The sequence below is a fragment of the Geotrypetes seraphini genome, chromosome 3 (assembly GCF_902459505.1).
Source record: "Geotrypetes seraphini chromosome 3, aGeoSer1.1, whole genome shotgun sequence".
NCBI classification, from domain to species: domain Eukaryota; kingdom Metazoa; phylum Chordata; class Amphibia; order Gymnophiona; family Dermophiidae; genus Geotrypetes; species Geotrypetes seraphini.
The window spans coordinates 397,647,238-398,185,516 of record NC_047086.1 but is presented as its reverse complement, the minus strand read 5'-3'; the positions used below and the strand labels follow the sequence as shown (position 1 = coordinate 398,185,516).

Genomic DNA, 538,279 nt, shown 5'->3' with positions numbered 1-538,279 from the left:
ACCCTCCAGGGATTCAAGACAAAGTTAGACAAGTTCCTGCTGAACCAGAACGTACGCAGGTAGGGCTAGTCTCAGTTAGGGCGCTGGGGGCCTGGGGACCACCGCGGGAGCGGACTGCTGGGCACAATGGACCACTGGTCTGACCCAGCAGTGGCAATTCTTATGTTCTTAAATGGAAGACGCAGAGAGACGGCAGACAGTGGATGGAAGGAATTGAATGAGAAGATGAGGGAAGCAGAAACCAGACAACAAAGGTAGAAAAAAAATTTTCTATTTATTTATTTATTTTGCTTTAGGATAAAGTAGTATATTAATTGTGTTGATAAAAATTTATAAACAAAGCCCTGCCAGCTGAACATCTCTTTTTCTAATTCAGCAGCCGGAACTTTAATTTATAAGGAAGGAATAAGCTAAATATTGCAGTACTGAGGCTTGTATGGATGCTGCAGCTACGGGGTGGGGCGGTGAAGAGGATGGTCGTCCGGGAACGGGGCAGTGACGAGGACAGAATTTTTCCCCGTGTCATTCTCTATCTGTGATCCCTTCAAATAATGGGCAGTCTCTGGGATTTGAGTTTCCTGTGTACAAGGCATCTGCTGCCATCTTGCCTAAAACTTCACATTCCTTCCTGTTTGGGTTTCATTTCTGTGCACGTGTGCAGATTCTCTTTCTGGCTGTCAGACTATTTCCACCCAATACTTCTGCAATTAAGCTTCCGGTTGGCACTTATCTCTTTCTTTTCTTTCCGCAGCTTGTGACTCACTCTCCGATTCAGTTCTTAGATTCTGGCAATCAGACAGAGGAGTGTTAAAGCACTTCACACATGTTTTGCCGCTCTTGCTACAACTCCACTGGCTCCCAGTAATTTCCAGGGTCTACTTTAAATGTGCCTGCCTAACTTTCAAGATCCTGCATGGCATTCTTCCCCCTTTAATTCTTCTATCTTGGAATGCTGCAAGACCCGACATCACCAGATCTATCCAAAAGTTCAAATTATCTTTCCCTCACTAAAAGGCTTTACCTACATTGGAAAATTAGGGAAATTTCTTCACTTCAAAACTACAGAGCTTTGGAATAATTTCCCTACCCAGCTGCGCAACCGAAGACATCTGAAAACTTGGCTATTTTCAAAAATGTTAATTTCTGCTTCCCCCTACTACCAACTCCCACTGTTCTTCCCTTTTAATTTTTGTAAACCGTGTCAAGCTCTATAATTATAGAGAAGATGCGGTTTGGTTTAAGGACACCAACTCAGGATTCAAAGGAGTCCTTATGGTAGGCATTCACTGACTAGACCCATAGGCTGAGCCTTCACCACCTAGGTTTCTTTCACCACCAACCCTCACTCTCTATAGGTCTCTAACTTCTATATAGACAGGCAGAACCATGGCAGCCATCTCAGAAGGGGGCTACAACATTGACATGGCATACATCTCCCTAGAACATAAGAATAGCCTTACTGAGTCAGACCAATAGTCCATCTAGCTCAGTATCCAGCCTTCAGGGAGGCCAATACAAGTCACAAGTACCTGGCAAAACCCCAAATAGTAGCAACATTCCATGCTACCAATCCAGGGCAAGCACTGGAATCTCCCATGCCTGTCAACTTGTCCAAACCATTTTTAAAACTACCGTACCTATATTAACTGCTCTTACCACATCCTCCAGCACCGTGTTGCAGAGCTTAACTATTCCGCAAAAAAATTTCTTCCTATTGGTTTTAAAAGTAAAAAATAGATCCACTTGTACCCGTTCTACACCACTCAGAATTTTGTAGACTTCAATCATATTTCCGCTCAGCCGTCTCTCTTTCAAGCTGAAGAGCCCTAACCGTTTTAGTCTTTCCTTATACGAGAGGAGTTTCATCTCCTTTATCATCTTGTTCGCTCTTCTTTGAACCTTTTCTAGTCTAATCTAATCTTCATTTTATAGACCGAATCTACTTCCTAAGGAGCTCGACTCAGTTTACAGTTCATTAAAAAATGAAGCATAACAAGTAAAATCTGTGGGATAAAAACAGAAATTGGTTAAATTAGATGGATGGGAAAAGTTAGAAAAAAAAGTATGTTGAATTGCTTAAAATTACTATTCCACAGCTAAAATCAAATTAACTATTGTGAAAACAACCAGGTTTTAAAACTTTTTCGAAATTGATATAATTGATCTACCAGTCTTAGAGAATCTGGAAGTCCATTCCAAATTCTCACCAATTTAAATGTAAAAGATTTGCTAAGCTTCCCAGTGCGGCTATATCTTCTTTTTAGATAAGGAGACCAGAACTGAACACAGTACTCAAGGTAAGGTTCCACCACTGAGTGATACAGAGGCATTATAACATTCTTAGTCTTGTTTACCATCCCTTTTCTAAAAATTCCTAGAATCTTGTATGCGTTTTTGGCCACCGCCACACATTGGGCGGAAGGTTTTTCTTGAGTGCTGATCCCCAAGGTGGGCCCTAGCATCTAGTCACTACGATTTGGATTATTCTTCCCAATGTGTATCACTTTGCATTTGTCCACATTAAATTTCATCTGCCATTTGGATGCCCAGTCTTCCAATTTCCTGTTCTGCACATAGAATGATCCTAATGTGAAAAGTACATTGAACTATTGAGGTCCTAAAAGGAACCTGTGTTTCAGCTAGGGAAGCCACTATTCAAATTTCAACACCTGCCATGATATTTAAAATATATTAAACAGCACTATTCTTTTAAGGAGATTCACCAAATATATATACTGTACTGTATATGAATGGTGATCGTGTCTGTTTCATGTAGACTTAGAGGGGCATAATCAAAAAAAATGTCTAAGTCCCCTTTTGGCCTAAGGCCTTAAACATTAAAAGTAGAAGCAGGGAAAATGTCCATTATCACAAAAAATATCCAAAAGGAGGTTTTTTTAATAATGGCCTGCCTCTACGTTCAGCTGTTTAAACGCCCAGACCACCACTACGTCTAAACTTACACCATATAATCAACCTAAAAAAAGCCTAAGCCCTAAACGTCTAAAACAAGAACTTTTAGGCGAAGGAGGAGCCAGTCCTTTGCCTAAAAGCTGGATTCTGTAACCAGTGTCTGTCAAAAACAACACCGGTTTCAGAATCCCCCCCCCCTACAATGATCAGGGCAGGAGGGAGCACAAGCCCTCCTGCCCTGGTGAACCGTGACCCCCCGCTGACATCGGGGCAAGAGGGAGCCTAAGCTCTCCTGCCCTGGCGAACCGCGACCCCTCCCCACTGACATCGGGGCAAGAGGGAGGCCAGGCCCTCTTGTCCTGCGATCCCCAATCCCCCCCCCCCCCCCGTCGAGTCCGATGGGGCCAGAAGGGAGCCCAAGCCTCTTGGCCCGGAGATCTCCAATCCCCCTCCCCCCCCCCCACATGATCCGGCCAGGAGGAAGCCCAAGCCCTCCTGGCCTGGTGACACCCTCTAACCCCCACCCCCCACTAAAATATGGGTAGGAGGGATCCCAGGCCCTCCTGCCCTCAACGCAACCCCCCCCCACGACCTTCCCCCCCGAACCCCCGATTGGCTTGGGCTCCCTCCTGCCCCAATAGTGTGTGTGTGGGGGGGTGATGTATCGCGGCAGGAGAGATTGGCCATCTCTCCTGCCGCGATACGATCACTCCTGTACCTTAACTGCCACAACCCGCAGCAGGAGAGATTGGGCATCTCTCCTGCCGCGGGTCGCGTCCGTTCGGGTAGATGGGTGATCGCATCGCGGTATGGGAGATGAAACATATTTCTTGCCGCGATGGTTGCGGTGGGGGGTGGGTAGGTTGTCGGGCCGCTGAACTGATCACGCCAGCCGCCATCAGCTCAGCGGCCCCTTTTTCGGCACTTATACCTCTGTTGACTTGGCCTAAGTCAAAACGTATAAGTGCCGACTAGGCAACCTGTCAAAATCTTTGGTTATACGTGTTGTACGCCTAGGTGCAGGTCGGCCCACCTCCCTCCCACTGCCCGCCCTTTCCCCTCCTCTAAAAACGCCTCTTTTCTCTCTGTGCGTTTAGAGGCAGGGGAAAGGCCTAAACTAGTTTTAGATACGTCTAAAACTAGCTTTCATTATGGGTACTTGGACGATCAGGCTTTTTGATCGTCCAAGTACCCATTTAGGCCACTTTTTAGATGTTTTGGTTGTTTTTATTGTGAGCCCCTTATTATTTAACATTATAATTTAACTTGTTTAAAGGATGACTATTGTATACTTCACTTCTTCCCAACTGGTTCCTTATCATACATGTAAGCAAGTTACACATTGGCCACTTGCTAGCGATTGTATAACTTGCTTTCAAAATTGGCCCCTTGCTGATTTCAGTGGAAATCTTTTGATTCACTGCAAACACACTATACTTTGAAAAGCAATGAGGCTCAGGGAGTGCCCTGACAGCCAGAAATGCAGGACTGCCAGGCCTCATCATTCTAGCAGATGATTTTCTTGTGGAAGCAGGAAACTTCTTATTCACATTCATAAATTGTATGGCTTTTAAGCTACAATGATGGAAGATAATGGAAAAGAGTTATAAAATACGTTATAGAGACGGGAATCTTTCATCTGCTCTCACAAACCAAGAAAGCTGTTTTCTGTGCACAGTGATGACCTGACACTTAACTCTCAGATATTTTTAAAGTATTTATTCATGACTTCCTCAGGAAATTCATTACAGATTTCTGCTACAAAACTGCTGTCTGCAAATAGTTGGTTTTGGCAGTTTTATAATGTGAGGATCAGGAAGTTTAATTTTTCCAGCATCTGAAATGTGCGTGTGAAACCACTCTTCCTATATAGGTAATATGATAATCAAGATGTAAAAATGGAAAGAACACTGGAAAAGAAAGGAAGGAGGTCGGAAATGGAAGAAACAACGGAAACATTGTAATGGACGTATAAGGCTAGTTGCTAAGCTGTAGTAAAATCTTGCAGGGCAATACTCAGCCCATAGCCGCGAGAGCTGTTTAGGCCCCTGATCTCTGCAGACACAAAGGTTACTTGGGTGCCGGCTGATATTCAGTGCTGGCTTCTGCATAGCTAACCAGACAAAGAGAGGACTGTCTTTTGGGTGATCCAGTTAGCTACCCCGTATGTGGTCCCAGCATTGAATGCTGCTGGTGCCTTCATCACAGCTCACTCTGTAAGAACTCTACCTATGGATTGTCCAAGCACGAAGTCACACTACTATATGAGAAGTGTCACTGGATATCTGAGGATAACACTTTGATCAGGGTTAAGTGAACAAGAGCCCCGCCTCTTATATTAAGTCCCTTTAAATATTGACCTTCCATTTTATTGCCACTTAACTGACTGCAGGAGTCACTGACCCATGATAATTCAATACAACTGATTAGTACTAAATGAATAATCACCCTCACAAGCTCTGCTATTCTTCTCCTCATGTGCACTAGGCCGCTAATGTGGCCCAGTGTTGCTAGGGAGACTTTCTTAAAGGATGAGTATCTATCTAAATTCTTGTGAACCAAATCCCTTCTCTCCCAGTCAAAACTCCCCAAGTTCACCAGAAGACTCCCCCCACCAGGTCCAGAATCCAGATCCCCTCTTCCCCCAAGCCTACCCAAAGACCTATGAGGGCGAATCAGAAATTAAAGGCAATTGTTAAACTATACAATAACCAGAAGAGACCCAACAAAATGCAACATATGTACTCGTATATTGCCTGTTGGATAGTTCATCCACGCACAGTGCAGTACTCGGCCATTAATTGTGTGGCAGCCAATGAGGTCAGAAACATGGACACTCCATTGCAAGATTGCACCATTGAAGAACAACATGCAGTAGTGCTCTTTCTTTGGGCAGAGAAAATGAAACTTGTGGAAATTTACTGGCAGATATTGACTCAGTATGGACATAGCAACATGAATCAACAAAAAGTTTATGAGTGAGTAAAAAAGTTTAAAGGGGGAAGAACAGGTGTAAATGATGAAGATTGTTCTGGTTGTCCATCAACATCGTGCACACAAGAGCACATTGATAGGTCAGATACCTTGATTAGAGAAGACCAATGGATAAAGGTGTCTCAATTGGCTGCAAATTTGGATATCCAATATGGATCTGCATTTGCCGTAATGTATTATGACTTAGGATACAAGAAAGTCTGCGCATGATGGGTTCCCAAACAGCTTACTGATCTGCACAAGCAACAACGTTTGGAGGTTGCAACTGAGTTCCTAACATGGTATGAAGAAGATCCGAGTATTCTGGACAGAATTGTCACCAGCAATTAGACATGGGTGCATCACTGCAACCCAGAGAGCAAAAGAATGCATGATAAAGTAAAGGAAGCAGTGCTCACCTGGCTTTGGGAGGAGCCCAAAACAACTAGTTGAACGATACAACAAATGCTATGTGGCAAAGTGATATGTTAAATTGTTCATAGTTACTTCTATTAAAGCCATTAAATGTATTATCCCAGGACAAGCAGGCAGCATATTCTTGACTGATGGGTGACGGCACCGACGGAGCCCCGGTACGGACAATTTTAGAGTGATTGCACTCTAAGAACTTGGAAAGTTCTAGTAGGCCGCACCGCGCACGCGCGAGTGCCTTCCCGCCCGACAGAGGCGCGCGGTCCCCAGTTTCTTAGTTTCCGCGGAGCTAAGAAGTTGCTTTTTTCAACGGCTGTTGAAATTTTTTCCTTAACCTTCCCGCTCGCGAAACCTTTTTGGAAGTTTTTTTCCCTTCATTTCTTTTCTTTATTTAAAAAAAAACAAAAACGAATGTTTACTTTTTATTTTTCTCGTCATTTCGGTTTTGCCCCGGTGGGGCCTTCTGCCACCATCGAGGCCTCGGCCTTCGATTTGGCAGAAGCCGTTTTTACTTTCATGCCCCCCCCAGCCAGGGTTCAAGAAGTGCCAGCGGTGTGCACGGCCTATATCCCTCACGGACCCGCACAACTGGTGCTTACAGTGCCTAGGTCCTGAACATCAGGCTTCCACCTGCACCCGCTGTGCCACGTTAAAAAAACGTACCTTAAAAAATCGCCAGATACAACAGCGATTACTTTTCGGTGCCGAAATGTCCGATCCCGCGTCATCGACACCGGCTTCAGCTCCATTGCAGTCGGCACCCTCTTCGTCGACACCGCGCCGGCGTCGCAACACCCAGGTAAGCCGGCTAAGAAACCTTCCCCGCTGGAGCGTCCTCCGGTCTCGATTGCAGCGAGCCCAGTCCTACCGACCGTGAGGCGCCCGCGGAAGCGCTCCGCCCCTATCGAGGTGAGTCCCTCGACCTCGGGCTCCTCATCTTCGGGGCGTCGAGCGGCACCGCAGGTACCACAAAAGAAAAAGGTGGTACCGGTGCCTTCTTTGGATGAGCGCATTGCAGCTATCCTACAAGTGCAGCTCAAGGAGCAGTTACAACAACTCCTTCCTGCTCTCTTGGCACCGAACCTTCCGGTCCCGGTCCGGTCTGAGCCACCGGTACCGGCAGTGGAGCAGCCCCTACTGTCAGCATCCACTGTTTCGGTACCGGTTCACTCGGCATCATCGGTATCGATGCCAGTCCTTGCACCGGAGCCGAGAGCCCAGCATCAGTCGGTGCAGACTTCGGCACCGTTGCAGTCGGTAACATCTCCTGGTACCGTATCTATGAGGTTGGGTAAGTCGGCACGCAAATCCCGACACCTAGAACCCTCTACTCCGGAGTCTCAGGACCGCGGCTCCCATATTAGGGACCCTGATCTGTGGGGTGACTCCGAAGAGCCTTTTCTTTCTGAGGGTGAGTGTTCTTCGGATGAGGATGATCCTGCTATTCCTGATCCATCCTCCAAACATGATTCCACATCTTTCACTTCTTTCTTGAAGGACATGTGCGAATCTCTTTCCATTCCTTTGGAGGCTGAGTCTAAAAAATCCAAGGCCTTTCTTGATGCCCTTGACTTTGACCAGCCTCCAAAGGAATTTTTGAAACTCCCTCTTCATGACATCTTGAGGGAAACTTTCTATAAAAACCTAGAGACTCCTTTAACTATTCCAGGAGCTCCCCGCAAATTGGATTCATTATACAAAGTAATCCCTATTCCTGGGTTTGATAAGCCACAGCTTCCCCATGAATCTCTGCTTGTGGAATCTACGCTTAAAAAGTCTGGGGGTACTAGTGTATATGCTTCTGTCCCTCCTGGCAGAGAAGGTAAAGCCATGGACAAATTCGGTAAGCGATTATACCAGAATGCTATGCTCGCTAACAGATCTGGTAATTATGCTTTTCATTTTTCTTTTTATCTCAAGCATCTCCTTACCACCATGGCTTCCTTTGAAAAGTACCTTCCTGAGCGGAAACGACAGGCTTTTCACCACTGTTCGTCTTCTCTTTTCCAGCTCCGTAAATTTATGGTAAGATCCATTTACGATACCTTCGAACTTACCTCCAGAGCGATGGCCATGTCTGTGGCCATGCGCCACCTTGCCTGGCTGAGAGTATCCGAGCTTGATGTCAACCATCAAGATCGGTTGGCTAATGCTCCATGCCTGGGAGATGAGCTCTTTGGGGAATCCATGGACTCGACCACCCAGAAGCTCTCCGCCCATGAGACACGCTGGGATACTCTCCTCAAAACAAAAAAGAAGACTCCACCGGCACGGCCTTTCAGACAGCAGTCGGCCTACCAACGCCGTTATGTGGCTCGTCCATTGCCATCAGTTCCCCAGCAACCTAGGCGTCAACGTCAACAACAACGACAGACTCCTAGACCACCGCAGCAACAACCTGTGAAGCTGCCTCCACAGCAGAAATCTACGCAGCCCTTTTGACTTAATTCTCCAGGGCATAGCCAGCGTCACCACATCTACCCACCTACCTCAACCTATAGGTGGCCGTCTCACTTTTTTCCTCAGCCGGTGGGAAGTTATCACTTCGGACCAATGGGTCCTCAACATCATTCGCCACGGCTACTCTCTCAACTTTCAGTCACTTCCTACCTTAAGTCTGCCAAGAGAGTCTGCTTTGAACACTCCTCAGTCTTCTCTCCTTCTCCAGGAGGTTCAATCCCTCCTCCTTTTGAACGCCACAGAGGAAGTTCCTCTAGATCAAAAGGGACAGGGATTCTACTCACGTTACTTTCTAGTCTCCCAAAAAAACAGGAGATCTCAGGCCAATTCTAGATCTTCGAGATCTCAACAAATGCTTAGTCAAAGAAAAATTCAAGATGCTTTCTTTAGCCACTCTTTACCCTCTTCTCAATCAAAACGACTGGCTATACTCCCTCGATCTCAAAGACGCATACACTCACATACCGGTCAATCTGACCTCCAGACAGTACCTCCGTTTCATGATCAATCACTGTCATTACCAATACAAGGTGCTGCCCTTCGGCCTTGCCTCCTCTCCAAGAGTGTTCACCAAATGTCTGATTGTGGTGGCGGCCTTTTTACGCTCTCACCACCTTCAGGTCTTTCCTTACCTGGACGATTGGTTGATAAAGGCCAATTCATCTCAGACAGTACTCCTGGCCACCAACCAGACCATCCTGTTTCTCCAACTTCTGGAATTCGAGATCAATCTACCCAAATCTCATCCATCCCCACTCAGAGACTTCAATTCATTGGAGCGGTGTTAGACACAGTCCTCATGAGAGCGTTCCTGCCGTCCAACTGTCTTCAAACTCTTCAGTCTCTATGTCAGCAGGTGCTTCCACAACGTTCCATCTCTGCCAAGCAAATGATGATATTCTTGGGTCACATGGCCTCCACAGTTCATGTCACACCCTTCGCACATCTTCACCTGCGCACTCCTCAATGGACCCTAGCTACCCAGTGGTCCCAAGCGACGGATCCCTCTTCGTCAGTCTCTACAATGGTGGTTGATATCCTCAAATCTCTCCAGAGGTCTTCTGTTCCATCTACCTCCTCATCAACTTGTCATCACCACCGACGCTGGGGAGCTCATTTGAACGAATTCCAAACTCAAGGACTTTGGACAGCCCAGGAAATGAAGCATCACATCAATTTCCTGGAACTCAGAGCGATGTTTTATGCCCTCAAGGCCTTCCAACATCTTCTCTTTCCTCAAGTCCTCCTGCTGTGCACAGACAATCAAGTTGCGATGTACTACATCAACAAGCAGGGGGGGACAGGCTCTCGCCTCTTGTGCCAGGAAGCCCAGAAGATTTGGGCTTGGGCCACAGATCACCAACTTTTTCTGAAAGCTATCTACATTCAGGGAGAACAGAATTCTTTAGCAGACAAGCTCAGCAGAATTCTTCAGCCTCACGAGTGGACACTCGATCCTTTAACTCTACAGTCCATCTTCGCTCAGTGGGGCACTCCTCAGATAGACCTCTTTGCAGCTCCTCACAATCACCAGCTACCCCTATTCTGCTCCAGACTCTACTCTCCTCACCGTCTGGCAGCGGATGCATTTCTCCTCGATTGCTCCAATTTGTTCCTGTACGCTTTCCCTCCTCTGCCTCTCAGTTGCGAACCTTGTTCAAGCTCAAGAGGGAAAGAGCCACCATGATTCTGATTGCTCCACGGTGGCCCAGGCAACATTGGTTCTCCCTTCTACTTCAACTCAGTGCCAGGGAGCCTTTTCTTCTTCCGCTGTTTCCTTCTCTGCTTACGCAACATCAGGAGACACTTCTGCATCCCAACCTTCCGTCTCTGCACCTGACAGCTTGGTTTCTCTCGGGCTGACTTCTCATAATACTTCTTTGTCTCAGCCCGTTCGTTCCATTCTGGATGCCTCCAGGAAACCGGCCACTCTGCAATGTTACCATCAGAAGTGGACACGATTTTCTTCCTGGTGTCTTCTTCATCAACATGATCCCACTTCCCTTGCTGTGGAGACTTTGTTGGATTATCTACTTTCTTTGTCTGACTCTGGCCTTAAGTCTACTTCCATCAGAGTCCACCTTAGTGCTATTGCTGCTTTTCATGAGCCAGTTCATGGAAAACTTCTCTCGGCTCATCCCTTGGTGTCCAGATTCATGCGGGGTCTTTTCAATGTGAAACCATCTCTTAAAGCCCTTCCTGTAATCTGGGATCTCAATCTGGTTCTTTCCGCCTTAATGAAACCTCCATTTGAACCTTTGGCTACCACTCCTTTCAAGTTTCTCACTTGGAAAGTACTTTTCCTTATTGCTCTTACCTCTGCCAGGAGGGTCAGTGAGCTACATGCACTAGTTGCAGATCCACCTTTTACGGTCTTTCATCATGACAAGGTGGTTCTGCGTACACATCCAAAGTTTCTCCCGAAGGTTGTCTCTGAACTCCATCTCAACCAATCCATTGTTCTGCCTGTCTTCTTTCCGAAACCTCACTCTCATTCTGGAGAACAGGCTCTACATACTTTGGACTGTAAGAGGGCTCTAGCTTACTATTTAGAGCATACTAAGCCCCACAGATCAGCTCCCCAACTCTTTCTGTCCTTTGATCCGAATAAATTGGGACGTCCTGTTTCTAAATGTACGTTGTCTAATTGGCTGGCAGCGTGCATTTCATTCTGTTATGCTCAGACCGGACTGACACTGGAAGGTTCTGTCACGGCCCATAGAGTTCGAGCTATGGCAGCATCTGTAGCTTTCCTCCGTTCCACTCCTATTGAGAAAATCTGCAAGGCTGCTACTTGGTCCTCAGTTCATACTTTTACATCTCACTATTGTCTGGATGCTTTCTCCAGACGGGATGGACACTTCGGCCAATCTGTTTTGCAAAATTTGTTTTCCTAATGGCCCACCTTCCCTCCATCCCTCTTTTTGTTAGCTTGGAGGTCACCCATCAGTCAAGAATATGCTGCCTGCTTGTCCTGGGATAAAGCACAGTTACTTACCGTAACAGGTGTTATCCAGGGACAGCAGGCAGATATTCTTGCGTCCCACCCTCCTCCCCGGGTTGGCTTCTTAGCTGGCTTATACTAACTGGGGACTGCGCGCCTCTGTCGGGCGGGAAGGCACTCGCGCGTGCGCGGTGCGGCCTACTAGAACTTTCCAAGTTCTTAGAGTGCAATCACTCTAAAATTGTCCGTACCGGGGCTCCGTTGGTGCCGTCACCCATCAGTCAAGAATATCTGCCTGCTGTCCCTGGATAACACCTGTTACGGTAAGTAACTGTGCTTTTTGCCTTGACTTTTTCACTTACCCTCATATAGCCACTCATATAGACCCCCCTACCTTTCTCTCAAAAGCATTCTGTTGGTCTAGGGTTGCACGGCAGGATCAATCCCCAGTCACCCCTCCCAAGCTCTGGGTGGTCTCACAGTACTACAATAAGGGGTAAAACTGCTAAAAATGGCAACAGAGGGATATTTCTATCCCGACACCCTAGACCACCAGGACGTTCTTGAGAAAGGGACTGTGAGGAGCTTCTTATGAGGGAAGAAGTATTTGGGATGCCTTTGAGGGATGCAGGGGTATCTAGAGGAATTCTTATGGCAATGTTGGGAAGTCTTGACTGTTGGGGAGGGTTGGTCAACAAGAATTTAGAAAAGTACCAGACCCTCTAAGATGGCACCCTGGAGTATCAGACCACATGTTAGTGGCTCAGTTCTCCCAGGAAGGAACAATAATGCCAACTTTGAGCTGTTTTGAACATAAGAACATAAGAATTGCCACTGCTGGGTCAGACTATCATACCCAGCAATCCGCTTAGCAGATGTAGAAATTCTTCTGATTAGGAACAGTCCGTCAGCCACTGGAAAAGCTATAAATTAGATTGGCAGCCAAGGTTTCCTTTATGTGATTGAATCCAGATGTAGAAAGTCTGATATCTCTCTCTCTCAGGCAGAGAGTCACAAGAGGTAACTTTTCAAGTCTTAATTATTATAGAAGAGATGCAGAGAATACCCATAATAAGATGCAAGTTCCCTCACATCCTAGCACAGACTACTTAATAATTAGGCACCTTCTATTCGGTTCTCGTCAGATGACTTCTCCGGACCAATCCAGAAACAGGACTTAGATGAATAGCGTTTCTGTATAGAGTCTCATACAGGCTGTGAAACAGAGGCGCCTTCGTTAGATAAGAACAGTATATGAGCCATGCCTCCCCCAAGATTCACACAGGCTGAGCATGTAGGCATAGCTGGATGTCCTTGACTAGAATACAGTTCTGGTACATACACAGAATGCATCAGGCATAGACAGCAAAGATGTTTTCTTCTTTCTCTTCTTGCATTCATGGTTCATGCTGGAAAGATTTCTTGCAGACAATGGATCAGGCTTTATGATGTCAGAGAGGCCTAACCTTCAGGTGTGAATAAGAAAACACCCCTACACTAGCCCTACCTGCGTACGCTCTTGTTCACCAGGAACTTGTTTAACTTTGTTTTGAATCCTTGGAGGGTATTTTCCCCTATGACAGACTACGGAAGAACGTTCCAGTTTTTTACCACTCTCTGGTTGAAGAAGAACTTCCTTATGTTCGTACGGAATCTATCCCTTTCAACTTTAGAGAGTGCCCTCTCGTTCTCTCTACCTTGGAGAGGGTGGACAACCTGTCCTTATCTACTAAGTCTATCCCCTTCAGTGCCTTGAATGTTTCAATCATGTCCCCTCTCAATCTCCTCTGTTCGATGGAGAAGAGGTCCAGTTTCTCTAATCTTTTGCTGTATGGGAGCTCCTCCAACCCCTTAACCATCTTAGTTGCTCTTCTCTGGACCCTTTCGAGTAGTACCGTGTCCTTCTTCATGTACGGCGACCAGTGCTGTACGCAGTAACTCCAGGTGAGGGCACACCATCGCCCGGTACAGCGGCATGATAACCTTCTCCGATCTGTTCATGATCCCCTTCTTTATCATTCCTAGCATTTTGTTCGCCCTTTTCGCAGCCACCTCACATTATGTGGATGGCTTCATCGACGTGTCGATCAGAACTCCCAAGTCCCTTTCCTGGGGGGGGCGGGGGTCTCTCCAAGTACCACCCCAGATCTCCTGTATTCGTGCATGAGATTTTTGTTACCGACATGCATCACTTTACATTTATCCACGTTGAACCTCATCTGCCATATCGATGCCCATTCCTCGAGCTTGATTATGTCACATTGCAGATCTTCGCAATCCCCCTGCGTCTTCACTACTCTGAATAGCTTCGTATAGTCCGAAAATTTAATCACCTCACTAGTCGCACCTATGTCCAGATCATTTATAAAGATGTTGAAGAGCACGGGTCCAAGCACCGAGCCCTGAGGCACCCCATTAGTGATGCTCTTGCAGTCCAAGTATTGTCCATTTACCCCCCACTCTCTGTTTCCTATGCTCCAGCCAGTTTTAAATCCACATGAGTATTTCACCCTCAATTCCATGGCTCGCAATTTTCCGAAGTAGTCGTTCATGCGGAACCTTGTCAAACGCCTTCTGAAAGTCCAGATATACAATGTCGACCAGGTTGCCCTTGTCTATCTGCCTGTTTACTCCCTCAAAGAAGTGCAGCAAGTTCGTCAAACAAGATCTGCCTTTGCTGAAACCGTGCTGGCTGGTCCTCATCAGACCGTGTCCGTCAAGGTGATCAATGATGCGGTCCTTTATCAGCGCTTCTACCATCTTTCCCGGTACTGAGCTCAGACTCACCAGTCTGTAGTTTTCCGGGTCTCCCCTCGAACCTTTTTTGAAGATCGGTGTAACATTCGCCACCATCCAGTCCTGCATAATCTTTCCTGTTTTGGTCGACAGATTGGCTATTAGTTGAAGCAGTTCAGCTATGGTCCCTTTCATTATTATGTTGCCTGGTGGCTTAAACTAATGTGTATTGTAAAATAATACGGTACATAATTTCACCATTTAATACACATTAAGAGACAGATATCATGCAATAATGCATGAAAATTGTCCTCAATTAGTAGGGTTACCAGATTTTTTTTGTTTGTTTGTTTGAAATAATTTTTATTAAACAGAAAATAGGATGAACATACACAACAGGCCAACATGGCACGCATATCTGAGACAGATAAACAACAACAGAGAGGCCCCAGTAGTGGGGCGGAGGACAAAGCCCCATCGCCACGCCCCAGAACCAATCCCCAACAGTCAGCCCTTAAACAGAAGGCAACAGGCAAGAAAATTATCTCCCAGTTCACCATTTTCCGTAAGTTTTTTTTTAAACAGAGAAAAAGAAAAGAAAGAGAGCCCCTCCCCCACACATACAGACCAGACACTAAAACGCACCCAGACGCAACCTATCCCCACTCCACAAGCATACCCACACAAACTCACTCACACTCACATACCCACACCCAACCCCCCCATCCCCCCACCCCACCCAGGTGATTGGAAAGAAGAAAGAAAGAGAAAGAAAAAGGGAATGTAAGTAAGAAAAGGAATGTGGGCAAAAACCATCACACCGAAGAAGCTCCCTCCAAGGCTGCCTGCCAAAGAGAACGATACAGTCGCTGGGAGGTTGTCATCCCCCTCCCTGCGCCCCGGAGTTCCCAGCGGACCACCTCATCAAGAGACCTATGCCAACTCATCACATCAAGGGCACACTCGTCCATCCACTGTCGGAACACCCCCCGCTTAGCCACCAGCAGCGCACTATAGAGAAAGCGCCAGTGGTCCGTCCCCAGGCCCTGATCAAGCACCGCTCCCTCGCATCCCAGGACAAGGAGTAAATAGGACCACTGAATGGGCTGCCCCACTATCCCCGCCAGGAAATCCAACACCCCATTCCAATAAGTATGCAGCTGGGGACATTCCAGCAACATATGCAAAAGGGTCCCCCGCAATCGCTTGCATTTAACACACAAATCAGATACCCATAAGCCCGCCCTGGCTCCCTACCAGATTTTAATTAAATAAAATCCGGACCCATAGTCACACCCCCAGGCCTGTCCAGTCCCACCCAATCCTGTCCCTTCATGCCCACATCATGCCCCCTCAACCTTTTCTCGTCGGTCGGTCGGGCATCTGCACATATGCGGTTGCAATGATGTCACAGGGGCATGTGTGTGTGCATTTGACATCACTGCATTGCATGCGCTCCTGATGTGGTCCCAAAGAAGAAGGTTTTCAAAACCCGGACAAAGTGCTGGGTGTTGAAAAGCCATCTGGATGCCCGGATATGCCCTCTAAAAAGAGGCATGTCCAGATAAATCCGGACGTCTGTTAACCCTATTTATACGGAGGCTAAAGCGATCTGCAGGTTTAAACAATGAACATGCTTTTTCCCATATTAATAAAAGGCATTGATGAGGTTATGTTTCAATCATGGAGTGAAACAGTGCATGCAGAGGGATTTTGAAAATGACATGGACTGTTTTAACTTTCCAATCTCTGCCCACAGAAACAGCAGGTACAAATTCACACAGCTACTTTGTGCACTTGTTCCTAACAGGCAGTTTCCAAAAAGAACCTACCCTGGCAGTTTCCTATTGAAAAATAGCTACAAGCTCCCTGCAAACATACCTAATGGTAAGTTTCTAAAGAAAAAGATAGCAGATGGGAGCCAGGACTGGGCTTATGCCTTTCATTCCATCTGCGGTATTAAAAAAGAGAACCAAACTGCAGTTTGGCAACCTGACATGAGCACTGTACAAACTGCGGGCTATTAAAAATCGTCCCCCACTGTTTAATGGAAAATGAATTCTAAACAAAGTCATGATATGAGGCTGAAAGGGAATAAACCCAGGAGTCATGCAAATAAATGTGCCTTCAAAGACTTACAGCTGTATGAAATAGCTTTCCAATCAGGGTGGCAAAAATGAAGGATTGATCAAAGGATGCAAGAAAAACAGCATTTTCAGCAGTGGAAAGACAAGCTGGAGATCAAATGAGGTCTGTAGTAGTGTTGGTCAAAATGCAGAAGAAAAAGTAAAAATACACTATTTTGTAATACTTAGGGCTCCTTTTACGAAGGCACGGTAGCGGTTTACCGCGAGTAATACCACACGCTAAACTGCTGGCCGCGATAGCGGCTAGTGCGGGGGTTTGCGCGTGATGAAAAGTAGCGCGTGCTGAAGCTGCAAAGGAGCCCTAAAGTAAAAGCACATTGATGAACACATTAAAAAAAAATTACTGAAGTAAAAGTTAAAAAGATTGCCTAATATACCCCCCGCCCACCCTTTTACAAAACCATAGCGCGGTTTTTAGCACCAGCTACGGCGGTAACAGCTCCCCCACTCACAGAATTCCTATCAACGTTGAGCTGTTACCACCACAGCCGGCACTAAAAGCCACGCTACAGTTTTGTAAAAGAGGGAGGATAATACTCTGAGAAAAAAACCCCAGAATGCAGCTTAGAAACTTGATGCCCGCCCACAGCAACTTTTGTTAATATTTTATTCCAACAGTTTTATTGCTCTACAATTCAGTCCACTTTGCTTTCAGTAAAACTAAATTCTGAAAATGACTGTCACTCATGCAAGTGTGCTTGTGAGTCGTCATTAAATCAATACAGCTAAGAATATGTTCAACAACTGCACTGGTAGAATGTGGATTGCTCAATCTGAGTAAAAGGTTTCTTCAAACAGGCCAGGCTGCAATATTAGCCCATATTATCGTTTGTTGCACTGGTTAGCGTTGGAAGCGAGAGTTCTGTTTAAATTTTCTTGCATTTGCTTTAAGTTGATATCAGGAGAGTCTCCAATTTACCTGTCTCCTCATTTTGAGTTATATAGACCATCAAGGAATACAAGTTCTTACTTATTTGCCTATCCTAAGCCAAATGGTGTCAGATCTAAGACCTTTTTTGATAGGACCTTAGCGTTTCAGGCAGGTCAATTACAATCCTGGCTTGGTGAATGTATTCATCAAGCCATGTCTTACTGTTCTTTTCGAAAATTAATTAAGTCTTCTTTGTTTGACAAATTTATTACTTAGTTGGGTATTTTTAAGATTGCAATTACATTTTTAACTTTTTATAATGATTTTATTTTTATTCTATGAATGTATTTCGCTGATTGTTCAATTTCTTATGGTGTTAACCGCCTAGAACTTTTGGTAATGGCGGTATAAAAGAATAAATTTATTATTATTATTGCTGATGTCTTTTGACTGGGCCTGCAAATATTGATTAAGGTAATGTCTATGGCCATTAATGATAACGCTGATGTAAGTGAGCGCCTTGGATTTATTTTTCTCTGAAGATGCAGTAAGATACTCCTATCGGGAGGACTTTAACTCAGCAGGCATCATGATGACTGGGCATCAAAGATAAGTGGCCAAATTTGTGACTTTGGATGTTTGCAGGGTCTGCTGTTTGGTGTGTGCATTGGAGACTCATTTTTTACCCAATATAAGGGAAAACAGTCCCATTGTGGGAGTCTGGATTTACGTGGAGTATTTTTCTGACCAATGACTGAGTGTGGATCTACTACACTTGTTTTGTTGAGCTACAGCTGTGGACCCATGGCTAATGTTTGTTGGTAATGAGGTCTTTTTTCTCCTGGTTTTAGAGTGTACTCCAGTTTTATGGTACTATGATTTTCCCTGTATTGGAAGAGAGTACATAGTAAGACACCCAATTTTGGGTGGGCCTGGGCCTAAGATGAGTGGGCAGAAAAACCCTACCCTACCTCTGTTCCTGCCCACCCGTAGGACATCCAGTTTCTCAGACCCCCTCCCCCATGTACATTTTAAACATCAGCTCTTCACCAGCAACAAGCAGCAATTGATACACACGCCACACCCACAGCCTTCCCTCTGATGTACTCCTGCCTATGTGGAAATAGGAAGTTGTGTCAAGGGGAAAGCTATGGTAGGGTTACTCTATGGCTCCAGAAAAAGGAGGATGGATTGAGACATCTAGGTTTTACTGCCATTGTTTTTAATGAAAGTAAAATCTAGATTTCCCTATCTGTCCTCTTTATTTCCATTGTTTTCAGTGGAAGTAAAACCCAGATGTCTCAAGCCATCCTCCTTTTTCTGGAGCCATATGGTAACCCTAGGCTATGGGACTGCCATGAGCAGTATGCTTGCTGCTCGTGAAAATATGCTGTTTAAAAAGGTTTATGGGAGAGTTGTTGGGAATTCTCAGTTGGCAAGGCTTGGGGATCCCCGCCCGTCACATCATATATGTGGACCTGAGCCCAAGGTGGGTTGTCCTGGGTCCACCCCAGGCTATACCACTTCATCCAAATCACATGAAGTATCTCAGATTTGCAATAGGGAAACAGTACCTTCAGAATCACATTCTGCCTTTGACCTAGCATCAGCACCATCTGTATTCATAAAATTCTTAACTATGGTAGCAGCACACTTAGGCAAATTGAGAGGTGTATGTGTTTCCATATCTGGATGATTGGTCAAAAGTGCTTCCCTGGAAGAAGGCATAGCATCAGTGAGTGCAACCATCTGAGTGTTGGAGTCACTTGAATTGTAAAAGTAGAAATGTTAATAAATCCTACCCTGTCATCTCAATTTGAATGGTAAACATTATGAAAGGAATGAGTCAGCAGCGATGGTGGTGGAGACAGAGACTGTGTCTGAATTCAAGAGAAGAAAGAGATAATGGTTACTGCGGATGGGCAGACTAGATGGGCCATTTGGCCTTTACCTACCATCATGTTTCTATGGTCAGCATGGGACATGTTGAGGTTGTTTGTGGGCCTTATAACTTAAGCAAAACACGTAACACACTTGATATATTTCTTATTCATCTCTCGGAACCTCAATATCTAGCGACCAGACTACTACTAGTTATTATTTCTATAGCGCTGAAAGGCGTACGCAACACTGTACATTCTAACACACAATTGACAGTCACTGCTCAGAAGAGCTTACAATCTAATTTAGACAGGACATTTTAGGGTTGGGGAGATTATAGTGGGTTTAGGTATCTGACAGCAGTGAGGGGGTGTTAAGAGTTGAAAGCACTTTCAAAAAAGTGGGCCTTTAGCTTGAAGTTGAACACTGAAGGGACGGAGCACAACGTATTGATTCAGGAAGCCTGTTCCAGGCATACGGCGCTGCAAGAAAGAAGGGACGGAGTCTGGAGTTGGCAGTGGAAGAGAAGGGTACAGGCACACCCCTGTGCTCGAGCCAAGAATACTTGTTGGAAATACCCTCCTTCAAGGACATCAAATACAAAAGCATTAGGGTAAGAGTGTTCTCAGTGATGGCTCCAAGGTGGTAAAGGAAAACTAGAAAAGGACACCAGAAAGTTCAAGAAAGGGATAAAGATTATCCTCTTCAAAGACTACTTTAGCTAATAAAGCAACAGAGTAGATAGTTGGCTAGTTCCCATTAGGAACACAACATAGAACATGATACAGGTATTACGTGTGCAAATATGTAGTAACATAATAAATGACGGCAGATAAAGATCTGAACGGTCCATCCAGTCTGCCCATTAGTTATATCCATTAAAAATACATGATTAAATTAACTTGTCTCTTCTTTGCTATTTCTGGGTCATAGACTGTAAAGTCCACCTGGTATTGTCCTACATAGAAACATAGAAGATGACGGCAGAAAAGGGCTACAGCCCATCAAGTCTGCCCACTCTGCTTACCCACCCCTTTTCTATGCCCTAATGACCCAATTTCCTTATCTTGACCCTCGTAGGGATCCCACATGGGTATCCCGTTTATTCTTAAAGTCTGGCACGCTGTCTGCCTCGATCACCTGCACTGGAAGCTTGTTCCAATGATCAACCACTCTCTCTGTGAAGAAATACTTTCTGGTGTCGCCGTGAAATTTTCCGCCCCTGAGTTTGAGCGGGTGCCCTCTTGTAGCCGAGGGTCCCTTGAGAAAGAAAATATCATCTTCCATTTCGATCATGTCTCCCCTCTCCCTACGTTCCTCAAGAGTGTAGAGCTGCAATTTGTTCAGTCTCTCTTCGTACGAGAGACCCTTGAGCCCCGAGATCATCCTGGTGGCCGTCCGTTGAACCGATTCAATTCTGCGCACATCTTTACTGTAATGTGGCCTCCAGATTTGCACACAGTACTCCAGATGAGGTCTCACCATGGCCCTGTACAACGGCATTATGACTTCAGGCTTTCGGCTGACGAAACTTCTATTGATACAACCCAATATCTGCCTTGCCTTAGATGAAGCCTTCTCCACTTGATTGGCAGTTTTCATGTCTGCACTGATGATTACTCCTAAATCTCGTTCTGCTGAAGTCCTAGTTAAAGTTTCTCCATTCAAGAAGTACGTCCTGCATGGATTTCCGCTTCCGAGGTGCATGACCTTACATTTCTTAGCATTGAAGCCTAGCTGCCAGGTTGAGGACCAACTTTCCAATGTAAGCAGGTCCTGCGCCATATAATTCTGAAAACTGCATTCACTTACTATATTACATAGTTTGGCGTCATCGGCGAATAGTGTTATTTTACCTTGAAGCCCTTGAGTCAGATCCCCTATGAATATGTTGAAAAGGAGTGGACCAGGACCGAGCCCTGCGGCACTCCACTGGTCACCTCCGATGTTTTAGAGAGGGTACCATTAACCACCACCCTCTGAAGTCTGCCACTCAGCCAATCATTGACCCATGCAGTTAGTGTCTCTCCTAACCCCATCGATTCCATCTTGCTTAGCAGCCTGCGGTGTGGGACACTGTCAAAAGCTTTACTGAAGTCCAGGTACACGACGTCCAAAGACTCTCCCAAGTCCAACTTTCTTGTTACCCAGTCAAAGAAGCTGATGAGATTGGATTGGCAGGACCTACCCTTGGTGAATCCATGCTGACTGGGATCCCGAAGATTCCCTTCATTCAAGATTGTGTCCAATTTGCTTTTAATTAGTGTTTCCATGAGTTTGCACACTATTGATGTGAGACTCACCGGTCTATAATTCGCAGCCTCTGCCCTGCAACCCTTTTTATGCAGAGGAACGACATTAGCTAATTTCAATTCCAGGGGAACTTTCCCCTTACTTAGGGAGAGATTGAATAGCTCAGCCAACGGTTTCGCCAGGACATCGCTCAATTCTCTGAGCACTCTTGGGTGCAAATCGTCTGGTCCCATGGCTTTGTTCACCTTAAGTCTTGCCAGTTCACTGTAAACTTCACCTGGTGTGAACTCAAAATTCTGAAACGAGTCTTCTGTGCTTTGTGTTGCCTTCAACTGCGGACCGTGTCCCGGTGCCTCACAGGTGAAGACAGCAGAAGTATTCATTCAGTAGTTCGGCTTTATCGGAATCTGCTTCCACGTAACTTCCGTCCAGTCTTCTAAGGCGTACCATCCCGCCTGTGTTCCTTTTTCTGTCACTAATATACCTGAAGAAGGATTTGTCCCCCTTTTTAATGTTTTTTGCCAGAATTTCTTCCACTCGAAGTTTTGCCTCCCTAACTGCCATTTTGACCGCTGTAGACCTGGTCCTATATTCTACTTTTGCCTCTCTTTTCTCCGTGCGCTTGTAGGAGAGAAATGCTTTTTTCTTCTCCTTAATGAGGTGCGAGATCTCCGCGGTGAACCATTGGGGTTTATTGTTTCTTTGTCGTTTATTTACTGATTTTATGAAGCGGCTAGTTGCTTCATGTATGGTTGATTTCAGTGTTAACCACTTAGCTTCTACATCATCGGTCTCCGCTTGGTCCTGCAGCGTCTGATGGATGAAATCTCCCATGCGTGCGAAGCCTGTGCCCCGGAAATTGAGTACCTTTGTTTTCGTGTTTGATCTAGGGAAGCCTTTCCTAAGGTTGAACCATACTATGTTATGGTCGCTGGAGGCTAGCGTATCTCCTACTGAGACCTCTGAGACGCTTTCCCTGTTGGTGAGTACCAGGTCGAGGATTGCCTGGGCCCTAGTGGGCTCCGTTACCATTTGTTTGAGACGTGCTCCCTTTATGGAGGTTAAGAGCCTCCTGCTACCGCTGGTTGTCGCTGAAAATGAGTTCCAGTCTGCATCAGGCATATTGAAGTCCCCTAGCAGTACAGCTTCTCCTCGTAGAGTGATATTCTCTATGTCTTCAATTAATTCTGCGTCCATGTCTTCCAGTTGTCTTGGGGGTCTGTATACCACACCTAGATACAGGCATTTTTCTCTGCCTCTTGCCAGGTTTACCCAGAGGGACTCCCCGGTGTACTTGACATATGTGATCCTGGTGGTTTTGATGTCCTCTTTAATGTATAGAGCTACCCCCCCCCCCTCCTAACCTGCCCTCTCTGTCCTGACGAAGTAGATTGTAGCCCGGTATAGCCATATCCCACCCATGTGAGTCTGTGAACCAAGTTTCAGATATTGCCACCACATCTAGGTCGGCATTCCTTATTTCAGCCTCCAATTCTAGAATTTTGTTACCTAAACTGTGTGCATTGACATACATGGCCCTCCATATCTTGTGTTTGCTAAGTCCCTGTGAGGCGTATCCTACCCGAGTTGGTGTGACTCCCAAAGAACTGTTTGCAATGTGGGTACTTACCTTGGACATGGAAGCGGAGTTTCGACTCACCTCATCAGGATAATTCCTTTCTGCACTAAAATGTGAATGGGTACCCTCCCCCGACTTACCTAGTTTAAAGCCCTGTGAAGCAGGCGAGCTAGTCGGTGTCCGAAGACGTTCTTACCCCTACTGGTCAGATGGAGTCCGTCTGGTCCCTGAAGTCCTTGTAGCGCTTCCCCATGTCGTAGGTGCCAAATGCTGAAGTTGCCATCCAAGCTCACTCCAGCCTATCCAACCATCCTGTTTTCAGGATATCTACCATGATGTTGGGCCAGTAACATCCTCATGTTCCAAGTTAGTGGAGTTCCCATTGATGCCCTCCCCAGCCTAATCCTATACCAAATCATTACATATGGGACATAGACCATGCATGTCTGTCCAGTACTGGCCTTAGCTCTTTATATTCTTGGTTTTTTAATTAGAGATCATCTATGTTTATCCCACGCTTTTTTGAATTCCATCACCATTTTCCTCTCCACCTCTTTCCTCAGGAGGGCTTTCCAAGCATTATACATATATACAGGGCACCCTGTATATATGTATGATGATTGATTATGGTATAACTATGTCTGTATTGAAAACCATGTCAGAAAACGCTAACTCTATATTGTAATACAATTACAGAAGCTCACATAAACTGTTCTGAATTGATTCCCGAGTCATTAGTAGTGGTAGAGAAGCTTTCAATAAACAAACATGAAACAAGCCCAATGGATTCTATACACTTCTCCCTCTGTATTCGCGGTTTTGTTTTTTTGTGATTTTTTGCATGCTGACTCCTCCCCCCAAAAATTACATCATGAGTAAAGTACCCGTACTGTACCGATAAAAAAGTTTGACGCTTACCAACTTTCACTCAGAAAATCGCAGCTTCCCAGCATGCACAGAGAAATTGCTTGCCTGCTATCAGCCTGAAAATAACTTCCTTCTTCACCAATATTGCCTCTCCTTCAGGAAGAGGTCAGATCTCCCACCATTGTTTGTTATTCACGGTTTCAATAGTAATGACGATGGCTGTTACAAAAAACCGCGAATAACATATAAAAAGGTTTTTCTGTATTTGTGTTTATGTCCTGCCCCTAACCACCTCAAATATGGAGGGAGGGGTGTAATGCAAGTGGATTCGAGCCACTCAGAACTTATAAGACATCATCCAAGTCACCCAGCAGCTGGTAGTTCATCTAATCCAGGGATGGGGAACAAAGGTTGCATTCTATTCGGGTTTTCAGGATTTCCCCAACGAATATACATGAGAGCTATTTGCATGCACTGCCTCCATTGTATGCAAACAGATCTCATGCATATTCATTGGGGAAATCCTGAAAACCCAATTGGATTGCAGCCTTCATTCCCCCATCCCTGATCCAATCAAATCTGGTTGGAGCATCTCCTTCCAAGTTCTTCCAACTCAAATTATACTAACCATGAATGTATAAGACACTGCCAAGGAGTTAATGTAGACCGAGCTCTGATCTGCTCTGAAAAAATCTTCATTAGATAAATTTTGAATGCTCTAAAGGCATTCGGATATTAACTGTACAACAAAACCATCCAAATTCACAGAGACAATCTGGTAGCTATGTTGTATCAGGTATGAATGTCTTGTCTGTTATTCCCTATATTTATTTTCTTTTTAAACTATTTAGATATTTTTTATAGCAGTATAAGAAATAAAGTTGAAGTTCTTTGTTTTTATCATTTATTCATATATATATATTTTTTTATTATGAATTTAATGCTTAACAATATCAAATTATATCAAAGAAAAAGGTATTCTCATACAAATTTTTAAATACAGATATAACACAAACAATCCTTTTCAAGCCCACAATATTGGGGAGACATGCTGCTTTTCTACTACGTATTTAAAGGAAAACAAAATAAATGGATTGAATTCATATGAATCCTAATCATTCCCTTCTATATGGAACTATTGACATCCTACCATTTTCTCAATAATGAATCTTAAAGACAAAGAAAAGAAAAGGAAAACTCACTTCTGTTATCGAGCTAACAAAATTGTTGCAATTGGATGGGATCCCAAAATACATATTGAAGCCCTGATTCTACAAAGTGCGTCCCGATTTTAGGCAGCTGTAGGCGTCCTACAGCTGTCTAATCAGCCAATCGGGATGCACGTTTTTTAAAAAAATGCTCCACAGGCAGGCCGCCTATATTGAAGGTGCCTCCGGGAGCCTAGGGAGGCCCGCAAGACGCCTAAGCTCGCCTAAGGGCCTTAGGCGAACCTAGGCGGCCCTACGCATCTCCCTAGTAGAGGAAAAGATGCTTACAATGTAGGCCAACAAAATGCTGGTCTACATTGTAAGTAGACGCGGCTGCTATACTTATTGCGGCAAGGGATCTCTCTGCCACTATAAGTATAGCGGACCGCGGCCACATGTCCGATTGCCGGTAGGAGGGTGCCCAAACCCTCCTCTCAGAAGATGCCCCCCCGACACCACCGACCGCCCCCCCCCCCCCCGACACTACCGATTGCTGGCAAGAGGGTGCCCAATCCCTCCTGCCAGAAGATGCCCCCCCACTACCAATCGCTGGCAGGAGGGTGCCCAAACCCTCCTGCCAGAAGATGCCCCCCTCCCGACACTACCGATCGCTGGCAGGAAGGTGCCCAAACCCTCCTGACAGAAGATGCCCCCCCCCCCCGACACTACTGATCACTGGCAGGAGGGTGCCCAAACCCTCCTGCCAGAAGATGCCCCCTCTGACACTACCGACCGCTGGCAGGAGGGTGCCCAATCCCTCCTGCCCGAAGACGCACCCTCTCTGCACCCTCCCCCCCGCGCTAGCAGCCCCCAAACCTCCACCCCACCAAACTAACATTTTCTTTTGGCTAGACGGGTCTTGCCCGTCCAGCCGGCACCCCGATGCTGGACTACATTGGAAATAGTCCAGCATCTAGGCGCCTGGGCCAATCAGGCCTTAGACTTAGTGGGGATGAGCGGACCCGCTATGCCTTAGGCTGATTGGTCCAGGCTTCTAGAGCCTGGGCCAATCAGCTCTTAGGCTTCGGCGGGATAGGCCGGGAAGGGGCGGGCTCGCCTCATTTCGACGAGGCGGGCCTTCCGGCTGGACGGGCAAGACCCGTCTGGCCAAAAGAAAAGGTTAGTTTGGTGGGGTGGAGATTTGGGGACTGTTAGCGCGGGGCGGAGGGGGTGCATCTTCGGGCAGGAGGGATTGGGCACCCTCCTGCCAGCGGTCGGTAGTGTCGGCGGGGGGCATCTTCTGGCAAGAGGGTTTGGGAACCCTCCTGCCAGCAATCGGTAGTGTCGGGGTGGGCGGTCGGTAGTGTCGGGGGGGGGTGGCATCTTCTGGCAGGAGGGTTTGGGCACCCTCCTGCCGGCAATCGGACAGGCGGCCGCGGCCCGCTATACTTATAGTGGCAGAGAGATCCCTTGCCGCAATAAGTATAGCGGCTGCGTCTACTTACAATGTAGACCAGCATTTTGTTGGCCTATATTGTAAGCGTCTCTTCCTCTACTAGGGAGATGCGTAGGGCCGCCTAGGTTCGCCTAAGGCCAGCCTAAGGCCCTTAGGCGAGCTTAGGCGTCTTGTGGGCCTCCCTAGGCTCCCAGAGGTGCCTTCAATATAGGCGGCCTGTCTGGGGAGCATTTTTTTAAAAAACGTGCATCCTGATTGGCTGATTAGACAGCTGTAGGATGCCTACAGCTGCCTAAAATCGGGACGCACTTTGTAGAATCAGGGCCTCAGTGTCTTGGGAAAATTAAAAAGTCTTAAATTCAATTGTTTAGTATAATTCTCGTAGTTTTCTACTTTTTTCAGCAAAACTAATTTGTCCTGTACAATAGATCCACAAGTAGATTTTACTCCCTGCACCGACTGATCTAAGGAATTAATTCTTTCTCCCTGAGTCTTCAAGTCCTTTTCAAATTTTTCTAACTTTAAAGTTTGAGCCTAAGCAAGAGGAAAGATTCCTGAACATACTTTGTATAGGTAATCTAATGCGATCCAAATGGTGTCCAAGGTAATCTCAGCGGGTCTAATAAGGGGCTGTAGAGCTGGTATTTCCCCTCTCTCCATTAACCGTCCTTGGTAAATTCTTGGGGACCAGTGAGCCTGATAGTTCCGAAGACAGCAACATATCCACCACTGACGTTACTGCCGATATTCCCCTCTCTCGGCTGCAAGGGATGCCCTTGTCCTGCAGAACTAAGCAAATTCTCGCTTCCTAAAGCTGATGCTTCCTTCACGTCCAGCTCATCAGGTGTGCCCCGAGGTGATTATGTGAAGAAGCCAGTGAGTACTCCCTGCCGCATTAAGGTAGGTTCAGGTTGTCGGGCTGTAACAGCCACCCTACCTCTTCTTTTCGGCATTACAAATTTATTGCTCAAACGAGCTACAAAGCAAGAAATATCTCCTCTGGCAGGATCGAAACTCAGCGTCCTTCCACTACTATGCCAACTTGTCTCTCCCTTGAACTTCTTTGTTAACAAATGTGGATGAACAAGCTTATTCTTCCTATGTTGGGAGACTGTCAGGATGTAGAACCAGGTTTCTCAAAACCATGTACCTGGCAAAATAGAACAATATTATGGTAGACAAACTGTATTGGGTTCTACAATAACATGAATGGTCCCTAGAAAGAATGTAAGCAAGCAAGCTATTCTATGGGTGGGTGTGAGGGATTGAGATGTACTCCCTTACTAATACTGCAATTACACTACTGTAAAGAAGGAGATGCTAGCTCAAAGAATAGAAGAGTAAGTCACCTTAGGAGAGGTGAGGCAACCCTGTTGAGTCATGGGGGTGGGACTCAGGCAAAGAGGAGTTCATATGCCCTTGAATGGAGCCAATCAGAGAGAGATCACAGAGGATGCAACCTCCTAAGAGAGGTCCCAAAAAGATAGTGCTCCAGAAAGAGAAACCTTCCCTAGCTGTGGGATGGAAGAAGCCATGGGAATGAGGGGGGTTGTGCCTTCCATAACTGTGGGCTTAGGCAGAGCCATAGGAAGTAAACTGATTGAAGTGAGTTTAAGAGACACTATAAAGGTGAGACGGTGACTATCTGCTTGGCTAAGGTAAGCCAACCATTCATACTGAATAAACTGTTACAGCCAGTGTTTGGAGCATGGCAAGCATTGATCTCAAGTGTATTTTGGACTTGGTAAACCAGATAATAATTAAAGACTTAGGCGCTGGAATGAGGGAGGTCACAGGGGCCATGGCCTCCCACAAAATTGCTGCTAGAAACAGGGCTGACAGGGATGTAGGCATACAAACACCAAATGAGGAAGCGGCCATGCACTCTCATGGGAGCAGCATCTTGCTGCCAGCTAGTGTACCTGCTGGTTGAATTTCTGCTGTGTCCCTTCCCCAACATTTACTCCACCCCCACCCCCAGCGTGTTTGCCTTGAATTTCTTGTAAAATTTGCCAGGCGGCGGAACAGATTCACAGCGTTGCTCTGCCGCCGGCCCCGGAATCTTCTCTCCACTGCATCCCACCCTCTATGACAACTTCCTGATTCCGCTGGGGTGGGCCATAGTGGAGAGAAGACACCGGGGCTGGTGACAGAGCAGCGCTGTGAATCAGTTCGCTGCCCAGCAACTTTTACAAGAAATTCAAGGTAGACGCACTGGGGGGGGGAGGGAGGAAGGATTAGATGGGGAAGGGATGCAACAGAGAGCCGACCAGCAGGTACACTAATCATCAGCAAGTTACGGCTTCCACCAGAGTGCTGCCTAGAAATAAGGCCCCTCCCAAGATATTTCAGATTCAGGGGAGGGGTAGAAGTTAGAAAGGGAGTGATATAGGCTTGTGAAGGGAGTGGAGAAAGGGAGAGATGATGGACTCAAATGAGGGAAGGAGGGAGAGATGTGAGACTCAGGAATGGGGTAAGGGAAGGAAGGATAGATGGAAAGAAAGATGTCAGATTTGTGAGAGACAGGGAGAGATGGACTTGGGGACATCAGAGGGGGGTAGAAGGGGAACAGTGAGAGATGGACATAAGGGAAGGTTGAGGGGGCCAGGGAGAGATGGTAGAAGGAGGTGAGAGGGAGAGGTGGATGTGGAGGGGCAAAATGGGGAGAGAAATATGGATTTGGTTTAGAGGGGAAAATGGGGAAAGGGAAAGAGATTTAGGGGAGGGGGCAGAAGGGGGAGGAATATATGGATGACTCAGGGAGATCAGAGGAGGGAGAGAACAGATGGACAGGGAAAGGCAGAGGGGATATGGACTTAGGGCCGGAAGGGGGTGGGAGGAGAAATGTGAGGCTTGGGAGGAGGGAGTGGAAGGGCAGAAAGGAGAGAGGTTGCACTTGTGGGAGGGAGAGGGAAAGAAAGAAAGAGAGGAAGGAAGAAAGGAAATGAAGGTGGAGTAAGTGATAAGGAGGGGTGATATTAGAAATGGTGGATCAATGTGGGAGAGATGTCAAGGAGATGAGTAAGCAGAATAACGAGTAGACGAGAGTAGAAATGTGATAATGGAAGCAGATAGGGAATAAGAGGGTGAGAAATGTGAAATCTAGGGGATGAGAGAAGGTAATAGAAAGTTGATTAGATAAAAAGTGAAAAGGAATAAAGTCATGTTCCCTCTAAGCTTCATGGCCGCATACCTTTTGGAAGTAGGCCATGCAGCCAGCATACCAGGACCTCTGGCCATATTCTGCTGCTGCCGCCTATGGCTTTGTGAAGAAAGAAGTGCAGTTGGAAGAAAGAAGGAGGAGGAGGAGGACTACTTAGATGTCTCAGAGCCAATCAAAACACAGGTATATACCCTTGGGAGGGGGAACAAACTTGGGACACAGAAGAGAGGGAGGGGGTATGAACTTGGGACTTGGGCTGGAAGGATGTGGAAAAGAGATGCTGAGGTGGAAGAGGGAATAGAAAGGGAGATTGTTGAGCATGGGTGTGAGTGAGAAAAAAGAGATGGTGTACATGGGGAAAGGAAGAAGGAGGAAAATTGTTCAGCATAGGGAAGGAGATAATTGTTGGACACGGTGATGGGAGAGAAGAGAGATGAGAGGGAGAAATGTTAGATGTGATGGAGAGGGAACAGTGGGACAGATGGAAAGGGATGCAAGAGGGAGGAATGTTGGACATGGTGGTGGATGGAATGGAGGAAGAGATGTGGCATGGAGTTGGAGAGGGGTGATAGAAGGAGAAATGTTGGACATGGGGCTGGTGGGCAGGGGTGAAAGATGCTGCACAGTCTGAGGGCTAAGAGAGGGGAAAATGTTGGACGTGGCAGTAGAGGGGGGTGGGAGAGATGCACCCGGGATCCCTCTTGCTCTTTCCCCACTCCCTTTGCAGCAAGGGAGGGAATGAGAGAAAGAGATGTGGACAGAGAGAGAGGGAGACATTGCACATGGGGTGGAGGAGATAGGAAGAAATGCTGTGCTGGGGTGGAGAGGGGAAAAAGAGCGTGCATTGTGTGGGTTAATTTTGTGATTCCCATTATGTATTGTTAATAAGATTGTATTGTGTGTGTATGAATGGAAAAAATAACATTTACTATTATTATGGGGTGGGGTCTAAGGTGGAGCTTGGGCATGGTCTGTGGCAGAGCTTTGGGCCCCCCCCAAAACAAAAAAGTGTTCTGCTGCCTATGACTAAAGACATAAATTGTGGGATTAGACTGATATTTTGAGACTAAGGGCTCTTTTTACAAAGGTGTGTTAGGGCTTTAACATGCGGAATAGCCGCGTGCGCTAGACCTTAACGCCAGTATTAAGCTGGCATTAGTTCTAGAAGCCTAGCGCAGGTTTAGCGTGCGGTAATTTTGTGCGTGCGATAATTTCTTTAGCGCACCTTATTAAAAGGAGCCCTAAGATTATTCTGCAACAGCTGACCTGTGAAGTAACAAGTCTCAGGTCTGTGAACCAATAGAGAGTTGTTTTTGTACCTTTAAGTGTGTCCGTGTGTGCACAGGCTTAAAAACCACTTGGTATCTTACTTATGGTGTTTGTTGTGGGCTATAAGCTTCTGCTTCAAAGAAGCTGACTCATACTCCAGAGACTGGGACCTCACTACAGGAATGTAAGAATTTATTTCTTCCAAAGAGCTTTGCCCTAAGACAAGGACCTGAAGCAGTTTAGTAAATGCTGGATAAACAGGTGTTCTTTTCAGAGCAGTGATAGTGTATTGTGGCTTAAAGCAGGCTCTGACAAACCTGAAGCCCGGTTAAGCTGCTACAGGCACCTGGGAGGCAAGGAGTGAGGAAACCAGGATAGCAAGCTGGAGCGCTTTCCCTAATTAAGCAGCTGGGAGGGGCTACCAAAAGAAAAGCTAATCATAAAATGCAGAGTTAGTCCACTAAGAAAGGTATTACCTTGAAAAGTAGACTAACGGCTACCACTTCACTGGTAGAAAGTGAAATTTTGGCTGCTGAAATCATATGAAGCAAGAAAAACTGGAATAGACTATAGAGTGGAGTAGGAGCTAGGGATCCTGATACCAGGCCACTCCTGAATGCGCAGCAGACAAGAGGGAGTAATTCAATTTATTTTAATTTTAATGCAGAGTTTATATACCGCTAACTCACCACGCAGGCTTCAAAGCGCTTTACAAAAACAATTGAAATTTGACTAATACAATGGCCAAGCTGTGTAAGAGAAAGAAGCTGCTGTTTAAAAGTCAGTACTCCAGGAGATACTGGTGGGAGACCAGTCTGCTTGTGAAGTGAGAGATGGAACTGATGGGAATCTGGGAGCAGGAATAGGAGGACATCTGCTCAAACAGGTAGCACGGCCCAGCAATTAGGCTAAGTACTATTGCGAAGAAGGGGATGTGGCTGATGAGAAGAAAATGAATGGAAAAAATAGTGTTACAATTAGTACTATTATGGGGGCGGGGTCTGGGGTGGAGATTGGGTAGAGATGGGTGGGGTCTGGCCCACGACTTAGCCCAGTGTTCTTCAACCACCGGTCCACAGAATAATTATTTTATTTCTGCCGGTCCATAGGTGTAAAAAGGTTGAAGAACACTGGTATACCGCAGTACCCTTCAGATCTATGTGGTTTAACAAAAGTAAAATACTGCTACAACACAGAATGTAATACATTTTCAATCTTTCAAAAATTTCCTACATAAATAAGACTTTAATAGTTTACTAAAATTTTGATATGATGTAGATGTAAAAAATAATTGACAAATATCAGTATCCCAAGTAGCTGCTTGAAATGACAGTAGCCGATTATGATATCTTTTATAGCGGCAAACTGTGGGTGATGGAAAATCAAAAAGGGAAACTATCTGTGCAGAACATCTATGATGGGAAAAAAATTAATTGATCAACTAAATATTACTTTGTAATAAGGCAACCGAACTTAAACTGCACTCTAGCTTCCTTGGGGAGCCAATGCAGCTCCCTGTAATAAGGCGTTACGTGGTCCGATTTTTTAAGTTTAAAAATCAGACAAATTGCTGTATTCTGTATTAATTGAAGGTGAACCAGTTTTTTTTTGGTTGAATTCCAGATGCACAGTATTGCTTGAGGGGTGGAAGGAAGTCAGCCACTGACTAGTCCTGAGGTGACTGAAGACCAGGACTAGTTGGCTGTCATGGTGTCCCAGTCAGGAGAAGAAACAGAATCCCTTGAAGATCACCCAGTAGAGGTTCAGGACATACCTCAGGATCTAATTAGAAAGTTGGAGAAGGCTCATAAATATATTAGACAGCTAATAGAGGTCCAGGGGCTAGCTAAGGTTGTAGCTTGGTTAAGGAAGGAAAAGAAGACCCTCCAGTGGCAACTGGTAGAAGTTAAGTACCAGTTGAAAAGTCAAAATGGAAAAGTGAGCGTGTGAAGGCATGTTGCAGCATGTAGAAGTAGAGAAAGCAGAGATCATGAGAGCCCTTGAACAGAAAATGGAGGAAATGGAGAAAAAGTGACTGAGGAGGTAGCCAAGAGAGTGAAGCAGTACAGCAGGAGTTGGCAGCAACAGTGCCAGGGTGGCAGTACTGTATACTAGGCTGCAGGAGCACCTAACTGAGGTATTACAACATTGTGAGGAACTGAGGGCAAGAACCTAGATACTGGAAGACCTGAACACCAGGCTTCAGAGTAGAGTGCAAGAGCCTCCAAGAGGAGGGGATCTGTGTGAGGGAAAGAAAATAACCCAGCTAGAGTGTACCAGGCTGGCAGATGTAATTGGGTTGTTGACCCAGAAGCTGTCAGCACTGGAGCCCCCATGCATACACTACAAGGCCATTTGGCCCAAAGCCAAGCACAGCTGACCCAGGTGAAAGTCTCCAGGGGGGAGATCTTGAAGGACTTGAAGTGGATGAGAGCTTGGTTGGAGAACGAGCTTAAGCCAATTAAAATTAAGTTAGGCACTTAGATCAGGTAGGTGCACTGAACTAAGTGTGTAACTTTAGGCATCATTTATAGAATCTGGGCCAACTTCTGCGCCTAAATGTATGCTCATAAATTAACCTCCTAAATTTGTGCCCTATTTTCAGCCAGACCTAGAAGCCTAACTTGTCAGCTGAAAATTCATCTTTAAAAAGTTGTGCCCATAATTTTAACTTCTTATACCTCAAGAGAATTTACTTATCCAAAGTGATATAATATGAATAAACACTTTCACTAGATCACTTTGCTTTTCAAAAACAATATCATGTCCATCAACTAGTAACTGAAGTTATTTAGTGAACACTCAGACCCACAGCTGAGGTCCCAGTGAAAAAATCATGGAGCAGCTGTTTTGAGAGACCATCATCGTTGTTCACAGTCTCACCCACCATACAACAGCTAAATAACATCAAATAAGATGGTCAAACAAAACCAACTTAGCTTTGAATGGCGTGGATAATCAATATAACTGCTCCGGGCTCCTCCTTTATACACAATGAGAACAACTTGTATGGGGACCCCCACTATTATATTGGCCGGGGGCCCGATGTTTAAGAATTTGGCCCAAATTTCGTTGAGATGGCAATGACGAGTTTGACATCATTGTGATGTCACGGGGAGTGTATTTAAAGTGTGGCCTGCCGATTGGAAACCCGTCGCCAGTAGCTAATTTGTCTGTGTGCAGTATGGAGTGCGTTGTGCCGGTAAGTCAGAGAGTGAATGGTTGGTGCAGGTAATTGTGATCATTGAGAAAATAGAGATAGTAATGGTAACTGAAGGATTTAGTGTTAATGTTGGTTGCTTTATATTTGTAATACCCCTCCTGTTGGTGAAGCCAGTTGGTGAAACCTAGGTTGGGGGGTCGACAGTATATGTGTAATGTATGCAGTCGTATGAATAAAGGAGGAGCCCGGAGCAGTTATATTGATTATCCACGCCATTCAAAGCTAAGTTGGTTTTGTTTGACCATCTTATTTGATGTTATTTAGCTGTTGTATGGTGGGTGAGACTGTGAACAACGATGATGGTCTCTCAAAACAGCTGCTCCATGATTTTTTCACTGGGACCTCAGCTGTGGGTCTGAGTGTTCACTAAATAACTTCAGTTACTAGTTGATTGACATGATATTGTTTTTGAAAAGCAAAGTGATCTAGTGAAAGTGTTTACCCATAATTTTAAGCCTGCCATTCGTATGCCAAGATTTGTGAGCATAATGGATGAGCCTAGTACTGAAAACCAGCGTTAAGCTTCTAACTACTTTCCCCACACTATGTTATTCCTTCTAATGGTGTGAATGGTACAGCATTTTGAGTTTGTTACACTGCATCCAAAATTGCAGCATGGCTCTAATTTTAATAAAAATAAACATTGAAAGAAGAAACACCTGTTGTCAACCACTTTTTATGCTCCTAAATTTAAGAGTTTAGTGAAATTTTGACTAAAAGATTTTGCACTCAGACCTACCTGCCTCATCCCTAATGTCTAGCGAGGAATGGGAAAGAGGGATGCCCTTCTCAAAATTACTGGAGGTAATGGGGAAAAAACAAAAGGAATTGACCCCAAAATATCCACAAAGAAGAAAATCCAGAGAACAAAAAAAAAAAACACCAAAAAAAAACTCTGTGGAGTGACAATGTTCCTAAATGGACTTTATTTGAAAGTATCAAAGTTCCAAAGGTACACTGAAATCATCCACATAAAATAATTCCATCCACATAAAAGTAAATCATCCACATAAGAGCCTTAAAGGACCTAGTCCGCTAGGGATACAGGACCCAACACAGTCCTCGTTTCGACAAAAAGTCTTCTTCAGGGGTCCCTGGGGGTCCTATAAAGGTGAGTACGTGGGAAACAATTGTGTGGTGAGCTGGAAGTGAGACACTGCTTGCATTTGGAGGTAATGGGAGCCATTTTAAAGGGACAGTTATAGCGGGCAGAAACAAGGGGGTATCACTCCTGCCCCTTTACCTGCTAGAGAACCTGGGTTTGGGCAGATAGGTCTGGGGGGATCTGAAATTGGGGATTCTTGATGTTCTGGGGGCAGGAGGGTGGGAGAGGGATCTGCCAACTTCAGGCTAGTACCTGGAAGTTATGGAATAGCTTCTTGGGCATAGTTAGGTCTCTTTGTGCAGTTCCAGTGGTGTACCTGGCTTGGTGACCACCCAGGGTGGAACACCCCCCTCCTCTAGGCAGTGGGGAGCTGGGTGGAGTGGTCGCGAGACCACGCATATATATGTGGCCCTACAATTGCTCCAAACACTTCCTCGCCAACTGCCCAGCCCTTTGTATGCCAAAGTAAAGTCCTATGTGTCCACTTAGCTATGCAGAATATGTATAAAATATGAATTAATGCACACCTGCACTCAAGCAAAAGAGCTGAGTTGGCATCTTTGTTTCAGTTGATCTTTGCACAAGAAATTAAAAGCTCAGGTTATATTTTCAGCATTTCATATGTATTTTTCTCTTTTCCCTTTCATAATATAAAATAGTTATATGTGACATGTTAATCTCTTTATTCCTTTTCAGGATTTCATATATATTTCTCTTATTTACATACCTTTAGGTTATGAAAGGGAAAAGAGAGAAATACATATGAGATGTTGAAAAGGAATAAAGAAAGAGATTAACAAGGAACATATAACAAAGAAGTAAGGGGACAACAATGGGTGCTTCTAGGGCCTCTGATATTGCTAACTTATATGTAGCAGAGTTCGAAAAGAAGTTCCTTATTACACATGAGTACCAAAACAAGGTTAGACTATACAAACGGTACATAGATGATATATTCATCTTAGGGAAGGGCAATACACGTAGATTACACCTGTTTCTTGTGTGGCTTAAATACATGTGATTGCAACCTTAAAATTAAAATGGAATTTCACGATCACCATATTCCATTCCTTGTAATCATGATCACTAAGGACCAATACAGTTTTCGTACTACTATTTATAAAATGCCCACTGACAAAAATAACTATTTGCACTATTCAAGTTTTCATCAGAGACCACTAAAGAGGAATCTTCCCTATAGCCAATCTCTTAGGCTTAAAAGATTATGCACTACACCAGAAGAGTTTGAAAAACAAGCTCCTTTTATGGCTCATAGATTTGCTAAAAGGGGGATATATATAATGGCTACCAACGTTCTAAATTGTCACATCGTGAAGATTTACTTCAAACTGGAAATAAGATACGCAAGCCACCAGACTTTACTTGCGTATTAAAACACTCACACCTATCAGGGCTCTACTTTGGAAGAAAGGCGGGAGAGGGGAGATTTGATAGAGATGTTTAAATACCTATGTAGCAAAAATGTGTATGAGGTGAGTCTTTTTTTTTAAATAATTCTTTATTCCTTTTATAATTCACAACAAGTGAATAGCAAAATATTAAACAATATATAAGACAATATCACTTTAAAATCTTCCATATTATACAACAGAAAAAAAAATAACTCCCATCCCCTTCCACCTCTTTATACCTTAAAAGAAATGTCACATGAAAATATTCTGTTATCATTCATATACAATATTAATAAAAACCCCAGCCCCTCCCTCCCCAATCCATATGCAAAAAATTTAAATTGGGAAAAGTGTAAATCATTCATTATAATAATTTAAAAATGGCCCCCACACATCCTTAAATTTCTTATAATAGCCCTTCTGAACTGCCAACGCTCTTTCCAATTTAAACACATGGCACACTGAATTCCACCAAAAGCAATGGTTTAGCCTTGTACAATCTTTCCAGTTAAACGTTATATGTTGAATGAGGTGAGTCTTTCAATTGAAGGGAAGCTGTGGAATGAGAGGGCATAGGATGAAGTTAAGAGGTGACAGGCTCCGGAGAAATCTAAGGAAATACTTTTTTACAGAAAGGGTGGTAGATGCATGGAACAGTCTCCCAGCAGAGGTGGTGGAGACAGAGACTGTATCTGAATTCAAAAGGGCCTGGGATAGGCAGGTGGGATCTCTCGGAGAAAGAGATAATGGTTACTGCGGATTGGTAGCTCTATGACCTCATAATGCAGGTGCACAGAGCCTTAGCCTATAGGAAAAGGAGATGCAAATGTTAAGAGCCTTAGCCAATAGGGAGAGGGGAAATATGATGAGACGTAATGTAAATGAGTCTCTTACATTTGAAAGGAAGCTCTGGGATGAGACGGCATAGGATGAAGTTACGAGGTGACAGGCTCCGGAGTAATCTGATGAAATACTTTTTTACAGAAAGGATAGTAAATGCTGGAACAGTCTCCCGGAAAAGTGTGGGACAAGTACATAGGATCTCTTAGGGAGAGGAGGAGATAGTGGATTCTGTGGAGGAGTAGACTGAATGGACCACTCAGCCTTTATCTGCTGCCATATTTCTGTGTTTCTTCTTTCAATGTTTATTTTTATTAAAATTAGAGCCCTGCTGTAATTTTGGATGCAGTGTAACAAACTCAAAATGCTGTACCATTCACACCATTAGAAGGAATAGCATAAACAGGATGCCATTAGCGGCAACGATCCACACACTTGATAAACTAAGAGAATAACATTGAAGAAACCTGCTCCAAATTAATAGGCCTACATCGTAAACCTTGGCCGTGAGTTTTTTATTTTGCTTATATGGAATCAAATCTGAAACCAATGGGGTATGCCTTCTCTGTTTTATTATGCACATTAAGCAACTTAATATTAACTGATAGCAAACTCATTTAAAGGACTCTTCCCCCAGGGATAAATCACTTTGCCTTCTCCATTTCATAGTTAAAGTTTACTTTTTCTTATATTCAATTCAATGAAAATAAAGAGGGGAATTCATATATAGGGGGGGGGAATATAAGGGGCCATAAATGGTACTTAAAAATGGGCCCACCCTAACTGGAGCACCAGACTTATGCCTCTGAAACCTGGTCTAAATGCTGGTGCCCAAGTTAAGTGCATTTGCCCAGTTTTCTATAAGTATGGGCATAACTTATTAGAACATCCCTGACATGTCCATGCCACTCCATTGGCCACACCCCTATAGAAGTTACCCTATAGAAGTTAGACACCCTGCCTTATAGAATAATGCAGAGCCAGATGCACATGCAGATATTGATGACTGCCAATTAAGACCAATAACTGGTTGTTGGCACCTCATCGTTGATGGTTAAGAGCTCGTTAATCAATGTATTTGCACACACATCTCATTAAAAAATAGACACATGATGGCAGATAAAGGCCAAATGGCCCATCCGCAGCATCCATCATCTCCTCCTCTCCCTAAGAGATCCCACGTGCCTATCCCAGGTTTTCTTTTTTTTTTTTTAATATCTTAATTCATTTTTAAGCCATACATAAGTGCAACGTATTATACAATCACATTACATTATAAAAGCACTTAAAGTCAATCAAATTGTAATCTATGACAAATAAATATATCACCCCCATACTCATATTCAAAAATTGCACTCAAATTAAAAAATTTAAAAAATATTTTCCAACCCTCTCTCCCACCCACCCACCTTGGACGTGCATGACCAAAGGGCAAAATTAACAATCACTCTTTGCAAAATTTTGTCAATGGCTCCCAAATCCTCAGAAACTTTTTGTAAAGTCCCTGTTGTATAGCCATAATACGTTCCATTTTAAAAACGTGACACAGAGACTCCCACCAAAAGGTATAGTTCAGTCTATGCCAGTTTTTCCAGTTCCTTAGAATAAGCTGTATGGCAACCCCTGTCATAATAAAGAGAAGCTTATTATTGTGAGATGATATTTGGCTTTTAGCTCTCATCATAGTGCCAAAGCACAGTGTCGTATGTTAGTGCCACTGGATTTTCCATTACTTTGTTCATCTGATCACAAATGGATCTCCAAAATTTAAGTATCAAGGGACAATAAAATAATAAACGATCTAATGTCCCAGGTTCAAGATGACAGGGCCAACACCTATTAGACTTGGAAAAGGTTTTCTTAAATTCAGACACAGTCTCTGTCTTCACCACTTTTTCTGGGAGACTGTTCCACACATCTACCACCCTTTCTGTAAAAAAGTATTTCTTCAGATTATTCTTGAGCCTATCACCGCTTAACTTCATCCTTTGCCCTCTCACTCTGGAGTTCCCTTTCAATTGAATGAGACTCGCCTCATGTGTATTTATGCCACTTAGGTATTTATGTACAAACTGTTTATTGAATTTTCAAAAACATACAGAAGTATCAGAAACATGTACAGATCAAAGAAAACAGGGAGAGCCGGAGCAAATGTCAAGAAATTGTCCATCATCGCTTAGCCAAAAACAGATATGCGTCTAACATCAGCAGAATCAGAGCGAGGAAACACAAAAAAAAGGCACTGGCGATGCATCCAATAGATATCAACTCTCCAAACTCTCCCCTTCCCGCCCCCCTCCCACCCCATTCCCCCCCTCCACCCAACCCAACCCCCCTCCAGAAGAAGAGAAGAAGAGAAAAGAAAAGAAGAAGAGAAAAAAAAAAAAAAGAGAAGAGGGGGGGACGGAGAAGCCACTTAGGTATTTAAACGTCTCTCAAAAATAATATTTAACAAAATTACACCCAAAAAACTGAAAACCACAATGTGACTAGTAAGTGGTGGGATTACCCCAGAGATACACACATGTCATACCTATTGTGGAGAAAAAGCCTCAAACTTTGATTATAATGCAGCTATTAGACTTGATTTCAAGTCTAAAAAATTCCACATGAAAAAATGTTTGTCTCACACAGGGCCAAAGCCCACCACTGTGCCCAGGGTACATGAAAATGAAAGCTTCCACGTAACTCTGAAGCATGGCGTCTGCCGTCCTTCCAGCGGATAGATGAACAGTCAGGCTGCCCCAAACCAATTGCAGACCATGCTCAGTTGTACTTCCAACAAAGGCCTTGTTTCGCCGCTAAACAGCTGCGTCAGGGATTTTGGCAGCTGTATTTGTTGCTGCATAACCGTGCACTAATGGCACAAGAGGCACAGCTTGTTCAAAAAGGTTGCATTCAATCGATTTCTGGCGCGGCTTCATCGGACACCTGATGTACTAAAAAAAAAAAAATGCATACCATTCCAATCTCTGGTTCAAGCCCTTCGGCTGGAAGCACGGCAGACGCCATGCTTCAGAGTTAAGTGAAAGCTGTGTACAGTGACGGGCTTTGGCACCGTGTGAGACAAACATTTTTTCATGTGGAGTTTTTTTTATTCCTTTGATAAGTACACAAAAATGAGAAAATTAGCAACTGGGGGTTCAAAACAACATCCTGCTCACCCCAAACAACAACTCTATATAGAACCAATGATTACCATACAATCAGTTTTTCGTGTAAAGAATTATTCTGCTTGATTGCAATTACTTGTTATACCATAACACCACACTTATCACGCCTTATGCATAGCTCACACATTCAACTTCCAAAGACAAATTAAATTAAATCTATCATAAGGCCATTGTAAATCAGATCATAGGACCTCCCCTAACTTATATGTTACTTCAAGTCTGCATCCAGAGACCTCCTTCTTTTCCCTTCATTATGATATACCTACCTCCTAGATTTAATTTAATTTGTCTTTGGAAGTTGAATGTGTGAGCTATGCATAAGGCGTGATAAGTGTGGTGTTATGGTATAGCAAGTAATTGCAATCAAGCAGAATAATTGTTTACACGAAAATCTGATTGTATGGTAATCATTGGTTCTATATAGAGTTTTTGTATGATAAGTAACAGGCAGCTTGAAATCAAGTCCGATCGCTGCATTATAATCAAGGTTTGAGGCTTTTTCTCCACAATATCTATGAAATGTATCTCTTTCTCTGTGGTAATCCAACCACTGGCTAGTAACATTGTGGTTTTCAGTTTGTTGATTTAAACGTCTCTTATCATATCTCCCCTCTCCCACCTTTCCTCCAAAGTATACAGATTGAGATCTTTAAGTCTGTCCCCATACGCCTTATGATGAAGACCACATACCATTTTAGTAGCCTTCCTCTGGATCGACTCCATCCTTTATATATTTTTTGAAGGTGCAGCCTCCAGAATTGTACACAATATTCTAAATGAGGTCTCACCAGTGTCTTATACAGAGGCATCAAAACCTCCTTTTTCTACTCTCCCTATGCAACCTAGCATCCTTCTAGCTTTTGCCCACAGAATGCTCTCATGAGTTCATATCTTTTGACAGTGGCATCCAATTATTTAAAAATATCACATCTGAAAGAGAAAAAGACAAAAGGAGATGATGACAATGTTGACTTGAACAGAACAGCAGGGAAATGGAACCAAACTTTCAGGAAGAGCACAAAGGATTGACAAGATTTTGGTATGCCCTCAGATACAAGCTGCAATTACAGAAAAGATGCATTAGCCTGCTAATGCAAGAAGGATAAGCTTAGAATGACCATACTTGGATGGTTGTAAGCGCTGAGATCTCCAGTTCAGAGAAGGACATTGGCAAGAGAGGGAGTAGAATAGACAGAGATAATTGGGCAGATTAGCCTGAACTTTCAATTTATTTTGCAATGATACGACTGAAACAAAGATGCCAACTCGGCTCTTTCGCTTTCAGTGAAGTTTAGCCATGTGTGATTTCAAACTGTTGTGGATGAAGCTGTAAGCGTCATAGTCTTTATGGCCCCTGAATACTGAGCCTCTTGATTTTAGGTTAAGGGACATATTGTATTTATAATGCAACCTCCATCCATGAGCATCAAAGGTCAGAATATACTCAAGAAATCTTTTTGGAGGAAAATCATACCTATTTTCCACCACATAGGCATCTCATTGAATTAAAAACAACAGCTGCTGGAGAAAGAGAGCCTATCATTTTGCCTTAGCTTGAGATTATGATATCTTTAAAGCCGAGATTTATTTCCTGTGCAGAGCTAGAGCGAATGGCAGTAGTATACTAACCGTGAAATGACCAAACCACTATACCTTGTAGGGAAAAACAAATCTCAGAGGAAGAACCCCCCCCACCCCCAACACTGGTGCGAAGATGAAGATTCACTGGCAATAAAGCCTAATGATACAGCTCTATGAAGTGAATCTATACTTTCCAAAAGAGCACTGCTTTGGGCATTTTCATATGATTTGAGCTTTACACAGACAAAACAATGAATACTAGAGGTTGCAGAGAACAGAAAAAGCATTAAGCGAATATCGACTTCTGTTGAAATCAGCATCAAGATTTATTGACTCAAGAGGTAGATATTGATTGAGGCAACTGAGGTCAGAATTCACCCCGAGGGATAGAAAATTGTGTTATTGGCCATTTTGATTTACAGAACAACTATCCCTAGGGTTTTACTGAAGGTGGCGTCCAGGTGTCTCTAAATTTTCACTAATACTGTTTTATTTCTGAAAAGCTATTGAGTAGATTTTTCTCCAAATATAAGCATAACTAAGTCATGCTGATGACCTGTTGCATGCCTGGTCAGAAGAGACTTCTGATGTCTGTCCTTCTCTTCACAGCAGCTGCCTTCCATTATTCATTCTAATTTGATTTCAATTCTAACTTTTCATGTCATCGTTCTACCATCGCAGTGTAGGTCAAGTCACAATTCAATTGTACACAAAATACAACGTGAACAAAAATAGAAAGATGAATTTACAACATTCTAAAACATCATATAGACTAGATTACAATCCATATCCCCCCCAATAAAATAATGTAATTCTCAAATACACATAAAATTCCAACATTCAGTGCACGCTACTTGGTAGCGCCATGCTGTAGAAGGAGCCCTAGGTCCTTCGTTTCCCTTGTCTCTCATCAACCCAATACCCACTTGATCAAATGATGTTTTTATATTTAAATGTCTTTATTGAATTTCATAAAATACAATAATTCAACACAATGATTAATCTAATGACATTTAAGCTCTTCCCCCCCTAACAAAATTGTAAAAGTAGACGAATTGGGAGTACAAACCAGAAAAACAAGTCAATTAGCATGCATTGTACAATAGTCGTCTAAAAGAGCTCAAACTCTCTTAAAATATCGAACCGAACATCGCCCAACATCAGCTACTTCTTCATATTTACGCGTAAGACAGACTCCCGCCCACCATGCAGGAAAAGAAAGAACTGATAAAACATGCTGAATTGCTAGACCCATAAGAACATCAAATAATTTGGCCTTACATTTTTTAACTAAATGCGATAAGAGAGCAGAACGCAAAATGACAATTTCATAAGTCGGCTCTATACAGAATCCAAAGATTTCTTGCACTCGTTGCCAGACTCATCCCAAAACATTTTAACAGCATGGCATCCAAACAACATACGAGGATGATAAAATGTGCCTACATTATCTAACAAAGCCTGACAGAACTGCACCAAATTAGGTACCAAAACATCAAAGCTAATAACCTACCACTTATCCATGGTTCAACTGTGATGTTTACACTTCTATAATCTACATTTCCATCTTCCCCCCCAAACAAAAAAAGGGTCTCTAATGTGTTGTGTCTATAATTTATTATCAAACAATTGCATTAAAAAAAAAAACACATGCCATCACAAAACTGGCAAGGAGGGAAAAGCCTCAAACCCCTCCCTTTGCCTCCCTTTGTCATTTAAAGATAGCTCTGTGCGGTGCAAACAAACACATGAAGACCAGAATGAAAGTGTAATTATCTCAAATGATCAGCACAATTCTTGCTGCCTCAGGATGTATATAGACTGCCAATTAATCCTGCATTAAAAAATGCTCTGATAAACTGCAGAAAAAAACACGGTATAGAAAATTGAATGAATGAATTAAAACCTCTGATGTGCTACATTAGCTAAATCAGCCCTGTTTAAAAACTGCTGAAAAGTAGCTGACTGACTCGTAGAATGAGGCTGAAATCACAAAATTATACATTACCAGCCAGCCTGCCACAGTCTAGATTCTAGGCTTTATAAAGGGCTCCGAGTCACTTTAGATATATTGTCTGAGAACATGTCAACACTTTGTCTTGTCTCTTTAAGATAAGTGAGAGAAAGAAAGGCTTGTGGTTGATTACATATTTGCATGGATATTACTTTTCTGTTAACACAGACAAAATGAAATTAATGCACACAAAAAAGAATGAAAACATTAGCATCCAGATAAAATGTACTACAGTTCTATAAATCTGACTCTTACACATCTCCATTACTGAAGCCAGTGTGAGTCAGAAGGTAGATTTCTGATGGATCTCTGTAAAAGCAACGACCTTCTGGTATGTTTTTCCAAGGAAAAGTTGCAATCTCATGGACAAGTCAAGTAGGCTTCCAAGGGTTCAAAAGATAGAAGCTCACTACAAAATCAGTGTCGGCAAAAGTGTGTTAACGAGACGGACGTCATTAAAGCCTAGAGCAGGGTGCGGTGTGATGAAAGAGAGGCTTCATTAAAATGAAAGTTCCAATTGGAATACCTGCCCAAATCATTTCACAGTGTTACGTGGGATCAATATTTAGCAGAGGGAAACCATCAAAAGTATCTCATGAAAGACTTCTGAGGAAATTAAAAAGTCATTGGATAGGAAGTAACATCCTAGTATGGATTAAGAACTGGTTGAAAAATAGGAAACAGAACGTAGGGTTAAATGGCCAATATTCTCAATGGAAAAGAATAAATACACTTCTCCTTCCGTATTCGCCGTGATAGGGGATTAACAGACCCGTGAATACAGAAAAACCGTGAATAACCTTTTCATATGTTATTCGCTTTTTCCATTAAAACCATCATGAATAAGGTGAAACCGCGAATAACATGGTGGGAGACCTGGCCTGTTCCTGAAGGAGAGGCAAAACATGGTGAAGAAAGTGCCAGGAATCGACGATTTTCTCTGTAAACGCTTGGAATCAGTGATTTCTCTATGCAAACTGATGTAATTGGGGGGGGGGAGGAGCCAGCCAGTTAAAAACCACAAATAATTGAAACCGCGAATGCTGAAACCGCAAACACAGAGGGAGAAGTGTAGTGGGGTTTCCCAGGAGTCTGTGCTGGGGCCGCTGCTGATTTTTTAACATATTTATCATCCGGATATAGAGCTTGATGGACCGTGTGAAAGAAAATTGGCAGGAGGTAGGCCCACTCCATCCTGCCACCAGATGCTCCCCCAAACACCCAGACACACCCCACTGTAAGTAAGCATTCAAAATGTGTATTTAATTTAAAAAGTTAAAATAAAGATTTGTCTGTTGCACAATACTTTTCTAAAACAAGTTGTCCAATATAAAATGATACCTTATGCGAAAAGATAATTATCAGCATATATATTCATTGATTAATAAAGTGCAATACTAATGTCAGATTATCACTTCAAATATTGACTTAAATAAAAACTCTTAGGTGCTCATAATAATAATAATAAAAAGTCTAGAAACCCGCCTAAATCGGTATTTGGACGATCAAGATGACAAGTCGTCCAAGTGACGATAATCGAAACGGGTTTTAGACGTACCTAAAAACAGCTTAGGCCTTTTGAATGCTGCTGTATGCCCAGAGCTAAAAGAGACATTTTAGGAGGAGTGGTGAGGGCGGGATTTGGGCGGGACATGGGCTGACCTAGACTTAGTCGTACTGTAAGTATAACCGAAAGTTTAACGACGTTGCCTGGACAGAACTTGTACGTTGTGACTTAGGCCATGTAAAACCAGCTCTAAGTGCCAAAAAGGTATCCAAAGTGACCAGATGAGCACTGCAGACACAAGATACAGACCCACACACTCTGCCCCAGTGATCACTGCCCCCCCTGCCCCCATAACACCATAAAAATCAGAATAAAAACATACATGCCTGCCTTCAGAACATCAGCACCTGGCATAGGAAAGCTGCACAGAGGTGGCTTAAGTGGTCGGGGGGGGGGGGGACTAGTGAACCATAGAGAGGAGGTCCCAGGCCATAAGCCACTCTAACCACTTTTGTACTGCCATATAGATGACACCTGCAGCCATAAGGGCTATTGGGGTGGTAGACAGGTGGGTATAGTAGGTTTTGGGGAGCTTACCATGACCTAGTCGTTCTTCATAAGGGACATCCTTGAGCCCTGAGACCATCTTGGTGGCCAATCGTTGAACCGATTCCATTCTTAGCACATCCTTCCGATAGTGTGGCCTCCAAAACTGTACACAGTACTCCAGATGTGTACAGGTCCATGGTGAGACCACATCTGGAGTACTGTGTTCAGTTTTGGAGGCCACACAATCGGAAGGATGTGCTAAGAATGGAATTGGTTCAACGATTGGCCACCAAGATGGTCTCAGGGCTCAAGGATGTCCCTTATGAAGAACGACTAGGTAAGTTGTACCTTTACTCTCTTGAGGAACGCAGAGAGAGGGGTGACATAATAGAAATGTTCAAATACGTTACTGGCCGCATTGAGGTGGAAGAAGATATGTTCTTCCTTACAGGCCCTACGGCGACAAGGGGGCATCCGCTGAAAATCAGGGGCGGGAGATTCCATGGTGACACTAGGAAGTACTTCTTCACTGAAAGAGTGATCGACCGTTGGAATAATCTGAGGCCAGTAACATGACTGATTTTAAGATCAAATGGGATCAACACGTGGGCTCACTTCAAAGAGGAACTTAGAGGGGAGGGTTATTTGAGTGGGCAGACTTGTTGGGCCGTAGGCCCTTTTCTGCCGTCATATTCTATGTTTCTATGTTTCTATGTTGTGGTGAAATGTTTATGTGGCACGCTTTTTGTGAAGTTTGCAGCAGTGCCCTGTAAGGTGCCCCACTACTCTGTTGCCATGCTGGCCCCTCTCACGTCCAAAAGGTCTTGTTCTAGGCATTTTTGAGTTGGATACATTTTTGGACGAGAAAGGGGTATAAAGAGACTTAACGGTCTGGACGATCAAATGGCTGGATATATAATTAGACGATTTAAAAAATAGATATACTTTGGACATATTTTTCGGGAATGGACCTTAGACTCTGTCGACTTTGGGCGACTAGCGATTTAGGTCCAAAACGGACTTAGACGTATCTTTTGATGATGCCCCTCCACTTTAATAGAAATTAACTTTTTCATATGTGCATAAAATTGAACTTAAAACAGTGTATCCCTTTAAATTAAATCTTAATTGATTGTGCTATTTCTTCAACTGTTAGTTTTATCGTGACTATTCTTGGCCTACATTTGTTTAATTATTCAAGAACTCTTTTAATTACCATATTTTGAACTACATCTTGCTTAAACTAAATGACAAAAATTGCAAAGTTCTTATAGCTTGCCAAGCGTATTGTAAAAAAACCTAACTGATGTTAAAAAACTTTCATCCCGCATAAAAACAATCATATTTTCCTAAAGTTTTCATTGAATACACCTTCTCCTGAACTCAAGATTCAGTCTTTAACAATGATTACTTTATTTGTGCGATGTTGTCAGAGCGCTTTATCGATTGTGATGTCTCTTGCTACTGTGTCGAGTCAAGTCACGATACTGTTTTATGTGTTTAGCTGTTCTTAAATTCCCTTTGGACTGTTCTGCTCTTTTTGGACTGATCTGAAAATTAGACCCATTATATTTATCAAATAAGTTTAAAAGAGGCCACCCTCAGCAAACGTCCCCACTTTGCTTTCACACATGGACAACTGTGATCTTGACGGAGAGGACACCATCTGACCGTTCACCCATCACATTATCCTTAGAAATCATGACTATTGATGTCTCATTGTAAAGCTTCCCTATCCTCTTTGTTGCTTGCTCACTCGTACATAAAGCATCTGCCTCCGCATGAGGTAATGACTCTTTTGTAGTCGTCAAGGTCTTTTTGAAGGAAGACATTTTTACTTTGGAGACAACTGGAATGGTTGCATAACGACAGCAGGGTCACACATTTATCTTTACACTGAAAGCATGACAATGAAACAAATGAAGGGATGTTTTTAATTTCAAATGCAAGACATTTGTCCTAAGAATCTTTCTGTTTTTAGTATTACTACTATTTATAATTTCTATAGCGCTGAAAGGCGTAAGCAACGTGTAGGTTTAACATGCAAAAGACGGTCCCTGTTCGGAAGAGCTTACAATCTAATTTGGACAGACAGGATATATAGGGGTTGGGGAGTTTCTTGCAGAGAGAATGATAGGATGGACATAGGTAATTTTATGGTGCGTGGGAGTTAAGAATTGAGAGCATCATCGAAAAAATGGGCTTTTAGCTTGGATTTGAATCCTGCAAGAAACGGAGCCTGACGTAATGACTCGGGCAGTCTGTTCCAAGTTTATTTAAAATTTGATAAACCACCTTATCAAAATTCTAGGTGGTGTGCAATATAAAATACAAATAAAATACTTAAAAATAACAAGTGTAGACTCGGGGGGGGGGGTTAATACAGACAAAACCATATGGAATAAGGGAAAGAACTACAATCATTGAAACTAAAGAACAAAAAAGGGAAAAAAAGAAATGGCAGGCATATGGCACAACAAGATAGAAGGGACAGAGTCTGGAGTTGGCAGTGGAAAAGAAGAGTATGGATAGGAGGGACATGACTGGTGAAAGGTGGGAGAATAGGGGGAGAGAAGCGTGGAGATATATTGAGGGACTACAGAGCGAGCGCGCTTGTAGGTCAGTAAGAGGCATTTGAGCTGTATTTGGAAATGGATGGGGAGCCAGTGAAGTGGCTTGAGGAGAGGGGGGTACTGTGAGCGTGACAGCTCTCATACAGATTGAAGGGGAGAGAGATGGTTGAGCAGAAGACCTGAGAGAAGCAAGTTGCAGTAGTCTAACTGAAAGCTGATGAGAGTGTGGTTAATCATTTGGACTTTACCTTTGTCAATTCATATGTCGTAAATATACAAGTACCTATAAGTACGGAGAGACACATAATACCATACGGAATTCTTATGCTGTTTTGGACTTGGTAATTTTTCCTTTTTTCATCCAGTTCAGGTCTGCAATCTTATATCCCACCAATCTTATGTCCCACCAAATTTCATTCTCTGTTATTCTTTATTTTTAGGGCTGCATTTTAATTCAAATTTGTAATCATAATTAATTGTGCAATTAAAAGGTATGTTGTCTGTTTATTTTTGCATGATTAAAATTTTAATTGAAATTCACCCCTAAAACAAATGAAATAGTGTTTTCATGTTTGTTTTAGTGCATGCTAAAACACTGCAGAAGAGCACTTGGTCACTCTTCAATGAAGGCTCTCAGCAAAAATTCAGAAGCAAGGAAATAACACTCCGAACGAAGATCAGACTTGTCCATGCATTCATTTTCTCAGTGGTCAATTACAGATTCAAAAGCTGGACACTATGGAAACAAGACAGAAAGAAGATGGACTCATTTGAGCTTTGGTGTTGGAGAAGGATTTTATACATGCCGTGGACCGCCAGAAGAACTAACAAATTGATTCTGGAAGAGATCAAACCGGCTATGTCACTTGAAGCCCAAATGATGAAGTTATGACTGTCTTATTTTGGTCACACCGTCACTTGAGAAGGACCTCATGTTTGGGAAGATTGAAGGAGCCAGGCGAAGAGGGCAACCAGATGGCTGGACACATTGAAAACAACCATGAGGATGACACTGGAGGACCTTACTGGACTAGTACAAAACCAATTTCTTTTTAGATCTGTAATTCATCAAGTTGCTAGGACTCGAGCATGAGTTGATGCCACCTAACTAACGAAAATGTCTTATTTATTTACGAGGGGCTGCTGAAAAGTTCTCAGTCCAACCAAGAAGAGAACGATGTGGAGCCACGAAACGTACAAATTATTCCACACTTTTCTTGACACTTCAATGGTATGAAATGAAACGAAAAATGTCAAGAAAAGTGCGGAATAATTTGTAGGTTTTGTGGCTCCACATCATTCTTTTCCTGGGCGGGCCGAGAACTTTTCCACATCCCCTCGTAAGGTTAGGACACCCACCAGTGCCCAAGCTCACTTAAGGCACCACTAAGGATGATTCTATAATGTGCGCTTAATTTTTATAGCATTGAACTTAGCAGCGCACTACTCAGGGGCCTTAAACAACCTGGGCTAATCAGAGTGGAGAAGAATGGGTCCAAGTGGATCGATTTTTCACTCTGTCAAAAATTACAGACTCGAAGTTACAGGGAAATACTTTTAAAACCAATTGGAGGAAATATTTTTTCACTGAGAGAATAGTTAAGCTCTGGAACGCATTGCCAGAGGATGTGGTAAGAGCGGCGGATAGCGTAGCTGGTTTTAAGAAAAGTTAGAACAAATTCCTGGAGGAAAAGTCCATAGTCTGTTATTGAGAAAGATGTGGGGGACGCCACTGCTTGCCCTAGATTGGTAGCATGAAATATTGCTACTCTTTGGGTTTTGGCCAGGTACTAGTGACTTGGATTTACCACCGTCAGAACGGGCTACTGGGCTTGATGGACCATTGATCTGACCCAATAAGACTTTGCTTATGTTCTTAGAGGCATCTCTCCCGCTTCATCACAACACAGGGCTTTCTTGCAGTCTGTGACACTGATCGGCACCCCTGGACCAGTCGCTTTTTTTTGTCGCCAAAAGCCAACGCCGCTTTTTGAAAATGACTCGGCATTTTTTTTAAGAATCCACCGGAGGGCTCATTTCAATATTGAAGAGTCCATTTGCATGTCAGTGTCGGAGACTGCTAGAAACCTCGCTAAAGATGGAGACAATCCCTTTTGATAATCTGCCGCTAAACTGCATACAGGCTAAACCACTGGAAAACAGTTTAGCGACTGCGTTAAACTTTTGAGAATCTTGCTCAGAGTCTGGAGTTGATTGTAGAAGAGAAGGGTGCAGATAAGAGAGGCTTATCCAAGAAGAGAGATACTGAGGAGTTGCAGAGTGAATACGTTTGAAGGTCAGTAAGAGGAGTTTGAACTGTATGTGGATGCGGATAGGGGGCCAATGAAGTGACTTGAGGAGAGGGGTGATGTGGGCATAGCGACATTGGTGGAATATGAGGCGTGCAGCAGTGTTCTGAACAGATTGAAGGGGGAGAGAGATGGTTTAGTGGAAGGCCAGTGAGAAGTAGGTTGCAGTAGTCTAGGCGAGAGGTGATAAGGGTACCGTTGAGGGTCTTGGCAGTGCGCTTAGAAAGGCAAGGTCTGAGTTTAGCAATATTGTAGAGAAAGAAATGACAGGTTAGGGCAGTCTGTTGGATATGTGAAGAGAAGGAGATGAGTCAAAGATTACTCCAGGGTTGCCAGCTTTTCCCAGCCGGCTAACTACCACAAAATATTGCTCAGATTGGTTCAGAGCCCCTAACTCTGTACTAAAGCTCATATATCGTAGCTCATGTATTGTAACTTCATTATAGAAGCTCATAAATCATACTTCATATAGTAACACCATTACAGAAGCTCAAGTAAGCCACTCTGAAATGACTCCCCAGCTTTCAATAAACAATAAACTCCACACTTGGCAAAGTCTGGTGGAGAGTGTGGCGCCTCAGCACTCTGAAGTTGTGGGTTCAAACCCTGCACTGCTCCTTGTGACCCTGGGCAAGTCACTTAATCCTCCATTAGAAAGATTGCGACCCCACCAGCACAGATAGGGAGAATGCTCGAAGTACCTGTATGTAAACGGCTTTGAGTCCCTTTCCCTGATGTCATAATGGCTCAATCCACCAATAAAAGCCAAGCTCATCAGTGATGTCACAATGACTTCATTGTTCTATACTTAGCTACAGCCTCTGCCCCCTGAAGTTGTGAGTTCAAATCCCATGCTCCTTGTGACCCTGGGCAAGTCACTTAATCCTCTACTGCCCCAGATTGCAAGCCCACTGTAGACAGAGGGAAAATGCTTGAAATACCTGTATATAAACCTCTTTAAGTATACAAGTCCCTTTGCCCTGCTTTACTGGCTGAATGTGCTGGGAAAAAACTGCCCATGGCCTCCTGGTTTCTACCAGCCCTGGCTTCTAATAAATTTTGTTGTTACAGAATCCCCCCCCCCCCTCCAACACACACCTTACATGTAATTTATTGTTCAATTTTTAAATGCGCTGTCAACTAGTCTTTCTGACTGAAAAGACTGCTGGTGTCACTTTCAGATTTCTTTTTCTCGTCATAGCTTTGCTATAAAGGCAATTAAGGTTTTCTACAGACTATGTTAGGCCTGGCTTATGATAACAGACCCAAGAGCATGCAGACAGAAAGAAATGAACTCAGTAAGAACAGCGGAGGAGGGCGGAAGCTCCATTTAAAAAGCGATACACTGCACTGAAGTTTGGAAACGCCATGTCTAGAAAGTCGCAAATGGACCCTTTCTCGTTGCCACAGTGGCAGGAGTTGACTTCTGTAAAATTGTCCTGGCAGCTCCAGGGTATCAAATGAATAAAGGATCACGACGGGCAGAGAGGGGAACAGATTGCTAATTATCAGTGCCACTGAAATCGCAGCCAAGCGTGGGAATTTCACAGATAACTGTGCAATTTCCCTGAGTTATGATTGACTCAGACGGGGGTCGATCAGCCCATCTGGAATGCGATCAATCAATCAAACCCGCTGAATTTACTCTCTCACTGGTGCTTTTATCGCCTCCAAATTAAATGGTTACAGTTTTGATTAGCTGCTCAAAGAAACCAGAAGTTTCCTTTTATACAGTACCTACTCTGGACTCTTAGGCCTAAATTCTCTATTACTGCGTTTAACTTAGGCGTGCTTTGGACGTCGGATATAAGTGAATAATCATGGAGTTAAGGGTCTTAATTAATGTTAATTGGGTAATAGACGACACATAGACGTCCCTAGGTAGTACATAAGGAACTAACGTCTATCGAAAGCATAGTCCCGTCTGCAGCTCTGGACGTGGGCGTTCCGTGGGCGGTCTATGGGCGTGCCAAGTGGGGACGCTGGATAGGCGCTACCTGGGCGAACGCGTGCGTCTAACTCTCGTGAATTATGTAGACGTAAGAAACCCTGGTCTAACTTGGATTTCAATGCCGTTTCAACTATCGTAATTGCGGCTCTTTGTTACACGCGAGGCAGACGTCTGCTGTATTTTTTATCAATAATTCCAATAGTAAATTTCAATAGGTATGTTTCATCTTTTCTCTGTCCTAATAAATATAATGACACCATAACAATGGAACACATTATATTGCATGGATAACAAACCACATTTCAGCCCAAACCATAATATAATATTCCCATGGCTTTTACAACCCCCTTTTTTGTCTCAACAAACAGCACTGCAATCGGCTCTCTTTTGAAAGCAAAGAAAAACCAGCACACATTATCAGCACTTAAAAAGAGAATAAACAGATACACACCTTAACATTCCAGCTTCCCTCATTGCAAAATGGAGGTGTTCAGTTGCACAAAACTGACCTCATTGTGACCTCATCAATCTGCATCTTCCAAAGTAATATGCCACAATTAAAAGATGTGGTGGGTGTTGAACCCACAACCTCTGGATGTTAGCAGCATAGGCTGGGCTCCTAACTGATAGAGCTACAGCTGTTTGACTGAGCTGTCTGTGCTTCATTAGGTATCATATCAGGATGAACTCAAATAAGTTTAAGCAAAGGAATGCCTAAAGATTTGGAACGTTTTCAAGTAGAAAACAAATATGAAATATGTATTAAAGAATTGCAGCACAAATAACGCCTAAACGGAACAGATTATTTACAGTCCTATATGCATTAGTACAGTGCTCAGAATGAAGATTAGCGTGTAAGAAAAACAGAGCTCCACCTCACATGCATTCAAGCACACTTGGGAATATGGGTTTGGGGCTCAGTGAAAGCAGCGCTTTTAGCCATTGAGCTAACACTCTTTTGTCTCAGCCTACTATGACATTATAGCTAAACTCCTTTTCCCTTAGCACTTCACTAAGATATGATATGACAAGGGAACGAGAGGAATTGGAGGTGTGGGTCAGTGAGGAAAGGCACTCTCTACCAATCGTGCGGCCTTTGAGGGTTCAAATCCCAGCCTGTATTTTACTTGTGGCGTATCAGCTTTCCAGGTGCACTTTGATGATAGTTTCCACTTCTTATAGGAGTTGAATATAACATTTCTCCATTTAAACATGGCATACGTTGTTAGTTTTGATCGTGGTAAAGTATACATTTCTGAAATGGTGAAGAAACAATAAGCGGTATAAGCAAATCCAAACTGCTATAAGCGCAAGAAAGCATTTGTAGCTCAACACGCTAATGCTCCTTTTCTGAGCTTTGCCATCTAAAACTCCCCGGTTTGACTCCCACCTTTGCTCATTTTAATAAGGTCCTCGTTTTTTCCTATTAGATCTTATAACATTTCCCTTTGCAGGCAAACCTATTTTCAACTTACCATGGCTCGGACATCCTAAGCAGTGATAAGCAGCAAGATGACATTTGTGGATCGCCTGGTTAATGTGCTCTCATCACTGCTTAGGATGTCCGAGCCATGGTAAGTTGAAAATAGGTTTGCCTGCAAAGGGAAATGTTATAAGATCTAATAGGAAAAAACGAGGACCTTATTAAAATGAGCAAAGGTGGGAGTCAAACCGGGGAGTTTTAGATGGCAAAGCTCAGAAAAGGAGCATTAGCGTGTTGAGCTACAAATGCTTTCTTGCGCTTATAGCAGTTTGGATTTGCTTATACCGCTTATTGTTTCTTCACCATTTCAGAAATGTATACTTTACCACGATCAAAACTAACAACGTATGCCATGTTTAAATGGAGAAATGTTATATTCAACTCCTATAAGAAGTGGAAACTATCATCAAAGTGCACCTGGAAAGCTGATACGCCACAAGTAAAATACAGGCTGGGATTTGAACCCTCAAAGGCCGCACGATTGGTAGAGAGTGCCTTTCCTCACTGACCCACACCTCCAATTCCTCTCGTTCCCTTGTCATATCATATCTTAGTGAAGTGCTAAGGGAAAAGGAGTTTAGCTATAATGTCATAGTAGGCTGAGACAAAAGAGTGTTAGCTCAATGGCTAAAAGCGCTGCTTTCACTGAGCCCCAAACCCATATTCCCAAGTGTGCTTGAATGCATGTGAGGTGGAGCTCTGTTTTTCTTACACGCTAATCTTCATTCTGAGCACTGTACTAATGCATATAGGACTGTAAATAATCTGTTCCGTTTAGGCGTTATTTGTGCTGCAATTCTTTAATACATATTTCATATTTGTTTTCTATGAGTTAAATCAAACTTCAGAGGGCTTGGACAGGTGTTGAAGAATGATCCAGTTAGGGGGGGATGTTTTTGGTGGGGGGGAGGGTGTTCAGCATGAGAGAGAACAGGTTGCATTAACTATTAGACAATGGGCTGCACATGAATATAACCTATTTGCTAACCTTACTCAAGACTTGAACCCCCTGATGTATGGACGATGAAAAAAGCAATGCCTTAAGGCATAGAGCTATAGAGGTAACTTTGTTTAGAACATAGAGCTTAGAGATGTGAAGGAAATGACTACAACGTCACTACAGCTGTATATTGCAAAACCACATCCAATGCACATCCAATTAGATTTGAATCCTAACGGTTTCTATGACATCCGCCGCTAATTAGGCGTGCTTAGTATATAGAAAGCTTTGGCACAGCCATTTTGCCTATGTAAGACCCCCTCATGTGAGTTGGTGTTTGTGGTGTTCTGTTTCCTCAATGATGAAACTTTGTGCTATGACTTGCCTGTTCTCCCTTATACTCCCTTCTGCCTTTGACACTCCTCCCCACCCCCATTATCTGTATTTCCTTAGTTTATGGATTTTTCTGGGTGTTGGTGTGAGGGATTGTTGGGGACTTAAATTTTGTGTTAAGTGTGGAGGGGAATAAATTGTTAGGGAAAAGAAGGGGCCAGGTCAGGTTACACACAGATGCCCACACCCACCACTCTCCCTGCTTTCATAATGTCATTGTCTGCCCCACCTCCATTTTCCATAGTAGCAGAGTACACCAAAAAGAAAGAGCAGAGGGGGCCTACAACATTCAATTAACTCCATGTGGAATGGATGGGAACCTTTGTTTAAATATGGGAAATATGTCATCAACCAAGGCAGCTACTGCACCAGATGGGATACATATTAATGAGATTCTTAAGTTGAATGCAGGAGAGGTGTCTAGATATGGCCAGACTTGGAGGAGGGGGGAGCAGAGATATGCTGGATAGTAGTCTTGAATGAGAAAAGATAAAAGCAAGAGGTGGAGGATGTCATGGAGGCAAGGAGAGATTAGGGATGCAAGGGTATTTGCTAACAGAAAGGGTGAAAGGTTGCCACTGGGGATGCAAGGAGATTAGGGAGTAACACTAGGTTTTGAGGTGGAATGGAGAGATGGCATGTAGGTTCCAGCCCTCTCCTCCCCTCCCCTGGTATGCATCAAGGAAAATAACAAAAGAGAGGGACAGATGTTGATGCATAGGGAGCTAGGTTGTGAAAGGTGGGATAAGAGGATTGTAAGGGATAGCGCTAATGAGCATGCATGAGAGACCTGCATCTAATGGAGGTGTCAGCCATCAAATCTACCACGATGCATATCCATTAGGGGTATCCTCAAACCCTTAACTGGCCTAGTGGTCGTTCATGACACTGTTGGGACATACCTCTGTAAACCACATGATACAGCAATGTAGCTCTGGGAAGCACCTAACGAATACAATATAAGCTGAAACACAAACACACTGTCAGCTATATATGTTTCATTTATTTGATGGATTTTATTGTAAAACATAAATCCATTGACTTGCTGTTGTACATAATAGATGGAAATATGCATAATATAGGATGCAACCACAAAAAACAAAAGGGAACAAGCCTGAAGAAGTATTTAATACCTTATTTAACTCAGATGGTGCTCAGAATCCACGGATGGAATACAAAAAACTCAGGATGGGGAACAAACCCCTAAAGAGATTGGTCATTGAAAGTGCTTCATTCTGTTTAGCATGTCCATAACATAGGTGAGTATTCAATGATTCCAAAAAATATAGTTTCAAAACGTGCAAGCAAACTTCACTTAAAAGTCCATACAGCGATGGTCCGGCAGGGTTCAGACGTGTTTTGCCAAGGAGGCTTCTTCAGAGAACCCGCTGTGCTGTGTGCAATTAATAATTAAATGCTTCCTGGTTCAAAGAAAAAAGTTTTTCATTTCCTGTGACAAGGATGAAGTCAGGCAAATGTCCAGGCTGCCAACAGATGGCAACGGGTTGCACCTTAAGATGAAGTCAGGCAAATGTCCAGGCTGCCAACAGATGGCAACGGGTTGCACCTTAAGATGAAGTCAGGCAAATGTCCAGGCTGCCAACAGATGGCAACGGGTTGCACCTTAAGATGAAGTCAGGCAAATGTCCAGGCTGCCAACAGATGGCAACGGGTTGCACCTTAAGATGAAGTCAGGCAAATGTCCAGGCTGCCAACAGATGGCAACGGGTTGCACCTTAAGATGAAGTCAGGCAAATGTCCAGGCTGCCAACAGATGGCAACGGGTTGCACCTTAAGATGAAGTCGGCAACATGGCTCCTGGAGAGCTACAGATCCTTGGAAGGGTGTAATAGTTATTATCCAACTATGATGCCCTCGATGGGAGTTGAAGCTGATGAAGATTGGCACTCAGGCCAGGATGCTATCTGGATGAAAGATCTGCAGTGACTGAACCGTGATATAGAGGCTGTGGCGTGTACATGCAGAGGAGGTCCAGCGGAGCCCCAGGGTCCATGCGGCATGACTGGCCTGGGAGTGTTCAGAGGACATAGTGGGTCCTAATGGCAGTCCTTTCCTTTTCCCTTTCCCCGGCCACGGCCTCGACTCCGGCCACGGGTGGCCGGGGGGGAACCTTGCCTGGTGGGAGCCTGGCTGGAGGAGGTCTGGGAGGTGGATTGAGGTCCAGGATCCCCATGGGAGGCAGTCTGGGTGATGAGCTGGGGGAGAAGTTGTGAAAGAATGCCACACATGTTCTCCAGCGCCCGGCGAGTCCCTGCCTGTTCTTCCAGGATTGCAGTCTGCACAGCACATGTTGCAGACTGCTCGGCCACCAGGGAGGCCAGGTGCTGGTTCATTACATGTGTGGCTTCTTTTATCTCAGCCACCTCCCTGATGAGCAAAGTTTGTCTTTGGTGGAGGTGGTCACCCACCTCCACCAATTGACGGTGGAGCTCATCAGGGGGGGCCTCCAGCTCATCACCCTGATGGAAATCTTCCTCCCCCAGGGCTCCAACCTCATCCACCTCTTCTTCCCCCTCCAACTCTTCCCCCTCCTCTACTGCCCTGTTGTCATCGTGGGGATGAAGGGGGGGCGCCGGTGCAGCTTGTGTAGCAGTGTTCTGAGGAGGAGGGGTGGCGTATGATGTTCCAGCCACTGCTTCCTCCTCCTCCTCCTCCTCATCCCCTTCATCCCTAGCAGCAGCAGAAGGAGGATGGGACGCCTCTGCAAAAAGACAAGAAAATACACATTGGTATTAGTTGAAAGCGGTAACATCTGAGAACATCATTTGAATTGCATCACAGGTCACAATACTGTACATCCGGTCATTTACAAGGTATTATGCAGGCTAACATATGGAACATTAGCAACGTATTCCACATGTTAGGCTTCCAAGAGTATCAAAACAGGCAATGGCTTTTATTATATTACTATGAATTGCATTGGTTGTATAGTACTGTTGTAGTTTAGAAAGATATAAAATATGAGTAAAAACACCAACAAGTCAATGGCTTCTATGTAAAGTGATGTTACCTTGGTGCCCCAGGGAAGTATCAATGGCTCCCACAACAGGACCTATTCCAGGACCCACTATGTCCATCACCTCACTCTCCAGGACAGTCAGCTGGAGGTTGCCGCAAGGACCCTGCGCATTAATTCGTTCCTGCTTCCGCCGGACCTCTCTCCGCAGGGCACGCCACCGTTTTTTCAGAGCCTCTATATCACGGCCCTGATGGTGTACAGCATCTATGTCACTGCAGATTCTTCTCCAGATAGCATGCTGGCCTTCTATCCCAATCCTATCAGCTTCCCTCCCAAAGAGGGAATCATAGTTGGCCCCAACTTGGGCCACAAGGATCTGCAACTCTCCATGCAAGAAATTCGATTTTCGCTTTGAAGCCATGTTGCAAGGTGTAGCCATCTTTTCAGGCTACTTATAGAACACGTTCAAAAACACCCCCTGTACAACACCCAATGAGGTGTGATGGGCGTGGTTAGGAAGCGGGCTAAGGAACCGCACCCGAACGGCGCCCAATGGGCATAGAGAAAGTTTTCCCACCATGATGACGTCTCACGCTACATAGGCGTGCATGAGTATAAGAAGGTCCAGGTGAGCAGCGTTTCCTTTCTATACTATCCTATCGCTTATGCAGATGTTTCAGACTTTACTCTGTCTTAGTCTTTTACATTTCTTTCCCTATCTCTGCCTCCCATTTCCCTCTATTCCACAGAGCCATTAATACTGGCCATTCTAATATGTGGTTTTATCTTTTCTAGAAGCAGCTCAGATAGTAAGTCCAGGTGAGAATGATATTTTGTAAGCTACTTTGAACTATCATAGAACTAAAGAAACTAACCAACCAAAAGTGACTTCTCTTTATGGCCTTTCATTGTGTGCTATTGTTTATACTAGTTATTTTATTTCTGATATCTCCTACTCTCCATTCCACAGGGCTGATAAAAATGACTGAGAAGACTGATAAAGACCATGCTGGTATATATTTTGCTGGTACACAAATGGATATGTAAGTAAAATGGATGTGTTCATACATCTGAGAGGGTTTACTCAGAGTTAAAGTTAATTCTTTGTAGAATCTAATTACAGGCAAATTAAAATCAGGTGAGGAATGGTTCTGTGTACTAACTCATTGATAATAATAGGTCGGGTATGTTGGGGGGGGGGGGAACACTGCCATTCAATGGATATCCAATCAACATGGTTCAGGTGGAAAACTCCTAATGAGTGCCTAATGGCTGCCATATTTAATAAGGATTCTAAAGGTATGTTAGCAGCTCTGTTACTTCTAGGTGTGTGTTCTGCCACAACTTCAGTGTTTAATTTAGGAGACATAGGTCTTTGTTAACAGTTTCTCTGTATTCTTCATTTCAGACCAGAGCAGCAGCTCAGCACACCAGTTTGCACCTAGCCAAACAGTTGTAGGTGAGAATGATATATGGTAACCTTTATTTGCTTACTCTTGAGTCACTCTTCACACAGGTATCCTTAATGACTTTCAGGAACAATAGTAAATTGATAATGTTGGCCTCATAGAACACCATGGCACGCATTCCTGCTGTTATATGCACACAAACTTTTTGTTTTCAGTTAGTCTATTCCCTCACATGAGTTCTAAACAGTAGCAGTGGAGGATTACAGGTGATACTAACCCACACCATCAGCAAGTTAAGGTTATTGCCTTAACACCTATACCACGGTGACATCTAAGCAGCTCAACATATATGAGGTTAACACATTGCTTCAGGGAAGGGAGGACCTTGGGGGTTGAACCCCCCTGTTTGTGAACGTTGTGTAAACCAGCTTCTCCTCTTTTCTGTTTTCAGGTGTCTTAGACAGGCAAGTGCAGTATTGTCAGATGGAGTTTTTATAGTACTGAGAGCAGTGCAGCTGTGAGCATCTTTGTGGTTTCCACACCTGCTTTACCAAAATAGTGCAGCTCAAGAACCAGGAGGATAGATTGAGGTATCTGGCCTTTACTTCCATCACCTTCCGTGAAATGAAGAAAAACCCACATGTCTCATTTGGATTCTCCTGGTGTGGAGCCAACTCTTACTAGAAATAACCCTATTCCTTAACAACAAATCTACCAGAGTGACTTATATTCTCTTCCTTATGTAGCCATTTACTTTGGAACAGGGACTGGCTTACTTTGCACATCATAGCTGAGATGTTGTCATCTACCTACAGTTGCATATACCCTTGCATTCACTTACTTTTTTCCTAGATTCTGCAATGATTTGACATCAAAGTGGCTAGCAGGTAATAGAATGAATGACAGACCCCAATAAAGATTGTCAAACTTTCTATATGTCACCTTGTTGTTATATTGAAAAGGGGCCATTCAGCAGTCCCTCCTGAACCCCTATCTACCTTGGACTCTGTCCACTAAACTTCTGATGCTACAAGGTTAAAACCACACAGGAAAGTTTAAACCATAACCAACTTTTTTATTAAAATATCAACTTTTTAAAACTTGGAAAACTTTTTTTTTAAATAACTATTTACATACACATAACACAGGGAAAGAGGGTGGGTGCCCCCCAAGAGCAGCTTGAGCTACCTCAGGCGAGGGGGGCAGAAGAGGTGCAGTCATTGAGAGGGTGTATGGCTGCTGGCACCATGCCCTCTTTCGGCTATCAGCCGCAAGAGGGCATGTTCCATCCTCTCCACACACCCTCTCAATACCTGCACCTCCTCCAAGATGGCAGAGTAGGCCGCCATCTCCCTGGCCACCCCCTCCTGAGGCTGGTCGGGCTGCTCCTGGGGGGGAACAGCAAGGAAAGGGGGTGGGATGGGAACAGGAAGGGCAGGAGAGTGAGGGGAAGGGCTATGGGTGGGGGAAGGGGAAGGTCCAACAGGGGATGGTGGTGGTGGTCCTGGAGGTAGTGGTGGGGCAGGCGGTGGGGGTCCAGGGGGCAGTGGTGGGGCAGGCAGTCCAGGGGGCAGTGGTGGGGGCAGTGGTGGAGGTCCAGGGGGCAGTGGTGGGGGCAGTGGTGGAGGTCCAGGGGGCAGTGGTGGTGTGGGCGGTCCTGAGGGCTGCCAGGCCTCCTCCTCCTCCTCTATCTCCTCCTCTATCTCCTCCTCTTCCTCCTCCATCTCCTCTTCCTCCTCTTCCTCCTCCATCTCCTCTTCCTCCTCTGCCGAGGACCAGGGTGGGGCTCCCTCCATCACCTGCGGGGCCTCCTGAGGGGGTGCCTGCGCTGCTGCTTGACAAGAGAGAAATAGGATACAGTCAGATATGTCCACAACACTTTTGAAAATGACATTATTTACTACGTTATTTTCTTCAAATGCTAATAACAGGATGCAAAGCACCTACTCCACTGTAAACATCAAAATGTAGCGTAAGTAAGTGAGGCAAGTAGAACACCATAAAGCCATTGTGACATGATATCACAATAGCAGCTTTACTGCAGATTTTATGATTAAGAATGGTTTACAGCTACTCAAGCATTTTCATCTATTTATTCTGGTAAGCTGATCACAAAGAAACACACACTGGACTCATTACTCACCGGCTTGTGCACGCAATTCCTCCCTCACCCCCTCAAGGAAGGCCCGCTCCTGGCGCCTCAGCAGTCGCCCCCTTTTCCTGAGATCCTCAACCTGGATAATAGAGAGAAAGAAAGAACAGAGAGGGAGGGATATGATGAGTGCCATCTAGCACTATGGCATAACATGTTACTTAAGTATTGACCTCTATAAGCACAAAAAATGGAGTACACTGCCCTCCAAGAGCCCCTATCCGCTTTGGTGTCTGCCTCCACCCCCTTCTGCCACATGTTTTACATGAATTTATTCACGTACACCAGCATTTCCCCTTTCTGTGCTGGAGGCATCGCTATCTCTCTACTGTACCTGGGACAGTGGGGGGGGGGGAGGGGGGGTGTGAGGTGACATGGACAGCATCACAAGGAGGAGGTGGGATTGAACTCACAACCCCAGGGTGCTGAGGCTGTAGCCTATCAGCACTGCCCCACATTACAGCATGTCCTGGTGAGCTTACAATCATGCAGCAGGGGCAATAAAATAGTTTGGTCAGAAGGAGCAGCGTGGCTTGAAACCCCTGACGTCAGGGTACTGACGCTGTCACTTTAAACGTCATGCCACTATCTCCCTAGACCAGCAGATTGATACAGGAGTGTTTAAGGTATTTGAAATGACATAGCAGCACTTTGGGAAAGTTGATGTCAAGATGTTTCGATTACAAATGTGAAGCTTGTGACCCAAAAATTAGTTGTGTGCATGTTGTGAATGGAATAGATGCCTTCTAGGAGCTGAATTTGTCATTTGAAATCCTACTACTGCTCCTTTGGGATGTGCTTTAATTTCAGTATTCAATGTAAAAGATTTATTATGCACAATTGTAGTTTTTAAAAGGAATCAAAATTTACCCACAAAAACATGAACAATTTGATTGAGACAGGTTTCCATCATTACATTTTACATGATTATTTGTGAGGGCCTGACTTGGAATACTTACTTCCCTGGGACAGGAGGCTCTACGATTGTAACGCCGGGTCAGGCGGCTCCAGGAGTCCCTGAACTGCAGGTATGACCTGCGATGGCCTGCCACTCTGAAATAATGGTGCTCATGCACTAAAAAGAGCCTGGCCAGTAGCCTGGAGTCTTCAGTGGTGAAGTTTGGCTGTCTCCTGGCAGCCATTTTAGGAGAAATAACTGCGTATGAAGAACGGGCGATTCTATGACGTCACAACGCATAAAAACGCGATGACGTATTTGTGCCGCTTGGGCGTGCTTGCAGCAGCCGCTCCGCGTTACATCAACACTATAGATTATATCCTAAACCACGCCGATATAGCTGTTATACAAAAAAGTACAGCAGAACGCTTAGAAGCTTACCATGTAAACCTAATGAAACTTCACCTCCCCCAAACACAATGACAATTTGTAAATTAAATAAATGAAGATTGGGAAGTGAGGTTCACATATTTTAGCTTAGCTATGCATGGGTGGGTGGAAAAACAAAATCATATTCTGTCTTTGGTAACCTTAGTCAGGACTTGAACCCCTGACCTTTGGGGAAGATACAAGCAGTGCTTTTAAGCACTGAGCTATGTTGGGGACTTGGGAATGGGAGTCTCCAGAAATGGCTATAGGTACAAGCTTTGAGAAAGGGTAATCATTGCAAGTATTTACAGGTGTATTTGATCTATGCACACCCAATGACTGTGCAAACAGATTTCAAAATTGTAACGGTTATGACGTCAGACGCTACATCGGCGTCGAGAGTATATAAGGATCTTTAAAAAATCATTATTTTGTCTCCTTTAGACTCCCGTGCGTTCGTGCTTCTGGTGGTTGATTTGTGATAGTGTGACTTTGTACTGTGATTGTATTGTTTCTCCTTTCCCCCATCTTCTCCCTTTTGTTGTGTACTTGTCAGTTGTGTCTTTGGTCTGGTATTGGTTTGAGAGATGATTGATGAGTTTGAGTTTGTCTTACATGTGGTGGCCCATGATAGATTGCTGCGCAGAGGAAGGGGTCTGGTGGCGGCCCCGGCCCCAGCCCTGGCCCTGGCCCCGGCCCCGGGGCGTGGGCAGGTTAGAGGTAGAGGAAGAGGTCCGGCTGTGGCCCTGGGGCGTGGCCAGGTTGGAGGCAGAGGCCCAGGCCGACGCCGACGCCAGGCCCCCAGGGTATATAGGCCCAGGGCAAACTTCCTTGATATGACAGATGAGCGGTGTATTGGTCTCTTTAGATTTAATCGGGAGACCATAGTTCATCTCTGTGAGCAACTGCAGGTGGATTTGGAGCGCACCACTCTTAGGGGACATTCCCTTCCAGTTTATGTACAAGTAACTACAGCCCTGGGGTTTTTGGCTACAGGAACCTTCCAAAGGCCCCTGGGAGCTGGGGCTGGCATCAGTCAACCGTCTGTATCCAGGATAATCAATAAGTTTTTGGAAGTCTTTTTAAGGCGTATTGCTATGTATATCCAGTTTCCAATGAGTGAGGCAGAGCGGCGACGCACAATGAGGGGTTTTGCTCAACTGGCACGTTTCCCCTCTGTCCTGGGAGCTATAGACTGCACACACGTAGCACTCAGACCACCTGCTGAAACTGAAAGGCAATTTAGGAACCGGAGGGCATATCATTCCATGAACATGCAGGTGGTCTGTAGTGCTACCATGGAGGTGACAGATGTGTGTGCCAGCTTTCCAGGGTCCTGCCACGACGCTTATATCCTGGCCCACTCCGGCCTAGGTGGCAGGTTCCAGAGGGGTGAAATCCAAGGTGGATGGCTGGTTGGTGAGTTAACGTACTACTGCAGATAAAGCTTTGCTACATTAACCGCCTTTCTCTCATTTTACCACAGGGTCATGGCTAACTTTGGAGGTGATGCAGAACAATGGACAACAGATATGTGCCCCTTTTCTAATATTGTTTCTCCTTGCAGGTGATCGTGCCTATCCCCTGAGGACATGGTTGATGACCCCAATTGTGCGTCCCCAACAGCCAGAGGAGGAGCGATATAACCGGGCCCTGAACACCACAAGGACCATCGTGGAACGTGCGTTTGGGTTGCTCAAGTCCCGCTTTAGATGTCTACACCGCTCAGGAGGGCAACTGCTGTACAGGCCCGACAAGGTGTCCAGGATGTTTGTTGCCTGCTGCATGCTACATAACCTAGCGCTGAGAAGACGGATGCCAGACCCTCCTGAGCCGGTCCAAGACAGTGACGATGATGAGGACATCCAAGCTAGACGCAGGCCTCTACCTGAGCAAGAAGAGCGTAGGAGAGGGCAGGTGGTCAGGGACAACCTAATAAGAGCCCATTTCTTGGGATAATGGTGAGTATATTTATGTGAACCCCAAACAGCTTCTCTCTCTCTGTCTGTCTCTGTCTCATGTGAGTGAATGTGATGATGCCTCTTTCTCTAGGCTGAAGTTAAAGTTCAGATGTCCCTGACCAGCAAAGCAAGAAGTTATTGGTAGCAGCTCAAGTATTAAAGGTAGAATAATAGGTAAGCTATCTTTGTTTTTGGCCTCATTCACTATGTTGCTCCTGTATATCATTCCATTAGCAGGCTTTATGATGAATTGCCCACATGTCAAATAGCTAACAGCTTTCATACTCTTGTTGCAGGTTGGATGTCCAAGACTTTCATCGTCACCATACAAGGGCATCGTAATGTGCTTCTCGATGGCCTGGTATGAGCTAGCAGTTTAGGACCTCTTGGTTTTTTGTTGTTTTACCAACAACAAATTGTATATCGACACATGCTGGTGTTAGGTTAGCATGTGTGTTGATTGAACACCCCCTTAGTTTTAGGTATAAATGACATCTATATTGGGAGCTCAGAGAAAGCAGATTGGATGAGTTATACTGCTAAAATGTTAAAACTATGGCTATCAGAAGCCTATATGCTGCTCAGCTTTCCACACCTTGTAGGAGTTAATGATGGTATGGGTCTACAAGTTTCTGTGTAGAATAAGACTAGCACCCCCCCCCTCCCTTCTCCATGCTGGTACTTCAAGTTCAACTGAAGCTATAGGATAACTGTAGGTATTGTAACAGTTTGAGGTGGGGGACTTTTCCAATGTATTAACATGCTTCCCCTCTTTGCAGGTGTTCGGGCCCAGCTGATCTCCTCCTCCTCCTCATGTGGCTAGCATCTCATCGTGAAGCTGTTCCTGTGATACGGGCGGATCCTGTGACGTATTCCTGATACTTGTGCATAGGTAGGTATGAGACATTTGTGCTCACTTCTACTAACCTTCAACATTCCAACCAGTGTGTGTAGGTTATTAGCTCACATATGGACTCTGTAACAAGGAGGATGGCTTTTATTTCCCTTGCTTCTCTGGCATAAACCTCTGGCCTTTATTCTCTGACCTCCTTACTTTCCTGTCTTTTTCCTACATCCTGCCTTACCCTACCATGAGGAAATCTTAATATTTCACAGGCACTGACATTGTACCCTTTCCTCCTGTAGGCTGGGAGTTGATTTGGACCTAGGAGGGGCTTACTCTGTATACCGGTGTAGCTGTGATCCATCTCAGCAAACTGCAGTTGCATGTGTTACAATTTCACACCGCTTTTCTGGACTTTTGAGTGTCAATGAAATGACATAATATTCTACAATAAAAATCTTAAACCACTTAAGGATGTTGTGATTACTTACCAAAGGAATGCCATTATTGTAGCATATAGGACGGCGAATGTTAAGCGCCTAAACGGAATAGATTCATTCAGTAGTACAGTTCGGTTTTAACACCCTCAACTCCTTCAGCTGACACAATACTCATTTGAATAAAATTACAAGATACACACCAATCACATCTCATTTTCATCTGAAACAGCACATTAGCAATACCAGATACAAAACATTTGAAAAGTTGAATTTGTGTGTGATCAAGACAGCACTTTTGAACTATGTATTCAACCATACTTGAGAATATGGATTTCGAGTCAGTGAAAGCAGTGCTTTAAACCATTGACCTACCACTTTTTTGTGTCAGCTAATTGTGATATGATAGCTAAGCTGATTATACCTTGGCACATCACTAAGGTATGCTATGACAGGGGAACCAGAGACACAGGTGTAGGTCAGTGAGTAAAAGCACTATATCGATCATCTGTAGGTTGTGAGTTCAAGTCCCGGCTTGTCTTTTACTTGTGGCATATCTACCTTCCAGGTGCACCTTGATGATGTCACAATGAGATCAGCATTGTGCTGCTTGCTACTTCCTCTTCCTGTGAACTGGAAGCCACATTCAGGTTGAATCAGTGTTTTGATTCTGTTTCTTGTTGTGACGAATGAGCTGATTGTTGCAATGTTTTAAGACCAGGAGAGTCTTCTTTTAAGCAACCTCTCTGAAATAATGTCTCTGGCAAATCGAAAGAAAGCTTATTGCATGACTTAGGTGCCTTTTCTACCAGTCTTTGTGGAACCTAAACGAAGTTTATATGAAGTCTATATGGTGTTCAAAGTCCTATCCTTTCCACTTCCCTGGGACATGAGGCTCTTCTGTTATACCACCAGGTCAGGCAAATCCAGGAGTTTCTCAATTGCAGATATGACCTGTGATGGCCAGGCACTACAAAGTAGTGATGCTCGTTTGGTAGGAAGAGCCTGGTTTGGCTGTGTCCTGGCTGCCATTTTATAGGAAATAACTGCATATGAAGAACAAGTATAGAAAAAAACATCGATGACGTATATATGCCTCATGAGCGTACTTGAAGCAGCTACTATACTCTACATCAATACAGTTCATTACATGCGCAACGACGCCGATATCGCTGTTATACAAAAATGTACAGCAGAACGCTTAGAAGCTTACCATGTAAACCTAATGAAACTTCACCTCCCCCCCAAACACAATGACGTTATAAATTAAATAAATGAAGAGGTTCACATGCTTAGCTATGCATGTTTGGGTGGGTGGGTGGGTGGGTGGAAAAAAAAATATTCTGTCTTTGGTAACCTTAGTCAGGACTTGAACCCCTGACCTTTGGAACATACATGCAGTGCTTTTAAGCACTGAGCTATGTTGGGGACTTGGGAATGGGAGTCTCCAGAAATGGCTTTAGGTACAAGCTTAGAAGCTTACCATGTAAACCTAATGAAACTTCACCTCCCCCCCAAACACAGTGACGTTATAAATTAAATAAATGAAGAGGTTCACATGCTTAGCTATGCATGTTTGGGTGGGTGGGTGGAAAAAAAAAAATATTCTGTCTTTGGTAACCTTAGTCAGGACTTGAACCCCTGACCTTTGGAACATACATGCAGTGCTTTTAAGCACTGAGCTATGTTGGGGACTTGGGAATGGGAGTCTCCAGAAATGGCTTTAGGTACAAGCTTAGAAGCTTACCATGTAAACCTAATGAAACTTCACCTCCCCCCCAAACACAGTGACGTTATAAATTAAATAAATGAAGAGGTTCACATGCTTAGCTATGCATGTTTGGGTGGGTGGGTGGAAAAAAAAAATATTCTGTCTTTGGTAACCTTAGTCAGGACTTGAACCCCTGACCTTTGGAACATACATGCAGTGCTTTTAAGCACTGAGCTATGTTGGGGACTTGGGAATGGGAGTCTCCAGAAATGGCTTTAGGTACAAGCTTTGACAAGGGGTAATCATTGCAAGTATCTACAGGTATATTTGATCTAAGAACACCCAAGGAACGTCCAAAACTATTTCAAAATTCTAACGGCTTCTATAATGTCAGATGCTACTTTATGGTTAGGGTTAGGGCTACAGTTAAGTAGCTCGGTAGCTCAGTTAGTAAACAAGCTGTACCAGTTATCCATAGGTTATGAGTTCAACTCGCAGCTTGTCTTTTACTTGATTATAACATGAGGGGTTTATGCTGCAGGAGTGTGTTGTTGGGGTGTTGCAGGGGTGTCTAGGATGACACAGAATAGTCACTTGCATTTTCTACAATGCATTTGAATTTCTTAAGATGAAACCTTAGTGAGCCGGGGAGCAAGGTCACCGCAGCCTCACACCTCAGATGAAAAGGTTAATTTATGAGCGATCTGGGACAGTCTTCAGCGACTCGGAGCCCTCCTCCCGGCTGGCCAGAAGGAGGAAGCTTTGGCGGTGGTGAGGGAGGGAGGGAGGGGGGGAGTCACCTGGCTGCTGCATCTGCACTCCTGCTGGCCACAGACCTACTGATCACAGAGCAGAGATCACAGAAGCACGCAGGTATGTGCGCATGCGTGGCTAGGGTTTATATATATACACGTATCACATCTAATTTTCATCACAAACACATTAGCGAGACTATACACAATACATTAAAAAGTTGAGCTTGGGTTTGATAAAATAAACAGCATAATTTTGACTCTGTATTACATTTATTGAACCATACTTAAGAATATGGGTGTTGCATCCGTGACAACAGTGCTTTACACCATTGAGCCTCAACTGACTGTGATATGATAGCTAAGTAGAGTATACTTTAGCACATTACTAAGGTATGCTATGACAGAGGAATTAGAGACACAGGTGTAGGTCAGTGAGTAAAAGCACTATCTCGATCATCTGTAGGTTGTGAGTTCAAGTCCCGGCTTGTCTTTTACTTGTGGCATATCTACCTTCCAGGTGCACCTTGATGATGTCACAATGAGATCAGCATTGTGCTGCTTGCTATTTCCTCTTCCTGTGAACTGGAAGCCACATTCAGGTTGAATCTGTGTTTTGATTGTGTTTCTTGTTGTGAAGAATGAGCTGATAGTAGGAATGTTTTAAGACCAGGAGAGTGTTCTTTGGAGCAAGATATCACTTCTAAACTATCCTCTCTGAAATAATGTCTCTGGCAAATCGAGAGAAAGCTTATTGGATGAGTTAGGGTGCCTTTCCTGCCAGTCTTTGTGGAAGTTAAACGAAGTTTATAAAAAGTCTATATGGTGTTCAAAGTCCTATCCTTTCCACTTCTAATAGGAGGTGAGTATGACATTCCTGTATAGCTTTCTGTGTAGCACACATCTACTGGTTCCCACCTTCCATTACTGATAATGTAAGTTCAACACCCACTTGGTACGTTTCATTTTCTAGTTTTCCTTTGAAACATAACATATTTCTTTTCCTTGTATTAATGGTAAATTGTACAATTCTGATACAGTGTTTTAGTTATGTTTTTCATCATCCTATACTTATCAATGCTGAATGTGTGATAATAAAGAGTATATATAAAGTATAATTTTAAAAAAAACAAATAACAAAAAACAAACCCGTACTCACGTTTATCACGGGTCCATTAGAGACGGTTCAGATACCTGCGTCTATTTTGCGCACGTCTATTTTGAAGGACGTCTATTCTGTGCGACGAGGGACGTCTATTTTGCGCACGTCTATTTTGCGGGACGTCTATCTCACGCCTAAATATAGTTAATTGTTATTTACGTTTGCCGGACGTCCAAAGCACGCCTAAGTTAAACGTACTAATAGAGAATTTACTCCTTAAAGTTTAACGCCCCGGCCTTGATCCTGGACTCTTAAAGCGAACATGTGCTATAATTTCCAGAGAGCATAACCTGAGCACATCAGCACGCACCAGAAGTCTCTGTTCTTTTCTGAAATTTACTTTATTGAATAAATGTAACTGATTTACTCACAATTCATAGATTCTCAGAAGCTTGTTGCCCCAAGGCAAGAGACTTTGTAGTTCTGAACGCTGCAGCAGTAGGTGAAGATGGAAATTTTGAAGAGAAAGTGGTTTTATGAGAGGGGTGGGTGAATCATCAGAGAAATTAAAGTCGTTTCAAAGATGAGATGCTGAGTTGAGCGATATTGATTGCGTGTGTGATAAAAAAAAACACAAGCTCAGTCCAGAGGAAGGGGAAGAGGGGAGGGAGGGAGGGAGGGAGAGAAGCACATGTGCTTCCAAGATAAGATGGAGCATGTCTGAATTCATGGGGGAAACCAAAGAAAGAGTGGGGAAGGGACAGAACACATCAACCTAAGGAACAAATGTAATTTTATTGTAAATGAAAATAAAACTTTAAAACATATCATATATATATATATATATATATATAAAGCCAAGCCTTATGTAAAGTCCGTGTTTCGGCTTCTGTTGAAAAGCCTTCCTCAGGGGTCGGCCCAGTGGGTGATGCTCAATAAGGGACTCTTCTAAAGACAAGGCTTAAAGGCTGGAAAAACAGAGTCAAAATGATCATTTAGTCAAAACGCACTGGAAATATTTAAAACTCTTTTTTTAGTTTTCCTTGAACTCATGGGGACAGAGGAGTCCAAAAGGAACACCCACAAGGCCAGAGGGTAAGGCAAAGGGTCCAAAAGGGGGCAGAGCCTGACACCAGGTTGCAGAGGAGGTCATAGAAGGTAATTCTTGATTGGAGAGAGAGGTCATATGTTTGCAGATACATCTGAGCAAAGATAGTAGAGGAAATCAGGGAACAACAGGTAGACAAAGGATTCAAGCTCGGTTGAGAGAAAGGGGGAGGTCTTTGCAGGAGAAAAATATATGAGTAGTAGGCTTATACAGGTACACAAGGGATGTATGAGACTACGTTACACACAATGCTTTGCTCACATACTATGGCAGGAAGTGACTGCGGAGTGGGAACAGCAATGAACACATTTTAGAGCTGTACCATAAAAATTAGTATCAGGCTGCCGGGGTAGAGCAATACCACGGGGACAGTATCCAGCTGAATAGATCATCCAAAGATGGGCATGTAGGGCAGATATGCATACAATTAAAGAGGTGTCAGTAACTGGTATCAATTTGGATTTGTGCACGCACCTGTCCCAAGTGGGCTCACAGTCTGTTTTTGAACCTGGGGCAATGGAAAGTGACATGGAAATTGAACCCAGTTCCCCAGGATCTCACTTCATTGCACTAACCATTAGGCGAATGTTCATGTCTGCAGTGCACCTGCACACAATTCCTTCGTGAAAAGTGAGCGCCTAGGGGGGGGAAGGGGGGGTCAATATTTGGCCAACATTATTCCCGGATATTCCAAGTCGGGACCAGGGTGGGCTTCAGCTTTGACTAACCGGTTATTTTTAAGCCAGTTATGCCATAACCGCTTAAGTCGATATTCAGAACTTAAGCCTTTACTGTGGTCCCCACTTCTACACTATTCCTGGCCGCTTAACCCTTTCAGGACCAAGGGACATATTTGTCCCATAACTTTAAAATCCTATAAATTTTGATTGGGATAGTCTACAGTTCTAAATTTGATATGTACGGATTCCATATGATACTGCCTTTATGTAAACAAACTGGTTCCGACATTCATTCATTAGCGTCGTTGCCAGATTGACGAGAAGATTCACTTGCCACACTGTCCATAAGCCAGAAGTGTGATTTTTTAAATAAAAATAATGATATTTCACAAAAAAAATCAATTTTTTGGCATCTGCAAGCCCTTTTTACCATAAAAATGTCGTCAAAACCACAAAAATTGGCCTACGATCCTTATGGTCCTGAAAGGGTTAAGGACTGAATATCGGCACTTAAGCAACCAAGTGCTGACTCCGTCCCCAGCTTTGAATTAGTGCTAACTTTGATATTCAGAGACTCTTAGGGCTCCTTTTACTAAGGTGCGCTAGCATGATTAGCGCTTGCAAAACCGCGCGATAGACAAAAATACTAATGCAAGCTCTATGGAGGCGTTAGTGTCTAGCACACGCGGCATTAGAGCTCACGCTAATGTCCTAACGCACCTTAGTAAAAGGAGCACTTAGCTGCTTAAGTGTTGCTGAATATTAGAAGCTGGCCCGACCAAGCGATATAACCAATCAACAGCTGCTAAATTCCTTTGGATATCGGACCCCTATTTTCTCTACAGCAAACACCATAAACAGCATCTATAGTAGAATTAGCCTTCATGTGCCCTGGGAGATTGGAGAGAACATATGAATTGCCAAAGGTCCATCAAGCCCAGTATCCTGTTACCAACCCAGGTCGCAAGTATTTGGCAAGTTTACAAAGAATAAAACATATCCTAGCAATAAGCAGTGGATTTCCCCCAAGTCCACCTTAATAATGGCTTATGGACTTTTCTTCTAGAAAACTATCCAAACTTTTTTTTAAAACCCTGCTAAGCTAACTGCATTTCACCACCATCTCTGCCAATGAATTCCAGAGTTTAATTACACATTGAGTGAAGAAATATTTTCTCCAGTTTGTTTTAAATCTGCTACTTAGTAGCTTCATCGCACGCCCCCTAGTCCTAGTATTTTTAGAAAGAGTAAACAAGCGATTCACATCTACCCTTTCCACTCCACTCATTTTAGAGACCTCTATCACATCACCTCCAAGCTGAAGATCCCTAGATGCTTTAGCCTTTTCTCATAGAGAAGTCAATCCATCCCTTTTATCATTTTTGTCACCCTTCTCCGTACCTTTTCTAATCTCATTACATCTTTTTTGAGATACGGTGACCAAAATTGCACGCAGTATTCAAGGTGCAGCCGTACGATAGTGATACAAAGGTATTATAATGTTTTCATCTTTGTTTTCCATTCCTTTCCTGATAATTCCTAACATTTTACAAGACTTTCTTAGAAACATCCAATCAACCTACTAAGTTAATTAGATTCAAGCTTTTAAATATTGGACCCTCTCCCCCCCTTTGGATTTTATAAATATGTTCCAGGGATAAGAGAGAATCCCTTTATAAGAGATTAATGATATCTCGTGAAGGAGAATGGACTTAAGATTGCTTATTGTTAGAATGGCACTCATGAACCAGGTTTTGTGGTATCATGTCTTCATCTTCCCCCCTTTCTTCAAGTGTGAATCCCTGCCTGCATTTCCTTAGATAACAGAGGACTGTGTAATGCTTCCACTTTCATCTTACTTTAATTCCATCCTCTACATGTTTATAAAACAGATCAAAACCATGAAAGTACAGTTATTGCACAGGTCTTTGAAAAAGCAATGGTATAAGTAGTGTAGAAACCCACAGACTGAATCAGATCTGAAATGCAGTTGGGACACCCAGAAAGATTTTTAACCAGTTCCCGCTTCATTCTTTAGCAGGAACTAGTTTCACGTGGATGCTGATGTGGTTTTTTTCCCACTCTCTGAGCTGTAACTAAACTAAACCAAACTAAACCTTAATTTTATATACCGCATCCTCTCCACGGAAGTTTCATAAGTTATAAGCTCTCCAGGTCCTTTTAGAAGACTTCTGGAGCATTCACACATGTAAAAAGCTGGTTTCCACATGAAAATGGGCTTTTGTATGTAAGCAACAATTTCAGAAATCCCACCACTTACACATGTATGATCAAAAGGGCATGTTTTGGTTGTGGTGTGGACAGACATAAAATATACAGGCCCATCTCTTTTTTAAATGTCCCCTGTCAGAATTTACATCACCTCCAAATCACACATATGAGTTCACTGCTTGTTTGGAGCCAGGGTTTTGAGAAGTGAGTGAAGGGGGCAAACTAATCTCATTATGTGCCGGGTTTCTTATATGTGTGTATCACCACCTGCATTTTTTTTTTTTCTATATTGAAAAATGGTCTCATATTTGGTAACAGGAGATTCATCTCCCCTCTTCAAAGAGTTTCACTGACTTCAGGTACGAGGGGGCCGCTGAAACGTTCATAGCCCAACCAAGAAGAGAATGATGTGGAGCCAGTGGCGTACCTAGGGTATGTGGCACCCAGGGCCCATCATTTTTTGACACTCCCCCATGTAAAAAAATATTTTTTGTAATGACCATGAAACGGAATAAATGGTCAGAATAGAAACAGGCAGTGAAAAAATTTTTTTATTGAACCTCATATATTACATTACATTACAAGCAGCGCTGTTACAAACATATTCTGAAGGTCAATGCTAAGGTTAACAAAGTTTCCTTCCTTCAACCACAAGGAGATACTGTCAAACTACTGGAAGAGATCCCAAAACATCTACCCAGGCACAACACCCAAAGACCCACTCAGTGTGTGAACCAGTTGAGTGGAATGGACTAACTGGGGGGTGGTAATGGGCCTGGAGTTTGCTCAGCAGAATTTCCCAGACCACCTCTTCCTCTCAACACATTGACACGCTGCCACCACCACTAGGAACACCTCACCGGGTAGGCCAGCAATTCTTATAAATTTTATAAAACACATTATTATATTTTCTTATAAAGCACATATTTTAACTGAACTCTGTCATCCTCAGCCTTTCCTTTCACAAAAATAGAAGGAAGAAAAGTTCCCATTTCCTGCTGTCTCATGTCCCCGGCCTATACAATATTTTTCTTCTGCAGACCCTTCAAAAGTCTGACCAAATCCTCGTTTCACTTGCATTATAAAGTACTGAGGATGCCATCTCTCCCCAATCCAAGGTCCTAAAGTCTACGACAGTATCACAAACTAGTGCTGCCAGATTCAGGAAAAAAATTTTCGATTCAGCCTATTGAATTGGTTTATCGATTCGATTTTAATGTCCAATTGGGTGTTTGTTTTTTTTCAAACATCCTGATGAGTTTATTTTATAGCTTTTTCACCCCCCTTTGGCTTCTCCTAACCACACTGGTGCTGTGGTGTAAATAAAATAAAGAAACAAAAAGGACTTTTCCTCTCTCTGTTAAATCCTAGCTCACGTTTGCGGTCTAACACCAGCTCTGGCAGGATACACATTTCAAATCTGACATATTGTATTCACAAAACAGAAAATAAAATTAGTTTTTCTACCTTTTGTTGTCTGGCTATTTTTCAAATCTTGTTGGTCCAAGGCTCTGGTTGTCTTCTGATAACCTGCTTGCCAGGGTCTCCTTCTTCCTTCTTTCTGCATGCTAACCATCCATCTGCCATCTCTGTCCTCCCCGTTTCCCTTCCCTCCCCTGGATGTCTGGCATCTTTCCTTTTTTTCGTCTCCCTCCACAGATCCACCTTTTCTTAACTACCCTTTCATCCAGCATCTCTCCCTCCTTCCCCACCACCCCAGGGTCCACCATCTCTCTCTTTCTTTTCCCAACTACCCTCCTAACCAGTATCTCTATTCCCCCCCTCCACAACATCCCTTGTGTCCAACTTCTCTCCCTTTCTGTTCCTACCCTCCCTAAAACCCATGGTCCATCATCTCTCTCCCTCTCCTCTATTTTCATACCCATCATTTCTTCCCACCCAAAGTCCGGCATATGCACGTCTCTTTGAACCCCTCCCCCTTCCCTCCGTGTACTTCTGCACCAGGGCCCCCTCCCCTGAAGGCCTGTCCCCCCCTTAAAGGTCTGCATCCCACCCCTGAAGGCCTCTCCCTCCCCTTTAAGGCCTGCACCCCACCGAATGCCTGTCCCCCCTTGAAGGCCTGCACCCCCTCGAAGGCCTGTCCCCCCCTTGAAGGCCTGCACCCCCTCTCGAAGGCCTGTCCCCCCGTTGAAGGCCTGCACCCCCTCTTGAAGGCCTGCACCCCCCTCGAAGGCCTGTCCCCCCCTTGAAGGCCTGCACCTCCCCTCGAAGGCCTGCACCCCCCTCGAAGGTCTGTCCCCCCCATTGAAGGCCTGCACCCCCTCTTGAAGGCCTGTCCCCCCCTTGAAGGCCTGCACCCCCTCTCGAAGGCCTGTCCCCCCCTTGAAGGCCTGCACCCCCCCTTGAAGGCCTCCACCCCCTCTCGAAGGCCTGCACCCCCCTCGAAGGCCTGTCCCCCCTTGAAGGCCTACACCCCCCTTGAAGGCCTGCACCCCCTCTTGAAGGCCTGTCCCCCCCTTGAAGGCCTGCACCCCCCTTGAAGGCCTGTCCCCCCCTTGAAGGCCTGCACCCCCCCTCGAGGGCCTGTCCCCCCCTTGAAGGCCTGCACCCTCCCCCAAAGGCCTGCCTGTTCCCCCCCCAAGGCCGGCCTGCCTGCCCGCCCGCCCGCCTCACCCTGAAGGCCTGTACCCCCCCTCCGCAGGACCACTCGCCCTCCCACCACCTTGAAGGACCGCTCATCCGCCCAGCTTGCCTGCACCATTTACCTGAAGCAGCCTGCAGCAAGATCGCGATCCCAGCGATCTTTGTGCTGCTTTGGCTCTGTTTCCTCTGCTGCGGTCCCGCCCCTCCTCTGACGTCAGAAGAGGGCGGGACCGTGGCGAAGGAAACAGCCGAAGCAGTGCAAAGATCGCTGGGATCACGATCTTGTTACAGGCTGCTTCAGGTAAATGGTGCGGGGAGGAATCCAGATGCGAGATGTCGGGGCTGAACCGGACACAGGGGGGGGTGAACCGGACCGGGAGCACCCCCTCAGGGCTTGGCACCCCGGGCGGACCGCCCCCCCCCCCCTTGGTATGCCACTGTGTGGAGCCACGAAACTTGCAAGTCATTCCACACTTTTCTTATCATTTCATACCACTGAAATGAAAAGGGTGGCATTAAAGTGTAAGTTTTGTGGCTCCGCATTATTCTCTTCTTGGTTGGGCTGAGAACTTTTCAGTGGGCACATTTTTAAATGTCTTGTATAGTTTTAAAGATTTTTCATGGGGTTATACCGAAGGAGCTTGTCTTATGTTTACATTTTTTTTCTTGTATCTCTTATCCAAGACAATATCATAAACTTAGTTTGATGCTTCCCTCGTTTAAGGCTGTTCATTTTAAGAGGATTCTTGAGCAATCTCTCTTTTAAAGCAGTCTCGGTTTCGATTCAAAGTCTTGGTTTTTAAAATTTGTTTTGTCATAGTCTTAAAGCTACTTCTTTTAGAGACAAGCAGCAATTTTTTTTTTTTTTGTAAATCTTTATTAGTTTTCAATTATTAACAGTGCAATACAGTGAATTTAAACATAAACGAATCAAACAAAAGCACTTTAAATATACAAATATTTCAACAACCACCCCCTCCTCCCCTTAACTAATGAAAATAGAACCACATGTATAATTTCAATAAAATAGATATAATGAATAATAATTATAATGTTTTCCCATCTCCCTCCCTCCCACCCTGGATGTGTAAGGAGGACAGATAAAAATAAAAGGTACATGATAATTATTGTGACTCAATAAATTATGCCAATGGGCTCCACATCCTTTCAAATGCACTACTATATCCTCAAATTTCAGCATTCATTCTTTCATATTTGTAGCTAGAACATACGTTTGCTCACCAGAAGGTATAATTAAGTCAATCATAACTCTTCCAGTTGCGTGTTATCATCTGGATGGCTCTTCCCGTCATTATTAAGAAAAGACGGCTTTTATAGCGATCCAAAGAAGGTTTAACATGTAATAGAGTACCACAAATTATGGCTTCATAAGTCAGTGGTATCGATGACCCAAGTACTACATTAATTTGTCCCCATATCGACTTCCGAAAATCAAGTATCAATGGACAATGGACTTGTATCAATGGATAATAGAATAACAGGTGATCCAAAGTTCCAGTGCCAGCATCTATTAGATTTAAAACGGTCTAACTTTTGCAAACGAACTGGGGTCCAAAAAATCCTACGCACCAAGGAAAACCAAGTTTGTCTCGTAGATGCTGACGCTGTCCAAATTCGTGGCCATTGAGATGCAGAAATACACTGCTTTATCTCCATGCTCCAAATATGTTTTAACATTTTGCTTGTGCTTATAATGTTGCTATGTTTATTTAATATTTTATGTACGTAAGGTTGCAATCCGCTTAGTTTTTAGGCAGACCATAAATCTTTTAAATAAATAAAATAAAAGCCTGATATTAAGCTGATATAAATATAGATAGCTTAATTACAGCCACCATATCATAAAGATGACTAGGTGTCTCTGTGTTGTCATAATGCCCCTCACACTTAGACGTGTTAGGAAATTACCATTGTTGCAGGATATTCATGGATTGTGCACTTGTTGGTTTGGCTTTTAATTCACAAACGATTTAACAGGATATACGGACTCCTGAGGAAGCCATATGCTGCTGAAACACGGACTGTGTTGGGTCCATCCCTCCCCTTTAGAATCACTGAGATCTGGAATAACCTCACCTCCCCTCTCCGAACCTCAAGCTCCCTCCAACTCTTCCGCAAACACCTAAAAACCTGGCTATTCTCAAAACTGTAACACTTCCCCCCTCTTAGGCCTCTCACCTTCCCCCTTTACACCTAACTCTTTAATCTCTCCACTGTAGTTCCTCTCTCATCTTTCTTCCTGTAAACCGTGCCGAGCTCCGCATTCGTGGAGATGGTGCGGTATATAAACCCAAGGTTTAGTTTAGTTTAGTTTAGTCCATAGTATATCCATTCAATCTGGATTTTGCCGCTTCATCCTTTTTAATAAAGCGGTTTTATTTTGGACTCCTGCTCTCATCCTGTTTACAAGAGGGAGTGACAAGTTCTCAGCCCAACCAAGAAGAGAATGAGGAGGATATGGGTCAATCAATGATCTCAAACAATGTCAAAATGTAGAATTTAGTTTCTGCAAATTGGCACTTAATGAAATAAAATAACACTCAGAATTTAGGAAGTTGGTTGGGCTGAGCAATTTTCAGCACCCCCTCGTGTGTAATAAAAATGAGCCAAGTTTAGGACGATCGAGCCATTGTGACATCACCGATGAGGCTGGCCTTTATTGGTGGAATGAGGCATTATGACATCACAATCTCAGCACTGGTTACCAGAGACTGAAAGTTTTCACACTACGAGGGGGTGTTGAAAAGTTCTCAGCCTGACCAACACGAGAATGTCGATATGGTTCAATCAATGATCTGAAACAAGGTCAAAACAAAGAATTCTAACAAAGAATTTCTGCAAATTGGCACTTAACAAAATAAAATAACACTCTTTTCAGTTACAGTGGCAAAATAAAGCTCAGAATTTAGGAAGTTGGTTGGTTGGGCTGAGAACTTTTCAGCACCCTTTCGTATTTGTGATCCTTCCATTTTTTCTGTATTTGTTTTTTGTGGTTTGACACATCTTTGTTTTTCAATGAGGAAATTACCACCATCCATGGATTTTCAGTGGCACCATGCAGACTAATGGGCTCCTTTTTTTCCTAAATATTGTGGCGGGGCCGGGGGTAAGCCTAGCGCAAGCAACCCAGCTCCCGCCCCAGGAGTAAGGACCAAGCGCTCCCAGGAGGACTTCCGCTGGGAAACAGTGGAATAAAATTAATGGAGGCTGTGTTAGTGGTAAAGTTCAGCTTTTCGTTTATTTCCCTCAGTTTACAGCACTAGGGTTCAAGCAGTCCCTCTGTGTTGAGGAGACTTAAACAAAACACTGGGATTGTTCTCTCTTGAGAAAAGGAGACTGCGGGGGGATATGATCGAGACTTTCAAAATACTGAAAGGAATCGACAAAATAGAGCAGAGAAGATTATTTACATTGTCCAAATTGACACGGACAAGAGGACATGAAATGAAGCTAAGGGGGGGCAAGTTCAGGACTAATGTCAGGAAGTTCTGCTTCACACAGAGAGTGGTGGACATCTGGAATACTCTCCCAGGGGAGATTATTGCGGAATCGACAGTCCCAGGCTTCAAAAGCAAACTAGATGCATATCTCCTTGAGAAAGGCATATAAAGATATGGTGGCTATAAAATAAACCAGGTGTACACCTGGTGGGGCCTCCGCGTGTGCGGATCGCCGGACTTGATGGACCGAAGGTCTGATCCGGAGATGGCGCTTCTTATGTTCTTATGTTCTTATGTTCTAAAACATATTTTCATACAGTCCAGCCTGATGTCCAGGCAGAAAAACCAAAAATAAAACCAAAAACGTTTTCTCCTGATTTTGCTTTTTCTGTTTGAAAAAATCGTTAGGAAGCTTTAGCACTGTCCCACCTGAAGCCCAATGCCCCCACTACCCCAAGCTCTCAGGGTAGGGCTAGGGAACTTTATAACCCCAACCGTTTCAGACTTCTGTTAGTCCCCTCCCAAAGTTCCTGCTTCAGGGTTAAACTATATCGGGACTCTAAGTTCCGTGCAAGCTTTCTGAGGAGGTTAATTACAGACTCTCCCCCCCCCCCCCTTCCTTATCTTCACAGGCTTTCCTCTAGGGCTCTAAGTAATTTATTCATGCTAGTTCACAGTTAGACTAAGGGAGAAAGAATGCTACTTCCAAACATTCACTTTCATTCCCCTCCCCCATTCATACCTCGTTATCTGTGACTCTCCTGGAGCTCCCATGCTGCGAGATTGCATTCCATGTCACTGCCCTCAGATAACGCCCTTTCTAATTCCATTAGGGAATCACCATTCTCTGAGCTAGGGTAAGAACTCCCTTCAGGGCCAGCTAACGAACAGCCCTGTCCTGGAAGTCTTGCTACTTCCCTGCACTGCTGTTGAGGAGTTAGAAGTCTGGTCACTCGGGAGGGTTGTAAGACCAGCTGTGCTTTAGCTAAGGCCTGGGACAGAGACCTCTTAGCAGGCTCTCTCCTGCTTAGTGCAGCCTGGCTCTTCCCTGCATTCCTCCTTCCAGTCTTCTCTCCAGTATTCTCCACAGTGTTCGTAATCTCCTCAGCCCTCCTCCTATTGTTTCCACCTGGGCTCATTTTATGCTGCAAGCCTAATCTCCCTCTCCCTCTGGGTTCGTCCTGCTTGCTAGCCACACCCCCCTCATTAACCATGCCTGTGCTGGTTTTCTTTCTCATAGGTTTTGTCAGATCTTTGCCCAAGGAATCATAAAAGGAATTATAGTGCCCCAAACTAGACGTTAGGGTTTCTGTCCTTGCCTCTCTGCCTTGCCCTGCCTGTTGGCTCTTAGTGATAGGCACCGGGATACTAGACAGTTTCCTGGGCTTAGGAATAGGAACAGCCCTTTGCAAGGCAGGGTTTAAAACCGGGTTTAAACCGCTGACAGGCACTTCCCTGTCACAATATATTTTTATTACTTTTGTGTCAATAATACAACGAGAATAAGTACAGCAGGCAATAGAAAGCCACTTTGCAATGATGTTCATTTTCCCTGGGATGTATACTGCTTGTATGTCTGTGAACAGAGAGCGAGCCAGGGTCCATAGACGGTAAGCTTTTATGCAAAGGGGGAAAAACGCTGAACCCCCTCGTTCAGATAAAACATGGCCACTTGGTTGTCGGTTTGAATCAAGAGTCATTTGTTGCGAATCTAAGGAACAAACACTCAAAGTGCCTAAGAAGTTGCACAAAGTTCTAGAAGATTGATATGAAAAATGAGTGTCTTTGTCTGAGCGCAGACGCTGAATCTGGAGGGAGATAAGATGTGCTTCCAAACCTCTGTTTGAGGCATCTGTTGTGATGGTGAGTAGCCGAGGCGGAGACTGGAATGGACAGCGTTGCCTGAAATACGGAGAGTGGATCCACCAGGAAAGAGAGGCCTTGACATTGGTGGCAGAGGAATTAGGGTTGCCAACGACTGACCACTGCAGGGGGCGCATGTGAAGTCCGGCATGTGGCCCAAGAGGCGCAAAAACAGCGCGTGCTGGAATCGCTGCAACATGTGCCAATTGTTTTGCAAGGGCAATGATTACCTACTGACCTGCTTCCGGTAGGGAGGCTCTGGCTGAGACTGTGTCCAAGCAAACTCCGATCTATTTGAGACTGTGGGTCAGCTGGAGGTTGGATATTTTGAATTTGGTTATGAACCCCAGCTGTTGTAGAGTGGAAGAAGCAACTGTTCCTGGTATGTACAACAAGGAGCTAATCATCCAAGTAAGAAAACACCATGTGTTGGTCATTACAGTGATGGACCGCCAACACCGCCAGACACTTTGTGAATATATGCGGCGCGGAGGACAGACCTTTATACTGATAATGTGAAGTTCAGAGCAGTGCCTTATAAGGTGTCCCTCTGCTCTGTTACCATGTCTGGGTGGCCAGTTCATCACAATGCTGGCCCCTCCCACATCCAAAAGGTCTTGTTCTAGGCGTTTGGAACTTGGACAAATTTTTGGTCGAGAATGTGAAATAAAGATAGATGTACTGAAGGTCTGGATGATTAAATGCCTGGGCGTACAGAGAGATGATTTTCAGTAAAAAAATATTTTAGACGTACTTTTTGAAAATGGACATTTTGCCGCTGCTGACTTTGGACAGCTAGCACCCTACGTTCAAATCAGAATTAGATGTTTCTTTTGATTATGGCCCTCATTGTCTTCCAGTCTATGGCTTTACCCCAAATCTTGCATAAACCTGACGTAACGTTGTCGATAATGGGGTTAGCAATACAACATATTTTAACTGAATGGAAAAACAGTTCTATATTGTCCAAGACTACATGGTGGAATGTTGTATCGTCAGTCTGCTGAATAAACTAGGAACCTGACTTTCATGATGTTATATTGGATAGAGGGTTATTATTGTATGTTGATGCTGTTGTCTAAAATTCAATAAAAAAAAATTTGAACAAAAAAATAATCCAATCATTTCTACTAATGTTCCCCTATTTAAAAGAGATTGAAGATATATAATTTTTATATAGTTTTTTTAGAGTCATTTAATTTAATAGTGGGATCCGTTTCTACAACTCATATGTTTGTGTTTATTAAAAAACTTTCCATACCGCATAACAGCCTAAAAAAGGCTCCGAGCGGTGTACAATATATAATCCACATTCATCAAGAAAGGAACTCCATTGAAAAATAGGATCGAACAGAGTAAAAGCAAAAAGTTAAAAAATTTTTAATCCTAAAATACTAAGCAATCAAGATCTCCATAATAATAATTTTAATTCTAAAAGCAATTCTAATAAAAACAGACAATCAAATCTCAGTAAAACATAATTAATACGTAGTTAAAAAATTGTTTTTCCATATCAAAAATGAATCACTATATAAATACAGATTACAGTCCCAAACTCAATTATTCAATTTGAGAAAGCCAATTGACAAAATTGTGCTTTTAGATGTCTTTTAAAGTTTATGTATGATTCTTCTTTTGTCAAATCTATGGGCAAATTATTCCATAACCGCAAAACTATAAGTGGTTTATTTTTTAATCCATGTTTAGAAGATCAGTGAAGACTTATTTATATGATAAATTTGTATAACAAATTCTAATTATTTGATGGATATATTTCTGTTTGTATTTCATCTGTGTTTTGGCAGATCTTCTTGATGTAAACCGCTTTGAACTGAATTATAATCCAATATTTATCTGATAAACGAATTGGTTAGAACAGTGTCACACAAATTTTTATACTCGACGGCACAGTAAACTTCGGGCCGTGGCTGGAGGGCACCCGGAAATGCACGGACATCAATGTGATGACATCACATGCATGCGTGATATCATCACATTGACATCTGCACATGCGCAAAGGCCCTCAAGTCAAGGCCCCTGCTCCAGGACCCGGGGGAGGGGTGTTGGAGCAGGAGAGGCATGAAGAAGAGGAGAGGCACGGCTGCCCGCTGACTGCCTACAGGATGCGCCATGAGAGATACGTCCTGTAGTCAGTCGGCCGGCACTGGCATCTCGCAGCAAACCCGGAAAGTCGCCGTGGCACACAGTTTGCGATACGCTGGGTTAGAAGGATTTTTATCCTGATTACGTCAATTGTGAGTGATCCGCCCAGTTTTGCCCAGTGGTTCAAACAGTTGTTTTGCACCAAGTTGGATTATTGTAATTCTTTATAAAGTGGAATGCTGAATTTAAGGAATAGATTGCAGTTGCTCCAGAATACGGTGGCTCACCTGATTTTCAATGCAAAGAAATACGACAAGGTTACTCCATTTCTAGAACAGTTGCATTGGCTGATGATCGAGAGAAGAATTAATCTTAAAGTGGTTGTGTTGATATTTAAATTACTGCATGGTCTCTAAAGTCCCTCCTTGAGGGCCGAATCCAGTTGGGTTTTCAGGATTTCCCCAATGAATATGCATGAGATCTATTAGCATATAATGAAAGCAGTGCATGCAAGTAGATCTTATGCATATTCATTGGGGAAATCCTGAAAACCCGACTGGATTCGGCCTTCAAGGAGGGACTTTGAGACCCCTGCTGTAGATCAAATGTAAACAAAGAAATTCTTCTTTTACCCCAGATTTGGGTATTTGAGGATTTATGTTCTTTCTATGTAGGGGTACAACGTAGGCGCGCTTTGCTAGCAGACTCTCTCTCTTCCTGGAACCAACCTACTACTCTGACTTACAAAAACCAATAAGGCAGGGGTCTCAAAGTCCCTCCTTGAGGGCCACAATCCAGTCGGGTTTTCAGGATTTCCTCAATGAATATGCATGAGATCTATGTGCATGCACTGCTTTCAATGCATATTCATTGGGGAAATCCTGAAAACCTGACTGGATTCGGCCCTCAAGGAGGGACTTTGGAGACCCCTGGTCTAGAGGGTTTGATAAGTTATTTATCTTTTCCAATGACTCAAATTAAATCTTGTTTCCAGCCATCTTTAAAACTGGGTTACCCATCAGTGAAATATACTACTTGTTTGAAGTCCCTAATTGATCAAACTTTTGGGCTCTAAATTATGGAATGATCTGTTTATAGAGATGGGGAAAAAAATTTTTATCGCATTTTTCGCAAAGTCTTGAAGACATTTTATTTCTAATTGTTATATGTTTTGTTGTCACGTTAGTGTGTTCATTATGGTCACTTGTGTTTTACACAGCTCACGTTTTTTTCAAAATGTATTTGTTGAACCAGACGGGCCTTCTGCAAGAACTCAGATATACTCCATTTTAGTCAACTTTTGATGCCCGATGAAGGTACACGTTTGCTGCGTTGTTTGTGCCTGTCTTTTATTGGATTACATTGTTTGTTTGTTTTGCTTTGATTAAAATATCCCACTCGGAATCATCACAATTTTCCCACTTTTTTTCAGTCAGTTTCATTGTCATATCTGCCATATGTATGCATTATAATTTGATTAATTTTATCTGTCTAGAATCTAGACAGTTTGCACTATAAATCCTATGGACTAGAATAGAATACAATCATCGTTTGCTTATGGTTGCTTTCATAGGGAGAGAAGTTTGTTTTGCTTTTATCTTTTAAGGTTTGTGGCGATTGAAAACAAAAAAAAACTCTGTGGAGCGACGATGTTCATAAATGGACTTTATTAGAAAGTGTCAAAGTTCCAAAGGTACACTGAAATCATCCACATAAAATAATTCCATCCACATAAAAATAAATCATCCACATAAGAGCCTTAAAGGACCTAGTCCACTAGGGATACAGGACCCAACATGGTCCGCGTTTCGACAAAAAGTCTTCTTCAGGGGTCCCTGGGGGTCCTATAAAGGTGAATACGTGGGAAACAAGAATCAGCAGGATATAAATGTCATTCAATAATAAGATAATAAGATAATAATGTGCTTTATTACAGTGCTATGGCTATTTTCTCTCCTGTGATGTTACTGTTTTGCAATGTTTATTTGTACTTTTATGATGATAACTAATATAAGGTCATGGAAAAAATATATCTCCCCTTGTACGAAGATGTGTTAGGATTTTTTTTTTATTATCGCCAGCTGTGGCAATATTAACTCCACTGCTCATAAGAATTCTATGAGCTTCGGCGCTAATACCACTGCGGTCGGTGATAAAAAGCCTAAAGCGGCATCATAAAGGGGAAGGATAGTAACTTAGGACAGAGGATACTGAGAGGGGACATGATCGAAACATTCAAGATAATGAAGGGAATAGACTTAGTAGATAGACAGGTTGTTCACCCTCTCCAAGGTAGAGAGAATGAGAGGGCACTCTCTAAAGTTAAAAGGGGATAGATTCCGTACAAACGTAAGGAAGTTCTTCTTCACCCAGAGGGTGGTAGAAAACTGGAACGCTCTTCCAGAGGCTGTCATAGGGGAAAACACCCTCCAGGGATTCAAGACAAAGTTAGACAAGTTCCTGCTGAACAAGAACATGCGCTGGTAGGGCTGGTCTCAGTTGGGGCACTGGTCTATGACCTAGGGGCCGCTGTGGGAGTGGACTGTTGGGCACGATGGACCACTGGTCTGATCCAGCAGCGGCAATTCTTATGTTCTAGGAATAGATATTCCAAGAGCAGATGAACAGTGAAGTTAACCAGATAATTTTAAGAGGTTAATGTTGCCCATAGACGATCAACTAGAATTGTGGCTGATAAAACTGGTTAAATCCAACAACTCAAATGTATTAGGTTAGATTCAGGATAGCCGTTTGTGGTGGTAATTGCAATGGTTTGTGATATTGCGGTATCTATCTCACTTAGAAAAGAATAACACTAACCAGGCAATGTAAGCCCTCTTCCCCCGACCTAGCCCCCCTGTATATCGGCTAAAATTTTGTGGAAACAGATTTTAACCAGGTTGGGGGACGGGTTCAGTTTATACAGTTCAAAACCTGATTTAAGAACAGAAGCCTTTTCAATGTCAACCAAGTGTTAACACACAACTTTAGGAAAGCAATAAAAACATCTCTCTTCACCTACCTGACTCTCCCGCCCACGACCGATGGATTACAAAGACATGTACAGTATATTGGTACGAGATCCTCAGTATGTGTTGCATTAGGATAAAAACTTGTATCGAAAAAATTGTACTGTCACTATGGCAAATTGTAACATAAGAGGAAATTCTGTTCAGATAACGACAATAGGAGCTCAAGTGTTCACATCCAATTGACAATGGAATGCATCCCAACAGATGGACTTAATGTGAGCTATCACTGGTTCTTTTGCAAAGCTGAGCGTTTATTGAATTAATCACTTTATACAGCTACGAGTTGCCCTGGTTCCTGGATAAAAGCTAAGTAGTCTAGGCTTTATAAGGTTTTGAGCAGCTTATCCGAGTTTACTTGTCCAGGTGCAATATCTGATAGGTTGCTATATTCCTTGGCATAGTAAAATTAGCCAATCAAATTAAAAATACCGGTAGTTAATTTAAAGATTACTAGAGTGACAAAAGAAAAAATGACATTTGGGACCAGTGATAGTTCACATGAAGTTGGGATGCATTCCATTGTCAGTTGGATTTGAACACTTGAGGTCCTTTCGTCTTTATCTGACAAGAATGTTCTCTTAATTTCAAGTTTCAAGTTTATTATAGATTTGATTAATCGCTTATTCAAAATTCTAAGCGATGTACAAAACAGTAAAATTACGAATTTCTGGGGGAAACAAACCAAATAAATACGACTAACCTGACAGAACAAATAATACGGAGGGGAAAAATGGGGAAAGAAATACAAATTATTGATGGTGTACTGATAGATAGGACCCTGAAGCCGTCAGCACAATGCGCGGCAGCGGCAAAGAAGGCAAATAGAATGTTGGGCATGATAAAGAAAGGAATCTCGAGTAGATCGGAGAAAGTTATAATGCCGCTTTATAGGGCAATGGTCAGACCACACTTGGAATACTGCGTCCAACATTGGTCTCCCTACCTAAAGAAGGATATAAAACTGCTGGAGAGGGTGCAGAGACGAGCAACTAAACTAGTGAAGGGTATAGAGAAACTGGAATATGAGGATCGACTTAAAACACTGGGATTGTTCTCCCTTGAGAAAAGGAGACTGCGTGGGGATATGATCGAGACCTTCAAAATACTGAAAGGAATCGACAAAATAGAGCAGAGAAGATTATTTACATTGTCCAATTTGACACGGACTAGAGGACATGTAATGAAGCTAAGGGGGGACAGGTTCAGGACTAATGTCAGGAAGTTCTGCTTCACTCAGAGAGTGGTTGACACCTGGAATGCCCTCCCAGAGGAGATTATGACGGAATCGACCGTCCTAGGCTTCAAGAGCAAACTAGATGCATATCTCCTTAAGAGAGGCATATAAAGATATGGTGGGCTATAAATTAAGCCAGGTGTACACCTGGCAGGGCCTCCGCGTGTGCGGATCGCCGGACTTGATGGACCGAAGGTCTGATCCGGAGAAGGCAGTTCTTATGTTCTTATGTTCTTATGGTAAATAAGACGAGTAAGGGAAAAAACCAATGGGAGGGGGGAGAGCAGTGGGCTTCAAAAAAGTTAGGAAATAAGATTCAATTGAGGCTCCTAATCTAGCTTTCTAGCTGTCAAATGCATCTTTAAAAAGAAAGCATTTTAACTTGCTCTTGAATCTGTCTAAATTGCGTTCTTCCCGTACGTAAATAGAGGGAATTCCATATTTGGGGGGCTGTGACCGAAAAGACGAATTGCCGCCGTGTGTTAACGTTTTTGAGTGAGGGAACTATTAATAGATGTTGGTCGTTAGACCCGAGCAATCTTGTGAAAGTATGGGGAATCAATAATCTATGAATAAAAGTGGGAGTTATATAAAGAAGAGATCTGAGAGTCAGCAGACTTAATTTATATGTTATGCGGTGAGCAACTGGGAGTCAATGCGCTTTCTTAAGGAGAGGTGTCACATGGTCGAATTTCTTAGCTTTCATTATGAGTTTAATTGAAGCATTTTGAATGATCTGTAAACATCTGATTTCTTTTGGGGCAATTCCTTTAAATAGAGCATTGCAGTAGTCGATTTTTGAAATCACCAGAGAATGAATTAATGTGTTAAGTGACTTTGGGCATGAGAATTTCGAAACTGAACGAATTTGACGTAGTCTAAAGAAGGTTAATTTAACAATACTACTGATATGTTCATGATAAGTTAGTTTGTAATTAAAAATAACCCCTAGGATCTTAATGTTTAATTCATCTCATCAGGAGTTTTTTTAGTCTTAGGACCTTACATTATGAGGATTTGTTGATAAATTGTAACATTAAACATAATAACATAAAAATTGTCATACTGGGACAGGCCAAAGGTCCTTCAAGCCCAGTATCCTGTTTCCAACAGTGGCCAACCTAGGTCCCAAGCACCTAGCTAGATCCCAAGGCGTAAAACAGATTTTATGCCGCTTATCCTAGGAATAAGCAGTAGATTTCCCCGAGCCATCTCAATACCCCATTCTTCAAATCGCTCTTTACGTTCCGAATCCCAAGAATTATTAATGGTTCCCTCTCTAAAAATAGTAGGGACAAAACGCCACGATATTTTCTCTGTAGTGGCTCCTCTTACTTGGAATTCTCTTCCTTTATATATCAGAAAAAATAAGAATTTAAACCAATTCAAAACTAATTTAAAAACATTTCTTTTTAAAATTTCTTTTGACCTCTAAACTCACTTTTTAAAATTTCTTTTGACCTCTAAACTCACCTCATTGCCAATTTCTATCTGAGAACCTTCAATCCCTCCCCATTGTTTTTTTCCCTCCCCTTTCAGACCTCTCTTTCTCCCTTTTTAGGGAAAATATTTTTGTAACTTTAAATCCTTATGTTCATTCCATATGTGTCATAGTCTGTCAATATTGTTTTGTGTGTCAAATTCCTTTTAGTTAAAGAAATATTATAATACTGTCATTTTACCCCTTTAGTGTTCAATATTATATAAATTAACGATGATTGTTATACTTTGTTAATCGCTTAGTTTGTAATAAGCGATACATCAAATAAAATTAAACTTGAAACTTGAAACTTGAATAATGGCCTACGGACTTCTCTTTTAGGAAATTAACCAAACCTTTTTTAAGCCCTGCTAAGCTAACTGATTTTACCACATTCTCCAGCAATGAATTCCATGTTGTGTGAAGAAATATTTTCTCCGGTTTGTTTAAAATCTGCTACTTAGTTTAGCTTCATCACATGCTCCCTAGTCCTAGTATTTTTGGAAAGAGTAAACGAGTGAGTCACATCTACCCTTTCCACTCCACTGAGTATTTTATGGACCTCTATCATATCACCCCTAAATCGTCTCTTCTTCAGCTGAAGAGCCCTAGCTGCTTTAGCTTCTCCTCACAGGGAAGTTGTCCCATCTCTTTTATCATTTTCATCACCGTTCTCTGTACCTTTTATAATTCCGCTATATCTTTTTAGAGATACCTGTTAACTGTATATTATGCATGTTAACCTGTAACCCGTTCTGAGCTCTTTGGGGAGAATGGGATAGATAACGAGTTAAATAAATAAATTATTGAAATGCACTTAAAATATCAGCACAGGGGGCTATCCACATAAGCCCTTTTGTTTAAAAACTCTGCACTGGGCAGCTTATATGGTCAATATTTACCCTTGTGAATGGTAACTTTATAACAGGGTGCCGACGTGGGAAAGCAGAGTGGGCATCTCTCTCCAGCCTTTTTAATAAAGCCACATGGATGCCTCTGTGTCTCTATTAAACCTTGAAAGCAGAGCAGCAGAACAAATGGCTAGACTGAAGCCATGAATGTAAACACCTACTGTGTTTCCCAAAAAATAAGACAGTGTCTTATATTAATTTTGGGTCCAAAAAATGCATTAGGGCTTATTTTCAGGGGAGGTCTTATTCTTTTTCATGTCCAACAATCATCTCTCCCTTCCTCTCCTCCACCCCAATTCTTCCCCTTTCCTTTCTCCCCCCCCCCCATGTGCAGCATCTTTCCTCCCCTCTCACCCATCCGATGGTGCAGCATCATTCTATCCCTCCCTCTCATTCCCCTGTGCAGCAGAATCCCACCAACCCTCCTACCGTGAGACTGACATACCTCCACTCCAAGGCATCCAAAAACAGCAGCAGCGCTCTGAACGGGCTGCTTTGTGGCCTTCCCCACCGGGGCCTTCCCTATGCATCAATCTTTACTAGGGCTTATTTTGGGGATAGGACTTATTTTCGGGGAAACAGGATACTTGGCAGCAGATGTAAGTCTTCACATGGAGAGTACATACATTTTATACACTACTAGTTTTTTAGCCCGTTACATTAACGGGTGCTAGCAGCCCTTCTTCCTTACTTTTTTGTCCCCCTTGTCCAGCAACACCCCCCCTTCTCTGCTCCCACTGTCTAGCAGTAAGCCTTTTCCCTTACTTTTACCTCCCCCATTCTCCATTGGTTTTACCTCCCCCCTGTCCAGCAGCACCCCTTCCATGCCCCCCCTGTCCATCAGTAGCCCTTCTCCCTTCCTTTTACCTCCCCTCTGTCCATCAGCACCCATTCCATGCCCCCCCCTGTCCAGCAGTAGCCCTTCTCCCTTCCTTTTACCTCCCCTCTGTTCAGCAGCACCCCTTCCCTGCTCCCCCTGTCCAATAGTAGCCATAAACCCTTCCTTTTACCTTCCCCTGTCCTGCAGTACCAATTCCAGCGGTCTCTCCCTATCACCAGGCCTCTCCTCCTCTTCCCGTTGCCGGGGTGCCTGCAGCAGCGCCTATCTCCAACGCTCACACTCTCTCCCTATCCTCCTGCTCCAGGGTGTTCGATTTCTTCCCCCCCCCCCAGAAACGGACATTAGTGTTGATTGGTTCATAGATAACCCCGCGAAAGACAAAGGCGCGCGCCGACAACTGAGCGCAAGACGGAGGTGCGCGCCGAAGAAAATTACAGTTTTTAGGGGCTCCGACGGGGGTTTTTGTTGGGGAGCCCCCCCAGTTTACTTAAAAGAGATTGCGCCGGCGTTGGGGGGGGTTTGGGGGGTTGTAACCCTCCACATTTTACTGTAAACTTAACTTTTTCCCTAAAAACAGGGAAAAAGTGAAGTTTTCAGTAAAATGTGGGGGGTTACAACCCCCCAAACCCCCCACAATGCCCCCACAACGCGGCGCAATCTCTATTAAGTAAAGTGGGGGGGTTCCCCCCCACGTCCCCCCGTCGGAGCCCTAAAAACAGTAATTTTCTGCGGCGCGCACCTCCGCGCTGTGCTCAATTGTCTGCGCGCACCTTTGTCCTGGTGCGCTTTTGACCTGACACCGTGTTGATTGCGTGACTGCGTGCGGCGGTCCTTCGCTTCCTGTTTCCTGTGAGCAGCGTTTTTTTTTTTTTTCGTGTAGGCCGGCTTCCAACCGCTGCGTGCGCCGTGCACTGCAAACAGCCGCATGCGCCGCAAATAGAATACGGCCACGGAGTCAGCCACCATGGCGGCAGGGATCACAGTATTGTAAGTGTGCATGCGCGCTTAGGGTTTTATTATAGAGAATGAACCCAATATCCAAAAAGAGTTCAAACAAGCTGAGCGGACTGGGAGGAGATATTTAATGACACAGAACCGGTGCCACCGAACATGTCCTCTGACCACCAAAAAGTGAAAAAAAATAAAAAAAGAGTAAGAAATTAGCTTAAGGATTCACGACGATTTAGCAGCTCTTCAAAAGATACTGTTGAAGACTATTGCATTTATTTTCGAAGATCCTTATAGCACTTTAAATTATATTCACGGAGGGTAGCAATATTGCAGATATTAAGCAATGGTTCTCGGACCACCTCAGCATTATCCAAGTTTCCAAGTTTATTTAAATCTTGATATCTTGCCTATCATAAAATGTCTATGCGGCTTACATTAAAAAAAAGAGGGGGTGGGGGGGGGGTGGAAAGGGTTGTGTTTGGAGAATACATGAGAGTGAGGCAAAAGGGGAAGGAACCACAATATCAGATAGAAAAGGGGGGGAAGGAGAAATACGAGAAGTCTAGTCTTCCTGCGCAACCGCTCACACCAGGCCTGCAAGACCACATGTAAGTATGGGCGTCCAGTTAGTGCTGAAATGGCCTAAAGGTAGAGACTGGGCAGAGCCAACCCTTAACTAGTTAGGAGTGATATTTGGTGGACTAACTGGTTGTGTAAGCATATAAAGATAGGACAGCAGACAGGTTAAGTGCCCAGGCTCCAGTATGAATGTTGGCCAGTGACCAGGTACCTTCTGGCTTTATCTTCTGACCCGACTATTCAATGCCAGTGTCCAGGCATGATGGCTTTGAATATCCAGGCTTAACTGAGCCTGTAGCTGGCAGTTATGCACTGAATATGGCCCAGAATGTGAATAAATCATGGCTTCAACCGTAGCCCACCCAGCATCCATCTGGTCACGTCAAAGTATGTTCTCTCTTCACACAACACATACTTCTATGCCTGTAATCCCTACAATAATGATGTAAAAAAAAAGCCATTTTTTTGTGCATAAAACACCCTTTACACAGATAAGTCCTTTATAAAATTAGCCCCATAAGAAAAAGAAGGGTAAGAGCCATTCTGGGATGGGCCTAAAGTTCCCCAAAGAGCCAAAATACTCATATTAGGCATTAGCCCAGATCGTTTTATTCCTTCTGCAGGACCACACAAATAGCAGATGAGTAATCCACCTAATCAAGAGATGAATGCTAGTACTGTGGAGCGTGTGGTGCAGTGGTTAGAGCCACCGCCTCGGCACTCTGAGGTTGTGGGTTCAAATCCCACTCTGCTCCTTGTATCACTGGGCAAGTTACTCAATCCTCCATTGCCCCAGGTACATTAGATAGAGTGGGAGCCCACCAGGACAGGGAAAAATGCTTGAGTACCTGAATGTACACCACTTAGATTATTCAGTGGTCCTATTTTATTTCAGCAATATCTGCTAATCAGGTTACAGAGTAATTCATGATGCGGTATAAACCAAAGTGGTTGACATATATTACATACAGAGACCAGGAGGAGCTTGGTGGTAGAGCCGCTGCCTCTGCACCCTTAGGTTGTGAGATCAAATCCCAGGGCAAGTAACTTAATCTTCCATTGCTCCAAATACAAAATAAACCACTGTATAACTACAAACAGGTGGTATACAAGTCCCAATCCCTCTCTCCTTTCTCTGTCCCTAGTAGACTCACAAATGAAGTTTTTTTTTTGTACCTGGGGCAATGAAGGGTTAAGCAAGGACCTCCGGTGGGCAAACTGTGTGCCGTAGTGAGATTATGGGTGTGCCATGAGACGCCGGCGGACTGCTCTCGTAGCAAGAGGCACATCCTGTAGGCGGTCAGCCAGCTCCTCTCCTCCTCTTGCACCCCTCCCCCCACTGGCATAGTAATAGCAAGCTCAGGGCCCCATCCGGAGGACCTCTAGGTGTGCGCGGATATCCGACATCAGCGCCCTCCAGACACGGCCCTGAGTTTAGTGCTTCCTGGCAGCCAGAAGTCATCGAGCAGAGCTAACCAAACATATTCAAACACATCTATATGAACGGAAATACAGTTCTATATCTGGATAGATTTGGACGAATAAAGCTATCCTGCACCAGATTTATCCATATTATGTGTGTGAACAAACATCTGCTCAAAACGGAAGCACACAGCGCCGACTGGCCAAACTTGACTTTTCCAACATGGCTCCCTTTTTGATCCGGGCAACTCCGTGTGGATAGAATTACCCAGATAAAGGTGGCAAATTGTTAGCGGGGGAGGATTTATGCAGATGAAAGACGATTACAGCAAATAAAAAATGCCAGTCTAGCTGTTCTATTCTGTTATTTCTATCTTTGGCGATAAACATCCTTGCAACCAGCTACAGAGCTTGACCCTTTGTACAGCAGCATTTCTTTTCAAAGATGGCCTTTTGTTCTTCCTCCTTAATTCCCAGCTCATATTCTTCAGCATGAGGGGTCTATAAAACCATGAGTGGAGTGCAAGAAATAGACGTCAGTCCCTTGTTTACTCTTTCTAAAAGTACAAGGACTGGGAAGAATGCAATGAAGCCACTAAGTGATACATTTGCAACAAATCAGAGAAAATATTTCTTCACACAAACCCCAAATTCTGTGTATAGCATCATAAGTTCTGCACGCAAATCGGAACACACGACTGGTTTGAGCAATTGGTGCTCATATTTGACACTAATTAACAAAGAACTCAGTAGGCGCATTCGATGAAGTGGTTTGTGTCAGTTCTAGAGCGTGAATCTCAAAAGGGGGTGTGGCCAGGGGAGGAGCATAGGCAGATTGTGCATGTTCCTATAAGTTACGCACACTGATATAGAATAGACCTGATTCTCACACAGTTAGGCAAAGGTATTTAGGCCCAGTTTTCCTTGGCCTAAATGGGGGTGCCTAATTGTTAGTGATGCGTACAACCACTAACTATGTTTCCATATATGGAGCATGTCTTTTATAGAATCACGCTAAGCACCATCTCTAGGAGCAAGGTTGTGGGAAGGGAGGGGAACGAGAGAAGTTAAAAGAACTAAATTCCCCAAATAAAACCCTTTCCCGGCCTGGAAGACTTCAGGTGAGGAAGGAGAAATAGCCCTTTGCAAGCCCTAAGAGACAAACGGGGTGGAGTGTGGGTGGGTTCCTGAAACACCTGACACCTAGTGGCCAAAAGGGGTGGAGCGGGCCAGGTCACCCCCTTAGCAGCAGGAAACTTAAAAGCAGCCCATAGATTTCATATAGAGGGGGGAGGGGGGAATCAGACAGCACTCCGGTCTCCAACAGCTCTCAGGAGGTGGAAATGAAAGAGCTACCAGAAGAAACTTTTCCAGTGGCTGACCCGAACTCACGTGGGGAGCCGATGCAACAAGAGCCAAGTGAGTGGAAATAGAACCCATGGAGTGGGTCTGAACAGGCAAAAAAGAAACTTGAACTGTTTTGTTTTGTGGTTGTTTTCTCCTCTACCTGATCAGCCATCAGAAGGCGCTAGGTTTCAGAAATCCAAGCTCTTTTGGAGAGAAGTTTTTTTTTCTTTTGGGATGTGAATATATAAGCTCTGCACATTAGAAGGGCTGGGTGAACTTCAGGTCAGGTGTGTGTAACATCTAGGGATGTCTCACACCTGCCCAGTGAGGTGCATAGTATAATCTCATTGTGTATGGGATCAACCACAACTTAACCTTAGTAGAAGTGTGCATAAGAGACTGAACTGTGGGATTTGCTAATAAACTACACACCTGCCTAAGCCGAGGGAGGCATATCAAAAGGCATTATGGGAATTGTAGTTTGGACTACTTCCTTGCATGTTTTTTTTTTTGTCTTTTGTGAGAAGTATATTTTCTTTCGAGTGAAGCTGAGTAAAACCAGAGTAGAACTAGGAGAAACTCTGGACTGCAATACTGATTGACCAATGGGAGCATTCTGACAATTATGATAAAATAAAACTTTGATAAACTCTTACCCGTGGGGGGGGGGCAGGTGATGCCGGGAAGCTAACCGGACATGCATCTCAGCAGCTCCGGGCCATGCCGACGTATCTTGCTTAATTAGACCTTACAAAACCTCTTGGAGCTGAGATTGCAGCCGCTGATTTTGTAGCCCTCGCTTCATTGAGCCTGCAGCAGCAAGCCGCGAAGGACAAACAGAAGGTGTAGAACAGCAAGATGGCGGAGACGCACGAGGCGCCCGCTTTCCCAGTAGAGGCTGCAGCACTTCAAGAACTAACCCGATCCCTCACGCTGGTTATGGAGGACAAGCTGGCCAAAATTCACACCTTTTTGGAAGACATAAAAGAAAGCTTGGATTCCCAGGTTGGTCGGCTACAGTTTGCTGAGGTTCGGATAGCACAGCAAGAAGATACCGTGGCAAATTTTGAAGAACGCATTTGCACCTTGGAGTCTGCAAATAGAACTATGGCAGAGCAGCTTGAAGACCATGAAAATAGGGGCAGGCGCAACAATCTGCATTTTGTGGGGATCCCCAATACCATCCGTGATGTTGATCTTTGACAGTGGTTGGAAGGCTGGCTTCCTAACGATGTGGCACTACCTGACCCTATGGCTCCTTTCTCCATTGAGCGAGCACACTGCTTTGGGCCCCAGCGTAATGATGACCAGCGGCCCTGGCCTGTTATCACCCAATTCCTTAACTTTGCACTCAAGGAGCGGATTTTGGCCCAATATCGCCGGGGGAAAGATCTCAAATCTTCAGATCGAAGGCAACAAAGTTCTGATTTTTCAGGATTTCTCATCCCAGGTCTCCTCACGTCGCAGAGCTATGGCGCCTTATTGCAATGAGCTGTATAAGCGAAATATTCGCTTCTCCCTGCTGTATCTAGCCAGGTCCTGGGTGACCTGTAAGAACATCACATCATTTTTAAATACGCCTGAAGATAGTAATGGGTTTATCAAGAACCTACTTTTTCCGGTGCCCAGGGATCGCCGTGCCTCTTGAACTTTGCACCATCCATGGACTTGGGTGAGATTGTTGTCTGCCCTATAGCTCGCAGGCAGTTGACTGATTCCCATTATTATGAACTTTTGTCTACTGATCCTACAGTTGAGCTATCTGACCTTATCCAACATGTTTTGCTGCAGGCTTTGGAGAGTGGGGCTATTACTGACAGGGAGTATCGTTTCCTCCATCAGAATCACCAAGTCATTCATGTGATTTACTTTGTTCCCAAAATTCACAAAATCCTCACTGCTCCCCCGGGGCGTCCCATAGTTTCAGGGATAGGCTCCGTGTTAAAGCCCCTGTCTGATTTTGTTGATTTTCACCTTAAAGAACAGGTACTGTTAGCCAAGTCATATATCAGGGACACAACTTCTATGCTTAATTGGCTTCAGGAATCTCAATCTGTTCCCCAGGGGGCTCTTCTAGTAACACTTGATATAACATCTCTTTACACAAACATTCCCCAGATCGATGCCATCGAGGTTGTAAGGAGACACCTTGGAACTTTAGATCTGTCAGCAGCTAGAGTTGATTTTCTGGTAACTATAGCCAGCATAGCTTTGCAGAAAAATTACTTTATGTTTGACACTGAATTTTTTTTGCAAATCAAGGGTACAGCGATGGGGGCCACTATGGCCCCCACTTTAGCTTGCTTGTATGTAACTGATTTCGAAGAAACACATATTTATTCTTCCAGTTACTACACTGACATTTTTGTTTGGAAACGATACATAGATGACATCTTTCTGGTTTGGACCAATACCCTTGAGGCTTTTCAATCTTTTTTACATTGGCTCAACACTTGCAATACTCACTTACAATTTACTGCTCTTACTTCTCACACTCAGATTGCTTTTCTTGATATTCAGATACAGGGCCGCCATCAGGGCAGTACCACCAGTCCTGCATTCAGGGGCCCGGAGCTGACAGGGGGCCCAGGCTCCCCCAGGGTCCTAGGCCACAGTCTAGGGGGAGGGGCGGTCCGCCCCACGTGGACAGGAGAGAGCTGGACGGGGGACCCGCGGAGTTCAATACATCTCGAGCCGCGAGGCTCGTCTTCTGTTCCTGCCTGCCCTGCCGCTCACATATAGCCGATTGCAAGTGTTCCCCGATGTCAGCGCTGACGTCGGAGGGAGGGCTTAACCAAAGCCTGCCCTCCGACGTTAGTGCTGACGTCGGAGAATACTTCCGGTCGGCTATTTGTGCGCGGCAGTGCAGGCAGGAAACAGAAGACAAGCCTCGCGGCTTGAGCTTCGTTTTGCTGAGAAAGTTGCAAAGATGGGCTGGGAGGCAAACGCGGAACACAAAAGGGGAGAGGGAGTGCATTTTGGACACAAGGCATGAACTTGGGAGAGAGGAAGGGAGGGAAAGAGATGCTGAGGTGGGGGAGGGAATGGGTTTTTGGACACAGAAGGCATGGACTTGGGAGAGAGGAAGGGAGGGAAAGAGATGCTGAGGTGGGGGGGGGAATGGGTTTTTGGACACAGAAGGCATGGACTTGGGAGAGAGGAAGGGAGGGAAAGAGATGCTGAGGTGGGGGAGGGAATGGGTTTTAGGACACAGAAGGCATGGACTTGGGAGAGAAGAAGGGAGGGAAAGAGATGCTGAGGTGGGGGAGGGAATGAGTTTTTGGACACAGAAGGCATGGACTTGGGAGAGAGGAAGGGAGGGAAAGAGATGGTTGTGTACATGGGGAATAGAAGAAAGGATAATTTGTGGTCATAGGGAGGGAGTGAGGTACAGATAGTGGCATACCAGAGTGGGGGGGGGGGCAGTCCGCCCCGCCCCGGGTTTACGTCCCATGGGGATGCACAGCTGGCCACCCTCCAGTGTTCTCCCTAGGCCAGCAAACTGCGGCTCTTTAGCCACTTGAGTGCCACCGCCGCCATCGGGAACAGGCCGGCGCCAAGTTCTCCCTGCTTTTCCCTGTGGGGCCAGCCAACTCTCACCACTTGCGTCAATTTTGACGTCAGAGAGGACGTTCTGGGCCAGCCAATCGCTGCCTGGCTGGCCTAGAACGTCCTCTCCGACGTTAGAATTGACGTCGGGTGGCGAGAGTTGGTCGGCCCCACGGGGAAGAGAAGCAGGGCGAACTCGGCGCCGGCCTGTTCCCGATGGCGGCAGTGGCAGCCTATTCCCCAATGGTGGTGGCATAGGGGAGGGCAGGGAGAAAGAAAGAAAGAAAGGGGGGACAGGAAGCTAGAAAGAAAGAAAGGGGGCAGGGTGAAACAAAGAAAAATGTAGCACGGAAAGAGAGAGAGAGAAAGACAGACATACAGAAAGAAAGAGGGTGTGGAGAGAGAAAGAAAGGGGCAGGGTGAGAGAGAGAAAAACAGACATACAGAAAGAAAGGGGGTATGGAGAGAGAGAAAATGAAAGAAGGGGCAGGGTGAAACAAAGAAAAAGTTTGGGGAGGGAATGAGGTCTGGAGGAGAGGAAGCATACAGGAGGCTGAAAGAAGGGAAGAAATATTGGATGCACAGTCAGAAGAATAAAGTGCAACCAGAGACTGATGAAATTACCAAAGGTAAGAAAAATGGTTTTATTTTCAATTTAGTGATCAAAATGTGTCTGCTTTGAGAATTTATATATGCTGTCTATATTTTGCACTATGGCCCCCTTTTACTAAACTGCAATAGCGTTTTTTAGCGCAGGGAGCCTATGAGCGTTGAGAGCAGCGTGGGGCATTCAGCGCAGCTCCCTGCGCTAAAAACCGCTATCGCGTTTTAGTAAAAAGGGAGGGGGAATATTAGTCTATTTTTGTATAGTTGTTACTGAGGTGACATTGCATAAAGTCATCTGCCTTGACCCTCTTTGAAAACCCGCGGAATATAAATGATAATTAATATTTTCTCTGCGTACAGCGTGCTTTGTGTTTTAAAAATTTTATTGTTGGTAGATCATTTTGACTTGGCCACAAAGGTAAGGGGAAGGGAGGGGAGCTGCTGAAAGACATCTAGTAATCCTTGAAGGCTTGACTGTGCAGGGAATTATTTTTGTAAAATCATGTTTTGTTATGTGACTGGCATTATTTAGACTTTAATTTCTATGAATGAATAGAATGAAAATGATATAAATTACTTGCTTGTTTTTATGTGCGTGTGCTGAAGGAAAGTGGAGAGAGAGTGGGCTGAGGACGCTGAAGGGAAATGGGGAAGAGAGAATGGGGAGAAGACGCTGATTTATAAATTGACAATTGTACAGAATATTGTTTCTTTTTTATATTCATCCATAGCTGCATGTTAATGATGTGCTCATATGCACTTATTTATCATCATAACATATACATCATCATTAACATGCAGCTGTGGATGTGTAAGGACAGGCTGAGGAGGATGGATGGGAAGGAAGGAAGGTGCACATATCAACATATCGTACATTTTTAACATGCATGATGCAGCTATAGGCAAGCAGAGGAGGATGGGATCATACAGATGTGTATGTTCAGATATGCGCTCAGATGTGTAGTTTTTTCTGATATATTTATTAAGCTTACAGTATTTATAAAAACACATTTAATACTTGTTACAAAAAATATTGTGCAATTGTGATCTACTTCTGGCCTACAAAGGTCAAAAGAAATCCTTAACTGAGATTTTACATTCAAAAGTGAATTATAGCTACTAGCACTATTATTTATTAGTTATTTATTATGCAGATGTTTGTTAGTTTGTTATTAGTTCAGTATTAGACATATGTTAGTTTAGAATAGATAGGTATAGATTAGTTTAGTTTAGGTTAGGTTAGGGCCCTGCTGAAAGAGTCTACCTTGACGTGTTTGGAGGCTTACAAATCTTTTGGTCAAAGAGTGCGGCGACAGAGAAAAGTATGTGTGTATTCGGCCCATGGAAGAAGGGGGGGGGCGGGGGGGAAGGGGTGCGTGGGGGGCCCAATAGGATTGCTCAGTAAGGGGCCCAGAAATTTCTGATAGCGGCCCTGTTCAGATATGTTTATGTCAGGATCATTTTGAGACTACTATTCATCGCAAGACAACTGATAGGAACAATTTGTTACATTATGCTAGTTACCACCCACGGCACCTCAGAGACAACTTACCTGTAGGCCAGTTTTTGAGGCTTAGGCGGTTATGTAGTGACAGAGACGAGTACAAAACACGTTCTCGTGACATGTGGCAACGGTTTGTTGATAGAGGGTATCCTCATGGTGTCATCAAAAAAGCCCGCAGAAGCCCGTATGGTTTGCAGGCTTCCTTATTCATATAAAGCATTTGGTATTAAAAAGATCATCAAGTCTCATTGGCATATCCTTCAGGTTCATCAGGGTCTTGCCCAACCCCCATTATTTGCTTTTTCTAGAGGCAGAAATCTATGAGACCATCTCACCACTTCCCAGTTTGTCAGTGATCACACCAGCACCCCTCAACACCTTAAAGGTCATTTCCAATGTGGACACTGCACTATCTGTTCCCATGCTCTTGTTACAGACTGCATCCATCATCCTACCTTGCTTAAGTCTTACACTCTACAACAACATACGGACTGCAATTCACAGGGAGTTGTATATATGATTATATGCCCGTGTAAATTGTTATACATTGGACATACGACTAGAAGCATCATCAAAGTCCGCATCACGGAGCACTTGAGTAAAATCAGGAGGTGTGACATGGGAGCTCCACTAGTGCAGCATTGGCATTCAGCTTCACATCAGCTTTCTGACCTCCAATTTACAGTTTTGGAAGTGGCCCAGCTGACGCGAGGAGGTAACATCCAAGCTTGGTTGTGGAAAAGAGAACAGAGATGGATTTACTATTGGAAGACAGTCACCCCTGCTGGCTTGAATCGTGAAGTTGAATGGTGGGCGTTTCTTCACAGATGATAGACAGCTGTTTACAGCATAAGTCCTGGGTGCTCAGCTGAGGTTTGACGTCACAGGATATGAGAGAAAGTTTTTTTCCTTTTGAACTAGGTACCCAGCTGACAGAGTCGTGAGTTTGTGTTTAAACTGCTTTTTAGTGTATGATTTTGAAACGCATCACCCTTGTCTTTTTTGTTTAGGAAGAATTATTATTTGAGGTCGCTTAAAGCACAACGGGTTCTCTGAAGAAGCCGGTTTGGCGAAACGCGTCAGAACCCCGCCGGACCATCGCTGTTTAGACATTGAAGTTAAGTTTTTGGATTTTGCATTTATTAAGCACTGGACATTTCATGCATTTTATGGAAATTTAAGAATCATTTACCACTTCATGAAGTTATTTTATAACCTTTCAAATTAGACGGTGCAATGATAGATTCATTGAAAGTCTCTGTAGGGGTTAGGTCCCCACGCTGAACTTTCAAATTCCATTCTTGGATTCTGAGCGCCACTCTAGAAAGATATTAATAACTTTCATTATTGTTCCCTTTTGTTGTTGCTTGCCCTATATCTCTGTCATGTTTGTTTTCCTGCCGGGAGAAGCTTTACATAAGAACCTAAGAATGGCCTTACTGGGTCCATCAAGCCCAGTAGCCCGTTCTCATGGTGGCCAATCCAGGTCACTAGTACCTGGCCAAAACCCAAGGTTGTCCAAAGGGGTAACTGTTGAGGGAATCTCGGGGTTTGTGTGGCCTGCTAGTGCGCCTTTTTTGATTGCACTTGTTTGTGAACTGTGGCAGGTTTCATAACTAGACGGTATTTACCGTATTTCTGCTTTAGATTTCTTTTGAGCTTTTGACTTTATTTTTATGCTTATTTTCTTATTGGGCTTTTCTACTGCTACCCTGTCCCATTGTTCTGGTCATCGACATTAGAACATGTTCCTGGGACTACTGTCTGCTGGAGCTTGGCAGGGGTCCCCGCCGAGCTTCTACTGGAGTGACTTTTGCCTCTGCCATGTGCGGACTACAGGGCCATGCTCCACACTGTTTTGCATGACTGTTTTCTTTTATACCTGGGCCTCCAACTGACTACAATGTTTTCCTATTCTCTTTCCTTTTTGCCATCTAGCTAGACATGGATTCTAAAGTGAGGCACAGGGCCTTTCTTGGAGAGGCACTTATGGCCTTGGGCTACCCAGGGGCTCGCTCATATCTGTTTTCTGTCTCCGTTTTTCTGTTTTAAGCGTTATGTTCATGCTCTGAGGCTATGTTTCGCTCACGCTTGGCTTCTTTCGAGCTGGGGTTTAGTGTCTTTGGGGTTCAGTTTGCGGGGCTGTGTTAATGTTGGTTCAGGTTGGGTTGGGTTTAGCAGGGATTTCCTTGCTGCAACAGAGAACAGGGATACATATTTGGGGGGTGGGAAGTGTGTGGGTTACGATTGCTTTGCTTTTCTCTGCCATGGGGACCCCACGCGTTGTAGCGCCTCCCTCTCTTTTCTTTCTCAGATTGACAGCGAGTGCTTTTGTGCGGGTGGGATGTGGGACGTCCCGCCTTCACATTGCTAACAGCTTAAATTTCATGGTACTGTATATATGATATGGCTCAACTGAATATAAAAATTCTTAATGTAGACTGGATCCATTCCCCGATTAAGCGCACAAAAATTTTTTTTATTTTTTTATTTATAACCTTTTAAATTTAATCAAGCAAACATAACTTGATCGAAACATAAAAAGATAAAAACATAAAACATAAAAAGATCGAAAACAATCAAACAAACAAAAAGAAATCACCTAATTATACAATCAGATGTAATGAAAACATTAATATTTAGTCCACAATTATAGAGATCAAGAAAGGAAATTTTCACAATTAGAAATATAACTCTTACTAGAGTAACGGCCTAGGTAACCCTAACTACAGCCGGATGGTAGGTCATTTATCGTTGGGCTAAGATTCCAACCTTTCTTTTGGTCCAATAAAATCTAAAAGCTGTTTGGGCTCAAAGAAAAGAAAATTCTTACTCTGATAGGTAATATAACATTTTGCTGGAAATTTAACCAAAAAAGTAGCCCCAAGAGCTAGGACTCTTGGCCTCAGGGCCAAGAATTCCTTCCTTCGCTTCTGGGTTTTCTGAGCCAAATCTGGAAAAATTCTCACATTAGAGCCCAAAAACTTATCATTAATATGTCGGAAATACAAACGAAGAATATATTCCCTATCACTTTCCAAAGCCAATGTCAGCAACAAAGTAGTTCTGTCGGTTACCACCTCAAGGGAACTTTCTAGAAATGAAGACAAATTCATGTCCAAATTTTCTTTCGAATCTTCAACAGCTGTAGATTACCCTTGAGGTTTCTTTAAGGTCAGATAATAAGCCCTCACAATTGGAGGTAAATTTTCCAATGGAATGGAAAGAACCTCTTGAAAATATTTTCTCGCCATCTCAACAGGTGAAATGACAGGACATTTAGGAAAATTCAAAAGTCTTAAATTGTTCTTCCTCAAATAATTTTCAAAGTTCTCCAACTTACAGGAAATAAATGATCTTTCTTTAACCATTTCAATTTGTACAGTTTTAATTTCCTTTAAATTTTCTTCTTGTTTCTCCAATTTTTTAGTTATATCAGACAGACACACTCCTTGCTGTTCTACTTTGGAGTAAATAGTCCCATAGTTAGATTTAATAACTGAAAGACTCAACTTAAGGTTGGTGTCCATGATAGATATGGCCTGCCAGAGCGCCTCCATATCTATTTTCTGCGGTCTTTTTAATTCCCCAAAACAGATGGCATTCCCTCCCGGAGCACCTCTCAACTCTCCTTCCATGGTGCTGGGAGATAGCTGACATATTCCACCTGCACCTTCCTCCTGAATCTCCCATGCTGGTGTCCCTCCTTCACTGGAGCACAGCCCTTCCTTTTCGGGCAGCTGAACTCCTGTGTCTCCCTGCATCTGAGTACTTCCGGGTTGGGGAGGGACCGACCTCTGCTCCGGGCTCAATATCGCCCGTGCAGCTCCTGCGCCGAGTTCCCCCGATGAATCCGAGCTCACCCCCAAGGTAGGAAGGGTTCCTTCAGATGGACGGGAAAAGGCAGTCGTTATCGTAGTTTGAACCAGAAGCTGTGGGGTCCCAAGCGCCGGAGGGTTAGGGCGAGAGATCCCTTTTTTTTTCTCCATTTCATTAGGGGAAAGAAGATATGCAGCACTGATCACTATCGATTCAGAGCACTACTCCCGTTCAGGCGTCCGTCTCCGCCGCCATCTTGATCTCCAGCGCACAAAAATTTTAGCCTACCTCAAAAAAGAGCACACTGACATAGCATTTTTACAAGAGACCCATCTGACTCCCACAGAGCATACCAAACTTCGCAGGGAATGGGATATGCCTCTTATACAGCGAGAAAATGCGGGGTGGCTATACTTATCCACAAGAATATACTGTTTCAAACTCACCAATAACTAGTAGACCCCAATGAATCTTTTGAAGGTGTTGATGGTGTTGCAATCCCCTTGTGCCCCAGCAGATTGGGCACTCATTACTAGCCTGGATGTCAAAAAAGCTTTCGACATGGTCTCATGGACTCATCTTTTCTGGTCTTTGGAGCATTTCGGCATCCAGGGCGACTTCATTGCTTGGCTGTCCACTTTATACCATAACCCCCCCTCCCAGCTTCTAGTGAATGGCGGCGTGTCTGAACCCTTCCCTCTGGGAAGAGGCATGAGGCAGGGCTGTCCCCTTTCTCCTCTTCCTTTTCTTTTGTCTTTAGAACCCTTAGCTTTTTGGATTCAAGACCCTGCATTGGAATGTTTGTGTGTGGGCACACAGGAATTTCACATCAGCTGACGACATGCTATTGCATGTCCGGCATGCTGACAAGACCGTTCTGGTCTTAATGTCCCTTATCACTTTATTTGGACAATTCTCTGGCCTCAAAATTAACTTTGACAAGACGGAGGCCCTCCTGCTTGGGGCTACTGCTTCAGAGCATTGGTGTGAGGGGCTGGGTATTGGTATAGCACCTGGGAAGTTGAAATATCTGGGTATCATGCTTTACAGGGATCTGAGAAAACTTTACACGGCAAACATTACTTCCACTACTGGAAAAATAAAAACTCTTTGCCATAAATGGCGCTCGCTTCCTCTATCCTTGATGGGCCGAGTAGCCTTGGTCAAAATGGTGCTGTTCCTGAAACTGTTGTATCCGCTCCAGACTATACCCATTTGGATTTCTCGCAGTGATGAGTGCCTTTATCAATCTATTATTCGATCTTTCGTTTTGGAGGGGGGCAAGGCGGCTCGTATTAGCGCTCTTAAAATGACTCAGAGTAAGACCTGGGGAGGTCTGGGCCTGCCTGCTCTCCGTGTTTATAATGTTGCGGCGCTGCTATGATGGATTCATGAACATCTGGTGTCTTCCCGCCGTTATACCCCTTTGGCATTGCTTGAAGACTGTTGTTCACCCTTGTCTTTTTCGTATATTATCCACAAATCTGGACGGGGGAGCGAGGGGCTCACTTCCCCCTGCTTTTTTGTTTCTATTATCTTTCCGTAAAGCCTGGCATTGGTGGTGTCTGCAGCAGGACAAACTACCATCTGTTTCCCCTTTCATGTCTCTCCTTCGCAGTCCAGATTTTTCCCCGGGTTTGCGAGAGCTTGCGGAACTACGGGGGCATATGGGGCAGGACATGACCATAGATGATACACTACAATTGGGAGGGGGACAGTTCCCCGCTTGGCACTTACCTTGTACCCACACTTACACCTATTTACAAATTCAACATTACTATCGCTCACTCGAACAGGCGCATGGGGAGCAATGGGTCTATGGTAGACTGGATCTGATTTTCCTTTCTACGCCTACCCCCCTCAAACAGGATTTCCACATTGTATGTGGAGGGTAGGGATTGTCAGGGGGAGGGTTGTTTAACCTCTGTAGTAAGGGAGTGGTCTGCTGAATTAGGGATGGAGATCTCCACACCTGATCTCCATTTACTTTTCCAAACCCTGCACGCCCATGTGAAAGCGGTGACCCTACAGGAGACACAATATAAAATTCTGCACAGGGCATACCTTACTCGCTCTCAAGGGCATACTATGGGCCTACAAAACTCAGAGGGGTACTTTCTTCGACGCCTTTTTTGATTGTCCGAAACTGACTCTTTGGGACTCTGTACAACGTTGTTTGCCTGGATTGTTGAGGGGTGCTTTGCCTTGGACTAGCCCTGCTTTATTGATGGGGGATGTACAAGAAATGGCACACCAGGGATTGGACATGTCTTCTCAGAAATTTGTTCTGCATGCTATTTTGAAATATTGGGCCTCTGAGGAGGCTCCATCTTATTCTAAGTGGATTACCTTGATGAAGCAACAAGCACGCTATGAACTGGATAGCTACTCGTCTCAACCTCAGGATGGCTGGAAATTCTATTGGGAGGAGTTTATACATACCATAGTTTGTATTTTGCAGTCTGTAGGTTTTCTGGTGCTGTTTGCTGTTGCTGCCACTTGCCATTGTCCCCACTGCTGCTTGGTTTTCCCCCCTGCCTTTCTGGTCTCTGATATATACTTGGGGGACTCCCTACCTTCACAGAAGTTGGGTCCTTGCTTGGTTTTCTCTCACTCATTGCCATTTTGGTGTTCCAGTGGTTGGGGGTTCCGCCTGCTAGGAGTGTGTGGTGTCCCACGGTGGAGTGAGTGTGGATTGAGTGATTAGAATGCCTGGAAGAACGTGTGTGTTGAATTGTTTGGGGATTCCAAGTGTTGTTTCTAGTCCAAAATGGACAGAGGTGGCCAGCTGGAAAGTTTTATTATTCCGTTATACTCTTAATACCTTCGCTATTGATCGACGATATGATTGTATTATCTGGACCTGAACCATTGCACTTGTGTTGCTTCTGCTGCCCGTTTTGTTGTCATATTTGCTACCATGGTTGCATTTCTACTTTGGTTCTATCTGTGTTTGGTTGCCTTCTAATCTAATCTAATCTAATTTAATCTATACCTTAAGTTTATATACCGCATCATCTCCATGAGAATGGAGCTCGACACGGTTTACAAGAACTTAAAATAGTGGGTAGAGAAGAAGAAAAAGGATTACATGAACTTATGTGTAGAAGGGGGGAGAGAAAGGGGGGAAGGATAGAGCTACAATTTCTGTCTTAATAAACATGATATCACAAAAAAAATAAAGTTACCCGTCTCTACCCAAGTTTGTTGCAAATACAGTGGCCTGCTGGTGGGGACTGTTACAAACACACTGGCAGTAGCCACAATATAGAATCGGGCCTGGATTCTGTAATTGGTGCATAAAAAGATAGGTGCCTGTTGATTGTCAATCACACGTAGGCGCCCATTACAGAATCGCGCTTAGCCAGAGTTTTAAGGGCCTACATTATAGATGCCCAAATCCTTTAGAGAATCTTGTCTAGCAGCGCCTAAGTCTTTCTCCACCCCTAAACACGTCTACTTTGGTGTCAGGCCCCTATCTTTTATAGAATTGCACCTAAGAGGATAGGCGCATATCTCCCAATTAATTTTCATTATGGATCTTGTTTATTAAGAGGCTTCTTATAGATGTAGTCCTGACGTCCACCTCACGCTCGAAACACGGGCTCCAGCCAGCTCCTCTGGCTCAAGACACCAGCAGCCAAGGCTCACAAAAAGAGTGACTGGATGACAGGGTCACACTCCCCAATGCACAATATCACAGTTCTCTTGAGCTTGGGCTTAGGCCAGAGCCGGGGAACTCCGAAAGGCCAGAGAATGTGCAATCCCAGGGCTTCACTCACCCCACTCAGACCTCTCACATTTCCTGAGATGAAGAACAGCTCAGTCCAAAGTGCACGTGAAAACAACTGGAACTCTTTTGTTCAACAGGTTTCAAACTATGTACATTGTCTTCAAATGGACTGGCAAGCAGTATTTCCAAAAACATTTCTTGATGGTTCATACCTCTATCTCTTGGTGGTACCCCAATTTGAGTAGTTGTCTCTTCTCTGTCCTTCCCTCAGGGACTAAAAAGGGTTCTCCCTCAGAGCTCAGGGTCTTGGCAGGAGAAATAGGATAACCAAGCCCTCCAGTCTCTTTCTTGTTTATTAGTAATCGGCATCAATAGTCTTTCTCCCACTCTCAGGGAAAAAGGAGTCTCCCTCAGTACATAGGCTTTGGCGGGGGTAAAGGGACACTAAAAGCTTCAAGTTCATTACTTCCTTTCCTTTTATAAAGGGACCTCCTACTCCTCCCACTAATCTCTTCTACTCACAGTCTGAACATGCGGAGGGGCATTTTTGATAGTGCGTCTAAGTCGGACTTTACGCATTTACCACTAGACCAGGGATCTCAAAGTCCCTCCTTGAGGGCCACAATCCAGTCGGGTTTTCAGGATTTCCCCAATGAATATGCATTGAAAGCAGTGCATGCACATAAATCTCATGCATATTCATTGGGGAAATCCTGAAAACCCGACTGGATTGCGGCCCTCAAGGAGGGACTTTGAGACCCCTGCACTAAACGTCCAAAGTCGGACATTGAACAGCCATTTTTGAACATCCTGGATGTTTCCGAAAATAGCCTACTTGGACCTGTTGGCCAACAAGACGTCTAACTTTATGCGTCATTTTTGACCACAGATGGGTTCAAGCATCTAAATCAGACTGAAAGGTCACTTGGACACACAAAGTCAGAGGCATGAAGAAAGTACAAGAGGTTTATTTACAGCATGCCAGACTCTAGTGCAATGAACAGCCTGCTTACTAGAATGTTAGAATCAGGAAATGTACGGACTTTTATGCCCTTTTCACTAAACATATGCAAACTAATACATGCAAAAACTACAACTTCTCATTTGTTACTTCTATAACTTTTCTACAATTATTATTGGTCCTAAGCCAGTACTTATGATAGGTTCAGGCCTACAACTTATAGTCCTATAGGAAACTAGCTCATTTCTCTGCTTATCTAAATCTTACAGTTCTAAATGTTACATGTACAGGAGGGTAGGGTACATCATGGCTCAAACTCTTATCTATTTAGCTTACAATGTGGTAAGGTAGGGACATACATTTTAGGCAGATGAGGTCAGTAGATTATACACTGTTTTCAGCTATGTAGGCCAGAGCAATATTTTAAACAACAGTTAACCATTTCATGACCGTACAAGACATGGGCAACTCCGGTCCTCAAGAGTCGGAATCCAATCAGGTTTTCAGGATTTCCCCAATGAATATGCATTGAAAGCAGTGCATGCAAATAGATCTCATGCATATTCATTGGGGAAATCCTGAAAATCCGATTGGATTCCGACCCTCGAGGACCAGAGTTGCCCATGTCTGGTCTAAATGCAGTCCATTTGAATGTAGGAGGGGCCAATATTATAATGGATTGGCCACACAGGCATATCAAAAGAGCAGTGACCCACCTTAGAGGGCACCGCTGTGAACATCACATAAATGCCGCCACATGTACATCTCACCAAAACCCCCTTATAATTTAGGGTGAGTCCTCCAAAACTCTCCCAAACCCTACTATACCCACCTGTCTACAACCCCAATAGCCCTTATGGCTGCAGGTGGCATCTAAATGAAAGTAGAGTAGGATTTTAGTGGGCCTCACACTTTCTACCATAAATGTAGTGGTTAGAGTGTCTCATGAGCCTGGGTCCTCCTCTCTATGGCTCATTAGCCCATCCACGAGGCTACTTAAGATTCCTGTGTGATGCTGTACTAGGCTTTCCCATACCAGAAGCTGCTTTTCTACAGACAGGTATGTACTCTTTAAATATGATGTTTTGGGGGTGGGAAGGGATCTGTGAGCATTAGGGGGGGGGGGGGGTCATAATATATGTAGTAGTCATCTAGTCCAGTGGTTCCCAACCCTGTCCTGGAGGACCACCAGCCAGTCAGGTTTTCAGGATAGCCCTAATGAATATGTATGGAGCAGATTTGCATGCCTGTCACCTCCATTATATGCAAATCTCTCTCATGCATATTCATTAGGATTATCCCAAAAACCTGACTGGCTGGTGGTCCTTCGGGACAGGGTTGAGAACCACTGGACTAGATCTAGTCAGTTTAGGCACCTTTGGGGCAATTAAACACATCTAAAACAGGCCTAAGTCTGGGCGTCTAAGTTCCGTCTGACACATCCTGGAAAAGCTTTGATCATCATTGCAGCATGTCTAGGTCTTCGCCTGCCCATAACACACCTCCCGACATGCCCCTTTGAGCTCTGGCTGCACAGTGGCCTAGAAGTCCTGCTGGAAATCCAGAAAGTTGGTTTCAAAAATCAGCACTCGGACAGGCCAGACAACAGGACATCCAAGTGCTCACATCTGGATGTTTTGATCATGATCACCTGGAAAATCCCATACTAGTGCTCTGCCCTCAGGTGCATTTTACAGGGGGGGGGGGGGTCCCATAGAGTTTCCCCCTCGGCATGCAATTGAGATCTGGAATTTGTTGCCAGAGAACGCAATAAAACTAGCAAGAACAGCAGGATTTAGAAAAAGTTTGGACAAATCCCTAAAAGAAAGGTGACCTTGGGAAAAATCCGCTCTTTATTTCTGGGATCAACAGCATGAGATCTGTTTTATTCCTTTGAAACCTTGCCAGGCATTTGTGATCTGAATTGGTCAATGCTGGAAACAGGATACTGGACTTAATGGACCTTTAGGCTGTCCCAGTATTGCTGGTGATTATGTATCCTTCTCTTTCTATGAAAAACCACATAGCTGTTGCCCAAACTCTGCCCCGGCTATGTAACCCCCAGGGCTTTGCCACGACCGCACTTAATCTTTTTAACTAAAATGCAACAATACCATTAATGAAAGGCGTTTCAGATGATGTTTGAAACGTTATTGCTGCATACCATGCACAGTTATTCTATATGATTTTAAGGTGATTATTCAATCGATATTGACTTTAAACTTGATAGTATCTTTAACTACCAGTTTTATACCACCTTTTCACTATAAAGCTTTTTTAGGAACCTCAGCGCCACCACTCAGAGCTCAAACTCATTCATTGCTCTAAGCTTTATGTGTTAGCTCCTCATCGGATCCTTTTTTCTTTTAAAAAAACTCTTTTTTTGCTTTTGTAAGATATATTATATTTTTACCATTTAATCGGTTTAACCCTTAAATTTGAAATATTAAGTTTTACTTAGCTTTATTTCTTGTGGTCTTTGGCTAGGGGAAACATCTCGCCGACATGTTTCGCTTTGCAGCTTTATCAAGGCTTTTACCCCTGAAATATAACAAAAGCCAAAATAATTAACTTTATAGTGACACAACTAGATACACAATTTACTGAAGTGCCCTAATCTCACTTACCTTACTAGTTTACCGCCAATACTTGTGACCACTTTATCCACAAATATGGCGGCGGCGTTCTTACTATGAATTTAAATAGAGCGGGGCCCCCATTAGCATAGGCTGCGTCATCACGCAACGTAAGCATCATTGGGAGCCACGTCAGTCAAACTTGATTATTTAGAATATGAATGACTTATTATTCATTAGAAACCCTTCCATTTCCAACTCACGCTAGATCAAAGAACCCCATTCTAGTTCCGCATTTAATCCGTGCGGAACCACTGTGTTCAGCATATATATCCAACGCTGTTCTTTATGATTCAACCATTCTTCACTGTTTCCTCCCACCCTCCCCTCTTCCATATTTTCAATTATACGCCATTGTATCTGTTCTATTGAATGCTTGTGTTCCAAAAAATGTTCCACCATCGGTGCTAAAATATTTTTTGTTTTTAGTTGTGATTTATGTTCATTTAGTCTTATGTGCATGGGCCGTGAAGTCCGACCCACGTAGACAAGACTGTTATTGCTGTCACGTTTAATAGTCTTATCTTTTGAAAATGTGTCATAATTATATATTATATATTATATACTATATTACATATTATATAATTACAATGAGAAGTTGTAATACATGTCTTGTGAAAAGTCACTCAATAGGGACTTTTTATGTAACTTTGTCATGATTCCATTTCAGTGGAAGTTGAGAAATTCAAAGGAAAGAGGATGGCATGAGTCAGGGGGGGGGGAGAAAGTTTAAAAATTCATGAAGTCTGAGTCTTCCATTTGAGCTGAAAGGCATGGCAGTGGTTTCGGTAACCATGCGAGCATTTAGGGAATTGGAAACAAGCCTACACATTAATGGGTTATTTTCAAGCAAGCTGCCATTCTGGAATAATGATTATTTTAAAGTTTAGAGTTTGTAAGTGAAAGAAATTGGGTCAGCTGGGTAAGAGGTAAAAGGGAGACAGCTTGAAATTGTGCCCTGAAGTGTAGAAAGAATCTTGGCTGGTGACACGTTTAATGCAAAAGCATAATAGGCTATGCCTAGAGCCTAAAGTCTAACAGGTGCCTGCAGACTTCTAAAGTTTCCCACTTCAGAATGCTAAACTCCTGCAAGATGTGAAATACAGAATGACACGGGGACATATTTTTCTCTGTCCCCGCGTGAGCTCATTTTCTTCTCTTGGCAAGTTCTGTCCCTGTCCCATTCCTGCAAGCTCCGTCCTCATCTGCACAAGCTCAGATGCTTTAAAATCCTAAGTAGGAACATTCTAGAGCTCAGATTGTGATGTCATAATGCCTCATTCCACCAATGCCTAAGCTCCGTCCTCATCTGCACAAGCCTCAGATGCTTTAAAATCCTAAGTAGGAACATTCTAGACCTCAGATTGTGATGTCATAATGCCTCATTCCACCAATGCCTAAGCTCCGTCCTCATCTGCACAAGCCTCAAACACTTTAAAATCCTAAGTAGCAACATTCTAGAGCTCAGATTGTGATGTCATAATGCCTCATTCCACCAATGCCTAAGCTCCGTCCTCATCTGCACAAGCCTCAAACACTTTAAAATCATAAGTAGCAACATTCTAGAGCTCAGATTGTGATGTCATAATGCCTCATTCCACCAATGCCTAAGCTCCGTCCTCATCTGCACAAGCCTCAAACCCTTTAAAATCCTAAGTAGGAACATTCTAGAGCTCAGATTGTGATGTCATAATGCCTCATTCCACCAATGCCTAAGCTCCGCCCTCATCTGCACAAGCCTCAAACACTTTCAAACCACAAGTAGCAACATATGAGTTTACTCCATCAACAATTTTAAAAATAAATAAAATTAATTTGAAAATGTAGAGACAGGAACTCATTCAGGAAAAACACAACTATTTATAGATGCATTTCTATGAATAACTGATCTTATGTAAGGATTGAATCTGTTTGTTTTTGTTCCTACTTTGTTCTGATTTGTTTAATATTTTATGTATGTAACTTTTTGTAAATCGTCTTAGAAAAAAACAGTATAGAATTTTTTAAAAAAAATTCTTTATTCATTTTCAGACTTACAATAAGTGTGACAATATGTCCAAACAAATTAAGAATAAATATATCACTTAATAATCATCAATGGTACAAATAATATGCTCTTATCTCATACCTTTCCCACTCTTTCCTATCATATAATCAAATACCTTGTACAATATGTAATAATAAAATTATCCCCCCTCATAATTGAACCTGTAAATTTAAGGGAAAAAATGTCATCTAATCAGTACAATATTTTGTTAATAGCTCCCACACATCTTGAAATTTCCTGAAACATCCCCGCTGTATTGCAATAAATCTTTCCATTTTATATATATGACATAGGGAATTCCACCAAAACTTATAATTTAGTCTACTCCAGTTTTTCCAATTATACGTAATTTGTTGAATGGCAACTCCATTCATTATAAGTAATAATTTGTTATTATTTGTAGAAATCTGACTTTTTGCCCTCATTGCCATACCAAACAGCACAGTATCATATGACAATGCCACTGGATTATCTAATAAACAATTAATTTGGTCCCAAATTGATTTCCAAAGATCATAATAAATGATCTAAAGTCCCTGCTTCGAGATGACAGTGCCAACATCTATTAGACTTAGAGCTGTCCAATTTTTGTAACCGAACAGGGGTCCATAATGCTCTATATAATAGAAAAAAACAGGTTTGTCTCATAGATGCTGACACTGTACATCTCATTCTCCAAGTCCAAATTTGTGGCCATTGAGACGCAGTAATTTGATGCTTAATCTCAACGCTCCAAATGTCTCTCAGACCAGTGTTTGGTTTCTTTTTAATAAATCCAGTCAGTAATTTATACCACTGCGCGGCCTGGTGACCCAAGAAGTCCACCTGAAAGCATATGAATTCCATACTATATTGATGAAGGTTTTTCCAGTCAGGGAACCCCGCCTGAATGGCTTGCTTCAGTTGCAACCATCTAAAACTTTCTGATTTATTAAGGCCATATTTATGTTACAACTGTGAAAATTCAAGCATTTTACCATTAGAGATAACATCTTCTAATAAACGTATTCCTGCTATCATTCGATGTTTCCAGGCGAGCCTTTCTCCGCCAATTTGAATCTTGGAGTTCAGCCATATAGATTGATTTGTAGATTTGTGAATTGGAATAGTTGTTAAATTACTTACATAATGCAATGTTTTCCATGTATGAGCTGATATTCTGTTATCTTTACTGTAACTAGGCATTTTGATACTGAGCATATGGCACAGGCGTAATGGAGACATGAGTTGCCATTCTAGCCACAACCAATCAGGGAGTTTTTCCATGAGCTCTGGGAGGACCCAATACATACCCTGGCGCAAAATATAGGCTTGATAATACCTATAAAAATTGGGAAAATTTACCCCTCCCTCTGAAATTGGCCTTTGTAAAGATACCAAAGCCACTCTAGGAGTTTTACCCAACCAAATAAATTTTATAAGCATGCTATTTAATTTTTTATAAAAGGACCCTTGAAAATAAACCGGCAACATACCCATCTGATAACAAACCACAGGCAAGATCATCATCTTAATAGTTTGTACTCTTCCCCCGCCACGAAAGATGTAAAGGATTCCATTGCTCACACATTTCTGTTACCTTCTGTAATAAAGATTTTTCATTTATTTTCATTGTTTCTTCCAGCATATTTTTAATCCAAATGCCTAAATACTTTATTCCATCTTCTTTCCAAAGAAAGGGAAATGACTCAAACAAACCTTTTGTACAGTGGACATTAAGTGGAAGAATTTCTGATTTACTCCAGTTTATCTTGTATCCTGAAAATTTTCCAAATTTCTCTATCATTTCAAGTAAGCAAGGAATGGTTGACTCAGGACTTTTCAAATAGAGCAATATATCATCCGCATAATCAGAGACCTTATATTCCCGATCTCTACGAGGAATACCCTGTATCTCCTTCGCTTGCTGAATAGCTAATAACAAGGGTTCCAATACAATATCAAAAAGCAGAGGAGATATTATTATTAATATACAGTTTAGCAACAGGGGAGCTATACAATGTTTGAACCATTTGTATAAATACTGAACCTATACCAAACCATTCTAACGCTTGATACAAGAAGGTCCATTCAACACGATCAAAGGCCTTCTCTGCTTCCAGGGATACAGAAAAGGCTGGATCATTTAAGGCTTTTGACAAATTCAACATATGTAAGGTCGGCCTAGTGTTGTTAGAAGAATGTCTATGAGCAACGAATCCTGTTCCAATAATAAAAAGGAGAGCTTTAGCCAAACGTATAGCCAATGCTTTAGCTAAAAGTTTTCCATCTACATTAATTAAGGAAATAGGCCTGTAGTTTGAAACCAGTGTAGGATCTTTATTTGGCTTTGGCAAAACTATAGTTAATGATTCCGCCATGGTACCTGTAATACAACCTTTAGTTAGTTGAGTCTGATATAAATTTAACCGATATGGTAATAGGGTAATTTGGAATGATTTATAAAACTACTGTAAAGCCATCTCCACCTGGAGCGGATCCAACTCTAAGGGACTTCAATGCTGTTTGCATTTCATTTATTGATATTGGCTTTTCTAGACTTTCTTTTATATGCTCAGGAACTTTCGGCCCCTTGATTAATTTTTAAAAATTCTATTCCATCCTTTTCTTTATCTAAATAAGGCTCAGAAGAATATAGATCTTTATAAAATTTTAAAAATTGTTTTAGAATAGGACCAATTTGAGAATAAGTATTCCCTTTTTCATCTTTAATCGCTATTATCTTAGTTTTTATTTTTCTTACTTTCAGATAATTTGCCAATAATCTTCCCGCCTTATTTGAATTTCCATAATACAATGCCTGTTGAGAAAATAAGTCTTTTCTAATCAGTTTAGAAGAAATCTCATTATATTTCCCTTTCGCTTTCAAGAGGTCTTGTAATGTAGAGTTATTCCCATTTATCAATTAATTTTGATTCTAATGTCTTTATATCTTGTTCCAAACTATAAAATTGTTTTTTAATTTGTTTTTTAATATATGCTGAAAAAGAAATAATTTGACCTCTCATGGTTACCTTAAAAGCATCCCATAGCGTTTCCATAGAGATATCATCAGTATTATTAATTTGAAAATAATCATTCATTTTCAATTGTATTTCCTCAATAAAACTTGGTTCCGCCAGCAATGTATTATCAAATCTCCATACAGATCTACTATCATCTTGGTCAATTATTTTAATTTTAATCCACACCCCAACATGATCAGACAAAATAATTGGATCTATGGAGGCTTGTGTTACTTGTTGAACTATTGTATTTGAAACAAATATATAATCTGTTCTTGAAAAAGATTTTTGAACATGGGAGCAAAACAAAAATTCCTGATCATTAAAATGAAATATTTGCCATATATCTTTCAAATCACAATATTGTACCAAATTATCTAATCCTAATGATTTCATAATTCTGCTAGGATTTTTGTCCATTATAGGATCTATAATAGCATTAAATCCCCTGCCACAACTAAATTAGAAGCAGCCCGTGGTAACAATTGTTGTAGAGTTTTTAAAAATTCAATTTGGTTCGAATTAGGTGCATATACATTGAAAAATACCATTTTAGTATTTCCCAGATTCATGTCCACATGTATCCACCTTCCTGAAGGATCAGCAGCAATTAACTTGAACGCCATTGAATTTTTGTCTGTTGTGCTTTTGCTCACTACATTGCTTAGTTTGGCATCGCCGATGATGCCAAACTAAGCAATGTAGTGAGCAAAAGCACAACAGACAAAAATTCAATGGCAGACGATATGATGCATGACCTACTTCTACTGGAGCGCTGGTCTAGGTCCTGGCAACTAAGTTTCAATGCTAAAAAATGCAAAGTCATGCACCTGGGAAGCCAAAATCCATGCAAGATTTACACCCTAAATGGCGAGATCTTGACAAGAACTGAAGCAGAAAGAGACTTAGGGGTGATTGTCAGGGAAGACATGAAGTCTGCAAATCAAGTGGAGCAAGGCAAATCATAGGTTGCATATGCAGGAGTTTCATCAGCCATTAACCTGAAGTCATTATGCGACTGTATAGATCCATGGTGAGATCGCACCTGGAGTACTGTGTACAATTCTGGAGGCCACATTACCGCAAGGATGTGCTGAGACTGGAATCGGTCCAGAGAATGGCCACCAGGATGGTCTCGGGACTCAAGGAGCTCCCATACGAGGAGCAGTTAGGGAAGTTGCAGCTCTACTCACTCGAGGAACGTAGAGAGAGAGGAGATATGATCGAGACATTCAAGTATCTTACGGGCCGCATCGAGGTGGAAGAAGATATATTCTGTTTCAAGGGTCCCGCGGCAACAAGGGGGCATCAGTGGAAAATCAGGGGCGGGAAACTGCACGGTGACACTAGGAAGTTCTTCTTCACTGAAAGGGTGATTGATCGCTGGAATAGTCTTCCACTTCAGGTTATTGAGGCCAGCAGCGTGCCAGATTTTAAGGCCAGATGGGACAGACATGTGGGATCTATCCGCAAAGATAGATAGGGAGGGTCATTGGAGTGGGCAGACTTGATGGGCCGTGGCCCTTATCTGCCGTCTATTTCTATGTTTCTATGTAGCATTACATCTTTTATTCACCAATATTGCAATACCTGCTTTTTTCTTTATAGCTGGGGCATAAAACAATGTTTTACCCAATTTCCTTTTAGTTTTTGAGACTAAGGCTGATAAATGAGTCTTGGATATAGCATATATCTATATTCTGTAGTTTTAAAAACAAAAGTGTTTTCTTCCTTTTTATTGGATGGTTTAGGCCATTAACATTTAGCAAAAGTATTTTAAGCTCCATTAATATATTTATTCCTAGCACATATGAACTTCAACAAATATTTCAGCTTATAATTTTCCTGTGCATAACTCATTTCCTTAATTTACTATAAGGTACATCCCTCCCCTCCCTTGATTTCTTAAATATTATATTTCTAATATCCCAAAAACCCTTCCCTTTTCCCTCCCATAACCCTTCCCCTTCTTATATTACGATAACTTGAAGACATAAGATCAGACCAGCAACCCTCCCCCTCCCCCAAGCATCTTACTTCACTGTTTCTTCTATATTATAAAAATTGATCCCCCATATGTTAAAAATCCCTTAATTTCCTCTTTGCATATATCCCAAGTATCTAATATAATAAAAACCTAAGCCGCACATGTGCACTCTTACCTGCATGCTCCCATTTTCCGTGCGCTGTAGATCCCCGCAAGTAGGAGTACGCATGCGCGGCTTAGGGTTTTGTCGGCTTCAGGTGGCGCCTGCAGGCCGCCGCGGCTGTCGGCGGAGGGCAGACGTGAGGTAAGGGGTGCTGCTGGACAGGGGAAGAGATGGGGGGAGAATAAGTAAGGGAGGCCTTCTTCTGGACGGGGGAGCAGGAAAGAGGTGCTAGGGGGGAAGAAAAAGGAAGGGAGGCCAACTGCTGGATGGGGGAGCAGGAAAGAGGTGCTGATGGACAGGGGAAGAGACGGGGGAGAAAAAGGAAGGGAGGCCTACTGCTGGACAGGGGGACAGGAAAGAGGTGCTGCTGGACGGGGGGAGATTAAAAAAAGGGAGAAGGGCTGCTGCTTGGTAAGGGGAGCAGTGAAGGGGTTGGGGTGGACACAGGGAAGGTAAAAGGGAGAATGGGTGGACAGCCGAGGAAAAAGAAAGACAGAAATACAGAAAGCGGCTAAGGAGAGAGAGAGAAAGAAATAAAGATAGACACACACACATATATTCTAGCACCCGTTAATGTAACGGACTATAAGACTAGTATTACATAAACCTCTATCTAAAATCATTTCAATAAAGAACTGTATAATTTCATATTTCATTATATTAATTGTTTCAATCTAAATGTCAAAAATACATTAGAGTTTTCTTTACCATTCCCCTTAACGTATTAAATTAGTTTTAAACTATAAGTGCATTATAATATTTCAATACATCGAATCCAATTGAAATAAGAATTTAATTAACTTATTTATAAAATACTCAATTTAAAAATTTTCTAAATTAGAATTTCCACGTCTAAACATCCGCTATTCCTTATTCATGAATTAGAATTAATCATTCCAAAATATTACTTATTTCACAATATTTAGCTTCAACAATTTATCCAAGAAAAATAAGTTTATGGTAAAGTATAGTATCCTCCTGAAATGTTAAATAAGTTATATAAACAAATTTATTCAGTTAATAAATCATTCTTTATAACTTAACTAATGTACTGTTAAACATCCCATTGCTACATAACAAGAATCAAGCGTCCTTCCTTCTTTTTTTTGTGTGTGTGTGTTTTGTATCTTATTCTACTTCTCTCTAGTTTATTATTGTATTCAGATAACTTCCGTTAGCTTTTCCATCCACCCATGACTATTAATCATTATTCTTCCCTTTACTTCCCTTTATGCGAGGCCTTTAATTAAACAAACCCAAAGACACATCTTTTAGTGCAAATAAACCATTCTCGACTGTGCCCATAATGTTGAACAACATCATGCTGCATTTTGTTGAAAGCATCAATTCAGAAGGTACTTCCTATATACTCAAAGCCTGCAGTTTCTGTACTAATTTTTCCTGTATCAGGCTTCAATTGTGTCCATTTCTATCACTCTTTTAAGTATAGCTGAAGCTAGCTGCATATAAGGGAATCCTATAATACAAGCTAGATAGCAAATGAGCAATGCTGTTACCTCTGGATACCCTCTAATACTCATTCTCCGTTCAAAAGTCCCAGGGCTCTTCCAGTATACCTAAAGATGAGAAGCTTCGGTTGGCCCCAGCTGAAAGGCCACTCGCGTTGCTAATTGCGCTCTGACATTCAGTGCAACCGAGCTCAGCAATCTTCACCCTCTCAGCAATCCTCATAATCTTCACCATTTCCATCTGTACCATCATGAAGATTGTGTATAAGAGCGCAGCCGCTTGGCCTTTGCTGGCTCACACAATCGTCGTCAATCCCTGCAAGAGGAAAACAGCTGAGCGCAGCCGCTTGGTCCCTGCCAGCTCCTATAGTCGCCGTTGATCACCGGAAGAGGAAGACATCTGAACCAGTATAGAAATTTTAAAAATAAACAAACAAAATTACAAAGACTAGGGGATACTTGAAGTTACAGGGGAATAATTAAGCTCCGGAACTTGTTGCCAGAGGTACAAGCGGTTAACGTAGCTGGTTTTAAAATGGTTTGGGCAAGTTCCTGGAGGAAAAGTCCATAGTCTACTATTTTGATAGACATGGAGGGGAGCCAGTGCTTGCCCTGGGATCAGTAGCATCAGTTTCATTGTATTGTCTACAATGACACCCACATCCCTTTCTTGGGCACTAACCCCAAAGGTGGACCTTAGCATGCGGTAACTATGATTTTGGTTATACTTCCAAATATGCATCACTTTGCATTTGTCCACATTAAATGTCATCTGCCACTTTGAACTTGGACATTTTGGGGGTCAAAAATGGCCAAAAAAGTTAGGCATCCTAAGATTGGAAATCCTGACGACCTGGGATCAGTAGCATGGAATGTTGCTACTCTGAGGATTCCACATGGAATGTTGCTATTATCTAGCGTTCTGGAATCTTGCTTAATCTGAGATTCTGAAATGTTGCTACTAATTGGGTTTCTACCAGGTACTTGTGACCAGTGGTGTAACGAGGGAGGTTGGCACCAGACGGGGACACTCGGCATTGCTGTGCCACGTGCTTCGCTCCCACTCTCTCCTGCCGCTTGAGCGTTCCCCACTCTTCCCCATATACCTCTTGAAATATACGCTCGTGCGAGGAGTATCTTCCACCTGCTGCTCGTGCCAGCCATGGCTCCGTTCTGACGTCACCTCCTGGTCCTGCGAGCAGGAAATGATGTCAGAATGGAGCGTAGGCCGGTGCGAGCAGTAGGTGGAAGGTGCTGCTCGCGCTGGTGAACACTTCAGGAGGTACACAGGGGTCGGAGAGGAGGAGAGGCACTGGCATTCCCTGCAAAGATGGCGCCCAGGGTGGTCAGCCTCTTCCCCCTTACTATGCCACTGCTTGTGATCTGGATTGACCATTGTGGAAACAGGAAACCAGGCTAGACGGACCATTGGTCTGACCCAGTATGGCTATTCTTATGCAAGGAAAACAGGTCCTATGAGCATGTGACCTTCTGCAGCCTTTTTCACCCAGAACCGGCCCCTGCAGTTTTCCTCAAGATCAGATGTCCTGGGGAAGAGGCATAACAAGTAAAAGGGGACCCACAGATATAAGTTTGACTTGGGTCCAATATAGAGTTAATCCAGTCATTTTTTGATCTCTCCAACAAACAGTATTGCCAGTGGCTTCGGTCACAACATTGCATAAAAATCAGCAAATTAGCTTTAAATTCAATTTCTGGTGAGTGAGAATTGGAGGACATTTCCAATAAGCTGTCCTTAGCACCAAAATCAGTAACTAATTTTTTATCACCTACTAAAGGAAGGCTTGAACAAAGGATTTATTGGTACTGAATGCATAATTAAGCTCTGAAATTTATTGTCAAAGATGATGATAAAAGCAGTTAGTATAAAGATCTCGGTGCAAAACGTCAGAAAATTTATTAAGGCAGACTTTGGGAAAACCACCGTTTATTTCTGGGGATAAGTAGCATGGAATTTGCTTTTCGGGATTCTGCCAGTGACTTGAGACTGGATTGGGCACTTTTGGAAACAGGGATTTAGACTTCATATACCTTAACTCTGAATTATTGGAATTCTTATGTCCTTATAAAATAGCATGGGAAGAAGATCTAGACACTTAATTGCCATGTTTTCTCAGGGTTTCCAGAGCCGGCATTGTGCTTGTTGCAGGTTTCCGGGTCTCGCTGCATCTTGTCAGGTAGAAATCGACGTTTCTGCTATCATGCGGTGGCTTTCTTCAGGGTATGCTGTGAGGTCTGCAGTTTGTCTTTGTAAATGGGTCCACTGACCTGATTAAGAACAGGGCAGCCAGTTGGCCACCAATTTGAATTTTGCTGGGAAAGTCCGCTGGACTCTTTTTCTACAAAATACCCTGAAGAAAGCCACAGCACGATGGCTGAATCTTCGGTTTCCACCTGACAAGACGCAGCGAAACCCGGAAACCGGCAGCAAGCACAGAAACCCTGAGAGAACATATAATCCAACTTTATGAGGAGAACATCTTTAAACCTTTCCATTTGGCAGGATGTGGCAGTGGGCTGCTTCCCTAGGGCAGAAGCCTCAGTGACCCTGTCACTGCTCTGGGCTTCTTTATTCTCCAGGAGCAATGACCGAGCTAGCCAGAGACCCTCTTTCTCCTATCGGGACATAGCAACATAGTACATGATGGCAAATAAAGACCTGAATGGTCCATCCAATCTGCCCAATATTTACATGCATTATAAATTCATAATTATATTAAATTGTCTTTTTTTCCTAGTTATTACAGGGCCTAGTTATTTCTGTAAAGTTCACCCAATACTGTTCTTAGGTTTTAGCTACTGGAATTGCTGATCAAGCTCACTCCAGCCTATCCAAACCATCTCTTTGTGGGATACGGACCATAGAGTCTTCCCCACACTCTCCTCATGTTCAGATATACTGTAGTTCCCGTCAAAGCCCTCCCCAGCCATATATTGGACAAAGACCGTGAAAGTCTGCCGAGTGCTGGCCTTAGTTCATCAATTTATGCCATTCGTTTTCTAATTCTAAATTCTCTGTGTTCATCCTATGCTTTTTAGAATTCTGTCACCGTTTTTCTCTCCACCAACTCCCTTGGGAAGGCATTCTAGGCATCCACCGCACTCTCTGTGAAAAATAATTTCTTAACATGACTCCTAAATCTACCACCCTGCAACTTCAATTTATGTCCTCTAGTAATGAAGCCCCCCCCCTCCCAATATCTCTCCTCACTTATTTCCCCCTATGCTCCCCCCCCCCTGTGATCTCCGTTCATTGGGCAAGCCCCTCCAACTCCAGACTCCATCCCTTCTTTCTTGCAGCGACGTAAGTCTGGAACAGGCTGCCTGAATCAATTTGTCCCTGGCAGTGTTCAAATCCAAGCTAAAAAGCACACTTTTTTGAAACTGCTTTCAACTCTTAACTCCCACTCGCTGCTGTCAGATACCTAGACCCACTATAATCTCCCCAACCCTGAAATGTCCTGTCTAAATTAGATTGTAAGCTCTTCTGAGCAGGGACTGTTTCTTGTATGTGAAAATGTAGAGTGCTGCGTACGCCTTTCAGCGCTATAGAAATAATAAATAGTTGTATTACCATTTTCCCTTCTCTGGAAAAGATTTGGTTCTACATTATATTAATACCTTTCAAGTATATAAATATCTGTATCATATTTATTCATTTTTATAGCCCAGACAGGTTACAAGGATACTGTCCCTTCTCTCCTACAGAGTATACATATTCAGGTCTTCCATTTTCTTCTTAATCTAATCTAATCCTTAGGTTTGTATACCGCATCATCTCCACGTTCGTAGAGCTCGACGCGGTTTACAGAAGGAGAAATAGGAAGGAACTACAACAGAGGGTTAGATGTAGAAGCGTGAAGAAAATTTACAGGACTTGGGATGCCAAGATATAAGAGTTTCCTTGATTCCTAAATTGGAGGGAGACTTACATTTTTTGAGAAAAGCCAGGTTTTCAGATGTTTGCGGAAAACTGGGAGAGAGCTCAAGTTCCGAAGAGGGGAGGTAAGGTTGTTCCTTTTGAAGTGATTTCTTATACATCTTTTGGCGCAAACCCCCCTACCATTTTTCTTGCCGTCCTCTGGACCGCTTCAAGTCTTCTTATATCCTTCGCCAGATTGGGCCTCCAAAACTGAACATGGTACTCCACAGTTAGGGAAGCAGGATCCAAAGACATGAAATTCAAACAGGGCTTGGGTTGTTAGACCCATCACAGCATTCACCTACATGGGGGTCTCCTTCCGCCCTTAATTCACAAGTCCGGAGAACCTTCCTTTTTTCCCCAGAAACCGTGAGGGTATTTTTGAGTCTTTACCAGAGCCACTTAAGCCGGGATATTAGGGGTCTCTCCGTATGGATATGCATTACTGCAATGGCTTTAGCATTGCTCCATATTTGGGCATGTTCTCCTGCAATGACATCAGCATAGCTCCATATATGGGCATGCGTTCTTGCAGTGACATCAATGTAGCTCCATTTATGGATAAGTGTTCCTACAGAGATATCAGAGATATTTCCATTTATTCCCGTAGCAAGTTGAACAAAATGTATATGAGCAGATTTGTTAAACAGATGTAACTTTCAAAATGCAGCCCTCCTGTGGTAAGTAATTACAGTATTCAGCAGCAGTAATATATTGGCTTTTACAATACCTGGTGCCCCCTTTCCCTCTTCAGCAGGCTGTCAGTACATCTCAGTGACTACAGAACAAAGCAGTGACTCTCTGCTGCCTCTATTAGTCGGCTTTTATGGTGAATCAAGTCACATGCCCTTCCTATGCGAAACTCTGAACTCTCCTGAAAACAGCAAGCTGTGGTTCCTTAAATGCATCCTTCTGAAATCAAAATGATTAAATATTCTTATACCAAGTAAAGAGAAAACGAATCACACCAACCAGTCAGACTAAGGGAAAGGGGGAACATGATAGAAACATTCAAATACATCACGAGCCGTATTGATGTGGAGGAAGAAATATTTTGTCTTACGGGTCCCACGGCGACAAGAGGGCATCCGCTAAAACTCAGGGGGGGAAGATTTCATGGGGACACCAGGAAGTATTTCTTCACCGAAAGGGTAATTGATCGATGGGATGGTCTTCCACGTCGAGGCCAGAACCACGCTCGACTTCAAAGGATGATGGGACAGACAGGTGGGGGGGTCGCTCCAGAGGAATGCTTAAAAGATGGAGGGAGGATTCTTGAGTGGGCAGACTTGTTGGGTCGTCGGCCCTTTTCTGCCATCATACTCTATATTTCTATGTTAAGGACTCCTTTTACAAAGCCGCGCTAGCGGGGTTAACGCGTGCGACTTTTCATCACGCACTAACCCTCGCGCTGGACGAAAAACTACCGCCTGCTCATGAGGAAGCGGTAGCGACTAGCGTGTCCGGCGGTTTAGCACGCGCTATTAAGCGCATTAAACCGCTAACGCGCCTTCGTGAAAGGAGCCCTATGTTTAGATGTCTATGACCCACTGAAATTGATTAAACTAAACTAAAACTTAGGACTCCTTTTACTAAGCCACCTTAGGGCTTAGGGCTTTAATACGCAGAATAGCACACGCTACATTGCCACGCGCACTAGACCTTAACGCCAGCGTTGAGCGAGTTCTAGAAGCGTAGCGTGCGGTAATTTCCTGCGTGCGCTAAAAACACTGGCGCACCTTAGTAAAAGAAGCCCTGAGCCTTATATATCGGGTCATCAACCCGAGGAAGCTTGACACGATTAACAATAATTAATAAAGATATGCTAAAATTGCAAGGAGATTACTTTTCAAAATGTTTAGCAAATAGAAAAGTTTTTAAAGATTTACGGAAGGGATGGAAAGGACTGGGACATCTCAAAATTAAAGGCAGTTCATTCCATAATTGGGAAAATTTAAAAGCCAAAGAGAGGCTGAAATTCTTGACTCCTTTAATTCCTTTCCTAGAAGGGAGGGAAAATTTATATTGTTGAGTGTCTCTTGAATAAGAAAATCTGTAAACGTTCCATAGAAGAGGAACAAGAGGAATAAAAACGCCCTATAAAATTTTGAAAATAATGCATATACCTGTACATTTAAACTAAATTCTGAGATGAACCGGGAGTCAACGGAGGCTCAAAAGCAATGGTCGAATTTGCTCTTTCCATAAATCAATTTCGCATTGGTATTCTGAATCAATTGTAGCCTTTGGAGGCAGATCTTTGAGATGCTAAGATAAATAGCATTACAGTAATCTAGCCGAGATAGTATAATTGACTGGACCAAGACAGAAAAATGACGTTGATGGAAAAGAGTTCTAACCTTCCTCAGCATTCTGTAAACTGAAAAAACATTTCTTAACCAGAGAGTTTATTTGATCCTTAAAGGTAAGGGAAGAGTCGAAAAGTATTCCCAAAATCTTGGAGGAGAACTCAATTTATAGGGAGGCTCCAGAATCCAGAAGTACAGTGGAAGGAAGATAGTCCAGTTTTGGGCCTAACCATAAAAGTTTAGTTTTGGCTGCATTTAACTTCATCCAGACAGACAAAGCCCAAGTTTGAAGTTTGGAAATACAGTGGTTTATTTTAAAAACTAAATTGGTAATATTTGAATCAATCTCGATCAATATAAGGATATCATCGGCATAGGTAAAAAGTGTTTCCCAAGCTGACAACTTATAAGTGTTCAAAGTAGTCATATAAAGATTGAACATGATTGGGGAAAGCGGAGAGCCCAGGGGAACCCCACAAGGAGGCTGCCAGAACGTTTTCAAAGTCCTGCTATGGCTCATTGGCAGGATCTAGACTGGACGCGAGTGCGCACTTAATCCAGTAGCGGCGGCATTGATTTTTCCTGAGTGCCAGCTGCCGGGAGAAAAGAGGAGGACCCCTCGGCGCATGCACGGTAGTTGGTGCTGGTAACGCGCGCCAATAACGGGAAGTGCTGGCATGCTGAAGATTAGGCCACAGGCCTGAAGACGGGGCCAGGAAGAGCAGAATCGGACCAAGGCCGGCACCGGAGAGCCATTGGCGACTTGGTCCAGTAGCGGCCAGGCCCTGAAAATTAAGGTGGGCTAGTTCGAGCCTTAGCCAGCCAGGAGGGGCTTTCTGCAGGCGTGAGCACGTCGGTGCCCAAGTCGGCTGGGGTGTCCCCGTTAAGGTCACAGTGGCGGCGGGAATTGTTCGACTGTGGGAGGCCAGGGGTCCCAGAAAATGTTTTATGGCTTAAATAAAACCTAAAAGATGTGCACGACTAGCATGCAATGCATGGGGTAAACATGGAGGAGGAAATTCCCCGGATGTCAGGAGCGCAAATTTAGTGTCTCCTGATTGGTGACCTGATGACATAGCAAAGGTGGGGGGAAGGAGCAGAGAGTGAGCTCGAGAGAGGAGCAGAACAGCTGTTTGCACAGCCAACATTTGGGTATTGCAGCTAAAACTTATGCTTTAAATGTAAAAGAAATTCTAGGCTTAGAACAAGATTACCCATCAGAGCAGATAAACTCATATGGAAGTGCTTAAGTGTTGTATGAGTGTCGGTGAGCGTTTGAGAGTGCCATACGGTTTCCAGTGTGGTTAGAGATAAGATTTCAGGGAGACAGGAACTGTTTTGTTTGAGTAGGGTCAAAAGGAGATTCTTGAGGCTCGATTTGGTTTTAAAAGTAACTATATCTAGTGAATTTGACAGTCGGAAAGTAGAAGATATTTCAAGTTATTTGAAGAGACTGTAAAGCAATTCTGAGGTTTTAAGAAAACGTTTGGAGAAGAGTAATTTTAAAAAAATTGAAAAGGTAAATAAAGAAGTTAAGGAAGAATTCTTTTTATGGGGAAAACTTCTCAGAGTTAAGCTCAGTAGGAGTTTGAGCAGATTGAACAGGATTCTTTAAAAAAAAATTCCTGTAAAAAGAGAGAAAAGTATTTGCAGTAAGAAGGTTAAACTCGAACTGGAAGTTTGGTTAATTAGAAGTCAGATTAATTACTGATAAGAAGAGAAATTTAAAGTAAATTGAATTTCTTTGGCTCTTGACTGGAGAGTCAACTGTTACATTTAAAAGAATGCAGGACATTGGTTTTGGCTGTTATTGAATCTTGACTTGTGCTGCGCTGATGTTAGAAACAGAGACTTTTAGCTGGACATTGTTAAATAGGCAGGGCTACCAGAATTAGAAGCTATGGCACAAAAAGATAACGTGGACATCATCGGCATCACGAAAACATGGTGGACTGAGGGAAACGTCTGGGACACTGTGCTACCGGGATACAAACTATACCGCAGAGACAGAGAGGCTCAAAAAGGTGGGGGCATTGCCATATACTTCAAAGAGGGAATTGAATCTACTGAAGAGAACACGCCACAACAGACGGATAAGTTAGAGTCTCTATGGATCAAAATTCTAGGAACAAATGGACTGGAAACGAAGATCGGCATCTACTACCGACCCCCAGGGCAGTCCGAAGAAATTGATGGAGAAATGACGGACGAGGTTAAAAGCAACTGCAAGGGAGGCAACGCAGTTATCATGGGTGACTTCAACGATCTGGGGATAGACTGGAACCTAGGCACCTCCGGATGCGTTAGGGAGACCAAGTTCCTGGATGCTGTAGGCGATTGCTTCCTGGAACAACTTGTCAAGAAAAATATAAGAGGAAATGCAATCCTGGACTTAATTCTAAATGGACTGCGAGGACCAACACAAGGTGTAGAAGTAGAAGAGACGCTGGGAAACAGCGATCATAACATGATCCGCTTTGACCTGGACGCAGGGGCGAAACATTGGTCCAAAACACCGGCCACGGCACTGAACTTCTGAAAAATGAATTACGAAGGGATGAGACTCATGGTGGGGAAGAAGATTAAGAAGAGGATAAACACTGTAAAAACACTAGAACAAACTTGGTACCTTTTTAAGGACACAGTCACCGATGCACAAAATCTATATATACCTCGTATCAACAAGGGATCCAAGAGGAAAAAGAAAAGGGAACCGGCGTGGCTCACTTTAGAGGTGAAGGAAGCGATCAGAGACAAGAAAACTTTGTTTAAGGAATAGAAAAGGTCAAGAATGGACGAAAACTGGAATAAGCACAAACAACATCAACGCAGGTGCCAGAAGACAGTAAAAGGGGCCAAAAGAGACTACGAGGAAAAAATAGCCAAGGAGGCGAAGAACTTCAAGCCGTTTTTTCGATATATTAAGGGGAAACGACCCGCGAAGGAGGCGGTGGGACCGTTGGTTGACCATGGAATAAAAGGAGCGCTAAAGGAGGACAAAGCAATCGCCGACAAACTGAACACATTTTTTGCATCTGTATTTACCGAAGATGTACACAGCATACCAGAACCCATCAGGCTATATGCTGGAAACAAAGACAGGAAACTGACAGGGTTGACGGTCAGTCTAGAAGAGGTATGCAGGCAGATCGATAGGCTTAAGAGTGATAAATCCCCGGGACCGGATGGCATCCATCCAAGGATCATCAAGGAACTGAAAGGGACTATAGCTGAACTGCTTCAACTAATAGCCAATCTGTCGATCAAAGCGGGAAAGATTCTGGAAGACTGGAAGGTGGCGAATGTTACGCCGATCTTCAAAAAAGGTTCGAGGGGAGATTCGGGAAACTACAGACCGGTGAGTCTGACCTCAGTACCGGGAAAGATGGTAGAGGCACTGATAAAGGAACACATCATTGATCACCTTGACGGATATGGTCTGATCAGGACCAGCCAGTATGATCTGATGAGCACCAGCCAGCACGGTTTCAGCAAAGACAGATCTTGTTTGATGAACTTGCTGCACTTCTTCGAGGGAGTAAACAGGCAGATAGACAAGGGCGACCCGGTCGACATTGTATATCTGGATTTTCAGAAGGCGTTCGACAAGGTTCCCCATGAACGACTACTTTGGAAAATTGCGAGCCATGGAATTGAGGGTGAAATACTCATGTGGATTAAAAACGGTTCATAGTCAGTGGCGCGCAAGACACCAGCGCTCCGACAATCCAGCGCTGACAATTCAGCGCATGAAAAATGTGCGCCACTGAAAAACTTATTTTTAAAGAGCGCCGGCGGGGGGAGTAGGGGGAATCCCCCCACTTTAATGCATAGTGTTCGCGCTGCCATTTGGGGGGGGGGTGCAATCTCCCACATTGTAGAGAAAACATAACTTTTTCTGATTTTTTTCAGGAAAAGTTCTGTTTTCTCTTCAATGTGGGGAGTTGCATCCCCCACACACCCCCAACGGCAGCGCGAACACTATGCATTAATGTGGGGGGGTCCCCCCACACCCCCCCGTCGGAGCTCTATAAAAATAAGTTTTTCAACGGCACGCTTCTTTCTTGCGCTGAATTGTCAACGCTGGATTGTCGGTGCGCTGGTGTCTGGCGCGCGATTATCCCTTCACCTTAATAACTGGCCGGAGCATAGGAAACAGAGAGTGGGGGTAAATGGACAATACTCGGACTGGAGGAGCGTCACCAGTGGAGTGCCGCAGGGCTCGGTGCTTGGACCCGTGCTCTTCAACATCTTTATAAACGATCTGGACATTGGTACGATGAGTGAGGTGATTAAATTTGTGGACGATATGAGGTTATTCAGGGTAGTGAAGACACAGGGGGATTGCGAAGATCTGCAACGTGACATAATCAAGCTCGAGAAATGGGCATCGACATGGCAAATGAGGTTCAACGTGGATAAGTGTAAAGTGATGCGTGTCAGTAACAAAAAACTCATGCACGAATACAGGATGTCCGGGGCGGTACTTGGAGAGACCTCCCAGGAAAGAGACTTGGGAGTTCTGATCGACAAGTTGATAAAGCCGTCTGCGCAATGCGTGGCGGCAGCGAAAAGGGTGAACAGAATGCTAGGAATGATAAAGAAGGGGATCATGAACAGATCGGAGAAGGTTATCATACCGCTGTACCAGGCCATGGTGCGTCCTCACCTGGAGTACTGCGTCTAGCACTTGTTGCCGTACATGAAGAAGGACACAATACTACTCGAAAGGGTCCAGAGAAAGAACAACTAAAATGGTTACGGGGCTGGAGGAGTTGCTGTACAGCGTAAGATTAGAGAAATTGGGCCTCTTCTCCCTCGAGCAGAGGAGATTGAGAGGGGACATGATCGAAACATTCAAGATGCTGAAGGGAATAGACTTAGTAGATAAAGACAGACTTTTCACACTCTCCAAGGTAGAGAGAACGAGAGGGCACTCTCTAAAGTTAAAAGGGATAGATTCTGTACAAACGTAAGGAAGTTCTTCTTCACCCAGAGAGTGGTAGAAAACTGGAACGCTCTTCCGGAGGCTGTTATAGGGGAAAACACCCTCCAAGGATTCAATACTAAGCTGGACAAGTTCCTGCGGAACTGGGACATACGTAGGTGAGGCTGACTCTTTTAGAGCACTGGTCTTTGACCTGGGGGCCGCCATGTGAGCAGACTGCTGGGCACGATGGACCACTGGTCTGACCCAGCAGCTGCAATTCTTATGTTCTTATGAAAATCCGGACCTCTAGTCCCACCCCCAGGCCTGCTGAGTCCCACACATCTCCATCCAGTCACACCCTTGTTCCGCCCATGCCCCCGTCCAATTCCACCCCCCAATGCCTGCTCTCGTTGGGCAGGATGTCCACAGATGTGACACAGTGAAGTCATTGGCCCTCCTATCCTTAAAAGGAGGACATGTCTGGGGAGATCCGGACATCCGGAAACCCTTTAAATAGGGGCAAGTCTTGAAAAGTAATAAAAGAATAGATTTCAGAAATTTATTGTATTTTATACAAGTCTAATAACATAATAGGAACCAGAAGAAGGACACACTTAGGGCTAGATTCACTAAGCCTACTGATCAACTTCTGACCACTTAGCGACCCCTTTATGACCTGATTTCCCTCCCACCCGATTCACTAACCTCTGCCCCGATCACCTTCCAATCCACGTATGCAAATGAAGGGGAACGGCATGCCAATGTAGGCTGAAAGCGATTCACTAAAATAAAAAATCAACACCGACTGGGCTGGCCGATCCAAAAATTACGACTACTGAGGACCAGTCACTGAGGTCCTTTCCAACTGCCCTGCCTTCTGCCGCCCTGTTCTCTGCCCTGCTTCTCTGCTCTCAGCCCCGATCTCCTGCCGCCCCGCCTCTCCTGCCCTTCCCTGCAGTGCAAGCCCATGGTTTAAACCCACGGGCTTAAAGCAGGTTAAAACCACAGGCTCAAAAAAAAGTTAAAACCAGTTTAAAAAAATACAATTTAGCTCTGCTGGGATCGAGCCTGCACATGTGTTGGGATCGCTATAGAGCGATCCAGGTAGGCGGTTGGAGGCGTGATTCCGATAGCCCTCATTTGCATGAGGGCGATTTGTGAATCAGCCCCCCCCCCCCGGACACGGATCGGATCCCTCACGGATCGGATGCTATTCGTGCCCTCAGTGAATCTTTCTAGCCCAAAGTTACATTACAGAGGGAGGCAAAAATATTTTTATTTGCTTATACACAGCACTAAGAATATTTACAGAATTGTCCGAAAGATTTCCTGTGCTGATCCTGGTTCCAGTGTATCCTGACATCTTGGTGGCTTCCAGAGTTAAAGACTTCAGTCCAGCTTCAGTCGCTTCAAGAGTCCAGTTTCCTGATGGTGTTCGTCATCATCTTATTCTCGCCACCTCAAGAAAGCCTGAAAGCAAAGGACAGATTTTCTTTTCTTTTCCTTTGTGCACACAGTGGTATTAACTAGAGAATGATATGCATAAAAAATCTGTCTCCGTCACAGCTCCGTCACCGTCCCCTTTACTGCCCCGTTCCCACCGTCCCTTTCATCGCCCCGTCCCCGCAACATCCACCCTTCCCTCTCGCCACCTTACCGTCCTTCAGCGGCCCGAGAATCTCCCTCCCTCCCCCTTACCTTCGCGGCGTAAAGAAACTTAAGGGAGGCAAGGCGCGCAGTCACCGATCGTGCGCGCGGCCCCTTCCCTCCCTCCGGCCAAATCTATCTCCCTCCCTCCCTCCTCCTTACCTTCGCGCGCTTTAGAAAAGAAACGGATGCTGGCGAAGCCTGCCTGTGCCGCCCTGCAGTCGCGTGTGTGGGCAGAAGCTTCTCCTCTGACAATTGTCATTTTATAAACACAAATAAAACAGAGAGCAAGGTTCAACAAAACCCATCTCCCCTCCCTTTCACAAATATCCCCTTCACTATTGTGAAAACTGAACAAACCAAATTACTACAGAATGCTACATAGAAAAATTACATTACATTAGTGATTTCTATTCCGCCATTACCTTGCGGTTCAAGGCGGATTACATCCAAACTAAAAATAAGAATTACATTTCAACTTTGAAGTAATAGAATAAACGATGAGATAAAATTTTAAGGGATAATTATGGGTTTTAGATAATGTTTGGTAATTAGAAAAACATGAGAGAGTACTAAGGGTTTATAGAGTGTTGGATGTTGGGTTGAGATTGTTGTGTTTTTTGAAGAGTATGGTTTTAATTTCTTTCTTGAAGGTTTTGTAATCTGTGGATGAAGATAACAGAGTGGTGAGTTGTTCGTCCAACTTAGCTGCTTTGGAGGCTATTAAGTTGTCATAGAGTTTTTTCGTTTGACATTTTTGGATGGTGGGTAATAGAATAGTGAATGGGTTCTTCTGTGTCTGATTGAGGAGGAATGATTTAGTCGATTATTCCAGTAGGTTGGTCTTTCTCTGTTGATAGCCTTGTAAAGTAAGCAGTAGGATTTGAAGTTCACTCTTGCTTCTATTGGAAGCCAATGCGAGTCATGGTCTGCCTCTGTGATATGGTCATTTTTTTTAGTGAATACACAAGTCTCAGGGCTGTATTCTGCACCGTCTGCAATTGCTTCATCATGGTCGTGGGACATGGTAGGTATAGTATGTTGCAGTAGTCCAGCATCCCAAGGATTAGAGAATACTTCAGTCACACATGGCAGGAATAGTGTTAGGGGAGTGCAACTAGGGCAACTGCCCCCTGGTCAGAGAGAGAGCCCTAAGCCAGCTGGAAGCTAAAGAAGCACAGCCTGGACTTTGCGGTCCCCAGTTATGTCTAATACAAGCTCTAGCAGGATACATATTTCAAATCTGAAATATTCTAATCACAAAATATAAAATAAATTTATTTTTTTCTTTTTGTTGTCTGGTAATTTTATTCTTCAAATCACATTGGTCTCAGGCTTTGGTTTTAGGCTCCTTTTGTCTTCATCGTGGCCTGGCTTGCTCCTGAAGGTAAAACAAGATGCAAGAGGAGCTGAGGAGAAGATGCCGAGTTTGACACGGGCACAATTTTTTTTTTAACACAGGAGTAAGACTTTTCACCGCTCCCATGGGGTGGTAAAAGATCTTGTCCCCATTCCCGTGGGGCGTTTAAAGAACTTGTCCCCATTCCTGCGGTAAACCAGTTGCAAATGTCTCCATTCTTGCGGATTTACTGTGGTGACCCGCGGTTTACCACGGTAAACGGTCCCCATGCCATTCTCTAGTATTAACTCTGTTTTGTAGTTCACTTATATGAAAAGTTGTCAGTAGGTTCCTGCAAAGTAAAGCAGCAATAATTAAAATGCGGCTGAGCCTCAAGGAGAGATACACTAGAGAAAAGAGTAAAGATAACTCAGAGGTACTTACCTGTGATACTCCTTAATGATAATGTTGAGATTGGACTACTGTAATGCGCTTGATCTTGGGGTGGCTAAAACAAAGAGCAAGACCTTGCAGCTACTGGTGAATTCTACTGCTAGGCTGATTATACTAGGTGTAACTTTGGATCAGTGCCTAATCATGAGAGACCAGGTGGACTCCTTGATCAGAAAGGGATTTTTCACTCTCTGGAAACTCAGAAACTCAGATCCATTAAAGCTTATTTCAATACAGCGGCATTCAGAACCCTAGTCCAATCCCTCGTACTGAGTCTACTTGACTACTGTAACATCGCCTATTTAGCAGCGTTTACAATTGATGCAAAATGTACCGGTCAAACTGATCTTTGGGCTGAGGAAGTTTGACCACGTGACACCCTACTACCGGCAGCTGCATTGGCTGCCAATGGAGGCGCGCGTAAAGTTTAAATTTGCCTGCTTCTGCTTCAAAGCACTACACGGACTTGCCCCTAAATATATAACTGATCTTTTCGTCTTCTCAGCCAACAGACACAAGAGAAGCTCACATTCCAACTTCGTTTCCCCCCCAGTGAGAGGTTGTAAACTGAAAAAACACCATGAACATCTTCTCTCGCACCAAGCAGCATCATGGGGTAAAGACCTAGAACAATTGCTTTCGCCCACTACTTATGAGGAATTTAGGAAACGTCTGAAAACACACCTGTTCCTAAAGTATCTAGACAACTGATCCTCTCTTCTCTCTCCCCTCTATAGCGATTAACTTGTTCTATTGATCACTCTCTCCTCAAAAATGGATTTTCTGTCCTATTAACCCTCTTTCTTCCTCCCCTCTTAGTCAATCAATTTGTACCTTTGCTTAATCTTTGTAAACCGCATAGAACTTCACGGTATTGCGGTATATAAGCTGTTATTATTATTATTATGATTGGTATTTCTTTGATGGCACACATAACGCCTATTTTGAAAAAAACTATGCTTCCTATACATCAAAGAGTGCAGTGCAAAGTGCTGTCAATAGTTCACTCTGCCCCGGCATGCTTTCAAAAATTTATTGCAGATATATTGACCAGGGAGAGCATGAAGGTCAGAAAATGGGATGAGGTTGTCAGCGGACAGAGTTAAAAGTGCATTATACAGATACCAGAGCTTCTATGTTTTCGGTACCAGGGCTGAAACTTTGGAATGCCTTGCCAGGCCAATTACGTGTAAGTGCTGACCGTGCTAGTTTTAAAAGGCTATTGAAAAAAACACAATTATTTGTCAGCGCATTTAAGCAAACATGTTGCCAGTCAGACAGAAGTGCAGGTGTTCAGACAGCTGTTACTGTATGTAAGAGGTATTGCCTTTTAATTTTTTGTATGTCTTTTGAAAACCGCCTGGGTTTAGGCAGTGTATACATTTTTAAATAAATAAAATTTGAAGAGAATTATTTATTAGGCAGCTCAATATTGGAACATGATTCCATTATAAGTTAAACAACTGCTTACATAGGCTCACGTTTCATAAATGTCTGAAATCATTTCTTGTAGAGGAATATTTAAAATAAGCTATTACGGAGAACCAGCTGTTTGCAATATATATATACAGTATATCCACAGAAGAATCGTATGGGGAGAGGGAAGGTAACCTGCATGAAAAACCTTGCTAGGTGGATTGGATGGGTCATTTCAGTCTTCATCCGCCATCTTTTTTCCCTCCTCACATGCTTTCCCTGTGAGAATGCGTTCTAAGAGCGTGGGAGAAAATAGCTCTGGGCTTTTCAGCCCTTGACGTAGCTTTGAATGTCGAACAGATGCTCTGCACAAAGCAGGAGTTTGATCTCTGCATTTCAGTCCTGAAGCTGAGTCTCTCCTGTCTTTGGGGGAAATCATTGAAGGTCTTTTGCACGCTACGTGTACAGTGATGCGTACGCCTTTCAGCGCTATAGAAATGATAAACAGTAGTAGGAATTACCAGGAAAGGAATGGAAAACAAAAGATGAAAATTGGTTTAGTAAATTCCTATCGCTGCGGTCCTGTGAGACATCACAGGGCTCTCCTTTGTCGCCAATTCTGTTCAATGTATATATGACTGCTCTGAAAAACTTCTGTCTCACATCAGCAGAGACTATATTCACTTACCCAGACGATATTTTCATTTTATTGGAAGGCGATCCCAATCTCATCAAATTGGGTTTCTAGTATGGATTGCTGCATTTCTAAACTTCAAATGTGGGCATTGTCCATCCAAATGAAATTAAACGTTGCTAAAACCAAACTGCTTTGGGTTGGGCCAAGATTAGAAAAACTCCCTTCCTCTGTTATACTGAAAACAGGTATTTCACTACATCTAGATTTTTCTTCCAGAATCCTGGAACTCATCACTTACATTTCACGAACAGATAAATTCTTTGACAAAAAAAGTGTTTTTCAGCCTGCGTATGTTGAAGAAAGTTAGATCATTTTTCCATCCAGAACATTTTTTACTGTTGGTACAATCCACTGTGCTTGACCACTGTAATTCCGTTTATCTGGGCATTAAGTAGGGCAGTCTAAAACGACTTCAGTTAATGCAAAGTACGGCAGCTAAGGTTATTTTCAGGAAACGAAAGTACGATCATGTTTATCCTCTGTTGAGAAAGCTTCACTGGCTCCCAGTCCACTTTAGGATCCAATTTAAATGTGCATGCAAAATCTTCAAGCTTCTCTATGGAATAGTTGATCCTTTAGTCCTCTTATATTGGAATACCTTTAGATCTTGTAATTCGAGGAGTATACAGAGATATACGCTACCTTTCCCCTCCTTTAAGGGAATTAAATCTGCTGGGAAGCTTAGTCAATCTCTTGTCTTCATGTTGGTAGAGATTTGGAATGGACTTCCTGACTCTATTAGACTGATAGGCCAGCTACAACAATTTTGTAAAGCCCTGAAAACTCTGCTGTTCACACCATATTTAAACTGCTTAACTACAGTATCAATGAAATGATAATAACACAGCTCTTATTTCTCATATGCACTTCTTATGTACTCTAGTCTTAATTACCTGTGAACCGAGTTGAGCTCCATTGGGAGATGACCCGGTATATAAATCGTAGAGGTTGGATAGGCTGGGGCTCTTCTCTCTGGAAAAGAGGAGGCTCAGGGGAGATATGATAGAGACCTTCAAGATCATGAGGGGCATAGAGAGGGTGGATAGGGACAGATTCTTCAGACTGAGGGGGACAACAGGTACGAGGGGGCATTCGGAGAAACTGAAGGGAGATAGGTTCAAAACAAATGCAAGGAAGTTTTTCTTCACCCAGAGGGTCGTGGACACTTGGAATGCGCTACCGGAGGAAGTGATCAGGCAGAGTACGGTACAGGGATTCAAACAGGGATTGGACGGATTCCTGAGGGATAAAGGGATCGTGGGATACTGAGGGAGGAGCTGGGATGTAACACAAGTATAGAAAGCCAACCAGGTCGTGCATGGGCAAGACCAGAGGGTGAGGACTTTGATGGGAAGATAGGACTTTAATGAGAAGCCAAGGTGGCAAGGGGGCCCCTTCTGGTGATTCAGACAGGTCGTGACCTGTTTGGGCCGCCGCGGGAGCGGACTGCTGGGCAGGATGGACCTATGGTCTGACCCGGCGGAGGCACTGCTTATGTTCTTATGACTAGATTGGATTAGATAATGCCCTCGGCCACAGCTTGAATACTGTGTGCAGTTTTGGTCGCCGTATTTCAAAAAAGATATAGCGGAATTAGAAAAGGTACAGAGAAAGGTGACGAAAATGATAAAAGGTTTGGGACGACTTCCCTACAAGGAGAGGCTAAAGTGGCTAGGGCTCTTCAGCTTGGAGAAGAGACGGCTCAAGAGGGATATGATAGAGGTTTCTAAAAGGGAAGTGTGTGGTGCAGTGGTTAAAGCTAAAGCCTCAGCACCCAGGGGGTTGTGGGTTCAAACCCACACTGCTCCTTATGACCCTGGGTAAATCACTTAATCCCCCCCCCCCAGGTATATTAGATAGATTGTGAGCCCCCTGCGACAGTCAGGGAAAAATGCTTGAGTACTTGGGAGAACAGTGTAGAAAACTGAATAAATCAATAAAATACTGAGTGGAGTGAAAAGGGTAGATGTGACTCACCTGTTTACTCTTTACAAAAATACTAGGACTAGGGAGTATGCAAAGAAGCTACTAAGTAGTAGATTTAAAACAAACCAGTCAAAATATTTCTTCACACGACATGAAATTCATTGCCAGAGAATGTGGTGAAATTAGTTTGCTTAGCAGTGTTTAAAAAAAGATTTGGATAATTTCCTAAAAGAGAAGTCCATAAGCTACTATTGAGATGGCTTTGGGGAAATCCACTTCTTGTTCCTAGGATAAGCAGCATAAAATCCGTTTTACTACTTGGGAACTGGGTTAGCCACTGTTTGAAACAGATACTGGGTTTGATGGACCTTCAGTCTGTCCCAGTATGGCTATTCTGATGTTCTTATGTGAGCCAAGTCTAGGATAATGAAGCTATTGTGACATCACTGATGAGTTTGGCTCTTAGGCATTGGTGGAATGAGGCATTATGACATCACAGTCTCATCTCTGGAATGTTGCTCCTTTTGGGTTTCTGGCAGGTACTTGGGACCTGGATTGGCCACTTTTGGAAACAGGATACTGGGCTAGATGGACCTTCGGTTTGACCCAGTACGGCTATTCTGATGTTCTTATGTGAGCCAAGTCTAGGACAATCAAGCCATTGCAACATCACTGACGAGGTTGGCTCTTAGGCATTGGTGGAATGAGGCATTATGACATCACAATCTCAGCTCTGGAATGTTGCTACTCTTTGGGTTTCTACCTTGTGACCTGGGTTGGCTACTATTGGAAACAGGATGCTGTGCTTGATGGACTCTTGGTCTGTCCCAGTACCACGGGAAACCATCCCATATCATTCATTAGTGTCTCTCTCAACCTCAGTCCTTCAATAGAAGACTTGAGGGTCAGTGGTTGTGTCCATTCATCCTCTGATTCTTATATGAACCAAGTATAGGATAATGAAGCTATTGTGACATCACTGATGAGGTTGGCTCTTAGGCATTGGTGGAATGAGGCATTATGACATCACAATATCAACTCTGGAATGTTGCTACTCTTTGGGTTTCTGCCAGGTACTTGGGACCTGGGTTGGCCACTGTTGGAAACAGGATTCTGGGCTTGATGGGCCTTTGGTCTGTCCCAATATATCCTTGTGTGTACTCCCCTCCCCCACCTACAGTACTTTATTCCTCCTTCCCTAACTGCACCAGAATGTAATTCACCTTGAACTACCACTCAGAAATTGTTAGCTAATGAGAGTAACTGGTGTTTTATTCCTGCCTCTGTGTGCATTGCTTTCTCTGTGAGTCGTATGCTTTCTCCTTTTAGTCCCTGTCACATTGTTTTTGGGGCCTGTCTCTATTCATCGCTCTCCAGTTCCCTCTCCCTCTCTGTCACTTCTTCCATACAAGGTCTCTACCCTGATTCCATCCAGTCTTCTCTTTCTGCCACTCTTTCACCCTCTGATTTCAGTCTGTTTCTTTCTCCCCCTTCCCCTCATGGGCACACGCACTGCTCCTTGTGACTCTCTCTTCTCACTTTCTGACACTCTCTCCCTCCTCTCCCCACGCTCCCTTTCTCATTCGCACGCACACATGGCTCCTTGTCACTCTCTCCCTCCCCTCTGACTCTCTCTCCTTCCAACTCTCCTTCTTTGGCACTCTCTCTTATTCATCCACACTTTCTACCCCTTGACACTCTCTTTTCTCCCTCCTTGGCAGATGTTTTCACTCTGCTCCTTGCCTCTCTCTTCTCCTTTTCTCAGACTTTCCCCCTCCTTCCTTCACTCTACACACTCTCGTCCTCATTCTCACGCATTGCTCCTTGCCCCTCTCTCTCCATCCCTCTCTGATACTCTCTCTCATTCATACATCGCTCCTTCCCAATTTCTTTCTCCCTCTCTCAGACTCTCTCCCCTCTCTCCACATACTCTCTCATTCACAAACACACACACACACTGGTCCTATCTCTCCTCCCACACTTTCCATCCCTCTTTCATTCTCTGGCACACTCTTTTCCATTCATATAAACAGTCTGCCCCTTGCCACACACACACTCTCTACTCCTTGCCACTCTCCTTGACTCTCTCCCAACTCCCCCCCCCCCCCTCTCCCATTCACAAACACACACGCTGCGTCTTGCCTCTTCCCCCCCCCCCTCCCCGACTCTCTCCATCCCTCTTTCCATCTCGGGCACACTATCTTTCTCATTCATACACCTTCTGCCTCTTGCTTCTCTCTCTCTCTCTCATTGGCACAGACATTCTGCTCTGGGGCTCTCTCACAGATGGGCTCTCTACTACTGGTGACTTTTTTCATGCTCTTGGAGCTGGTGAAATCGGGACCACGACGGCAGGTAAATTCTTTTCAGCTGTAATGAATAACCCGTGTCGGTTGTCTCTTCCCTGTTTCGGCTGCCGTCGGTCTCTCTATGCCTGTGCTTGTATTGTAATGTTTTATCTCCCTGCTCCTGTCTCATGGCATCACCAGCTTTTGTTAGCACCCGGCTGTGTGAGCCTCTGCCCCCCTCCACCCACCCCCTCCCCCCGCTCTCTGCTGTCAGCCTGTCCCGAGCTGTCTCTCTCGAACCCCCCGAGTTCTGTCTCTGCAGAGCCGCAATCTGAACGCGCGGCAAGTTCCCTTGCAGGAATTTCACCGGAGGAGGCGCTGTTCGGTCTCAGACCGGGATGCATCATTTAGACCTGGGTCTGGATTTGCACTCGAGTCACTGCCTTTTGCAGACGGGGATCTCTCATCAGATGCTTTCCAAACTTCTCCCTCCTTCTCGAGTCTTCTCTGGTGGTTGAACGCGGTTGTTTTCTGTGTTCATGTTGGGGAAGGGGGGGGGGGGGTGGAGGGGGAGCATGCCACGCGCATATAAGTTTGTTGGGCTGCGTCCACATAGAGTGAGCGGCAACCTACAGCAAGAAACCCTTGACTCTCTTCAACCCCTCCTTCTGTCCTGCTCCCAATCTTTTTCACTCCCCCTTATTGTTTTTCTCCTGTACCCTCTCTTCAGTTGACTTATTTCCTGTGAACCCCCCCCCCCCCATCACCCCCATAGAAGGTACTGAGGAAGGAGCGAGGGACAGATAAGCGTCTTCTTCATTCTCTGTGATAAGGAAACCCCCAGGTGGGGAGAGAAACGGAAAAGGACCCATTTTTGAGACAATCTAGCTCCGTTCCTGTTTAAATGAAAAATCCTGCTAATATCGATCATTGTCCGTTCCTCTTCCCTTCCCCAGAGACCTTTGAGTGCACTCATGCTCTGCAGGGCTTACAGGATATTTATTTTCCCGTTGAAACGGATTTTAAGTGGACTTTTGGGACCTGTATTTCCCCGTTTTAGTCCTTAGATCTGACTTAAGGTCCCCTTTTCGTCTAGATCTGATTTCAAACGAAAAAGGGGTTTGGCTCTTTCGCGGTTTTAGTTGGATTTGAAGCCTGAAAGTTTTCCAGGAGCCCGAGAGCCCGGTCCGGCTCACCTGATGGCAACAGGCAGGCCGGGAGGGGGCGCTGAAGCTAGGCCAGGCTAACGGGGAAGCCCTGCACATTTAATCTCAGCCTAGTCATCAGTGCGGCGCCTGGAGAGATGAGTTTTCGGTCTTATAACCCAGGGGTAGGGAACTAGGGTCCTCGAGAGCCGTATTCCAGTCGGGTTTTCAGGATTTCCCCAATGAATATGCATTGAAAGCAGTCCATGCAAATAGATCTCATGCATATTCATTGTGGAAATCCTGAAAACCCGACTGGAATACGGCTCTCGAGGACCGGAGTTCCCTACCCCTGTGTTAGATCCTTCCTATCTCATTCCTCCAATCTGTATTTCACTAGAGGAAAAAGTTTGCTTAATTCAAATGACCTGGGTTGGCTGTTAAATTCATCCCCCAGATATCTACTTCACCCTTGTGCCCGATTGCATTTAAGGCTAGTTTCAACGTAATCTGTTCAATTAATATTCAGAATCTCTGATTTTTATCACATTCATTTGAAAGCCAGGCACTTTCCAATGGGGCCCCTCCATGAAGGGACGGACACTCCACTTACAGTTCTGCCAGCGGGATAAGAGAGGGGGGTGGGTGAAAAGTGCTGTTTCCCACCATCACGTTTTCAGTAGTGAGAGACAAGCCCTGCAGGACTCCAGGGATCCTGCCTGTCTCGTGATTGAAAATGCAGTCTATTTTACTACTTAGGACCTGGGTTGGCCACTGGTGGAAACAGGAGACTGGGCTTGATGGACCTTCGGTCTGTCCCAGTATGGCAGCTCTTCTGTTCTTATGTGAGCCAAGTATAGGACAATCAAGCCATTGTGACATCACTGATGAGGTTGGCTCTCAGACATTGGTGGAATGAGGCATTATGACATCACAATCTCAGCTCTGGAATGTTGCTACTCTTTAGGTTTCTGCCAGGTACTTGGGTCCTGGGTTGGCCACTGTTTGAAACAGGACACTGGGCTTGATGGACCTTCAGTCTGCCCCAGTATGGCAGCTCTTCTGTTCTTATGTGAGCCAAGTATAGGACAATCAAGCCATTGTGACATCACTGATGAGGTTGGCTCTCAGACATTGGTGGAATGAGGCATTATGACATCACAATCTCAGGTCTGGAATGTTGCTACTCTTTAGGTTTCTGCCAGATATTTGGGACCTGGGTTGGCCACTGTTGGAAACTGGGCTTGATGGACCTTCAGTCTGCCCCAGTATGGCAGCTCTTCTGTTCTTATGTGAGCCAAGTATAGGACAATCAAGCCATTGTGACATCACTGATGAGGTTGGCTCTCAGACATTGGTGGAATGAGGCATTATGACATCACAATCTCAGCTCTGGAATGTTGCTACTCTTTAGGTTTCTGCCAGGTACTTGGGTCCTGGGTTGGCCACTGTTTGAAACAGGACACTGGGCTTGATGGACCTTCAGTCTGCCCCAGTATGGCAGCTCTTCTGTTCTTATGTGAGCCAAGTATAGGACAATCAAGCCATTGTGACATCACTGATGAGGTTGGCTCTCAGACATTGGTGGAATGAGGCATTATGACATCACAATCTCAGGTCTGGAATGTTGCTACTCTTTAGGTTTCTGCCAGATATTTGGGACCTGGGTTGGCCACTGTTGGAAACTGGGCTTGATGGACCTTCAGTCTGCCCCAGTATGGCAGCTCTTCTGTTCTTATGTGAGCCAAGTATAGGACAATCAAGCCATTGTGACATCACTGATGAGGTTGGCTCTCAGACATTGGTGGAATGAGGCATTATGACATCACAATCTCAGGTCTGGAATGTTGCTACTCTTTAGGTTTCTGCCAGATATTTGGGACCTGGGTTGGCCACTGTTGGAAACTGGGCTTGATGGACCTTCAGTCTGCCCCAGTATGGCAGCTCTTCTGTTCTTATGTGAGCCAAGTATAGGACAATCAAGCCATTGTGACATCACTGATGAGGTTGGCTCTCAGACATTGGTGGAATGAGGCATTATGACATCACAATCTCAGCTCTGGAATGTTGCTACTCTTTAGGTTTCTGCCAGATATTTGGGACCTGGGTTGGCCACTGTTGGAAACTGGGCTTGATGGACCTTCAGTCTGCCCCAGTATGGCAGCTCTTCTGTTCTTATGTGAGCCAAGTATAGGACAATCAAGCCATTGTGACATCACTGATGAGGTTGGCTCTCAGACATTGGTGGAATGAGGCATTATGACATCACAATCTCAGGTCTGGAATGTTGCTACTCTTTAGGTTTCTGCCAGATATTTGGGACCTGGGTTGGCCACTGTTGGAAACTGGGCTTGATGGACCTTCAGTCTGCCCCAGTATGGCAGCTCTTCTGTTCTTATGTGAGCCAAGTATAGGACAATCAAGCCATTGTGACATCACTGATGAGGTTGGCTCTCAGACATTGGTGGAATGAGGCATTATGACATCACAATCTCAGGTCTGGAATGTTGCTACTCTTTAGGTTTCTGCCAGATATTTGGGACCTGGGTTGGCCACTGTTGGAAACTGGGCTTGATGGACCTTCAGTCTGCCCCAGTATGGCAATTCTTATGTTCTTAATTACTACTGGCAGCATTGCTGTTGGAGGACTTAGTGGTTATGCCTGTCTACGACTGGTGCCTACATGTGGCATTTTAGCATGTAACTTACAGTATTATGTCTGACCCTTAGAATTCATTCTGTGGTGTCCTGCAGGGGTCACCGTTGTCACCTACTTTTATTTCGCATACAAGGGTTCTTCACAAAGAGCTCCTTTTACTAAGCTGCGTTAAGGGCATTAATGCGCGGAATAGCATGCGCTAAATTGCCCCGCGCGCTAGACCTTAACGCCAGCATTGAGTTTTAGCCGCGTAGCGCGCGGGGTAATATCCTGCGTGCACTAAAAAACGCTAGCGTACCTTAGTAAAAGGAGCCCGAAGTTTCTGCACTTTCATAGATTTTTGCAGGAAATGAGACGAGAGAAGCGGTTAGAGGGTGCGATAGAGGGACGCTGGGAAAAATGTATCGCAAAACAGGGTAATTATGTAAAAAAGTGATGTCATTTGCTTTTGAGATATTCCCTCCCCCCCCTTTACAAAGCCGTGCTAGCGTTGATAGTGCCGGTCGCGGTGGTAAGAACTGCAGCGCTCTACGAGCATCAGATTTCTTACCGTCACGGCTGGCACTAAAAACGCTAGCAGGGCTTTGGAAAGGAGGGCCTTAACAAATACCCCCTCTCCTACGAAACTGCGCTAGCAGTTTCTAGCGCAGAGAGCCGCGCTGAATGGCCCGCGCTGCTCTCGACGCCCCTTAGGAACTCTGTGAGCGTCGGGAGCAGCGCGGGCCATCCAGCGCGGTGCCCCATGCTAGAAACTGCTAGCGCAGTTTCGTAGAAGAGGCGGGATAGAGTTTAAAAAAAATAAATAAAAGTGCAAAAACTTTTTGAAGATCCCTCGTGTATATGAGAGCTTTAGGCTTTGTGTTCTCAGGTTCAGGCGCTTCTGGTTTTTTTCGCGCACAGATGACGCATTTCTGCTGCTTCTAGTTTCAGATATGTTTCAGGGCACTTTGACACACATAGAACAAAGGGCTTGGGCCTTAACGCGTGGAATAGCTCGCGGTAAATTGCCCCGCGCGCTAGCCGCTACCACCTCCTTTTGAGCAGGCGGTAGATTTTCAGCTAGCATGTGCTATAGCACGCGCCAATCCGGTGCGTACTGTCACAACCCTAAGCCCGTAGCTCAGCGTTTGCCAGCTGTGGCTCGGTTGAAACCTAGCCCTGCCATCAGAGGGGCTAATCAATGCGATAGGGTTGTGACCAGTCATAGGGAGAAGCCTACCTTTCCCTTTAGCTCAGATTTGGCTGATCTCCAGGGAGGAGAGGAGTTGGAGCAGAACAGCTCACAACAGCTTGAGAGGGACCTCCCCCCCCCCTGCAAACTCCCAGCTGAAACAAGTAATGAGGAAGCCAAGACAAACCAGGCAAACTCTGCAGGCAACTCCGCCCCCTCAGAGAGCAGGGCAGGTTCGTCTGAGTACTTTAGAGGCTGCTCTAAAGAGGAGGAAGGCAGTCTATCCTGAACCAGCCCAGGGAAGGGTCCCTCCCGAATGTGCTCCTGAGTCCCAGGACTGGGAAATGCAAGAGCCTGACACTGACCCTTTGGCCAACCAGTTAGCTACTGAGGAACCTATGGATCTAGGGAAGCACGTCAGAGCAGCGCGAACGTGAGCGTGGGCCGTACCTACTACAACCACGGGTACCGGCACCGCCACAGTACGCTAAAAACGCTAGCACACCTTCGTAAAAGGAGCCCAAAGTATTGCAAAGATAGGTATTTTGGATTTTAATCATTTTCTTAAACTTAACAAATTAGAGACACAGATCGTCTGGATAGGCAATTATGAAAGAATTTAAGCTGAGAACTTAAGATGAGGGTTTGAAGACTGAAGGCAGTTTGAGGCTACTTGCGATTACTGATGATTCTAAACTTGTTCCAAGCAAACAGACAGCAATCCTGGCTGGGAAACCACATAAATAAAGCCAGACAGACCTACAACACATTCCAAAAATCAATTAAAACCACTTTATTTGACAAATTCCTTGCCTGATCAGATGACCTCTCTCAGATATTCTTTCCCCTTATAACCCCAATGCATTATGTAATTTCTTTCTCTCATGTATTCCTTCCCTAATTATTATGCAACTTCCTTCTTCTTACATTGTGCAATTCGCTGATTGTCCAGCCTTCTTTCTATGTGAACCGCCTAGAAGTCAGTTTGACTATGGCGGTATAGAAAAATAAAGTTATTATTATTATAAACTTGGGTTTGGATACCAGATAAAGACTATGGGCTCCATTTACTAAGGTGCGTTTGTGTTTTTAGCGCACGGAGCATTTCAACACGCGCTAAACCCACGCTACGCGGCTAGAACTAACGCCAAATCAATGCTAGCATTAGCGTCCAGCGCGCGGCAATTTAGCACGCGCCATTCCGCGCGTTAATGCCCCAACGCGGCGTAGTAAAAGGAGCCCTATGTCAAGGAAATTTTTTTCAGGTTGAGGCGGTTGAGAGTTGTCAAGTCCCAGTAATTTGGGGAGTCTTGCACAGTCAACAATTCTTCCTTATCTAGACTACTGCAATTCTGTTTCTGATGGAGCTACTGATAAATTGTGAACCAGTCGTTTCGGACTACGTTCGCTAGGTTAATCTGTTGTCAAAAGAACTGTGGCAGGGCATCTCCGTTGTTGAAAACAATTGCATTGGCTGCCTATTAGACCTAGGTGAAAGTTAAAATAGTTTATGTCGTTTTTAAATCAATCTATGAAAATTCTCCTGATCAGTGACAGTACATTGCTTTCATCTGCTTCACAAGTATTCAAGTGTTTGCAATGTAATTTCCCTCCTGCGAAGAACGTCTCCAGGAAGAAACAATTTGAGTTTATCTTTGCATATCAGGATAATGTGTGGAATCCCTTACCACTAAGTATTAGACAGATTAACACCTCCCCCTTTTTACAAAACTGTAGTGCAGTTATTAGCGCCGGTCATGGCGGTAAGAACTGGGACGCTCATAGAATTCCTATGAGTGTTGGAGCTGTTACCACTGTGGTTGCTGTTAAAAAACGCACTACAATTTTGTAAAAAGAGGGACAATTTTTTATTTTTTTCCAAAAGCTCTTAATATGTATCTTTTTTTATATATAGTAGGATGCCAATTATCCAGACTAATTTCAGCAGAGAGCATTCCGGATAATAGAAAATTTAGATGAATGAGCATTTCTTTTTTGCAAAAAGCACACACTTTGAACATCACATGTTAAGTGTTATTTTTTTTTTTGCTTTTAGCAATAAATGTTAAAAAAAGACCTTTTATTAAAATGCAATAGCGGTTATTAGCACAGGGAGCTGCTCTGAATGCTCCGCGCTGCTCCCAACGCTCATAAGAACTCTTTGAGCGCCAGGAGCAGGGCGGAGCATTCAGCGTGGCTCCCTGCGCTAATAACCGCTATCAAGGTTTAGTAAAAGGGGGAGGTATTTGTTGATTGTGAATAAAAAAATTTTTAAAAATAAAGAACAGAAGCAGCACAGATAATTGAACATCTAGATCAGTGTTTTTCAACCTTTTCACATCTATGGACCAGCAGAAATAAAAGAATTATTTTGTGGACCGGTGGTTGAAGAACACGGGGCTAAGTCGTGGGCCAGACCCCGCCCATCTCTACCCAATCTCCACCCCAGACCCCGCCCCCATAATAGTACTAATTGCACCTTGCATGTTCTGCGCCTCATCTGGAAGCCTTCCCTCTGATGTTGCAACGTCAGAGAGAAGGCTTCCGGTTCAGGCGCAGGATGCCCGTAGGAGCCGCTGCCCGTGGCTTTGTGCACTGAATCAGTGAGGAAGAGGGAGCTGGCTCAAAGAGAATGCCGCATCGATCGCACCGTGGACCGGAGGTTGAAGAACACTGTTTTGGGCCTGATGCACGTGCTGGCCCTGTGGACCAGCAGGAAATTTCTGTGGACCGGCAATGGTCCGTGGACCGGTGGTTGAAGAACACTGATCTAGATAATCAGAGTTTGGATAATTGGCGTCCTACTGTATTTGTGACTGTGGTTAACTAAGGTGTGTTTTCGGTTGTAATTCCTCTTGTTGAGGGTCTTTCTTCTACAATACTAGGGTAAGTCAGCACTGGTGCAACTACATTTTTTTAAATATTATTAATCTTTATTAATTTTCAAATCAGTAAAAAGTGCAGAGCACTATACATCCAGTAGCCATAACAGGAAGCAGTTCTTTTAAATCAATAAAATTACATGAAGAATAACCCCCCCTACTATTACTTATGCATGTATATATAAACAAAGAAATAACCCTCTCCCCACCCAACTTTCCACCCTACCCTGCATGTGTATAGAAATTCCCTAAAAGTAAAAATAAGAGACAATTATGATGAAGTGACTTCAAGGGGCCTCACACCAATTTAAATGCATTACCATGCCCTAATATATCAGCATTCATCTTCTCTTAGCTACATCCTAAGCATAAATTTGCCCACCAGAAAGGAAAATTAAGGCGATCATAATTTTTCCAATTGCGAGTGATCGTCTGCATGGCTATCCCAGTCATAAGAAGGACATTTAAGAACTTAAGAATTGCCATCAAGCCCGGCATCCGGTTTCCAACGACTGGGGAAGGCAGGTGGGGGAGTCTGGAGCTGAAGAGAGAGGTCGTGCCACAGGATCCTGCTGGGGCTAGGGAGGAGCCTCTGGGCCCCTCAAAACGAAATAGTGGTCCGCTGCCTATGTATTAAACCACTTGCTCGCGAGGATTATACGGAGAATAACAGCAAGGGTGTGGCTATTATTTTCACGCATAAGTGACGAGCGTGGGGGCAGTATTCTATACACTTAAGCATGCAAATGGCTTTTATCCCTATGTGATTCAAAAAGCAATAAGGGAAATACACTGATATATAATAAAAACCCCTAAAGTGGGATGAATACTCAAATCTAATGTCCTATATTGTAATGGTCAAATTCATAAAATGAGGGGAAAAGACCTCAAACACCCTGGACTCAACATTTTTAAAGATACTTTAAATGGAACTATGATCATTCATCAAAAAAATCCTCGTTCAACAGAAACTTTTTAAAATATTTTCAATTGTTATTAATTTACTCAGATTCCCAACTATGCAGCCAAATATTGATAGTAAGGTGCTTGACTTATTCCCAACGGTGGCCGAACTGTTTCACTCACACGGCTTCAAGTTTCAAGTTTAATAAGATTTGTTATCTACGCAGTATCATATATTTCAATGCGTATAACAATTTTCCAATGCATAAAAAATAAAAGAAAGGGTGGACAAAATATGACATTACATACAAATCATATAAGTTCTAATACAAACTGATACAAAAAGGGTAAATAGGATGGACTACAGTATTTAATTAAAAAAAAAATATAAAAAACATTTAGGGAGGAACATATAGAATGGGATCACATAAAATCCATTAGGATCTGAAGATTTTATATTTGTGAGGTTAAGCTGTCTATGTATTGAATGCATCCTTATACAGAAAGCTTTTTAAAGAGCACTTGAATATTTCTAAGGATGGTTTATTACGTAGGTACAGTGGTAAATTGTTCCATAGCTGAGGAGCTATGACTGAGAAAATGGTAGATCTCCTGGTCCCTATTATTTTTAGAGAAGGAATAGTTAGTAAATTTTGTTGTATTGATCTGAGAGCCCTAAATGGAGAGTACGGTATCAAAAGTCGATCCAAAAATATCGGCGCTTAAGAATTCTTCAAGCAAAAACCAAGAGGAATTGACCCCAAAATATCCACAAAGAAGAAAGTCCAGAGAAAACCAAAAAAACTCTGTGGAGTGACGATGTTCCTAAATGGACTTTATTTGAAAGTGTCAAAGTTCCAAAGGTACACTGAAATCATCCACATAAAATAATTCCATCCACATAAAAATCATCCACATAAGAGCCTTAAAGGACCTAGTCCGCTAGGGATACAGGACCCAACACGGTCAGCGTTTCGACAAAAAGTCTTCTTTTTTTCCATTGCAAATGCAAGCAGTGTCTCACTTCCGGCTCACCACACAATTGTCTCCCACGTACTCACCTTTATAGGACCCCCAGGGACCCCTGAAGAAGACTTTTTGTCGAAACGCGGACTTTGTTGGGTCCTGTATCCCTAGCGGACTAGGTCCTTTAAGGCTCTTATGTGGATGATTTACTTTTATGTGGATGGAATTATTTTATGTGGATGATTTCAGTGTACCTTTGGAACTGTGACACTTTCAAATAAAGTCCATTTAGGAACATCGTCACTCCACAGAGTTTTTTTGGTTTTCTCTGGATTTTCTTCTTTGTGGATATTTTGGGTCAATTCCTTTTGTTCTTTGCTACTTATGATTTTAAAGTGTTTGAGGCTTGCGCAGATGAGGACGGAGCTTAGGCATTGGTGGAATCAGGCATTATGACATCACAGACTGAGCTCTAGAATGTTGCATACACAAGCAGTGTCTCACTTCCGGCTCACCACACAATTGTCTCCCACGTACTCACCTTTATAGGACCCCCAGGGACCCCTGAAGAAGACTTTTTGTCGAAACGCGGACCGTGTTGGGTCCTGTATCCCTACCGGAGTAGGTCCTTTAAGGCTCTTATGTTGATGATTTCAGTGTACCTTTGGAACTTTGACACTTTCAAATAAAGTCCATTTAGGAACATCGTCATTCCACAGAGTTTTTTTGGTTTTCTAAGAATTCTTCAAAAAAATGCTGCACATTCGAGGGGGAGCCGCTGAAAAGCCCAGCCAACAAAGTTGGGGCCGTCTCCATCGAGGGCCAGGTTCCCGTCATACCGCCAAAAGGGAGACGGCCGTAGGCATCCTGCCGCTACTTAACTTAATTGGTGATAAACGATGTGATAATTGACTGTGTTGCTTTAAACCAATTAAAAGGTGATTAACCCCCACCCCCCAAATAGCCACTGCTAAGTGCCCTCCCCAACTGGTGCCTACCTCCCTGGCAACTAGTGGCGTATAGTGACACCAAAGCCCAGAAAGGGGCATGGCGCCAGTCTTCAGCGTCACTATGTGCTGCTGGCCGTGATTCTGATATAGCCCTAGGCGCCCAAAATGTTTGCCTATGAAACTCTGGCCTAAATTCCCAGCGCCTAGGAAGCGGCACCTGTCAGTGATTGACTCACGGCAGGAACCACTTCTACAATCAGCCCCTTAGTCCAGATCTTTTTTGTTCTGTCAGGAAAATATGGAACAAAATCGCTGGACAGTCACTAGAGAAGTGCTCAGCCCTTGATGGAGACCGCCCGAACTTTGGACAATGTGGACAATCGCTGGACACGCAGCTCCTGATTGGTGAGGTCCGACTTTAGTGCAGGAAGAGGCAGTCGGAGCATACCGTGAGTGATTCCCTTCACTCGCCGGCACTCCGGCTGCTCTCTCCTGCTGCCCTCTCCTGTCTCCCCCGCTGAAAACCGTATTCGCGGTTTTTCAGGATTCGCGGGGGTTCCTGGAACTATGGAGTCCATAGTGCTGAAGATATTGTTGGATGTTTTTTTTCTCTTGAGTATACAGAAACATAGAAACATGATGGCAGATAAAGGCTAAATGGCCCATCCAGTTTGCTCATCTGCAGCGTCCACTATCTCCTCGTCTCTCTAAACGATCCCACGTGCCACCAGCACTCACATGTTCACTTCTAAATAGAGGGAGAAAAAAAGAACAACTTGCCCAATGTGAGAAGAATATTAATGAGCTGGTTCACATGAGAATGCATGCAAAGCGGTCATTAATCTCGAAAAGGCTTAAGAAGAGATTGTGATGAACCTTGTAATCTGCAGTAGACTTTTGAATATGACTTTCTCTCTCACAAGTCAAACTTTCCCCCAAATACATAGGCAGGCTGTCATGTCTGCCTATGTTCTCCAGCTCCCCATCCCTAAAGGGTCAGCAGCCCCCAAGCGACTTCTCCCACCTCAATCTTTCCCTATCAGTGACAAAAAAAGCACTCCCATCACTACCACCAAATAGTCTCTCCAAGCAGATTCACCGCTCTGGTTTTTGGTTTAGTTGGTCTTGCTTTGTTATAGCTTAAATTGGGGGGGAGGGGGCATATTTTATATCTTATGTTTATATTCTATATTTACAGTTAGATTTTAGTTTGGTTTATATATGGTTTGAGAGGGGCTGTGTGGATAGGCATAGGGTGGATGTGATATGAGATTAGATCAGGAGGATGCATTATAACACCACGTCAACAGCCCATGTAATTAGCTCTGTTTTGTTACACCACTACAGAAGCCCACGCTTTGTGACACCATTGGAAAGCTAAGGTAAACCGCTGAGATCTGACTGTTCCAGTCATTAGCAGTGGGATATAAGCTTGAATAAGCAATAAACAAAGCCTTCAACTCAACACAATATACCAAAAACTATATCTCCCAGCACTGGCCACCTCCCCTTACCTGATGGAGTCCCTGGGCTATGAAAAAACCTGTCCTGCTGACCCTTTGAGACTATATAATCTTCTTTTTGTAGGCGATTCATTTTATGGTGTACTCACACTGGGCGACATATAATTCCCATTTTAATGAGGATATTAATAGTAGGTTGAAGTTTGATCATCTATTCAATACTAATTCTTACTTTGAAGATGGTGATTTTATGTAGGGGGTTGTTTTTTTAATTTCATTACTTAAAAGTTAGAAGGGATAAAGAAGTGAGGTGGAGATATAAGGACAGAGATATTTATGTTATTGCTAAGATATTTCAGAATATTGATTTGCTATTTTGAATCATGGTATTGCATGCTGGGTATGGTAGAGTGTGATAATTTTATGTGGTTTTTTTAAAATTTGATTTGTACTTTAAACCTTAGTGGAGATATAAACTGGATATATTAAACTAAATTAAATGGTGCTGCCTGATCTGATGTTCACTTTAAGAAACATAGAAACATAATGGCAGATAAAGGCCAATTGGCCCATCCAGTCTGCCCATCCGCAGTAACCATTATCTCTTCTGCTCTCTACGAGATCCCACGTGCCTATCCCACACTTTCTTGAATTCAGACACAGTCTCTGTCTCCACCACCTCTTCCGAGCAACTGTTCCACGCATCTAACACCCTGTCTGTAAAAAAGTCTTTCCTCAGATTACTCCGGAGCCTATCACCTCTTGACTTCATCCTATGCCCTCTCATTGCAGAGCTTCCTTTCAAATGTAAGAGACTCATTTACATTACGTCTCATCATATTTCCCCTCTCCCTATTGGCTAAGGCCTTAACATTTGCATCTCCTCTTCCTATAGGCTAAGGCTCTGTGCACCTGCATTGTGAGGTCATCGAGCTGCCCATCCACAGTAACCATTATCTCTTTCTCTCTCTGAGATCCCACCTGCCTATCCCAGGCCCTTTTGAATTCAGACACAGTCTCTGTCTCCACCACCTTTGCTGGGAGACTGTTCCACACATCTACCACCCTTTCTGTAAAAAAGTATTTCCTTAGATTACTCCAGAACCTGTCACCTCTTAACTTCATCCTATGCCCTCTCATTCCAGAGCTTCCTTTCAAATGAAAGAGACTCGACTCATGCAAATTTACATTACGTAGGTATCTAAACGTCTCTATCATATCTCCTCTCTTCCACCTTTCCTTCAAAGTATACAGATTGAGATCTTTAAGTCTGTCCCCATACTCCTTATGACGAAGACCACACATCATTTTAGTAGCCTTCCTCTGGACCAACTCCATCCTTTTTATATCTTTTTGAAGGTGCAGCCTCCAGAATTGTACTCAATAGTCTAAATGAGTTCTCAACAGAGTCTTATACAGAGGCATCAATACCTCCTTTTTCCTACTGGCCATACCTGTCCCTATGCCACCTAGCATCCTTCTAGCTTTCGCCATCAACTTTTCAACCTGTTTGGCACCTTAAGATCATCACATACAATCCCACCCAAGTCCCGCTCTTCTGTCGTGCACATAAGCTCTTCACTCCCTAATCTGTACCGTTCCCTCTAGTTTTTGCAGCCCAAATGCATGACCTTGCATTTCTTAGCATTAAATTTTAGCTGCCAAATTGCAGACCATTCTTCAAGCTTCGCCAGGTCTTTCTTCATATTATTCACACCATCCAGCGTGTTTACTCTATTGCAGATTTTGGTATCATCCGCAAAGCGGCAAATTTTACCCGACAACCTTTCAGCAATATCATTTATAAAAATGTTAAAAAGAACAGGCCCAAGAACAGAACCTTGAGGCACAACACCACATGTGTATCCTTGAGTCAACTGGCACCATTTAGGAAAGACTATGGATCGCTTCTTCTCCATTTTGACCAAAGGGCTCCTAGCAGTATTGGAGGGAGGGCATAAATGGGCCAACTCTGCAGTGAAGGAGCTTGAAATTTCTGGTTTATTGGGTTGGAGTGGGGGTGGGGTTCAGAGCAAATATACTTTGGATGCAGGGATGTGATTTTCATAGTGGGAGGGATGAAAATATATGTGAGGATTATTTGGTGGGTGTCCTTTTTGACATCTGTGGGGTAGAAGTCATTCTTTCAGGACCAGCACCCTTTGACAGATCACAGCCACAGGGCTCGACTGCATGCATCCATACTCAGGAATGCACTTTTCCACTGACTGCAACATATATTCCCAGTTTGACAAGAAGATTTACAAACTACAGGAAAAAGATTGGAAAGGGGAAGAGGGATGAAGAGAGGGAAGGTGAAGGAGAAGAAAGTTAGAATGGGGAGAGGAGACGGAGGAGTGGTGAAAATAAAGTACAAAGGGTACAGAATTTGGGGAGAAAGAGTTTGAGGGTGAAGAGAATGGAGGATGTGAATAGATAGAATGCAAAAGAAAGATGCAAGGGAGAGGGACGGGGGAAGAGATGAGGAGGAGGGATGAAATAAGAGCAAGAGGGAAGAGGAGAATTCATGGAGGAGATGGACAAAATATCCATACATATTCTCACATCCTACCCACACCCCAAACTCACAGTCCCTAATCTCACACATCTTCACAATACAAACCTATACTCTGAAGATAGACCTAATTTATTTTATTTTATTTATTTATTTCTTCCATTTGTGCGTCGCACATACCTAGGCTCTAGGCGACATTACAGAGGAAGGGGTTAGAAGAGGGTAGAGAGGATTATGGAGGGCAGGAAGGAGTGGAGAGGAGAGAAGTATGTAGAATATTTCATAGAATAATATTCTCACACACCCCTCACACTCAATCATTCAAACTCACAGCCATAGAGCCTCTGACTCCCTACTAAGGTTCACTTTGCCATATCTCATGCCACTGAGCCCCTTGCAGCCATGTATGTTAGTGAACAGAGTTATCATTTCACATTATGTATGCATTTTTCAACTTTCAAAGTTCTCCATTTTACTCTTCATTCCTTTCCAAATAATCCCTAACTTCCTTTTTGCTGTTGAGATGGCTACATGCACTGAGCTAAGCAGTTCAACATATTGTCCACAATAATTCCAGCATCCTTCTCCAGAATGTTAGGTGTCATCGACTCGTGCTCAAGTCCTAGCGACTTGATGAATTATAGAGATCTAGTCCGGAAAGATCCTCCAGTGTCATCCCCATGGTTGTTTTCAACATGTCTAGCCATCTGATTGCAGGTCGTCCTTGGCGCCTGGTTCCTTTGATCTTTCCAAACATGATGTCCTTCTCCAATAATTTTTCTCTTCTGACAGTGTGACCAAAATTAGTCAGTTGAAACGTCATCATTTGGGCTTCTAGTGATATAGCCGGTTTGATCTCTTCCACATAAAATCCTTCTCCAACACCAAAGCTCAAATGAGTCAGTCTTCTTTCTGTCTTGTTTACATAGTGTCCAGCTGTCGCATCTGTAATTGACCACTGAGAAAATGAGTGCATGGACAAGTCTGATCTTTGTTTGAAGTGTTATTTCCTTGTCTTTGAATAATATGTCGAGAGCTTTTATTGAAGAGTAACCAAGTGCTATTCTGCAAAGTATTTCTTTCCTGCTAGTTGAATCTTTGTTTACAACAGATCCCAGGAGATTGAAATCCTTTACAACTTCTACCCTATCTCTTTTAAACTCAGAATCTTCATCATTTTCCATGTTCATGATTTTTGTCTTGTTTATTAAGTTCTAATCCCATGTGATCACTTTCAGCATGTCTTCTTTGTTGCTGGTGATGAGTGTTGTATCATCTGCATAGCGCAGGTTAACTTTGAAAGCAACGCTCTCTTCTTCCAAATTTGCTTTTCTGAAGATGGCTTCACCGTACAAGTTGAACAGGTAAGGTGACAAGATGCATCCTTGTCTTATTGGAAACCAATCACTGCTGTCATATTCTGGTCTCACTGCAGCTTCTTGATTTTCGTAGAAGCTCTTTTTCAACTGAGTTGTGTGTTCGGGCATTCCCATTTGTGCTAGTGTTCTCCACACAGTCAAAAACTTTGCTGTAGTCGATGAAGCAAAAGTGTAGGGGCTTTTGGTATTCTTTGCTCTTCTCCAATATCCATCTAACGTTGGAAGTAATGTCTCTTGTTCCTTGACCTTTTTTGAAACCAGCCTGAACATCGGGTAGTTCTTACTCAATGTATGATTGTTAGACTGAATAGCAACAAATTGCCAGGACATGATGGTATTCACAACTTCTAAACTATTGTTGAAAATAATATTGCTGAAAATAATACCATCATGTCCTGGTAATTTGTTGTTTATCAGTCTAACAATTTGTTTTAACTATCCTTCCATTTTCACATTAGTTTTATTCAGTTCCTCTGAATCATCACCTACAAATAATGCTCCACCATAAAGATCAAAGAAAAGAATTAATTTATTTTTTTTTCTCCTATGGCTTTATCTCCCTTTTAACCCTTGTCATCTAATGGAACAACAATTATCTCATTTATAGATTTCCTGTTTCCTTTTGGCAAGTTTCACCTCATATTCCCTCTTGTCCTTCTTTATTTACATTTTATTTAGGACTTTCAAACTTAAGAAGTTGCCTAATTCCCTATTTTACAAAAGGCTCACTGAGCACAGAGCAGACAATATATTCAACGTTCTCAGTCCTAAAGAATAGGCGAAGAAGTGCTTCTTTGTCTTGTTAAAAAACAAAGGTCAGAAGAAGTGTAGAGATTTCAGATTGTGAGGATTCAAGGATATCTGTTATATCTAGTTCTGTCTATTGATTTTCCAAGTGATTTTAAATAGTGATCCCATTTAGATGCGCATTGCAGTAGTCCATATGGGAGAGGATAAAAATGCTCCTAATAATCTCCTATCCCAAGACTTTCTAAATTTCCTCAGGATTCTTTCATGAGTCAAATGTCTTTTGAAAATGCAGATACATAGAGTTCCTTTTACCGAGGTGCACTAGCGTTTTTAGCGTACGCAGATTAGCGCCCACTAACTCCAGCTGAATGCTGGCATTAGCGTCAGGCGCGCGCGGCATTGTAGCATGCACTATTTCGGGCGTTAAAGCCCTAACGCGGCTTAGTAAAAGGAGCCCATAAAATCAACCGGTTCACCTTTATCGACCCCAGCAAAGAAATGTAGTAGATTGGCGAGGCGAGATTTCCCTTGTTGGCTTTGCCTCTTGAACCCGTGTTTCTATACAGTGTATTCTTTCTAATTTTGTTCATTCTGTTCAATCAAGTGTTTTAAGACTTCCGCCCACTTTAATCATTTTGAATATCAGCCAGAGAATCTTTGGAAAATATACTGTATAAGGACAATGGGAAATATGCCCTAAGCAACACAGAGAGTCGGATGACAGCGACAGCCTCGGGAGACCCTTGATAAAGCACAGGCGTGCGAAACATGTCGGGTCGTCTCTCCCTAGTCATGTTAGCCTAACGATAAGTGGCTTAAGTTCTTATATATTGATTGCACTGGATTTTTATTAGAGTTGAGGAATTATATTAAAGAGAATTACTAAATAATTGAAAATTAGAACTACGGGTGTGAAAGACGCGGATGAGAGCAATATAGTAACATAGTACCAAAATTTAAGGTCAATCTCAAAACTTTCCTTTTTCAAGATGCGTACGATAAATCCTAATCTTAAAATAATAATTTTTTTTTTTTTTAGAGCAGTCCACCTTCTTTTTTTATTATACCCCCACCCCTTACGTGTCATCCCCTTTTTTCCCTCTATATCCTTTTTTCTTCTATAATTATGTAACTTTTTCCCACCTCCCCATTTTTCCTCACTTTCCAGTTTGTCTGTAAATGTCATACGTGTTCACTCTATCTACTCTTTTACACTCTTTTTATTTCTCTCTATTCTATATTAAATTCTTTTTTATTTAATTATTATATAATTGTAAACCGGTCAGATATTCATTTTATGATCGGGTTATTAAAAACTAATAAACTTGGAAACTTAGTAAAATAGTAGATGACGGCAGATAAAGACCCGAATGGTCCATCCAGTCTGCCCAACCTGATTCAATTTAAATTTTTCATTTTTTCTTCTTAGCTATTTCTGGGCAAGAATCCAAAGCTTTACCCTGTACTGTGCTTGGGTTCCAACTGCCGAAATCTCACCCATCTATACCCTTCCAGCCATTGAAGCCCTCCCCAGCCCATCCTCCACCAAACGGCCATATACAGACACAGACCATGCAAGTCTGCCCAGTACTGGCCTTAGTTCATTACAGCGGTGGAGCGGTGGGGCTGAGGCTTTCGTACAAACCTAAAGAAAAGTTGAATATTGGACTTTGAATTCGGGACCCAAATATCTAAGCACATGCAAGAAAAGCATCTGTTTCAGTAAAAAAAAAAAAAAAACAACCCAAAACCAAACACATTTAGGGGTCCTTTTATCAAGCTGCGCTAGCAGGGTTAGCGCGTCGGACATTTCATCATGCGCTAATCCCCGCGGCAGCCTAAAATCCTAACGCATCATCAATGGAGGCGTTAGGTAGCAGCGCGACAGGCGGTTTAACTCGCGGTATTCCGCGCGTTAAACCGCTACCGCGCCTTGATAAAACGACCCCTTAGTATTTAAGAAAAGGCCGTTATTCTGGGCCTGTGTAAATGTCACACAAGCCTTTCTTCCTCCTAACTCCTCCTCGCTCTTTGCCTTGTGAATATTGTAATTATTTTATATTTTCTGTTTAATACTGGGGGAGGGGGTTATTGTAAACCCCCCAGCAGCAGATTCCTGGGACCGGTGGTATGTCAAGGGCTCCTTTTATGAAGCTGCGATAGCGTTTTTAGCGCACGCAGGATTATGGAGCACGCTAAACCCGCGCTACGCGGCTAGAACTAATGCCAGCTCAATGCTGGCGTTGAGGTCTAGCGCGTGCTAAAACCTCTATCACTGATTAGTAAAAGGAGCCCCAGTCTCTGTGATAAATAAAAAGAAATACAGTCAAACCTTGGTTTGTGAGCAGAATTCGTTCCGGAAGCATGTTTGTAATCCACAACACAAAAACTTTAATACAAAATACTACACATACTTGTATTGCAAGACCTCGCTCATTTAGAACAGTCACTACGCTCCCGCAGTGTCAGAGAAAGAAGAACCATCGGCTCAGTTGTGATGACATCACGCGTGTATACTGCATGTACTTGTATTGCAAGACCTCACTCGTTTAGAACAGTCACTACACTCCCGCAGCGTCAGAGAGAGAAGAACCATCGGCTCAGTTGTGATGACGTCACGCGTGTATACTGCATGTACTTGTATTGCAAGACCTCGCTCATTTAAGAACAGTCACTACGCTCCCGCAGTGTCAGAGAGAGAAGAACCATCGGCTCAGTTGTGATGACGTCACGTGTGTATACTGCATGTACTTGTATTGCAAGACCTCACTCGTTTAGAACAGTCACTACACTCCCGCAGTGTCAGAGAGAGAAGAATCCTCAGCTCAGTTATGATGATGTGACGCGTGTATACTGTATGTACTCGTATTGCAAGACTTTGCTCGTTTAGAACAGTCACTACACTCCCGCAGCGTCAGAGAGAGAAGAACCATCGGCTCAGTTGTGACGATGTGACGCTTGTATACTGTATGTACTTGTATTGCAAGACCTCGCTCATTTAAGAACAGTCACTACACTCCCGCAGTGTCAGAGAGAGAAGAATCCTCAGCTCAGTTGTGATGATGTGACGCGTGTATACTGTATGTACTCGTATTGCAAGACCTCACTCGTTTAGAACAGTCACCACACTCCCGCAGCGTCAGAGAGAGAAGAACCATCGGCTCAGTTGTGATGACGTCACGTGTGTATACTGCATGTACTTGTATTGCAAGACCTCACTCGTTTAGAACAGTCACTACATTCTTGTGGTGTCAGAGAGAGAACCATAGAAACATAGAAACATAGAAAGATGACGGCAGATAAGGGCCATAGCCCATCAAGTCTGCCCACACTATTTACCAACCCTCTTAAGTCTACTGACCCCCTAAAGAATAATTGTAATTATACTGTCACTCTACTGACTCCTCATTCAGTCCTAGTGACCCTATCCCTTGGCATGACCTCGTAGGGATCCCACATAGGTATCCCATTTGTTCTTGAAGTCTGAGATGCTGCGTGCCTCGACCACCTGCACTGGAAGCTCGTTCCAATGCTCAATCACTCTCTCCGTGAAGAAGTATTTCCTGGTGTCTCCACGAAACTTCCCTCCCCTGAGCTTGAGCGGATGTCCTCTTGTGGTCGAGGGTCCCCTGAGAAGAAAGATATCATCTTCCACCTCTACCCGTCCCGTGATGTACTTAAATGTCTCAATCATGTCTCCCCTCTCCCTACGCTCCTCGAGAGTGTAGAGCTGCAATTTGCTCAGTCTTTCTTCGTACGGGAGACCCTTTAGCCCCGAGACCATCCTGGTGGCCATCCGCTGAACCGATTCAACTCTGAGCACATCCTTACGGTAATGTGGCCTCCAGAATTGAACACAGTATTCCAGATGCGGTCTCACCATCGGCTCGGTTGTGATGTGTGTATACTGTACGTACTCGTATTGCAAGACCTTGCATCTATATCAAGTTAAAATTTAATAAAATGTTTTGCTTGTCTTGCAAAACACTTGCAAACCAAGTTACTTGCAATCCAAGGTTTTACTGTAATAATTCAAATGACCTTCGTACTCAGATAAATAGCAATTTAGCCTGGCCAATTGTTTGTCTAAAAATCTTATCTCAGGTCAAGTAAAAAGTATACCCAAGGCTTCTCAGTGTGCATGTTGGACAGATTAATGTGAAGCATCCCTTGGAGATGAACTTAGGTGGGCTCAGAAGACTGAAGTCTCAAATCTGTGTGCATCGTTCGCTGGCAAAACCCTGCATAGGTTTCAAGCAGGTACTTTGCACTCACTGCATTTTCCCGCTGAAATTTGCTGCAAAGTCCTCTAGTAGACTTTGCAGAATTTACAGCACAGTGGGCATTCTAGTCTGATATGGAGGGGGATATGAAACAGAATCTCCTCTTCTGTTCTTTGGTAGTTTTTCTTTTTTTTAAATACATCTTTATTGATTTTTAAACTAAAAACAGTGGCAAGCAAATAAAGAACAGTACACTTCCCCCTCCCCATTCATGGTTTCCCTACTCGCGATTTCACATAATCACGATTTTTTTTGGGGGGGAGGAGGGAAAAAAACCCCATATTTTTGTCTCCCCCCCGGCATCCTGGCCTTACCTGGCGGTCTAGCTGGTTTTCGGGGCAGGAGCGATCTTCTTACGCTCCTGCCCTGTGCAGATAGCCATTAGGAAATGGCTGTGGGGAATTCCCATAGTCTCTCTCGAGACTATGGGAACTCCCCACAGCCATTTCTTAATGGCTATCTGGAAAGCTGCTTCTCCGGGGGATGAGAGGGAGGGATAGAAAATTACTGCACAGGGGAATGGGTGGGATGGGAGTAAATATGTTACTCAGGGGGAGGGAAGTAGAGAGGAAGAATTGTTGGGGTGGAGGAAAAGAAAGGAGAAATGAAACAAAAAGGTAGAAAGGTGTGAGAGGAAGAAATCCTGCATATGATAGAAGGGAGGGAAGCATGCATGGAGAAGAGAAAGGGAGAAATGTTGGGCATAGGATGGAGGGTAGGGAGAGAGGGTGCATGGGGAAAGAAAAAGAAATGTTGCACATGATAATGGAGGGGAGGAATAGATGCTACATGGAGGGAAATAGAGAGGCTTGACCCAGGGCACAAGGCAGAGAGAGAGAGAGAGAGAGATAAAGAAACAAATGTTGGATATGGCAGTGGAAGGTAGAAAAAAAATTTTTTATTTTCTATTTTGTGATTACAATATGTCAGCTGGTATTAGATAGCGAGTGTGATCTAGGACCTAACAGGAAAAAAAGTCTGTGCTGGCATGGGGTTGGAGAGGGCAAAGTGGGTGGGTGAAAAGACTCCAAAATAAATCTGCCAGTACATTTGAAAATAATAATGCCTGATTGGGCGAGAAAAAGAAATTGAATCGAATTTAAAAAGTTTTCCCTGAATCAAGCAGCACTAGTGTGCACACATATGCATACATGCACCATTATTTTAATCATTTATGCTTGTGTGCACACATATGCACATCTGTACCATTATTATAATCATTTATGCATGTATATACACATGCACCATTATTTTAATCATTTATGCACGTGTATACACATGCAACATTATTTTAATCATTTATGCACGTGTATACACACATGCACACCTGAACCATTATTTTAATCATTTATGCACGTGTATACACATGCACCATTATTTTAATCATTTATGCACGTGTATACACACATGCACACCTGAACCATTATTTTAATCATTTATGCACGTGTATACACATGCACCATTATTTTAATCATTTATGCACGTGTATACACACATGCACACCTGAACCATTATTTTAATCATTTATGCACGTGTATACACATGCACCATTATTTTAATCATTTATGCACATGTATACACACATGTACACCTGAACCATTATTTTAATCATTTATGCACGTGTATACACATGCACCATTATTTTAATCATTTATGCACGTGTATACACACATGCACACCTGAACCATTATTTTAATCATTTATGCACGTGTATACACATGCACCATTATTTTAATCATTTATGCACGTGTATACACACATGCACACCTGAACCATTATTTGAATCATTTATGCACGTGTATACACATGCACCATTATTTTAATCATTTATGCACATGTATACACATGCACACCTGAACCATTATTTTAATCATTTATGCACGTGTATACACATATGCACACCTGAACCATTATTTTAATAATTTATGCACGTGTATACACATGCACCATTATTTTAATCATTTATGCACGTGTATACACATATGCACACCTGAACCATTATTTTAATCATTTATGCACGTGTATACACATTCACCATTATTTTAATCATTTATGCACGTGTATACACATATGCACACCTGAACCATTATTTTAATCATTTATGCACGTGTATACACATATGCACACCTGAACCATTATTTTAATCATTTATGCACATGTATACACATATACACACCTGAACCATTATTTTAATCATTTATGCACGTGTATACACATATGCACACCTGAACCATTATTTTAATCATTTACAAGTGTGCACACATTCTCTTGTGTCAGTATTCTAAACATTTACTCAACATGTGCACAGATATGTGCCATTATTGTAACCATGTATGTACATATTTGGCACCCATTAGTAGAATAACCCCCCACATATGCAGGACTCTGCTAGAGTTCGGGCTTATTACAGACACTTATTTCGACAGACCAAGGGCACGTGCACATGCGTATCCCGGAAGGCAGGCTCCTGTAATTCTGGATAGAACGTCTTGTCCGAAAATGATTAATGTATCCCAGCATCCAGTTAAACTTGGCAGTTTCTTTCTCTGTAGGGAGATTGAGAGTCTGCATCGAGTGTGCTGGGATTTCAGTCTTGAGAGCCTAAGGCTTAAACTGATGTGGAAGCCAAATGCTTTAGACAGCATAACTCTGTCTTTAACTTAATGAAGCCCAAGTTCCCGTTTAGTCTTATGAAGTTGGTTTTACACCACTCTTACAGCTTCCTGTTGCTCACCTCCATGATCCTGAAGGGTTCTTGATTCAGTTACTCCGTGTGACTAATTTCTCTGTCCAATTACCGTAGATATCATCCATTGGCTTGGCTTATGAAGTGTCATGCGTTTGAGTTTGAGTTCTACAGCTGTTGCACATTTTAAATACTATAGTTCAAGTTCAGTTTATTTAATATACCACAAATATAAAACCAGGAGGGAAATCTAAGCAGTTTACAATTAAAAATTAAAAAACAACCCCCCCAAAAAAAACCAAACAAATAACAACAAGTTAAAAGGGTAAGAACATAAATAAGACCAAACATAAAGGAAACCAATGTAGAACATGGGAAAAGAGGGAATTGGGAATTACAATCAAAATACAAAGGTTGGGGAAAGGGATGAACAATGTGGTAAGGGAGAAAACAAAGTGCAGTCAAACCTAAAAACGCTAGCGCACCTTAGTAAAAGGGGTGGCAAGTCAAATGCGCGCAAGACAAAAGCGCATGGACAAATGCACGAAGACAAGTGAGCGCAAGACAATTGAGCGGAAGGACAAATCAGCGCAATGACAATCACGCGCACATTCACGTTACTATGGTTACGTTAGATGCTTTTTTACATGCTCGGAACAGCCCGCCCTCCCTTCGCTAGCATCTTTGTGATTGGTTACATTTGCTCCTTTTATACTTGCTCAGAACAGTCCACCTTCCTTTCGCTGCCTGACTGTGTCCGTTATAGGTCTGGTCTAGAACTTGCTCTATAACAGGTATTTCTCTTGCGCGGATTTCACTCGCCTTTGGTGAGAGCGACTCTACTTCCAAATTCGGATTTCACTCGCCTTTGGTGAGAGCGACTCTACTTCCAAATTCGGATTTCACTCGCCTTTGGTGAGAGCGACTCTACTTCCAAACTCGGATTTCACTCGTCTTTGGTGAGAGCGACTCTACTTCCAAATTCGGATTTCACTCGCCTTTGGTGAGAGCGACTCTACTTCCAAATTTGGATTTCCCTCTCTTTGGAGAGAGCGACTCTACTTCCAAATTCGGATTTCACTCGCCTTTGGTGAGAGCGACTCTACTTCCAAATTCAGATTTCACTCGCCTTTGGTGAGAGCGACTCTACTTCCAAATTCGGATTTCATTCGCCTTTGGTGAGAGCGACTCTACTTCCAAACTCGGATTTCACTCGCCTTTGGTGAGAGCGACTCTACTTCCAAATTCGGATTTCACTCGCCTTTGGTGAGAGCGACTCTACTTCCAAATTCGGATTTCACTCGCCTTTGGTGAGAGCGACTCTACTTCCAAATTCGGATTTCACTCGCCTTTGGTGAGAGCGACTCTACTTCCAAATTCGGATTTCACTCGCCTTTGGTGAGAGCGACTCTACTTCCAAATTCGGATTTCACTCGCCTTTGGTGAGAGCGACTCTACTTCCAAATTCAGATTTCACTCGCCTTTGGTGAGAGCGACTCTACTTCCAAATTCGGATTTCACTCGCCTTTGGTGAGAGCGACTCTACTTCCAAATTCGGATTTCACTCGCCTTTGGTGAGAGCGACTCTACTTCCAAATTCGGATTTCACTCGCCTTTGGTGAGAGCGACTCTACTTCCAAATTTCTTCATTTGCAAGGTATGTTTATATTTTCATTTGTGCTTATGTCTTGGCCCAGTTATCTTGCGCTTACTAATCTTGCGCTCACTTGTCTGCTCCCATTTGTCCGTGTGCTTATGTCTTGCACGCAACTGACTATGAACCATAAAAGCAGCCTTAATGTAATCAAGCTATTCTCAAAAATGTAATACTGTACTTCCTTCCCTCTATGGTATTTCATCTTTATACTAGTTCCTGTAAACCGTGCCGAGCTCTACCACTGTGGAGTTGATGCGGTATACAAACTTAAGGTTTAGTTTAGTTTAGTTAGTTTAGAGTCAACGCAGCACAGGGATTCTACTTCCACTTGCGTGTGATACGACTTTTTGATTTTCCATCTGTTTACAAACTATTTCTTAGTAAAACTTTGGCATATTTGGCAGCTAATGTGGGACAAACAAGTTAGCATTTATTTATCAATCTCAACCTCTTACCTAGAGCTCCTTTTACAAAGCCGCTTTAGCGGTTTAACGCTTGTAATAGCGCACGCTAATTTGCCGGCCTCTTGAGCAGGCGGTAGTTTTTTGGCTAGCGCACGCTAAAAAGTTGCGGGCGATAAAGCCGCCGACACGGCTTCGTAAAAGGAGCCCTTAGTCTTTAGAAAATCACTGAAACCCTTGTTTGGTAAATATTTGGATTAATTTATTATGATCATACTACATATGGTTAGTATCGCTTAGCTGTTAACCGCACTGAACTGCAAGGTAGCTGCGGAATATAATGAAAAATAAAACAAAACATTTTTGAAAACAATTTGTGTCCTACTGAGGTCGATAAATTATTGAATGCCTCTCGTATCTATTACCCTACAACTATTTTGCTGATCTTTCTTTCCGCATGTTGTCAGACAATTATGGAATCAGACCCTGCCCTGGGCCCCTCCATCCCGCTCCACCCGCTTTAGCCTCCTCAAACAGATGAGCCACCATAAGAACATAAGAAGTTGCCTCCACTGGATCAGACCAGAGGTCCATCCTGCCCAGCGGTCTGCTCCCGCGGCGGCCCATCAGGTCCGTGACCTGTGAAGTGGTTTCTGACCACTTCTATAACCTACCTCAAGTTCTATCCGTACCCCTCAATCCCCTTAGGGGTACGGATAGAACTTGAGGATAGAACCACCTAAGGCCTTTGGAACTTTCTGCAGACGACCCTATTGCAGCATTCCCAATGTTTCTACACCAACATCCAGCTCTAGAAGGTATTCATGGGGAAAACAGAGGGGTTCAGGAAACATAAGAACATAAAAATTGCCATACAGGCACAGACCGAAGGTCCATCAAGCTGTTTCCAACAGCAGCCAACCCAGTTTCCAACTATCTAGCAAGTTCCAAGCAGATTTTATGCTGCTTATCCTAGGAATAGCAGAAATGTCTATAAGCCATTATTTAGAAGGACTCAGGGAAAATCCACTGTTTATTCCTAGGATATGCAACATAAAAAATGTTTTACTCTTTGGGATCTTGCCACGTACTTGTGACCTGGGTTGGCCGCTGTTGGAAACAGGATACTGGGCTTGATGGACCTTCGGTCTGTCCTAATATGGCAACTCTGGATGGAGTCAGTCCACAGGAAGGCTACTAAAATGGTGTGTGGTCTTCATCATAAGGCGTATGGGGTCAGACTTAAAGATCTCAATCTTTATCCTTTGGAGGAAAGGCAGGAGAGGGAAGATATGATAGATATGTTTAAATAACTTCATAATGTAAATGCGCATGAGTCGAGTCTCTTTCATTTGAAAGGAAGCTCTAGAATGAGAGGCCATAGGATGAAGCTAAGAGGTGACAGGCTCCAGAGTTATCTAAGGAAATACTTTTTTACAGAAAGGGTGGTAGATGTGTGGAACAGTCTCCCGGAAGAGGTGGAGACAGAGACTCTATCTGAATTCAAGAGGGCCTGGGATAGGCACGTGGGATCTCTCGGAGAGAGAAAGAGATAATGGTTACTGCGGATGGGCAGACTAGATGGGCCATCTGGCCTTTATCTGCCATTATGTTTCTATGTTTCTAACTCTTATGTTCTTATGTGAACCAAGTCTAGGACAATCAAGCCATTGTGACATCACTGAAGAGGTTGGCTCTTAGGCATTGGTGGAATGAAACATTATGACATCACAATCTCAGCTCTGGAATGTTGCTCCTTTTGGGTTTCTGGCAGGTACTTGGGACCTGGATTGGCCACTTTTGGAAACAGGATACTGGGCTAGATGGACCTTCGGTTTGACCCAGTACGGCTATTCTGATGTTCTTATGTGAGCCAAGTCTAGGACAATCAAGCCATTGTGACATCACTGAAGAGGTTGGCTCTTAGGCATTGGTGGAATGAAACATTATGACATCACAATCTCAGCTCTGGAATGTTACTACTTTTTGTGTTTCTGCCAGGTACTTGTGACCTGGGTTGGCCACTATTGGTTATTGGGCTTGATGGACCTTTGGTCTGTCCCAGAATGGCAACTCCTGTTTTCAAGGAAAGTGTCAGTCTTGTTTTTATGCTTTAACAATTACCTTGTCATTGATCTGATTTTTAAACATTTTGGATCAGAACAATCCCCAGTTTAGACTGAGTTGTTGAAGGTGAAAGGATGGAGAAACATAGAAACATGACGGCAGATAAAGGCCAAATGGTCCATCTAGTCTGCCCATCCGCAGTAACCATTATCTCTGATTTACCAAACAGCAGAATAGCTGCTGTGGGAGTCCCCAGACTGGTAGAGGTTTGAAAGTAATAATTAGCTGCTGTTTAGATAAAAGCTAAAATGAATTGAAGAGAAGAAAATTCATTAAAGATTCCCATTCTACACTGTGAAGCAGTGATAAGCCCTCAGGAGCTGCTCACTGGCAGTGGCATACCTAGCATATGTGACACCCGAGGCCCATCATTTTTTGACACCCTCTCCCCCCCCCCCACACACACATCTGTATGAAAAACATGATTTTTAGTAACAATCCACACAACACACAAGAGTGTACCTAGCAAAAGGCAGCATCTTACATACTGCAGTGAGCAGTACATCAATACACCCATTGTAAAACTAAACAAGCCAGACTAGTACAGATCAATCCTAACAGAAAACCATGTCTTTCGAACACACAGAACACAGAAAACATCTTCGCCTAGTATGGAATATGTCATCACAAACTAACCCCTTCTCCTTTTACAAAACTGTAGTGTGGTTTTTAGCCATGGTGGCTGGCACTAAAAAACGCTCTACAGTTTTGTAAAAGGGGGGATAAAATAGAAATACGTAGCCAAAGGTTAAATTGAACCACCAAGAAGCTGGACTCTGCATACAATGCAACACCACAGAAACAGTGATGCATCTCCCCTAAAGCAAAAAAATACATAAATAAATATAATTTTTTTTCCTACCTTGTCTTCTCTGGTTTCTGCTTTCCTCATCTTCTTGTCACTCTCCTTTCTTTTTTTTTTTTTCATTATTTATTTATTGATTTAAAATTTTTTTTTACCAAGCATATTTAGCCAATAACTTTTACAATATCAAAGTGTGAAACATCAACACTTTGAAAAGAAACAACAAAGAATATAACATAATGGTCAAATTAGCTCAAGTCCTCCATATAGATCCAAGAGGTTCTTACAAGTGAATCAAAAGGAAAAGTATAATTCTATACAACATAGGATATGCTATATAGACTATGCAGCTGGAACTAGAGTTGCACTTTTGTTCTATTCAGCTCAAGATTTATCTCCATCCAAACGAGATAAAGCCAAGAATGCAGTTACTTGCTGAGGATCGAAGAAAACATACTTAATAGAGTGATAGCAAATTATACATTTACAAGGGTGGCTTAAGTAAAACGTAGCTCCTAATGAGATGACCCCTGGTCTTAAAAGAAGAAACTCACGTTGGCGGTTTTGTGTTTTTCTTGAAAGATCAGGGAACATTTGAATTTTACATCCATGAAATTCTTTATGTTTATTTTTAAAGAAAAGTCCCAATAACCACGCTTTGTCTATAGGAAGAGCTAGTGTTAGGATCAATGTTGCAGGAGTTGTTACTTCTGCATCTGATGTCTCCAGAATCTCCGAAATGTTCATCAATAGTTCAGTGGGTTTTACTTGTTGTTGAGCTAAGTAGTACACCTGAAAAAATGGAGAAAAGTTTCCTCTGACTTACAAAATATCCGTCAAATATCTCCAAAGCATCTCTCTAGGGGTCACCATTTGTATTCTTGGAAAATTTTTCTAGTGTCTCTACTTTCCTTCGAAGATTCAAATTGTCCTTAATTAAAGACTCCTGTAATTGTTTAGCGGACTTCATATGTTGTTCAACTTTTTAAACTGTGATTTTAGAGACGGTCAAATTGGATTTAATTATTTCCAGCTCTTCTGAATCCTGGGACAATTTTTTTTTCTATTCTTTAGAAATTGGAACTAATTGCCCTGCCAGAATTAGCTACCAAGTCCCATAGAGACTCTAATGTCACCTCAGGAGACCTTTCCCAAAAGGAAGGTTGCATTTAAGGACAAAAGTGCTCCCTGCATCCGGCGAACCAGCTCCTCAATATTGCCAAAAATTGGCACTCCAGAGCGCCGTGAGGCACCAGCAGCGCTTATGCCTCTCCTTTTCGGCATCACAGCAAAGAGAAAGATTCCCCGGGGCAGAATAAGCCGCCTAAAAAGGTAAATTGTTAATGGAGCAAAGCACGATCTAGATGCGTGTTACCAAACACGACTAGTCAGCAGCCATCTTGGATCACTCTCTTCCTTTCATCCACCGTCTACCCTCTCTCTGCCTCTTCTATATGGCATCTTCTCTCCTACAATTCCCCTTCCAGAATCTTTATGCCTCCCCCTTCCATCTTTCCCTTCACCCCCATTGGTCTGGCATCCATCTTCTTCCCTTCCCTCTTCCAATGGGCTGGCATCTCTCTCCTCTCCTCTCCTCTTCTTCCCTTCCCTCTCCCACACCCCCATGGTCTGACATTTCACTCTTACCTCTCCCTTCCCCCCACTTCCATCAGCATCTGCCTCCTTTCTTTCCCTCCAACCCAATTCCATCCAGTATCCTTCCCCCTTATGTCTCTCTCTCCTTTCCCTGTACAACAATACCATCAGCATCTGCCCCCTCTCTCTCCTTCCACCACCCTTCCATACCACTCTTACCCCCATTCTCTCCCTCCACCACCCTTCTATGCTCCTCTCTTCCTCCAAACCAGCAAAGTCCTGCAATGACTGCTTCTGCTGCCTCTGCTCTGGAAGACGTAAGTGATGTCGGAGGGGAGTTGCGGCAAGGTCCTGCGATGACTGCAGCTGCTGATCCACCCCCTCCGACATTACTTACGTCTTCCTCAGCTGAACCGGAAGACACAATCTTTGCGGGACCTTCCTGCACTTCATCGCGGCTGCTGACTCTGCTGAGGTGCCGTTTAGAGCAGCGGGGAGGTTCTGGACCCCTGTAGAGCTGGCACCTGGGGCGGTCCGCACCCCTCGCCCTTGGTACGCCACTGCTCACTGGTCTGGTTTTCAGCATAACCAAACTTAGCCAACTGAATATATGCAGGACAACGTGTTGGATGAGTATCCATTTCAGCTCTTGCAGTTTGTGAGGAGAGACCACGACCAACCCTGCCCTCATATCTGAGGGCTTCTGTCGTCCCACCAGAGACAGACCGCAAGCGAAAGGGGACAGGAAATAAAAAGCATTTAAAGGGGATGAAAGGTTTGGACACGTGCTGGTGCTTACATGAGACGCATATTGGGACAAACAGTGGCTTTGTCTCCAGAAGTGCTTTTTGGGGGGCTCCTGTGGAGTTCTGGGGCGGGGAGCTAGGTTGTGGGTCCAGAAATTGAGTATTTTAGGCTCGAAATCAATTTTGAAAGAGTGGACTTTGGAGGGACCTCCCTCTTATTGGGGTTGGAGATTGGCTGTCCATGAGTTATTGGGATTGGAAGCCAAGGACGCTAGGGGCACCTAAAACAGAAAAAAATCCACTTTATTTGGGAACCTTATCTTAATTCTTTATCACCTCAAATGCACAGCCAAGCTTTGAATGCCCTTGCTCTGTGTAGCACTTTGCTGTCTTCCTTAATACCTCAGTGTTCTCTTAAGGGGGGGGGGAAATGGGGTTGGGATTGGGTTTGTGTTTGGGGGAGGTGGGAGGGTGGTGGCTTTCTTATTTGGGGGGAGGGCAAAAACTTGATGACCTGTCATGTATATTCTGGTTCTGTTTCGATGACTCTTGTATTCAGTAGTGTCTCTCTGCTTTTGGTTGTCAATAAAAATTGATTTCACTTAAAGGAGATGAAAGGATTAGTGAGCCTAGCCTCCGTCATCTGCCATCATGTCCGTGTAAAAACTAATATGCAGGAGGAATTTTTTTTGGTGCATGGGATGCAGTGACCAAGGAAGAAACCTTCTCTCTACGTGGCAGCAGTCCCCCCTCCTCCCCGTACTCTGACTTGCAGCGCATAAAACGGAAGCCGCGTCGGCCGTTTATCAGCTGCCGAGCCTGGTTGTGGGTAAATGAGATTTTAATTTGGTGTGTAGAGGGAACAGGTTCTGAGTCAACTCAAGAAAAGAAAATCCCCTCAGCAATGTCTCATCACAGAAATCGATGACAATGTATTTGCTTAAAGTGGAGCTAAGGGACCTTGAGGGAGGTAGAACGCCTGCCTCGCAAGCTGTCGCAATCAATCTTCTCACCATGCTTACTACAGTGAAAGGGGAAATAATGGCTGGAATTATATTATATTAGATCTCGATCTGGCACAGATGCTAATGAAAAAGGGATAAATGTATTATTAAACATGGAAACAGAGGATGGGCCCAGCGTTCTCAGATGTGTATATATCACGATGAGAGTTGCTATTCCTCACATTAAGGCCATATTCTTAGAAATCTTTCTAAGAATATGGCTGGACAAATCTGGAAGAGCTAGAGAGGGCAGTAGTTTATTAATTTATATCCCGCCTTTCCCAAGGCGAGTAACAACAAGGTACAAACATAATCAACACCACATACATAACAACCATCGTAAGACATTAAAAAAAAAAAATCATGCTACATAAAGTCCCAAACAGGCTACCCACGCCTTTCCTAAGCACATATTCATTCAAGTCCCATAGTTCATCCTACAGAAAAAGATGTGTTGTTCAACATTTTCTTGAAGCCACTCAAATTTGTTTGCTGTCGTATGTAGTTGGGTGAATAAGACCGGTGCAATAAAGATTTCTACAGTCTGTGCCCCTAAAAATGGCAAAGACAGATAATGGTCAAGATCGAGCAAAATTACTCAGTAAAAACTTTCTTTTAGGTATATCAAAAACAAGAAGTCGGAAAAAGAATCCGGTGGACCGCTAGATAACTGAGGGTTAAAAGGGTTGCTCAGGAAAGACAGGGCCATAGCGGAGAGATTAAATTAATTCTTTGCTTCGGCCTTCACCAAGGAAGATGTAGGGAAGACACTGGTAAAATCCAAAAATCAAAGAGGAGCACAAGATACACCAAAATGGAGCATAAACCATTCAATCCGACACGTGTGGAAAATTCTTCAACAGATATCAAGGACCTCATACACCTGGACACTAGTTTTCTATTTTTGTGTCCTTAATGGGGTAGTGTATTTCATAAGAACATAAGAATTGCCGCTGCTGGATCAGACCAGTGGTCCATCGCGCCCAGCAGTTCGCTCCTGCGGCGGCCCTAAGGTCAAAGACCAGTGCCCTAACTGAGTCTAGCCTTACCTGCGTACGTTCCGGTTCAGCAGGAACTTGTCTAACTTTGCCTTGAATCCCTGGAGGGTGTTTTCCCCTATAACAGCCTCCGGAAGAGCATTCCAGTTTTCCACCACTCTCTGGGTACAGAAGAAATTCCTAACATTTGTATGGAATCTATGCCCTTTTAACTTTAGAAAGTGCCCTCTCGTTCTCTCTACCTTGGAGAGGGTGTAGGGAGATTTCGGCAGTAGGAACCCAAGCACAGTACTGGGTAGAGCTTTGGATTCTTGCCCAGAAATAGCTAAGAAGAAAAAATTTAAAAAATTTAAATTGAATCAGGTTGGGCAGACTGGATGGACCATTCGGGTCTGTATCTGCCGTCATCTACTATGTTACTAAGTTACTATGTGAACAACCTGTCTTTATCTACTAAGTCTATTCCCTTCATTATCTTGAATGTTTCGATCATGTCCCCTCTCAGTCTCCTCTTTTCAAGGGAGAAGAGGCCCAGTTTCTCTAATCTCTCACTGTACAGCAACTCTTCCAGCCCCTTAACCATTTTAGTCGCTCTTCTCTGGACTCTTTCGAGTACTACCGTGTCCTTCTTCATGCACGGCGACCAATGCTGGACGCAGTACTCCAGGTGGAGGCGTACCATGGCCAGGTACAGCGGCATGATAACCTTCTCTGATCTGTTCGTGATCCCCTTCTTAATAATTTCTAGCATTCTGCCCGCCCTTTTCGCCGTTGCCTTGCACTGCGCGGATGGCTTCATTGACTTGTCGACCAGTACTCCCAAGTCTCTTTCCAAGCTAAGTCTGATGCTTTTTTGATTTTTGTTGGGTCGTTGGCTGGGGAGGGTTCAGTGACTGGTCGCTTAGTTGGCTATACCTGCCGTTCACTTTTGACTTGTGATTATTTCACTGTTGATAATTGCACACTTTAGGGGGAAGGGGTAAAACACGGACCTGACGGACCTCGCGGATCTAAACCCGTTCGGCCTTAAAAATCTGAGGTCCGTGTCGGTCCGTGTCCGTGGCGCTTGTAATTTCTGTCGCTGACAGACCTTGATGAGATTTGAGCGCTGACGGATCCGTCTCAGCATAGGGAGGGAAAAAGTCAGCGCTAAAAATCTCTTCGAGGTCTGTCAGAGGCAGAGACTAGTGCTGGAGTTTGGAGACTTCTTTTCCATAACGCACGTCCAAAACCTATGTCACCGCTCTCTTGGCTTCTGCTCTGCCGCTCCAGCATGAGTCTCTGGCTCTGACAGACCTCGAAGAGATTTTTAGCGCTGACGGATCCTAACACTTTTCCCTCCCTATGCTGAGACGGATCCGTCAGCGCAAAAATCTCATCAAGGTCTGCCAGCGACAGAAACTACAAGCGGCAGGGACACGGACCGACACGGACCTCAGATTTTTAAGGCCGTACAGGTTTAGATCCGCGAGGTCCGTCAGGTCCGTGAGGTCCGCGTTTTACCCCTTCCCCACTTTAGGTGCTCAGTGATGGTGTGCAGGTGGGGGTATATTACCTCTACCTGAAGTTGTGAAGTGCTGGAGCATTGTCTCCCATCGCTGTTGCCTCACACTGAGGGCACCTTTAGAATTACCACATCATTTAAGTTTTCACGCACTAGTTTGCGTTTGTCTTCAGGTATTTTGCCTTGAGCGACCACTCTCTGAACCTTCTGACTATTTCTGCCTTTTTGAGGATCTCTTGCAAAGGTAATTCAAACAGGCATACCTCATTGGTTCAAAAACCTCCTAGCCTCCAAACTGAGCAAGTCCATGAATGAACTGTTATAATGGCTGTACAATAATCCCTGACAATAATTCACTTTTCTCTGTGTAATGCAAAACCAAGCAAGTTTTGAAAACTTGTCTTGCTCAAATTCTCTCTGCTGTTCGGCTGTGTTGTGCTGTCTTTGCTTGAGTCCAGTGCCGCCGACGGTCGCTAGCTCACGTTTCCCTATGACGCAGCCGTCAGGGCAGGAACTCTCATCTGGAGGTATAGAAGAAAAGACTGAGCACCGCACTTATTAACACGCCAAATTCATGGTGCCATCGTTGAGGACGCATTTAAAGCCTCAGCTCAGTGTGCGGTGGTAGCCAAGAAAGCAAATAGAATGTTAGGAATTATACCTTTAAACATTAACTCCAAAATTGTTAATTGTTGGAATTGTTGGGGCTTCATACTAGAGAGTTGCACGGGGACAGAAATCCCACCCATCCCCGCCCGTCCCCACCAGGATCCTCTCCGTCCCCACCCGTCCCCGCCAGGATCCTCTCTGTCCCCACCCGTCCCCGCCAAGATCCTCTCCATCCCCACCCGTCCCCGCCAAGATCCTCTCCGTCCCCGCCAGGATCCTCTCCGTCTCCACCCGTCCCCGCCAAGATCCTCCCCGTCCCCACCAGGATCCTCTCCGTCCCCACCCGTCCCCGCCAAGATCCTCTCCATCCCCGCCAGGATCCTCTCTGTCCCCACCCGTCCCCGCCAAGATCCTCTCCATCCCCACCCGTCCCCGCCAAGATCCTCTCCGTCCCTGCCAGGATCCTCTCCGTCTCCACCCGTCCCCGCCAAGATCCTCCCTGTCCCCACCAGGATCCTCTCCGTCCCCACCCGTCCCTGCCAAGATCCTCTCCATCCCCGCCAGGATCCTCTCTGTCCCCACCCATCCCCACCAAGATCCTCTCCATCCCCACCCGTCCCCGCCAAGATCCTCTCCGTCCCCGCCAGGATCCTCTCCGTCTCCACCCGTCCCCGCCAAGATCCTCTCCATCCCCGCCAGGATCCTCTCCATCCCCACCCGTCCCCATCAGGATCCTCTCCGTCTCCACCCGTCCCCGTCAGGATCCTCTCCGTCCCCACCCGTCCCCTTCAGGATCCTCTCCGTCCCCATCCGTCCCTGCCAAGATCCTCTCTGTCCCCGCCAGGATCCTCTCCGTCCCCACCCGTCCCCACCAGGATCCTCTCCGACCCACCCATCCCCGCCAGAATCCTCTCTGTCCCCACCTGTCCCCACCAAGATCCTCTCCGTCCCCGCCAGGATCCTCTCTGTCCCCACCCGTCCCCACCAGCCAGGCAGCGATTGGCTGGCCCGGAACTTCCTCCCCGACATTAGAATTGACGTCGGGTGGCAAGAATTGGTCGGCTCCGAGCTGGGGAAGATAAGCAGGGAGAGTTAAGTCCTCGGCGCTGGCCTGTTTCCCGATTGTGGCGGCGGCAGCCTGTTCCCCGATTGCGGTGGCTTGGGGGAGGGCAGTGGGAAGGGAAGCAGATTGGGGACTGCAAAATAGTCCCTGGTGGGCCGCATGCGGCCCGCAGGCCACGTGTTTGAGACCGCTGCTGTAACTCAAACCACTGCACCACACTCTCCTCCTCCATGCCGGGACCCATCCTCTATCTTATTCCCGACCTGGGGATTTGCAGCCCAAATGCATGACCTTGCATTTCTTAGCATTCTGTCTTAGCTGACCATTCCTCAGTCTTTGCTAGGTCCTTCCTCATGTTATCCACACCGTCAGAGGTATCTACTCTACTGCAGATTTTGGTATCATCTGTAAAGAGGCAAATCTTATCAGACAGCTTTTTTGAGATTCCCGGTTCAATTTTTGCCTTCATATTTCTCATCATTCTTCATAGACATGCAATATATAATGGTAACCACAAAATTAAACTCCACAAAGCACACTGAAACATTTGCATTCCTGAAAGCCATTTTCTAAAAAGAGATTTCCTTCCCTTTCTCTTAAAGTGGCTAATGCAACAAGGCTAATCAACCCCATTCTACCTCTATTGAAAATGTAATAAAAATCAAACACCCAGCTCATCACAAAAAAAGGCCTCTCCTTTCTCAACCTTCAATGACTGTTGCTTTAATAGGAATTCCATCTACTAGTTTAACAATATTGCATATTGCATACTTGAGATTCATATTTTCCTTACGTCTATTTCTTGTGTAATATGTTGTACCCTCACTTTTTGCATTCTGTAATTCGCTGATTGTCCAGCCCTCTTCGATGTGAACCGCCTAGAAGAATAAAGTTATTATTATATTATTATTATTAATTCAGCTGAACTATTCCATATCTAATTAACTCAAAAAGGTGCACGTGACACCTGAAAAATTAAAATGAAAATTGTCAAACTACTACAATATTTCTTTTATTACTGATAATGGGCTATAAACAACATTTGGGACAACCCCCCTCCCTGATGGTTTCCTCTATACCTCCCCATGTTCTCCAGCCCCCTCCCTGATGCTTTCCCAAGAAACCACAGTGCAGCACTGGAGAAAGAGAAAAAGTGATGCATGTTCCCCTGTACTGTGCAAAAGAAATAGGGTTACCATATGGCTCCAGAAAAAGGAGGATGGATTGAGACATCTGGGTTTGACTTCTATTGCTTTCAATGGAAATAAAACCCGGATGTCTCAATCCACCCTCTTTATTTCCATTACTTTCAAGTAAAAACCCAGATGTCTCAATCCATCCTCCTTATTCTGGAGCCATATCGTAACCCTATTTCTACTACCCGTTTCACTGGTATCTTATCAGTGTTATTTTATACATTGTTAAGTACCTCTGCTGTTCCAATATGCAGTAAAGGTACTTAACAGTGTATAAAATAACACTGATAACAAGACCTTTTGCCCTTGAGGGAACATACCAGTGAAACGGCTGGGTAGCCGTCGGGTCACAAGCTAAATTATTTATTATTATGCATAGCACCATATAGATACAATACAGTATCAAAGTCTGCATTAAAATATCAAACAAAACTGATGATGAACACGTCACCCCGGTAAGGACACAAAATCAGTTCAAGTAGTGTCCCGGGTGTTTGAGGTCTTGGTAAACTCATCTATTAGCTGCTTGACAGTTTGTTTATATCAAGTTACATGGAACTGGATCAACCACCATGGAGCCTTCATCCACTTTAAGATCACACCATGCCCAATGATCTTGAAACCGCTCTGAATCTAATAAAATATTTTCTCCCTCTAAGTCTTAAACATGAAGGGTCTCCGTAGGAACTTCCCACCCATTTCTCATTTGTCGCCTTGAGCTGTTATAGGTTTGTGCGACTCACAAATGGAAAATTAGATTAGATTAGATATAATTATTATTCTATCTTCATTACACATAGGTGCTTGTTGTGTCCTTGTTGCACCTATGGATTTGTTTGTATCATACATATGATTTACCAGTGGATCTTTGTTTGTAAAAAAATGTTTTCAATAAAAAGATTTTAAAAATGAAATGAAACCACTCCGAATTGACCCCCTGCAGCGACCAAAGAAGATAAAGTCAATCAAGAGACTCAGAAAAAGAATCTCAGTAGATTTTGCACCTTGTCCAAGGTTGAAAGCTACCGCAATTACGGTGGCAATTGGGCAGGATTGGAAAGCAAGTTCCAGAACGTTTTCATTCAAGAGAAGGGAAGGAGGGTTGCCAGGAGTCCGACAGGGGAGCTGAAAGAGAGCCAAATTGAAAAGATCAAGCTAACTGCATTTGTGACAAAGAGCCCTGAAGAATAGCGACAACCTGCTAAGATAATAAAACACATCGGGCTGGGAGTGAAGAGGCACGGACATCACCTTCTGGCAGCCCTGACTCTCTCTGTGAATGAGTTTAGGGGGGAGATGGTGATGTACTGATAATGACCTTTGATGGGGCACCAGAGGTGATGAGGCACGAGTTCTCCCTCATCATTCTGACAGGTCGGAATCAGCGAAGAAACAATTTACAGACGGACAGGTGTAAGTTCTTCAGCTGTCATCCTGGAAAGCTTTTCACTTACAGCCAGGTGATTCTACAACTAGAATGCGATTGTATGATCTCACAGCCCAAGACAAGAGTTTGAGCCTCAAAGTTTATGACTGGTGTCAGCCTAGAGGCCTCTGGGAGATTATATCAATCTGACCCTGGCATGGGAAGGCAGATAGACCCTTAGTGCAGGGAAACTGTTTTAAGTAGCCCTGATTGATATATTCTAAGTTTCAAGTAGCCCTGCTTGAATCATGGCTAGCTAAAAGGTGTTAATGTCTGATTAAGAGGGTGCTTAGGACAATGGTGCACAGATCAAGCCAGAGACTTAATCCCATCAGGTTTCTCACCCTCCTTTGTTAATTAAATTAACCATTGTCTCAAACAGTTTACAAATTCTAAACAGAAAGATACTGGGAGATACAATATTTTCTCTATTCAGAATAAGATTCCAAGGTATAAAAGCCTGCTCTCTGCTCTATCAAGTTACCTCTCTCTCTTTCTATCTAACTACCTCTTGGCTCTTTGCTTGGCACTCTGGTTCTGTCTTGGCTCTCCCTCTCTCTGTCTATCCTGCCCTTTATCTATGAAACACGAAGCTTCCTAGAACTGCAACCTTCTATGTCCCTCTCTGCCTCTGACCTCTGTAAGGCAGTGAGACTGCTTGTTCTCTGCTTAAGTGTAATGCTCTCTGCTTAATTGTAATGCTTATAAATATTACTTTTCTGTAAGACTATTTCTATAATATATTCTTTATGCAATCATCTCTGGTTGTGTCTATTATTCTACTTCCTGGTGAGTCATCTGTGAGGGAACTGAACCTGGGACCAGCGTTTGTCAGTACGCATTTCACTTAACCCCTACCACCTAATATTGTGGGGGCTACTTTCAAACTGACATTTTGGGGGCTTTGTCTCGGTCCTTCCTGATGATTTCATTTGGGTAAGTAGAATTTAAGTTTTTTTTAATGCACTGTGCAATAGGATTATGTATAGACAGAGTGATATAGAAATCAAAAGTCCTTGGAAAACCCTTAGATTGATTGTACGTTAGATTGGATGACACACTGTTGAAAAGTTCCAGTAATATTGTGGGGTTTTATACTTGGTGAGATTTTATTTCAATTTTTGATTGATAGACAGAGTGAGATAGAAATCAAAAGTCCTTTTGGAACCCTTAAATTGTTTTAGACTGAACTAGCAAAATAGATGATTTTACTAGCAAATGGACCCTTTTACTAAGCCGCAGTTAGTGTTCTGGACTCTTGGGGCCTGATTCTAAAAATGGCGTCCCGACTGTAGGTGGCGGTAGGCATTCAACCACCATCTAACTGACCAATCGGGACGCACGTTAAAACAAAAAATTGATGGAGTGGACGTCTGCAATGTAGTCGTCGTTTGTGCGTGTGCGGAGACGTCTTGGCATGGCTACAGATGCCTAAGACCAGCGTAGGTGTGGTTTACTCCGGGCGTGGCCTTAGGCATCCATAGGCGTGCCTAGGCGCTGCTCATAGGTCCGAGTCGGTTGCCTTAAAAGTAGACCTGTAAAATGCTGGCCTGCATTTAAGGCATTTGTGGAAATAACACCTACTGATGATTGACACAGAGGCACCGACCGTGGCAGGAACCATTTCCAAAATCAGGCCCTTAAAGCGTAATGTCCTGGCCTGGATCCTGGACTCTTAAAGCAAACGTGCTGTAATTTCCAGAAAGTATAACCTTAACCCATCAGTATACACAAGAAGTCTCTGTTGTTTTCTGAAATTTACTTTATTTAATAATCTAATCTAATCTAAATCTTAGATGTATATACCGGATCATTCCTAAAGATAGGGTTACCAGATTTTACGTCCCCAGGCCCACTCCTAGGCCCATCTTCACCCCGTTACGCCCCAGCCCCACCCCTGCTGCTTGTTCATCAGGCAGGAAAGCATCCCTCCCCTCCCAATGCGATTTCTTTTCAAAAACCCAGACAAAGTGCGGGGATTTGAAAAGCCGTTTGGCACCTGTACATGTCTTCAAAAGGAGAACATGTCTGGGGCAATCCGGACATCTGGTAACCCTTTCTAGAGATATAGGGATCAGCTCAGTTTACAATATAAATATGTTTACAATGATGTGTTGATTTTAAGAGAGATCATTAGGGATTACAGTCTACAAAACATTGAAACTTCGTAGTTTTTAAAATTTTACGGAAAATCTGAAAAGAAATGCATGATCATATCTGAACGGGAAGAATAAATGTAGTTGATTTACTCACAGTTTGTAGATTCTCGAAACTTGTTGCCCTAAGGGAAGAGACTTCCTAGTTCTGAATGCTGCAGCAGTAGGCGAAGGCGGCCATTTTGAAGAGAAAGAGGTTTTATGGCAGGGGAGGGAGAATCATCAGATAGATAAAAGTAGCTCCAGAGGTAAGTGATATTGAGTGCATATATGGTAAAAAGATAAGTACAGTCCAGAGGAGGGTAGAGTAGGGTTACCAGATTTTACTATTGTAAAATCCGGACCCCAGCCTGTAACGCAGTCACTAATGCCAATGCCACATGAGGTATCAGTGTTGACACCTGCCCATATAAATACCTCCTTGATGTTTGTGGAACAAATGTTGCTGGAGACTAGAGAACTTGCATCTTGGTGCTGTTCCAGGAATGGACATGGTTCCTCTTACTGAGGCAGGTGTGAACTCAGCCCTTCAATGATTCTGATTCAGACCATTCATGCTAGTCTGATGATGATCCAAGTTACTTCTTGCAGGAGGAGTCCTGTGGAATTCCATCAGAACCCTCACCTCCAGAGAGAGATGTAAATCTCCACCGGAGAGTCTGTTCTTTCCTGTTATTATTAATGTACTTGTCCCAACCTCATCTGAAGTATTGCGTCAATTCTGGTCTCCTTATCTCAAGAAAGATATAGTGGTGCTAGAAAAGGTTCAAAGAAGAGCGACTAGGATGCTAAACAGGATGGAACGCCTCTCGTATGAGGAAAGACTAAAACGGTCAGGGCTCTTCAGCTTGGAAAAGAGATAGCGCCATCTTATTAAAGATGTGGTCTCCACAATTGTACACAATATTCTAAATGAGGTCTCACCAGTGTCTTATACAGGGGCATCAGTACCTCCTTTTTCCTAATTCTTCTCCAGTTATAGATAAGGACTCACACACTAATGCCTATGCTTTAATTGGAAGATTTGTGTGTGGCCATTATTATACCAAGGAAAAATGTGGGCATTTCAAACCCACATGCTAATCATAACACAGGCCACATTTTAGTGTGGATATATATTAGAGGATGTCTTCTTTTAGCCCCTCTATGCACTATATAAGTGGTTCCCAACCAGGCCAGTCGGGTTTTCAGCATAGCCTTAATGAATATGCATGGAGCAGATTTGCATGCCTGGCACCTCTGATATATGCAGATCTCTCTCATGCATATTCATTAGGGCTATCCTGAAAACCCGACTGGCCTGGTGGTCCTCCTGGACAGGGTTGGGAACCACTGCACTATATAACTGAAAAACTCCCCATCTATCACCCGACCAGACCACTCAGATCGCAATTGGAACGTCAACTGTGCCTCCCACTGGCGCATCAGCTCCAACTTGACACCACCCGGAAATGATCCTTCTCTCACAGAGTGACTAAACTGTGGAACCAGCTCCCCCCCCCCCAGACTTTTGAACTATAGATCAGTGGTTCCCAAACCTGTCCTGGGGGACCCCCAGCCAGTCAGGTTTTCAAGATATCCCTAATGAATATGCATGAGAGAGATTTGCATACCTGTCACTTCCATTATATGCAAATCTCTCTCATGCATATTCATTAGGGATATCTTGAAAACCTGACAGGACAGGTTTGGGAACCACTGCTATAGATGAACTACTACCCTTCTGGAAAGCGGTAAAAACCATTTAGTTCTCAAACCTGTGCATACCCGCCCTGAAACCTTAGAGCCCAGGCCCTAACGGTATACAAAGAAAACCAATCATCTAAGACTCGTTGCTGATGGCGGGGTATTGTTCACCATGGGTACCTTTCCACAAGCATGCTATACTACCATAGATATCATATACCACTTATATATAGGAGGTGCACCCTACAAATATTACACAGATATCTCTCCTGTGTCTCTCCTTAATCTACAGGGAAAGGCCTCAGAATCGGAGCCTACGTGTAGTCCTATCATGGACTGGATAATCAGCGTAGTGTTATAGCTCCCTGCTGCAGTCATAGGCCAAAACCCAATCCTATAACTTTTTTTTTTTTTTTAATTCTTTATTGATTTTTAAACAAGAACAGTGTTATATAAATAAAAGAACAGTGTATTATTGCATTCAGTCATAACACTAATATCTATATAGATAACAGAACTATCATTCAATCATTACATTATTTTGCATATAGTAATAACATAAGAACCAAGTAAATAATATAAAATGAAACCAAGTTACCTAAAATATCATTATCAATATTTCCTCCCAACCCCCCAACCTCCCACCATCCCTGGATATGTAAAGATAAATAAACCAAGAAAAAAGTAAGACAAAATACAGTATTATAACTGAATTTTTTTTTTTTTTTTTTTTAAATTTTAGACTTTTTAAATATTTTTTTTTTTTTTTCCAGTATAGCTTAAATTTTAAAACTTATTGATAGCTATTTTAGAATGCATAACTCCTTAGGTTAGAAAAGTAGTTGCCAGCAAATTACTTATCTTGAGACATTTTCATTGTTGTAAATTTTATCGTTCCTTCAGCTTATGTATAGCTGTGCCTTCAGCTTGTATATAGCTGGTATAGGTCCTGTGCCGACGCGGCCAGCGTTTCGTTGGCTTGCTTGAATCCACTGCCTCAGGGCCGATAGCAAAAAAAACTTCAAGGCATAGTTGTATTCATGACTGCCCACCTTTCTCAACAGCCCCATGTCTCCAGTTTAGCTGTAAATATACCGCGGTCACCATTACTACCGACCTGAGTATATGTCAAAAGTACTCCAACCGAATGCCTCCAATATGAGGTGCACATCTATATAGGCCCTGACCTGAGTATATGCCAAACGTAATCTAATCAAATGCCTCCAAGTCGTCATAAATGCGGCCTCATATGCCTCCGGCACTTACAAAGATACAACTACAACTTGTGCCAATCTAAGCCTAAAGCCCCCAGCCCCCACTCCACCTCCCCAGTATGCTTTGAATATACCCTGATGCTTTGCTCCAATATATTGTAAATGCACCTCCTTTCCCTTACTCCACCCAGCAGTATAATGTGAACGTACCCTTAATCCTGTACCTCCAAAACACTGTGAATGTATCGCTGTAACCCGTTCCGGGCTACTGGGTAGGGCGGGCTAGAAAACGGAATAAATAAATGTCTATACGCAATATGAACAGGATATACCGCTAGTACGTGAGTACTACTATAAAAATATCTGATGAACAGTGGGATATTATAGTACTTGAATGTATCAAATGCTGTCAATCGGCCTCAATAAAACTATCATTAAGGGTTCCTTTTACGAAGGTGCGTTAGGGTCTTAACGCGTGGCATAGCGTGCGCTAAAATTCCGCACGCACTAGCCACTACCGCCTCCTCTGGAGTAGGCGGTAGTTTTTCGGTTAGCGAGCGTTATAGCACGCGCTAATCCGGTGCGTGCGCTAAAAACGCTAGCGCGCCTTCGTAACAGGAGCCCTATATTTCATGGCAAGACAGGTTAATTGGACCCCTGTTAAGCTCAGCAAAATGAATAGTGAAAATTCTCCTTTGCGCTGGTCATGCAAGAACGAAAAGGGAACGATGGATCCGACGCTTTTTTTATTGTCCAATGGTGCAGACATTTTGGAATCGGATTTGGAGTCATGTTCAATTATTGTTATCTATAAATATACCTTTAACATACGCAGGAGCTATATTTAATATTCTAGATGATTCTGTTGATATAGGTAAGAGCAATACAAGGTTATTAGCTATTTTGACAGCTGTGGCCATTCAAAACATGGAAGGACTCATCTTCATTGTCATTTCAATTCTGGTGGGTTTCAAGTTTGTCTAATTGGGAAGTATGAATCAACTATTATGGGAAAAAAGAGGTGAAAAAGCAAAATTTGATAAAATTTGGCTACCCGTTAAAAAAATATGTGGAAAATAACAAGGACTAAATGTTATGGATGAATGGTATGTATGTATATGAATTAATATGTATGATGTATGATGCTACACTCTCTGAGGGTGAGTGGGTGGGATGGGGTTTTTTGTTTAAGACATACATATATCCAGGGCAGGATTAACCAATAGGCCAAATAGGCACGTGCCTAGGGCCCAAAATGATCAGGGGGGCCCGATGAAGGAGAGCAACAACATTGTTTTTTCCAAACGGTGATGGGTCCCTCCAGCATCGATCAGCAATGCGCCCCCCTCCCCCTCCCCCCGGATCGGCAACATGGGCCCCCCCGATTGGCAACACGGCCCCCCCCCCCATTGATGGAAAGTAAGACAAGCAAGCAACGCAGGTAAGAAAGGCAACGGGAACTGTAATTGTGCAAGCGGTGCTGCTTGCCCAAAGCTTCCCTCTGACGCAGCTTCCTGTTTCCGCCTGGGCGCATGGTGGGGTGGGGCGGGGCAGGGGGCCCAGTGAACTTGTGTGCCTAGGGGCCCTTGATGAATTAATTCTGTCCTGCATATATCCCTTGCTTACATTAGGAATTATTACATAGAAATACTTTGAAATATTTATTCTACTGTCTGAATATTTCTTATAAAATTTTTCTCAAAAAAAATATTTGAACTAAAAAAAATACAATGAAAATAAAATACATTAGGGATAGGAGTTACAGGTTTACAAACCATTAGAGGGTAGAAGAAAGGCAAAAGGGGTCAATAGAGGGCATGAAAGCGCAGGAGATGTGAAAGAGGGTGGGGTAATGAAGATATGAGAATCAGATCTAGAGAATGACACGGTGACAAAATTCATCACGGTTCCCGTCCCCGCAGATAACCGCGGGAAACCGTCTTCATGTCATTCTTTAAGGAGAGAGGGAAGAATCATTACATTACATTACATTACATTACATTAGTGATTTTTATTCCGCTTGTGCCTTGCGGTTCTAAGCGGATTACAAGTTAGAGGACTGGACATTTCCAGTAGCATTGCAGTACATGTAATCAAGAGTGTGTCCAGTTACAATTGTTAGTCTGGACTTTTCCAGGAGAAATTGATAGCAGGTAGTAGATAGTGATAGGTTGTTTAGACGAATAGAGATAATACTGTTCGGATTCAGGGTGTTGCTGGTGGTGGTGATGGAGGTGGTCGTGAGAACATTTTCTAATACTTTTGTGAGGTTATGATGATGGGAAGTGTTTTTTGAAGAGATGAGTTTTGATTTCTTTTCGGAATACTTTAATGTCTGTAGATTTGGTCAGTAGATTGGTGATGGTAGTATCGATCTTTGCTGCCTGTGTCGCTAAAAGGCTGTCGTATAGTTTCTTTCAGAGTATGAATGGCCACAACCACTGACCCTCAAGCTTTGCTTTGAAGAATGCTGGTGTAGAAGGACTGAGGTTGAAACAGACACTACAGAATGACAGTCTCTGGTATCCAGAGCAGATATTGTGATGTCACAATGCCTCATTCCACCAGTGCCTTAGAGCCAATCACATCAGTGATGTCACAATGGCTTCATTATCCTTGGCTCACATAAGAATCAGAGTATGAATGGCCACAACCACTGACCCTCAAGCTTTGCTTTGAAGAATGCTGGTGTAGAAGGACTGAGGTTGAAACAGACACTACAGAATGACAGTCTCTGGTATCCAGAGCAGATATTGTGATGTCATAATGCCTCATTCCACCAGTGCCTAAGAGCCAATCACATCAGTGATGTCACAATGGCTTCATTATCCTTGGCTCCCATAAGAATCAGAGTATGAATGGCCACAACCACTGACCCTCAAGCTTTGCTTTGAAGAATGCTGGTGTAGAAGGACTGAGGTTGAAACAGACACTACAGAATGACAGTCTCTGGTATCCAGAGCAGATATTGTGATGTCACAATGCCTCATTCCACCAGTGCCTTAGAGCCAATCACATCAGTGATGTCACAATGGCTTCATTATCTAGGCTCACATAAGAATCAGAGTATGAATGGCCACAACCACTGACCCGCAAGCTTTGCTTTGAAGGATGCTGGTGTAGAAGGACTGAGGTTGAAATAGACACTAGAAAATTACATGGGATTATTTCCCATGGTTATCCGTGGGGACGGGAACGGTGATGAATTTTGTCACCGTGTCATTCTCTAAATCAGACACAAAGATCAGTAAGAATTAGTAATTGTTGTAAATGCTAATCGCTCATATGCAGACTATGGCGAGTAATTGCATAGGGTTCTGTAGTGTTGGCGGAACAGAGTCGATTTCAATTGTTTCCAGAAGGAACGGTAGGACTGACCACAATCTTCCAAGCTACATCTTTTAAATTCCTGATACCACTAACTAGAAAATCCTGAACAGCTAAACGTAATGTTAAGACATACCAGCGAGCAAAAATAGCTTGTACCAAATATGAAAACAAGATTCGAATAGAAAAGCACATCTCTTAATTGATCATCCTTTCAGCTATGCGGGGATTATAGAAAAAGAGATCGATGGTAGGCCCTTTAAATAAACTAATCTCCAGTCTTGGTACACGGGCTTGTCGTGCCACTGGGGCTTGCTGAGAAGCTGAAAGCTATGTCATGGGTAGTTTCACCACCACCGGGGCCTCCCAAAGTGGACAGGTTTCAGTGGAGATGTCAGCCTTACGATGGGCAGCAGCAGACGGGAAGTGTTGGAGACGAAGGATTGCGTTTGATGCGACAACATCTATTTTATACTGGGCAGAAGAGAGGCCTGGCAATCTACTTCTGTATTCGGCCACAAAAACTTGATAAGAACATAAGAAGAGCCTTACTGGGTCAGACCAATGGTCCATTAATCCCAGTAGCCAGTCCAGGCCACTAGTACCTGGCCAAAACCCAAGGAGTAGCAAGATTCCATTCAGAATCCTAAAGAATAGCAAGATTCCGGAATCCTAGAGAGTAATAAAATTCTAGAATCCCAAAGAGTGGCAACATTCTAGAACCCCATAGAGTGGCAACATTCTAGAATCCCAAAGAGTAGCAACATTCTAGAATCCCAAAGAGTAGCAACATTCTAGAACCCCATAGAGTGGCAACATTCTAGAATCCCAAAGAGTAGCAACATTCTAGAACCCCAAAGAGTGGCAACATTCTAGAACCCCATAGAGTGGCAACATTCTAGAATCCCAAAGAGTAGCAACATTCTAGAATCCCAAAGAGTAGCAACATTCTAGAACCCCATAGAGTGGCAACATTCTAGAATCCCAAAGAGTAGCAACATTCTAGAACCCCATAGAGTGGCAACATTCTAGAATCCCAAAGAGTGGCAACATTCTAGAACCCCAAAGAGTGGCAACATTCTAGAACCCCATAGAGTGGCAACATTCTAGAATCCCAAAGAGTAGAAACATTCTAGAATCCCAAAGAGTGGCAACATTCTAGAACCCCATAGAGTGGCAACATTCTAGAATCCCATAGAGTGGCAACATTCTAGAATCCCAAAGAGTGACAACATTCTAGAACCCCATAGAGTGGCAACATTCTAGAATCCCAAAGAGTAGCAACATTCTAGTACCCCATAGAGTGGCAACATTCTAGAATCCCAAAGAGTAGCAACATTCTAGAACCCCATAGAGTGGCAACATTCTAGAATCCCAAAGAGTAGCAACATTCTAGAATCCCAAAGAGTAGCAACATTCTAGAACCCCATAGAGTGGCAACATTCTAGAATCCCAAAGAGTAGCAACATTCTAGAACCCCATAGAGTGGCAACATTCTAGAATCCCAAAGAGTAGCAACATTCTAGAACCCCATAGAGTGGCAACATTCCATGCCACTGATCCAGGGCAAGCAGTGGCTTTCCCTATGTCTTTCTCAATAACAGACTATGGACTTTTCTTCTAGGAACTTGTCCAAACCTTTCTTAAAACCAGCTACGCTCTCCACTCTTACCACAACCTCTGGCAATGCGTTGCAGAGCTTTACTATTCTCTGTTTACACTATGGTCTGCAGTATCAGAAAGACATGCTTTCTTTCAGAATTAATCATCCTATCTGTTGCATCTATTTCAAGGTACAATAGTGATTCCAACCTTAGCGCAGATACTGTAGGAATTCGGTGGCAACGTTTTCCATTCCACCTCTCCCGTGACAAAAGAGATTGCCATCCTTCGTAATCATGACCCCTTTTAGACTAGTTAACTACATAATTGGTGTACTGCGGTGAATAAAGCATTTGATGTCATAGGGCAAAATAATCCCTTAAAGTGCATTTGTGATATAACAATTGCAATCCTTCACACTGGGAGTGAGTCAAACACATTTAAGTGAGATAAAAATATGTACGGCATGAATAAATAAACAATGCAAAGTTAGCTGCCCTTTTCTTCCACGCTTCCTTCGGAAATGTCAGGGTGTAATAGTGTTTATAGTTTATTGATTTATATCCCGCTTTATGCAAAGCGGGTTACAGCTCATACATATTCAATTACAGCAACTTTACATACAATATGAACAGATCAAACGATAAGAACCTTTCAGCGTCCGGTGCTCCAGTGAACTCAGATCCATCATAAATATTTATCGTAGCAATTACGAGTAGTACATTATGTTATCTTGGTACTATTTCATTAATCTCTGTATTCACTCATGACTTATCTAGGTATTAGTTATAGGTTTAATGTCACCTTATTTTATGGTTCTGTTTACCTCTGTATATTGACCCTATACATTTACATTACATTAGGGATTTCTATTCTGCCATTACCTTACGATTCAAGGCGGATTACAAAAGAGTTAGAGGGTGTTTTACAAAAAAGATTTCTGGTCCTTTGGGGGGGGAAAAAAAGAGTAGAACAGGTTGATTTGGGGGTTCGGGGGGTTAGAGGAATGAAAGAAGGAAGATTTCTGGTCTTTTTTTGGGGGGGGAAGAGTAGAGCAGGTTAATTGGGGGGTTCAGGGGTTAGAGGGGTGAAAGAAGGAAGATTTCTGGTCCTTTGGGGGAAAAAGAGTAGAACAGGCTGATTTGGGGGTTCAAGGGTTAGAGGGATGAAAGAAGGAAGATTTCTGGTTCTTTTTGGGGAGAAAAGAGTAGAGCAGGTTGATTTGGAGGTTCGGAGGTTAGAGGGATGAAAGAAGAAAGATTTCTGGTCCTTTGGGGGAAAAAAGAGTAGAACATGTTGATTTGGGGGTTCGGGGGTTAGAGGGATGAAAGAAGGAAGATTTCTGGTCCTTTGGGGGAAAAAAAGAGTAGAACAGGTTGATTTGGGGGGTTAGAGGGATAAAAGAAGGAAGATTTCTGGTCCTTTGGGGGGAAAAAAAGGGTAGAACAGGTTGATTTGGGGGTTTGGGGGGTTAGAGGAATGAAAGAAGGAATATTTCTGGTCCTTTTGGGGGAAAAAAGAGTAGAGCAGGTTGATTTGGGGGTTTCGGGCGGTTAGAGGGATGACAAAAGGAAGATTTCTGGTCCTTTTGGGGGGAAAAAGAGTAGAGCAAGTTGATTTGGGGGGCTGGGGGTTAGAAGGATGAAAGAAGGAAGATTTCTGGTCTTTTTTTGGGGGGGAAAGAGTAGAGCAGGTTGATTTGGGGGTTCAGGGGTTAGAGGGATGAAAGAAGGAAGATTTCTGGTCTTTTGAGGGAAAAAGAGTAGAACAGGTTGATTTGGGGGGTTAGAGGGATGAAAGAAGGAAGATTTCTGGTCCTTTGGGGGAAAAAAGAGTAGAACAGGTTGATTTGGGGGTTCAGGGGTTAGAGGGATGAAAGAAGGAAGATTTCTGGTCTTTGGGGGAAAAAAGAGTAGAACAGGTTGATTTGGGGGGTTGGGGGTTAGAGGGATGAAAGAAGGAAGATTTCTGGTCCTTTGGGGGAAAAAAGAGTAGAACAGGTTAATTTGGGGGTTTGGGGAGTTAGAGGAATGAAAGAAGGAAGATTTCTGGTCCTTTTGGGGGGAAAAAGAGTAGAGCAGGTTGATTTGGGGGGTTGGGGGGGTTAGAGGGATGAAAGAAGGAAGATTTCTGGTCCTTTGGGGGAAAAAAGAGTAGAACAGGTTGATTTGGGGGGTTGGGGGGTTAGAGGGATGAAAGAAGGAAGATTTCTGGTCCTTTGGGGGAAAAAAGAGTAGAACAGGTTAATTTGGGGGTTTGGGGGGTTAGAGTAATGAAAGAAGGAAGATTTCTGGTCCTTTTGGGGGGAAAAAGAGTAGAGCAGGTTGATTTGGGGGTTTCGGGCGGTCAGAGGGATGAAAAAAGGAAGATTTCTGGTCCTTTTGGGGGGAAAAAGAGTAGAGTAGGTTGATTTGGGGGTTCGGGGGGTTAGAGGGATGAAAGAAGGAAGATTTCTGGTCTTTTATTTGGGGGGGGAAAGTAGAGCAGGTTGATTTGGGGGTTCTGGGTGTTAGAGGGATGAAAGAAGGAAGATTTCTGGTCCTTTTGGGGGAAAAAGAGTAGAGCAGGTTGATTTGGGGGCTTTGGGTGTTAGAGGGATGAAAGAAGGAAGGTTGAGAGGTTAGGACATTTTCAGGGATTTTTTGAAAAATATAGTCTTTATTTCTTTTCTCAAAGTTTTGTAATCTGGGGTCGTTATCAGAAGGTTAGCAATTTGGTTGTCTTTTTTTGCTGCTTGAGTGGCTAGGAGGCCATCATATAGTTTTTTTCGTTTAACTTCTTTGATTGGCGGGTGTGTGAATGGGGTGTGAGTTTTTCTCTGTCTGGTTGAGGTGGTTTGGATGAGGCGGTTGTTCAAGTAGGTTGGGCTATCTCCGTTTAAAGTTTTAAATAGTAGACAGTAGAATTTGAATAGTATTCTTGCTGGAATTGGAAGCCAGAGTGAATTGAGGTATGCCTCTGTGATGTAAACATTTTGTCATGTTTACTTTTTCTCATTGGAAAAAACTTTTATCAAGTATATTGAACTTTTAAAAAAAAGTTATCATAAGAACTCAATTCCCGTGTTTCATCTAACAAAATATGAACTTCTTCAGTAATTTCTTAAAATGATACATATTTCCCTGCTCATGTATGCATTGAGGAATCTCATTTCATACTTATGGTCCTATACACGAAAACATGCTTACCATAAGACCATAATAGCCTTATTGGTACAGACCAATGATCCATCAAGTCCAGTAGCCCGTTCTCATGATGGCCAATCCTGGTCACTAGTATCTGGCCAAAACCCAGAGTAGCAACATTCCAGAATCCCAAAGAGTAACAAGATTCCATGCAGAATCTCAAAGAATAGCAAGATTCCGGAACCCCAAAGAGTAGCAACATTCCATGCTACCGATCCAGACTATGGACTTTTCCTCCAGGAACTTATCCAAACCTTTCTTAAAACCAGTTATGCTATCCGCTCTTAACACAACCTCTGGCAGTGCGTTCCAGAGCTTAACTATTCTCTGAGTGATAAATATTTTCCCCTATTGGTTTTAAAAGTTTTTCCTTCTAACTTCGAGTGTCCCCTAGTCTTTGTGATTTTTGACGGAGTGAAAAATCGATCCACTTGTACCCGTTCTACTCCACTCAGGATTTTGTAGACCTCAATCGTATCTCCCCTCAGCCATCTCTTTTCCAATCTGAAGAGCCCTAACCTTGTAGTCTTTCCTCATTCGAGAGGAATTCCATCCCCTTTATCATCTTGGTCGCTTTTCAACTGCAATTGCTTAACAAGCAGAACAAACAGGTTAGCATGCTCCCCAGAACGCAGTTTCAAAAGCACAGCATATGGCAGAATACTGTCCACTAGGTACTTTGGCAATAGCCCATGTGCACACAAGTATGCCATTACCAGCAGTCTGTAGCATATCCGGTACTCTAATTTCAACCAATACAGTTTAATATAGTATTATATTTAAATCATTTTTATTGAGCAAACATCAAACTACAAATATCATTCAACAAAGTGTACAGAGCAAATACTTGAGATACATATGCTCAAAAATTTGTTTTCAAGAGCAAAACAATGAAAACCCTAGGCCTACCCACTGCCCCACTCACCCCGACTCCCATTCATTCATTAATTGATATTTATTTATTTAAAGCATTTCTAATCCGCCTTTATCCAAGGCGGCTCACAGTATTACATACATATTTCAGAATTTGCACCACATAAAGGTCCCATACTTCAGCAAAATCATAAGTATTATTAAAGAATCAGAAAATAATAGTAAATATCGAAGAACTAAGGCCAGCACTGGGCAGACTTGCATGGTCTGTGTCTGTATATGGCAGTTTGGTGGAGGATGGGCTGGGGAGGGTTTCAATGGCTGGGATGGCGTAGATGGACTGGAGTGAGTTTTGACGGAGACTTCAGTAGTTGGAATCAGTCTGTGTGTGACTGTGGTTGTGAGAGAAGCTGGAGAAAGAGCTGCAACTGAGAACCAGAGGCTTGTGGAAGGTGGGAGCTGGGCCTAGCTGTGTGCCCCAGGCAGAGCTATGAAGCCTGGGGTCCCTTCCCAGGGGAAGTCCCAGGCAGGACAGCCTGCTATGGAGAACAAGCTGGAATGTGATGAGGAGAAGCTTGGGCCTTCGGGCTGGAGGAAGCCAGGAAAGCCAGACCCCGGGGCTCCCGGAAGAGGGGTTCCTTCCCCAGCATTGGAGCCAGGGAGAGAGAAGGTACACCAGCAAAGCCTAACTGAATTTCCTGCCAAACTTAATTGTTTTTAATGAACCACACCATTATAAAATGTTTTTAAAATTTTTTTAAAACAATTAAGATGCACATGGAATACCTTGTGGCACCTAGCGACGCCTACCTGAAAAGTAGCCATTGTTAGGGGCGGAGAATAGGCGTGGTTGACTTAAGCATCGTTAGACGTCTGTGTTAAGTGCCAGTAAATTAGGTCAGAGTAAACCGACGCCTACCACATGAATGCCAAGCGACACCTAAGCCCGCCTAGACAGCGCTAAGTGTAGTATAAGTTAGGTGTGGTTATGTGTCATTTATAGAATCAGGCCCAGAGGGCTTTAAGGGAAATATGGTCTGTATTCGTACTTAGATCTTTGAAAAACAAGCAGAGTTCCATATCCGTAATTTTTGCTGGAAAATAAATAGAAACAGAACAGCTTGAGCTAAGTGAAAATGGGCCAGACTGAAAATACCACCTAGACATTTTACATAGAATAGGAGGCAACATGTAAAACTATTTTTTTTAAATGCCTATGTTCCCAGTGTTAATGGAATAGAAACTATGGCCAATGTTTGTCAATCATTTTCTTTTTTATTTGTAAAAGTTTGCAATGACCTTCCTTCTATAATTAGAGTTCTCTCTCATCTACCCACTTTTCGTAAAGTACTTAAGACATATTTATTTCAGAATGTACTAATGATCCTTCATTTTCAAATAATCAATCGTATAAGATAAAATTCAGGGCCTAAAAGATATGGGGCCTCTTCTATTAAACTGCGATAACAGTTTTCTAGTGCGGAGAGCCCCGCTGAATGGCTCGCGCTGCTCCCGTCGCTCATAGAGTTCCTATGAGCATCGGGAGCAGCGCGGGTCATTCAGCGCGGCTCTCTGCGCTAAAAACTGCTAACGCAGTTTAATAGAAGAGGGAGTTAGTTTCTGTTCTAATTTCCTCTATAATTTTATTAATATTTTGTTAACCGAGTCGAGCCCTCCTGCTGGGATGAATCGGTATAAATAAAATCAAAGATTAGATAGTGTCTAGGTATACAATTACAAATTATATTTGTATACCGCTGATACCTCGAAAAATTCATAGTGGTTTACATAAAAGAAATCAAAACAATGCAATAAGGAATTACAATATCAGAGAGATTTACAACTTATGCAGCGCATATTCCTCAAACAAATATGTTTTCAAGGCTTTTTTAAAACTCCATAATTTTGTCTTGAACCAATCTGATCCAATGCCCATATCAAAGCAAATAATCTAGATTGTTTTATCCCTCTCACCTTTGGAAATCAAAATAATGATTGTTGTCTCAGGTCATGTGATTTGATTTCCGACTAACGTAACAACGGAGGCATATAAGCACGGACATCTCCTTGACGTATTTTGAACATCAAACAAGTTTAAACTTTCTACATTGGGTTATCTACAGGAAAGGATGCACTGTCGCTATAATGCCAATTCTACCCTTGTCACATACAAGGATGTGAGCTTCCGACCCCTCAATTACTTGCCAGATGTCATTGTGCACAACTGCCGTCGCAGAGGTGTAATAATTGTAATAAACAGATTAACAAATAGAATATAAATTCTAGTTGTTATATCAGTTATGAGGTGTATAATAGCCAGTAAACACTGCTAGAGTTTTATGTGCTCCGCTCTTCTGTTGCATTTGCTATAAATATTCCAAATAAACTTTAATTAATACCATGTAATTTGACAGCACCACATGCCGGGGGATGGCAGAGCTCCTAGTCTCGAGCAGCCTTGTTAGATTCTACACCTGGAAACCTCTCCGATTTGCAACAAAGCCACAAAGTCTAATAGTAAGCCACCGAGCATCGAGTTCCGCTTATCCGTCTTCCACCTGTCCTGGCTGGAAGCTGCCCTCCCACATATCTTCCTCCGTTATCTCCCTGCCCATTTTCCTGCGTGGGAGTCTTCTGGTCTCCTGTGGAGGCATGGGTTCAATTCCCACTTCTGAAAGGGATTTTGCCAGGTACCTGTGACCTGGATTGGCCTCCGTGAGGACAAGCTACTGGGCTAGATGGACCATTGGTTTTAAGAAAGGTTTGGATAATTTCCTGGAGGAAAAGTCCATAGCATGTTATTTAGAAAGACATGGGAGAGCCACTGTTTGACCTGGATCGGTAGCATGGAATGTTGCTACTCCTTGGGTTTGGGCCAGGTACTAGGGATCTGGGTTGGCCACTGTGAGGACAAGCTACTGGGCTAGATCGACCATTGGTTTTAAGAAAGGTTTGGACAATTTCCTGGAGGAAAAGTCCATAGCATGTTATTTAGAAAGACATGGGAGAGCCACTGTTTGACCTGGATCGGTAACATGGAATGTTGCTACTCCTTGGGTTTTGGCCAGGTACTAGGGATCTGGATTGGCCACCGTGAGAATAGGCTATTGGGATTGATGACCCAGTAAGGCTATTCTTAGGTTCTTAAAATTGAAGGTTTGCCAAGGATGCCTAGTATTCTTGCACCACTTCTGCCTGCAGAGGGGGACAAGGATGAGGTAGACAGTGGAAGGTTGTGTAAGATTCTCAGACCGCTATGTAGTCTTATTCTGTTGGGGACACTTGAAGACTTCAGGGACTGCCTGTAGTGAGGGGATGAGGAAAATTAGTTTCTAGGGGACAGATTATCTAAGCTCCGACACCACAGTAAAATACCATGATGGGCGCGATTTCTGTTTTACTAGAAATTCTGAGCACAATAGAATGTAAATTATGTGCAAGCTATTTGTACAGAGAATTGCAGGTAAATGAGGGGAGGAACTGTGCCTGACACATGCTCAGAAGAGCAATCACTAGGCACAGCAAATCCCTCCTGTCCAAAATGAAAAAATAAATAAATAAATAAAACATGCCCATTTTTGCTGCTCTCTTTGCCAGTTCAGCTGACTGGGGCTTCCCCTGACATGACTGGCTCAGCTGGCAGGGAGAGCCCCCAATTTTTCCCTTCCGTCTGCCCTCAAAGATAGATCCCTCCCCCCACTGGGCTGAGTACCCCCTAGCCCCCCTATCCCCTTATCCTCCTATCATTAAATTAAATCGACAGAAGGGATGCCCACTCCCTCCTGCTGAAAGGGTCTCCCACCTTGGGGGGGTCTAGTGGTCCCCATACCTTGTAAAGAAGACTAGCAGAATTTATACTCAGTCCCTCCAGCCAGCATGCCTGTCTCTTCAAAACAGCAGGCCTTCTCCTTCCTGGTGCATTCTGGGATGCACTGGGAGAGGTCTAAGGCTCTGATTGTCTGATTGTCCCAGGCACCTAAGGCCCCTCCCAGTGCCACTAGAGGGAAGGGCCAATCAGGACCTTAGGCTCCTCCCAGTGTATCCCAGGATGCACCGAGAAGGGGAAGGCTTGTCATTTTGAAGAAGTGGGCCTGCTGGCAGGAAAAAGCATCCCTCCTGTTGGCCTTCTTAACAAGGTATGGGGTGGGGGGCCTCATTAGACCACTAGGGTGAGAGAACCTTTTGGCAGGAGGGAATAGGAAATCTTCTGCATGGAGTTGGGGGGGGGGGTGCATCGGCAGAGGGGCCATTAGACCTCCCAGGCTTGTGTTTGGGCTCTACAGAAAGGGAGGGAATCAGGGCCATTCATTTTCAGTGGTGGATCTAAGCTGCTTTATTTTCCTGAGCTAATCAGCACCAACAGAAAAGCAAAGGTATGACCCTGCTGGTAAATATTGGCCCTGGTGCCTCATAAATGGAGGGGGGCGTTCCTCTTTGAGAATCGCAAGTAGAGCTTAGTTGGGAGGTCAAATACGTGCATTTAACAGTGGTGTAGCGCCATCATTAAATGCACGGCGACTGTGGAGAATCTGCTCCTAGGACTCCACAGTGGTTCCCAACCCTGTCCTGGAGGACCACCAGGCCAGTCGGGTTTTCAGGATAGCCCTAATGAATATGCATGGAGCAGATTTGCATGCCTGGCACCTCCATTATATGCAGATCTCTCACATGCATATTCATTAGTGCTCTCCTGAAAACCCGACTGGCCTGGTGGTCCTCCAGGACAGGGTTGGGAACCACTGCTCTAGAAGGCTTTTTTTTTTCTGTTCAGGGGTTGCCAATGAAGCTAGTGTATTGCCTCTGTGAGGCATGGTGGGTGTGCTAGCCTTTTTCTCCACCCCTACCTCAGCCTAGCATCATTAGCTCCCTAACAATTACATGGCCACAAGAAAGTTAATGCGCTTGAGCTTCTCAGACCCTCTCGTGCATTTATTATCCTCTTAGTTAAATACTGCAATTATGATGTGCTTAATTTGGTCGAGAGCCATGCGTCAACAACAAGCTTTCAGGCGCGTTGCCAACATCAGCCCATTCTACATTCTGATCTTTTTCTAGTTGCTGATTCTGTGCTCCAAGCAAGAAAATTTGCTTCTCGCTCTGAGAAACCTCTTTACTCTTCACTCCTCGCACCACTAATAGAGCACTACGATCGACCGATCAAAACCTCCTTTCAATACCTTCTTTAAAAATCATCGGCACAAGCCATAATGAAATATTTTCGATCACTGCCCCCCCAGTTATGGAACTCACATCCAGCCTAAATTAGAGAAGAAACTGTATTAGACAGATTCAAGAGTTCCTTAAAAACCTTTCTTTATAAGGATGCATTTGAAATCTAGAACCATGAGGTCCAGTTTATCTAACCACCTATAAAACTTAATCATTAATTGCTATATACAGTAAAACCTTGGTATGCAAGTGTTTTGCAAGACAAACAAAACATTTTAATAAATTTTAACTTGATATACAAGCAAAGTCTTGCAATACGAGTACATACAGTATACATGCGTCACATCGTCACAACTGAGCCGATGGTTCTTCTCTCTCTGACGCTGCGGGAGTGTAGTGACTGTTCTAAATGAGCAAAGTCTTGCAATACGAGTACATACAGTATACATGCGTCACATCGTCACAACTGAGCCGATGGTTCTTCTCTCTCTGATGCTGCAGAAGTGTAGTGACTGTTCTAAACGAACGAGGTCTTGCAATACGAGTACATACAGTATTTTGTATTAAAGTTTTTGGGTTGTGAAACGAATCGTCTGAGTTTCCATTATTTCTTATGGGGAAATTGGCTTTGATATACAAGGGTTTTTGATTACAAGCACGTTTTCAGAATGAATTATGTTCGCAAACCAAGGTTTGACTGTATATTACTTAGAATCTGTAGCTCTTATTTCACCCTTATCTTTGTTGTACCCAGTGGCGTACCTAGCATATGTGACACCCGGGGCCCATCATTTTTTGACACCCCCCCATCTATATGAAAAATATGATTTTTAGTAACAATCCACATATTGCACAAGAGTGTACCTAGGAAAAGGCAGCATCTTAAACACTGAAGTGAGCACTAGAACACCAACACATACATTGTAAAACTAAACAAGCCAGATCCTGCACAGTCAATTGATCCTGTACAGTCGATGCTATCAGAAAGCCATGTCCCTTTCATACACACAGACAGATACACCCTCGCCCAATATGGAATAATCACAAACTAAAAATAGAAATATTTAGACAAAAGTTAAACTGAACTGCCAAGAAACCAGACTCTGCATACAATGCAACACCACAACACCACAAAAACAGTAATATATGTCCTCTAATACTGTGCAAAATATAAAGACAGTAGATGTAAATTTGAAAAAACTGATTCATAACAATCACTACTTTACAAATTAACAAATAAAAATAAAACAAATAATGAGAAATAAGAAAATACCATTTTATTAGACTAATCCCCGTAAGCTCGGTCCTCATCCTCACAAACCACCTGATTCCATCCACACAAGCCTTGAATTGTTTTATATTGAACTTACTATATTAAAGTATAAAAGAAACAATATTCTGTACAATTGTCAATTTATAAATCAGCGTCTTCTCCCCACTCTCTCTTCCCCATTTCCCTTCAGCATCCTCAGCCCACTCTCTCTCCACTTTCCTTCAGTGCACGCACATAAAAACAAGCAAGTAATTTTATATCATTTTCATTCTATTCATTCATAGAAATGAAAGTCTAAATAATGCCAGTCACATAACAAAACATGATTTTACAAAAATAATTCCCTGCACAGTCAAGCCAGCAAGGATTACTAGATGTCTTTCAGCAGCTCCCCTCCCTCCCCCCCCTTACCTTTGTGGCCAAGTCAAAATGATCTACCAACAATAAAATTTTAAAAACACAAAGCACGCTGTTCGCAGAGAAAATGTTAATTATCATTTATATTCTGGGGGTTTTCAAAGAGGTCAAGGCAGATGACTTTATGCAATGTCACCTCAGTAACAACTATACAAAAATAGACAAATATACCCCCTCCCTTTTTACTAAACCGCGATAGCGTTTTTTAACACAGTGAGCTGCGCTGAATGCCCCACGCTGCTCTCGACGCTCATAGGCTCCCTGCGCTAAAAACTGCTATTGCGGTTTAGTAAAAGGGGGCCATAGTGCAAAATATAGACAGCATATATAAATTCTCAAAACGGATACATTTTGATCACTAAATTGAAAATAAAATCATTTTTCCTACCTTTGTTTGGTAATTTCATCAGTCTCTGGTTGCACTTTATTCTTCTGACTGTGCAACCAATATTTCTTCCCTTCTTTCAACCTCCTGTAGTCTTCATCTCCTCCAGACCTCATTCCCTCCCCCAACTTTTTCTTTGTTTCATCCTGTCCCCTTCTTTCTTCCCCTCTCCATGCCCCCTTTCTTTCTGTATGTCTGTCTTTCTCTCTTTCTCTCCGTGCCCCATTTCTTTCTTTCTTTCACCCTGCCCCCTTCTTTCTTTCTCTCTCCACATGCCCCCTTTCTTTCTCTATGTTTGTCTTTCTCTCTCTCTTTCCGTGCCCCCTTTCTTTCTCTGTCTGTCTTTCTCTCTCTCTCTGTGCCCCATTTCTTTCTTTCTTTCACCCTACCCCCTTCTTTCTTTCTCTCTCCCCATGCCCCCTTTCTTTCTGTTTGTCTTTCTCTCTCTCTCCGTGCCCCATTTCTTTCTTTTTTTAACCTGGCCCCTTCTTTCTTTCTCTCTCCATGCCCCCTTTCTTTCTCTATGTCTGTATTTCTCTCTCTCTCCCCATGCCCCATTTTTTTCTTTCTCTGCCCTCCCAAATGCCACCGCCATTGGGAAACATGCTGCTGCCACCGCCGCCGGGGAAAGGCTGCCACTGGGCATCGGAAACAGGCCGGCACCGAGTTCACCCTGCTTCTCTTCCCGCGGGCTGACCAACTCTTGCTGCCCGACGGCAATTCTAACGTCGGAGAGGATGTTCCGGGCCAGCCAGGCAGCGATTGGCTGGCCCAAAACCTCCTCTCCGACGTCAGAATTGATGTCGGACAGCTAGAGTTGATCAGCTCATGGGGAAGAGAAGCAGGGAGGGAGAACTCGGCGTCAGCTTGTTCCTTTCCCCGGCGACAGCCAATTCCCCAGTGAGTGGCCAGCTGTGCACCCCCTTGGGTTGTGCATCCAGGGTGGACCGCCCCCCCCCCTTGGTACGCCACTGGTTGTACCCCTTTTTCTTAAACCATTGTAGTTCTTCTCCCTTTTCCCTTTGTTTATGTATCTTGATTTTAAGTTTGTGTCTGAATTCAAGAGGGCCTGGGATAGGCACGTGAGATCTCTCAGAGAAAGAGATAATAGTTACTGTGGGCAGACTAGATGGGCCATTTGGCCTTTATCTGACATCATGTTTCTATGTCTTTGTTCGTACTTTTAACTGTTTTGTTTCCCCATAATTTTAACATGTACATCGCTTAGAAATTTTTATAAGCGTTTGATCATATTTTAAAATAAACTTGAAACTTGATGTGCTCCCAGGACCACTGCCTAGTACGGGGACTCCTAAAGCATTTCCCTTTGGTCCAATAAACGGCTTTAAGCTCTTAACATACGGTTAAAACATGGGGACAGGCTTCCGCGCAATCACGTTAAGGTATTTTGAGATGGTTTGCCTATTTTCATGAATGAAACCGCATGTTACTGAATTTTTCAACATTTTTATGCCATGGGCATGGCATGGGTGGACAGCAAAAAATATAGAAACATTTTCTATTGTGACTGCCTTACTGATTTTGCACTCTGACACGACGCTTACAGGTTTATCTCACCAGCGCAGAGATCTTTTCGTTTATTTTTATATCTAATCCACAAGCCTGCTTTTAGGACCTACAGGGACTCCTGAAGAAGACAATAATGTCGAAACATGTACCGTGCTGGGTTCAGACCCTAAACATTTTTATATGGATTATTTAATTGTTTTAATAAAGCCTTCATCTTGGACATCAACTATCCGCAAGTTTTTTATTTTTTTCTTTTGGTTGGCTTTCGTTTGCGGAGGAATCAGGGTCAAATGTCTTGTCTGGCTTGTAAGTGTATCACATAATAATAAGTTGATAAATTGATATATAGGAGCCCTCAGTTATTAGCATTAGTAACCACCTTTAAATGGTATAGCTTCTAACTTCAGTGTGCTTATAATTACGCCCAATATTTGTTCAGGGCCTCAGAGCTTCCAGCTGATAAGTTTCAGTTTTCAAGTTTTTATTCAAATTTGAAGCTATCACTTATACAAATTCTAAGTGATTTACAGATAAAAAACGGGGAATCAAATCAAAAGTTTAAAAATGCCTATGACAGTACAATTTAAAAAAGAATGATACAACTAACGTAAGTGGCGTTACAACAAAAGGACAAATCCAGGACTGACACGGTATAACAGGAGCAGAAATGGAGCAGGATGCTGGGCTGTGTAAAGAGAGGCGTAGCCAGTAGAAGGAAGAAGGTGTTGATGGCCCTATACAGGTCGTTGGTGAGGCCCCACTTGGAGTATTGTGTTCAGTTTTGGAGACCGTATCTGGCGAAGGACGTAAGAAGACTTGAAGCGGTCCAGAGGAGGGCGACGAAAATGATAGGAGGCTTGCGCCAGAAGACATATGACGTATATTTTTTTAAACTCTGTAAACCGTGTCGAGCTCCACTTCAGTGGAGAAGATGCAGTATATAAACCTAAGGCTTAGTTTAGTTTAGTTTAGTTTAGGAGAGACTGGAAGCCCTGAATATATATACCCTAGAGCAGGGGTCTCAAAGTCCCTCCTTGAGGGCCGCAATCCAGTCGGGTTTTCAGGATTTCCCCAATGAATATGCATGAGATCTATGTGCATGCACTGCTTTCAATGCATATTCATTGGGGAAATCCTGAAAACCCGACTGGATTGCGGCCCTCAAGGAGGGACTTTGAGATCCCTGCCCTAGAGGAAAGGAGAGACAGGGGAGATATGATTCAGACGTTCAAATACTTGAACGGTATTAACGTAGAACAAAATCTTTTCCAGAGAAAGGAAAATGGTAAAACCAGAGGACATAATTTGAGGTTGAGGGGTGGTAGTTTCAAGAGCAATGTTAGGAAATTCTACTTTACGGAGAGGGTGGTGGATGCCTGAAATGCGCTCCCGAGAGAGGTGGTGGAGAGGAAAACGGTGACGGAGTTCAAAGAAGTGTGGGATGAACACAGAGGAACTAGAATCAGAAAATAATAGTAAATATTGAACTAAGGCCAGTACTGGACAGACTTGCACGGTCTGTGTTTTTATATGGCCGTTTGGGGAAGGATGGGCTGGAGAGGGCTTCAATGGCCGGGAGGGTGCAGATGGGTTGGAGTAGGTTTTGACGGAGATTTCGGCAGTTGGAACCCAAGCACAGTACCGGGTAGAGCTTTGTATTCTTGCCCAGAAATAGCTAAGAAGAAAAAATTTAAAAAATTTAAATTAAATCAGGTTGGGCAGACTGGATGGACCATTCGGGTCCTTATCTGCCTTCATGTTACTATGTAGAAATACAATTTAAATAGGAAAGAAAATGAAAAAGGGGAATACAGAGATCTGATTCTTTTTGAAGAAGAGTGAAAGTCTAAATGAAGGAAAGCTGGAATATCTCAAGAGTGGAATTAAGTATTAACAGCATCGTTAAAAAAGTGTGTTTTAAGAAGAGCTTGAAAACGATCTAGGTTGTTTTCTTCTCTGACAGTGGTGGAAAGAATGTTCCAAAGCTGGGGGGGAGGGGGGCTACCACTGAGAAAATGTGTTGATGCTTGATGCCTATAATACGTAGAGATGATACAGTTAATAGCCTACGGTCTGCAGATCTTAGAAGACGTGATGGTTCGTAACATCTCTGGGCTTCCATTCCATTCTCTAGCTCTATATCACGTCCACAAATACGCAGATTTGGGCTTACTGGGTTCCCAAACTGGTCTGAGAGACATAAGGGTTATAGGGTTTTTTGGCCAGCACCCAACCAGAGACGCTTTGTGGTTCATGTTATTATATCAGCTGTCCCAATAAAACCTGATGGATATCCAGCTCATCAACTCCACTTTATCCTGCACTGTGAGTACAGGACGTTTGTTTTGTGGCTCTTCCATTATTTTAAACCTCACGAGAAAGGGTGGAATTATCAAAAGTGTTCAACAAAAAAGCTGAAAAACATGAAAAGTGCTAGAATAAAGTCACTTATCTGGATCCGGCATCTGTAGGGAACATACTGACAAAGTTCATTCTTAACTGTTGCTTCTACTACTACTGTTTTAACATTTATACAGCACAGTACAACAACATATTTAAGAGACGGTCCCTGTTCAGTAGAGCTTACAATCTGAGTTAACAGACAACAGGATAAGTAGGGGCTTAGGGAGATTCTGAGGGTGCTTAGGGTGAGGGGGTTAGGAGTTAAATTCATTCTCAATGAGGTGGGCTTTTACTCTGGACCAAGAAAGAAGGGAAGAAGATGCTGGACATACAAGTGAGGGTAGGGGGATGATAGTGAGATGGAAAGGGAGACATTTTTACATTAACTCTCAAATAACTAGAGCTGGAGGGAGGGAGGTGGCTGTTGCAATTTTTATTTATTTTCTGCATATCCTACAATTCTATGCGTTTTACAAATTATTCAGGTACTCAAGCATTTTCCCCTATCTGTCCTGGTGGGCTCACTCTATCTAATGTACCTGGGGCACTGGGGGATTAAGTGATTTGCCCAGGGTCACAAGGAGCAGTGTGGGATTTGAACCCACTACCCCAGGGTGCTGGGGCTGTAGCTCTAACCACTGCACCACACACTCCCCATGATGCTTTGGGAGCTGGAGGGAGGGAGATTTATGGCTGCTGCTGATCCCTCTGGGGCTGGAGGGAGGGAGGGCGGGGAGGTTATGGGGTCAGGAGCACCACTTTGGACGTTGTTTTAGGAGCACTGCAGACAATATTTTTTTCTCCAATAATTTTTTGGTCTGTTGGTTGAGAACGCCGGTTAATTGAATGCCGGTTAGCTGAGATTCTACATTAGATTAGATTAGAGAAAGGAGTGCTGGAGAAAGCAGTGATTGAATGGCTGATGCAGTGAAGAGAGCAGGCTCACTTTTTTTTTTTGCAATTTAGGAAAGCACTGAAAACCTTTTTATTTCCTTAATTTTAGATTTTGTTTGGCAGTGAAATATTTTAATTTTATTTGTACAGTATCTTAATTACCATTTGTATGTCAAGGAGAGGGCATATAACTTTTTATAAATAAACAAACGTGATTTTTGTTTTTCCAACTAAGCTCCGCATTCCAATTCCACCCTGTTTCACAAATACAACTCTATTAACTCAGCAGACATTACTGTATAAAGAGAGCTGCCAGGGCCATTTGTTCAGGAGATAATGCTGGAGTTGCCAAAGAGCCTCGTAAATAAATGCAGCCCTTTTCCCGAGAAATTGAGATAAACATTAGAAGGCAGTGCAAGCCTCTTCACGACTCTAGATTTCAACTGCTGATTTGAATTCTTGAAAGAAATGTTTGATAGGACTTCCAAGCAATTATTCACAGGCTGCTGTTACAGGTGATTATTTCACTGTAATACCATTTGCACACCATTAAGATGCAGTAGGAGCAAATGAGATCTAGGACAAATTATTCCATCCAGAGAATCACTATAGGATTGCATGGGCTTCTATTCTAATTGGTCATTATTTATCCATATGCCCTTGAGTTCGGTTTGCTGTAAATGAATTAGTTCGCTGCCTATCTGTTCTGCAATCTTTTTCTTGTTAACTGTGTTTAATGTTAATAAGATATGGAGGTAATTCTCTTCACAGAACACTTTAGCAAATAAAGAAACATTTAGGGGAGTAGTAGCATGAAGGAAACAACAGGTGACCCCCCACCCCACACACACACACACACACTTGGAACATGAAAGGGTGAACACTCAAATAATACAAAGAAAGATGAGTATATGACAATACAGAAATAATAATTATATAGTATATGTATATACTGTATTTTTCACACTATAAGATGAACCTGACCATAAGACGCACCTAGGTTTAGAGGAACACCTAGGTTTAAAAGAAATATTCTGGGAAACAGCGATCACAACATGATCCTCTTCGACCTGGATGCAGGGGCGAAACATCGGTCCAGAACGACGGCCATGGCACTGAACTTCCAAAAACGGAATTACGAAGAGCTGAGACTCATGGTGGGGAAGAAGATTAAGAAGAGGATAAGCACTGTAAAAACACTAGAGCAAGCTTAGTCCCTTTTTAAGGACACAGTCACCGAGGCGCAAAATCTATATATACCACGTATCAACAAGAGGAAAAATATCAAGGAACCGGCGTGGCTTACTGTAGAGGTGAAGGAAGCGATCAGAGACAAGAAAACTTTGGTTAAGGAATGGAAAAGGTCAAGAATGGATGAAAATTGGAATAAGCACAAACAACATCAATGCATGTGCCATAAGGTGGTAAAAGGGGCCAAAAGAGACTACGAGGAAAAAATAGCTAAGGAGGCAAAAAACTTCAAGCTGTTCTTTCACTATATTAAGGGGAAACGACCCACGAAGGAAGCAGTGGGACCGTTGGATAACCATGGAATAAAGAGAATGCTAAAGGAGGACAAAGCAATCGCCAACAAACTGAACACATTTTTTGCATCTGTATTTACCGAAGAGGATATATACATCATACCAGAACCCATCAGGCTATATGCTGGAAACGAAGATGTGAAACTGACAAAGTTGACGGTCAATCTTGAAGAGGTATGCAGGCAGATCGATAGGTTTAAGAGCGATAAATCCCCGGGACCGGATGGCATCCATCTGAGGGTCATCAAGGAACTGAAAGGGACTATAGCTGAACTGCTTCAACTAATAGCCAATCTGTCGATCAAATCGGGAAAGATTCCGGAAGACTGGAAGGTGGCGAATGTTACGCCGATCTTCAAAAAAGGTTTGAGGGGAGATCCGGGAAACTACAGACCAGTGAGTCTGACCTCGGTACTGGGAAAGATGGTAGAGGCACTGATAAAGGACCGCATCATTGATCACCTTGACGGACACGGTCTGATGAGGACCAGCCAGCACAGTTTCAGCAAAGGCAGATCTTGTTTGACGAACTTGCTGCACTTCTTCAAGGGAGTAAACAGGCAGATAGATAAGGGCAACCCGGTTGACATTGTATATCTGGATTTTCAGAAGGCGTTCGACAAGGTTCCACATGAACGACTACTTCGGAATTTTCGAGCCATGGAATCAGGGTGAAATACTCACGTGGATTAAAAACTGGCTGTAGCATAGGAAACAGAGAGTGGGGGTAAATGGACAATACTCAGACTGGAAGAGCGTCATCAGTAGGGTGCCACAGGGCTCAGTGCTTGGATCCATGCTCTTCAACATCTTTATAAACGATCTGGACATTGGTACGATGAGTGAAGTGATTAAATTTGCGGATGATACAAAGTTATTCAGAGTAGTGAAGACACAGGGGGATTGCGAAGATCTGCAATGTGACATAATCAAGCTCGAGAAATGGGCATCAACATGACAAATGAGGTTCAACGTGGATAAGTGTAAAGTGATGCATGTCGGTAACAAAAATCTCATGCACGAATACAGGATGTCCGGGGCGGTACTTGGAGAGACCTCCCAGGAAAGAGACTTGGGAGTTCTGATCAACAAGTCGATGAAGCCGTCCATGCATTGTGCGGTGGCGGTGAAAAGGGCAAACAGAATGCTAGGAATGATTAAGAAGGGGATCACGAACAGATCGGAGAAGGTTATCATGCCGCTGTACCGGGCCATGGTACGCCCTCACCTGGAATACTGCGTCCAACACTGGTCGCCATACATGAAGAAGGACATGGTACTACTCAAAAGGGTCCAGAGAAGAGCGACTAAAATGGTTAAGGGGCTGGAGGAGTTGCCATATAGTGAGAAATTGGAGAAACTGGGCCTCTTCTCCCTTGAAAAGAGGAGACTGAGAGGGGACATGATCGAAACATTCAAGATATTGAAGGGAATTGACTTAGTAGATAAAGACAGATTGTTCACCCTCTCCAAGGTTGGGAGAACTAGAGGGCACTCTGAAGTTGAAAGGGGATAGATTCTGTACAAACGTAAGGAAGTTCTTCTTCACCCAGAGAGTGGTGAAAAACTGGAACGCTCTTCCGGAGTTTGTTATAGGTGAAAACACCCTCCAGAGATTCAAGACAAGGTTGGACAAGTTCCTGCTAAACTGGAACATACGCTGGTGAGGCTGGACTCATTTAGAGCACTGGTCTTTGACCTGGGGGCCGCCGCGTGAGCGAACTGCTGGGTATGACCCAGCAGCGGCAATTCTTATGTTCTTATACCAGGCTCTGCACCCAGCCCCACACTCCTTGCCAGGCTCTGCACCCTGTCCCCCCTCCCTGCCAGGCTCTGCACCCTGTTCCCCTTCCCTGACAGGCTTTGAACCAAGCCCCCTTCCCTCCCTGCCCTACCAGACTAGCAGCCAGCCCCTTTCCCTGCCAGACTCTGCACCCTGTTCCCCCATCCTTGTCAGGCTCTGTACCCTGTCCCATCACCCTACCATGCACACTATCCCACCTCTGGTGGTCTAGCGGTAGGCCTGGACAGGAGGAATCTGTCCCAGCCGACTAACAATTTTTTACACACACCCCGGTACCTTTTTCAAATTCTGGTGGTCCAGAGGTGTATCAGCAGGAGCGAGCTTTCCGTGCGCCTGACCGTCCCTTGCTGGATGGCTGCCTCATCATATCTTGCTGCCGGTGGTGCACAATTCAGGAGCAAGCTTTTTGTGCTCCAGCCTGGCCCTGCGCCGCACCCTGAATGGCTGTTGTCAGTTCTTGCGGTACTCATGAGAACGGATGGCAGCCATTCAGGGAGCGCCGCGGGGCAGGCTGGAGCACGAAAAGCTTGCTCCTGAATTGTGCACCACCGACCACAAGATGTGATGAGGCAGCCATCCAGTGAGGGAGGGGCAGGAGCGTGGAATGCTCGCTCCTGCTGATACACCGCTGGACCACCAGAATTTAAAAAGGTACCGGGGGAGGATGGTAAAAAATTGTTATAGTTGCTCCATAAGACACACAGACATCCCCACCCACTTTGGGGGGAGGGGAAAGTTCATCTTATGGAGTGAAAAATACGATAGATGGTATAAATAGGTAAGATTCACAAATATTTAGCAAGTATTGTAACACCTTTACTGAAGCTCATGCAAATAACTCAAAATTGACTCCCCCAGTCATTAGTAGCGGTATACTGTAGAAGCTTCCAATAAACAAGCAATAAATTCTTCTTTTTGTTATTGCCCAGAATTCATCTCTGCCAGTCCCAGATACCATGCAGATGTGGATGGAGTACAAGCGACAGTGTATGGAGTATCTCCACCAGCCACCCTTACCCAGATCAGGTAAGCCTGTTGGTTTCCCCATCATGCTCTTTTCTATTGCCAACCGAACAGCTAGCTGCTCCCTACCTATGAGGAAAGGGGTTCCCATTGCTTCAAAAAATCAAAGTATTGAGCCATGGGGACGCTTTATAATGCTGGAAATAGGAAGGGGGGTTGGTAGCTACGACCCACTTGTCATGTATGCTGAACTGCAGTTCAAACCCCCCCCCCACCCTCAATGTCATGTCTTGTATAATTCAAAACAATCTGGCAAATAACAATGTTGCAAAGCTTTCTTCGATCAGTGCTCAGAGGTACATGAATGTCAGACTAGATGTCGGGTCAAGCCCGAACACAAACGTCTGTTAAAGGCTTTCAATCACTGCAAATGGCCGCTTGGTTGCTCCAGTCTGATAAATCTTATATAGTAACCAAATTCACTTATCTTAGGGTTAGAACATCAGATAGTTTCTGCATGGAAAGGATGGTAGTACATGGAAAGAACATCCCATGTTGTCACTGCAGTTACAGACTGCCTAGGAGTGGTCTTGGACTCAAATCTATCACTCTCAAATCACGTATCAAGCTTAGTGTCTACATCCTTCTACTACCTCTGTCAACTGAAGTGCATACATCCTTACTTTTCAGAAACCTGTTTGTATTATCCCGCTTAGACTATTGCAACGCACTACTATTGGGCTTACCCACAAAAACCCTCTCCCGCCTCCAAGGTGTACAAAATGCAGCTATTCGTCTCCTGAAAACTCTAGGCTTCCGAGACCATGTCACCCCAGCACTACCATCAATGCATTGGTTACCTATCCAAAAATGCTGCGCCTTTCAAGCCTTGGTCCTAGCCTTCAAAACCTTCCACAAGCTGACACCGAATTACATGGCATCAAAACTACAAATTTGCGTTCCAAACAGATCACTGAGATCTCAAACAGAGAGACGGCTCACACTACCACCTGGTCTCTCACTCAAAACTGAAACAGCCAGCAAACGCTCTTCTTCACAGTTTTGACCCAGATTCTGGCACACCATCCCCATAGCCATTAGATCGCTAGGCAATCTGTGGAACTTCAGGAAGGCCGTGAAAACCTTCCCCTTCACAAATCCAGCTCCTTAATGTCCAACGCTACTCACAAGCTCCATAATGACTGACGCTACTCACGGGACCTAAACTGCCGACCACCAATCGTGTACTCGCTTACAACACTAAAACCTTAGTACAATTATGTTATGTTATGTTAGTACAGTGAATGCTGTCCTATGCCATGTAATATCTTCTACGAATGCCGCAAATTCTTCTAAGCTATGTTTGCCAAAAATGTCTTTCAATAATTTTGTCCTTCTATACTGTGAATGTACCTTTGTAACCCGTTCTGGGCTCCTTTGGAGGACGGCCTAAATAAATGAATAATTAAATAAATATAGGAGTCCTTTTGCTAAGCCTTAGTAAGAGGACCCCTATAGTTATGCAGTCTTACACTATATTTATGCAGACATCAGGACCTTGATATTCCCTGTTTCCTCAAATTTCCCATTAGAACAGTGGTTCTCAACCCTGTCCTGGGGGATCCCCAGCCAGTTGGGTTTTCAAGAAATCCCTAATGAATATGCATAAGACATATTTGCATGCCTGTCTCTTCCATTATATGCAAATCTCTCTCATGCATATTCATTAGGGATATCCTGAAAACCCAACTGGCTGGGGGTCCCCTAGGATAGGGTTGATAACCACTGCATTAGAAGTATCTTAGATAGAAAAGGTTTTACTGTTGATGCATGATTGGATGGTCAGTTTAGTGTGCCGCTGACTGGAAAGTTTTTGAGACATTGTGCTAGTGGAATACTTGTGGAGATAAAGCTCTTTGTTCGATACCATACCATGACCATGTACAGTATCCCTTTCCCAATGTTGGCAGTTTTGAGTCAAAATATTTCCTTGGCCATTGAAGCAAAATGAATGAAACTTGGCAATCTTGTACAACTTTTTATGAACTACTCAATGGAACTAAGGCGGATTTTCATTTTTTGAAACTGAGGTACGTAAAAAGCCTCAAAGTGGACCGAAAAATGGACTGTGCTCAAAAGGTTCAAAGTTTAGCCTTCTGTGGCTCCTGTAATAATGAAGCTATTCCCGTCAAATTTTGTCTGTTATTTTGTTACATGACTTTTGTTCTCAAATACACAATTTCAACTTATTAGCTAATATTGTTAGTTTTTAATTTCAGAGTAAAGTTTGTGTTTTTCAAAAAAATTGGGTATTTTTAACCAGTGTTTACAAAAAAGAATATTCTAGAAACATTTTCAAACTAACTCTATTAGAAAGAGCATGTTTCAGACACCCTGAAAAAGCTGGTTTTGTTTTTCAACGCAAGCAAACGGTGCCTGAAAATAAGGGTCAGAGGTCATGGAAGTTTCCATAGTGATGTCATACATTAACATCAAAATATATATATATTTTTTTTAATTTATTCAGTTTTTCTATACCGTTCTCCCAGGGGAGTTCAGAATGGTTTACATGAATTTATTCAGGTACTCAAGCATTTTTTTATGGTCAGCTCTTCTAGTTATAAATGGTTTTCCATTTTTTTTAATGAGAAAAATATTTGGTAGCGACTAGTTCAACAAATTTGTATCAGCAAACTCATCGCCATAGAGGTCACCCGACAGCTGGGCAATACCAGCCACGGGTGGGTCTTATAGTTCAGGTTTCCAAATCTGTAGTTTTGGTTTCTTCACTGAGGTTCCAAAGCCTTCAGTGGGTGTCTATTTGGTTCCTAAGCCAATGATTGGGCAGCTTAACCTAGGTGTGATTCTCTATAGGGCGCCGGCATGTGATTGACACGTGATTGGTGGCCCCTTTTTTTTTTTTTTTTTTAATACTTTATTTATCATTTGTTACATTCAATAATAACAAAAATACAGAAAAATCAACAGTCAAATAAACCAATAAAAGGAAACAAGAACATAAATCTTTTTTTCGCAATGATAAAGTCTACATTATTGGAGTCGTCTGATCCACGTTTAGCAGAAAGCAATTAACAATTATATTAAATTAAACATTTTTCCATCAGGCACAGGCTAATTTGTCCATTTTTATTCTTCTGTTTCCCAATTCCCAATCATCCTCCAGCTAAGAAACTTTAATAAACATTCACGAAACTTTCAAAATAGGTTTATCTTTTAGGAATTCTTCTACCTGAATAGGATCCATAAACACATATTTATCGGACGGTGGCTACTTATAAGGCAGCCACTGATATTGGTGCCCTATACAGAATCCAGGCCTGAGTGTTTTGCTCACCGTTGATGGCAGCATTCCCGGATATTCAAAGCTGGGACCTGTGCGGGCATCGGCTTTGAATATCTTGTTATTTGAGCCGGCTAACACACAGCCACGTATGTTGATAGTCAACACTTAAAGGCTAACGCATAAAATCAGGATGGACATTTAAGTGGTCCCATTCGTGTGCTTGCCCTGGCCACTTAAGGGCTCAACATCTGACCTTAAGAGGCCAAGTGCTGACTCTGCCCCTGGAACGGTCCTTCGATAGCTGGATTTGTGTTTGACGCTAATTGCAATATTCAGTGACATTTAGTCGGTTATGTGACGTTGCATATTAGTGGCTAGGCCCAACCAAGTGATTTAACCAGTCAGCAGCCAGCTAAAACCGTTTGAATATTGGCCATCTGTGATTTTTCATGTGTGTACTACAGTGTTCCCCTGCGAATTTGCGGTTCGCGAATCGCGGACTCACTAATTTGCGGTAATCTCCGGCCGCCTCTTCCTGAACGAAATTCAGTCTACACCAATCACAAGCTGGGTGTCAAAGCAGCTCCTGATTGGTGTAGCCTGACTTTAGCAACAGGAAGAGGCGGTCGGAGCATACCGTGAGTGATTTTGCACTCGCCGGTGCCCCAGCTGCCCTCTCCTGCCTATAAAAACCATATTCGCGGTTTTTCAAAATTCGTACTCTTCACGTCAATAAATATATAGTGTAACCAAAACAAATCCAAATTGTTGCACATGATACACGAAACAAATAAACTGAATTTTGGAGAGGCTGTATCTTCCTCCTCACTGACTCCGATACCCTCCCCCAGCATCTTCCTCCTCACTGACTCTGATACCCTCCCTCAACATCTTCCTTCTCACTGACTCTGATATCCTGCCCCAGCATCTTCCTCCTCACTGATTCTGATTCCCTCCCCCAGCATCTTCCTCCTCACTGACTCTGATTCCCTCCCCCAGCATCTTCCTCCTCACTGACTCTGATACCCTCCCCCAGCATCTTCCTCCTCACGGACTCTGATACACTCACCAGCATCTTCCTCCTCACTGACTCCGATACCCTGCCCCAGCATCTTCCTCCTCACTGACTCCCATACCCTCCCAAGCATCTTCCTCCTCACTGATTCTGATTCCCTCCCCCAGCATCTTCCTCCTCACTGACTCTGATACCCTTCCCCAGCTTCTTCTCCCTCACTGACTGATACTCCTTTCAGCATCTTGCTGCAGCAGAAAATTGAATATAGACAAGGGGTGTCCAACCTGCGGCCCGAGGGCTGCATGCGGCCCCATGAAGTATTTTGTGCGGCCCCGGTTGAGGGCGATGCAGTGTTTTCCTCTGCTCTCCCCGAGTGTTTACTGTCTTGCCAGCTCCCTCCTCTTGTCTTGCTGCAAGTATGTGCGGCACCAGAATTTTTTTTCGGCCAATGCGGCCCAGGGAAGCCTAAAGGTTGGACACCCCTGATATAGACTGTTTTGACTCTAGTGGTAAAAGGCTAGATGCAATGAATAGGAAAACAGGTAATTAGGGTATGGTAAGAAGAAAGAGGCTTTTTTTCCCCCTCTGCTCCCCATCAATAGGCTGCTTTAGAAAATCAAAGGCATCAGCAGTTTTGCCTCTTTTTCCCATTGTAAGAAAAATTGACAGGCAGCCGTGACTGTTCGCAGTCATGCATGTCGCCTGCCAGCGCGCACTAAATCATGCTACACCTGCTGGACTAATCCTAGGGGATGACAGCTGCCTTCTCTAGTTTAGCATCACCATGGAGGAGGAAAGAGGATGGTCCCACGCCAATGATGCCACTCAGTCACAGTGGCAGGAGTGGGATGATGTCACTTCCCTCTTGGGAAGGATTAAAGATCTTAAGGTGGTTCTAACACTGTGAGGGAGTATCCTTAAGGGGAAGTGGCCATGTCCTAATGACTCCCTCTTACCTATGATAACAATAACATGATTTCTTCTACGATTGAGTTAGGCTTTCCAATCAAAAATGGCATTCTGATTTCTTTTTACCGCTAATTCGTTTTGTAAAACGCCTTGTACTAAATAATTTAAATAGTATATCAAGTATTTTTTTAAAAAAGCCCATAAAGTAAGTACAGACAGACTTTTTTTTTTTTTTTTTTTTTTTTAATAAATGGGTATATCAAACGTTTCTGCCATCCTTAGAGTTGGTGCATTCATTCAGACTCTGCCCATGTGAAAGCTCACCTGCAAAGTCTGCATTATTGTAAATGAATACTGGCTTGAATAGAGTGACTTCCCCAACGGGTGCAAGTCCTGGAATGTGACCTCATAAGGCAGAATTGGCCGGACACCATGCTAGCCAATCAGATCGCTTGGCTTTGCTCACCTGTTTTTACCAGATGAAATGAAAGGTATGTTTGGCCGTGGGAACATTTTACAGCTGTCTAATGCTGTTGAATAATAGAGGGGTAAATGAATTATCAGCTCTAATTCTATTGAGACAATATTACTAACCAGAAGAGCAAAAGTCAAGCAATTCTTCAGTGCCAGCAACGGGCTGAGATGGAATTACAAAAACCTTGTAATAGAAATTTGTGTCTTGTTTCTTGCTTTATTTTAATAATATTGGATTTACTTCTGTGGGTTTTCTCCTGTGATCAGATTTAATGGAATATAAGCTTGGTGAGTTATGCGAGAAGTGAAGAAAAGTCTTATTTCTCTTCTGCCCCTCGGCCCTTCCGATGCATGCCTCATTTCCCTCCATGCTCTACACTTTCTATAATAGAAACAAGTTGTTCCCTGAAGTTAATGACACCTGAGCTTAGACCACATCACGCGCAAAGAAATAAAGGTTTATTCAAGAAGTGGGTGGAAGGAAGAGACCAATCCACTTTGGTTTCATCATATCTACATCTTCTTGCTGGCCTGCACAGCACTGCAGCAGGTTGTTATGGCAGAGCTAAAGTGACCGGGAAGCCATGTGAGTTTGTACATTATCAGAAGGGGTAAATTTCTTCCAAAAAACAGGAAAGAAGCAGAACCGAAATCTGAAACACATTAGTTAGTTATCAAAGGGTAGGGTTACCAGACGTCCGGATTTACCCAAACATGTCCTCTTGTTAGAGGGCATGTCTGGGCATCCGGACAGTTTTTCAAAACTCGGCACTTTGTCCGGGTTTAGAAAAGCTTCCGAAAAGCTTCTTCTCTGGGACCGCGTCGGGAGGGCATCTGCCATGGGAGTGGCTTTGGGTATTTGGTCAATTGGAGTCTTAGGCCACTCCCAGTGTAGAATCAAGGCCTAAGACTCTTGATTGGCCCGGGTGCCTAAAGCCCCTCCTACGGGAGAGGCCTTAGGCGCCTGGGCCAATGAGAGTAGGCCTCTCCCCGGTGCATCCCAGGATGCACTAGAAAGGGGAAGACCAGAGGGAGTAGGCAATGGCATCTCTCCAGCTGGCCTTGCTTATAAAGGTATGGGGGAGGTTCGGGTTGGCTTTGGGAGGGGGAGGGGTTTCAGGGGGTGGGGGGTCATGTGTTCAAGGGGGGGTGCCAGCAGGAGGGAGTGGGCATCCCTCCTGACTGGGATATTGGGGGGTGCTAGCAGGAAGGACCGGATGGGGGTGCCGGCAGGAGGGAGTGGGCAACTGCTACAATCAAGGGGGCAGGTTGATGGTTGTTACTGGGGGTATAGAGGAGATGGGGTGAGGAGTGTCAGGAGGGGGCAGGGTGATGGTTAAATGTAGGAGTGAAGAGGACAATTACGGTAGGAAGAGTAAAATAAATCATCTTAGGGAAGCATTATTTTCCAATTCATATTCACTTCATTGCCAGATAGCTTACGTACGTAATTTCTATCACAGTTCTCTGATTTTCCACTGATGGCAGCTTTGCTTGGGGGATCCATTCTTTTTACTCTCTCTCTGTGGACTGGCAGCGCCAGAGGTCCGAAGCTAAATCATTAGCACGTTTATTATGCTTTCATGTTAATACGTGGCTCGCGGCTGGAATAGTTTGGTCACGTATCCTTTTATTAGTTTGACGTTCCCCAGACGTAAGAGAGCAAGAAATATTTGCCTATATTCATGTTAAGGAAAAGAGACAGACAGAGTAACAGCAGCGGTGTTTGGCGCTCGCCATATGACAATCAGAAGCATAACCTAGAGGTGCAGATGGCAGCCGGCACGCTGGAGCTCAGGCACATCTGATTCTTTCAGTCCCATCCAAATGTCACTTGTGTGTTGAAGTCTTTATTATGCAAATAGTAGAACAGGGCTACAACATTCCAATCCATTTTATTTAGTGCGTTGTCTGGCAAAACATCTCTAAAACCTTTTTATACCGTAAATACAAAGATATCAATAACTATGGGACTTGCAGGTGAGGTCATGAGACGTGGAGAATGGCACGGGGACAAATTTGTCCCTGTCCCCATGGGATATCAATATCCCCGTCCCGTCCCTGCGAGCTCTGTCCCTGTCCCATTCCTGTAAGCTCTGCCGTAACCCCACAAGCCTCGAACACTGATGGCTTTAACGTGTTTGAGGCTTGTGGGGTTAAGGCAGAGCTTGCAGGCATGGGAGAGGGACAGAACTCCCTGGGACGGGGGGGGACTGAGACAAATCATTCTCTATGATGTACAAAAAACACAAATAAGGATACGCACAGAAACAGCAGAAAAGGGATTATTAAAAATAGGAGAAACCGTTTTGATACTGTCCTCCTCATTCTGTCTAAGCTTACACGCTCAATTTGGGGGAGAGTGTGGCACAGTGGTTAAAGCTACAGCCTCAGCACCCTGAGGTTGTAGGCTCAAACCCACGCTGCTCCTTGTGACCCTGGGCAAGTCACTTAATCCCCCCATTGCCCCAGGTCCATTAGATAGATTGTAAACCCACCAGGAAAGATAAGGAAAAATGCTTGAGTACCTGATTAAATTCATGTAAACCATTCTGAGCTCCCCTGGGAGAAAAGCTTAGAAATTTGATGCTTATTGCCGGATTCTACATATGGTGCAATCCCAAAATGTTACATGCAACTTTAATTGGCTAATGAACTGTTAATGAGCAATTATTCACATCAACTGACACTAATTAGCTAAGTTTAGGTTTTATTGTTTAATGAAAGCTTCTCTACTGCTACTAATGACAGGGGAGTCAATTCAGAGTGAAGGTACCTTTTAGGATAAGGCCCTCCGTTAGTAGTGCAGAGACTTGAGCCAGAGACTGAAGAGATTTAAAAAGGCTTTTATTAATCAAGCATATATGCTGGACTTCTGAGCAGAACTGGCTGCATAAACAGAAGACCCTGAGAATTTCAAACACAAAGATTATATAGGGTCCTAACCAGTCCGAACCAGTTTAACCAGTTCTGACCAAAAGGTAGGAGCAAAGAGAAAAACAAAACCATAAATCCATCCTATAATCTATACATCAATGGCTAGCTAACATCTACATTCCTTTGCCTCCTGGCTGTACCAGGCACTAAGACAGATACATAGAACAGGCCTGCATGCATACGTGATTTCTCAGAGCAGTAAAATGGAGTCACAAGTTGTTCTTTGTACTAATTATGACCCACTGATCTAAAATGGAATTTTCTTCATCTACACCGTGACCCAGCTATGTCAGCTAGCTAGGGATCCTTCATTCCCAACTTTTCTTCTGTGCGCTAGCTGACTAGCTGGGTTACGGGAGGTCAGGGCCATCTGTATCAGAGGTGGGGACTGGGTGATAGGAGGAAAGGGCCAGGACTAGAGCGGTGGTACTTTTGTCAATCGTAGTCCTAATAGTATGGTTAAGGGTTTTCAATAAACATGGTAACAGGCAAGGAAGAACACAAAATATGACAGAGAATACCAGGAAAATTATGGTGAGGGCTTTAAAGAGTCCCGGTTTGGAGGCCCAATCAGTCAGTGAGTTAAGTCCAAACATATCAGCAGAAAAACCCTTCCAAGTCTGGACAGGAACGTGAGCTAATCTGGTAATTTTATCTATGACCTCTTCAACCACAAATCCTTCATCATCTAGTTGTAGACAGCAGTTGGAAAGATTGAATTTGCCACATACCCCTCCTTCAGCGGCCAATAGATAGTCTAAGGCCAGTCGGTTCTGATAGATGGCGGTACGCATCATAGTGTTCGCTTTGGCCAGGGCTCCCAGGGCCCTAGCTGTTTCATTGGTGATAACTTCTAAAACCGCCTGCAGTCGTATGAGGTGGTTAAGCATGTAGATTGGAGTCCGGTACCCAAACATACCATCATCAGCCCATGTAGCAGGACCGTAGACAGCAATGATGCGCTCCGGGGGCCAAGTGTCATCCCATTTACCGATTTCCAAACTTCTTTCAGGACGGGCCCGTTGATCGAATACTGGGACAGCCAGATGTTCTCCTTCGGATAACGGGAGGAGGAAGAAGGCTGGTTTGATAGTGCCCAGAACACAAGTGCCAGTCCAATTTGAGGGTAGAGTGGGGTATGCCGTTTTCCCACAGATCCAGTAGTATCCTTCCGGTGCAGCCCAAGGGGCAGAAGCAGGCAGGTTGAGGTAGACATTTAATGTGGTAGCGTTGCCAGTAGTATTCCATCGTCTGGGTATTTTTAACTTAGGATCTCCGGTCCAATAAGTCCAACCGGGCTGAGAGGTGCTGTATGCAGTGTTTTGCCAGAATGGAGTTTTTCAGAGGCCAGCTGGGTGCCCCCTGTAAGTTGGGGGTGTAGTTGAAAGACGGGAGGCTGGCCAGCCGGAGCATGGAAACCTGTTTAGCCTCCCATGGCCATTTCTCTCCCATATTTGTGCCCCCGCAGACATAACAGTTTGTCAGATTTAAGGTGGCTCCTATGGCTTCAGCGAACTGTATGAAAAGGTTGCGGGTGGTGGCAGAGGGCACAAAGTCTTGTTGGTCTAGTTTCATATGTTCATAAAAGTCAGGAAACACAATGCTGTGTTGTTCAGGGATCCGGTGTCTCTCAACGAGTTTGATGTGTAAGACAGTACCAGGGTCCGTGCCCTTACCGTATATCTGTAGGCCCACAAGATAGCGAGCTTTCCGGAGGCTATCATCGAGGTTCCATTTAAACGGCTGTAGGATAGTGAAGTTAAGTGGATTACAGTTCTGGAGGCCACAGTCAGAGGTAGTCACCCCTTTGGATAATATGGCTCGGGTGGTAGGCAGTCGGGTCATACCCCAAGTAGCCCAGGATACACATCTCCAGTAGTTACAGTAGTAGTGTTCGGAAGACCCTTCACAGTGGGACGGCTTCTGTCCCGCCAGGCACATGTATTTATCATTGTGCATATATTCCCTCCTCCATGCCAGGGCACCACAACGTCCAAGGAAGGTGGGGTTTTGGTCCATGGCATGGCAAGCATCAAAGAGGACTGAGGCCGGGACATAGGGATTAGTGACCAGGGTTTGTTGAATCAGGGGGCCCTGATCCCAGACTGACCTGACCTCTATCCAAGTATCCCTATTAGTTGCTTTGGGGTCAAAACAGATCTGTGAGTCTCCATTATTACATATAGAATATTCAACCTTGTTATATATACATACAGGGGTCACTAGTTGACCCTTACACTCATAATTAGTTTGAAATCTAATAACATTTTCCGTTTTGCCCCCATTGTCCACTAGTGCCACACAAGGGGCACACCCAGGCGTGGGAGGGGTAGGGGACATGGACAATGTTGGCAAGATGTAAATCACAAGCAGTAAATATACAACAGAGTTCATATTAAATATCTTGTCAGATCTCCGGATCAGACGTGCGTGATTACTCTTCCAGAGTGTGGGGCAGCCGTGTGATTTTCAGTTGAAGGTCAGTAGGCCCTTTTTCACAAATATACTCAGCAGCGGGCTTCACACGGCTGTAGTGAATCCATGACTCGTGGCGGGACAATTTGACAGCTGTGGGAGAAGCAAGTAAGACAGTGAAAGGCCCTGTCCAAAGGGGTTTCAGCGGTTCTTTCTTCCATACTTTTAGCCACACTTGATCCCCAGGTTTGTAGAGGTGAACAGGGGTTGTAATTGGTAGCGGGGCTCTAGAAATGACCCAGTTCTGTAATTTCATAATGGTCTTTCCTAGCTGCTTTATCTCTGCGTCTGTGATAGCGTTCCCTATCTGTTCAAGAGACTCAGGGTCTGGGCTGACTATCGGCGGGGGTCGGCCATACATGAGCTCAAATGGGGACAACCGATTGCGTTTACCTGGGGTACAGCGGATGCGAAATAGAACAGAAGGAATCAGTTTGGGCCATGGCAGGCGGCTTTCCTCTGCCGCTTTTCCGAGGAGGGTTTTAATAGTTCTGTTGATGCGTTCAACTTGGCCAGAGCTCTGGGGGTGATAGGCCGCATGTAATTTCCAGGTGATTTGCAGAGCCCGAGAGACAGCTTGTGTGACTTGTGATATGTAGGCGGGGCCATTATCGCTGCCAATCACTAGGGGCAGGCCATAGCGAGGGATGATGTCATGGAGTAAAGCCTTTACTATTTCCCTACTTTTCTCTGTGCGCACTGGGTAGGCCTCTGGCCACCCAGTGTGGGAATCAATGAAAACCAGGAGGTAACGGAACCCATGGGAGGGGGGCAAGTGGGTAAAATCTGTAGAGAGGACTTGCATGGGGTGTGAACCGATAGGCTGGTGACCAGGAACGGGGGATCTGACAGAAGAGGGGTTGTGTCGGAGGCAAATGACACAGCGGAGCAGGACATGGGAGATGAGTTGAGAGAGATTCGGGATATAGAAATTCTGTCGGAGAAGAGTGCGGAGAGCTGGGTTACCGGCATGAGAAAAATCGTGTGCACGTTGGACAACAGTGAGGGCCAGGAGTTGAGGGACGTACAGGAGGGGGGTGGATGTGTGGGAGGAAGGTATAGTAATCCATCCGGATGGGAGGGTGCAATGGCCAGATTGCTGCGTGGCCCACTTGCGCTCGGGGTCAGTGTACTGGGGGGAAAGGGAATGAAGGAAAAGTTGAGGGGAGGAAAGGGATAACAGAAGAGGGGGTGTGGGCGGACCTTGGAGGGCCGCCTGGCGAGCCAAGCGGTCAGCCAAGGCATTACCGCGGCTGATGAAATCATGGAGGCGACGGTGGGCCCGGCAGTGCATGATAGAAACTTTGGAGGGTAGCAGGATAGCATCCAAAAGGTCCAGGATGAGTTGGTGGTGTTGGATAGGGGATCCAGAGGAGGTGAGGAAGGAACGCTGGCGCCAGAGGGCAGCGTGGGCGTGAACAGCTAGAAAGGCAATTTAGATAGGAAAAAAAACAAAAATGCAAAAAGGGAGAGAAAAATCTCCAAAAATGGCCAATGGTATAGTTGGTTTCCCCGGGGTACCCCACAAACCAAACAGATAGACAACACAAAGATTACAGGGCATAAACAAACATAGAAAACACAAAAGGCGTGAAACTTTTCTTCCAGCTGGCAAGGATTCAGAGCTGAACTTAGATCTGCAGAGAAATGCACAGTTATACAAAAACAAACGTCCATCATAGCACGAATCATAATTGTGTGCACACAGTGGCAAAGTAAAGTGCGATATAACACATGGCATAATAATCACATAATCATAAAAGGCATCTAAATGGTTACTGGAACGTCCGAAAGAGAAAACGTAAGAATGTTATCACTCTGGCTTGGTGCCCTGCCAATTACATTCATAAGGCAGACAGGGACGCAACTGCTAGGGTGTGCTTCAATCTTGAAAAATAAGCAAAACTTACTAGGTAAAGTAAGATACAGTGTACAATGTTAAATATAGAGGTATTCTGAAGTATGGCAATGTCAATTCAAAGGAAAAAAAAAAAAGAAACATGTTAAATGTTAAGTGCAAGGTCATTTCAAGGTTACTGAAAGCAGAACATTGTCCTCCTTCTCTGGGTAGAAAAAGGCTCATTGTAACAGGTCCAGAACAGCTCTGTATGTATGACTGCGAAGACAAAGAAGAGACATTTTAACGTGACACCACCCCTGAGGTCACTTAGCCATGTTCCCTGCAGGCAGACCTGGAACCCTTGTCTGCCACCTGGGTCCCGCTACACTCTGAGGAGTGGGCACTGCTGCAGACTAGATGTAGCTACTTTACTCTGCACTGTCCTTACATAATAACTACCCCCTTCCTCTGGAGTTTGAGCTACCAAGTTTATTTGAAAGGTATTTCTGTTTCCAATTGTATTTAGAATCTGATTGATAATAACACTTTATACAAACATGCATGGGAAGAAAGAATTCATAAAGAACACCAGGATAAAGACACAATACGGGAAAGCAAGGGAGACTGTTAGCACAAAAGAAGTAATCTCAATCCATCCGTTATCAATAAAACTCATTCATAAAGGAAAAAAAAAAGTTGACCACATTACACCGCTATTGATTAAGTCCCATTGGTTACCTATTAGCCACCAAATTACTTTTAAGATATTATTCTTGGTTTTTAAAGTTCTAGCTTTCAATGAGCCTCAATTCATTTCTAGAATGATCATTCCTTATTATGCCCCTCGTTCTCTACGATCATCATCACAAGACTTATTAACTGTCCCTTCCTTAAAAATTGTGGGTACAAGAAGAAATGACATGTTTTCTGTTACAGCGCCACAAACGTGGAATGTACTGCTACTGTACATCAGAAAAGAAAAAGATCTTATCTCTTTTATAAAACTCTTAAAAACTTTGTTATTTAACTTTGTACTTGTGTCTTAAAATTGTTTATCCTCTAAAATGTGTTTGTTTTTTTTTTAATTGTTCAGCGCTTAGAATGTTTGTATAGGCAATTCATCAAATAATAATAAAACTTGAAACTTGAACTTGAATTATCAAGCCCATGTTTAGCAAATATTTCAATTTTCAGAAAAATATGGATACTTAACCTCTATCATTGTTAGTCTTGTACTTTAAATCCCCCAACACTGGGATACAAAGGCAGGGATGTGCCCAACACAAACCCCACATGTCTGACAAACGGTTGCCTTTTTTTTTTTTTTCTTTCTTTTTTTTTTTTTTTTTTATTACCAGCAGACACACTTTGACAACTGCGAGAACACGTAAACTATCTGGCTCAACTTTCTTTAAATTACTCACTGTCTGTAACAAATCCACTGCACGCAACATATATCTAAAATCACAGTCCTTATTCTCGTTCATCAGTGCAAACTCACATTCTTAATTCTGTCTTGATCCACATGCATTTTACCCTGTTAAGCAACTTACACTATCCTGTCTGCAACTTTCGGCAAAACAATCATGCTGGCTTACTTTACCAACTTTTCCCAGGTTTCCAACCTAAATGCTATTTCCATCTCCCCGGGTAATTTCTCAACATCACCAATTTCTTGTTCTCTGTGTCTTGTCAGGTGTCCCCAGAGCTTTTGTTTTATTAATTTGACAAGTATGACAAAAAGTTGATTAAATTCCAAATACTAAGCCTTTGACAACAATAAAAATAAGGATGAAGAAAACAATAAAAAATCTTAGGGTCGCCATAATCGCCAGAAAAGGCAGTTGTAAAATATTTAAGCATGATCTGAAGGGGGTCGGTGGTGCTCTGACCCATATTATACAATCTATATATGCACCCAACAAAAGTTCCAATTTCCAGAAACCAGAATCCTATATACCTCTCTGTGCTTCACAACGGATTAAGAAGTTACTAGACAGAAGAGGTAGAGACAGGATAGAGAAGGAATCAACTTCTCACTTACCAAGACAGGTCCGGTACCGGCACAACAAAACCAGGAGCCAGAAATCTCCACCGATTCGTTCCTTCTCGAGGTGCAATCCGTTGTCTTCGACGAGAAACCGTTCCTGGTCAACCACCAGGTTAATGCCGGCTATTACGGGTCTCGTAGGAGGCAAGGTTTGAAATCCTCCGAGGGAGACGATCGTGCCAAACAGGCTCAAGTCTGTAGATCAAGTCCCTGTTCGGCTGCGCCAAATGAAGGTACCTTTTAGGATAAGGCCCTCCGTTAGTAGTGCAGAGACTTGAGCCAGAGACTGAAGAGATTTAAAAAGGCTTTTATTAATCAAGCATATATGCTGGACTTCTGAGCAGAACTGGCTGCATAAACAGAAGACCCTGAGAATTTCAAACACAAAGATTATATAGGGTCCTAACCAGTCCGAACCAGTTTAACCAGTTCTGACCAAAAGGTAGGAGCAAAGAGAAAAACAAAACCATAAATCCATCCTATAATCTATACATCAATGGCTAGCTAACATCTACATTCCTTTGCCTCCTGGCTGTACCAGGCACTAAGACAGATACATAGAACAGGCCTGCATGCATACGTGATTTCTCAGAGCAGTAAAATGGAGTCACAAGTTGTTCTTTGTACTAATTATGACCCACTGATCTAAAATGGAATTTTCTTCATCTACACCGTGACCCAGCTATGTCAGCTAGCTAGGGATCCTTCACAGAGCTTCAGTAAAAGTGTTATTACAATACAGAGTTAGCGTTTTCCGAGATGGTCTTCAATGGCTCTACACACAGGCCAACGACCAATCTTAGCTGATGTCACCTTTACGTATACCAGTGTCTCGCGAACGTTGCACGCCGTGGCACACTGAAATAGCGTCCACGGCTTGAGGGCACCCAGAAGTGCGTGGACGTTGGTGCGATGATCTCACGCACATGCGTGACGTCTGCATACGCGTGGAGGCCCTCCAAACGGGACCCTGAGTTGCCGGGGGGGGGGGGGCCCTGAAAAAGAAGAGGCGGAGAGGCCCATCCTGTAGGCCAGCAGTCTCAAACACGCGGCCCGCGGGCCACATGTGGCTCTCCAGGTTTTATTTGCGGCCCGCGGTCTGGACACGATCAACAGCATTTCTCTTCCCCTTTCCCTTCCTTTTGGAGCAGCAGCGTGTGTGGCTGGCTCGTTCCGTTCAAAGCCACGGGTTGGCGGCTCCTCGTGCTATCCACTCCTGCATCGGAAGCCTCTCTGACATCACAACATCAGAGAGGCTTCAGACGCAGGCACGGATCTCGCAAGGAGCCGCCACCCGCGGCTTTGAACGGAACGAGCCAGCCAGACACACTGCTACTCCACAAGGAAGAGAACGGAAGGGAAAGAGAAATGCTTCTGCTACATAGGAAAGGGGGACCCTAGGGAAATGCTGCTGCTGCTGTACAGGGAAAGGGAGAGGGAGGGAAAGGGGAAGAGAAATGCCTCTCCTGCACAGGAAAGGGGGAAGGGAAATGCTGCTTCTGTTGCTGCTGTACCCAATTGGGGAAAGAGAGGGAAGGAAGGAGAAGGGAGAGGAGAGGAACAAGAGAAGAAGCCAAGTTCATGGGAGGGAGCTTTTTACATTTTTTCCATTGACATGAATGGGTGAAATCTGATTTTATGTTTGTAGCTCAGCCCACGTGTGCAGGTGGGCCGCGAGACCCCCAGAACATATCACCCCAGGTAGTGAGGGATCTGCATACCAAGTTTCGTTCAAATCGGGCAAGCTGTTTTTGCGTTGGCAGCTGTTTTACATTTTTTCCATTGACATGAATGGGTGAAATCTGATTTTATGTTTGTAGCTCCGCCCACATGTGCAGGTGGGCCGTGAGACCCCCAGAACATATCACCCCAGGTAGTGAGGGATCGGCATACCAAGTTTCGTTCAAATCGGGCAAGCCGTTTTTGCGTTGGCAGCTCTTTACATTTTTTCCATTGACATGAATGGGTGAAATACGATTATCTGTTTGTAGCTCCGCCCACGTGTGCAGGTGGGCCACGAGACCCCCAGAACATATCATCCCGGGTAGTGAGGGATCTGCATACCAAGTTTCGTTCAAATCGGTCAAGCCGTTTTTGCGTGATCGCGGCACATACATACATACATCCGATTTTATATATAAAGAGTTTTACCTCATGCAAAATTGTCATTTCTTTAATAAAACATTAACTATTTTTTCTGTGGCCCTCCAAGTACTCTATTTTTTCTGCAGCCCTCACATTTAAAGTTTAATATATTTTCTTTCTCAAAACTGGCACATTTCAATCACTATATTGAAAATAAAATCATTTTCCCTACCTTTGTTGTCTGGTGACTTTATTTTTCTGTGCTTTTAACTATATTTCCAGGGCCTTCTTGTCCTTTGACTGTTTTTCTCTCCGTCTTCACTTTCTGCCTTGATCCATCTTTGGCATTAACTTAATGTTCAATTTTTCTGCTTTCTTTTCAAAATCTACGTTTCCATGTCTTACCTTCCCTTCCTATCTCTCTCTTCTTCCGTCCTATTTCCATGGTCTGGCATCTCTTTCCTTCCTTTCTCTCCCTCCCTCCTTCCTTCCTTTCCCCTGGTCTGGCATCTGTCTCCTTCCCTTCCCCCATGCCCTGGCATCTCTTCCTCCCCCTCCATGGTCTGATATCTCCTTTCCTTCCCTCCCTCCCATGAACTTGGCTTCTTCTCTTGTTCCTCTCCTCTTCCTTCTCCTTCCTTCCCTCTCTTTCCCCAATTGGGTACAACAGCAACAGAAGCAGCATTTCCCTTCCCCCTTTCCTGTGCAGGAGAGGCATTTCTCTTCCCCTTTCCCTCCCTCTCCCTTTCCCTGTACAGCAGCAGCAGCATTTCCCTAGGGTCCCCCTTTCCTATGTAGCAGAAGCATTTCTCTTTCCACTCCCCTTCCGTTCTCTTCCTTGTGGAGCAGCAGCATGTCTGGCCGGCTCGTTCCATTCAAAGCCTCGGGTGGCGGCTCCTTGCGAGATCCGTGCCTGCGTCTGAAGCCTCTCTGATGTTGTGATGTCAGAGAGGCTTCCGATGCAGGAGTGGATAGCATGAGGAGCCGCCAACCCGTGGCTTTGAACGGAACGAGCCAGCCACACACGCTGCTGCTCCAAAAGGAAGGGAAAGGGGAAGAGAAATGCTGTTGATCGTGTCCAGACCGCGGGCCGCAAATAAAACCTAGAGAGCCACATGTGGCCCGCGGGCCGCGTGTTTGAGACCGCTGATCTAAACTGTTCTGAGCTCCCCTGAATAGTGTGAAAACTTTCAGCTGCTAATAACCAGAGCTGGTATTGTGACATCATAATGCCTCATTCCACCAATACCTAAGAGCCAACCTCATCAGTGATGTCACAATGGCTTCATTGTCTTATACTTGGCTCATTTCTGATATTGTATTGGAGAAGAGTGTGGCACTGTGGTTAAAGCTACAGCCTCAGCACCCTGAGTTCAAACCCACCTTGCTCCTTGTGACCCTGGGCAAGTCACTTAATCCCTCCATTGCCCCAGGTACTTTAGATAGATTGTGAGCCCAAAGGGATAGACAGGGGGAAATGCTTGAGTACCTGAAAAAATTCATGTAAACCATTCTGAGCTCCCTTGGGAGAACAGTATAGAAAACTGAATAAATAAATGTGAGGGAGAAAGAGGGATGAATGCTGAGGAAGGATGTTGGGTAGGGAAAAATAATTCAGGAAGATGCTTAGCAGAAAAGGGAGAAGAGATTGCTGGCTAGAAGGAGATGATCCAGGGCAAAGGGTATATTTTATGTGCTTAGACTGTAAGCCGCCCTGAAGGTCTTTCCCTAGGTGCAGGGTAATAAAATTTTAATAAACCTGGAAACGTGAAGAAGGGGTTGTTGCTGAGAACAAGGTGGTAAAGAAGAGAGAGGAGAGGTGTTGAGTAGAAGGGGGAAAGCAGAGCATACTGGCAGGAAATATTGGGCAGAAGGCGGGGGGGAGACAAAAGGGGATACTTAGAAGAGTGTATGGAGAGAGGGGGCACTAGGATGAGGGTGTGGAGAAGGGGGAGATGCTGGGCAGAAGGTGGGGAAAGAGAAAGGAGGGGATGCTGAGAAGAGTATATGGAAAGGAGGGGGCACTAGGATGAGGGTGTGGAGAAGGGGAAGATGCTGGGCAGAAGGTGGGGAAAGAGAAAGGAGGGGATTCTGAGAAGAGTATATGGAAAGGAGGGGGCACTAGGATGAGGGTGTGGAGAAGGGGAAGATGCTGGGCAGAAGGTGGGGAAAGAGAAAGGAGGGGATGCTGAGAAGAGTATATGGAAAGGAGGGGGCACTAGGATGAGGGTGTGGAGAAGGGGAAGATGCTGGGCAGAAGGTGGGGAAAGAGAAAGGAGGGGATGCTGAGAAGAGTGTTTGTAGACGCTACTGGGCAAAAAGTGGGCATAGATAGAGAGGGAAGAAGACATTTTTTCCCGTAGCTGTCGCACAGCAACAATTGCCTTTCAGAAATGTAGATGAAACAATGATGTGCTAAAAATAATCATAAAATCCCTCTAATGACATATTATCTCTTAGCCAATATTTACAGCTTCAGAATACAATGTAAATCTGTAGCATTAAAATGCCAACTGCAGTGTCTCCATCCATTGAAGAGATTACGCTTTATAAGTTAGAATTTAAGCGTTAAAGCAAAAGCCACTTAGTCTAGCAGCTTATTTTATTTATAAATAAAGCGGAAATTATTCAGTATTGAGCCAGACCTAATACCTCTCCACCCACCCTTTCTGCCTCCTCCCTCCGATGACTAACTCCATTTAAAAAAAAAAAACTCTACATAAACAAACAGCTCTTCAATATCACGAGTGATTAACAATATCATTAGTTAGGTTTCGGGAAAGGTATTACTAGGAAAGAGATGCTCAAACAACGTATTCACATGTCAAAAACAAACCTAGCCACTCGGAACAGAAAAAGTACAGAGAAGGGCAATGGAAATGATAAAGGGGATGGGATGATTTCCCTATGAGGAAAGGCTATAGAGGCTACGACTCTTCAGTCCTGGGAAAGAGACGGCTCAGGGGAGATTTAATAGAGGTCTATAAAATACTGTGAAAAGTAGAACAGATAGATGTGAATTGCATGTTTACTCTTTCCAAAAATACTAGGACTAGGGGGCACATGATGAAGCTACAAATTAGTAAACTTCCCCCTCCAGACTCACGGTTTTGATTATTCACCATTTCCTAAAATCGGAATCACCCCCGCCTCCCTCCCGCCTCACGGACCTCCCCGGACCTTACCTGGTGGTCTAGCGGTCTTTCACGGCAGGAACGATCTTCCTACATTCCTGCCCCGTGCAGATCAATCATCCAAACGGTTACCATGAGTTCCCGTCGTAGCCTCGAAACACTACAGGAACTCAAGGCAGCCATTTTGGATGAGTGATCTGCACAGGGCAGGAGCGTAGGAAGATTGCTCCTGCCCCGAAAGACCGCTAGACCACCAGGTAAGGTACGGGATGCCGGGGGGGAAGGCGGGAGGGAGGCAGGGGTGGGTCTTTGTCAGCCCAACAGTTATTCGCAAATTCTCAATATTCGCAGGCCGGCTCTGCCCCTAACCCCTGTGAATATTGAGGGAGGAATGTAGATTTAAAAACTGAGAAAATTTTTCTTCACTCTGTATCTAATTAGACTCTGGAATTTGTTGCCAGAGAATGTGGTGAAAGCAGTTAGCTTCGCAGAGTTTAAAAAAGGTTTCGCTAATGTCCTAAAACAAAAGTCCATATTGAGCTATTATTAAAATGGACTTGGGAAAATCCACTTCTTATTCCTAGGATAAGCAGCATATAATCTGTTGTACTCTTTAGGATCTTGCCAGATACTTGTGACCTGGATTTGACACTGTTAGAAACAGGGAACTGGGCTTGATAGACATTCAGTCTGACAACTCTTAAGTTCTTAATATTAGGAGGATTTACAGCCAAAGGAAAACAATTCTTTTTGCACTACAGAAAGAACATATGGCTATTGTATTCTTGCAGGAAGCACTCGTAACTCTTGAGGAACCTGTTAAACTCAAGCAAGATTTTCTAGATCAAGTTTACTTGGCCTTTTATAAGTCAAATAAAAGAGGTGTAGCCTTCCTGATTGCTAAACAATACTCCTTGGTGATTCGAAAAGTTATGCAAGATAAGGAATGCAGATACATAAATCTTAATGTGACTTTAAATGGGACTACCGTCACTTTAGCAAGTGTCTGTGCCCAAAATCACGCCCTTTTTAACGCTCTGTAGGCCTGAGCTAAAGGAAAAATTGGCATTAAAAGATTGCATCCAGTTCGTTTACAGAAATTAGATAGCTCTAAGTCTAATAGATGTTGGCACTGTCATCTCGAAGCTGGGACATTGGATCATTTACTGTTCTATTGTCCATTGATACTTAGCTTTTGGAAATCCATTTGGGGCCAAGTAAATAACTTACTGGAAAATCCAGTGGCGTTATCATATGACACGGTATTATTTGGTACATCAATGAGGGCTAAGAGCCAAATATCTTCTAGTAATAATAAATTGTTGCCATACAACAAATGATGAAAAATTGGGATCGATTGAATTATAATTTCTGGTGGAATTCACTAAACATAGAAACATAGAAGATGACGGCAGAAAAGGGCTACAGCCCATCAAGTCTGCCCACTCTGCTTACCCACCCCCTGTCTAGACCCTAATGACCCAATTTTCCTTATCTTGACCCTCGTAGGGATCCCACTATGCCATGTTTTTAAAATGGAAAGGTTACTAGCCATACAGCGGGGGCATTCCCAGAAATTTAAGGATGTTTGGGAGCCATTAACAACTTATTGTGCAGAATGAAGAGTATTTTCCCATTTGTATACACACGTCCAGGGTAGGGAGGGTGGGTGGGGATATTTGATGTTTTCTTATGTTCAAGAACAATGGTTATGTACAAAGAGGGGGAGGGATATAAGATCTGAAGTTTACGTTATTGGAAATATTAAGTGATGCTAAAGCGTAAAGTGATTGTAATGTATTTTGCACTTATTGAAAATTTTAAAATGAATAAAGATATTAAAAAAAAAAAAGATTGCATCATGATTCACAATTTTCTAAATAGTTGAAAATAGTGCAGACTTATTTGAAAGAATTACAATTGTGTGATGGGTCTGTAATCGGCAGCTGTTTTTCTTCTCTTAAAGAAGTGATTTATGATTTATCTTGACCAATCTTTCATCCAAATGACCTTCTTGTTGGCTGGGCCTCTTTCTTATACAGTATCTGACCATGCACAATTAACCATAGCCCTCTAATACCGGTAATTAGCAAATGATCATCCTCCCAGAACTTGAGCCATGAGTCAAAATTTGCTAGCAGATACAGAATTTACTTTGGAACAGTCATAAGAACATAAGAATTGCCGCTGCTGGGTCAGACCACTGGTCCATCACGCCTAGCAGTCCGCTCACGCGGCGGCCCTCTGGTCAAAGACCAGCGCTCTAACTGAGACTAGCCCTACCAGCGTACGCTCTTGCTCACCAGGAACTTGTCTAACTTTGTCTTGAATCAAGTTTCAAGTTTAATGGTTTTTTGATTAATTGCTTAATCATATTTCTAAGCGATGAACAGTTTAAAATTACAATTAATGGGAGACAATACCATACAAAACTATATATAATGACACAAGGGAAGAGGGGAGGTGAAATACAAAATCAATATAGAAAAGAAGAACAAAAAAGGAAAAGTACAAAAAGGGAAACAAATAAAAGATATAATATGATACAGTGAAAATTTGACCTAGGGACTGTTTAGTTAATTACCAAAGGCATCTCTAAAAAGAAAAGTTTTTAAATTACTTTTGAATTTCTCCAGATTCTGCTCTTCTCTTAAATAAATTGGAAGGGCGTTCCAAGTCTGAGGTGCGGTAACAGAGAAAATAAATTGCCGTCTTGTATTAATAATCTTAAGAGACGGTGGAGACAGAGACTGTGTCTGAATTCAAGAGGGTCTGGGATAGGCACGTGGGATCTCTCAGAGCAGACATGGCAAACTCTGGCCTGCGGGGTAATGAAATTTGGCCCGCCAAACAATTCCTGCCGTCGCTGAGATTTGGCCAGCCGTTCCTTCCCTCCCTCCATCAGGTGCAGCTCAGCTCCGCCAAAGTGAAAAGGAGCCGGGTCGAAATCGGAGCCCTGCCGCAGCACGTTCCCTCCGATTTCGACGCGGCCCCTTTTCACATTGGCGGAGCTGCGCTTCAGCTGATGGCTGCGCCTGGAGATGATTGTGCGCTGTTGAGCCCCTCTTTGGCCTGGGCCTGGCGCTGCACGTTTACACCAACAGCTGTTCCGTGCAGATCCGTGGCGGCGCCTAAGAGGCGGCTCGCGTAGCTCGGAGGCAGTGCTTCAGTTTCCTGGGGCCGGTTGGTACTGCCTGCTTTAAAAAGTATTAAAACGCTGCCGGTAGGTGGGAGGAGCCTGGAGAATGAGGCGTAATAGACTGCAGGGGCCCAAGAAGCAGAGACGGGGGAGGGGCGCCTCCCTGCTCCAGAACTGTTTACTTGTCTGTCATTGTTCTCAGCCCTCTTCAAAGTGCTCTCACCCTACTTGTCCTTGCTTTCTGTGCTTCTTGGAGCCCTCTACCTACTTGTCGCGCTGCCATCTCTGTGCTCCTACCTGCCTCTCGCTGTTTTTATTCCCGATTCTTGGTGCCCTCTAGCTGTCGGTCACTTCACTGTACTTCTGCTTTTAGTGCTCTCTATCTGCCGAACACTGTCTTCCTCCTGCTTCTCAGTGTTCTCTGATTGCATGTCACTACCTTCTACCCTTTTCTCAGGTCTGTTGTAAGTCAGGTAAATCGCTTTAGTTGTACCACAGAACGGCGGTGTATCAAATGCATGGCCCTTGACCTTACAAAGCTGGTGTTAGACGGCAGGCGTGAACTAGGTTCTAAAAGAGAGAGGAGAAGTCTTCTTATTTATTTTGTTTACATCACAGAGCCGGCATGGGGTTTGGAGCAGTTGTAACCCTAGACTTCTACCAAGACTAAGGGGTCCTTCTATTAAGGTGCGCATTTAGAGTATGCTAAATCGGTTAGCATACCTTAATAAAAGGACTCCCAAGTCTCTTAATAAAAAAATTTGGCCTGCGACTTAGCCTATGTTATAGATTTCAGCCCCTTATGTGATTGAGTTTGACACCCCTGTCTTAGAGAGAGGAAGAGATAATGGTTACTGCGGATGGGCAGACTGGATGGGCTATTTGGCCTTTATCTGCCATCATGTTTCTATGTTACTAAAGTTCTATGACATCACAATGCAGGTGTAAAGAGCCTTAGCCAATAGGGGGAGGAGGAGATAGTGGATGCTACAGATGGGCCATTTGGCCTTTATCTGCCATCATGTTCCTTTGTTTCTATAACCATACAGCTCTATGACCTCACAATGCAGGTGCACAGAACCTTAGCCTATAGGAAGAGGAGATGCAAATGTTAAAGAGCCTTAGCCAATAGGGAGAGGAGGAGATAGTGGATGCTGTGGATGGGCCATTTGGCCTTTATCTGCCATCATGTTTCTATAACCATAAAGCTCTATGACCTCACAATGCAGCTATAAAGAGCCTTAGCCAATAGGAAGAGGAGATGCAAATGTTAAGAGCCTTAGCCAATAGGACAGGAGGAGATAGTGGATGCTGCGGATGGGCAGATTGGAAGGGCCATTTGGCCTTTATCAGCCATCATGTTTCTGTTTGCTTTTGCTTTAAATTTAGGTTGGTTTTCAGTAGAAGTTGTTTGATTTTAAGAAAGCGTTTGTAGATGTGAACCAAGTCTAAATGTAACCTTGGGGAGAGAAGGAACCATGATAATACAGGAATGGTTTGAGCTACCTACACCGTAAATTTTATGGATTATAATGTTATAATATGATGGTTATACACATGGAAAAGATTAAAATTGATGGCTATAGAGGAGTCTTTTAACATAAATCCACTGTTCTAATATATGCTATTATTGATTTAGATATATAGTGTGGAAATTTATGTTTTCTGTCAGGCTGAAAGACCTCAAGTGTTCACAGGTGACTGGGTTTGAAAATCATCTCACCCAGACAACCAAAAGTGAACTATCACTGGTCTTTAATTGCCTATCTAATATATCCTCTTTGTATATTTCTCTGTTATAATGTTTTTTATATAATTTTTTCTAATACTTAGAGTGATAGGAATCTGTCAATTCTCTCTCAAGCTAGTACTCTATTTTCAGCTTATTATCTCATCAAATAATTATATAAAGACTATGATACTTAGCTTGTATAGTACTGCTCTAGCTGTGGAACTAACAGTTCTTTGCAATAGGAAGCTGTGAATAATACAGAATGGGAGGTGAAAGGGCCTCAAAAGTGGAATAGCCTAGGGCCTCTTTTCATCTAAATCCGGCCCTGCATGTACCAGAATCAGCCACAGTTTCACATTTCATTGCTAAAAAAAAGTTTCCTTCTTTCCTGTGTTTGTCTTGTAACATAAGAATTGCTGCTGCTGGGTCAGAGCTGTGGTCCATCGTGCACAGCAGTCCGCTCCCGCAGCAGCCCCCATTTCTACAGCCAGTGCCCTACCTACGTACGTTATGGTTCAGCAGGAACTGGTCTAACTTTGTCTTGAATCCCTGGAGGGTGTTTTCCCCTATAACAGACTCCGGAAGTGCGTTCCAGTTCTCCACCACCCTCTGGGTGAAGAAGGACTTCCTTACGTTTGTATGGAATCGATCCCCTTGGGAATAATAAAAATAAAGTCCCATTAGGGATAAGGTGACCATACGTCCTGTTTTCAACAGGACAGTCCCGTTTTCGGACCGACCGTCCCGTTGTCCCGACCCACCGCTTCAGGACACCGAAATGTCCCGTTTTCAGGGACAGCGTCCCGAAGCTGTGCACGGGGACACCAGGACGGGCGATCGCTTTCCCTCCCTGCCGCGCCGATTCAAATCCTGGGCCGCCCCCGCTGCTTCTTGCCTTCTTCCCGACATCAGTTTTGACGTCGGAGAGGAAGTTTGGGCCAGCCAATCGCTGCCTGGCTGGCCCGAACTTCCTCTCCGACGTCAAAACTGACGTCGGGAAGAAGGCAAGAAGCAGCGGGGGTGGCCCAGGATTTGAATCGGCGCAGCAGGGAGGTAGACTGGCAGGCAGCAGCGGTACACGGAGGGGCGGGCAGGGGTTTTGAATCCACGGTGGGGTTGAATCGCAGGGGGGGTTGAATTAGGCACTGGAGGGAGGGAAGGAGGTAGGCAGGCAGGCTGGCTTCGGGGGAGGGACAAAGGCAAGGGAAGACATAGGAAGGAGGCACTGGGGCACTAGGGACACAGGACAGAGGCACTGGGGGCATTATGGACATGGGAAGGAAGCACTGGGGGCATTAAGGACACAGGACAGAAACACTGGAGGCACTATGGACACAGGAAGGAGGCAGTGGGGGTACTAAGGACAAGGACAGGCACTGGGGGTACTATGCACATGGGAAGGAGGCATTGGGGGCACTAAGGACACAGGACAGAAGCACTGGGGGCACTATGGACACGGGAAGGAGGCACTGGGGGCACTAAGGACACAGGACAGGCACTGGGGGCACTAGGGACATGGGAAGGAGGCACTGGGGGCACTAAGGACACATGACAGAGGCACTGGGGGACACTATGGACATGGGAAGGAGGCACTGGGGGCACTAAGGACATAGGAAGGAAGGAGGGAGGGAATAGAAAGGGACAATTGTTGGGCCTGAGTGCAGAATGAAAGAAATGAAAGAAAGGATACACAGTAAGAAGGAAACACAACCAGAGACTCATGAAATCACCAGACAGCAAAGGTAGGAAAAATGATTTTATTTTCAATTTAGTGATCAAAACGTGTCATTTTGAAGAATTTATATCTGCTGTCTGTATTTTGCACTATATTGGTCTGTTTTTCTATAGTTACTGAGGTGACATTGCATATTTTGAAGTCATCTTTGAAAACCCCCCAAATATAAATGATAATTAACATTTTCTCTGCGTATAGTGTGCTTTGTAGTTTTTAATTTTAAGGTTACCATTATGAATTAATATGAAGATATTATGTGTACATGAAAAATAAATGGAAGAAATTGGGGGCGGGGCTAGGGCAGAGTTGGGGAGGGGCTAGGGCGGGATTGGGGGCGGGACTGACAATTAATAGATGTCCCCTTTTGATGAAAAAATAAATGGTCACGTTAATTAGGAAGTGTGTGGCGCAGTGGTTAAAAGCTACAGCCTCAGCCCCCTGAAGTTGTGGGTTCAAATCCACACCGTTCCTTGTGACCTTGGGCAAGTCACTTAATCCCCCCCAATGCCCCAGGTACATTAGATAGATTCTGAGTCCACCAGAACAGACAGGGAAAAATGCTTGAGTATCTGAATAAATTCATGTAAACCATTCTGACCTCCCTTGGGAGAACGGTATAGGAAAATAAATAAATTATAGCGATAATAACTTGTTTGAAGACAAAGGACACAGAAGCTTCAGACAGAGATGTTTCCAGTCGTTCTGGAACATTCAAGTGACCTCCTCCATTAGGAATTAAACCTTCAGTCTCTGGATTTTGTCCCTAAGCTTTTATGTCAGCAATATTAAAAGTTTAATACTTTATCTTCCACTTTCCCAGCAGACCATGCGTATGCAAATTAGCTCTCACTATTCTCTTGCTGAAACAAGTGTGCATGCAAATTAGACTCGGCTTCTGCAGGACAGCTGACCTCAGCACTCTTCTCCTCCAGCTGCTGGGCTTAATGATGCATTTTATCCTCTTAAGCCTCTTGCTCTTACCAAAAAGGGAAAGGGATTACAACCTCACTCAAAGTAGTTTACATACAGGTTACTTCAAGCATTTTCCCTATCTGTGCTGGTGGGATCACTATCTTTCTAATGTACCTGGGACACTGGGGGATTAAGTGACTTGCCCAGGGTCACAAGGAGCAGCGTGGGTTTGAATCCCCAATCTCAAGATGCTGAGGCTTTAGCTTTAACCACTGCCCCACTCTAGAAATCATAATATAGTAAAAGTGAGCCAAGTATGGGACATTCAAGGCATTGTGACATCAAGTTTCAAGTTTCAAGTTTATTCAATATTTGATCAATCGCCTATCAATAATTACTAAGCGATGTACATAAAATATTAATATTGGGTAAACAAGAACAAAATTGAGTAAAAAGATAAAATCTTTAAACATAGACAAAATACAACATGATACATTAGGATGGAGGGGAAAGAACTACATTGTCTGATAGAAAAGGAAGAACAATTAAGGGTAATATACAAAGGGTAGGGGAAAATTAGTTTATTGGGAATAAAATACATAATTAAGTAGAATGAATTATTACTATAAAGAGCAATTGGCTTTTCAATTAAACATTGAAAGCGTCTTTAAAAAGAAAGCTCTTAAGTTGGCCTTTAAATTTATCAAGGTTTTTCTCCTGTCGTAAGTATAGCGGGAGGGAGTTCCACGTTTGCGGTGCTGTAACTGTAAAAATGAATTGCCTTTGTGTATTGATCATTTTAAGGGTAGGAATAACCAATAAAAGTTGTTCGTTTGATCTTAAAGTTTTTTGAGAGGAGTATGGGATTAAAACTTTGTGAATAAATGAAGGGGTTTTATATAGCAATGATTTAAAGGTGAGTAAAGATATTTTATAGAGAATGCGGTGTGCCACAGGTAACCAATGTGCTTTTAGAAGTAACGGGGTGACATGATCAAACTTTTTTGCCCCCGTGATTAATTTGATAGAAGTGTTTTGGATAATTTGTAATCTTCTGATTTCTTTTTGGGCCATTCCTTTGAATAAAGCATTGCAATAGTCACTGAGGAGGTTGGCTCTTATTGGTGGAATGAGGCATTATGACATCACTATAGCAGTTCTGGTTATCAGAGGCTGAAACTTTTCACATTATTATTCAGTTTTCTATACTGTTCTCCCAAGGGAGCTCAGAATGGTTTATGTTAATTTATTCAGGTACTGAAGCATTTTTCCCTATCAGAGGAGATATGATTCAGACGTTCAAATACTTGAAGGGTATTAACGTAGAAGAAAATCTTTTCCAGAGAAAGGAGAATGGTTAAACCAGAGGACATAATTTGAGGTTGAGGGGTGGTAGATTCAAAAGCAATGTTAGGACATTCTTTACGGAGAGTGTGGTGGATCCCTGGAATGCGCTCCCGAGAGAGGTGGTAGAGAGGAAAACAGTGACGGAGTCCAAAGAAGCGTGGGATGAACACAGAGGGTCTAGAATCAGAAAATAATAGTAAATATTGAAGAACTAAGGCCAGTGTTGGCCAGACTTGCACGGTCTGTGTCTGTATATGGCCATTTGGTAGAGGATGGGCTGGGGAGGGCTTCAATGGCTGGGACGTTGTAGATGGACTGGAGTGTGCTTTGACGGAGACTTCAGGAGTTGGAACCTAAGAACAGTACCAGGCAGAGCTTTGGATTCTTGCCCAGAAATAGCTAAGAAGAAGAAGAAAAAACCCAACAAATTTTTAGATTGAATCAGGTTGGGCAGACGGTAGATGGACCATTCAGGTCTTTATCTGCCATCATCTACTATGTTACTATGTCTGCCCCAGTGGGCTCACAATCTATCTAATGTACCTGGGGCAATGGGGAGATTAAGTGACAACCAGGGTTACAAGGAGCAGTGTGGGTTTGAACCCACAACCTCAGCATGCTGAGACTGTAGCTTTAACCACTGCGCCATACCCTCCCCCTTGAAATGATAAGTGACTTGCCCAGAGCCACAAGGAGCTGCAGTGGGAACTGAACTAACAAACCTTAAGTTGCTGAGGCAGCTACTCTAAACCTTTAGGCCACGCCTCCACTCCATGATTTGCCCCTGATGCAGGCACTTTGGTCGCTGGAACATGTGCCACGGTATAGCTTTTTCTGGAAGTCTGGATATTTTTACACCTGGTTCCACCTTTTATACAGATGAATTTTGAATAAGGCACTGTTTTTGGCCTTTCGAAGCGGCTGCGCCGCTTCTTCATATCTGCACGCAATTTGCAGATTGCGATTGGCTCTCCTTTTGCCGTGACCGCTGCGAATCCAGCCCGAATTCTGCATAGGGGGGCCTTATATGCGCAAATTGGTACGTAAAGCTGATTTTTGCGCATATAACTAGATTGTTTAACAAGTCGAATCGGTGCTGCGAATTGGCAATTAACAAACTTATAATTGGCGTTAATTGGAAGTTACACACAAAAATTGGTATGCGCACTGCCCAAAAAGTTATGCGTCGCTTCGAGTGCGTGAATCTGAAAAGGGGGGCATGGTTAGGGGCGGATCGTGGGCGTTCTTTTAAGTTATGTACAAGTTTTTAGCTTTTGCGGCTGATGTGCGCGCAACTCAGGCGTTGGCATTTAGTCCTAAAAGTTGTGATGCATAACTGGTGCTAAGCGTGACTCTATAACTTGCACATAGATTCGTGCATAGCGCTGCACTAGCCGGCACTGGTTTTTTAAGTGCAATATATAGAATCAGGCCTTTACTACCCTTTAGAACAGTGGCCTCAAACTTGCGGCCCACAGACCACATGCGGCCCGCCAGGTACTATTTTGAGGCCCTTGGTATGTTTATCATAATCACAAAAGTAAAATAAAACAGTTTCTTGATCATATGTCTCTTTAGCTATAAATGACAATATTATTAAGAAAACCAAAAAAACTCTGTGGAGTGACGATGTTCCCAAATGGACTTTATTTGAAAGTATCAAAGTTCCAAAGGTACACTAAAATTATCCACATAAAATAATTCCATCCACATAAAAGTAAATCATCCACATAAGAGCCTTAAAGGACCTAGTCCACTAGGGATACAGGACCCAACACGGTCCGCGTTTCGACAAAAAGTCTTCTTCAGGGGTCCCTGGGGGTCCTATAAAGGTGAGTACGTGGGAAACAATTGTGTGGTGAACCGGAAATGAAACACTGCTTGCATTATTAAGACTTAGCCAAAAGGAAAGATTTGTAAACTAAGGAGTTTTACCTCATGTGAAATTGTCATTTCTTTTGGTGCTTCTTTTTGGATGTAGAGACGCCGACGCGTTTTCAAGCATAGTTCACAGCACGTTTGCAAGTTCATAATTGTCTCCTGAAGAAGGCGACAGAGTCGCCGAAACTCAGACCCTAGTCGGGACGTTCTATGAAACTTTGCCTGGGTTTATTATTTCTTAAAAGACTTGTGATTAGACTTTGATTCAAACTGTAAATAAAGGAATCGTTACCACAGGTTGGATCTGACCTCTCCCGTGCCTCCTTATTGTTTGTTCTGCTGTGCCTCGAGGCTTGGTACCTTCTTTCCGTGCCCCCATTTCTTTAATAAGACATTTACTATTTTTTCTGAGGCCCTCCAAGTACCTACAAATCCAAAATGTGGCCCTTCAAAGGGTTTGAGTTGGAGACCACTGCTTTAGAACTCCAAAGTGACTTTGGTGCATCGACATGAAACTGCCAATTATTGGCACATCTAATGCACATGTAAGTACAATTGTTCTATAAATTCTATAGTATCCGTGCATTTGGCACCTAACATTAGGCACTAAGTTATATAATGAAGAGGACAGTCCTCTAAAACAAAAGGAAAAAGGAAGTTATATGAGGGTTCTTCAAAAAGTTTCCGCATTTTCATATTTTCTCGGGAAATGATTTGGTCGGGAGAAGTGGTAAGAGGATGCTGGGAAATATGTTTCGCAAAACAGGGGGATTACGTGATGTAATTTGCTTTTGAAATATTTAATAATAATAATAATAATAAATTTATTCTTTTATACCGCCATCACCAAGAGTTCTAGGCGGTTTACACCATAAGAAACTGAACAATCAGCAAAATACATTCATAGCATAAAAATACAATCATTATAAAAAGTTAAAAATGTAATTGCAATCTTAAAAATACCCAACTAAGTAATAAATTTGTCAAACAAAGAAGACTTAATTAATTTTCAAAAAGAACAGTAAGACATGGCTTGATGAATACATTCACCAAGCCAGGATTGTAATTTACCTACCTAAAATGCTAAGGTCCTATCAAAAAAGTTCTTAGATCTGACACCATTTGGCTTAGGATAGGCAAATAAGTAAGAACTTGTATTCCTTGATGGTCTATATCAGTGTTCTTCAACCACCGGTCTATGGACCAGTGCCAGTCCACAGAAATTTCCTGCTGGTCCACAGGGCCAGCACGTGCATCAGGCCCAAAACAGTGTTCTTCAACCGCCGGTCCACAGTGCAATCGATGCGGCGTTATCTTCAAGCCAGCTCCCTCTTCCTAACTGATTCAGCGCACAAAGCCACGGGCAGTGGCTCCTACGGGCATCCTGCGCCTGAACCGGAAGCCTTCTCTCTGACGTTGCAACGTCAGAGGGAAGGCTTCCAGATGAGGCACAGGACGTGCAAGGTGTAATTAGTACTATTATGGGGGTGGGGTCTGGGGTGGAGATTGGGTAGAGATGGGCGGAGTCTGGCCCACGACTTAACCCAGTGTTCTTCAACTGCCGGTCCACAGAATAATTCTTTTATTTCTGCCGGTCCATAGGTGTAAAAAGGTTGTAAAACACTGGTCTATATAACTCAAAATGAGGAGACAGGTAAATTGGAGACTCTCCTGATAACAACTTAAAGCAAATGCAAGAAAATTTAAAATAGATCTCTTGCTTCCAACACTAACCAATGCGGTGGTTAAAAAAATGAAAGTGCAGTAACGTTTTGAAGATCTCTCGTATTTCTGTAAGCTTCTAAGAGCTGCTGTTTCCACTCACAATGGTCCCTCTGCTTTTCTGCAGACAGATTTTGCAACAGGACGTTTGACAATTACGCCTGCTGGCCCGATGGATCTCCTGGAGCCTATACAAACGTGAGCTGCCCTTGGTATCTTCCCTGGGCCAACAGAGGTAAGAATGTAAGAATTTGGTGCCGACCAAAGCAGAAATCAGTCTCTTACCGTGTAGTTCATTCATTGCGCAATCAACATGTGTTATGTATGTTGAGTCTAAACTAAACTAAACTAAACCTTGGGTTTGTATACCGCACCATCTCCATAGTTGTGGAGCTCGGCACGGTTTACAGGAATTGTAATGAGAAAGGAACTCCAAGGAAGGGCTAGATGAAGATCAGAGGAGAGAAGAATGTTAGAGGCTAGGATGTCAGAAGAGGGGGGAGTGTTAGGTTTTAGAGAAGAGCCAGGTTTTCAGATGTTTACGGAAGGGTTGGAGAGCACTCAGGTTTCGAAGAGGGGAGGTAAGGTTGTTCCAGAGCTCGATGAATCTGAAGGGGAGGGAAGTTCCCAGTTTTCCTGGGTGGGAAATGCCTTTTAATGAGGGGAAGGATAATTTCGATTTTTGGGTAGGTCTGGTGGAATTAAGATTTGAAGAATTCCAAGAAAGTGGAATTAATGGAGGAAGGATGTCATGGAGGATCTTGAAAGTTAGGCAGATGCATTTGAAGTGAACTCTGGAAATTATCGGGAGTCTCTGTAGAAACAGAAGCACAGGCTGTCTTGATTAAGGATAAAATTGTGACTAAGAAGCGTTTGGAGAATCTGGAAAATCCTATATGTTTTTTTAACCTTTGCTTATTTAGGGGTCCTTTATTAAGGTGCGCTAACCGATTTAGTGCACGCTAAATGCTAAAGACATCCATCATATTCCTAATCTTTAGCGCGCACTAAATCAGTTAGCACATCTTAATAAAGGGACCCCTAAATTTTCTAAAACATCCTATTTTGTCTCCAAACAACTCTTAAGGAATTTTTTTGAAGAGGCTTTAAGTATTCCTAAAGATGCTTTTCCACCAATTTCTAAGGTTTACTAGTCTTTTAGCCTGTTACATTAACGGGTGCTAGAATATATGTCTGTCTGTCTTTCTTTCTTTCTCTCTCCCTGGCCCCCTTTGTCTGTCTTTCTGTCCCTTTCCCTGCCCCTGTGTCTTTCTTCCTTTCTTTCTGTCTCCCTCCCTCCTGCTGTCTTTCTTTCTTTCTATCTGTCTCTCTCCCTGCTCTCTATGCAGCATTCCCTCCTCCTCCATTTCCCTGTGCAGCAGCATCTCCCCCCACCCCACTTCCCTGTGCTGCAGCAGCATTCCCTCCCCCTCCATTTCCCTGTGCAGCAGCATTTCCCTCCCCCAACCCACTTCCCTGTGCAGCAGAAGCAGCGGTATTTTCCTTCTCCTCCAGGTCCCTGTGCAGCAGCAGCAGCATTTCCTCCCCCCCCCCCTTCTCTTCTCTTCCCATGGTCTAACCTGCTCCATTATTCCCTTGTCGGCCCTTTCCCTTCCCTTCCCACGGTGTGACGAGCTCCATTATTCCCTTGTCGGCCCCTCCCCTTCCTGCGGTCTGGCCTGCTCCATTATTGCCTTGTCGGGCCCCCACTTCCCTACCCTTCCCGCGGTCTGGCGTGCTCCGTTATTCCCTTGTCGGAGTTTATTTTTAAGTTTAAAAGTGCCACGGTGGCTCCTCTTACAATCCCCGCTTGCGTCGGAAGCCTTCTCTGACACAGGTGCGGCTCATGAGAGGAGCCGCGGCGGCGGCTTTTAATTTAAAAATAAACTTCGGCCGGTAGGGCCGTATTTCCTGGCTTCAGGGGGTGGAGAGCAGGGAGTCCAGCGCTTTTCATTGTCTCTGTCGGCCACTGGCACAGCTATGCGCGCATGCGCACTCGTGCTGGCTACGGACCTACGGACCACGGATCACGCAGGTAAGAATGCGCATGCGTGTTTAGCGTTTTATTATAGTAGATTATATCCCCTCCAAGTTAAAACTGGCCCTGAGCTTGGAAAATCACAGTTGGTGACGGAAGGGGGAGGTTTGGAGGGCAGTTTGGATCTTACAACTTTTCTAGAGAGATCTGGTAATGAAACTGTGAGACGTGGGCCTCTGTTAGCAGCTTTTGCATTTCCTCAAGACCGTGAACATATTTTGAGACTCTCTTTTTTGTCACTGAGAAAAGCCTTTCATGGGACAGAAAATCTGGATTGGACTAAAGTTACGCAGGACTGGAGTAAGAAATCTCTAGTAATGAAACAAGAAGTATTATTTCTTGATGCCAAATTTATGCTTAGATTTCCTTGTAAATGTTGCATCACATCTGCTACTCATAAGCACGTTGGTTTTTTTTTACCCTGATCAGCTTAAAACTTTTCTTGAAGTGAAGACGACTAAACTGCCTGTGTCACCTAGTGATGGGACTTTTCTCCCTGGAAAAGCGAAGACTTAGAGGAGACATGATAGAAACCTTCAAGATCCTGAAGGGCATAGAAAAAGTAGACAGGGACAGATTTTTCAAATTAAGGGGCACCACAAGCACAAGGGGGCATTGGGAGAAATTGAAGGGGGACAGGTTCAGAACAAATGCTAGGAAGTTCTTTTTCACTCAGAGGGTGGTGGACACATGGAACGCGCTTCCAGAGGCTGTTGTAGACAAGAAAACATTAAATGGTTTCAAAGAAGGTTTGGATAGATTCCTAGAAGAAAAAGGGATTGGGGGGTATAGATAGGTATAGACCATTGCTCAGGCAATGGGCCTGATGGGCCGCCGCGGGAGCAGACCGCTGAGCAGGATGGACCTATGGTCTGCCTCAGCGGAGGCAACTTCTTATGTTCTTATGTTCTTATGATAGATAGCTTGCATTGATTAAGTTATGTCTCTCCTTAATGACAATAGTGTATTATGGAGTCCTTTATTAGTAGTGCATACTAAATGCTAAGACATCCATTGTATTCCTATGGGCATCTTAGCATCTAGGCCCCGATTCTATAAAGGGCGACTAAGTCATGCCTAAAGTGAGGCGTGCTTTCAGCGTCCAATCTAAGTGGTTAATGAGCCAGTTAAGGGTCTTAAGCGATAAATGGTACTTAGGCGTCCAAAGGACTTAGACACCACTTTGTCGACACAGCCACAATTTCATAGACGCCCATGTTTAAAACTCGCACCCAACTCAATAGGCGTGGGCGTGGAATGGGCGTGGTTTGGGCAATGATTCAATTTGGACGTCCTTCAATTCATTCACATAACACTGAGCGACCTAGGGCGGGGCCTTAGGCGCCTGGGTCAATCAGGTCCTAGGTACCTCCCCGGTGCATCCCACAATACACCAGGAAGGATCAGGCTCACCATCCCGAGGAAGGCGGGCCTCCCGTCTGTCCAGCCATCGATTAAGGTTAGCGGGGGGGTCCAGGGGGGTTGGGGGATCTGGGGGGGTTTCTTTCAGGCAGGAAGGCTTGGGCTCCCTCCTGCCAGTAATCGCATTGGTTCAGGGGGGGGGTTCTTTCTGGCAGGAGGGCTTGGGCTTCTTCCTGCCGGTAATCGAGATGGTGGGGTGGTTCTTCAGCAGGAGGGCTTGGGCTCCTGATGATCACGGAGGTTCGGGGGGGGGGGGCGTTCTTTCCGGTAGGAGGGCTTGGGCTCCCTCCTGCCGATGATCGCAGTGGGAGGGGGGTTGTCCTTCAACAGGAGAGATTAGGCATCTCTCCTGCCACGATCGTTGGGGGGGGGGGGACACGATGGTTCCAGGATTCTGTAACCGGCGTTGTTTTTGGCAGACGCAGGTTAGAGAATCCTGCTTTTTATATATATATATATATATATATATATATATATATATATATATATATACAGTAGTGCCTCACACAACGAACTTAATCTGTTCCAGGAGCAAGTTTGTTATGTGAAACGTTCGTTGTGTGAAACGCGTTTTCCCATAAGAATACATTTAAAACACAATAATTCGTTCTGCAGCCCTGTTTTCCCATAAGAATACATTTAAAACACAATAATTCGTTCTGCAGCCCTACATTTCCCTCCCTCCACCTCACCTTGTATGCGGAGTCTGCCGGCCCTCTCCCTCACCCAGCCGCACGCTTCCAGAAAGCTGTGCACGCGCAGCTGCTGGAGTTGGTCAATGTTCTACTCTCCTGCAACTTCCGGTTTCCGGTTGCGTCAGAGGAGAAGATTGAGCAACAGAGCATGCGCGCGTGCGCTGCTCCCTGAAAGCGTGTGGCTGGCCGAGAAAGAGGGCCGGAGAACTCGGCATCCAGGGTAAGGTGGAGGGAGATGATGGAACAGTATTTCATGGTACAGTATTACTATTTGTTAAAAAGGAAATAATCTTTTGATGTTTTCTGGATTTTTTTTTCGTTAGCTTAAACATGGCTTAACTTGCTGTAAATGGGTCAGGTCTCGTAAGATAGGACCAGAGAATCGGGTCTGGGTAAAACCAGGATTTGCAGGATCTCCAGGATCCTCATGGACTTGTATTGAGATCCTGGTAATATTGCAGGATTTCACGAATTTTCCAGGACCCTGGTCCACCTTAACAGCAGACCTCCTCTTTTTTTGATTGCCACAGCTGCTGCTCTGCATTTACTGGAGTCCCCTACACGCCGTCTTCTCCTTCTCTGCATGGGTGCTGCTGTTCCCGGCTTCGGCGAGAGTAGTTCCGCCCCCCCCCGGGCCCCTCGGGCGACTTCGTTGTGTGAAACGAAGTTCGTTGTGGGGAGCACGACAAAAAGTTCGTTGTGCGCAGCGTTCGCTGTGCGAGGCGTCCGTTATGCGAGGCACCACTGTATATATATTTAAGTATTTTTATTGATTTCAATATTATATCAAGTAAGCTTGTACAGAAAGCAATTTTAACCACAACATATTACAATCATATAAATCCATACTTAACAATGTTGAGCAGATTACAAAAGAAACTACAGTGGTGCCTCACACAACGAACTTAATCCGTTCCAGGAGCAAGTTTGTTATGTGAAACGTTCGTTGTGTGAAACGCGTTTTCCCATAAGAATACATTTAAAACACAATAATTCGTTCTGCAGCCCTGTTTTCCCATAAGAATACATTTAAAACACAATAATTCGTTCTGCAGCACTACATTTCCCTCCCTCCACCTCACCTTGTATGCGGAGTCTGCCGGCCCTCTCCCTCACCCAGCCGCACGCTTCCAGAAAGCTGTGCACGCGCAGCTGCTGGAGTTGGTCAATGTTCTACTCTCCTGCAACTTCCGGTTTCCGGTTGCGTCAGAGGAGAAGATTGAGCAACAGAGCATGCGCGCGTGCGCTGCTCCCTGAAAGCGTGTGGCTGGCCGAGAAAGAGGGCCGGAGAACTCGGCATCCAGGGTAAGGTGGAGGGAGATGATGGAACAGTATTTCATGGTACAGTATTACTATTTGTTAAAAAGGAAATAATCTTTTGATGTTTTCTGGATTTTTTTTTCGTTAGCTTAAACATGGCTTAACTTGCTGTAAATGGGTCAGGTCTCGTAAGATAGGACCAGAGAATCGGGTCTGGGTAAAACCAGGATTTGCAGGATCTCCAGGATCCTCATGGACTTGTATTGAGATCCTGGTAATATTGCAGGATTTCACGAATTTTCCAGGACCCTGGTCCACCTTAACAGCAGACCTCCTCTTTTTTTGATTGCCACAGCTGCTGCTCTGCATTTACTGGAGTCCCCTACACGCCGTCTTCTCCTTCTCTGCATGGGTGCTGCTGTTCCCGGCTTCGGCGAGAGTAGTTCCGCCCCCCCCCCCGGGCCCCTCGGGCGACTTCGTTGTGTGAAACGAAGTTCGTTGTGGGGAGCACGACAAAAAGTTCGTTGTGCGCAGCGTTCGCTGTGCGAGGCGTCCGTTATGCGAGGCACCACTGTATTATGGTAAAATTAGCTCAAGTCCTCATTGGATCCAAGAATTAATTGTGAGAAAACATTAAGAAAAGGATCAAAGAAGTAATGCTATTCCTATAAATTGGGAAGGAAGTTACTATTTCTTTAGAGCTTAACCTTGAGTTTTTTCTTTGTCCAGACGGGACATCGCCAGAAAATTAGTCAAATATTGAGATTCAAAGAATACATATTTAGTTGAATGGTAACGGACAATGCACTTACAGGGTGTCTCAAATAAAATGTAGCCCCTAATGAGATGGCCCCCGGTTTCAAAAGAAGAAAATCACGTCTGTTTTTGCATTTCCCTTGTAACATCCATATGAATGGGGAGAGCAACCCATTTGCCTGGTAATGGGTCTGTAGACATGGACCCAAAAAGCTTCTCAAACTGAATTTGGCGAGCCTTTAGAGCCCTTTTTTGCAAGCGAGTGCAGAGATTACAAGAAATGTCCTGATGCTCATGACCCAGGCACTGTACACACTAGTTGTGAGGGTCTGAACCTGAGATGGTCTTGTTAGATCAAGAGCACTTCTTGAATCCACTGAGCGTTGGGGACACTGATGGGAAGACCGCCAACACTAAACCAAAGGGCTCAATTGTAGGGAAGTAACACAATTCCTGAAATAGAGTCGATGTTCCCAGCCTCTACAGAGGCAGAAAGCCATCCAAAAGGCCAAAAAAAAGGAAAATCATGAAAATTAAGAAAAAATGAAATATATGAAAACAGAAAAATATGAGAAAAACACAGTTTCTTTGCTCCACGGAAAATGAAGAACTGAAGGTCCCGCGAGCCGACATTGGACAGGAAGGCACCCGGAGCTTTCAAAACAAATGGCACTCAGTTTTAAAACATAGCAGAGCAAAACGCTCCCTCTCCATACAGTGTATTCATTGAAAAAAGCACAAAACTAACCCAGTTGAAATTGCCCCAAGACAAATCCATATTATGCTCGGGACATGCTGACATGACTGTTCTGGGCTGCAAGGTTGCACTTTACGTTATTTCTGCTTACTCATCAAACTTTAGTTAAGGGTCTAAGAAAAATTATAGTAGGCATTTATGAAAAGTGAGAAGCTTTTCTCTTTTCAGTCTTTATATGTGAGAGCAGAGCTCACTTCAGAGATTCATCTTAGTCGCCTACAAAGGACATAGAAACAAAATCTTCACACTGTATCCTAGAATTTAAGCTTTTATGACTTTGATTTATCACCTTTAATTTTATTTGAACAGGAAATAGGTACTTAAGGTTTGGCATTTATTAGATAATAGGAGATTATCATTCATTTCACAAAGAGAATGACAGCCGTTCTGGCTGGTTCCCAGCCTTCTCTAGCTGTGGGTCTATATGGACTTGCCAATTTGGCAATTAGGGAAAGAAATGTAGACTATGAGAACAGTGAAACCACCTTCTCCTTCAGAATAAGTGTGTTTACGAAAATGATGCACCTGGGCAGCCAGAATCCATGCAAGTCTTATACCCTTAATGGCGAGATCCTAGCAAAAACGGTAGCAGAATGAGACTTGGGGGTAATCGTCAGTGAGGACATGAAGTCTGCCAATCAAGTGGAGCAGGCTTCGTCCAAGGCAAGACAAATCATGGGCTGCATACGAAGGGGTTTCGTCAGTCGTAAGGCGGAAGTCATTATGCCATTGTATAGATCCATGGTGAGGCCCCACCTGGAATACTGTGTGCAATTCTGGAGGCCGCATTATCGCAAGGATGTGCTGAGACTGGAGTCGGTGCAAAGAATGGCCACCCGGATGGTCTCGGGACTCAAGGATCTACCATACGAAAAACGGCTTGACAAATTACAGCTATACTCGCTCGAGGAGCGCAGAGAGAGGGGGGACATGATCGAGACGTTCAAGTATCTTACGGGCCGCATCGAGGCGGAGGAAGATATCTTCTTTTTCAAGGGTCCCACGACAACAAGAGGGCATCCGTGGAAAATCAGGGGCGGGAAACTACAAGGTGACACCAGGAAATTCTTTTTCACTGAAAGAGTGGTTGATCGCTGGAATAGTCTTCCACTACAGGTGATTGAGGCCAGCAGCGTGCCTGATTTTAAGGCCAAATGGGATCGGCACATGGGATCTATTCACAGGGCAAAGGTAGGGGAGGGACATTAAGGTGGGCAGACTAGATGGGCCGTGGGCCCTTATCTGCCGTCTATTTCTATGTTTCTATGTTTCTACTCTGTAATTAGGTACTTTGGAATTACTTAATTATTCCCTCATTTGCCCCATGTATACACTTTCTGAACACTTCATTAGCTTAAAATCAGGCAGGAATCGTCTGAATGAACTGGGACACTGGAACAGAATGACGGTTTCTCCCAACAGATAGAGGAACATAATCAAAAATGTGCCTAAGTCTGAGGTTGGACGTTTGTGTGCAAGTCGTCCACCAACACAGCAGGAAAATGTCCATTTTCAAAGATGCCCCAAGCATCTCTTTTATTTTTGAAAATGAGCTAGGTATAAGTCTACCTTTTATGCCCATTTTCAATCATAAAAACGTCCACGCGAAGAACTTACAAAAGCAAGTTTTGCAGAGGTTCCCACTTTATACTTTGTCTGATTGTGGCAGAAGGAATACCCATCAGCTGAGCCGGTTTTGGGGATTCCTGGTGGCTCAGCTGATGGGGATTTCCCCTGCCAGGATCAGCTGAGCCGTGGAGCGCCTACACTCCATCCCCCGACATGCCCTGACATCCCCGATATCCCGCTGACATTCCCCACATCCTCCTGAAATTCCTGATATCCTGTTGACAACCCACCGACATGCCCCGGAACACCCACACCAGTACCTTCGGAAGAGCAAACGGCAGGAGGGAAGCTCACTCCCTCCTGCCTACAGGGTCATGTGCTGCAAATGACGGGGCTTCCCCCTTCCAATGCATTTTGGGATGCAGTAGAAGGGGTGAAAGCACGGATGGGCTCAAAATCACAATTTACCGCTGGACCAACAGGGATAAAGGGCACGGGCAGAGCCACTAGCGGCAGCCCGTTAGCTAGCGGCTCTGCACAGAAATGTACCTTACATTTGATTAATGCAAGAATTATTCAAAGGCGATGATATGCATTTCAAGACAACATAGGCCACTCATGATGAAAGGATCTAAGGGTTTCTAAACTCAGTCTCAGCATCATTTCTAGATAATTCTTGTATTGTTCCAGTAAAGCTAACACAGCTTAGAACGGTGGCCTCAAACTCAAACCCTTTGCAGGGCCACATTTTGGATCTGTAGGTACTTGGAGGGCCTCAGAAAAAAATAGTTAATGTCTTATTAAAGAGTTTGAGACCACTGAGTTAAGGGGAATGGTTAATCTGCTGGCTGGGTTGGAGGGCAGAGGGGAGAACAGGACAATCAAGCCATTGTGACATCACTGATGAGGCTGGCTCTTATTGGTGGAATGAGGCATTATGACATCACAAGCTCAGCTCTGCTTCCCAAAGACAAAAAGGATGTCATGGATACAGTTAATCCAGTGGTCTCCAACTCACACCCTTTGCAGGGCCACATTTTGGATCTGTAGGTACTTGGAGGGCCTCAGAAAAAAATAGTTAATGTCTTATTTAAAAAAATGACAATTTTGCATGAGGTAAAACTCTTTATAGCTTATAAATCTTTCCTTTTGGCTAAGTCTTAATAATAATATTGTCATTTATAGCTAAGAACATAACAATAGGCTTACTGGATCAGACCAATGGTCCATCAAGCCCAGCAGCCCGTTCCCACGGTGGCCAATCCAGGTCACCAGTACCTGGTGTAGCAATATTCCATGCTACCGATCTAGGGCAAGCAGTGGCTTCCCCCGTGTCTTTCTCAATAACAGTCTATAGACTTTTCCTCCAGGAGCTTGTTCAAACCTTTCTTTAAACCAGCTACGCTATCCGCTCTTACCACATCCTCTGGCATATGATCAAGAAACTGTTTTATTGTACTTTTGTGATTATGATAAACATACCGAGGGCCTCAAAATAGTACCTGGCGGGCCGCATGTGGCCCCTGGACTGCGTGTTTGAGACCACTGGCTTAGAAAGAGACCAGTTTTCCACATTACTAATATGGCATCTGGATCTCCGTATTACTGAAGAATAGAATTCAACTTTGTTAATTTATTTGTGCTACTTTGGACTTCAGTGTAACTGAGATGTGTGATATCATTTTTACTGCTTATTAACCTTATTGACATAAGTGAGTTGCCTACTTTATTACTTATGTATGTAATATTGATTTCACTGGCGTGAATGATGTTCTGTTTGTGCACATCATTTGCATGTTAATGAGATAAAGGATATACTCTTTGTTACTATTTCTTCTTACATTTTGGTATTTTGCTCCTCTGTATAGTTTGGCTGTAAAAATTAAACCAATGTAAAATCTAATTGTATTCCAGCATTCCTGTTCTACCATTACCAAAACACTTCCAAACAGACCACAATAAAGAAAATTACTCACCTGTAGCAGTTGTTCTCCAATGACAGTAGAACACATATAGCAGATCCAGGCCATGCTCCAGGAGTTGCTGGTGTAACTTCCAGTTCAACACAATGCCATGACATTGAGAGCATTGGTGTTGGATCCAATGACAGTCCAGCCAGTCCTGGAGACCAACGCGCTACTCATGGACAGTCATCAACATTGATGCCTGAAGGAATTTGGGGTTGGTATTAGCTGAGATGGTGTCAGGGAACCTTCCTCAAGGTTAGGTCCTGCACCACGCCTCAATGCTCTCAGTCTGAGCCTGTCCATCGGACTAGTCATTTGAGGCAAGTGAGGACTCGGGCAGAAGACTATTTTCCTGAATCTGTTGGCTCCTGAATCTCTTGGAGGTGGGATATCTGGAACTTCCATCAGACCCCTCTTTGCCCCTTGAGGAGAAAGTCTTCTCCTGAGGAGCTCAACATTATCAAGGAGACGGCTGAAGTCAACCTGTTTAAGTTGGAAGTTGAAGATGAGCCCCTCCTATAGAAACTGTGACAGTGCCATTCAGAGTATTCTTAAGGCTGTGCAGATGAGATTGTGGGAAAACCTGCTCTCTGGCCAATGTATACATAAGAAAGCTGCTTATGTGTAAAGAGTCCAGTAGGCTCCCAGGAATCTGGGCAACCAGATGCTCATATAGGATGAGTGCTTAAAGTGCTATATCTTAGAAACAGAAAAATGAAGGCAGATAAAGACCATATGGCCTATCTAGTCTGTCTAATCATACCATCTACTCTCCCTTAGAAATCCAATATATTTGTACCATGCTGTCTTGAATTCAGATACACTTTTTGTCTCCACCACCTTCACCAGGAGGCCATTCAACACATTCACAACCCTCTCCGTGAAAAGTATTTTCTGAGGTCACTTCTGGAATCTATCCCCTTTTACCTTCATGCTAAGCCCCCTCATTTCAGAGTTTCCTCTCAACTGAGAGAGACTTGTCTCATTCGAATTTATGCCAAGTAGGTATTTAAACATCTCGATCATATCTCCCCTCTCCCACCTTTCCTCCAAAGTGTATATATTGAGATCTTTAAATTCATCCCCATATGTTTTATGATGAAGTCGACCAAGCATTTTAGTAGCCTTCCTGTGGACAGAATCCATCCTGTGTCTTTTTGAAGGTGTGGTCTCCAGAATTGTACACAAAATTCTAAATGGGGTCTCACCAGAGTCTTCTACAGGAGTATCATTACCTCCTTTTTCTTACTAGCTATTCCTCTCCCTATGCACTCAAGCATCTTTCTACCTTTCGCCATTGCTTTTTCAACCTGTCTGGCCACCTTAAGATCATCACATACAGTCACACCCAAGAGTAATGTTAGGAAATTCTTCTTTACGGAGAGGGTGGTTGATGTGTGGAATGCGCTCCCGAGGGAGGTGGTGGAGACGAAAACGGTGACGGAGTTCAAACAAGCGTGGGATGAACACAGAGGATCATTAATCAGAAAATAATGGGTATACATTGAAGGAACTAAGGCCAGTACTGAGCAGGCTTGCATGGTCTGTGTCCCGTATATGGACATTCAGTTGGGGATGGGCTGGGGAGGGCTTCGATGACTGGGATGGTTAAGATGGACTGGAGTAACTTTGACGGAGACTCCAGTAAATAGAACCTAAGCACACTACCGGGCAGGATTCTGGGTTTCTGGCCCAGAAATATCTAAGAAAAAGGACCATTTAAATTAAATGATTAATTTATGGAGCATGTATGGTTGGATAGACTGGATGGACCATTTGGGGCTTTATCAGCTAAAGACCTGAATGGTCCATCCAGTCTGTCCAACCATACATGCTCCATAAATTAATCATTTAATTTAAATGGTCCTTTTTCTTATTATGTAAAAGTTCTTCATCCCCTAAACTTTGGGTTTTTGCAGCGCAAATGCATGGCCTTACATTTCTGAACTTTAAATCTTAACTGCCAGATTTCAGGCCATTCTTCAAGTTTCGCAAGGTCCTTCCTCATGTTCTCCACACCATCAAGAGTGTCTGCTGTATTGCAGATTTTGGTATCATCCACAAAGAGGCAAATCTTACCAGACAACCCTTCAGCAATATCACTTATAAAAATATTAAAAAGAACAGGCCCAAGAACAGAACCTTGAGGCCCACCACTGATAACATCCCTTTCCTCAGAGCGATCTCCATTTACCACTACCTTCTGTCACCTTCCACTTAACCAGTTCCTGACCCAGTTCATCACTTTGGGGCCCATCCTGAGGGCACTCAGCTTATTTATTAGACGCCTGTGTGGAACACTATCTCAAAGGCTTTGCTAAAATCTAAGTACACCACATCCAGAGCACTCCCTCTATCCAAGTCTCTGGTCACCCAGTCAAAGAAATTGATCAGATTTGTCTGACAAGACCTACCTCTAGTGAATCCATGTGGTCTCAGGTCTTATAATCCAATGGATTCCAGAAACTTCACTATTCTCTGTTTTGAAAGTGTTTCCATTAATTTACTTTCCACAGAATTCAGGCTTGGCGTATACCTTTCGGTAACCTTTATAGAATTTTCCTCAAAAGGTGTTGAAATCAGTCATAGCAATCAATCAAAAAATCTGACTGATGTATTTAAAAAACTAACCAATTTCGTTATTAAGCCCCATAGATGCCCTGTATTAAAACAATAAATCCGTCACTTTCACACTGCGGTCAGGGCAGGATTAACCAATAGGACAAGTAGGCACGTGTCTAGGGCCCGAAATGGTCAGGGAGGCCCGATGAAGGAGGGCATCAACATTGTTTTTTTCCAAACGGCGATGGGCCCCTCCAGCATCGATCGGCAATGAGGGCCCCCTCCCTCAATTGGCAACATGGGCCCCACCCCTATCGGCAACGCGGCCCTCCCCCCCATCGACGGAAAGTAAGATGCGGGTAAGAAAGGCAACAGGAAGTGTAATTGTGCAAGCGGTGCTGCTTGCCCAAAGCTTCCCTCTGACGCCTAGGCGCATGTTGGGGTGGGGTGGGGCGGGGCAGGAGGACCAGTGTACTTGTGTGCGTAGGGGCCCTCGACAAATTAATCCTGCCCTGACTGCAGTAACAAGTTGTCCTATCATGTTACCATTCCAGCAAGATGGAACAGTGAGGAGAGTGTGGCAGTGGTTAGAGCTACAGCCCCAGCACCCTAAGGGTTCAAACCCTGTGCTACTCCCCGTGACCCAGGGCAAATCACTGCCTCAGGTACATTAGATAGATTGTGAGGCCACCAGGACAAACAGGGAAAATGCTTGTACAGCTCCCCCTCCCGATTCACAGTTTCCCAAATCGCGAATTTGGTTATTCGTGATTTTTTATTGCCCCTTGAATTTTTAATTCAGAAACGTGGCCCCCAGACCTTACCTAGTGGTCTAGCGGCGACGCCTGGCAGAAGCGATCTTCCACCGCTCCTGCCCCGTGTACAGCCATCATCAAAATGGCTGCCGTGAGTCCCCATTGTAGTCTCGAGACTACAATGGGGACTCACGGCAGCTATTTTGATGATGGCTCTGCACGGAGCAGGAGCATAGGAAGATCGCTCCTGCCCTGCGTCGCCGCTAGACCACCAGGTAAGGTCAGGGATGCAGGAGGGAGGCAGGGGTGGGTCAGGGCCAGCCCAAAAAATGATTCATGATTTTCCCTATTTGCGGGCCAGCTCTGCCCCTAACCCAAGCGAATATTGAAGGTCTGCTGTATATAAACTGCTTTAAGGGTGGTTGTATAACTAGAAAAAGGTGGACTAGAAGTCCAAATCCCTACAACTGAAGCAGTAAATCCCAACTCTTCACATGTATGATTAAATTGAATACAAAGTGACACTATATGAATGTGAATATATCTTCTGTGCTCAATGATGTGAGTCTTCAAAGCACAACTTATCTTTCCAGCATTATATAACTGGCACTGACACACAATTAAGTAGAAGACTCCAGTGGTTTCACACATAATTAACACTCGTAAATGAATGCCAAGTCTGTTTTCAAGAGAAATGTATCGCTCGATACTAACTGCAAACAGATGTGTGTCCAAAGGGACAATGGATGGGATTCACTAACCTGCCCGATCGGGCCGGGTCCGGGTCCGATCCGGGCAGGCCCGATGAATTCAGGAATGAAAAATATGCAGATGGAGACGATCGGAGGAACGCCCCCCCATCTGCCTGCACAGATCACTTTATAGCGATCCCCGCACACGCGCAGACCATCTGTAGATGGTCTGCGCATGTCCGTCTGAGACACGACCTTTTTTTTTTTTTAACTTGAAAACTTTTTTTGTTAGTTTTTAGCCCTGCGAGCCCGTGGTTTTAACCCACTTTAAACCCGGCTCGCTGGGCAGGGAAGGGCAGGAGAGCTTCGGGGAAGGCCAGGAGAATGGCAATGTGGCAGGAGAGATTCGGGGAAGATCGAGGCAGAGCAGGGCAGCATTCGGGACGAGCAGGCTGGAGAGATTGCAGGGCAGAGAGCAGGGCTTCCAGTCGGAAAGACGTTTTCGACTAGTCCCCAGCAGTCGCTTCTTCAGGTGATCGGCCAGCCCAGTCAGACCGGAAATTTGGTGTTGTGAATCGGGGTCGCTGTCCAATTTGCATGTGTTTCACCTCATTTGCATGCACGGATTCGAAGCGGATCACAGGAGAGGCAAATAAATCAGGCTGAATGGAAATTTGATAGAAAAGGGTTCGCAAACCGATCAGTATACAATCGGTTTGCTTTGTGAACCTAGGTCAATGTCCACAAAACTTCACTGGAACAGTGTCTGATGTTGGTACAGAAGAGGGAACCAAAAGATCTCTTAAATTACTTACTCGTTTGAGAAAAGATAGGGAAAGAAGTCAATTCAGGATGAACTTGTATCACAGGCCAATGTGTAAAGATGGGTTTAATGGATTGGGCACCGGTATTGAAAGTTAAAATACACACCAACCTGTTATCTCCAGCTTTACGTTTAAGTGTAACTTGACGATCCATGAATGTAGCGTGCTTATTAGCACATGTTAGAGATGGATGGGGAAAACCTCGTTGAAAAAAACAAGCAGCTATCTCTTTACCTTGTTCCTTAAAATCATCTCTGTTGGAACACAGACATTTCAATTAAAAAAAAAAAAACCCCAACCAGCTATTAGGTTCTCCAATAAATGCCAGAGATGACAGCTGAAATAGTGGATAGCGTAGCTGGCTTTAAGAAAGGTTTGGATAAGTTCTTGGAGGAAAAGCCCATAGTCTGTTATTGAGAAAGACATGGGGAAGCCACTTCTTGCCCTGTGTTGGTAGCATAGAATATTGCTACACTTTGGGTTTTGGCCAGGTACTAGTGACCTGGATTGGCCACCGTAAGAACGGGCTACTGGGCTTGATGGACCATTGGTCTGACCCAGTAACACTGTTCTTATGTTCTTACGCGAGCCAAGTATAGGGCAATCAAGCCACTGTGACATCACTATTGAGGTTGGCTCTGAGGCACTGTGGAATGAGGCATTATGACATCACAATCTCAGCTCTGGAATGTTTCTCCTATTGGGGTTCCGGAATCATGCTATTCTTTGAGATGCTGGAATGTTGCTACTCTTTGGGTTTTGGCCAGGTACTAGGGATCTGGATTGGCCACCTTGAGAATGTGCTACTGGGTTTGATAGACCATTGGTCTGACCCAGTAAGGCGATTCTTATGTTCTTAAATACAATAAAGTATAATGTATAGAAAGTTCAAAATGATCCTCTTCTGTTGAAAACTAGATTTAACTCACAGTGAAAGTATAAGAAAGGCAGACGTATTACAAGCGCTGTTCTTATTTTTAATTCGTATTGATGAAATCAGCATCTACGTTGATTAGAGGAGCTTCAAGAACAGCCCATCTAACTCCCATATTAAAGAGGCTTCATTGGCTGCCAATGGAACAACATATTCATTTTAAGGTGCTATCTTTGGTGCATCAATCTGTGTATCATTCTGTGCCTGACTGGTTTCAGGACCTTTGGGAGGGTCTATAGACCATGGAGAACTCTGAGATATCTCAATCGGCTGTGAATATAAGGTACGTGGCCATACAATTAAAAATGTTCTCATGTATGGGTGTTTCTCTATGGAGTAAACTACGGAGTCAATTAAGACTATGTTCAGATCATCATAGCTTGAAGAGATTGCTTAAAACTAAGCTATCTGTGAATTGCTCCCTTGCATTTTCTTCTAAATTTACCTGAAATGACAGAGATGGATGATATTGAAGAATCCTCAAGTTGCACTTTCTAAATTGTTTTGAATTATTGTATAACTAGTCTTTAAGCACGTTACATTAACGGGTGCTAGAATAGATGTGTCTGTCTTTCTTTCTCTCTCTCTCCTTGGCCGCTTTTTGCCTGTCTTTCTTTCTGTGTCTCTCTCTCTCCTTGGCTGCTTTCTACCTGTCTGTCTTTTTTTTTTTTGCTGTCTGTCTTCTTGACTGCTGTCTGTCTGTCTTTTTTTCTATGTGTCTCTCTCTCCTTGTCCGCTGTCTGTTTTTTCTTTCTTTCTCTCTCTCTCCTTGGCCGTTTTCTGTCTGCTTTCTTTCTTTATGTCTCTCTCTCTCTCCTTGGCCGCTGTCTGTCTGTCTTTCTTTTTTTGCTGTCTCTCTCCTTGGCCACTGTATTTCTGTCTGTCTTTTTTTGCTGTCTGTCTCCTTGGCCGCTGTCTGTCTGTCTTTTTTTTTGCTGTCTGTCTTCTTGGCTGCTGTCTGTCTGTCTTTTTTTCTATGTGTCTCTCTCTCCTTATCTGCTGTCTGTTTTTTCTTTCTTTCTCTCTCTCTCCTTGGCTGCTTTCTGTCTGTCTTTCTTTCTTTCTTTCTTTATGTATGTCTCTCTCTCTCTCTCTCTCTCCTTGGCCCCTGTCTGTCTGTCTTTCTTTTTTTGCTGTCTGTCTCCTTGGCCGCTGTCTGTCTGTCTTTTTTTTCTGTGTGTCTCTCTCTACTTGTCCACTGTCTGGCCCCCTGTCCTTCTGTGTGTTTTTCACTCCCACCTACCTGTCTTTCAGTGTGTGTCTTTCACTCCCACCTACTTGTCTTTCAGTGTGTCAGTCTGTGAATGTCCTATCTGGGGTTTTTTCTTTCAATCTCTCTCCCTGTCAATTATTGTGCCCCATCCAACCTTTTTTTAAAAAAATCACGCGTTGTGTTAGGAAGGGCAACCGGCACACAGTAACCGCTGCTGGATTAGGTTAAACCACCACTCAAAGCAAATCGTCATGCGTGCACACGCCGAACGCACATGCGCCACACACTTTACAATTTCTCTGCCAGCCATGGAGCTTCAGATGCACGGAGCCATGAAAATTGAAGTGCGCATGTGCGCTAAGGGTATTATTATATAGGATGATATGTATGTGCTATTTTTATGTATGTTAATTTAGAAACCGCTGAGACTCCAGGCAGTATATATAAAATTTTTAAATAAATAAATAAGCATCCCGAATATCTAAAGTACAATCTCAAAACAGTTTGATCTAAATGTGGACATGGCAAAACTACATAGAAAATAGCTGGAGGCATGTTGGTGGCGGTCCCGGGGCATATCATGGGTTGTGCAGTGTTCTTGATGTCTATCAATTATGTTTATTGAGGGGCAAGATGTCGGCGAAGGCGGTGTAGTGAGAGGACGCTCTGCCTAGCGTCGGACATCGCTGAAGAATAACATGGTTAAGAGGAAAGGGAAGCTGCGTTTGTTCCCAGTTGAACCGGCTCCCTCCCCGGTGTCGATTCAACAGACGCTGGAGAGCTTTCTCTTACCGGTTAAGCCTGATAGTCCTCGGGGAGGAGGTGAGCAGCAGACAGGAGATTTCGCCTGCAGCATGGCAGAAGCCACGCTGAGCCCTGAGGACCGCGAGACTCCACTTCAACCTGGAAGTGAAGTTGAGAAGTCGATGGAAAGCCTTGCAGATACCGGAGGGGTTGCCGATGGAGGCTCCGTTCCTGGGACATCGTCTCCTTCTTCTCTCTCCCAAGAGGTGTTACAACCAGCCGTGGAAATCTGTGAAGGAGCAGTAGGAGGATGGTCGGGGGGGGGGGATTCCTCTTGAGGTCTGACTACACAGCAGCCAACACTGTAGAATCTGGGATTAAAAACTCCACCAAGTTGAAGACAGGAGAAGATAACTTTGGAGGAGGTATGGGAGGCTGTTACGGTTATGGAGGAAAAATTAACTGAACGCTTAGATGAGATTTTCCAACTCCCAGAAGTGATACAAACATATACCAAACAAATTGGGGATTTTACAGTAAAGGTGGACTCCCAAGTAAAAGAATTTGGGGAAACTTTAAAAGAGGGTTAAGAAAGTTCAAACAGCTTTGGTAAAGGATAATTTGAATATTCACCAGAGAATGGAAAGACTGGAAAATTATGAGAGACGTTTGAATTTAAGGTTTTTGAGTTTTCCACAATCCTCTATTTTACAACCAATTGAGATGTTAAAGAAATATTTCAAAGAGGTCTTGAAAATCCCTGCTGAATCTATGCCCCCAATTACAAAAGCATACTATATTTCCTTGGGTAGCCCACTGAAAAAACTATCTTCGTTGCAAAACCAGCAGGCCAGTTTAGATATTACTGGCTTACTGGAGAACTCTGAATCTATTTCAAATACAGCAAGCCCAGTTGCTACGTTTGCCTTAGAATATGATAGGAATTGGATATTTCAAATGTATTTCAGATTTAAAGATGAAAAATTTATGAATAATTCAGTTCTGACATTTCCTGACTTTTGTAGGTCCACTCAACAGAGGAGAAAGGCCTTTTTGGCACTTAAACCCCTGGTATTGGACCTCAAAGGGACTTTTTTTCTGCAGTTTCCATGCAAATGTATTGTTAAAATGGAGGAGAAATCCTTTGCATTCTTTAATTCTGAACACTTGAAAAATTTCTTGGAAGCAAGGAAACCTCCAGCCTCAATTGCTATCTCTACCCCTTCAAATGCGAACTAAGTTGGAATTTAAAAGGCTTAACAGATCCGCTTATTGTAATCTAGTCTTTCTTGATAGTGTTTTTGAATTATTTCCTGTCTTTTCAAACATCATGCCCTAGTTTTCTAATTTCCTGTATAATGGGGTTTAATAGAGTTACTAAATGTTAATTTTGGTTGTTATCGATTCTTATTATAATTTTCTGTAATTTGTAACTCTATTTTTATTGTCAAGATATATGCTTGTAAAAAATTGAAAATTTGATAATTAAATAATAATAATAAAAAAATTATGTTTATTGAGACAATATACCGCTAAATCTTAAACAGGTCTAAGCAGTTTACAAATACAAGTAGTATATTATTTTATTGTAAACCACCTAGAAGATTCTCGATGGGTGATATATCAAACTTTTAATAAATTTGAAACTTAGTAACAGACTATGGACTTTTCCTCCAGGAATTTGTCCAGACCTTTCTTAAAACCTGCTACGCTATCCGCCTTTACCACAACCTCTGGCAAGGTGTTCCAGAGCTTAACTATTTTTTTCACTCAGAGAACAGTTAAGCTCTGGAACGCGTTGCCAGAGGTTGTGGTAAACGCGGATAGCGTAGCAGGTTTTAAGAAAGGTTTGGACAAATTCCTGGAGGAAAAGTCCATAGTCTGTTATTAAGAAATGGGGGAAGCCTCTGCTTGCCCTGGATTGGTAGCATAGAATGTTGCTACTCTGGGATTCTGGAATCTTGCTGTTCTTTAAGATTCTGTACGGAATGTTGCTACTCTTGGGTTTTGGCCAGGTACTAGTAACCTGGATTGGCCACCGTGAGAACGGACCACTGGGCTTGATGGACCATTGGTCTGACCTAATAAGGCGATTCTTATGTTCATATGATACAGGAGCCTTTAAAAAGCAGCTAAGGAGTTATTTATTTGTAAAAGGATTTAGTATGGCAGCCTAAGGAGGAAGTTTTATAATTAAGCAGTAGAGCAAGCAGGGTAATTGTGACAGAGTTAAGCAGGCTGCCAGGGCTTGGATGAGTAACACACGAGTCAATTGATTTTTGAGTGATTGCTATTGTGATCAATGTATATATTTTTAGTGTTGAAACAATTTTATTGAAATTGCACAAAAACAAATGCATAGACAAAATTTACAACACAAACAGAATCCCCGTGCGCTCCCCCCATCCCTAACTGCCAAACTGGAAGGACTAGCCCCGGACCCTCAAACCCACCAAAACCCAATGTATATATTTTTAATTACGTATGTTTTTTTGTAATCCACTTTGGTATAAAGTGTGCAATAGATAAACTAATCAAAACTAAGCCAGCACCTTTAGGTCACTGGTATCTTAGGATGGGTTTAATAGCACATGGCAAACACAACATAATCATGCTTGTAAAACCAACGTGTGCAAATCTATCTCATAAATATTCATTGTAGATATCCTGGAAAACCTGTATCCCAGGCAAATTTGGGAATCACCGCTCTGGGTTATTTTTAAAGAGACGATCAAATGGAGCCGGTCTCAGCTGTCACTCTTGCTGCGCTCACTGTCCGCCTCTTCTGTGCTTCTCCCGTTCCATTCTCAGTCGCACAGTTCCGCCCCTACACTTTCTGCATCATAAATAAAGGTCTTATTGCCTCGTTGAACGGCCTCAGCTATTTTTCTCTCTACAAATTTTTCCCCTGAGTGGTTTCCCAGCATCCTTCAGCCTCTTCAGATATGATTACCTGTCTTCCTCCCCCTGCAAAACCATTTATCATCTAAATGCTAATCTTTTTTTCCTTTTTCACCAACAATTTTGAAAACCATACTCTTTTCTGTTACTACGACTTTTCTCGTCCTGTTTACTTGAATGTGTAAGTTTTCTGTCCTTATGGGCAGGGTTAGATCTTACAGGCAGCTGCGGCAGAAATACTAAGGAAGAGTTAAGCATCCTATTATACAATATGCAAATACAGTTTTATTTATCTTAACTATCATATTAGTCCAAATCATCGGGTGCAAATGTTCAAGGGTATCATGACCCAAGACAAGCTGAAGAGAATAAGAATTGTCATACTGGGACAGACTGAAGATCCATCAAGCCCAACATCCAGTTTCCAACAGCGGCCATGCCAGGCCCAAGTATGTGACAGAAACCCAAAGAGAAGCAACATTCCAGAGCTGAGATTGTGATGTCATAATGTCTCATTCCACCAATGCCTAAGAGCCATCTTCATCAGTGATGTCACACTAGAATTGATCCACATAAGAACTGCCAAACTGGGATAGACCGAAGGTCCATCAAGCCCAGTATCCTGTTTCCAACAGTGGCCAACCCAGGTCCCAAGTACCTGTCAGAAACCCAAAGAGTAGCAACATTCCAGAGCTGAGACTGTGATGTCATAATGTCTCATCCCACCAATGCCTAAGAGCCACAATGGCCTGATTGTCCTCTACTTAGCTCACATAAGAATATCAGAATTGCCGTACTGAGACAGAGTAAAGGTCCATCAAGCCCAGTATCCTGTCTCCAACAGTGGCCAACCCAGATCCCAAGTACCTGACAGAAACCCAAAGAGAAGCAACATTCCAGAGCTGGTATTGTGATGTCATAATGCCTCATTCCACCAATGCCTAAGAGCCAAACTCATCAGTGATGTCACAATGGCTTAATTGTCCTCGGCTCACATAAGAACTGCCAAACTGAGAAGGTCCATCAAGCCCAGTATCCCGTTTCTAACAGTGGCCAACCCAGGTCCCAAATACCTAGCTAGTGATTGTAGTAGTATGCCTTTTTCACATTTCTCCTGACCTTATCCAGCAGAGGATTACTGTCCACTTCAACCAGCACAGATTCTTTTTCTGTTATTGTTTCTTTGCTTTAAAGTCAAGTGGATCATCAACATGGAGTTTGTTTGTTTTCTTTTTTTGCATCTCTTGACTATGCTTGCTTCAAGTGCACTTCTGTCCTCTTAGGGTTGTGTGCAGTCAATGTAAGATTAAAGCGTCCTGTGTGAGGCTTGTCCTTTACACCCACATATTGTAGAACAAACAAGGAGCCATCGTTAGGTCGAGCAGTGTGAGAATGAAGGGAAGAGAAGTGTACGGGCTGATATGCAGAGCTGCTAGGAAATGGGACCCTAGATATGGGAGTAGACCAAGAGCAGGACAAATATATTCCTTGTAAAGAAGGATGTTATAACATAACATAAGTTTATTCTTCTATACCGCCATAATCAAACAATTTCTAGGCGGTTTACACAAAAGAAGGCTGGACAATCAGCGAAATACAATACAAATAATTAAAATACAAGAAGTTTCTTAAATATGATCAATATAAAATTTTGTTAACAGTAATATGCACATTTAGGAAATGAATTTATCAAACAACGTTGACTTAGAAACATAGACATAGACGGCAGATAAGGGCCACGGCCCATCCAGTCTGCCCACCCCAATGACCCTCCCTATCTATCTCTGCGAATAGATCCCACATGTCTATCCCATTTGACCTTAAAATCAGGCACGCTGCTGGCCTCAATGACCTGAAGTGGAAGACTATTCCAGCGATCAACCACCCTTTCAGTGAAGAAGAACTTCCTAGTGTCACTGTGGAAGTTCTTCTTCACTGAAAGGGTGGTTGATCGCTGGAATAGTCTTCCACTTCAGGTCATTGAGGCCAGCAGCGTGCCTGATTTTAATTACTTTTCGAAATGCACCATAAGACAGCATAACTCCGCCAATACAATTACCCCACCAGGACTGCGGCTTACTTGCTTGAAATGCAAGAGTCCTATCCAAAAAAAGTCTTATATCTGCAGCCAGTCATTTTTGGCTAAACAAATAGATTGGAATTCCTAGTTATCCTCGTTGGGCTGTATAATAGGAAATGAGATAAAAGATAAGTTGGGGCATTTGGTTTTGATAGCCTGTGATATCCAGGAGAAGGAGAGTAGAGTTCAGGATATGAACTAGGGCCCTGATATTCAGTGGATAAGCTCTGCCTGTGAAACTGAGGTGTTACAGTAGGAATAATTTTGTAACGTGGCCACATACATGCATAAAAGGCCTCCCCTAAAATACCGATGGCGTGTACTTTGCCAGTGGGTTTATGCAGGGACCATGGGCGACGCATGCGTGTATGTGCACAGACTCTAAAATATACAAATCTCTGCATTTACTTCATTTCAACATATTCATAGGGGATCTGACTCAAGGGCTTCAAGGTAAAATAACACTATTCGCCGATGACGCCAAACTATGTAATATAGTAAGTGAATGCAGTTTACATGGCACAGGACCTGCTTACATTGGAAAGTTGGTCCTCAACCTGGCACTAAGCTTCAATGCTAAGAAATGTAAGGTCATGCACCTCGGAAGCGGAAATCCATGTAGGACGTACTTCTTGAATGGAGAAACTTTAACTAGGACTTCAGCAGAACGAGATTTAGGAGTAATCATCAGTGCAGACATGAAAACTGCCAATCAAGTGGAGAAGGCTTCATCTAAGACAAGGCAGATATTGGGTTGTATCAATAGAAGTTTCGTCAGCCAAAAGCCTGAAGTCATAATGCCGTTGTACAGGGCCATGGTGAGACCTCATCTGGAGTACTGTGTGCAATTCTGGAGGCCACATTACAGTAAAGATGTGCGCAGAATTGAATCGGTTCAGCGGACAGCCACCAGGATGATCTCGGGGCTCAAGGGTCTCTCGTACGAAGAGAGACTGAACAAATTGCAGCTCTACACTCTCGAGGAACGTAGGGAGAGGGGAGACATGATCGAAACATTTAAGTACCTCACGGGACGTGTCGAAGTGGAAGATGATATTTTCTTTCTCAAGGGACCCTCGGCCACAAGAGGGCACCCGCTCAAACTCAGGGGCGGAAAATTTAATGGGGACACCAGAAAGTATTTCTTCACAGAGAGAGTGGTTGATCATTGGAACAAGCTTCCAGTGCAGGTGATCGAGGCAGACAGCGTGCCAGACTTTAAGAATAAATGGGATACCCATGTGGGATCCCTACGAGGGTCAAGATAAGGAAATTGGGTCATTAGGGCATAGACAGGGGGTGGGTAAGCAGAGTGGGCCGACTTGATGGGCTGTAGCCCTTTTCTGCCGTCATCTTTTATGTTTCTATATTATATCCCGAGCCGACAGAATTCCAAACTTGAACAGATAAAAGTGCCTAACATTAAGGGCTAGAAGTTTTAAAGTATAATTAAAAAATATTTATAATAAAAAGTACAAGATAGTGTAAAGAGAAGGGGATCAATGACGACTGAAGCACTTTTTCTTAAAAAGCCCCCCCAAACAATGAAGGATTCCTGCACTTGATGACGGGAATAGCCATCCAGATAACACGCAACTGGAAGAGTTATGATTGACTTAATTATACCTTCTGGTGAGCAAACTTATGTTCTAGCTACAAATATGAAAGAATGAATGCTGAAATTTGAGGATATACTAGTGCATTTGAAAGGATGTGGAGCCCATTGGCATCGTTTATTGAGTCACAATAGCTGTCATGTATCTTTTTTTAAAAAAATTTGTCCTCCTTACACATCCAGGGTGGGAGGGAGGGAGATGGGAAAACATGATAATTATTATTCATTATATCTATTTTATTGAAATTATACATGTGGTTTTATTTTCATTAGTTAAGGGGAGGAGGGGTGGGGGGTGAAAATGTTTGTTGTATATTTAAAGTGCTTTTGTTTGATTTGATTGTTTAAATTCACTGTATTGCATTGTTAATAATTGAAAACTAATAAAGATTTATTTTTTAAAAAAAAGTTTACTTTACTCCTGCTTCAGGGTTAGTGTAAATATTCACACCAGCAATGTAGGCCCAATTTCTGCCACTTATCTGACTATTTTCTAAAGACATGTATGTTCCTGAAAGAATACCTAAACTAAGCGTCCCATCAAATTACTCTCCATATGGATAGTGCCGCTGAAAATCTTTACAGAGCACGATTCGTTTTGACCCTGATTCTATAAAAGACAGTTATAGTTAGGCACCTAGATCGTTGTGGCAAGCTGATCTAAGCTTATAACTTAACCCCCACCCCTTTCTATAAAACTGTGCTAGAGGTTTTTAGCGCGGCTGGTGAGGTAAGTGGTACGTGCTCCAACGCTCATAGGAATTCTATGAGTGTTGGATCATTTTCCACGCCGGCCCGTGCTAAAAGCCTCTAGCGCAGCGTGATAAAAGTGATCGTTAATTATTTAAAAAGCCTTAATTGGCACTGGTAATTGAGCCTTGCAATGAAATGAAATTGCAACTAATTTGATGGTAGGCACCTAAACTTGAAATTTCTTGCTTCCCCGGCCAGTCTCTCCTCGTATTCTCTTTTAACTCTCCTAACCACTCGGTGACATTCTTTTTGGTGTTTCCTGTGTTCCTTTCAGTTTTCCCCGGTTTGGTCCTTTTTCCATTTTTGGAACGATTTTTTTCTTTTCTCCTATTGCTTTCTTCACTTCATTGGTTATCCATACCAGGTCTTTTGTTTGATATTTTTTGCACCTTTTTCTAAACCTGGGGATGTACAGATTTTGTGCTTTTTGCACCGTGTCCTTGAATAGGGACCAGGCTTTCTCCACGGTCTCTGTTTTTCTCGAGCTATTTCTGAGTTTCTTTCTCACCATTGCTCTCATAGCATTGTAGTTCCCTATCTTGAAATTGAGCGCTGTCGCTGTGGTTCTCTTCACTTTTGATGTTCCTACTTCTAATTTGTACTGTATCATGTTGTGATCGCTGTTTCCTAGTGGTCCTACTACTTCCACTTCCTTTGCAGGTCATCCTTTATTTCTCAACCTCCTCCTGATTTCTGCTTTTATGGAGATGGACTTCATTTTCCCTTCTCTGGCCCTCCAAGACCACGCTTGACTCTAGAGAAGTGTTGAAAAGATCAGACAGCAGAGCCTCTTGAAGTTCCCTAAGTTCCTTCAGAAACCTTTGATGCATGCCGTCTGGCCCCATAGCTTTCTCAACCTTAGTTTAGATAGATCCTCACAAACACAATCTTCTGAAAATTGTGTAAGGGTTACCACACTTCCGTTCTGTGATCCTTGTTTCTTATTTGTCAAGGGTCTGTCTGTATTTGACCAAGGAGTGGTATTTGTGTGGTGGTTTTTTTTGGGGGGTGGGGCAGGGTTTCACTCAGTAGTGAATTAGTGTTTTAGGGCCTGATGTAATATTTACAGTACTGCCTTTTCATATATAAGGTTGTTACTGTTTCAGCCCTGGGATTCAAGACAAGGTTGGATAAGTTCCTACTGGAACAGAACATACGCAAGTAAGGCCAGACTCAAATAGGGCACTGGTCTTTGACCTAAGGGCTGCCGCGTGAGCAGAATGCTGGGCACGATGGACCACTGGTCTGACCCAGCAGCGGCAAATCTTATGTTCTTATGGCATGGTAAGGTTCTGAGTGTATCTTTCCACAAAATTTGTAGTGTTTTGCAGAGGAGAGACTGTATGTTGGCCTTACTGAGAGACTTCTGAGGCTTTTTCCTCCTTAAGGAGTTGAGATTTAAGTGCAATGTGTATATTTTCCACCACCGTCTGAGGTTCAAATGTGAATAACCCATCTAAAATAACCACCGTTATTGATCATATCACAAAGGGGAGAAGGATCAGTTTCATAGTTTATTTAAAATTTGATTACTCACCTATCGTAAATTCTAGGCAAAAATACAATGATAAAAAGGGGACTACAAAGATTTAGGACAGACACATATACAAATTGACTACAAAGATGAAAAACAAACAAGACAGATTAACGAGAGGGAAGAAGGAGGAGCTACAATATAGTCGAGAAAAGATGACATTGATGGAAAGAACGAAGGGAATAGGGAAACGTATATTATGCTGCAGTAACTCATAAGAAGGAATCAGAAGATAAGAGGAGAGACGAAAGAGAAAAGAGAGGGGTAAATGTCCAACAGCATTTTTAGAAGGAGATATTAATGTTCAAAAGCATCTTTTTATTGAAAATTTTTATTTAAAATTTTTTCATAGTACAAACATACACACCACACTGAACAGCAATATAAAATACAACAGCGGACAATGCTAGGGCAATGCTAACCCTACCCCAAACTCCTCACCCAAAAGACCTACCCGTTCCAAACACCCACCTCCACCCCCCACCCCAGCACTCCAGTGTCAAAAGTTCAGAAGAAAACTTCTAGCTCGATGGGACAGACCCTCCCAAACAGGGGCCCAGATTCTCCTAAATTTCTACCAGGGACCAGGGCCACCCCTACGAACATCTAAATATTCCAATTTTAATCATGTAAACAGTTCATTTCTCCACATAGTAACAGTGGGCACCTCAGCTTGACGCCACAGTACAAGGATACATTTTCTAGCTAATAAAGAAGCTTTGTGTAGAAGCAAATTACCCCCCTCTAGTCAAACCCAATATAGTAACTTGGGAAAAAAGCAGAATATCTGCCCACAGAGGAATCGGCCTACTCAGTACAGTTTGTAAATATAGTGCAACAAAAGACCACAGGTTTGAAGTTGGTCACAAGACCAAAACATGTGAAGCAAGCCAGCCGGGGTGGACTGACACTTGGGACACCGAGCATGAGATGCAAACCCAGAAACATAGGCCCGGTAGGGAGACACATGCAACTGCAGGAGGAACTTGTAATAATAATAATAACAGCTTATATACCGCAATACCGCGAAGTTCTATGCGGTTTACAAAGATTAAGCAAAGGTACAAATTGATTGACTTTAAGAGGGGAGGAAGAAAGAGGGTTAATAGGACAGGAAATCCATTTTTGAGGAGAGAGTGATCAATAGAACAAGTTAATCGCTATAGAGGGGAGAGCGAAGAGAGGATCAGTTGTCTAGATACTTTAGGAACAGGTGTGTTTTCAGACGTTTCCTAAATTCCTGTTTAAATTACTGTATAAATTACTGTTTGTTCCTGCAAAACTATGGAACGAGTCAGCCGAGGTAGATGTTTCATAAGAAGACGAAGTCCGTCCCCCTGTGACTTGCTCAGAGGGAGACAGATCCTGGTTCCACACTGCTGCCACAACCTCATAATCCCAGGGGGCACTGAAACTCCCCAAACTGATTTGATGAAAAGACTAATCCTGGTCAGGCGGGATAGAGTCAAGGTCTCACCCACCATATCCACCATATCTTCATTCAAAGTAGCAGCATCCAGAGAAAGCAGGTAATGAGACACTTGACGGTAATAAAGCCAATCAGTGGCCTCCAGGAAACCGTCCGCCTGCAAGGTCTGAAAAGAGCAAGGCACTCCCTCCTCCGATACCACATCACGCACATACCAAAGTCCCCGAGCACTCCATCGCTGTACATACCGTTTAGAAGCATCAGGATGCAGATCTCGGTTACCCCATAGGGGGCAGTCAAAAGCATCTTTAAACGAGAAACATTTTCATGAACCTTTGAACTATTCATGTCGGTCGTCCTCAATCCAGACCTTAGGACACACCTAGCATGTCCGGTTTTCAGGAGATAGATTTATATGCAAGGGAGGAAATGCCTACAAATTTATCTAGCGCGTATTGATTGTGGATGTCCTGCAGACCTGACTGGCTGGGTACGTCATGGGGATTGTGTTGAGAACTGCTGCTATAGTTCTCCTGTTTGTCTGTTTGGAATAAACTGTGAGCTCTTTAACAAGGGACAGTCTCTTATGTCATGACGCCCTGCATACATGAGCTACAGAAATTATGACTCGCAGTTGAAATAGTAATAGTACCTTTCAGACAGCCAATTTATGTGGGAAAATGCTTTTTATTTTTGAAAATCACTTTGAAATTGATTTTCCTCCCTTTTTTCCCAATCAAAATAAATTTGCAATAAATACCAGCTGTAGACGTATCATTGGATCCAGCAGGTACACGAGCTATTTATCTATGTATCAGATGTGACACTACTTATCAAAATATTACTAGAATAACAACTATGAATTGTCACAAAATACCAAAGTAGCAGTGTTAAGTCAACAGACAGAGTAGTATACCTGACCATGCTATGCCAGAGTAAACCTTTTAGTTAACTTGCAGTTCTAGAAGTTTCAAAACTCTTCTAAATTATGTCGAGCTCCCTGTGCTGATAGTAATCGATATCCTTAATGAATCCTTATAATATTGAAGTTCTTTATTTACTTCTTCTTGTATCCATCAGTGCTCCGTGGACAAGTATATCGGTTCTGCACGCTTGAAGGTACTTGGCTTCTGAATGAGAACTCTACCATAGTATGGAGGAACAACTCAGAATGTGAGGACACCGTAAATAAGGTAAGGACGGCTCACATAAGACTTTCTCAACAGATTGTGTCTGTTGTCACGGGTGTATTTGCAGCGGCGCTACTCAGCTTCTGCAGTAGTTTGCAGCGTTTCTTTGTTTGGTTCCACGTTGAGCAGCAGGCTTCATCAAACCGTTTACCGAGAGTATTCCTTTTTGGTTTCATAGCCCGTACTTTGGCACCATCTGCTGGGCTTCAGTCATATACCCCTGACGAAGGCTGTTCAAGTCGAAACACGGACCGTGTTGGGGTCCAGGACAAAAAGGATCAAAGGACTCTCTGTTAGGCTTGCTATATATATATTTTTGATATATGTTATATATGTTGTATTTTCAATAGATTGGTTGACCTCACAGTTGGTTGATCGTTTCCCTTCCCCACTTCTGTTTTTGTTCACGTAACTACACATGGGGTTGCTTTTTCCTTTTTTGTTGTGGGATACAGGTATTTGCAGAAAGAACCATCAAGTTCTTCTTTCTTTTTTTTTTTTTTTGTTTTACGAGAACTCACTGAATTCCTTAGATAGCAGCCAGCATGTCTATGGGGGGTTTTTGGGGCCAAGGCAATTAGAACTTTGCAGGCTGTCTTTTCTCAGCAATAAACAGGATCCGGCCTCCAAAAGCTGCTTGAACATACTCTCTTTCCAACACAGCTCTGTCATGAAAAATGGGACCAGCATTTCCATTTCCATCCTTGAGCAGAGAGACTGTCCCAGCGCTAGCCTCAGTGTACAAACTGAAGATTGTTGTGAGAGAATAATTGGCAAACTGGGGGTCCATATCTGACAAGGGAATCGTCGCTGCTTGAACTGAGTCGGTGTAGAATGAACGTTACATAGTCTGTTTGTTTCTTCCCATGCAGGGTCTCTCTCCGTGTTTCATCCCATCCAAGGGTCGTCATGCACGACCTCTCTCATTTATCATTTATCATCTGCTTCTCATCAAGGAATCATCACGCACAGCTATTTACTTATTCCAGCTTCCCTGACTCTCCCAAAGGAATGATTACGCACAGCCTGCCTCTTCTTACCTGGCTCTCAAGGAATCATCTTTTCACATTGCTCCAAGGAGCTACAGAAGACCCTCCCCTGAGGAAAGATCACCTGAAATGCACATCAAGGTTAGAGAGCATGGAGGAGTGTCCTATGCTATTTTGATATCTTTTCTTTCAGTTTTGCAGTTATTGGCCGTGAACAATCTGAAGCTAGATCGGAACTAAGTTTCTTTTACCTGTTGCTGCCCTGCAAGTTCTATCCCTTTTAGACGGCAGGCTGACTACAAGTAACTGTGCTCCCTTCTTATCATCAAAGAGTCATCATACATTGCTACTTTCTATAGCTTTTCTCTTCTGTCTTTTGGCATGGATTGTTTCCTGCTCTTTTTTAGATTGATAGTATTAGGAAGACTATGATTTATCTCTTATCTGTGAACTCGCCAGCAAACTTCAGCTCATCAGCCTCCATTTTGCTCAAAGTTGTATCCTACTTTGTTTCTGTTATGCATGTCAAATATATTGTAACTGTGAAAAAAGGTGAATATAGACCTTAGTTTTCTTCAGGACTTGTGGCTTTAAGAAGGGAATTACGAGTGGCTGAGCTTTTGTGGAGATTGTCAGATGTTGATGATTATATGAGTCATTTAAAATAAAACCCTGAGAGAGACTTTTTCAATAGGAAGTCTAAGTCTAATTTGGACGTTTTGGAAAAAACATCCAGAAATCCAGTAGAGAAAATGTCCATTTTCAAAACAGCCAGGCGTCTATCTTTTATTTTTGAAAATGGCCTATGTAGACGTCTTGGTCCTTAGGACATCTTTCTTTTTGGGCCATTTTCAAAAATAAAAACGTCCACATGGAAAACGCACAAAAGCAAGTCTTGCAGATGTACCCAACTACCTTCTCTGATCGTGGCAAGGGAATCCCCTTCAGCTGAGCCAGATTTGGGGAATCCTGCCAGCTCAGCTGATGGTGATTCTGCCTTCCAGGATCAGATGAACTGGCAGGGAGATTCCTCCCTACCTCCCTCCTAGGCACAGATCCCCTCCAGTACTAACCAAATAAAAAAGGAACCATTGAGCCCTACACTTCTCCCCCCAATATCCATGGACCCCCCTGATATCCACAGACCCCCCCAAATCCCCCAACATTTCTGGACCCCCCCAACCCCGACATCCCCGTATCTTCGGATGATAAATCAGCAGGAGAGAAGCCCACTCCCTCCTGCCTATAGTGCCGTGTGCTCAGAATGACAGGCCTTCCCCTTCCCAGTGAATCTTGGGATGCAGTGTGAGGGGGCCTAAGGCCATGACTGGCTCAAAATCACAATTATCACTGCAGGACGTCCAGGTCTAAGCCTGCCCAATGTCTGCCCATAACATACTTCCCAACATGTCTCTCTGAGCTCTGGACGTCCAGAAAGTCAGTTTCAATTATCGGCACTTGGACAACCCAGCTATTAGGACATCCAAGTGTCGACTTGGGCTGGTTTTTGGACGTTTCAAAGTTTTGATTATGAGCCTCAGAGTGTTTTGTATTTTGCAATATGGAAAGAGATTCTGTAATTATCGTTCTAACGGAATCCAAGAATCAATTACTAAGGGAGTTATTAGAAACAGTGGAATATTTATGTGATGAGAAGAAGGGAAATCAAAACATAGTTGGGATTGAAGCTGACGATTATGCGCGGTTTATAGGGAGGAAGATTGATATATCGTAGGACAAATTGGGAAAAGCATTGAAAGATGTTTCAATACAGAATCCCACCTCAAATGTGAGTTGGTCACAATTCAAAGAGATCAAAGCTAAGAAGGTTATTTCTACAGTGAAAACAATGAAACCTACTTAATCTGTCATTGAACTTTGTTCATTAGCATTGATTAAACAATTGGCAGAGTCTGAAGCTCCTTTTTTGACTCAAATTGGAAATACATCATTATGTGAGGGAGTTTTTCCTCAGTTATTGAAAGTAGCTACAGTCAGATCTTGGTTTAAATCTAATAGTCTGAATCCATTTCTACTCTGCCAATGGTGGGCAAAGTGATTGCAAAGGTGGTTTTAAGGCCGTTGGACGAGTTTCTTGAGCTATCTGATTTCTTTCCAAACAAAATAGTTACAGTTCATCAAGATCTGGAAAATCTTAGACGTTCCCACTTCAGGAATTAGTGCAGATCAAGTATGGGATAAATTTGATGCCGTAACTCCATGAACAAATTGTGGTTTAGAGGATTTGCGGAGCAATTTTATATAGACAATTTGTTCACGGAGATAGTTTACAAATGGCGGTGGAGGAGAATGATGTGATCTAGTGGTGACAAACAAAAAAATTCTTCTGGTTGAAGAGCCGCCTGTTTACGGCCTTCAATAACTAAACTAAACTAAACTAAACCTTGGGTTTATATACCGCACCATCTCCACGAATGTGGAGCTCGGCACGGTTTACAGGAAGAAAGATGAGAGAGGAACTACAGTGGAGAGATTAAAGAGTTAGGTGTAAAGGGGGAAGGTGAGAGGCCTAAGAGGGGGGAAGTGTTACAGTTTTGAGAATAGCCAGGTTTTTAGGTGTTTGCGGAAGAGTTGGAGGGAGCTTGAGGTTCGGAGAGGGGAGGTGAGGTTATTCCAGATCTCAGTGATTCTAAAGGGGAGGGATGACCCAAGTTTGCCTTAATGGGAAATACCTTTTATGGAAGGGAAGGATAGTTTAAAAATTTGGGAGGATCTGGAGGAAGTAGGGGTTGGGGAGTTCCAGGATAGAGGGATAACGGCAGGAAGGATGCCATGTAGGATCTTGTAGGCCAGACACGCACATTTGAAGTGGATCCTGGGGATTACTGGGAGCCAATGGAGCTTAGACAGGAGTGGTGAGACGTGATCAAATTTGCTTTTCGCGAAAACAAGCTTAGCTGCGGCGTTCTGAATCCGCTGAAGTCTGTGGAGGCTTTTCTTGGTTAGGCTGAGGTAGATAGAATTGCAATAATCCAATCTGGAGAGGATGATGGATTGTACTAGGACTGCAAAGTGTTTTTGGTGAAAATAGGGTCTGACTTTCCTTAGCATGTGAAGGCTGAAGAAGCATTTCTTCACCAGGGATTGGAGATGTTCGTTGACTTAACGGAAACCCAATATGCTGTTATAATTAATATCTATTTTATTAACAATCAATAACAGGTTACAAGAGCAAATCCTTACAGCATATGGAGCTGACAGATAGTATGCCTCAAACGCTTGAGTATACCTGGATGTCTGTCCTTCCTTATAGCCAAAAGAGCTATCTTTTATATGCTTCTGATAGCCCTGGTCCACATTGGTGCACGTTACATTTTACATTCTCATTGGTTACTTACAAACGTTTATCAATTTATTAATTGGTTAACATTATCTTGTGTCATGCTGTGTCATACTTTACGCACGCCCTGTTTACTAAAATAACTATCCATTCCCGTCAAATATCATTTTAATATCAAATCATCAATTTTTAGCAAGGTGTCCAGTAAGGCTCGGCCCATTCCAGGATATATCTGTATTTTTTATATTCTTGGTCAGGACATGTCCTCATCCTTCTTATGTTCACTTCCCTGTTCTTATGGCACTAGAGCAGATGTGGTACCAGTTGCCATGTAAAAGAATAAGTTTCGATTGACTTGCTTATTTTAGCATAAGTTTCTCTTGGCTTGCTGATTTCAGCAAGCATAGATTGTGCAAAGGCTGACAGCATTAGTCAGAGCATTCTCAGCCATCTTAGGCCTTTAGTAGTGTTTATTGGCCTATTATTCTGGGGGGGTTTCAGGGGGCTTTGTCTTTACCTCTAGTTTCATAGAGGACTTAAAATCTTCACCTGTCCAGGACTCTCGCTCTCTCCTCCCCCTCCCTTATCATGGTGAGAATAAGGCTATAGATATAGTATAGGTAGGTACTCAAAATATATAATGAATTACCCTAGAGGAAGCAAAATCTCAAAGTCAGATTTGTCAAACTCGCATATTAACAAAAATAATAATTGTGATAATGGTGCGTGAGAGTTCTCAGTTTTCACAATGCATGATACGTATTTAAACAAAAATAGTGTTCTTCCATCTGACATGGGACAGTCGCATGGAATGCTGCTACTATTTGGGGTTTTGCCAGGTACTTGTGACTTGGCCTCCGCGAAGACGAGATACTGGGCTATATGGACCATTGGTCTGACCCATTAAGGCTATTCTTATGTTCTTATGTGAACCAAGTATAGGACAGTCAAGGCATTGTGACATCACTGATGAGTTTGGCTCTTAGGCATTGGTGGAATGAGGCATTATGATGTCACAGTCTCAGCTCTGGAATGCTGCTCCTATTTGGGTTTTTGCTAGGTACCTTTGACTTGGATTGGCCTCTGTGAGGATGGGATACTGGGCTAGATGGACCATTGGTCTGACCCAGTAAGGCTGTTCTTATGTGAGCCAAGTCGAGGACAATGAAGCCATTGTGACATCACTGATGAGTTTGGCTCTTAGGCATTGGTGGAATGAGGCATTATGACATCACAATATCAGCTCTGGAATGTTGCTACTATTTGGGTTTTTGCCAGGTAATTGTGGCTTGGATTGGCCTCCGTGAAGACGGGATACTGGGCTACGCTAGATGGACCACTGGTCTGACCCAGTATGGCTAATCTTTTGTTCTTAAAGTCAGAATCATAATTGTGTCATCCTGCGTCCAAAATGTTTGCTGGGAAACAAAATGGCATTCACTGTTATTCATCTGACAAATGAGGAATAAACCTTGTACTTATCTCACAAGTTTCCAGCGGTAACTCCTCCTTCTTCGGGAACTTCAGCACTGCACACAGTCAATCTGAATGACAAAAATGGCGCATGACGATGGGTGATCTAGTGGTGACTGGCCACATTTTGGCACGGATTTGTCATACTTTAAAGTGCCAGGAAAGCACTAGGTTTTCCTGATACCTCCCCTCCATATATAAATATTCAATAAATTCTTTAAAAGTATTTATTCATTCAATTCTCTATACGGTTCTCCCAGAGGAGCTCAGAACGGTTTACATGAATTTATTCAGGTACTTGAGCATTTTTCCCTGTCTGTCCTGGTGGGCTCACAATCTATCTAATGGACCTGGGGCAATGGGGGGATTAAGTGACTTGTCCAGAGTCATAAGGAGCAGCGTGGGTTTGAACCCACAACCTCAGGGTGTTGAGGCTGTAGCTTTAACCACTGCCCCACTCTAGAAATCAAAGTGTAGGACAATCCAGCCATTGTGACATCACTGATGAGGTTGGCTCTTATTGGTGGAATGAGGCATTATGATGTCACAATACCAGCTCTGGTTACCGGAGGCTGAAACTTTTCACACTATTTTATTTATTCAGTTTTCTATACCATTCTCTCAGGGGAGCTCAGAACGGTTTACATGAATTTATTCAGGTACTCAAGCATTTTTCCCTGTCTGTCCTGATGGGCTCACAATCTATCTAATGTACCTGGGGCAATGGGGGGATTAAGTGACTTGCCCAGGGTCACAAGGAGCAGCGTGGGTTTGAACCCATGACTTCAGGGTGCTGAGGCTGTAGCTCTAACCAATGCACTACGAAGTTTCTAAGCATGATGTGCACATAGTTCCTCTCAACTACCACCCCCTAATATTAGTGGGCGTTTGATTTTTCTTTTTTTTGCTCATATTTAATTAGCAAATCAGCTTCTTTATAGAGAGTTCTAGGATATTAGGGTGAAAAAATGGCACACCTAATGTATATGAAAGCAAGCAAGCGGACCAGAACTGATTCCAGCTTAATAGTGCTCTGATTGCTCCAACCTCCAAAGTAAACTAAATCTTAAGTTTGTATACCACATCATCTCCATAAAGATAGAGCTCGGCACGGTTTACAGGTAATTCAATAAATGAGGGAAGGACATAATAAGAAATTAGAGGTTATGAAGAGGATAGCTAGCTTTACATTTTAAATAGATCGCTTTACGTTTTGGAGAAAAGCCAGGTTTTCAGATGCTTTCGGAATAATTGGAATGAGCCTAGGTTCAGCAGTGGGGCAGGGAGGTTATTCCAAAGCTCTGTGAATTTGAAGAAAAGGGATTTCCCTAATTTACCTGCACACATGACGCCTTTTAAGGAGGGGAAAGATAGTTTGAGTATGTGGGCGGATCTGGTAGTGTCGGGTCTCAAAGAATTCCAGGATAGTGGGATTAGGGGAGGAAGAATGCCATGTAGGATCTTGAAAATTAGGCAGGTACATTTAAAGGGAATCCTAGAAATCACCGGAATCCAGTGAAGTTTTGACAGAAGCGGGAAAACATGATCGAATATGCTTTTTGCGAAGATCAACCTAGCTGCAGTGTTCTGGATCCACTGAAGTCTTTGAAGACTTTTATTGGTTAGACTTAGGCCTTGAGTCATTCAGGGGAGCAGGTCGGACCAAGGCTCAGATTCACTAAGGCCATGGATCCGATCCAAGAGCGATCCGATCCGATCCGTGGCCGGGGGGCTGATTCACGAATCGCCCTCATGCAAATGAGGGCGATCAGAATCACGCCCCCAACTGACTGCAGACCATCTGCAGGAAACTTAACTTTTTTTTTTCTTTGCAAGCCCATGGTTTTAACCCACTTTAAACCCGCGGGTTAAAAGTACGGACTTGCACTGTGAGGAAGGGCAGGAGAGTCGGGAGAGAGAGCAGGAGATCGGGACAGGGAGCAGCAGATCGGGGCAGAGAACAGGAGATCGGAGCAGAAAGCAGGGCGGCAGAAGGCAGGGCAGTCGGAAAGGACCTGAGCGACTGGTCCTCAGCAATGGCTTATTTTTGATCAGCCAGCCCAGTCGGTGTCCCTCATTTTTTTTTAGTGAATCGCTGCCTGCCTACATTTGAATGCCGTTCTCCCTCATTTGCATGTGCGGATCGGAGGATGATCGGGACAGAGGTTAGTGAATCAGGTCAGAGGAAAATCGGGTCGCAAAGGGGTCACTAAGTGGTCGGAACTTGATCAGTGGGCTTAGCGAATCTAGCCCAGGGGTGGGCAACTCCGGTCCTCAAGGGTCGGAATCCAGTCAGGTTTTCAGGATTTCCGCAATGAATATGCATTGAAAGCAGTGCATGCAAATAGATCTCATGCATATTCATTGGGGAAATCCTGAAAACCCGACTGGATTCCGGCCCTCGAGGACCGGAGTTGCCCACCCCTGATCTAGCCCCAAGTATTGTAGCTGAGTGGTGCTTGTGAGAAAATGTTGCTCATGCAGTTGAAAATGCAACCCTTTTAGCTAGGCAGCTGCCTACGTCACCAAAAGAAAAAGCTATACTTAATTATAGCCCAGACATTAATTTTTTTCTGATGGAACAATTATTACCTCTCTGTGGAAAAGAATAATTTGATGCCATACACGGAGAGAATAAATTTTAGAATGGATCGCTGGTTGTCACAATGCCTACAGTAGTTGAAAATCAAATTGCAAGCTGCCTTCACTGTGTCATAACAGACAGAAAGTACATAAATAATGTGGGAAAGATATTTTACCTTATGCCGTCTTACCTGCCAAATCCTAGAATTGCAGACCATATGGGGAATTGTCTCTGATTGTGCATTAACTTTTTAAATTATTTGGCTGTGGTTCTGAAGCCTCATTCAAATGTGCAGAGTTTTCCCATCTCAGCACATCCAGAATTACTCATGAGCCAATAATTATCCACTTGTGCATCTGTGACAAATGTCAGGTTGGAAACAAGTGATATTGTTGCAGACCAGGGCAGGATTAACCCTTTGGTATCCCCATCTTCAACCCCCCCCCCCTAACCATGCCCAACACGACCTCTCTTTTCTGTTCCAGCATCTTCTTCCTCCCTTCCTCTTTCTAGCATCATCCTTTTCTCCCTGGTCTAGCACCTCCCTTGGATTATAGCTTTGTTTCTCGCTAGTTAGCTGTTTGTCCTGAGTGGGCAGAGGAAGAGAAGGCACAGAAAATATGACAGCACTTAGTCCTCCTGCCCTGGTGATCACAGATGAGGAGATATTAGCCAGCCCAGAGCAACAGTTAATAATAATAATAATAATAATAATAATTTTATTCTTATATACCACCAAAGCCGTGGTAGTTCGAGGCGGTTTACAATAAAGAAGAGCTGGACAAACAGTGAATACAGGTACAATGTAAGATCATCAAAATACAGGAGAGCATGATACAGAGGTGAGGCATAAGAGATTTTGGGAACAATTCGGTTAGGGTTGGAGAGGAGAGGCTTGAGAGGACTTGGTTACAAATTGGTTAAACAAGTTTGTGTTTACAAGTTTTCTGAAACTTAGATAGGATGAGGCTAGCGTGATAATGTTACCCAGCCAATCGTTCAGTTGACCTGCTTGGAAGGCAAGTGTTCTGTTCAGGTATCTTTTGTAATGGTAGGCCTTTAGTGTTGGGTGGTTAAATAGGTGTAGTCTGCGTGTGGATCTGGGTGGACATTCTAAGTTGAAATGGGGAACCAAGTATAAGGGGGCCGAACTTAGAATGGATTTGAAACAGAGGCAGGCAAATTTGAACACCACTCTCACTTCGAGGGGCAGCCAGTTGAGCTTTTGGTAGTAGGGAGTTAGGTGTTCCTATTTTTTTTTAACCCAAAAATCAATCGGATTGCCGAGTTTTGGATGATTCATAGTCTTTGAGTGATTTTTTTGAAAGACCCTAGATAAATGATGTTACAGTAGTCGAGTGAGCTTAGAATGGAGGATTGTACCAGTAAGCGGAGCGAGATAGTATCGAAGTACTTTCTGATGATTCTCAATTTCCATAATGTTGAGAAGCCTCTTCTAATCAGCGAGTCTGTGTGCGCTTCAAGGGTAAGGTAGCGGTCCAGAGTAACTCCCAGAATTTTTATGGAATCTGCAATCGGAAAGACTAGACCATTCAAGGAAATTGATGAATCTTTGATTTTGTCGTTCGAGCTCGCCAGGAAGAATTTGTTTTTTTTCTGAATTGAGTTTTAATTTGAAATCGGCCATCCATAGTTCGATTTGCTTTAAAATGGATGGCAGGTGATTCTTCATCTCGGGTGTTAGGTTTGTTAGGGGAAAGATAATGGTGATGTCATCAGCATAGATGTAAAATTTGATTTTTAAACTTTGCAATAGGTTCCCCAGGTAAATGTTGAACAGTGTGGGGGATAGGGGTGAGCCCTGTGGGACTCTGCATGAGTTTACCCAGCTGAAGGAATGAGTGTTGTTGCTATAAACTTGGTAAGATCGTTTACTCAGAAAACCCTGGAACCATTTTAATACATTACCAGAGAGACCGATTGACTCCAAACAGTCCTTAAGAATAGCATGATCAATTAAGTCGAAGGCATTACTTAGGTCAAATTGCAGGACCAGAGCACTAGTGCCCTGGCTAAATAAACTGTGGAGGGAATCTAGCAGTGAGCAATAACAGTTTCAGTGCTGTGCCCGGAACGAAAACCTGACTGGTTGTCATGTAGTATACTGAATTTGTCCAGATAGGTTACTAAATCCTGTTTGACTATGCCTTCCATCAATTTTACAAAGAAGGGAATGCTTGCGATGGGTCTGTAATTAGAAGACAGTTTAATTGATTCTTTGGGATTTTTTACTATCGGAGTGATTAGGATCTGGCCTAGGGCCTCTGGAAAAGTACCTGACCGTAGGAGGGAAGAAAGCAAAGTGTGTAGCTTGGTTTTGAAGGTGACCGGGGTGACTTTCATCACATTTGGTGGGCAACAGTCTAATTTGCAATAGGAATCAGCATATTTAGAATAGAACTTGCAGAATTATTGCCAGGTGGGGATGGTAAAAGTGTTCCAGATCATGTCTACCCTAGGTTCATCGTTGAGTTGAGCAACTGGGTAGTTCAGATGATTGGATGTAGAGACCGAAAGGGTGGCTCTCAGGTTGGAGATTTTATTGTTGAAAAATTCGGCTAGGGCATTGACTGGAGGTGGGGAGTCTAGGGTAGGATGGGTTAAGGTCTGAATGTCGTAAAGATTGTTAACTAGTTTGAAAAGATTTTTGATGTCGGTATCTGGAGAACCAATTTTTAGTGAGTAAAAGTTAGTGCGTTTAGTTGTTACGAGTTTTTTGTACTCTTGAGTTTTTTATACTCTTAAGTTTGTTCTCCAGTTCACTCTCTCTTGATTGTCTCCAGATTTCAGCCATATTCTTTCAAGTTTTCGTAACTCCCGTTTCGCCATTCCTAGTTCGGCGTCGAACCAGCCATCCAAATTTTTGTTTCTCAATTTCCTTGATTTTATGGGGGCCATTTTGTTTAGGTTCAGCGTGCTCAGATTGGTCCAGGAGTCTACCGTAAATGAGTCAGGATCTGGGTTGGCAGCGATGTCGTAGTGTGACCAGAATTCCACTGGATTTACCAAGCCTCTTGTGGCTACCACTTTTTTGATCATTTTTGCTACCTTGGGATTGGATGGGGAGCGTCTTGTTTGCCAGCTGAGTTGGAAGTTGCATAATCAGTGGTCTGACCATAAGGAATCAGTCCAAGTGAATTGCTCCCAGAGAATTTTGGGGTAGACTTGTTCTTTGGAGGAGAAGGTAACTAGGTCTAGTTGGTGACCTTTTGATGGGTCTTTTCTGGGTTTGGTATGAAGAAGTCTAGTGGAGTGATGAAGGATAGTAAGTCTTTGGGGTCAGTTACCTATCTTATTCCCAAATGCAACATTTCCAGTGGTTGCCACCTCACACAATTGAGGGTCGTAGGGTCCAGAAGGAGTCTTAGGTGCCTGGGTCAATCAGAGCCTTCGTCCCCTCCCTAGTGCATCCCAGGATGCACTGGGAAGGGAAAGGCCTACCATTTTGAAGAGGCGGGCCTGCTGGCGGGAGGGAGTAAGCATCCCTCCTTCCGGTCTTCGGGGAAAAAAGGTGAATGGGGGGAGTTGGAGGGGGGACGGCCCACCAGACTACCAAAATATGCAAATGCATATAAAGTAGCTCATTACAACATAAAATCTATTACATAAGAACATAAGCAGTGCCTCTGCTGGATCAGATCATAGGTCCATCGTGCCCAGCAGTCTGCTCACGCGGCGGCCCATCAGGTCCAGGACCTGTATAGTGATCCTCTATCTATACCCCTCTATCCCCTTTTCCTTCAGGAAGTTATCTAATCCCTTCATGAACCCCAATAGTGTACTCTGTTCTATGACACCCTCTGGAAGCGCATTCCAGGTGTCCACCACCCTTTGGGTGAAGAAGAACTTCCTAGCATTGGTTCTGAATCTGTCCCCTCTTAATTTTTCTGAATGCCCTCTCGTTCTTGTATTTATTGAAAGTTTGAAGAATCTGTCCCTCTCCACTTTCTCTATGCCCTTCATGATCTTGTAAGTCTCTATCATGTCCCCTCTAAGTCTCCACCTCTAGGGAAAAGAGCCCCAGTTTCTCTAATTTTTCAGCATATGAAAGGTTTTCCATTCCTTTTATCAATCGTGTCGCTCTTTTTTGAACTCTCTCGAGTATCGCCATATCCTTCTTTAGGTACAGCGATCAATATTGGACGCAGTACTCCAGATGGGGGCGCACCATTGCCCGATACAACGGCAGGATAACTTCTTTCGTTCTGGTTGTAATACCTTTCTTGATAGTACCTAGCATTCTATTTGCCTTTTTAGCGGCCGCTGCGCACTGTGCCGACGGCTTCATTGTCTTGTCCACTATTACCCCCAAGTCCTTTTCTTGGGTACTTTCACCCATTGTATAGCTGTGCTTTGGGTTTCTGTTTCCTACATGCAAGACGTTACATTTCTCTACATTAAACTTCATCTGCCATCTCGTCGCCCACTATCCCAGATTGTTCAGGTCCCTTTGTAAATCTTCGCAGTCCTCTTTAGTCCTAACTCCACTAAATAGTTTGGTGTCGTCTGCAAATTTTATTACTTCGCACTTCGTCCCTGTTTCTAGATCATTTATAAATACATTGAACAGCAGCGGTCGGAGTACGGTCCCCTGCGGAACACCACTCATGACTATCCTCCAGCCTGAGTAGTGGCCCTTCACTCCCACCCTTTGATTTCTTCCCGCCAACCAATTTTTGATCCATCTATGTACGTCTCCTTCCACCCCATGGTTCTTTAGTTTCCGTAGTAGACGTTCATGGGGTACCTTGTCAAAGGCTTTTTGGAAATGTAAGTATACGATGTCTATGGGGTCCCCTTTGTCCATCCATTTGTTTATTCCTTCGAAGAAGTGCAATAAGTTCGTTAGGCATGATCTTCCCTTGCAGAAGCCATGTTGACTTGTTTTCATCAGTTTATTCATTTCTAGATGCTCATCGATGTTGTCTTTTATCAGCGCTTCCATCATCTTCCCCGGCACCAAAGTCAAACTCACCGGTCAGGAGTTATCTAAGGAAATACTTTTTTTTACTGAAAGGGTGGTAGATGGGTGGAACATTCTCCAGGTAGAGGTGGTGGAGACAGAGACTGTGTCTGAATTCAAGAAAACGTGGGACAGGCACGTGAGATCTCTTAAGAAGAGGAGGAGATAGTGGATGCAGCGGATGAGCAGACTGGATGGACCATTTGGCCTTTATCTAACATCATGTTTAAATGTTTTTATAACCCTAAAGCTCTATGACCTCTCATTGCAGGTGTAAAGAGCCTTAGTCTACAGGGAGAGGAGGAGATAGTGGATGCTGCAGATGGGCAGACTGGATGGGCCGTTTGGCCTTTATCTAACAACATGTTTCTATATGGTATGCACCAGGTGCACATCGCAAGTCATGTAATGGCCATAAAGTCACAGTAAAATAACATCAACCAAAATCTATTTTCTATATTTATTGTACCATACCGGGAGCACCAGGCCTCTGACCTTAAAGGTGCACAAGACTATTTGGAAACTCCCCATCAGGACCCCCCATCCACCCACCAATCGAGACCCTCCCTATGGTTGAAGATTCTTCCTAATGGAAATATGCCTTATATAGAAAACTGACCCCCCCCCCCCTTGTGGTAATAGTACCCCCTTGTGGTAATAGTACCAGTAGGGGGTACCGTTTAGGAGATGGCACCAGCAGGGCAGGAAAGACTGGCATTTACTTTTGCTCTTGAACCACTGGACCAACAGGTGCAGGGCCTTTTTAGGTCCTAGCTAATGGAGGGTGTGCCTTCATCCAGGAGGGGAGTGTGATTGGGAGATGGGGGGTCTTCACTCTGGGGGAGAGAAGGGATCTAGATTAGCAGATGGGGTCATGATGAATGGTTCCAACTGCCCTGCGGCCCCTATAAGGTCTTGCTTGGGAACGTCTGGCTGGCACTGAATATCTGGGGCTAATTTAAACAACGACAGTCAGCTAAATATCAACCAGATTAAATTTTGTGATAAATACTGTAAGCTTTCCCAGGAGTCAAACTGACGGCCAAGTGCTTTGAGAATTGGAGATTTTTGGTTGAGCCACAGAGACAGCTTACCTAAACTAAACTAAAACTAAAACTTAATTTTATAGACCAGGGTCTTCAGCCAAAAAGGTGCTCGACTCGGTTTACAATACAGAAACACAGAAACACAGAAAGATGACGGCAGAAAAGGGCCAAGGCCCATCAAGTCTGCCCACTCTATAGATCCTCCCCTTAAGATTAGCCAATGTTTTGCCCTGACCCACGTAGTGATCCCACATGGGTGTCAGTGTTCCCGCTAAGCTGCGCTGGCGTGCGCTGGCGCACAAAATATTACATCGCAGCGCACAAGTTTCTCGTCACAGCGCACACACGTGCTTGCAGGCAGGCGAGCTGGCAGTCCATGTAACGCGTCGCAAAGGTAAGGGGAGGCTGGGGGAGGAATCGGACGTCGGGGTGGGGGTGTTTTAATGTATTTATACTTATTTAATTTAGCGTGTAGGCCTAAAATTCCTTTGAATACCTCGTCCTCATGTATCAGCAACTTTGACAACATATTTATTTGGCTCATAACTTGCTGGCGCCCGATATTTTTAGCTCACAGTGAAAAAAGTTTGCTCACAACACCCGCCCGCTTAGAGGGAATACTGATGGGTGTCCCATTTATTCTTAAAATCTGGCACGCTGCTGGCCTCGATTACCTGTACTGGAAGCTTGTTCCATTGATCAATCACTCGCTCCGTGAAGAAATACTTCCTGGTGTCGCCGTGAAATTTCCCGCCCTTGAGTTTGAGCGGGTGCCCCCTTGTGGTTGAGGGGCCTCTGAGAAGGAAAATGTTATCTTCCACTTCTATACGTCCAGTGACGTATTTAAACGTCTCAATCATGTCTCCCCTCTCCCTGCGTTCCTCGAGAGTGTAGAGCTGCAAATTGTTTAGTCTTGCTTCGTACGAGAGACCTTTAAGCCCTGAGACCATTCTGGTGGCCATCCTTTGGACCGACTCAACCCTCTGCACGTCTTTGCGGTAATGTGGCTTCCAGAATTGCACGCAGTATTCCAGATGAGGTCTCACCATGGTCCTGTACAGTGGCATTATGACAGCAGGCTTTCTGCTGACGAAACTTCTATAAATATAGAAGGAGAATCTAGAATGGCTTCGTTTCCAAAGAAAACAAGAAAGTTTTCAGAGTTTTCCGAAATAAAACGAAGAGGGCCTAGGCTTCTAAGTGAAAGCAGTAACTCATTCCAGAACTCAGTTAGTTTGAAAATGAAAGAGTGGCTGAATCTCTTGAAAGTTCTATTTTTACCCCTAAGGGAAGGAAATGGAAGTTTTAATTTATTTGAACTCCTAGCCAGATGAGATCTGTGCACATTCCAAGCTAAAGGAGCCAACGTAATAAAAATGCCAAAGAGAATTGTAGTGTAAATCGTTTTTTATTGTTGTACAACCAGCAAACACAGCAGAAGCACAACAAGGTCAAAAAAACCCCCAAAAGTACAACAATAAGTGATTTGGAATTATTCCCCCACCCAGCTTCCTCCCCTTGGAAGCACACAACCCGTACCCAAGCCACCCCCAAAAGAGCCCAACCCACACCCTGATCCCCACCAAGACCCGCCTCCCCGATTAACAAAAACTCAGACCAGAATGCCTACTGGGTTAGCTGTGTTCTTATGCCCCTCAGCAAGCATTGAACAGAGACGGCCCCAACCCCACCCTTCCTCCCAAAGAAACCACCCCCATCCTTCTCAAATTACGAACAGCACACACCACCACATCCATACCAGCCAGCAGGGCCGGATTTTCCTATAGGCTAACTAGGCTTCAGCCTAGGGCCTCAAGATCAAGAGGGGCCTTCATTCAAATTGTTAGCAAAATTAAAATTACACTATTCTAAAAACAGTGAATACTAAAACACTGAACCGAAAATAAGGAGAAATTCTACGCTTCGGGATTGGAACCAGCTCCGGCCGCAACAGGGGGCTGACTCAGCTTCTCCCTTTCTTTTTCTCGCCCTGGGAGGAGGATCGGGGAGGGAAAGACGTCAGTCCAGAAACAGCTGGGCAAAGCCCAGCCCCGCGGGGAGAGGCAAAATGTGGATCCGTCAGGACAGGGCGGCCCAGACTGGCATCGGGGGGGGGAGGGGTGTTTCAGTGGAAGGGGGATGGGAGGCAGGCGGGCATCGGACGGGGGTGAGGTGAGGAAGGATGCACTGTGGGCACTATGGACATAGGAAGGGGCAATGTTGTGTGTTATGTTTGATTAGTTATTGTTACAAGTACTATATATGGTGTTGAGAATAAATGTCCAAATAAGTGTTCTCGACTTTTTTTTATTTATTATCCGTGTCACATTTTTTATAAAGGTTAGTACCAATAACAACATGTTTCATTTAACATATTGATATATATCACAGTAATGATGTATTTTATTATCTCTCATGTAATTTACAAACTTAAAAATGGGAGGTGAAAGGGCCTCATAAGTTTCAAGTTTCAAGTTTATTGGTTTTTAATATACCGACCATCGGCAAGTATCTGGCCGGTGTACAATAAAAATAATATGAGAAAATTGAATAAATATGTAGTTTAAGAACATTCTAAGTGCACACTGAGGACATTAACTAGACCAGTGATTCCCAACCCTGCCCTGGAGGAACACCAGGCCAATCAGGTTTTCAGGCTAGCCCTAATGAATATGCATGAGAGAGATTTTCATATGATGGAAGTGATAGGCATGCAAATTTGCTTCATGCATATTCATTAGGGCTAGCCTGAAAACCCAATTGGCCTGGTGTTCCTCCAGGACAGGGTTGGGAACCACTGAACTAGACAAACTTGAAAGTGAGGCAAAATGGGGAGGGTGGGGGAAAGTTACATGTTAAAAGAAGAAGGGAGAAAGAGGGAAGACGGAAAAAAACAAATGGGATGGGATCGCTTTATGAAAGCGGTTGGTGAGATATAGAAGAAGAAAAAGAAAAAGGTAAAGAGAGGAGGAAAAGAAAAAAATTATATGTGTTTAAGGTAAAATCTAAATACAAGAATAAGCATCGCTAAATAGGAAGGTCTTCAAGTGGAATAGCCTAGGGCCTCTTTTCATCTAAATCTGGCCCTGCCAGCCAGCCACACACAATCAAACACCCTGGGGAGGAGAAGCGTTACCGTACCCTAGAACGAGTTTAAGACCAAGCTTCTGGCCCTCCAAAGAGAATTTTAAATGGTCCTGGTTTCTGACTTGCTTAACCCTGCCCTGGGGCTAGCCTCTCCGTATACTTTTGCCAAGGGTGGGTCCTCATATACATGCATTAATGGCGTTAATAAGCTCCTATATTTTTATGGAAAAAAATGCAGTACACCTAAAGGATTTGGCAAACTATCAACTTGTTTCAGCTCTGGGATTTCAGGCCAAGTTCTTGAGTGGTTTTACTACTATGAATTATTTCTATAGCGCTGTACAGAATCACAATGAAAACAGTCCCTGCTCGAAAGAGCTTACCATCTAAACAGCCAAGACATAGCTCCAGAAGTGTGGTGCAATGATAAATTCTCCAATCCAAATGTTTTCACTGCAGCAAACTGTTCACCTTTGCAGGAAATTAAAATGGTTGAATGTACATTTCAGAATTTACCACAGATGATGCGTGATTCTTTTTTGCTTTGGACACATTTGTTGGAGCTGAATTGGAACATGGGAGGGTGTGGCGCAGTGGTTAGAGCTACAGCCTCGGCACCCTGAGGTTGTAGGTTCAAATCCTTCACTGCTCCTTGTGAGCCTGGGCAAGTCACTTAATCCCCTCATTGCCCCAGGTACACTAGACAGAGTTTGAGTCTGCTGGGAGAGACAGGGAAATATTATAAAGTACCTGAATGTAAACCACTTAGAAATAAAGTTAATGCAAAATAAGCTGACCTTAAACACTGGCAAAACTGAAGTGATGGTGGTTTCATGGGTGTCAGGACGGGAGGGGCCATGGCCTCCCCAAAAACTGGCACTCAGATGAGTCGGTTAAAGGCAGCTCTATTCCCCCACTCACCTCCCTCCCGGTCACTGTAATCTTAAGTCTTCGGGCATCAACAAGCATCACTGCAGAATAAACACGTCCGAGGCAGGCCTGCTTGTTGATGTTGCAAGGTGGAGGGGTGGGGGAGTCAGGAGCTGGAGAGAGACACGCCGCAGGATCCTGCTGAGCAGAGCTCTTGGGCCCCCCTCCAAAAAAAGGCATTTCGCTGCCTCTGGGTTAGTTGTTCACAATCTCTTGATATTGGGGCTCAGTTGCAGTGGCATACCAAGGTGGGGGTGGGGGCGGGGGCGGGGGGGAGGTCCGCCCCGGGTGCACGCTCCAAGGGGGTGCACAGCCGGCCGTATCCGGAACCTCCCGCGCTGCTCCAAATGGCAGCTCAGCGCGGCTGCCGTACTTAGAGCAGAGTCGGCAGCCGCGCTGAAGTGAACGAAGGTCCCGCGATGACTGCGCTATCTACCGCCTCTGTTCCGGAAGAGGTAAGTGGCATTTGGGGGGGGGGGGGACCGGCAGCCGCAATCATTGCGGGATCTTGCCGCAACTAACTGTGTCTGCCGGCCCAGCCCCCTCCGACGTCACTTACCTCTTTCATCCGGAGCAGAAGCAGTCATCGCGGGACCTTTGGGATGGAGAAAGAAAGGAGCATAGTAGGGTGGTGAAAGGAGGTCAGGGTGGCTATGGAAGGGTGTGGAGGGTGAGAAAGGGAGTCAGGCTGGTATGGAATCATGCTGAAGGGTGACAAAGGGAGGTCAGGGTGGTATGAAATCATGCTGAAGGGTGACAAAGGGGGATCAGGGTGGTATGGAATCATGGTGAAGGGTAACAAAGGGGGGTCTGGGTGGTATGGAATCATGCTGAAGGGTGACAAAGGGGGTCAGGGTGGTATGGAAGCATGGTAGAGGGAGAGAAAGGGGCAGATGCTGATGGAATTGCAGGGAAAGAGACACAAGGATACTGCATGGAATTGGATTGGAGGGAGAGAAAGTGGGCAGATGCTGATGGAAGTGGAGGGAAGGGAGAGGAGAGAGTGAAATGCCAGACCATGTGGGTGTGGGAGAGGGAAGGGCAGAAGAGGAGAGGAGAGATGCCAGACCATTGGAGGAGGGAAGGGAGGAAGATGGATGCTAGACTAATGGGGGTAAAGGGAGAAATGGAAGGGGGATGCATAAAGTTTCTAAAACGGGAATAGAAAGAGAGAAGATGCCATATAGAAGGGGCAGAGAGAGGGTAGACAGTGGATGAAAGGAAGAGAGTGACAAAAAGATGAGGAAAGCAGAAACCAGAGAAGACAAGGTAGAAAAAAAAATTCCTTTTTGTTTTTGCTTTAGGAAAGATGCATCGCTGTTTCTGTGATGTTGCATTGTATGCAGAGTCCAGCTTCTTGGTGCTTCAGTTTAACCTTTGTCTACATATTTTTATTCTATGTAAACATAGAAGTCTGGTGGGGGAATATGGAATTAAAGTTTAGGCAAGAAGAGAGGACTGTCGTATGTTAAGGGTTAATAAAAGAACTTTGTAGGAGATTCAGAGTTTTAGGGTTAATCTTGCATCTGGAGTTTTTGAACTCAAACTATATTAATCAACTGAGCAGTGGCGTACCTAGCATATGTGACACCCGGGGCCTATCATTTTTTGACCCCCCCCCCCATCTGTATGAAAAACATGATTTTTAGTAACAATCCACACGTCACACATGAATATCTAGGAAAAGGCAGCATCTTACATACTGCAGTGAGCAGTACATCAATAAACCCATTGTAAAACTAAACAAGCCAGACTAGTACAGATCAATCCTATAGTCAATCCTAACAGAAAACCATGTCTTTTCGAACACAGAACACAGAAAACACCTTCGCCTAGTATGTAATCACAAACTAACTCTTCCCCCTTTTACAAAACTGTAGTGTGGTTTTTTAGCGTTGGCATCTGAGCTGTTACCACCGTGGCTAAAAACCACACTACAGTTTTGTAAAAGGGGGAAGAGTTAGTTTGTGAATACATACTAGGCGAAGGTGTTTTCTGTGTTCTGTGTGTTCGAAAAGACATGGTTTTCTGTTAGGATTGACTATAGGATTGATCTGTACTAGTCTGGCTTGTTTAGTTTTACAATGGGTTTATTGATGTACTGCTCACTGCAGTATGTAAGATGCTGCCTTTTCCTAGATATTCATGTGTGACGTGTGGATTGTTACTAAAAATCATGTTTTTCATACAGATGGGGGGGTCAAAAAATGATAGGCCCCGGGTGTCACATATGCTAGGTACGCCACTGCTCAGTTGATTAATATAGTTTGAGTTCAAAAACTCAAGATGCAAGATTAACCCTAAAACTCTGAATCTCCTACAAAGTTCTTTTATTAACCCTTAACATACGACAGTCCTCTCTTCTTGCCTAAACTTTAATTCCATATTCCCCCACCAGACTTCTATGTTCCTCCCAGCACAGCTTGAGAAGAGCGACTAAAATGGTTTAGGGGCTGGAGGAGTTGCTGTATAGTGAGAGATTGGAGAAACTGGGCCTCTTCTCCCTTGAAAAGAGGAGACAGAGGGGACTTGATTGAAACGTTCAAAATACTGATGGGAATAGACTTAGTAGATAAAGACAGGTTGTTCACCCTCTCCAAGGTAGAGAGAACGAGAGGGCACTCGCTAAAGTTAAAAGGGGATAGATTCCGTACAAGCATAAGGAAGTTCTTCTTCACCCAGACAGTGGTAGAAAATTGGAATGCTCTTCCGGAGGCTGTTATAGGGGAAAACACCCTCCAGGGATTCAAGACAAAGTTAGACGAGTTCCTGCTGAACCGGAACGTACGCAGGTAGGGCTGGTCTCAGTTAGGGCACTGGTCTTTGACCTAGGGGCCGCCGCGGGAGCAGACTGCTGGGCACGATGGACCACTGGTCTGACCCAGCTGTGGCAATTCTTATGTTCCTATGTTCTGTCATTTCAGAACATCTGTCTTGATTCCATTTGACATAAGATCTTAAGTCTAACTGACCTGACTGTATGGAATGCCATAACGCCCATATTACTCAGATTGAAGCAATCAGCCAGTAATTTAAATTCCAGCCTAAAAACATGTCTCTTTGTAGATGTAGATGGCCACTGATTAACGTCACCTGTCCTATTGTCCTGGACCATCCTAGATGACCCCCTCTTGTGGTAATAGTGCTTACACTACCAGTAGGGGGTACCGTTTAGGAGATGGCACCAGCAGGGCAGGAAAGACTGGCATTTACTTTTGCTCTTGAACCACTGGACCGACAGGTGCAGGGCCTTTTTAGGTCCTAGCTAATGGAGGGGGTGCCTTCATCCAGGAAGGGAGTGTGATTGGGAGATGGGGGGTCTTCACTCTGGGGGAAAGGGGGGATCTAGATTGTTCAGGACAACCATCCTACCTATTTTTTTTTTTTTTTAATTAGGATTTTATATACCACCTATCAAGGTTATCTAAGCGGTTTTACAATCAGGTACTCAAGGGAAAATGCTTGATCTTTTCAGCCCAAATCTTCCCTCTCCCCCCTCCCCCTACCTGTTTTCTATTTAACTGTCTTTCTCTATTCTTTTTCTCCTGCCCTATTATTTTATTGTGGTTCTTTTCATTTGCTATATTAAATCTAATTTTATCCATTTCTAAACCACGTCAACAGATTCCCTCTGGGATGATAACTCGTATACTAAATTTTACTAAAACACGAAACTTCAAACCAGAATGGTGCTCCAAAGTGCTCTTACCCAAATTGGACTATCGCAGTGCACCATATTTAGGCCTCTCTGCTCCTAGCATAAAATCATTAACAAAATGTCCAAAATGCAGCAGCTTCTATAACTACAGGATCTTCTCATTACCAGTATATTATCCCATTTCCACGCAATTTAGATGGGCTTCCAAAGGAAAAGACTTTGCTCCTAATACATAACACATTACATTACATTAGTGATTTCTATTCCGCCATTACCTTGCGGTTCAAGGCGGATTACAAATGAATTGTCAGGACATTAGAAGTGTGTTGGGAGTAGTTAGTATATTTCTTTAAGTTGCTAAGGATTATATCTGACTTGTCATGATATCAGAAGTGCATAAGGAGTAGTTGCAGGTGATGCTTGGGGTAGTTCTGACTGTGTTAGTTTGGTTTTATGTGTTTTTTGAATAAAAGGGTTTTTATTTCTTTTTTGAAGGTTTTGTAGTCTGTGGTCGAGATCAATAGATTGTAGAGTTGGATGGCAAGTGTTGCAGCTCGAGTGGCTAGGAGGTTGTCGTACATTTCTTTTCGTTTGACGTTTTTGGCTGGAGGGTGTGTGGGTTCTCCTATGTCTGGTTGAGGTGGATTGAATTAGTCGATTGTTCCAATAGGCTGGGCTGTCTCCGTTTATTGCTTTAAATAATAGGCAGTAAAATTTGAAGTGTACTCTCGCTTGTATTGGGAGCCAGTGTGAGTCGTGGTATGGCTCTGTGATGTGGTCGAATTTCTTCAGCGAGTAGACCAGTCTTAGGGCTGTGTTTTGTATTGTTTGTAGTTGTTTCATCATGGTTGCTGGACAAGGGGGATACAGTATGTTGGACCTCGAGCCACAATAACCTACGCTATTTTGAAATTTCATAAACCTGGAAAATCATTATGATCCATGAGTGTGATGTTTCTAACTATTAGAAACATTAATTTTAAAAAACCAAAAACTAGACAATGCACCTTCTCTATCTAGTGTTGGCTCAAAGGAGTGAGAATCAACTCTGGTTGCAACATAAGATGATGCCTGACACTACCGTAGTGCTTTTAGGAAGCAGTTGAAGGCCTGCTTATTCAAGAAAGCTTGTGGTGAGTCTTAGTATGCTGAGCTTAAGACTAGCCACACTGGTTCAGACCAATGGTCATTCTAGCCCTGTATCTTGTTTCCACAGTGGCCAATCCAGTTGACAAGTACCTGGCAGAAGCCAAAATAGAAGCAACATTCCAGGCCACAGATCCCAGGGCAAGAAGTGGCTTCCCCATTTCTGTCTCAATAGCAGACTATGAACTTTTCTTCCAGGAACTTGTCCAAACCTATTTTAAATCCAGACACATTAATTGCTGGCACCACATTCACTGCAACAAATTCCAGGGATTAACTATTGAGTGAAAAAAAATATCTCCTCCTATTTGTTTGAAAGGTATTTCCATGTAACTTCATTGATTGTCCCTTAAGTCTTAGGGCTCCTTTTACTAAGCTGCGCTAGTGGTTTTAGCGCGTGTGTAAGACTCTAATGCCTCCATTGAGCTGGCGTTAGTTTTTCCGCGTAGCGCGGGAGTTAGCGTGCGTAAAATTGCTACCACAGCATCGTAAAAGGAGCCCTTCGTAATTTTTGAAAGGTTAAAATAGCGGAGCTGCACGTTAATCGCGGTTAACGTTATGATGTATGCGTTATTGATCAGGATTAATAATTAATTGCATGCAGCCCACTTTCTAGCTTCCTGCCTTTCTCTCCTTCTTCCCTCCCCTCCGCATGGTCCTGCACGTCTTCCCCCCCCCCCACCCCACAACCCCCACCACAGCTTGATCTCCCACACCCAGCTTCCTATTAAGCCAGTCTTCAGCCCTGCAGCCAGTAGCTGCCCTTCTGGGGAGCGGGCCGAGTCAGAGGGAAAAGCCTGGTGCGGGCTACAAGCACATATTAAAAGTATTCAATCTGTGATTTGATTCCCAAACAATGATCTGTCTCAAGGGAATGCTTATTGGTCATTGTTTATAGTCTGCCGTATCCAAGGCAGAGCGCGGTAACACGTTCCTAAAATCACGCACAATCACATAAACAATAATAATAATAACTTTATTTTTATATACCGCCATAGTCAGGCGACTTCTAGGCGGTTCACATTGAAAGAAGGCTGGACAGTCAGCGAATAACAATAAGTCTAAATAGAAAGCTTACATACTACTTGGAGTTCCATGGGTAAAGAATACATGACAGGAGCTTCTTGAGAGAAAAGAAAAGGCGTTTACAGCGGGGGAAATCCTAGTGAGAGGGAGAGGACTGTTTTAGTCAATGAATTTGTCAAATAGAGCGGTTTTAATTGATTTTCGGAATGCACTGTAAGCCAGATTGGGTTCATTTATGCAGTTTCTCAGCCAGACTTGCTGTCTGTTCGCTTGGAACTTAAAGGTTCTATCCAGGAAGGATTTGTATCTACAGCCCGTGATCTTTGGATATGCAAAGATGTTTTTGTTTCTGGTTGTTCGTGTGGGGTTGTGTAGAGCAGTGTTTTTCAACCGCTGTTCCGCGGCACACTAGTGTGCCGCGAGATGTTGCCTGGTGTGCCGCAGGGCCGCCATCAGGGCAGTACTACCAGTCCTGCATTCAGGGGCCCGGAGCTGACAGGGGGCCCGAGGCAGGGGCGCCAGTAGCTCGCCAAGGCAAAGTGAGTCGATCACCCAGGACTCACTTTGTCTTGGCGATCTAATCTATCGAGCCGATAAGTCTTCTTCTCCCCGACGTCAATTCTGCAGTCGGAGAGGAAGTTCGGGCCAGCCAATCGCTGCCTGGCTGGGCGGAACTTCCTCTCCGATTGCAGAATTGACGTCAGGGAGAGCATGCGTCGGCGTCGGCTTTGGGGCCTGTTATCCATTGGTGGGTCCTGTTCCCCGATGGCAGCGGCAGTGGCAGTGGCTTGGGGAATGGCAGGGAGAAAGAAAGAAAGGGGGCAGGCAGGGAAACAGAAGGAAAGAAGAGAAACAGAAAAAAAGAAAGAAAGGTCAGGGAGAGAGGAAGAAAAAGTTGGGGGAGAGAATGAGGTGTGGAGGAGAGAAAGCATACAGGCTGATAGAAGGGAAGAAAGATTGGATGCACAGTCAGAAGAAGAAAGTGCAACCAGAAATCACCAGACAAGGTAGGAAAAATGATTTTATTTTAAATTTAGCAAAGTGGAGGCAGTATTACCACAGTTTTCAAAGGAATTTGCCCAAATAACTTAATAGTTAACTGGGTAAATTCCCAGAGATGAAAACTTCCCTTCACTTACTATGCACAGTTCTGAATTTATATCTGCTGTCTATATTTTACAATATGGTCACCTTTTACTAAACCGCAATAGTGGTTTTTAGCGCAGGGAGCCTATGAGCGTCAAGAGCAGCGCTGGTCATTCAGCGCAGCTCCCTGCGCTAAAAACTGCTATTGTGGTTTAATAAAAAGGATGGAGGGTATATTTGTCTATTTTTGTATGCTATAAAAACCAAATACAGAGAGAGACTGAGAGCTGTTGACGAAGAGCTACGTGTGTGTCTTTCTTCGATTCCAGCCAGAATATCAGCTTTGTGTTCAGCCAAACAGGCCCAGGTTTCACACTGAATAAAGTATTTTATAATTTTTCACTATTCTGTTTACTTAATATTTCATAATAAAGTAATTATAAAATACTTTCTTTGTGTTTATTTGATTCCTATTCAAGAGAATTACTTTATATATAGTCAATATAGGCACAGAGTTAAATTTTTTAACATTTTCTAATGGTGGTGTGCCTCGTGATTTTTTTCATGAAACAAGTGTGCCTTTGCCCAAAAAAGGTTGAAAAACACTGGTGTAGAGTGAAGTGAGTTTGCAGGTAGGAAGGTGCTAGTCTCCAGACTTGTTTGAAACAGATGCAAGCAAATTTGAATAGTATTCGCGCTTCTATTGGTAGCCAGTGCAGTTTTTTGTAGTAGGGGCTAATGTGGTCATTTTTTCTCAGTCCAAAGATTAGGCGAACGGCGGTGTTTTGTACTAATCTCAGTTTTTTTACTGTTTTTGGTGGGATACCCACAAATGCCATTAAACAGCCTACTAGTTATTACGCAATCCATATGCCAGCGTATAGGACGCACTTTTTTCCCTTCAAAATACGCTTAAAATATGGGGTGCGTCGTATGCGCCGGCAATCAAAATCATGAGTTGAAATTTCAGCCATTTTAAAACTTCTGGTTTATATTAATATACCAACAGACTAAAGAACACTGAATGGTAATCTATTAGTTAAATATAAAGTCAAAGAACCATTAATAGAAGTCAAAATGAGCTGCAGATCATTTTCTCTAGTAATTAATTAAATAAACAGGAACAAGCCTCAGATTAAGGAGTAATTTTCCCATTCTGGGATTCCTTCCAAGAGAAAGAAACTTCTTTTCTCTTACTCCTGATTACATCACCGACTTCTATTAATGGTTCTTTTGACTTTATATTAATATACCGTTACGTTTCTGCTCTCTCTCAGACGCTGGCTCTTCTATAGTAAAATACAGTACTTTGAACTTGGTAGATTTGTCCGGAACATTATTGGTGTTCTGTGATATTTTCTGTTGAGATTTCTTGGTAAAACATGGCTCAAAAACAACGCAGATTCTGCTATGATAGTAACATAGTAAATGACGGCAGATAAAGACCTGAACGGTCCATCCAGTCTGCCCATTAGTTATACCTATTAAAAATACATGATTAAATTAACTTGTCTCTTCCTTGATATTTCTGGGTCATAGACTGTAAAGTCCACCTGGTATTGTCCTAGGTGCCAAATGCTGAAGTTGCCATCTAATCAAGCCATTGTGACATCACTGCTGAGGTTGGCTCTTAGACATTGGTGGAATGAGACATTATGACATCACAATATCAGCTCTGGAATGTTGATACTCTCTGGGTTTCTGCCAGGTAACATAGTAACATAGTAAATGACTGCAGATAAAGACCTGAAAGGTCCATCCAGTCCGCTCATCAGTTATATCCATTAAAAATACATGATTAAATTAACTTGTCTCTTCCTTGATATTTCTGGGGCATAGACTGTAAAGTCCACCTGGTATTGTCCTAGGTTCCAAATGCTGTCGTTGCCATCCAAGCTCACTGCAGCCTATCCAACCATCCTGTTTGCAGGATATCTACCATAAAGTTTGGCCAGTAACATCCTCATGTTCCAAGTTAGTGGACACAGACCGTGCATGTCTGTCCAGTACTGACCTTAGTTATTTAATTTACATCCTTTGTTTTCTAATTAAAGATCCTCTATGTTTATCCCACGCTTTTTTGAATTCCATCACCATTTTCCTCTCTACCTCTTCACTCAGGAGGGCATTCCAGGCATCTACCACCCTCACTCTGAAAAAGAATTTCCTAATATTGCTCCTGAGTCTTCCCCCCGCAAACTCAAGTTATACCCTCTAGTTTTACCATTTTCTCTTCTCTCCGCATTCAAGTTACGACTGACTGCGTATTAGAGAATGACACGGTGACAAAATTCATCACCGTTCCCGCGGGAAACCATCTTCATGTCATTCTTTAAGGAGAGAGGGAAGAATCAGAGTATGAATGGCCACAACCACTGACCCTCAAGCTTTGCTTTGAAGAATGCTGGTGTAGAAGGACTGAGGTTGAAACAGACACTACAGAATGACAGTCTCTGGTACCCAGAGCAGATATTGTGATGTCATAATGCCTCATTCCACCAGTGCCTAAGAGCCAATCACATCAGTGATGTCACAATGGCTTCATTATCCTTGGCTCCCATAAGAATCAGAGTATGAATGGCCACAACCACTGACCCGCAAGCTTTGCTTTGAAGAATGCTGGTGTAGAAGGACTGAGGTTGAAACAGACACTACAGAATGACAGTCTCTGGTATCCAGAGCAGATATTGTGATGTCATAATGCCTCATTCCACCAGTGCCTAAGAGCCAATCACATCAGTGATGTCACAATGGCTTCATTATCCTTGGCTCCCATAAGAATCAGAGTATGAAAGGCCACAACCACTGACCCGCAAGCTTTGCTTTGAAAAATGCTGGTGTAGAAGGACTGAGGTTGAAATAGACACTAGAAAATGACATGGGATTATTTCCCGTGGTTATCCGCGGGGACGGGAACGGTGATGAATTTTGTCACCGTGTCATTCTCTACTGCGTATGCTAAAGAACACGGAAACAGGGCAGCAGAGAGGAATTTTGGATCACTACCAACTGAAAAGATGATAAGAGCTTGAAGGCAGGAAGAGGACCTACCAAAAAAAAGAAAAAATTAGTACAGTAAATCGTTATGGAAATTCATGAAAAAATGTAGAAAATTATTTTTTTTTGTTAAAAATATGTATAAAAAAAGGGTGGGTGCGTCTTATACGCCGCTGCGTCCTATACGCCGCTGCGTCCTATACGCCGGCAAATACAATAACTGTCACAGCCTACAACATTAACAGATAATCTCTAGATGGCATAGCAGAGCCTGGCTCCATTTTCATTTCCATCCACTTCTAGCATATTTCTTCATTTATATCAGGGGTGTCAAATGTCGGTCCTCGAGGGCCGCAATCCAGTCTGGTTTTCAGGATTTCCCCAATGAATATGCATGAGATCTGTTAGCATACAATGAAAGCAGTGCATGCAAATAGATCTCATGCATATTCATTGGGGAAGTCCTGAAAACCCAACTGGATTGCGGCCCTCGAGGACCGACATTTGACACCCCTGATTTATAGTCTTAAGTTCTGCAGAACAGTAAAGTTACTGGGCAATGCTGTAAATATTAGTCTGTATCTCTCTGATGTAGTGAACCATGTAGAACCAAAAGAACTCAATAACTTTACTTACAGATGAGTTTTTTATTTTAATTAAACAAGTTTAATGTTTGTTAATAGCAGATTGTGCGCATTTAAACAGAAGCTTGGAAGATTTTTTATGCCTATGAGATAATCACTCTGAAGTCCACTTATTCTCAACTGTTAAGTGTGAGGGACTAGGTTCTGAAGCTTTTTCTTCCATTAAAGTAATCAGGTTTAATCAGATTTCCACATGATCAAATCTGAGCTAATATCTGGAGTGAAGCCACAAAGGAAATCTACTGTAGCAGCATTTAATTTTCAAAAGGGCGACTATGAGAAAATGAGAAATAAAATGGTTAAAAACAAGCTAAAAGGATTGGCTTAAAAGGTTAGGGTTTTAAATCAGGCAGCGACATTGTTTAAAGTGCCATTTTGAAAGCTCAGATCAAATGTATTCCACATATTAACAGAGGTGGAAAGAAGATCAAATGACAGCCAGCATGGCTATAAGGTGAAGTGAAAGAGGCTTTTAGAGCCATAAAGAACATCCTTAAAAAACAGATAAAGGATCTGAATGAAGAAAATAAGAAGCAACATAAGAACTGGCAAGTTTGATGCAATGTATTGATAAAGAAGGCTAAAAGAGAATATGAAAAGAAACTTGCCACAGAGGAAAGATCTCAGTAACAACATTTTCAGGTACATCAGAAGCAGAAAGCCTGTGAAGGAATTTGTGAAACTGTTAGATCATGAAGGAACAAAAAGGGCAGTCAGGGAGGACAAGGCCAAAGCAGAGAAATTGAATTAAATTTTATGCTTTGTTTTTATGGAAGAAGATGAAAGAGATCTACCTGTACCAGGAATGGTTTTCTATGATGATGACGACGTGAAACAGCTGAAAGAAATCTCAGTGAACTTGGAAGACATACTGAGTGAAATCAACAAACTAAAGAGCAGGAAATCACCTGGACCAGATGGTCCTGGGGTACTGAAAGAACTCAAACATAAATTGCTATCTGCTGTTAGTGATATGTAATCTGTCATTAAAATCATCCATAATATCTGAAGATTGGAGGGCAGATAATTTTTCAAAAGTATTCCAGGGGTGGTCTGGGAAATTCCAGACCAGTATGCTTGACTTCAGTGCTGACTAAAATAGTGGAAACTATAAGGAATAAAATTACGGAACACATAGCTTAATGGGACAGAATCAGCATGGATTCAGCTAAGGGAAGCCTTGCCTCAACAATTTATTTCATTTCTTTGAAGGCATGAATAAACCTGTTGATAAAGGTGAGCTGGTTGATGTAGTATATCTAGATTTTCAGAAAACTTTGACAAAGTTCCTCATAAGAGACTCCTGAGAAAATGATGAGATAGGATGTAATATTCTGTTGTGGATTAGGAACTGGTTATTGGACAGAAAACAGAGGATAGGGTTAAATGGCCTTTTTTCTCAATGGAGGGTGAATAGTAGAGTGTCTGTACCGGGACCAGTTTTATTTAACATATTTATAAATGATCTGGAAATTGGAACAAGGGAGGTCATTAAATTTGTAGATGATTCCATTTTTTTTCAAAATTGTTAAAACACGTGTGGACTGAAAAGTTGCAGGAAACTGGAAGACGTGGCAGCCAAATGGCAGATGAACTTTAATGTGGATAAATGCAAAGTGATGCACATTGGGAAAAATAGTCCAAATCATAGTTGCCTGATGCTAGCTAGGGTCCACCTAAGGAGTCAGCACCCAAGAAAAAGATCTGGGTGTCAGTATAGGAAATATGCTGAAATCTGCCCAGTGTGTGGCGGTGGCCAAAAAAACAGAATGCTATTGAGACAGACCTGGGGGAAGCCAATGCTTGCCCATGGATCGCTAGATGGAATATCATCACTCTTTGGGAATCTGCCAGGGATTTTGACCTGGAATGGCCTTTGTTGGAAACAAGATCCTGGACTAGAGGGACCACTGGTCTGACCCAGTATGGTTATTCTTAAGTTTTTATCTTTTGTAGCCTGTTTGGGTCAAATGTTACTCCCTAAGAAATTTGTGTTGTTTTGCCTTAACTCTGAATAATTTTCACTGGATCTTTTCCTTCATCATATTCTGCCATTGGAAGAGAAGAAAAATGCTAAGACGCAATTATACACAGTTATACCTTCAGAAAAAGAGATGAGAGCAACAGTATCCAATAATGACCTATATCCTTTCTTACTTCTGTGTTTCAGAAACCGCCAGAGGAGCAGCTCTTATCCCTGTCCATCATCTACACCATTGGATACGCCCTTTCTTTTTCCGCACTTGTCATAGCAACCGTTATCTTACTGGGATTCAGGTGAGTGCAGTGTGTTTTACAACCAAAACAAAACCATGCAGAACCATAAAATTAACATATGTCACAGATAGCAAGTAAGAAAGTGGGGAAAGCATGTGGAGCTTGGCTCATGGAATTCTTTCAGAACCCTCACCTATTTGTATATAAGCGCAAATTTATGTTTTGTATAAGTATATATATTGAAAAATTAGGTTCTTATCTGGATAATCTTCTTTCTGTTAATACACACAGGAGTCTGTAAGTTAGATCAATCCATGCTCACATATTTCAGCTCTTCCTCCTTCACCAGTGGAGTACTGTATAATGCCCTCTTCAGTTTGTACCAAAGCAATTGATCTCCACTGTAACAGAAGAAAAGAGAAGGAAGGGCATGGGAAAATTCCCCGGAAATAGCATACATTTCTGTTCTGCCTTGTAACTCATGAAAAAGAACAATTATTAGCATGAACTTGCAACATAGATGTATCAATGAACCTACCTGCTGTGTGCAACTAGCACTAACACATAAGGTGCTCCAAAGCTCAACAAACTTAGTACTTTATTAGTAATTTATTCATTCCTGTTCATCTGACAGACAGGAGAAGAACTCCAATTCCGTACCATACAGCTGACTGAGGCACAAAGCAGGTGAACTGCAGAACCCACAGGGCGGGCTGTACAGACTCCTGTGTGTATTAACAGAAAGAAGATTATCCAGGTAAGAACTTAATCTTTCATCCTGTTATGTAAACACAGGAGTCTGAATGTTAGGTGATGTACCAAAGCAGTGTCAGACGTCTAAGGTAGGACAGATGAGCCTGCCCACAAAACCAAGGACCCAAAAGCAGCATCCTCTCGAGCCGCTACATCCACTCTGTAGAACCCTGTAAAGGTATGGATAGTAGACCAAGTAGCTACTCTACAGATCTCCTCGGGTGGAACTACCCAGGACTCCATCCATGAAGATGCCGCACTTCTAGTTCAATGAGCTTTGATAGATATAGGTGGTAGTTTGTCACAGCCAATGTATATCAACGAAATTGCCATGCAAATCTATCTGGCAATAGAAGCCTTGGATGCTGGTCTGCCTTGTCTTGACTGACTGGTTAGAAAAAAAGATGGTCGGAAAGCCGAGAATCCTTGATTCTTTCCAGGTAGTGGAGTAAAATTCTTTGCATATCCAGCCTCTGCAATATCTTATCTTGCTTAGTCAAACCTGTAGGATGAAAAGTGGGCAAACAAACCTCTTGGTTGACATGAAAGGCTGAAATAACCTTCGGTAGAAAGGAAAGTACCATACACAGTGAAACCCCAGCCTCTATGATCCTAATGAGTGGCTCTGGATTGGGGACATGGGGGAGAGGGGGGATTTTCAGTGGGGTTGTTTTTTGGCCGAGCCTGGGTTATAAGAACCCAAACCTGGATTCTGATAGCCTTATTCTGTTGCACCTGTTTTATTTTATTTATTTATATTTATTTCTAAAATTTCTAGACTGCCTATGACTAAGCGGTAACCAAATGAGACATTTATAACAGTTCCAAAAACAGTAGAAATGTGAAATACTTTCAATTACAGTGCAATCACGTAATAGCTTAATCCACAAAAGATAGCGTCAAAAACTGGAGGAAATTATACGTTGTCAGTCTTCACTAAATATAGTGCAATAATCACAGTTCAAGCTTCTTCTTAAATATCTCTACTAACAAAATTTTAGAGAAAAGCCTCCACATACAGTTCTTGCATTCTCTATTGTAAAGTGCTGTGTCTGCTTGTATTGTTCTTTGTATTAATTTTCGAATAAATTGTTTTGGAAAAAAAAAAGAGCCTGCAATTCAAAGATCCATGTCACTGAGACTATCGCCACCAGAAATACCGTTTCCCTGTGAGATCCAGAAGGGACACCTCTTGGAGAGGCTCATACGGAGGCTTTGAAAGGCCCTTCAAGATGGTATTAAGATTCCAGGATGAAAAAGGTTGGTGCAACAGAGGCCGTGACCTTCTTGAGCTCAGAAGCACAAGAGGCCTGCCACCTGGCAGAGAAGCCCCTGTGAACCAGGAATATGATGTAACTGTCTCAGAGACGCATTAGACTGCATCATATGTAAAGGAGTAAATACTGTATGTCTTACCTGATAATTTCCTTTCCTTTAGTCAGGCTGTTCTGTGGCTGTTATCTCCTCCTTCCAGCAGATGCAGGTAGAGAAAAATTATTTTTTCAGTGAATTGATCAGTATAAGGGGCTGATGCAAAGCAGCAGAAGGTCCCTTTGTAACACCTAGCCATGTCCCATCAATCAGTGCAGCAGAAATGATCATCATGCGAGCATAAACACCACATTTCTGACGCGAGCTATCCTTCATATGCAAATTTGGTTTATTTTGGTTGGGTTTTTATAAAAATGTAATGGACAGAACAGAGCGCCCCATGAGCCCCAGGCTTTAGTCTTCAGGGAAGGTCCTCAGTACAGTACAGCCTGCAAAAATCTGAGCAGGCTCTGGCCAGCATGTCCAACCTGAAAGGTTTCACAAAGGAATAGAGCAACAACCACACTGCTGCCCTGCAAATATCATCCAGAGAGACCTAAGAACATGAGAGTTGCCGAACTGGGACAGACCGAAGGTCCATCAAGCTCAGAATCCTGTTTCCAACAGTGGCCAACCCAGGTCCCAAGTACCTGGCAGACACCAAAAGAGTAGCAACATTCCAGAACTGAGATTGTGATGTCATAATGCCTCATTCCACCAATGCCTAAGAGCCAACCTCATCAGTGATGTCACAATAGCTTCATTATCCTATACTTGGCTCATATAAGAATCAGAGGATGAATGGACACAACCACTGACCCTCAAGTCTTCTATTGAAGAATGCTGGTGTAGAAGGACTGAGGTTGAGAGAGACACTAATGAATGATATGGGATGGTTTCCTGCGGTACTGGGACAGACCAAGAGTCCATCAAGCACAGCATCCTGTTTCCAATAGTAGCCAACCCAGGCCACAAGGTAGAAACCCAAAGAGTAGCAACATTCCAGAGCTGAGATTGTGATGTCATAATGCCTCATTCCACCAATGCCTAAGAGCCAACCTCGTCAGTGATGTCGCAATGGCTTGATTGTCCTAGACTTGGCTCACATAAGAACATCAGAATAGCCGTACTGGGTCAAACCGAAGGTCCATCTAGCCCAGTATCCTGTTTCCAAAAGTGGCCAACCCAGGTCCCACGTACCTGGCAGAAACCCAAAGAGTAGCCACATTCCAGAGCTGGTATTGTGATGTCATAATGTCTCATTCCACCAATGCCTAAGAGCCAACCTCATCAGTGATGTCACAAAATCTTAATTGTCCTATATTTGGTTGCATAAGAACATCAGAATTGCCGTACTGGGATAGAGCAAAGCCCAGTATTCTGTTTCCAACAGTGGCCAACCCAGGTCCCAAGTACCTCGCTAGATCCCAAGTAGTAAAACAAATTTTATGCTGTTTATCCTAGGAATAAGCAGTGGAGATTTCTCTTTTAGGGAATTATCCAAACCTTTTTTAAACCCTGATAAATCCACTGCTTGTTCCTAGGATAGGTCTCTTGTTGGTACCCTTCTCTTCTGCTGCCAAGCCCCGACTCCATCTCTTCTGTCTTGCTGTGCCGTATGCCTGGAACAACTTGCCTGACTCGGTGTGTTGAGCTCCCTCTCTGATGATATTCAAATCCAGTCTGAAAGGCCACTTTTTCAAAGCTGCATTTAAGTCCTATCCCTACCATCTTATAAAGCACCATAATTGTTTGTCACTTCCGCTGCAGTTCTCTACCCTCTCTTTTTTCTTCTTCCCTTGTATTTCCCTACATGAGCAGCAAATATTAATTCACCTTTTTTGTCCTGTGTATCTCTCATAATAAGATTGCAAGGTTTTTCTAGCACGGACCGTCTCTTGCATGTTTCAAGTTCAAGTTTCTTGTATTTGATATATCAACTAAATACCTAAATGAAAAACATTTGCACAAATGTTTCATAGGTCATAAGAACATAAGAATTGCCGCAGCTGGGTCAGACCAGTGGTCCATTGTTCCCAGCAGTCCACTCCCGCGGCGTCCCTTAAGGTCAAAGACCAGTGCCCTAACTGAGACTAGCCTCACCTGCGTACGTTCCAGTTTAGCAGGAACTTGCCAACTTTATCTTGAATCCCTGGAGGGTGTTTTCCCCTACAACAGACTCCGGAACAGCGTTCCAGTTTTCTACCACTCTCTGGGTGAAGAAGAACTTCCTTACGTTTGTACGGAATCGATCCCCTTTCATCTTTAGAGAGTGCCCTCTTGTTCTCCCTACCTTGGAGAGGGTGAACAACCTGTCTTTATCTACTTTGTCTTGAGTCCCTGGAGGGTGTTTTCCCCTATGACAGACTCCAGAAGAGTGTTCCAGTTTTCTACCACTCTCTGGGTGAAGAAGAACTTCCTTACGTTTGTACGGAATCAATCCCCTTTCAACTTTAGAGAGTGCCCTCTTGTTCTCCCTACCTTGGAGAGGGTGAACAACCTGTCTTTATCTACTAAGTCTATTCCCTTCATTGAATGTTTCAATCATGTCCCCTCTCAGTCTCCTCTTTTCAAGGGAGAAGAGGCCTAGTTTCTCTAATCTCTCATAACATAAATAATGAAAATTACCGGAGACAATCAAAAAGGACATACTATAGGGTAAAGATGGATACAAAAGGGAAAACAGTAAGAGGATACATCATTTAAATTTAGGGTGGGAAAGGAACTTTGAAGGAATAGAGCAGTGTATCTCAAACTGTGTGTCTTGGCACACTAGTGTGCTTTCTGAGATTTCAGGTGTGCTATGACACACTGCGGAGGAGGAGAGGCCCTGGTCCCAACTGACTGCCACCAGGATGTGCCTCTCGTGGCGAGAGGCACGTCCTGTAGGCAACCAGCGGGCACTAACACCTCTCCTTTCCGGCCCTCTTCCCTGCTAGCACCCCCACTGGCGTCTCGGGGCCCTTCTCTAGGGCCTTCACGCACTCGCGGCCATCGAACTGATAAAGTCGCACATGCACACGATGTCATCACGACGACATCTGCGCACTTACGAGTGCCTCGAGCCGCAGCCGCTAGCTTTAGTGCTTCGTGGCTCGAGAACGTTTGCGGGACACTGGAATAGAGGGTGCAGCAAGGAGCCTGGTGGGGAGGGAGCAATGCTGATGGTAATGTTTAATGTACAGCGCTGCACGCATCTGGTAGCGCTATAGAAATAATAATTAGTAATAGCAGTAGTAAGATAGAGGGGAAGATTTTTCCATAAGGTGAGTGCTATGACAGCAAAACAAGTGTCTGGTGGCTTCCTGACACACCTGATGATTGGAGAGAATGGGGTGGGGGGGGGGGTTTCTTTCAATAGCTGGTGATTGATATTCTCACTGTGAGTCTAAGAGGAATGCAAAAACACTCTCTAAAGTTCAAAGGGGATCGATCCCGTACAAACGTAAGAAAGTTCTTCTTCACCCAGAGAGTGGTAGAAAATTGGAACGTTCTTCCAGAGGCTGTTATAGGGGAAAAAAACACTCCAGGGATTCAAGACAAAGTTAGACAAGTTCCTGCTAACCCAGAACGTACACAGGTAGGGCTGGTCTCAGTTAGGGCACTGGTCTTTGACCTAGAGGTCGCCGTGGGAGCGGACTGCTGGGCAGGATGGACCTCTGGTCTGACCCAGCAGCGGAAATTCTTATGTTCTTATGGTTAAGGGGCTGGAGGAGTTGCCGTACAGTGAGAGATTAGAGAAACTGAGAAAAAGAGGAGACTGAGAGGGGACATGATCGAAGCATTCAAGATACTGAAGGGAATAGACTTAATAGATAGAGACAGGTTGTTCACCCTCTCCAAGGAAGGGAGAACGAGAGGGCACTCTCTAAAGTTGAAAGGGGATAGATTCCGTACAAACGTAAGGAAGTTCTTCTTCACCCAGAGAGTGGTGGAAATCTGGAATGCTCTTCCGAAGGCTGTTATAGGGGAAAACACCCTCCAGGGATTCAAGACAAAGCTAGACAAGTTCCTGCTGAACAGGAACGTACGCTGATAGGGCTAGTCTCAGTTAGGGTGCTGGTCTTTGACCAGAGGGCCGCCATGTGAGCAGGCTGCTGGGCATGATGGCTGACCCAACAGCGGCAATTCTTAGGTTGTTATAAGAGAGAGTACTGAGTCTTCTTTCTCTTATGGAAAGAGTGTTTCATTCTTTAGCTCTTATCCCTCTCTCAATGCATCTTTTGTATTCATTAAATCCAATTCTAAATGTCCTCTTGCTGCACAGAACACATTCTCAGTATTGCAATTGGGAAACTATTGAAGAGCATGTTCCAGTTCAAATAAACACTTTAATATTTAATAAAACTTCACAAATAGAACAAGATTCACATTTGAAATGTCCTCTCTTTCAACTGAGCCTTCTGTAATGTGTAGAAGGGACTACAATACCCTTAGCCCTTTCAGGACCAAGGGACATATTTGTCCCATAACTTTAAAATCCTATAAATTTTGATTGGGATAGTCTACAGTTCTAAATTTGATATGTACGGATTCCATATGATACTGCCTTTATGTAAACAAACTGGTTCCGACATTCATTCATTAGCGTCGTTGCCAGATTGACGAGAAGATTCACTTGCCACACTGTCCATAAGCCAGAAGTGTGATTTTTTTAAATAAAAATAATGATATTTCACAAAAAAAATCAATTTTTTGGCATCTGCAAGCCCTTTTTACCATAAAAATGTCGTCAAGACCACAAAAATTGGCCTACGATCCTTATGGTCCTGAAAGGGTTAAGGGCTGATTCTATAAAGGGTGCTTAAAGTTAGCCCCTCCCCCTTCCTTTTATGAAGCCATGTTAGGCTTTTTTTTTTTTTTTTATCACCGGTCATAGAGTGGACTTTATTGAAACTTAAGCAGGATCCCGGAGCCATGATCCTAATCACTCCTTATTGACCGAGGGATCTGTTTTCCCCTTCTTCTGGACTTGCCCTCAAAATAACCATGGAGGCTGCATTGTTTTCAGATTTTCATCACAAATGCTCCCTTCGGCATCCCAACTTCTAGTCTCTGGTTCTCACAGCCCAGATGTTGAGAGCGTAGATGTGTGGAACAGTCTCCCGGAGGAAGTGGTGGAGATAAAGACTATGTCTGAATTCAAGAAGGCGTGGGATCTCTTAGAGAGAGGAAGAGATAATGGTTACTGCGGATGGGCCGACTGGATGGGCCATTTGGCTTTTATCTGCCATCATGTTTCTATCTGCCCGAAAGTGTCTCTCGAATCTTGCTTGCTTCCAGTAAAGGCTCCACCATGAGGGTCTATTCTTTTAAATGAAGGAGGTTTGTCATCTGGTGTGAGGACAAGGCCCTAGATCCTTTTACTTGCCCTGTACAAAAACAGCTTGAGTACCTCCTGCATGAATCTGAGTCTGGTTTCAAAACCATATCCATGTAAGAGTAAGTCCATCTTTGTACAGCCTCTAGTTGTTCGCTTTACGAGAGGTTTGTTATTGACAAATCCCCTTATGAAACCTTCTACTGTGTCAGGGGATCTCAATGTGGTTCTCGCCCAGCTGATGAAAATTCCTGAAGAGCATTTGATTCCTGTCACGTGAAGTTTTCCTGATAGTGGTCATTTCAGTTCGCAGAGTCAGTGAGCTTCAGGCTCAGGTAGTTGACCGACCCTACACTAATTTTCATCATAACAGAGCAGTTCTCTGCACACATTCCAAATTCCTTTCTAAGATTGCAATGGAGTTCCATCCTAACCAGTCAATTGTTCTGCCAACATTGTTTCTAAAATCACACGCTTACCCTGGCAAAAGCGTAGTGCATTGTTTGGACTGCAAGCGAGCCTTAGCCCACTATCACATCCCTCATAGCCTCCTGACACTAGGGGAGGGATCTCATAGAATTGACGTCGGGAAGAAGGCTTCTGGGAGGCAAGAAGAAGGTGCAGCGGCGGGAGGCGGGGGTTTGATTCAGCACTGGAGGGAGGCTGGCAGGCAGCAGCAGCAATGGTGGTGGATGGGGGGTGTTGAATCAGGCGCTGGAGGGAGGCAGGCTTTGGCGCAGCATGGAGGGAGGTAAACAGGCAGGCTGGATTCGGGGGAGGGGGTGGGACAAAGGCTGGTAGGCAGTGAGGGGGACATAGCAAGGAGGCACTGGGGGTACTAAGGATATAGGAAGGGGCACTAAGGACATGGGAAGGAGGCACTGGGGGCACTAAGGATTTAGGAAGGGGCACTAAGGACATAGGAAGGAGGCACTGGGGCACTAAGGATATAGGAAGGAGGCACTGGGGGCACTAAGGACATGGGAAGGAGGCAATGGGGGCACTAAGGACATAGGAAGGAGGCACTGAGGACATTAAGGACACAGGAAGGGGCACTAAGGACATAGGAAGGAGGCACTGGGGGCACTAAGGATATATTATCTGGCAGGCCGCATGTAGTCCTTGACCCACGAGTTAGAGATCACTGTCCTAGACCCAATCCTACAGTCCTGCCCATCTCCGCCCCAGTCCCCCTAGCTCCGCCCCCCTGCTTCCTGCTTTGGTCGAGCAGGAAGCTAGCCGCTAGCTAGTGCAGATTGCCTCCTGCCCGACGCGATTGAGAGGAGGCTTTTCAAAACCTGGACAAAGTGCCATCCAGACCCACGGACATGTCCTCATGCAGAACCCAGGCAGGACATGTCCAGGGAAATCCGGACGTCTGGTAACCCTATCTTGGGTTCTGCATCCCTAACCCTGTATGTCGTGTATGTCTGTAAGCTCTTCCAAGCAGGGACGGTCTATAAATGTCAAAATGTACAGCGCTGCAAACACCTTTCAGTGTTATATGCTGAGGAAGACTTAGTAGATAAGGACAGGTTGCTCACCCTCTCCAAGGTAGGGAGAACAAGAGGGCACTCTCTAAAACTGAAAGATGATAGAAGGAAGTTTTTCTTCACCCAGAGAGTGGTAGAGAACTGGAACGTTCTTCCGGAGTTTGTTATAGAGGAAAACACCCTCCAGGGATTCAAGACAAAGTTAGACAAGTTCCTGCTGATCAAGGACGTATGCTCATAGGGCTAGTCTCAGTTAGGGTGCTGGTCCTTGACCAGAAGGCCGCCACGTGAGTGGACTGCTGGGCACGATGGACCCAGAGAGTGGTAGAGAACTGGAACGTTCTTCCCGGAGTCTCTCATAGGGGAACACACCCTCCAAGGATTCAAGACAAAGTTAGACAAGTTCCTGCTGAACAAGGACGTACGCTGGTAGGGCTAATGTCAGTTAGGGCGCTGGTCTTTGACCTAGGGGCCGCCGCGTGAGCAGACTACTGGGCATGATGGATCACTGGTCTGACCCAGCTGCGGCAATTGTAATGTTCTTATGAAGGTTAGATATCTTTTCCATCAATGTCATTTTTCTGTCTTGGTCCAATCAATTATATTATCTCGGCTAGATTACTGTAATGCTATTTATCTCGGATTCAGAATACCACTGCAAAATTGATTTATAGAAAGAGCAAATTCGACCATGTGACTCCTTTGCTTTTGAGCCTCATTTGGCTCCTGGTTCATCTCAGAATCCAGTTTAAATGTTTATATATTATTTTTAAAATTTTATATGGCATTTTTGTCCCTCTTGTTCCTCTTCTATGGAATGTTTATAGATTTTCATATGCGAGAGGGACTCCACGATTTAAACTGGCCCTCTCTTCTAGGAAAGGAACTCAAGGAGTCAAGAATTTTAGCCTTTCTCTGGCTTTTAATTTTCCTCAATTATGGAATGAACTTCCTTTAATTTTGAGGTGTCCCAGCTCTTTCCAATCTTTCCGTAAATCTTTAAAAACTTTTCTATTTGCTCAACATTTTGAAAATTAGTCCTCTTGTATTTTAGCTTATTTTTAAACTTACTGTTAACCGCGTCGAGCTTCCTCTGGTCGAAGACCCGGTATATAAAGTTAAGTTTTAGGGCTCCTTTTACGAAGCCGTGTTAGTGGCTTTTAATCACGTGCTAGCCGGAAAACTACCACCTGCTCAAGAGGAGGTGGTAGCGACTAGCGTGGCCGGCGGTTTAGTACATACTATTACGCACATTAAACCGCTAACGTGCCTTCGTAAAAGGAGCCCTTATTTTAATGGTCCCCTGCATCAGGGGAAATCTAACAGTGCTTTCTATGAAACAGGAAAACCCTGTCCAGCATTGGATTACAAATCTCTACCATTTACAGCCTTCAAGGGATCCTTTGCAAATGTGCTGTTCTAGATTGTATCACATTAACCCTTTCAGGACCAAAGGACATATTTGTCCCATAGTTCTAAATTTGATATGTACGGATTCCATATGATACTGCCTTTATGTAAACAAACTGGTTCCGACATTCATTCATTAGCGTCGTTGCTAGATTGACGAGAAGATTCACTTGCCACACTGTCCATAAGCCAGAAGTGTGATTTTTTTTAAATAAAAATAATGATATTTCACAAAAAAATCAATTTTTTGGCATCTGCAAGCCCTTTTTACCATAAAAATGTCGTCAAAACCACAAAAATTGGCCTACGATCCTTATGGTCCTGAAAGGGTTAAAGATAATTTTTTCGGACTACTAAATTAATTTCTTGGTAATATGTAGAAATAACAGAAAAACGCCTTTTTCATGGGACTAACTTAATAAAGTTTATGGTGCGCGTTCGAAGGTAACTCTTTCTTCCTCAGGTCTGTAATGGAGAGTAATTGAATGTTGTTCCTTACGGCGTTATATAAGAGTAGAGATTTAGGGCTCCTCTTACGAAGGCGCGGTAGCGGTTTAACGCGCGTGATACCACGCACTAAACCGCCGGCCGCTACCGCCTCCTCTTGAGCAGGCGGTAGTAGTGTTTAGGCCAGCGCGGGGGTTAGCGCATGATGAAAAGTCACGTGCGTTAAACCCGCTAGCGCGGCTTCGTAAAAGGAGCCCTAATTTTCAAAATGTGTTAAAAAAATATTTCAAATTGTCCCAATTCCTGAAAGTGGAGTTGTTTTCTTGAATTGACCTCTGATGGTGGGTGTCTCGCTCTTGCTGTGCGGTAGAGCTGAGTGTTGATTCTGAGGTCTCTTTCCTCCACTTGTCTAGCAGCGTTCAGGTCCCTTCTAACTATGTATTGGTTGATATTAGGCGACAGTTTTGATTGGACATCCCTGACTCTGAGTAACTGCCAGCCTCTGATCCCACAGATTGCTACTCACAAGGCATTCCTTGTATGCAGTTTGATTTCTAAGAGGACTAGGCTACTCCAGTAATACCATTGATCCCAGGCTCGATGTGTTACAGGCATTTGCACTGCACCAGGAACTATATCCACCTGAACCTCTTCGCCTCTTTCATTCTGAGGGCGGTTTCTGTCTTCATTAAAGATTCGGTGATCAAGTGGATGTACAGCTCACCAATGTATCATAACCAGTGGGATGGATTACTCTTCAATGAGGTAATTTCTGCCGCTCTCCAGACCCATCTGGGGGGAGGAGGGGCAGGCGGGCACTGAAGCAGGCCTGTGTGCATCTTTTGCTTTCTGTCTGCTCCCAGACCCATTTACCAGATTAAATGACCAGTCTCCCGCAACAGCAGGGCCATACAAAGGGTTACCAGACGTCTGGGGATCTGGACGGCTTTTCAAAACCTGCCACTTTGTCTGGGTTTTTGAAAAGCCTCCTCTCAATCGTGTCGGGCAGGAGGCAAGCCGCGCATGCACGGATGCCATGGGTGTGACATCATCGCCTGGCATCCACGCATGCGGCAAAGCCGGCAGCGGAGGGCGGAGCTAGAGCGGGACTGGGGCAAAGATGGGCATGATTGGGGGAGGGTTTAGGATTTTAAAATCTGGCAACCGTACAAAGGCAGTTCTGATGGATCTAGTGCAGATGTTCTGAACTCAGTCCTTCAAACACAACTAGCCAGTCAGATTTTCAAGATAGCCACAATGAATATGCATGAGATAAATTTGCATGCAAATAGAGTTACCAGATTTCCTCTTTGCAAAAAGAGGACATCTGACCCTGCCCCCTTCCATCCCGCTCCGCCCCCCCACAAACTCATGTCTCCTTCCCAGAGCTTGGGGCATGCACAGTCATCAATGTAATGATGTCACGTGCACACATGCATGCATGTGACATCATCACGTCAATGTCCACGCATGTGCAGAGGCCCCCTAGACCTGCCCCAGGCCTTCCCAGTTCCATTCTTCCCTGCCCAATCCCACCCCGGTCCTACCCCCCCGCTGCCTGCTCTCATCGGGCAGGACATCCACACATTCGCGGATATGTTGCGATGATGTCACACATGCATGTGGGCACGATGTCATCGCGTCATAACCACACATGCACGAAGGAAAGCTTTTCAAAACCTGGACAAAGTGCTGAGTTTTGAAAAGCCGTCCTGATCCCTGGACATGTCCTCAAAAGGAGGACATGTCCGGGGAAATCCGGACAGCTGGTAACCCTATCTAAACACAGCGCCAAGCTCAGGTTCTTCAAAACCCGGACAAAGTGCCGGGTTTTGGAAATCCCTCCAATCACCTGGACAGTCCTCTATAAAGAGGACATGTCCGGGTTTTCCCGGACATCTGGTAACCCTCCATGCAAATCTCTCTCACACATGACTGGCTAGGTGTGTCCAGAGGACTGCGTGGACAACCCCCGATCTAGTGATAGTATTAAATATGAGCTGCTCTACCTGGACAGTTTGACAGTTTTCCCAGATCGATTCTGCATGCAGGACTAGCAATAAGTACATTTTCAAATGGTTACAAGTTTTCATTGTAGATGTGAGTTTTGCAAAAATTTAAGCTCCAAACAAAAATCTCTCCCTTAATTTATACCGTTCTGTGAGCAAAACTGTGCAAGAATGATGCGAGAGAGCTATGGTTTGCACAGTTTGCACCTTGGCCAAAGTATAAATTTAACTCTAGGAAAAAAAACACGTGTTCAGAAACACTGGGGGGGGGGGGCAGGGCTGGATTAACCAATAGGCCCAGTAGGCACGTGCCTAGGGCCCGAAATGGTCAGGGGGGCCCGATGAAGGAAGGCATCAACATTGGATTTTTCCAAACGGCGATGGGCCCCTCCAGCATCAATCGGCAACGCGGGCCCCCCCCGATCAACAATGCGCCCCCCCCCCCTTCGACAGAAAGTAAGACAAGCAAGCAACACGAGTAAGAAAGGTAACGGGAACTGTAATTTTGCAAGCGGTGCTGCTTGCCCAAAGCTTCCCTCTGACGCAGCTTCCTGCTTCCGCCTGGGCGCGTCAGAGTGAAGCTTTGGGCAAGCAGCACCGCTTGCAAAATTACAATTCCTGTTGCCTTTCTTACCTGCGTTCCTTGCTTGTCATACTTTCTGTCGATGGGGGGGGGGGGGGGGGAGGTCCATGGGTGGGGCGGGGTGGGGCTAGGGGGCTCAGTGTACTTGTGTGCCTAGGGACCCTCGAAGAATTAATTTTGCCCTGGGGGGGAGGGAGGGGGAATTCTGCATTGGTTGCCCAAAATAATATGCTCAGCTTTGCTCATGGATCCAAGATCCAAGTACAAAATAATTGGCCAAATTGGTGATAATTAAGCATTGGCGTTAGCAAGCACTTAATTGGCAGTCATTAGGAGGACATAGATTGAGGTTGAGGGGTGGTAGACTCGAGAGTATGGTTAGGAAATTCTTTTTCATGGAGAGGGTGGCAGAGGCCTAGAATGCCCTCTTGAGGGAGGTGGTGGAGAGGAAAACTATAGAATTCGAAAAAGTGTGGAACGAACACAAAGGGTTGCTAATTAGAATACGAATGAGCAGACTTTAACAGTCCGAATCCAGTAAAGGAGATGGTTTGGATGCGGCAACTCCAGCAGTTGGAATTTAAGGACAGTACCGGTAGACTTCTAAGGTCTATGGCCCAAAAATAACAAAGAAAAAAAACATTTTTAATGTAATCATGAAATTGTAATGCATGTGATTACAGGACAGACTGGATGAACCATTCAGGTCTTTTATCTGTTGTCATTTACTAGGTTACGATATGTGGATCTGCCCGATGCTCTATATTCTATAGTGTATGTGCCTAATTTTCATAGCTCACGACTCCAAAGGGGCGTGAGCATGCTCAGAACTCAGGCGTGCGAGCCTTTGATAAATGTTTATTCCCACCATAAGGCGGAAATGCATGCTAAGTGAGTATCCTATAAGGCCTTTCAGCACGTAACAGCCTTTATATGTAGAATTCATGCTTCGTGAAGATCGACCCAGCACTTAACCCTTTCAGGACCATAAGGATCGTAGGCCAATTTTTGTGGTTTTGACGACATTTTTATGGTAAAAAGGGCTTGCAGATGCCAAAAAATTGATTTTTTTTTGTGAAATATCATTATTTTTATTTAAAAAAATCACACTTCTGGCTTATGGACAGTGTGGCAAGTGAATCTTCTCGTCAATCTGGCAACGACGCTAATGAATGAATGTCGGAACCAGTTTGTTTACATAAAGGCAGTATCATATGGAATCCGTACATATCAAATTTAGAACTGTAGACTATCCCAATCAAAATTTATAGGATTTTAAAGTTATGGGACAAATATGTCCCTTGGTCCTGAAAGGGTTAACTTTGGGTGACCTACACAGAATTTGTGCTTTCTTAGGCCTCCACGGCTGGCGTCACGATTTTTACAGTTTTCTGGGCTCTACCTACCCAGACGTGGTGAGACCCGGAAAACTGCAACAATCTATACAGAACTTCCCCATGTATATATTCAGAGAAGGCTGTGAGACTTTGTCCGTTCCTTTGGAGTGAAGGAGCAGCCCTAATGGTCAGTGCGATGGCCTGAGAACCAGGGGTTTAATTCCCACTGCAGTGCCTTGTGACTCTGGGCAAGTTACTTAACCTCTATTGCCTCAGGTACAAAATAAGTACAGTACAACCTTGGTTTGAGAGCATAATTTGTTCCGAAACCATGCTTGTCATCCACTCTCGTATATCAAAGCAAATTTCCCCATAAGAAATAATGGAAACTCAGATGATTCGTTCCACAACCCAAAAACTTTAATACAAAATACTGTATGTGCTCGTATTGCAAGACCTCGCTCGTTTATCAAGTTAAAATTGAATCAAATGTTTTTGCTTGTCTTGCAAAACACTTGCAAACCAAGTTACTTGCAATCCAAGGTTTTACTCTTCCTACACAGAACGTGTAAGCTGCTTCAACTGAGATTTTGCGGTCTTCCCTCTCCTTTTCTGGGCTCCGTCTGTACTAAAACACGCTCTTCATTCCCTCAGGAATCCATAAGCTGCCGGCTGGTCTTTGCTCTGATGCAGTACTGTGTGGCCGCAAATTACTACTGGCTTCTAGTGGAAGGTGTGTACCTTCACACACTCCTGGCCTTCTCCGTCTTTTCAGAACAGAGAATCTTTCGGCTCTACCTCTGTATTGGCTGGGGTGAGTATGACCCTTTATACTGTGTTCAGAATAGTTGTGGTCCTTTCCATGGCCGTTTTTACATGAATTTAAATATTCCAAAATAAGAAGAGTGGCATGCTTTACTTTCCATTGTACCGTAGGGCAAATATCACAGTAAGCTTTGCATGAGAGCTGTTGCATGCAGGGAAATTCTCTGGGCCTCATCTTTTGCCATATACAATCATTTGTACTCCTTTGACTCAACATGACTCTAGCATTTGACCTGTAGATGCTAGCCTGAATGTTTCAGACTAATTACTATTATCATGATTTGTACAGTACCCAGGACTGGTCAAACCATTAGGCAAAGTCACAAAGCAAAGGGGTAACTTATATTTATAAATGAAGGGAAATTTTTGTGACGTCCAAATTATATGATGAATCCCTTCTCTCAAAGCTTTAAGGCTACAATAAATTACTCTCAGAATTGATACCAACGATAATTATAATTGGTTATAGACTGATATATGTTCAGAGACCTGGAGACTCTACGAGATATTTATCTCTCTTGAAGTCTCACCGACCAGTCACTGCATATAATGTATTAAAAGATGAAATTGCTTTCACTTGTACAGCCACAAAAATCAAAAACTGAAAACATAAATGAACTTATCTTGAAACTGTAAAATCAGGATTCGTAGGGTCCCAACATGGACCATGTTTCGTTCTCTGCCTCAGGGAACCCTCATCCTTCCCCCCTGTGTCCCTGCCTCTCCTTCTGTCCGGCTTTTTCCCCCCTCTATTCCCTTTCTCCCTCTACACCCCTCATCCCAAGACAAGCATTTCTCTTTTGTTTTTTCTCTCCATTTCTGGATTTAGCGTCTTTCCCACTCTTCTCGTCTCTCTCTCGTCCCTCTGCTCCCCATCTCCCCTGTTCCAATATCTCTCTCACTCTTCCTCCCTCTGTGACTTCAGCCTTTCCTACTCTTCCCCACTCTTCCCCATTGTCTTATCTAATCTCTTTCCAGGCATCTCATTCCCTGCCTGCCCTGCAGTACGACATCTTTTTCTCCCTTCTCCCTCCCCCTCCCTCTCTCTCTCTCTCTCTTTGTCACTACCTCTTGCCAGTGTTAGGCCTTCCTCATTGTCGGGTCCCTCCTACTTCCTGTTTCCATGAAGGCAGGACCTGGCAGAGTAAGGCCTGACGCCGGCAAGAGTAGCGAGTTCTGATTACTATGGCTGCCACTTTCTCTGCTGGAAGGGGAAGGAGTTCCCTTGATGCCGGAGTACCCCTTATATGCAAATTTGCCGCGATGCCACCGCTCCACGTTGCCCTCTCCCTCACCCCCCAAGGCAAAAACCCAGACAAAAAGCTGCTCAGAGGAAAAGCTGCCAGGACACCTGATGGACCGCCAAAAAAGAGGACATGTCCGGAGAAACCCAGACACATGGTAGCCCTAGTCATAACCCTACAGATATCAGGGAAATCAGTTACCACTACTAATAGCAGCAAAACCAGATGGTTAAAAATATTCAGGAGAAGATTTTCTGATATCGCCGGTAAAATCTGACAGGCTGCTGTCGTGGCCATAACTGTAACAATTTCAAGAAGACAAGTGATTCTCGAAAAACTGCACATGCAAATGAGAGTCGCGGAGGTCGCCGAATTTACATGAGACGAGTTACTGGTGATAGTGATTTGCGCAATCGCAGAATAATCCACAAAAAGAGGCGTAAATGTGTACATGGACAGCATGGGCGGATACGAGGAGCAGAGAACTACCAGCAAATGCTATGTCGTTGTGTCAGTCATAGGCATGCCAGCACTGTTGGATGAAGGGGGATGGACAAACTCGGGTAATTTATTCCATGCATAGGGGCAGCTAGATGAAAGGAACGAAGTCTGGAATTGGCAGTGGAGGAGAAAGGTAACGTTAAGAGCGACTTATCTGAAGATCGGAGTTCTCTGTGAGGTGTTTAAGGAGAGAGAAGAGAGGAGAGATATTGAGGGGCAGCAGAATGAACACACTTGGAGGTCAGCAATAAGATCTTGAACACTGTGAAAATGTTTAACCACAACAGTTAAGTATTTCTATTCTCCAATGATTAGACTAAAGCAGGGACTGACATCCACAGCCCGTAAAAGAGGAACTAGTTGAGCACATTTTACTCTGAAAAAGTACCTTTTTTTTGGTCACTACATACAGGAAATAGGAAAAAGCAGATCCTTCAGAATCCATCATTTTCATCTTAAATATGGTCCATGAATCCACTGGATCTGTGCATCAGACTAATGCTACATATTTTTAACTTCTGTTTGGCAGATCTGCAGAAGATCCCAAGGGTCTGCCAAATCCGCTGGATCAGTTGTAACTATTTTTTTGTTTAAATCTGCTGTGCAACCCAACATGAAACCTCAAGGTGAAAAGGAGTTCACGATCATCTTCTTATTAAGGGTCTCTCAGCCTGTCTTGGGCAAAAGACCCTTTGGGGCTCATAATCGAAAGAGAAAAACGTCCAAAAACTGGCCTAAGTCGGCACTTGGACGAACATTGTCAAAATACGTCCAAGTGCCGATAATAAAAACGGGTTTTGGATGTATTTCTAAACGACCTAGGCCTTCATAGTGTCGCTGAATGACCATAGTTAAACAGGGCGTTTCAGGAGGAGTGTCGAGGATGTGACGTGGGTCGGCTTAGACTTAGTCGTACTGCATGTATACCACACAGGATCAACGGAACTTGGACATTGTGACTTAGACCATTTATAACATGGTCTAAGTGACAAAAACCCACCTAATGTGACCAGATAAGCACTGAAAACACATAATACAGACTCCCCACAGACTTCCCCAGTGATCACCGACCCCACCCCCATAAAAATATTAATCACAACTTGAAAATTGTGCCTCCAGAACCTAATCACCTGGCAGCCTGGCATAGGAAAGCCTAGTTGTGCTGCACAGAGGCGTCTTAAGCCGTCTTGGGGGGTGGGTTAGGGATCCATAGAGAGGAAGACCCATGCCCATAAGCCCCTGTAATTACTGCATTGATATTGAAATATGTGCACTCCCTTATACACCCCCAAAACCCTTTTGTACTGGCATATAAGTAGCTTACAGCCATAAGGGCTATTGGGGTGGTAGATAAGTGGGTCTAGGGGATTCTGGAGGAGTTTTGGGGGGCTCACCATGACCTATAAGGAAGCTGTAGTGAGGAGAAGACATTGCACCCCTTTTGTGAAGTTCACAGCAGTGCCCTGTAAGGTACCCCACTATTTAGGTGGCATGTCTGGGTGTTCAGTCCATCACTTTGCAGACCCCTCCCACATCCAACAGGGCTTGTTCTAGGCATTTTTGACTTGGACGAAAAGTTGGACGATTTAGCGACTTGGACAATCAGATCGACAGGACCTATACTTAGACGATTTTCAAAACAAAACAAATGTGGACGTATTTTTCTAAAATGTGTCCTAAGCCGTGTTTTTACTTTGGACAACTTGCGACTTAGACGAAAACGGACTTAGACGTTCTTTTCAATTATGCCCCTCCACACTCTCAAAAGATTTTTAACAAGGGACACCTGGAAATCCTTTACATATATATTTTTATTTATTTAATCTGTGCCTTGTTCAGTAAATGAAAAAAAAACAATGCCTGCTTTCTGACCTGGAAAGATACGTCTTAAAAAAAAAAAAAAAAAAGCTTAAATTGTAATGCAAGAGTTTGTATGTCACAAAGAGATTTGAGACATAATTTGTGTTTCTGTTTAGCAATAACTAACAATTCCCATAGCAACCTCATCATCCTGTCTGAGACAGAAAACACAAGCGCCCTGGAGAAGAAATAAAAAAGCATTTATCTCCTGCTCGTGAGGTGTGTGATTATCACAGACAGTGTAAAAGAGAAGAATGCTGTCTAAACTAGACTTGTCTTGTTCCTTTCTTCAGGTTAGATTTACAAACCATTTTCCCCCCAGACACCAAATCAGGGAGGGAGGGAGAGAGGAGGCGAGAGAGAAAGAAAGACTTTGTTGAATCATGCTCTTTGTAGGGAAATGGGAAGGTCTATTCAGCAAATAAGAGAATACAACTTCTCAGGTATAGAGTTAGATTTACCTGATTCAGGAAACTAATTTCCATTTTTTTGTCTTCTGAAAATAGGTATTCCAGTGCATTGGGTGTGTCATTCTGGACAAGCGGGTTATCTCCCCATGGCCGTGAGACATATCTGAAAGAATCCACTCCAGATTTTTTGTGTGTCCCTCCTACTTCACTGGGAACTCTACTGCCATCTGCAGTTTTTCCCTTTTGCATGCGAGCCAGAAGGAGTGTTTCTGTTCTGCTCTCCCTTTTTCTTATTTTATTTGGTGATTTTATTTGGTTTTTTCCAATTTTTATTTGGTGTATTCAGAGCTTTCACCTTGGTTTTAGCTCTGCCTGAGTAGAGAAGAAGCAGACTGTGGTCTGCAGCTGACAAGACAAGCCCTGGTGGTACCTATTAGCCAGCCTGCACAAGTATTTTTGGAACTCAGGGCTATCACCGCTTTTAATCCCTCACCTATTGCTTAGCAGGGGTTCAGGCATAGGCTGTTAGGCATCTGTAGGAGGCTCAGCGGTGTCTCACAGGGTGTTGGCTGCATTTTTCGCCTCCTCCTGGTAGCGCGTCCGTCAGTCTGTGGTGGTGGGGGTGCGGTCAGACACAGTGTCTGACTGGCAGCCCAAAGATCAGCGTTGAATAGGCATTTCCAACATGAGGTAGTGATTATTCTCCTTGCCAGCTGCTGCAAAGAGCTGAAGCAGGCTGCAGAACATTTTCAGCAGTAAGGCTGTTACAGCCTATGAGGTGAAGTGGGGGTGATTGTCTAAAATAGGTTTTTGAGGGTTTCTGAATTTTTCTCTTCCTTCCCCCTCCTGAAAAATCTTAAATTTGCTGTTAAGTGGGGGAGTCGAGACTCAAGGAGATGCCTGGAGAGTGTAGTGTCAGGCGCACAGTCACCACGGGCCAAATAAAACGGCCAGGCGGGTTAGGTTCAGCCCGCGGGCCTTGTGTTTGACACATGTGCTATAGAGCCTGTGCTGCCAAAGACTCGGGCTCAGGGAGATACTTTATATACTTTATCGTGCCAAAGAAAGGCTCCGATGATTTTGGATCAATTCTGGACCCTACATAAATGCAGCGCATGGAGACAGTTCAATCTGTCATTGTGGAAGTGTCCCCAGGAGAGTTCCTAGCCTCTTTAGATCTGATAGAGGGATACTTGCATATTCCTGTTTTCCCAGAACACAGGAAGTTTCTCAGATTTCATGTTCTAGAAAATCATTATCAATTTTCAGCTCTATCGTTTGACCTGGTGACAGCTCCTCGCATCTTCACCAAAGTGATGCTTGTGGTAGCAAATCACCTGTGCAAGTGCATCCCTACCTGGACCACTGGCTGATTAGGGCCCCCTCATTGTCCAAGGATTGATGCACAGTGGATCAGGTGATCCGAGTCCTGGAGAATCTGGGTTGGACTGTAAATTATCGAAAAAGTAATTTGACACTGACTCAATACCTGGAGTGCCAGGGAGTCTTGTTCAACATGGCTGTTGGCCACATCTATCTTTCAGAAACTTGCAGACAGAAGCTGTGCTTTTAGATTTCTTGTCTCTTGGGCAAGTCAGCTCCATTGATCTGGAACTATCTTCAAGTCTTGGAGTCCATGGTGGCAAGAATAGACGTGGTGCCTTGGGCGAGGGCCCACAAGCATCCTCTCCAGTAGATGTTACTCTCATGCTGGTCTCCACAGATGGACGCATTACAGAAGTGTCTACCCTGGATGCTGGAGGCTCCATCCTCAGTCCCTCTCTATGGGCATGCCTCTTCGGATTGCTTCCTGGGTGGTCATAATGACAGATGCAAATCTCCTCAGTTGGGGAGCTCATTGCAATCATCATCTGATTCAGGGGCATTGTAAACCCTCTCAGAAAAATTGATCGATCAACGGGCTAGAACTATGTGCCATTTGGTTGGCTCTGATGAAATTGCAGAAGTCTTTGAAAGGTCAAGCAATCACGAGTCTTCTCCGACAATGCTACAATGATGGCATATGTCAAATTGCCAGGGAGGCACCAAAAGTGCATCTCTATATCTGGAAGCCCGCATGCTCTTTCACTGGGCAGAGCATCATCTCCAGGCACTAACAGCAACATGTGTCACGGGAGTGGACAATGTTTAAGCCAACTTCCTCAGCAGACAGACCTTGGATCTGGGCAAGTGGACACTGTCGACAGCAGCATTTCAGGCCATTGTTCAGTGCTAGAGCCATCCACGATTTGACCTCATGGTGATGGCAAAGAATAAGAAAACAGACAGGTTCTATAGTCAAAAATTCAAGCCCAGAAGCAAAGGTCTAGACCAGGGCTGCCCAATTCCGGTCCTTGAGATTTACTGGCAGACCAGTTTTTCAGGATATCCACAATGAACATGCATGAGAGAGATTTGCATACCAAGAAGGCAGTGCAGACAAATCTCTCTCATGCATATTAATTGTGGATATCCTGAAAACCTGGCCTGCTAGTAAATCTCGAGGACTGGAATTGGGCAGCCCTAGTCTAGACACTCTAGTCCAGCCTTGGCCTCAGGGTATCCTTTTGTATGTCTTTCCTCCCTGACCCATGATAAGCCGACTCTTTCAACAGATTGCAACTCATCAGGGAAAGGTCATTCTGGTGGCTACGGATTGGCCTCGCAGGCCATGGTACGCAGATCTGATGCATCTTCACACAGGCCACAACCTCTGGTTGCATATGCTTCCAGACATCCTTTCACAGAGTCCAGTATGCATTGAGGATCCAGATTGCTATGTTCTTATGGCATGGCCCTTGAGCATGACGTGCTAAAGCACAAAGGGTATTCTGAAATGATCATTGCCACCCTTCTCAAGTCTAAGAAGTCAATGACAGTTTCTGCCTATGCTAAAACATGGAAGACTTTCCAGCATTGGTGCGTACAGGAACATGTGAAGCCATTTTCAGTTCCGTTTTTGGTGATGTTAGCTTTTCTCCAAGCAGGCCTTGATAAGGGCCTCACTGTGGCATCTTTTCAGATCCAAGTTGCAGGACTTTCTTGTTTCAGAATTCGGGATCATAGACCTCTGTTGGCGTCTCATCCAGACATCGCCAGATTTCTAAAAGGTGCTCTTCACATCAAACCACAGATCAAACCTCCATTCTCTTCATGGGATCTTAATATGGTTCCCCGAGCTCTCACCAAAGCTTCGTTCAAGCCACTGGAAGAAGCGTCTTTCTTGAACCTGACACTTTAGGTGGTTTTTCTGGTAGCTGTGACCTCAGCGATATGAGTCTCAGAGCTCTAGGCTCTTTCTTGTAGAGAGCCTTTCCTTAGAATCTCAGAGACTGAGGTCTCCCTAAGCACTGTTCCTTCTTTTCTGCAAAAGGTGGTTTCGGCATTTCATGTTAATCAGGAAGTCCACATACCTGCATTCCAGTCTACCAGTTCTTAGAAACAGGACTGCATTTTGAAGAAATTGGGCATGAGTAGTGTGACCATATGGCTCTAGAAAAAAGGGGACGGATTGAGACATCCGGGTTTTACTTCCATTGAAAGCAATGGAAGTAAGGAGAACAGATTGAGACATCTTGGTTGCTTTCAATGGAAGTAAAACCCGGATGTCTCAATCCGTCCCCTTTTTTCTGGAGCCATATGGTCACACTAGGCATGAGAAGATTGCGTCTGCATTATCTGGAAGTCACCAACGAGTTTAGACTCTCTGACCATCTGTTTGTGCTGACTCATGGGACTAAGTGAGGTGCACCTTCTTCTAAGGCCACAATTTCTAGATGGATCTATAGGACCATTTCATCAGCCTACATTGTCTGTGGGAAACAGTCCCTTGTTTCTGTTAAGGTGCATTCTACTAGAAGTGTAGCTTTGTTGCAGGCAGAGGCTAGGGCAGTCTGTCCACTAGAGATTTGTAGAGCTGCGACTTGGTCCACTCTATACACACTTGCAAAATTTTACAGGGTGGATGTTGCGGCAAGAGAGGATTTTGCCTTTTGGTCCTCAGTGTTATGGGCCGGCGCAGTCAGCCTGCCCTAAATTTCTGGGACTGCTTTTGTACGTTCTACTTGTCCAGAATTACACACCTATTGCACTGGAAAAAGAAATTTTGCCCTTACCTTGGTAATATCTTTTCTAGTAGATAGGTGTGTCATTCTGGATCCCTGCCCTTCCTGTGCCTGCCTACTGTCTCATTCTGTTTATCGCTCTCCAAGTTTGTATCTCGGATGCCAGTCAGACTTTTGGGCCCTGAAGAATTCTGTATAATATGTTTATAGTGTCTACAGGGGTACTACTACCTGAGCTCCTTTGATGCTTCTGTTGGCTGTTCCTTGTTCACTGAGTGTTCAAGTGTTATTATGTTTGAGAGGACCTGTTGATTGTCCTTACTTCACATAATTACAATGGAGCTCTTGCATGCTTGGGTGCTAACTGCAGGTGGCAGTAGAGCTCCCAGTGAAGCAGGAGGATCACAGGAAAAATCTGGATTGGATTCCTTCTGCATATGACTCACGGCCATAGGGAGGAGATAGCCTGCTTGTCCAGAATGGCACCCCTGTCTACTGAAAAAGATATTATCAAGGTCAGGATATAATCTCTTGAAGCTACTTTGTCATCCTCCTTGGATAAAGGCAGAATATAAATTAATAAACTATACTATACCTACGTAAGATGAAATCTGCAGGCATAAGGGCTATTGCTGTGGGTACAGTAAGTTTTGGGTGGGTTTTTGATGACTCACCATACAATTTAAGAAGGTTATGGTGACTTTTTAATGTGACATTCACTGCAATATCCCCGGCTGTTTGTGTGGCCAGTTTGCTAAGAATGCCGGCTGCTTGGATGCTTATTTTTGTGTGGTTTTTTTTGTTTGTTTGTTTGGATGGTTTTGCATTCACAAATGGCCCAAAAAGATAGGGCTCCTTTTACGAAGGTGCGCTGGTGGTTTTAGCACACGCACCGGATTAGTGCATGCTATAGCATGCGCTAGCCGAAAATCTGCCACCTGCTCAAAAGGAGGCGGTAGCGGCTAGCGCATGGGGCAATTTAGCCTGCCCTATTCCGCGCGTTAAGGCCGTAGCGTGGCTTTTTAAAAGGAGCCCATAGACCAGGGGTGTCCAACCTGCGGCCCTGTGAAGTATTTTGTGCGGCCCCGGTCGAGGGCGATGCAGTGTTTTCCTCTGCTGCCCCTGGGTGTTTACCGTCTTGCCGGCTCCCTCCTCTGTCTTGCTGCAGCGTTTGCGCATTTGTGCGGCCCCAGAAACATTTTTTTCGGCCAATGTGGCCCAGGGAAGCCAAAAGGTTGGACACTCCTGCCATAGACTCACTAGGGGCCAAAACATCTAGATAGGTAATTAAAATATGTATTTATATATATATATATAGACATCTTTGGGTTTTGAAAATGGATTTTTGTACATCTTTCCCGAAAAGTCCAAACTTAGACGTTGTATTGAAAATGCCCCTCCACACATCCTACTGAACTCCATCATCCCTCAGTACTTCTAGGCACCCAAGTTACTATGTGTGTGATGAGCTGTCTTATGAAATTCATTGCCCTTCAGCGCTTGGTTCCACGTATTGGAGAAACTCTGTTGACATCCTACAGAATTTATTATTCATTTTGGTGGAATTCACTTGGTCATATTTTTAAAATGGAAAGAGCAATTGCTTTGCAGAAAGGAAACTATGATAATTTTAGGAAGATCTGGGGGCCATTGGAAAGATATTGTAATGAGTGAACATCATTTTCCTTTGTTAGATATATGTATACATTGGGGGGGAGGGGGCTGGTTTTTTGGGGATAAATATTTTAACTATTTTAATATGATCGGGTTTTACTTGGAATATGTTTATTTGTAGTAATTGAGGGTGGATGGGTGGGATGGGTTATAATTTTTATATTATTATGATCCTATGAGAAAGATTTTCAAGTGTTATATGATTGTTAAGTATTGTTATAATTTTGTACACTTGTTGTCAGATTTAAAATGAATAAAGAATTAAAAAAAAAAAAGAAGAATTTATTCATAGTATTTATATACTACTTATAACCTAAGTGGCGTACATTCAGGTACTTAAGCATTTTTGTCTGTCTGTCCTGGCAAGCTCACACTCGATCTAATGTACCTGGGGCAATGGGGGGATTAAGTGACTTGCCCAGGGTCACAAGGAGCAGCATGGGATTTGAACCCACCACCTCAGGGTGTTGAGGCTGTAGCTTTAACCACTGCACTGCACACTCCCTTGGTACATGCTTTCCTGTTCCCTTTCTCTATATCTTACTGAATCTTGTGGTGCGTTCCTTCATGTTCTCTCTATATCCCACCTAATTTATCAGGCCATGAGTCTTTTATGTGCCCATGTATGCGAACAGCTCTGCTTATATCCTACATAAGTCATCATCCTCGGTACGTTCTTTCGTGTGCACGTTTATGTGAGGAAGTTTCCGTGTCCTGCCGAAGTCATCTGCTCCGGCTGCTTGGCCTCATCTTCACTGCAGTACATTTTAAATGCACTCTAAAATCACAGAACAGCTTCGACTGAGTTCAAAATGCATTTACTGAGGAGAAGGGTATCCTGCAGTGTAGAACTGTACAATAAATTCTTCCTTCCCGACTCTTGTCTCTCAGAGTAGGGGCATGAATTGCAGATGGTGGGTTCTGTTAAAACAGTAAATGGCATTAGACAATGGCCAACTAGCACATCCGGTCTGATCAAACTGAGGCGTTTTCGGTCCTCGGAATCCAAACGCCACAGAACTTGAACAATTTGGAATTCGAACTGGCGAGAGGCACTTCCTGTCGGCAATCAGTGGGCGCCAGCACCTCTCCTTCTCTCTGGTCCTCTTCCCTTCTGGCACCCCCTCCCCCCCCCCACTGGCGTCTCAGGGCCCGCCTGGAGGGCCTTCACACACTCGCGGACAATCAACACAATGATGTCATGCCTGCGTGTGATGTCATCACGGCGATATCCGCGCACTTCCAGGTGTGCTGCGGCTCGAGAAAGTTTGCGGGTCACGGCCATAGATATTAAAAAGAACTGGACATTAAGAAAAAAAAGTATGTCATTTCTTTGACAGGAAAGCCTAAATCAATCAGCAGAAAAAGCATTCACCACATAAGGATCTCTAATTAGAAAACAAATGGTATAAATTAAAGAAATAAGGCCGGTATTGGACAGACTTGTACGGTTTGTGTCCCATATGTGGTGATTCAGGTAGAATGGGCTGGGGAAGGCATCGATAGGAACTCCACTGACTTGGAACATGAGGACGTTACTGGCCAGACTTTACAGTAGATATCCTGCAAACAACGGGATCGTTGGATAGGCTGGAGTGAGCTTAGAAGGTAACTTCAGCAGTTGGAACCTAGGACAATGCCAGGAGGACTTTACAGTCTATGACCCAGAAACATCAAAGAAGAGACAAGTTAATTTAATCATGTATTTGTAATGGGTATAACTGTAATGGGCAGACTGGAAGGACTGTTCAGGTCTTTATCTGCCGTCATTTACTAAGTTACCTGGCAGAAACCCAAAGAGTAGCAACATTCCAGAGCTAAGATTGTGATGTCATAATGCCTCATTCCACCAATGCCAAAGAAACAACCTCAGCAGTGATGTCACAATGGCTTGATTAGATGGCAACTTCAGCATTTGGCACCTAGGACAATACCAGGTGGACTTTACAGTCTATGACCCAGAAATATCAAAGAAGAGACAAGTTAATTTAATCACGTATTTCTAATGAGAATAACTAATGGGCAGACTGGATAGACCGTTCAAAACACCTCCTTCATAACACGCCAAAAAATCGAACCCTCCATATTCTGGGATAAAGCAGACCACGCCACCACCAACATAGCTCCCAACGAATTTATATCCCAATGGAGATCCATAAGCAAAACCATTCTAAATGAGCTAGCCCCAGAAAAACTAAAATTCAAAATATGCAGACCTTCTGATAAATGGTTCGACGCCGAACTTCTCCAATCTAAAAAGCTCTGCAGACAACTAGAAAGAGTCTGGAAAAAAAACAAGAGTTTAGAACACACTAAAACTGCATGGAGATACCAAATTAATCAATACAAAACCAAACTCAAGGAAAAACGAAAAGCCTACTACTCCAATATGATAGGCAAAATACCCCAGACACAAAAAAGCTATTTAATCTAGTAAAGAACCTCACAGATACCAAACCTTACCTCTCCACCCAAGGTATCCACCCACCAACAGCCATCCACCTAGCAGACCATTTCAAAAACAAGATCACCAATATCAGATCTACATTCATCAACACACACACCCATCTAGAAAAGATAACAACAAACCCATCAACTAGCGAAGCCATCGTAGCAGACAGAAGCTGGTCCGATTTCCCAATTCTAGTCTGGTCGGATATGAACCGACTCTACAATAAATACAGCCATGCTTTCAGTGACCTAAATAATTGCCCCACCTACATATTATCAAACGCCTCCACCACATTCAAAACCAACTTCATGCTATGGATTCAAACCACATTGACAGAAGGCCAATTCCCACAGGACCTAGGAGAGATCTTAATCACTCCAATCATAAAGGATCACAAAGGCCCAATAGATAGCCCCTCCAACTACAGACCTATCACTTCAATACCATTGTACGTTAAAATAATAGAAGGCCTAGTGGCACAATACCTCACCGAATATCTGGAAAAACATAACCTACTCCACCCCTCACAATCAGGATTCCAAACTAACCATAGTACAGAAACACTACTTATCACATTACTAGATACAGCCCGACAACACATCAGTAAAGGAAAAAAAATGATATTAATACAATTAGACCTCTCCGCAGCATTTGACCTAGTTGACCACACCTTATTACTACAAATTCTCGACGCCATAGGAATCTCAGGCAAGGTCTACAAATGGTTTCAGGGGTTCCTCAAATCTAGAACCTACAGGGTAAAATACAATGATATCAAATCAGAACCATGGACAAATCCCTGCGGAGTTCCACAAGGATCACCTCTCTCACCTTCGCTCTTCAACCTCTTTATCTCCTCCCTAGGAGCCACTTTAGATACCCTAGATGTCACATCTTTCAGCTATGCTGATGACATCACCATAATCCTCCCATTCGACCCATCAGAGACCACCACCACAACAAAGCTAGAAACAACCTTAGACACAGTAGAAAAATGGATGATGGATCACAAACTAAAACTAAATTCTGAAAAAACAAAATTCCTTTTGCTCGAAAAAGCCCAAACTCCTACCATCACTGAACTGAAAATCAAAAATACCAAATACCCAATACAACCCGAACTAAAACTCCTAGGAGTTACGATAGACAGATGTTGCACAATGCAGCCCCAGATCAACAAAACAACCCAGAAAGCTTTTTTAACCATGAGAAATCTCCGCAAAATCAGAAAATTCTTTGACCAAGCACAATTTAGACTAATCGTCCAATCCCTAGTCTTAGGTCTGCTGGATTATTGCAACTCCCTATATCTTCCTTGTCCAGCCACTATGATAAAACAACTCCAGACCATACAAAACACCGCCCTCAGATTGATCTACTCACTCAAAAAATATGATCACATAACAACTGCCTTCTTAGACTCTCACTGGCTACCCATACAAGCACGAATCCAATTCAAATTCTACTGCCTGATATTCAAAGCATTACACGGCTCTTCCCCCTCCTATCTAAATAACCGCTTAAACCAAATCTCCACCTCAAGACACAGAAGAACCTCGAACCCTTTCGCCTTCCCCCCACTCAAAGGCACACAACGCAAGAAAATGTTTGACAACCTTCTGGCAACACAAGCAGCAAAAATCAACCATTCCATCTCCAATCTTATGACAATATCAGACAACTTCAAAACATTCAGAAAAGAAATCAAAACCCTGCTTTTCAAAAAATTAATCCAAATATCTTAACCCCTCCTCTTTTACCTCCAGAAGATTCACCTACCTTCAGATAACCTTCCCCCAAATTACCCACCTTAACACCTTCCAATTAAACAGATTGTAACCTACCCTCTCTAACTGCATTCCATATGTATTTTTCATACAGTTCTTCACTGTCAGTTTAATTTCCATCCTATAAATTCACATAGAATTTTTCTTTTTTCAACCATCTTTATTTTCTCTTCTTTATTAATTTCCAGGTACTTTAGTTAGATTGTGAGCCTTCGGGACAGTAAGGGAATTTTTTAAGTACCTTCTTACTTCTCATTTATAATCTTAATGTATATTTTCTTCAAACCGCTTAGAACCTAAAGGATATAGCGGTATATAAGAAATAAATTACATTACATTTATCTGCCGTCATTTACTATGTTAGTATAATCCAGGCTTAATCTCACATCTACGGAATGTGTTTTCTAGCATTGCCTACATGATGCCGCAGTATCACACCACCATGCCAAGAGAGAAACATAACCCCCCTCTCACATCAGATTAAATGAAATATGCATATTTCATCCTGGAACTGACCAAAAGTCCATCAAGCCTGGTATCCTATCTCTAACCATGGCCAATGCAGATCACAAGTACCTCTATAGAGAGCGTGGCAGAGTGGTTAAAGCTACAGCACCCTGAGGTTGTGGGCTCAAATCCCACACTGTTCCTTGTGACCCTGGGCAAATCACTCAATCCTCCATTGCCCCAAGTACATTAGATACATTGTAAGCTCCCAGGACAGAGAGGGGAAATGCTTGAGTACCTAATTGTAAACCACTTTGAAAGGCAGTAAATACCTTAAATAAAATGTTAAGCAAAATATATATATTACTGATATATATATGTGTGCATAAAACAAATGTGTTTGTATATATATATTTTTTTTTAATTTGACCTTTTCAGGGCATTTCTGTAACTGGAATCAGAGACAATTAGCACTTGTGCATATAATTGCCCTATGCATTATGCTATAATGCAATGGCATAGGCGGAGCATGGACACAGCTCCGCCTTACGCGTGTAACTTGTGGAATACTGTAAGCTGCACTCATGTACACCTACAATGACCAAATCGCCACACCTAATGTAGGCGCGTTTATTTGGGTTTACTCTAGCATTTTATAATACAAATCTATAACCAATCACTCCTTAATGATGATGCCAATATCAGATCATTCAAATTTGCAATAACATATCACCCACTTTTTACATATCCTGTGTATCACTCGCAAGATCTTCAGATGTGTTTTAGCACTGCAATCTTCATGTCATCAAGCGTTCTTTTTAAATTTTTATTTTAAACCTACTTAGTAATTTTTTTTTACAAAATTTCTTTCATTTTAAAGCCATAAGTGCAAAATAAAATACAATCATATAATTCTATAAAAGCGCATAAATACAATTACAATTATAATCTATGACAAAAAGATTATCACCCTTCCTCCCCATAATTATATCTGAGAATTGAAAAATACTTTCCCACCCACCCACCCACCCTGGACATGTATGACCAAAGGGCATAATCAGCAATCACTCTTTGCAAAATTTTGTCAATGGCTCCCAAATCTTCAGAAACTTCTTATAATATCATTACATTACATTACACTAGAGATTTCTATTCCGCCATTACCTTGCGGGTCAAGGCAGATTACAGAAGAAATAAAAAAACGGAGGGTTACAATGGAAGAACATTTGTCCTTTCTAGAGAGGTAAAGAGAAGGTTATGTAGTTTCTGTGTGGCGGGAAGAGGGAGGGGGGAAGGACGGTAAGTTTGAAGTTAGGGCTGTTCCAGGAATTTCTTGAAGAGTGTAGTTTTTATTTCTTTTCTGAACGTCTTGTAGTCTGGCGTCGTCATCAGTAGACTGGAGATTTGGTTATCTAGTTTAGCTGCTTGAGTGGCCAGGAAGCCATCGTATAGTTTTTTCCATTTTACTTCTTTAATATCCCTGATAATAATAATAATAATACTAATTTATTTTCTTGTCTACCGCCCAACCAGTAGTTCTAACATAGTAACATAGTAGATGACGGCAGATAAAGACCCAAATGGTCCATCCAGTCTGCCCAACCTGATTCAATTTAAATTTTTTTAATTTTTTCTTCTTAGCTATTTCTGGGCAAGAATCCAAAGCTTTACCCGGTACTGTGTTTGGGTTCCTACTGCCGAAATCTCCATTAAAACCTACTCCAGCCCATCTACACCCTCCCAGCCATTGAAGCCCTCCCCAGCCCATCCTCCACCAAACGGCCATACACAGACACAGACCATGCAAGTCTGCCCAGTAACTGGCCTAGTTCAATCTTTAATATTATTTTCTGATTCTAAATCTTCTGTGTTCATCCCACGCTTCTTTGAACTCAGTCACAGTTTTACTCTCCACCACCTCTCTCGGGAGCGCATTCCACCACCCTCTCCGTAAAGTAGAATTTCCTAACATTGCCTCTGGGCGGTTTACAACAGGAGAATACTGAGACATTTCAGCAAATTGTACAATTTCATAGAACACACTATCTACGTACAATCTAAAATGATGGAGAGACTCCCACCAAAAGGAATAGTTCAGTTTATCCCAGTTTTTCCAGTTCCTTAGAATAAGCTGTACGGCAACCCCTGTCATAATAAATAGAAGTTTATTATTATGGGATGATATTTGGCTTTTAGCTCTCATCATAGTCCCTTATACAAAATTATACTTAGTAAATTCAAAAATCTAAAAAACCAGTTTTCAAATTGCACATAGCTTTAGAAATCTTGAAAAGTGCTGTTGGGTAGGGACATGTTGCTACCTGAAAGCATTTTTCAAGATTTCTAAAGTTAAGCGCAATTTGAAAACTGTTTTTTTTTTAGATTTTTGAATTTACTAAGTGGGTTTAAAATAAAAAATGGAACTAGAACGCTTGATGCATGTCGGTAACAAAAATCTCATGCACGAATACAGGATGTCCAGGGCGGTACTTGGAGAGACCTCCCAGGAAAGGGACTTGGGAGTTCTGATCGACAAGTCGATGAAGCCATCCACGCAATGCGCGGCGGGGGTGAAAAGGGCGAACAGAATGCTAGAAATAATAAAGAAGGGGATCACAAACAGATTGGAGAAGGTTATAATGCTGCTGTACCGGGCCATGGTGTGCCCTCACCTGGAGTACTGCATCCAGCACTGGTCGCTGTACTTGAAGAAGGACACGGTACTACTCGAAAGGGTCCAAAGAAGAGCGACTAAAATGGTTAAGGGGTTGGAGGAGCTGCCGTACAGCGAAAGATTAGAGAAACTGGGCCTCTTCTCCCTCGAACAGAGGAAATTGAGAGGGGACATGATCGAAACGTTCAAGATACTGAAGGGAATAGACTTGGTAGATAAGGACAGATTGTTCACCCTCTCCAAGGTAGAGAGAACAAGAGGGCACTCACTAAAGCTGAAAGGAGATAGACTCCGTATGAACGTAAGGAAGTTCTTCTTCACTCAGAGAGCGGTAGAAAACTGGAACGCTCTTCCGGAGTCTGTCATAGGGGAAAACACCCTCCAGGGATTCAAGACAAAGTTGGACAAGTTCCTGCTAAACTGGAACGTACGCAGGTGAGGCTGGATTTATTTAAGAGCACTAGTCTTTGATCTGAGGGCCGCCACGTGAGCGGACTCCTGGGCAGGATGGACCACTGGTCTGACCCAGCAGCGGCAAATCTTATGTTCTTATGACATGAAGATTGCAGTGCTAAAACATATCTGAAGATTTTGCGACATGTAAAAAGTGGGTGATATGATAGCCCAAATTTGAACGATCTAGTATTATATAATGGCATCTTATAATGGTATTACAGCATTTGTGCACCTAACTAAAATTGTCCCTTACGTTCTACCTGATCCCTTGGGAACAAATCTCCTCCCCTTTTTGATATACAGTTTCCCTTCTTTGGGTGACCAGTTTGCAAGCACAGGGATGCAGCGTGATCGCCAATACCCTTCTCTCTTCTCTCCCTCTCCAGGTGTGCCATTGCTGTTTGTGATCCCCTGGGGAATCGTGAAATACCTTTATGAAAACCACAGGTTTGTGGAAAGCTATAACTGTTTTGACGATGTTCCATTTTCATTCTCAATGGGGAAGGTAAATTATTATCTTTGTTGCTTGGCCATGTGGGGTGGGATGAAATCACATTGATTTGTTGATTTGCTTTCTCGCTCGGCTCCTTCACAATGTTTTAAGGAATAGGTGTGATCTTTTTTTTTTAAGCTTGCAATGTTCTGCCTGCCTTTCCAGGAAATAGCTCTGCCTAGGTCAGAGCAGTTGTCAGGCAATACCTGGAAAAGTAAAATGGCCTGGTGTTTGACAACAAATATCCTCACCTGTAGCAGAGACCTTTCTGTTACATGAGTGGAGCTGCTCTGTGGATTCCCAGCTCCCATCTGTTAAGTACAAGGGGCCATTGAAAAGTTCTCAGCCCAGCCAAGAAGAGAATGGTGTGAAGCCATGAGTAACTTACAAGTTAATTCCACACTTTTCTTGACACTTTTTGTTTTAATGAGGCAAATGCATCTAGTAAATGGGCACAAGAACAGGGAAACCAAGCCATTGTGACATCACTGATGAGGTTGGCTCAGGCATTGGTGGAATGAGGCATTATGACATCACACAATACAAGGGGCCGCTGAAAAGTTCTCAGCCCAACCAAGAAGAGCATGATGTGAAGCCAAGAGTAACTTACAAGTCAATTCCACGCTTTTCATTTCAGTGATATGAAATGAAACAAAAAGTGTCAAGAAAAGCGTGGACTAACTTGCAAATTTCATGGCTCCACATTATTCTCTATTCACCCAAGGTGATGTTGTAGATCACCCTTTATACCTTGTAACTAAGGTGTATCAATCAATCTATATGGCCCTCAGAGATGCCACCCAGGGATCAATATGATCATATCCCTTGGCTTTACACACCCTATCGTCATCGGGTCAATATCAAATGTGAAGATGATATAAACTTTTTTCTTTTTTTGCTTTTTTACTTATACTTATTTTTCTCGTATGTATTAAACTCTCTTTTCTAATTTTAAAACAATAAATATGGTTAATGAGTTTAAGGTAGATACTTAGCTTCACCGGGATGGTTAGTAGCTGTTGGTAAGGGATACATATGCCAACATGTTTCACCCCTAAAAAGGGGGTTTCTTCAGGGCTACTATCCCTGCAAACAAGAAACCTTGTTTAGGTATGGGAAACGCTAAGCATAACATATAGAAAGTATCATTCACACCATACATATGTATTATCATACCTTTTGTGTTATTTTCACACGGCTGGCCACCCGATCTAAGTTTCATTAAGATGGCCGTTTGGGCTGAGAACTTTTCAGCGGCTCCTCATATACTGCTCTTGACACTCAGCTGGAAAAACTGAGGATTTGTCGGACTGAAATAAAAGATTGAATGACCCTAAATGAATTACAATTAAATGCAACAAAAACTGAACTTCTATGGGTGTTAACTTTCTCATCCCTCTCATTTTGGGGGTAATTCTACCAAAAAGTCCACTCCTGGAAATTAGGGAGATTCTTTACAGATGAATAAACTCCCATACCGTGTCCAAAAAGACGACTTTGTTAGTGTGTTATACTCTAGCATGAGCAGAATATAACAAAGAGAACTTTATTTTTCATTTTCAAAGCTCAATATGCATTGGAGTCATGGCTCTGCATCTTGCAGAAACAACTTGAGCTGAAAATGTTTGAAAAAGAAAGATTTTTGCATCTTGAAATTTCAGCTCCTTATGCATGCAGTATTTCTGCATGACCAATTCTTGGTCTGCTCTCTTCTGCACTGGCCTTGATAAGAACATAAGAATAGCCTTACTGGGTCAGACCAATGGTCAATCAAGCCCTATAGCCTGTTCCCACGGTGGTCAATCCAGGTACCTAGTACTAAGCCAGAACCCAAGGAGTAGCAACATTCCATGCTACCGATCCAGGGCAAGCAGTGGCTTCCCCCATGTCTTTCTCAATAACAGACTATGAACTTTTCCTCCAGGAACTTGTCCAAACTTTTCTTAAAACCAGCTACGCTATCCACTCTTACCACATTCTCAGGCAACACATTCCAGAGCTTAACTATTCTCTGAGTGGAAAAAAAAATTCCTCCTTTTGGTTGTAAAAGTATCTCCCTGTAACTTCATCGAGTGTCCCCCTAGTCTTTGTCATTTTTGACGGAGTGAAAAATCGATCTACTTGTACCTATTCAATTTTAAACATGCCAGAGGACTCTCTAAGGCCTATTGCATTTGGAAACCATTTCTCCATTCCTCTGAGCTCCTAATCCTTCACCATATTGGGATTGCCAATAAATCACAAATTATCGTGGCTCTCTCGATTTTCTTGATCTTCTACTTTTTCTAACAACTCTTTATTGGCCATCTCCAGGCTGCGGATTTGCTCCTCAAAACTGATCGCATGATCTTCCTGCTCCACAATGCAGTCCTCAGCTCTCTGGATCTGCTGCGCTTGGAATTTGAACCCCTGCTTTATTTCCTCAATTGTCGTATGAATTTTGGACAATTTGTCTTCCGTGACTGCAGTTATATTTATGGTCAATTCCTGCACAGCCGCATCATGAAGAGTGAGGACCGAGTCTGCTTGGATCTCGGCCATCTTGGAGTCTTGTGACGTGAGTTTTTCTTTGGATCCCCTTAGAACTTTAGTAGTCATATCCTGGTTTTGCACCTAAAAGTTTCTGTCTCTGTGCAACTCGAGCACCACGAGTACAGGTACGGTGAAAATCAGCTATAAAAGGGGTCATTTACCATTGAAAAAGCAGAAATTTGCTGAAAGTTTCCCAAAAATCACCGTGCTACTAGGGAAGAGATGATAGTCACTTAGAGCAGTGTTCTTCAACCTTTTTACACTTATGGACCGGCAGAAATAAAAGAATTATTTTGTGGACCGGCATCGGTCCGCAGACCGGCGGTTGAAGAACACTGGGCTAAGTCGTGGGCCAGACCCTGCCCATCTCTACCCAATCTCCACCCCAGACCCTGCCCCCATAGTCCTAATTGTATTTTTTCCATTCATTTTTCATATATACACACAATATAATCTTATTAACAACGCATCAATCGCACCGCGGACCGGCAGTTGAAGAACACAGTTTTGGGCCTGATGCACATGCTGGCCCTGTGGACCAGCACCGGTCCATGGACCGGTGGTTGAAGAACACTGACTTAGAGTATACTAGTGTTTGTGAAGCTGACAGATCAAAGCCGCCAGGATATCCTGATGCTGATGTTGCTGGACAGAAAAGGGAGATCAGAGCTGTAAAGATATTCTTAACATGGGAACGTAAGAAACATGAATCAAGGAAAACTGGAAATTGTTAAAGATCAAATGGAAAATAAAATTGATTTGATAGGGATCAGTGAACTCAAATGGACTGGACAGGGCCATTTTCAATCAAACGAGCATTGAATCTGCTGCTTTGGTCATGAAACACACAGGAAAAATGGCGTGGTATTTAGCCTCAACAATAAGCTTTCAAAGATGGTACTAAAGTATGTTATCAGTGATAGAGTCATGTCAGTCCATCTACAGGGAAAGCTGATCAATGTCACCTTGATCCAAGTATATACACTTACCCCTCCTTATTCGCAGTTTCCGTATCTACAGATTCACTTATTCGCGATTTTAAAACAAAAATTACTTTTTCTTTTTTTGGGCTATTTTAAGCCCTGTAAGCCCCCCCTTAAGCCTTACCTGGTGGTCTAGCGGGTTTTCGGGGCAGGAGCGATCTTCCCACACTCCTGTCCTGTGCAGGTCGCTCACAGGAAATGGCTTCCTTGAGCTCCCGTCATAGTCTCGAGAGACGACGGGAGATCAAAGCAGCCATTTCCTGTGAGCAATCTGCACAGGGCAGGAGCATGGAAAGATTGCTCCTACCTGAAAACCCGCTAGACCACCAGGTAAGGCTTAAGGGGGGGCTTACATGGCTTAAAATAGCCGGGGGGAAGCGGTGGTTAGGGGCAGAAGCGGCCCGAATATTATTCTCGGTTTTTTAATATTCGCGGGCCAGCTCTGCCCCTAACCACCGTGGACACGGAGGGAGAAGTGTACTCCAATGACTGACGCGGAAGATGAGGATGTAGAGTTGTTCTTTGATGCCTGAGAGCATCACGTGAACCCCCCCTCCCCAGGAAGAACACTTATGATCCACATTCTCACCCCCCCTGAGGAGAAGTCCAAGACGTGTCCTCACACACCAATTAAGCTAAAAGGAAAACTGATTCATTTTGAAACTTTTTCTGCCTATTAAAAACCATGTAGTGCTTTGAATGAAAGTATGATCAAAACATGTAAAGAGGATGAGTGCCAGAAATTTTATAAACTACTACATAGTACTCTCCTTGCTCCATTTTTATTGCCTTTTACCTTCTCAGATGAATATAGGAGGAGAGGAGAGGAGAGGAGAGGGGAGGTGAGATGGAGGGGTCACTCCTGCCCCTCCTAAAATCAAGGTCAGGCTAGGATGATCAATTGTGAATCTGCTTATCTATTCATATCATGGTGTTCTTCCATAAACCCGAAAAGGAAGTGCAGAGGTGGACTCAAGAAATTCCATTTCAATGATACAAAGAAATACCATATATAATCGAATATAAACCGGGATTTGGGGGCCAAAAAATTGGCCCACAATGGGGGTCCTGGTGTATATTCAGGCCAGCGCCCACCCGCCCCCTCCCAGACTTATTGCAGGCCTCTGCCGGGCCGCCGGGCTCTGCACCCTGCCCCCCTCCCTGCCCTGTCCATCGTACCCTCCGCTGCTGCTGGAATCCCTGGTGGTCCAGAGATGTAGCAGGCAGGAGCGAGCTTTCTGCGCTCCTGCCCCACTGCTAACCTGGTCGGTCGTTGCCACGAGTTCCAGCTTCAGCCACTGACCGGTACCGAGCAGGAAGTCGCTTAGCGCCGAACAGCAGCACCAAAGCGCACTCCGGCTCAGTGACTGAAGCCAGAACTCACAGTAGCGACCAACTGGGTTAGAAGTGGGGCAGGAGCGCGGAAAACTCATTCCTGCCTGCTATACCTACGGATCACCAGGGATTCCAGCAGCAGCAGAGGTACGATGGACAGGGAAGGGAGGAGGGACAGGGTGGAGAGCCTGGAAGGGAGGGAGGGAAGGGAGCTGTGTGGAGTGCCTGGAAGGTAGGGGCTGGGTGCAGAGCCTGACAGAGGAGGGAGGAGAGGGGACTGGGTGCAGTGCCTGGCAGGAAGGGGGCTGGGTGCACAGCCTGACAGGGGATGGAGGGAAGAGGGCTGTGTGCAGAACCTGACAGGAAAGGGAGGGGGCGCTAGGTGCAGATCCTGGCAGGGCAAGGCACTTGAATATTAAGCCGCCTGACTTATATTCGAGTCAACCATTTTTCCTCCTTTTTTAGGGGGGAAATGGGGGTGTCGACTTATATTCAAGTATAAACGATACAGCATAACATTAATAAAAAATGAATATGAGTAAAATTACAGCAAAAATATGTAAAAACATACCAATATGAATGGTTTTGGATGTGTACAATATTCATACATTTCAGTATCGCTGTCTTCCATTATTGTCACCATTTCCGTTTGCCACTTGGTTTTGAGTTTCTTCAGTTTTGCCACTTTATTTTTGTTATTTTAGTTTACTTTTTCACACAGTTTTTATAAAGTTTGATTCTCATACACTTGTTTGTGTCAAATGAATTTCCATTTTAGTATATTCCGATATGTATGTTCTGATCATCTTCACGGGTCTGTGGCTGCTGGTTTGGTCATTAGAACATTTCACTATGATATACATTCAATTATTATTATTATTCTTTATTCTTATATACCGCCATACCCAGTGAGTTCTAGGCGGTTTACATCAATTAGCAAATGATCTGCATTGAATAGCAGATTTACAACAAAATTAGAAGTAGGTTTACAAAATTAGAAGCAGATTTACAGCATAATTAGAAGTATTTTTAACAGCAAATTGCAGGCTGAATTACGATAAATTACGATAAATTATTCATTCATGTTGTAGCATTTTTTTATATATCTTACCTGTCCACTCTCAACACTAAATGCTCATATTAGTATGTCTTTCATATCTTTGGTTTTAAAAACGTCTGGCCCTCATCATCCTAGAACTCGTATGTTCAAGGCACTACACAGAAAAGGTTTCAAAATGAGCCATTTTCCTTTTAGCATGATAAATACTTAAACCCCCTTGCAAAAGGTAAAATCAGTCCCTTGAGAGCAGGTTGGGTGAGGCCACTTCTCTCAGCTCCAGATTTCCGAGGCCTGCCCCAAATGAATATCGCCCCGCAGCTACGCAGCTGACTATAAATCTAATTTCTAGCTCAGCTAACTTCTTGCTGATGAGAAATCGCGGGAAATAAATTGCAAAGCTCTGCTACGATGGCCACAGGCGTAAGGTGACCTAAGGGGTGAAGTCATTCGCATAGATTTCAGCTCATCTCTCGGAATTGTTTCACATTTATTACCACAGTGGATGGAATAAGGACCAGCAATCGTATTGTTTCAGTCACTACAATGTGTGCAGGTAAAAAGCATTTCTAGAGACAGTATCTGGTCTAAGTCCTTTCACATTGTAAGCTCCACAGGGCAGGGACTGTCTCTCATATGTCTTTGTGCAATGCGCCATACATCTGATAGCTTATAGAAATGTGGCAGTACAAAATCAAAATCTGATTTATGTATCAACGGATCAAACATTTTCAGGTTAAAATTCAAAGTGATTTAATCGTCTAGAAATACACTTCTCCCTCCGTATTTGCGGTTTCAGCATTCGCGGTTTTTAATTTGCTGGCTCCTCCCCCCCCCCCCCAATTACATCAGTTTACATAGAGAAATCGCTGATTCCCGGCACTTTCTTCACCGTGTTTTGCCTCTCCTTCAGCAACAGGCCAGGTCTCCCACCATGTTATTCGCGGTTTCACCATATTCACGATGGTGAAAACAGCGAATAACATATGAAAAAGTTATTCACGGTTTTTCTGTATTCAAGGGTCTGTTAATCCCCTATCCCCGCCAATACGGAGGGAGAAGCTTCTGGCTGGTTAAATCGCCTGTTTGGAACTAACCAGTTAGTGTTGCTGAAAATAACCGGTTAATGCTGAACTGCAAAATGGCTATTTTGAGGGCATTCTGGGGGCAGAGTCAACACAAGTGCCAATATTTAGCGCCTAAGCCCAAACCAGTAAAAAGCTGTCCTATCTTTGTGCGGTAACACAGAGCTGGTTAAGTACCAAATATTGCTCTTAACAAGCTAGATGCTAGCTGGTTCATTATAGTACTGTTGCATGTGCTTAATGACTGAACGATCTATTTAAGCATTAGTCATCCAATGCAGTATGTAATTTTTAGATGGTGTTTTATATGTCTTGTTTTATTTTCGAGACTTGTATACTGTCTTTTTTTATAGTTTTTCAGCCATACTCAAAGCGGTTTACATACAGATACTTCAAGCATTTTTCCCTGTCTGTCCTGATGGGCTCACAATCTATCTAATGCACCTGGGGCAATGGGGGGATTAAGTGACTTGCCCAGGGTCACAAGGAGCAGCATGGGATTTGAACCCACAACCTCAGGGTGCTGAGGCTGTAGCTTTAACCACTGCCCCACTCTACAAATCATAATGTAGCAAAAGTGAGCCAAATATAGGACAATCAAGCCATTGTGACATCACTGATGAGGTTGGCTCTTAGGCATTGGTGGAATGAGGCATTATGACATCAGAGGCTGAAAATTTTCACACTATTATTTATTCAGTTTTCTATACCGTTATCCCAGGGGAGCTCAGAAAGGTTTACATGAATTGATTCAGGTACTCATGTATTTTTCACAGTCTTTCCCTTTTTCACAATCTATCTAATGTATTTAGGGCAATGGGGGGGATTAAGTGACTTGCCCAGGGTCACAATGAGCAATGTGAGTTTGAACCCACAACCCCAGGGTACTGAGGCTGCAGCTCTAACTAGAGAATTACACAGTTGATGTTACCCGCGGCTAGCCGCGAGTAGTTGTAGGTAACCCGCCAAAACGGTGGAGGGGGGAAAGGTGCTCACCGCAGTTATGGGGAGTAGGCCATCCACTGCCCCGTGGAGCGGTGAATGGCTTATCCTCGCAGTTAAAGGAGGGAACGCGCTTGGTCACCGATCGCACGCGGTCCCTCCCTCCTTCCTACCTACCCACCCGGAACTACCTATCTCCCTCCCTCCCCCTTACCTTCGCAGTGCTTTAAGGTTTCAGTCTTGTTGAAAGCCACCGACGCATACGTGCAGTCACGCGTGTGTGGGCTGAAGCAAACTTCCGGTTGCATCAGAGGATAAGCTTCCGCCCACACACGCATGCAACTGCACGAACACTCCAGCGGCTTTTAACAAGACTGAAACCTTAAAATGTGCCGTGAAGGTAAAGGGAAGGGAAGGAGATGCATGGACCGCGTGAGGGGTGCCAGAGGAAAGGGTGGATGCTGCGGGGACGGAGCGGTGAAGGGGATGGCGGGGACAGGGACGGAGCGGTGAAGGGGATGGCGGGGACAGGGACGGGGCGGTGAAAGGGATGGTGGGGACAGGGACGGAGCGGTGAAGGGGATGGTGGGGACAGGGACGGGGCGGTGAAAGGGATGGTGGGGACAGGGACGGGGCGGTGAAGGGGATGGCGGGGACAGGGACGGAGCGGTGAAGGGGATGGCGGGGACAGGGACGGGGCGGTGAAAGGGATGGTGGGGACAGGGACGGAGCGGTGAAGGGGATGGTGGGGACAGGGACGGGGCGGTGAAAGGGATGGTGGGGACAGGGACGGAGCGGTGAAGGGGATGGCGGGGACAGGGACGGAGCGGTGAAGGGGATGGTAGGGACAGGGACGGGGCGGTGAAGGGGATGGCGGGGACAGGGACGGAGCGGTGAAGGGGATGGCGGGGACAGGGACGGGGCGGTGAAAGGGATGGTGGGGACAGGGACGGAGCGGTGAAGGGGATGGTGGGGACAGGGACGGAGCGGTGAAGGGGATGGCAGGGACAGGGACGGAGCGGTGAAGGGGATGGTGGGGACAGGGACGGGGCGGTGAAAGGGATGGTGGGGACAGGGACGGAGCGGTGAAGGGGATGGTGGGGACAGGGACAGGGCGGTGAAAGGATGGTGGGGACAGGGACGGAGCGGTGAAGGGGATGGTGGGGACAGGGACGGGGCGGTGAAAGGGATGGTGGGGACAGGGACGGAGCGGTGAAGGGGATGGTGGGGACAGGGACGGAGCGGTGAAGGGGATGGCGGGGACAGGGACGGAGCGGTGAAGGGGATGGCAGGGACAGGGACGGGGCGGTGAAAGGGACGGTGGTCCGGTGATGGGGCAGTGACGGGGACAGATTTTTTCCCCTGTGCTCTAACCACTACGCCACACCCCACTCAGATCTGTGGGCTCTGTCTTTCATGTTCTATGCTTGGGTTTGCCTGCTTTGGTCTTTTGGTCCTTATGGGTAGTTTAGACTAGAGCACCGCAGCCCACTTCATCGTGAGATGTGGCATTTAAAGACACATACTTTACGCCTCGTTGCACAGAGATCAACACTTAAAGTTTGCTTTGTATAAAGCTCTTCAGAATAAGGACCCAAGTTATTTAAGAGAATGGAGCAGAAATTCTTTGAATTTCGGGCCCTAAAGTTTTTTTCCTTACCCTCGCTCCACTACGGAACTAAAAAGACCAGAGTTACATGCAGAGGTTTAAGCCTTGCAGTCAGTGCCACCCCGTGAATGCTTTTCACTGTCTGCCTCCTTACATTTTGTGACGCATGCCTACCCCCCATCTGCACCTGTCCCCAGGGTGTTCTCCAGTTTTGTTAGCTATTAGAGGAACTCTGAAGTAGCCTTGATTGCACTCCCTTTCTCAGGTGCTCTCACTGTATTTGCTTCTTCACTGCAACTGTTGATACTGTTAAACGAGAAGCTGAAACAATTTAGGCTGAAGTACCTATCAGTCATATAATTGCATGAAAGCTGAACTAGTTCCAGTAATAGAGTTTTGAAGTTAAGGTACAAAAGCTTTAAGAGACATTGAGGACTGTAGAACTCGCTGCTTTGTGTAAAGTGCACTCTAAGTGTAATCTGTGAAGTGTTGATAAATCAGACATGTTCAGAACCAGTTTGGACTGCTCAATCTGTTCATTTTGGTATTTGATTTCATCCATTGAGTAATGCACTGTGGCTACCAAACAGTGGCGTGGCGAGGGAAGGAGGCACTCCCCCCCCTCCCCACCGCACGGTTTGCCCCTCCTTCTGCACTCTTCCCCACCGGTGCACAGCCCCCGCCTGCATACTTCTTGAAATCTTGGCAGGCAGGGAGCAGCACCTCCTTCCTGCTGCTCGTGCTGGCTGCTGATCTCTCTCTGACATCACTTCCTGGTCCTGCAACCAGGAAGTGACTTCAGAAGGAGAGCCAAGGCCGGTTCAAGCAGCAGGAAGGAGGTGCTGCTTCCTGCCTGCCAAGATTTCAAGAGATGGATGGGTGGAGAGGACAAGAGGTGCCCTATCCCTGCCCCCACTGAGACAGTGCACGGGGCAGTATTGCCCCCCCCCCCCTTCCCTTACTATGCCACTGGTATGAAAGAGAATATTTTCAGAGTAACATAGTAAATGATGGTAGATATTGACCATCCAGTGTGCTCAGGTGTTCTTGTGCACCCTGACAGGCCCAGAGTGAGACTGATTGTAAAATCGTTCTCCCTGTCCAAAACATGTAAGCCTGCAACCTGGAAATGATTTCAGAGGGAGCCAGGCCTGCACGAGCAGCAGGCTGGAATCATTGCTTGCGCTGGCGAAGATTTTTAAGAGGTAAGGGGAAGGGGGAAAGAGAGGGCACAAGTGTGGCGTGGGGGCAGAGAGGTGCTGGTGCCCCCACTGAGACGGCGCCCGGGGCAGTTCACCCCCCCTCACCGCTCCGTTACTACGTCACTGAATGTAGTTAAGGTTGCAGACATCCAGGACTTATCACTGGCCACCCTCTTCTATTAAAATTCTCTGTTTGGTGGCAGTAAATTCTATTTCAGGCAGGGTCTGTTTTTCTTCTATGGGGCAATTTGGAAAAGTCTCCACGCAATTGCAAAGATAAGTACAAACACAGGGCTAGAGATTCACTAAACAAACCGATCGGTTTGCGACCCCTTTGCGACCCAATTTCCCTCCGACCTGATTCACTAACCTCTGCCCCAATTATCCTCTGATCCGCGCATGCAAATGAGGGGGAACGGTATGCAAATGTAGGCAGCCAGCAATTCGCTAAAAAAACCTACAACACCGACTGTATCTTCTGCTCTCTCTGCCCCGACTCTCCTGCTCTCTGCCCCAAGCACTGCCCTGGCCTTCCCCTGCAGTGTGAGCCTGTGGTTTTAACCCGCGGGTTAAAACCACAGGCTCGCTTAAAAGTAAAGTTAAAAAAAAAAAAAAAAAAGTCGCTGCTATTCTACACATGTGCAGACCATCTACGCATGCATGAGGATCGCTATAAAGCAGGGTTGCCCAAGTCCGGTCCTCGAGATCTACTGGCAGGCCAGGTTTTCAGGATATCCACAATGAATATGCATGAGAGAGATTTGCCTGCTCTGCCTTCTTGGTATGCAAATCTCTCTCATGCATGTTCATTGTGGATAGCCTGAAAACCTAGCCTTCCAGTAGCTCTCGAGGACCGGACTTGGGCAGCCCTGCAATAGAGCGATCCGGGCGGTCGGTTGGGGGCGTGATTCCAATCGCCCTGATTTACATGAGGACGATTCGTGAATCAGCTCCCCCGGACACGGATCTGGGCCATACTTTGAAAAACTGCCCTATTGAGATTTGCACCTGATTTTCCCCCGCAACCTATATGCATTGTTATTGCATCCAACCTAACCCTGGCTCAAGCCCGCCTACTTTTTTTGCCTCCATAAATCTACATGCAGTTTTGCTCCCTACACATATTTTTACTCAGAAAGGGTGAAGGTGTAGGCTGCTAATGCAGATTCTGATGGTGAATAGAGGCAAAGGCAATGACTAGGCAATAAATTCAACCCCCTTCTCTTTTCATCAGTCCCCTTTGATTGTTTGCCTGCAAATTGAACACTGGGCTGCCCTGCTTATAGCAGTGATACCTAAATGCTTGTTTCAAATGTGTGAGACTCTGCAGGGATCAGGTTTGAGTAAAGATAAGTCTTTAATGCATCCACAATTCATATTGTCATTTAATTTCTCTGCTGTCTACCGGAGGAAAGTTTATGCAAGTGTTAGAAAGAAACCATTTGGAATTATGGCTCGGTATGAAAGGATTATAAGCTCTGTTGAGCAGAGATGGCCTCCGTTGTGAAATTGTCTTTGAAATCATTTCCGTAGTCCTTTGGTGAACAAACCTAAGGAAGGGCTGCACTGTTCAGATCCCCAGTCTTTGTCCTTCTGTGTCTAATAGAATTGCCCTGGAGAGAATGAATGAAAAAGAGATAGGGTCCAAGGCAGCTGACCTGCCGTAGCTGTGAATTGTATGAAGGCTCTTGCAGCTTCCATTCTCTCCACTAATTATCATGACCCTAGAGCAGGGGTAGGCAATTCCGGTCCTCGAGAGCCAGAGCCAGGTCAGGTTTTCAGGATATCCACAATGAATATGTATGAGATGGATTTGCATGCACTGCCTCCTTGAGATGCAAATCTATCTCATGCATATTTATTGTGGATATCCTGAAAACCTGACCTGGCTCCGGCTCTCGAGGACCGGAATTGCCTACCCCTGCCCTAGAGCTACACTGAAATGTCCCCGTCTGGATTTTACCCCTGTACTAAGTGAATTTTTTTCCCCTCTTCTTTCCTTCTACCTGCAGCTGCTGGACTCAAAACCATAATATGAATTACTGGCTCATCATTAGATTACCTATCCTCATATCGATCGGGGTGAGTGAAAACCTTTGCCCAATGGGCTGCCGCAGATATGAGCTTCCCAGGGGACAGTGAACAAAGTTTGCATTGGGATCTAGTGTGAAAGTTGGGGTGCCCGCAAGTGTTAAGGTTCAAAGGGTGACATACATATTTATGTCTGCTTTCCCTTTGGAGGAACACACAGATTCTACCAAGATGAAAAGAAAATATACATTGTTACATGTTAAGCCCCTTATGGATCAATAAAAATGCTGTCTTTTCTTTATCATGACTGGGATAGCCATGCAGATGATTACCCGTAACTGGAAGAACTACGACCGCTTAAATCTTCCTTTTTGGTGGGCAAGTCTGTGTTCCTGCTATAGATATGAAAAAATGAATGCAGATAGTTTGGGGCACAGTCATTTTTTCAAATTACTTTGGGGTCCGTTGGCATCTTATGTTACTTTATTATAGCAGGTCTTGTATAAGTCACTTCTTGTTTATTTTCATACACATCCAGGGGAGGGTGGGAGGGAGAGGAGATATCTCTGTCCTAATTTGATCTTAAGAGTATTTATACTCGGGGTGGGTGGGAGGATGGGAGGATTTATTAAACTGTTTAGGGTAAAATTATTGGGGGAACTTCTATGTTGCTGTGTTTTATGGTATAATTATTGAATGGGTGGGAGAAAATGTGTACTTAAGTATAATTGTAAGTTGAAGGTGTTATGTCGATGTATTATATGTTATATTTTCATGTACTGCACTATTAAAGTAGGAAAAAAAAATGTACTTGGTGCTATGGATCTGATTATAAAATAAAGGCTGGCAATTCAGTGACACTTATTCAGGTACAAGCTGTCCCTGCCTGAATAAGAGCCGTTCACAGTGGAGATCTCTGATTATTGCCGCTGAAATCTTGGCACAACCCAGATACTGCTTGGAAGTTCCCGAGGCAGAGACAAGGGAGGGCTGCAAGTTATCTGAGCACTGCTGCTATTCAGCACTAAATATCGGCCAAACCCAGATAACTTAATTACCATATTTTCACCCATATACCGCGTACCTGTGTAAAACGCGCACACGGGTATAGCGCGCGGGGAATACAAATTTATGTAAAAAAATTTTACTATAGCGCGCACATGCATATACCGCGTATGACGCCCCGACTCTCCTCTCGCCCCCCCGACTCTCCTTTCGCCTGCCCCAACTCTCCTTTCGCCCGCCCCGACTCTCCTTTCTGAAGGACCGCTCGCACCCCCACCCGAAGGACCGCTCGCACCCCCACCCCGAAGGACCGCTCGCACCCCCACCCGAAGGACCGCTCGCACCCCCACAGCCTCCCCCCTCCCCCTCCCGCATGGAGAAGCTGCCTACCGTTGTTTCCGGATGCCAGTGAGCCCAGCTGCTTCCTCTGCCGGCGGTCCTGCCCCTTCTCTGAGCCCTGCGCAGTACTGCCTCCTCTTCCGGCGGTCCCGCCCTTTCTCTGACATCAGAGGAAGAGGAAGCAGCGCAACGCAGGGCTCAGAGAAGGGGCAGGACCGCCGGCAGAGGAAGCAGCTGGGCTCACTGGCATCCGGAAACAACGGTAGGCAGCTTCTCCATGCGGGAGGGGGAGGGGGGGAGGCTGTGGGGGTGCGAGCGGTCCCTCGGGTGGGGGTGCGAGCGGTCCTTCGGGGTGGGGGTGCGAGCAGTCCTTCCGGGTGATGAATCGGGCGTCGGGGAGGGGGGAACTATGTAAAAAAAAAGTTGTACAACGCGCTCACGCGTATAACGCGCATGGTTATGCACGGTTTGTAAAATTGTGTATAACGCGCGCGTTATATGCGTGAAAATACGGTACACATGAATATTCAGCAGCCGTATCCAGGTGTGGCCCAGCGCTGGATATCAGGGTATAAATTTAAATGCTGCAATCAGCGGTGAAACCAGTGATCACTGTGGTCTCTAAATTTTGGGGGTAAGTTTATAGGCCTGTAAATAAGCGAGGAAATTCATGGATACTTAAAAGCAGGTATAAGTTTGGATGTTCATTTCAAGGGGAAAATATGCATATATTTCCCTCACAGAATTGGCGTAATTTACGCGCATATCTCTTATATGGGAGCATCCATACCTTCTGTCTTATGCCTCTTTCTATGCAGCCTAGCATCCTTCTGGTTACAGCAGTTGCCTTGTCACACTGTTCCATCGCCTTCGGATCCTCAAACACTGTCGTTCCAAGGTCCCTCTTCCAGTCTGTGCATATCAACCTCTCAACTCCCAGCTCCCTTTGATTTCTTCTCTCATCACCCTGCATTTCTTTGCATTAAATTTTAATTGCCAAACATTAAACCATTCTTCTAACTTTTGCATACCCCTTTTCAGATTGACCACTCCTTCTGGGCGGGGGGGGGGGTGAATTTGGGCGCACCCAGGACACACCCTTAAAGCGTGAGGAACAAAAGAGGGTTACTTTGCATTTTTGGGTTGTGGAACGAATCATCTGAGTTTCCATTATCGCCTATGGGGAAAGTGGCTTTGATATACGAGCACTTTGGATTACGAGCATGCTTCTGGAATCCTTAGTCTCTTCCTTGATTATAATCAGTATTTGCCTGGTAGTCCTGCTAGCCGAGGATCCTGGAAGGCATTTCACTTTGTTAGGCCCCTTGAAATGTGTTCCAAAGTTAACGCCTCTGTATTGGAACCCCCTAGAAGCAACAATTTCCCCTTTTTGAGAGGGTGTAAGATATAGCTGCAAGTTCATGAGGGTTCATGGAGTGGAGGAGGAGCGTAGACTGGGGGCGGAGATTAGGCGGTGTCTGGCCCGCAACTTAGCCTGTGTTTTGGATTTCGTCCCCTTAATGTGATCGAGTTTGACACCCCTGCATTAAACAATTAGACTAAATTGACATAAAGGAGACAGAAGGATTAGGGGAGAAATACAGTTTGTTAAAAGGAGAGTGAGCCATAATGGTGAGAGCAGTAGCCCAAGAACCAGGTTCAATTTCTACTGGGCAAGATGCTTTACCCTCCACTGCCCCAGGTACAAAATAAGTATCTACCGTGTTTCCCCGAAAATAAGACCTACCCGAAAATAAGCCCTAGCTTTGGGGGTAGGTCTTAATATAAGCCCTACCCCTGAAAATAAGCCCTAGTCGTAGGCAGCCGCGCTTCCCCCGCCCCTGCCCTGCCGTGCAGCCGAATCTACGAGTCCCCGCTGACCCTCCATCCCTCCCAACCGATCCCTTCCGACTGCCACCATAAATACCTTGCTGCAGAGGAGCATCGGGCCAGCAGCACTCACAGACTGCTTCGCGGCCTTCTCGCTGGGGCCGTCTGTGTGCTGATGACATCATCAGTACACAGACGGCCCCAGCGAGAAGGCCGCAAAGCAGTCTGTGAGTGCTGCTGGCTCAACGCTCCTCTGCAGCAAGGTATTTATGGTCGCAGTCGGCAGAGATCGGTTGGGAGGGATGGAGGGTCTGCGGGGGTTCGGTTGCGCGGCGGGTGCTCAAGGGTTCTGCTGCATGAGGGATGGGAGGAAGGGAAGGATGGAAGCTGGGCAAGTGTTCTTCTGCACAGGGGGATGGAAGAGAGGGAGGGAAGGATGGAAGCTAGGCAAGGGTTCTGCTGCACAAGGGATGGGAGGAAGGGAAGGATGGAAGCTGGGCAAGAGTTCTTCTGCACAGGGGGATGGAAGAGAGGGAGGGAAGGATGGAAGCTAGGCAAGGGTTCTGCTGCACAAGGGATGTGAGGAAGGGAAGGATGGAAGCTGGGCAAGAGTTCTTCTGCACAGGGGGATGGAAGAGAGGGAGGGAAGGATGGAAGCTAGGCAAGGGTTCTGCTGCACAAGGGATGGGAGGGAGGGAAAGATGGAAGCTAGGCAAGGGTTCTGCTGCATAGAGGGATGGAGGGATAGAAAGATGCTGCTGAGGGAAAGCACAAGGGGATGGGTGAGAGGAAAGGAAAAATGTTGCACATGTGGGGGAAAGAAAAGAGGAAGAATTGGGGTGAAGGAGAGGAAGGGAGAGATGATCATGTACATGGAAAAAAATAAGCCCTCCCTGAAAATAAGACCTAATGCCTTTTTTGGGCCCCAAATGAATATAAGACACTGTCGTATTTTCGGGGAAACATGGTATATATAACATGTGAACTGCTTTGATTTTAACCACAGAAAGCATATCAAATCCCACCCCCTTTCATGATGAAAAGGTAAAAGGAGTGGCCTTAGGTGATGACTCCATAAGAGTGAGTGTCAAGAGTGGCCGTGTGTGATGTCTTCCTTATTACCGGGTGGCGAGCGACACTGCAGGAGAAAAGAGAGATTTGTTCCTAGCACGGAGACACGCAGATTGTACAAGCGGAAACTTTCCCTGTGCATATTTGGTCAGTATTTAATGGAAAGATGTTAAGATGCATTCATGATCTGCTCAGCAGAGAGAATCCCAGGGTTCATTAGGGTTTCCGAGTCCGCCTTTACCTATTCAGTTCAAGGTCGGATTACATTACAAGAGGTTGGGTCAGTTACCCAGAAAGTTACAATGGACAGTTTAGTTTGAGACGGACATTCAATAGGGTTGCTAGTACAGCTATTAATTCAGTTGGGTCGTAGCTATAAATACATAATTGCAAGGTCAAGTAGATCATCGTTATGCCCCAGGAGTTGCATTAGCCAGTTTAGAAATGGGCAGTTACTTCAGGGTTGGCTTCCTGTCTTGGTATAGAAATATTTTTTAAAGTTTTCTGAACCTTAGGGAGCGGTCACAAGATCGTAGAGTAAGTGGTAGATGGTTCCAGCATTTTGCTAATTTATATAGGATGGATATGGTAATTTGCCTGGCAGACTTTATATGATTGCATGCTGAAATGCCAGTAAGAAATAAGATTGCTGTACCAGAAGAGCGTGCAACATTGTATTTTGGAGGTGTGTTAGATAACATTAGCACTAGGCTGCTTCATTTTTTTCTGGGTGAAGGTTGCAGAGGGCTAAGAATGAACCCCTTTAAGCCCTGCTTGCTATAAGTGACACGCATGCAGCAGCTGTCCTATGTGGTGCAGGGCTAATCCCGATTGCTCTTTTTCAGACCAGACAGAAAGTTGCTACTGATATGATTTGCAATGTATAACCAGACACAGAAAAACGCACTCCCCATTCATACCCCCCCCAATCAAAGAAGTAAAAAGAACAAAACTACACGACGGCCTCCTAGCCACTCAAGCCGCAAGACTGGACAACCAGATCTCCAACCTCCTGATGACCACCCCAGACTATAGGACGTTCAGAAAAGAAATAAAAACCACACTTTTCAAGAAATTCCTGAAACAGCAATAACAACACGACCTCTAAATGCTCTTAAGATCTACAACTTACCTCTCTAGCTAATCATTGTAATTCTATCTTTTTAAATTAACCTTTTGTAATCCGCCTTGAACCGCAAGGTAATGGCGGAATAGAAATCCCTAATGTAATGTAATGTAATGTAATAACATTAAGAATCCCAGAAATATGATTATTGTAAAAGTATCAATTATAATAATTGTACCCTGGCAAGCAGAGCTAATTTAGCACTTGTAAGAGCTGAGAGGCATGCTGCTGCCACATGAGAGAGAGAGAGAAACACAGCTTAAGGCTTGTAGAAATGCATGGGACTGGACGCATATGCGATTGTACTGGCCTGCCAAAAGCTGACCGTCGTATAATTTTGCAATGCCATGGTTGGAGAGAAAAAAAATGCCAGCATGTTCCCAGAAGTATGGCTTTCTGTTCTACCTGCTGTCAAAGAGATAGATGATCCGTAGCTTGTCCCGTACCCTGGCTCTGCCCCAGTTCTGAGAAAAAACAGCATTATCCAGATTAATGCACATTGCTAGGTCAATCTGTGCTCCCCACAGGGCTGGAAATCGCATACACTTCTCCCTCCGTATTCGCGGTCTCAGCAATCGCGGTTTCGATTATTTGTGGTTTTTAGCTTGCTGGCTCTCCCCCCCCCACCCCCTCCCAAATCACGTCAGCTTGCACAGAGAAAATCGCTGATTCCCAGCACTTTCTTCACCATGCTTTGCCTCTCCTTCAGGAACAGGCCAGGTCTCCCACCATGTTATTTGCGGTTTCACCCTATTCACGATGGTTTTTAATAGAAAACAGGGAACAGCATATGAAAAAGTTCACGGTTTTTCTGTATTCGCAGGTCTGTTGATCCCCCCCCCCCCCCCATCACAGTGAATACGGAGGGAGAAGTGTGCTCGTGATTCATGGGGAGGGAACCCTCCTCCCCACATGGTGCGACTGTTTTTATGACCCACCGTTCACTGATTTGCGTGAAGTCTGTGGGCCAGCGCATGAATTTCACGCTGTGATTCTCTCTTCCCAATATGGCAGGTGAACTTCCTCATCTTTATCAGGGTGATCTGTATCATCATATCCAAACTGCAAGCAAATTTAATGTGCAAAACGGACACAAAATGTCGGTGAGTTATTTGGTCAATAATTGCTAGGTGCACCTTGCCGCCCCAAAAGAGAATTAATAAAAGGCAGGAGCAAGCAGAAAATCATCATACATGCCCCCTACTATTTCCCACCCCCTCGATAAACGCTTCTGCACAAGGGAGTGGGGTACAGTCCTTTTCTGTAGTGCTTTTAGGAGTGTCTATTCTGGCCACTAGGTGTCACTCTTCCCACTACAATGCCACAGGTAATTCTATAACTGTGCCCCTCTAAATAGGCATCCAGGGTGCCTGGCATATAAATGCCTATTTTACTTCACAAAATTATTAGCTTAACATCAAAAATACGCGCATATTAATTGTATGTAAGCAATTACAACAGCCATGGAGCTGATGTGAGCATGCCTAAGTTCCAGGTTTATACATGTAACTTATAGTATTCTATTACTGAATGAGTCTGGATTTCCTTGGACATGTCCTCCTTTTGAGGGCATGGCCGGGGGTCCAGACAGCTTTTCAAAACCCGGCTCTTTGTCTGGGTTTTGAAAAGAAACTGCGTCAGGAGGGGGCATCCACGCATGCGCAAATGCCTTCCTGCCCAACAAACAGGCAGCGGGGATGGGGCTGGGGGAAGAGCTGAGGGCGTTGCTGGGGTGTAACGGGGTGGGAACTGGGCGGGGGTCTAGGAGTCCCGCCCACTCTCCACCCAATCTCTGCACGACAGAAGAGCAGGACTTGGGTGGGATTGTATGTGATGATCTTAAGGTGGCCAAAGAGGTTGAAAAGGTGACGGTGAAAGCTAGAAGGATGCTGGGTGGCAAAGGGAGAGATATGGCCAGTAGGAAAAAGGAGGTATTGATGCCCCTGTATAAGACTCCGGTGAGACCTCATTTAGAATATTATGTACAATTCTGGAGGCCGCACCTTCAAAAAGATGGAGTCGGGTCAGCAGAAGACTCCTAAAATGGTGCGTGGTCTTCATCATAAGACTTAAAGATCTAAATTTGTATACTTTGGAGGAAAGGCGGGAGAGGGGAGATATGATAGAGACGTTTAAATTAGAGGTATGAACGTGGAACACGGGAATCTCGCGGGTCCCGCGGGGGGTCCCGCAGAAATCCCCCCTAACTCATGGGACTCCCACGGGGACCCCACTCTGGCCCACGGGACTCCCATGGGGACCTCCCTCTAGCCAAAGGGACTCCCATGGGGATGGAAGGCTTTGGAAGCAAGGTTCATCAAAATAATATAATGGAGGGGGTTTATAAGTTAATTACCTGAACAGAAAACAAAAAAAGGGTTCCACCAAAGAGATTCCACAAGGAAAACAGCAGCGCAAACACAAAAGAAACTGTGGAATTGATGATCCTATCAGAAGTAGCTGCTTTTTATGGGATGGGCAGGGATGGAGGTAATTCCTTGCGGGGACGGGTGGGGAAAGAGAGCATTTTGGCGGGGATGGGTGGGGACGGAGAGGATCCTTGCGTGGATGGGCAGGGATGGGTGGGATTTCTGTCCCCGCGCAACTCTCTAGTTTAAATACCTATGTGGCATAAATGCGCATGAGTAGAATCTCTCTCATTTGAAAGGAAACTGTGGAATGAGAGGGCATAGGATGAAGTTAAGAGGTGGCTCTGGAGTAATCTGAGGAAATACTTTTTTACAGAAAGGGTGGTAGATGCGTGGAACAGTCTCCCGGAAGAGCTGGTGGAGACGGAGACTGTGTCTGAGCTCAAAAGGGCCTGGGATAGGTACATGGGATCTCTCAGAGAGAGAGAGAGAGAGAGATAATGGTTACTGTGGATGGGCAGCTCTATGACCTCACAATGTAGGTGTAAAGAGCCTTAGCCAATAGGAAGAGGAGATGTAAATGTTAAGAGTCTTAGCCAATAGGGAGAGGAGGAGATAGTGGATGCTGCAGATGGGAGACTGGATGGGCCATTTGGCCTTTATCTGCCATCATGTTTCTATGTACCTGTAAAATATTTATTAAGTAAGATACATGCATATTTACAGAATAGCACTTAGATGCAATGTTGGCATATATGTGAATATGCTATTGTAAAGAAATGCATGCTTAACTGACATGTAACCTTATACACATACATTATAGAATTGCCTTCCACTTGCTTTGCCCTCGGCATGCCAGCACTGTGGAGAAAGCGCCCAAGTCTGCACAGCTGCATCCTCAGGTCTCTCTAGTCCTGTAGTGCATTTCCCCCAGCATCCATCAATGCAAGGCTCGGTTATTAGGGTTACGATCTGTAGCTAAAATATGTAAATGAGAAAGTAATTACCTCCCTGTGAGAAGAGAATTAATAAGAACAAGAATCATTTTCCTTAGCAGGAAACCCGTCAGGTTCTCAAGTTGCTTTCAGCATGGGCCATTAGCGTTTTGTTTTGATTATGGCATATTATAAGCCATTAAGAATTTGGCAGAGCAGTAAAGGCACTGGAGGGTTTGAAATAATTTTCAGATATCACCAGGCTGGGGGAGCAGAATCTGTTCCTGAAATGAGGAAGTGGAGAAATGAGAGGGGGGGGGGGGGAAGCAGGGGTTTAAGAAGCAATGGAAACATTTATCTGGAGGAAAATCCACAAATAAATGATAGCTGCTAGCAGGCGAAGACATTGCTTGCGACAATTATTTTTTTTTCCCCAGAACTTTCTTTTTAAATAAAACCCTTATTTTTCCACTTTCTTGCAAGTCTGTTTTATTATCCACCTCCCACTGGGAGGAAACAGCTTGTATAGAAATCAGCTAGAAGGGGGCACGGCAGTTTGGCTACGCCGTGTTCTCTGCTCACTCCCTGTGCAATTTCCTCCCTGATGCTCGTTTTATATCGCTTTGGATGACCTTTGAGCTTGGCAATTGTCATGACCCCTCCCCAACAGAAAGGGCCATCTGCCACACACCCAAAGATATGGGCCAGGTGCCCACCTGAAAGTGCGAGCCGAGAATCCATCTACACTTCTCCCTCCGTATTCGCTGTGGATGCGGATGGAACATAGCCGTGAATATGTAAAAACCACGAATAACTTTTTATATGTTATTCGCAGGTTTTTTTTGTAACAGCCAGCGTTTTTACTATTGGAACCGCGAATAACTTTTCAACAGTTATTTGTGGTTTTTTGAAACAGCCACTATTATTACTACTGAAATTCGCAGTTTGGGGGGAATAACAATATTGTAATAATCTCAGGGTAAAAAAAAAAGTTCAATACTGTTTTCTTAACAAGGAAAAAAAGAAATGTTCAATACTGAGAGTTCAATACTGGAATACCTGTACTCAGGCAGTGTCTTCATCCTTATCATCCTGTACAAGTACTGCAGGAGGAGGAGACGAAGAGGATAAGTGACCACCAGGGCCCTGTACACAGGTCTTCAGTGGAGGAAGTGGGTCTTCAGTAGGAGGAAGACGAAGAGATGAAGGGGATGCCTTCTCATGAGTGGAAGAGGTGGATTGTGAGGCAGTGGATGGAAAGGCAGTCACTCGCGGTATCTTTTGGAAATACATTGTGATTTCCGTCTGGCTCTTCTGCTTCATCATTTCTTTATATATGGTTTTGCATGTAGAAATCGCTGCTTCTGCTAACTCCCTCATCTGTAACGCACGTACCGTGGATGGGTCGACATCATAGAAAAAGCCAATCGCACCGTTGAACCTGCGTATGCCCTCTGCAATATTATCCAGTGTAAACTTGTCTTCTAGCACTTCTTCTTCTACTCCTCCTTCCTCCTCTTCATCTGGTATTGCCTCTCCTTCAGGAGCGGTCAGGTCAATGAGATCATCTTCCATTAGTTCATTTGCTCTGGTGTCTATTAAGTCTTGAATATCCTCCATGTCCATATCTTCAAAGCCTTCCCCAGCCACCTGCTTTGCCAAGTCAATGATAGTAACATAGTAGCATAGTAGATGACGGCAGATAAAGACCCGAATGGTCCATCCAGTCTGCCCAACTTGATTCAATTTAATGTTTTTAATTTTTTCTTCTTAGCTATTTCTGGGCAAGAATCCAAAGCTTTACCCGGTACTGTGCTTGGGTTCCAACTGCCGAAATCTCTGTTAAGACTTACTCCAGCCCATCTACACCCTCCCAGCCATTGAAGCCCTCCCCAGCCCATCCTCCACCAAATGGCCATATACAGACACAGACCGTGCAAGTCTGCCCAGTACTGGTTGTAGTTCAATTTTTAATATTATTTTCTGATTCTAGATCCGCTTCTTTGAATTCAGTCACAGTTTTACTCTCTCGGGAGCGGATTCCAGGCATCCACCACCCTCTCCGTAAAGTAGAATTTCCTAACAGTGCCTTTTAATCTGCCACCCCTCAACCTCAAATTATGTCCTCTGGTTTAACCATTTTCCTTTCTCTGGAAAAGATTATGTTCTACGTTAATACCCTTCAAGTATTTGAACGTCTGAACCATATCTCCCCTGTCTCTCCTTTCCTCTAGGGTATACATATTCAGGGCTTCCAGTCTCTCCTCATACGTCTTCTGGCGCAAGCCTCCTATCATTTTTGTCGCCCTCCTCTGGACCGCTTCAAGTCTTCTTACGTCCTTCACCAGATATGGTCTCCAGAACTGAATACAATACTCCAAGTGGGGCCTTACCAATGACCTGTACAGGGGCATCAACACCTTCTTCCTTCTACTGGCTATGCCTCTCTTTATACAGTCCAGCATCCTTCTGGCAGCAGCCACTGCCTTGTCATGATGTCTTGCATAATTTCTTGGTCTGGCTCTGTGATATTGACAGTGTTATCCCTTTTTACACATTCAGGCCAAAGATTCTTCCAGCGTAATTTCATTGTCTCTGGCTTGACAGCTTTCACCGATCTTTCAATAATATTGATGGCATCGGGAATAGTGAATTCCTTCAAATTTTTCATGATGTTCTCCATGTTGTGCACTTTATCCATAGCATGGACAATCCTCTCCAAGGAATACCGGGTGTAGTGTGCTTTGAAGGTCCTTATTACCCCCTGGTCGAGAGGCTGGATGAGAGATGTTGTGTTGGGGGGCATGTAGACAATCTCAACACCCTCAATGTGGAACTCATGTGTGTCTGGGTGTCCAGGGGCATTGTCCAATGCCAACAGAACCTTGAATTCCAATCCTTTATTGGCCAGGTATTTTCTTACTTCTGGCACAAAACACTGATGAAACCATTCTAGGAACAGAGCTCTTGTTGTCCAAGTCTTCTTGTTGCTCATCCAGTAAACAGGCAGCTGGAACTTATCTTTTCCCTTCAAGGCTCGGGGGTTTGCGGCTTTATAAATCAGGGTTGGCTTTATCATATGGCCTATTGCATTTGCACAAAGCAGCATGGTTAATCTATCCCTTGCAGCCTTGAAACCTGGTGCTCGTTTATCCTCTTTGCTACTGAAAGTCCTCTGTGGCATTTTCTTCCGAAAGAGAGCAGTTTCATCGGCATTGAATGCCTGCTCAGGTTTATATCCCTTCTCTTTAATAATTGCCTTAAAGGTAGCAGGGAACTCTCTAGCTGCCTCTTGGTTGACTCGTTAATGCCATAGTGGTGAGCAATAGCGGCGGATAACTTTAGTCTCTGAAGCATATCCAATAATTCTACCTTTTCTTGTAAGGTTTTCACTTTTTTCTCTCTTTTGGGAGAATTTTGAGTAGCACTTGAACTCTTGCACTTTGTAGCCATGGTGGGAGACCTGACCTGTTCCTGAAGGAGAGGCAATAACCCAGATATGTTAGTGCTTTTGGCAGGCAAGCAGCGATTCCCAGATATTCTAGGGTTATGGCAGGCAAGCAGCGATTCCCAAAGTTTTTAGGGCTTTTAGCAGGCAAGCAGCAATTCCCAGTGATTTTCAGGGTAATAGCGATTTTCTCCATGCACGCTGGGAAGTAGCGTTTCTCTCTATGCATTCTGGGAAGCAGCGATTTTCAAGGTGAAAGATTTGAAGCATCGATTTTGTGAGAGAAAGCATGGAAGCAGCGATTTTCAGAGTGAATGTTGGTAAACGCTAAACTTTTTTTATTGGTCCCGTAAAAGAAAAGGAACTCTTGATGTAATTGGGGGGGGGGGGGGGGCGGAGTCAGCATGCAAAAAAAATCGCAAAAAAGTGAAACTTTGAGTGCTGAAACCGCAAATACGGAGGGAGAAGTGTACAATCAACTGTAATCCTTTAGCAAAGGTCCATCCACAGTCGGCTCTAATCCTTGAGCAAAGCAACTCCATTGCTCTTAGGTTCCCTTCTTAAACAAGGCGAGATTGACCTCCAAAACTATCGGGGCTCACCATAGTGCAGGGTCTTTATTGGGAACCCCCTTCTCGGTCAGGGTGAGCTCAGGATTTTCATCGAGCAGTCTCTAGCATTTCGTTATAACCTTGGGTGGGGAGATCACCACAACCCATTCCCCTGCTCCATCCAGACCTAACAGGGACCTTTCGCCCCCACCCCAACTTAATCTGTCAACAAAATCCACCACCTATTTTCCAGGCAACTGAGATGCTAATGCTTCTGTCCAATGAAGGATTGAGTTGGATTTATTTGATTTGAAATACTGCCATTCACATAAGTATTAGGTGGTGTACAAGACTGCATAGTATATAATAGAGAATGACATGGTGACAAAATTCATCACCGTTCCCGTCCCTGCAGATAACCGCGGGAAATAAACCCATGTCATTTTCTAGTGTCTATTTCAACCTCGGTCCTTCTACACCAGCATTCTTCAAAGCAGAGCTTGCGGGTCAGTGGTTGTGACCATTCATACTCTGATTCTTATGTGAGCCAAGGATAATGAAGCCATTGTGACATCACTGATGTGATTGGCTCTTAGGCACTGGTGGAATGAGGCATTATGACATCACAATATCTGCTCTGGATACCAGAGACTGTCATTCTGTAGTGTCTGTTTCAACCTCAGTCCTTCTACACCAGCATTCTTCAAAGCAAAGCTTGCGGGTCAGTGGTTGTGGCCATTCATACTCTGATTCTTCCCTCTTTCCTTAAAGAATGACATGAAGATGGTTTCCCGCGGTTATCCGCGGGGACGGGAATTTTGTCACCGTGTCATTCTCTAGTATATAACAATTTCTAGTCAGATCATTCAATATCAACAGTTTTCAAACATAGCAACAAAACCTAACAAAATAACCTAGATTAGGGGTGCCCCCACTTTTTTGGCTTGCGAGCTACGTTTAAAATGACCAAGTCAAAATGATCTACCAACAATAAAATTTTAAAAAACACAAAGCACACTGTACGCAGAGAAAATGTTAATTATCATTTGTATTCGGGGTTTTTTTCCAGAGGTCAAGGCAGATGACTTTAAAATATGCAATGTCACCTCAGTAACAATTATACAAAGATAGACAAATATACCCCCCTCCCTTTTCACTAAACCACAATAGCATTTTTTAGCACAGGGAGCAGCGCTGAATGCCCTGCACTGCTCTCGATGCTCTTAGGCTCCCTGTGCTAAAAACCGCTATTGTGGTTTAGTAAAAGGGGGCCATAGTGCAAAATATAGACAGCAGATATAAATTCTCAAAACGGACACATTTTGATTGATTGAAAATAAAATCATTTTTCCTACCTTTATGTCTGGTGATTTCATGAGTCTCTAGTTGTACTTCCTTCTTCTGTAAATCCAATATTTCTTTCTTTCTGCCTCTCTTTCTTTCTCTCTCTCTCCCCTGTCTGTCTGTCTTTCTTTCTCTTTCCCCCTGCCCCCCTCTTTCTTTCTGTCTTTCTTTCTCTCTCCCCCGCCCCCCAAGCCATCACACCGATTTCTCCACTTTCCCAATTCTTTTTCTCTCTCCCTGCCGCCCCCCTCCCCCTAAGCCACCACACCGATTTCTCCCTGCTTCCCTGAGCCAGGCCTGGCGCATACAAACGCCGGGCCCACAAGCCTTCACCTCCAACGTCAAAACCTCACAGGCATAAAAAACTCCCAGACACTGTGCACAAAATCAGTAGAGTGTTCAAACAAAGCTTGAAGTGATACAAAGCAAGAGAAAATCTTACTTTCGATGGTTTCAAAATGCCATTTTAGTAAATTCTTGAATGTAAGCTGCTGCCAGTATTGGACCCACTTGGGGGAGGGTTTGTTGCTTTCCACCTCTGCTGCTGCTGATGGACCTGGGGGTGGAGCTGGAACTTGGAGGGAAGGGAGAGAGGATGCTTGACCCACAAAGGGGGAAGAGGTGCAATTTGATTAGCTGAGGCTGAAGTTGGTGGGAAGGGAAGAGAGAGGATGTTGGCCAGATGGGATGGGGGGGGGGGGCTGGAGGGAAAGGAAGAGAGAGAGGATGCTGGCCATATGGTGTGAAAGAGCTGGAGGAAAGGGATGAAAGAGAGAGTGCTGGCCACATGGGGTAGGGGGCCTGAAGGGAAGGGAATAGAGAGAGGATGCTGGCCATATGAGGTGGGGGGGGGAGAGCTGGAGGAAGGGAAGAGAGAGAGAGGGTGTTGGTCATGTGGTGAAGGGGGTGCTGGAGGGAAGGGAGAGAAACACTGGACTGGAGGATGGAGCTAGAGGGGAAGGGGGAGGGGTGCTGACCCTTGAGGGGGTTGCTGGACCTGCCGAGTGGAGGAGAGAGAAGGGAAGGGATGGATGGTGAGCACAGAGAAAGAAGAAAATGTCAAATGGGCAGGAGACCCTGGAGAGAGACTTAACAGAAGACAAACAGAAATCAGAGCCTGGGACCAACATGATTTGAATAATAAAATGACCAGACAGCTAAAGGTAGAAAAAATAATTTTATTTTTTATCTTGTGATTACAATACGTCAGATTTGAAATGTGTATCCTGCGAACTAGGACCTAACATGGTTTGCTTTGTTTACATTTATCAGCACTGGCGTGGGGTTGGAGAGGGCAAACAGGGGTGGCAGTGGGTGAACTGGCTGCAAAATAAACCCGCCATCCTGCACCATATGCTTAGAACAAGCTGCCCGAATCCCTATGGTGAGCTCCGTCTCTGGCAGTGTTCAAGGCCAAGTTAAAAGCCCACCTCTGAGAGACTGCTTTCAACTCCTAACTCCTCTTACCTTGGAGGTCATTGGTCACAGGTCATTGGTGAGGCTCCACTTGGAGTATTGTGTTCAGTTTTGGAGACCGTATCTGGCGAAAGACGTAAGAAGACTTGAGGCGGTCCAGAGGAGGGCGACGAAAATGATAGGAGGCTTGCGCCAGAAGACGTATGAGGAGAGACTGGAAGCCCTGAATATGTATACCCTAGAGGAAAGGAGAAACAGGGGAGATATGATTCAGACGTTCAGATACTTGAAGGGTATTAACGTAGAACAAAATCTTTTCCAGAGAAAGGAAAATGGTAAAACCAGAGGACATAATTTGAGGTTGAGGGGTGGTAGATTCAGGGGCAATGTTAGGAAATTCTACTTTACGGAGAGGGTGGTGGATGCCTGGAATGCGCTCCCGAGAGAGGTGGTAGAGAGTAAAACTGTGACTGAGTTCAAAGAAGCGTGGGATGAACACAGAAGATTTAGAATCAGAAAATAATATTAAATATTGAACTAGGCCAGTTAAATTGAATCAGGTTGGGCAGACTGGATGGACCATTCGGGTCTTTATCTGCCATCATCTACTGTGTTACTATGTTACTATGTTCTGCCTCCCCAACCCTATAGATCATGTCTGGCTGTCCAAGTTAGATTGTAAGCTCTTCCAAGCAGGGACCGTCTATTAAATGTCGAAATGTACAGCGCTGTATATGCCTTTCAGCCCTGTATAAGTGATAAATAGTAAGAAAATAAGAGTTGCCGTACTGGGACAGAGCGAAGGTCCATCAAGCCCAGAATCCTGTTTCAAACAGTAAACAACCCAGGTCCCAAGTACCTGGCAGAAACCTAAAGAGTAGCAACAGTCCAGAGCTGAGATTGTGATGTCATAAAGCCTCATTCCCAGAGCCAACCTCAGCAGTGATGTCACAATGGCTTGATTGCCCTATACTTGGTTCACATAAGAACATCAGAATTGCTGTACTGGGACAGAGCAAAGGTCCATCAAGCCCAGAATCCTGTTTCAAACAGTGGCCAACCTAGGTCCCAAGTACCAAGTAGTAACAGAGTGGTAGTAATAAATTCACATGCTCCTGAGATTTCTTCCTTCACTCCTCAGAGATGCCAGCCTGGGTTTTCTCTCTTCAGGTACATAGGGGGCAGGGTTTCCTGTACACAATACCAATTAACTACCTTGTATGCCTGGGGCTGTTAACCATAAGTGTGCTCTACACTCTATGGTCAAGGAAAAGTCCATAGTCTGTTGTTAAGACATGGGGGGGAAGCCACTGCTTTCCCTAGATCGGTAGCATGGAATATTGCTACTCTTTGGGTTTTGGCCAGATACTAGGGACCTGGAATGGCCACCATGAGAACGAGCTACTGGGCTTAATGGACCATTGGCCTGACCCAGTAAGGCTATTCTTATATGAGCCAAGTTTAGGACAATTAAACCATTGTAACATCACTGATGAGGTTGGCTCTGAGGCATTGTGGAATGAGGCATTATGACATATGTTCTATTGATCACTCTCTCCTCAAAATGGATTTCCTGTCCTATTAACCCTCTTTCTTCCTCCCTCTTAAAGTCAATCAATTTGTACCTTTGCTTAATCTTTGTAAACCGCATAGAACTTCACGGTATTGCGGTATATAAGCTGTTAAAATTATTATTATAACAATCTTGACTCTGGAGTGTTGCTCTTATTGGGGTTCCAGAATCTAGCTATTCTTTGAGATTCTGGAATGTTGCTACTCTTTGGGTTTTGGCCAGGTACTAGTGACCTGACTTGGCCACTGTGAGGACGGGCTACTGGGCTTGATGGACCATTGGTCTGACCCAGTAAGGCTATTCTTATGTGAGCCAAGTTTAGGACAATCAAGCCATTGTAACATCACTTCTGAGGTTGGCTCTGAGGCACTGTGGAATGAGGCATTATGACATCACAATCTCAGCTCTGGAATGTTGCTCTCATTGGGGTTCCGGAATCTTGCTATTCTTCGAGATGCTGGAATATTGCTACTCTTTGGGTTTTGGCCAGATACTAGTGACCTGACTTCGCCACCATGAGGACGGGCTACTGGGCTTGATGGATCATTGGTCTGACCCAGTATGGCTATTCTTATGTTCTTATGTCTTCTACAACCTCAAAAGTTATAACACAATGTACAGAACTATCACGAGTATTCTTTCACCTTTACTCACTGCTTATCTTCAGTCCTTTGGGGTGAAGGACATTGCAATCATGCAAATCACCTTGTGCTGTTATTGTTCTCTTTGATCTTAACAGGTTGGCTAAGTCCACTCTAACGCTGATCCCTCTCTTGGGGACACACGAAGTCATCTTTGCTTTTCTAACAGATGAGCATGCCAAGGGTGCCCTGCGCTACATCAAACTCTTCTTTGAGCTCTCCTTCACCTCCTTCCAGGTGAGTTGTCCTTTAGTTCCCCTCTCTCCTACAATGTAGATGATGGGTGAGGGAAAGTCATATTTTATCCTGCAGATTAATTTTAGATCCAGTGCTCTAGAGTTTTCCAGAAGGCAAGTGTGTGGTTCAGTGGTTAAAGCTACAACCTCAGCACCCTGGGGTTGTGGGTTCAAACCCACGCTGCTCCTTGTGAGTCTGGGCAAGTCACTTAATCCCCCCATTGCCCCAGGTGCATTCGATAGATTGTGAGCCCACTGGGACAGAGAGGGAAAAATGCTTGAGGACCTGAATAAATTCATGTAAACCATTCTGAGCTCCCCTGGGAGAACGGTATAGAAAATTGTCTCTGGTAACCAGAGCTGGTATTGTGATGTCATAATGCCTCATTCCACCAATAAGAGCCAACCTCATCAGTGATGTCACAATGGCTTGATTGTCCTTTACTTGGCTCACTTTTACTATTAGAGTGGTGCAGTGGTTAATGCTACAGCTTCAGCTCCCTGAGGTTGTGGGTTCAAACCCCCACTGCTCCTTGTGACCCTGGGCAAGTCACTTAATCCCCCCCATTGCCCCAGGTACATTAGATGGATTATGAGCCCACCAGTACAGAGAGGGAAAAATGCTTGAGGACCTGAATAAATTCATGTAAACCGTTCTGAACTCCCCTGGGAGAACGGTAGAGAAAAATTGAATAAATAAAAATAAAATAAAAAAATTGTACACAGGGAGTTAAAGTGATGGCACTGTATAATTTTCTTCACCTCACGCGTTCTTTGTTTCTCTTGGCTTTCAGGGCCTGGTGGTTGCAGTTCTGTACTGCTTTATCAACAATGAGGTAAGAGTGATGGAATAATTCTGACCAGGTTCAATAAGGGACACTCATTGCTGTTCTGGATGTGAGTCTCCCAAATCCAGGGCTTAAAAGAACGAACAATTAAAAGTAATCTACCCTGCAGGCTAACAGTCCCTCCTGGATGTTCTCCCTGCTGCCTCCCAGTGGAAGCCAGTTGCTATAGGACAGAGGTATCAAAGTCCCTCCTCGAGCGCCGCAATACAGTCAGGTTTTCAGGATTTCCCCAATGAATATGCATGAGATCTATTTGCATGCACTGCTTTCATTGTATGCTAATAGATCTCATGCATATTCATGGGGGAAATCCTGAAAACCCGACTGGATTGCGGCCCTCGAGGAGGGACTTTGACACCCCTGCTGTAGGGACTGAGTCAGGCTGCGTGTATGGGTTCTACTTCCAAGCAAGGGATACAGTGGGACAGGACAAAAAGCTTTCCACCAGAGCCAGGATATTTTATTTCAGTCCAGAAAAGCATACAGTAAATGAAGACCCGACACGGCACTGCGTTTCAGCGTATCAATCCGCCTGCATCAGGGGGGTCACTTGCAAATAGCGCGTTTACTACCTCCCTGTTGCTGCCATTCCGCTCCCTGATAGCTTGAGCAGCGCGGTGCGAGAAGTTCGGGCAGGTCTCGCTGCTCAAGCTAACATCTTTTTTGTATACACTTCTCCCTCCATATTTGCACGGGATGCGGGCAGAACATAGCCGCGAATACCAAAAAAACGCAAATAACTTTTTTGCATGTTACTCACGGGTTTTCAGTAAAATAGACCTGAAAAAGATAATAAACCGTGAATAACCCGACCTGCGATTTGCTCCGTACAATGCCGGGAGCAGAGATTTCCAATGTGAAATGCCGGGTTCAGTGACGAAAAATAGGGGGCGGAGTCAGCAGCCGAAAAATCGCGAATAAGCAAATCCGCAGATACGGAAACCGCGGATATGGAGGGAGACGTGTACAACTCTTTCTCATGTATATCCATTATGGATATCTTTCCACCTAATTAGCTAGGTGTACCCAAGGACGGGATTAAGAACCACCAAAATAAACGACCAGTATTGATGACACGCTCTTTCCTTAATAAAAACTAGCTGAAGACGACTAATGAAAACTCACTTTAGCAGAAGTCAGACAAGGAAGGAGACGCTAGAATCTACAGCTTCACTGCTGGCGCTCTGACTTCGGCAAAGGCTTTGCTGAGTGACAGTCGTCCATTCTTTCATAGCAGCGCTGGACTTTACTGCTTCCTGGTCCCTTCTAAATCCTTTCCCACCCGTGGATTGCAATCAAGGGACACCACAGGGACAGAAGGGCTGGGGAAAGGCTAAAATGAGCTTCTCGGTGGTCAAAACGCTTCCCGAAAATGATTGCTTTTGCTGACAACAACGTCTAGAGTATCTCAATCCACTTCTCTTCCTCTGCTCTAGCACGGGTCCAGCTCATATGCTTCTCACTAGCAGACAAGGCAGCATAGGCTGCTCACCGGTGCCCATCTCTCTCTGTATCACTGCCTCCTCTGCAGTGAGCTGCCGCTTCCCCAAGGGATGAATCCCCCAGTTGTGCCCAGAGTTCAAACCCTGGGAGGTGTGGTTCACTGGTCGAGCTGCTGCTTCTACACCCAGGGGTTGTGAGGTCAAATCCCAGTGGTGCTCCTTGTGACCCTGGGCAAGTCGCTTAATCCTCCAGTGCTGTCAATTTTGAATGCCAAAGGCAGTGTACAAGTTCCCTTTGTAATTTTGAAGAAACCACTTCACTTGTCACTGCTTCATATGGGGGTCAGTATTCAGTGCCAGGCCTTGTCAGGGTGACCAGCAGTGAACATTGAGGTCTGTATAAATAGCCAGCAGAGCTGGTTCCATTCTAATTCTTAGTCACGTTCTACAGAGACTGGAGTCGGTGCAAAGAATGGCCACCCGGATGGTCTCGGGACTCAAGGATCTACCATACGAAAAACGGCTTGACAAATTACAGCTATACTCGCTCGAGGAGCGCAGAGAGAGGGGGGACATGATCGAGACGTTCAAGTATCTTACGGGCCGCATCGAGGCGGAGGAAGATATCTTCTTTTTCAAGGGTCCCACGACAACAAGAGGGCATCCGTTGAAAATCAGGGGCGGGAAACTACGAGGTGACACCAGGAAATTCTTTTTCACTGAAAGAGTGGTTGATCGCTGGAATAGTCTTCCACTACAGGTGATTGAGGCCAGCAGCGTGCCTGATTTTAAGGCCAAATGGGATCGGCAGATGGGATCTATTCACAGGGCAAAGGTAGGGGAGGGACATTAGGGTGGGCAGACTAGATGGGCCGTGGCCCTTATCTGCCGTCTCTTTCTATGTTTCTATGTTACAGTCACTGACTCTCTGCCTGTGAATATCTCGACACTCTGTGGTCTGCTTTACTATATTTTTCTCCTGCTGCGATGGTACATATTTAAGTATGGCATGGAGGTCATATATGGCTCCTACTTAAGACGGTACATTTTTAAGAATTGCACGAGGGTTACTAAAACAGATACTCACCGTAAACACAATCTCACGCTTACACAATTCTGTTCGCCCTTTTTTTGCCAACCGCCGCACGTTGCGCGAACTGCTTCATCGGCTTGTCGATCAGAACTCCCAAGTCTCTTTCCTGGGAGGTCTCTCCAAGTACAGCAGCACGAAAGTCAAATAGTGACAGCATTGGTTTTAAACGGTGCAATAAATGTATCTGTGCAAAACATATTTGCAGTTTTTACCACTTGATAACTCATAGTAAGTCCTGGGTCCAACTTTACTCCCAGGACTGTCCTTGACTCCCTCACCAGTAGTACATCATCCATCACTTTCAATGTTTTGGGCTAATTAACCCGATCAGATTTCCACACAAACATTACCTCAGTCTTTTCTACATTCAATCTTAGACTCGGCCTTTTCATATATTTTAGTACACTTTTCCCTCCGTATTGGCTGCGATAGGGGGATTAACAGAACCGCAAATACAGAAAAACCGTGAATAACTTTTTCATATGTTATTCGCTGTTTTCTATTATAAACCATCGTGAATAGGGTGAAACCGCGAATAACACGGTGGGAGACCTGGCCTGTTCCTGAAGGAGAGGCAAAAACACGGTGAAGAAAGTGCTGGGAATCGGCAATTTTCTCTGTAAACGCTTGGAATTAGCGATTTCTCTATGCAAGCTGATGTAATTTGGGGGGAGGAGCCAGCAAGCTAAAAACCGTGAATAATCGAAACCGCGAATACGGAGGGAGAAGTGTACTGTATTGTCCCCTGAGGAAGGTGAAGGAGTCGCCTAAACTTGGCTCCCTGTCGGGACTTTGATAATTGTAGCTTTCAATGGACTCATTTTTGAACTTTGACACGAATTGTCAATAAAGCATTTGGTCACCACAGGTTGAATTTGACATCTCCAGCGCCTCTTGCGGTTCGTTTTGCTTCACTTCGAGGCTTGCACCTTCTTTCCTATCCCCACATGTCTAACCAGGCAAAGTTTGGGCTTCTATTTATGCTCTCTTAATTGCCTGGTTAACTATGCGGGTCACCACATAACCCCAAACTGCGCCAAGACTTCACCCCTGTTCTGCTCCAGTAGTAACTGGCAAGTGCCGTGGAGGTCAAAAGGGAAATTGAATGGCCCTGTCCAGTTCGGTTCAATGCGCTGAGTTTATCTTGCGCTAAATTGTCTTGCGATGAGTTGTCACTGCGCTCAATTGTCTTGCGCTCAAATGTCTTACGCTGGATTGTCTTTGCGCTTACTCGTCTTGCGCTCAATTGTCTTTGCGATGAGTTGTCACTGCGCTCAATTGTCTTGCGCTCAAATGTCTTACGCTGGATTGTCTTTGCGCTTACTCGTCTTGCGCTCAATTGTCTTTGCGCTGAGTTGTCACTGCGCTCAATTGTCCTTGCGCTCAAATGTCTTACGCTGGATTGTCTTTGCGCTTACTCGTCTTGCGCTCAATTGTCTTTGCGCTGAGTTGTCACTGCGCTCAATTGTCTTGCGCTCAAATGTCTTACGCTGGATTGTCTTTGCGCTTACTCGTCTTGCGCTCAATTGTCTCTTTGCGCTGAGTTGTCACTGCGCTCAATTGTCTTGCGCTCAAATGTCTTACGCTGGATTGTCTTTGCGCTTACTCGTCTTGCGCTCAATTGTCTTTGCGCTGAGTTGTCACTGCGCTCAATTGTCTTGCGCTCAAATGTCTTACGCTGGATTGTCTTTGCGCTTACTCGTCTTGCGCTCAATTGTCTTTGCGCTGAGTTGTCACTGCGCTCAATTGTCTTGCGCTCAAATGTCTTACGCTGGATTGTCTTTGCGCTTACTCGTCTTGCGCTCAATTGTCTTTGCGCTGAGTTGTCACTGCGCTCAATTGTCTTGCGCTCAAATGTCTTACGCTGGATTGTCTTTGCGCTTACTCGTCTTGCGCTCAATTGTCTTTGCGCTGAGTTGTCACTGCGCTCAATTGTCTTGCGCTCAAATGTCTTACGCTGGATTGTCTTTGCGCTTACTCGTCTTGCGCTCAATTGTCTTTGCGCTGAGTTGTCACTGCGCTCAATTGTCTTGCGCTCAAATGTCTTACGCTGGATTGTCTTTGCGCTTACTCGTCTTGCGCTCAATTGTCTTTGCGCTGAGTTGTCACTGCGCTCAATTGTCTTGCGCTCAAATGTCTTACGCTGGATTGTCTTTGCGCTTACTCGTCTTGCGCTCAATTGTCTTTGCGCTGAGTTGTCACTGCGCTCAATTGTCTTGCGCTCAAATGTCTTACGCTGGATTGTCTTTGCGCTTACTCGTCTTGCGCTCAATTGTCTTTGCGCTGAGTTGTCACTGCGCTCAATTGTCTTGCGCTCAAATGTCTTACGCTGGATTGTCTTTGCGCTTACTCGTCTTGCGCTCAATTGTCTTTGCGCTGAGTTGTCACTGCGCTCAATTGTCTTGCGCTCAAATGTCTTACGCTGGATTGTCTTTGCGCTTACTCGTCTTGCGCTCAATTGTCTTTGCGCTGAGTTGTCACTGCGCTCAATTGTCTTGCGCTCAAATGTCTTACGCTGGATTGTCTTTGCGCTTACTCGTCTTGCGCTCAATTGTCTTTGCGCTGAGTTGTCTGCGTGCGATGGTCTTGCGCGCTTTTGACCTGTCACCGTCCAGTTCAGTGCCATTGAATCTCCCTTCCTGATCCACTCTCTTCGATTTAACAGGGCAGGAACCTTTCCCATCCGGTTAAATTATTTTTAATATCAATCCCTCGAATTGTACCTCAATGTAACTTGCCCTGAGTTTGGACAGGAAAGTCAAGTAAATCTAAAATCCAAATCCATAATGTTCTTGTCATGAGGCCAAAGTAACTGCAAAACGAAAAATGCAACACTTGGGGCTCTTTTTATCAAGCCACGCTAGCGGTTTAACGCGCAAAAATAGCGTGCATTAAACTACCGGCCGCGCTAGCCGCTACCGCCTCCCCTTGAGCAGGCGGTAGTTTTTGGCCAGCGCAGGGGTTAGCGCGTGATGAAAAGTCACACGCGTTGACCCCGCTAGCGCGGCTTGATAAAAGGAGCCCCTGGTCGCTCATAGATCCTCCCTGGGAACATTTCTCTAGTCTTTTGGGGTTCTAGGCACCATTCCTTCTAAGCCAGGGGTGTCAAAGTCCCTCCTTGAGGGCCGCAATCCACTTACATAGAAACATAGAAATAGACGGCAGATAAGGGCCACGGCCCATCTAGTCTGCCCACCCTAATGACCCTCCCCTTCCTTTGCCTAGCGAATAGATCCCATGTGTCGATCCCATTTGGCCTTAAAATCAGGCCCGCTGCTGGCCTCAATCACCTGTAGTGGAAGACTATTCCAGCGATCAACCACTCTTTCAGTGAAAAAGAATTTCCTGGTGTCACCTCGTAGTTTCCCGCCCCTGATTTTCCACGGATGCCCTCTTGTTGCCGCGGGTCCCTTGAAAAAGAAGATATCCTCCTCCGCCTCGATGCGGCCCGTGAGATACTTGGACGTCTCGATCATGTCCCCCCTCTCTCTGCGCTCCTCGAGCGAGTATAGCTGCAGTTTGTCTAACCGTTCTTCGTAAGAGAGATCTTTGAGTCTCGAGACCATCCGGGGGGCCATTCTCTGCACCAACTCCAGTCTCAGCACATCTTTGCGATAATGTGGCCTCCAGAATTGCACACAGTATTCCAGGTGGGGCCTCACCATGGATCGATACAATGGCATAATGACTTCCGGCTTACGGCTGACGAAACCCCTGCGTATGCATCCTAGGATCTGTCTTGCCTTGGATGAGGCCTGCTCTACCTGACTGGCAGCCTTCATGTCCTCACTGACGATCACCCTCAAGTCTCGTTCTGCAACCGTTCTTGTTAGGATCTCACCATTAAGGGTATAAGTCTTGTATGGATTATGGTTGCCCAGGTGCATGACTTTGCATTTTTTGGCATTGAAGCTAAGTTGCCAGGTCCTAGACCAGCCTAGACCAGTAGGAGTAGGTCGTGCATCATGTTGTCGGGCATGGGTTTTCAGGATTTCCCTAATGAATATGCATGAGATCTATTAGCATACCATGAAAGCAGTGCATGCAAATAGATTTCACGCATATTCATTGGGGAAATCCTGAAAATCTGACTGGATTGCGGCGCTCGAGGAGGGACTTTGACACCCCTGCTCTGAGCTGAGCTGGAGTCCTCCAACTGCATTGCTGCCAGTTGGGGGTGGTGTTTCAATTTTGAGTCTTCCATCACTAGGGACAGGTTCCCTGGATTCCTGCAGAACTTGCCTGTCCCTCACTATTAAAAAATGTGATAGTGAAACAGCGCCCCCCACTGGCAGGACTGTAGGCGGAGGACGAGCAGTGGTCTTCACTAATTTTTAAGTGAGGGCTATTTTGGGTCCAAAAAGGCTGAAGGAGAGCTGACAAATATCTTCCTACTTGGAGCCATGATGTCAATAGCGCTTCTCAACATTCATTCCTACCAGAACACCTGGCCTCGGTCACACAATGAATCCTATGCAAATACAAGGCCACAAACTAAAAGTCCTACTACACACAACTGTAACCCATGATGCCAGACTCTGCATCCAGAGAAATAGAGAAAATGCAAAATATAAACAGCAGATGTAAAAGAAAAAGAATTGAAAATGAAATAAATTGTCCTACCTTTGTTGTCTGGTGGTTTTATTTTTCTAATCATCTTTTCCCAGACTTTGGCTGCACTTCCTCCTCTCTGTGCTCTTAACTGTTTCCAGGACCTTCTTATCCATTTGCCATTTTTCTCTCCTTCACTTTCTGCCCTCCATCCATCTTTAGCATTAACTTTTAACATTCAACTTGCTTGCATTTTTCTGCTTCCTTCTCAATCTGTCCATGTTTTCCCCTCCTCTCCATCCATGTGCACCATCTCCTCCCTCCCTCTACCCTTCCCCTCCTCTCCATCTATGCGCACAATCTCCTCCCTCTCTCTGTTCTTTCCCTCCTCTTCATCTATGCACACCATATCCTCCCTCTTTCTACCCTTCACCTCCTCTCCATCCATGTGTATCATCTCCTCCCTCCCTCTATCCTTCTCCTCTCCATCTATACACACCATCTCCTCCCACCCTCTATCCTTCCCCTCCTCTCCATCTATGCGCACCATTTCCTCCCTCTCTTTGTTATTTCTCTCCTCTCCATCTATGCACACCATCTCCTCCCTCTCTCTACCCTTCCCCTCCTCTCCATCCATGTGCATCATCTCCTCCCTCTACCCTTCCCCTCCTCTCCAGCCATGTACACCATCTCCTCCCTCTCTCTGTTCTTTCCCTCCTCTCCATCTATGCGCACCATCTCCTCCCTCTCTCTACCCTTCCCCTCCTCTCCATCCATGTGCATCATAGTAACATAGTAGATGACGGCAGATAAAGACCCGAATGGTCCATCCAGTCTGCCCAATCTGATTCAATTAAAAAATTTTTTTTTTTTAATTTTTCTTCTTAGCTATTTCTGGGCAAGAATCCAAAGCTTTACCCGGTACTGTGCATGGGTTCCAACTGCCAAAATCTCTGTTAAGACTTACTCCAGCCCATCTACACCCTCCCAGCCATTGAAGCCCTCCCCTGCCCATCCTTCACCAAACGGCCATACACCGACACAGACCGTGCAAGTCTGCCCAGTAACTGGCCTAGTTCAATATTTAATATTATTTTCTGATTCTAAATCTTCTGTGTTCATCCCACGCTTCTTTGAACTCAGTCACAGTTTTACTCTCCACCACCTCTCTCAGGAGCGCATTCTAGGCATCCACTACCCTCTCCGTAAAGTAGAATTTCCTAACATTGCCCCTGAATCTACCACCCCTCAACCTCAAATTATGTCCTCTGGTTTTACCATTTTCCTTTCTCTGGAAAAGATTTTGTTCTACGTTAATACCCTTCAAGTATTTGAACGTCTGAATCATATCTCCCCTGTCTCTCCTTTCCTCTAGGGTATACATATTCAGGGCTTCCAGTCTCTCCTCATACGTCTTCTAGCGCAAGCCTCCTATCATTTTCGTCGCCCTCCTCTGGACCGCCTCAAGTCTTCTTACGTCTTTCGCCAGATACGGTCTCCAAAACTGAACACAATACTCCAAGTGGGGCCTCACTAATGACCTGTACAGGGGCATCAACACCTTCTTCCTTCTACTGACTACGCCTCTCTTTATACAGCCCAGCATCCTTCTGGCAGCAGCCACTGCCTTGTCACACTGTTTTTTCGCCTTTAGATCTTCGGACACTATCACCCCAAGGTCCCTCTCCCCGTCCGTGCATATCAGCTTCTCTCCTCCCAGCATATACGGTTCCTTCCTATTATTAATCCCCAAATGCATTACTCTGCATTTCTTTGCATTGAATTTTAGTTGCCAGGCATTAGACCATTCCTCTAACTTTTGCAGATCCTTTTTCATATTTTCCACTCCCTCTTCGGTGTCTACTCTGTTACAAATCTTGGTATCATCTGCAAAAAGGCACACTTTTCCTTCTAACCCTTCAGCAATGTCACTCACATACATATTGAACAGGATTGGCCCCAGCACCGAACCCTGAGGGACTCCACTAGTCACCTTTCCTTCCTTCGAGCGACTTCCATTAACCACCACCCTCTGGCGTCTGTCCGACAGCCAGTTTCTGACCCAGTTCACCACTTTGGGTCCTAACTTCAGCCCTTCAAGTTTGTTCAACAGCCTCCTATGAGGAACTGTATCAAAGGCTTTGCTGAAATCCAAGTAAATTACATCTAGCATATGTCCTCGATCCAGCTCTCTGGTCACCCAATCAAAAAATTCAATCAGGTTCGTTTGGCACGATTTACCTTTTGTAAAGCCATGTTGCCTCGGATCCTGTAACCCATTAGATTCAAGGAAATACACTATCCTTTCTTTCAGCAACACTTCCATTATTTTTCCAACAACTGAAGTGAGGCTCACCGGCCTGTAGTTTCCTGCTTCATCCCTGTGACCACTTTTATGAATAGGGACCACATCCGCTCTCCTCCAATCCCCAGGAATCACTCCAGAGATTTGTTGAACAAATCTTTAATAGGACTCGCCAAAACCTCTCTGAGCTCCCTTAGTATCCTGGGATGGATCCCGTCTGGTCCCATCGCTTTGTCCACCTTCAGTTTTTCAAGTTGCTCATAAACACCCTCCTCCGTGAACGGCGCAGAATCTACTCCATTTTCTCGTGTAACTTTGCCAGACAATCTCGATCCTTCTCCAGGATTTTCTTCTGTGAACACAGAACAGAAGTATTTGTTTAGCACATTTGCTTTCTCCTCATCATTCTCCACATATTTGTTCCCAGCATCTTTTAGCCTAGCAATTCCATTTTTTATCTTCCTCCTTTCACTAATATATCTGAAAAAAATTTTATCTCCCTTTTTTACATTTTTAGCCATTTGTTCTTCCGCCTGTGCCTTCGCCAAACGTATCTCTCTCTTGGCTTCTTTCAGTTTCACCCTGTAGTCCTTTCTGCTCTCCTCTTCTTGGGTTTTTTTATATTTCATGAACGCCAACTCTTTCGCCTTTATTTTCTCAGCCACTAGGTTGGAGAACCATATCGGCTTCCTTTTTCTCTTGTTTTTTATTGATTTTCTTCACATAAAGGTCCGTAGCCATTTTTATCGCTCCTTTCAGCTTAGACCACTGTCTTTCCACTTCTCTTATGTCCTCCCATCCTAACAGCTCTTTCTTCAGGTACTTTCCCATTGCATTAAAGTCTGTACGTTTGAAATCTAGGACTTTAAGTATCGTGCAGCCGCTCTCCACTTTAGCCGTTATATCAAACCAAACCGTTTGATGATCGCTACTACCCAGGTGAGCACCCACTCGAACATTAGAGATACTCTCTCCATTTGTGAGGACCAGATCCAATATCGCTTTTTCCCTTGTGGGTTCCGTCACCATTTGTCTGAGCAGAGCCTCTTCAAAGGCATCCACAATCTCCCTACTTCTTTCCGATTCCGCAGACGGAACATTCCAGTCCGCATCCGGCAGGTTGAAATCTCCCAACAGCAGAACCTCCTCTTTCCTTCCAAACTTTTGGATATCCACAATCAGATCCTTATCAATTTGCTGCGATTGAGTCGGAGGTCTGTAGACTACACCCAAATAGATAGAAGTTCCATCTTCTCTTTTCAGAGCAATCCATATCGCTTCTTCCTCTCCCCAGGTCCCTTGCATTTCAGTCGCTTGGATATTGATCTTTACATAGAGAGCTACTCCTCCACCTTTATGACCATCTCTGTCCTTCCTAAAAAGATTATATCCCGGTATGTTTGCATCCCATCCATGTGATTCACTGAACCATGTCTCTGTGATAGCAACAATATCTAGATCTGCCTCTAATATCAGGGCTTGCAGATCATGAACTTTGTTGCTTAGACTGCGAGCATTTGTGGTCATCGCTTTCCAGCTATTTTTCAGCGATAATCTCCTTTTTCGTATGGATTTTTGTGTCGTTTCACTTTCCGTTGCAATACTAAGAAATGAGTTGCTGATATTGCTTATGTTGCAGCCTTTACTACTATCACATCTTTTCTTTTGCCGGGGGTGGTCTCTATAATTGTCCTTCGTACATACACCACCCCCACCTTCTAGTTTAAATGCCTAGAAAAATATTGTCTAAATTTCTCTGCAAGGTTTCTTTTTCCTGCTGTAGTAATATGTAGCCCATCAGTGCAATATAGCTTCTTGTCCTTCCATGTATTTCCCCATCCTCCTATGTATCTGAAGCCTTCTTGATGACACCAGGCTCTGAGCCATCTATTAAAGTCCTCTGTGTTTTTCACTCTTTGCTCTCCCTTTCCATATCCAGGCAGTATTTCAGAAAAAGCTAAAGTCTTTACAAAAGGTTTCACGCCCTCACCAAGCTCCCGAAAAGCTTTCTGTGCTGCAAGTGTGGAGTTGTTGGCCAGGTCATTTGTTCCCAGATGGATAACAACTCCTCCCTTCCTCTACCCTTCCCCTCCTCTCCATCCATTTGCATCATCTCCTCCCTCTCTCTACCCTTCCCCTCCTCTCCATCTATGTACACTATCTCCTCCCTCTCTCCATTCTTTTTCTCCTCTCCATCCATGTCCATCATCTCCTCACTCTCTCTGCCCTTTCCCCTTTCTCCCCATTTTTCTTCCAACAGAGGTCTGGCATCTTCTTCCACTCCCATCCCCCCCCCCCCCCCCATTGGGATCCAGCACTTTTTGCTTCCAATGCTTTGGGCTGTGGGCAGAGTGAAAGAAGTAAACATGCTGCCTTTGGTGGCCCTGGAAACTTTCACTTTGCTATAGCTTCCTGTCCCCAAGGTTGGAAGCTGTAGCAGAGGGAAAGCTTCTGGTTAAAGCTACAGCCTCAGCACCCTGAGGTTGTGGGTTCAAACCCATGGTGCTCCTTGTGACCCTGGGTAAGTCACTTAATCCCCTCTGTATTCTCTTTTAATACTTATTGTATTCAGATTGGTCTCTCTGCATCCTACATATACAATATAATTTGATTTATAAGTCACTTAATGCCCCAGGTATATTAGAGAGATTATAAGCACCAGGACAGACAGGGAAAAATGCTTGAGTACCTGAATAAATTCATGTAAACCATTCTGAGTTCCCCTGGGAGATGGTATAGAAAACTGAATAAATAGTGTGAAAAGTTTCAGCCTCTGATAACCAGAGCTGGTATTGTGATGTCATAATGCCTCATTCCACCAATAAGAGCCAACCTCATCAGTGATGTCACAATGGCTTGATTGTCCTATACTTGGCTCACTTCTACTACATTATGATTTCTAGACTGGCAGTGGTTCAAGCTATAGCTTCAGCATCCTGAGGTTGCAGGTTTCAAGCCTAACACAGTTCCTAGTGACCCTGGCCAAGTCACTCATCCCCCCATTGCCCCAGTACATTAGACAAATTGTGAGCCCACCCTGACAAACAGGGGAAACTGCTTGAGTACCTGAATAAATTCATGTAAACTGTTCTGAGCTCCCCTGGGAGAACAGTATAGAAAACTGGATAAATAGTGTGAAAAGTTTCTGTCTCTGGTAATCAGAGCTGGTATTGTGATGTCATAATGCCTCATTCCACCAATGCCTAAGAGCCAACCTCATCAGTGATGTCACAATGGCTTGATAGTCCTATACTTGGCTCACTTTTACTACATTATGATTTCTAGAGTGACGCAGTGGTTAATGCTACAGCCTTAGCACCCTGAGATTGTGGGTTCAAACCCCCACTCCTCCTTATGACCTTGGGCAAGTCACTTAATCCCCCCATTGCACCAGGTACATTAGATAGATTGTGAGCCAACTGGTACAGACAGGGAAAATGCTTGAGTATCTGAATAAATTCATGTAAACTGTTCTGAGCTCCCCTGGGAGAGCAGTATAAATAAAAAAAGGACACTGGAGTGCCTTTCCACTGCTTTCTTTTCCATTAGAATAGGGTTGCATAAGTTTTTGAGACAAATAAAGCAGGGAATTGACATGGGCAAAGTTTTGTCTTCTTGCACTTAATAATAATAATAATAATAACTTTATTTTTCTATACCGCCATAGTCGAAAGACTTCTAGGCATTCACATTGAAAGAAGGCTGGACAATCAGCGAATTACAGAATGCAAAAGGAGAAATGTTACATAAAAATTGGGGTTATATGAGAAATGTTACATGAGGCATTGGAGTTACATGAGAAATTACATCATTAAGATCATGCTGCGATAATCATAAACTATCCCCGAAAAGATTACACTGGAGACACCACGCAAACAGGCTGGCATGCTTTTAATAAACATTTAAAGTGTTAAGAGGAGGTATCAGTGAAACATAAGTGCTCTCCAGCACAAACTGAAAGACAAATTTTGAGTTAAATAGCCCATTTTGTCACCACATGTCACATGATGTTACATTACATATGGATCGCTAATTTGCCGCTACAGGAGTTCAATGAGATTTACAATTTAGAAGAGTCTGGCCATGTCCAGGGTTTACATTATTTCATTATGGTTCATGACAAACCCTGTCCTGGAGGACCACCAGATAGTTGGGTTTTCGGGAGAGCCCTAATGAATATGCATGAAAGAGATTTGCATATAATGAAGGTGACAGGCATGCAAATGATTTTGTATGTACACAGTCTGTTTGTCAAAAAAAGTGTCTTCTTTGCAAACAAAAATATCACTGAAAAATGCCCACAAACCAAACTGTGGAGTCAAAACTATGCCAAAAAGAATTATCTTGTGCAATGAAGTGGTAGAATTCCACTGCTATCCAATGAGGTACCCCATTTTGCCATCTTCTTCAGGGAGGTGGTTGCAATTAAGGACTGGCTTCTTGTAGACAGGCTTGCCACAGTCAGATATACACTGAGAATGCTCAAAGTACTTTCATCACACTTCCAGATATTGCTGAGGTCAGCACTCACACTTTTTCATTAGTAGTTCAAGGTGAGTTACATTCAGGTATAGTAAGTATTTCCTTGTCTCCAGAGGGCTTACAAGATAAGTACCTTAATTAGTAAACATTTTCCCCATAGAAAGAAAATGGGAGAAAGCCCTTTGTAATATGGTTCAGGACTCCTGGAAACATTGCACCAGAAGGGAAGATTAGGTTCTTATCTCAATAATCTTCTTTCTGGTAGATGTGTCTAGGAGTCCCGACATCCCGCCTTGTTAATTAGAATTTGCCTGCTTACTGCCTCGGACAGAGTGTGAGTCCACAGTGGAGATCTTCTCCTGCCAGTCTGATAGGAGGAGAAAAACAAGTGAGTGTCTCGGAGCTCCATATGTGGGACAGAAGAACATAAGACTAGCTTTACTGGGTCAGACCAGTAGTTTATCTAGCCTAGTATCCTGTCTTTACGGTGGCCAATCCAGGTCACAAGTACTGGGCAAAAACCCAAAAAGTAGCAACAATCTTTGCTATCGATCCAGGTAGTGCTGGTTGCATGCATGTTTATGCCATGTTTTGTGCCTTAACTTTGCTAAATTATTTGTTACAGGGAAGAACAGAAATTTATTGTTGGGGAGTTTCCCCGTGCCCCTCCTTCTTATTATGTCTCCTATCAGAGCGGTGATCGTCTACTTTGGTACAAACTGAAGCATGGGTCAGCCAACTGGGGAGGATGCGGAGCAAAAAGATGTGGTATCCTTCTGCAAACAACCCATGGGTTTGGAGACATAACCCTATGGTTCGGGACTTTTAGACCCATCTAGCAGAAAGAAGATTATAGAGATAAGAATCTAATCTTCCCTGATAAAATAGAGTAATACCACCACAACAGAGAATACTGTGCCTCCTCTGGAGGACAAAGACTTTTTTGTGAACTATCCAAAAATGCCTTAGAGAAGAGCGATAACAAGGAAGAAAGGAACACAGTTGCTTCTACGCAGAGAGGAAGAGAAATGAAGAGAATGCTGGATGGGAGACAGAGAGGTGGGAAGGCTGCTGGCAGGAAGGGGAGACAAAAGGGGACCCTGGATGGACATGGGGAAAAGTGTTGCTGGGTGGTAAGGATAAGAGGAGGATATTGGTAAGGAATAGCAAGAAAGAAGGGGATGCTGCTAGACAGGAAGAGAGAGTACAGGGGCAAGAAAGAAAGATCTGGATTGGGGGTGTACTGGGCAGAGAGGAGGAGGATGTTAGTCAGGAAAGAGTGGATCTTAGTAGGTTATTTTCAGAGTGGGGCTCCTTCACCTAGAGCTGCAAGCCATGAAAATGTGACCTTGGAAGCAGAATGACTTTTTGCAGACTATGTTGAGGCTCGCAGATGACAGGGAACTAATTGAAAAAAAGGCTTCTCTATTGACCAGCAGTGGTTACCAAGCTACACACCAAGGCCAGTCGCTCACTTTACTCTGCCTTGGTTTTTTTTCTAGGTTCAAGCTGAGTTTCAGAAGTGCTGGGAACGCTGGAGACTGGAACATATGTACAGCCAACGGGACATCAACAAGAAGCCTCTACAGTTCCCAGCCAACAGCCTGAGCAGTGGAGGCACCCTTGGCAGCACCGTTTAAGCCGCTATGCCCAGAGACACTTTAAAGGCACACTCTAGAAACAATCTGTTGAACTTGTGTGGCACGGCACTTTAATCAGGAGGTACCTAGGGTCCCGCTCAAGAATCCTCCTGAACTCAGAAACAAATATTTCAGTAATGCGTAGCTCTGTGGCTTTCTAAACAAGAGCAACCTCCTCGATTGGGTCCTTCAAATCAGGAAGCTAAGCCACCACAAGGCTGCATATTTCCTTTCCCATTAATAATCAAGAGCTGCACTGTCCAAATATTAAAGAGCCTGCTCGATTACAGGCCAAATACAGGGTAATAGATTGTAAGCTCTTTCGAGCAGGGACTGTTTTCTTACTCTTTGTGACTCTGTACAGCGCTGCGTGCATCTGGTGGCGCTATAGAAATAATTAAGAGTGGTCGTTAAATTTGTGGAAAGGGTTCACTGGTCAAATTCAGTGCATCCATTTCAAAAACAGCTGTCACGGTCTGAGAGAATTCAGGATTTGGGGCATTAAAAAGCTGTGTTTAGTACCTGAAAATGGAAGTCTTATGGTTCTAATGTGCTGTTAGACTGATTAAACAAGGCAACATAACTCCAGGTGGGAAATGAAGTTCCCGAAATAGCGAAAGGGACAGATGGACGTCATATAAAAGTAGTATCTCTGGCCTCCACTATGCTAAACTTCAGTTTCGGAACTATTTTTGTTTCAAAGGGCGGCACGCCTTCAGACTCTATAGAAAAAACTAAAACTGTTTTTTTTCCCCATGGAAAGAGGGACTCAAGAATCCACCACCAATTTGCTTTAATAACTTTCCAATTCAGTCTGTGAATAAAGTAAGAATCCTTGGAGTCATTATAGATAATAAATTAAATTATCACAATCAAATAAATTCTGTCGTTAAAAGTTGTTTCCACAGGCTGCGGTATGATTCAATCCTTAGCTAACTTTTTGGATGCTCCCTCACTAAACATATTAATTCATTCATTGATCATTTTCAAAACTGGATTATTGTAATTCACTGTATAAAGGAATTACATAAAAAGAAACAAGATGATTACAACTGATACAAAATACTGCAATAAAAATCATTACAGGTAAAATAAAATTTGACCATGTAACACCATTGGCTTCCTGTCAACCACCGAATAACCTATAAACAGGCACTCATTACATTTTAAATTCTACAAGTCAACACACCGTTATTCCTAGATCGAGTTATCGTTCCTTATTCTCCTCTCCGCTCCTTACGATCTGAGGATAAAAACCTACTTACTGTTCTATCCTTACGAACCATAAATACAAGACGTACTACACTCTTCTCTGTCACCGTCCCCCAAACGTGGAACTTATTACTTGCTCAGATAAGAGAAGAAAAGAACCTCGAGAAATTTAAATCAAAACTAAAAAGTTTCCTATATAGAGTCGCCTTTAACTGATTAGTGAGTCCCTTAAACTAAGGGCTCCTTTTATCAAGCTGCGCTAGTGGGTTTAGCGCGTCGGACATTTCATTACGCGCTAACCCCCACGGCCGGCTAAAAAACTAACGCCTGCTCAACGCAGGCGTTAGCGGCTAGCGCGGCAGGTGGTTTAATGCGCGGTATTGTTCCCATTTCCACAACAGAAAAAGAAACACTTTCAGTTCTCAAAATGCTTTGGAATGGAGACTGAACTTAAAAGTAAGGTTAATAAGTTAAGGGAGTACAGCCTCAAGCAGCGTGGGCTGTTTTATACGACCCATCAAGGGTGATTTATAAAGCAATATTTAGTGGACATGATTTCGGAAGTGTATTACCTCAGGAGCACTATAGCTGTGAAAATTGAAAAAGTTGATCAATGCTGACTCACGGTGGAAGGAATCTCCCGTTGCAAATGACGGTACGTCCTTGTGAGATTGGTTCAGGGTTTTCCACCCAGCAAATAACCCCGGTGCCAATAGATTTTATGTGCAGAAAAAGTCTCACTCAAATTTATCCATTCTGGAATTTCCAAGCAAATAAATTTCTTCTATAGCTCTACATTGCTTTTCTTCATAGACATGAGTCATTTTATATTATTGAAAGAAACTCCCTGAATGAGATCCTTTTCAAATGAGTGCCCGAGGAACAGGTGTTAGAGGATCAAAGCCCTGTAGTTTTTCTGTAGCACCGAGTCCAAATGAGATGAGTTTTAGATCCAATGATTGCTATATGGAAAGGTAGAAACATAGAAAGATGACGGCAGAAAAGGGCTATAACCCATCAAGTCTGTCCACTCTATTAACCCACCCCTTTAATTCTACTAACCCCCTTGAGTATACCGCTACTCTATTGACCCGCCCCTTCAAGTCTGTACCCTAGTGACCCTATTCCTTGACTTGTCCCTCGTAGGGATCCCACATAGGTATCCCATTTATTCTTAAAGTCTGGGATGCTGCTGGCCTCGATCACCTGCACTGGAAGCTTGTTCCAATGATAAATCACTCTTTCCATGAAGAACTACTTCCTGGCGTCTCCACGAAACTTCCCTCCCCTGAGTTTGAGTGGATGCCCTCTTGTGGCCAAGGGTCCTTTGAGAAGGAAAATATCATCTTCCACTTCGACACGTCCCGTGATGTACTTAAATGTCTCAATCATGTCTCCCCTTTCCCTACGTTCCTCGAGAGTGTAGAGCTGCAATTTGTTCAGTCTTTCTTCGTACGAGAGACCCTTGAGACCCGAGACCATCCTGGTGGCCATCCGCTGAACCGATTCAATTCTAAGCACATCTTTGTGGTAATGTGGCCTCCAGAATTGCACACAGTATTCCAGATGAGGTCTCACCATGGCTCTGTACAATGGCATTATGACTTCCGGCTGACGAAACTTCTCTTGATACAACCTATCATCTGCCGTGCCTTAGATGAAGGCACGGCAGATGATAGGTTGTATCAAGAGAAGTTTTGTCAGCCGGAAGTCATAATGCCGGAAGGTAGAGCTTTTTCAGCTGTGGGCTATTTTTTGGGGGGGAGGGGGGGAGGGAAGCAGAGGATTAAAGAAAAGGTTTTGGTGCCCATACAGCAATTTAGCTATAGCTATCCTACATAAATAGCCGATTGCTATCTAAAAATAGATTACCTTCTGAAAAAAATTAATGTGGTCCTCACCTTTTTGGATCATTTTATGAAGGGAGAAACCAACACCAAGCATATGGGAGAAATTCAGGGCTCTTTTTATTAAGCTGCAATAATGGTTTTAGCGCACACTTAGCACGCACAGAATTGCCGTGCACGCTAGACGCTAATGCCAGCATTGAGCTGGCATCAGTTCTAGCCACGTAGCGCAGGTTTAGCACGCACTAAAATTCTGCATGCCCTAAAAACGCTATCGCAGCTTAGTAAAAAGGACCCCTCGGTCTTGCAGGATTCATGGATTCAAAGTCTTTATTAGGCAGCAGTGAGAGGATGTCGAATGGTACCAAAGTGACAAATGGTGGAACTGATTATCTCGATCCAAATTTTATTCAGAAAATCTTGATTATACATGGTGCAGTTCAAAACTCCAAAACGAGAATACACAGTAGATAAGTTGTGGTACAGACTAGAGAATGGCGGGGACAAATTTTTCCCCCTCCCCATGGAACCTCATTTTCCCATCCCGTCCCCACAGGAACTCGATTTCCCCCGTCCCTGTCCCATTCCTGTAAGCTCCGCCTTAACCGCCCAAGCCTTGAATACTTATGATTTTAAAGCGTTTGAGGCTTGTGCAGATGAGGATGGAGCTTGCAAGAATGGGGCAGGGACAGGAAAATAACTCACGGGGATGGGAAAATGAGTTCCCGTGGGGACGGGATGGGAAAATGAGTTCCCATGGGGACGGGGAAAAATTTGTCCCCGTGTCATTCTCTAGTATAGACCCAATACCACAACATCTACTGTGTATTCTCGCTTTGGATTTTTGAACTGCACCTTGTATAATCAAGATTTTCTGAATAAAGTTTGGATTGAGATCTTCGGTTCCACAGTTGTTTCCTTTGTACCTGCCTTCATGCTCTCCCTGTGGAATTCTTCTGGTGGATTTTCTCATTTCTTACCAAAGTGACAAATACCATTCAACTACAATTGTTATTTATTGTTTACCATTGTATTGCTTTACCACCAAACAGTCCCTCCGTAAACTTAAAGATTGCATAGATCAGAATTAAACATATATTTTAACTAGATTCCAACCAGTGGCAGCTGTTTCATATTTAGGCAAAAATTTTGGCTACAGAGCCAGCCTTAAACAGGGGTATCAGGGGTGGCTGTACAGGGCACCAGGCTTAACTCAATCTCTTTGCAACTGGTGACTGACCAAAAGTTTAAAAAAATGCTTTTCTCTTTCCTTCTCCTTCTCTTTCTCTTTCCTTAATCCTCCCCCTTGGTATTCCTGCTTCTCCTCATTAAGATTACAATAGTAGTTGGCAACTAAAGAATTTTGTTTTATTAAATCCCTGACACCTCATTTGAAATCTTAAGTCCCAGTTAGAAGGGGGTATGAAACCCTGCAATTGCTAAGGCTGGCCCTATTTGGCAGAAAAAATTATGGCAATTGAGATGCAATTTTTCATGATGATGTACCAATCAAAGATTCTTGCCTTCGTGTATGCACCACATGCCTACAAGCTCCAATGCTTACAAAATCTTTGTGCTGCAAATACGTCTGAAACATGGAATTAGGAAACTTGCTGCTTGTGTTTACATAAAGCTTTAATGTATTTACATCCATTTATATATAAAATTGTGCAATATATTTTTAAAAGATTTACCGAGGTTTGTCACCTGCACCTCCAACAATGACCAGCTGAAATCAGCACCATGGACAGTTACATGCTTGCTGTGCATTTCTCTTTGCTGCTAGACTGCATTTTGAGCGCGCCCATTCTGATGTAAAAGCCACGTTCCTTGCAATAACTGTATATTGAAATCAATGAATGATTAAAAGGCATTGTTGATTTATTTCCACTTTCTCCCTTTAAAATGCAACATGTTGAAAAAGTGCTGAAACATCCTGATGCCAGTATTAAGTCGTCACAATCCACCGGGCGAGCAATGTTTTAGCACCGGTTGAAACGATAATGCTGCATTACATGGCATGTGGCAACTGTTGGGAGCCAGAAAAGCAGAGAGAATATTTTGTGAACAGCCTTGTTTGGTTGATTGTCTCCTGGAATCGATTTCTGCTTTATTCTGATTAAGGCTCAAGGCCATCAAAAAGGAGGGTCTAATTATACTTTAGTACAGCCTGGCTATTCTTCACTATTAAAAAATACTGTAGTGCATTCTAAATAGAGCATGTTCCAGATGCATTTTCTATCTTTGGAACAGAATGGAAAATAGGAGATGAAAATAAATTTATATCATGGTGAGTTTTTGAAAGACATTTCAAGCCCTAATTGAAGATTGTTGGCCCCGATGAGGAGGGGAGGGGGGGAGGGGATGGTTTGGACGCTTGATATAACTGCACTGGCCTTTTCTTGAGGCTGATAGAGGCCTTTCCATGGGCTATTGGGGCTGACATTGATTGGACTCTCATGCATGTACAATATTGTCCTTTTTTAAGCTGGTTGCGACTCCCTCGCTCCAGTTTAAAAATATTCCAGTTGATATTCAAAACAATTTTGGTGCACTGCGAGCTGGCCAGAGAGGGACGTTCCAAGGGCAGAGACAAGGAGGAACTGGCAGCTACATGGATGCCAGCAATATTCAACATCAGTGCCCACATAGCCAAGGGACAAAATAGGATTAAATAAATAGTGTTAACGGTAGTCATTTCATAATGCAGGTGTCAACACTGAATATTGCACATCCAAAATAGAGGTATCAAAATAATGAGCAGATCCCAAACAGGATAAAAGATGATCTTTATTACACATTCCTTATAAAACAGATTGAGTAGAATTCATGCTGCAAGGAGATAAGTATGTGTATTTATATCTCGAGATTCGTTGCTGTTCAATGCTGATTGAATGGTAAACTGAATATTATGCTGCAGCCTTATAGCGAACTAAAGATTTGATACAGATTGCTTCTTAAATACCAGTTTTTATGGATTACCTTTGTTGAAACTCTGGTCTTTGGTTTCTTTTAATTCGTTATGAGTGACTAGAGGTCATGTGCAATGTCGATGTATGAAATTGATTCTATTTAATGTAGAGATTAACTTTTAACGGTCTTAAATGTAACCAATCATTACTCTTACTGTGAACCACAATAAATTCAAGCAGAGAATTGTGGGATATAAGAACTTTATGCTATGACAGGGGTAGGGAACTCCAGTCCTCGAGAGCCGTATTCCAGTCGGGTTTTCGGGATTTCCCCCTATGAATATGCATTGAAAGCAGTGCATGCAAATAGATCTCATGCATATTCATTGGGGAAATCCTGAAAGCCCGAGTGGAATATGGCTCTCGAGGACCGGCGTTTCCTACCCCTGTGCTATGATATGAATGTCACCAGCTATCTTATATTTTTATAGTTATAATTCATTGATCTAGATGTTGCCTCTCTTTTACTAAGGTGTGCTAGCTGAATTAGCTCACGCTATGTATTAGCTAACGCGTCTATAGAATATAATGTAAAAGGACTCCTTTGTTTGTAACTTTCTAGTGAATATTTCTAAATTTGCAGCACTACTTGGACAAGGTGTATTACCGGTAAGTGCTTTACAATCAGGAACTCAAGCATTTTCCCCTGTCTGTCCCAGTGGGCTCACAATCTATCTAATGCAGGGATGTCAAAGTCCCTCCGCGAGGGCCACAATCCAGTCGGGTTTTCAGGATTTCCCCAATGAATATGCATGAGATCTATTTGCATGCACTGCTTTCATGGTATGCTAAAAGATCTCATGCATATTCAGTGGGGAAATCTTGAAAACCCGACTGGATTGCGGCCTTCGAGGAGGGACTTTGACACCCCTGATCTAATGTATCTGAGGCAATGGGGGGATTAAGTGACTTGCCCAGGGTCACAAGGAGCAGTGGGGGTTGAACCCACAACCTTAGGGTGCTGAGGCTGTAGCTTTAACCACTGCACCACTCTAGAAATCAAAATGTAGCAAAAGTGAGCCAATCAAGCCATTGTGACATCACTGATGAGGTTGGCTCTGAGGCATTATGACATCACACTACCAGCTCTGGTTACCAGAGACAGAAACTTTTCACACCTATACCGTTCTCCCAGGGGAGCTCAGAATGGTTTACATGAATTTATTCAAGCATTTTTCCCTGTCTGTCCCGGTGGGCTCAAAATCTATCTACCTGGGACAATGGGAGGATTAAGTGCCTTGTCCAAGGTCACAAGGAACAGTATGGATTTGAACCCAGAACCTCAGGGTGCTGAGGCTGTAGCTCTAACCACTACACCACTCTCCTCTTAGCATTAGCATGCTTTTTTAGAGCGTGTGACCTTGGCACTCTACCTATTGGTTTGTAATCCTTTTATAAAATCTCTCACATTTACACACTCACCTCGTTAACTGTTTCCATTTTAACACCCATATATAGCTGATTTGTCAATTTATTTGCCCCCTCCTTTACTAACGCATAACGCGGGTTTTAGCGCTGACAGCAACTGCTCCGACGCTCATACGAATTCTATGAGCGTCAGAGCAGTTACTGCCGCTGCCGGCGGGGGGGTTAATGATGCATTACGTGTATGTATGTATTTATTAGAGATTTCATTTTATGATGTGTTCATTCAATTTTGTACGTGATTATTTTGGGATCCATTTTCATCATTTGATGTTTTTAATGTTTGATTTAATCTGATGCAGCCCTGTTTGGGGCAAAACATGACCCAAGCTGGGCATTTTTAAGGCACGAGTAATAAAGATCATCTTTTACCCTATCTGCTCATCATTTCAGCACTGAATTATCAGCCACATAACTTCCACCCAGTCTGAAGAATGCCAGTTCAGACCCTCCCCCACCACGCTTTATTTTTCCAGATGCCACAAGAACATCGAAATCACCTCAGGACCACAGTGGGCCAAGCCGCTTGAACCCTGGTGGCCTAGTGGAAAACGGGCTTTAGGGATCTCTGGCCAGGAGCAGCGATTCATTTTACGCCTAAAGATAAGGATGGGATTGAGAATGAGATAGGGTGGTTCAGTTGGGGATGACCTTTGTTTTGAGGTACCCCTGTAAATGTATAGTGGCATATAAAGAGAACAGATATGTTTTCTATGAACCGCAGCAGTTATCTAAATTTATTGCATCTCAGGATAGAAAGTAATTGCTTACTCTGATTCTTTTAGTCCTTTTAGATGAAAAAATGTTTAACAGCAGTCGAGCCTCCCGTTGGTTTTCTTGGTTATATACAGTGGTACCTCGGTTTACGAGTGCACCGGTTTGCGAGTGTTTTGCAAGACGAGCAAAACATTTGCAAACTTGGTGCCTCGTAAACCGAGCTTGCCTCGCTGTATGAGCGCCCCCCCTGCGAACCGGCACCCTCCCCCCCGCGATCTGGCACCCCCCCGCCGCCATCGGGCACCCCCCCCCAACCCTCTTCTTACTTCCAGTGTAGCCTCCGCATCGGCACCGGCACCAGCATGTCCTGTGCGTTGGTGCCGGTGCCCGAAAATCTGCTTCCTGTGCCGAGCCTTGAGCATGTGCGCATGCTCAAGGCCTGAGAGTTCACGTTCAACGTGCCCACCGGCACAGGAAGCAGATTTTCGGGCACCGGCACCAACGCACAGGACATGCTGGTGCCGGTGCCGATGCGGAGGCTACACTGGAAGTAAGAAGAGGGTTTGGGTGGGTTGGGGCATCTCAGGTCACGGCGGGGGGGTGCCCGATCGCGGGGGGAAGGTGCCGGTTGGCGGGGGGGGGGGGGGGGGCGCTCGTACAGCAAGGCAAGCTCAGTTTACGAGGCACCAAGTTTGCGGCAGGGGGGTGACGGATCGCAGGGGGGAGGGTGCCGATTTGTGGGGAGGGCCTTTGGGGGGAGCAATGCTGGTTCTCGTGGGGGGGGAGCAGCGCTGCTGGCCTAGGGGGGGGGGAAGGTGGGGGGTGGGAACATATCAAAGCAAGTTTCCCTTACTTCCTATGGGGAAACTTGCTTTGATATACGAGCATTTTGGATTACGAGCATGCTCCTGGAACGGATTATGCTCGTAATCCAAGGTACCACTGTAATTTGTATGTTAAATTTCATCAAATTTCAGCTCTGTCTCTATTTGATAGTGGACTAACTATATTGTGTAATCAAAATTTACCTTGAATTATTTGGATTTAGTGATTTTTGGGCTCCTTTTATGAAGGGGCGTTAGCGGTTTAACCCGCGTAATAGCGTGCGCTAAAGCACTGGACGCGCTAGCCGCTACTGTCTGCTCTTGATCAGGCAGTAGTTTTTCGGCTAGCGCATGATTAAAAGCCGCGCGCTAACGCGGCTTTGTAAAAGGAGCCCTTTGTTTTTCATGATATTTTTTTCTTGCGTTTTGACTGTGTTTGTCAAAATTATAAAATGAATAAATAAAGAATTTTTAAAAAAATAACTCTAAGGATGGGGCTATAGAAGAACAGAGAAGCTCTGCTGCGTTTCAGGGCCCGCCCCCCACGCTCTGGAATTCTGCACCGGCTTATCTACGAGAAATCCACACATTAGATCAGGGGTAGGGAACTCCGGTCCTCAAGAGCCGTATTCCAGTCGGGTTTTCAGGATTTCCCCAATGAATATGTATTGAAAGCAGTGCATGCAAATAGATCTCATGCATATTCATTGGGGAAATCCTGAAAACCCGACTGGAATACGGCTCTCGAGGACCGGAGTTCCCTACCCCTGCATTAGATGATTTTAAGACCAGCTTTTAAAAAATGCTTTTACTGTATGATTGACCTTTTAAGGACAATTAATTTGATCATTAGCGCAGAAACAAGGAAAAATCTTTAGTAATCCTTACCTCCTGTTTTTTCCTTAAATGTCCTTTTCCTTCAATTTTTTGTACTTCTCCCCTTTTCCCTTTCGTGTAAGTTGGTTTGTGTGATATTGTACCTGTCTTTATGGGATATTAATCAGCCTTTAATTTAACTTATCAGTATTGCCATGTTTTTACTTTTTATTGTAAAGCCGCTTTGTAATTTTGGAAAAGGCAGGATAACAAATTTTTAATAAACTTGAAACTTAAACTTTAAAACTCATCCTAGTTAGGAATTAATAGTCCAGTTTTAACCTTCAAACAAAACTAACAGCATTTGAACACCAAAAATCATAATTTCCAAAGTAAGTTACTTACTGGCCTCCGTATCCTTATAGATATAATAAAATAATAATTTAGCTATTAGGCTTTTGGGTATACCAGTTTATTTTTTGAATGACTGTATTCTGGTTACTTGGTTAAGTTGCTTTTATATTTATAATAAAAACACAAAGAACAAATCATAAACAGTAAACCACTTCTTACCCTCATCCAAACACAACCTTCCATCAATCAACCACATAGCAAACCAAGAAACCATATCATTCATAGAAACATAGAAAGTTGACGGCAGATAAGGGCTATAGCCCATCAAGTCTGCCCACACCATTTACCCACCCTCTTAAGTCTATTGACCCCCTAAAGTACAATTTAATTATACTGTCACTCTACTGACCCGCTCATTCAAGTGACCCTATCCCTTGGCATGACCTCGTAGGGATCCCACATAGGTATCCCATTCCTCCCCAGTTACCCTGCCTCCCATGCAGGTCCAAATCAACAAGACCACCCAGAAAGCCTTTTTAATCATGCGCAATCTGCGAAAAATAAGAAAATTCTTCGACAAAGAGCAATATAGGCTCATAGTCCAATCCCTAGTCCTAGGTCTAGTGGACTATTGCAACATCCTCTACCTACCATGTCCCGCAAACATGATAAAACAATTACAGACTGTACAAAACACAGCCCTCAGACTGATCTATTCACTAAGCAGATATGACCACATCACCACCGCATACCTTGACTCTCACTGGCTACCTATACAAGCGCAAGTTCAATTCAAACTGTACTGTCTATTATTCAAAGTAATAAATGTCACTGCCCCCACCTATCTAAACAAGCGCCTAAACTGGGACAATCTAACTAGACAAAGGAGAACACAGACCCCATTTAAGTACCCCCCCATTCAAAGGTACTCAGCGCAAGATGATATATGACAACCTACTAGCAACGGAAGCAGCGAAACTTAACCACCACATCTCCAATTTGCTGACTACAACGATTGACTTCAAATCATTTTGAAAAGAAATAAAAACCCTGCTATTCAAAAAATTTATCTAGATACCAAAATACTTCCCCTTATTCTTCCCCCCCCCTCGTAATTTCCCTCTCAAAGCTTCCTCCACTCTTGTAATTTTCCCTTCAAATCTCAATTATGTAAACAGCGCCCTAAATTGTAATTTTCCCGGAAATGTCCAGTTACCGTCTTTTGTAATCCGCCTTGAACTGCAAGGTACTGGCGGAATAGAAGTCACTAATGTAATGTAATGTAATGTACTTACCAGGATGAAAAATGTATAATGGCAACGCTGACTAATGAACACTGTACCAATCACTTCTGCTTTCCAAAAATGTGACATTCTTCAGCAAGATGACAAATCCTGGGGGTATTCCAGCTGTCTCGCTATGCTGCCTTCGCATCTGCAGGCAATGGCCTGCAAGCTAGCATCGCGCTGTCCCTCCTGAGTTAATATGCAGTACTGGTGACAGCCACAAATCCCCAGACATTAGCGAAAGACACTCAGCTTCAAGAACCCATGGGTTACCCTCTGCCATAGGAATTGAATTTTCGGCATGTCTAATGTAAAGTAGTCCTTTGTTTGTCATTATTAGACAACTATCAGAGCTTCTGACATATAGGAGGATATTTTCATAACGGGAACAATCCAAAAGGTGCCTATTTAAGCCTAATTTTAAAGAGGCAGTGCAGACACCGATTTTCCTTTAAAAAATAGACTCCCAGCACCACCTTCAATAGTGTACAAATGCCGACACACAAATTTACACTTGCTATAAAGCTGGTAAAAACGTGTCTGTATAGCCACATTTTATAAAATACATATGTAAACTGCAACCTGTCTTTGGCCTAAAATCCACTCCCAGGAGCACCTCTGCTTATTGCATATTGTAATATTGTAGGTGTGCATACATTAACGCAGATAAAGACCTTTCCCATGTGTAAAACTGGCTTTATGTGTGGAAATTCCTTTGTAAAATTATCCCCTAAACAGAGACTGGATAAAATTCATAATTTATTTTCACAGAATAGCCACTTCCATTCTATAAATGATGCCCAACTTGTAGGTGTTGTTAGGTGCAATTGTCAATCATCCATGCCTAAGCAATCTTGTGCGAAGGTAGACGTTGAACCCTTTAGGTGTTCTGCCGTTTAGGCCAGGGTTTTCTTGGCCTAAATCAATGGGCCTAAGATAGGTGCCTAAATCATATCACATCCAAAACCTACCCCTAACTGTTCAAAGTTGTTAAAAATTACAGGCAGAACTTAGGAAATAGGAAGACTACGCATCCAAATGGCAGATGAAATTCAATGTACACAAATGCAAAGTGATGCATGTTGGGAAGAATAACCCAAATCACAGTTACCAGATGCTAGGATCCACCTTGGGGGTTAGCACCCAAGAAAAGGATCTGGGTGTCATCGTAGACAGTACCATGAAACCTTCTGCCCAATGTGCGGCGGTGGCCAAAAAAGCAAACAGGATGCTGGGAATTTTTTTTTTATATATATATAGAATAATTTTTATTTAGAAAATTTTTTATAAATACAAAGTCCAACAATGCTAATACAAAGCACAAGTAAAGTCTACCGCGTGGTTTCTTCACGGTGACTAAAAGATCCCAACAATATCAACCAAGAAACCCTCCCCCCCACCCACCCACCCAAGCACTCCAGTGTCCAAAGTCCTAAAGAGCACCACGAACTCTAGGAGACAAACTGTTCCAAACAGGAGCCCATACTGCCTGAAATTTTTTCCACCTACCAGGATGCTAGGAATTATTTAAAAAGGGATGGTTAACTTTTGTATTGAGGTTCCCTTGCAAATGTTTGATTAATTTCAAGGGTGCCAAATATACTGTATTTTCAAGCATATAACGCGTATGCGTGTATAACACGCATACGCGTATAGCGCGCGGGTCCAAAGCATGTCTGTAAAAAAATTTTTTTATATAGCACGCATACGCGTATACCGCGGAGATCTCAATCTGAGAATCTCGGAGAGAGCGAGATCAGAAGGCTTTGCGCATGCGCAAATGCTCAAAGCCCAGTCCAGCCCGGCACAGGGAAGAAGGAAGATCTCCCAGCACCGCACAGCCCATCCCAGCCCAGCCCAACGAGGGAGGATCTTCGGGCACTGGCACGTCCTGTGCATTGGTGCTGGTGCCGGAGCCCAATCGGGTAAGAGATGTTTTGCGGTGCTGGGGGGGTTGTAGGATCGCGGGGGAGGGGGGATGATGCGAGCGGGGGGGGGGGGGGGAGAATGCCGGTTCGCAGGGGGGATGCCGGATCGGAATGAAAAAAAAAAGTTGTAAAACGCGCTCACACCTATAACGCGCACGGTTTGTAAAAATTGTGTATAACGCGCGCGTTATATGCGTGAAAATACAGTACATTTTATGATTCTTCACAGTTGACAAGATTTATTTTAGAAAATGAGGGGAGGTCTGCAAGTACCCCTGTCAATATTCAGGAATGAACGCTCAAGAAATTTAGTTTAGGTCCATTTCAGGCTACCATTATTTTCCTTAATAAATTAGGGAATTAAATAGTCTTCGATCTTTTTGGAACTCCTCCTTTATATTATTATGGACTAACAAACAGTTAAACTTTTGTTCAATTTACCCCTTTATTGTATTTCCTTTTTATTGATATCAGTTGGATACTGTTGATTTCATATGATTATTATTGTCATAAAAAATTGAAATTTAATAAAGAAAGGAAAAAAAAAAAAAAAGAGGGACGGTTAACAAGACTAAGAATGTTAAAATGCCCCTGTATTGCTCCGTGGTGCGACCTCATCTGGAGTATCGCGTTCAATTCTGGTCTCCTCATCTCCTTTTTCAATTATGAGTTTGTTAAAGCTCATTATTTAAGCCAATTTACTAATTAACTCCCTCCCCCTCCGTTTATGAAGCCACGTTAGCATTTTTTAGCACCGACCGTGGCGGTCAAAAACACTAAACATGGCTTCATTAAAGGGGGGCTAAGTTAGGTGCCTCTTATAGATAGAACTGCCCCCTTAATGTCAAAACACAATACAGCCATATGCAGGGTATATCCATTACTAGATGTATTGCTGTGGCCTGTATGAAATGACTGCAGAATCTGCTAGTCGCTAACATTGCACAATCGACTTTTATGATAGGCTAAATTAATTTCTAGTATCCTTACTTCTCCTATATTCTGGTCTCCTGACTACTTGTAAACCGAGTTGAGCTCCAATGAGAGATGACCCGCTATATAAACCGAAGACTAGATTAGATTAGAACTCAGGTAGCGTCTACAAAACCCATTTTACCCTCTAAGATTTTATGGATCAATCACCCACTCTGGGATTCCAAGTTGCAACTTGTATTGAAAATCTGCTTTCTAACGGATTTCAGTCACTCGCTAAAACAGGGCTGCCCAATTCCAATCCTCGAGATCTACTAGCAGGCCAGGTTTTCAGGATATCCACAATGAATAAGCATGAGAGAGAGATTTGCATACCAAGAAGGCAGGGCAGGCAAATCTCTCTCATGCCTATTCATTGTGGATATCTTGAAAACCTGGCCAGGCTGCCCAGCACTAAAAGATGTTTTAAGGCAAAATTCTCCAGTCATTACAGAGGGGAGAGACTAAACAGGCAATATAAAAAGATCTACCTGTGCTTCTATTTAGAGTCCTATCTTATAAGCCTATATATACTTATGCCAGTGGTCTCCAACTCAAACCCTTTGCAGGGCCACATTTCGGATTTGTCGGTACTTGGAGGGCCTATGGAGGGCATACATCCAAGGGTTCTAAAGGAATTAAAGGAGGAGATAGCGGAACTACTGCAGCAAATTTGCAACTTATCCCTGAAAACAGGCGAGATCCCGGAGGATTGGAAAATAGCCAACATTACGCCCATCTTTAAAAAGGGATCAAGAGGTGATCCGGGAAACTACAGGCCAGTGAGCCTGACTTCAGTTCCTGGGAAAATGGCAGAAGCACTGATAAAAGAAAGCATTGATCAACATTTTGAAAAACACGAACTTCTGACAGCCAGCCAGCATGGTTTCTGCAAGGGAAGATCGTGCCAAACAAACTTATTGCATTTCTTCGAAGGGATTAACAAACAGATGGACAAAGGAGACCCCATTGACATCATATATCTAGATTTCCAAAAAGCCTTTGACAAGGTGCCCCATGAACGTCTACTCCGGAAACTGAAGAACCATGGGGTGGAAGATGACATACATAGATGGATAAGAAACTGGTTGGAGGGTAGAAAACAAAGGGTAGGACTGAAGGGTCACTACTCCGACTGGAGGAGGGTCACGAGTGGTGTCCCGCAGGGCTCGGTGCTCGGGCCGCTACTATTTAATATCTTCATAAATGATCTAGAAACAGGGACGAAGTGCGAGATAATAAAATTTGCGGATGACACTAAACTATTTAATGGAGCTCGGACTACAGAGGAATGCGAAGAATTGCAAAGGGACTTGAACAAACTAGAAGATTGGGCGATGAGATGGCAGATGAAGTTCAACGTTGAGAAATGTAAGGTATTACATGTGGGGAGCAGAAACTCGAGGTACAACTATACAATGGGAGGGATATTATTAAATAAAAGTACCCAGGAAAGGGACTTGGGGGTATTGGTGGACATGACATTGAAGCCGACGGCACAGTGTGCAGCGGCCGCTAAGAGAGCGAATAGAATGCTTGGTATAATCAAAAAGGGTATTACAGCCAGAACGAAAGAGGTTATCCTGCCATTGTATCGGGCAATGGTACGTCCGCATTTGGAGTACTGCGTCCAATATTGGTCGCCGTACCTTAAGAAGGATATGGCATTAGTCGAGAGGGTTCAGAGGAGAGCGACGCGTCTGATAAAAGGTATGGAAAACCTGTCATATGCTGAGAGATTGGAGAAGCTGGGTCTATTTTCCCTGGAGAAGAGAAGACTTAGAGGGGATATGATAGAGACTTATAAGATCATGAAGGGCATAGAGAGAGTGGAGAGGGACAGATTCTTCAAACTCTCGAATAATAAAAGAACAAGAGGGCACTCGGAAAAGTTGATAGGAGACAGATTCAAAACAAATACTAGGAAGTTCTTTTTTACCCAACGTGTGGTGGACACCTGGAATGCGCTTCCAGAGGACGTGATTGGGCAGAGTACGGTACTGGGCTTCAAAAAAGGATTAGACAAATTCCTACTGGAAAAGAAGATAGAGGGGTATAGATAGAAGATTACTGCACAGGTCCTGGACCTGCTGGGCCACCGCGTGAGCGGACTGCTGGGCACGATGGACCTCGGGTCTGACCCAGCAGAGGAATTTCTTATGTTCTTATGTTCTTAAAGAAATGACAATTTTGCATGAGGTAAAAACCCTTTATAGTTTCTAAATCTTTCCTTTTGGCTAAATATTAATAATCATATTGTCATTTATAGCTAAAGAGACGTATGATCAAGAAACGGTTTTATTTTACATTTGATTATGGTAGACATACAGAGGGCCTCAAAATGGTACCTGGCGGGCCACATGTGGCCCCCAGGCCGCGAGTTTGAGACCACTGACTTAGACCATCTATTCTCTCTCCCAGTTAAGGTGCCTAACTGCCTACTTCATTCCTTCAGTAGGCCCTGCAGAGTTTTTTTAGCACCCCCTGCTGGGGAGAAAAGGCACTTAAATTTACAGGATCCATTGGGGAGAATTTTTATTCTAGCAAATCTAGGACACCTAGACCTTTTGGATATTATATACCATATAATACCAGTATGTATAACACATACCAGATATAAATAAAGCCTGAAAGTTTATTAAAAAGAAATCTTTAGCTCACAGCCATCGGTCTGTACTGCAGTTCTCTCTCAAACTGTTCTGCAGTCAAGGTTCCCTGAATAGCCTCACAGCCTGGATTAAATACAGAATAAGCACTCTTCTCCCCCATCTTCCTCTCCCTCGGGCTGCGAGTTCCTTCATATATCCAGTAAAACATGGAAAGCACAAAATATACCAGTCCAAACTCCAGCTCCACAAAGAGCCCCAGCAAAACCAGCCAGAGAAGGAACTTCAAGATGAGGGGATTAATCTGTAGAAGCCACTGTGACAGCACCGGGTGGGCAGTAAATCCATCCCCCGAGGAACTTCTGCGGCTACGAGGGAGATCCTGGCAATAATGACAGAAGAGAGTTAAGTAAAGTCACTAAAGTCTTGAGAAACATCTAGAAATAGTTGTGAAGCAAATTCCACTTTACTAGCACCTACCGTATTCACTTGAATAGAAACCAAGATAACTTTTCTAGCACCTACCGTATTCACTCGAATAGAAACCAAAGTAACTTTTTTCCTCCTAAAAAGGAGGAAAAAAGGTTGACTCGAATATAAACCTTGCCCTGCTCCCTGTTTCCTCTCCCTTGCTGCTCTACATCAAGCCCCTTCATTCCCTCCCCTGCCCATCTCTGCACCCAGCCCCCTCCCTCCCGATGCCTTGCAGGCCTCTGCCGGGCCTGCTGTGAGGACCTGGTGGTCCAGTGGTGGCTGGGACAGGAGGGATCCATCCCGCCTCCTGTCCCAGCCGATTCTAACTATTATCATCTCCCTCTGGCCTCCCCTGCGTACCTTTAGATTCCCTGGCGGAAGGAGTGATCTTCCTTTGCTGCTGCCCATGCAGAGCTGCTAGCTAATTGGCTCTGCCCGTGTCCTTTAGTTTCCCTGGTGGTCCAGCGGTAAATCGGGGCAGAAGCGATTTTCTTTCGCTCCTGCCCATGCAGAGCCCCTAGTTAGTTAATTGGCTGCTGGAAAGTTTACGTGGGACCGTGAGAACTCCCGACAACCAATTAGCTAGCGGCTCTGCATGTGCAGGAACAAAAGAAGATTGCTCCCGACGCGATTCACTATTGGAAGAAACAAACAAAACTGCAGACTGTGTACAAGATGCAGGCAAAAATTTATTGTACCAAAATTAAAATGCAAATAAGTAAAATAAAACCCTATGGGTACTTATTCCTTTAATTTCTCACTTTTCCATTTGGTGTCACGTTCTTTTGTCACTAATTTCTTATAGTGTTTTTTTGTTTAATGTTATCATTTTCCTTATATTCTTGTTTATCTTACTTTGCATGTTTCCTTACTATTTCACATACCCTCTTTCTTGTCATTCACGTCACTTGACCACAAGCCTTAGTAGCATGGCATAATAACACCATCTTGTTACTTTCCGCTTTTTATAAGAGTTTACAAGTGTTTTTAATGTTTTCTGTATTGTATTTGTATTTATTAGGACCCCTGACGAAGGTTTGTCCGAAACATGGACCGTGTCGGGTCCCTTGATTGGTAAAAGGGTTTTACTTTACTTATTTGCATTTTAATTTTGGTACAATAAATTTTTGCCTGCATCTTGTACACAGTCTGCAGTTTTGTTTGTTTCTCCTGCTTGGTTTTTTCTGCAGACAAAGTTGGACTTTCTCCTGTTTTGTTGCCCTGCGATTCACTATTGGACCACTAGGTTAACTAAAGGTACGCAGGGGAGGCGGCGGGATGGAGATGGACAATAATTAGATCAACTTGGACAGGAGGAGGGAGGGATCCCTCCGTCCCAGCCACTGCTGGACCACCAGGTCTCACGGCAGGCCCAGCAGAGGCCTGAAAACAGGTTAGGGGCGGGGGGGGGGGGCAGATGTGGGCTGACCCAAATATAAACTGAGACCTCCATTTTTTGGGCAACAAAATTTTGGTTCATATTCGAGTATATATGGTAATACAAAAGGATAAATACACTTTCCCAACTCCTGGTAAGGTTGCCTTCTATGAAAATAATTCTTAAAACAAAACAGTTTTCAGTGTGCTCTAACTTATTAAAGGGATTTATATTACACTGTAGAGAAACATTGGCTTTTTAGAACCATCTTCCCAGAAATGAAATCAATCCTTTTCCAAGAAAAGATTTACACGGTCCAAACTGTATTCTCATACCAGGAACCCTGTTAAATGTGAGCATTTCCATCTTCTACCCACTCCACCCCTCCATTTATTTGCTAAAAGAAGAGATGGATTAAGACAGAGCAAGCAGTAAGTCCTGTTTATTTTTAGGTTTGTTGATACCTGTCTAGTATACCTTTCAGAATTTCCTCTTCGGTGTCCTCTTTGTCTGAAGGGAGTATGGCAAAGGCCCTTTTGATAAGATATATGACACACTGCTGCTCGTAGATATGGAGGGCCATTTTCAATATGATGTCCAAATTTGAGTTTGGACGTTTTGCACTCCGACAAATTTGCAACCTATCTTTGAGAACTGGGAAAATCCTGGAGGACTGGAGAATAGCAAATGACACACCTATCTTTAAAAAGGGATCGAAGGGTGACCCAGGGAACTACAGGCCGGTAAGCTTGACTTCAGTTCCGGGCAAGATGATAGAAGCACTGATAAAAGGCAGCATCTGTGAGCACATAGAAAAAAATGGACAATTGAAGGCAAGCCAGCATGGCCTCTGCAAGGGAAGATCGTGTCAAATGAACTTACTGCACTTCTTTGAAAGGATAAACAGCCATATGGACAAAGGGGAACCCATTGACATCATTTATCTCGACTTCCAAAAAGCCTTTGACAAGGTACCCCATGAGCAGCTATTTAGGAAGCTGTGGAACCACTGGGTGGAGGGGGACGTGCACAGATGGATTAAACATGTCCATTTTCAAAGCTGCTAAATGTCTATCCTGGTTTTTCAAAAATAGCCATTTTTCTGATGCACGTCCAAAAGAAAAACACAAAAGACAAGCCATTGGGATGTAGGAGGGGCCAGCATTTTTAGTAAACTGGCCACAGACATCCCAGTACAGCAGTGGGGCACCTCAGGGAGCACTGCAGTGACCTTCATATAAAAAGGCCCAGGTATACATTTCATCAGGGACCCCCTTATAGTGTACAGTGAGCCCTCCAAAAACCACCAAATAGCTACTAGACCCAACTGCATACCGACCAATAGCCTTTATGCCTGCAGGTGTCACCTATATGATGGTACCAAAGGGTTTTGGTGGGCTCACATCTAGAGAATGACATGGGGACAAATTTTTCCCCGTCCCTGTGGGAACTCATTTTCCTGTCCCCGCAAGTTCCTTTCCTGTCCCTGCCCCGTTCCTGCAAGCTCCGTCCTCATCTGCACCAGCCTGCCGGGTTGTTTTTTTTTTCCTTTACATATCCTCTTTCCTACAGGAAAACATACCATATGCACATATATCTGTTCAATCAACATTAGAAACATTTCCAAACATTACTGGGGGGGTGTAGTAATTCCCATTACAGCCCCGACTCTTACCACTGGACTTTGCTGGTTGCTCCTAGTCTCAGCAGCAACTCCAGATGCTTGTGGCTCCTCGGTCCTTCTTCCACCCAGAATTTGCAGTTTTTCTTTAAACACTGTGATGAGTCCCTTTGCCTCTTCCGCTGTTTCCAGGCTCAAGGACCCTAGCTTGCCTCCTTTTCCAGCTTCCATCTCGGCTCTTTTTTTCCTGGCTCTGAATTCCGCTAACCTCTGCTCCATCATCACCACACACTGCCCTGGCAGATGGAAAGAGGTTAAGGTACTTGTAATGTAACAAGACAAGCTCAGAACAAAAACTTCCACTGAACTCACTTAACCAGGATGCAATCACATAATGCATGTACACTTATATAGCTTATAAAGATTGGTACACATTAATTTATGATATAAAATTATCTTCTGTCTGGTGGTATAATTTAAAAAGCAATTTTTCCTTTTTTAAATTTGTGCTAAATTTAATGCTAAAATACTGTTCTAAACACCCCAAAAGACCAGCCCATGATTTAATAACAGCTTAGAGGTGGAATAAAAGGATTACAACAGCAATTTATTACTGTATTTCTACAGTGCTACCCAATGCATGCAGGGCTGTACATTAAACATGCAAGAGACAGTCCCTGCACGCTAGACCTTACAATCTAATTAAGACAGACACACAGGACAAATGGGTGAATCTATATATGATGCTCAGGTAGGGAATTAGAAGGGGAATGAGGAGGCAGATAGGGTGGGGGACTATGGAGGGAACGACCAGCAAAAATGGGTGCTTTACATGTTGGCTATGTTAGAACCTAAACGCAGCTTCAAAAAAGTGTAACGGTACAGAAACTAATGTTGGATTACAGGAACTTGCCAAGCCTTCTGGCCACTACTCCATCTGGGTACCAGTGATACTCCCAGACAGGGAGCTGGAGTTAGAATCGTGGAATCAGAAGGAGTTTCGAGTGGAGTCAGAGTCAGTAAAAGTATACCGTCGCTGACTCCAGCTTCAAAATAAAAAAGCATTATAATACGCACACACTTCTTTTGTCCTGTCTAAAATTATATTTACCAGTACTTTGAATCAGTTACTTTAGGCAGGTAAAGCAGTTTGCTTAGCAAGGTTTAAAAAAGGGTTGGATAATTTCCTAAAAGAAATGTCTATAAGCCATTATTAAGATGGGAAAATCCACTGCTTTTTCCTAGGATAAGCAGCAAAAAATCTGTTTTACTACTTGGGATCTAGCTAGGTACTTGGGACCTGGGTTAGCCAGTTTGAAACAGGATCCTGGGCTTGATGGACCTTTGTTCTGACCCAGTGCAACTCTTATGTTCTTAAGAGTCAGAGGGATGGGAAGAATAATTTGAAAGAGAAGGAAAGCCAGATATCAAAGTCAGAGAAAAGGAAGAGGGGGTTTATTAGGGGGATGATAAATGACAGCTACCCAGAGAGGTAAGGGAGTGAGTTGGCAGATGAGTAAATGTCAAAGGAAGAAAAGACTTGAGACTGAGGTGGACGAAAAGGTTGAAACCTACTTAAAAATTACATGTATGCCATTTAACTGTTGCTACTATTTGGGTTTCTTCCAGGTACTTGTAACATGAATTGTCCCTGTGGAAGGATACTGGGCTAGTTGGACCATTAGTCTGACCCACTATGGCTATTCTTATATTCTGAAATGTGTAACCCAATCATTACTTAGATAAAATAGCTTCTCTATTCACATTTTTAGTGTGGTACTCCAAAAGATGATCTGATGCGTAGAAATGAGATGAGCTGCATCTTAAAAGGAATGGGAAGAACAACTTTGTCCACAGACTCACCAACCTAGCAATAAGGGTTTTAAACTAGGCATGTGGCAGGTTTCTGGGTCTCGCTGTGTCTTGTCAGGTAGAAACTGACATTTTAGCCATCATGCTGTGGCTTTCTTCGGGGTATGCTGTGATGTCTGCAGTTTGCCTTTGTAAATAGTGGGTCCACTGACCTGACTGGAAACAGGGAAGTCCGTTGGTCACAAATTTGAATTTTGGTGGGAAAATTAGTTGGTGTCTTCCCCCCACCCCCCTCCCCAATAGAATGGAAAAGTTTCTGGTGAGTTTAAAGATGTTCTCCCTGTGACCCTCACTCAGGGTTTACAAAAACAAACTGCAGATCTCACATCATACCCTGAAGAAAGCCACAGCCCTAATGGCTGAAACGGCGGTTTCTACCTGATAAGATGCAGCGAGACACGGAAACCTGTAACAAGCACAATGGCAGCTGTGGAAACCCTAACCCAGCTCCACGGGGGGAGAACATCTTTAAACTCACCAGGGACTTTTCCATTCTATGGACTTTCACAACAAAATTCAAATTTATGATCAATTGGGGGCCTGCCCTGTTCCCAATCAGGTCAGTGAACCCACTATTTCCAAAGTCACACAGGTAGAACATCTTTAAACTCACCAGAAACGTTTCCATTCTATGGACAATGAGACCAACTGACTTTCTCACCAAAATTCAAATTTCTGACCAACTGACTTTCCCGCCAAAATTCAAATTTCTGACCAACTGACTTTCCCGCCAAAATTCAAACTGGTGGACTGCCCTGTTCCCAATCAGGTCAGTGACCCACTATTTCCAAAGTCACACAGGTAGAACATCTTTAAACTCACCATAAACGTTTCCATTCTATGGACAATGAGACCAACTGACTTTCCCACCAAAATTCAAATTGCTGGACTGCCCGGTGTCCAATCAGGTCAGTGAACCCACTACAGTGGTACCTCGGTTTACGAGTGCACTGGTTTGAGAGTGTTTTGCAAAACGAGCAAAACATTCGCAAAATTGGCACCTCGGAAACCGAGCGTGGCTCGATTTACAAACGCCCCTCCCCCCATGATCCGGCACCCCCCCCACACCGCTTCTTACCGTCTTCTGGGCCTGGGCACCGGCACTGGCATGTCCTGTGCGTTGGTGCCGGTGCCCGAAGATCGGCCTCCTCTTCCTGCTGGGCCTTGAGCATCTGCGCATGCTCAAGGCCTGCAAGTTCACGTTCTCTCCGGATCGTAGGGGGGAGGGTGCCAGATCACAGGGAGGGCCTTTGGGGGGAGCAATGCCGGTTCTCGTGGGGGGGGGAACGTATCAAAGCGAGTTTCCATTATTTCCTATGGGGAAACTCACTTTGATAAACGAGCATTTTGGATTACGAGCATGCTCCTGGAACGGATTATGCTCGTAATCCAAGGTACCTCTGTATTTACAAAGACAAACTGCAGATATCACAGCATACCCTGAAGAAAGCCACAGCATGATGGCTGAAATGTCGGTTTCTACCCGACAAGTGTTCTCTGAAATCTGAGGACCAAATTGGTTGCCTGTTTCACAGGTACTGGTGAGGGAGGCCAGCCATGCACTTTTGAGAAGTATAGTGTGATTCTGAATATATGAGGGGGCTCATGTGCATCATGCATCTCTTCTCCCCCTCCTTCCATTACATGTGCCTTGCCACAAACCCACAGCCTGCTCAGTACAGATCTTGCCCTTTTTGCCATGTACAACTCCATTGGAATGGATGGTGCATGAAGCCTGGGGTTTGATCACGTTAAGCCACATGGAGGACATCATTTGGCATGGGGTAGTGCTTGGCCTCATCCTTCGTGTGGTGGCTTATTCCAAATGTGGCCATGAACATTGGGGTATGTGGCTTGAGACAGCAGCCCTGGATCGGTGGCATGGAATGCTGCTACTATTTGGGTTTTTGCCAGGTACTTGTGACTTGGATTGGCTCCTGTGAAGATGAGATACTGGGCTAGATAGACCATTGGTCTGACCCAGTAAGGCTATTCTTATGTTCTGATATGTGCCAAGTATAGGACAATCAAGCAATTGTGACATCACTGATGAGGCTGGCTCAGGCATTGGTGGAATGAGGCATTATGACATCACAATCTCAGCTCTGGAATGTTACTCTTTGGGTTTCTGCCAGGTACTTGTGACTTGGATTGGCTTCCGTGAAGACGGGATGCTGGGCTAGATGATCCAGTAAGGCTATTCTTATGTTCTTAACATCTTAGGGCGATATGGCTTGTGGCCCTGAATGCAGTCAGGGAGAAGTGGTTGATATCATGGCTATCCACCAAGTCACAGTTCAGATATGGATGCAACAGCATCATGGGGCGGGGCCAGGGCTTTTACAGAGCCGACATAGGTAGTGGACCTTGCCAATGTTGGAAGCAACACCTGACGTGTACCAGCAAGAGGGGTCGGTCCTCCAGAAGGTCCACATTGGCTCTTTAACATTTCAACATGCCTGGTGATGCCTTCAGTCTCCCACCCCTCTGATTTTCTCCTTTCCCCTAACCCATTTTCTGCCCCGCCTGCTATCTCTGTGACTTACTTCTTCCTCTCTATCTTCATTCTTTCCTCCCACTCCTCCATGTTATTATGCTGCTGTAAACTACATAGAAGTAATTGATGGATATTTCATAGTATATCAAGCATTGTAAATAAATAAGAAAGGAGGAAGATGGCACAGGTTTTAACTTCCCCAAGCACCGTTTTAGAATCTCCCTGTACAGGGACCAGATCAGCTGCTGGGGTATCCCATAGATCTGTTTGGTTTGCTAGGTGCTAGCTGGGCCAGAGCAGTGATGCTCCCTGTTACAGGGATGTGCAGCCCATGAGTGAGTCATTTGTGGCAGAATGGGAGAAAGAGGGGAGTCTGGGGGTAATATGTGCATAGTAAACACTAAAAAGATGTAGAAGATGAAAAGTGAGGCCAAACTAGAAACAACCACAGCAATGGCAATCCTCACTGATCGGGTGCAATTATAGGATGGCAAAAGGGCTCTTAAAGCCATCTGTATCAGTGCACAGAACAAATATAAGTATCTGGCTTTGGCTCATCTTATTGCCTCCTAATTAAATGTAGCTTGTCTGTTTACTTCTGTATTCCTTATCATTTTTATCCAGAAATAAAGACTAATTTGACAGCACAATTTCTTTTGACTTATCGCTTTAATGCAGCGTCTCTAGCATGCCCCGACGGGACCCGTTTCGCCCAAATGGGCTTTCTCAAGGGTTCATAGAGGAGCTCTATTACAGCGTCCTTCCTCATTTGGGGCATGGTAGAGACGCTGCATTAAAACGATTAGTCAAAAGAAATTGTGCTGTCAAATTAGTCTTTATTTCTGGATAAAAATGATAAGGAATACAGAAGCAAACAGACAAGCTACATTTAATTAGGAGGCAATGAGATGAGCCAAAGCCAGATACTTATATTTGTTCTGTGCACTGATACAGATGGCTTTTCAAGCCCCTTTGCCATCCTATAATTGCACCTGATTAGTGAGGATTGCAATTGTAGTGGGTGATATGTGCACCCATAACACAGAAATCCTCCAGATCAAGCTGTCGTCTGTTCTCAAAACACTGTTATTGTTTGGGTCTGGGGGAAATGATGGATTGTAGGCAGACCAGCCAGAGCTGGGCAAAGGAGATGCTATCATCAGGTGTGCAGGGCAGATTTGTTGACATGGCAGCTGCGTCATATGTGTGCAGTGTGAACATGTACAGGTCACCCTGCGACGGTGCTGTGACCTCTGAGGTCTGCAGATGAGTTCGTATGCTGTCAACATTTTACTAGCTATGGGACTTTGCAGGTATCTCATAGGTGTGGGGGCTTGTTGGCAGTGTAGGTCTTTACTTTGCCAGGATCTTCCAAAGCCTTCCTGGAACTGCTTAGGGTACCCTTCGTTTGACCTCCATGAAGAGGGACTCCGCCTTGTATAGCACCAGGAGTTTGCCTTTCTTCTCTGAGAAACTGTGCTCCCTCCCGGCCTCCATTTCGCCACTGTATATATTGCGGGACCTTGCCAATGTGGCCGCTGCCTTGAGCTACCTTGAGCAGTAAAACTAAGAGTGGAAATGTCCTATAAAATTGTGGACTTGATTTAATTCTAAAAATGTACTTTTATTTGCTCCCCAAAAAACGGCATAAAAAGTTCAATGATTCGACATGTACAGTACATGTTTCAACCAAACTGGCCTGCCTCAGGAGTCTGGACAGTCTCTCTCTCTCTCTCCCCACTTCTTCCCAGGGATTTGCCTCAGCCCAACATAGTTAGGTAAGTCTGGAAGTCTCTCTCTCAATCCTGAGGACCTCTCCTAATGATTCCAGTCTGGGGCAGAAGTACTCCTCCCTGCCTGAGTCCTGTCCCTCTGCACATGTATAGCTGTCGTCATATCTCAGGTTCTCTTTTTTCCCTGTAGGCACTATGTGGCCACGTTCCACGGCCAAAGGACCTTGTGGCTCATTAATCCTGCATGTGTATGGGACGGGCATGCATGACTGCTGATTTGGACCCTCTTTCTGCATGTTTGGCCCCATTTACAACCCATCAGGACCTGCACGTGTACTGTAGCCATATTTTGTTAGATCCATATCTATCTCCTATACATTTATTCTGCTTTTCATACATCTTTGCAGACACCTCAATTTTATTTTGCAAATTATATCCCACGTTCTGTAAACTTTTGCTAACATGTCCATATTCATACATCCATGACCCATCTAAAAAGGTGCTGTATAAGTTAGAGCTCTGTCCAGGTAAACGCTCCCCTTCACACACACTGCCATGCATGAACAGCATTACACAGTAGCACTTATGTGAGCACTTGAGGAAGAAACAACAGGGCACCTATGTGCATAAGAGCTAGCATGCATGTATGTACACAAGGGCACCCACATTATAGGGCACATCACTGTGCAAAGAGTAGCTACCGTGTTTCCCCAAAAATAAGACCTAGTGCTTTCCTAGCAAAACTAATCGAAAAACTGGTCTTTGAACAACTGTCAGATTTTATCGAGTCATCTAACGCACTGCATCCTAACCAAACAGGCTTCCGAAAACACCATAACACTGAATATTCAATGTTAGGTCTTGTAACCAATATTCATTACTATCTAGACCATCACAAATCGGTTGCTCTTTTTTCCTTAGACCTTTCAGCGGCCTTTGACACTATAGATCACGCTCTCCTACTCAATCGCTTGGAATCTTTTGGAATTGGTGGACAGGTTCTAAAATGGTTTACATCTTTTCTCTCCAACCGATCTTCTACTGTTACAGTAAGAGATGATTACTCTGCCTCTTACTCTTCACCTTTTGGTATACCTCAGGATTCTATTCTGTCTCCTCTTTTATTCAATATCTTTCTCTCACCTCTACTTACTATCTGTCAATCACTGGGCTTTACATCATTTTCCTACGCTGATGATATACAACTCCTTCACCCACTTGATCCCGAAAACATCGAAGAAATTAAAGCTATAAATACTAAATTGGACACAATAAAAAACTGGCTCTGCCATAATAAACTCTCATTAAATACTCAGAAAACACAAACCATGCTATTTACTTGGAGAAAAGATATTACTCAAATATCTCCATTTGTCCTCAACAATAACCCAATTGAATCTGTATCAACTGTGAAAATTTTAGGCATAATTATTGACTCGAATTTATCTTTTCATGATCACATAAATCAAACTGTTAAATCCTGCTTTTATAAACTCCGCTTGATAAGATCCATTTCTTCTTACCTAGAACCAAAATCGGTTAATATCCTTGTTCATTCCATGATTATCACCAAACTAGATTACTGTAATTCTTTGCTTTATAATATACCGCAAAAAGAAAAGAAAAGACTACAAATAATCCAAAACACTGCCATAAAACTTATATACAAAGCAAAAAAATACGATCACGTAACACCATTACTCATTAAGTCACATTGGTTACCTATTAATCACCGAATAACCTTCAAAATAGCTCTTTTAGTCTTCAAGGTATTGTTATTTAACACGCCCCAATTCATATCAAGAATGATTACTCCATACCAATCAACACGACCTCTTCGATCTTCACAACAAGATTTATTATCGATCCCCTCTCTAAAAATAGTGGGAACAAGGAGAAATGATATGTTCTCTGTTTTAGCCCCCCAACTCTGGAACACTCTGCCTCTATATATTAGAAAGGACAAAGATCTTATCTCTTTTAAAAAACAACTGAAGACTTTTTTATTCAACGACGCATTTACTAACTAATTAATTAGTCTCTTGATTTTTCTTTTTTCTTTTCCCCATCCTTTTGTTTTATCCATTACTTGTTTTTTTTCACCTCTATAAGAGTAAAATTTGTAACTTTCCCCCCTTTCCTCTCAGTCGTGTCTGTCACTAATCTAAATGTACAGTGTTATCCCTAAATTGCTAGTTACTATTGTTTTAACTGTTTTTTAATGAGATATATGTTTTTATTTATATTTGTTTCTTTTATAGATAAGTTGTTAACAATTTTGTTCTACGTTTTTTTTAACTTCTTAATAATTAGATTGTCATTCTCCCCTTAATTTGTTTTAACTGTACATCGCTTAGAATTTCTTATATAGGCGATTAATCAAATAAACGTGAACTTGAACTTGAACTTTTTTTGGACCTCAAATTAATATAAGACAGTCTTATTTTCGGGGATGTCTTATTTTATTTTTCATGTAATGATCATCTCTCCCTTCCTCTCCACTCCAATTCTTCCTATTTCCTTTCTCTCACCCACATGTGCAGCATCTTTCTATCCCTCTCTCCCATCCCTTGTGCAGCAGAACCCTTGCAGCTTCTATCCCTCCCTTTCTCCCATCCCCCATGTAGCATCTTTCTATATCCCCACCGCCCGCTGACCCATCTCTCCCTCCCATCCGAACCGCGACACTGGAATACCTTATAACAGCATCGGCAGCAATCTACACAGGCTGTTTCACGGCCTTCTATCTCCTGAGCGTTCCTCTGCCACGTTGCTGATGACATCATCAATGATGCAGCAGAGGAATGCCCAGGAGATTGAAGGCCGCGAAGCAGCCTGTGAGATTGCTGCAGACTCTGTTATAAGATATTCCTGTCTCACGGTTCGCATGGGAGGGAGAGAAGGGTCAGTGGGGTGGGAGGTGTGCATGACGACGGGCGGGCAAGCGGGGGGAAGCGCTGCTGCTGCCAGCAACTAGGACTTATTTTTGGGGGTAGGGCTTATATTAAGACCTACCCCGAAAATCATGCCAGGGCTTATTTTCGGGGTAGGTCTTATTTTTGGGGAAACGCAGCAGTTCTCCCTCTCCTTCCATTCTCCAGGAGTTGTGATCACCGATCGCACAAAATCTCCACACCATCCTTAACCAACCCAGAGAGCAGAGGATTTAACTTAAAAACCAAACACAGCTCCTTCTATGCAGTCTTATTTTCAGGATAGCCACAGAGAATATAGGGGCAAATTCTATAAGAAGCGCCCAAAAGTTAGGCGCCGATATAGGCACCGTTCAGCGCGATTCGGGCACCTATTTTGGAGGCGCCCAATAAATAGGCCAGCTCTAGACACAACTAAAAGTTAGGTGGCCATGCGAGCGCTTAAGCACGCTTAAGAGCAGCGATTCTGTAACAAGGCGCCTAACACGAAGCCACGCCCACGCCTAAATGCATAGCGCCTATTTTTTTTTAAGGCCGCCTAAATTTTTAGAGGCGCCTTGTTACAGAATCGCTCTTTCTTGACAGGGGCCTAAGTTTCAATTATTGCTAATTAGAAAGCTTAATTGGGCTTGTTGTTCAATTAGGCGCTGGTTGCAGAATTTGGGCCTTAATGTACAATTAGTTGGGATTTTCAAATTCACTTTCAGCAAAACAAAAGCTTGTGGAACAGACGATTGGATGTGCTAGTTTGTAGTTTAATAAGCATCCCAAAAAATATTTAAAACAATCCACAAAGGGCCTATACAGTCACAAGTGACCCACAGGATAAAAACCAAATAATGTATAAAATACAAATGACTCAACATGGATTCATCGCGGCTAGTTAATCGCAGCTGTTTCAGCCCAATAAACTGGCTGCAATAAATTGTCCAATTCAATGCCCTTAAAATGATACCCACCCTCTCTTCTCCTCCATCCCCTGGCAGCAGCATTCAGCCATTGGCACCCCGGCGCCCTCATCCAGGTTGCTCTCTCCCATCACCTCAGTTCGTTGCTCAGCCCCGATTATATCGCCAAATTCAATGACTGAACTGCAGGTAACTGAGCAATGGAAGACAGGGAGGGCTCCCTGCCTCAGGCAGGGGGCTGTTCGGGAGAGAGAGGCTGAAGAGCGTGGGGAAATGGAGAGGGAGTCAGCCCCTGAGTTGCCAGTGTGACCACTGGACATGGACGATTCAGAGCAGCCGTTTCAGCACGGCTGCGATGACACTTCCCATGATGAACTGGCCACAATGAATTGTCCCATTCTGACATGGGGCCATGTTTCAGCAAAATAAAAATGCCTTCCTCAGGGGTCTAATTGGGTCCTTGGCTGTCTTAAATATAAAAAAATATAAAAGTCACAAAAAATTTCATGTAGTTAAGAGGCTACAAACAGCACACTCACACAAACCTCCAATGTAGGCTTGTGTCATTAGATCTCAAATATACTTTCAAACATGTAAACACTTCCCCAATAATATAAAATTTGAAACTTAAGTAGCTTCTTATATTTAGTTCACTTATTTAAAAACAAAAAATTCTATACAATGTGAAAATACAACTTTACTTATGGAGGGAAAAAACCCCAGAGCTTATATGGCACCCATGCATTATGGTTCTCCCAAGTTCAATCACAGGTATAAGGAGCACCTTACATTTTAAACTGTAAATTATTGGGGAAGTGTTATTTTTTTAAGTATAATGTCCCCCAAACCTCTTTGACACTGGTTACATTACATTAGGGATTTCTATTCCGCCATTACCTTACGGTTCAAGGCAGATTACAAAAGAGTTAAAGAGGGTGGTTTTACAAAAAGATTTCTGGTCCTTTTTTTGGGGGGGAAAGAGTAGAGCAGGTTGATTTGGGGGTGTTAGAGGGATGAAACAAGGAAACTTGAGAGGTTAGGACTTTTTCAGGGATTTTTTTGAAAAGTACAGTATGGTTGTTGTATCTACAGGATTTTACCTGAGAAAAATCTGCACACCTTTGAACCCCAACATATACCAGTTTATATCAGATGCACATGGACATCCTGAAACCCCCATCTGGTTGTCAGAATCTCCCGGACAGGTGTGTAGGGTTACCATAGGGCCCCAGAAAAAGGAGGACGGATTGAGACATCCGGGTTTTACTTCTGTTGCATTCAATGGAAGTAAAACCCGAATGTCTCAACCCGTCCTCCTTTTTCTGGGACCCTATGGCAGAGGTAGGCAATTCCGGTCCTCGAGAGCCAGAGCCAGGTCAGGTTTTCAGGATCTCTACCATGAATATGTATGAGATGGATTTGCATGCACTGCCTCCTTGGGATGCAAATCTATCTCGTGCATATTTATTGTGGACATCCTGAAACCCCCATCTGGTTGTCAGAATCTCCCGGACAGGTGTGTAGGGTTACCATAGGGCCCCCCCAAAAAAGAGGACTGATTGAGACATCCGGGTTTTACTTCTGTTGCATTCAATGGAAGTAAAACCCAGATGTCTCAACCCGTCCTCCTTTTTCTGGGACCCTATGGCAGAGGTAGGCAATTCCGGTCCTCGAGAGCCAGAGCCAGGTCAGGTTTTCAGGATCTCTACCATGAATATGTATGAGATGGATTTGCATGCACTGCCTCCTTGGATGCAAATCTATCTCGTGCATATTTATTGTGGATATCCTGAAAACCTGAGCTGGCTCCGGCTCTCAAGGACCGGAATTGCCTACTCCTGACCTATGGTAACCCTACATCTGGGATATCTTGGGTTTACAACAGGGGTCTCAAAGTCCCTCCTTGAGGGCCGCAATCCAGTTGGGTTTTCAGGATTTCCCTAATGAATATGCATGAGATCTATGTGCATGCACTGCTTTCAATGCATATTCATTGGGGAAATCCTGAAAACCCGACTGGATTGTGGCCCTCAAGGAGGGACTTTGAGATCCCTGACAAGTACTCCAGCGGGTTTGAGAAATATTGACCCGATAAAGCACAAGCTGACCCCCCCCCCCCCCCCCCTATTTTAAGGGACAAACGTCAAAGGACCCTTTTACAGGATAAATGCAGCAACAAAGTCTTATTTTGGATTGCTCTGCGAGGCAAGGGTGGAGTCCTATTTTACTGCTCTCTTTAAAATGGCCACAGAAAGATAAAAGGTATTTAATGCAAGAACCCACCGGCCAGGATTCAGGACGTCATGTCTAACTCCGCTCAGTCGCTCCGCATTGTTCGTTGCCCGTCGGCACAGACTAATGACGTCCCGAGTTAAGGGTCGCGGCGGCCATTTTGTTTGCGGGCGTTGCTGAGCAACGGGGATGACCAGGTACTGGAGGTCGCCATTTTGGTCGCGCGACCTGAGAACCGTCGGGTTTGCGTTAAGGAGGGGCTGAGACACCCGGGGTTCATTTATTTGCATTAAAAGTAATGGAAGGAACCTTCTGGAAGTAACCCTAAAGTTTGGGGGCGTAGAGGGAGACGATCCCCTTAAAAATATGTAAATTCGGGGGGGGGGGGGTGTCCAGAAAATGGTTCATATTTTCTTTAAAAAAAAAGTGTCCTTCATTTATAGATATTGTGCATTCGTTTTTAATTACATTTTAACATTTCTTTTTTTTTTTTCTTTTCAGATTTTTAATATAAACAAGTATCAACTTGCATAAGGATTGGAAATTAACATCTTAATTGCAATGATTAACTACAGTAAAAGAAAAAGGAGGAAAAACAATATTTAGTCCACAATTTTAATCCATGTAGAAGGGAAATTAAGTAAAAACTTAAGATAATAATACAAGAATTTCAAAAATTAAGCGGAATAGAGTACTAAAATCTAACACCCAAACAGCTGGTTCATTAAACTACGTAAGGAGATATCAAACCTATGACCACCCCTCCCCCTTCTCTAGCCATTATAAATTCAGATACAGTAATTGCTTTGGTTCAAAAAATTGAAAATTCTTCCCATCAATAGAAACATAACATTTAGCAGGAAATTTCAACAAAAAGGATACACCAAGGGCTAATGTCCTTGATCTATAACAAAGAAAATCCTTTCTCTTTTTAACATTTCTAATGGTCATTTTGGTTTTTATGTCGGTAATATTTTTCTCATCCTTACTAGCACTTTTAATCATTGTGCGCCCACCATCCGGGCATGTAATTTCATGCCTTTAAACATAGTTACCAGATTTGACATGAGTAAAATCCGGGCATGTGGCCCTGCCCCTCACTCCCACCTATAATTTTATTTTCTGTTTTGTGAATACAATATGTCAGATTTGAAATGTGTATCCTGCCAGAGCTGGTATTAGACCATGAACGTGAGCTAGGAAAAGTATTTTTTATTTTGTTTAAATCACAGTAGGAGAAGGCACAGGGGGTGAAAAGGCTATAAAAGGATGAAGAGGCTATAAAATAAATCCACCAGGATGTTTTAAAAAAAAAAAAAAAACAACAACACCCAATTGGGCAGGAAAATCGAATCGAAAAATCGGTTCAATAGGCTGATTCAAATCGAATCGAATTTTTTTTTCCTGAATCGGGTAGCACTAACCCACACAGATAAGGTCACTAGACTCACTAAAGACCTTCCTCTTCCAACAATAGGACCTCAGCTGAACAGCTTCCTCAATTTACTCTCCAATTACTCTTTGCTATGACTAGGCTGGACTGTCGAATAGTTCTGTAATTGTCTAAATGTAACCTAATTGTTGTCATGACTATTCTGTTCTTAAATTGATTGTGAATGTCAAATTGTAACCCATTTTGAGCTTCTGGGAAAACGGAATAAAAATATAAATAAATAAATATTTTTAATCTTTCCCCATTATCACTTTCACATTCACACATCCCTTTTCTTTCTTTCTTTATAATTTCTATACAACCAAAAATGGTACAAGAAATACTGAAATACATATAACTTAGTCAGCACTGATTAAGGAAAAATGTACAAAGCAAAATATAACTTATATAGTCCTCTATTCAAAGAGGTAGGCAAGATGTAACACCCCCCCCCCCCCCGGGAAAGGGGATATAAGTACAGTACAGTTAAAATAGTAAAGCAAAAGAGCAGTACTGTATTTAGATGTTAACCTACTATTTAACTAAACTCCGCACTAAATACTTGCTTCATTCTGGTTGCGTTAGAGTCCCTTTACTTTCCAAGAAAAAACCTAATTGGGCAGGTTCAAAAAATATATATTTATTTCCTTGGTAGGAAGTAAAACATTTACAAGGAAACCTTAACTGGAAAGATGCCCCCATAGAAATCACTTTAGAACGAAATTGCAAGAATTCTTTCCTCCTGGATTATGTCCATTTCGAGACATCAGGAAATATATATATCCTTTCACCTAAAAAGGTGACTTGTTTTAAATTAAAGTACAATTTCAACAGCATTTCTTTATCCAGCAGAAATACAAGAGAGACTAACAATGTCGCCCAGTGTTTCAATATCAGAAGATTGCAGTTTCAGCTTCTAAACCTTTATCTTTTTGCACATTCTTTAAGTAATAAATTCTCTGCGTCGGGGGAAGATTCGATTCTGGAACTTTTAAAACTGTTAACATAAAGTTCTTAAAGAGTTTCTGTGGAGACATAAATCTAGCTATTGGAAAATTAAGAATCCTTAAATTCAAATTTTTCTGTTGATTTTCCAGATTTTCTATCTTTCTCAGAAACATCATTTTATCAGTCACTAGCTGATGCCCCGGCGTTGCACGGGTATTTAATTATAGCAATAACACTGTAAATGGATTCAAATAAAGATACTTTATAGTGGTGAATGAAATTATTTTTTTACAGCTTTATAAAAAGTACAATATTCAAATTATAATGTGAAATATTTGACAAAATGAATACAATACAACTAACACAAAACTTGATTATAAACAACATTTTTAGTTTCACCTCCAGGAGCAAGAACATATAAATTCTTGGGTGAACCCACCCTTGAGCAAGCAACATAGAGTTGTCCATGGGAAAAACGGGGGGATCTTAAATCCACTCCACAGTATGTAATAGTCTGTCCCTGTGATTTGTTGATTGTGATAGAGAATGCAAGTCTCACTGGAATTTGCAATCTCTTAAACTGAAAAGGAAGATCTGTTGGAATAAGTGGTATCCGCGGGATAAATACGGTTTCACCTTGTCCCTTTCCGGTTAAGATAGTTGCTTCAATTACATTGGCCAGTAACCTCTTTACACAAAGCCTTGTGCCATTGCAAAGTTTTGGTGGGTCAAGGTTGCGAAGTAAAATAACTGGAGATCCCACTTTAAGTAAAAGACGATGTGGTGGTAATCCAGCTGGATCAAGTGAATTTAGGAATTCTGTTGGGAAATTGATGACCTCATCAGCATCTACTACTGTATCAATAGACTTGTATTCTGTGACTGCGCCTGGTAACATGGCAAGTATTTGATTGTTTATTCCATGGACATCTTCATTTTTAGCAGCAAGAATGGCCCTCTCTCGCAACCAGTTAAAGATACATCAGTGAGCAAATATATTGTACTTGGAGAATATACAACAAAATTAATACGAACAAAAGTTTCAGTATTGATTTAAACAACTCAATATGTGGAAACTCAGGTTGAAAAGAAACTCCATGCAGTTTTTTCCCGGTTCAGAATGGAACCTGTGCTCCTAGTTCAGCATATGTGAATACTCATGTAATGTAATAACATTATGAACTGGGGTGCATGAAGGAAACAGTTACAAACACAGTTAGAACATACAAACTCTATATGTATGGTGTCCGTGGTAGAATAGGAACGATGTCCCTAGTGGTTATAGTGTCATAGAAAGTGTTTTATAGTTGGAATTACTGTGAGAATGGCAGCTTTTTACATTTTTTCCATTGACATGAATGGGTGAAATATGATTTTCTGTTTGTAGCTCCGCCCACGTGTTCAGGTGGGCCGCGAGACCCCCAGAACATATCACCCCAGGTAGTGAGGGATCTGCATACCAAGTTTCGTTCAAATCAGTCAAGCCGTTTTTGCGTGATCGCGGCACATACACACACACATACATACACACATACATACCTCCGATTTTATATATATAGATTTGTTTAGTCACCAAATTTTTATTCTCCATTGTTATTTTCTCTAACTTAGAAAGTTCAACCTTCTGCTGTTGAACTGAGGTCTCCAAAAGGGTTATCCTGGATGAAGAGTTTAAGGTAATAGAAATAAAGTTTGTACAGACCAAGTGCAGGTTTTCAATTGCTGTCCAGATGGAATCAAGACTCACTGCCTGTGGTTTCTCCAGTGGCTTGAGGGGGGAGATAGCTGCCAGATTTCCTTGGGCTAGTTCCCCAAAGAGCAAACTCCGGGCTCCCTCACCCTCCTGCCGCTGGTTCCCTCAGGTTCCAAGCTCCCAAGGTGGAACGACTCCTGTCCAAGAGTCGGCATTGCTGAAATCATTTCTGGGTCAATTTTGGGTGCAGTACGTGCCATGCTCAGTATATCTGGCAAGCCCTCCTGCAGCGTCTGCTCTCCCAATGTTTCACCGGGCTTTGGAGGCGTGTGCGGTCCTCGCAGGCTCAGCGAAGGTTCGGCGTCCAAGCTGTGCTCATCCCCAAACACAGCAGCGGATACGCCCGGTGAGTAGGGTTGGATTGTAAACGCTGTTATTACAGTCTGTTGCGGTGTTGAAGAGCCAGAGACAGGTGGAGGAAAACCTCTGTTTTCCCCTTCTTTTAGGCGTCGAAGAAGTTTGATTAAAGTGTAATTTAAAGGCAAAAATTGCCATAAGAACGGGAGCTCTCAACACTGCTTCTGCTCAAGACGCCATCTTGCCGACCCACATCCCTTTTTTCATTTGACCATTTTCCCATTTAAAGTTTTTCATCCATACACATATGTGCTTTCATACATTTTCACTCTTTCTAAACCTAAATAAACTACATCATAAATACTTCCAAACATTTTACTTCCCTTAGAATCCCTAAGGAAGGCTCCAAGAGCTGAAACAAAGACTGTGTTGGGTCCACATCATTGATTTCTGCTTTGGATGAGTTTGGCTTTACAACATTGTTTTTCCGTGTGGATAAGTTTAATCCTATGAGTGGATAATATGCTACTATTTGGGGTTGTGCCAGGTATCAATGACCTGGATTGGCCACCATGAAGACGGGCTACTGGGCTCGATGGACCATTGGTCTGACCCAGTTAGGCTATTCTTATGTTCTTATCTCTAGAGCATTGTGAGATTTGTAGTCCCAGGTTCTGACCTTTTAAAAATCATGCATTTGTAACAGAGTAGTATGAACACTAATGCCATTATTAAATACTTTATAAAAAATATATATTTGAAAGTGAATGGAGGCCCTTAATCACTCACACAGCATCCTCACTTAAGAATATTTCAAAGTGTTTTAGGTTTTTTTTATCATCAAATTACCAACTGCGCCGCACCACTCTTAGGGTTCTATTTACTAAACCGCTGTAAAGCTTCTTACTGCAGGCCAGCGAGGTAAATGCTCCGACGTTCATTCAAAGGAATTGAATGAGCATCGGAGCATTTACCTCGCCAGCCCACTGCAAGAAAATGTACTGTGGTTTCGTAAAAGCCAGCGTTAAAATGTTGGCAGGACAATTTGTAATTTTAATTTTTCACTTCCTTAGTGCTTGTATGAAAATAGTGTTAGAAACATGACAGCAGATAAAGGCCAAATGGCCCATCCAGTCTGCCCATCCGCAGTATCCACTATCTCCTATCTCTAAGAGATTCCATGTGCCATGCAGAATTCGATTCCCCACCTCAGCATGCTGTGCATAATTTTTCTGTGCAATCATGTTGCGATGCAGTGCGGCAGAGATGATCTGTGTTTGGCTGCCTCCCTTCATCCCTGCACACTTACCACTCCAGCGGTTCCTTTAAGCCACACAATTCTATGAAGGTCCAGGCAACTCAAAGAAGCAGTTCGGCCCAAGGAGGAAGGAAGCAAACCAATGTGCGGCCATGCAGCTCCTTTCTTTCCCCACTGCAGTGTTGTGTGTGCAGGAAGGAGGGGAGGCCTGGAAAAAAGGTGGATGGAATGTGTGTGTGTCATGGGGATTGGGGCAGAGAAATGTAAGATAGGGGTTTGCCGGGAAGAGACTTTGGGTGAACAGAACAGGGTCATGCTGGGAGTCAGAGGGAAAGCATATGGAGGGCAGTGAAAGCTGAGGGATGGGGAGAGAGGACTCTAGAAGGCATGGTACTGCAAGAGGTAGAGAAGAGATGTACAGTTTGGAGAAGGGGAGAGAAATTGGAAGTATTCATCCTGGGGAAGGGATAGAGAAAGCTGGGTACACTTCTCCCTCCGTATTAGCTGGGATAGGGATTAACAGAACCGCAAATATGGAAAAACCGCAAATAACTTTTTCATATGTTATTCGCTGTTTTCTATTAAAAACTATCGTGAATATGGTGAAAACCATGAATAACATGGTGGGAGACCTGGCCTGTTCCTGAAGGAGAAGCAAAACACGGTGAAGAAAGTGCTGGAAATCAGCGATTTTCTCTGTAAACGCTTGGAATCAGCAATTTCTTTGTGCAAGCTGATGTAATTTGGGGGGAGGAGCCAGCAAGTTAAAAAACGTGAATAATCGAAACCGCCAATGCTCAAACCGCAAATATGGAGGGAGAAGTGTACTGAATTTTCAAGGGAAATGGAAAAGGTGGAACCTAAGGAGGAAAACATGCCAAGGAGGGAGAAGCTAGCACCAGAGAATTCTGCACCAGAAATTTGCAAATAAAGTGACATAGTAACATAGTAGATGACGGCAGATAAAGACCCGAATGGTCCATCCAGTCTGCCCAACCTGATTCAATTTAAATTTTTTTTTTTTTTCTTCTTAGCTATTTCTGGGCAAGAATCCAAAGCTTTTCCCGGTACTGTGCTTGGGTTCCAACTGCCGAAATCTCTGTTAAGACTTACTCCAGCCCATCTACACCCTCCCAGCCATTGAAGCCCTCCCCTGCCCATCCTCCTCCAAACGGCCATGCACAGACACAGACCGTACAAGTCTGCCCAGTAACTGGCCTAGTTCAATCTTTAATATTATTTTCTGATTCTAAATCTTCTGTGTTCATCCCACGCTTCTTTGAACTCAGTCACAGTTTTACTCTCCACCACCTCTCTCGGGAGCGCATTCCAAGAGAGGTGGTGGAGAGTAAAACTGTGACTGAGTTCAAAGAAGCGTGGGATGAACACAGAAGATTTAGAATCAGAAAATAATATTAAAGATTGAACTAGGCCAGTTACTGGGCAGACTTGTACGGTCTGTGTCTGTGCATGGCCGTTTGGAGGAGGATGGGCAGGGGAGGGCTTCAATGGCTGGGAGGGTGTAGATAGGCTGGAGTAAGTCTTAACAGAGATTTCGGCAGTTGGAACCCAAGCACAGTACCGGGAAAAGCTTTGGATTCTCGCCCAGAAATAGCTAAGAAGAAAAAAAAAAAATTTAAATTGAATCAGGTTGGGCAGACTGGATGGACCATTCGGGTCTTTATCTGCCGTCATCTACTATGTTACTATGTTACTATGTCACTTTATTTGCAAATTTCTGGTGCAGAATTCTCTGGTGCTAGGTTCTCCCTCCTTGGCATGTTTTCCTCCTTAGGTTCCACCTTTTCCATTTCCCTTGAAAATTCAGTACACTTCTCCCTCCATATTTGCGGTTTGAGCATTGGCGGTTTCGATTATTCACGTTTTTTAACTTGCTGGCTCCTCCCCCCAAATTACATCAGCTTGCACAAAGAAATTGCTGATTCCAAGCGTTTACAGAATTCCCCCAGTTAATGAAATAATAAGAGGAGCAAGATAATTAGCAAAATAGAAAAACATTCGAAGGTTGTTCAAATTTCCTCCCCTTATTGTTTACCCAGAGTGCTTCTTATTACCAAGCACTGCTAAGACTGCCAGTTCTGTGACTGAAGGGCTCTGTATTCTGGTCACATCCCATTCTCAGAAAGTTAAAGGATGTTTATGAATGAAAATGTTTGCAGTTATAGTTAGAACAAATATACTCCACGCAGTGCCCTAAATATACAATAAGACTACAGACTCCAGGAGCTCTGTTTTCATAAAGGTCTATTCCATTCTCCAGCCGTAGCAAAGCTCTCTCAAGAAGGTCTCTGCAGGAAAGAAATCCAAACAAACCGCACACTTCAAAAATTCTGTAGCATTATTCTTAGCAAACACAAAACATGGAAGGAGAAACCGTTCACAGCCCAGAATGTGTCTTCTTATAGAAACACAGAAAATTGCATAGCAGGAAATATTTATCTCAGAGGTTTTGGATGGGAGGGAGTTGTACTGCCATTGTTGCAGTTGACCCTTGAGGTCTTCTGCTTTCTTGGGTTCTGGCTTGCTTACTCTGAGATCAGAACTGTGATCCTACTTCAGATTAGAAAGCAGCAGCCCTGCCCCCTACTGACATGAAGTTTTATTGATGTGACAGGGTGTATGCTCACCACTAGAGGGCTCGCAGGAATCTAGTGTCAGAGGACAATCTGGGTTTGACCAAGATCTCCAGCAGCATATTTAATTTGCATATGAATTAGTTGTACAGAATTAACTGTTTTGAGAGGATAAAATACTTTTGACAGTGGGGAGAGGTGTACTTGACTACAGGTGACTAAAGGATTCTTAAACAGTAGAGAGGGCATTTTTTTCTATCGGTAAGGGAATAGGACCCACTTTGACCCTAAAAGGAGATTATCACAAGGACTTGAGGCCTGTTTTCCCCCCAAAAGGAGAACTTCTTTGGGTACTTTTGGATAGGTGGTGACAGAGGGTGGGTGGAAGGGAGAATTTGTGGTAGTCCACTTTCTAAGTAAAACAATAAACTTCTAACTAGAGATTGAGTTTACTAGAGAACTTCTTCTCGGAACAGACTGAACCCCCATGGTGTGCACAGATATGCAGGCTTGATTTCCTAGGAGAAAGCAGTGTTAGCAGCAGGTTATCCACAAACTTAGGAATTGTGAGGCCCACACTCACATACACAGACGCTTGCATGTGAGAACAGGGAGAACCACCGCAGGGATGATTTTGCACTGGTTCACAGTCTAGTCCTTCCATCTACTGACAACATTCTGCTGCTGCCGTTTTGTAGCAGTTGGAGCCAGGGCCATCCTAACCAACTGACCTAAATTAAATGGATAGTGGCCAGTGCAGTTAGCTGTAATACATACTTTTTCCTACTGGACCAGTGGGTTGGGTTATGTCCCTTTAACAGCAGATGGAGGCAGAGACAAGAAACCTGAAGATTCTAAGACATCACCAATATAATAGGTGGTACAGCTGCAGATGGTAAAAGTTGGCCAGTGTAGGCTTTCAAAAGTCAGATTATAATCTTTTTCCTACTTGAACCCAGAGAGGTTTGCTGCCCCTCTATAGCCCTGAGGTTGTATTGCCTATCATTTCTATAGCACTGCTAGATGTACACAGCAGTGTACATTAAAACATTCAAGATAAGGTTGCCTCCTAGGTCATCAGGCTGCCCAGTGGTATAAATTAATATCTGATTTTCTGAATAAAAAACCAAAAACTTCTCTTAGAGACATTTGGAGTATTGAGACAAAGCAGCAAATTTCTGCATCTCAATGGCCACGAATTTGGAATTGGAGGATGAGAGGTACAGCGTCAGCATCTATGAGACAGACTTGGTTTTTCTTATTGCATAGATCTTTTTGGACCCCGGTTAGGTTACATTGGTTGGATAGTTTGAAATCTAATAGATGCTGGCATTGTCATCTTACAAAAATATATATATACAAGCCTCAGTTGTACCTTCAATAATATCATGTAATACGATTGTCTAAGTTGATTTCACATTAAGGACTCACACTCCATAGTGTAGTAGACATTCTTCAACTATAGTAAGCACTCTCACAATACTTATAGTAAATACTCATATCATAGTGTAGTTAGATTGTATGGACCTTCAGACCACCATCAGGGTATAAATCTCCAACTGTTTTTACTCTTCGTCGGTCCAACCTATATTATTATTATTAGTTTTATCAAAAATTTTTACTGAATTTTTCTTAAAACAATCAGACTATCACTTAGCTTTAGCTTATAGTGATAACGTCCGGTCTTCACCTCTCCCGACATGCATGCTTCACACAAGAAAACTTTCTTCATGGTCAAGGGAAAGTTGGAGATCGTTGAGTTAGCTCCCATAATCGTTTCCTTCGACCCTGAAGTTGTTAAAATGCATGCAGACTTTAGGAATGCGCCTGCCTAACTTTCAAGATCTACACGGCATCCTTCCTCCCCTTGTTCTACTATCTTGGAATTCCTCGAATCCTAATACCACCAGATCCACCCAAAAATTCAAACTATCCTTCCCCTCATTAAAAGGCATATCCCATGCAGGAAAACTAGGGACATCCCTCTCCTTCAGAATCACAGAGCTCTGGAATAACCTTACTAGAATCTGGGCTCCCTCCAACTTTTCCGAAAACATCTGAAAACTTGGCTATTCTCAAAAATGTAATACTTCCTCCCTCTTTGGTATACTATGTCCCTCTAAACATTTTCTATACTAAGTCCTGTAACCCTTCATTGGAGTTCCTTCTCTATACCAATTCCTGTAAACTGTGCCGAGCTCTATGATTGTGGAGAGGATGCGGTATACAAACTTAAGGTTTAGTTTAGTTTAGAAATTGGAAGACTGGGCGTCCAAATGGATGATAAAACTTACTGTGGACAAATGCAAAGTGATGCACATTGGGAAGAACAACCCAAATCATAGTTACCAGATGCTAGGGTCCATCTTGACAAAGATCTGGGTGTCATTGTAGACAATATGCTGAAACCCTCCGCCTAATGTGCAGCAGCAGCCAAAAAAACAAAAAAAAGATGCTAGGAATTATTAGAAAATAGGTGATAAGACTAAAAATGTTATAATGCCTCTGTATCGCTGCATGATGCAACCTCACCTTAAGTATTGCATTCAGTTTTGGTCGCCTTATCTAAAAAAATATGTAGCCTAACTAGAAAAGGTTCAAAGAAGATTGACCAAGATGATAAAGGGGATAGAATTCCTCTCATATGAGGAAAAACTAAAGAGGGCTCTTCAGCTTGGAAAAGAGACAGCTATGATTGAAGTCTACAAAATCCTCAGTGGTATAGAACGGATATAAGTAGATCAATTTTTTACTCTATCAAAAATTGCAAAGACTAGGGGACACTCAATGAAGTTATAGGGAGATATTTTTAAAACCAATAGGAAGAAATTTTTTTTTTTTACTCAGAGAATAGTTAAGCTCTGGAACGCGTTGCCAGAGGATGTGGTAAGAGCGGTTAATGTAGCTGGTTTTAAAAAAGGTTTGGAATGTTCTTGGAGGAAAAGTTCATAGTCTGTTGTTGAAACAGCCATGGGAGAAGCCACTGCTTACCCTGGATCAGTGGCATGGAATGCTGCTACTATTTGGGTTTTTGATAGGTACTTGTGATCAGGATTGGCCACCATGAAGACAGGATACTGGGCTAGATGGACCATTGATCTGTCCCAGTAAGGCTATTCTTATGTTGTTATGAGAGAGAGAGAGAGAGAGAGAAATACCTGACAACAGGGGGAGGGAAGGGAGGGAGAGAGAGAGAGAGAAAGAAAGAGAAGAAACCAAACCATGTGGGGGAAGGATGGAGATAGGAGAGACATCTGACCACAGAAGGAGGGATGAAAGAAGGAAGGAAGGAGAGAGAGATATACCAGGCCAAGAAAGGAAAGGGAAGGAAGGAAGAAGAGAGATACCTGACCACAGGGGGAAGGAAGGAGGAAGAAAGGAAGGAGAAAAATACCCAACCACGGGAGGAAGGAAGGAAGAAAGAAGAAAGAGAGAGATACCTGACCACAGGTGGGGGGGAGAGAGGGAGGAAGGAAGGAAAGAAGGAATGAGAGAGAGAGGATGAAGAGAGACATCTGACCCTGAGGAAGGGAGAGGGAGGGAGGGAGGGAGGAAGGAAGGAGAGAGATACCTAACCATGGAGGGAGGGAGAGAGTAGGAGCACAGGAAGATTTGCTGGGAGAAAAATGTGGTGGTGGGGGGGGGGAGAGGGCCAAATTCTGGAAATAGGGATGGAAAACACAAGGGAGATGGTGACAGAAGAGGGAAGGAGAGAAATAGTGAGCACGGAGTGGTGGGGGGGAGGAAAGAGAAGAGAGAGTACCCATGGGAAGGAGATGATGGTGCGTATGAATGGCACAAACATTCATTTTCAAAAACACAAGATAGACATGTTGCAGTTTTGAAAATGGGCATGTTTGGCACTGAATTTTTATGCGTGGCTCCACAAAACATCTAAACTCGGATTTAGATATCTTATCGAAAATGGCCTTAACCATAAAGGGAGAATGATAAAGAATTAATCTACAGTACTCCTTGGGATCCTGACAGATATTTTCAACCTGGTTTGGCCCCTGTCAGAAACAGGATGATGAATTTCATGGACCTATGGCATTTCATATTTTCTTATGCCTGAAGAATTTTCTGTATTTTGAGCCTGACAATATATTTGATGGGCACTAGATGGCACTCTTGCACAAGAGCACTAGTGAAAGAGAGCCTACCCATCCAATTAAAGTGAAACGAGCTGAGGCCAATGAAAATTAAGTGGAACAAAGCATTGGGTTACCATATGGTTAACGTGACCATTTATTTTTTCCCTCCCCCCCGGTACTTTTTCTTTAATCTCGGCGGCTGCCTCCTGTCCTGATGTCTTCCGGCAGCAGCAGAGCGGTGCACAAGGCAGGCGTGAGCTTTTCATGCGCCTGCCTGGTCCTGCGCCACTCACTAAATGGCTGCCGACAGTTCTCACAAGACTCGCAAAAACTATTGGCAGCCATTCAGTGAGCAGCGCGGGACCATGCAAGTGCGGCGCTGTGCCACTGCTGGAAGACAGGACAGGAGGCAGCCACCGGGAGGTACCGGGAGGGGCCCTACGGTACTTGTTTCTTCAGCAGGCCCCTGTAAATGGGACATTTTAGCGTCCCAAAGCTTTGTTTGGGGACAACGGGACAGGCTAATCTAATCAGCTCGCAACTTTGGGGATAATCTTTGACTACTCTCTCTCCTTCTCTGCTCAGATCCAACAAACCTCTAAAGCCTGTCGCTTCTTCCTCTATAATATTACCAAAATCTGACCTCTCCTTTCCGAGCACACTACCAAAACCCTTATCCACACTCTCATCATCTCTCACTTTAGATTACTGCAGCTTATTTCCCTCAGGCCTTCCACTCAGCCATCTCTCTCTCCTTCAATCTGTTCAAAATTCTGCTGCATGACATATTCCACTGGAGCCGCCATGCTCACATTACCCCCTCCTCAAGTCACTTTATTTGGCTTCCCATCCATTTCCACATACAATTCAAACTTAACTCTACAGCCCCTCAGTATCTCTCCTCACTTATCTCCCCCTATGCTTCCCTCCCGTGAACTCTGTTCACCAGGTAAGTCCCTCCTATCTATACTCTTCTCCTACACTGCCAACTCCAGACTCCATCCCTTCTGTCTTGTTGCACTGTATGCCTGGAACAGACTGCCTGAATCAATACGCCAAGCTCCGTCTCTAGCAGTATTCAAATCCAAGCCAAAAGCACACTTTTTCGAGGCCGCTTTCAACCCTTAACTCCCACTCACTGTTAAGATACCTATGTGCATCCTATCATTCTCTCTGCAAGAAACTCCCCAACTTCTATTTGGCCTGTCTGTCTGCCCAAATTAGACTGTAAGCTCTTCAGAGCAGGGACCGTCTATTGCATGTTGAATGTATAGCACTGTGTCTGCCTTTCAGCGCTTTAGAAATTATAAATAGTGGTAGTAGTAGAACAGTAATCAGGTACTTTTAGGCATTTTCTCTCTCTGTCCCATCAGCCTCACAATCTAACTGTACCTTGAGCAATGGTGAGTTAAGTAATTTGCCCAGTCACAAGGAGCAGACTGGGATTGAACTCGCAACTCAGGGTGCTGAGGCAGCAGCTTTAATTACTAGGCCGACACTGAGGACTAATATACCAGAGCCAAAGATTTATGGGCTAATGTATTTTCAAGCTTCTCTGCTGGAAATCTCAGGACAGAAGTTGGCACCAACCTGATTCTACAGCTGAAGCCTCCATTTTCTGTTGTATTTCAAGAGGATAAGAAAGAGAGAGAAGAGGACTTCTTTATTATGTGGTCATCCTACCCGAGCCAAGATATAGTATAGAGTAAATAGGGTATCTCATGGATGTTTCAAAAAGCTTTTATTCTACTACTGTGATTAATCAGAGTATTTTGGGAGGAGCATCAATGGCTGTACCCCACTACAGATGATGCAGGTGTTACGGTTCAATTGCCCCCTCCCCCTACTGTCAAATGACATCTTTACCCTTCCCCCATCCCCAGAAATTACACCTCCTTTCTTGTCCCCATAACCTGTCTTCCCCTCAAGTCCCTCAAGTTTTCTTCCTCATCTGTCCCATCCCTTCTTCTTCATTTCTCTTCTCGCTTTTCTAAGCTAATTTACCTTTAGGGGTATTTTTTTTGTAAAGAGTACCCACATGCTGTCTTTCAAGAGTGTGCTGGAACTTGGTTTTCTACTTCAGTACAAATCATATTATTATGTGGCCAGTGGCATAGTAAGGGGGGAGCAGGGGGTGTGCAGACCGTCCTGAGTGCCAAGTCAGTGGGGGCACTGGCATCTCTCCACCCCGCCCTGCCACACTATGCCACCCTCGCTCCATCCCTCCCCCCATCCCGTACCTCGTATTATCTTCGCTAGTGCGAGCAACTTCTGCCTGTTGCTCGTGCCAACCTAGTTCTCCTCTCAGGGGGCCAGGAAGTGACGTCAGAGGGAATCCAACGCTGGCGCGAGGAGCATGCTTGCAGAAGCCACTCGCGCTGGCAAAAATTAAGAGGTACAGAGGGGGGGAGGGAGAGTGCAAGTGTGGAATGGGGGCTTGGAAAGAGTAGGGGGGGCAGCGGAAGGAGTGGGGCCACAGAGAGGAGGGCACAGGGGGTGCAGAGGGGACCCCACCGCCCTGGGTGCCTTACTATGCCACTGTATCTGGCACATCACTTCCAATACTGACTGCTTTTAATTCCATTAATTTGATTCATAAGAACATAAGAACTGCCTCTGCCGGGTCAGACCAGGAGTCCATCGTGCCCAGCAGTCCGCTCCCGCAGCAGCCCCCCAGGTCCGTGACCTGTAAGTGGTCCTTAACCTAAATTCTTATTCCCTATTCATTTAGTACCTGTATAGCTACTCTCTATCTGTACCCTTCAATCCCCTTCCCCTTCAGGAAGTCACCCAATCCTTTTTTGAAGCCCAAAATTGTACTCTGCCCTATCACCTCCACTGGGAGCGCATTCCAGGTGTCCACCACCCTCTGAGTGAAGAAGAACTTCCTAGCATTCGTTTTGAATCTGTCTCCTCTCGATTTTTCTGAATGCCCTCTTGTTTTTGTTGGCCCGGTTAGTCTGAAGAATCTGTCTTTCTCCACCTTCTCAATGCCTTTCATGATTTTATAAGTCTCTACCATGTCCCCTCTAAGTCTCCGCTTTTCTAGGGTAAAGAGCCCCAGCTTCTCCAACCTTTCAGCATATGAAAGGTTTTCCATGCCCGCAGGAATGGAGACATTTGCAACTGGTTTACCGCAGAAATGTGGACAAGACCTTTCACTGCCCCGCGGGAACGGGGACAAAACCTTTAACCACCCTGTGGGAGCGGTGAAAAGTCTTGCTTCTATGGTTAAAAAGTTGCGCCCATGTCAGACTCAGCATCTCCTCCCCAGCTCCCCTTGCACCTATTTTACCTTCAGGAGCCAGCCCTGCTACGATGAATAATAATAATAATAATAATTTTATTCTTATATACCGCCATACCGAAAAAGTTCTAGGCGGTTCACAACAAGGTGAGCTAATACATGGGATGCAGAAAAAATACAAATTAGAATAATGGACTTAAAAACAGATAAAGACAGAAAGCATTTACAATATAATGCAGAAAAGAAAACAACAATTTAAAATTGGGGAAGCATTGTTGACAGTTTAAAAAGAACTGTTTAAATGCCAGCCAGACAGGGCATGGCAGGGAAAGAAGTAATACATAGAACAGATCAAATACATCAAGTTTAATATAAGGGACTTGATTGAAAAAATGAAGCAGAATGCATTAAGATACCAGCCTATCAAAGAGTTGAGTCTTCAACAATTTTCTAAAATCAAGATAGGAAGAGACCTCGAACATCATTTTTCCAAGCCGTACATTCAATTTAGCGGCTTGAAATGAGAGGGTTCTGAAAACAAATGCACTCTACGTGTGGTCTTTTTGGCATGACTGAAAGAAAAATGAGATAAGATAACCGAGTAACAAACCCGAAACTGATTTATAACAAATACAAGAAAATTTGAACAGAATTCTCGACTCTATGAAGACAGAAGGAACCCAAAACCAAAGCCTGAGACCAATATGATTTGAAGAATAAAATTACCAGACAACAAAAGGTAGGAAAAAAAATGCATTTATTTTATATTTTGTGATTAGAATATTTCAGATTTGAAATATTTCTTCTGCTAGAGCTGGTATTAGACATAACTGGGGACCGCAAAGTCCAGGCTGTGCTTCTTTAGCTTCCAGCTGGCTTAGGGCTCTCTCTCTCACCAGGGGGCAGTTGCCCTAGTTGCCCTCCCCTAACACTATTCCTGCCATGTGTGACTGAAGTATTCTGTTAGCTTGATTTTTCTGGGTAGCATTCTGAAGTAATTTGGTTTGTTCAGTTTTCACAAAAGTGGAGGGGATATTTGTGAAAGAGAGGGGGAGACAGGAGTTTTGTTGATCCTTGTTGCTCTGTATTATTTGTGTTTATAAGAACATACGAATTGCCGTTGCTGGGGCAGACCAGTGGTCCGCTCATGCGGTCAAAGACCAGTTCCCTAACTGAGATTTACCTTACCTCCGTACGTTCTGGTTCAGCAGGAACTTGTCTAACTTTGTCTTGAATCCCTGGAGGGTGTTTTCCCCTATAACAGCCTCCGGAAGAGCGTTCCAGTTTTCTACCATTCTCTGGGTGAAGAAAAACTTCCTTACATTTGTATGGAATCGATCCCCTTTCAATTTTAGAAAAGTGTCTCTTTTTATACTTTAATAAAATAAGTTCAGTATAAAATCATAACTAGTCAAGGCTTATGCGAATGGGATCTAACAGTTTGCAAGGTGAGGACAAGGACTGAACTCGCAGGGATGGGGCAAGGATGGGAACTGAGCTCGTGGGGACGGGGCAAGGACGGGGACGAGCTCACGGGAATGGGGCGGGAACGGTGATAAACTTTATTCCCCCGTGTCCTTCCTCTAATTCAGTGTTTTTCAACCTTTTTACACCTATGGACCGGTAGAAATAAAAGAATTATTCTGTGGACCAGCATTGGTCCATGGACCAGCGGTTGAAGAACACTGGAATAAGTCATGGGCCAGACCCCACCCATCTCTACCCAATCTCCACCCCAGACCCCGCCCCAATAATAGTACTAATTGCACCTTGCACGTCCCGTGCCTCATCTGGAAGCCTTCCCTCTGACGTTGCAACGTCAGAGAGAAGGCTTCCGGTTCAGGCGCAGGATGCCCGTAGGAGCCACTGCCCGTGGCTTTGTGCACCGAATCAGTTAGGAAGAGGGAGCTGGCTCGAAGATAATGCCACATCGATCGCACCGTGGACCGGCGGTTGAAGAACACTGTTTTGGGCCTGATGCACGTGCTGGCCCTGTGGACCGGCGGACTGGTCCGGACCGGTGGTTGAAGAACACTGCTCTAATTCCTACCCAAGGAATTTGGGAATCATACAGATAGCAGCACAAATTTATATTCCAAGGAGGAAAGGGATATGTCTTCTTTAAGTTGAAAGTTTTCAAGTATTTTGGGAGTCCAATCACAAATGATATCATCATTGATTTTCACTTCAATGTGTAGCTCACTGTAATTTATTTTTCCCATCAATTCTGCTGCTATCAGGTACTGTCATATCTATAAACTAGTGTCTCTGAAACTGTGTGCCACGGCACAGTGGTCTGGCCTGAAGAGACACCGGGCGTGCCACGAGAGAGTCCAGAATTTTACTTTATTTGTAAAAATTCTCTTCATACTCATATACACTAGAATAGATGTCATGCAATCTCGTGAATTCTTGCAAAATTCGGCACCTCTCCTGGCGGCGACTGCTTAATGTAAGATGGCGATTGTTTTCGGTGCTGGAGAGGTGAAATCTGAAGTCGGTTGCGGACACAAGAATCTGGCAATGTTATGAGCGTCTGTGTGTTTAAGGATACAACCGCCCAGACAAGCATCATTCTTTGACGTGATTGGTCCTTGAAAACTAACGCCAAGTAATATTAGTTTCATTTTTATTTTTGTATGCAGTAGTTGTCTTAACTTGAGTTTCAAGTTTAGTTGAAATTTCCTATACCACTTAATCAGCCTTCTAGGCAGTGTACAAAATCATTAAAAAATCAATAGTTAAAATCTAAAAAGACAGGGGGCGACAAAGACTTTTGGAGACATAAAATCATAACAGGTGGAAACAAGAGGATAATAAGCAAGAACTACAATTTCAAAGATAAAAGATAACAATTTAAGGGAAAAACAGGAGGAGTGTAAGTAAAAATAAAATCATTCTGAGTCGCCCTTAAAAGGGCAGTTAAATCTCAAAGGCATCGATGAAAAGAAATATCTTTAGCAAGAATGCAATCAAGGGCTTGTTACCGTTTAGATCAGTGGTTCCCATACATGTCCTGGAGGACCACCTGGCCAATCGGGTTTTTAGGATAACCCTAATGAATATGCATGAGAGAGATTTGCATATAATGGAGGTGACAGGCATGCATATCTGTCCCTTGCATATTCATTAGGGCTATCCCAAAAACCCGACTGGCCTGGAGGTCCTCCAGGACAAGGTTGGGAACCACTGGTTTAGATCATTTTATTTTTGTGAACTTGGATTTTCAGCTCTGATAGAAATTAAATTGAAATGCAAATGGTGGATGATGAAGTGCATGTTTGCTTGTTGACTATCGAGCCGCATTTTGAGTTAATTTGCACTTAAAAACAAGCACATCAATCGCATTGATTAGTAATTCTATCTACTTTAGTTTCACCGTTATTAAAATTACCAATACAGAGCTTAAAGAACTTTAAATAAATAATTCTCAAATGTGTCAATCAATAAAAATTTACAAAAAAAAAAAAATTTGTTTGTGTTTCAATTTTATAATTTCAATTATAATGTGTTGCAAAAAATCATTTGCTCGACACTGCTATAAACAATATATTTTTGTTTTCTGTCACTGTGTCAAGAGTGTTTTCCCCAAGTATCCCTGTCAGTTTGCCTTTAAAGTCCCATAAGATCTTGATCTTCTCATTTTCTGTAACCTTTTCATTGGTATAATCCCAAAAGTTGTCTGTCACAGTAAAACATACTTATTGCAGAGTTCAAAAGGATTAATTTAACCACTTATTATTTCATTGTTATAGCTGTTTGGGTTATTTTGCTACAGGCACTGATTAGATGATCTACGATTTTATAATCGGCATTTGCTATCACATGATATATTTTCAGTCATAGAAACATAGAAACATGATGGCAGATAAAGGCCAAATGGCCCATCTAGTCTGCCCATCCACAGTAACCATTATCTCTTTCTCTCTTAGCTTTTATAACATTTGTGATGATTTTTCTTGGGCTGGTATTCCATGACTGTGTTTTTGCCACGTTTTCCTCAATATAAGAGCATCACCATCCAGGTCACTAGTACCTGGCCAAAACCAAAGAAGTAGCAACGTTCCATGCTACCGATCCAGGGCAAGCAGAGGCTTCCCCCATGTGTTAATAACAGTCTTTTATTAAGACATGGGGGAAGCCTCTGCTTGCCCTGGATCGGTAGCATGGAATGTTGCTACTTCTTTGGTTTTGGCCAGGTACTAGTGACCTGGATTGGCCACCGTGAGAATGGACTACTAGGCTTGATGGACCATAGGTCTGACCTAGTAAGGCTATTCTTATGTTGTTAAGTGAGCCAAGTATAGGACAATCAAGCCATTGTGACATCACTGATGAGGTTGGCTCTGAGGCTCTGTGGAATGAGGCATTATGACATCACAATCTCAGCTCTGGAATGTTGCTCTCATTGGGGTTCCGGAATCTTGCTATTCTTTGAGATGCTGGAATGTTGCTACTCTTTGGGCTTTGGCCAGGTACTAGTGACCTGGATTGGCCACCGTGAGAACGGGCTACTGGGCTTGATGGACCTTTGGTCTGACCCAGTAAGGCTGTTCTTATGTTCTAAATTATAAGGGGTTTGTGGGGGAGATGTATATCTGGCACCCTTTATGTGAAGTTCACTGAAATGCCCCAGGTCCGCCCATCCACGCCCTAATCCCGCCCCCAGTCCTGCCCTAGCGCTGCCTCCCACTGTCTGAACTTGTTGGGTAGGAAGGAAGTCTGTGCATGCGCGGATGCCACGCACTATCATGTGCGCATGTGAATGTCATCATCGCATGGCATTCAGGCATGCGTGGACTTCCTCCCTGGCCGTCGCGATTTGAGGAGGCTTTTCAAAACCCGGACAAAGTGCCAGGTTTTGAAAAGCCGTCCAGACCCCTGGACATGGCCTCTAAAGGAGGACATGTACGGAAAAAACATCTGGTAACCCTATATAAGGCAAAATACATTTCAGCAAACGCCACCGCGCTTACCAGAATAAGAAAACTAAAACTGCCCAGCTAGTTTTGCTTTGATCGTTGCCCTTTCGAAAAGTGCCTCCCAAAATTTGGGTGAGCTTTTTGAGCCAGTGCCTTTTTAAATCGCACACACCTACCTCCCCCTTCCCCCTACATATGGGATAAGCAGTAATTGCAGAGCCCATTTCCATGGCTCAGCCCCCTAGACCCAGTGTGTGCCTGGCCTTGTGTCCCGTGTGGTCCAGGACAAGCATGTCTTGCGTCCCGACACGTCAAGTCTCTCCCTGCACCCTGGTGTGAGAATTCTACAGCTGTTTACTCTTTTACTTTTCAATGGGTTTCCCAGTGACTTGTCGCCAGAATTAGCCTCGCCATCACATCTCCATTGTAAACAGGATGTAAATCTGTTGGAACAATAAAATTTTCCAATTGTTCAAGCCAAAAAAATGTCTCAGTAAGCTCAGGATCCTCTGCACTGGGCCTGCACCACATGCCTCTCGTACAGAGAACTATACTTTAGCATAGTTTGCCTTCTTTGTTTGGGGGGGGGGGTTAAGGACTAGGGAACTCAGTTTGGGGGGAACATCCCTACTCTGCGTTTAAGTCCTAACCCTAGCAAAAATCTGTTTGTCATTCCCTCGGCAGTCCCCTACCCTCTCAACCAGTGGAGTAGTAAGAGGGTGGGGGGTGGTCTTTCTTGGGGGCGCTGGCACCCTTTCCCTCCCCCCGTGCCTTTTTAAGTTCAGCGCGAGCAGCCACGAACTTGCTGCTCGTTTCGGCTTCGGCGCTCTCTCCGATGTCACTTCCGGGACCAGCGCCTAGGCCAGGGGTGTCAAAGTCCCTCCTCGAGGACCGCAATCCAGTCAGGTTTTCAGGATTTCCCCACTGAATATGCATGAGATCTATTTGCATGCACTGCTCTCATTGTATGCAAATAGATCTCATGCATATTCAGTGGGGAAATCCTGAAAACCCGACTGGATTGCGGCCCTTGAGGAGGGACTTGACACCCCTGGCCTATGAAGTGACGTCAGAGAGAGTGCCGAAGCCGATGCGAGCAGGAAGCTCATGGCTGCTCGCACCAAAGATTTAGAGGTACATGGAAGGAGCACACACACACAGCAGGGAAGAGGGGTTCCACCGCTCCGGGCACCACTCACCCCCCGTTACCCCTCCGCTCTCAACCTCATCATTTCCTCTGTAATTCCATACCTAAGCAATATATATAGATTCACCTTTTGCCCTGTATATTTGTCATAATTAGATTGTAAGCTCTTTCAAGCAGGGATCATCTCTTGCGTGTTTAACGCACAGTGCTGCGTGTGTCTGATAGCACTATAGAAATAATAAATAGTCGTAGTAGTAATACTCTCCCTTTCCCTCTCCCACATTGGCATCTATTAGCGTTTTTGTTCCTCTCTCACCAGCACTGAGGCTCTTACTCACACCTACGCATAGTGCACGTTCCCACTCAATCACATACACCCCATTCACCCCTCTAGGCTCAACTTTCCCACCTGTTCAGTCATTGCACCATCAGTGTGATACCGTTAACATTTTCACGCCTTTATATATTATCGTCTTCCTTTATCTTCTTGCTTATTATTTTGTGTAGATTTCATTTTTCTAGTCTTTCCTTATGTAATTCTGTATCTTTTTCTACATTTCCTCTCCCCATTGATTTTTATGGGGTTTTTTTTCTTGTTTTTCATTTTTCTCTAGATTTTTCCATCGTGTTGTCTTTCTTATGTTTATATTACAGGTTTCATTTATGCATCCCCCTTTCTCTTTTTTTCTTTATTGTACAGACATTCTTCCATTCCCCTCTCCCTCCCTTCCTGCTGTCTCACAAACATCTCTTGCTCCTTACCTCTGCCTAATTCCCTCATCTTCCACCTCTTACATCTTTACTGCCACCCTTCCTTCTCTGTTTTTGCCTCTTTGCACTCATCGCTTCTCTTCACCCTTCTCTCAGCTCTTCCTCTCCTCTCCTATCTCTCCTTTCCCCCTTCCCCACCCTTATTTATTTTCTTACCTTTACCATCTCTCTTCCCCTCCTTTATCCTCCTTCATCAAACCCTCCCTACTATATATTTCTCTTCTATCCATTTTCTCCTTCCTTCCCTGCCCCTGCACTTTCTATTTCCTTCTTTCCTCCTGGTACTCTCTCTCATGTCTGCTCCATTTTATGAGTACACACTCCCTGGTACACTTTTTCCCTTTTCCTCTCTCACCTAGAAATCTCTCCCCCTTGGCACAATCCCCCCCCCCCCTTTCCCCCATATTCGGCATTTCTAACACTCACTTCTCTCCCACCAAGTCCAGCATTTCTTCCTCTCTCCTACCCCTCAACAATCCAGTCTATCTCCTTGTCTATGTTCCTCTCACCCCCAGACTTCTCCATCCTCTCCTTCAAGTCTAGTATCTCTCCCTCCCCTTCCTTTCCCACCCTCCTCCCCCTTTCAAACCTCCTATCAGGGCAGCAACAGCAAATTTATAAACAGTGATGATTGTCATAGTGCTGCTGAAACCCTTACTGTCCCACCCCATGTGGCAACAGGAAGTGCATGTCAGAGGGGGCAGGATGACAGGACCTTCATTGCTACGGGTACAAAAAGGCTCCATTAAACTTGTTGCCACTCTGGTAGGAAGGATGATTTGAAAGAGAGTCACAAGGCCATGGGGCAGGCAGGGGAGGACGGAACAGAAAACAAGACATCACCAAAATTTTCAGTAGCACATAACCAGGTATTACTGCTTAAAATCAAGGAAGACTACCGTGGTTATACTGCTGTGGTTTGGGAGCAGAGTCAGGGTGGAGCCAGGAGTTACCTGAACACCATCAATATTCAGGGGCAGTATCTGGAAAACTATCCGGTTAACTTAGGACAGAAAGAGGCTGTTCAAAGTTAATTGAATAATAACAATAAGAATCTTTTATCGTTTTCGTTGCCCTTCTCTGTACCCTTTCTAATTCTACTACTGTATATCTTTTTTGAGATACGGTGACCAAGGGCATTATAACATTTTCATATTTGTTTTCCATTCCTTTCCTGATAATTCCTAACATTCTATTTGCTTTCTTAGCCACTGCTGCACATTGAACTGAGGGTTTCAACGTATCCTCAACAATGGCACCTAGATCCTTTTCCTGGGCAGTGACTCCTAACATAGAACCCAGCATTGCATTGCATAGCTATAGTTTGGGTTCCTGTTTCCCACATGAATGACTTTGCACTTGCTCACATCATCTGCCATTTTGATGCCCAGTCTCACATAGTCCTCTTGCAATTTTTCACAATCCTCTTGTAATTTAACAACTTTGTGTCATCAGCAAATTTAATCATCTCACTAGTTATTCCCATCTTTAGATCATTGAGGGGAGATATGATTGAAGTCTACAAAATTCTGAGTGGAGTAGAACGGGTACAAGTGGATCAATTTTTCACTCCATCAAAAATGACAAAGACTAGGGGGCACTCGATGAAGTTACAGGAAAATACTTTTAAAACCAATAGGAGGAAATTTTTTCCTATAGTTAAGCTCTAGAATGCGTTGCCAGAGGATGTGGTAAGAGCGGATAGCATAGCTGGTTTTAAGAAAGGTTTGGACAAGTTACTGGAGGAAAAGTCCATAGTCTGTTATTGAGCAACACATAGGGAAAGCCACTGCTTGCCCTGTATCGGTAGCGTGGAATATTGCTACACCTTGGGTTTTGGCAAGGTACTAGTGACCTGAATTGGCCACGGTGAGAACAGGCTACTGGGCTTGATGGACCATTGGTCTGACCTGGTAAGGCTATTCTTATGTTAAAAAGCAGCAGTCACAGCATAGACCCCTGGGGAGCCTCACTATTTACCCTTCTCCATTGAGAATATTGAACATTTAAACCCATTCTCTGTTTTCTGTCTTTCAATCAATAATTAATCCATAAAAGGACATTACCTCCTATCCCATGACTTTCTAATTTACTCAGAAGTCTTTCATGAAGTACTTTGTCAAATACCTTTTGAAAATCCAAATACACAATATCAAACGGTTCACATTTATCCACATGTTAATTCACCCCTTCAAAGAAATACAGTAGATTGGTGAGGCAAGATTTCCCTTGACTAAAATCAAGTTGGCTTTCTCTCATTAATCCATGCTTATATATATATGTTCTGTCATTTTGTTCTTTATAATAGTCGCTACCATTTTGCCCGGCATCGACATCAGACTCACTGGTCTATAATTTTTTGGAACACCTCTGGAACCCTTTTTAAAAATCTGCGTCATGCTGGCCACCCTCCAGTCCTCTGGTACTATGCTGATTTTTAAAGAAAAATTACAAATTACTAACAATAGCTATGCAAGTTAATTTTTCAATTCTATCAGCACTCTGTGATGTATACCAACCAGTCCAGGTGATTTGCTACTGTTCAGTTTGTCAAATTAGTAAATGCAGAAACATATACAACCTTATAGCCAACCAAGGGACCCGACACGGTCCATGTTTCGGATGACACGCCTTCCTCAGGGGTCCATGGTGGTTAAGGTATAAAGCAAACTGCGTAAAAGATATCAAACACACGCCAATCACGATCAAATGGGGTCAAGACTTGCTTGACCCCATTTGATCGTGATTGGCGTGTGTTTATCTTTTACGCAGTTTGCTTTATACCTTAACCACCATGGACCCCTGAGGAAGGCGTGTCATCCGAAACACGGACCGTGTCGGGTCCCTTGGTTGGCTATAAGGTTGTATATGTTACTGCATTTACTAATAAACAACGCCTGCATCTTGTACATTGTCTGCAGTCTGTTTGTTGTTTTCTGGTTGCTGTTGTTTACTGCAGACTACGTTGGATTTTCTTTCTCCCTTTTGTGCACCAGCAACTATCCCACATCTTCCTCAGTGAAGACCGAAGCAAAGAATTTATTTAATCTTTCAGCTAAGGCCTTGTCTTCCCTGAGAGCCCCTTTTATCCCTCAGTCATCTAGCAGTCCAACCGATTCTGTTCCTACCTTCTTGCTTTTAATATACCTAAAAAAAGTTTTTTACTGTGTGTTTTTGCTTCCAGTGCAATCTTCTTTTAAAGATCTCTCTTCGCCTTCCTAATTAGCACCTTGTATTTAACTTGACATTCTTTGTGCTGTTTACAATTATTTTCAGTTGGATCCTTTTTCCATTTTCTGAAGGATTCTCTTTTAGATCTAATAGTTTCCTTTACCTCATTCGTTAGCCACACCATCGGCCATCTGGTCTTTCTTCCTCCTTTTCTAATACATGGAATATATCTAGTCTGGGCTTCCGAGATGGTATTTTTAAATAGCATCCATGCCTGATGTATATTTCTGACCTTTGCAGCTGTACCTTTAGGTTTATTTTTTTACCATTCTCCTCATGTTATCATAGTCTCCTTTTTTAAAGTTAAGTGCTGTTGTATTGGATTTCCTGTGTGCACTTATTCCAGGGATTATATCAATCTGATCATGTTATGATCACCGTTATCAAGTGGCCCCAGCCCCATTACCTCCCTCACCAATTCATGTGCTCCACTAAGAACTAGATCTAGAATTGCTTCACCTCTTGTCGATTCCTGAACCAGCTGCTCCATAAAGCAGTCCTTGATTTCATCAAGAAATTTTATCTCCCTAGCATGCCCTGATGATACATTTACCCAGTCAATGTCGGGGTAGTTGAAATCACTCATTATTACTGTGTTATCCAGTTTTTTAGCCTCCCTAATTTTTTATAACATTTCAGCATCTGTCCGTTCATCCTGGTCAGGCAGACGATAGTACACTCCTATCACTATCCTTTTCCCCCTTACACATGGAATTTCTACCCATATGGATTCCAAGGTGTGTTTCCGCTCTGTAGAATTTTCAGTCCATTTAATTCAAGGCCCTGCTTAACATATAACATTACGTCTCCATCGGTTTGATCAAACCCTATCACTACAATATAACTTGGATCACGGTGTGACAGTGTCCCATTGGTTCTCTTCCTTCCACCAGGTTTCAGAGATGCCTATCTTTTAAGTCAGTGCATTATATTCTAACTTCATACTTCGATTTCGCATCATTCAGACTGTTGGTCCAGTCTCTGATCCTAAGTTCACTGGACTACTGCAACATAATATACCTAGGACCTCACAAAAAAAACCATCAAGAAACAGACTAATCCAGAAAACAGCCGTTCAACTAATCTTTGGCTTGGAAAAATCTGACCGTATCACCCCCATACTGCAAGAAACTTCACTGGCTACCTATTGAGCCCAGAATGATCTTCAAATTCGGTTGCCCCTGCATCAAGGCTCTTTTCGCCACCGCACCCACCTACCTCCTGGAACTCCTCACCCTACAGGACAAACTCCGCTTTTCACGCAGAACATTACTGTTCACGTTTCCTTCTCCCAAAGGATGCAAATTCAAAATATTCCTCAACAGGTCACTCTCTTTTCAAGCAGGGATCTGGATCAACACCTTAAGTGACCTAATCCTGAACTCTCTAACATACCATTCATTCAGAAAATCACTAAAAACCCACTTATTCGACAAATTTATGTGATCCTTCAAATCTGCTCAGCACCTACCTCCTCTTACACATTCCTTCCTCCTACCCTAGGTCACCCCATAAAATAACTGTCTATCTACCCCTTCCCAAATCAAATTGTTGTTACCTCACTGTTCTCCTCACAGCACCTCTTGGACACCATCTTGAACTGAAAAGGTATGACGAAATATAAATAAAGCTATTATTATTATTAACTCTCCCATCTTATTAGGCTTCTGGCATTTGCATACAGACATTTCAAACAGTGTTTGTCTTATCTATTTACAATTTGCTCAGCAGTTAGCATGGGTAATTTGCAATCTTTAAAAATCAGCCTGCTCTGAATTTAAGGAAATCTGGTCTACCGTTGCCTGTATGGCAATCTCGCTGTTGGGATGCTCTATGTTCCCTTTTTATGATGATATCTTTTAAAGATTGCCCCGAACCATGCTCTTTTGAGTGACTGTCAGCCTTCCTCCAGTTTCTAGTTTAAAAGCTGCTCTATCTCTTTTTTTAAATGTCGACACCAGTTTCACCCTGGTTAAGGTGGCGCCTGTCTTTGCGCAATAGGTTCCCCCTTCCCTATTATGTTGCCCAGTTCCTAACACATCTAAAACCTTCCTCCCTGCACCATTGCCTCATCCACGCTTTGAAACTCCGGAGCTCTGCCTGTCTTTTGGGACCTGTGCATGAAACAGAGAGCAGTTCTGAAAATGCTACCCTGTAGGTTCTGGATTTTAACTTAAGTTCCTACCTAGTGCACTCACCTGTCCCCACATACTGAGAATAGCATTATCTCTTTCCTCCTCTTCTCCACAGCAAGCTTCCACATTGTCCAGTCTCTAGAAACGTGTTATCGGGCTGTACACCACAGAGGCAGACGCATATATGTTTCTGAAACTGAGATCATGTTTGGATGAGAGGTACTTATGAATCCAAATTAATGTTGTTATTTTAATATGGCAGATGCAGACAGCTACGTACGAGTGGTCCATTACTGTTACTATATTGATAAACTCCAAAGGATGAAGAAGTATTTAGGTACACACAGAGTTCAGCTCAGACAGTAATTTTCTTTACAAAATCCATCTGGAGATGGAAAAATTGGAACAGCAATAAACAACAAACAACCCCATTAACTAAGAATCAATTTTCTAAATGCAGTATTAAACAATTTCTCCTTACTCCACAGGCAGTGCCAACCCATTAAAAGGGATCTAAATGAATATTTCAGAGACCCTCCTGACACACAACACAAAAAACTATTCTCTTCCTTTCCCTATTTCAATGCTCATGCCATCTTCTTTCACATAATAGTACAATACACAGGCCAACTGCTTATTCGAGTGGCCCTGATGGGGGCCATAAGAACATAAGAGTTGTCATACAATGGCCAATCCAGATCACAAGTACCTGGCAAGATCCCAAGAAGTAACACAGATTTTATACTGCTTATAATAGGAATAAGCAGTGGATTTTCCCCAAGCCATCTCAATAATGGCCTATGATCTTCTCTTTTAGGAAATTATCCAAACCTTTTTTAAACCCCGCTAAGCTAACTGATTTCACCACATTCTCCAGCAACAAATTGTAGAATTTAATTACGCATTGTGTGAAGAAATATTTTCTTGGGTTTGTTTTAAATCTGCTACATAGTAGCTTCATCGCATGCCCCCTAGTCCTTGTATTTTTGGAAAGAGTGAACAAGCGATTCACATCTACTCATTCCACTCTACTCTATCATAGCTCCCCTGAGCCATCTCTTCCCCAGGCTGAATAGCCCTAGCTGCTTTAGCCTTTCCTTATAGGAAAGTCATCTCATCCCTTTTATCTCACTCAACACCCTTCTCTGAACCTTTTCTAATTCCACTATATCAATTTTGAGATACAGCAACCAGAATTGCACACAGTATTTGAGGTGCAGCTACACCACAAAAGGGCATTATAACATTCTCATCTTTGTTTTAAATTCTTTCTTGCTCATTTCTAAAATTCTATTTGCTTTCTTAGCCGCACACTGAGCTGAGGGTTTCAACATATCCTCAACGATGACACCTAGATTTTTTCCTGAGTAGTGATTTCTTAAAGTGGAGCTGTGCATCATGTAGCTATAGTTTGGATTCCTCTTTTTCACATTAAGCACCATCTGCCATTTTAATGCCCGGTCTCCTAGTCTCACAAGGCCCTCCTGCAATTTTTCACAATCCTCTTGTGATTTAATAACTTTGAACAACTTTGTGTCATCAGCAAGTTTAATTTTCCAGTGCAATAGGTGAGACATTTTAGAGAAAAGTGAGTTGTATCCCAGTGGCCGCATGCCATATGCAGAAGGAATCCACGCCGGATTTTTTCTGTGACTCTCTTGTACTTCACTGGGAGCTATAGCACCACCTACAGTCTTTTTAGAGGACTGTCCAGATGCCTGGACAGACTTTCCAAAACCCAGCAGTTTGTCCCAGTTTTGGAAAGCCCTGATGAGCTCCAGCCACATCTGGAGGGCCTGTGAGCATGCACAGATGATGTCACACTCATCCAAGCATATTCTAGGCCCTCCAGATTCAGCCAGAGCTTGTCGGGGAAGAGAGGAGGCTTTGTGGGGGTGGGGCTGCAGGCGGAACATAGCAGGGCTGGAAACAGAAAAGGGAGGGCTGGAGGTGGAATGGGGCGGGGCCAGAGGCATAATAGGGTGGGGCCATGTATCCAAGGTTTTGCAGCCCAAAATATGGTAACCCTACTCCCCCTAACTCCCACATACCCTTTTTTATTTATTTATTTATAACTTTAAGAGTTTACAATATCAAAAGATACCAAGGATAAAGGTTACTTACACCAAATTTTAACAATCATATACAACACAAACATTCCTTTTCAAGCCCACAATAATGGAGAGGCAGACAACTATCTAACTAACAAAAATAAAGAAACTAAGAATTGGTTTGATTCCTAAAGAATCTTGACCATTCCATACTATTTGGGAATCTTACATCCACCTATATTCTCAGTAATGAGTCATTGAAAAGCATTAAGAAAGGAAATCATTTCTGTTCTCGAGTTATTAAGAATTGTTGCAATTGAATTGGATCCCAAAATATATATTCAATGTCTTGTAATTTAACAAGACATTTGCATGGAAATTTTAAGTAAAAAGATGCCTCAAGAGCTAAGACATACAGGTACTTCAAGCATTTTCCCTCTCTGTTCCAGTGGGCTCACAATCTTTCTAATGTACCTGGGACAGTGGAGGATTAAGTGACTTGCCCATGGACACAGGGAGCAGCATGGGTTTTGAACCCACAATCTCAAGGTGCTGAGGCTGTAGCTCTAACCACTACTCCACACTCTCCTCCAATACAATATCAGAAGTGAGCCACTTATAGAACAATGAAGCCATTGTGACATCACTGATGAGGTTGGCTTTTATTGGTGGAATGAGGCATTATGACATCAGGGAAAGGGATTGGGACTTGTATACCACCTTTTTTGGAGTTTTATAACCACACTGAAAGTAGTTTACATACAGGTACTTCAAGCATTTTCCCTCTCTGTTCCAGTGGGCTCACAATCTTTCTAATATACCTGGGGCAGTGGAGGATTAAGTGACTTGCCCATGGTCACAGGGAACAGCACGGGTTTTGAACCCACAATCTCAAGGTGCTGAGGCTGTAGCTCTAACCACTGCTCCACACTCTCCTCCAATACAATATCAGAAGTGAGCCACTTATAAAACAATGAAGCCATTGTGACATCACTGATGAGGTTGGCTTTTATTGGTGGAATGAGGCATTATGACATCAGGGAAAGGGATTGGGACTTGTATATCACCTTTTTGTAGCTTTACAAGCTCACTCAAAGCAGTTTACATACAGGTACTTCAAGCATTTTCCCTACCTGTTCTGGTGGGATCACAATCCGTCTAATGTACTTGGGGCAATGGAGGATTATGCGACTTGCCCAGGGTCATAGGGAGCAGCACAGGGTTTGAACCCACAACCTCAGGGTGCTAAGACTGTAGCTCTAACCACTGCACCACACTCTCCTCCAATCATATCAAAAGTGAGCCACTTATAGAACAATGAAGCCATTGTGACATCACTGATGAGGTTGCATTTTATTGGTAGAATGAGGCATTATGACATCAGGGAAAGGGATTGGAACTTATATACCACCTTTTAGACAAAGTTTTATTTTATTCTTCTTTCCAGCTTATGATTTATCTTTAATCTTATCTATTGTTTTGCCTTTTGTCTTTGTTTTGTTCTATTTCTATCATTTAAATTTCTCCAGAATTCTACTGTTCAACGGCTCCCCCTTCTGCTTCTATTCCTTTCTCTCCTCTCTTCTACCTTCCAAAGTATTTAGATCAATGCTGTCTTGTTAAAATGTTTATTTTATTTTTATTTTTCCTCTAACTCTACTTTTCATTTCTCTATTACCCTCCAGGTACTTTAGTTAGATTGTGAGCCTTCGGGACAGTAAGGGAATTTTTCAAGTACCTTTCTTATTTCTAATCTTAATGTATATTTTCTGTAAACCGCTTAGAACCTAACGGATGTAGCGGTATATAAGAAATAAATTACATTACATTACATTTTTTGCAGTTTTATAACCACACTGAAAGCGGTTTACATACATGTACTTCAAGCATTTTCCCTATCTATCCCAGCAGGCTCACACTCTATATAATGTACCTGGGACAGTGGAGGATTAAGTGACTTGCCCAGGGTCACAGGGAGCAATGGACAGTTTAAACCCACAACCTCAGGGTGCAGAAGCCAAGGTTTCTAACACACTCAATTAACCAGAAAACCAGTTATCCAGGATCCACCAATTCACGTGGTACTGTACTGTAACATCTGGTCAGTACAAAATTAAAAAGTACACTTTGTACTAGATTATGGAAATAAGAATAAAAAACTGAGACTGTAATGAAGATATTCCTTTTATCAGGAACGGCTTGGTATTATATTTCCATGCAATTCGAAATCTGGTTCCCAGACAGCACCAATGTACGCAATAGACTTTTATCAATGGCCCACTCCAGTGGTGTAAACTATAAATATTTACTTTAGTGTGTGGAGTTTAACTGGAGGCATTTTATCAGCTTTCATGTTTCCATAGTGCTGTGGTTTCAGATATATTTGGTAGAGATTATGGGAAGTGTCACTACTTAGCTTTAGAACTTTCTGGCACAAACTCAGTGTCCTGCCTTTTTTCTAATTACCGTATTTTTCGCTCCATAAAAATACACCTTTTTTTCCCCCAAAAAAGTGGGTGGAAATGTCTGTGTGTCTTATGGAGCGAATTTCTCCCCCCCCCCCATACCTTTTTTTAAAATTCTAGTGGTCCAGCACTGGATCGACAGGAGCTTTCCACGCTTCTGCCCCTCCTTAGCTGGACGGCTGCCTCCTCATCTCTTGCGGCTAGCGGCGCACAAGGCAGGAGCAAGCTTTTCATGCTCTTGCCTGGTTTCGCGCCACTTCCTGAATGGCTACTGCCAGTTCTACGAGTCTCAAAAGAACTGATGGCAGCCATTCAGGAAGCAGCGCGGGGCCAGGCAGGAGTGCGAAAAGCTCATGCCTGCCCTGTGCGCCACTGGCCGCAAGAGATGAGGAGGCAGCCGTCCAGCTAAGGAGGGGCAGGAGCGCGGAAAGCTCCTCCCGATACAACGCTGGACCACCAGAATTTAAAAAAGGTACCGAGGTGGTGGGTGGGCTGCCTGCCTACATAACACTAGACCTACCCTGTGCCCTGTACCCTGTCCCAGCCTACCACTAGACCACCAGAGGGGGGACAGGGTACAGAGCCTGGCAGGGAGGGGGGACAGGGTGCAGAGCCTGGTAGGGAGGGGGCCTGGCTGCATAGCCTGGTAGGGCAGGAAGGGAAGAGGGCTGAGTGCAGAGCCTGGTAGGGAAGGGGGACAAGGTGCAGAGCCTGTCAGGGAGGGGGACAGTGTGCAGAGCCTGGCAGGTGGTGGTGCAGAGCCTGGTATATTTTATTAAATAGTACACAATTTGGTTCAGAATGGTTTTGGTTTTTTTCTTGTTTTCCTTCTCTAAACCTAGATGCATCTTATAGTCAGGTGCATCTTATAGTGCAAAATATACGTAAATCAAATGGTCCAGGAACATAGTCGGGCTTTGGAAATCCCTTGGGCACCTGGACAGTCCTCTAAAAAGAGGACATGTCCGGGTTTTCCTACCAATATGGGCCGTTTAGGCACTGCTCTATTGTAACCTGGTTCTTACACTTGCCATTACAGTGTGGCCCTTATTCCAAATGGTGGAACAGTTGTTCTGGGCTTTCCTTCTTCTCGTGTTACCAAAGGCTGGGCTCTGTTTCAGGACTCCTGCTGGCTGAGGCAAACAGAAATATCGCCTATCCACGAAGTCACTATTTACATAGAAACATGATGGCAGAAGGCCGAATGCCCATCCGCAGTAACTATTATCTCTTTTTCTCTCTAAGAGATCCCATGTGCCTATCTCACAGTTTCTTGAATTCAGACACAGTCTCTGTCTCCACCACCTCTTTCGGAAGCCTGTTCAATGCATCTACCATACTTTCTGTAAAAAAGTATTTCCTTAGATTACTCCGGAGCCTGTCACTTCTTAACTTCATCCTATGCCCTCTCATTCCAGAGCTTTCTTTCAAATGAAAGAGACTCGACTCATGCGCATTTACATTACGAAGGTATTTAAACGTCTCTATCATATCTCCCCTCTCCCGCCTTTCCTCCAAAGTATAGTCAAGTAGGATTTCTCCAGGCATAAGAATGAGGGGCTGGCCCTGAAAGACACTGGCAACATTATTAAAAGGTATGTGGGGGGGGGGGGGGGGAGTGCATTTGATTACCTGCTGAGACATAAGAGGAGATCCTGAACGCTGCCCTGTGCTCCCGCAGCAGCAGTTGGCCTCGGAGGAGAATCGGGCAGGCATCGAGGAAGACGGACCCCTGACGTCATTGGATCTGTCTTTCCTGCTCGTGGATTTTCTTTAAATTCAAACGCTGCCGCGGTTGCGGCCGCAGCCACGCAGCCGCAGGGCATGGCCAAAGGGGCGTGCCCTAAGGAGCAGATCCTGCCCCTTGGGAGCCCCTTGGAGCAACGAGGAGTCGGGGACTGGGAGCTTAGGTTCTATAACTGTATTCTGTCACCATGGGTAAAAGGAAAATTAAGCCTAAAAGCTCAACACCTGCTGTTTTGGGTCCTATGGATAGACATTTGACATTTTCAACAGAAACTACCTCACGACCTTCACCGGACATGAACTCTCCCATATCAGGAGCATCGTTGAGTCCCCTCGAAAGGACCCCCCTCTTCATCCAGTATCGTGTGGCAGCGGGAATATTATGCCCGCTACTTCCACTGAAGTAGGGGTATCTTCTACTCAGATAAGTAAACTAGACTTTTCTGAAATACCTAAACCACTTGAACTTTCAGGTGTAGTAGAAGACCAACCAATAGCAGTGGAAAAACAAGATATTACCCTTAAGATTTATGGTTAGGTATTGAATCCTTTCATTACAGGTATATCTAGAGTTGAAGGGTTTCTCAGAGAGTCATTGAAACAAACTGTGGGTTATTCACGTTCAGTCTTTCAAAAGTTTGAGAATGTGGATTCCAATTTAAGTTTTTTGGATAAAAGATTAAACGTGGTTGAAACTCAAAGTAATACATTGCAGGTTGTCTCAGTATCTGCGGTTAAGGATTCTACGGTGTTACATACTAAAATAGAAATGTTGAAAAACATGCATAGAGCGAGGAATCTACGCTTGGTTAATTTCCCAGTGACTCATTTACTATCTTCTGAAATCCTGCTAAGGAAGTTTTTTAAAGAAATACTGGGATTACCCAATCCGGAGAATTTCCCAATCAATAATTGTTATTATATTCCGCAAAAGAAAATACAATCCGACCAGGGGGTGGACCACCTGGTAACAAGTGAAATAAATCTGACAGATTTTTTGGAAGATACTCAGGATCAGTGTTCCCGCTAAGCTGCGCTGGGGTGCGCTCACGCACAAAATATTACCTCGCAGCGCACAAGTTTCTCGTCACAGCGCACACAGTGTAGAGCACAGTTCTTCAACCGCCGGTCCGCAAACAAAATCTTGCCGGTCCGCGAAGGATTCGGTCCCCGCCGCAACGAAAGGCCGGCGTCAGCTGACTTGCAACTTCCTGTTGCAGTCGCTGTGCCGGGACTCCTGCCTTCGCCGGGACTCCTGCCTTCCACCGCGTTTGCCTCCTGCCTTGTCTCCGCACCTCCAGACCAGCAGCGGCAGCTGTGTATGCTTTTAACTTCGGCACAGAGCTGCCCCTAATCAATAGTTTAGCGCGGTTTCATAAGGCAGCCTCGGGGCCTTTGCTAGGCCGGCCCACATCGCATCATCGAAGCGGGCCGGCTATCAAAGGCCCCGAGGCTGCCTCATGAAACCGCGCTAAACTATTGATTAGGGGCAGCTCTGTGCCGAAGTTAAAAGCATACAGAGCTGCCGCTGCTGGTCTGAACTCTTGGGCCGCTGAAGGAGGGCAAAAAGCAGCTGTCCTGGAGGTTTCCCTTCCTCTCGCCTTTACAGGTTCCTTTTTTCCACCTTTTTTTTTTCCTTCAAACGGCAACGGGCCCCAGCATCGACATCAATCAAGTAAGTTCCACTGTCAATCAAGCGGTTCTGCTCGGCCAAAGCTTCCCCTGTGACATGAGCCACCCTCAGGGGAAAGAAAGTGACCCACAAAGGTGAGGGGAAGGGGGGCAGATGATGGAAGTTGGGGGGGGGGGAGAGAGAGAGAGAAGGGGCAGATGATGGAATGGAGGAGATGAGAGAGAGAGAGAAGGGGACAGATGATGGAAGTGAGAAGAAGGGAGAGAGAGGAGAAGGCAGATGGATGTCAGTTGAGAAGGGAGAGCAGATGCTGAATGGAAGTGGGGAAAGAACACATACTGGATGGAAGGAGGAGATAAATAAAGGGGGAAGAAAATAGTAAGATAATGGAGGGGTGAGGGAAAGGGGTGACAAGCTGTGTGTAGACACAGTGAAAAGAGGGAAACGGGACTAAATAGTAAGAAAGAATTTAATTTAGATGGAGGCAGAAAATAGAGAAGGAAGACCAGAGAAGAAAAGGGAAGAGAGAGCAGAGAATGATCAGATCTGAGTGGAGGAAATGAGAAGAGAGATATGCTAAAAACCACAGGGGGGAGGGAAGGATAGAGATGCCAGACCATGAGGGGAACAGAAGGAAGATGATGGATGCTAGACCAAATTGGGGGGTGGGGGGGGGGGGGAGGAGGGGAGATGGCAGGGAAAGACAGACAGTGAATGGAAGGGGCAGATGCTGGACTGAAGAGACAGAGAAGGTTATCATGCTGCTGTACCGGGCCATGGTACGCCCTCACCTGGAGTACTGCGTCCAGCACTGGTACTTTAAGAAGGACACGGTACTACTCGAAAGGATCCAGAGAAGAGCAACTAAAATGGTTAAGGGGCTGGAGGAGTTGCCGTACAGCGAAAGATTAGAGAAACTGGGCCTCTTCTCCCTTGAGCAGAGGAGATTGAGAGGGGACATGATAGAAACATTCAAGGTACTGAAGGGAATAGACTTAGTAGCTAAGGCAGGGAGAACGAGAGGGCACTCTCTAAAGTTGAAAGGGGATAGATTCCATACAAACGTAAGGAAGTTCTGTGGTAGAAAGCAACATATTTATTTGGCTCATAACTTGCTGGCGCCCGATATTTTTAGCTCACAGTGAAAAAAGTTTGCTCACAACACCCGCCCGCTTAGAGGGAACACTGCTCAGGATGTTATTCAGAGTAGGTCCATCATGGTATTAACATGCATGAGTGAGATAGATAAAATGTTAATTATGAAACTTTATTTTAAAAATAGGTTGACAAAATTTTGTGGAGATTTAGTCAGAATTTTTCCTGATGTCTCAAGAGCTACGCAATTAAGAAGGAAATAATTTTTGAAATTACTATTCCAACACACACATATTCAGAATGGCCAAAAAGAGTTCCTTGAACTTGCTTTCCCCACAAATACTTGTAAATGAGTAAGTGCAAGGGCGAACAGAATGCTAGGAATGATTAAGAAGGGGATCACAAACAGATCGTAGAAGGTTATCATGCCGCTGTACCGGGCCATTGTATGCCCTCAAATGTTATACTGCGTCCAGCACTGGTTGCCGTACATGAAGAAGGACACAGTACTACTCGAAAGGGTGCAGAGAAGAGCAACTGAAATGGTTAAGGGGCTGGAGGAGTTGCCGTACAGTGAGAGATTAGAGAAACTGGGCCTCTTCTCCCTTGAAAAGAGGAGATTGAGAGGGGACATGATCGAAACATTCAAGGTACTGAAGGGAATAGACTTAGTAGATAAAGACAGGTTGTTCACCCTCTCCGAGGTGGAGAGAACGAGAGGGCACTCTCTGAAGTTAAAAGGGGATAGATTCCGTGCAAACGTAAGGAAGTTCTTCACCCAGAGAGTGGTAGAAAACTGGAACGCTCTTCCGGAGGCTGTTATAGAGGAAACCCCTCCAGGGATTCAAGACAAAGTTAGACAAGTTCCTGCTGAACCAGAATGGTCGCAGGTGAGGCTAGGCTCAGTTAAGGCACTGATCTTTGACCTGGGGGCTGCTTCATGAGCGGACTGCTGGGCACGATGGACCACTGGTCTGACCCAGCAGTGACAGTTCTTATGTTCACCAAGTACAGTACTTGGGAGCTGCAGAGAGGATAAAATTATGGGAATACTTTATATAGTTTCTTATTTAGCTTGGGAAAATATATACATACTGATTTCTCTCCCTGTTCTAAGTGTAGCAGAAATGCTTGCATTTTAACCCATGTTTAAGGAGGGTCATTTTCTTGTCCAGCCATTAGACCTAGGTAGATGACTTTGAAAGCTACCCTCTATTACTACTACTAGTTAATATCAGATTCAAATTATGATTCTTTCTCTGTAAGGCCCGTGTGATAGGGCACTGGATTCTCACCGCATTGCACTGGAACATCTGTCAGCCCCAGATGCTGGAGCCTGTACCGAACTTCCCCCCCCCCCCCCCTTTCCTGCTGGGTTTTCAACTAATATTGTTTAAAAATATAAGCTTTAGGAACTGGAAAATGTTTTTGTTTTGCGGTTGTTTTTAATCTTCTGATCAGGGTTCCCAGGATAAGAGAATTATTTCATCAGTGTGAGAGCAAAGTGTTTGTCCTTCCACAAGGAGGGATTGGAATTTTGCACAAGCCTAACAAATGCGTACATTCATTGCCTGATTGCCACTGTATACTTAATTTAATTTAAATATTCTTTGTGCTGGCCCCACAGAAAGTGACATGTCGTGAGTATTCTTTAAGCGCATTATCCTGATGGGACATGATCCTTCTTTTAAATGGCTTATCAGTACGGCCAAGCATACCCCTAGGGAGTTGCATATCAGTAACATTTCATATTTTCCAGCACTTTGCAGGAGCCTCAGATCGCTATTAACCCTCAACTCAAGAGCTCTGTCATTCATTAAGTGTCTACAGCTATCCGAGCTCCTGCAATTTTTCTCAGGCTCCAAAAAATGTTATTTAGGTCACCTCTGAGGATATTAATCTCAATCCCACGGAGATTTACTCTTGTGTACTGTTAGTAAACTTCCAGATTTTGCAGGATGCAAGCCTTGGACTGGGGCGTGATTGGGCGGGGATGGGTTGAACTGGGCAGACCTGGGGGCGGGTCTAGGGATCCGGATTTTCCAAACGGAAAATCTGGTAACCCTAGCTAGACGTCCATTTTTTTTAAATTGCCTACTCAATCTAAATCATTTGGACATAGGAGGGGCCAGCATTGTCATACCAAAAGAACAGTGAAACTGCTTAGAGCAGTGGTTCCCAACCCTGTCCTGGAGGACTACCAGCCAGGTTTTCAGGATAGCCCTAATGAATATGCATGAAAGAGATGTGCATGTAATGAAGATGATAGGAGTGCAGATCTGCCCCATGCATATTCATTAGGGTTGACCATTGGAATGAGCTCCCAGTGCCAGTGATCGAGGCCAGCAGTGTGTAAGATTTCAAGAAAAAGTGGGATGCCCAAGTCGGATCTCTGCGATGGTAATGTAAAGGGATGCCATCAGAGTGTGGCCCCTAGGAGGGTGGTTAGGGGGAAGGTTAATAGAGTGGGCAGACTTGAAGGGCTATAGCCCTTCTCTGCCGTCATTTTCTATGTTTCTATCCCGAAAACCCGACTGGTTAGTGGTCCTCCAGGACAGGGTTGGGGACCACGGCCATAGAGGGCACTGCTGTGAACTTCACATAAAGTATGTCAGATGTACATCTCACCATAACCCCCTTATAATGTATAATGAGCCCTTCAAAATTCCCCCTAAACCTACTATATCCACCTGTCTACCATCTTATTAAGAAAAGGGAAAGAAGGTACCAAGCCTCGAGGCTAAGCAGAGCAAAAAAAAAAAGAGGCACCGGAGACGTCAAACCCAACCTGTGGTCACTAATCCTCGATTTGCAGTTTGTACCAAAGTGTTATAATGAGTCTATAAAAAATTGCTAAAACAAGTAAATTCCCAAATGACAAAGTCCCAACTAGGATCCAAGTTTCGGCGACACCATTGCCTTCCTCAGGGGACAATTATGAACTTACAACGTAGTACCGATGGTGCGTGTAAACACATCCAAGTTTCCAAGTTTCTTAAGTATTTGATTAATCGCTTATTCCACATTCTAAGCGATGTACAAAATATTAAAATATTAAATTACAGTAGTTCAAGGGAAACAGACAATATGAATATAACTCACAAGACAAACATGACTCAAGAGGAAGGGAATGGGGAAAGAAATACAAGTTTAAAAGAAGGAAGGAAGGAAGGAGAGACGCCGATGCGTTTACACGCGCCATCGGCACTACTGGGGGGGTGTGGGGGGGGGGGTTAAAACTTATTCCCTTCAGTGGTCATCTGATCAGTTAGGGTACCTTTTTGGCTCTTAGACTCTTTTAAAACAGGCCTAGCTCAGAACATCTAAGTTCCATCCAGGACATCTTGGGAAGGTTTGATTATTACCAGAAGACATCCAAATCTAACCCTGCCCAGAACACGCCTCCAACACACTCCCCTTTAGTTTTGGATGCACAGCGGCTCGGACGTCTTGCAAGATGTCCAGTGAGACAGTTTAAAAGCTCAGCACTTGGACATCCTGGCCATTACGACGTCCCAGTGCCGATTTATGCCATTTTTTGGACATCTTAGTGTTTTGGAAATGCACCTATTTGCGTCATAACTGAGTGGAAAACCAGACACTGTTTTTTCAGATTTTAATCTCCTGTTGTTCTCACACTGGAGGACAAGTGACCCAGTAGTTAAAGCCCTGGGATGAGAAGCAGGGAAGCCAGATTTCAGATCTCAATTCTGTCGCTGGCACTCTTTCTGACCTTTGGCAGATCACTGCATCTCTCATTGCCTCAGGAACCCACTTAGATTGTAAGCTCTCAGGAGTAGGGACATATTGTACCTGATTACTTGACACCATTGTACAGTGCTATGTATGCCCAGAAGTGCAATAAAAATGATGAGTCAATATTCCATAAATTAGTTCTCAACTCCCAGATCCCTGAAGGCATATGGTTATCACAATGCCCCATTCCTTTTCAACTAGAGTTGCCAGATTTTCTTTATTTAAAAAAAAAAAAAAAAAGAGAGAGAGAGAGAGAGAGGGTTTTGAGCCAATCCTGTTTTGTAGGAGGAAGAGAGGGAGTGTTTGGATCCTGCACCTGTTCCTTGGTGTTCAGTCTGTTATTTTCATTGGGAGTGTGATTTTTTTTCACAGGTGATTAATTTCACTATGGACTATATGATGTATGAGGCAATTCTCATTTAGACTTATGTCTGGTGCTGGTCACCTCTGAGATTTTGCCTGAGCCTGATTGTTGAGTTAAATTCTTAAAATCTTGAGGGGAGGCAGCTAGAGTGCCAAAGGATAATTTAAGGGGCACTAACTACTCGTGTATCAGCCCTGGGTAAGTCACTGGGCACAATGTACAGAGGGTAGGATATGGGAGGTGGGCAGCAGACAGGGAGGGGCATAGACAGCAGAACACTTTTTTGGTTGGGGGAGGCTCTGCCCTAACCCCAGCAGGATCATGTGGCAGGACTTCCTGCTCTAACTTGCGACTCCTCCCACCTACCTTCCATGGTTGCTGTAGTTTTAAATCTTCCAGCAGCTGCCGTGCAGTGTCAATGAGCAAGCCTGCCCCAGAAGTCTTCATTCTGCAGCAACACCTGTACAGCAGCTGCCCGAATATTTAAAATTACAGCGGCCGGGAGGAGGTGGGAAGGGGGAGCAGAGCCATAACTGACCGCCAGTTTTGGGGGAGGCCATGACACCTGTGGCTTTTCCCATTCTTTGAGGAGGAGACAGAAGGGCTCCTTGCTGGCTTAATAGGACCAATTCTGTTGCATGAAGTGACATATTTTGGATAAATAAATCTTCATTCAATAATTTAATATGTAACACCTACCATATTTTATGATTCAATTTTTATTGCATGTCAAGATTTATATGAGAAAACTGGCATAGAAAGAAATGCATAGGTTTCTCTAAAATTCAGCATATATAACATATAGTTCAAGGAAAATTTTAAGTGCCACTTATAATTATTGTATTGTAGCTATCAACTCCCCCACCTACTATCCGGGCCTGTAATCAAATCTTTGGGCAGCCAGCAGCAGCAATGAGGTAAGCCTGCTACCGCTGGCCTGCCCCGGAAGCTTGTCCTCTGCAGCACCTTCCTGTTCCCACATAGGCTGGACTTGCAGAGGCGGCTTCTCTCTCTAATAGTTTTGTGGGAACTGGTAGAAAATTTCTCTAAGCAGCTGGTTACCTCTGTCGGTAACATGGAATATTGCTACTCCTTAGGTTTTGGCCAGATACTAGTGACCTGGATTGGCCACCGTGAGAATGGGCTACTGGGCTTAATGGACTATTGGTCTGACTCAGTATGGCTATTCTTATAGCTCTGGAGATAATTTCCCAGAACCCTGAACATACTGATAAAGGGGGAATTTCTATTTGAACAGAAACTTGTTATGGCTGCGGCCCTTCCCCCCAAATGGGGGGGAAGGTGGTACTAAGGCTAGAATGGGAGAAAGGGAAGGAGGGAAAAGAGGGAGAATTGTTGGACATGGGGAGGAAGGGAAAAGCAGTATGGAGGGGTAAGAGAGGGAGAGAGAGAGATGCTGCATGGGAGTTGAGAGGGGCAAGAGAGAGAGAGAAATGCTTTATGGAGTGGGGGAAAAGTGCAAGAGGGAGAGAGAGAGACATGCTGCATGGAGGGGGGGGAGAAAGGAGCAAGAGAGAGAGAGAATTGCTGCATTGGAGGAGAGAGACAAGAGAGAAATGTCTGCCAAGCTCTGGTTGCCTTTGGAGGAAGTCTTCAGGAGCATGGGGGGAAGGGAAGGGAAGGCTGAGACAAAATTTTGTGCCCACTCACTTTGGGCTCAGATCCACCCAAAATTGGCTGTCTGGCTATGCCACTGTGATATATATGTTTTTACAGCTGCTTGGCCAGTAACAAGCGAACTGTCATTGATCATTTGGACACTGACCTTTATTAAACGTACACCATTGAATGTTGTGCTAGATATGTTTTGATGAGTTTTGCACATTAGGGAAGGTTTGATGATGGGTATATGAGCAGCAGTTTTAGCCTTGTACTGGCATACTGAAATAGCTCTATGAAGCGTTGTGCGGTTCTAATGACTGAGAATCCCCCCTCACATTTAACATTTATACAACGCTTTTTTTGTTGTTGTTGTTTCTTAGGCTGTTTCTTGGTGTCAAAATTGCGACAGTGGTTCGTTGCTAAATGTTATCTTTCATGTCAGTCTGAGTGCTGGGTGGCTCAGGCACCCACAGGAAGCCTGATATAAAAACCAAACAAACCACACAAGCGAACCATGGCATTTTAGATCATCCCCTCACCCCCTACTCAGTACCCTGACAAACATCACCCCAGATCTTCCCCCGAATACCAATCTCCTCATTTTATATATATATTTATTTATTATTTTAGAAATCCTCATATTCAACTCATACCTAAGTGGATTACACCCCCCCACACACACATAATCTAGCGACAAATCCTCCCGCCTCTATAACCAGCTCCCTTCCCATCCTGGCCTCTGGAAAATATCCCCCATGTCTAGTGGCCTCCTCTCTTTCACGCATTTCCAAAAAAAAAGTCCCTGGTAGGACCCACCTGCTCATCCTACAATCCCTTGCTTATGCAACCCTGACCCTGTACCTTAAATGATGCAGGAGTGATGCCCACTTGCCCTTATTTCCAACTCTATCATCTGCAAAATGGCAGTATGCTGTTCTGTGCATTGCATCCTGGGATGGACCAGGCAGGGCCAATTTGCAAATGCTGGAGGCCAGAGCGAGCGAGTATCGCCTAGGTGTTGCTACAGAATAGGCTTCCACCACACCCTCGAGGCACCTAAATGGAAATACCCAGTCATAGAACTGCCCCCTGAAAGTGTAGCATACATTGTACTGATTAGAGGAACAAATTCTTATTTTAATGCATTTTGAACTGGATATGAAAAATGTACATGGGTGTGAAGAATTTTACAAGGCATAGTCAAAGAGTGTTCATGGAGCAGATACACTAATTGTGCCTATTCGAGTGGAAACAGGAACCAGTTGGTACAATGTGGCATGCAGCAAGCAGAAAGAGTATTTGTATATGGGAAGCAGAAGGCAAACATAGGGGTGGAAAGAGATCTGGATTTAGCTCATGCCTTTTTCAGTAGTCAATGTCAGCCTTGCATTGCTGAGTGCTGGTCATCAGCATCATTTTCGGTTGCCCTAACCAATGTCAGCAAAGGCCTATGGGAAACTATATTAAACAGATCTGATCCTGGGCATGTCAGTGCAGTCAGACCTAAGAAAAGACATTGGGATGTCACTAAATTACTTCTGCAAATCATTCCATTCCACAAAGCTTTGTGAAGAACTCTTCAGCATATAAATGGAATGATTTGCACAACTTTGTAAAATCTGGTACGTGAGCAAATCTGAAAACCTTCTCAGCTGGTTTAAGGGACTAAATTACTTCTAGCTTTACAAGGAATCTTGGGATGCCACTAAATTACTTAAGCTTTACAAAGAACTTTGGCAGAAGGCTGGAAGGATTCACAGTTTCAACAGATGTGCTAAGGTCCAGTGCTTAAGGCAAAGAATGGCTCCAGCTGACAGATAGTTATTGTCAATCAGAAGCCAATTGTCACAGAAAGATACTGGAAACTACCAGAAACTCGCCCTGTTTTAAAAACATAAGAATTACCGCTGCTGGGTCAGACCAGTGGTCCATCATGCCCAGCAGTCAGCTCCCATGGCGGCCCTTAGGTCAAAGACCAGTGCCTTAACTGAGTCTAGCCTTACCAGCGTACGTTCTGGTTCAGCAGGAACTTGTCTAACTTTGTCTTGAATCCCTGGAGGGTGTTTTCCCCTATAACAGCCTCCGGAAGAGCATTCCAGTTTTCTACCACTCTCTGGGTGAAGAAGAACTTCCTAATGTTTGTACGGAATCTATCCCCTTTTAACTTTAGAGAGTGCCCTCTCATTCTCTCTACCTTGGAGAGGATGAACAACCTGTCTTTATCTACTAAATCTATTCCCTTCATTATCTTCAATGTTTTGATCATGTCCCCTCTCAGTCTCCTCTTTTCAAGGGAGAAGAGGCCCAGTTTCTCCAATCTCTCACTGTACGGCAACTTCTCCAGCCCCTTAACCATTTTAGTTGCTCGTCTCGTGACCCTTTCGAGTAGTACAATGTCTTCTTCATGTGCTGGATGCAGTATTCCAGTATACCATGGCCCAGTATAGCGGCATAATAACCTTCTCTGATCTGTTTGTGATCCCCTTCTTAATCATTCCTAGCATTCTGTTTGCCCTTTTCGCTGCCGCCGCACATTGTACAGACAGCTTCATTGACTTGTCGACCAGTACTCCCAAGTCTCTTTCCTGGGAGGTCTCTCCGAGTACTGCACCGGACATCCTGTATTCGTGTATAAGATTTTTGTTACCGACATCACCTTACACTTATCCACGTTAAACCTCATTTGCCATGTCGCAACCCATTTCTCGAGCGTGTTTATGTCACGTTGCAGGTCTTCGCAATCCTTCTGCGTCTTCACCACTCTGAATAACTTCGTATCGTCTGCAAATTTAATCACCTCAATCGTTGTACTAATTTTCAGGTCATTTATAAATATGTTGAGCACGGGTCCAAGCACCAAACCCTGCAGCACTCTATTTCTCTTCTCCTCCAGCCTTTACACACCTCTTATACCTTCATCCATGCAGACACACATACATCATTCAGATAAAACCTCTTGCTTGCCTTTTTCCAGCCCTTATTTCTATCTTCAGCTTTCACACAGCATCTCACTTATTCAAAGACACACACACAAAGCTTTTCTCTGGACTCTAGCTTATTTCTCTCTCTCTTCCCCCACACTGCACTTCCACATCTCACCTATTCAGAGACACAAAGGTAAACCTGTCTTTTCTCTCTCATTCACAAAAGTACAGAAGCAGTTCCATAATAGAATATCTTTCTGTGCATTAGTAACAAACAGATACTGTATTTGGTGTATCTTTCTTTTAAGTATTGCATTTCTGTAATATTAAGCTTATTTCTGCATAATATATTCTTTATGCTATCACTGTTGGCTATCTTTGTCATTTATTCATTTCCCACTGATCCTCTGAGGGCATTGTACTCAGGACCTCTTGCACCCCCTACAATAGACTAGCCAATGGTATGGGCTCACCCTTACAATTAGCTGTAAAGGTCTCAGAACCAAAGGAAGAGGCACCTAAAGATATGATGCACCTCATTATCACTTCCAGACATGAAATTTCATCTCTCATTTAGATGCCCGGTTTCCAGACATGCCAAATCTCCCGCATTGAGCGGGAGAATTCCACTTATTTTTTTTCTTTTAAATATCTTTATTCATTTTTAACACTTTCATTAAGTGAATACAAGAAAGATTCATTTTACACTTTATACATCACTTAAAATCCTTAAAATATATAAATAGATCAACACATTTTCCCATCAAAAATTATTATATACTTATTGATGAAATATATCCTTCAAAAAGTGCAAATAGCATATTTTTTATCTTTATAAGGAAATAGTAAGCACCTATATAAATATTTAAATATTCAAAACCCAAACCAATCCAACCCACCCCACTTTAGTGGAACTTCCCATTCCAGTGGTAGAAGCAGATGCCTTAATAAAATGCCATCTGCTGCTGGCTGGACCAGTCTCGCAATAAAGAGTTGTGGGACTGGTTTCACGGTAGCAGATGATATTTTATTAAGGCATCTCCTTAGGGTTACCAGATTTTTGTCCGGAGAAACCCGGACAAATGGCCCCGCCTTGTTCTACCCCCTAGCCACGCCTCACTCCGCCTCTAGCCCTGCCCCGCCTCTAGCCTCGCCCTGTTCTGCCACTAGTCCTGCCCCTGCAAAGCCTTATCTTTGTTTTCCGACCTCTGGACCATGTCTGGAGGGTTTCTGAGCAGGCATAGATGCATATGGCATCATCTGCACATGCTCAGAGGCCTTCCAGATGCAGCTGGGAGGTCAGGGCTTTCCAAAATCTAGATAAACTACCGGGTTTTGGAAAGTCCTCTAGGTTTCCCTGGACATCTGATAACCCTACATCTCCTACTGCTCCTGGAAGGGGAGGTGATTGCTGGTGCTGCGGCAATGTCAGTGAGGTGTGTCAGGAGTGGGGCTGTGGGCAGGGCTGGGCGGAGCTATGGGCAGGCTGGAGGCATGCCCTAAATCTCCCACTGGAAAAGCTGGCTCCCTAGGTTCTGCCTGGCATGGTCCTGATGCAATTCTTCACAATTAGTCTTGTTGTAAACTATTATGAACAGTAGACTGTCCCTGTGCATTCATGTCTGATTCATCTTCACTGAAAACCTGACTTGGCTGTGGACTCTCCAGAACCAGTTTGGGAAGCCATAGAGCAGAGCATGCAACACTCCATTGGTCATCCTTCAACGATTCCCCTCACAGGCAGAAAGGCTGCGACACATTTGTAGCTCTTGCCCCCGTATTCCCCATATAACAGAAAATTAGAGATACATGATTAATTTCCATACACTTTATAAAACTTTCAGTCACATATTCGTCTTTCAATATAACTCAGAGAAAAATAAATAGACTTTGTTAACAAATATACCAATAATTCTGAATAAATATCTTCATCTGTGGCATGAGAAAAAAAAAGAGGAGAAAAGTAGGGGGTCTCACTGAGACAACTGGGCTCCTCTCACTGGGCAACAGACATGCAGCAGTTGGATGAACACTGTCAGCTGACCAGTCATGTGACACATTCTTGGATAATAACCAGAGAGGACCCCATTCTGCAGTCACATTGCCATCAATACTTGGGGATGCCAACAGCTCCAGGTCACAAGTCCCAGCATGTAATGGGGTAAAACTCAGGCCCAGCATTGGTTCTCAAAGCTGGGGTTACCATACAGCTCCAAAAAAGGAGGATGGATTGAGATATCCAGGTTTTACTTCCAATGGAGTAAAACCCAGATGTCTCAATCTATCCTCCTTTTTCTGGAGCCATATGGTAACCCTAGCAGTATCAGGATATCCACAACGAACATGTACTGTATAGAGTTACCATATGTCCAGATTTACCCGGGCATGTCCTCTTTTTAGAGGACTGTCTGGATGGATTTTGAAAACCTGGCAGTTTGTTCGGGTTTTGGAAGGTCCCAACTCTGCCAGAGCTCAGGGATGCCTCTGAGCATGCGTGAATGTGAAGAGCCTCCAAGCATGCGTGGATATGAAGCAATGACATTACACGTATGCGTGCATGTGTGTGACGTGATCGCATGCTTAAGGAACTTAGGGAAGTTTTGGTGGCTCCACTGACTGACCTTTTCAATGAGTCTCTAGAGTCAGGAGTGGTACCGGAGGACTGGAGAAGAGTGGATGTGGTCCCTCTCCACAAAAGTGGAAGTAAGGAAGAAGTAGAGAATTACAAGACGGTAAGTCTGACTTCTGTGGTAGGCAAATTAATGGGAACACTTTTAAAACAGAGAATGCTCAAGTATCTGGATCCTGTGGATTACAGGACCAGAGGCAACATGGATTCACCAGAGGTAGATCTTCTCGGACAAATCTGATTAAATTCTTTGACTGGGTGACCAGAGAATTGGATTAACGATGTACGCTAGATGTGGTGTATTTACATTTTAGCAAAGCCTTTGACAGTGTTCCACACAGACGCCTAATAAATAAACTGAATGCCCTCAGGATTGGTCCCAAAGTGACGGGCTGGGTCAAGAACTGGTTGAGTGGAAGGCGACAGAGGGTAATGCTCAATGGAGATCTCTCTGAGGAAAGGGATGTTACCGGAGGTGTGCCTCAAGGTTCTGTTCTTGGGCCTGTTGTTTTTTTACATTTTTATAAACGATATTGCTGAAGGGTTGTTGAGTAAGATTTGCCTCTTTGCGGAAGATACTAAACTCTGCAATAGAGTAGACACGCTGGATGATGTGAATAATATGAAGAAAGACCTGGCAAAACTTGAAGAATGGTCTAAAATTTAATGCTAAGAAATGCAAGGCCATGCATTTGGGCTGTAAAAACCCGAGGGAACAGTACAGTTTAGGGGGTGAAGAACTTATATGCACAACAGAAGAGCGGGACTTGGGTGTGATTGTATGTGATGATCTTAAGGTGGCCAAACAGGTTGAAAAGGTGACGGCGAAAACTAGAAGGATGCTAGGTTGCATGGGGAGAGGTATGGCCAGTAGGAAAAATGAGGTACTGATGCCTCTGTATATGTCTCTGGTGAGACCTCATTTAGAATATTGTGTACAATTCTGGAGATCGCACCTTCAAAAAGATATAAAAGGGATGAAGTCAGTCCAAAGGAAGGCTTCTAAAATGGTGCATGGTCATTGTCATAAGGCGTATGGGGACTAAGTATGTATACTTAGTTTAGAGGAAAGGCGGGAGAGGGGAGATATGAAAGAGATGTTTAAATACCTACGTGATATAAATGTGCATGAGCCAAGTCTGTTTTCTTTTGAAAGGAATCTCTGGAATGAGAGGGCATAGGATGAATTTAAGAGGTTCAGGAGTAATCTAAGGAAATACTTTTTTAAAGAAAGGGTGGTAGATGCATGGAACAGTCTCCCAGAAGAAGTGGTGGAGACAGAGACTGTGTCTGAATTCAAGAAGGCGTGGGATCTCTTAGAGAGAGAAAGAGATAATGGTTACTGCGGATGGGCAGACTAGATGGGCTATTTGGCCTTTATCTGCCATCATATGTCTGTGTTTCTGCTCTATGACCTCACAATGCAGGTGTAAAGAGCCTTAGCCAATAGGGAGAGGAGGAGATAGTTGATGCTGCGGATGGAAGACTGGATGGGCCATTTGGCCTTTATCAGCCATCATGTTTCTATCTGCACAATACTCAGAGGCCCTCCAAATGCGGCCCCGAGCTCAGGAAAGGAGATGAGGTTTGCGTGGGGGTGGAATCCAGTGGAGCCACATGTCCTCTTTTTTATTTAAATATGGTAACCCTAAACATGCATAAGATAAATTTACATGCAATGTAAGTAGTGCATACGGGCCTATCATGAATATTCATTGCAGATAATCTGAAAAGCTGACTGACTGAGGTACCTAGGTCAGATCTGAGAACCAATTCTATTCAGATCTTCTTTCAAAGGAGTTCGCAAACCTGCCCTAGTGACTCCACAGCCAGGATACCACAATGACTATGGATGCAACAAATTTCCATGCAGTGGCGACCTCTGACATATGCAAATTTTTGTATGCCTATTCACTGGGGACATCCTGAAAGCTTCCATAGCTATATGGTCACCAGACAATTTTGAGAAGGCCTGTTTTTAGGAGTTACAATAGTTTTAACATTCAGCAGTGAAAGTATCTTATATTCATTACTGATAGTTGAAAGAATCTGGGTTAATACTTGTTTCACAAAAATGTGTGACTCCTAATATACAAAGGCAAAGTAGCTTCACTCAGTCTGCTAACGAGAGGAGGTGCAGGAGTCCATGCTTCCAAGAGACCTGAAGAAGGGGAAGGTCAAGATGGGAGTGATAATGAGAGGGGGATTGTGGGGGCAGGGTAGCAGGGAGGCAACGACTAAACAGGGGATTATTGGCAAAATAACAGGGAACGGGTGGAAGTAGAAGCAGAGATGCCAAGATTGAACCATCCCAAAGAGTGAGATTTACCAATTCAAGAAGTGAGAGAGACTGAAGGCCAAAGAGTGAGATTTTTCAGATGGTACCTCCATTGTTTAAATCTAGAATGATTTTAAGTGCAGTATTGCTTTGCAAATGAATTAAGGCAGCATTAAATGATATTGGATTTCCTTTGGAGCCTCTGAAAGAATGTATACTGAGAGCCAGATTCTCAAAACTCACTGTGCTTTTAACGATAGACGCTAAACCAGTCCTAGCCGGTTTAGCGTCCATATATTTTATTGACCGGTTTTCAAGCCTTTGGCACCTTAGTCCCCTTCCAGTTTCTGGAATCCAGTGGAATACAGGACCAGAGGCTACATAGATGGGATCCCTGAGAAAGTGGAGTTAAGAATGGGTCATTTGGAGCGGGGTCTCTAGAGCAGACTTAGGGGGTGGATCTGTGGAGTGGGCAGACTTGATGGGCTATGGCCCTTATCTGCCGTCATTTTTCTATGTTTCTATGAAAAGGGGCCTAAGGCTCTGATTGGCCCAGAAGCCCAATGCCTCTCCCAGTGTATCTCAGGATGCACCGAGAAGGTGAAGGCCCACCATTTTGAAGAGGTGAGCCTGCCGGCTGGAGGGCGTGGGCATCTCTCTGGCCATTCTTCAATGCTAAGGTACTGCGTAGTCGGGGGGGGGGGGGGGGGGGGGGGGGGGGGGGGGGGGGGTTGGGGGACCTCGGTGGCAGGAAGGTCCTTCACCCTTAAGATACAGGGGGTGTGGCCTTGGGGAACTCTGGCAGCCTGCCAGCAGAAGGGAGTGGGCATCCCTCTTTCCAAGGCATAGGGGTGTTTGGGGGGGGTGTCTGAGGGGATCCGGGGGGTCCTGGCAGCAGCGACTAAGGCAGGAGGGACTAGGCATCCCTCCTGCTGATTTTATACAGGTTGTAGGGGGCTGGGCAGCAGCAGGTGAGGAGGGCTGTCAGCAGGAGGGGGGACTTTCCCTTCTGTTGCTCTCCCTGCCGATCAATCAGCTGAGCCGGCAGGACCTGCGGCTCAGTTGATCAGGGCAAGGAGAGCAGCCTTGACAGGAGGGAGGAGCTGTACCTAGCGATCACTCTTCTCAGCAAGCGCCAGGCACAGTTCCTCTCCCCCTCCCCCTTTCCCCCCCCCCCCCCCAGATTTTACCGGCAAGTTTTGAGAATCCTGCCCAAAGTGGAAAGAAATTTGAGTAAATTTTTTTGAGCTGGAAATGGTCATCTATCCAGTACTTAAAAGCATGTACATTAGTTTCAAAGCACGTGTACTTGTAGTAAAGGGATAGGACAGGGGGAAGCAGTAGGCAGGAAGGGGTGTTCAGATTTTTTTTCCTACTGGTTGGATCACTTGGTTAACTTCTCCAAGGCTTCCCTTTCATGAAATCAACGATCAAGATCAATGCACTGGTACTGAAGCTCTGATGAGTGAGGAATAGAGCTTAAAGAGGGTGAGTCATAAAGCTTTCAAATGAGTGTGACACATTCCTAAAGAGAGAGAAAGTGTAGTAACTTTTCTCTGAGCACGTGCAGAGCCCGGGCCCCACTGGGCATGCCCGAGCCCTACCCATTTCCCCCTGCTTCCCCCTAATCCCCAGTCTTTAGTTTCCGCCCGTTCCCATCGGTCGGATTTTTCCACAGCTCTCCATTTTTCTACAATCAAAACTTGTTCTACTTACCATCTTGAAGATGCCAGAAACATCAAAGAAATGTCCGCGCTGCAGGAAAAGGATGAGCACACTGGACCCTCACGAGTTGTGCGTTCGCTGCTTGGGCACAGCACACGAGGAACAGTGTTGCATGCTCTGCGTCCGTCTGTCTCCACGGGCACGCAAGCTAAGGAAGAGGGCACTGAGAGACTTCTTGAAGAGAAGTGAGGCCCGAGAATCGTCCTCCAGCAGCCATCCTCATCGGAGTGTAGCAGCGGGGGATCCACAGAAGAATCCAGTGAGGAGCCTCCAGGACGTCCTGGCTCAGTCGACCCCCCCGACTGCAACTTGCCCGGTCGAGAAATCTCTCCCGGAGGTCTTGCATGCTGTCGCTAGCCGTCGGCCCCTGCAAGAAGCCGATCGGGGTTTGCCATCCGGCCCCCCCCTCCCGAAGTCATCGGGAACACCATCGGCCTCTGCCCGAATGGGCACATCGCTGGGGGCGCCTCCCGGTCTCGCACCTACCCCCACGTGTGGACCGGAAGAGAAGCCATCTCCCTGCTCCTCCACAGCCCGATCCAGCGTGAAGCCACGCCCCCCAGCAACGAGGGAGCAGCAAATGGAAAGGGAGCCCAGGGAGAAACCAGCCTGCATGCAGCCACGCCTCCCACCAATGGAGGAGCAGCCAGCTACCGGCCTAACACGCCCCCTAGCAACGGAGGAGCCAATCCCCGATCGGCCATGCCTCCCAGCAGCAGGGGATCGCCGCCCAGGTCCGCCCCTCCTGCACAACCAGCCAACCAGCAGCCAGACCCGCCTCTCCGAAGAGAGAACTCCTCGGGGAACCCCTCCTGACATCAGCAGGCAGGGAGATTGCAGGGGCACGCCTCCCCGATCATCTCAGGATGCCGGCTCAGCTACAAGCAGCCTGAGAAAGGGGCACAACTGAGGCACGCTGCAGGGAGAAGAATCGGGGTTCAAAGGTAAGTCCTATCTGCTTGTTTTTGGGAAAAAAACCTCTGATAATCTGTTGCAGCTCCGAGGGCTCTGCCCCACCCTCCTCCCAATCTGAATGTTAAGGAGAAAGAATCTCTCATGCTTCTTTCCCTTGGAGGGGACCTGCAGATCTCTCCCCCCAGTAGGAGACATGCTGCCCCAGAGTTCAGCTTATAAAGGACATGCTGAAAAAAAAAAAAAAAAAAAAAACAACTCCTCGATGTTTCTTTCTCTCTTGGGGTCCTGCAGAGTCTACAATTCACACCTTTCTCTCCCTGCCCCCCTCCCCCTCTCATGTTGGGAATGAGGAGTCGGTTTTTTCTCAGCAGGGTGCTGATATCTTCAGAGATGCGGCAGGTCAGACCTTGCCTCTCCAAAGGTGGGGCTTTGAAACTCCTCAGTCTAAAAAGCTGTTTGCTCTTCATAATACCTAGGCAGAGTGCTTTTCCAGCTAGTATGAGGGACTCTGATACTTTCATGATTTCTATAGCACTGAAAGGCATATGTAGTGCTGTACAGTTTAATATACAATAGGCAGTACAGCAGGAGAAGCCCACGCAAGAGGCATTATCTCTCCCCTTTTCTCTGCCTACAGGCACAGTGGGAAACGCAGCCAGGAGCACTGGCACAGATGAAGGGGTGCACCCTGCCCCCTCTCTGCAGGCCCCCCCCCCCTCTCAAGATGGACAGAGAAGGGCGGTGAGATACATGGAGCCACCCAACCAGTCAAGTGGAGCAGCACATGAACCTGCGAACCACCAGGGGTGGGACCAGCAGCCACAGTTAATCCTCCTGCTGACCCACTCCTCTCTCAGCGGGCTACACTCCCCACATTGCCCTTTAGAGGGAGCCACGCACAACAACATGGCGCGGTCCAGCGGCATGCCATGCAACCAAGCAACGGAGGAACAAGCTACACACCAGCCTCCAACCATGCCCCGAGTCACCACCCCCGAAAAAAAAAAAATAAAAAAAAAAAAAAAATAAAATAAAATAAATAAATAAATAAAATAAAATAAAAACCCCCACAAACGAGGACTCACCCCAAGTCCCTCCAGAATCTCACAGCTTTCTCAAGATCCACGTGGGTGGACAACAAGTACCCAAGGCAGAGTACTACAAGGCCTGAACTACCAGTACCAGTACTTCACGCAGGCAGTGGTGATTCCAGCCCACAAGAACCTCCTGGACTGCAGAGACAAGATTTGGCTGCCTCCCTCCTCAGGGCAACCAACATCAAGGAGACTGGGATTGAAGTACCAGATCTTTCCAGCCCAGGGATTCCACAACCCGCAGCAGCCATACATGGACATTGCGGTAGCTTAAGAGAAACAGGGCAGCACGACCCCCCCCCCCCCCCTCCAACTACCGTCAGGGAAGGAACTGAAAAACCCTGGTTTCCACGGGGAAAAAGACCTTCAAGGGCGCAATGCTGAGCGCACGTATTGCTGCGCTCCAGTTCCAGATGCGGCTTTATCAGGAGGCCACCCTCCATCTGACGATCTAATTTTCCCGCAGCAAGGAGAGGACCTGCTTCGGCAAAATCAATAGAGGCGGTGACGAACAGAGGAGATCACCAAGGGGTTTCTACTCCAGGAACCCCCGCGTCACCATGGACTCTCAACGGCTCCAAGAGCGTTCACAAAGTGCGTGGCAGTGGCACATCCTCGCCTTCAAGGGGTGCGCGTCCTATCTTATCTCGACAGCTAGCAGCCCCGTCAACCACCATAACCCTCCTCCAAGAACTGGGGTTCCTCATCAACTACATGAAATCCCACCTGATACCCACCCAGGGGATATCGTTCATCTGGGCAGTCATCGACACCACGCAGACCAAGGCCGTCCTACGGGACTTCCAGATCGCCGCCATGACATCCCTGGCCCAGTGCTTCCCTGCCAGCAGCTCATCGTCAGCACGCTCTGGTCTTTGTTGTGCAGCACACCTGACTACTCATGTGATCCCGGAAAGGGCACCTCAGACGTCACTGGGACCAGTGTACCCAACCTCTGACCACCCACCTACTGTAGCTCAGGGCCTTAGGGAATGCCCGCGAAACCCTCAAACAGGCAGGGCAGTCCTCACCCAAACAGAAAACCAGGTGGCCTTGCACTATATCAACAAACAGGGAGGGACAGGGTCAACCTCGCTATGCAAGGAAGCTTGCCACATGTGGGAGTTCTCCAACTCCATTCAATGCCCCATCCAGGCAACTTACCTCCCGTGGGAGCAGAACGACCTGGCAGAAAGATTCAGCCACCAGCTGGATCCCGATGAGTGGTGTCTCAACCCAGCGGCGATGAAGAAGATCTTCAGCACCTGGGGCACACCGAGTATCAACCTGTTTGCAACCGAACCGAACTCAAAATACTCGACCTTCTGCGCAAAGAGATCAACCCTTCGCCGTCTCAGCCCCGACGGTCTGTCTGTGAGTTGGAACCAAGGTCTCTTATATGCCTACCCGCCACACCCTAAGTCCTGCAGAAGATTCTTCAGGACAGAGCATTGGTGATCATGATTGCCCTGTTCGGGCCCCTGCAACCATGGTTCCCGTTCCGGCAAGGGATAGCGGTTCACCCTCCTCTCCCCCCTCCCGATCAGTGCAGTTCTCATTACACAACGCGGGAACCTTACCCTCCACCACAACCTGCGTTCCTTAGCTTGACCGCATTGATGATGAGAGGATGAACCTACCACAAGACGTGAAGCACACTCTTATGGCAGTCAGAAGACCTTCAACCAGAAAACGCTATGGGTTGAAAGGGAGAAGGCTCCGCTACCAGGGCACAGACACGCAGCGAGACCCCTACAACTGCCCCATACCGGAAATCCTGCAGTACATACTGAGCTTATCTCAGGGGGACCTAAAACCCACTTCCATCAAGGTCCACCTAAGTGCAATCGCAGCATACCACGCTGGCCTAGACAACAAACCAGTGTCGAGGCATCCAGTAATCACAAAATTTCATGAAGGGACTGTCCAATCTGCACCCACCGGTCAGACCACCACCGCCCGGATGGGACCTCAACTTGGTGCCGCATCAGCTCACCTCGACCCCTTCAAACCTTTGGGGGAGGCAGATCCCGTATTCCTGGCCGGGAAAACCCGGACCATCGTCTCTGCCTACACACTCCCCCATGAGAACAGGGTGGTACCCAGAACCACCCCCGATTCTTGCCGAAGGTAGCTTCAGCGTGCCTCCCGGCACTCTACATCTTCCCACAGGGAGGCACACTGCCACCTCAGCAACACCTCCTGACTGTGTGTGGGCCCTGACTATGCAGCAGATTAAACAAGCCTCAATTGTTCGTCTCCTACGACCAAAACAGACCAGGACTTCCGGCCACCAAACGCAGGCGCTCGCGCTGGATATAAGAGTGCATCTCCTTCACCAAGCACTACTGCCTCGACATAGCATTCCACGCTCCAAATGCATTCGGCCGAGCAGTCTTGGAAGTGTCTCTTCCCTCCCAGGAGGGACAGCAACCACTAGCACAGCCTTGACAAACACTGATCAAGTAGGGTGTTATAAATATCGACAAACACTGATCAAGTAGGGGGTTATAGATATTGATTAAGTAGGTCTTCCAGCAATCCTGCCTAGACTGAATGTGGAATAGGCAAGTATGAATTCTCACATGCAAGTACGAATTGCCACTGTTGACCAGTTGGTTTCTCACTGTTCATTTATTGTCATTGACCAGTTTCACTGTTCTATAAGTTAAGTAGGTCTTCCAGCAATCCTGTCTAGTCTGAACGTGGAATAGGCAAGTATGAATTCTCATATGCAAGTACGAATTGTCACTGTTGACCAGTTGGTTTTCTCACTGTTCATTGATTGTCATTGACCAGTTGTCGCTGTTCTGTGAGTTAAGTAGGTCTTCCAGCACGCCTGTCTAGACTGAATATGGAATAGGCAAGTATGAATTCTCACATGCAAGTACGAATTTTCACTGTTGACCAGTTGGTTTCTCACTGTTCATTGATTGTCATTGACCACTTGTCGCTGTTCTGTGAGTTAAGTAGGTCTTCCAGCAATCCTGTCTAGCCTGATTGTGGACTAGGCAAGTATGAATTCTCATATGCAAGTACGAATCGCCACTGTTGACCAGTTACGAATTGTCACTGTTGACCAGTTGGTTTTTCTCACTGTTCATTGATTTTCATTGACCAGTTTCACTGTTCTGTAAGTTAAGTAGGTCTTCCAGCAATCCTGTCTAGTCTGAACGTGGAATAGGCAAGTATGAATTCTCATATGCAAGCACGAATCGTCACTGTGGACCAGTTACGAATTGTCACTGTTGACCAGTTGGTTTTTCCTCACTGTTCATTGATTGTCATTGACCAGTTTTCGCTGTTCTGCGAGTTAAGTAGGTCTCCCAGCACTCCTGTCTAGACTGAACGTGGAATAGACAAGTATGAATTCTCACATGCAAGTACGAATTGTCACTGTTGACCAGTTGGTTTCTCACTGTTCATTGATTGTCATTGACCAGTTCACTGTTCTGTGAGTATTATTGCTCAGTTAACACAGCACTTTATCTAAAACCTTGTTTCCACAACTTTACCTGCTTTGCCTGATTACCCTGCCCGGCTCGGCCTCCACAGCCAGGCGAGGGATGCACAAAGCGCTAAGGCGCAGGTCCAGTCGGTACATCCCTTGGCTAGGGAGTCACCCATATGTGGCTGACTCATCCTGCTTGTCCTAGGAGAAAGTGTAGTTACTTACCTGTAACGTAGGTTCTCCGTGGACAGCAGGATAGTCAGCCACACAACCCACCCGCCTCCCCATACGGCCGACCCGGCCACAGCTAGGAACATCCTGGGGATTAGGGGGAAGCAGGGGGAAATGGGTAGGGCTCGGGCATGCCCAGTGGGGCCCGGGCTCTGCACGTGCTCAGAGAAAAAAAAAAAAAAAAAAAAAAAATCTCTCTGAGCTATTGGAGAGCTTATCCGTAAATTGGGAGCTGTTGGGACAACACCCATATGTGGCTGACTATCCTGCTTGTCCTAGGAGAAATGACAGGAAGCTAGTGAGAGTGACTGAGGGGCTGACATTTCCAGGATAACGGTGAGGAGGTGAGAGAAGGAGTGACAGATGGCGAGAGTGGGAAGAATGAAGCAGGGCTGAGCATGTGCTGAGATGGGATCGCTCTTGGATTGCCAGCGCTCAGACGGTTACACGTTACGTCTTTCAGCCTCCTTGTTCTGTGCACATACATATACACAAATATTTCCAGATGCTCGTGAGCACACGTACACGCATATCACACACACGTGCACAGACATGTACATATATTTACACAAACCCACTGGGTTCTCGAGTGTCACATTTCTGTCTCCGTGAGCAGGCTGTCTCCCAGCCCGGATGTCATCAGCACCACCTGTGGTACCAGATCTACGACAGAGAGAAAATGATGTCAGAGGGTGATCCAGCCTAGTGGTTTGTGAAGTGACCAGCGGAACTGGGTTCAAATCCCATTGCCGCTTCTTTTGACTCTGAACAAGTCACTTGACCCTCCATGTACCAATGTATAATATGCAAACCGCTTTGATTATAACCAGTGAAAGATAATATATCCAATCCAATCCCTTTATCCAACCCCTCCCCTTCCCTGGGGACGTACCTATCTTCTGAGGACTGGGTATTTAATCGTGTTAATTAATGCTGTATGTAGGGTTGCCAGATTATACAATTGTAAAATCCAGAAACCTTAGAACAGCGGTGTCAAAGTCCCTCCTCGAGGGCCGCAATCCAGTCGGGTTTTCAGGATTTCACCACTGAATATGCATGAGATCTATTTGCATGCACTACTTTCATTGTATGCTAATAGATCTCATGCATATTCACTGGGGAAATCCTGAAAACCCGACTGGATTGCGGCCCTCGAGGAGGGACTTTGACACCCCTGCCTTAGAGCCACCCCCAGGCCCACCCAACTCCGCCCTAGCCCCGCCTCCAGGTACCAACACCAGTTCTAAGCAGGTGGTAGGTCTCCAGTGGTAAGAGCAGGATTTGTTTGTGTGCTGTTCTCTGGACACTGGGAGGGACATAACAAATGACCTCTTTAACATCCGTTTGACTACATTTAAATACAATTTGCAGCCATCTCTGGTGCACAAATTGTTTACTGCGCTAAAGCCCTCTGAGCATTCTGCACAGATTAATACGTATATGCTCCATCTGGCCTTAATGCTGGTGGTAGGTTTTGAGAATTGGCTCCTGACAGGGCTGTGGGATTCAGTCCCATTCCCCCCCCCCCGTCCATTGCTTGGGGATTTACATTACATTGCATTAGTGATTTCTATTCCGCCTTTACCTTGCGGTTCAAGGCGGATTACATAAGATTTCTCAGGAGGTTACAAGAATTGTACCTTTACATAAGAATTGCATACGAATTACATAAGAATTTATGGGAACTTGATGTGATACCTGTTGGGTAATTAGATACATTTTAGATTTGAAAGGGGTAGAGAGTGTGGTAGATGGAGATTGGGAAGGAACTGGTCGTGTTACCTGTCTGACTCTGCAGTAAGACCCACCTCCCCCCTCCCCCTCCCCCCCCCCCCCATTGCCTGGGGATTTACCTGTCTGACTCTGCAGTAAGACCCACCCCCCCTCCCCCTCCCCCCATTGCCTGGGAATTTACCTGTCTGACTCTGCAGTAAGACCCACCTCCCCCTCCCCCTCCCCCCATTGGCTGGGGATTTACCTGTCTGACTCTGCAGTAAGACCCAGTCTCCCCCTCCCCCCATTGCCTGGGGATTTACCTGTCTGACTCTGCAGTAAGACCCAGCCTCCCCCCATTGCCTGGGGATTTACCTGTCTGACTCTGCAGTAAGACCCAGCCTCCCCCTCCCCCTCTCCCCCATTGCCTGGGGATTTACCTGTCTGACTCTGCAGTAAGACCCACCTCCCCCTCCCCCCCCCCCCATTGCCTGGGAATTTACCTGTCTGACTCTGCAGTAAGACCCACCTCCCCCTCCCCCTCCCCCCATTGCCTGGGAATTTACCTGTCTGACTCTGCAGTAAGACCCACATCCCCATCCCCCTCCCCCTCCCCCCATTGCCTGGGGATTTACCTGTCTGACTCTGCAGTAAGACCCAGCCTCCCCCTCCCCCTCTCCCCCATTGCCTGGGGATTTACCTGTCTGACTCTGCAGTAAGACCCACCTCCCCCTCCCCCTCCCCCCATTGCCTGGGAATTTACCTGTCTGACTCTGCAGTAAGACCCACCTCCCCCTCCCCCCCCCCCCATTGCCTGGGAATTTACCTGTCTGACTCTGCAGTAAGGACCCACCTCCCCATCCCCCTCCCCCCATTGCCTGGGGATTTACCTGTCTGACTCTGCAGTAAGACCCAGCCTCCCCCCATTGCCTGGGGATTTACCTGTCTGACTCTGCAGTAAGACCCACCTCCCCCTCCCCCCCCCCCCATTGCCTGGGAATTTACCTGTCTGACTCTGCAGTAAGACCCAGCCTCCCCCTCCCCCCATTGCCTGGGAATTTACCTGTCTGACTCTGCAGTAAGACCCACCTCCCCCTCCCCCTCCCCCCATTGGCTGGGGATTTACCTGTCTGACTCTGCAGTAAGACCCAGTCTCCCCCTCCCCCCATTGCCTGGGGATTTACCTGTCTGACTCTGCAGTAAGACCCAGCCTCCCCCCATTGCCTGGGGATTTACCTGTCTGACTCTGCAGTAAGACCCAGCCTCCCCCTCCCCCTCTCCCCCATTGCCTGGGGATTTACCTGTCTGACTCTGCAGTAAGACCCACCCCCCCCCCCCCCCCCCCCCATTGCCTGGGAATTTACCTGTCTGACTCTGCAGTAAGACCCACCTCCCCCCTCCCCCCATTGCCTGGGAATTTACCTGTCTGACTCTGCAGTAAGACCCACCTCCCCCTCCCCCTCCCCCTCCCCCCATTGCCTGGGGATTTACCTGTCTGACTCTGCAGTAAGACCCAGCCTCCCCCTCCCCCTCTCCCCCATTGCCTGGGGATTTACTTGTCTGACTCTGCAGTAAGACCCACCTCCCCCTCCCCCTCCCCCCATTGCCTGGGGATTTACCTGTCTGACTCTGCAGTAAGACCCAGCCTCCCCCCATTGCCTGGGGATTTACCTGTCTGACTCTGCAGTAAGACCCACCTCCCCCTCCCCCTCCCCCCATTGCCTGGGAATTTACCTGTCTGACTCTGCAGTAAGACCCAGCCTCCCCCTCCCCCCATTGCCTGGGAATTTACCTGTCTGACTCTGCAGTAAGACCCACCTCCCCCTCCCCCTCCCCCCATTGGCTGGGGATTTACCTGTCTGACTCTGCAGTAAGACCCAGTCTCCCCCTCCCCCCATTGCCTGGGGATTTACCTGTCTGACTCTGCAGTAAGACCCAGCCTCCCCCCATTGCCTGGGGATTTACCTGTCTGACTCTGCAGTAAGACCCAGCCTCCCCCCCCCCCTCTCCCCCATTGCCTGGGGATTTACCTGTCTGACTCTGCAGTAAGACCCACCTCCCCCTCCCCCTCCCCCCATTGCCTGGGGATTTACCTGTCTGACTCTGCAGTAAGACCCAGCTTCCCCCTCCCCCTCCCCCCATTGCCTGGGAATTTACCTGTCTGACTCTGAAGTAAGACCCACCTCCCCCTCCCCCTCCCCCCATTGGCTGGGGATTTACCTGTCTGACTCTGCAGTAAGACCCAGTCTCCCCCTCCCCCCATTGCCTGGGGATTTACCTGTCTGACTCTGCAGTAAGACCCAGCCTCCCCCCATTGCCTGGGGATTTACCTGTCTGACTCTGTAGTAAGACCCACCTCCCCCCTCCCCCTCCCCCTCCCCCCATTGCTTGGGGATTTACCTGTCTGACTCTGTAGTAAGACCCAGCCTCCCCCTCCCCATCCCCCCATTGCCTGGGGATTTACCTGTCTTGCTGCGCTGTGGCACCCAGATGTTCCTGTTCTTTCTTTGTCTGTCCAGCTCTCGGTTCTCACCATTCTCCTCTTCCCCCTCAGATAGCAGGTCACAGATCTGCTGCTGGAGTTCACCACTTATGTTGTTTTCCACAAGGATGAGTTTCTTCAGGGCTGTGGGGTAGTTCTCTACCATATCCAGGAGGATCTGAGGCACAACATGAGAAGCAGAAGAGACTATCTCAAAGTATACATTTTATTCATTTTTTTAGGTATTTATATAACACCTATCAAGGTTATCTAAACCAGTGTTATTCAACCACCGGTCCGGGACTAGTGCTGGTCCACATAAATTTCCTGCCGGTCCACAGGGCTGGCATGTATATCAGGCCCAAAACAGTGCTCTTCAACCGCCGGTCCATAGTGCGCTCAGTGTGGCGTTATATTCAAGCCGGCCACCTCTTCCTCACTGATTCAGTGCACAAAGCCACGGGCAGTGGCTCCTACGTGCCTGAACCGGAAGCCTTCTCTCTGATGTTGCAACGTCAGAAGGAAGGCTTCCAGATGAGGTGCGGGACATGTGAGGAGCCGCTGCCCGCGGCTTTCTGCACTGCATCAGTGAGGAAGAGGGAGCCAACCTGAAGATAACACCAGGGGCGGCATAAAATGGCCATGCGGGAGCAGGCCAGAAGGTAAGGCATAGCATAGAGGGAGGGAGACAACAAAGGTAGGGGGGAATGATTTTAGTTTTGAATTTAGTGATTGAATTATGTCAATTTTGAGAATTTACATCTGCTGTCAATGTGCTTTTTTTTTTTTTTTAGTTCAATAAATTTTTATTGAGTATTTTGGAAAAATACAATGAGCAATTCAAATACATATAACAAATAACATTTTGTATATATATGATCTATAAATATGCAATTAACTATAAAGGACCATAATATTAAGAAAAGCTCAGAGTAATGAAATTATTTGTGAAGATTGTATGAGAAAAGAGAATGAGATAAAATAGAATAAAAATTAAAAGAGAAAGGAAATAAAGAGAAAAAAGTGAAGAATAGATAGGGGAAGACAGAAGTGTCTACAAAGTAGAGCGAACATATGAATCTAAGAATGACCAGGGTGATTTTTTATTTTTCATATTCATGGATATTCGGAGCGAAACTCTATTTTCATATGCATATGATTCATATTTATGGTACATACAGAGAGAGTTCCACCAAAACGTATAATTTAGTGACGAAGATAGTTTCCAATTTTTTTAAATATGCATGAGAGCAGTCACGATCATGGTATCAATAAGTTTAGGAGGGCAGTTTGATTGTGTGAAACAGGGATGTTGAGATGTCAATGTGCTTTGTGTAGTTTAATTTTGTGGTTAACCATTATGTGTTGTTAATAAGATTATATTGTGCGTATCTATCTAAAATGAATGGAAAAAATAGTGTTAGAAGTAGTACTATTATGGGGGCGGGGTCTGGGGTGGAGATTGGGTAGAGATGGGCGGGGTCTGCCTCACAACTTAGCCTAGTGTTCTTCAACCGCCGGTCAGCGAACCGATGCCAGTCCACAAAATAATTATTTTACTTTTACCGGTCCATAGGTGTAAAAAGGTTGAAGAACACTGATCTAAACAGTTTACATTCAGGTACTCAAGCATTTTTCCCTATCTGTCCCGGTGGGCTCACCATCTATGCTACCAATCCAGGGCAAGCAGTGGCTTCCCCCATGTCTTTCTCAATAACAGACTATGGACTTTTCCTCCAGGAACTTGTCCAAATCTTTCTTAAAACCAGTACAGAGTAAGGTATAAATTGCTGCCGCTAACCTATTTAGCAATGCGTAGATTGTCACCGCGATACCCGTCAGAGGTAATCGCATATCAGACTTCACTCCTAAGTTACGTTCTGCTGATGACGGTGATTGGTGATACCATCTAGAAAGGAGTTGCGGTTGCAACCCGTGAGGGTTTCAACATTTTCATGTGCGGGCCCAGCAGAGTGGAATAAACTCCCGGGTTACATACGTCATCAGCAAGGGGATCTCGGCACATTTGAGGGGTCCTTTTATCAAGCTGCGGTAGGGGGTTTAACGCCCGTAATACCGCGCATTAAACCGCCTGCCGCGCTAGCCGCTAACGCCTGCATTGAGCAGGCGTTAGTTTTTTAGCCGGCCGCGGGGGTTAGCGCGGGATGAAATGTCCAACGCGCTAACCCCACTAGCGCGGCTTGATAAAAGGACCCCTAAATGTTTGTTGAAACATCACCTGTTGTGTCAGATGGTAGATGGGTGCTGCAGTTTTACAGGGGTGAGTACTTGTGGCATGGTAGTAAGTACTGTATGTGAGGGTGGGGTGGGTTGTTTTTCATGTGTATTTTATGTAGGAAAAGACAATTAAGACAAGACTGCTTGCATGTATGTGTTTTTGTAATGTGGGTTTTTTGTTTTTTTTTTACTATGTATGTGATTTTGGAACCCGCTTTGTATAAAGCGGGATTTTTTTTTTCTTAATAATTTATATTCTGCATATCCTACAATTCTATGCGGATTACAAATTATTCAGGTACTCAAACATTTTTTCCCTAACTGTCCTGGTGGGCTCCCACTCTATCTAATGTACCTGGGGCAACAGGGATTAAGTGACTTGCCCAGGGTCACAAGGAGCAGTGCGGAATTTGAACCCACAACCTCAGGGTGCCAAGGCTGTAGCTATAATATAGTTCAACCGTTTTGTATCCTAATTGCTTCCTTTGTCCCTTCACTTACTCATCTGACTTTTACCACGATCTCTCATTCCCACTCTACTCTCGGCCTACTTATATTGATGTCAGTCCAGTGCCCCTCTCTCACTGATTGTTTGCGGCAGGTTCCTGCTTTCTTATTCCTGTATCTGCTTCATGTAGTTTAAAACCTCTTTGTACCTATCTCCGCTGATTGTCCAGCTCCTCTTATTGTAAACCACCTCGAACTACTATGGCTTTGGCGGTATATAAGAATAAAATTATTATTATTATTATTAAACCATAAATAAAAACATAAACTACCTCAGTTCAGCACCCCTTCTTTGCAACCTATGGCACTAATAAACTTCACTTTCTTAATATTACCTACTACAAACCATTCCAGACATCCATTTCCACCATGGTGGCCTTTCTGTTTTCTCCACCGCTCACCACTCTAAAACGTCTGCTGTGAAGCTCAACGGTAGTCCACAGTGGTGATATTGGTGGCGATGTTGGGTATTGCTCTCCCCACCCCTGTGAGTTCAAGCCTCTTCTTACTCAGTCCCACACCTTTTCTTTTGAGGACCTCTCCATCTGCCATTTCTCCCTAGTATCTGTCATCTGTCAATCCACTCATAAGCTCCTCTACGCCTCACTTACACACTGAGGCTCCAGACTGTATCTGTCTGTCTGTCTTTTTTTTCTGGGACTAGCAGTTTCCTGGAGTGGAGGAATAACCCACTGATCAGAGAAGTGGGTTGGGAATTGGATAACCCAGATTTAAGTCCCATGGTAGCTCCTTGTGGCCTTGGGCAAGTCAATAAACCCTCAATGCCTTGGGAGAAGGCAATAAATAGCAAACCACTCCTGTATCATGCCAAGAAAATCACAAGGAGGTCCTTCATTGTATGGCCCACCAGGAGTCAACTCTGTCTCAAGGACACATCTGGATCTGAAGCAGTTTTCTGAAGCTTTCAGTTTGTTCAGAAGTTAGGACCCGGCTCTAAGACTTAGTTTGAAAGTACCTGAAGGTTTTTTTTTTCTCCTAGTCTATATCTTGTCCTTATTCACATAGCCAGTCATCCTACTGGCAGTTCCTGGCTGGAAACCTTGTAACAGGGCTCCTGCCAGCATCACATAGTAATTGGCTCTGAAGCTGACCTCTAGGTGTTACCAGTGCACTATGACCAGGACTCCCTCTCCTTGGAGACTGAACATTGCCTCAGATGTGTCCCCAACCCGAAAATCAAGTCCTGCCCTCCACTGTCATTGAACCTCAAGGCTAGCCCTGCTTTTCCTTCCTTCTTGAACCACTTTCAGCTTCCCTGATTTATCCCCTTTCCCAATGTTTAGGCTGTTGACCGTTGCAGCTTCTCCTGTCCTACATCATATTTCTGAAGTCTGGGCTTTTCTTGTTGCTACATTGCACTTTCCTCTGCTTTGGACACCCACCACAGCTCCTTCACATCCATCCTTGCCTCATCTTCATAACAGAAAATCTCTAGCTAAAGTCTGTTCTTATGACGACTAATGCTTACTCCTTCCAGCCTTGCCAGATAAGTCTTCTATATCCATCTGAGAGATATCTTTGCTTTCAGCTCCTGCCATCTCTTTGTTATAATCATCTGCCTCTGCCTTTCTTGGTCTCATCTTAACTCTCAGATATTGGCCGATTTCCTCCATGACCAGATTAATCTTGAGTTCTCCATCAGAATCCCTCCACCACCCTCCCTTCATTTGTCTCCCCTTCTTTTAGCATCCACCTTTTCTTTTTTCTTTTTTTTTTCATTGTTGAGGGGGGGCGGGGAAATATAGATGCGAAGGAGATTAAGAAATTCCATAAGTAAAACACAAAAATATTGAACCTTGTTCTCTGTTTGTTCTAAGTATTTCTATTTGTTGTTTCAAGAAAATTTGATACAACTAAAATACATTTTCTGAAAATTCCTATTTGTCTTGTCTGCTAAGGGCAATTTCTACCAGTGAGTTACCTCTGCGCATACCACGACAGGAATGAACCTCGTTTCTAAGTCAGGGCATATGGAATATGATCTTAGTCTGTCAGATTTACTGGTAACGCTCTCCTTAGTACACAGCTTCTTTCTGAAGTTCATGAGATATAATGTGTCTAGGGAACTTATCCAAGTGTGTTCGGAAGTTCTTTTTAATCTAGCGTGTGGCACCCAAAACGATAGTCTGTATGTTTCTGCCACATTTTCATAGTCTTGGACCACATTTCTTTTTATATTTATATTCCAAGCCGCCAAGCTAAACCCATGGCTAACCCAAATGGCCCTCAAGGCCCCCAACTACCTCGGCTTTAGAAAAATGCTCAAAACCCACCTCTTCCAAGACCAGGATCCTTAATGCCCCTTCCTAACTAAATAAACCTACCCCCCCCTCACTACCTCTCCCCCTTCCCCCCTGGCAACTTTGATCAATTTGGTCTTGAACCGCTTGTTACTCTGTTTAATTGATGTAAACCGCCTAGAACTCTTCTGGGTATGGCGGTATACAAGAATAAAGTTATTATTATTATTATTATATTTTGCGTTTTTATATTATTGTTTGTTTTTATGGATATTATTTTGACTTTGTAATTTATGTATTTTTGGAACCAGCTTAAGTTATCTGCTTCTTCCTGTCTGACCATGCTAGATTTTCTCATACAGTGTTCGTCCACACTTTGTCATACAGTTTGCCATCTTTGTCCTACTATACGCCATATTTACCGTACTATGGTTGCCATACAGTTTCTGCCATGCTACAATCTCTCATGTCATGTTGGCCACACAATGTTTGCCGCTCCATGTCTTCCACGCTGTGTTTTGTCATGCACACTGGCCTTACCATTTTTGCAAAGTCATGTCATACTATGTTAACCATGCTTTGTAATACTATGCTTGACATGCCATGTTTGTCATATGAGGTTTGCTGACCGACAGGCCCAACATCCTAGAGCCCTTATGGCAGGAGGAACATAAGTTGTGACTAGGGTTATCAGATGTCCAGATTTCCCCGGATGTGTCCTCATTTTTGAGGACATATCCGGAGGTCCAGACGGCTTTTCAAAACTCGGCACGCTTATATAATTTCTAAGCGATTTACATTAAAAATATTAAAATAGTAATTTACAAAGAAAACATGTAAACTATACTAATATTGATACTGACTTACAAGAAACAAACGGAAAGAAAGGGAAGAACTACAGTTTTTAAAAGCAAAGAAACATTCAAGGTAAAAGCATTAAAGGGGGGAAGAGGGTTTTTTAGCCTTATAAGGCTAGATTCTGGTATTTGAAAAGTCTATCTAAATATCCTGCTATTAAATAATTTCAACCGTTTCTGAACTTAATGCTAAAAAGCATCATTAAACAGAAATGTTTTAAGAGCAGTTTTAAATTGATCTAATTGTCTTTCTTCTCTTATGAAAGACGGAAGTCGATTCCAAATTTGTGGGGTTGTTATAGAGAAAATCTCTGTTCGTCTCGTATTTATGATTTTCAACGTTGTCCAGGTTTTGAAAAGCTTCCGGCTAGCGACTTCAGGACGGCATCTGCTCATGCGCGGATGCCTTCCCGACAAACGAACAGGTTGAGGGGGCGGGGCTGGGGGCGGAATGGAGCGTGACTCAGGAGGAACAGGGTGGGCGGAACTGGGCAGGCCTGGGGGCAGGGCCATGGGCCCAGATTTTCGTTACAGAAAATCTGGTAACCCTAGTTGTGACTGCTTGAAGTACTCCATTTCCTAAGGCCCTTCTCTCAAGGGTTCTGAGGGAAACAGAGGCTGAGGGAAGAGATGTGGCATGAAATTAAAACTGATACAAAGATAACTGCAGCACATTGGTCAGACATTCCTAAGGAATAGGGTAACCAGATTTCCTCTTTAAAAAAAAAAAAAAAAAAGAGGTCACCTGGCTCCGTTCTGTTCTGCCCCAGCCCTGCCCCCACACGAACCTTCCCCAAGTTCGGGTCGCATTTGCAGGGCCTCCACATATGCACAGATATTGGCACGATAATGCCATGTAGCATGCGTGAGACATCATCATGTCAACATCTGTGCGTGTGCAGAGGCTTTCCAGACGCAGCCCTGAGCGCGGGGCCTTCCAAAACCTGGACAAACTGCAGGGTTTTGGAAATCCCTCCGGGCACCCAGACAGTCCTCTAAATAAAGAGGACATGTCCAGGTTTTCCCGGACATCTGGTAACCCTACTAAGGAAGCTTAGGCAGCCAATAGGCTACAGGAACAAAATAAGACTCAAAGTTGCAAAAAGTATTGTCTCTATAGGTACTGCTCCCACCTCCTCCTGCAGCCCATTGGTCAGACATTCCTAAAGAACCTTAGCCAGCCAATAGGCTACAGGGAAAAGCCGACTGAAGGTTGATGTCTCATAAGCGATTGGTCCAATCTCTTCTGCAGTTTGACTGGCTAATGAATCTCTGAGCTGTGGACTAACAGCACACAGAAGAGCTGTAGGGTTGTTAAGTTGTGGGGGAAGAGAGGCGGTGGGAACACATATGGAATGAAAAAGAGAGAACAGAGCAAGCTGGGGGAGGCATGCACAGTGATAGAAAGATAAGTGGCTGAGGGATGAGCTGAAAAAAAAAAACAGACAAGGACAGGAACAGGGTGGAATTCAAACAGCAGGGGGTTGATAGGGGGTTCTCAAAAGAGAGAATCAGGTTGGAGGCAAGAAGCACTAAGGGGTGAGAAAAGGGTGAACGTGGCAAGAGTGGTGAGACTATCTTCATTTACAATTTTAGGACAGTTCCTCTTCACAACTCAGTGAGCCCAAGAACCACTGGGTAGGAATGTGCACCTAGGGTTCCCCAGACATGTCCTCCTTTTGAGGACATACCCGGGGTCCAGACATCTTTTCAAAACCAGGCACTTTACCTGGGTTTTGAAAAGCTTCCCGACATAATCGCATCGGGAAGGGGCATCCACGCATGCACGGACGCAACGCCATGATGTCATTGTGTCATGTCCGTGCATGCGCGAATGCTGTCTGGGGGCGGGGCTGTGGGTTAGAACAGGCAGAACTAGGCGGTCCTGGGGGCTTGGCCATGGGTCCATGTAACTGTATGTGCACTCCAATACCTACACAAGATAACCCAAACAACATAACCATTCACCCACTTTCCCGAGTGAAGCTCGGTCTTCCAGGTACTTCACTTTACATAGTAACATAGTAAATGGCAGCAGGTAAAGACCTGAATGGTCCATCCAGTCTGCCCTTTAATCACATGCATTAAAATATGATTAAATTGTCTATTTTTTATTTGTTTGATGAAGCCGTCCACGCAATGTTCTGTGGCGGTGAAAAGGGTGAACAGAATGCTAGGAATGATGAAGAAGGGGATCACGAACCGATTGGAGAAGGTTATCATGCCACTCTACAGGGCCATGGTGCGCCCTCACCTGGAGTACTGCGTCCAGCACTGGTCACCGTACATGAAGAAGGACACGGTACCACTCGAAAGGGTCCAGAGAAGAGTGACTAAGAGGGTTAAGGGGCTGGAGGAGCTGCCGTACAGCGAAAGATTAGACAAACTAGGCCTCTTCTCCCTCGAGCAGAGGAGATTGAGAGGGGACATGATTGAAACATTCAAGGTACTGAAGTGGATAGACTTAGTATATAAGGACAGGTTGTTCAACCTCTCCAAGGTACATAGAACGAGAGGGCACTCTCTAAAATTGAAAGGGGATAGATTCCGTACGAACATAAGGAAGTTTTTCTTCACCCAGAGAGTGATGGAAAACTGAAACACTCTTCCGGAGTCTGTCATATGAGAAAATACCCTCCAGGGATTCAAGACAAAGTTAGACAAGTTCCTGCTGAACCGGAACGTACTCAGGTAGGACTAGTCTCAGTTAGGATGCTGGTCTTTGACCAGAGGGCCACCACGTGAGCGGACTGCTAGGCACGAGATTCTTATGGGCCATACACCTTAGAAAGCACACGAGTATGGAGTTATCTATAAGAGTCATGGGGGTGGATGGGACAGCAGCCACAGTCATGCACTGGTTAATTTAGAAGGTACTCACTTCCGCTGACTGATTTGTAAGTCCAGTCCCTTCCAGGTCCAAAACCTCTAGCGTTCGACTTGAAGAGACTGCAACCGCTAGCATCCCAGCAATGTGATCACCTGTGGAAGAAAGAGAGCTTACATACCACAGGACCTAAATCATACCCCCACCCGGAACTAATACCCCCACCCGGAGTTACACAAACATCTCCGTACAAGAGCATAGAGTATACTGATCTCAGAATCACAGAGATACAAAGACCACTATTTTCTGAGTTACAAAGATACTATGGAACAGAGACCATCTACTCTGGAGTCCCACAGATACCACGGAACCTGAACCCACAGAGACTGTGAAACCCAGGTATAGAAACCATTTACCCCTGAGTCATGGAGACTCTACAGTACCATAACACAAGGCGCCCTTATCTCTGACTCGGATTCACAAAGGCACAGGAATACGAGACTATAGTGTGACACACTTGGAACAGTTCCACAGAATACCACGGACTATGCAATTAACTTCTTATAGGGATGTAGATCTAGTCAATATTGAAATGGTAAGTCCCTCTGAACACCTCAGCGTCTGATGATTTAAGGTAATATTTGACCAGAAGTTATCCATAAAACTACAAGAGGAGCCAGGGCAGAGCCAAACAAAATCTCCATCGCAGTATTCATGGGTCTACTGTTGAAAACCGGTTATGTAATCAGCAGTGCACCAAATAAGTAGTTTTGAAAAGCAGGTTCTTGTCCACAGAACAGCTAAATTTTGACTCTGCACAGTAAAATGCTATAAGGGCGATCCTATAAATCAGACATTCCGATTTAAGCATGCATTACACATGTACAATACAGTAATCATTCGTGGTCATGAGAAACCTAAGGTAAGTTCAAAAATTCTTCGACAGAAAACAATTCCAGCTCATGGTCCAGTCCCTAGTCCTAGGTCTTCTTGACTACTGCAACATCCTCTATCTCCCCTGCCCCGCAACAATGATAAAACAACTACAAACAGTATAAAACACAGCCCTGAGACTAATCTATTCACTAAGAAAACACGACCACATCACCGAGGCATCCCTCGACTCATACTGGCTCCCAATTCAAGCAAGAATACTATTTAAATTCTACTGTCTATTATTTAAATCCAAACTACCACAACCAGACACAGGAGAACCCAAACACCAATCAGACACATCAAATGGAAAAAAAACCGTTTGATGGCCTTCTAGCCACACAGGCAGCAAAACTAGACCACCAACTCTCCAATCTACTAATCAGACCCCAGACTACAAAACTTTCAGAAAAGAAATAAAAACCCTGCTATTCAAAAAAATCCATGAAGACTAACTAACACCGTATGAAACATTTCAATCCTCTGAAGCAACCCGCTCTGTACCACCTCTGGACATGACCAGAAATCCTCTTCTTTAATTCTGAAATCCTCTTCTCTGTAATCTGCCTTGAACCGCAAGGTAATGGCGGAATAAAAATCACTAATGTAATGTACATGTGTGTGTATGTGCACCTACCTGAGGTACTAAGGTTGCATTATGGAACAGGCTCCTACCCTGTGGCCTCAGAGTGCCTAAAAGAGGTGTCCAGTTATACAATTGCTCCCAATATTGCCAAAATATTCCCATCCTGTGGCGTTTTGAAGCAGAGCCTCAGTTTACACAGAGCGGCAAATTCAGCTAAAGCCCGTTGAATCTGACCACATGAATAGATGGGATAAGCTTAAATCTACAAAATTATATGTGTATATTTAACTGTCTGACGTACATATAAGGCAGCTGAATAGAGACGTAGAAGTTTATATGGATAAGTTATACATATAAAATTATATGTTTTGCATCAAGCTGAATACTGACCTTGATAAGTGGTGGTAGATGTAATGGAATACCAGATGTAATACAGCATAGAATTATGGATGGATTGAATTTGCAAAATAAGCTGAAATCAGAAACTCTGCATTTGGACAGAGTGCTGGCACGTTACCTAAGGGATTGTAGTCCAGGTTTAGAACTCGGAGCTGGGAGCTGTGAGCCACTGCAATGGCCAGTCTTGCCCAGCCTTTCGATGTCACTGCTGGGTTAGCACTGAGCGTTAACTCTTTCAGCCCTAGAGAGAATATACAAATATTCAGAACTGAGGTGAGCGTTATGTTTAACTCTACACCGGAAAGTTCAAGAAGGGGGTGAAGACCATCCTCTTCATACAATAGTATAGCCAATAATGCAACCGTCTTAGAATGATACTTTCCCTCTCTAAACCACTAGACCCAGCTTCCTTGAATATACTGATCCATTCTTTGGTAATTTCCTGTATAGATTATTGTCATGCCCTCTGTAAGGGCATCAGATAGTGCAGAATACAGCTATCAAGATTATTTGTGGCGCTAAGAAATATGATCATGTTTCTCCTCTTCTGTTCAATGCACATTGGCTACCTGTTGAACATAGAATTAGTTACAAAATCTTACTCTTAACTTTTACAACTCGCTCAAATAATCAACCAGAGTTCATTGATAGACTCTTAATTCCTTATAGTCCCTCTAAATCGCTTTGTTCTACGTCACAGAATCTCCTTGTCGTACCATCACTAAAATCAATCAACATGCTGAGATCCAACAATTTCGCTGTCTCTGAAATTCGCTGCCTAATCATCTATGTATCGACTCCGTGCTAAAGCAATTTAAAGCAAAATTTTAAACATTCCTGTTCCAAGATGCTTTTGGATAACAACTGTCCTTTTAAGGACTAAAACAAGCTTTATAGCTTTTTACCCTTACCTATTGTTTTTGCCCCTAACTGTGCTCTTTTTCTCAAAGATTGTAGTTCTCGCCCTTCTTTCCTGATTGGGTGAAGTTAGTATATATGTTTTGGTATGTGGTTACTAACCTACCCTGGTTATGTTTAGTAATCTAATTTTAACTTGTTTTTTTAAGATACTTTTTTATTTTGTACACCGCCTAGAAATTTGATTAAGCGGTATAAAAATTTTTTTTAATAAACTTCAAGTTCAAGTTTCAAGTTTAATCAAGTTTGATGAATCGCTTATTGCATACTAAGCGATTGACAATAAAATATACAGGTTTTTTTTAAAAAAAAAAAAAAAAAAGGGGAAAAACAAACTAACAGAACAAACATACTCTGGTACATGTGGAAAGAAAAAAGGAGGGTAAAAGTTACAAAATTGTTGTTCTCCAGATGAGAAGAAAGGAAAAGCCAAGTAAGGGAAAAACATGGGGTTAGGGGTAAAATTGAAACACAGAGGAGATAGTTGGCTTGTCCCTTCTAGGATCATCTATAGGATAAACACAGTAGGGACAGGGGGATAAGAAAATCATAGCACAGATAACCAGATTTATCAGGAAGTTAGTACTTCCAAAATGAACATCGATCACGATACAAGCACTAAGCGTGAATTGAAATAGGAGTAGAATGAACACAGTACACGATACTAAATATGGATTTGGTAGCAGAGACCCTGCGCAGTGGAACAGAAACCCTGTGCCAGATACCCAGCTACCCCATACACCAGTGGTCTCAAACTTGTGGCCCGGGGGCCACATGCGGCCCGCCAGGTACTATTTTAAGGCCCTCGGTATGTTTATCATAATCACAAAAGTAAAATAAAACAGTCTCTTTAGCTATAAATGACAACATTATTATTAAAACTTAGCCAAAAGGAAAGATTTAAAAGCTATAAAGAGTTTTTACCTCATGCAAAATTGTCATTTCTTTAATAAAACATTAACTATTTTTTTCTGAGGCCCTCCAAGTACCGACAAATCCAAAATGTGACCCTGCAAAGGGTTTGAGTTGGAGACCACTGGATTAACTGTATCCATGACATCCTTTTTGTCTTTGGGAAGCAGAGCTGAGCTTGTGATGTCATAATGCCTCATTCCACCAATAAGAGCCAGCCTCATCAGTGATGTCACAATGGCTTGATTGTCCTGTTCTCCCCTCTGCCCTCCAATCCAGCCAGCAGATTAACCGTTCCCCTTAACTCAGTGGTGTCAAACTCTTTAATAAGACATTGACTATTTTTTTTCTGAGGCCCTCCAAGTACCTACACATCCAAAATGGGGCCCTGTAAAGAGTTTGAGACCACTGATCTACACCCTGCTCTGGGCATAGATCTTTGCCTAAAACTAGGGTTACCAGATTTTACTTTAGTAAAATCCAGCCCCCTAGACCCGCCCAGCTCCACCCATCCCCACCCCATTACACCCCCGTCCCGCCCTAGCCCCGCCAAGACCACCCCACCCCCGCTGCCTGCTCTTGGGCGGCAGGGCATCCGCACATGTGCGGTTGTGATACAGTGATGTCACGCGCACGCACGCTTGCGTGTGATGCTATCGCATGGCCTGCGCGAATGCCCTCCTGCCCGACGCGATTTCGAGGAAGCTTTTGAAAACCCGGACAAAGTTCCGGGTTTTGAAAAGCCTTCTGGACCCCTGGACGTGTCCTCAAAAAGGAAAACGTGTCCGTGGAAATCTGGACATCTGTTAACCCTCCCCAGAAAAGAAAGCCTCAGGGCCGAGTGACATGGCCCAGAGCTTTAAGAAACCTAAGTATAGAACCCAAGCCCCTTCCCTTGTTTAAAAGCAGACTGAAAACCCACTTTTTTGATAGAGCTTTAACCCTATTCCTCTGCCCTCCAACCCAGCCCGCTGATTAACACATAAGCACATAAGCACATAAGCATGGCCTCTGCCGAGTCAGACCATAGGTCCATCATGCCCAGCAGTCCGCTCCCGCGGCGGCCCCCCAGGTCAATGACCTGTAGTGATCTATTACTCAAGAGCATTTTGTCTTGTATAGTAACCCTCTAATTGTACCCCTGGATTCCCTTACCCCTCAGGAATTCGTCCAATCCCTTTTTGAAACCCAAAACCGTACTCTGCTCAACCACCCCCTCTGGAAGCACATTCCAGGTGTCCACCACCCTCTGGGTAAAGAAGAACTTCCTAGCATTTGTTCTAAACCTATCTCCCTTCAATTTTTTTGAGTGTCCTCTAGTTCTTGTTGCCCCCGCCAGTCTGAAGAATCTGTCTCTCTCTACCTTCACTATACCCTTCATGATCTTATAAGTTTCTATCATATTCCCTCTAAGTCTCTTCTTTTCCGGGGAAAAGAGCCCCAACTTCTCCAGCCTCTCAGCATACGAGAGGTTTTCCATGCCCTTTATCATTTTTGTCGCTCTTCCCCTTAGCTGTATCCATGGCATCCTGTTTGTCTGTCTTGGCTGTTTAGATTGTAAGCTCTTTGGAGCAGGGACTGTCCTCTTTGTGAGTCTGTACAGCGCTGTGTACGTCTGGTAGTGCTATAGAAATAATTCATAGTAGTAGTAATGTGAAGAGTTTCAGCCTTTGGGAAGCAGAGCTGAGCTTGTGATGTCATAACGCCTCATTCCACCAATAAGAGCCAACCTCATTAGTGATGTCACAATGGCTTGATTGTCCTGTACTCCCCTCTGCCCTCCAACCCAGCCAGCAGATTAACTCTTCCCTTAACTGTATCCATGACATCCTCTTTGTTTGTCTTGGCTGTTTAGATTGTAAGCTCTTTGGAGCAGGGACTGTCTTCTTTGTGTCTCTGTACAGTGCTGCGTGCGTCTGGTAGCGCTATAGAAATAATTCATAGTAAAAGTAGGAATGTGAAGAGTTTCAGTCTTTGGGAAGCAGAGCTGAGCTTGTGATGTCATAACGCCTCATTCCACCAATAAGAGCCAACCTCATTAGTGATGTCACAATGGCTTGATTGTCCTGTACTCCCCTCTGCCCTCCAACCCAGCCAGCAGATTAACCGCTCCCCTTAGCGCTATAGAAATAATTAATAGTAGTAGCAGTGGTAAGTTACAGAATGACTTGACCTTTAAGACATTCCTTGAGTCTGCTAAGGTGATTCAGGGCCCTTTATCTCCGGTAGCTTGGCAGGTGAAGGGGGGAGGAGCAGGAAACAGCCGGAGACATGCCAGCCCCAAACCGGTGACTATGAGATGGTGCACGTGAGCCTGGAGGGGAATATGCCAGCAGAGGAAAGTTGCCCAGACTTGGAAATGCCATGGGAGGGCACCGTTTCTCCAGAGACCGAGGGAGATGCGAGCATGGAATTGTAACCACATTCCAGGCGGATCAGAATCGGCATTTAAAGTGTTGAGCAGCTGCCCCAGCTGTCCCAGCTGCCGTGGGGAAAGAAAAGGGTTTCTTTTACTTTGTTGTTTGCCAAGGGGTTAAAAGTAAGGCAACCTTTACAAAGACTGCGTTGTTGATAAGAGGACAAACGTTTGCCCAAGAAATTGCTGCCAATTAACAGTTATAGCCAGGACACGCTTGTGTGTGTGTATGGGGGGGGGGGGTTCTTTTGAATGTGCAAGCCCAGGGGAGGGCTGATTGAACTAGACTTTAGGAAAGGCAAACCTGCTTAGAAGTTTTTAGGATTATGTTTCATACTGTTTTGTTTGCCCGAATGGACTGCAGACGGAACCTGTTCTATAGACCAAAGTTTTGGACTCGCTAATTCTGAATATGAGACACTAGTTTGTGCTGTACAGTGTTGGGCATGGTTCTAACCAGAACCTAGGAAAATCCTTCATAAGAAGATTCATTTGGGGGGGGGGGGGGTGTTTGTATGTTTTGCCTTGAATACTGTGTGCAATTCTGGAGGCCGCATTATCGCAAGGATGTGCTGAGACTGGAGTCGGTGCAAAGAATGGCCACCCGGATGGTCTCGGGACTCAAGGATCTACCATACGAAAAACGGCTTGACAAATTACAGCTATACTCGCTCGAGGAGCGCAGAGAGAGGGGGGACATGATCGAGACGTTCAAGTATCTTACGGGCCGCATCGAGGCGGAGGAAGATATCTTCTTTTTCAAGGGTCCCACGACAACAAGAGGGCACCCGTTGAAAATCAGGGGCGGGAAACTACGAGGTGACACCAGGAAATTCTTTTTCACTGAAAGAGTGGTTGATCGCTGGAATAGTCTTCCACTACAGGTGATTGAGGCCAGCAGCGTGCCTGATTTTAAGGCCAAATGGGATCGGCACATGGGATCTATTCACAGGGCAAAGGTAGGGGAGGGACATTAAGGTGGGCAGACTAGATGGGCTGTGGGCCCTTATCTGCCGTCTATTTCTATGTTTCTATTTCTGTGCCTTGTTTTACCTGAATATCCTTTATTGACCATCTGACAAAGATTGAAGTTTGATTTTGAAGCTGAAATAAACCAAGCTTGTTTTTCTTTGGACTGACAAAGTGTTCTGTGTGAATTTTTGGAACATAACCGCTAAGATCATTGTCTGAGTGCAATAGTGGGCATGGGAGCCACTGATGAATCATAGGCCACCAAAACCTTTTTCTTTGTGGTAGGGTTCCTGGTGAGTGTCCACCTGCTCAGCCAATCGTCCCTGCCACAATGTACTGTACAGTACTCCCCCCGATATTCATGGGGGTTCCGTTCCAGGAACCCCCGCGAATCTTGAAAAACTGCAAATACGGTTTTTCGTGGGGGAGACTGGAGAGGACAGCGGGAGAGAGCAGCCGGAGCACTGGCGAGTGAAGGAAATCACTTGCTGTATGCTGCGTGTCAAAGCAGCTCCTGATTGGTGAGGCCCGACTTTAGTACAGGAAGAGGCGGTCGGAGCATACAAAGTGATTTCCTTCACTCGCCGGCGCTCTGGCTACTCTCTCCTGCCTCTCTAGCCTCTCCTGGTACCTTGGAATCCAAACTTAATCCGTTCCAGGACCCCGTTCGAGTTCCAAAACGTTCGAGTTCCAAGACAATTTTTCCCACTGAAAATAATAGAAACTGGATTAATCCGTTCCTTGGTCCCACAAACTCAGAGACAGCAAGATCGGGTCCCCCCACTGGCAGAGGCAGCAAGATTGGCAATGGCAACTGCAAGCCAGCCGGAAACAGGAAGCTGCATCAGAAGGGGAAGCTTTGGGCTGAGCAACGCTTGAAATTCCCGCACGTTCAGATTCTGGGACAAAATTTACATTTTTTTTTGTTGTTGTTCAGATTCCAACTTGTTCAAGTTCTGGGGTGTTCAGATTCCGAGGTACCACTGTATTTTATATGGGTATGTATAGGTTACCCGATTTTACATCAGAGGGGGCTGGTGGAAAGAGAGAACAGATTAAATACCCACACTCATCTAGTCCCAGTGCCCTCTCTCCCCCAGCCTATTCACCTAGTCCCAGTGTACATACCCCTCCACAAAACCCTACCACTTACCTGATTTGGCTCCGTCAGGTGGGAGGAGCCCACAGATAAGGTTAATTCCTTCATCTCCCAATGTGCAGTCGCCAAGATCTAGTGATACCAGGGAAGGGTGCGTGGAGAGGGCGGGGTTCAAGAGGGCCAGGCCTGCATCTGACAGAGGACTTCCATGGAGGCTGAGAGATAACGATACACAACACTTAGTTCCACAGGATATGGGTAAAGAAACCAAAATCGGCTATAGACATGGTTAATGCAAAGAAAAGCACCCACTGCACATTAAATCTTAGCACAACCAATCAGGTAATTCAGTTACCAAAAAAACTAGAGAAAAGGCCTCCAGTGAAATAGTACCCCCCCCCCCCCCCAAATCCTCAAAACAGTACCTGAAATTTGATATTCAGCTAGCAGTGGTCAGTGTTTTTTTTAAACGCTGTGACCTCTCATGGCAGTTTACAGTACTATTTATTTATTTATTTAATTTTCTATACCATTCTCCCAGGGGAACTCAGAACGGTTTACATGAATTTATTCAGGTACTCAAGCATTTTTCCCTGTCTGTCCCGGTGGGCTCAAAATCTATCTAATGTACCTGGGGCAATAGGGGGTGGGGATTAAGTGACTTGTCCAGGGTCACAAGGAGCAGCGTGGGTTTGAACCCACAACCTCAGGGTGCTGAGGCTGTAGCTTTAACCACTGCACCACACACTCCCCGAACTATCGCAAGGGGACACAACATCCATTTTCCTCAAGAAGTCGCAAATGACAGGAGTGAGTGGGCTTCGCTCCTGCCCCATCGACCTTGCTGGACCTCCAGGGGGTAAAGTGGTAGGCCCAGGGGTTGGAAGGCGAGGGAGGAAGGTTGGTTCATTCTGCATGGTGGCAGGGGGACATTTGCAGGGGCCAGAAGGGGATTCCAGGACTCCATAGAGCCCTTTAATAGTTAGGGTCCTTGCTTAGATTCCGTGGCAAGACCCACATAGCTTAGTGGGGTGAATGTAGGACAGACCTGATTAGTTATGTGGGTCCTGACACTGAATATTGCTGGCACCCACTAATCCGTGGCTCCTCTCCTACGCTGCCCTCTGCACAGTCCCTGACCTGCCCACTTTTTTTTTTACGATGCTCAGAGCTGATATTCAGTGGCACTGCCCGGGTAGGTGTAGCTGAATATCAGCGGTTAGCAGCCCCAGGGGTTTAAGTAGCCAGGAGCCTCCTGCCCGCTTAAATTGCTTTGAATATTGGCCAGTAAGTGAATATAACTACTGTCGCTAGGTCTAAAAGTGTTTTCCTGCTCTGGTTCCAGAGGACTACCTGTCCCAAACTTTCTCAAGTACTTTTGAAGGACATTCAGAAGCATTCGAGGTGGGAAGAAGGGAGAAAAACCTAGTGAGAAGCATTGACCAGAATGATTTCCTGTGCTGGATGGCCTGGAAAATGAGCACCTCTCACCCCTTTGAGGGCCTGCTGTTCCATAAGGGGAGCTGCTGGCTGCCTCTTACCTCCCTTTTGGACACTCTGGCTTATCAGGACTTACAACAAGGACTGGATAGATCTGTTGCTGTTCAGGGCCTCGGCCAGCTGCTTGACTCGGTTAATGGTGGCCAGTACACCCAGGTTAAGATTGAGTTGGATGAGGGAGTGGGTCTGGCAGACACCCCGGCACACTTGGCTGAAGTCACGGTCGGAGAGGTGACAACCACGCAGGGACAGCAGCCGGACTGAGTTCTCTTTCAGGCCCTCACAGATATCCTTCACTTCAGTGCTCGACAGTGTCTCCCCAGAGATCTGGATTGAGCCTGGCAGCATGACGCCACTCAGGCAAGGGTGATGGGAGACGGAAAGAGGACAAGGGGTGAAGCCTGCAGAGAGAAGGGGAAGAGTCAACATGGGCAACACAACATTCCATGCCTAGTTGGGTTAATTTCTCATTCTGGTTCCCCTAGTTGGGAGATTCAGGGAATTTGCAAAAATTATCTTAATTACCATGATAAAAGTGGCTCTGGGGAAATACATGGGGGGAAAGAGCTGTTGGATGGGAATTGGGCTTTAGAAAAGAGCAGAGCGATCTGGAACATGCCTTACATGGCTTACTTCTTGAACGAAAGATCCTATTCGTTACAATTCAAGTCGGTCAACCTGTAGAGTTCTTCAAGAATCTTTGCTTGCCCCATTGTTATTTAACATATTTACGTCTGCATTGTTAACTATTTCTCAATCTGTTGGTTTCACCATCTTCATTTACGCTGATGATATTCAGCTCCGTCATCCTTTAAACACTACCGACACCTCATCGATTGCTTACTCAATCGTCTGTATCTTAACATACTTTTAGATATTGTAGTTATTTTCCCACTCACCCCCTCCCAATTTGTACACCCCATTACTGCTCTCAGGGACACCTTTACCAATCCTTCCTACCCTTCAGCTTCTAGGAGTAATATTAGATAGCGCACTCTCCTTTAAATCTCAAATATCCTCTGTCATTCAATGATGCTTTTTCAAACTTAGGAAAATTTGCTCTCTCCTTTGTCCATCTACACTGAACATACTTATACATCCACTCAACACAAGTCAGTTAGACTACTGCAACTCTTTATACAACGGTATTACTAACAAAGAAACACATTGACTAGAAATTATACAAAACACATCAATCAAACTTACCTGTATAGTAGAAGCAAAAAAATATGATGTCACTCCTCTACTTAAGACTGCTCACTGGCACCCCATCACACACTGAATCACATTTAAAATCCTACTCATCATTTTCAAAATACAGATTTATCATTCTACCCCTTATCTCGAACAACTTCTAACACCCTACATACCTTCATGTACTCTACGTTCTCAACAACACAACCTTCTTATAATCCTTTCCTTCAGACATGTAACATACGACTTCATTTTCTACTCAATCTTCTCAGTCACAGGTCCCTTATTATGGAAATCATTACCACTTCAATTTAGGCTCAATAAATTCAAATCTAATCTCAAAACATTTCCTTTCAAAGATGCTTATGATGCTTGATTTTTTTTTTTCTATTATTTCTCATTCAAAGACAGACTCTGGATGCAGGGTATAGATATGCATTAGTTATGCCTTTTTTCCCCCTGTCTCTTTCTTATCATGAGTAATAGGTCTTTCTTTTTAAATTTCTTTCCTTTTCCATTCTCAATTATTATAATAATCTTGTAAACCACATTGATATCTCCCTGAAATGTGGTACAACAGGTAAAAATAAAACTTGGAAACTTGGCTCGTGTTGCCACCTCTCCTCCTGACTCAACTGGAGAGGAAGAGGTGAAGCAAACCCTGCCAGCAGTATTGTGAAGGACCAGGAGAGGATGATATAAAAACGATGGAGTCGATCCAGAGAAAGGCTACTAAAATGGTGCATAATCTTCATCATAAGGCGTATAGGGACAGTGCCTGTGATCCTCCCAGACTCCCGTCTCACTCCCCATTCCTCAGCACCGGTGATCCTCCCAGACTCCCCTCTCATTCCCCATTCCTCAGAGCCTGTGATCCTCTCAGACTCCTTTCTCACTCCCTTGACCCTCAGCGCCGGTGATCCTCCCAGACTCCCCTCTCACTCCCCATTCCTCAGAGCCTGTGATCCTCCCAGACCCCCCCTCTCACTCCCCATTCCTCAGCACCGGTGATCCTCCCAGACTCCCCTCTCACTCCCCATTCCTCAGAGCCTGTGATCCTCCAAGACTCCTTTCTCACCCCCTCGTCCCTCAGCGCCTGTAATCCTCCCAGACTCCTTTCTCACCCCCTTGTCCGTCAGCGCCGGTGATCCTCCCAGACTCCCCTCTCACTCCCCATTCTTCAGTGCCTGTGATCCTCCCAGACCCCCCTCTCACTCCCCATTCCTCAGAGCATGTGATCCTCCCAGACTCCCCTCTCACTCCCCATTCCTGAGCACCTGTGATCCTCCCAGACTCCCCTCTCACTCCCCATTCCTCAGCGCCTGTGATCCTCCCAGACTCCCCTCTCACTCCCCATTCCTCAGCGCCTGTGATCCTCCCAGACTCCCCTCTCACTCCCCATTCCTCAGCGCCTGTGATCCTCCCAGACTCCCCTCTCACTCCCCATTCCTCAGCGCCTGTGATCCTCCCAGACTCCCCTCTCACTCCCCATTCCTCAGCGCCTGTGATCCTCCCAAACTCCTTTCTCACCTCCTCGTCCCTCAGCACCTGTAATCCTCCCAGACTCCCCTCTCACTCCCCATTCCTCAACGCCTGTGATCCTCCCAGACTCCCCTCTCACTCCCCATTCCTCAACGCCTGTGATCCTCCCAGACTCCCCTCTCACTCCCCATTCCTCAGCGCCGGTGATCTTCCCAGACTCCCCTCTTACTCCCCATTCGTCAGTAGCTGTGGTCCTTCCAGACCCTTCTCTCAATCTCCATCCCAGTGCTGTATAGGTATAACAGACCTATCCTCGTTATACTCTGCTGCTCTGACCTCTCCTTTGGTTGATATATCTATTAAATAGTTGACCTAAACTAAGTGAATAATGGTGCCTGTGATCAGTGGCCCTACCTTTGGTGCTGAGTATTTGTATATTAACATCCGCACCGGTGCTTAAATACATGGGTCACCACTGCTGAAAATGCAGCCCAAAATCAACCATTTCTGTCCCTATATTTATTTATTCAATTTTCTTTACCGTTCTCCCAGGGGAGCTCAGACTGGTTTACATGATTTTATTCAGGTACTCAAGCATTTTTCCCTGTCCCAGTGGGCTCACAATCTGTCTAATGTACCTGGGGCAATGGGGGGATTAAGTGACTTGCCCAGGGTCACAAAGAGCATGTATGACATAATATCTAATATGCAGTTGTGGAGAAAAGAATCTGGGCTTTCCCCCTGCCCAGTGTTCTCTTCCTCTTGTCCTCTCCCTCCCCTCTCACATCTATCAGTGCCATGCAGGACGAGGAAGGGCTGTGGCTCGCTGGCTGAAATGCTGCCTCTGCTCCCAGAGGTCGTGAGACAATCCTGGTGCTGCTCCTTGTGACCCCGGGCAAGTCACTTAATCCTCCAGTGCCCACCACTGCTTAGAAGTGACAAAAGGGCAGTATGCAAGTCCCCATTCCTGCACAATAATGGTTTCTACCACTGTGTCTGATGCATCATTCCATTCCCTTCACCAATCTCTCAGCCTCCCTCCCAGCTCTCAGAATTTATTGCCATCTCATATATAAACTACACAAAGAGGAGGAGAAAGCCCCTGAACAGATCCTTAGCAAACTGTGGCAGGCACCTACCTCTGCCCAGATACCCCATCTATGTTTGTTATTATTACAGAAGCAAAACAGCAGCTCTGACTGAACGCCGAGTGACATGGCCCAGAGCCTCGGTCACCGGTGGCCCTTTCCCCTCACCAATACACACAACACAAAGATATCTTGTGTCTACCTGCTTTAAGGTCTGGGCCCCATCGGCCGGCCTGCTCGCCGCTCTAATGCTCGCCTCCTCTCATCCCTTGCTAAGCTCTCTCCGTGTTTCCATGGACACGGCCGCCCAGGCACAGAGTGACAGCATGCACCTGCCCCCCTCCTCTCCCTGCCACAGCTGAACGTGGCTGAAGTATTACTCACGTACTGCCAAACACAAGACACAACAGGTTCCTGCTGAGAAGAGGCAGAAGCATAATGAAAGTCTTCACGGTTATAATCGGTAGCGTGCCTAGCTTATGCCCTTTTTTTGGAAGATATGTGCTAGTGATTAAATTGTACATTTCCCCCCTTTTAATTTAATTTTATGTAATTCTTAGGCGTATCTTAGGTGTAGCTTCTTTTAATTGTTAATCGTTGAGATGTGGGAGGTGAAAGCTGTTAAATTACGTGATAAGCCTTTCAGGAGATGGCAAAATACCAACTGTGCCAGAATGTAACTTGCACTGAGTTATTGCCAAGAAAAGTGTGATAAATCGAAATCCAAAATCCAGTACCAGGCTTATTGTTAATTAAAACAAAACGTCATGTCTCCCGAGATTATCCGGGGTTCAGGCAGAGCAGCTGAATGCCCCTATATTTTTGGAGGAAATTCGGCTGGGGATCAAGAAGTTGAAACTTACCAAATCTCCGGGTCCCGATGGGTTTGGCCCGGAATATTTCAAACTCTTGCCTGATCTGCTTGCCCAGCCCTTGGGAAACTATTTCAATTTCCTCTCCACCACCACTTCGGGCCTCCGGAGCAATCTAGCTCTTATCACCTTGCTCCCGAAACCTAGGAAGGACCCCACGCAAGTTGGTTCCTATTGCCCGATCTCATTGTTAAACCAAGATGTTAAGTTGCTGGCCTCTATTTTGGCAGCTCGGTTGAATTTGTTCCTGCCTCGACTCATTGGGGATGACTAAGTAGGATTTGTTCCCCAGAGTTATGCCTCTATGAATTTCCTTAAGACGTTGACGGCACTACACGAGCACAGGGGTGGAGGGGGTACATCCACGATTGTTGGGCTCAATATGGAAAAGGTCTTTGACAGTATATCCTGGCAGTACCTTTTTTGGGTGCTGCGGGAGTATGGCCTGGACGGAACCTTTCTCACGGCTTAAGGCCTTTACATGAAGCCGCAAACACGCCTCATTATCAATGGAGGCCTTTCGATGTCCTTCCTGTTTTGCAGGGGGGACGCGTCAGGGATGTCCCCTCTCTCCTCTGCTGTTTGTCTTAGCCATCGAACCGCTAGCTTTTAAGATCCGCTCTAGTTCTGCATTGCATGGTATCCGAATAGGGAGGACGGAGTGTCGCATTACATTGTTTTCGGATGATATCCTGCTCTGTTTGGACCAGGCCCCCCTTCACTTACTGGTGGCGCTGCGTTTGGTGTCCGAGTTTGGTACCCTTTCAGGTCTTAAAGTGAACTGTGAGAAGTCGGAATTGTTACCTCTGACGAGACTTGGCTGGGAGCCCTGGCACGCTGAGCTGCAGATCCCTTCAGTCCGCAGACCGATGCGGTATCTTGGTATTTATCTGCACACAGAACCCAGGGTTATGTATAAGTGTAATGTTTTGGCTGCTATTGACAAAATTCAAGCCCTCTGTTCTGCTTGGTGGGATCTCCCACTGTCCCTGTTGGGGAGGGCGGCGTTGATTAAAATTATCTTATTGCCTAAATTGTTATACCTCTTACAAACGGTACCCTTCTGGGTGTTACAGCGGGATATCGGGAAACTTCACTCTCTTTTCTCCACGTTTCTCTGGCGTCACCGGGCGGCACGTATTGCTTATGTGAAGCTGATGCTTTCTAAGCAGGAGGGGGGCCTGGGACTCCCTGATGTTTGTGCGTACAATGTGGCGGCTCTTATGCGTTTTACTCACGAGGGGGTGATGGGGGTTGCTCAATTTTCCCCGTTGGGGTGGATGGCGGGTTGGTGTGCACCCTTTACCTTTTTAAATCTTGTGCATGCACCCAGAGGTGTAGGGGGAGCATTGCCTTCCAAATTGCAGTTTTTGCGTCCTTCTTGCCAGGCTTGGCGGTGGTGGCATCGGGCGCAGGCTCGATCCCCACGGGCTTCTCCCTTTTTGCAACTCCAGGGTAATCCCAGTTTCCTTCCGGGACTAGGCTGTTCCCCATTTGCTGCTTGGGCTTCTAAGAGGGCCTTGACTCTTTCTGATATGCTGGATGGGACAGGGGTGCTTTTGCTTCATTTACCCAATTTCGGGACAAGTGGGATATTCCCAAAAATCAATTCTTTGCATATTTACAAGCCCGCCATTACTATCAGAGTCTTTGTTTGTAGTATGGCGAGGGGTGGACATGCAGACTCCTCGATGCGTATTTACTTTGTGTACCGGCCTCCATGAGTTCTCTCTCGGTCTGGTATCAGATGGTTCGTTCCTCTGCTTCCCAGGGGCGTTTGACCACATTACGCGATAGATGGAACCGGGATCTTGCTACACAGTACACCCATGAAACGTTTCTGGAGCTTTTTCAAACCTTGTTTGCATTTGTGAAATCTGCGTGTTGGCAGGAGACCCAATTTACAATTCTTCACAGGGCTTACATCACTAAAGAGCGGGGTACAAAATGCAGAGGGGCTCCTGGGACACTGATGCATTCCTTCTTGGAGTGCCCTGAACTCTCCCTATGGAATTCCCCCTTTGCGCTGCAAAACCAGGTGAAGCTGCGCACCTTAGAGTGGGACTACAAAACACTGCTTCTTGGCGACCAGACCCTGTTGAAAGAGCAAGGTCTCACTGTCCCTCAGAGGCAATTTATTTATCTAACTTTGTTGACGGTTAAACGACTGATCTTATAATATTGGACTCAAGGAGGGCCTATTCCCTTGGATTGCTGGATCCATCAGATGATCGAGCTGGCACGTTTTGAGCTTTGCTATCATAAACGCTCCTCCAACCCTGAGGTGCTGGCTTATTTGGCCATGTGGAAGGTGTTCCTACGGTTCTTGCTCTTGGACAGACCGGTGTCTTATTGGTGTAGTAAGTGCTATTGTTGCTGGACATTGTATTCTTTTTCGTTGATGCCTCTGTTTGACCATTTCATCCATGTAACCTGCTTGTTTCTCTTGTTGACTCCTTAATGAAAATGATTTTTTAAAAAAACACAAAATGTCATTCATGCCCATCAAAGTAATTTTATCACAATATAAGTAGTAACATCTGCCCTCCCCCCTCTCTCTTTTCAATGCAGCATCTGCTCTTTCTCTCTCTACCCCTTCCATGCAGTGTCTGCTCTTGATATGCCACTGTGCCACCTGATGGTCTGGCATTTCTTTCTCTTTCCCTTCCATTTCTCCCTCCCTTCTTCATCCCCTCCCCCCTCCCCCCCATGCTTTGGCATCTCTCACCTCTGCTTTCCTTCTTTCTTTCCCTCTCAACCCACTCCACTCTATGGTCTGGCATCTCTGTCTCCTTCTGTTTCATCTCTCTCCCCTCATCCTGTGATTTGGTATCGCTCTCCTTCCCTGTGCTTCCCTTCTCTTCCTTCCCACCCACCTCCCCAGTGTCTGGCATCTCTCTTTTCTCTCCCTTCCCTGGTCTTCCTTCTTCATTCCTTCCTCCCAATTTGGTCGATTTCTCCTTTATCTCTCCCTCCACGCAATCAGGTGCGACATTTCTCCCCCCTCTCTCCCCGTGGGATGGGTACCTCTCTCTCTCTCTCACTCTTCTTTTCTCCAGGATGCTGCTTGCAATCTTCAGGCCGCTAGCAGTATCAGTCAGCTGAACATGCTGCCTTCAGTGGCCCCAGCAGCTTTCCCTCTGCTTCAACTTCCTGTCCCCTCAGAGGCAGGACGCTGCAGAGGGAAAACTTCCATGCCACCGAATGCACTGTGTTCAAATGATAGATGCTGCCGGTGGCTTGAAGATTGCAGGCTACAGCATGAGGAAGGGACCAGACCTAGGAACTGCACCCGGGGTGGACCACCCACCCCCTTGGTACACCACTGCCTGGACTCAGCACTCTTTTTTCTCCTTTTCCTTAAAATTACCAACATCTCAAGGGTATGTAGCTGGAGATGAGTGGTTTTTAGCCATCACTAGCCACTTCAATCACTCCTCAGTTTTGAAAGGATGGTCTGTGATTTTTTTACTTAACAAATGTACTCAATCAGGAAAAAAAAAAAACCCACAGAACACAGTCACTGTGGTACTCTCCGTTTCAGTGCACGTGTAGTGTAGCTTAGGGACAGGAAGAGAGATCTTTCAAAAATGACTCCCCATCCCCTACTCCCATCCCACAAAAAGTCCCTGGTGGCCTAATGCATCTTAGACTGCCCTCCCCTAGAGTTTCCCTGGTAGCCCTCTGATGGCCACCAGAGAAATTTGGGGAGGGGGGGGAGGGATATTGGGGATGTCCAGAGGTGAAAGTGGAGGGTGTTGAGATATCTGAGGGATGTCATAGGATGCTGGGGAAGGGGCAGGGAGTCTGGGGTCCACTGCATTATTTCTCCAATCCTGAGGTGGTATAAAAATTCAATACTAGGAGAAGAGTTAAAAAAAAAAATAATCATGCTATATTTTCGCACATTTTAAACATCTGGAGCAATTTGCCATTCAGAGTTTGGCGTGCCTTTAGCGCTTCTCTTCAAGTACAGTGGTTTCCCTGCTGCTTTTCTCACGTGAAAAATTCTTACCACATCTGGGAGTAAGGTTAGCATGGTAAACCCAGTAATAAACCACAGGGCCCACTGGCTTCACTAGTGCTACTGGATGGTGATGGGGAAGGGGGGAGACCCAGCAGCAGGCCAGACAGAGTGCGAGAGTTGAGGCCCTCCCCCTGCTCCTGCCTGGGGCGAGGGGGGCAGGGCAGAGGCTCAGTTTTCTCACACCCTTCTCCCTTCAGCATGTACTGTGCATTGGGCTGCTGTGTGGGGGATGGGGGAGTGTTAATGCCAGGAAAGAGGGCTGGCTGGATCAGGAACCTCACAGCCACCCAAATTCATAGTAACATAGTAGATGACGGCAGATAAAGACCCGAATGGTCCATCCAGTCTGCCCAACCTGATTCAATTTAAATTTTTTTTTTTTAATTTTTCTTCTTAGCTATTTCTGGGCAAGAATCCAAAGCTTTACCCGGTACTATGCTTGGGTTCCAACTGCCGAAATCTCTGTTAAGACTTACTCCAGCCCATCTCCCCCTTCCCAGCCATTGAAGCCCTCCCCAGCCCATCCTCCACCAAAGGGCCATACACAGACCCAGACCGTGCAAGTCTGCCCAGTAACTGGCCTAGTTCAATATTTAATATTATTTTCTGATTCTAAATCTTCTGTGTTCATCCCACGCTTCTTTGAACTCAGTCACAGTTTTTCAAAGAAACAACAAGGAGAGTAGGCAGCTTTCAAATAGCCCAATACCCAGAGCAGTGTTTTTCAATACAAGGCCCGGGTGCCAGTGGCAGCCCCCATTGTCTTTCTGTGTGTGTGTGTGGGGGGGGGGGGGGGTCTGCTACTCTGCCTCTCTACCCAGGCTTTGGACAGAAAAAGGAAACTTTTGCGATTTCAACAGGCCTTACAGATCATTAACGCGGCGAAATCTCACCCTCAGCTTTTATATCAAGGCAAGAAGTTCTTCATTGTTCCGGATCTTGCCAAATCCACTGCACTCAAGCGGAAGGAATTCTTATCTTATCGCCAGCAATTGAAAGATCTCGGCGCTAAGTATGGGCTCATGTACCCAGCTAGAATGAAGGTGACTTATAATAATCGCACTACCTCATACTTTGAACCGGCGGAACTGAAATCATTTATTGATTCCATCCAGAATGCTATGACCTGATTTGGTTCTAATATACGAATGGTTTACTTGTTCTCTGTTATCACTTGAGGGAATAACTAAGGTTTATTTCTATGTTGGTGTGGAGTTGTTCAATGCTCCTTGGGTTGCTCACTGTTATACAGGCTCACCCATATACTGTGTTATATATATACACATGTGCATACTCTTTTCTACTAGTATGACTTGTGTGTGGATTGCTGATCCTTTTTTATCTTTTCACATTCCTTCCTTTCTTATATTATCTGTTGCTTCTTTATGGAATGGTTTACACATGTGCGTGATTGATTTTTGTCTATTACAGCTGCTTTTGATTCAATTTAGAGAATGTGCATCCTCTTACTCTTTATTTTTTCCATATGGCTGATCTCCATATCTTATCATATAATGTCAATGGTCTTAATCATCCCATAAAACGAAAGAAGATTGCTAATTATCTCACTGTCAAGCATCCAGATGTTATTTTTTTACAAGAGACTCATCTCCCCTCTGCGTCCGCTCTTAAATTGACCATTAAGGGATACTCATCTCATGTTTTTTCACCCGCGCCCAATAAAAAGCAAAATGGGGTTTCTATTCTCTTTAGGAACACTATTCCTATTACCATCCTCTCGCATAAAGCAGATGCAGAGGGAGATGGTGTCTGGCTCAAGTGAAAATGCATTCTGTGTCAGATCACCCAGAATTTTTTAGGGAACTCCAATCTATATTACTTGAATTCTCTTCCAAACCTCTGATCATTGGGGGAGACTTCAATCAAGTACAAGATGTTATCCTAGACAGATCCTCCTCCTGTAAGCCCTCTCAGTCAAAGACATATATTGAACTTCACAATCTCATCAAGAATTTCTCTCTCCTTGATCCTTGGAGACTACTAAACCCCAAGGGCAAGGAATTCACACATTTTTCTCCACCTCATAACAATTATACGAGAATTGACTATTTTCTCATGTCCTCTAACCTTACTCAGCTCCTGATTGATACCACTGTTCATCCCATCTGCCTTACTGACCATGCTTCTGTCTCTATATATCTTCATATTACTGAGTCTTCTGTCACCCCCCCCCCCCCTTCTTGGAGATTAAACAACCATCTCCTGCTAGATGATGATATCATGGATAGAATTAGAACTTTTACTGCTGAATTCTTTGATATTAATTCAAGAGATCCTGAGGTATCCCCTTCCATTATATGGGAGGCTTACAAAGCCACATTGAGAGGAGAGTTGATTAAACTTTCCGCCTGGAGAAAGAAACTCGCTCTCCAAAAGGAGAAGGAGATAGAATCCCATATTAAAAGATTAGAACTCCAGCATATGGCGAATCATATTCATGACCCTTCCATTTATTACCAATTATTAATTATGACTGGCCAGAGAGGGTGAGAGCCAGAAGGCCTTGAGCAAGTGCAGATGGTCAAGGCCCCACAGCAGCCCAGTAGAGAATCGGTGGCAGGCACTTTCAGCACCGGGTAAGGACAGGGCCAGTCAGGGGTGGGGGGGGGGGGGGGGGGAGGTGATCGCAGTCATGAAGAGAGGAAGCAGCGCCGGTGGCCTAGGGGGAGGAGCAAAGCCGGTTCCCGGGGTGGGGGTTCGCAAATCGAGTCAACGCTCGGTTTGCGAGTTATAGTTTGCTCGAATATTTTGCTCGTTCTGCAAAACACTCGCAAACCGCATTACTCGTTACCGAGGTTTGACTGTAATAATAATTCAGTACAGTACTTTCCTCAATACCCTACACAAAGGCGAAAATCACATGAGATGCTTTCACTACAGCTTCCGACAATGAACTGAATGACGTATGGGTGACCCGAGCGCTGGGGAAACGTACGCACAAACACACGCGGACAATGTGCAGAGCGTTTGGATTCCAAAGCAGCGCTTGGAATCTGAGGCAAAATTTTTCTTAAATTTTTTGTTCAGATTCCCAGTTGTTCGAGTTCTGGGGCGTTCGCATTCCAAGGTATCACTGTAACATATAGTCAACACCATATAACAATACAACAAAGCAAATCACATTCTCAATTAAATACAATATCCTGGAAAACTAACTGCAACACCATTTTTAAAATTATATAAAAAAACACGACAAAAACAAAAACTTCAAATGACTAAACTCCACTATAAAACCATGTTCACTCAGTCCACATGCATGCATGTATTGGGACAGTGTGGGCAGAATTGTGATTGTGAACCTTAAAATGAGGGCAATCCAAATCCATTAACTTAGGTAACTAGTAATTTAGCTGTGTTTTGTAACCTTGGGCAAGTCACTTAATCGCCCATTTTTCCAGGTACATTAGATAGATTGTGAGCCCTCCAGAACAGATAGGGAAAAATGCTTGAGTACTTGAATGTAAACCACTTAGGCCATAAGTGGTGTGGTATGTAAAAAATAATCTAATCTAATCTTCTATTTGTGCATCGCGAATACCTCAACTCAAGGCGACTGTAAGGAGAGGGAGAGAAAGAGGAGGGGAGAGAGTGGAGGTGGTAGGAGGGAGAGGAAAGGGAGAGAAAAAGAGGGGAGAGTGGAGGTGGGAGGGAAGGGGAAAGGGAAGGGAGGAGAGGGTGAAGGAGATTAAGTATTGAACAGATGGGTTTTCAGAAGTGCTGCCCGATTCGAATCGATTCACCGATTCATTTCAGGTGAATCGGTTCGAATAGATTCAGAAACAAAAAAAATCGTCCTCCCGATTAGGCACTGACCCTCCCCCCTCGCCCCCCTAAAGCAGGATCGGCAGCGCTGCCTCTTGCTGGCCAGTCACTGCCGCTCCTGCTTTAGAGGGCGAGTGGGGAGTGTCAGTGCTTCTGTCCAGCTTCCCCCCTGGCCTCCTGGCATCAATTTACCTCATTTCATCAGCCTGCATAAGATCACTAGTGTTAGCGATCTTTGCAAGCTGCCATCGGGTCTTCCGAGCTGCAATCTCTCTGCCGTGGTCCCGCGGCAGAGAGAAGGCAGCTCAGAAGACCAGATGGCAGCTTGCAAAGATCGCTAACACTAGCGATCTTATGCAAGCTGATGAAATGAGGTAAACTGAGGCCAGGGGGAACACGCAGGCCTTCCGAGGGAGGGGGGGTGCAGGCCTTTTGCAGGGGTTGTACAAGCCTTCAGAAGGGACAGGCAGGCCTTGGATGCAGGCCTTCAGGGGAGAGACAGACCTTCAGGGGAATGGGCCCTGGTATAGAAGTACACAGAGGGAGGGAAGGGGGGGTTCAAAGAGACGTACAAATGCTGGACTTTGGGGGGAAGAAATAATGGGTCTAAAAATAGAGGAGAGGGAGAGAGATGATGGGCAATGGGATTTAGGGAGGGAAAGAACAGAAAGGGAGACAAGTTGGACACAAGGGATGGTGTGGAGGGGGGATAGAGATACTGGATAGGAGGGTAGTTGGGAAAAGAAAGGGAGAGATGGTGGACCCTGGGGTGGTAGGGAAGGAGGGAGAGATGCTGGATGAAAGGGTAGTTGAGAAAAGGTGGATCTGTGGATGGAGACGAAAAAAAGGAAAGATGCCGGACCTCTGGGGGAGGGAAGGGGAAGGGGAGGACAGAGATGGAAGATGGATGGTTAGCATGGAGAAAGAAGGAGACCCTGGCAAGCAAGTTATCAGAAGACAACCAGAGCCTGGGACCAACAAGATCTGAATAAGGACGAGACAACAAAAGGTAGAAAAAATCATTTTATTTTCTGTTTTGTGATTACAATATGTCAGATTTGAAATGTGTATCCTGCCAGAGCTGGTGTTAGACCACAAATGTGAGCTAGGATTTAACAGAGAGAGGAAAAGTCTTTTTTGTTTGTTTACACCAAAGTGCCGGTGTGGTTAGGAGAAGGCAAAGGGGATGAAGAGGCTATAAAAAGAGTGAAGAGGTTATAAAATAAACCCACCAGGATGTTTAAAAAAAACAAAACACCCAATTGGGCAGGAAAATCGAATTGAATCAAAAAATTGATTCAAAAGGCTGAATCGAATCAAATCGAATCAAAATTTTTTTTCCTGAATCGGGCAGCACTAGTTTTCAGTTTTCTTCGGAAGATAGATTGTCTAAAAAATGCCCACTATCCCTGGAGGTAAAGTTCTCATTGTCCATAGTTCTTTGAGTTTGTGAGGTTGTCAGAAACTGTTTTGTTTAGTCTACAGCCAGGTCCAGTTCTACCTGTTTTACTGCTTTTCCACCTCAACACGTCACAAGCCTTTCATAGGCTTCTATTTTTTTCTTTCTCCTAAACCATGTCCATGTTAAACAATACTGAGTCCACCAGCATAGATGGTCTCTGTATTTTACCATTCAAAGTTCATACTCTCACAGTGTAAGCCTCTCAGCCAGGCTAGTCAGCTGCTACACCTCCAGCCGGATTAGCTTGTTTTCATGCAGGGCACACTCTGCCATGTTGTGGCTCGGGCTTCTCCTTTCGCCACCCCGCCACTTCTCCAGGCCTCCTCAGGCAAGTTCTCTAGTGATAGTGCAGACAGGACATTCCAGGCCTCCTTGGGGGTTTTGACTTTTTCGGTGGTAGAGCCAACCATCAGCTGTATTGCAAAGGGGTATTATAACCACCGGTACTTATAGCCCTCCTATCTTAGAAATTTTGCAATCGCCTAGAACGCTCTTCTTTTGCGCAGGGTGGCTGCTGCTAAATCCTGATATATTGCAATGGTATGCCCATTCCATTGATAGTTATTATGGCATCTCATCATTTGTAGGATAACATAACATAAATCTTTATTTATCTACCGCAATAGCCTTTCGGTTCAAAGCAGTTTACAGAATGAAAAAACAGGGAGAAAACAGCAAATTACAACATTTAAAGAACAATACAAGTTTTGCAATCACATATAACAATTAGCGGGAATACAGCGGAGGTATGTGAGGGGTGAAATAATGAGAAGGAGTGGTCTAGACTTAGATTAACAATGTGAATGGTAGTTAATTTAAACTGGGTTATCCTGTTTGGGGAAGATGAATGTTTTTAGGAGCTTCCTGAAATGCATGTAAGATATTGAATATCAGAATAGTTGACTCCAATCCGGATCTTTGGAAGCTGCTTGGTAGGGTAAGAGTTTATTGATGAATGTCTTGTGGGTGAAACCTATAATTGAGGGGAAGGCAAAGAATGACTGAGGTCAAGTGGATCGTCCAAGTCTGGATAATGAGAATTGGTTGGTAAGATAACTGGGCAGTAAACTGTTTAGGGATTTATAGAGGAGACAACCAAATTTAAAAAGTACTCGGTTCTCAATTTTCAGCAAGTAGAGTTTGTTACAGAAAGGTATTATGTGATCAAATTTATTCAGGTTATATATTAGCCTTACAGTGGTGTTTTGAATGATGCTTAGTTTCTGGAAATGTTTATGTAGTCCCGCTAAGTAGATGTTGCAATAGTCTAAGATACTAAGGACTAGTGATTGGACTAAGAGAATGATAGGTACTTGGTCGAAGAATTTTCTGATAGATCTGATCCAGAGAGTGCAAATTCCTTTGCGTGTAACATGGTTGATCTGAGCAGACATGGGCAATTGTCTATCTAACTACACGCCCAGGATTTTGATAATAGGTGATATAGGAAAGATGGTTATAGTGTGTATCGGAGAGTTGGAGGCTGTCACTAGAAAGAATTTTGTTTTCTCAGTATTTAGTTTTAGTTTAAAATAAGATATCCAATTTTCTATAGTAGTGAGGATGGTGTCTAGTCTGAGAATTTTGGCAGGTGTCAGACTAGTGACAGGGAGGATGATTGTGATGTCATCAGCATAGCTGTAATGTGAGACGTTTGGGTTACTGAGATGGTCTCCTAAAGAAGCAAGGTAGACATTGAAGAGTAAGGGTGACAATGAGGAGACTTGAGGGACACCACAGTTGCTGTTCCATGTTGAGGATAGAGTGTCCCCAATCTTGACTTGATAACTTAATGATTTCAGGAAGCCTTTGAACCAGTTTAGTACTTTTCCAGATAAATCAAAGGCATCTAGGCATAGAAGCAATAGGTCTAAAAGGTCGAAAGTGGTGCTGAGATCAAATTGGAGAACGAGGGCATTTTGCCCCTTGCTAAGTATCTTATATAGGTCGTTGATTAGTGATTCAATAACTGTTTCTGTACTAAATTATTGCCTAAAGCCTGATTGGGAGTCATGAAGTAGTTGAAAATGATCCAAGTGGTTCATGAGTTGAGTTTGCACTACACCTTCCATAAGTTTAATGAAAAGAGGGATTAAAGCAATTGGTCTGTAATTATTGGGCTGAGAAATGGTCTTTTTTTATCTTTAATGATGTGACGAATGATAATATGCCATTTATTTGCAGAAAATATTCCTTTAATTAGCATGTCAGATAACCAGAGGTAAAGATCTGTCATGAACTTATTAGATGCTTTGGACATGAGAGCAGGTGGACAGGAATCAATCGGCAAGTATATTTGGACGTATTTTTAAAATAAATAATTAAATTAAGACCAGGTTGGAATGGTAAAAGTACTCCGAGTCATGTCTGCTTAAGATGCAAGAATTCTTGAGTTCAATATGTTGGTAAGGTCAATAGAGTGGTTTGTATTAAGGGAAGCTTTAGCAGTTTGTATTTCTGATTGAAAATGGAGGGCGAGGGCATCAGCAGAAGGAGGGATGTTGTTAAAGAGATTAGTTAGAGATGAGATATCACTCAGGTTGTTAAATAGTCTAAATCAGCGGTCTCAAAGTCCCTCCTTGAAGGCCTCAATCCAGTCGGGTTTTCAGGATTTCCCCAATGAATATGCATGAGATCTATGTGCATGCACTGCTTTCAATGCATATTCATTGGGGAAATCCTGAAAACTCGACTGGATTGCGGCCCTCAAGGAGGGACTTTGAGATCCCTGGTCTAAATAGTTCCTTTGAGTTAAGGCTGTTCTGGTTTATACATGAGTAGAATTTTTCACGTTTCTCTTTCAGTAGGAACTTGTATTCTCTGGATTTTTCTCACCATTCTAGAATAGTAGTTTCTCCTTTTTTCTTGGTCCAAGCTCGTTCTAGGCGACGTACTTGGCGTTTCTGTGTAAGTAGCTCTTTGTCAAACCATTTGTCAGATTTTCTCAGGTGCTTGTGTTTGAGTCATTTGGGAGCAAGGTGATTTAAGGTGGAGACACTAAGAGAGTCCCAGTAGGCATAAAAGTTTTCTGGTTGATGGTCAGCAAATTTGGAGTCATAGCTTGATCAGAAGGCAGTCTCATCTATTGGTCCTCTGGATAATGTGGAGGTTGGAGGAGAGATATTTTTGATGTTAAATTTGAGCCAGTTGAGATTGAATTTGTATATGTAATGGTCTAACAAGAGCACTTGAAGGCATTTGCCATTTGATGAGAAAATCAAAGGGTGTTGAGGGTCTTTAGAAGAATCAGGTCTAGATGGTGGCCTTTTACATGTGTGGAACAGGAGGGAGACCAAGAATAGTCTAAGGGCTCCTTTTATCAAGCTGCGCTAGCGGTTTAACACGCATAATAGCGTGCGTTAAACTGCCGGCCGCGCTAGCCGTTACCACCTCCTCTTGAGCAGGCGGTAGTTTTAATTAGCGCGGGGGTTAGCACATGATGAAAAGTCTCGCGCGGCTTGATAAAAGGAGCCCTAAATTTTTCAAGAAGGAGAGTAGATCAGAGACCGAATAATCATTTTTAGAATCTAGGTGAAAGTTTAAATCCCTCAGTAATATGCAGTAAGGCGAGGCAATTGAGTTTTTATGTTCAAATCTATTTTATTAAGCAATAATAAATACAACAGCAATGGCAACCATGGTATACATTTTCATCAGACCACCGCGGAGGACTGGACTCTGATGTCCTCCCCGGACCCACCACCCCCCACCCCACAGCAAGGAATCCCCAACCCCCCACCCTCCCCTCCCCATCCCCCCACAGATACATAAAACTCTTAAGCAGGAAACAGCAAGGGCAATGCCTGGAATGCGCTCCCAAGAGAGGTGGTGGAGAGTAAAACTGTGACTGAGTTCAAAGAAGCGTGGGATGAACACAGAAGATTTAGAATCAGAAAATAATATTAAAGATTGAACTAGGCCAGTTACTGGGCAGACTTGTACGGTCTGTGTCTGTGCATGGCCGTTTGGAGGAGGATGGGCAGGGGAGGGCTTCAATGGCTGAGAGGGTGTAGATGGGCTGGAGTAAGTCTTAACAGAGATTTCGGCAGTTGGAACCCAAGCACAGTACCGGGTAAAGCTTTGGATTCTCGCCCAGAAATAGCTAAGAAGGAAAAAAAAAAAAATTTAAATTGAATCAGGTTGGGCAGACTGGATGGACCATTCGGGTCTTTATCTGCCGTCATTTACTATGTTACTATGTTACTATGTAGAAGCACAGATTCAGAGGTGGAGTCTATTCAAAACACGGCTACGACTCTCAGGAGTCAAAATGTTCAAGTACGGAGTCCAAGTGTGAACAAAGTCTCTGCTCCCGCGACGAGAAGAACAAGCCAAACGGGCCTCCCAACCCATAAGTTCATGAAGGCGATTCAAGTTTTATAAAGGTCCTTTACATTGGTTCAGTTTTTGGGTGTCACATAAAAGAGAATACAAGTGATGGAAGCTTTTAGACTAGGACTAGACAACTGACATGCCAGAATTTCAATGTTATTATGTTCTTCAAACTCCAGTAAGTTGATTTGGAGAAGGTTTTTCACTATGAGAGCTAGGCCGCCTCCTCACTTATTCTTTCTGCATAGTGATAGAGTTTTATAGCCTGATGGGCAGAGGTCTTTGATGATAGTGTCCTCTAGTGAAGGAAGCCAAGTTTCAGTGAGGAATAGACAGTCCAAGTTATCCTCCTTGATCCAATCCCTTATGAAGTTGGCTTTGTTTCTAACAGACCTGATATTGGCGTAAGCACATGATAAGTGAAGATAGTTGGTGGGCTGGTAATTTGGAGTGCGTTGAAGAGAAGATAAAAATTTAGCTTTACTTGATTTAGATTGATGGGATGACTTGAGTTTCAGTGGATAGGTGAGGAGTGGGGGTTTTTTACGCTTTGAACAGGATAACATGTTGGGGATCTGAGTGTAGGATAATGGAGAGTGTTAGGCCAGGTAACCAATCCCAATTCTTCGTACCATATGTAGGAGAGCAATGGAAAGGTTAGCATAATGGCTTAGAGGATAATTGTTAATAGTTTATGTTATGTGATGTGAAGGTTGGGCTGTTATGAATAGGGGAACTAGAGTTGAAAGTAGTGTGATATGACTCTGGTTTTCGATATTTAAAAAAATAAAAATCTGTTCTTTTAAAGGAGAAAGAGAAGCACACTTGAGAGCTCCTATTGAAAATGAAATTCCATTGGAACCAAAAACAATTTATGTACATCAAGTATATCTCTGCTTACCCAGTTCATTTAAAGATCCCTTGCAATATCACAAAACTATAATTCTCAGATGTATATATAACATGAAAGATCTATTTAAAAAGCGTATCAGTTTTACTTTAGTAAATATTCATTTTAGACCTTTACAATGTTCACAATCTTTTCAATGCTCTGATCTTTTCAGTGTTCCCAATCAGAGCAGCATAGGCTAGTTTCCACAGGGCAGGCTCCTCCCAATGCCCAAACAGCAACAGTTAGCTCCACCCCAGCACCTACAACCGATTGGACGGGCACCATCGAGGGAAGAAGCAAATCCGTTAAGTCTTTGCCCCTAGCACCTTTGCAGCGGCAACAGGATGAAGCGTGAAAGCAGCCGTAGAAAAAGAGAGAGTCCAAAGATCAGAGGGCCAAATCACACCTTTAGGTGTTATTCTCTGGAAACAAGTTCCATCCGCATAGTGGTCTAGACTCTAGAGGTATTCAAAATAATTATCTTTAGCACATAAAACAATTTCCCACTTCAAAGCAGCCAAGTGACAGATGATGGAATAGATTCTTTCACGCCAAAGGATATCAGACAAATCACAGTGTCCTGCAGCAGATTGCCCTGTGGCCTTCCCAAGGCCCTATGAACTAGTTCTTTTCCCCACTTCTGAGCAATTGTCTGAGTCTCCAACTACTAACTGCAGCAGCTCCCCACAAATGTCTTTCGCCACCTGCCGAGCATCTTTATCATTTAACATTTTTATTGAAGGAATAAAATACAAATAGATATTCATTACAAATGATTACACACATTTTGAAAATTCTAATCCATATATACTAATAAATACTATCATTCCTCCAAACATTTTTAAATGACAAACCCTAGCCCCCCCTTTCGCCCCCTTCCCTATCCCCCCTCTCTCCTTCCCATTCCCCCCTCTCCCCCAGGATGAAAGGTGACAAAGACAGCCAGATTTTGGGATACCCTGAAGGCATCAAAAGTTTCAATGTAATTCATTAAGAATCAAACTTCTTGCTCTAGGTCAGTGGTCTCAAACCACCGGCCCGCCAGGGACTATTTTGCGGCCCGCAATCTGTCCTCTCCACTTCCCAAGTTTTCCAGTTGTGGAGAGGACAATCGCGTACAGAACGTGACTGCGGCTTGCCTAAAGCAGGGGTCCCCAATCTGCTTCCCTTCCCTTCTCACTGCCCTCCCTCAACCACTGCAATCGGGGAACAGGCCAGCGCCGAGGTCTTAGCTCTGCCTGCTTATCTTCCCCAGCTCAGAGCCGACCAATTCTCGCCACCCGACGTCAATTCTAACGTCGGGGAGGAAGTTCCAGGCCAGCCAATGAAATTTTAGCTTGTTTGCGGACAGAACTTTTGGCTTCTGCTAGCTCTATTGTATCTGTGGAGATTATGACATGGTGCCTCACAGAACAATCCACATACACACACACACAGAGGCACAGCAAACAAACAAATGGCAAACAGACATAAATGCAAACAATTTATTAATTGTAGACCTAAATTATTAAGTTATCACTGCCTCACCAACGAGTTCTAATTTTTACAATAAAGTGTGTCTTCGAATTGGTGACAAGGAAGTCGCTGAACACATGCGATCAAAATGTCACCAATTTGTAGATTGTTCGTATTTACGTCTGTTGGTTTGCCGCGCTTAAGTTCGTACAGCGCTCCCTGTCCACGTGCACAGAGCTCACTGCAGAAAACCAAGGGACGTCATTTCACATTTCCTCATTTTGTAAGGCTTGCTTGCTTTGTGAAGTTGTATCGACAGTGTTACAAAAGAATTACCCTCCTTACTCCGGCATAGCCCGAGATACAGTGCTTGAAATGCAACTTCTGCCTTTTATCAGCGAGTTTTTGCAGTGTTAGGTATGACAATTTGGGATCAGATTGCTCAAGGAGTTCCTTCTGAATGTCTGGGATCGGCTCCATTTACCGACTTCATAAATCGCATGGGTGCTGAGGGAAAAAAATAAAAATCAGACAGGTTAAAGAATGGTCAGAGACCACAAAGCTTATAGAAATCAAAGTTCTGTCCTTGCCCAGGAACGAGGATAACAAGGACCAAAATCAGCATCAGATTCCTGCACACATGCAACAGATACAGAGGACAAGTACCAGATTCTTGCACACTTGGGATGATTACAGGGGCCAGTACCAGGTTTCTGTATGTTCTGAAAGGATGAAGGACCCAATACACAGTTGTAGCAGATATGTGAGGGCTGCAGGCAGTATCTAGGTCCCTGACTCATCTTACCAGGGTTATATCTAAGCCGTGCAGAGCACTGATGAAAATCCATGTGACAGCATCCCTCAGGAGACTCCCTACAATCACCTGTAACAAGAGAGAAAAGAGAACTCTTACCTATAATGTTATCATCTATTTATTTATTGAGATTTATTTACCGTCTTTCTGAAGGAATTCACCCAAGGCAATGCACTGCAAGTCTAGCCTAGACTTAGACAATAAACAGTTACTCCAGTAAACTGTTCGCTCAGCAGTACAGATTATCACACAGTATGCAACGTACAATGTCAGCACAGTAGACTACAAAGTTTTAATAGACAGCAAAGGAGAGAAGAGGAATTAGAACATAAAGACAGAGAAGTATATCGCAAACTGTGTGGCACGGCACAGTAGTGTGCCGTGAAGAGGTTCTGGGTGTGCTGCCAGAGATTGAAGAACACATGTCTATACGCGAGTCTGTCACTGCCTGCACCTGCCCCTCTCCTCCTTGCCCCCACACGAACCTCGTCTCGTCTTCCCTGAGCTCGGAGCCATGTCTGGAGGGCCTCCAAGCATGTGTGGACACTGGCATGATGATGTCACACGCACGTGCGAGGTTGGGGGGTGGAACTGGACCACATGTCCTCTTTTGTGTGCCACAGAAAAATATTTGCTTCGTTAGTGTGCTGGAGCTAAAAAAAAAATTTTTGCGGGACGCTGAAATAGAGTACCAGGAGCTAGACAGAAGCGAAGGGTGACTCACTTAAGGAATAATTCCACGTGAAATCAGAAAAAAAAAAGGTATGGGAAAATGATCTCAGCAAGAGTTACATGCACCAGTATAAACTTCATGTCTTGAGTCAACAAATGAATGTAGAATATCATCAAACAGGCAAACTTATTTTAGTGGTTTAATAAACAAACTTATAAAACCAAAAGGCCACGGGGAACATTAAACATTGATGATACCAAAGACTTCTTTACAGCCCCTTAAGCAACCTCCTCCCTTTCTCAGTCCTCTATATGGCCCCTTGTCATTCTGTATACAGATCTCATAACCAACGAAAATATAAATAACAGAATCTTAGTATATTCTTCCATGCTGCAGCTGAAAAACTTCCCAAACTTTGATGACTTTCAGTGCACATAAGAAAACCTCATTTCATCGGGATCGCTTGCCAAAGTGGATGTTTGAATCACAGGAGATAATAGACGTCAGATCTCACAGCAGCAATAGAGCCTTTCAGAACAGCAGACGCAATTACACTCCGCCTGCTACTGCAACCATACTTTCAATTCAATAAATGAAAGACAAATAATCCTGCCTTCTTTTTTGACTTGTTTACTGCCATCCATGACTCGGCCCGTCAATCATCCTTGGTCAAGAGAACCAGCTGACAGCGTCTTCTTCCCCTCCTCCCATCGCCTTAACTGTTGTCTCCTGTATTCCATTCTGTCCAAGTCAGGCTTGCGCCCGGCAGTTTACTTTCCCATTCAAATACTGGGCATATTCTCCATCAAACTCGCTCATCAACTCAACGTCCCACACTCCAAGAAGTCTCAGTCACAAAAATACAACAGTCACTTACTTTCAGCCAAACCAACTCACTATAGAAAAACTAAATATATAATAAAATAAATAATTCCACTAGGGAATAAATAATTCCACTAGGGAAAAACGAACACAGAACAATTTCACCTGCCACATTAAGATATTGGTTCCGGCTGTTGCGAGATAAACTCCCTCAGCTTAGTGGGGTCATCAAATTGGGTGGTTTTATTAGCGTATGTAATCCGCATGACAGCTGGATAGAAAAGGCTGTACTTTGCCCCGATCTGCCGTAGCTGTGGCCTTAACATCAAAAATTGCTTCAGTATGTTAGCTGTTGTCTTGGCAAAATCTGGAACAAATATTATCTTTGAATCTTTATAGTTCAATTTCCTTCTTTCTTTAGTGAGATGCAAAATTTCCATGGCCTGATGGAAGTGCAATACCCGAAAAATTAATGACCTAGGGCTTAACTGACCATTATGTCTTCTAGCAGGAATCCTATGAGCCCTTTTGATCTCCAGTGGAAACTTTGAAGCAAGGGGAAGCAAATTCGGAATGAAATTTTCTAGAAAGGCAATCACATCATTCCCCTCCACCCCTTCTGAAAGGCCTAAAATCCTTATATTATTTCTTCGTGACTGATTCTCAAAATCTTCAAGCTGCTTTGACATTGCTTGTAGCTCCTTATGGTCCTTTTGGCACTGAATATGACTCATTTCAAATTTGTCTAATTGAGTCTCCAACTGCTCCATCTGATTGTTTACCATCTCCATCTGTTATACTTCATTACGTACTTCAGCTAGCTTTTCAGTTTCCCTGCAACAGCAATCGGATAAGTTGCAGTTCCTCTGTTAACTCTGGGTTATCAGATGTGTCCTTGGGCAGAGGAATCTTAGATGGCGTCAGGGGATCATGTTTCAGCCTCTTTGATTTGCCACCAGCCAAAAACGCTGTCTCTAAGTTGACTTGTTTAGTGGACGCCATGATAAAAAGAGGATCCAGTACTTTTGGAAGGGAAATTTCACTAGGAGCAGAAAAAAAAATCACAACAATCTTCCTGGAAGTAAGGAGCCACTGGATCACCCATCCATTTCCTAGTGCTTCCAAGCCACGCCCCCAAAAGTTGTGATGAATTAATCTCACATATATTAGGAGTTATTTAATTTAATTTAATTTAATTCTTATATACCACTAATAACCATGAGGTTTCTAAGCGGTTTACAAAAATGATGCATTAAAAGATACAATAAATAAAAATAAATAAGATAGGTACTTGGAAATTCCCTAACTGTCCCAAAGGCTCACAATCTAACTAAAGTACCTGAAGAAACAATTTATGAAAAGTAAAGATAAAAATATAAAGACAGAGGTAGAGATAGAAATGAATATTCCAACAAGATGGCGGCCAGTTAGGTCATCTTCTGTGCTGTCTCCCTTGTCCTGCTTTTGTTTTTGTTTTATTTTGCCTTTGTTGATTTTTCTTTTAAATTTCTTTTTTGTTGGTTTTTTGTTCTGTCTCTGCTGTTTTCATTTGGGACTTCCAGTCTCGTTGGTGTTTGCTTCTTTTGAGCTCACCTACCGATTTCCAGTTTGACAGTTGCTCCGATCTGGCAGCTGATGGAGACGTTGCCTGATGCCTGAATGGTTCTATGGTGGCGGTTAAGAGTTGAAGAATTGGGCCCTGTTTCTTTTCGTGGTGGATGGGAGAGTTCTGGCTTTCGGCTCCTTGTGTTCATGTCGAGCCACTAGCGGAGAGGAGTGTGGGAGCACTGCTTTGCCCCCTCCCGAACCAGCATAGGACCAGCTCCGTTGAATTCAAACTGCAACAACAGCGTGCTGAGGGCAGATGAAGGCGGGAGCCAGCCCACGCCGCCACAGAGGGACTACATCGGACCGGCATGTAGGACGGTCGAGCCAGCTCGACCTCCTCCCCGTTACCAGCAGGGAGAGGAGATAAAATCTTTTTCTCCCTGTTAGGTCGTGGGAGAGGCGGAGCAATGATAGCACTCCTCTCCTGAGTGGGCTGGCGAAAAGATGTCAGCCCGCTGCTTGAAAGCAATCTTTTTTTTTCCCTACTGGGACATGGGAGAGGCGGAGCGGTGCTCACACGCGACTCCTGAGCTGACACTCATCAATATTAATATGAAGATCTACATGCGGTGGAACTGTGACCAGGTGCCCTGCTGGAGAGGGGCTCCCGATACTGCTGCTGGTCTCGGTGAGCCGTTGGCACCGCTTCTTTTGAAGTGTTCTCCCCTGCTGGATCGGGGGAGGGGTGTAACTGTGATCAGGTGCCCTGCTGGAGAGGGGCTCCCGATACTGCTGCTGGTCTCGGTGAGCCGTTGGCACCGCTTCTTTTGAAGTGTTCTCCCCTGCTGGATCGGGGGAGGGGTGTAACTGTGATCAGGTGCCCTGCTGGAAAGGGGCTCCCGATACTGCTGCTGGTCTCGCAGAGCCGTTAGCACCACTTTTTTTTAAGAAATTCATCCAAGGCAGTGGACAATGAGATTAGCCTGGACATAGACAATATCAATGAAGTATAAATCCTGTGGGAGAAAAAGGAGAGAATAGAGTCATTAAATATAAAAAAAAAATAAAAAGGAAAGACCTAATGCGGCCATTTTGTTGGATCACGGCCACTTAAGGGAACAACAGTCCAATACCCAACCAGACCTATGGAGCTGGTACACCAAATTTTTGGCTCAGATTCCTATTTTTCTACTGTCCAATTCTGATTCCTACTAATACTAGGCTTTACATTTTTTTGTTCTAGATCTGGGTAAGCAGAGTGGGCAGACTTGATGGGCTGTAGCCCTTTTCTGCCGTCATCTTCTATGCCGTCATCTTCTATGTTTCTATGTTTATTAAATATAAATATAAAATGATAAAATTTTCCATATTAGAATGTTGTAAGTTTATTTTGAAGCTATAGTTGGTATATTTTTACTAACTCCACCCAAAATTGCTTCTAAATCTGACTCCAACTACCTAAAAATTATTCACTCATATATACATGATGTTCCTTATAAAATCTACTGGGTTGTGTTTGATATCACAGCCTTTTTTCAATACTTACATCATTCTTCCGGCTCACAGTCGGCATCAGTGGCCTACCATAAACATGTTGCTTACCTGTGACTGGTGTTCTCCTGGAAAAGAGGATATGCAACACTGTGGGTAACATTTTGAAAATACCAAAACAGAAGTGCTGCAGCTCTGAGTATAATCTTTAAGTTCTACTGAGCATACATCATGTTTTACACTTGCTTCATTATTAATGTGATCATTTATTTTTTTCCTCAAAATGGGACATCTACTAATTTTTAGGTAATAACATTGTAGATGTCTGTCTTTTTCTCTCTCCCTGTCCCCCCTTTTCTTTCTTTCTTTCTCTGCCCCTTACTTTCTCTCTGCCCCACCACCCCCATAGCCACCGATTTCTCTAAGCCACTGCCACCAATTTCTTCTGCTTCCCCAATGCCAACATAGCAACAGGCCAGGTGCGTGCAGCGACTTTACAAGCGGTGGGCCCACAAGCCTTCCTCCCCCCCCCACCCCCCGATGTCATTTGTGACATCGGAGAGGAAGTTCCGGGCCAGTTCCGGAACTTCCTCTCCGATGTCAAAATATTTTCTCCAACAAAATCCCAACTGGCTTCAGCTCAGCTGCCACGCCTCAAACACAGGACAGTCACCTATAAACAGGCAGGTTCAGTTCACCTCTTTTAGTGTTTTCCAGGATGGTTTCTCAGATAGCTTCGTCGCTCCATTTCTCCCCAGGGCTTGAATACATAAGAACATAAGAATTGCCGCTGGTGGGTCAGACCAGTCCTCTCAAGCGGTCCTCTCAAGCGGTGGCCCCTAGGTCAAGGAACTGAGCCCTAACTGAGTCTAGCCTTACCTGCGTATGTTCTGGTCTAGCCACAGCTAAGGAAGGTCTCTCTCCTTCAGGATCCTTTCTCTCTCAGGGGACCTCCCTGAATCAATCTTATACTCATGTCTACCTGGGTCCTGCTCCCGTGACTCAGCAGCTCTTCCACCTCTTCTCAGGTAGCTCAGCTCTAAGCGGCTGGGCTCAGTGCATCTTGGAAGTTGTAATTTCTTCTCTCTCTGATTAGTGCCCCCTGCTGTCTGGTGGTATAATATCATCATTATTGAGGGAGAATCCCTGACTTTCTCACACACAGTTGGATATAATAAGTAAAACAAATAGTAGACTCTCTTACTGTCCTTGAATGTAGTTAAACCCAGACATGTCCTTTTTTTAGGAAACTGTCCGAGGGCCCAGAGGGATTTCCATAATCCAGTAGTTTGTCCAGGTTTTGAAGTCCCTGAGCTCGGGGGCGCTTTTGGAGGGCATCTGCGCACGCGCAGACGTCGATGTGATATCACACGCATGTGCATGACGTCATCGTGTCGACATCCATGCAGATGGCCTCTGGATGCTGCCCCAAGTTCAGGGAAGGAGACGCAAAGTTTGTTTGGGGGTGGAACTATGGGCAGAACAGGGCAGGGGTCAGAACGGAGCAGGAAACCAGGAGTATTGATACCACATCCTCCCCACCACCCTACCCCCATTTCTACCACAGGTTCCCTCGATGTCTGTGTGTGGAGATGAGCACTGTGGGCCAGATTCTATAAACAGTGTCTAACTCGGTAGAAAATAGTACCTACCGCATGTCAATCAAAGTAAGGCACTGTTTGTAGAATTGCGCCTAGCAACACCTAAATTGACTTAAGCACCGGTAAATAAAGCCAGGGTTTTCTCGGCCTCATATACTGGCTCCTAATTCAATCCATGCCCAAACTCCGCCCCTAATCACGCCTACTTGATGGTAGGCGCCTCGGTGTAGAAACCTACATCGGAGTTGAAGGCGTCTACCAAGTTAGGCGCCTACTGGCTGATTAATTATTTAATTGTTTTATAACGGCGCTTTCAATTATCTGTGCCAATTAAGTGAATTTTAAAAAAAATTAAGCTAGGCGCCGAGATTGGCTAGGTGCCTAACTGTAGCCACCTAATGCTAGCACTGGTCTTCCACATGGTCTTTGAACGCACATTCCCACACCCCACCCCTCCCCGTTACTTACCTGTAGCGGATGTTCTCTAAGACAAGTGTCTCACTTATGCCCTTTACCGTATTTTCACATAGATAACGCGCCCGCCCCGACTCTCCTTTCCTCCTTGAAGTCCTGTCCCTACCCTGAAAGCCTGATGCCCCCCCCGACGTCCTATTCACCCCCCCCCCGCAGGACCGCTTGCACCCCCACCCCGAAGGACCGCTTGCACGCACCCGCACCCCCACCCTGAAGGACCGCTCGCACCCCCACCCCGAAGGAGCGCTCGCACTCCCACCCCGAAGGACCGCTCGCACCCCTACCCGAAGAACCGCTCGCACCCCCACAGCCTCACCCCCCTCCCCCATGGAGAAGCAGTCTACCTTGTTTCCAGATGCCAGCGAGCCCAGCTGTTTTCTCTGCCGGCGGTCCCGCCCCTTCTCTGAGCCCTGCTGCGCTGCTTTTTCTTCCGGCGGTCCCACCCTTTCTCTGACATCAGAGAAAGGGCGGGACCGCTTGAAGAGGAAGCAGCGCAGCACAGGGCTCTGAGAAGGGGCAGGAACACCGGCAGAGGAAGCAGCTGGGCTGGCATCCGGAAACAAGGTAGACAGCTTCTCCATGGGGGAGGGGGGAAGGCTGTGGGGGTGCGAGCAGTCCTTCGGGTGGGGGGTGCGAGCGGTCCTTCGGGGTGGGAGTGCGAGCGCTTCTTCCGGGTGATGAATCGGGCGTCGGGGGGGGAAACTATGTAAAAAAATTTTTGTACAACGCGCTCACGCGTATAACGCGCAAGGGTATGCGTGGTTTGTAAAAACCACGTATAACGCGCGCGTTATATGCGAGAAAATACGGTACTTACCTGTTATAAGTCTTCTTGTGATCAGTCTTCTAACAAACAGGTGTTACATAAAAAATTAAATAGATGACATTAATTACCCCCCACTTTCATCACTTAGAAACATAGAAATTGACGGCAGAAAAGGGCCACAGCCCATCAAGTCTGCCCATACCAATGACCCACTCCCTGACTTTTACTCCCCTAGAGATCCCACGTGAATATCCCATTTTCTCTTAAAATCTGACACGTTGTTGGCCTCAATCACCTGCTGAGGTAGCTCGTTCCAATGATCGACCATCCTTTCGGTGAAGAAGTACTTCCTGGCATCACCATGAAATTTCCCTCCCCTGACTTTCAGCGAGTGCCCTCTGGTGACCGAGGGCCCTGTAAAACAGAAGATATCTTCTTTCACCTCTATACGTCCCGTAATATACTTAAAGGTCTCAATCATGTCTCCCCTCTCTCTTCGTTCCTCCAGTGAGTACATCCGCAGTTTTTTTAGCCTTTCTTCATACGTGAGATCCCTGAGCCCCAAGACCATCCTGGTAGCCATTCGCTGAACCGACTCTATTCTCAACACATCTTTCCGGTAGTGCTTTCCTCAAGCTTAATCGGACTCGGCACGCCCTTCAGACTTCTTTCACTCAGCCCCATTCTTAGGGATTTCTCTGCATCTCGCTTTGCAGGTGGAACCCTCGTTTCAAAAATGTAAGGCCACTAATCAGACTCACCTGTCCAGCTGTGCAGGTTCAGTTTAGCTGTGACCCGCGACGAGCAACATTGGATCGAGAACAAACACGTTTGATTTCCTCGTCTCGCTCTCTGGCTTTGGTGGAGTGGTTTCTTTTTCTGTGCTTTGGAGCAGGAATATAGCAACCTAGAACCATGCATTGTGCAGCATGCCCCCAAGTGCTTCCACCCCGCTCACCACGTCACAGCTGAGCAAGGGAGGCCAATGGACAGACACAATTTTGTCGCGCCACCTTCCTTGCTCTGCAATCACACACAGCTAGCTTTCGCCCTCCTCTGTAGTGCTCTTTCCTGCACTAGATGATTATAGCATTCCTTTCTAGTTTCTTAGAAGTTGATATTCAGTTGGGGCAGTGCACGTTTTGCAACCATCACTAGCATTATTTCCAGATATTCAATGCTGGGCCAGAAAGACAGGACCAACTTTTATGCATACTAATTTAACTGCTAAACTTAGGTGGTTACAGTGGCGCAGTAAGAGAGGGGTGGGAGGACAGTCCACCCCGGGCACGGTCTTCCTCGGGGCTCTGACACCCTACCGCTCTCAGTCTCTCTTCCCACTCCTCCCACTTCCACGCACACCCCTTCCCTTGCCCCCGATCCTTTTTAACTTCGGAGCAAGCAGCCACAAACTTGCTGCTCGCGTCAGCTTCGGCGCTCTCTCCGACGTCACTTCCGGGACCCACGCCTTAGGAAGTGACATCAGAGAGAGCGCCAAAGCCGACGCAAGCAGCACGTTTGTGGATGCTAGAGCCGAAGATAAAAAGGTATGGGGAAGGGGCGCGTGCACGCAGAAGGGGGAGGGCGGGGAAGAGGGCGGAAAAGGGGCACCACCACCCTGGGTGCCGCTCACCCCCGCCACGCCACTGTGTGGTTAAGTGCTGAGTATCAACATGTAACTGCATAAATGCCGACTCCTCCTCCGGACTGCCCATAAAATAGCCAGTTCTGTGTTTAGCAGTCTGTGATTAAATGAATCGGTTAGCGCTGCTGAACCTTGGACAAGCAATTTAACCAGTCAGGAGTCATTTCTGGCTGGTTAAAAGTTATTTTCAATATTGCCTCCTTAAATTTTAAGTCCGTGCACTGCTTTCTTGTACTGTCGTATTAAAGGGCAGTGGTGTAGCCACAGGTGGGCCGGGGCCCAACCACTTTGGACTCCAGCCCATCCAAAATCAGTGCTCCGCTAGCATGGCTGGTGAGGGATCCGCAAGGCTTGCCAGACGAAGACACTTATGCCCTGTGCAGCCAGCGGCAGTTTTCTCGAGCTGCTGCCGTCCCACCCTTTACGCACTCTCAAGTTTGCCCTGTCAGTGGCTCACGAACACTTCTCCTGGCTGCACAGGGCATAAGTGTCTTCTGCCAGGAGGAGCTCTTTGGCTGGTGGGGCTTGCGGATCCCCGTCAGTTCTAGTATTTCTTTCAGTTTGATGGGGGCAACACAGGGGGAAATGAATATTAATTTTTGGGCCTACCCACCTTGGGCTCAGGTCCACTCTAAATTGACCATCTGGTTATAGTCCTGCTAAAGTCTGGTCTCAATAATACTCCGTTGTGTTTTATGAACTGGAATCTGGCCAGAAGTAAGATTAAACGTTCCGACAGCACATTTCATTGCTAATAAGACTATAGGCATGTAGTCTGCTATAGCGTAGCATCTCACAAGCTTTCTACAACCACCCAGAACTGAGTGCAAGCAGGCCAATGAAGGTTTGGAGAAAATCTTCATATCCCAGGTTCTTTATTCTAAAGAAAACTGAGAAACTAATTAATGCACCTTACCTGGTCCCAAATCAGAATGAACCTATTTAATAATCTCTGCTCCAGGGAGCAGAATTAGAAAAGGTCCAGAAAAGGGTGACAAAAATGATAAAAGGATGGGACTACTTCCCTATAAGGAAACGCTAAAGCGGCTAGGGCAGGGGTGGGCAACTCCAGTCCTCGAGGGCCGGAATCCAGTCAGGTTTTCAGGATTTCCCCAATGAATACGCATTGAAAGCAGTGCATGCAAATAAATCTCATGCATATTCATTGGGGAAATCCTGAAAACCCAACTGGATTCTGGCTCTCGAGTACCATAGTTGCCCACCCCTAGGCTAGGGCTCTCCAGCTGGGAGAAGAGACGGTGATATGATACAAGTCTATAAAATAATGAGTGGAGTGGAAAGGATGGATGCGAATCGCTTGTTTACTCTTTCCAAAAATACTAGAACTGGGGGACATGCGATGAAGCTACTTAGTAAATTTAAAACAAACTGGAGAAAATATTTCTTCACGTAACGTGTAATTAAACTCTGGAATTTGTTGCCAGAGCATGTGATGAAATCAGTTAGCTTAGCGGGGTTTAAAAAAGATTTGGATAATTTCCTAAAAGCAAAGTCCATAGGCCATTATTTCAACAGCTTGGGGAAATCCACTGCTTATTCCTAGGATAAGCAGCATAGAATCTGTTTTACTCCTTGGGATCAAGCTAGGTACTTGGGACCTGGGTTGGCCACTGTTAGAAATAGGATACTAGGCTTGACGAACTTTCGGTCTGTCCCAGTATGGCAATTCTTATGCGGGATAAATGAGCGAAAAAGAGGGAAGGAGGGAGGGAGCAGGGAGTGGGAGGACATTTCACAAAAATAATAGAGTGCTGAACATTTACTTAAAAACAGCAAAATACTGTTGTGTTACTGTTAGCATTGTGCAACAGTGCTGCCTGAAAGGAGTAAGAGCAGATCAGAGTCATAGAGTCACAACTCCTTAACAACCCTGCATTTTGGACTTTGGAAAGGTCCAGTGCCTCTCACTGCCTGAGGATTGAAAACCAGCTCTGTTTTGCATCCAAAGAAAATTCACCCCACACTTAAAGGAAAAAAGGGTCTTATCTTAAGTTTTATTTCTGCTATCTAAGTTCTCGTTCCCTCTAAACCAGTGTATCGCAAACTGTGTGCCGTGACATACCAGTGTGCCTCCTGAGATTTCAGGTGTGCCGCGGTACAGTGGGGAAGAGGAGAGGTGCTGGCACCAGCTGACTGTTTACAGGACATGCCTCTCGCAAAGAGAGGCACGTCCTGCAAGCAATCTCCCAATGCCAGCACCTCTTCTCTCTGCTGGCCCTTCTCTCCAGCTCTTTTCTCTTCTCTCTGCCGGCCCTTCTCTCCTCTCGACGCAAGGCCTATTTGAAGGGCCTTTGCGCATGCGTTGATGTCACGCCGACACGGGCGCACTTCCGGGTGTCTCAAGCCGGGGACACTAGGTTTAGTGTGCCCCGGCTCGAAAAAGTCTGCGAGACACTGCTCTAAAAAATACTTGCAAATCTGGAAAATTGCTCGTTTTTAGAACTTGTCGCTCACATGAGAAATAATTTGCATGCACCTAGCCAGTTCTTAGAAGGAGCATTGGTGACAATTATCTCCAAGAGCGAGAGTCACACAGCTCTTGTAGCAGGTAGAACATTCTAGCAAGGAAATATTCATAGGGTGGGGGGCATTTCGGCTCTTTCATTAGCTTTAAGGTTGGACGAGATCAAATTTCTGGAATGGTAAGCTGAAATTGTGAGGACTTGCATCCTGCTCTCATTGAAGAACTTTGTTTTATGTGAGGGCAGGCAGCATAAGTCCTCACATATATGTAGCCCCGGTATCCTATGTGCACAGGAGGCAGGCCAGAGGGATACTATCAGGTAAAAAGAGGATAATTAGGACAATCAGAAATTCACCCTTTTACCAGTACATTTAGTGAGGAGGGGGATTCCTGTGTTCCCTAAATCTTAGGGCAGAAATTCAGCAAAGAGGCCTCTGTTGTCTTAGCAATGGGAAGGCTAGCATGCACATTGTGTGGACTCCTCCCACTGCCAAGAGCAGAGAGCTCCTATTGGCTCTTATGAAAGATTCAAAGTTGGACTCCTCCCACTGCCAAGAGCAGAGAGCTCCTATTGGCTCTTATGAAAGATTCAAAGTTTTTTCAACCCAAGAACTGTGTAGAGCGAAAACAATTTTGAGTGAGAAAGAGACGTGAGTGGTTTGGAGTAAGGAGAAACAATTTGTCTCTCTCTGGTTTTCTCTCTCTTTTGCATAATTGCGCCTCCTTCAGGGTTGCAACTTCCTGGCACAGTTCGGCCACTAGGGTCCGCAAATCCTTCCCTTGGTACTTAGTTACCACAGTAGTAGGGTTACTAGACGTCCAGATTTCCACGAACACAGAAATATAGAAACATGACGGCAGATAAAGGCCAAATGGCCCATCCAGTCTGCCCATCCACAGTAACCATTATCTCTTTCTCTCTCTCCATGTGCCTATCCCAGGCCCTCTTGAATTCAGACACAGTCTCAGTCTCCACCACCTCCTCCGGGAGTGCACTCAGTTTATTTATTAGACGTCTGTGTGGAACTTTCAAAGGCTTTGCTAAAATCTAAATATACCACATCTAGCGCACATCCTCTATCCAATTCTCTGGTCACCCAGTCAAAGAAATTGATCAGATTTGTGTGACAAGACCTACCTCTAGTGAATCCATGTTGCCTCCAGTCCTGTGATCCACAGGATTCCAGAATTCTCTGTTTTAAAAGCGTTTCCATTAATTTGCTTACCACAGAAGTCAGACTTGCTGGCCTGTAATTCCCTACTTCTTCCCTACTTCCACTTTTGTGGAGAGGGACCACATCCGCCCTTTGCCAGTCCCCCAGTACCACTCCCGACTCTAGAGACTTGTTGAAAAGGTCAGTCAGCAGAGCAACCAGAACTTCTCTTCAGCACCCTCGGATGTACACCATCCAGCCCCATTGCTTTGCCTACCTTTATTTTAGCTAGCTCCTCACAAACACAACCCTCTGAAAATCAATCAGGGTCTATTACTGCTCCATCCCTATTCATGATTGTCTTCTGCGGTCCCACTCCCGGCGCTTCAACCGTGAACACAGAACAGAAATATTTGTTAAGCAATTCGGCCTTTATCAGCTTCTGCATATTCCTCCCCTTCACCTTTGAGTCTCACAATGCCACTTTTGCACTTCTTACTATCACTAATATATCTATGTTTATGTTTATTAATATTTGATATCCCGCTAAAGCATGTATTCCAGATTTAAGCGGTTACAATAAAATACAGGTACTTAAAACTTTCCTATCTGTCCCAAAGGCTCATAATCTAGCTATAGTACCCAAACAAACAATTATTAAGATAAAGAAAAAGATATAGCAAAATTCCAAGAATGATAAGGGCGTGGGGAGGGGTGGGAAGAAACAGTATTAGATTCCAATAAAGGATAAATAGAATGGGAAGCAGAATGTAAGGAAAAATAAAGATGCAGAATAAAAGTTCAGTTTGGCTCAGTTCAGTGTCAGACCTTAGCAGGATAGGAGAGGAAATAGGCTGCAGGTGATCCCATCGATGCCAACCTGGTTTGCCTTTCCCCTTGTTCGATATCCTCATCTGTTAGCTTTTGTTGCACTGCTTTCGACCTGGTCTTGTGGTCTGAAATTCCCAGTCCCCCCTTCTTTATCAACTTCACTGGGTTTTCTGGTTCATCCACCAGCAGTCCAATTAGTCTTTATTTTGAAAGAGGCCGCAGTTCACAGAAGCGGCTGGAAACCGTAGCATAAGTCCATCAAAGGTCAGACAGGCAGAAAAGATCCATTGATGTCCAAGGGAGGGTGCACAGCATTCCTGGACCAGGCACATCACAACCCCATCCACCAAGAGTCGAGGAGACTTCACTGGGTTTTCTGGTTCATCCACCAGCAGTCCAATTAGTCTTTATTTTGAAAGAGGCCGCAGTTCACAGAAGCGGCTGGAAACCGTAGCATAAGTCCATCAAAGGTCAGACAGGCAGAAAAGATCCATTGATGTCCAAGGGAGGGTGCACAGCATTCCTGGACCAGGCACATCACAACCCCATCCACCAAGAGTCGAGGAGACTTCACTGGGTTTTCCGGTTTGACTGTTGGCCTCAAACCATAGTCGAAAGGCCTCCCGCCTGCTGTTAGGCGCTAACAAATGTCTTGTCTCCCCGTTTTACCGTGTCAGTTATTTTTTCTTCCATTTGCATCTTCACTTTCCTGACTACACAACCAGCCTCTCTTAACTTTTCCAGATATTTTTGCCTGTCTTCTCTTTCTGCGATCTTTTGTAGTTTATGAAAGCTAACCTCTTATTCCTTACTTTCTCATCTACTACTTTTGAGAACCAAAGCGGCCTTCTTTTCTTCTTACTTTTATTTACTTGCCTCACAAAAAGGTTTGTCGCCCTTACAATCGCTCCTGTCAGTTTTGCCCACCGCATTTTCACTCTTTCCAGACGTTCCCACCCAGACAATTCCTAGACGTAAACCCCCATCCGAACAAAGTTCTTTTTTTTTTAAGTCTAGAACCTTTGCATTTGAATGAGCCCTCTCTATACCCATCTTAATATAAACTTACCATGCAGTGATCACTGGATGCCAGATGATCACCCATTATAACATCAGAAACACTTTCCCCATTTGTAAGTACTAAGTCCAATATGACCCCATCCCATGTGGGTTCCATTACCAACTGCTGGAACAGTTCACCTTGTAGAGAATCCAGGATCTCCCTACTTCTAGAAGATCCTGCAATAGGGATACCCCAATCAACATCCGGCATGTTAAAATCACCTATTAGCAAAACTTCTCCTTTTTTAGATATATTCTGAATGTCTACTATTAAATCTCTATCTACTTCTTCCGTCCGTGAAGGAGGCCTGTATATCACACCAATGTAAATATATTCACCATTCCCTCTTTCCAAATTGATTCACAGTGCCTCTTCCTTGCCCTGCAGATCCTGCAATTGTGTGGCTTTAATATGATCTTTAACATATAACGCTACTCCCCCTCCTATCCTTCCTACCCTGTCTTTCCTGAACAGATTATAGTCCGGTATAACTACATCCTAGTCATGGTTCTCCGTGAACCCCGTCTCTGTGATTGCCACTATATCCAACTCCTCTTCTTCCATCACAGCTTTTAAATCCAGAATCTTGTTTCCCATATTTCAAGCATTAGTATATATTGCTTTCCAGACATTGACCCCTTTTCCCATCCATGTAGAGGTATTCAGTGATTTATTTACCTGAGGATTTATACTTACCCGGGAACTTTGATCACCCTGCCCCATCACTTCTAGTTTAAAGTCCTCTTCAGTAGATTAGCCAGCCTGACGGCAAAGACACTTCTTCCCTTCTTTCATAGATGCACACCATCCCTGCTCAGCAGCCCTTGGAAAATTATCCCATGGTCCAGGAAGCCAAAATGCTCTCGACGACACCATGCACAAAGCCACACATTCATCTCCAGGATGCAAGCTTCTCTGTCCTAGCCTTTACCCTCAACATGGAGGATGGACGAGAATACCACCTGCGCACCTGACTGCTTCACCTTCTCTCCCAGAGCCACAAAGTCACTTTTGACACATTCGCAGGGGTACCTGGCAGCATCATTAGTGCAAATGTGGATGAGCAGCATCGGATAGTAGTCATCAGGCTTAATGAGTCTCGGCAAGCTCTCCGTAACATCTTGGATTTTGGCATCAGGGAGACAGCATACCTCTCGTGACATCATGCCTGGTCTGAAGATGGACACTTCTGTACCCCTCAGAAGGGAATCGCCAACTACCACTACCTTACGCCTCCTAGTGGTCATGGATCCAGTAATTTTTGGGATCTCAAACTTTGGTCCTTCTTCTCCTTCGGGTACTCTCATCTCCTCCCCTTCCAGGACAGCATACTGGTTCTTCAGTTTAAGGGCGGAAGTAGTCACAGTACCAATCTTGCAGTGTTCTGTAATCTGAGTCCAGCTGCCTTCTCTCAGCACAGCCTCTGCTTCCCCGCTGCTGGAAATCTTTGACGCCTCATGAATCATTGAATATTAAATATCATATTAAATAAATAAATAAATCATATTGAACAACATAAACCCCAACAAGTTGCTGCTCATTATTGATTATACTTATATAACACATTTAGTAATCTATAGTCCCCGTACTCAAATAAACCCCTGAACCCACAACCATATTTCAACTAATACTCCAAGTTATAACATACAGCCATAAATTAATAAACCAAATTACTTATTATGTGTAAAACCTTCTAGTGATAAAGAAATAAGAATCCCCCGTATAAAGAATGAAAATCACGATTTAAATTCTTATATTGACCACCAGAAAATTTCATAAAATATATATATCTTAACAAACTAGACCCCATGTTCCTATTATTAAAAAGCCCCCTCTTTTAAAATCTTAAACCATTCACAATATCATATTAAATTTATACTTATAAATATGAATAACCCATACAATTACTGCAAAAGATAATCATTGGATACCAGATAAAGTTAATTTATTCACCTGACCTTTCAATAAGTACCTCTCATTTTCATGGATGCTTCTTAGTCTTGCCACCTCCTCTCTCATGAGGGATTCAAACTGAAGACAGCTTGTACATGGAACTATTCCCTCTGCCTGGGTAACATTTTCTGTCTGCACAGAGACAAAAGTTGTAACCTGATCAGCAGCTTTGGTGATACCATGTTTCCCAGCTATACTGTGGTACAGAAAGAAGTACTTACACCTGGAAGGAAAAAAAGAAAAGGGCAGAACAATCCTACCAAAGTAATTCCCTGTTCCTGGTTGGCTGGAGAGCCTATAAATCAAAAAGCTCTGCTTTGGGACGGGTGGGAGGCTGGGAGGGAATTAAATTAACACCAGAGCCTTTCCTCAACAACTATTTGTGCCCAAATCTGATGATACGTCCTGAAATGCAATCTAAATCATTAATCTAGGGGTTCCGGACGGCTTTTCCAAAACTCTCCCTCTAAATCACCGTCGGGCAGGAGGGCAACGCAATGACATCATGCGCACACGCGTGACGTCATCGTGTCACATGTGCGCATGCTCTCCTGCTCGACCAGAGCAGGCAGCAGGGAGCAGGCCTGGGGGCGGGTTTAAAGGTCCAGATTTTCGGAACAGAAAATTTGGTAAACTTACACAGTAGGCACTACTTTTCTCTCAATTTTTTGAGCAGGCATAGCACTATTTCGTGTTCTCAAGGAGGCTATTTCTTTTTCTAATTGCCTGATAGACTCTGTTAAGCAAGCGTGTGGTGGACACCTGGAATGCGCTTCCAGAGGACGTAATAGGGCAGAGTACGGTATTGGGGT

At 44.2% G+C, this 538,279-nt stretch overlaps 3 protein-coding genes across 7 annotated transcripts; 1 reads left to right on the top strand and 2 right to left on the bottom strand.

Annotated features, from left to right (window-relative positions):
- The first annotated feature begins 143,043 nt into the window (after window positions 1-143,043).
- GLP1R (glucagon like peptide 1 receptor) lies at window positions 143,044-388,967 on the top strand. The gene is made up of 13 exons (XM_033935380.1): window positions 143,044-143,162; window positions 212,371-212,467; window positions 245,223-245,330; window positions 274,676-274,788; window positions 305,907-306,013; window positions 317,299-317,452; window positions 321,271-321,430; window positions 339,397-339,457; window positions 352,261-352,330; window positions 358,665-358,753; window positions 370,026-370,164; window positions 370,958-370,999; window positions 386,387-388,967. Exons 1-13 carry the CDS (start codon window positions 143,094-143,096, stop codon window positions 386,522-386,524), a joined length of 1,347 nt encoding a protein of 448 aa, XP_033791271.1. The 5' UTR covers window positions 143,044-143,093; the 3' UTR covers window positions 386,525-388,967.
- A 14,193-nt stretch (window positions 388,968-403,160) lies between these two features.
- On the bottom strand, window positions 403,161-472,242 carry SAYSD1 (SAYSVFN motif domain containing 1). Of its 3 annotated transcripts, none has more exons than XM_033939064.1 (3): window positions 471,241-472,242; window positions 407,011-407,252; window positions 403,161-403,865 (listed from the first exon to the last, which is right to left on the bottom strand). In XM_033939064.1, exons 2-3 carry the CDS (start codon window positions 407,236-407,238, stop codon window positions 403,530-403,532), a joined length of 564 nt encoding a protein of 187 aa, XP_033794955.1. In that variant the 5' UTR covers window positions 407,239-407,252; window positions 471,241-472,242; the 3' UTR covers window positions 403,161-403,529. The 3 variants fall into 3 exon arrangements, with proteins under 3 accessions (XP_033794955.1, XP_033794954.1, XP_033794953.1); XM_033939063.1 differs by lacking the exon at window positions 471,241-472,242 and adding an exon at window positions 419,183-419,265 and having other exon boundaries at window positions 407,011-407,247; XM_033939062.1 differs by lacking the exon at window positions 471,241-472,242 and adding an exon at window positions 419,183-419,262.
- On the bottom strand, window positions 465,276-503,815 carry LRRC73 (leucine rich repeat containing 73). 3 transcript variants are annotated; one of them, XM_033939059.1, is made up of 8 exons: window positions 503,713-503,815; window positions 499,637-499,961; window positions 498,115-498,275; window positions 491,862-491,984; window positions 489,880-489,980; window positions 481,118-481,313; window positions 477,519-477,603; window positions 465,276-466,401 (listed from the first exon to the last, which is right to left on the bottom strand). In XM_033939059.1, exons 1-7 carry the CDS (start codon window positions 503,759-503,761, stop codon window positions 477,533-477,535), a joined length of 1,026 nt encoding a protein of 341 aa, XP_033794950.1. In that variant the 5' UTR covers window positions 503,762-503,815; the 3' UTR covers window positions 465,276-466,401; window positions 477,519-477,532. The 3 variants fall into 3 exon arrangements, with proteins under 3 accessions (XP_033794950.1, XP_033794949.1, XP_033794952.1); XM_033939058.1 differs by lacking the exon at window positions 465,276-466,401 and having other exon boundaries at window positions 477,174-477,603; XM_033939061.1 differs by lacking the exons at window positions 465,276-466,401; window positions 503,713-503,815 and adding an exon at window positions 503,527-503,632 and having other exon boundaries at window positions 477,174-477,603.
- Between the last annotated feature and the right edge of the window lie 34,464 nt (window positions 503,816-538,279).

What these genes read in the sequence shown, in the direction of transcription:
- LRRC73 (XM_033939059.1), bottom strand. Translation starts at nt 503,761, where the DNA reads ATGCTTCTGCCTCTTCTCAGCAGGAACCTGTTGTGTCTTGTGTTTGGC. An exon ending in GTTGTGTCTTGTGTTTGGCA is followed by an intron (nt 499,962 to 503,712) that starts GTACGTGAGTAA and finishes TTCTCTCTGCAG; the next exon opens with GCTTCACCCCTTGTCCTCTT. An exon ending in CCTGGACTACAATCCCTTAG is followed by an intron (nt 489,981 to 491,861) that starts GTAACGTGCCAG and finishes TTTCTTCCACAG; the next exon opens with GTGATCACATTGCTGGGATG.
- GLP1R (XM_033935380.1), top strand. Translation starts at nt 143,094, where the DNA reads ATGGGCTCTCTACTACTGGTGACTTTTTTCATGCTCTTGGAGCTGGTG. An exon ending in GTGAGGACACCGTAAATAAG is followed by an intron (nt 274,789 to 305,906) that starts GTAAGGACGGCT and finishes TCTGTGTTTCAG; the next exon opens with AAACCGCCAGAGGAGCAGCT. An exon ending in ACTGCTTTATCAACAATGAG is followed by an intron (nt 371,000 to 386,386) that starts GTAAGAGTGATG and finishes TTTTTTTTCTAG; the next exon opens with GTTCAAGCTGAGTTTCAGAA.
- SAYSD1 (XM_033939064.1), bottom strand. Translation starts at nt 407,238, where the DNA reads ATGATGGAGCAGAGGTTAGCGGAATTCAGAGCCAGGAAAAAAAGAGCC. An exon ending in GCAACCAGCAAAGTCCAGTG is followed by an intron (nt 403,866 to 407,010) that starts GTAAGAGTCGGG and finishes CATTATTGCCAG; the next exon opens with GATCTCCCTCGTAGCCGCAG.